At 42.9% G+C, this 514,873-nt stretch overlaps 10 protein-coding genes and 1 long non-coding RNA gene across 30 annotated transcripts in view; 8 read left to right on the top strand and 3 right to left on the bottom strand.

Annotated features, from left to right (window-relative positions):
• Nucleotides 1-5,001: 5,001 nt before the first annotated feature.
• PTPN5 (protein tyrosine phosphatase non-receptor type 5) lies at nucleotides 5,002-68,295 on the bottom strand. Of its 11 annotated transcripts, none has more exons than XM_083426004.1 (15): nucleotides 67,714-67,918; nucleotides 50,544-50,615; nucleotides 47,977-48,101; nucleotides 35,541-35,713; nucleotides 35,037-35,156; nucleotides 32,512-32,595; nucleotides 28,098-28,336; nucleotides 26,779-26,968; nucleotides 25,588-25,672; nucleotides 22,934-23,013; nucleotides 21,884-22,021; nucleotides 16,345-16,455; nucleotides 11,902-12,062; nucleotides 7,902-8,015; nucleotides 5,002-5,643 (listed from the first exon to the last, which is right to left on the bottom strand). In XM_083426004.1, exons 4-15 carry the CDS (start codon nucleotides 35,691-35,693, stop codon nucleotides 5,547-5,549), a joined length of 1,572 nt encoding a protein of 523 aa, XP_083282130.1. In that variant the 5' UTR covers nucleotides 35,694-35,713; nucleotides 47,977-48,101; nucleotides 50,544-50,615; nucleotides 67,714-67,918; the 3' UTR covers nucleotides 5,002-5,546. The 11 variants fall into 11 exon arrangements, 10 of the variants coding, with proteins under 10 accessions (XP_083282130.1, XP_083282129.1, XP_083282133.1 ...); XM_083426003.1 differs by having other exon boundaries at nucleotides 67,776-67,918; XM_083426007.1 differs by lacking the exon at nucleotides 67,714-67,918 and adding an exon at nucleotides 67,491-67,507.
• LOC310670585 lies at nucleotides 68,151-75,554 on the top strand. Of its 2 annotated transcripts, XR_014507589.1 has the most exons (3): nucleotides 68,151-68,204; nucleotides 68,703-68,835; nucleotides 74,066-75,554. It is a non-coding gene; the product is annotated as an uncharacterized lncRNA (long non-coding RNA). The 2 variants fall into 2 exon arrangements; XR_014507590.1 differs by lacking the exon at nucleotides 68,151-68,204 and having other exon boundaries at nucleotides 68,574-68,835.
• A 37,963-nt stretch (nucleotides 75,555-113,517) lies between these two features.
• Nucleotides 113,518-191,026, top strand: PTPRJ (protein tyrosine phosphatase receptor type J). The gene is made up of 24 exons (XM_083426141.1): nucleotides 113,518-114,721; nucleotides 159,235-159,253; nucleotides 159,907-160,128; nucleotides 162,792-163,058; nucleotides 164,089-164,349; nucleotides 165,379-165,645; nucleotides 166,983-167,249; nucleotides 167,895-168,161; nucleotides 169,164-169,430; nucleotides 169,627-169,890; nucleotides 171,294-171,557; nucleotides 173,019-173,147; nucleotides 173,747-173,948; nucleotides 174,092-174,207; nucleotides 175,964-176,054; nucleotides 177,241-177,282; nucleotides 179,380-179,467; nucleotides 179,933-180,023; nucleotides 180,311-180,384; nucleotides 180,480-180,614; nucleotides 181,603-181,722; nucleotides 183,678-183,838; nucleotides 185,108-185,243; nucleotides 185,710-191,026. Exons 1-24 carry the CDS (start codon nucleotides 114,602-114,604, stop codon nucleotides 185,866-185,868), a joined length of 4,029 nt encoding a protein of 1,342 aa, XP_083282267.1. The 5' UTR covers nucleotides 113,518-114,601; the 3' UTR covers nucleotides 185,869-191,026.
• A 36,786-nt stretch (nucleotides 191,027-227,812) lies between these two features.
• On the top strand, nucleotides 227,813-352,532 carry OSBPL5 (oxysterol binding protein like 5). 2 transcript variants are annotated; one of them, XM_083425977.1, is made up of 22 exons: nucleotides 227,813-228,445; nucleotides 299,086-299,242; nucleotides 304,554-304,627; nucleotides 311,628-311,708; nucleotides 313,249-313,350; nucleotides 315,316-315,519; nucleotides 321,925-322,009; nucleotides 327,883-328,054; nucleotides 332,449-332,665; nucleotides 335,160-335,344; nucleotides 336,694-336,775; nucleotides 339,025-339,123; nucleotides 339,266-339,362; nucleotides 339,905-340,003; nucleotides 341,805-341,902; nucleotides 342,822-342,911; nucleotides 345,107-345,243; nucleotides 345,531-345,716; nucleotides 346,677-346,815; nucleotides 348,153-348,270; nucleotides 349,557-349,659; nucleotides 350,903-352,532. In XM_083425977.1, the coding sequence occupies exons 2-22, from the start codon at nucleotides 299,107-299,109 to the stop codon at nucleotides 351,036-351,038; spliced, it is 2,640 nt and encodes an 879-aa protein (XP_083282103.1). In that variant the 5' UTR covers nucleotides 227,813-228,445; nucleotides 299,086-299,106; the 3' UTR covers nucleotides 351,039-352,532. The 2 variants fall into 2 exon arrangements, with proteins under 2 accessions (XP_083282103.1, XP_083282102.1); XM_083425976.1 differs by having other exon boundaries at nucleotides 228,155-228,332.
• A 5,896-nt stretch (nucleotides 352,533-358,428) lies between these two features.
• PSMG1 (proteasome assembly chaperone 1) lies at nucleotides 358,429-368,971 on the top strand. Its single transcript, XM_083425951.1, has 7 exons — nucleotides 358,429-358,759; nucleotides 360,264-360,361; nucleotides 361,287-361,438; nucleotides 362,308-362,370; nucleotides 364,044-364,242; nucleotides 365,641-365,777; nucleotides 367,785-368,971. The coding sequence occupies exons 1-7, from the start codon at nucleotides 358,614-358,616 to the stop codon at nucleotides 367,854-367,856; spliced, it is 867 nt and encodes a 288-aa protein (XP_083282077.1). The 5' UTR covers nucleotides 358,429-358,613; the 3' UTR covers nucleotides 367,857-368,971.
• A 2,235-nt stretch (nucleotides 368,972-371,206) lies between these two features.
• LOC310679761 (tumor necrosis factor receptor superfamily member 10B-like) lies at nucleotides 371,207-389,134 on the top strand. Of its 3 annotated transcripts, XM_083445430.1 has the most exons (11): nucleotides 371,207-371,305; nucleotides 376,617-376,701; nucleotides 378,357-378,488; nucleotides 379,434-379,542; nucleotides 380,259-380,329; nucleotides 383,361-383,489; nucleotides 384,175-384,197; nucleotides 385,347-385,397; nucleotides 385,703-385,852; nucleotides 387,400-387,469; nucleotides 388,058-389,134. In XM_083445430.1, exons 1-11 carry the CDS (start codon nucleotides 371,252-371,254, stop codon nucleotides 388,354-388,356), a joined length of 1,173 nt encoding a protein of 390 aa, XP_083301556.1. In that variant the 5' UTR covers nucleotides 371,207-371,251; the 3' UTR covers nucleotides 388,357-389,134. The 3 variants fall into 3 exon arrangements, with proteins under 3 accessions (XP_083301556.1, XP_083301558.1, XP_083301557.1); XM_083445432.1 differs by lacking the exon at nucleotides 385,347-385,397; XM_083445431.1 differs by lacking the exons at nucleotides 384,175-384,197; nucleotides 385,347-385,397 and having other exon boundaries at nucleotides 385,680-385,852.
• A 587-nt stretch (nucleotides 389,135-389,721) lies between these two features.
• Nucleotides 389,722-422,091, top strand: CARS1 (cysteinyl-tRNA synthetase 1; the record flags this gene model as incomplete). Of its 2 annotated transcripts, XM_083425891.1 has the most annotated exons (23): nucleotides 389,774-389,923; nucleotides 395,639-395,884; nucleotides 399,862-399,953; nucleotides 400,104-400,192; nucleotides 401,026-401,122; nucleotides 401,588-401,686; nucleotides 403,290-403,439; nucleotides 404,187-404,327; nucleotides 405,311-405,399; nucleotides 406,047-406,168; nucleotides 406,270-406,382; nucleotides 407,791-407,919; nucleotides 409,951-410,080; nucleotides 410,293-410,396; nucleotides 411,118-411,215; nucleotides 413,016-413,205; nucleotides 413,752-413,820; nucleotides 414,496-414,577; nucleotides 417,508-417,588; nucleotides 418,055-418,122; nucleotides 419,111-419,170; nucleotides 420,708-420,791; nucleotides 421,652-422,091. In XM_083425891.1, the coding sequence occupies 23 exons, from the start codon at nucleotides 389,905-389,907 to the stop codon at nucleotides 421,784-421,786; spliced, it is 2,487 nt and encodes an 828-aa protein (XP_083282017.1). In that variant the 3' UTR covers nucleotides 421,787-422,091. The 2 variants fall into 2 exon arrangements, with proteins under 2 accessions (XP_083282018.1, XP_083282017.1); XM_083425892.1 differs by lacking the exon at nucleotides 395,639-395,884 and having other exon boundaries at nucleotides 389,722-389,923.
• Nucleotides 422,092-427,491: 5,400 nt separating this feature from the next.
• NAP1L4 (nucleosome assembly protein 1 like 4) lies at nucleotides 427,492-460,735 on the top strand. 4 transcript variants are annotated; one of them, XM_083425913.1, is made up of 16 exons: nucleotides 427,632-427,845; nucleotides 433,418-433,451; nucleotides 435,098-435,159; nucleotides 436,011-436,110; nucleotides 436,363-436,504; nucleotides 437,371-437,457; nucleotides 438,835-438,966; nucleotides 440,125-440,196; nucleotides 442,915-443,054; nucleotides 444,892-445,037; nucleotides 447,856-447,878; nucleotides 449,198-449,317; nucleotides 450,416-450,445; nucleotides 451,252-451,308; nucleotides 452,693-452,730; nucleotides 459,180-460,735. In XM_083425913.1, the coding sequence occupies exons 2-15, from the start codon at nucleotides 433,438-433,440 to the stop codon at nucleotides 452,696-452,698; spliced, it is 1,131 nt and encodes a 376-aa protein (XP_083282039.1). In that variant the 5' UTR covers nucleotides 427,632-427,845; nucleotides 433,418-433,437; the 3' UTR covers nucleotides 452,699-452,730; nucleotides 459,180-460,735. The 4 variants fall into 4 exon arrangements, with proteins under 4 accessions (XP_083282037.1, XP_083282039.1, XP_083282038.1 ...); XM_083425912.1 differs by lacking the exons at nucleotides 427,632-427,845; nucleotides 452,693-452,730 and adding exons at nucleotides 428,432-428,801; nucleotides 430,907-430,956; XM_083425914.1 differs by lacking the exon at nucleotides 427,632-427,845 and adding an exon at nucleotides 430,912-430,956.
• Nucleotides 460,736-473,902: 13,167 nt separating this feature from the next.
• On the bottom strand, nucleotides 473,903-477,598 carry LOC310673835 (pleckstrin homology-like domain family A member 2). The gene is made up of 2 exons (XM_083432537.1): nucleotides 476,862-477,598; nucleotides 473,903-474,347 (listed from the first exon to the last, which is right to left on the bottom strand). The coding sequence occupies exon 1, from the start codon at nucleotides 477,581-477,583 to the stop codon at nucleotides 476,897-476,899; it is 687 nt and encodes a 228-aa protein (XP_083288663.1). The 5' UTR covers nucleotides 477,584-477,598; the 3' UTR covers nucleotides 473,903-474,347; nucleotides 476,862-476,896.
• Nucleotides 477,599-508,748: 31,150 nt separating this feature from the next.
• On the top strand, nucleotides 508,749-512,093 carry LOC310672474 (pleckstrin homology-like domain family A member 2). 2 transcript variants are annotated; one of them, XM_083429687.1, is made up of 2 exons: nucleotides 508,749-509,505; nucleotides 511,665-512,093. In XM_083429687.1, exon 1 carries the CDS (start codon nucleotides 509,032-509,034, stop codon nucleotides 509,464-509,466), a length of 435 nt encoding a protein of 144 aa, XP_083285813.1. In that variant the 5' UTR covers nucleotides 508,749-509,031; the 3' UTR covers nucleotides 509,467-509,505; nucleotides 511,665-512,093. The 2 variants fall into 2 exon arrangements, with proteins under 2 accessions (XP_083285813.1, XP_083285812.1); XM_083429686.1 differs by having other exon boundaries at nucleotides 508,870-509,505; nucleotides 511,662-512,093.
• A 2,693-nt stretch (nucleotides 512,094-514,786) lies between these two features.
• The window catches only part of SLC67A1 (solute carrier family 67 member 1), a 69,938-nt gene continuing 69,851 nt past the window's right edge, over nucleotides 514,787-514,873 (bottom strand). The window contains exon 11 of the mRNA XM_083425203.1: nucleotides 514,787-514,873. This exon is cut by the window's right edge and continues 200 nt beyond it. The gene's annotated coding sequence lies outside the window, so the exon portion shown is untranslated.

Here is a 514,873-nt window from a genome sequence, read left to right as displayed (position 1 = left end):
TGTGCTTCATCTGTTTTGAAAAGCGTCACGTGAAATGCTAGCGATCTGTATCAGAGGCTCTTTTGTGCATAGTTCCAGGTAAAAGGTACCCCTGCCCATACGGGCCAGTCTTGACAGACTCTAGGGTTGTGCGCTCATCTCACTCTAGAGGCCGGGAGCCAGCGCTGTCCGCAGACACTTCCGGGTCACGTGGCCAGCGTGACGAAGCTACTCCGGCGAACCGGCACCAGAGCAGCACACAGAAACGCCGTTTACCTTCCCGCTAGTAAGCGGTCCCTATTTATCTACTTTGTGGGACGCGGGTGGCGCTGTGGGTTAAAGCCTCAGTGCCTAGGGCTTGCCGATCGAAAGGTAGGCGGTTCGAATCCCCGCGGCGGGGTGTGCTCCCGTTGTTCGGTCCCAGCACCTGCCAACCTAGCAGTTCGAAAGCACCCCCGGGTGCAAGTATATAAATAGGGACCGCTTACTAGCGGGAAGGTAAACTGCATTTCTGTGTGCGGCTCTGGCTCGCCAGAGTAGCGATGTCACGCTGGCCACATGACCCGGAAGTGTCTTCGGACAGCGCTGGCCCTTGGCCTCTTTGAGTGAGATGGGCGCACAACCCTAGAGTCTGTCAAGACTGGCCCGTACAGGCAGGGGTACCTTTACCTTTACCTTTTTATTTATCTACTTGCACCCGGGAGTGCTTTCGAACTGCAAGGTTGGCAGGCGCTGGGACCAAGCAACGGGAGCGCACCCCGCCGCGGGGATTCGAACCACCGACCATGCGATCAGCAAGTCCTAGGCACTGAGGTTTTACCCACAGCGCCACCTGCGTCCCTTATGGTTCCAAGGGTGGTAGCCTATTAAGTTCTACTCATGGCAAGTTAACAGACCTCACTTAGCCATGTTCATTCATTTCAGCAGGTCTACTCTGAGGAACTCTTCATTGAATACCATCCCAAGTCGCTCAGTACAGTCATACTATTCACATGAAGGCTAGAAGGAGAGACTCTATGATGCTTTCCTTGTCCTTAGGGATGGAGTTTGTATTCTGAACCCAATTCATGTTATCCAAAAACTGAATGCAAACCAAAGTTCACCAACCAAATTTCTTGCACAAAAATAGTATATTAGGGGAAATATTCATAAAAGTGCATGTTTTAGTGGAAGTAACATAAGAAATGAATTTTATTAAGGGAAACTACTTGCAAAACTGTGTTTATTCAGCAAAATGGCATATAAAAATGTATCAGTTATGAAAAATGCACACTAAATAATAGAATAATAGAATTGGAAGGGACCATAAGGGTCATCTAGTCCAACCCTCTGCAATGCAGAAATCTAAGCTGAAGCATTTGTGGCTGAATCTAAGCTGAAGCATTCGTCCAACCTCTGCTTAAAAACCTTCAAGGAAGAAAAGTCCACCACCTTCTCCACTGTCAAACAGCTCTTACTGCCAGAAAGTTCTTTCTGATGTTTTGTCAGAATCTCCTTTCTTGTAACTTGAAAATGCTGGTGAATTTTCATGGGGACTTAGATTTCCTTCCAACCTACAAATTGATGCTGAAATATGGAAAACTGAAGTATGGAAAAACAAGAAAACAAGAGTGACAGAGTGATTCATGCCTATTGCTCTCTGCTGCCATGTTGAGTGGCTCAGCTATTAAATGTGAGGTTTTGTATAAAATGGGACACTAGTAAATTACTGTATGTCCAGGCGTCATTTAGCACCATGCATTTAGTACCAGGAAATACCACGTGACCCAAACCTTTTTGTATAATGTTTCCCAGTTAGTTCCCTACTTTGGGATTTTATCATGTGAAAGTTGCTGCATTGGATGTTAAAGATGTTCTATATTCTTCTGGTCGTCACAATGTGAGTGTAATGCCCAAAGGGAAAAATGCTCTGGAAGAATAAGCAGGCTGGATATGTAGCAGGATCTTTCATGCTCAAGTTCCCAGGACAATACCCAGACATGCAAGGCACTTGTAACCTCATTTGGAGTTGCTTCAATACACCTCACTTAAACATATTTCTCAGCTTCCTGAGGGGTTTTATATTCTCACAAATGTCTCAACATGTCATTTATCATGGCCATTGTTTTAGCTAGCCCTTTTCATTACGGAAGCAACTGAAAGCATTGCAAACTGTGAAGAGCTCTAGCATGGATCCATGCTAAGGCAGATAAATTAATTTTCCTACTGAAAAATGTCACGCTTAACCACAAAATGTCTGCCATTTCCAAACTGCAGTAGGTGGCTGACGAGAAGGTCAGCTAATAAAAGGATATAATGTGAGTAGTTTGCCTACTTCTAAGCAGTTATGTAGGGCCTCTAGGAGCAGAACAATAAGTTTTTCTTGTGATGTAGAGCTCCACCCATAACTTTAAAACTTATCATTGTATTTCCATATTGTATAGCTCCATATCATCATGACATTATACAGTTCCCTAGCCTCACTGTACTTCATTGGCTGCCAGGGTTGGGGGAGGCACAGAAATGCACAGGATGACATCACAACATGGGGTAAGTTGCTTCACATTGTGGAGGGAGCGATACCGTACTTGGCACAGAGACACCATTTCTGGTGGTGGCTCAGTGCCATTCATACTCGGTAATTCTGACCCAAGTTCTAGAGATGCTACATTTAAAAAAAATAAAGAATTGCCCCCCCCCCCCACACCATCAAGACTTCCCTAATATAACCAAATAAGAAACTATCTGACCACCCTTTCCTTTTCACTGGAAACATTCATCATGTCTTGCTTTTATATTGGAGCCTTTTTTTAGCTCCTGCAGCACATTTCCCTCATGCTTGTTTTCGCGGGAAGAGCAGATGACTATGCAAAGCAGGAAGAGCTGCTGTTCCAAGGGCTCTCCGTCAGGTCCCTGGGGGAGAGATTGCCGCAGAAAGACGTTACCTTATAAGAGTAGAGAAGAAGTCTTGGAGCTGCCACTGGGACTTCAACTGGGGTCAGACATAATAATAAAACCTTGACTCAAGCAAGTGCTGAAACTTCTCATATGTATAAGGCATGCATGTAGCTACAGAAATTGCCTCTCCCTCAGGTTCTTAGCTGTGTTCATTTTAAAAGGAAGGACCTGGAAGCAAATTGTATTCAACACACACACACTCAAAATTTGTAGGATGCCCTTGAATGGAACTCTGGAATTGGAAGGATCTATAGAAACAGCAGGAAAAAAACATGTCATGTGAAAAGCAAAATCCTTCTCTCTGCCACACTAGGTTTTTATTGCATATGGAGGGTTTTGGCTTTTTTCAAAAAAGGGGAGCAGTTTAACACACACATAAACAGCCCAATTTGCAACTCTAAGTATTTTAGTCTAAATGCCATCTGCTAATTTTTTTCTGACTGTATAAGCTGGCACCAAAGGAACAATTCCCAAGGCCTGCAGATGAACAACAAAAGTCTACATCTGAAAGTGAGGCTCAGAGTAGTTCTTGCACAGGCCCCATGGAAAGGAATGGAAATTATCCAGTGTTTAGTGGAATGTTCCCTTGCTATATTTCTTGTGGTTTCAGCTGCAGCCCATCAGCCTGCTTAAGCCATTTTAATGCATTCACTCCCTACAGAATGCAAAGCAGTCTAAGTTAATGCACATTTTATGGAAGCAAATTCCAGTTCTTCCTTTTGTCTATTTGAATCTCTTGCTATTCATCTTATCCCCCTACTTGCCTTTTCCCTAAACATTGCAACTTTCCTCCAGTCCTCCACTATCCACCACAACCTGAGCATTCATTTCCTAGCCCTTCACTTCCAGCTGAGACCCTATCAGAGTATAGATTAAGGTTCCAACCCCTACCTCAAATGTGCGTTACTTACACTTACTTATCTAAAATGGCAAATGCAGTTGAATTGCTCATTCGCCCAGTTTGGAGAGAACAGTTTGAAGCTTTTCACAATCTTTTTGATTTTTTTGAATACCGTAATTTGCTGAAGACACCAAACTTGGAGACTTCACTGTCAACCCCTAATACCAGATCATTGATAAGAAAGCTATAGTGATAATCCCACGTCAGATCCTTGGAGGATCCTAGTTCTTACTTACCTCCATTGTGAGAACTTCCATTATTCCTGTTTCCTGTTCTTGAAGTACGTACATAAAGAGACATCCTGTCACAGCTAAGTTTACTCAGGAATCTTTGCTAAGAGACTTTGTCAAAAGTTTTTTGAACGCCCAAGTACAAATATATGGATCAGTTAAGAGGACTGATCCACAAATCTAACTCCTTTTGATATGGTTTGTGGATCCAGGCTGAGGTCATTCAAAGTGGCCATGTGCATCTTCATTCACAACTCCCCCGCACTTTAGGACCTAACTACACACAATGCTGACAACACGATTAACAGTAATGTTGTGATTTTTAAAAAAATCCCTAATAATAATAATTTATTATTTATACCCCACCACCCTAGGCATCTTCTAACAAAATATTAAAATACAGTAATGCATCAAACATTGAAAGCTTCCCTGAACAGAGCTGTCTTCAGATGTCTTCTAAAAGTCTGGTAGTTGTTGTTCTCTTTGACATCTGGTGGGAGGGCATTCCACAGGGCGGGTGCCACTACCAAGAAGGCCCTGCCTGGTTCCCTGTAACTTGGCTTCTTGCAGTGAGGGAACCACCAGAAGTCCCTCGGTGCTGGACCTGGGTAGAATGATGGGGGTGGAGACGCTCCTTCAGATATACTGGACCTCACATTCAGCAATTAGGATAGGAGAAAAAGCTTCAGTTGGCGCCAATGGAAGCTTTTATCCTAATGTTGGTTTTGTCTCACAGAGCAAAACCATGAGGGTGGTACTGGAACCATAAAGCAAATTCTACCCATTGAGTCTCCCCAAGAGAAACTTTCAAATCTCTCACCCCCACCATTACTAAGGAATGCTATACAGACTGAAAAACCAATTGACTCTAAATAGCTTCTTTCTGCATCATTTTGATACCACAGCTATCTTGAAGGGACTGTTCAAAACATACCAGGCATGAACCATAAATAATTTCAGTATGAATCCATTTGAATCCTTTAATGCACAGACTCAGAAGGTCTTATGATATACACAGTATCCGGTAGTTTAAAATGTAAAAACAATCCATCAGAAAAAAGGCAAAAAAGTTACTTTTCAAGCTTAGTAAACATACACTACAGACTTAAGCAATACATTTATCAAAGACTTTTGCACTGTATTTGGATCTAGTAGCAATTTTGTAATTCGTTTTTTAAAATAGCAAATCTGACAATGATGTTTTAAAATTTTGTAATAAATGAAGCTACTGATCTTATTTACAGTATAAATAGGCCTTTTGGGGTGTGTGAAGATGATGTCCTGTCACAAGTTGAAGAAAAGCGGTATCTTAGCTCTTAAATGCAAAATAAAGCATTTTGAAAGTAAAACTATATATATATTATATATATTTATATATATATTTATAAATAAATATCTTCTATTCTGAAATTCCCACGTGTGTCTTCTCAGCTCTAGAATACATACAATTTGTGGCCAGAGTTCTGTTGGTTTGTTTCATAACAATTTTTCACGTATCTTCATTCCTCTGCTGCTGCTCTAGAAAACTGCTTTTCATATAAGCTCATGACATGGTGGACAAACTGATACTGTTCGCAGGTCTGGATCATTCCTCCCCTGGGAAGAGAAGCGGGGGAGGGGGGAGATTTGGAAGCAGATATCCATTGTGTATCTCAAAACTATTAACAAAAATAATACAGCACAAATTGGGGTGGGGGGAGCTAAACACATAAAACTGATCCTAAGTCTACTGGTTTTAAATAGTCTTCCTACTGGTAATGGTATTGAGTTCATAGGGTTGCATATAAGATCACTGGGGAAACATACCAGAGTTTTAAGGTCTAGGATCTGTGCTAAATGCTTCTCAAAAACATTATCAAAATATAACATTAATCTCACTGTATCTGCTTGGCATAAGCACACTGGTAATGGATCACAGAGATGCCAAAGATCACAGGAAATTGCTTTTAGGTCATAGACTTTGTTTGGAAAAAGTGAGTTTAATTCTGCAGTTGTTGATGCAAAGCACAACAAAAAGGTTTTGAATCAGGTTCCCCAAATCTATTTACACCTGGCCAATACAGTCAGAATAATGACAGCCATGGTATAGCCACAGTAAGATGGAAGGTTCCAGCAGCCTGCCTGATTGCATTTTTGGGAAGCTAACTGAAACCTAATCAACGAAAACCAGTGCTCCTCTCTGACTACTTGCCCTCACGATGCACAAGAGCTGTTGCTGTCAGTGCTATATGCATTCTCTGTGATATGTTTAAATTCAGAATATGGTATCCGGCCCACAATTTTACATTCTTTGGAAGTCAGATGAGCCAGGTGAGGTTCACCCTGGCTTTTGGGTGTAGCAGCAAGATATGCTTTTTAATGTTCATGGAAAGTAAGAGATAAATATGGTGTAGATTCCAAGCCTGCTTATTTATTTAGACGAGTATTTATTTATACGCCACCTACTGGTGTTGGATCAACTGTGTTCCCAGTCCTTTCAGTACTTCTCAGCTGTTACTGAAGTTGAAGGCATGTATCAACTTTCCTTTCATCCAATCTCTATAGCAGGCATAGGCAAACTCGGCCCCCCAGCTGTTGTTGAACTACAGTTCCCATCATCCCTGACCACTAGTCCTGTTAGCTAGGGATGATGAGAGCTGTAGTCCCAAAACATCTGGAGGGCCGAGTTTGCTTATGCCTGCTCTATAGCCTTCCTGGTACAGGTGAAATGGTTACATATGACCACAAGATGGCAATCTAGCTACAGGAGTGATGTCTGAAGTATTGTTGTGCACTCGTCCCCCCCCCCCCAACTTTTCATGTTACAACTGGAAGATAGGAATGCCCTTATGGGATCTGTATTCATATCTATACATCTGTATAAAATATATATCCCCCCCAAAGCTATAAGTTTCTCCCTGCATATTCAGTTAAGCTTATTCTAAGTTTGAGTTGACATTCCACTTTGCTAACATCACCCTGGTCACGTTGCATGGTAACAGTGAATCCATCTAATTTCATCTATTTAACAGTTCAACTTTACTCTGAGGTTACGTTTCAGTGATTTCAGTGAAATTTATCACATATTTAACTCATCAAATCAGTATTTCTGACATTCTGAATACACCTGTCACTTGTAAATAATACAAATGTAATTAATTCTCATTTAAACCGTTCATTACATTCTTAATAGTCTGTAATTTCGTTTTTATCTTGTGTGGCTGCTTCCAATATTTTTTCTCAGAAATATCCAAATTTGTCATTGTAATGTACCCTCTTTTTTTAACTAACTACAATGGAATAAAAACAAGAAAGAGATTTTTTTTAAAAAAAGATAAAATCAAATGGTAAAAATGTTTCAACGTTTCAAAAGGCAAGACTTAAAAGTGAATGTAAAAAAAAGGGGGGAGACCTGGTTCACATGAAATACTAAACCATGGTTTATAAACTATGATTTAATTTGATTGTCCAAACCCAGCCATGTGGCTCAGTCATGCTTTATCAAAGCCACATTAGTAAGCCATGGCTTATTGTTGATTCATAAACCTTGGTTTACATTAGCCATGAACCCAGCCCTTGTATCTATTCCCTAATACTTTCTTTAAACAACAATGATGGGCAACCTGTAGCCCTACAGATATTGCAGTACTCCAGTTCCTATCAGCCCCAGTCCACATGGGACAGTGGTCAGGGATGATGGGGTTTATAATCCAACGGCACCTAGAAGACCACAGGTCTCCACCCCTGTTATAAATGAGCAATACTTCCCAAAGAGACAAACTCTGTTCATATGCTAAAAAAGAAGAAAGCATTGAGTCTCCAGAGTTTGTTTTTGAAGGAAAAGTGAAAAAGACAATAATACAAGATTCTCTCACCTGTCTAGCCGTAGCTGGCAGGTTGTTCTGAGTATGTCAACTGCGCCCTCGTTCTTCCACTGTTTGCAGCAAATGCTGGTGGCGATAAAGCAGCCAGTCCTACCAATCCCTGCACTGGCCAGAGAGAGAGAGGAACAGAAAATGAAGGTGGGAATCTTCAGAAAGAGCATCAATTATTCTCTTAGTATTTCAGATGTACCCTTGCCAAATGTACAAAGCCCTGGAGAGAAACAAGCTGCATGCTTGTTTGCATGCATGATCACGTGTCATGGCAAGTCAGACTCTAGGAATGTTCACTGGTAACATTCAATCGGCGAGTATAGTGTGTGTACCTTTGTACAAAACAGCTGAGCTGTAGAAATCAACCATTGTACACTTTAGCACCTGCACTTATACGTGTGTTGAGGGCGCTTGAACCTGTCTGTGTTCAGATGAACATGTGGACAAGCCTTCTATCTTGTTTCATCCCCCACATGGCACAGTCAGCAGCAAGGGAAGAAAAAAGCGTTCATAAAGGTAAAGGGGCCCCTGACCGTTAGGTCCAGTTGTGACCGACTCTGGGGTTGCGGCGCTCATCTCGCTTTATTGGCCGAGGGAGCCAGCGTACAGCTTCCAGGTCATGTGGCCAGCATGACCAAGCCACTTCTGACGAACCAGAGCAGCGCACGTAAACGCCGTTTACCTTCCTGCCGGAGTGGTACCTATTAATCTACTTGCACTTTGACATGCTTTTGAACTGCTAGGTTGGCAGGAGCAGGGACTGAACAATGGGAGCTCATCCCGTTGCGGGGATTCGAACCGCCGACCTTCTGATCGGCAAGCCCTAGGCTCTGTGGTTTAACCCACAGTGCCACCTGTATCCCTAAAGCGTTCATAGTTTATTGTAAATTGTGGTTTAACACTGCAAGCCAGCCAGCCAGCCAGCCCAGAATGTGGGCAGAAACTATACCTAGGTCTGCGATAGGTTTTCAAATTTTAAGTAGCTGATTTTTTTTACTTTGGTAAGTGTGGTTTGAAGAAAGCAGTAACAGATAAGAAGACTCAGTTAATCAGAGTGTACTTGCATCTTACATGTATTTAATTTGGCCCTAAACCATTAAGCAAGGGGTGTGTCTGTGTGTGTTTGTTTGTGCCCCCACCATTACAGAATATGTGGAAACTCAGTTGGCATAACCTCTGTGTACCCCATAAGGAGAGTTTGTGAGAATCTGGTATGCAGAGAGACAGTTTAATAAGATGTTTTCCTTGTCCAGAATAAGCAGTTCTCATTTATTTGAGGAAATGAAAAAGACAGAAAATAATGTTCTAACCATCAGCCATATATATATTCAGTGAAAGATTACCACATAGATTGGAGGAAAATGTTAAAGGGTGCAATGCCAGACAGATGTTAGGTGAGCCATCTGGCTTCTGTCAGGCCTGATATGTCAACATGTCACTTTAAATAATGGAAGCAGCAAATAACAATTACTCCTCAGTCCAAGAGCTTTTCCCAATTTGCAGGTCTCAAATGGATTTTCATTCATTGTCACTTAAATAATTTTGGCCACCAGCTGTGCCCTCGGGGGAAATAAAGAAATGCTACTTGTGGGCAGTCTTTTCATCCAACTCTATAGAGATTTATACAGGACACAAGATTTGTTTTGATTTCCACCAACCACCAGCAAAATAAAATAAAAGATCCCCTGGTCTATAACACTGCAACAATATTGTTCTTCAGGTTAATCTTTGGTTATTGACCAGAGTTGTTCTTGTATTGCATTTATGGGTGGCAGCAAGTGATAAATTCTATTTATTATTTTAAAATTATTTTAATGAAAAATGAGAAGCAAAAGTGACAAAGCATGTTGTATAATGGAGTATTATTTTAAGGACAGTTGCTACATGCATTTTGCAGCAGTACTTTCCTCATTTAAACAAGTTACAAAATGTATCTGAATGGCTGGGATAAGGGCACTGGACAACAGGACCATCAAAACTGGACAGCGAGGAGTCTGGATAAAATAGCATTCTATTAAGATACATTGACACAGCACTTGTGAACACGGGATAAACTGAGAATTCTGGCAAAAAGCTGTTTTAGAAAACAGATTTTGCTGTATTATGCAGATATACTTTTAAGATTACTTTAAGAGGTTTGGCATACTGATATTTGTGCACTGATACAGCACAGTACATTTAAGGCCACCAGGATCTCATTGGTTCCCCCCCTAGGCCAGTTTGTACAAGGAATGCTCATATTTGGTTTTAAAATTTCTCCATCTTGCGTCATGACATTAAATGATCGTTCATTATATATGGTCAATTATGGACTCTTTCTGTAACCGTATCAAAAAGGGTATCTGCTTTAAAATAGGAATGTTCCCTGCTGCCTGCCGAAGTCCAGCGGTATATAAAAAAAGGAACTTATGTTATCAGAACCTGAATTTATTTTGTATGAGAACACTAACTAGTCTTTCATTTCGATGTATAGTTTAGGATAGCTGATCTCTGCTCATTTTCCGCGCATGCTTGGCTGCTCTTATGATGTTCATAAAAAAATCAAAATCTATTTTAGTATTTATTTTTATTTAAAAAGCAAGTCTGCCATTTTCTATTGTGAACAAGCCCAGGAAAGCCCAAGAACAAAGCTATGAATTTTTACTAGGATAAAGATGATCTTGATCTCTCTCTCCTTCCCTCTCCCTCACGCACATAGATCATTCAATATTAAAAGCGACTTTCCCAGAGACTATGAGTCACTTCATATGAATCCAGTTCATATGCTAACTGGGCAATTCTCACAGTGGAGGAGAACTCCTGTCCACTATGAATTTAATGTACCATGTGACCCCAGGACTCCACCTAGAGAATGATATATGAGAAGGTCAAATTTGCATAATTTTCCCTATCTCTCTCTGTGTGTGTGTGCACACACACACATGTGTATAATGTTGATTCACCTGCAAACTCCTTCAGTGTGCCCTGGATGTCATTACAAAAAATGAGTGGCAGAATTGTGGTGGGGGAAATGGCTGCAGCTTCACCTCAGAAACCGGGTCACTGCCAGCCTAGGAAAAAGAATTAAATGAGCCTATCTCTCTCCCCCCCCCTTTTAAACTGACTGTTTCCCCACATTGCATGGTTAATTAAGCAACCCACGCTGTTTTCCATTCCATCTGCACAGCAGATGGGGACAATAAAAGAGTCAGGTCACTTCCAGCACAAACTCAAGTGAAAATGTCGGTATAAGGTTTTCACATCACAAAGGCTTCTGGGGCCATAAAGGTAAAGGTACCCCTGCCCGTACGGGCCAGTCTTGCCAGACTCTAGGGTTGTGCGCTCATCTCACTCTATAGGCCGGGAGCCAGCGCTGTCCGCAGACACTTCCGGGCCATGTGGCCAGCGTTTACCTTCCCGCTGGTAAGTGGTCCCTATTTATCTACTTGCACCCGGAGATGCTTTCGAACTGCTAGGTTGGCAGGCGCTGGGACCGAACGACGGGAGCGCACCCCGCCGCGGGGATTCGAACCGCCGATCATGCGATCGGCAAGTCCTAGGCACTGAGGTTTTACCCACAGCGCCACCCGCGTCTGGGGCCATACTTCTGGGGGTTTTTTGGGGGGGGGGAATTCTCTTTGAAGTTCCAGTGCCAAATTAGAAGCAAGAGATGCTTCCTCACTACCTTACCTGACATAGGCTAACAGAACAGTAGTTAAAAGCAGAACTTCACAGGAGGTGGATCATGCAGAAACTGTACTCTCTAGTTACAGGTAGGTAGCCGTGTTGGTCTGCCGTAGTCGAAACAAAATAAAAAAATTCCTTCCAGTAGCACCTTAGAGACCAACTAAATTTGTTATTGGTATGAGTTTTCGTGTGCATGCACACTTCTTCGGATACCTGAACTCTCTATATCAGCATTGCGAGAGAAGGTTACTTTAACACAACGACAACTTCCTTAAAACTTCCCATGTTCTTTCCTCTCTCTTCATGGTGGTTTAACAATGCATAATTAAGCTACCTGCAGTGAACTATGATTGGAGCATTCTGTTCTTCTGCACACTGTATGGCCTCTTCCACTTCCTGAACCAGCTGCAACAGGGCTGGTGCTTGATCAGGAGTCTTCTGATCTGGCCAAGAAGTATACCAGTAGTGTTTCAGATTTCTTATTTCTTCACCCTTCTGCAAGAGAGTTATAAAGAGATTTATACAGGCAACCAGAAAAGGTATTTTCCAAAAGGTGAGACTCCCTAATGAGTTTTAAAAAACATTTTCTTGGGGTATGCAGTTTACTAACTCTTCTCAAAGGGGATTTGTGTAATAAGGGCTGATAACAAGATAGGTTAAATATTTCATCTTTATATTTAATTTTCTATCTTAAAGCTACATTATTCTCCCCAAGGATGCATAAGGATCTGTTGTGCTATGTAGTCTTCTTATTCCAAAATTATTATTATTATTGAAAATTATATATTTTCCTGTCTTTTTGCCCAGATTTAATGATGTGTTGCTTTATTTAAAACTGCAAACTGCAACAATAACTTTGCAGCTATCTTTCATGAATGGTATATAAATAACTTTAAATATATAATTAATGCCAATTGCTGGCAAAGCCACACTGACTCTGCTGCTATCCTGGGATGGCCTCCTGGACTAACTCATGACATCAGAGTAAAATTAAGGTTTGCAATACTATGTTGGCAATGTAGGCAATTTACACTTTTCAGAGGTCATACTTTCTTGCTGCCATTCAGCAAACTGAAGAGCTGTTTTCAAAATATAATTACCGTATTTTTCGCCCTATAGGACGCACTTTTTCCCCTCCAAAAATGAAAGGGAAATGTGTGTGCGTCCTATGGGGCGAATGCAGGCTTTGCGGACCTCTCCGCAAGCAGCGGGAGCGCTCCCGCTGCTTGCGGAGAGTTGCCTGCATGCTGAAGCCTGCGCACGCTGAGCTCAGCGCGTCCAGGCTTCTCGGACCTCTCCGCAAGCAGCGGGAGCGCTCCCGCTGCTTGCGGAGAGCTGCCTGCATGCTGAAGCCTGCGCACGCTGAGCTCAGCGCGTCCAGGCTTCGCGGACCTCTTCGCAAGCAGCGGGAGCGCTCCCGCTGCTTGCGGAGAGCTGCCTGCATGCTGAAGCCTGCGCGCGCTGAGCTCAGCGCGTCCAGGCTTCGCGAACCTCTCTGCAAGCAGCGGGAGCCAGCGCTGGGCTCCCACGGCTTGCAGAGAGCTGCCTGTTTGGGGGCTGGGGTCGAGGGAGGCTCGAGCTTCCCCAACCCCGTGCCTGGGGGGGAAAATATTTTTTCCCCTTTATTTCCCCCCCCAAAAAACTAGCTGCGCCTTATGGGACGGTGCGTCCTATAGGGCGAAAAATACGGTATGTTCTTAATAATATTGGGAACATAAATGGAAAGAAATCATATTTATAACCTAATAGACAGAAAGCTATTTCTAACTGCATATACCACATGTCACTCTCTGTGAAAGCGTAAGACAGAAAGCTTTCTTTTTCAAAAAAAATAATAATACCCCTGTTGAATCAACAGATATGCTGCTCAATTTTCAGGCATGCTAATTAATTCAGCCTGCTTCACTTTATGGCTGCTTAATCTTGTGCCTGATTGGAACAAGAGGTCAATGGAATGTTTGCTCCAACCTTTTAGGCATTGATGGGGAAATTTTACACTGTGCTGAACAGTTACTTTCAAATATATGCATCTATGGAAGGGCCCAAGAAAAGCAACATTTAGTACTAAAACTTAAATCAACAAGACCAGCTTAAATGATTTAATTTAATTCCAGTTTCTGGAAACTGCAGGAAGAAGAAGAAGAGTTTGGATTTGATATCCCGCTTTATCACTACCCGAAGGAGTCTCAAAGCGGCTAACATTCTCCTTTCCCTTCCTCCCCCACAACAAACACTCTGTGAGGTGAGTGGGGCTGAGAGACTTCAGAGAAGTGTGACTGGCCCAAGGTCACCCAGCAGCTGCGTGTGGAGGAGCGGGGAATTGAACCCGGTTCACCAGATTAGGAGTCCACCGCTCTTAACCACTACACCACACTGGCTCTTGTGCCAGTGGCGAGAGGGCTCTTGTGCTCAAATCCTGCTTGCTGGTTTCCCACAGGCAAACTTCCAGCCACTGTGAGAACAAGATGCTTGACTAGACGGGCCCTTGGCCTGATCCAGCAGGCTCTTCTTATGATCTTAAACTTTAAATCAGTTGAAATCATTAATAACTATTGGAGGGCAGTTGATTTTTAGGCGTTCTGATGTGTGGGAATGGCCTGAAGGAAATACATAGCACTAAGCATTTTGACCAGTGAAGTTTGGATTTAGTAAATAAACAAAGCCCAGAGAGAAACAGAAACCACCAACACTTAATACTCCAACGCTATAAATGATTTCACTATGACAGAAGATGTTGCTTATGGGAGGTGTGGAAGATTTACTGTTTTATGAATCTCCATATGTCATTAAATTACGCTTATGATGATTGCTGGCAGAAGAGGGAGAAAGGATCTTGATTGCACCTGGTTGCTCTGTATGGCATTGGGCAAGAGTCCTGTGTAGCACCATTTGTGCCAAAGATGGTGCTGGAAGGAGCCTTCGTGGCACAACAGCAGCTAGATACCTGCTCATGGCACTGGCCCAACAACATTACAAACATTTACGAACAGAAGTGGCCTTGAACACTTTGCTTCCAGTGCAACAGGCCACAGGAGATCAGGCTGTGATATCTGTTACTCAGTCAGAGAACACATAAAGATAAATTAAGCATTCTAGTTGGCAGCTGAAAATGTAGTTTGGTCTTTAACACCACTTAAAACCTTCCAACAAAACAACACTGTATGCAACTTCTCTTTTATAAACACTTTAAAAGACCCCCAAATCTTTACCGACAAAAGGCTCAGTAGACTTTAGGTTACAGTGGAAGAAAACCAAGCTTAATGAGCTAATAATAATAATAATAATAATAATAATAATAATAATAATGGCTTTTTGAAATACAGTGGTATCTCGGGTTAAGAACTTAATTCATTCCGGAGGTCCGTTCTTAACCTGAAACAGTTCTTAACCTGAAGCACCACTTTAGCTAATGGGGCCTCCCGCTGCCGCCACGCTGCTGCTGCGCCATTTCTGTTCTCATCCTGAAGCAAAGTTCTTAGCCCAAGGTACTATTTCTGGGTTAGCGGAGTCTGTAACCTGAAGAGTCTGTAACCTGAAGCGTATGTAACCCGAGGTACTACTGTACAACTGAGAACAAAATCCTTACTGAGATCTTTGAGAGGTAAATAAGATAAAATTAAACAGGTGGTTGTTGTTCTAGAGCTCTCTCTTGAAACTCTCAGTCTTCACTTCCATCCTCAAAACATTTTGATAAACCACTCTGGTTTTTGTTGCTAAGAAAAAATCCTCTGCCGGTTTTTTGCAGCTAGCGAAGCACACTGAATAGAAGGGACAAAGGGGAATCTAAAGATGTTGGAATGGGATAGTGCAAGCACCGCTGTTATTCTAAAGCCATACATTTAGGTCAGGAGTTGCAAACCTTATTGGACCAGCAAACACATTTCCAATTTCGAGAAAGTGTTGGTGGTAGCTGTTATATCTACCCCCTCCTGACAACCTCATGCTTGCTGTGGGAAGTCACCTGTGTCCTGATTGTGGAGATCACACAATATTGACACATCTCCATGACACACAATACTGCTGCTGCTGCTGCTGTTGTTGCTGTTTACCAACAGAGAGCATTCCCCAGGACCAGGAAAAATATACAAGGTAGGCATACCACACCCACTCTTGCGCACAGAGCACAGGAATACACTCACCACACCCATACAGACTATGGGACACTCTCTCTCACACACATGCACACACACACATTCTATAACTTCACATTGACATAGCCACACACACCTTGCTGCCTCTCACACACAGACCACACATGCAAACAGACCACACATACATCTCTCCCTCTCTGTCCAAGTAATTTCTGAATTACCTACATAATTCAGAAAATCCCCCCTATGGCTGAAGGAAGGGCCTGCTGTTTCCGAACCCCCCCCCCCAAATTGTAAGGCCCACCAATGTGATGCCTGTGGGTGGCAGGCTGGTGATTCCAGCATTTAGAGGCTAGTCAATGTACATAAGGAACATTTACTGAGCAAGCATGCCGTAATAAATGACCGGTGCTAGAATTGTGTGGAATGACTCACAGAATTCTTCCGCTGGATGAGCACAAGTGGCTGGAAAGTCTTTGAGCTGCACACATTCAATCTAAAATACCTGACTGCTTTCATTACTATATTGCTTACATGGTTGGAAACCAGACAGACACATAATCAGTGCAGTAATGAAAAGTGGTGTTTCAGCTGTGTTTTATAGGCTGGATATAAAATGGCAATTTTATGAGCAACCCTGGAAAGGCCTTTTTCATGCAGCTCCACATATACCTGAGTGATCTTACCTTTAGGGTAATAAGCCTTAACCGGTAATCGTCTGCTTGTATAACTCTTTTAACCGTGATTTCAATTCCTTCATAGGTAACCTGTTCTTCTGGCCAGTATTCTGTACATTTCTGAACAAAATATAAACCATACATATAAAATAAGTTATCGGCTGGTACAGGAGTGAATTTTCTGTACTAAAAAAAAAGTACACTTAAAAAGCAAAATAAGCGACATAACTCCAAAATCTACAATAACAACTTTTTTTAGGACCAATCAATCTGTTACAAAATAGGGGGCAAGGTTTTGGGTTTTGCAGGACTCTTTTTCAGGCCGGATATTGTGTAAAGCAGGGTGGGGTGGGGCGTGTGTGTGCAGAAGCATACAAACCAAAAATGGCCAGAATTTGTAGCCAAAACTTGATCTCATTCAGATTGAATTAGTGTCTGCTAGAGCAGACTGAGAGACATGGGTGGCGCTGTGGGTTAAACCACAGAGACTAGAACTTGCCGATCAGAAGGTCGGCGGTTCGAATCCCCATGATGGGGTGAGCTTCTGTTGCTTGGTCCCAGCTCCTGACAACCTATCAGTTTGAAAGCACGTGAAAGTGCAAGTAGATAAATAGGTACCGCTCCGGCGGGAAGGTAAACAGCATTTCTGTGTACTGCTCTGGTTCGCCAGAAGCAGCTTAGTCATGCTGGCCACATTGCCCGGCACCCTCAGCCAGTAAAGCGAGATGAGTGCCGCAACCCCAGAGTTGGCCACGACTGGACCTAATGGTCAGGGGTCCTTTTACCTTTACCTTGAGCTGCAGGCATCATGTTATACGGAGAACTCTGAGACAAAACAGCTGTGGTTGGCCCCCCATTTTTAAAAACATAAACTTCAGCTGGCACCCAGTCCTGTCTCCAGACATATTTAAGCAAGTTGTGCAAATTGTTTCCAAAGACCAGTTGTGATATTATGTACTGCCATATATGAAGCAGCAACCACCAGTTGCTTCACGTGTCTTGTAAAGCCATAGTTTTTTGGCCAGACTTTTCCTGACCCATAAGATCTGACCCAGCCCAGGTTTTATCTGTATGAATGCCTGTTTTCACATGCTTTTATAATACTGTCTTACTGGATTCATGTATTATTATTATTATTATTATTATTATTGATTTTATATACCGCCCTCTACCCAGGGGTCTCAGGGCGATATTTTTGTTTCAATAATGTTGTTTCTTGGTTTCATGTAGCACACTGCAGAGATTTTAGAAAAAATAAGCTGTTTGCAAACTTTTTGAATGAATTCTACAGCTAACAAATGCAAAGAGCTACTTTAGGTGTGTTGCGCCCACATCTTGCCTATGGCAAGTAGAATTGTTGGCTTTCCCTTTGAACAGCAGCCTCTGGATGTTTAAAATCATCTGGTTGACAGATCCAGAATAGGCTCCTGCATTTAAAAGAACTGCATGAAAGAAAGTCCCACCTTGATTATTAATAAATGTAATAAATAATATATAATAAAAATAGTAATAGTAATAACAACAACACACTTTTCTCATTAGTGATGGAAGAATCTATGCAGAAGGGAATTCCCCACCTTTCCTTCAGTATCTCACTCAGTTGTCAAGAGACATAAAGGTTCCTTTACCTTCACCATCTGCAGTGATCATGGAGCCCAAGAAGGGAAAATCTGTCACTGCCTCCATAGAAGGGGAAGAAATGGAGGCAGTGACAGATTTTACCTTCTTGGGCTCCATGATCACTGCAGATGGAGACAGCAGTCACAAAATTAAAAGATGCCTGCTTCTTGGGAGAAAAGTGATGACAAACCTAGACATTTTAAAAAGCAGAGACATCACCTTGCCGACAAAGGTTTGTATAGTTAAAGCTATGGTTTTTGCAGTAGTGATGTATGGAAGTGAGAGCTGGACCATAAAGAAGGCTGATCGCTGAAGAATTGATGCTTTTGAATTTTGGTGCTGGAGGAGACTCTTGAGAGTCCCATGGACTGCAAGAAGATCAAACCTATCCATTCTTAAGGAAATCAGCCCTGAGTGCTCACTGGAAGGACAGATCCTGAAGCTGAGGCTCCAATACTTTGGCCACCTCATGAGAAGACTCCCTGGAAAAGACCCTGATGTTGGGAAAGATTGAGGGCACAAGAGGAAGGGGACGACAGAGGATGAGATGGTTGAACAATGTTTTCGAAACTACCAACATGAATTTGATAAAACTGTGGGAGGCAGTGGAAAACAGGAGTGCCTGGCGTGCTCTGGTCCATGGGGTCACGAAGAGTTGGACACGCCTAAACAACAACAGCTACCTTCTCTATCTCAGGATTGTATGGTTTGTTCATCTTAATCTTTAAGGTATATTTGTACTCTTATGGCAAATCTTATATGTTTCAGCCACACTGCTCGGTAAAGGTGCCATATGAGCCATGCCCATAACCTTATGAGCATTTCTACCCATGATTCATGAGTCAGTGCCATTTGCAAGGGGGAACTCATAATGTGATGGACCCCCACATGGTTTCTTGCAAAGGAACTGTCTAGGCCTCCAGGTTAAATGTAATGAACGGAGGCCAAATAAAAGTTAAATAAGGGAGATAATACAGAATGTCCACATTTTTCTTTAGCATACGCTGCTGCTGCACCTTTGCATGTATGCCGCACCACCGGTTTACACCAGTGGGAAAATTTGTCACTACCATTTCATGAGTCAAAATTTCACAATTCTGTTCCCCCGCCTCGACGCAGTCCCTCCATGCTACAATAGCGCTCATCCATTGTAAAAACTGACAAATGTGCTAGTAACTATCTATAGCTCAGACTCCAAGCAGCTGAAATGAAGAACACCCACACATTTCCGTGGGCTGTCTGTCAGTTCAGATTAGACCTGACAAAAGTGCTGGAATAGTGAGCCACTAATCCTTGCATTATTGAACGTATATAGCAGGAACACAAAGACTCTTTCTCAAGCATCATGGCATAACAAAGGTTTCAGCTCTGTGTCGACACATTTTTAAGACATAGTGTTCATATAATAATTTGAAGCTGGCAGGGGTGGGGGTGGGGGGAGAGAAACATCAGAGCGGGGATGCTAACAAGAAGGGGACTGTAGCCTATATTTATATCAGAGTCTCATGGCATGATTTTATTCTTGAAATAAGAGGTATCAATGAAACATTGCGCTCAATCATATCTTTTGTTAGTACAGAGACTGATGGCATCTACTAGACTTTTGTGATTAATGAATGATTTCTAACCAAATGTGTCTTTTGGAAAAAGTGAGTGCGCATGTGCCGTTAAGTTGCGCAGCTTTCCTATCTCCTTGGTAACATCCAAGTAGCACTGCAGATACAAGTTGCGATGGATAGATTGGAAGAAAAATGGTAGCTGACCGTGATCTATGAAGCTCTTTTGCCCACAGAATTGATTCACAGATTCAAAGAATTTATCAAACCGATTAAGCCAAACAGTTGCTCAGCTATGTTTTGCATAGCAATCCATACTGCAGTATGCCAATGCCTCAAGTAGAAATAGCAGCGGCTAGAAACAACAGGGTTAAATCCAGACTCCTAAGGGGTGTCAACTGCCCAGTTGCTAACCTGGAAGCAAAACAGATGTTGAGAAAATGACATCGGTGACAGCAGAACTTGGAGGCAGCTCACTTTAAGGGGAGGGAAATGTAAGTTTAGGTACTCACTGTGTGAAAGTATTTTGTCCAGATGGGTAAGTGAGGCACCCACCCATGAATGGAGCAAGTCCTCATTACCCCAGGAGAGGTAAATAAGCATGTGAACAGCTTTGATACCCTACTCTTGCTAGCACAGAATCCCACATAGCAAGAGATTTGATCTCACCCTCCAATGTAGGTTGGGACTCCAACTAGGGGGGAACCTTCCAGAAGCTCCATGCGACAGAGAGATTGAAGGATCCTACAGAGTAGATCATATCCGCTGATAAGTATCAACTCTATCAAGGTGGCTTGGCTAGGATCTGGAACAGTCACATTGTTATCCCATGTGACAGGAACAATGGTGTGTAGTGGAATTACCACTAGGGAGCGGAGTAGGAAAGGAAGGAGAAGAAGAGGAAATGGCAGAGAAGAGAGAGAAATAGCTTTAAAAAAAATTAAGGAAAAGAGAATTGGGTATGGAAAAGAAAAATGTGCTAAAGAAATGTAGGAGGAGATTAACCAAAAAAGAGCAGAGTCAGAGCTCTGTCCTGGATGAGGCAAAGAGCTAAAATGGAGAGACATAAACACAACCAGGATGTTACATAAATGTTGACCACAAGGTTCCCTGCCTCTCCTGGGCAGGAGGAATACCTAACCCAGTCATAGATGAAACTAGGGCACGGGAAGGGACGAGGCGAGAACTGGTGGACAAACGGGCACAACAATGTTCTTGGATTGAAAATGGCCACAACATTGTTGATTACAGATGCAGGTAGGTTTGGCTTAGGCATTGGGTGTTCTTTCTGGTTGATACTCCTGCCTGTTGGCTGGAGATTTTGAGGATCGTGCCTCAGTTAAAGGCTACCTCAAGATGTGAGTCAATTAAGCTGGTCCTCTAAGCTGCCCTCTGGAAGTTCTAAGGCCTATCTGCTCTCCTATAGGCTTCAGGACAGAACTTCCACCTAGATTCCTTTATTGAGATATTGCACCTGCTGGAGGGGAAGGGGGTGATGAACCACTTCATCCCCTTCCAGAAATAAGACTACAGGATTCAACCCAATGCCTTATCTACCAACAGTTGTGGTGATTCCTAGGAGGAAGGCAAAACCCCCAGATGGTCTAAATTTGTTTCCAGGCAAATTCCTTCCTGGCCCTGAATATAGTGACCTAATGTATCCAAAGCAAGTTTATGAACACAGGATCAACAGACCCAATTACTCGGTGGGTGAGCGGGTTGATCTGTCACTGACTACACCGCTTGTAGAAAGTGCAGCTGGCCTTTTAAGCTGCAGTGGTGGGCTAGAGAGACGCTTTGCTCCCTCTGGTCCACTGCTGATGCTCTTCCCACCCTGAAGGCTGTGACTAGCCTATTCAAATTATAGGTTTTGGTGGGCAAGCCCAGCATCGTCCGTGGCCAGGATTGCTGCAAAGGAGGGAGGGATCACCCTCTTCCTTCCATGTCCTGCTGAGCTGGGCTGGACTGCAAGCACTGCCCACCCGAGAAGCGGGGATAAGCGACCATTTCTAATCAGCATTAGAAACTGGAAAGCTATAAGGCTAGAAATCATACTTCCCTAATAACATAATTAAGTGCTGGGAAAACACAGCATCCATTGCCTTTGGGAAAGTCATTTCAATCTCACAACAAACAAGTAACAAATGTATTATTCACCTTCTTCAATGTTGGCATGGGGCTTACATGTGTGCTGGTGTTTTGCTCATCACGCCTTTTTAAAGCACTCCAAACCATGCCTACTGAGGTAATTTACAAAGCAAACTAGCTTCATGAATGGAACCATATTTTATTCAATCATTTCCCATGGCTCAGGCATCCACTGTGGAAACATCAATTACAACATGGGATAAAGAGCAGAGACTCAGCATTACCTCATTCATCTCTTCTATATTGGTAATCATGACAATAATTGGAGAACGCTCCTGCCACACCATTCTCCAGAAATCACTGACAGTATTAACTATGGGTCCCTGAGTAGCAATGTACACCTTTTCTTCTCCTCTATAGCCCTGCCAACAAAGCAACAAGGGTTCATTAGTGTTGAGCTGTGCACAGACCTCAGTTCTCCAGTCTTTTACCCAAGGACACTTAGCAAATCAAAAATAAATGTGCTAGTGCACACTTTCTCCCACCTCCCCCCACCACACACAAGCCAAGGACAGAAGGCACAACTTCAATTTATACAAGCAGCAATGGTTGCTATGGCAATGGAAGCATTTATGCTATGCAAGAAGCATGGTTAAACCAAGCTCGATTATGCTCTTTTTGGTTTTGCTGGAGCCGAAGAGTTGTGTTAGACCCTCAGGGTTCAGCACTGCCCAGGCCTTGAAATCTGAGGTCTCCTTGGAGAAGGTGCAAGGGGAGCAAGGGGAGCAAGATTTCCACACCACCAACAGCCCTTCTGAACTGCTGGAGCCAGAGGTCTCCATAGGCTCCTGGCTGGCTCCCAGAACCACCCTTGACCCACAGGGACAAAGCAGAAGAACACGGCCAGGCAGAAGCTTCAGAGCTGCTGTTGAAGTCGCTAGATAGCTGCATGAGGCTACTTGTGGGAAGAAGGAGGAAGGATATGTAAGCATCTGCCCAGATCAGGGTCTGGCTCAGAGCCAGGAGTAGATGGAGCCTACAGCTCATATATAAGTTCTCTGTCTGAGTTGTGTCAACTGCTGCCAAATAAGCTCCAAGTTCAAGTGCAGGGCCTATATGAACCAGGGAAATGGCCATAGGGACAGAAAAGAGGACTGGTGTCGTTCTCTGATACTGAAGTAACAACAGCTGGTATCCAAAACAATTGCAAATGTTTTTAAAGACCACAAGGTGTGTTTTGGGGTGGGAATGGTGATCTATGGAATTTTGCAGCTGTTCATGAATAACTGTAACCCACTTACGCGGAAAACCCTTCAGGATTGCTTAGCTCTTACCCTGATGTAGTTGGCATTGATGTAAGAGCTCAGGGGATCATCTTGATCGTCTGAGGTAAGGCACACTCTGCTGTGAGGATCTGGAAAACCAAAGCAAGAGTCTAGAGTTAAGTGCTACAAGGAAGCATGATACCCTTCTGTACTCTATGAACTGCACAGCTGTCCGCGACCGCAGAAAAGTAATCGGCAACGAACCCTTTGTGAGAAACACTGTGGCAATGTCAAATCATCCAAAGATTTGATCCTAAAAATGTAGCAGTAGCCCTGGCGGATCAGATCAAAAGCCTTGGTAAGTCTACTCTGCTTCCCCCAGGTGGCCATCCAGATGTTTCTGAGAAGCCCAGGTATGACTTGAATGCACACAGAGGAACTGGTATCCAGTGGCATACTACCTCAGAAGAATGCAGGTGTTCCATTTAGATATCATGGCTAGTAGCTATTGACAGATCTATCCACCATGGATTTATAAAGCCATCTAAGGCAAAAATGCTTCACTATATCTTATGGCAGTAAGCAGACCATATGGACAGCAATGTTGCACCAATGCTGGGGAAGCAGGCTACTTCTGCACCCATTACAATGCCTTTGTGACACTGCCTCTTTCTCCAGTTTTTTAAAAAAATGCTATTTATTTTCTTGCTGCTCTGCACAGAGGCTTTTTTTACTGGTGTCAGCCATGATGGCTTGCTACTACAGTGAGCAGGCTTGGTCCCACTACCAGTGCAAAGGCAGAGGTGTTCCTTTGCACTAGAATTCTGGAACCTTTTAGAGGATAGAGCTTGGATTTGGGCCTCTTTGAAATTGGCCATTTTCATCCATTTAGGCTGGCACTTTTGAGACAAGAACATAAAGCAAGCAACCAGCTTCCTCAAAAGACGCTGATTCTTTCTGGGGGTTTTTCAGAATTCCACAACAAATTTGTAAATCTGCAAAAGATATTTCCTACAAAAGAAATATAAATTAGCTGAATTAAAGACTATTATCATTTCTCTCAGTAACTGCAATTAACTGTAGAATTGCAGGCAACTGATCATTAAGTTAAGTGCCTGTTTACCTTTCATTTTAACTAGAGTGAACATCTGTTTTAGACAACCTTGAATATTTCTCCTTCCTCAAAAGCAACACATTCCACTTTGCAGGCATCTTTACTAATCAAGTGACTGCCGTCCTTGAATATGAAGCTGCAATAAGAAAAGGATGTCGAGTTTAACTGACATAGACCAAGTCCTCAGAGCCACATGCACACATACGGCTTAGAGCTGTCCTTCATGGCCTCTCCCTGTCCTCCTCAAGACATGCAGCTCACACAGATATAGTAACAGATTGATTGGCAGGTGGTTGTGTGGGACTGTGCAGGCTGGCTTTGCAGCAGAAGAAACACTGGGAGCATGGCAAGAGGAAGGCACATGCTTTGGTAACCATTATCCCTTGCTACACATACTTCCCCTTTCTCTTCTGTATCCTATTTCAGACTGCACGTTCCTTGGGGCAAAACCTCTCCCCCCCCTTGCTTTTGTTAAAGTACCATGCAAAGTTACAGATGCTAGCAATGTTGACCTTCCTCTGCAAAATCCCCTTCTCTCCCAAAGAAATCCAAAAGCTTGCCAAGATCTCTCCATTACCAGCAATCTTACCAGTACGCTGGCACAAGGATTTGCTGCAGTGCTGCCCAAGTTCCAATGAAATCATTACAAACCACTCAGACCTAACCTTGCATGTGCCTAACTAAACAAAATGAAAATCAGGCATCCTCCTCACGATCCCTCAATCATCTGTATGTACTGAGGGAGAAACGAGAAAAACAAAACCACAAAATAATAAAAATGAACTGATTATATTGTGTCAGTTACGGGGGGGGGGGGGCGGTCGTGCCAAACATCAGCGAGGCTTTCGGCTTTCAGTTTCTGTATTATTCAAAAGGTCTTTAGAAGTTGCAAATAACTAAGTAGGCTATAGGGCCGACTCTGTTGTATGAAAAAGGGGTAAAAGCAAACAGCATACAGCCCAGTTGTTTGCATGTAGGAGACACACACAGTTCAATTCAACTGTCTCTAGTTAAAGGGTTTCTGGCAGCAGAAACCTTTGTGTAAGACCTTGAAAAGCAGCTACTAGCAAGAGGAGGCAACGCAAGGTTAGACTAAAGCTCAGTGGCAGCGCAAATGCTTTGCACGCAGAATGCCACTGGTTCAATCCCTGGTGTCCCTAGGAAAAGACTCCTGTTTGAAACCCTGTGGAGCCCCTGTCAGTCAGTGTGGAAAATACTGAGCTAGCTGGACCCATAGGCCTGAGGTGGTATAAGGCAGCTTCCCAAGTAAATAGACTAATGGTATAAGAAAGTACTTTGTGGAAGATCCTTGTTACTCAGTGGTTCTGCCTGGCCAATCAGAAACTACATTTACTGGTTGATGTGGCCACTTCAGAGATACAGCTGGCTTTTGCCAGAGGTCTCACTTACCCCCTGCTACACATCAAGAGAATCCATGAATGAAAGCAGCATAAAAAAATATCAAGCACAAGGATAGCAAAGCTTATTCCATCATCTTTCAAGTGTTTTTTAAAAGCTCACAATCATGTGCAATTTCACACACTTCAATATCACACAGTACAAGAAACTTCAGCTTGACAAACAGCTGTAACGTGGCTATGGTGCTTACTTGGGAGAATTGTTTTGTAGCGATTCTTTCGGACCAAACCTGGAATATCATACTCCTTTGGATCAACAAAGTTCATCGGAATTTCCTGTTGAAAGATACACAATATGAGCCATTAACAGATTCTGAAGGGACAGGAAGAAGCAGAATCCTGTTGCTTTCCTTTGAATGTGAAGTAGTGGCAGCAATGAAATTAGCTCAAAGATGTGATGTGACATTTCTAGTTATTTTTTACACTCCAAAATCAGATTCCTAGATTCCTGGGAGAGAGTCTCTTTTTAAAAAAATAAAATATTAAAATGCTTCTGAAAATACTCACTAAGGAACACACAGTTAAGAGCTACTTTTAACACTTAGGAGAATGTTATGGGCTCTGTTGTGACCAAAGGCTTATGCACCAATCTTGCAGAGGGTGAAGGTGCTTAAATACACTGAAGCCAATGGGTTATAAACAGCTCAACTATGTACAGGGTTGAAGCCATAGCATTCCCTTAGATATGGAAGCAGTAGATGAGCTGAAGCACAGAAAAGGCTCTTCCTGGGGAGGTAGCGTGACTTCTCATGTAATTTATTTTATTATAGGTCAGTACTTTGCACTTGCTGGACTGTAATTCTTGTCCATTTGTGCAGAACCCATTACTGGCATTGGCCTGGTTCGCATATAAGGCTAAGTCAATCAACGGCTAAACATGAATGGGCAAGCCACCCCCAAACAAACCACAAATGGTAAGCCAAGAACATAGCTTGAATATAGCTTGTTGCTTGTTTGGAGTGAAACAAACCACAAGCCTGGAGAAAGTGGGCAGAGAAAACCTTTTCTCCCTCTCTCATAAGACTAGACCTTAGGGATATCAATGAAGCTGAACGTTGGTGGGCATTCATGCAGCACATGGTTAAACTATGGAACCTGATCACACAGGAGGTAGTGATGGTCCCCCACTTGGATGGCTTTAAAAGAGGATTAGACAAATTCATGGAGGACAGGGCCATCAGTGGCCAACTAGCCATGATGGCTATGAGCTACCTCCATGGTTGGAGGCAGCAATGCTTCTGAATACCAGTTGCTGGAAGGGAGAGTGTTCTTGTGATTGAATCCTGATTGTGGGCTTCTCCCAGCTGTCTGTGAGAACAGGATGCTGGATGAGATGAGCCATTGGCTTGATTCTTACAAACCCAGATTATCAAGATACTCACAAAAAACTCTGTCTGGAGTACAAAAGAATCTAATGCTTTCTGGTGTAGCTCCTCCTCAGTGAGAACGTTTGATGCCGTCTGGAGGTATTCTCGAGCTGACTCTTCCTTTGGGGACATAATATAGCCAAACCCTTGCTCAGAACAGCCTGGAGTGCACATGTCCAATGTGAGTGAAACATTTGAACCCCTCCTGCGCAAGACATAACACACATTTGTTGATGATTGTGAAATAAGTCAGCACAGACTGCCTACTTTTCTTGTTTACTTTGGGCAACACACACAAATGTGTTGTTCCCCAAGCCCAATCAATCTAAAGGTACCTGAAACCATGAGTGTAAACCATGCGTTATAATATTCTCCAAGATGGAGAATGCTGAAATAATATATAGTTCAGGCAATTGCACCAGCAATTCAAAAAAATATATTTAAAAAATACAGAATAGAAAAAAAATAAGAATACAAACAAACATTATTAGCTTAAAAAGAATAACTTGATTTACTGGTGTCAGCCTTATCATAACAATATTGATGATGTTCCCTTGATTAGCTATATCAGTCATCAATGTAATCACCAACATAATTTACATCAACATTTTGTCCAAGGGCCTAACCAGATCCACACTTAGGATTTCCTCTCGGTTTTTGCTTTCTTATAGAATAGCACTATGACTTCTGCTTTGAAGACAGAGACTTGGCACTTGGAGAAAGGGGTCAAACCCTCACTATCCGTGTCCTTTCTCAGATATAAACCCATCTACTTCCAGGGGTGTTGGTGGTGAGGAGGAGGAGACAGAAACAACATCTGCACTGGTCTTTTCCCACACCCACGGAGCTAATAGTAGCTTGCCAGAAGGCAGAGGGTGGGGATTAATGTTGGTGAGGAAGAGTTAAACATTGCCCAGATCATCTTCATTCTTCAAACATTTGGGACTAATAATCAAAGCAAATCCTAATGACCGATATATCTGGTTAGGTCCTTAGCCACAATGGTGAATAAACTCAATGTATGACTAACTGATCACTGTCATTCAAGAGGTACATTTCCCCCCTAAAATTCAACATTTTCAAAAGATTCTCTCATATAACCTTTTTCCTAACAGGGAGGGCACCGAAAACATCTGGAGGGCAGATGCTGGCTACTCCTGCCCTAGGTGAGCCACAAATGCCTATAAGAGCACATATGACACAACTATGGAGTCCAGTTCTCTTGCTCTGAATGAAAATAAATTCTGCCCACTAATCAGATTCTTATTGGGCTAATCCACTCAGAATGCCTACACTTCCACCTTCCTGGACCCAAGCTCTTTGCATTTCTTTACCTTTCTTGCAGTCCCACAGATTTAACCGTTAGGGTTGCTGGATCTGTCTCTACTTTCATATCCATCACACAGTCAAATACTGGTGTTTCTGGCACGGGGTCCAGATCGAGGAATTCATCTTCAGTTTTGTCCTCTGTCCACTCGGAATAGGTGAATGAAGGCTGGCGGCTTACAGACTGTCGCCTGTCCTCTTGGAGGGGAAATGGGGGATCTGGAGGTGTCTTCAGCAGATACCAAATCTATGGGGAAATATACAGTATCTGGACCTTTCTGCATGTTTGAAAAAGGACTTGCCTTTTTAGTGATCAATGGGTCCATTATACTTCTGCATAATAAAACTGCACTAAAGCAAGCTGGAAAATGCTACACAATCAACTCTTTCTTGCAAGTGTCACAAGAGGACTGTCCATTCTATGTTTGCAGTGAGGCAGAGGGCTTTATGGAACCTGCTAGGCATTGCCACTGACTACAGCAGAGCCATTCCATGCATGGAAAGTCTGTGTCAATGCCAAATGTGAAATCACTTGCTCCTTTGTGTAGTGATCAACTGTGAATGAGTGCACAAAAATCACATGTAAGCCTAGGTCACAGGCTGTGACTACTCTAGAATCATGGAGAAATAGGATAATTCCCACCCACCCCTGTCCCAGAAAGGGGAAGGCTGTTTGAAAGAGCAATCACTGCCTGCTCACAGTCTGCATACTCGGAGCTGGCTTGCCCATGTGGTGGCTGATTCAAGTGGCATCCCCAAGGGGTGGCATCCTGTTTCACCACCCAGCTTTGCTGCTAGTCTCCCCAGCTTCCAGGAGCAGAGCAGGTCTAGTGGCAAAGCTTTGCAGAGCACCTCCCCTCCTGGCAAGCCAGAGACATGGGGTGGCACTCTGCCACCCAACTTTGCTGCTGGGAAGGGGGAGATCTCCCTCTGCCCAGGCGGACATTTGCACTGTTTCACCACAGGTGAGTGAAAGAGAAAAAAGCTGTGCTCACATATCTTGCAAAGCAATGCTACAATCAAATCACTTTCAACTCTCCAATGAAGTATTGCTGTCTTTGGTCAGAGACACCCTACACCAGGAACTCAATTCATTTTAAAAAGACACTAGGTCTCCTGCAAATACGGAGAGAGTTATTTTATAAGTTCCTTGTTCCTTGTTCTTTCAAATAATCTTAAAAAGAGAAGAACCAGTCAATACAGCTCAGGAGCCGGAATAAAGCTCATAGATGAACATCATTATCTCGATGTGAAGCTAAATTTGGAGCAGGGAACCAGGTATACAGAAAAGCCGAGTGTGATACAAGTCCAGAACTAAAAAGAGTATTGAACGACAACAAATGTTTGGAAAATCACCTTTCTTGAAAATTCAGAAAATCTGACATGTAAGGAAGGGTTCTACCCAATTCATAGCATTATACTTTATTTAGTAGATATATTATAACCAGAACTGGCTACCCCATTCTCAAATTAAGTCACTAAGTTTGAAATGGACACACACACACACTGGCAGTTTTCAAATATTTCAGCATCTCTCAGAGAAGAGAAGGAGAACAACTGTCCACAGAGAACAGAACAAGGATCAATGAGGCAGGTTCAGGTTGAAAAGAAATTTCCGAGCTACTAAAGCAAGTCAGCAATGAAATAAGCAGCTTAAGGCTGCAAATCCAATCTACCCCTTTGGGGGCTGTCAAGGAAGGTTAAGAGAAGCCTCCATTTATAGGGGCCTCACCTAGAGATAGGATGTGGTGGAGGGCAGGGCGTTGGCAGTGTCAGTCTGCTTGGTCTCTATGACTGTGCAAACATAGCGTTTCCAGAAAACTGCATTAAATCTAATTCAGATATTAAGCTGTTAAATACACAAACCAACTTAATTTAATAACCTGTGAGGATAAATTCAAGTCTGCTTTTATTCAATGCAGAATATCCACAATTTAACAGCTTGCTCAAAGGGCTCCACTGTTTAAAACAGTGTGCTGCCTATAATCTCTGGCAAAGTGCCAGGACTTCAACCTCTCCCTGTCCTCTAAGGAAGTATCCAAACCATGGGTAGGCCAACCTAAGGCCCGGGGGCCGGATCTGGCCCAACTGCCTTCTAAATCTGGCCCGCAAACGGTGCAGGAATCAGCGTGTTTTTACATGAGTAGAATGTGTCCTTTTATTTAAAATGCATCTCTGGGTTATTTGTGGGGCATAGGAATTCGTTCATTTCCCCCCCTTCAAAACATAGTCTGGCTCCCCACAAGGTCTGAAGGACAGTGGACCAGGCCCCTGCTGAAAAAGTTTGGTGACCCCTGATCCAAACCAACAGGATTTTTTCTTATGTGATCTGCTAAAGAGAATGGCACAAGTGCTTTTCAGTTCATACATCATTCCATGTTCTGCCACCATTGGCATTCTACTCCCTTCTATTTATGTAAAATTAATTTTTCATAACATATATGTATATTTTTTTTCAAATACTTCATCTCAGAGAAGTTTCAACTGTCCCTTTTCCTGGTCACTCTCTCTCATTTTCTGCCTTCATTTTTAGAGCTTTTGTTCTTTTTCATTATTTGTGTGAATTTGTGCCAGTGTACCTCTGCCTCCATTTACCAAGACACCTTGTTAATTTTGACCTGATTTCTTTTAGCAGAGGTTAAAACTGGGCTGTTTCACACAATGTGTCAAAAACTGTAATTGATATTGTTGAGCCGCAACAGAAAAGTGAAGAGAAATAAAATGTGATAGGAGTGTTACTCTGGCAGTACCCAAAGGTGTGATCTATTCTACAAATGTGTATCAGTTTTCTAGCAGTGGCATTCCCAAATAACCATGGGAAGTGTAGTTTGGTGAGGTAAACTTTGTGATCTTTCCATTCTCAGCAATTATAAACCCAAGAGTTCTCTGGGATAAATATATTACTGTTAAACTGGCTTAAGTCTGCAGTGTAAATATATCCTAACTCTGTGAAAAGGGGAAATATGTACTTTGTAGGTTTATGCTAAATGATGTGATAACCAACGCAAAAATAATACTGTTGTATCGTCACATACAACAGTACTCAGGTTTATTGTCAACAAGAAGTCTGAGAAGTACATAAGTCTTGTGGATCTGTATGACAATGGTATTTAACCAGCATTTTGCTATAATAAACATGTAACATTTATTTGTTACTGTCCCTATCCCTCTCCAGGATATAAGTCAAACCTCGGTTGTTGAACGTAATCCGTTCTGGAACCCCATTCAGCTTACGAAATGTTCGACAACTGAGGCGCGGCTTCCAGTTGGCTGCAAGAGCTTCTGGCGCTCAAGCGGAAGCCGCGTTGGATGTTAGGCTTCCGAAAGACGTTTGAAAACTAGAGCATTTACTTCTGGGTTTTCAGCATTCGGGAGCTGAAATGTTCCAAAAAGGAGCCGTTCAGGAACCATGGTTTGACTGTACTATAATTTTTGACACTTAAGAAGGCAAATTCCCTCTCTCTCACACACAGCTGCTCTCAACATCCCATAAATTAAACATAGGTCCTTGTTGCCCTACTCCCCCCCCTTCTTTCTTGATTAAAATGTTGTTTGTTTCCAATTATGAACTATTAAACAGATTCCCCAGTATGTCAAACCTGGATTCTTATTCATCCATTGATGGTGATCTCAGATCTGTCCCACCATGGGATCACTTCAGTAATCCCCACTCTGTGGCTTTTGCCAACTAAGCTAACCAAGGGAATTGATGTAACATAAATTAATTTACAGCAACGTATTAACATTGTTGTACACCTATAATAATCTCTACTACTTTGTTTCTTTGTTGCTGTGCTTAATTGACTCTGACGGCAAGAAACAGTTTGGGGAAACTGCAGAAAATTCAGTAGGACCGATCATAACAAAAACATCACACTGTGCTTATTCTGATTTGGCTTGTTTCAGGCTTGGAGTGCCCCATTGTACAAGTTCTGGTGATTTTATACAGTTCAGTGTCAATTTAGAAGTCTGTCTTTTGCACTTTAATGTGCACTATTACACCACTCTCTGAAAGCTTTTTATTTGATCTCACAATACATCTTGCAAAGAAAAGCCTGAGCAAAAAGCTAATGCAATTGAACAGCAAAGCTAATCTCACTACCCACATCAGTATTCTTATTCACAGAGGTATTAACATTAATTACCATCCTTAGTGAGCCGTTTTTAAATACACTTCCTGCCAAGTTACCAGAGAAAATCCTGCAATTGTCCCATGTCCCAGAATGAGCCTAACAACAATATATATGTAACAATGTTTACGTGCTCAAACCATGTGCATGTGAATTGCTAATGATTATTGGGGCATTAGAAACTGTTTCTCATGAAATGCATCAGCATGACACTCTGAGGGAACTTGGAAGGTATCAATTTGTTTGGCAAATTCTTTAATCGGAATTGAATAAATTCAAGACGTTAGCTTACCAATATTCCTAGGAGTAGCAAGCCAAAGGAAACCAAAAACAGCAGGAAGCAAGGCACTATGATACCCCCATCTCTTTTCGGATCCTACAAAACAACACAAACCCATATAGGTTAATTAGGGGTATTTAAAGGTCCAAATGTTCCTAGTGCTGCTGTTCAATTATCTATCCAGTTAATCCCTTTTAAAAATCCATGGCCAGAAATCAAGAGCCTTCATTATATGCAAACATCTCAAATTCAAATCAAATGTTTTAACTCAAACGCAACCCACCCCTATTCCAAATTTTCCAATTGCTATCATCAAACAGGACAGAAATGCCGACTCTACTATCTCTTAAATAAAATTGATCCCTAGAACTGGAGTGATTGATCCACTGATCCAAATGCCTCTGAATTGTTTCCTTCTGCTTGGTGCTTCTTTTGTGGTGTAGTGTGAGGATCAATCAGACTTGAAACTACTTCCTAGCACATGACATCATAACTCAAGCACAAAACTAGGGAAGACACTGAAGGTCACTGATCAGGCCATCTGCCTTTAAAGAAAAATAAAACTGCTTGGAGGAGCAGACTGGAATGGGACTGTTCTGAAAAGGAAAGGTGGAGTTTCCTCTGAAACCATTTGTCCCATTGACAGTATTAAGGGGGCAATTTACAACAGGAAAGGGATCCGGGAAGAAAGGATTGCCCCCTCTCTTACTGTGAGAGTTCCAACCAAATCTGAGGGTCCCCATTTCTGTTCTTAAATTATTTTAAGGAGACGGGAGATCTGATCCCATATCTGCAAGGTCCCACATTAAGAAAACATGCACTTAAAAGGCACTGCTTTGTCTATGGAAGCAATTCCAAGGTTGGGCTTTGGTGTCAACAATATGTGGGTGATGACACACAGCTTTATTTCTCATTTCCATTTGCAAATCTCAGGGAGGCTGTAGAACTCCTGAACAGGTGTCTGGGGATGACTTTAGAATTAAGCTGAAGTCTAATGCAGACAGTGCTATGGGTGGGATGGCTGGCTGATCTGGGTGGACTGGTATGACCAGTGCTAGATAGGACCAGTGCTGTAGCTCAGGTGTCCTCCTAGACACCATGCTGTTTGTGTCAACACTGGTAGTGGTGGTAGCTAGGAGTGCATTTTACCAGCTCAAGCTGGTATACCAACTACAAGACTGGACTAAGTAAATCAATGCTTTAGTCATATTCAGGTTAGGCTACTGTGATGCACTCTATGAGAGGCTGCCTTTGAAGATGGTCTGGAAACTCCAACTGAGGTAGAATGCTGCTGCTCTGTTGCTGGTGGGGACAAGGTGATAAGAGAATGCAACACCAGTTCTGTGCCTGCTGAGCTGGTTATCACTGCATTTCTCAGCTCAGTTCTAAGTGCTTTGGAACCAAGTTATTTGGAAGTCCACTTTCAGCCATACAAGGCTGCCAGGCATTGATATATGCATCAGAAGCCTTTATGTCTGCTCACATGTGAAGACAAGGCTTTTTGTGGTGGACTCTAGACTGTGAAACACTGTCCCCATAGAGGTGTGCCTGGTCTCTACACTGCAGGTTTATAAATGCATTTAAAAACCCTACCTCCCAAAGGCAGCTTACAGATGAAACTTAAGCCAGGAAGTGCCCAGTTCAAACAGAAGGGCTGTGAAATCTATTCACCAACTCAGCTGCCGTGAGCTAGCTCCGCAGCTGCACATTGAGCTGTTGCCACCTCAGCACCTAGCTGGGAAGCACCTGTCCATACTGGCTGCAGGCTTTCCCCTTTTCCTCTCCATGGAGCTGTTTCCTGGCTTAAGAGGGACTGCAGTGGCTGCCACCCATCCCTCACAATGGCTTTGGGGGTTGAAATGTTATATATAAGAGTTTTTGCTTTTCCCCTGAAGGCATTGGGGGGGTGTTTTTTTGGACTCAGGTGGTGAATACAGCAAGACACGTTAGTTTCCTGAGTTCAACAGTGCCACTGAGCCAAGGAAGTGGGAAAGCTTAATTCTCCTCCCCTTCATTACCCCCCCCCCATCATCCATGGAGGTCTGTTATGCTGAAAGTGGGGGAATGCCCTGAAGGAGGAAGGGAATTGAATTTTGGTGCCCTCTATGGTCAATCCAACTTCCTCAAAGCGGCAGTTCGCCCTCACTTGTGGGAATGAGACTTAGGTCAGAGGAAACATGTCAGAGGGCAACGCTCCTCCCCCAACCTCCCAAGGGAAAGCTAAAGCAAGAGATGGCAGAGAGAAAGATGGGAAAAGGAGGATAATAATGGGCAAGTCTAGAGTGAAATAAATAAATAAATAAATAAATAAATAAATAATGGTTGCCCCAGCCATTATGGGTGGCTTCCAACAGAATACGTACACAAAAACACAACAGAACATCACACATTAAAAGCTTTCTGATACAGGGATGCCTTAAGATGTCTATGGAAGGTCGTATAATCATTTATCTCTTTGACATCTGATGAAAGATCATTCCACAGTTTGGGAGCCACTATGTTCTGCATTAAAAGGATAGAGATATCACTGAACATACCTTTTCAGAATCTGTAAACAATTGTCCAGGTGAAGTAAGGAGATCGGACAATATCTCAAAAACCTCCAGAAACTCTGGGATTGTTTCACAGCCACCATACCAAAACATAAGGGAGATAACCTGTGCAGTCAATCAAATAATTCATCATGAGCTTTCATCAACAGGAAAGTGAAATTTTCATTTTAATCTCAAGCCTGCATAACCAATTGGTTTTCATTTGTTCATTTGTTTAAAGTGCAAACAGAGATAAAATACAAAAAATTGTTTTTGTATCAGCCAGGCATTTTTGCAGGCTGCATACATTAACTGGAATAACAAGACAAACAGATTATTACCTGGTTGTAACATGGCACAGCTTTTGACATAATTTCAGCTATATCAGCATATATGATGTGGGAAATCTGGCCCCTAAAATGTATGAATCTAAAAAAAACAAAAGCAATGTTGTCCTTTTCTCTTTTTTTAAAAAAGTGATCTCCATCTGAGTTAAGTCCGGATCCTTACCAATATCTGTGACAGGGCGAACAGATACGCAATTCCTCCGGTCCACCAAGCCACCCAGCTATGCTCTGGAGTCCTCCTGGAAGAACCTTTCTGAGATTGTTCTGCCTTGCTCTGCAGTTCCTGCTGCTCATCAGCTCCATTTGGTGGTTCCATCACAGCTGGCTTCGAAAGACCTTCATGTGGGCAAATGAAACCAGTCAGGAAATAAAACAGCAATATAAGCCTTTCGCTCTTGCTTGGGCGGCAGGAGTTACATATGCAGATGGACAGAAAAAGCTGTCAGATACCTGCCAGCAACCAGAGTTAGTAACTGCAGCTGGAGACATGAACACCACACTAATCCATGCTACCTTCATAGGAAAAATGTAGTGTGGGGAGATATATAATGACCCATTCCCCCTCCGCTCCCCACCTGCAACAGAATCAGCGTTTTGTTGTTCGTATGTACTTCAGTTTTCAGTTCTTTCCTTTGGGGCTGTGTGATATCATATGCCTTGCTTTACACCTTTACATATACTTGTTACAATAATAAACTCAACTAGCCATTTTGAAGCGCTCACTCAGAGCCAATAAAAAAGCTTCTGGCCCAAATCTGATTGTGCAATACTACACTAATAAATCACACGGTATGTGTCTAAAGGGCACCATGGAATTTTATACTACCTCCTAAATGAAATGTCCACAACAGATGTAGCACATTCGTACCACAGGTTCCCAGGCATCCTATATGGGGTGTAAAGGTAAAGGGACCCCTGACCATTAGGTCCAGTCGTGACCGACTCTGGGGTTGTGGCGCTCATCTCACTTTATTGGCTGAGGGAGCCGGCGTACAGCTTCTGGGTCATGTGGCCAGCATGACTAAGTTCCATTTAATTCAGCTGAATGCAGGGTAAATATACATAGGATTTGGCAGTAAATCCTGCAAGTCCAGACACTGTTCATTATTTTATTTCCCCCTGAATGATCAAAGATCTATAATTCTCAGGGGCAGCTGTTTCAAAACTATATTCATTACCTGCATTATTATTATTATTTTTCATTCACATCCCGCTGTTCATCCAAGGAGCCGAAGGTTGTGTGCAAGGTTCTCCCATCTCTATTTTTATCTTCACAACCACCCTGTGAGGTAGGGGCTGGTCCAAGGTCACCCAGCAAGCTTCACGGCCAAGTGGGGAGATGAACCCTGGTCTCCCTGGCTCTAGAGCAGGACTCGAACCACAACACCACACTGACTCTTACTACTCTGTTCTGCTCAAAACAAGCTGCCATAGCTGAAGCATGTGAGATTTGGTTGTAGAATTGGGCTGTAACTGTTAAAATAGGAATCTGATTTATTATGAAAGTACTCTTCAAACACAGGGCTTGAAACAGAAACACAGCTTTCCTTCTCTCTTCTGTTGGCCTCCGAATAAAACCGCAGATAAACTGCTTAAGAATCCTCCTCTGTGATGGTGAGCAACAACCACTTCCTCCTGACCTCTCTCCTACCTGGTCCCACCCACAAAATGGCCTATTGTAATCTATGGACAAGCTGAAGAGTAGCTGTGTGCCAAAACGTCTGAGGAGATTGCTTGACTTTACAGTCATTGCTGAGTCACCAATCCTCTCCACATTAATTTTCACATTGCTCCCACTCAGTCCACCTGTCATTTCATATGGAACGAGAGATGGAGGGAACGAAGCAATGTTCTCTTTTTCCATGCAGTGTTCCGTTTTCTCCAGCGGGTTCTGTCTCCATCCTTGGGACAAGGCACCTAAAAACTGACTGGTGATCATGCACTTAACAACATGTCTCTTTGTGTGTGTCTTTTCACACACACACACACGTGTGTGCATGCACAACAAAATTGTGGCAGCTGCTTTCCTGAGCAATGTGTAAGTAAAAAGTAAAGCATCTTCAACTCCCATTGCTTCTCTTGAAGATCAAGCCTTGTTATATTCAAGCCTTGTTATATATATGGAGAGGCCGCTGGAAACAGCTTCAACTCCCACACTTTTGCTAGATCTGACACAGCTGTGCCAGAGAAGGTGAGGCATGGCTGCTAGAGTAGCCCAAAGATGCTGACTCAGCTCCTTACTGGAGTTTTGAGGTGAGCACCACCACAACTTCAGAAGCAGCGGAGAATGAGGCAGACTTAAGATAGGACTTGATAAACTATGTTGCTGGGAAACTTGGAATGTTTGGTGGAAAAGCTTGGAATGAGTCCAACCAAACATAGGCCAGAGTTTCTTTGAAGACATCCCTTCTATAAAATTCTTAAAGAATGGCAACCACCAAAATTATTTGGACACATATAATTTCTTTTAAAAAGAAACTCTCTCGAGAGGCAACCTTCTAAGAAGGAACAACTCTTCTGAACATAAAAAAGAATCCATGAAAAAGGAAATTAGAAAATTTCTTCTGACATAAAATCCCCTCTAAGGAAATGAGGAATTATGAAACCCTGAGAGAAGAATTTGTTCTAAAGGTTGAGGTGGGGGAGATTATAAAATCACCTACTGAGGCAAAGTCCCTTTAAAATGAAGGCAGTAAATGTTTCCTGTAAAGGTAATACAAGACAAATGAAGGAAGGGTTTCTATTCCTTCAGCTGCTGAATGGCATGCAGAAATTCAACGAGTTTTCTCTAAAAAAGGAAACAGCAATAGAATAAGCTTCTCCTTCGGGGGGAAAACCTGCATAAGCCCATCAGATCCATAGTTTCATCTCTTTCAAGTGGCTTCAATTTTGGCTCCCTGTTCTGGAGCTCATTCTCAAGGTAAAACAGAAGAAGTAAGAGAAGAGGACACAGAGCTGTCTGTATAGCATACTGAAATGACATTTCCATTCTTCCATTAGCAATATAACAATCGCCACTATTGTGTAACCATATCATCTTTATTAATCTCCTAAAGATAAATTTTGGAACATCCCAGAATCTTTTACAGCAGGCATAGGGAAACGGCCCTCCAAATGTGGCTGACCTAAAACTCCCATCATTCCTGACCATTTGCCATGCTGGCTGCCACCAGTGAGAGTCCTTACCCCCCTCCCAACACACAAAACAGAAAAGCATGATGTGGAACCTGTTGCGAGCCGCTAGAGAGGGAAGAAAAAATTAGCAAGAAGCATGGAAGTCTTTAGGTGTGTGCTCTTTGGATCCCTGAAAATTCTGAGTGGGAGACCTAAGTTTGCAATATAAGAGAAATATAATATTAGAGAAATGGCCCAGCTTTCTAAAGGAGGCTGAATGCGCACAATAATCTTTCCACAAACAAATTGTGCTAAATTGTGCTAGAAGTGATATGCTTATCTGAGTTGTTTGCCATCAACAAAGGTCACTGATGAGGAAGGAAAAGACAAGGACATCACCACAATTTAAACCACTGTATGATTTGTTCCAAGGCTAATGGGAGGAAGGGGTCACAGTTTGAAAGTGAGCTGGCTGACCCTTCCCAGAGCAAGATTCCATCTTTTGCAGCACAGAACCTCTCCACATCCAGCTGAGGCCAACAGGTCACCAAACCAGTATTAACAGTGAGAAAATGTAGCTTATTCCAATGAACCTGTCATCATTTTGTAGTCCTTCTTTTATGGTACATATTATCAGTTCATCCAAGATGTTTCATTGTTTATAACAAAAAAAATGAAGGGCGAAAAGGTAAAATCTAAGAGGTTTTGGATGTTTTGAAGAAAAGAAAAAACAATAATCATATTGGGTGGTGCAAAACTATCAGGAAAAATAAGAAATACCAATGATCTAAAAATGACCTAGTTGGTAGAGTCTTGGGCCTCCATGGAATTGAGGGAAAAAAGAATTGTAGTTCTTTGAGGAGAGAAGTGGACAAGCATGCCCCCCCCCCCAAATGTAACTAAGAAAAAGGAAACTGGATTGTATAGCTTGGATGCCAGGAAAATGACTGTAGCTGGTTCCCTAATGAACAAGCAAAGAGGTTAACTTGGGGATTACAATCTTGTTGCTCCTTCCACAGGAACCACTGTTTTCTCCATTATTGTTGAAAGTGGAACACATGAATATGGAATGTGAATCTCATCCATTCACAATGCACGGACCCAAATTTCTCATTGTGGTTGTGAATTCAGCTGTTAAAAGCTTGAACGAGGTGGTGTTACTTTATTTGTCAATTTGCAACCTGCCATTAATGAATTCATAATGCACCATGTGTGAGCTTACAAATCAGTGTTACGCAACCCGTACAAGGTGTAGCTTATGGTTGGCTGCTTGCACTTACCACTTAAAAGAAGAAATAAATGAAGCCAGGGAGTCCTCCTTATTAAAGTTCTCAACAGGGAATTTTAGTTCAAGCATTAGTCAAAGAAACAAATGTTTGAACTGACTGAACAACCCTGCGAAGTACTCCACACATGTTTAGACTATGGACACAGGTTTGTTTTGTCTTGGTCTTTTTTCTCTTATGGGCATCTTTTGCAACAGATACATCATTTCAAACCCCAACTAGACCTTTTGAAAAAGTGACTTTCCTTTTTTAAAAAAAGTATGGAATATGATGTCAGAAATATGAGCTTCTTGTGAGAACACAGAAGAATATTAGGTTTCATTACAGTAAAAATGGTTAGCATTTGCTATCTTTCAGTTGGGACTTCCTTCAAGGATGCCTTTTTGTCTTTCCTAGCAGCCCCCATTTCTCTTTTGGACAGCTAACAATGGCCAATTATTGCCAAACAATGAAGAATTTTTTTTGTTTTTGTTTTTCTGCAATAGCTAAAACAAATGTGTGTGGTTGTTATGCAGCATGCAGTGTTTTTCAGTACTTAGAGGCAATTTGGTGATGGACTTCTGAGCTTTGTTTTTAAAAACAAAAGAAAAACCCAGCAATGAAAGGTTGTCAGTTCAGCTGCTCTTACCACATCAGTTGCCTAGCCTCTCAACCCTGAAAATGCAAAGCCACACAAAAGCTCTGTAATCCTCCAGCTAAAATAAAAACTACATCTGTAAGCATTCAAGTACCCACTTCATGCAGATTGAGTAAAGCTGAAACAAGGATAATAAAGTAGGAGGTAGATTAAAGATAAAAACCTTAACACAAGAGCCGAATTCTGATGCCAAAACAGAATGGCAAAACTAAAATGCAAGGGCCTTCTAGAAAAAATGTGATTTGTTTAGCCGTTGACAGATTGGGCCTGTGGTTACAGTTTGGGTTATAGAACTTAATTTAGGGTCATCCACTGACAGCAGAATGTAGCTTCAAAAGCTCACTCCTTGCTATAGTTACCAGATGCACTCTAGAGCAGAGTCATAGCAACCAGACCACAAAGAACAATGGAAAGATTGTAATATTTTTCTGGAGCTTGCCAACGTAAGTATGAAGGACTGCACAGGTTGGGATTTGAACTTTTTTAGGAGAAAAAAGTGTCCCGTATGCAACTCTTCTCTGTATATGTGCAACTGTGTGCAAAGAGGCGTGATTATTTATTCATCGTTACTGAAACCATGTGGTTGGTTTGCAGTACTGCAGAGTGCAGTTAAAATCATGAAGCCATTCCTATTCTGAAAACAGAAGTTTATAAAGCAGTTTGTGAACTTCTGAAATACCCATGACAATGAAGCTTTCACTTCAAATTTATGTATCATCAGCACATCAATGCTTTTCAGTAAAGTATATTTATGATCCTAACAGGATTATACATTGATTTGCTACTCTTTCCCCCTGGGAGGCGCGATTATGATTATCATAATCAAAAGGTCCTCATATAGGTTTCTGGTTCTTGGGGTCTTATGGCATTTTAATGGATAATTAATCTATTATCCCACCCCCCACCCTTGCTCATAGCCTTCTTTCACTAATGCTTTCTGGGACAATTTATCCATCACTGCCACTGTTCACCTGGAGGTCTTGTCTGATATCATACAACCCAATCCAGCTTTCAAATTCTGATTCAAAAAAATGCCTTCTCATGAGTCACTGCAACAACTCCTGCTGACTCCATAGTCTATACTTGTATCTTGCTTAAAACATCACAACTTTGGAAGAGCTCCTGATTATATTTTCTCCTTGCTCCATTTTCTTGTGCAATCTAATACTTTACATAATATTATGGCCTTCTTATACGACTAGCAATATACGTGAATTTTTTAGATGGCATCTGTAGAAGTGAAAAACCTTTCATTCTCTGGAAATGTAGCTAAGCCAAGATTGTTCACATGTCTTCATTCTTTCCCTAGTCTATGACAAAGCCACTTCTGAGCTAGGGAGGAGGTGGGGTTGCGGGGGGAAGGAAGCACCATCACCTTCCCCCAAAACAAAGGGTAGTCCAGTAAAAGATTCCGGGGGGCGTGGCCTTGTCCTGAGCCTAGGGAGGTGTGGGCCCTTGGCACGCCCCCAAACCGTAACTCCGGGGGCGGCTCCTAGTTGATGTGCCTCAGCAGGACTCCCCCTATTGGTGGTTAACCCTTACCGGTCTTCAAGCAAGAGGGCTGAAACCGGTTAGTATTAGGACCAATGCCTAAGCCAATACCGCTCAGTTCCTGTAATCAATAAAGTTGGTCCTAATTTGACCCATTAACTCAAATTCTTGTGTCTCATGTCTTTATTTCCAAGGGGGGAGGCGGGAACTCACCACGCAACATCTACTCTCTGAATAGCACATAGGATCAAACCATTAGATTTCATTTAAACCATTTACAGAAGACAGTAGCATGCAATATGCTTGATGGCTATAGGTATATGCCTTTGGTTTTCAAAGGCTTGGTTAATTATTCTTATTTTTAGGTACCTCCAATTATACCATTCCTGCTATGTAGTTCACTTCAAATGCAGTCTCATATATATTTAATGGGTACATGGTTGCTCCGGCTCTCTGCTTCCATATTAAAACCACTAGGATCATGCCATAAATTAGACACTGATTTTTAAACTAACTTTGATATCTAAACATGCAAAAGTACAAGTAGTTTCAACTTTAAATAGTATAGAACTGGAAGGTAGTTAATTTAGAGCAGGTTTCTCCAAGAGAAATGTTTTCAAGGAAGTTGAAAATTTTGTACTTAAAATGTTTTGTCAGCTGAGACTCCCCTCTTGCTCATGGAGTAAGTCCCTTGCTAAGACGTTCTAAATTTATAGCCCTGGGTAACTTTCCCCAGCTGCTGATGCAGCTAATTAAATTAGATTGCCATGCTAGGTTTGTATCTATGCAGCAGCCCATAGCTGCTTCCTCACTGGCGATCACTTGTAGCTGAGTAAGATTGTCTTCTATGAACACAGTCTTAACAGTGAGTCTGTGACTGTGGAGGCCAATTCTGGATCCACACGCCCTTCCACAGTGGGGACATAGGTTTCTGTGCAGGAGTTGATCATGGTGAGGGTTTGTCCTCTAACACGTTTCTCCCTTTTGTCCTGAGTTCGAGCATTTTCAAAGTCCATGACACCTTTGGTAAAGGCTGTTCTCCAATTGGAGCACTCACAGGCCAGTGGTTCCCAGTTGTTGGTTTTTATACTACATTTTTAAATACTTGCCTTGAACCTCTTTTGTTGTCCACCAGCATTACGCTTTCCATTTTTAAGTTTGGAATAGAGTAGTTGCTTTGGAAGACGATAATCAGGCATCCGAACAACATGACCAGTCCAATGAAGCTGATGTTGAAGAATCATTGCTCTGACGCTGGTGATCATTGCTTCTTCCAGTACACCAGCTTTTGTTCGCTTGTCTTCCCAAGTGACATGTGAAATTTTTGGAGACACCGTTGATGGAGTCTTTCGAGGAGTTGGAGATGCTGTTCATAAGTGGTCCGTGTTTTACAAGCATCCAGTAAATTGGTAGTACAATAGCTTTGTGAACAAGCATTTTGGTTTCCCTACTAACGCCCCAGTTCTCAAACACTCTGTGCTTCAATTGGGAGAAAGTTGCATTCACAGAGCTCATGCGATGCTGGATTTCGGCATCAGGGTCGGCCCTTGTGGAAAGATAACTGCCCAGGTAGGACAAGTGATCAACCCTTTCCAACGTTACATAGGCTTTCCATAGCATAGCAATGGTGGGCCCTGGTGTCTTCCAGAAACTGCAGCATCCAATCACCTGAACCGACACTCACATCAAGGCTGATCCAACTCACAACTCTTCTGTGGAATGCCCAGTCAGAGCCAAGCTGCAGCTTTTCTACAGTGGATCATGCCCAAAGCTCTCACCAGAAGCATGAAATAAATAAGAGACAGTGCGCTTCATGCTGGCATGCCTGAATTCTTGTTCTCTGTAGAACCTTGTGGACTGTGCCATAGCAGTCATTTGATTTCAAAATCTGCAGGGTGTATGGCTTCTGTGACTGATGGAAGAAAACAGGTGCAACACTTATGCCAACACGGCTGCCTACTGACTCTTTTAAAAAAAATAATGATTGAATGTTCTCTTAACAGGCTCTCCAGTTCATGTAGGTAGGAGATCGTATTGTTGCAAACAGGACAATAGCATTCAGATAAAGCCATTGATTAATTGTAGGTAGAACACTGGACTAAAGCTTGAAGGTCATGCTGTGTTTATGTTGCTGAAACAAACAACAACAGAGTGTGGATAATGCATTTAACTTAATTAATTGTTTCCCTCCTCTGCAGTACTGCAGCATTTCTTTGTGTTTCAAAATAAAAGAAGAGAGCAATTTAATTTTAAAATGTAAATAGCTTTGGCCTTTGAAAATGTAGTTGATGTTAATAGGCACAAATCTATAGCAGTACTTCTCGTATTCTGTTATTCCTAATCCTAAAAAGCTTTGCTTCTCCGCTGCTGTATAGGTTGTTTGTCAACCTCTTTTCTAAGCATCTTTCCAAGGTGAATGGATCACCACCACAATCCAAGGAAAGGGATTAACATACACAAACAGCATTGTATATAACTTTCTTAATGATGAGCAATATCCAAATGAGGATGCAGTTCATCTGCATCATGTTGTTTTGAATGGGATGTACATTCCAGTGTGAAGTCTAAATTATGTCCCCTTCCATTCCGCCTCCCAAAGCTAGTGTCCATACCTTGCTTTACAAGTGTCTTGAGCCAGGTTGTGGCTTACATTTCTTCAAAGCTGAGCACATTTTACATTGCAGGGTGGGATTTTAAAAGATGCATGTGTATTACTATCAGTGATTTCATTACCTAGGGGTATGTTATTTGATTTTATTCTATATGTTAATGTATTATATTCTTTTTCTTCCCTCCCTTTTTAAAACTTCACTGAAGGCCTCCATAACAAAAATTTCTCAAGAACACATATTTTTCCATTGCCTCGGCAAAATGAACATTTTAATTGTATTTGTACATACTTGGCTATATATTCCGTTTTTTTAAGGACAGTGCAACTGTGATATCACTTGCAAAATTAAAATGCCAAGTGATTTCAATCAGACAAAAGGTGCCCCCACAAATGTAAGTAGAACATTGCTAGATCAGCCCAAAAACTCATCTAGTGCAGCATTCTGTTCTCATAATAGCCAATCAGATGCCCAAGGAAAGCAGGATCTGAGTGCAGCAGCACTCTCCACCACTTGTGATTCTCAGCAATGGGATTTAGAGCCATAATCCCTCTGACAGGGGAGGCAGAACATAGCCACTATGGCTAGGAACCACTGATATTATTCTCCATGCCAATTTTCCTGTAGCGTATTCATTGGGTTCTGTAATTGCCTTCAGCATCCTGCATCACATTCCATAGCAAGTGTTCCCCAGGGGCAGTGTTACAGGATTTAGTTTTCATTAGAATACACTGGAGATTTATGGTGTCTTCATAACATTTTGCTTATTTGTGAATATAAAAATACAGCCTATTGGAAGGAAGGAAAACCACTGAACCTGCATCAGGTCTCCAAAGAGAGAGAAACTACACCCCAAGGATGCTAGATTCAGCAACTCCGACTAAAACTTCTCAGTTCTCTTGCCTGTATCCAAATTCAAATGGGCAACTGCTTTTAGCTTTCTTCCTGTACTTTCACCAAGCTATGATGTGTGTAACACATCTTCCATCTCATGCCAGTTTTTAGCACAGGGTGCAAAATGTTTAGATAAAAGATTATCTCCACCTACACAGTATTTATGCAGTAATAGAGAAGGGCCATCACAACACATAAATCATTCTTATGAAAGCAGGTGAAGTTACTCCATTCACCAACCAATTCCCTCAACAGAAATTTATTTTGCCCTCATGACATTTTCCAATAACAGTATTTCCCTTACTGATTTCTCCCATAAGCTCACCGTACATTCAAATATAGACACACATTTAGGCTACAGGTCTAAAAATGGTTTAGTATCGTACAATAAGCACATTTACAGATTTCTACACTAGGGTCGACCAACTGGTACTGCAGAAGGCTGATTTATGGGAGGAAAATGTTCTTCTGAGACAGGAAGGGAAATAGAGCAGATTCCAAGCTCAACAGAAACCAGTATATTGCAAAGCAAAATAAAAAAATGTTTCCACACAAAGAGATGGGTGTTAAATGTACTACCAGCAACTTGAAAGAAATATAAGTGCTAAGCTAAACGCTAAGAATTTTCCTTTTCCAATAATTTTTATTAAATTTTCTACAATTATAACAAATACTGCAACAAACGTTGCACAACCAAAAAACAAACCGAAACAAAAATAAAAAATACATCTATAAAAAAACAAACAAATATACAACAAAAACAAACTTAATTATTTTAAAGTCCAACCCTATAAACATATTACTTGACTTCCTCTAGTCCCTCCCCTCTGAGTTTCCTTGTGTCTGAATGTAACAGCTTTCCAATATCATCATTAATAACAATGTTCCAGTTATAATCAAATTTATTCACTTTTCTTAGTATTCAAAATCCCATTTATTTAAATAAATTCTAATTTAATCCTAGGCCTATTTGATACTTTCAATTTCTAATTTTTAATATTACAATAATTATTCAAATAGTCCTTAAATTTCCTCCAGTCTTCTTGGTATTCCTCTTCTTTCTGGTCACAGATTCTTCCAGTAAGGTCAGCTAGCTTCATAAAGTCCATCATCTTCATCTGCCATTCTTCCACAGTTGGTAGTTCTTGCGTTTTCCACTTCTTGGCCAGCAAAATTCGAGCGGCAGTTGTGGCATACAAAAATAATTTAACATCCTTCTTGGGCAATTCCAAACCCACATCACACTATCTGTTTTACAATGCAATCATTGTATCCCTGAAGACATTAGTATAAGCAGGAAACCATAATGTGGAGAGCTGCCGCAAAACAGCTGATTAAATGGGTATTGTAAACTAGGGATAGATTTACTCCCAGTTGACTCCTAACCCAAGCAGAAGCTGAGCACTGTCAGCAGATTTTACGAGAATCTATTCTTTTTGCTGAAGAGCTGATCCAGCATTGCATTTAGGTAAAAGCATTAGCTGTTTTCTCAGAATCTGATCTGAAAACAGTAGCTGAGAATGTACCACTGCACTCAAGGGCTGCAATACTTCCATGTATTTATTTGGCACATAGCACCAGAGAAGAAGTACTCCTAACTTCTACTTACAGCTTGGCACTGGTTAGGAGGAAGATTAAATTCTGCCTCCAATGAGTTGACTGTAAGCAAAGACAGCTGTGTGTTGTGCATTATAGTTCTTGCTGATTTGTGGATATCAAAGGCCATAAATACTTTACAGAAAGATCACATCTTCAGAAAAGGTAAGACTGTAGGTCTCCTAGATACTACTGTGATGCATAAGCCAAATCTGCTGTTTGGTGGATCATTGTCCACGAATCACCCAACCAAACCTTCTCCTGGCTACCTCAGCATCCTATCTCTTATTACTCCCACTCCTGTTTCCCTCAGGATGAGCCCAGGCAAGAAACACAAGTTCACATGGGTCTCTTCTCCCACATTTTAGAAAATTAAGTATCGCTCTTGTCTTGGAATCTCCAAGTAGCTGGGCAGATTCTCTCCCAACTACTCTTCTGCTCTTATGCTGTAATATTATAGTCTTTACTCAGGTATGCATAGATCTCTCATACCTGCAGACCACCCAGTCTTCCATAATCATCTGCTTTTAAAAGAAGAGTTTACCCCTATGGATGGAAGTCAAAAATTCCCTAGTTGCCAAAAATATGCTGTCCATGGTGCTGAAATTTTGATCCACCGAGACCAAACTTCTAGGTGTGAATAGAGATACTGAACTCATGATATAGTATACTGTTGTTTTAGAGATGCTTCCAGTAAACTTTCATCAACAATATTTTAACTTCTTTAAGTTGTCAGTATTTTTAAAAATTAATTAATCTCTGCAGCCCAAAGTTTATATCCAAGAGCTTTAAAAAGAGACATGTTACTAGGAGTGGTTATTTGCAGAATGTCCAACTGTAAAGGATGCTTCTAACTTACGCACTGCAATGTTCTGAGAATATTTCTAGAACATTTTTGCTATGGTGAAGTGGAAAAGTTTGCACTCTTTTTTTTTGTTTTTTTAAAGTCAAGATCCACAGTAATGCACTCACCATTTGACAAGCGGCAAAAATTCTTAGTCACATGGTTACTTCTCCCAATGGTTCCTCTGGTACACTTCTGATACTTTCTCGGACAACTGATCTTGAATTTGCAAATGTTTTATGCTTTAAAAACCCTTTAGAAAGAAAGAAATGAAAAGGAAAAAAAGGAGACAACATTTAATACCATCAGTAGCACCATGGGGGTTGGGGGTTGGGAGGGGGAACTTGATTAATGCTGATTGTATTTCAGTTCATGGTGTCAATGTGTGTTCTAATACCAAGTGTTTTTAAGAAGGTTAAGGAAAATTATCATAATAATGTAAAACTGTATAAAGCATAAAGCTACTGCAGTGGATATGAGTGAGACAAATGTTGATAACTCAAACTGGAAAATATTGGCCTTTGGACCACGTTATTGGTGGATTGTATCCTGCAACGACTGCTTGTGTTGCAACCACTATTTTATTTCAAAGGACCTGAAAGGGGAGAGTGGTCAGTGGGTGGCATCTAAAATTTATGCTCTTTTCCAAAGTGTAGTCTTATATTTCCATGTCTCTTCCATAATTTCGATCATATGTTTTCCTCTGTAAGATTTCTTGAAAAGCTTGGTAGAAAACTGTAGCGAGGGTCTGTGGAAGAGAACATTCTTTGCACGAAGCAGATTCCAGTTTTAATAGTCAGAATCTCTAGGCGGGACTAGGAAGCCACAGCTGTTTGTGCAGACATTGCTGAGCAGGAAGCAGGGCCACTTCCTATGCTCAAACCTTGTACATATCCAGTAAGAACCCCAAAATCTCTGGAATAAATACAAGACAACTCATTCAGGTTTCTCTTACAATCTATTTCCTGACAATGGGTTGTTAGAGATTTAGTTTTTCCTGCCTTTGATTTTTATCAGGGAAGATTATCTCATGCTACACTTTCATTTAGCTTTCCGCACATGGTAACTTGGAGCCAGAGACAGAGCATCATAATGTTCAATTAAGCAAAGGGAGTCTGCTCTGCTTTTAAACATTTGTGGGGAAAGAGGTTGGGATTTCAAGTTCTAAACTGAATTAATGAGGATAGAAAACAAGCCCTAATTAATTGCAGCAGTAGCAGACAACACAAAAACTATTGGTGATTTCAGCCATTATTCCATGCATTGGAATAATTTTGCCCATATATGAAATCTAGCCAAATTTTGTATTGGAAATCTGTGGATGTGCAAAATTCAGAATTTGATATTTAAATGAAAACACCATCTTTTTCTACTCCCTTCCGACTGTGGTTGGTCCCAGGCTTTTCCTGGCCTTATGGTCACTTCCCATTCCATTAACACACTTTGACCTTCAACACACAGGCACCTCTATCACATGATTTCTGTACACAGGGGAGTTACTTGGAAAATATGTAGTGGTGGATAGGTACTGTGTCCTGCCTCCCACTCATGGGCTCTACTATTTACATAGTATTGAGGTACTTACAGCACAACTTGTGTAGACCACTAAGCATGCATTTGTATAACAAATTATCTCCCTTGCATCGGGGAAAGAAGTTATACTCTGAGATCAAACAAGTAACTTTCTATAGATGCCCCTCTTATGCCTAGCTATTTTTAATGGTTTCATTATTATGCATTTGTTAGAAGCAACTGCTGAAGTCAGTAACATATACACTACATATACTTTATCAGTGAAAGAAAATTGAACACATGCTCAGAAGCCCAACTATTTATCTTTAGAAGCAATTGTTCAACTAGTAAGAAGCAACAATGTACAGTTCAGTCTTCAGCCTTGTATGTAGCTATAAGCCAAATTAGCCCTGTGACTTCAGATAGATTCATCTGGGCTAAATCTAAGGCCACCAGTTTAAAAATGATTTATTATCGAAATTGTTTTTCAAGCATGAATAAGCACCATTCTCCTCAAAATTTGATTTTTGAGAAAGGCATTAAGGGGCTAAAAGCATTCGGAAGCACCTATGGTATGCTTTTTTGGCAACATAGCACATTCCCTGCCTACACTGATATTGTAGGAGCCCTGTTAGTCATCCAGTGTGCGTAGTTTATTGGCGTACTGCCCTTGCTGTATTCTTTGCTAAGGAAGACAATCATTTGTTTTATTTTTACTTTTCCTTTACGTAGAAGTCAGACAGCATTCTTTTCATCATCTGTCATTACAGAGGTGGCTGTCATAAGGCAATCCAAACAACATGGCAGCCGGGATGTTAAAAAGCAAAGGCCCAATTCAGGAATATGAGTAATCAGCCTCTATACTGTGCAGGACTTACTAAAGCTTGTTTCACAACTTACAAAATTCTCAGATAAAAGTTACTTCTGGAAGGAATTACACAAATCCTGTGTGAAGATTATGTGTGATATTAGTTTATATACCTGACATCGCTTACACAGGATCAACATCATCATGTTACAATATATATGTGAGATTTCCCCTGAACCAACAAATAGAAACCTGTAGTAAACCTCTTAGATTTTCTGCTAAATCACACAAGATCAAAGCTGACCTTCCTGTTACATATTTGGAGAACAGTTTCACGCTCCTTTTCTATGCAAATGGCAGATACTATAAACTTACCAAGCATTCAGTCACTATGTACTATAATTCCAGGATTTTCCCAGCTGAATCATCAGTTACTACCACCTTCTCCTAAAGCATGAAAGAAAGAAAAAGTGTGCTCTTCACGGAGTATGAATGAGAAATGCATTTGGGGAGTTATACGATCTTATACGATCCCTGCATTGAAACCTAACTCCAAGGGCTGGCCTAAAGCAATGCTTTGTGGTCTGTTTAAAGACACCCTAGGGTTTGAAGTCAAACAGAAAAAATTCTCTTCATTTGCACAAGCTCTACTTTTAACTTCCAAAAATGATATTTTGCTGCTTATAAATGTCAATATCCCTCCTTGCTACATCAAGTAATATCTCTGTTGAGAATTGGTCACAACTAAACTTATACATTGAAAGTTTGTTTGATAGATACCCAAACACCTCATTTAATGCTAGGGTGAGTATTAAATTGGAATACCACCAATGGCATCGCACATTCAATGAAAATAGGAAGACTCTCTAGAGACAAGGTTATAAATAGGGAAGGTACAGTATATGCTTGCTTGAGCTGTGTAATAATTTTAACTTACAAATTGTGAATGGTTCAATAGATGGTGATAGAAACAGGGAATTTACATACCCCCCCCCCCACCAGGGTGTAGTGTCATCAACTATATGCTGGTCCTTTGTGACACTGTAAATCTGATAGTGAACTTTAGAATTGGGACACGCACTGAAAACAATCACCAACTACTGCTGATGTCTATAAATTTAAGCTTTGATTTAGAAATAACTAATCATAACAACACATTTTTTTGTCAACATGAGCAAATGGCCCAACTAAAATCGTCCCAGGAAATGATTCTAGCAGTGGGGCAAAAACTTAGTTGCTTTTAGAAACCTGGGGTCACGGGTCCCTTTACCTTTACCTTTACTCTTTAATCTATAGAACATCAATTCTTGTACTGACATTCTGGAAATATATAGTGAAATCTTCAAAATGTTTGAAGAGCTTAACACTCCACCAGAAGTCAGGGCACTTAAAAGCAGAACTAGTCCCTGGTTCGACAATGAATGTTTTCAACTAAATAAATAAATAAATAAATGTGCCAAATTTCCAAAGATAACCGTACCAAACTAGAACCTTCCTACTTTGACGAAAAAAGAAAATATCACCTAGTTCTGGCCAAAAAGAAACAAAAAGATGCCACCCAAAAATGGTCCCAATTGACTTAATTCAAAACAAAAATAACAAAGTGTTTTGGTTGAGAGTATATGGAGGTCTGAAAGCTGGTGACCAACCAGCTGTCCCATCAACTGCAGAATCTAAATTGTCTCAGTATTTCATTTCCATATTTAATTATCTACATAGTAAATTGAATGGAAAGGAGTCCAACAATAACAAACTAGATAAACTAAAGGAGTGGCCAAGGCGTGAAAGAGGAGAAAATTAGAGATATAATTATTGCAAACTGGGAGAGTTGTTTATAAATGGATGGTCTATATTTTTTATGTCTAATAAGGGTTTGACTAAGTAAGCAAGTAAGTGTTAAAACTGAACCTCACATTTAGCTGAATCAAAACGCTTCTGTACAGTAATGGGGTGGGTGGGGTGGGTATAGAGACAACAGAAGGGACAAAAATGAAAAGAGATGGCCCATTTGCAAAATTGCTGGTGCACTTCTAGAACAATAATCCATGAATGTGAAGTCTGTTCCCCAAAGATATCTTAATTAATCACATAACATATGCAATCAATATTTTTATGTCTGAGTCAATATTTCCACCATGAACTTCTAATTATGCTTTGGTCAAACAATTAGGTTTCCTGAAAACTGTTCTGCAGCGTACAGGGACTTGGTTCTGAAGACAGAAACAAAAATCTAGAGAAGGCTCATCTTACTTGCCCCAGGGATCAACATAGCACACTTCAGAGACCTGTCCCTCACTTTTGCTGACTCCCCTGGCACGGCTGCAAACCATTGCCTAAAACACATGGCCACTCCAACTATACAAAACTATCCATTGCAAACATTTTGCTCCATGAAAAATAGGGCAAGGCATGCTTTTATGTATCCTTTACAGAAAGATCAAATATTTCCGCAGTCCAAGTGTGACTGAATATATGAGGAAACCAGTTGCACTTTTGAAATATCTTGTAGATGTAAGGACTTCAACTGCATTCAGAGTAAGTTTCGCACTAGAGGATGTTTACTAATACTACATATGGACAAAGAAAGGCCATTTTATACATCAGAGCAACTCTACCAGGAATCCTTTCTCCACACTTCTTAACAAAAGAGGCAACAATTTTGTGGGGTGGGGGAACCTTTCACAGAAATGAAGGTGGGTAAATAGTGCCAATTGCATTTAAGAATCCAGTATCATGAAGTGAGAACTGTTAAGACTTTTAAGAAACAATCTTAAGCAGAGATATTTATTACTATGTGCTCTGATTCATCCCAGGAGTCACACATGTGCATAATCTGCATGAATAACAAAACTAATCTACAGAATTAAACCCAATAATGTAGCTACCCTCAAATCATATAAGTGTTGACTTTATCCAAGTGCAAGAACTGGATCTCTATGGGACAGCAGTTCACTATGACCAGAGGCAATATTCAAGACAGCATCTTTCAGAAAAGTGGTCACACCACCACATTGTTTTCTTGTAAAATTTAGCCTCCTGGTGGGCCTTCCAGAAGCATGCAGCTGGCCAATGTTAGGAAGAGACTGCTAAGCTAGATGAACTCTTCACTTGATCCTGCAGGGCTGTTATATTCTTAAGCAGCCTATCATCCTGGCAAAAAAATAAATAAATAAAAAGGAGACTCATCATCAAATGCAATTATGTATCAATTATTCCTTCAAAACACAATTTAAGGATGCACTTGCAATCATTTTCTAATACAAAATGTAGACCAATTTCTAAGAAGCCCATTAATATAGATTCTTTCACAAAGAAGGCTCAGAACCAATCTAACAGCAATTTCCAACTGGCACACATTAAGGTGTGAGACAGGAAAGTGTGGGCTGAATCAGATGTTATAGAATTTTCTTCGCATTACCATCCCTGAGAACGTATTTGCTCATACAACCTAATGTGTGACCCAGCTCCTCCACAGATACAGAAATGGACTTGAGGAGATTTCTGAGACTCCGGCTGCACATTTCTTAAAAACATCACAATAACAGGAAATAGAGAATGCTGCAGCTACATCATTAGCATCATATCATATCATATTCACCATGCAAATGCTACCCAGGGAAAGGTTAGAATGTGGCCATGCAGCAGAGTGCTGAATGCTGTGATCAGGGAAAGAAGTCGGGAGGATGAATCTGGGGGTATTTCAAGCGACAGAGTACATCCCCTGGGGGTTCCCAAATCATTCCCATGACATAATTAGTGTTGAAAAATGCATACTATTGTCTACAATAGGTTTAGTGCAAACCTGATTTCAGCAGGCGGCAGGACATCAGGGAAAGCCTCTTTGGGTGTATGTGCTGGACATCCATGCATTATTAGACCCTGAGAAGAAATGTCCCATTCTGCTCAAGCACCTAGCTGTCTAGCTGAGCTAGCAATGGTACAATTCCACATCACAGAAATATAGTTTCATATCTTCTTCCAAGAGGGAACTGCTAGAAGACTTCTCTGTCATTTAAACGTCTGGCTATATGTTGTAGAAGGACTGATAGTTTCACTCATCTATTATACTACTCAGTCCATAGTTGGCATATACCATGTAGCTGCCTACCAATTACCTGCAAAATTATGAAGACCACAAATAAAAGAACCAGATATTAACTCTCAGTGATTCTTTATGAATATTTCACCTACAAACACAACATGCAAACAATACACTCAACAAACACAAAGAGCTACTGACAGGTCTAATAATTTTGAAATCACATTATTATAATAATATTATAATATTTATTATTATTATTATTATTATTATTATTATTATTATTATTATTATTACAGTTTGTAGCTACCTTGGATCATGGGATCCTGCTAATATGGGATCCTGCTACTCTTCCTGTAAAGGTTTCCTGTGGCAGCAGAAACAAAAAGGAGTCACAAATCTGAACACTTCCATACTTGCCTACGGGTAGAATTGCTTTGACACATTAATGCAGACATAGTCAGATGCGTAAACTTTCTCAAGTACTTATTTATTAAGCTAGCTGATTTTAACACAGAAGTTCCAGCTTCATGATGATGACCATCCCACCCTACATTTGTATTCCACCATTCTTCCATCATGGAACCCAAGGTGACATACAGACCCAAGTCTGCTTAGCTTCAGCCAGGTGGTAGCCCAATGCGCCATCATGGGCACAAACAGGGTGGGGTGGGGGGGAGATGTCTCCATTATAAAGTCTCTCTTCCACATAGTATTTTTTTAAAATAGCTTGAATACAGTTGTACCTTGGTTGTCAAACGCCTTGGGACTTGAACATTTTGGCTCCTGAACGCTGCAAACCCAGAAGTGAGTGTTCCAGTTTGCAAACATTCTTTGGAACCCGAACGTCTGACGCTGCTTCCGATTGGCTGCAGGAAGCTCCTGCAGCCAATCAGAAGCTGCACCTTGGTTTTTGAATGTTTTCGGAAGTCTAACAGACTTCCAGAACGGATTCCGTTTGAGAACCAAGGTACGACTGTATTCAATAGTGCATCATCTTATCATTCAGCTGGGGTTATATATATATATGCTGTATCTCACTGTGCTTTTTGCTGTCCAAAACACCACCACAGTCTAACAGTCTAACAAAACTCAGCATACCAATATCAAACACAATAACAGATAAAATTGGCTACACATACTTCATCAGCTCCTGCACTCACAAACTCTCTTTTATTTCATATCTGATGCTAGCTTGTACCACTGGGAGGCAGTGATGGTTTCATAAAAGGCAACATGAAAATCGGCATTGATAAAAATTGTGGGAAAAGATTTCCATTCATTCTCTCTCTTAACCCAGAGCATAACTCTGAGGACATAAAAGATTCCAAATGTACTTCAGCGCATAACGGGATATGGTGTTGCTCCACAACAGTTGCCTTCAAGAGGCATACAGCATCTAAACCTGGAGGGTGCATGTGTAACCAATGGCCACTAATTACGGTGGCCACATGCATCCCTCAGTGTCAATCATTAGCCAAAGAGTTTGCCTGTCTGGTCAGGGTTTGTTTGTTTTTTCAACTATGAAAAGATACTGAATTCCAACAGAAGGGGCAGGATTCAACTAACCTATTCTGTCAGGACAAGGATTTCTATCGGTGCAACAGGTCTTTCCTCCCTTCTCCTCCTGTGCCCCAAATCTGTCCCTGGGGGGTCGGAGTAACCCCTAGAACATATTTAGGGGGTACACAGGGGGAGAATGTTTCATTGAATGAGCAGAAATTCTTGCACTGAGGAATGCTTACTTAGCACTATGTTGGATTCCAACCAAGAATTCAAGAGGGCTTGTCTTACAAACCTGGCAGATGGTCAAGCAAAATCAGCAACCTCTGTGGTCCACCAAAATCAGGATAACAACACTATTTATTTTTAAGATGTTTGGTGGCTTGTGTTAGTTACTGTATGGAAGAGAGCTTAATAGGCTAAAAAAAATATTGATAGCCATTGTGTACTTAAATTAGGGTGTGGGGCAGGAACCTACATTTATATAACTCAACTATCAATCAACCCATATGACTTCAATCACCTAGAAAACATACTTCAAAAGGATATGATTCACACCAGAAGTCGCTTACTATTTAATAGAGGGTGGTTTTTTTACCTGGCAAGTCGTGACTGTGGTTTCTTTTTTTGGGTGGGGGCTAATGTTTCCCAGTTTAAAGTCAGCTTCTATTTTTAAAAATTCATTAACACACACCATATTACACTAGACTCACAGATACTCAAGACAGTAAATGCAAATATCCGTTGGCATCTTTATGATCTTTTTTGCAATCATTTCTGCCACCATACTATCCCAATCCAGACTGCCCATAGTTTGCATTGTTGATACAGTACACAATTGCAGACTACATGGGCATCTTCACCTATTATTTCAGTGAAAGGAGCTGTACAAAGCAATACACAAGCAAGTGGGCTCTGTTCACTGAAAAGCGAAACCTCTTTGGTGGAGGGAACCTAGTATGTGCATTAGAGCTTCCATAACTTTTAAAAATAACTTGTACTCAGCTGCTTTCAAAAGTAAAACTGACCACTTGGAATATAACAAAAGTAAGGGAACAGTTCTGCACAAAGGGCAAAATTCAGTCATGAGCAAGTACTGATGGAAATTATGGAATAGGATCTAGTCACAACAAAAGAGTCAACTGTTTATTTTCATTTATTTAACAATATTTATATATTGTTTGATTGTAAAAACAAACAAACCTCTAAGTAGTTGAACAATAGCAATTCCCCTAATATAAATTAGACTGCTGAAATAAAGAAAACTCGGGGATAACCAGGAATGGAACTGAGCACACCTCAGCCTTGGTACTCAAAATGAAGACTCCACACAGAGTATCATACAGCAACATGTTCTACTACTATTCAAGGCTGTACACCTGTGTATAGCGGCTGAGAATCATGAAGAGTGAGGGTGATGCTGCTGTACTTTGGCCCTGTTTGCAGTCTTCCCATACTTGAAAATCAACAACATATGCCTCTAACAGGGGTGAAAAATAAATGTCAACATGTTTTCTCAAAATAATTTCCTTACTGGAATTTTGCAATGTCACTGTAATTTAAGGTCCCGTTTAGCTTTCAGTGGATAAACCGCATGGTCTTTCATTCCTGCTCTCATGTAATTAACCTCTCAGTGGTCTGATCCTTCTAAAGATGCTGTAATACATCAGGGTACCTTACAGTGTTTACCAGGGTCACTAGCGGGAGAAGTGTGTACACCATGGGCAGCAATCCCTCTTCCAAACCACCTTAAGCTCTTGTTGGGGAGGGGGCTATGCTCAGTCTTGCAGAATTTTCCCTTAAGGCTGCAGCAGCCCATGCAGCTCTGGGCCTGGCAAATGAATTCAGTCAATGAGCAGATTCAGTACTTTTTGATAGCAGCCATAGAGAAGGCAGAGCAGCAGCCTGAGGACCAGGGCAGGGGGGATTTGAAGTTTCATTCTATTTGCAGCTGCTATTTGCGTTTCCAGGGAGGCCTCTGCTGGCACCAATGGGAGCTTCCCTCGAGATGCAAATAGCAGCTTCTATGAAGGGATTCTTGTTGGGACCATAGCAGGAAGAGAAAGAGTTGAGCTTCCTCTCCCCATTCCGTGTGCAATTAACAGTTCTTTCTAAGTCTGGCCCTCAGTATGATTTAATCCTAAATGTTCCTGTTTTAAAGCTCACTCTGGCTGGCAGTATGCAACAGAGAAAGATGGATTGGTTTTGGCTCCTCCAAATTACAGTTAACATTTTCAGACGCAGCAGGCAAAAAGTAAGGGTACTAATTTCCAGAAACTCTAGATGTTCCCTGGGTGTGCCAGCCTTGTCCTAGAATGTGTCTGGCTGCTATGTAAAATATCAGATGATCTATTGTTTGAAAAGCACCAAGTTCTCTCTCTAGGAAATTAGAATTCTCTCAATGTGTTCTCCTGTGTCCAAATTAGGCCAGACACACAATTCATAGCTGGAGATGAGAATTTTACATTTTTTAGGAATGGTGGTTATTTGCATCCAGAGCATCTGCCTGTACTTGAAGCTTCTTAATAGGCAGAAATTCAACATGTAAATATTTCCTCATCACTACATGTTCACACTAGGGAAATGTAGCATCTGTGCTGAATGCTCACCTGTTGCACAGCTTTTAAAGGCACAGCACCCAAGCCAGAGTCCCACATCATTTTGCACAACATAGTGAATTTTACACTATGTACCAGATCCCTGGTACAAATGGAACCCCAAAAATATATTAAACAGCTTGTTTACATAGCCAAGTGTGCCTATGGTTACTGACTCAGGGTTATTCTTCCGCAACTGCTACCTATGTAGGCAAAAATGTCCAGTGCATTCAGCCCTAACTACTAGCTCACTATTAATTCTAAGTGCTGGTTTTGAGCTATAAAGCCTTAAATGACTCAGGACCGCAATACCTCAAGAACCACCTCTTTCCATATGAACCTACCCGGACCCTGAGATCATCTTCTGAGGCCCTTCTTCGTGTGCCTCCTCCTCGAAAGGTCCGGAACGTAGCAACACGGGAATGGGCCTTCTCTGAAGTGGCTCCCCATCTGTGGAATGCTCTCCCCAGGGAAGTTCACCTGGCGCCTTCATGGTACACCTTTAGGTGCCAGGCAAAAAAGTTCCTTTTTAACCAGAACTTTGGTTGATTTGACTGATATCCTATGCCCTTTCAAAATGTGATGGGTATTTGTTTTGACTGTGTATTCTGTGGTTATGTATTTTGATTTTCTTCTGTGAACTGCCCTGGGACCTCTGGGTATAGGGCGGTATATAAATTCAATAAAGAAGAAGAAGAAGTTGCTTGTGTTTGCAGTAAACTCTGCAGAGTCAACCAATATATGAACAGAAAATATTTTCAAAAATTTACCTAATTCTGCTAGGCCACTGTTTTTGTTCTCTAAGTCACTGAGCATTCTACACGCCTCCAGGCTTACTAAAATGCAACACTCTTGCGAACTGCAGCTTTTTTCAGTGCCAAGGGTCTAGGTGAGATTGCAAGAGAAATCTTTGAAACCTGCATGCTGCATCTGCATCTGCATCTGATCACACAAAGGGTTGGGAATGTTTAATGTATTCCAGGTGACAAACAGTACATAAGCTTGCCTGTGTTTCATGACGCAGTCTCAACAAAATGGTATCTGGTCTTGAAATGTTACCCCAAGCCCAACGATGTAGGAGACTAGTGTCAAGGAAATGCTACCCCACACATAGAGCCAGATTTCCTCCCCTCCTTCAATCAGCTCTGAGGGGTACAAGAGAACCCCCAGAACAGCATTCAGAGGGAGGAAAGAGGGTTTGTTCCACTTCGCAAGTAGAAAAGCTTGCACACATAGCTGGCATATATCTGCCTCGAGAGACAATGGAATTCGCCTCTAGGGGTGAAGTCTAACTGATACGTTAACAGCACTGAAGTGACCTCCTCAGGGCACAAACCTAGGCAGTGTGCATGAACCTTGGGCTGCCCAGATGACAAGACCCCCACTCTCAGCCTCGCTGATATGGGCCAAATGCAAGCAGAGCAATACATTTGGCACCAGCTTGGCTGCAGGAGTTGCCAGAAGGAGGCATACAAGGCACCATCCAACTGTCTTAGGGACTCCACAGCGTTTCTCAAAAACTTTCACATGCTAAAGGGATAGGGGTGGGAACCACCCTAAATTTCAGGTGCACAGCTTTGCAAGCATATACATGCAAATTATATCCATTACTTTTAAACGTTCTGTTGGTTTATTGGTGCCATTTATTTATGTGATGACACACACTCACAAATTGCTTTTTCTCAGGTAGCCCTCTTTGTGGTGTGCATGTGCACACATGTAAAATGCATGAATTCCAGTTCATAATGGAAGCTAGACACTCCAGGCACTGCATTTTAAGGCAATTACAGTGTTTTTTCCCCTCTGGTGCTAAAAGCCATTTTGGTCTGCAGCCTTGCACCTTTTATATATCAGTGGTAGCATATTATAATTGCCTAGCAATGCACTTGCCTGGGGTGCTTTACCAGTAAAAAGCTTTCAAGTGTTAATTTGCTGGAAAAAGTAGATTTCTATTATACAGTGGAAAGAATGGGTCACCTTAAGTTTTACAGAAGTTGTGCAGGCTGTACAAACTAAAAAAAAAAAGTAGGCTTTTATTTTTAACGACTTATCAAAATTCAAATATTAACATAAACTCTGCCTCATCATTTTTATTCTTCAGAACAGAAGCCACCCATTGGGACCTTATGGAGGAATTCAAGTTCAACATCACTGGTCCATCAGGACAATATTTCAGTTTGCCACACAAAGTGATTCCCATTCTCCTTCCTATCTGTGTTGCTTTGGAGGTTCTTCTGGATTTGGGAGAAGTGTACAGAGACCATGGGGTGGGAAGGGGAAAACCCCCAATGGTAGTCCTTGCATAATCTTCCACTAGCACAGCGCAGGGCTAGTTGAATCCTGACCAATAGAGAAGCACTGAATCACTTGTGTTAGTGAAGCCATAACAGCTAGCAAAGGTAACAGAAAAACAAGTCAGTCCTTAGATGCTTCATATTTAGCTCAGTGTAGAAGCAGAGAAACATGTGATATTTTAAAAGTAGTGCCACTTATCAGACATGGATTCAGACTGCAATCCTATACTCCTAGATACGTGTGTGTATGTTTGATTGAACTAAATGGGTTTTATTTCTGAGTAGACTTACATAGCTATGCATTGTAACGTAGAACTCCCCTCCCTCTCCAAAACAGGTCTGGAATGGGAGCAGGGTTAATAAAAAATGGTGAGGGGGAAAATTCCCCAAAGTAATTGTACGTCAAATCATCTGCAACATGTTGAAAATGTTTTAAAACTCTGCATTTCTCATATTTATTCATAAGATTTAGGAATGCATCACACATTAAAGATTAATAGCCATAACTAATCCTACACATGTTCACTTGGAAGGAAATTCTACTATGATCAATGGGACTTATTCACTGGTGTGTTTAGGTTTAGAAACTAGTAGCATGAATGGCTACAGCTGTCTGGCTTCCATACGTACAGTGAAACAGGGATGGTATACAAAGACTCCTGAGTAAGCTTGGCAGTCAGGGAATAAGAGGAGAGTTCCTCTTGTGGGTCAGGAACTGGTTAACAAGAAGAAGAACTGGAATAAATGGACAGTTCTCCCAATGGAGGAATAGAGAAAGTGAAGTCCCTGCTGGATGTCCTTTGTAACTTGTTCATAAATTATCTAGAGTTAGGACTGAGCTGTGAAATGGCCATGTGTGCTGATACTAAATTGTTCAAGGTTCTTAAAACAAAAAGGTTGTGAAGAGCTCCAAAATAACCTCTCCAAACTGAGTGAATGGGTGGTAAAATGGCAAATGCAATTCAATATAAACAAGTGTAAAGTGATGCACGTTGGGGCAAAAAAAAATTAATAAATAATGTTGCATATACACTCATGGGGTCTGAACTGGCAAAGTCTGGCAAGGAATGAGACCTTGGAGTCATAGCTCAGTGAAGATGTTTTGGATTTATTTGACCCTCTTGGCTTTGCCTTTCACCTTTTTAAATACCCCCCAATCCTTTCATTTCTGGGCAGTTTCCTCTTTTGATATCACAAGCTACCATGTTGGATTTACTTGGCGATTGGTGATTAAAATGTACATTTAAATGTACAGTGGTACCTCGGGTTACAAACACCTTGGGTTACAAACACCTTGGGTTACAGACTCCACTAACCCAGAAGTAGTACCTCAGGTTAAGAACTTTGCCCCAGGATGAGAACAGAAATCGTGCAGCGGTAGCGGGAGGCCCCATTAGCTAAAGTGATATCTCAGGTTAAGCACGGTTTCAGGTTAAGAACAGACCTCCGGAACGAATTAAGTTCGTAACCAGAGGTACCACTGTATATTTAATTTAATAGCATTATGGTCACTGCTCCCAATTGTTTCAGCAACACTTGCATATTGCACCAGGGCTTGGGTGCTACTTAAAGATTAGGGCCCAGAGTTGCTATCTCTCTAGTCTGTTACATGACCAACTGCTCTAGGGCACAGTCATTTAGGGTAACAAGAAATTTTACTCCTTTGTTGAGGCTGGAAGACATATGCAGTCAGTCTATGTGACGGCAGTTAGTTCCTTAATTTCATTCTTCATAGTAATGTATAGCATACAGCTCTTGAGATGAGAATTTAATAGCACAACTATGTAACACATTTCCCAATACACTAAGCAGTAGGTAGCTGCTACATAATAAGTCTCTGCTTGTATTGTATCAACTGCGCTGATAGCATGTAATGCATTTTCTCAGTACTGTAGTTCTGAACTGCAAGTGTGTGGAGTAAAATTGCTTAAATATATGAATCAAGACTTCCTATTGCCTGGGATTCCCCTTGTGTTAAAAAGAATAAATGCTCACGCTTGTGCCTTTTATGCAAAAGTCTGTGGAGGTTAGAAAAAGTCAACGGGAATTAGAAAAGCTAATTTGGTTATTTAAGGAACTCGGCTGCAATTCTGGCAAGCAGAATTTTGAGTCTAACACAGATGCAGATTTGGCATCTATTGTTTCTCTGCTCCCTCCTCCCCCCACCCCCACTTTCCACCTGAAAACATCTGGAGGAGAAAGCGCAATACTAGAGTGCTTATTGGTGAGGGTTATGGTGTGCCAATGTACTTTACTCAGTGACAGAGAGAGCCCACTTACTAAATGGTAGGGAAAAAATTGTGCTACATCTTATTGTGGCTACCAAATTATCAACCACTAACATGCAGAAGGTGAAATACTCTTCTGGAATTGCACACAGGCGGGGTTCAGATTTGGGAAGTAATAGTGAAAATACCACAAGGCAGCACATGGAACCACTACTACTTGATCCCAGCTTGGAAAAATGAAGATAACCACCATACCAGTTTCTTAAAAATACACATCCTGCTTCTGCATAATGTGTTTATGTGGTAGTGGCCAGGGGTGGGGTGCATTTGCTAATGCAGTACAATGCTTTGATCTCTGCGTCACTGTTTACAATATCTTTTCATGGGCATTGGAAGGAGTGTAAGCAAAGGAATGGTTATTTTTATGGCTCGCTGCTGAACTGTTTTAATGGCTGGAAGCTGTGTTTTTAATCTTATTTAATTTAACATTTATAGTGTTCTTTAGTTTTTGTCATTTATACTTCATCATGGGACCCCATCATGGAATGAAGAGTGACCATTAATTACAAATAACAGTAAGGCACCAAATTACTTACTAAAATGTTAGTCCAAGTTCTCCAAGTTTCTTTATAGAGTAGACTATGAGTTCTTCACATCAGGTGCTTTTATGGAATTTTATGCAAATCTATTATCGGACCTTTGAGCTTCCTAGTGAAAAATCTAGATTTGGTGTCTCCTCCTTCCTCTGCATGGAATCCTGGAGCTTCTGGTCTCAGCAACCTTATGGACATAAGGATTTTTCTAATGGTTTTAGGTGCATATCTGATTGTTTTTTAGAAGTGGACACCAGAAACATGAATCTGCCATCTAAGCCAGACTCACCAGAGAATCTGTACTTATTTGCAGTATAGAAAACTTGGGCATTCAAGGCCAGCATTGTGTCAGAACTGGGTACAGCCACTGGTAAGGGCAAGATAAAAGAGGAAAATAAATTGCAGTAGAAGGGTTGAAAGGCAAGCAAGCAGGTTGACTAGTCCAAGACAGCAAGTTTCTTCCATTGGCAGTCTAAGCAGTGAGAATGTAAAGAAATGACATGGTGTACTATGCAATGATAATTGTACTTAGCTCAGCCGTTCCAAATCTGGGAGACTATTGCTGTAGTGGAGTCCCTGCAGTTCCATATTCTTCAGGGCTAGATACAGTGTAGTTTCCCCCAAACTGGGGGTGGCCAATACCGTTGCTGGGATACAATTATCATGCTCAGAAAAGTCCTGTTGGATCAGACCAAAGGCCCATGTAATCCCTGGAATCTTCAAAAGGATTTTTAAGTAGCAAGGCTGGGAAATGCTTCTGTGCTTGAGATTTTCGACTATTACTATCAACAAGAGTATCAATACTGATCTAAGCAGAACTCAGAGTAAGGCTATGTCTTTAAGTGGCACTTTACACCTGTTATTACACCAACATGTAGTGCTGCCATCCACATTATTTTTGTAGCCACTGCCAGAACAAGCCACACTGGGTGGCCTTAAAAGAAAATTAGACAAATTTATGGCAAAAAAAATGCTAACAGTAACTACAAGCCATATAGAATCATAGAACTGTAGAACTGGAAGTGACCTCAAGAGTCATCTAGTCCAAACCCCTGCAATGCAGGAAATATTTGCCCAGTGTGGGGCTTGAACCCACAACCCTGAGATTAAGAGTCTCATCCTCTACCAACTGACCTATCCCAGCTGACATGATGGCTATGTTCTACCACTATTGTTGGAGGCAGTATATGCCTCTGAATGACCACTGCTGGGAATCACAAGTGGGGAGAGTGGTGTTCTGCTTAGATCCCTACTTGGGGGCTCCCATTAAGCAGCCACTCAGAGTGGAATGCTGGACAAGAAGTGATGTTGACCTGTTCTTCTTATGTTCCTACTGCCACAGAAGTTACCTGGACTAGGTAGAAAAATCACATGGAATGTGGGAGTGCAACACAGTATGGTGGAGGCGGGAATACATCACCACAAAGGAAGTGCAGTGGTACCTCAGAAGTCAAACGGAATCCATTCGACTTCCAAAATGTTCAGAAACCAAGACATGGAAGCTGCGGAAACCGCATCAGACATTCAGGTTCCAAAGAACATTCGCAAACACGTTAGCGGCGTTTGGAGCCAAAACATTTGACTTGCAAGGTGTTCAAGCTCCAATGTACGACTATACTTCAAGCAACTTCCACAGATTAACATTAATGCTTAGACTGAGCTTGAGAAGTATATTATGGTATGGCAAAACCTAAAGCCAGGAAATAGTCTCACTTCAAGGATTTTTTTAAAAAAAAGAATATTTGCTCATTATACTGTATACAATTGTCTCATAAAAGCCTACATGGCTCTGAAAACATAACCATAACAGATGAATATAGGATTGCCATCAGAGTAAATATGGTTCTGATTAAAGTAGGGGTTTTTTAATGACCAAATTTTTAGTCTGTCACAGGAACATATGTGATTGCTGTATAAAACAAAAGGCTACCAGACTTCCCTGTTCCATCAAGCACTATGTCCATATTGCAGCTCCTATTGCAAAAACATAATGGATGAGGTTTAAACATCTTAATTACCAAAAACAATTCCACATTTTAAAAAAAGACCCATAATCAACCAATAAACCTAGCATTGCACATATTTCAGCAGATGCTTTCCTTTTCCTCTGCCTTCTCCCCACCCCCATCTCTCAAGGATCTCTCAAGATGTGGGGACTGCCTTCAAGGATTGTCTAGAATACTGGAACCACATAACAGACAGGCAGATAACATACAAAAGTAGACAATAATGGAAAAGCATAGTCAAACTAATTAAGGTTAATTAAGGTCTCACTCGCTTTCCATTTCCACCATATTCACAGATGCATATTTCTTGCAACCAATTTGAGGTGGGCCCAGAATTGCAGCCCTTCGCCATATATATAACATACACTGCTCACTTGGATAGAACCCCTGTCTTCAGACATGCAGGCAAGTAACCCTTTCCAAAGCATCTGGATTCAAACAGGCTCTCACTTGCAAGTTATTTGTTTTAGTGGTCTAATAGAAAACCTCTTAGACCAACTGCAAGATCTCTCACAAACAGGTACCAGACAAGAGAGAAGCTCTCCTTTTTTGACAACAGCTTTCATATAACCTGTACAAAGGACATTACAAAAAGGTTGCTTTTTGTCCCCATTGCTTCTACTGGAGTTGCGCTTCTCTAGATCATGAGATGCCAAAGACATGCAACAAGCAGCATTTTTTTTTTAAATGCTGACTTTTAATTAACAAGGTGAAATTCTACTGAAGTTCTGCATGCATCCCTCAGAGACCTATGACTCTAATACACACACACACACACACACACACACACACCTCTTCTTATACAATAAGAAAAAAGCTTTACGGGAATAGCAGAAACATAACAAAACAGATTTAAAAATTAAAAATCCAGAGCAGCAAGTTATCAACCCCTCAGGAAAAAAAAAACAGCTGGGAGGCTTTTAATGTCTAATACCTATTCCAAAAACCCAGGTCTTCTTCAGCCATAAATAAACGTGTGCCTAACTTTGGTACGTTTAAATTAGATAGATCATAAAAGGAAAAGTTGGGGAAATAGGATCACGTTGCTGGTGTTCCTCTAATATGAAACTTAGGCGATTTAATCAGAAACAAAATAATAATTTTGCCTGTTGGCTAACAAAAAAAAGTCCCTTCCTATAAGACTATTCACTTTGCACCAGCCGCAGCAGCCTCCCCCCGCCCCCCCTCCAACCATCCAGCCTTTCCCGCGATGTGGCCGGGCTGCCGCACAAAGGTCGCAAGCAAACAGCACTCCGAAGCAGTGGGCTTTCCACTACCTGCGCGCTACCAACCCAGTAGGGCTTTCTCAGCATCTAGCCTGGTCAGAAAGTGATGGGCTACCACTGCGACTCCGGGTTGTCTCATCAGGTCGGCTTTAGTCAAGTGTTATCTCAGGAGAACATTGAAGGGGAAAGGGGGAGAAGCCCGGTTGGCCGTTGTTAATATTCTACTGCAGTCCGGAATTGGGAGATCAGGTTTTAGCTACTCAGTGCAGTGACTAGAACTGAAACACACAAACAGCACCTAGCTTCCCCAGCTGGAGCGCGCTCCCTACATTGCCCAACCAATACAGGAGGAATCTTTCACACGTACACATATGCATTACTCCTTTTTAGTATTAACCACACGCACGAAGGACAACAGGACGCCACTGTGGGCTTTGCTCGTGTGTGTGAGAGCGCGCGCTAAGGAGCGACGTAAACAGACCCGAAATAATATTTAAAACACACACACACACACACACACACACAACCCGCTAATATTGACCGCTTGGTGCCGGGCTGCCTGCGTCTATTTCGTTTCCAGGCAGTGCCGGCGTGCCTGGAGGGGCGACTGTTCATCCATCGCCCTCCTCAGCCCACGCCGAGCGCGCCACCGCGCACCCACTTCGGCATCCGCGCGGCTTGGCGCCCGCTCGCCACCTCCTCTCCGGGACGCCGACGCTGACCAGCGGGGAGGAGGCGGCGGCGGGGGACCCCTCCGGAAGCGAAAAGCAGAGCTGGAGCAACAGCTGTACGCGACCCGGTCGCCGAAAAACACCCGCGCGGGAAAAAGCCCTCACCTCGCCTCATGAGCCGCAGCCGGCGCGCGCGAAGCAGGCGCCTTGGACTCTCTGGCTTGGCGCCTTCCCCTCCCCCCCCCCCCCGCACCCGCTTCCCTTCCAGGGGCTTCCCGCCCACCGCTCTGGCGGGGCTGCGCCCGCTCTCCCAGCCGCCTTTTCTTCACCCCTCCCACGGCAACAGCAGCACCCACACTCGCGTTTTCCCTCCCCCCCACGCCCCCACCTGCTCAATCCCGCCGCGCCTCAGGTATATGGAAAGGAAGCGAAGAGAGGCGGGAGACTCACGCTGCGGAAGAGACCACCAGAGGCAAGGCCGGGAGAGAGGTGTTTGCGCGCGCGCGCGCGCGTGTGGTGGGTGCGCGCTCTCTCCCTCTCCTTAGACCCACTGCAAAGGCCCCCTCCTCTTCGTCGCTCAGGCAGTCTGGTCTGCAAACCCACCCACCCCAACTCCACGCTGCAGAGCTCCACCCCACGGCACAATTCAAAGCCGTCTCCCGCCCCCCACTAAAACAAAAAACCAAAAAACGGTATCTCACGGCGCCAAGCGGAAGGCCACGCCAATGCAACTCTCTCTCTCCCCGCTCTTCCCCGCCCGTGAGGTAAAAGCCTCCCAGAAACGCTTCGCGCGCCGTCCCGACGCCCCTGCACTCTCTGCAGAGCTTCAAACCTGACTCACCTCAACAGAGGAAGCCGGCCTCCGTCTCCCGGATGGAGGTGTTCGCTGTGTTTTTTCGGCGGTACGGGGGGGGGGGGAGGCTCTCTGCACATGCACAGGAGCGCTCTCTTCTTCGTGCAGACCAGGCTTGAATTGTGACAAGCCTGGTTGAATTGAGATAGGTTTGGGGGCTGGCCTGCTCAAACCCTCAGTTCATTTGTGGAAAGCCCCCTCCCCTTTTATTAAACCCCCACCTATTTCTTGCTACACAGGCTCCCGCCACACACTGCAGAGCGCCAATCCAATAATGATGGAAAGCTCGATTCTCCACATAGTATACAGAAGTTTCCTGCTCCACCTCCCCACAGTATGCTCCCAAATTCTGCTATTGCTGGCAATATAGGGATATTTAGGATATTGGGATATTTAGGAAGCGAAAACCTTACAGCTGTGAAGGGCCCCCATCTGCTTTCCACAATGCTGGGTCCTTCCAGCTGTAAGACAAAATCATTGGCTAATAAAGCTCTCTAAAGCATCCCCCACCCCCTGTTTTTCAGGACGCAACCTGCCTTCCTCAAGGTGTAACAGAAATGCGTGGCTTACAGGGAAACTGAGCCCAGCAGATGTCAAAGGCAGTCTGCAGTCATGGCCCTCTCCTCCTCCTTTGTGTTGCTTCAGGCACTGTGGCAGGTGAAGAGACTTCATGTGTTTGGGGAGGGTCATTTTGAGTGGCAGAAAGCCTCCGTCCCCATGCTTTATGCAGATGCTCCCCCCACAGGGAAGGGCTGCATGGCTGGCTGGCTGCGGTAGCAACAACAGCCGCCCACATCCCCCATTAAAACTGCTCTCCCCCATACCTCTCTTCTCTTTTCAGCTCAGTGGCTTGACTGACAGAAAGCCTTTCAAAGGCCGCCCACGCACACACTCGCACACAGACATACATATTTCTCTGAAAGAGAGAGAGATGGGGAGGGGGGGGAGAGGGAAAACATGAATGAAATGCTCAAGTGGCAGAAATGCCCAGAAGCAAGTGAGGGCCAGGGAGCAGGGGGAAGAGAGATGGACACAGAGGGAAGAGACCGACCAGATCATCAGAGGACAACCACATGTGGACCTCTCCCTCTTTCAGGCAGCGACAGCAGTATATCATATTTTTTCATTAAAGACAAATATAGTGTAGACCCAACCCACATAAGAGGTCAGCTGCAGGTCCTATTCACACAGTTACGTATGCTGGGCTTGACACGTCTGCACATTGCAGCCCACCCGGCAGCCCACTGCCAGCCAGACCTGTAGAAGCATCACCATATGCAGTGTCCCACTTTTGCCATGTCGCCCAAAAGAGGGACACTTCCAGCAGCAGTATGACTCGGTGAGCAAGGCAGCGCATGCACATGAATGGCTAGCTGGGAAATGTGCAGAAGGCATTGCTAGGGAGGTGCGGTGTCTTTACAAGTGCTACGTGTGCAGATATGTGGACAAGTGGCCCTATTTTCATATGCTTGAGGTTGCTGGGTTTGTTTTTGTTTTACAAAAGCATTTGAAATGGTTCTGCGGATTCTGCAAGCACCATCAGAGGTAGAGTATATGCTTTGCATGCAGATGGGCTCATGTACATAAAAGACCAATTAGACCCTGGAGAGACACCACCAGTCAGTGTAGAGTAACCAATACTGACTCAGGGAGGCATTCACACTTGGGAATACGTCCCTTTGAACTGGGGTTGTTTCTGAACAAACATATATAGGATTGCACTGTAGCCTTTCAGTAAGACAAGTTTCTGTGTACAGTGCTGTGGAGAAGAACATAGGTACCATTTAGTCAGCACCAAAACATCCTTTCATCCTGTCATGGCTACTCAGCTGAGATTCCTGCATGGGGCGGGGGGTGGACTAGAAGACTCTTGGGTCCCTTCCAGCTCTAAGATTCTTTGATTCTATGATCTGTAGGAGCACACTGATTTCATCTTTTCCCCAGGACTGGTTGAAACCTGCAAAATCTGTTTGACCAAAGAAGATGGGGGGCGGGGGGAGAAGCCCTTAGAACATGTCAAATCTATGAGATATTTCTTACAAAGGACCCCTAAAGTCCAGCTTCTGCTATGGCAGCCTGTCCCTCAGAAGGGAAGTTCTGTTTTGGCTTGCAGGGGCAAGAAGAGAGCCTCCATTATAGTAATGGACAGGGGACATTCTGATAATTGATTGCTGTCTCCTTCCTTGTAAATCTTTGCTGTCCTCTTTTATCACATGTAAATTTTAAGGTAAACAGAGGAGCATGAGGTTCCTTCCAGATGTGTTAAGCCAAAATATGATTTCATAAGATGTCACACCTTCCCCACCCTGCAGCAATATATAACTAATAAGTTTCAATAACTTTGAGGATCCTGTCACAAAAGCCACAAAATACATGTTTTCCCCTACTTACTAGAACAGAAGAAGAAAGATGCATTTTTGGAGGCCATTTCTCCCTGATTTAGAGAAAACTCCTTCTGACTAGCACTATTTACAAATAACATCGGACTACCACTGAGAACTGTAGCCCATGCAGAGTCCCCCGCTCTGTTCTCCTTAGCTTCCAGTTCAACATGCCAGCTGTCACCCGTGATAGCTGAACAGAAGCTCCATATTCAGATGCAGTGTATCTCCAAATGCCAGATTTAGAAAATGAACAATGGGGGAAGGCTGTTACTTTCATGCTCTACTTGTGGTCTTCTTGGAAGGAATCTGGCTGCCCCTGTTTGAAACAGGATGCTGAGCTAGAGGACCTTGGTACCAATCTTGTAGAGCTGCTTTTATGTATGTCGTTTCCCATGCCTTGGTGGCATTACAATGAGCTTTTTAAATTTGGCATCCAGCTACTCCATTCCTTCCCCTTTCCTCCTCCAGTCAGCGTTCCATGCCCATGGTACATGCTATGTCCTCATTGGGCTGCTTGGGGGGGGGTTGTTTTTTTCATTTTGGGCCCCACCCAATTTCCCCATTACAGCCTTGAAAGTGTCTGCTGATGTCAATAGGCAGTTTTGTCTTCTGATCATGGGAACATTTTAACACAGTTACTTAGTCTGAACATGGTATATAGGTCTTTGTCTTTGTTCCTCTTAGTGATCCCTTTCAAGCCACTCAGTGCCATCCATACCTGGTTAAATATATCAATATTTCATATCATTAAGTTCTGATGGGGCTGTTTTGGGGTTGTCTCCCCCTTGAGGGTTTTCCTGGACGTTGGCTCAGCTCAAGCACTGCGGCTTTGCTGGTTCTCTGTCTGAAGGGTAAATGGGTATGCAGGAGTCTGTCCATGATCAGCCTGGCATGAGAGGGCACCAGGATTGGGGGCTTCTTCAATGTTGGCAGGTAAGGGCTCATATTCTGCACCTAGGTGTCTTTGGATGATTTCACTGGTACTTTGCTGTTCACATCTGAGAATAATCAACTGATATCAGAGCTGTACAATAGCCACTTTTCACATTACACAGCTGGAAAACACTTTCCCCAAAGGGTATCATGACTCCGAGGCTAACGGCAACTGGGTTCCTGCAGTTTGCCAGGAGGCAGTCCCCTAAGCAGTCATGCCACTGGAGGCCTCATTGGAGGAGCCACCCTAGCAGACAGTGAAAAGGTCACTTTGCTTCCTAACTTGGATTCAGGCTCTTCCCCTGAACTATCTGCATCTTATTCAAACATAGCCCCTATAGCTACCATGCAGGCTCCCTCCATGAAAGCAGGGTTTCACACACGTCTCCCTGCAGAACTATCTGAAGCTTCAGTCACCACCACACTACCCCAAGCAGTGCTAATGCAACAAACTCCTTAATACCTGGTAGTGAGTCTCTGTATCTGGTATGGAGCTCTCCATGGTCCTGGCCCTTGGCTATCTAACTTTCACTTTGACTAAATGCCCCCTATAGTTTCTAGGAGAGGAGCATGAGGTAGAGTAATGAAGGGAAACCTGTGCCCTGTAGGAGTATCATTATCCCTGACTATTATCCATGGTAGCTGAGTGATGGAGGTCAACAATATCTGGGGTCCATAGGTTTCCATCCTTGCAGCAAAGGGCCTCAGCCAATTGAAGGGAACTGTATACATTTAGAGCTAGTGCGAGGTAGAGGCTAAGCTGTTGTGATAGGTTTACCACACCCATCAGCCAATCACCCATTCCCACCACTCTTCTGAGTAATACCCCTCCTTACCCTCTCACTATATATAAGGGTCTGGTGACTTCTATTTCAGTGTATCTGAAGAAGTGTGCATGCACATGAAAGCTCATACCAATAACAAACTTAGTTGGTCTCTAAGGTGCTACTGGAATGATTTTTTTGTTTAAGCTGTTGCAGTTAGACTGGGGTTCAAATTTCTGTTCATCTGTGAAACTTATTCAGTGTCCTTAGACCAGCCATTCTCTCTCAGCCTCACTATCACAGGGTTGTTAGTGTGGGTGGAGGAGGCATAAATGCTGCCCTCATCTACGTGGAGAAACTGGGGGATTAAAATATCAAGCACATATTTTTGTGGCATATTTTTCCAAATGCTAACATTACATATTTAGCATGTAGCACATGGATTCACCTCAAAAAAGGATAATGCAATATGCCACACAGCCTTTTCATTCATTTCTATAGTATGCTGGATCACTGTGGTTATAATGAGTCCATACGCATAAACTGACTACAGTTTTTATTGAAGTCAGTTTCTACGCCTTGGTTTTCATCAACTTGATGTTCTGACCAGAGGTTTATAATCACTCTGGGATCTTTTCAAAGCTATATTGTTACCTTTCATCAACAAGTACCTTGTTAAACCCAATGGCAGATTTATTTCTGATTTAGTGAAGAAAGTTTGTTTTATTATTCCTGAGCTATTAAAGGTATTATGAAACCAAAGTAATATATGATTTCAGGTCCTTTAAGGACTTGAGCTGCTACATAAGGGAAAAGCCATTGTTTGTCCCAGTAGCCTTTACTATAACTTGAAATATGTTTTGCATCTGGTGTGATCTAAGTTAATCAACTCCGCATTGCCCTCCTGTGCACCATCTTGAGATTGTTGGAAACTAGGTTTTCAAAGTTTTCTGTTCTGCTCAGATTCCCCCCCCCCCGCTCCATTTTTGTTCGTGTAATTTGCTTAACATTAGAATTGTGGCATTTTTGTGGGTCCTGATAAAGTTGTCCTACTGTTGTAGACTACTAGTAGGACTTGCAACAATACGTTGCAGTGTATCCTTCTTATTCTGTTAGTAAGAGCTATTTGACATTGGAATGGACTCCCTCGGAAGTTGGTGGCTTCTCCTTCCTTGGAGGTTTTTACAAAGAGGTTGGATGGCCATCTATCATGTATGCTTTAGTTGAGATTCAGGCATTGCAGGGGGTTGGACTAGATGACCCCTGAGATCCCTTCCAGCCCTTCTATGATTGTTTAGGGTATGGGGATGGCATTTACAACAAATAGTGCTGCATGGCTACTGCATAAGGCTTGAGGTGATAGTAAAAGTTTAATATATACAGTTTATGTGTGGGTGGCTTTTAGCAAATGAGAGGGGGACATTTGAGAGTCACTTGGCTAGTTCTTCAGCTACCTGCCTTCATGTTTCAAAGTTTTTATGTTCATATTAATGTGTCAGCATGACTCATCTACAGAACATATTACTGCCAGTGCTGTTGTAGCCCTTGTTCTGAGTCAGAAAGTGACTTTGTGACAGAGAATTCTGGTGAGCCCAATCCTAGTGATTTTCCCAGTGGGACACACATTGTTATTAGGTATTGGCACACTCTGAGTCATAGCTCAACATGGCAGATGAAAGCTGACTTGCACATGAAAAAGGAAGTGGGTTTCATTACTCTCAGTTAATTATTTCTGAATTTTCACTCTTCTACCTGAATGGGATGCAGCATTAATTGCACAATGCATTTTTCAATCAGTCAACATAGGTGATTTGTAACAACCTATCTGCCTGATGTTTTCTCAAAGGAACACTCCATAAGCAAAACAGCTCCACAAGCCTATTCACAGGTAACACTACTCAACAAAAAAATGGAAACTAATGCCATATCATCCCAGCGAGATGATCCAGGTGTGAAAAACCAGCAAGAGTCTCAGTTTTGTTATGTCATAGACATGACTTTTGGTGTGAATGAAACTGTGATCTTATACCTATCAGGAGCCTGGAGTTGTGGGACAAGGCCAAAAGTCAAAAGTGGAGAGCAAGTCAATACCAAGAAGCAAACTAGGAGGCAGGACCAAAAAGCAAGCCAGACATTTGGACTGAAGAATGAACTGAAGGATACAGGGAAACACCACAGCCCAGGAAGACTGTTGTCTGAGCAAGGCTCAAGTGGAATAGCTAGCCTGAGCAGGTGGAGTCGGTCGAGGGTCTGAGGGTATTCCACTTGGTTACTAGATGCTGCAATCTGCAGTTCAGTGACTCACTACAAATGGCAGCTTTGCACAGATGCAAAGAATGGGATAAATAGTTTGTTCATGATAGTTTCACATATCCAACCACCACATCCAGCAGGTTTCTATGCAAGTCTAATCACTAGTTTCATGTGAATAACATTTTCTGTGCTAGTTATTTTTCTTACAGTTAATCTCTTTGCTGTGATATCTTTTCCTATCCCAAAACAGTGTCATATATGCACATATATCATTAGGGGTTCTTGTGTTTGTAGCCACTTTCTAAAGTATTAAGAAATTCTTTTTAGTAACTTAAAAAAAACCAAAAACCTAATTGCTCCCCAGCTTGATTCTTGGCTTCCCATGTTTATAATCTACTTCACTGTATTTTAATGTGATTCTTTTGGCATTTCCTCATTTGGACTGCACTTGCAGTTCTGTTCTCATGACATGTATAAACTTCTGAATGCAAGGGCAATTCCTTCCATGTGACAACACTGTCCTGACTCTTCCTCTGTGCTGTTCCTGCAATGGGGCCACAAAACAACTTGACTTTTAAAGGCACAAATGACATTTTTGATGTTATTCATAAAGTGAAAGACGATGCATTTCTACATGTTGGAAATGGTCTATTAAATATTATACGACAGAGCTGGAGAGAGGGGCTCCAATGACACTTTTCCACTTTTGTTGTCATGGTTACTGTGATGTCATTAAAATGCCATGGTTACCAGAATCTTCATTTGTATCAAATATTAGAGAAAATAGAGAGGGTTTTATCCCCAAAGTTTAGGGAAGCATTGTTTTAGAAGTACAAAAAAATATTCTTTAAAAGAAAGAGAATCCCAGTGGTTATAGTTCATTCGTACAAAAGAAATTACTGATGGCTGACTGAATTCAATGTGTGAGTTGCCTTGCATTGCTCTGTGAAATAGGCTTTTAAAAATTCTGTTATTCTTTGAAAGTCATACATTATGGAATGTTGGGTGTAAAAAAATAAATTCCTCTTAAGCTTTTGTATGACTTTAATGCTCTTGATTCTTAATCAGGGTATGCCACACCACTAATAACAGTACACTCATATAGTCACCTACCTGGGAGTAAGCACTCTGGAACGGAATAGGGTGTGCTTCTGAGTTGACATTTGTAGAACTGGACTGCATTAGGATTTGTTTTACTTAAGGAACTGAACAAAACGTGAAAATACCCAAGAAGGGAGGTGTAGTGGCTTCAGTGTGTATAATGATCCATTGACAGAAGAAGGCTGATCAAAGATAAATCAATAGATTACTGAGACTGTCTGCCTGACAATTTATCTCTTGGCTGAAACAGCAAAGCAGTGGAATGGGAGACAGTAAAAACTACCTTGCTAAGGCTAAACAGAGATATCAGTAAGCATATATCTCTTTGCACTACACCTATGTACATCATGTTATGCTTTGTGTATTCATTCAGGGAGGGCATACACAGCAAATGAGAAACAAATATCCATTTGTTGGTGTGCTGGAAATGGATCACACAGAAGTGCTGGTGGCAATACTTGCCACACAGACTATTGTGAAGAAAAGTCTACACACACACACACTTGCCCTTTGAAGATCACCTTTAATCATTGTATCTGCATTTTCAGACCTTTGTTGTGACTTCATTATCAGTCATGAGATCTTTTGTCCTACAGCAGTCAAAAAGGCAAAAGCATTATTGTAATCCACTGTACACAAAACAGAGCGAAAAAGGAGAGTCAAAGGAATTTCAAGGGCTGCAGAGGTGGAAAATGCCAAGTCAAACAATAGCCCGCTTCCTTGTTCCTGTTACTGCATTAGCTTTTCTATAAGTGGCCATACCTTTTCTTTAAAAACAAACAAACAAACAAAAACGAGTAGCAGTAATACTGCATACCAACAGTTATTAATTCCTGTCAGGAGTATAGTACACCTGTCTCAGTGGCAACAGCTGCAACTACATGTGACTATGTGGAAATGAACAAAATACTCACATGTCTGAAGTCATAAGGAAACCATGTCTGAAATAAATACTGTCACAATCAACAAGTCTTAATTGCCCTGTGTTTAATGCGAGGTCAGTAAAAGCCGGGTTTAAGTGAAGTTAAAAATTTCTACAACTGATAAATTTTCTGGATCAGGTCCCTCATACTGACATCTTACCACCACAGTATCTCATAGGGTTTATGGCTTGTATCCTCAAAAGCTTTCTGGATCTTGCTCTCCGTTGAACTGTATACATAGCAAGCCACCATTTGTGGTGGTGGTGGGTGGTGGTTACTTTCTCCATGACAGTGGCAAAACTAACCAGAGCAATCCTATTGTCCAATTTCACAGTAAACTGCTGCTGTCCTCACTTGCTGTTATTGGGTGTATGAGTTAGATCCTACAGATGAGCAGAGCAAGCCTATGAGAGAAGAGAAGGTGGCAGAAGCGAGGCAAGAGAAGTCAGAGGACTGAGAGTAGTAAGACTTCAGATGACTCCAGAAAACGAAGTCTGGCTCAGAGAAATGAAAGAAGGATGGAGGGAATATCTGAGGGGTGAAAGAAAGAGGAAGAATGGGCAGTGAAATGACCAGGAAGTAAAGAGGAAGAAAGGAGTTTACACAGGGCAGTAGGACCAGACCAAGACATTTTGGCACTTGAGGCAAACCACAAATTAGGGTCCTGCTCCCTGCCAGACACAGGAGCCAACTCCTAGGGGTCTTTGCCCCCCCAAAAAACTGCCCCCCCCCGTTCATGGGAATTGCCATTCAAATGGTGTGTGCACCATGTCGCAGAATCATAGAATCATAGAGTTGGAATAGACCACAAGGGCCATCGAGTCCAACCCCCTGCCAAGCAGGAAACACCATCAGAGCACTCCTGACATATGGTTGTCAAGACTCTGCTTAAAGACCTCCAAAGGAGACTCCACCACACTCCTTGGCAGCAAATTCCACTGTCAAACAGCTCTTACTGTCAGGAAGGTCTTCCTAATGTTTAGGTGGAATCTTCTTTCTTGTAGTTTGGATCCATTGCTCCGTGTCCGCTTCTCTGGAGCAGCAGAAAACAACCTTTCTCCCTCCTCTATGTGACATCCTTTTATATATTTGAACATGGCTATCATATCACCCCTTAACCTCCTCTTCTCCAGGCTAAACATGCCCAGCTCCCTTAGCCGTTCCTCATAAGGCATCATTTCCAGGCCTTTGACCATTTTGGTTGCCCTCCTCTGGACACGTTCCAGTTTGTCAGTGTCCTTCTTGAACTGTGGTGCCCAGAACTGGACACAGTATTCCAGGTGAGGTCTGACCAGAGCAGAATTTTGTGATTTCGTGATTTTGCGAAGTGGGGCTTACAGTACCTGCTCCCTTCAACATTTTATACAAGTTGGCACCCCTGTTGCCAGGGAAGAAGGGGTGAGTGAAGACCTATATCAGGAACAAGGGGGGGGGAAATTAATAATAATAATAATAATAATAATAATAATAATAATAATAATAACAATAATAATAATAATAATGTTTATACCCTGTCTGGTAGTTGTTGTTCTCTTTGACATCTGGTGGGAGAGCGTTCCACAGGGAGGGTGGCACTACTGAGAAGGCCCTCTGCCTGTTCCCTGTAACTTGGCTTCTCGCAATGAGGGAACCGCCAGAAGGCCCTCGGTGCTGGACCTCAGTGTCCGGGCAGAATGATGGGGGTGGAGATGCTCCTTCAGATATACTGGACCGAGACCATTTAGGGATTTAAAGGTCAGCACCAACACTTTGAATTGTGAATAAGTACCTACATTGGGGTCTGCTGTCCCTGTGGAGCTTGCCACCAGAGGCGGTCAGCTCATCTTGCTTCAGGGGTGGGCTGGTCCTATAGGGTAGGATTCAACTACTGCATCCTGGCAGTTATTAGAGCACGAGCCCTCCCCCCCCCTTGATTTTCTGCAACTGGTGCTTAGAAGCATTACTGCAGGCATACCCAAACTAGGCCCTCCAGATGTTTTGGGACTACAATTCCCATCATCCCTGACCAATGGTTCTGTTAGTCCCAAATGTTAGTCCCAATGGTCGTAGTCCCAAAACATCTGGAGGGCCGAGTTTGGGGATGGCTGCATTACTGCCTCCAGCAGTGGAGCGACCAGGGTGGGCACGTGGGGGCATGCCTCCAAGGGGGCGGGGTACACAGGGTGCCCTCTGCGCGTCACAGTTCAGGGCTAGGAGAGGGGCGGGGAAGCTGCTGCCCACTCTCCTCCTCCTCCGGTCTGACCTGGCAGTGGAGCTGCTGCAGCCAGGCAGGAGGTGCCTCACAGCCAAGGAGGGTGGGCAGCAGCACTGCCAGCCACTCGCCTGCTCTCCTTCCCTGGGTCAGGCCTGACCTGGGCCCTGCAGAGCTGCACCAGGCACAAGCGCCGCAGCCGAAGCGCAGCTCCCTCTGCCGCGGAGTCAGGCTCCAATGAAGGAGCTGGGGCTGGGACCACGGCACCCACAGCACCCCTCTGCTTGCTGCCCATTCCAAATTGCCCAGCTAAAGCCTTCTTAGAGGGGTAAGGTAAAGGTAAAGGGACCCCCAACCATTAGGTCCAGTCGTGACTGACTCTGGGGTTGCGGCGCTCATCTCGCTTTATTGGCTGAGGGAGCCGGCGTACAGCTTCCGGGTCATGTGGCCAGCATGACTAAGCCGCTTCTGGTGAACCAGAGCAGCGCACGGAAACACCATTTACCTTCCCGCCAGAGTGGTACCTATTTATCTACTTGCACTTTGATGTGCTTTCGAACTGCTAGGTTGGCAGAACAACGGGAGCTCACCACATCGTGGGGATTCGAACTGCCGACCTTCTGATCGGCAATCCTAGGCTCTGTGGTTTAACCCACAGTGCCACCTGTGTCCCTCCATCTTAGAGGGGTAGTTGGTTGCAGACCTGTTTGCTATGCTTTGCTCCTGTTGTTTGCAATCTGTAGCTGGTTTCCCGCCCCCCAACATGCAGCGGCATAGCTCAGGTGCCCGGGGCGTTGCATGCGTCTTCTGCCCAGGGGTGGGGCAAGCCACCCATTGGGCAGGGTGAGCTGGGGCAGGGTGTGCTGCATCGAGCCTCCCCCCCCCCAGCTGTAGGGTGACTGAGGGAGAGGTGGTGGGCAGATGCAAGCCCCACGCTACCGTTTTGGGCAGCGTGGAGCCTGCTGGTGCCCCAACCACTGTGTCACATAGCCCATAGCCATTTTGTTACCCCCTTCAGGGATGACACCCAGGGCGGCCCGCACCCACCGCATCCCACTTCCTACACTGCTGACTGCCTCCATCTGCAGAGGCAGTGGCGTAGCGTGGGTTGTCAGCACCCGGGGCAAGGCAAGTAATTTGCGCCCCCTAACCCGTGGAGCCAGGTAGGGGCAGAGAGCTGCGAGTGCGAGCGCCCCCCCCAGATGTTGCGCCCGGTGCGGCCCGCACCCCCCACGCTATGCCACTGTGCAGAGGTAGAGCATAATCATGGCTAGCAGCCCACATTAGCTCTCTCCTTCATGAATTTGCATAATCCTCTTGCTTGTGGTTCAGCTGTGGCTGCACATTGTTGCCTCTCCTCAGGAGTTCTGAAGCCTCCAGGCCAACTCTGATGACTTGGGCCCTGGTTCTGTGTCTAAGTAGCTAGGAAACACACGGTGCAGAGGAGCAGTCCTGTACAGGCCTTCTCCAACGTGTTCAACTGTTAAAATAATATATTCCTCTTTGGTTCTGAATAGTCACACACATCACCAAGACAATGGACACGCAAGCATAACACAGTGAAATTGCGCTTGATTGCATGATTACTCATTTCCTACTTTTAACTTAGGTTATGTTAGTAAGGCTGTTATACAAACTGTTGACACAGATTTAACAATACAGAATACAGTAGTGCAATGCACTGTGGGAGTGCGGAGCAATCTAGTTGTCCTGTGTGGGCTGAAGAAAGCATTAAAAATATTCTGATTACACAGGCTGCATAACTCTAAGATCAGTCATCTCCATTTGCAACACCCACTATCTTCTTTGGTGTGATTCCTATAATGGGCAGTCATGGCATGTAGCTGTCAGGGAACTGGACTTCCTTAATCACACAGGTGCGCTTGTGTTAAAGATTACTTTTTGGATGCCTTTTTTATTTTTGTAAAGGGCAAGAGGTGGAGATTGGAGCAGGTTTAGAACCTCAGCGGTCTACTCAGAAGTAAGCCCCACTGAATTTCAAAGGGCTACTGTCAAACAGCACTAAGTACACAGAGGATATTGTTTAAAATAAGTGCTGCTACTGTTCTGGAAAGGAAGTGAAAGCAATTCCTTTACAGCAGAGATCACTAACCTTTTTAGGTCCATGGGAACAACTGAAATTTTGAGAGTGCTGTGGGTGCCACCCCTTCTGGTCAGTTCTCTACCTCCATCATTGCAGACAGGCCTGGGAGAAGAAGGGAAAAATTGTGTGGTGGCTAAAGGTATATATGAGCATCCCTGGGGAGAGCGTTCCACAAGAAGAAGAAGAAGAAGAGTTTGGATTTGATATCCCGCTTTATCACTACCCTAAGGAGTCTCAAAGCGGCTAACATTCTCCTTTCCCTTCCTCCCCCACAACAAACACTCTGTGAGGTGAGTGGGGCTGAGAGACTTCAAAGAAGTGTGACTAGCCCAAAGTCACCCAGCAGCTGCATGTGGAGGAGCGGAGACGCGAACCCAGTTCACCAGATTAGGAGTCTACTGCTCTTAACCATTACACCACACAAGCTGGGAGCCACCTCAGAAAAAGTCTGTGCTCATGTTTCCAGCCTCATTGAGGTATTGCAGTACTGAGTCATTTCAAATTATACAAAGGTCAAAAGCAGCATTTTGAATTGGGCCAGGATTGGTGTAATTAATATGCACAAACCATCTAGCCCACCTGTGACTTTCTTTTAGTATTTGCTGGAGCAATGTCTGAGTTGCTTCAGGTTCTCAGCTGGCTTCCGGACCTTCACCAACCTGAGAATGGCTTGTTGAGTCTTGCCAGGCATTTTTGCAGGGATGCAGCAATGACAGTAAGTAGATGGGGCTGTACTTTGTCCAGTTACATTTGGCCCATGAATCTTGAGTGACCTTACAAGATACAGATGCTCTGACCAGCTTAACTTTACATAGCATGACCCTTTGTTAATGAAATTCCAGTTTTTAGACACAATGATATCTGGATATGAGGCCTCATGAACACAAGAGCAATATCCAAACTGCCCTTCATGTTGACACTAACGGGGGGAAAGAGAAGTTTCCCAACTATTTTTATTTCAAGAGAAAGACAGAAGTCCTTCTATTTCCCCGTTTTCTGAGGTTTATTAAGAAGCAAACAAAAAGGCCATTAGATTCTCTCTAATATTCACGGTACATGATTGAACAAGGCATCATTGTTACAATTAGTCACAACCAATTCTGAATTATACCCTGTTTTAATTAAGTGCAGAGAGAGAAACTCCGCATGAATATTAAATGGGTTCATGGGGATACATTTCAGTATAATGAATACTCAATGAAACATGATGAAACATGACAAAGAAATTGCCATATTTCTGGTCACAGTTTCGGTCTTCCCATCCAAGGATCAGAATTATTTTATCAGGAACAGCTAATATGAGGCTGGTGAGCCTGTAGACCTGGATGTCGTCTGACTCCCATCAGCCCCAGCCAGCATGACTAATGGTTAAAGACGTTGGGAAACATGGATGAAGGAAGTTGATAGTTTAACTGCTGACGGTATCCCCACTAGTACAGCCAAGCAGAAAGCCTTGAAATGGGGCATTCAGAGGGTGGGGGTGGGGCTGAGCCAGAACAGGATCCAGTGGATCCTGAGTCATTTCCACAGCCAGTGCCAGCCAGCATCAGGCCTGTTCTGGGCCCAATCCCAGCAGCAGCCTGGCACTGAGATTGGACCAATCTGTCTACACCAGGCTTCCTCAACCTCGGCCCTCCAGATGTTTTTTTGGCCTACAACTCCCATGATCCCTAGCTAGCAGGACCAGTGGTCAGGGATGATGGGAATTGTAGTCTCAAAACATCTGGAGGGCCGAGGCTGAGGAAGCCTGGACTACACCCTACCACTGTGATCCTACCACTGTGATCAAGTGGGCTGTGAATGTGGTGGTGGCTCTCCCAGTTCACAGAACCTTGGCAGCACAAAGCAGGTAATTTGGATTGCCCTGGTAGTCTCAGAAATGCTCCTGAGAAAGGTTCCCACTGAAGCAGGTTGGGCAATTTTCTTATTTATTACAGTTCCTCAAGCTCCTCACATTCTTCAGCATCATTCTGTGGCCTTTATTTTCTTCTCTAGGTAAGATATTTGCCATTTACTTCCTGAAAAACAACAACCAACAACAACTAATTTCCCATATACAAACACTGAACAGAAAAAAAGTGGTGCAGATTATATAGTTTTAGCAGTGAGAGATAACCTCAGTTGGAGAATGACGTAACGCATAAGGGAAAAAACCATGCTGAGCACCATTGCGCCTTATCAGAGAAGACCATCAGCCTTGATTGGGAAATAAAGAGTTGTACAAGTCACGTTTTTGCTCAGCACACGTTTCAGTGCATCTTCAAGGAGTTGTGAATCAGCCCCAAGGCTGATCCCCCCCCCCCCATGCAGAACTAGTCTCCCATGACAACATGCTTCAGGGAAGGGCCTGTGGTCCAGTGGTAGAGGGCATCCATGTGCAGCTTCACTCCGTGGTGCCTCCAGTGTTCAAGAGCCACTGTGAGTTCACGTAGACACTGCTAGGTGGACCCCCAAACCGGACTCTGTGCACATGTGTGTGTCAACTTCAACTGTACCACACAAAAATAAAAGAAAACTTTAGGATTAGCCATGGGAAGCATACATTGTTACACATAAAAATGTGTATTACAGACGAAGGAAAGTAACTTGTTGCTTTTTGATATGGTGCGGTTGATAAATTTACTAGTATTGTTATTGTATTGATGCTGCCATCTAGCGGCTATTAGCAGGACATCCTCCTTCAGATTTCAATTTTCTTTAAAGTGCTTTCAGATTATCAAAAACTCAGATTACTGATAAAGTAATCTTCTACATCCTTTGTTAGTCTTGCCACATTCATTCCTCTCCTCTACATTCCCTCCCTTCCTTTCCCTTTATCAAAACTTGGAGGCTGGAGGTGTGGGGGAATCTCTCTCTTTCTCTTTTGGTTCATCCGATGGAGTCCATAGTGTTTGTCTTTAAGGTGCCCCACAATAGTGGTAAGATGTTTGTTCCAGTGTAAACCCATGTAAATTTCTGCTGCAAACATGGTCAAAGGAGAATCATAGGCTGCGTTCAGAATGCACTTTATTTCGGTTTTCTCACCAGATAATGGTCACCCTTTAGGTGATCTTTCACATGATGTAAAAGCCACTAGTAGTTATTTAGCACATTTCCATAACAATTGCTTCCAGGAAAAAAAATCTGTTTGCAACCCTGTTGACTTGGATAACCATGGGACAAAATTTGGCGCAGTATCAATGCATACAGTACTTTCCTTCCATTTTAATGGGGGAATCATGGGGGAACAGAAAAGCACATGTGCATAAAGGGTGAGGTGGTGGCAACATGTCTGCTGTTGTGTCACTCACTGCCCACTGCTGGGAATGAAATTCAGTACAACATGCTGGTAGATTGATCAAAAAGCCACATCTCCATAATGAAAGAGATGTTGTTGTTGTTTAGTCATTTAGTCATGTCTGACTCTTCGTGACCCCAAGGACCAGAGCACGCCAGGCACTTCTGTCTTCCACTGCCTCCCACAGTTTGGTCAAATTCATGCTGGTAGCTTCGAGAACACTGTCCAACCATCTCATCCTCTGTCGTCCCCTTCTCCTTGTGCCCTCCAACTTTCCCAACATCAGGGTCTTTTCCAGGGAGTCTTCTCTTCTCATGAGGTGGCCAAAGTATTGGAGCCTCAGCTTCAGGATCTGTCCTTCCAGTGAGCACTCAGAGCTGATTTCCTTAAGAATGGATAGGTTTGATCTTCTTGCAGTCCATGGGACTCTCAAGAGTCCATGCAAGAGGTAATGAAGTTCAAATGTTCAAAGGAACATTAGCAACCAGGACAGAAGTGCTGGTATTATAGCCAGGAAAACTAACGCAATAATACCTATGTCTGAATGCACTCGGTGAAATTTCCACAAATGTCTGTGTGTCTGTGTTGAAAAGCCTAGCCAGAATAATAGTCCTCGCATTTCAGACAGAATGAACTGGTTTAAGGTAGAATTAGGTCCTTGTAACATAGGGATTGTGGAAGTGCACTTTGCAGAGAGCTCTCTGTCGCCTGCTTCACACAAGCACAAAGATTCCTTGTAGTACTAGCCCAATCCATGCAGCTGCAACGTGCGTGTGAATACTGGCTGGGCTTGGTAGGGGGAAAACATGCCCTTGGCCCCCGCAACATGGCCACAATATTCCTGCACACATTGCAATTGTGGCAGGTTAGCATCCCAAATACGTGGTTACAAGCAGCTTGGTGTATGTGCGCATTTGAAAGGGCAGTAGCATACTATATACAACTTCATGTTAGGATATTTCCGTTCCACCTTAAAAGGGAGCAGGATACCTTATCAATTTTCATTATGGCACATTGATTTCTTCACTGCATTTGCCCTGATAGATCTAGTCACTTTTGCTACAGTATCATCACCATGGTAAACGTGCAGAGGCCTGCTGTCTCTTTGTTAGCTTTCAAGAGCAACAGGATGCAGGCAGGGAAATCTCAAGGAAAAAGCACCTAACAATGATGTCCTTGAGTCAACAGGTGGCGCCCTTGCCTGTAAATCAGCATGCTGTCTAGAACAGGCTTCCTCAAACTCAGCCCTCCAGATGTTTTGAGACTGCTGTTCTCATCAATCCCGACCACTGGTCCTGCTAGATAGGGATCATGGGAGTTGCAGGCCAAAAACATCTGGAGGGCTGAGTTTGAGGAAGCCTGGTCTAGAACAACAGGTTTGAAAAGGGGCAGGATAGACAGAGGACTCCTGTTCATCTGGAAACCTGTTTCCTTCCCTTGTATGTATGAAGGCTACCTGTGGTGTATCAGTGATTATGAAAACTATAACTCCAGGTAATATGTAACATGGAAGATTTAGGCTTTGTACTGAACTGCGGGCATCTAAACGAAACAGTGAGGCCAAACAGCCATATTGGATTCGGTGAATACAGTTATAATATTTTTCCCCCAGTAAAAAATTATTTTCCAAAATAATAAAACTGTTAAGAACAATAACTGGCTACAAGGCTAGTTATGTAATTCAATCTCCACAAAAACACACACCATGATTTCGTATGTAGTGTCATTTCAAGCATATTCTTAAGACCTTATTGGTTAATACAGCCTGTCCACAAACAAATTTGTGTTGCTGGTGGGACAGATTATTATATAATTCCCTTTTGGTATAGTGAACACAGGCTAAGCTTCACAGAAATCACAAACAAAACATCACAAAAACTCCAATATTTGCATTTTTGGGTATCCCACCCCAAAGAGCTACGTGTCTACATCGTTCTTTTTGTTAATGCTCTTTAACAAGAGCAGTGGTTACAACCAACTTGAGAAGTTTAGAGGAATTATCTGTCAAAGCTTTGTTTTGTAGGCTTTTCAATAATAAACATGCTCCTGCTGAAGGTTGTTAGAAAACTGAAGCATTTTAAGAACTTGTCATATTTTTAGATATGAAAATGACATTACATTCCCCTGGAGGAAAGCAAACACCCTGCGAGATGCCTTGGACCTCAAATAACTTTGTCTTACAAAGCCAGCTGCCCTTTGAAACCTGGTGCCAAGGCCTCGTTTTATTGTGACGTGGCATCTGTGAGGGACCACAAAAGAGTCTTTGTCTGTTGTGACACATAATACAGAACGGGGTGTGTATGAGAAACCTGTGACCTTCCAGATGTTAATTCCTCACCACTGAAGTCCAGCAGCATCTGGAGGACCATAGGTTTCCCATCCCTGATGTAGTAGAACCTCCCGCTTTGAAGAGGTCCCTCTTAGCAAAGTTTTTTGTTGAGAACCAGTGTCCAGTGTGGTGTAGTGGTTAAGAGCGATAGACTCGTAATCTGGGGAACCGGGTTCATGTCTCCACTCCTCCACATGCAGCTGCTGGGTGACCTTGTGCTAGTCACACTTCTCTCAGCCCCACTCACCTCACAGAGTGTTTGTTGTGGGGGAGGAAGGGAAAGGAGAATGTTAGCCGCTTTGAGACTCCTTAAAGGGAGTGAAAGGCAGGATATCGAATCCAAACTCTTCTTCTCTTCTTCTTCTTTTGCAATCCAACTGAGGCCAAACTGTTCTGCCAAGTGCATGGTGAGGAATAAGCTATATCTTAGCTTGTTCTTGTCTGGTTGTATTTGTTGCATGGGATGTTTGGGCTGGGTGTTCATCAGTATGCAGATGACACCCAGCTCTACCTCTCTTTTAAATCAGAACCAGTGAAGGTGATGAAGGTCCTGTGTGAGTGCCTGGAGGCGGTTGGAGGATGGATGGCGGCTAACAGATTGAGGTTGAATCCTGACAAGACAGAAGTACTGTTTTGGGGGGATAGGGGGCGGGCTGGTGTGGGGGACTCCCTGGTCCTGAATGGGGTAACTGTGCCCCTGAAAGACCAGGTGCGCAGCCTGGGAGTAATTTTGGACTCACAGCTGTGCATGGAGGCGCAGGTTAATTCTGTGTCCAGGGTGGCTGTCTACCAGCTCCACCTGGCACGCAGGCTGAGACCATACCTGCCTGCAGACTGTCTTGCCAGAGTGGTGCATGTTCTGGTAATTTCCCACTTGGACTAATGCAATGCACGCTACGTGGTGCTACCTTTGAAGGTGACCCGGAAACTGCAATTAATCCAGAATGTGGCAGCTAGGCTGGTGACTGGGAGTGGCCACCAAGACCATATAACACCGGTCCTGAGAGATCTGCATTGGCTCCCAGTACGTTTCTGAGCACAATTCAAAGTGTTGGTTCTGACTTTTAGAGCCCTAAACGGCCTCGGTCCTGTATACCTGAAGGAGCGTCTCCACCCCCATTGTTCAGCCCGGACACTGAGGTCCAGCGCCGAGGGCCTTCTTGCGGTTCCTTCTTTGCTGAAGTGAGGTTACAGGGAGTCCTTCTCGGTAGTGGTGCCCACCCTGTGGAATGCCCTCCCACCAGATGTCAAGGAAATAAGCAGCTATCCTATTTTTTAAAGACATCTGAAGGCAGCCCTGTTTAGGGAAGCTTTTAATATTTAATGCTGTATTGTTTTTAACACTTGATTGGGAGCCGCCCAGAGTGGCTGGGGAAACTCAGCCAGATGGGCGGGGTATAAATAAATTCTTATTATTATGTTAGCTTTAGAGATAAGCACTCCTCATACATACAGATGCATAGGGAGCATAAAATGTGCCAAAGCAAGCCCTAACTCCACTGTCCCGGGCATGGTGGACATGACTGCTTCACTCCCAACTTGGCCACATGAAGCAGGAAGGCCTAAGTGAGCCCAGTTGAACTTACCACCCAATATAGGAATGTTTGGTTAGAGTGGGCAGGAGAGAAACTTTGTGGGCAGCATTACGTCTGCCTGCTTCTCCTACACACTTCTTGCTCACATGAATTCTTTTTAATGCATCAAGAGGAATAGTGTATAAGAAGCAGCTTAGAGTTGTCAGTACAAGAAGCCCTGCTTCGCCCTGTCTATAAAGGAAGCCTAAATCATGCCTGGGTCATCCTGGTACCAAAGACCAAGAAGATTGCTTACAAAAGCACCATTCCAGTCTTCTCCTAAAACACAGCCCAACTGTGCCAAGCACAACTTGAAGCACAAGCTGAATCGATAGCGCAATGAATGATGTCTTGTTGAGATCTCACAGATAACTTCTAATTGATTTTCTAATTTGATTCAGGAGTTCCTGAAGAAGAGGTTCTTCAGCATGGCTTTATACTATTGAATATGGCAGCTGTTTACCAGTCCTCCGCCCAGTTATATGTATGTACAAAGCTAGCATAATTGGCAGTAAACTCCACCCCCCACCAGAAGCACCTGCGGAACTTCATTGAGCAGAGTTGTGTTCCATGAAGTTCCAGGTGTGACATAAAAAGCAGCTGTTCTTTCGCTCTTTGGAAGATGGTCAGTACATAGCTGGCTCAATGTATGATGGCAGACATGCTGTAGGTTAGCCACTAACTATGAGAAAGCACCGGGGGTGTCAAACCAGGGACTCTTGGGCTACGACCTACACACTTTGCAAGCACCACCATGGCAGGCTGCTAGAGGAGAAGGTTGCTGGTGGGGCTGGCCAAAGCATTTTGCTGCTTGTGGTGTAAATTCCCTCCTGCCTCCAACCAAAAAAAGCATAGTATTTTGGCACCCAAGGCAGAAAGCTCCACAAGTGTCTCTTCCTGGGAGTACATATGCAATAATAAATGAAACAACTAACCGTTTGCTGCCCTTTCATGACACCCAGAATCAGCTGCATGAGGTCACCATCTCTCTGCCTTGTGGTTGACCTTCCCCCCATTGGTGGTCTGCTCTTTTTAGAGTTTCACCAGGTGTTTATATAGTACCACCAAGCTCTTCAAAATGTCCATCTCTGGCCTGACTCATCAGTCAGAACTGTTTGTTGTTCAGGTACAGACTGGACCACTCTCAGTCAGTGTGCACCCCAACTCTCCCCACTTAACAGAGACACTCCCCGTTTTCTGGCACCTGCCCCTCAATTTTGCATTATGAAAATGCCTTGTTAAAATGTTGTAAGTTGCTAGAGGGCTGTCATTCTTAAGGATTCCAGCCTTCCCCCATGTACCATAGAAGTTAAATAAGCACAATCTTATTCATGCCTTTATGGCAGCTTCCTCACACCTGTTAGCTAACAGCTGGTGAAGGGCCCCAAAACTGGATGAGGGCAAAAGTGGGGTCAATGGGTTAAAGCCCTCTCCCTCATGCCATGGGCCTAATCTGGCTCCCACTTCCAACTACTGTATTTTTCCGTGTATAAGACTAGGGTTTTGTTTTTGTTTTTACCAAAAAATTAGGTTTAAAATTTAGACTCATGCACATGGGCACAAAGGAACTTTTTTTGACTAGCTGATAACAGGTTGTAAAACAATTATGAGTTCCTCCCCTAGAAAATATTTCACCTAAGGAATGGTATGGACAAAGAAATGTTTCTCATGATTGTACTTCATTATTGAAACCTTATTACTCTATTGCTTTTCATTGTGTGTTTGTTTAAATTTTACTTGTGTTAATCATGTATTTAAATTCACTTTGTCTTGCTACTTACATTCATTTGTGCGGCCCTTCCCCCATGAACTTTTGTTGTTGTTGTTGTTGCTGCGGTAGCAGCAGAGCTTGAGCCGCCACTTCTGGAAACCACCATTTAATTGCCCCAGAATGCCCCAGACATCACACAGTTCTGGAGCATTCTGGGGTAGACGGGAAATGGTGTCCCTGCACTCAATGCTTACATTGCTGCCCCCACCCTGAAATGCCCTGGAATTAATAGGAATCCACAAAAACATACAATGCCTTTCACTGAATGTACAGTGCATTTTACAGTCTGAACAATGCCACTTTAAGAGGTTATTCCAGGTTTATTAACGTTCCTGCACTTCCTGATGTGAGCTGGGGAAACTGTTGCTATTTTCTGTCAGAGGTTAAACATATAAAGAGAGCATTATGAGGATTGCTATCCTGTTGTTGTTACGTTAGACACCACTTTAGTATGTGTTTGTTTTACTTCTGCTATGAAAGTTATTTTTCTCATCTGCTTCCTGTAAATGCTTGAAAGCATCAGCTAAAAGGCTGCATTTGTTGAACCTTGGTAATAGTTGGAGCTGCTCTGCCCCCACCCTCTTGCTGTCAGTCTCTGGACTTTGCTCAGAGAAAGTCCATTTATTGGCAGGTTAAACTTTGTTCCTGGTGCTGGTTTTTAAGTAGGCCATTGCCTAGAAACTCTTTCCTTACTGGCCATGAGCTGGCTATAGAGAAGGCTGGTGGGAAAGAGGATTTGCTATTGCTGGGCAACCCAAGGATCACCCAGCCTTGGTGCTTCATCCACCTAACCTGACTAAATAGCCAATCAGATGAAGTATCCCACAGCAGATGACAAAAGCACCTATGGGTGGGGTAAGGTGGAGGTGTTGGAGAGACTACAGAGAGTATAGAAACACAGAATGACATAGCTGGTTTCTTCTTTCTGGCTGCGAAGGGCACATCAGGGCAAAATAGACAGCATACTGACTGACTTCCAAAATTTTACTTTCTAAAAGTAAAATTCTTTATGGTTCATTTTTGACTTGGCAGATTTTCAAGTTCCTAAAATCTAGCTGAATACCATATAAAACCACTGTTGCCATCATCACAATCAAGGGTGAGCTATGGGTGGGATTTTATATCTCTCTCTCTCCCCCCGCCCCCCAGATCAATGTTATCAGCCAAAGTGTGGCTTTTAATCTGTACTAGTGACTGCGAGTATGAAACCAGGAAAAGGGAGTTATTCTGAATTTACTTCACACAAAGGACAAGGAAGTGACCTTGCGTGTGTGGTGCTATTAGTTTTCATTATTTTTTCAGTGAGCATAATTTCCTTTTAGGGCAGTTTTTGTGAACCTGGTGCCCTTCTGAGGCCTGGCACCACAATTCACATCAGCCTCAGACAAAGGCTGCTTTAGGGGGAAACTAGAATTGGACTTCTTTGTTATTGTGCCATGCCCAAATTCACATAGTGCCAATACAAGTTCCAGATCTTCCCCAAATTGTTTGTCTGGTGGGTGGTTCACTAAAGTTTGAAGCAAACTTATGTTGCAATCCTATGCATGTCCACTGGGAAGCAAACCCCAAAGGGGACTTACTCCCAGGTAATATGTATATAGCAGGCATGTCCAACTCCCAAGAGACTGCGATCTACTCCCACTATAAAAAAACTGGCAGTGATCTACCCATTGGATTCACCAAAGTTGTTGAGCTTTCTTCTTTTTCTTTTTTCCTGGAAGATCAATCAGGATCACACAACCAGGGATGTCCAGCGATCGACCAGTTGGACATGAGTGGTATATAGCATTGCAGCCTTGTTTAGTTATTTCAATACTGCTACTACTATATAATAACAATAATTTATTATTTATACCCCACTCATCTGGCTGGGTTTCCCCAGCCACTCTGGGCAGCTTCCAACAAAATACAGTGGTGCCTCGCAAGACGAAAAGAATCCGTTCCGGGAGTCTTTTCGTCTTGCGGTTTTTTCGTCTTGCGAAGCAAGCCCATTGACGGAGTAGCGCTATTAGCGCTATTGGCTAAAAAAGGGCTAAAAGGGGCTTTTTAAGGGGGGGGATTAGCGGTTTTGCTGCTAAAATGCTTTTAGCAGCTTAGCAATTCAGAATAAGGGGTTTTGGAGCAAAAAAAAAAAATTCACTTTTTTTCGTCATTCTTCGTCTTGCAAAGCAAGCCCATAGGGAAATTCGTCTTGCGAAGCGACTCTGCAGACGGAAAACCCTTTCGTCTTGTGGGTTTTCCGTCTTGCGAGGCATTCGTCTTCCGGGGCACCACTGTATTAAAATACAATAGCCCACCAAACATTAAAAGCTTCCCTAAACAGGGCTGCCTTCAGATGTCTTCTAAAAGTCTGGTAGTTGTTTTTCTCTTTGACATCTGGTGGAAGGGCATTCCACAGGGCGGGCGCCACTACCGAGAAGGCCCTCTGCCTGGTTCCCTGTAACTTGGCTTCTCGCGGTGAGGGAACCACCAGAAGGCCCTCGGCGCTGGACCTCAGTGTCTGAGCAGACTGATGTTATGTGGTCTTGGCAGCCACTCCCAGTCGCCAGTCTAGCTGCCGCATTCTGGATTAGTTGTAGTTTCTGGGTCACCTTCAAAGGTAGCCCCACATAGAGTGCATTGCAGTAGTCCAAACGAGAGATAACTAGAGCATGCACCACTCTGGCAAGACAGTCTGCGGGCAGGTAGGGTCTCAGCCTGCGTACCAGATGAAGCTGGTAAACAGCTGCCCTGGACACAGAATTAACCTGCGCCTCCATGGACAGCTGTGAGTCCAGAATGACTCCCAGGCTGCGCACCTGGTCCTTCAGGGACACATTAACCCCGTTCAGGACCAGGGAGTCCTCCACACCCGCCCGCCCCCTACCCCCCCAAAACAGTACTTCTGTCTTGTCAGGATTCAACCTGAATCTGTTAGTACTACTACTAATAGTAGCAGTAATAATAATAATAATGATAATGGTAACTTACTTTCATCTGTACAATAATCAAAGCAACTGTCAGTTTAAAGAAAGGTGTAAATAAATAAATAAATAAATAAATAAATAAATAAGTTGGTTTGTTTTTTAAGAAAGCTATACAGACAAACATATGGGAATGTATCAAATGTTGCCATTCTGCTTGTGCAACAGACTTCTGCTTATGCAATGCAATTTCCCCCGTTCTCCTCCGTAGACCCTGCACAGCCTCAAAATTTGCTCCAGGAAATAAATGGAGCAGACTTAGGAACTACACAGGTCAAGGAGAGAAAGTGAAAGGATTATCACTTATGCAGCATTGGGTAAAAGCCATAAAGAGTCAATTTTTAAAAAAAAAAACCCCAGAGAACTTTGGTTTAATGCTCTTTTAAATTAAATCCACCAACGACACTGATAAATTACCTCAATTTACGGTTTCAAATCTAAAAGCTGAATATTATTACAGTGTGCATTCTAGATGTCAATAAATAAATTTCAATTTTATAAGTTTTAATGTTGTCTAACCTTTCTCTTTCCTCACAATAACTTACAGGTGTGTGAGCAACCAAGCAACATTAAATAACAAAGATACAAAATATACATTTTACTAAAATGCAGGGAGATGAATAAAAGCATTGGAAACAGATCTCCAGCATAAAAAACAACAAAATTGCAGAATTGAAACGTAACAATCATAGTCAACAAGGCCTGTTGATATAAATGAGTTTCAGCTGTCATTTGATAGGCTAGCAATGATGCAGCCAGGCAGAGCTGCCCTGGAAGGATGTTCCATAATCTAGGTTGGTTCAGGAAAAGACCCTCCCTATCATATCAACTTGCCACATATCTGTTGGAGATGAGACACTGAACAGAGCCTCTGATGCTACTCTTAAGGCTTGGCCAGGTTCATATGCAAGCAGACCGTTCTCAAGCTAATTTATGGCTTTATGGGTGAATCGAGCCCTGAAACAAAATGGTAGCCAATGCAAGTAACACAGCCTTGGAGTAATGTGATCTGGTCTACAGACCTCAGTGGAAACTCTGCCAGATGCATTTTGAATGAATGGATGTTTCCAAACTGTCCTCAAGGCAAATCACACAGACTGTAATCTACTCTGAATGAAACTGTGGCATGAATGGGCTCAGTCATCCATTCTTCACCCAGCGACTGTCATTCCACATGTTTACCACAGCCGCACAGCACATGATTGACCTTAGGAGGCATCATTCCCCTTCCCCCAGAATGGCCCTTAAACTGAGGCAGTGCTGTGATATATAAAAATACCGGACTGCTGGGCTATTCTTTGTTGCTGCATTGGCTATAGACTGTTACCGTTGGGTGTGAAAATGGGAGGAAGGGGCTCAAAGGGAAGAATTTGTCTTGATAAAAGAGCCTTTGTGAAAAATAGTACTTATTCTATCTTTCATAGTTCTATGCCCCTTTCCCCATGTAATGGAATATACGGTACTTGGGAAGAGTTATAGACAGAACAACATAGTACAGTGGTACCTCGGGTTACATACGCTTCAGGTTACATATGCTTCAGGTTATAGACTCCGCTAACCCAGAAATAGTGCTTCAGGTTAAGAACTTTGCTTCAGAATGAGAACAGAAATTGTGCTCCGGCGGTGCGGCGGCAGCAGGAGGCCCCATTAGTTAAAGTGGTGCTTCATGTTAATAACAGTTTCAGGTTAAGAACGGACCTCCGGAATGAATTAAGTACTTAACCTGAGGTACCACTGTAAGGGTGACAGTACAGCTCCTAGAAAAAGGCAGAAATGCAATTCAAATTGGCAGGATATTCAGTAATGTAGATATACATAAGAAAAAGATGTGTTGATGCACCCAGTGCAAGCGTGGGGAATCTGTGGCCCTGTGTATGTTGCTGAATTACAGCTCCCATTATTCCTGACCCTTGGCCATGCTTGCTGGGGTTGATGGGAGCTGTAGTTCAACAACATCTGGAAGGTCAAAAGTTTCCCACTCCTGACCAAGTGATATGCGTGGACAGTGTCATTTGATAGTCTAGTCACCAATTGGCACAGAACGTAGCTGTATCTTGGTGAAGTCATGAATTTCAAGTTCCTGTTATGTTTTTGGAAGCCAATAAATGCTCTTGTCTATCTTCCTATGAAAAGGATAACACTTGGGCCGCTGCCGCTCCCTGCAACAGAGCAGGGTTAGAGCTCTGTCAGCTGCTGCTAACCTGATGTTTCTCTTGTCCTCGCCACAGACCTGGCCTGCCCCATCCTGGTCCCAGTGCAGTCAGGAGTGCCCCCCCCCAACCTCATGCACCATGACTGGGTACAAGCAGAAGTGTAAAAAAAAAAAAAAAACCACCCACTCCATCACCTTGCCCAAGAATGGAAGATTTGAGAGTGGGCAATAGTTGGCCATATTGGCTGGGTCCAAATATTTTTTTTAAGAAGCGGTTTAACAACTGCCTCTTTCAGTGGGTCTGGGAAGGCTCCCTCACAGAAGGAAGCATTCACCACCCCGCAGAGCCCATCGTCAAACCCTTCCCAGTTTGTTTTTATGAGCCAGGATGGGCAAGATCAAGGAGACAGGTGGTTGGTTTCACTCGTCCAAGCAGCCTGTCCACATCCTCGGAGGTAACAGATTGGAATTGATCCCATGCAACTTGACTAGACAAGGCCTGCTCCCACGGTGGAGTCTACCTCTTTCCGAATCTGAGCGACTATATCGGCAAAAAGCTTTGCAAAAACATGGCAGGAGATCTTGGGTTCACACTAAGCCTGCTACAAACACTTTTACAGATGTGAATCCTGATAGGCAAAAGATATGTGACTCTCCCAGGCCTACAGAAAGCAGAAAGGACTTTTTTCATTTATCACTGCACTGCACAGTGTGGTTAAACACAGAATTACTAGTGCCTCCCCCTGCCTTCTCTGGATGATACACCTTTGCTTACTTTTATATAACTGAGTAGCCCAGCTCTACCCTTTCCTACAACGATGTGTCTTCACTTCATTGGGCTGAAGTGAAGAAAACAATTCTGAAGAGGAGGAAAGCCTTGGGAAAGGAAAGGTACACAGTGAAAATAGAACAAGATGTCTAAGATAATGTCCCGAACAGCCCTCTAATTCATCACTGGCATGTTCACAAGCCCATCCAAAAAAACAGTCACAAAGTCTAAACGGAACAGCCCAAATCTCTGCTGATGAATTGAAGGAAATTTGTACTAAAGAAAATACATGGCTTGCCGTGAAAACCCACAGTACTCAGACAGCCAAGAATAACAGCCTGGAACAGGAATTCCTTTAATTTTAACAATGCCATAATCTAGAGTTCATTGGAGGCCAAACAGTAGCACTATCAACGGTACTATTAACACCTAATGTAATCGCTAGAATTCTGGAATCTCATAAACAAGCCAAAAATGTTTCAATTTTTAAAAGCCGGAAACCACAAAACCCTGAAAGCACTGATCAGAGTAGTTTCATGGTGAAAATCTTTGCGCCCCAAGTTTAAGTTCCGGCAGCTTAGCCCCTCCCTGTTTAGCCTGACTTAGGTAAATGAATGGAGCGCTGCCCAATCGCAAAGTTTTCGACAAGCAAAACAAACCACTCAGTTATCCTATATAAAATCTACAGCTTTTCCACCTGGAAGGTACATTTCCACTGGCGTCAAGCTCAGGTGAACAAGGAGAAGAGCTGGAGCTCAGTGGCAGAGGATCTGTTTTGAACCTGGGACCTTCTGCTTGCAATTCCAGGCATCTTTGGCTTGGACTGGGAGGGATCCTTGCTTGACACCCTGGAGAGCTGTTGCCAGTGTAGACAATATTGAGCTAGATGGTCCAATGATCTGACTTGGTAAAAGCTTCCTATAGGCCTGTACATGGCACCCATAAGTGGACAGGAACACCCACATTCACCATACCCTTGACTGTGTGAAAGTCCTCAAAAGTAAAGTTTACAGCAGGGGTAGGCAACCTAAGGCCCGGGGGCCAGATGCAGCCCAATCACCTTCTCAATCCGGCCCGCGGATGGTCTGGGAATCAGCGTGTTTTTACATGAGTAGAATGTGTGCTTTTATTTAAAATGCATCTCTGGGTTATTTGTGGGGCATAGGAATTCATTCATATATATTTTTCAAAATATAGTCTGGCCCACCACATGGTCTGAGGAACAGTGGACCAGCCCACAGCTGAAAAAGGTTGCTGACCCCTGGTTTACAGCAACAGAAGTACAGTGGTACTTCGAGTTACAAACGCCTCAGGTTACAAACGCCTCAGGGTACAAACTCCGCTAACCTGGAAGAGTGTTGAGAACTTTGCCGCAGGATGAGAACGGTAATCGTGTGCTGGCGGCGCAGCGGCAGCAAGAGGCCCCATTAGCGAAAGCATACCTCTAGTTAAAAACAGTTCCAGGTTAAGAACAGACCTCTGGAACGAATTAAGTTCATAACTAGAGGTACCACTGTAGTAATATTTCAAAATCATGAGACGGCCACACCTGTCATCACAGTATGAAGGAATATAGGGCCCATCAGATATCATGGCTGACTCAGCTGAGTAATCATTCTTATAAGATAAATAGTTTTTTCATGTTGTCATGTTTAACTGCATGGACGCTATCCCTTCCTGGACAAGATCTTAAGAGGAACCAGTGGGATGTTCAACAGCTGCAGCTTCATCAAGACACACTGAACACCAGCGTAGAAGAAAAGAGTTTCACAATAGCATTGCAAAATCTAATATGTATGTTAAAATGTAGATCCCACTGTTCTGGCAGCTAACAATCACATAATCAGAATGATTAGCAAAAATTAAACCAACATAATAATGAAAGCCTAGACCTGACGTGCAAGATAAATATTTAAGATTTGTCTTGCTCCTCTCAACAGAGAACACCATCACAGAAGCTGGAATTCTACCAGTGGAACCTTTTGTGCACTGACTTTAATCATTCAGTATATTATTAGCCATCTTGAGTGTTTCAAAGTAAGTGAACTAAATGAGCACTGCAAAACAAGCCTCTTCAGAATAATTGGGCAAAAAAAGAAGGACCTCAGAGGCAGGAGGAGGCAGCAAGCGAAACCAGCAGGAACTTGCACTGCAGGTCTGGGACTTCCGCTACCTCTTGCTATAAATTAACCAGACTGATCTGGGAGGAGAAGGACGGAAAGGTGGCTGAGCAGACATGTCCAGGGCTTTCTAAGAATGCACCGATGGAGAGCTGCCAACAAGTTGCACCAAAGCCTTGCCAAGATTCAGGGAAGCCTAGATAGTTCTGCTACAGACCGTATGCATTTGAAGGATAAACCCAAAGCTCTGCAAAATCTCTTTCTACCAGCAGACCTCCTTTGACAACTGTACTGAACCCATGAGTAAATTGGGATGCATAAGGCTGCAATCTTCTACACATTTGCATGGGAGTAAGCCCCATTGGACAGAGTGGGGCTTACTTCTGGCTTGTGCTGGATTTCTGTAAACATACAGAGTTAATGGTCCCATGAAGTATCATGTAGGGGATGATCAGATCCCGAGGAAGAATGGGAAGAACTGGGATAATTTGAGCTCAAGCACCCTTCAGGAGAAGCTGGTGCCAAGCCGTGCCACACAACTAGGCGAGAAGGTGTCCCTGCCCAGGGGCAAAGCTGAGTGGCAGAACTCCTCCCCTCTCGACAAATCGGCAGGAAGGGGGGTGTTCCTCAGAACTTTGCCGCTGGTCCCTCATCTGCCCCTAGAGGCTAGGGACACCAGGAGCAAAGCTGAGTGGCAGCTGAGGTAGGGGCAACACCGGAGGCAGCCACCTCACCCTGCCTCATAGGCAGGTAGGCTCTGGTTCACATCCATTTTAAATTGATGGTGATGATAAAGCTGGTGGTCATTTCCATTTCCCATTTATAGAGAAAATACCAATGTAGATCATACCATAAAAATGAAGCAATAACATTTCAGTTCATCAGTAAAATATCTCCCCAGTAACCAAGCCATCTAGGGATGGTAGTAGTGGTCAAGGACAGTATGGCAGAAATGCCCCACAGTTGGCGATCTCAACAGGGAGAGCACTGCACCAATAGGTGCCACAGCAGAGAAGACTAGATGTTCCCTCTTCTGCATTAAGAACACTCCAAGGGGCTTTTATATGAAAACATTCATAGTTAGTGCCAAGAGGCATTAAAAGGGGGTGGGTGGAGTTGTGTTTTCTCTTTTCCTACCTCTTGGTAATATTAGATAGACTTTATAGAATCAAGCACAAGCCACAAAAGCTTTTTAACGTTCTGAAATGTGTTTAAATTAGGGGCACTCAGTGCCCAATCTCCATACCAGATCAGCTACTTTCACTCTAAAAATTGCACCAAGAAGAGTTTGCATATTCAGAAATCTTCCTTCCTTGTCATCAAATGATGTAATAATGTCCTTACTTGCATATACAGCTCAGTTGTTACACACAGAGGGGAACTCCTAATTGAAGAAAGTAATGTTTCAGAACAGAAAACCTGTGACTTGAGTTGATCAACCTCATTCCGGAAACAGATGCATCCTCTTATTTCTAACATAAATTACTGGCTTCCCCTACCCCACCCCCACCCCACGCTCCTGAAGTTTACAAGGAGCCCAGAGGAAAAGAATAATTAGTGCAGTATTGGCGTTATTATTTCCTGACATTAACTGCCTGCTACTTGTTCATTCACCCCCTCACCCCAAGATTGACACGGCAGTGCAACTTGCTCACACAGTGCCTATCCCTCATCCTCATGTGCCCTGCAAAATACCTGGGTGGGATTTCAGCTTGTGTCTATTCAAGCGAGTCATCCAGGGTTGCCTACACACTGTCAGTATTTTGCAAGAATGGTTTGAGCATATAGCAAAAATTCGGATTTGCACAGTTAAGGTGGATTAAAGTAACCTGTTGCCCTGGTGCAACAAATCCCTTTTGTTTGTTTGTTTTTAAAAATAGACGTGTTGCAGATAGGAAAATGACAGGGAAATCTGCTGAAAGTGCAGGAGCGTCTCCACCCCCATTGTTCAGCCCAGACACTGAGATCTAGCACCGAGGGCCTTCTGGCGGTTCCCTCATTGCGAGAAGTGAGGTTACAGGGAACCAGACAGAGGGCCTTCTCAGTAGTGGTGCCCGCCCTGTGGAACACCCTCTCTTCAGGTGTAAAGGAAATAAGCAGCTATCCTATCTTTAAAAGACATCTGAAGGCAGCCCTGTTCAGGGAAATTTTTAATATTTAACGCTGTACTGTTTTTAACACTTGATTGGGAGCCGCCCAGAGTGGCTGGGGAAACTCAGCCAGATGGGTGGGGTATAAATAATAAATTATTATTATTATAATATAACCACTGTGCAAGCAAATCAGGATAAATGGAAGCAGAATGCTCATTGACATGTAACTTCCCTGCAAGCAAATGGGGGGGGGGACCACACGACTCAGTAAAGACCGGACACAACCTCCACATAAGATTTGTCGAGCATATCAGTATAAAAGCCCAGTGCAAAAGTCATGATCCCAAAGCTAATGGGCCATAGTAGCTACAGAAATGCCTTGGCTTCTCAGCCCCTGACCTGTAGCAGGCCAATTATGTTTCCTTTGCAGTGTGCTGCATTCAGGTTTTGGGCCTCCACTAGAAGTACTCCAATAATACAATGACTCTGGTGCTGTGCCACATCCTGCTTGTGGCTGCATCCATCTCAGGATGTGCAGGCTTTTTCAGTGGCTGCTGCCTATCTAAATGGTGGTATGACTAAGCTATCATCTTAATGTTTGACTGGATATATATATTCACCACGTTTTTGGTCCAAGCTCTCAAAACAGCAAGCTTGCATCCTTCTGCTAATCTGGCTGTATGTTTTCCCGAGGTATGTGGGTGATCATGGAAGAAGCCAGGAGAAACAAATGGAATGAAGGGCACTTTCCCCTAAAGTAGAATACTGTACTCTTGTGTTGGCAACCTGCAGATGGTATCAGCCTGGATAGCTCAGTTGGTTAGAGTGTGGTGCTGATAATGCCATGGTTGTAGGTTTGACACCCCCCCCCCCCAATATGGGATAGCTGCATATTCCAGCATTGCAGGGAGTTGCACTGGATTATCCTCAGGGCCCACTCCATCTCTACAATTCTAAGATTAGGAAAAAGAGTTGGAAGGAGGAAGGTACAGTACCACTCACTGAAGAGGTACTGACCTTTCCCCAATCAATCTGAATATATTGCATTGTGATTTTTGGCTTCACTGTAAGCATTTAATAATTTCAAATTGGAAAATTCAGACCACACAATTGTAGCTGATTGGGACGTTTTGCACATCAAACATGCTTCTCCAAAGGACTGAACATTTTGTGATCAGGAAAGTGATGAGAAAATGCAGTGGGAAGTGTGGGATAACACTTGCTTTGACACAACATCATCTAGCCTCTCTGTGAACAAATCAGAGTGAATGCTCTTTAAAGAGCTGCTGTCATCTAAACTCCCTGCAAACTGTCATGGTCTTGTTGCTGAGCAACAATGTGCAGAGCACAGTGGAATTGGAGGCCGGCCAACTGGAAGCGTCTCTGAGGTGTACTTGCCTGGAGGCAGAGTCGGTGTCCAAAGCCAGGTCCAATCCTAGGGTCAGGAAAACAGCAGCCTGTGTGGTCAGACGATCCATGGGTCAAAGGTCAAGATGAGCAGGAAGCAGCAAAGTAGGGCCAGGACTACAAGAGTTACCAGCAGCTGACTGCTGCTGGAAGTTCTGCTTAAGAAGGCTGAAGCCAGCTGGCTCTCATCATCGCCTTCTCCTCTGAGTCCTTGAAGGCTGATCAGCTGCAGGTGGAGTCACTCTGCCTTCTCCCCCTTCAGGCTGCTGTTCAGCAGGCGAAACTGACTCCTGGCCCATGACACAAACATATCAGAATGAGCAGGTCCTCTGCAAGCACCTTCAGTCTTGAGACACAGAGTGGGAAGAAGCAGCAGAATTCAAAGACTAGGTTCCCCTATGTGCTATACAGGTTTCAGGTAATGCCTGGGGATGCTGGGATGGAGAAACACACAGGTTTCTACTAGCTTACCGGTGCCAAAACAAAATCAACAAACATGGGAATGCCAACAAACATGGGCTTATACCAAGTCAGATCATTAGTCCATCTAGTACATCTTCTGCTCCTTCTTTTCCACCCTTGTCCATGACGAACTCTCCAGAAGACTAAGAAGCCATCACTTAGTGCAGTCCAAAGATTTGTCAGTTTAATATGAATCAAGAGAGCACCAGGGACCTAAATCCTGTGACTTTTTCCCCTTTAAGGGTGAGTGGTATACTTGCCATACACACTGGTTGCCTCAAGCACAAATCACCATGAGCTATATACAGTGTGTGGTGCACTTAAGCAGACACAGAAATCTACTGATTTTAAAAAAATATTGTGACACTTACACATTGCTTTCCTGGCAACTCACAGCAGTTTACATTAAAACAACGACGACACATTGGCTAGAATCTAACTAAGCACTAAGGCAAACTTAAAAATCAGCACAATAATTTCTCCTTGCACAACAGAACATTCTCCCCCTCTCCTCCTCTAGGGGGTTCTAGGGGTTCCCCTCGACCCTCTAGAGCGGATCTGGGGACAGCACAAAGCACATGTGGGGAAGGAAAGGGAGGGAAAGTCCCAAAGTTGTTCCAGTCATGTGATCATTTATATATAGACATAATTTTATTTGTGTGTCGCCCTTCCACAGTTCAAACCATGCTCAAGGCGGCTTACAACATAAAAAATATATAACTACAGCATAACAAAAATAGTCATAAACAATAAATAAAACATTTTTTAAAATATGAAACCAAACTGAACCATTTCCATACAGTGGTACCTCTGGTTACGAACTTAATTCATCCCGGAGGCCTGTTCTTAACCTGAAACCATTCTTAACCTGAGGTAACACTTTAGCTAATGGGGCCTCTTGCTGCCGCTGTGCTGCTGGCAAGCGATTTCTGTTCTCATTCTGAGGTAAAGTTCTTAACCCGATGTACCACTTCCAGGTTAGAGGAGTCTGCAACCCAAAGTGTTTGTAACCCAAAGCGTTTGTAACCCGAGGTACCACTGTATCAATCACAAGGTCTAAATACAAGGTATTTGTTGAATACCTCTTATTCATTATTAGTATATCTGTAATAATAATAACCACATGAAATTGTAAAGTGATTAATGCACTGAATTGCCCTGCCCACATTCCATTCATGCAGAAAAGATGTACAGACACGTGGGTTGAAAAAGCCCATGAAATGTTTGGGTTTGTTAGCCCTGATCACAATCCTTTTTAATGTGCTAGACAGAAAATAGTATGAAGTATTTCTCCAGTCCAAACATACCCTCTGATGCTATTCACGTCTTGCTAACTACATGAGCCCGCTGATATGCTGCATTATTTACAAAGGAATGCTCTTCTACTATGAAGGGACTGACTTTCCATTGCTCTCTGCACAAAGTATGCGAAGTGATGAGGGTCTGACCCCCGGGATGGCTGAAATGTAAAGGCCTGTTTTAATGGGATTGAGGAGGCTGCCTAGCTACATTTGCTCTGCTTTTATACAAGTCAGTCCTGCTCATTTCCTTTCAGTGGGCGTAGGGCTTAACATTCATTAAAGCCAAATCTCTCTGTTTCCTGCAGCCTTCCCTGCTCTAATCTCCACAGGTCATTTTGCATTTTGGATCCATCCCTCTGTGTGTTTGATATCCTTTTATGAGTGTTGCAAGCGAGGAATGCTCAGTGAACCAAAAAACAGATACACTGCGACTTACTTTTGGCTTGCATAGACATACGATTAAAAATAGCTTGCGTGAGGCTGGAAGCATTCATTGGTTCATTGAGAGAAGCCATCAGTTAATGGCATAAATGGAGATTATTAAAACAGCTTGATGCTCAGTTGCAGGTATGGATGGGAGATAAATCCCCTTCTGCTCACATTTCAGTGCAAATCTACCTGTTTTGCACTTTCCGAAACAAGGTGAACCAAGATGCAGCCAACCTTCAGAACTCGCACTTCTCTAAATTTTGTAGTGCTATTCTAACAACCCCCAATACTATACAAAAATATATATTGGGGAAAAGTGATTCCAAAAGGAACTTGAAATGTTGTATACATTCTGCAATACCTGTTGACGTTTGATTTTCCCTTTGTTGTGTCTGTGAATTTTTTTTAAAAGCATTAATGCTTTGGGCTTTGTGAGGAAAAAATGGCAAAGGAATGAAGGGTGCTGTGGAACAAAGTAAAAATAACAACAAAATGTTAAACAGCAACCCACATAGTCAAGCTGGCATGGTTTGCTTCCCAGATCACACAATTAGCCCTTTACAGTGACACAACAATGTTATTAAATAATAAGAGACACTGTGCATTTTCTTCAGCGGTTTAACATTAGCCCGGCTACTGCAGTCCTTCTGGTGACTCCTGCCATGACAGCAACACTGGAAGGGGGAAATGGGAAGGGCGATTTAGATTCCCACTTGGACTGGCCAGAATGGACTGAGTACCAAGTGCCTTCCCCACCAGGGCGAATCCAGCAAGAAACCAAGAAATTTGATGTACTCAAGGCTAATTGACAAAAGGGAGGGAGAGGTGCAACTCTACAGCCCAGCAACTGACTGCAGTGTCTTGTTTGCTGTTCTTTGTGAGCAGAGCTTAACCACAGAGGAAGGAGGTGGGAGAGGGAGATAGAGCTCTGGGCAATGATCTCCTACTTCTTCTGCCATTCTGTAATACTCATGCATTGTCCCTGCTCAATACAGATGAGCTCCCTTTTGAAAATAATTTTTCACCTACAGCATCCTCACCTTAAAAAGTGCTTCTGGAGAATCAAGGACAGTAGATGTGGTTCCTCAGACTTCACGGCAATCCGTAACAATGCCAGGAAGCTGAAAGCCAAGGCAAATGCCTTGAAAGACATGCCCCATGATCGATAAGGACGTTATACAGTGCCACAAATTGTACTTACTTGTAATTTCCCCACATTTCCCCTTTGTCTTCCAAAATCCACATGGAGAGGATGGAGCACCGAGGATCATCAAAGATGCCCCATGCTGTCCTGGACCTGCCCTAAGTCTACCCTAAGTCTTACTGTATTACTAGAAAGATCCTCTTGCAAGTTGACGCATGCCAGTTTGTTGCTGGTTGCAGGTTCTGCAGTTTCTAGGCTTTGTGGAGCTTGTGTCAACATGCAATTGCCTTGACTCTGATCTGAAACAGGCAGGTTTTTAAATCACTGGATAAGAAAACAAGACTGAGCATCCAAACCATGGGGAACTCCTACATTGAAGACATTTCAAGTTATTAGCTCAGCATGCACTGTTTTCATATGCTGCGGAACCCTTATAACATTGGGACGTTGTTTTTGCCACTAGTTTTACAAGGCGCAGGCATTCCCAAACTAGGCCCTCCAGCTGTTGTTGGACTACAGTTCCCATCATCCCTGACCACTGGTCCTGTTAGCTAGGAATGATGGGAGTTGTAGTCCCAAAAACAGCTAGAGGGCCGAGTTTGGGGATTCCCGTACAAGAGGGACACTTCCACGCCCCTGTAATCTATTACATATTCACCAGAGCTCTTTCCCTAAATATTCTGTACCGATAAGCCATTAAATGATCAACACAATTCATAGCATTGCATGAATAGCATTATTTTCTATTTTTATCGCAAAATGCATCTGAATTCTGCAGAACTGTGTATAAAGGGAGCCAGGCTTCCTCCCCTCCACTTTCCCCCCACTTATTTTTTTAGACTGGAAAGTTACAGCTGCTTTTGTAGACAAAATATAGAACACTGAGTCTCCCATATTATAATTTAGACACTCAATGGGCCTCTTTGTTTGGGTATGCTGATTTTAAAAGAAAAAACCTCTTGTTTATGTGCTGCTTTGACCTACTAGCCTCCTCTCTTGTTAATAATAAAAAAAGTTCTTTCAGAGTCTTCCGTGCAGTAGAAGTCCTCAACAACTTTCAGGAAGGAGTGAGAGAGACATAAAAGTGTCTAGGGTGGCGGAGGAGAAGAGAAAATAGCTGTGTCTGTTTGGAGAACATTGGAAGTGCTTTCATTCTACATGCACATCAAGTGCATGATGGGAATGGGATGGTAGGATCTGTCAATTTTGTTTCTCTAGGTTTCTCATTTTTCCAGCTGGAATGGAAAAGTATTCAATTAAAGCATTCAATTAATTTCATCTGCCAAAATCGCTTGTATCAATTGCTCTGCTTTTCTTTTACATTTTTTTACTTTTGAAAAATTCAAATGTTATAGGAGAAGAGAATAAAATGAGCAGTGTTATTTGTCATCTCTGCTACTGTTACCAAAATGGTGATGAACGACCTCTTAAATATCCCTAGGCACCCTGGGGGTATTGGTGTCAGAATTTACATGCATTTACAGCTGTACAATTCCAGCACATTTTTGTTAGTTCTAAAATTAGTGACTAGTATTCAACTAAGTTTTACTCAGAGTAGATCTAGTGAAACTAATTAAGTTCATTAATTTCAATGGGTCTATTCTGAATACAACTTAGTTGAACGTTCCCGCACGTATAGGATTGCAGCCTTAAAGGTAAAGGTAAAGGGACCCCTGACCATTAGGTCCAGTCATGACCGACTCTGGGGTTGCGGCGCTCATCTTGCTTTATTGGCCAAGGGAGCCGGCATACAGCTTCCGGGTCATGTGGCCAGCATGACTAAGCCGCTTCTGGCGAACCAGAAAAGCGCACGGAAATGCCGTTTACCTTCCCGCCGGAGCGGTACCTATTATATACTTGCACTTAGACGTGCTTTCGAACTGCTAGGTGGGCAGGAGCAGGGACCGAGCAACAGGAGCTCACCCCGTCGCGGGGATTTGAACCACCGACCTTCTGATCAGCAAGTCCTAGGCTCTGTGGTTTAACCCACAGCGCCCCCCGCGTCCCAATTTACTAGGGTTGCCATATTTTGAAGAGCAAAAAAGAGGACCTATTTGCCGACTTTTACTTTTAACTATGGATCACTACTACGACTCTCATTTTAAATACCCCTACTATTTGTAGGCTATAGAAGCTGCAATATATTGCTAGTAGCAATGTTCTTAACTTTCACCAACAAAATAATAATAATGCATATTGCTCCCTCACTTGCCATATGAAAGTATTTGGGTTCATGCTCACATCTTTGTGAACATAAGTATGCACAGAACAATTTATTACACTGTTTAACATGTGCATATGGACTCTCCTGAAGGGCAGGAGGATGTTAACTCTTGCCCTCCCAGACTCTTCCTCCAAGTTCTTATAGCTGAGCCAAAGGCCTTTGAGTTCAGCCACAAGAGCAGGGATTTAGAGAGTATGGAGCTAGTGTTGTGATTCTCTGCTGCAGACCAGCTTAGCCAGGTGCCTTAGATCTGAATCTAATGCACTAGAGAATTTTTTTTGGGTTACTGTAAACAAAAACAAACAAACAACAACAAAAACCTAGACATTTTGCCAAAATTTTAAAATCTGCAGGTATTTTAATCCTGGAGAGAGGACATGTCCTGGAAAGAAAGGACACATGGCAACCCTAATTTACCTGAAAGTAATCCTCATGGCATGGCCAGGATTGCACTGTCACCAATGGTGTGTTGGCTGAATAACAACTTTGAACACACTGTGTTAACTGACACCTACCACTTTCTGTGGCTTTCGAGTTTCTCAACTTCTAACTATAGACCAGGCTAAACTACATGTAGATTTCAAAATCTCCCACTGTCCTATATATTGCAATCAGTGGTGGTCACAATACAGTTTCTGTTAAGAATGCCTAGCCCATGGAAATCAATAGGACATAGGTTGCCACACGCATGCCTTGTGTTTACCAGAAGAAAAGGAAGTGGTGGTCAATTTAACCTTCCAGAAGAGTTTTGTGGTTATGATAGCAAGCAGCCAATGCAAAATGTTGGTGAACGTGCGGAGCAAACGAAACAAGGTTGTTGTTTGTGGCTTCGGAGGTGGAACTGATGAGTGGCTCCCCTCTCGGAACTACTGTGAGTCAAGTGGACCATGTTGTTAGCTACAAAATGGATCTAATTTCAGAGGAGTAGCTGCCTGGGTTAGCTTGTTGCTGCTGCCTTTGGTACCTTGGAAGGCTAACACATCAGCATCCATGGACTAGAGTCCATTCCATCAAATGCAGCAGGACAATCCTTCATGCAGCTCGTGAACTGGACTCTAGTCCATCAAGGGCTAGCCAACACTAAGCATCTTGGTCTACATGGGGATCCTCTGCTGCTTTTACAAAATGGACTGGTGTTCAGCCATGGATTCACTATGAGGATGGATCAGCAGAGGCTGGAGTGTTGGGGTACATGGGGCACTGCCCCACTGACCTCAGTCCTCCCTCAGCCTCCCTCCACCTGCCTGCTTTCTTCCTGACAACCAGTTCGGGGGCTGGCACTGCTCTCAGCTTCCTCCTCTTTTGGCTGCTTGTTGTCCTTGTACCACTAAAAATGAAGGCGGATGGAGACAAAATAAGAATTCATTGGCTCTGCTTCTCATAACTTCTATAGTAGTGAAACCAGTCATAATTTGAAGACTCTTCTATATATTGCCAATCAATTCCCCCGTCCCCATCCAGCCTGTCATACAAATAGAAATCCATCAACTTCGCCAAAAGCCAAGCTCCACCATGCACTTCCTACCTCTGAACTGTTTCATTGCCAGCTGGGCATTATAAAAACTTATTTAAGAATTGGTGCCTGAGTTTGCATTTTTCCTCTTTCCTCCTTGTCCCTTTTCTCTTGTGTGTCATGTTTGTCCACCCTGGGAGCCTTTGGGGCTGAAGAGCAAGAGTATCAGTGTTAATTAATTAATAGATGATAGATGATAGATAGATAGATAGATAGATAGATAGACAGACAGACAGACAGACAGATAGATAGATAGATAGATAGATAGATAGATAGATATAGATGATAGATAGATGATAGATAGATAGATAGATAGATAGATAGATAGATAGATAGATAGATAGATAGAAGAGAGCATTTCTGGAGGACTAAGAACCTTTTTTACAAATAAGAACTGATGGACTATCATAAAACCAAAATTTATAGGAGCCCTGACTTGTTCTTTTAATTATATTGTTGGAGGATGAATGCATAGGATAACATTCTCCAAGAGAGGAAATATGGTATTTCAAAGGAAATTGTGTTTGATGCACTCTTCTTTACAGTTTTTGGTGCTCTGGATACTGATATAAACATCTGCTTTCCATTTATTTATAACCTTTGAGGCTAGGATACTACTCTTCAAGCAACACACTAACAAAATAATACACAGTGCTCAATAAACTCAATGCTTTGGCTTCAGTCTGGCAAAAGGCAAACCCTTCTTTCATTTACCACCAAGTCTGATAAAGAGTTCTGGGGAACTCAAACAATTGAACATGATTTTGTGACGTTTTGGGTGACCTAACAAAGATATCTAGTATTGATTTGGGTTTTTTGTGGCCAGCACAGCTGCTTTTACTTTCAATGGAAGGGATAAATTTCTCTTCCCTCTTCTGCCACTCTTTGCACTCTTACAAAGCCTTGCTAGAGAGTTGCGGCAGGGGGGGAGTCACTTCCTGAACTTTTTGAGATGGTGCATGGCAGAGGAGGGGCTTCTGGGAGTAGAGGGATTCTCCTCAAACCAGAAGCTGCCTCTGTCCAGAGTTTAGATGAATTGCCCCCTCCCTCAACAGCCCCCCTTGCACCCCATCATGGGTGTTTACAAATAGTGCTGACGCCTCCGATAATGCATTTATTTAACTTCCTGAATTTCTTTCCCCTCATACAAAATATGCAAAGATCAGAACAAAGCAGCAGCGCTTGCGCAGGGTTGGAAAATTTCTATTTCCCCCCAATATTGAGCTTCTCTAAAAAGTCATGTGGTTTAGAACGAGTGGGTTTCACTCAAAGCAAAGGGTGCGTAAACAGTTTGGTGCTTTTCATTTTTGTGTACCTCACCTCAGATTTTGGGGTAACATAATTTCATACTGTGGTGCTCTTTGGACACGCTTGGAATCTAATTCTCATCAACCCTGGCCAGCATGACCAATGGTCGGGGATGATGGGACATTTGGAGTGCCACAAGTTCCTTATTCCTGTCTGGCCACTGGAATATTTTTCAATAATCCTTCACCCACCCACCCCACCCCATTACATGCTACTCCCCAGATCTTACCTTGATATGATGGCCATCTCCCCTTCCCAAGTGTAAAAAAAGAATTTCTGCTAATCTAATGATTCTGCATTTTACATTATTTCATTTAATTCGGACTCATTCCCTAGGTTTGCCAACTGTTCAGATGGGTCTTGTAGCTATGCATTAAACAGGAGCTTGATCTGCACAGAGTAAGGGGTATTAACAGAAAACTTTGTCTACTGATTTTTGCATATTAAATGTCAGTTAAAGGCACAAGAGCAGAAGAGGCTTGTTCTCGTTGGTCGGCGGACAACCCTGAAAAGAACTATAGCTCAGTAAAAGCAACTTTTCAGCCTGCAAACAATAGGTAATTGATGAGGTCTGCCTCGCTGCCTCCATTTGCATTTTGTTTCCTTTGCAGCATTATTGAATCACTAGACGAACAGAGTTCTAAGAGCAGGTGGGTGCTACTTTACCAAATTTTCCTTTTGCTTCTTCTCTTTGCTGTTTTATGAGTTGTGAAACAGTGTATGCTCAGGGGATTTCTTTTGTCAGGCTTAGCAAACTTTCTTTTTGGGGGGAGCTGTAAAATATCAGGGCTGTGTAATGTCACTGTTAAAGCCACTGGGTAGGTGGGTGGGGGATGTTTTCCTGGCTCTCTGCATGTTTTTCTCTATATGGTGCAAAAATATTAAACTGCATTTGTATCTTGCTTTTTGTCCTAGGAGTCCAAGACGTGGGCATCCCTCCCCCATTTCCATCTTTGAAACAACCCTTTGAGGTAGATTGTGCTAAATTAATACCCATAAGCAGTCAATAGATTGCAGGGCCCCAATCCTCATAGGGACAAGCAGCCTCATGGTGGGTCAAGCCACCTGTCTGTTTAGCTCAGTGCAGTGGTACCTCGGGTTTCATACGCTTCAGGTTACAGACTCTGCTAACCCAGAAATAGTACCTCGGGTTAAGAACTTTGCTTCAGGATGAGAACAGAAATCGCGTGGCAGCAACGTGGCAGCAGCAGGAGTCCCCATTAGCTAAAGTGGTGCTTCAGGTTAAGAACAGTTTCAGGTTAAGAACGGACCTCCGGAACGAATTAAGTACTTAACCAGAGGTACCACTGTACTGTCTACAGCAGAGCTTTCCAAATCTTTCATGTTGGTGACACACTTTTTGGACATGCATGATTTTGCGACACAGTAATTCAGTTTTACTAGCAAACTGGAGGTTAAACGAACCCCTTTCCAGCCCCAAGAGGAGTGTGGGGAGTGTTTGTGTGACACACCTACACACTGCAGCCAACACACTAACGTGTTGCGACACAGACTTTGGAAAGGATTTCAGGGTTCACTCCCAGCCATACTTGCAACTGACTGGAACTTTTTTAGCTTCTGCTCTCCACCAGCAGCAGGCAAGCAGCCTAAGACAATTCAGAAACATCTCTGCCACGAAGAAGCCACTTCATTCCTCCTTTGCTCCAAGTGAGGTAATATCTGCCCTCCTAATTTCTCTCTCTTCTCTGCTTCTGTCTTCCCATCTCTATCATTCCCCAAACATATCAGCCACTCTGCCCCAGCACTATTTCCATTCCACCTTCTCTAACATAACTTAGCTCCACATACATCCATTTGATGTGTACCACCCTAATGCCTCATAATTGATTTTAGGATCCCTCTTTTATTGCCTCGTGGTTTTAACCCAAACTTGCAAGTCCTCTCAAATGCTACCTGAACAGTCAAACCTCTTGGTTTTATTGTAGCAACCTGCACCTTAATCACTCCATCTCTATTTTTTAATAATAACTTGCAAATTATTTGATACTAGGCCTTGGTCTTTTGTCTAGTTAAAGTATAGTTTGCTGCAAGTCTCAGCTCAATACTGGAAAAAGACACATGTTGAAAACATGAGTTTGTGTACACAGGAATGCACCTGTTAATTTTCTGCTTGTCATGCAGGTGTTAAGAAGCAAATATACTTTGCCAATCAGCTATGTGTTGAAGAAATTGTAATGTCACTGGCTCATTTATCCACATGTGGTGGTAATAACCCAAAGCTTTTTGGTTTTGGGAAAATGGTTTTTCATGAAGCAGGACTTACTACAAAACAAGCTACCCTCTTTGGCAAAATCTTTCCCACAGGGATATTACTCACCTGATGACTGCTGCATGGCTGACTATTGCAAGATATTGGAAGACTCTAAATGGAGACTTGTTTGAGAGCTGGATCTTACAACTCTGGAACTTAATTTCAATGGACAAACTGACAACCCATGTCCGAAAGAGTCAAACAAACAAGAAAAACACTACCTTTCAATCAACTTGGCATAGTTTTATTACAAATGCAACATCGATAAAACATGGTTAAAGCCTCCTCCTGAAAACCAGGCAGCCACAGGAAACACTTTTATGAATCCATGTAAATTACATCATTTACAGTACACACATTTATGATTATGTGTACTTAGACCTGTGTGGGTAAAGTCCATTTACAATGCAGATAAGGAGGCACTAGAATTGTTACAGAAGCTGTTAGCATGTAAATCTTGTTTTAAATGGCTGGCCACCTGAACCACAAATTAAAAGCACTTGTAGAATCAAATAAGGCAGCTCTTTCATGCTGCTTGAAGTGCCAGGACATATTTGGGGGGATGTGGGAACAGGAATGGGCATATCCTTCTCAAGCGAAGGTCAGCAGCTACATGGGGGGAGGTTCCATCCTCTGAATAAGGGAGGCTATGTCTTAGATACCTCCAGAGGAGCCAGGAGCTCCCTTTTAACCTCCCACACACTTCCTTCTAAGATACAGAGCCCAGCAACCAACCAAAGCAGCCTACTGTCCCCTTATTTGCTGAAAACCTACCTGCTAGGGTGAATGCTATGGCTAGATGGAAGAAAATGTCAACAAAATAAACAACACACACAAGTCACTGAGCATATTTTGCACCCCCATGGAGAGCTGGCATGAAGCTCATCCGGATTGGATATCTAGAAATGCATCTGGGTCTAGGTGCTGAACAATGAGGGCCAGCATCCTGGATAGACAGGATGGGGAGTGTATTCTGCTATACTACTAGAAGTATGTGTGACGACATTCAAGGCTGGTGAACAATGGACATGTAATAAAAAAGGGAATACTTTCCTTGTTATTAAAGTGCTTGAGAATGCATGGGTGATTTGGGCCTGGCAGTGGAAACTGGAAACCAAGCAGAAATAAATTAAAAATAGTCTGCTTGCTTCATCTGTATTCTGTGCTCAGCGTATGGTCTGAATGCAAATAGTCCATTCATCTCAAACAAATTAATTAGGCTGCAAAGCTGCTCACGTTTCACCAAGAACACTTTTATTAAACATGAAAGATGCCAGGGTGGTAAAAAAAAGAAAAGGCCAGTAAAAACCTATGCTGTATTTTAAATTCCTCTTTGCAACAGGGCTAAAGCAAGACATTTAAATGTCCCACCACTGCAGAGTTCCCTTTTAATTTGTCCTGCTTCCCTTTATTTCACGAAAAAGCAGAAGTGAAATTTAAAGCTGTTTGCATGGTTTATGAGCACGTTTAAGGATTTCCTGATACCACCAGTTATCAGCTCAGCTAAAAATAGTTTGCAAGAGCTTTGCGATCTCTGATAGCCTAGTCTCTCTCTCTCTCTCTCTCTCTCTCTCTCCCCCCCCCCCCCTGTTTCGTAGCTCTATTCCACATATAGGTTGTGGGGAGGATGTAGCCCTCCATATATTGTTGGGCTCCAGCTCCCATCAGCCAGCGGTGATGGGATGTGTAGCCCAGCAACACCCGGAATGTCACAGCTTCCCCGTCCCTGATTTGGGTCTCGTTCCCACGTAAGCTAAGCGTGCCATCAAGTGCAGCTATGTGCTACAGTTGGATTGCTGCGCCTGAGGCTGCAACAGCCGGCACACTTATCTTGGGCGTGAGATTCCCTCAGCATCGCTGAGACTTGCTTCTGAGTAGACCAGAGAAGCTTGCCCTCTGGCCCCGCCAACTAAGCGCGAGCCCCATCGAGTTCAATAGGAACCTTCGACGCAGCGCGCCTTTCCTCGGTGCAGCCCCGCACAGGATCCGCTTCCTCGTTCAGGCTCGCAGCCTCCCCCAATGCAACGGCGGTGCAACCAGGAGCGGATCCCCCACCCCGGAAGAGCGTCCCTTCCCTCCCAAATTGGCCGCGCGCTCCAGAAAAGGGGGGTGGGGGTGGGAGAGACGCGCCGCTTGCCCGCCTCACCCAGCCCGGACGGGGGCGGGCGGAGAATGTCAGCTCGAACAACTTCCTACTGGGCTCCCGGCGGCAGGCAGTAAAAAAACAACACCACCAAAAGCGACCTTTTCAACTGCTGCCAACGTCGCCGGCCGATTCCTGCCCCCTGGCAGCGTGGAGGAAGCGATGAATGGCCAGAAAGGGGAGGTGGCTGACGCGCTGCACTCCCCGGGCCGCCGCCGCCGCCGCCTGTCCTGCCTGTGCATCTCGCTCCACCCCGTCGCCGCCGCCGCCGCTACGGCCGCGCACTTTCCCCCCCCGGAGCCCGCGCTGCCGCCGCCGCCGCCACAGAGGAAAGAGGCACCGGGACGCCGCCGCCCGGGGCAAGGCGCGGGGCCGAGACGGCTGCGCGAGGAACCTGGACGGCGCTCCTCCTCCTCCCTCTCTCTCTCTCCGTCCCCCGCCTTTCTCCTTCTCCTTTCTGTTTTGGCGGGCGGGCGGGAGTCTCCCTGCCATGACTGCGCCGAGGGAGCCTGAGCGAACATGAGCCGCCGCGGCGAGGGCGAATTCCTGAACTGCCGCCTTTCTCCCCCCGCCGCCGCCGCCGCGACCATGAGGAGGCTGGCGCTGCTCGCGTTGCCTCTCTTGCTGTGCCTGGGCGAGGTAAGGCGCGGACGGTTGGGAGGACTGCCACCCCCACCCCACCCAACCCAGGCTTTCCCTCGCGTCCACCTACATGCCCGGGGATCTACATGTCTCGGTCGGCGAACCTGCTTCCCCTGAGTAAACCCATCCATCTTTCGTCTTCCTACCTGTCTCCCCCCCCCCCTTACAAGTCCCTCCTTGGCTTAAGCTAGGGCATCCTTATACATCGTGGGTAGGGGAGCCTGTAGCTCTTTAGACGCTTTTGGACTCCAACTCCCAGCATCCCCGATCTTGGGTTTTGCTGCTCGGGGCTGATGGGACTTGGAGTCCAGCAACAGCCGGAGGGGCCACCAGCTTCCCCAGCATCGCTGCAATACGTGCTTGGTTTTGTTTTAGGGGACTGTCCCTCACCCCCGTTGAGGATAACGGGACGTCTGAGGAGAGACATATAGGATTGGGGCGGAAGTCTAGAAGAAACTGCTCTGGTCCTTTTAAAACAAACGGCAACAGGGCATGACCCTCTCTGGTTCCTAGTCACTTCTGGTGTGTGTTTGTTTTGAACCCTGAATTCCTGCAAGCCACTGTGCATCACTAGACTCATTAGAAGTCAGTGGGTTTAGCCAACTCTGCTCTGTTACAAACTGGCTGCGGAGGAAGTGTCCACACATGACTCTGAATGTGCCTGTGTGCGTGTGGATGTATTTGCGAGGGAATCATGAAAGAAAGCTTTTGATGTACATTCTGTCTAGCCAATGCAGTTTTTCTATTTGAATTACAGATATAGGGCACTGTTGACTAGTGATTACATAGCAATCCTATGTATGCTTACTAAGGAGGAAGCAGCATTGAGCTTAGTAGGACTTTGAACACGCATGTTGTGTGTTTTGAAGTGATCTCTGATCATGCCTGTAAAATCACTAATCCAGATAATCTAACCTTTGATACACCTCAGCTGCTTGTATTTAGACTCAGATTTAAAACAGTAGCCAACCTTAATAATGCATGTTGGAGCACCTGCTCAAAGTCACATAACTTGCACTCATTTCCCTTTAAATCATCTTGCTGTGCTCTCAAATTAGCATGGTTAAAGAACGATAAAAGTAAAAAACTTTCCCCACCCCCTACATACCCTTTAAATCTAAGTTTTTGGAAGAAACCATTATGTTAATCTATAATTAGGAAATGAGGGGGTGGTAGCTATTCTGGATGCCAACACAGAGTATAATTGTGCAATATTGGGTGATAGCATGGAATGGTGATCTTAATTCATGCTAGTTGCTATGGCTACAGAAATGGAAAGTTGTGTTTGGTCAGGATAATTGATCTGGAATGAGATTATTGCCTATTGCCCATTAACTAATCTTGCAAATGCACCTATTAATGGTTTCCAAACTACATGTTCTATACTAAATCCATCTAAGCGGTGGAAAACCCAGTTGGGCCAAGGGCCCCTAGATGAGAGTACTGGCAGGTTGCAAGATGTGTATGAGCACCTGTGTTGCTACTGTGCTTGAGTCATTTGCTGACGAAGACGCAGGTATGACCCCAGGGTTTCCTACAGCCATTGTGACATGTAGTTCTGTCCTACTGTGGATATGATGGAATGTAGATAAGGAGTGCTATCATAAAGAAGATCAAAGTGCAGTGTGTAGCGATGATTTTAATAGGCGATTGCATTCTTTGCTGTAACATAGATTGGTTATGTAGTTTAATTGTGTTGGCTAGCCTGGTCTATTGCCACTGCTGTTGTCATCGTCCATTATTCCCAAAGAACTCTGAATATACTGCAAGCCAAAAAACACACAATCACTTTCCTTACAGCAGTGGAAAGAGAAGTCATTTTATTTCTTGTGTGCTCTCTCTCTCTCTCTTGTACACCACTTTCCCCTCATCATTGCTATTGGTAGATGATATATCTTTTGAAGCAAAAGAGATGGTTTGGTCAGATTTTACTGACTGCATTAAAAGTTTGGGTGAAAAGCAATATCATCTTATCTAACTTGGTCTGAATGTTGGTATTTCTGGGAGTCTTATTATGAGAAAAGAATCAACTTTCAGAGAACAGGTGTGTAGTGTATGCATATGCATGGTGGTCCTGGTTAAGATATGGGAGAACAGACACCCCAAAGATGGAAGAACCCAAAATACATTAGGAATTGTTTTGTGGTAGAAAACTACTGCAAAGATTGGACAAGGTCACCCCATGTCTGGAACAAAAAAGCTTCTGATCTGCTGCATAATGGTATTGTTGTGGCAGTCCCTTGATGAAGTTCTCAGATGTTCCCTAGTGTTATGAGATCTGAACAACTTTATTGCCTAATTTGGGATAAGGTAATTAAAGTTGTAGGAGGTATTTGAAGAAAATAACTGCAGTTAGACCATTGAACTGCAGGCTGATGTCAATAGTGTCTTGGGGCCTCCTATAATGTCACTTTCTAAGATTATGGGTGAATGCACTTTAATGCATATAGGTATAATGTTGGAAGGGCTCGCTTCTTGCATGTTAACATTTCCCCAGTAATTTATTTATGTGGTTTTGGGCGTCTTCAGAAACCACTTGACATTTACTCTTGAGTAACCTTCAAAGGACCACATGCCAGTAATGGGTGGGTCCAAAGGCAAAATCTACAGACCAGCACATGTAAATGTTGACTTCATGCAGCTAGTTTCCACACACTTGCGCCCCTCTCTATCCTCCACCTAAACAAGCAAGAGGCATTATCAGAGTTCAAGTATACATTCCAGCCAGGCAAAAACCCTGGCAGGACTGGTAAGGGATGTGGACTGGAGAGACGGGTGGGAAGAATTCTTAGGGCCAGGTAAGAAAGGTCTGGAGGGCCATATTTGCCCCCCCCCAACCAGAAAAACACCCCAGGGCCTCCAGTTCCCCAGCCCAGGTATGTAGCCTATATATAATAATCTTTCAAATATGTCAAGCCACAAAAGTGAAAACTTTAGTAGTCCTCTTTCGATGGTGTGATTCTAAGTAAAGTGAACACATGAGGACGGATAATGGAGATGAGGACAAAATTCTTGGGGAGCCTTCACAAGTACAGGAGGCTGCCTGTTTCAGACGTTCACTGACAGGAGAGGAGAGGAGCGGGGCACCCATCTGAATTGCCCTCCCAGAACCAGAACGCCATAGTGAGCATTTTTGCCACTTGGGGTCCAGGTGGCCTTGATGGCTAGGAGTACCTTGTATCAGCATCAGCTACAGCCGTTCCTGGATAAGGGTAACTTTACTATGGCAGTCTGTACATTTGTAATTTCAGGACTGGTTTACTGCAATGCTAGGCTGTGGAGATGTCCAACATTTCCAGCTAGTGCAGAATGCTGTAGCTAGAGTGGTGATGGGAACAGTATGGCCAACAATAACACTGGTGTTAAAAGACCTGCACTGGTTTCCCATCTGCTGCAGGGCCAGAGTCATAGTTTTTGCACTAGTGTACTAAGACCTGAACAACTAAGGACCAGGATATCTTAAGGACTGCCTTCCCCCAGCTGAATACTGAGATCAAATGGGTGAGCACTATTAATGGTCCCCTATGGACCAGAAGGATGGCTCCAGTCAACAAGCAGTTGTGCCTTCAGTGTAGTGGGCCCTACACTATGACCTCCGTCCCGTTAGAAAACAGGCACACAGCATCACTGCTAAGTTTCAGCTGTCTGGTTAAAACTCTTTTTATTTCAGGAGGCCTTTGCACCATGAATGCTGTTCTGATGTTTTACTTTTTTATGTTGTATATTTTTATTCTCTGTAAATTGCTTTAAGACCCGTATTGGGGGGGGGGGGGATGGGGACGGGACAAAATGTAATTTTTAGGAATAAGATGGCTAAATTTGAGACTCTGAATTAACACATCTTTAAAATAATGGATAAATGTTTCTCGACATGTAACCTGCCAGCCTGCCGAGCCTCAGCGGCTGAGCATCAGGTCCCTGTTCAATCCCTGACATCTCCAGGTAGGTTTGGGAGAGTGGAAACCCTGGACAGCTGCCCCTAGTGAATGGATACAATACTGCGCTAGATGAGCCAATGGTCAGATTGAGTTTCCTCTGTTCTCTCTGCTTCTACAGCCTTTGGGGCTGTCCCTGGTGGTCGCAAGTGGTTTAGTTCCGCTTACCAAGGTTTACTTTTCAGATTAGGGCATTTTTGTTGTCAACAGCAAGACGAATGTGGGAGTGGCCCTGTGGCAGTGACTCAGAGCATGGGATTGATCGCCCTGACTTTTTAGTTGAAGCCCTGTGCCTCCATTGACTACAGCGGCTTTACTTGCAGATTATTCACCCTTGCAGCATGTTTAAAGAGTCGCAGATTTGTTCTGGCATATGCTTTTATGGACTGGTTCCCCCCTCTTCGAACTACTGATATGTCCCAAAGCTCCTTCCCACCACTTATTCTTTCTGACGTCTGCTCAATGATAAAGCACATAAGCTCTTCGTTTCTTGGTGAACTTGCATTCCTTTCCCAGAAGCTGTTTACACTCGTATTGTGAGCAAAGTTTGAGGAAGACGGTCACAGTTCCGCTATAATAAGCTTAAGTTGTGTTGCTGCTAGTTAATTAGTTACAAATGCTCTTATCACAGTCAGCATTTAATCTCTCTTACTTCCCTAATGCTGGGAGAAGCATATCTGGAGTTCTTGTGTCTACTTTACACTGAATAATGGAGAGGGAAGGGGAGTGGCAAGAGCAAAAGAGGGAGGACTCTTAGAGGGCAATTCTCTCTCTTCCTGCAGCATATTCCCAATTGCTTCTCCCTTTATTTGCCCCAAGGCAGTTTCCTAAAAAGCTTCAGTGTGAATTATTTCATTACAAAGCATCTCTGTTCAAAGCAAATATTTTGTTATTGTGAGTCCAGTTTGCTGCTGCTTCTCTCTTTGCCCCCAACCCCCTGACTGAGCATCTGTCTTCAGTTTATGCATTTACATTTTTTACACTTTATACATCTAGTTATTTTCTATATCTCTCTCCCCCTCTGCCCCCAGGCCCCCCCTTTTCCATTTCGCATGAAAAGGGTGCTTTAGAATATGGGCTTGGAAACTTTTGTTTTAAAAGAGGTCAGCAGGGCAGGGAAAATACTCAAGATTCCGAGGCATCAACATCAATTTTTTAGGCATCAGTTCAGTGTAGGGCTGAGAAATACTTCAAATTCCTAAATGCCACCATGAGCTTGTTAGTATCCAAGCAACCAATTTGATCAGCCCTTGTGATTTCTGTTTACCTATGGCATTTATTGGCTTACCTATGTTAAGTCATCATGTGAGTATAATTGCTGCTGTAGCATAGTGGTCAAGGATGCAATATTACACCAGAGTTATGCAGGCCAAGGGGCTGGTGAAACACCAGTGGCACAACTGCTAACATCAGTGCAAGTGAGTAGCCACCATCACTTGTCCTCTTTGGGAGGAAGAACTGGAGTGCAGTAGTGGGGTCTACTGGAGGGTATCTTGATGAGCCCCCCCCCCCACCCCCCGCAAAAGCAAAGCCAGATTGGGATGCAGTAATCTTCATTGGAGCAGTGCTTCCACCTGTAGAGGAATCCACCCAAGACCTGTCGTGTGGATGTAAAATCTCACACATGTCCAAAAAATAGTTCTATCCTTTCAATGCAGCATAGTATCTGTGATCATCCTATAAAGCTCTGGCAGAGGTTTCGTTTGCTTGCAAATGCTTCTGCTCCTCTGGTTGCTGCTACACTGAATCTGTGATGAGCATCCTCTCTTTTGTTCATTGCAGAGTTAATAAATCATAGAGTCGGTTGCAGCCAAATTTATTCTGAAGCCAGACCAATTCAGAACATTTCCCAACATGCGTTAGTATTCAGCCTAGGAAAGTACCCTCTAAATATCTGTTTCCAAATCTCTGGTAGACAAAGGTGCATGAGTCGTAAAAGTGTAGAATTGCAAGTAATGATCAGAGAATGCATACATAAATCAAGCTTGGAAGTATCAGCAAAATATAATGTATAGCCAATGCTCAGCTAAATCGCATGTAGTTTTACAAAGGGGGTGGATTTAAGGGCTAGCAATCTGAGAATAAATCAAGGTGATATCAATGAAGCAGACAAACTCTAAATCAAATACAAAATAAAGTCAATACAGTCTTTATATTTAGTGGACGGCAGATATGTAATCAACAGACACCACTACAATAATTCATTCTCTATCTCCATTTCTCTCTCGTGCACTTCAATTGAATAAATGAAGTTGCTATCCCATATCAGTCATTCCCTTCCTCTCTGCAATTAATGTTATGTGAATAGTGAGATGATTCTATGATGCAAATGGTCCTGCCCCTCCCATATGACCCTGCTGCTGCAACCTCCCTCCCTACCCAATGTATTGGGGGGCTGAACTTTTGCAGCAGAAAGGCGGTTCAACTCAAACAAGTTCCCTGCATGATTTAACAGTCTAATCTTCCTGGGTCTTAAATAAAACAAGGCACTTCCTTCAGCTGGGAAGGTTCCCTGGCTCCCAGCACCACGAGAGACCGAAGGAATGGGGATGGGTTACGCATGGGAGGGGCAGGGTCACTCTCCCTCTCATGCAATGGAAACTTGTGTTTGCGTGTGCAGAGAACAACTGAATAGGGCTATTCTCTTGGCCTGAATGTATTCGTTTGGGACAGCTTCTCCCAGTCCTTCTCAGGCAATGGGGAAAATGACAAATAGCTGCATTACCTGCAGTGAGAGAAGGCATATCAACAATGTCACGCTGAAATTTAATCTCTCGGGATTAGCCACAACTTTTAAAATGAGAGAGAGAGAGAGATGGAGAGATGGAAATTCTGTGTACAGTTAAGAGCTCATCCCTCAGTGGACCTTCATACCTGGAGCTTACTGTTGAGAATTTTCATGCCATGTAAATGATCTTTTGTTAAAGAAACGTGAGATTTGAAAGCATGTGGGTGTGTTGGTACATAATATAATTTTCTGATTACACAATGAGGATGGATATTACTAATTACTGCTAGTAATTACAGGCTCGCTGCTGGAGAATATGAAAGTTGGCTAGCTTCGCGATATAGCAACCAAGCGCTTCCTTTTTCCAAAAATAGAGCCTCTTGCATATGGCAAGCTTAAGACTCATCTCTGCTCTACATTCTTTTTCCGCTACTCAGTTGAGACCTGCTAATTGGCTTCTATTCACTTAAAAGTAAGAGAATACTATTAGCTGCCTGCTCCTGCAAAACTTTGAAACAAAAGACAAAAACCAGAGGTTGCTAAGTGTCAGAAGACTCGTTTAGCTAGCTTTAAAACTAGTCAAGTGGCAATCTGCACCAATAATATAAAATAAGACTACAAAGAGAGATGCAGTACTGTAAAAAGAAAGCAGCAAGAATATGCCTCGGTTCAGGTGACAATATGTATAGTCCTGACAGGCTTTGGCCAGATCCACCAGAGATCTTTTTTCTGTTTTGTTCCATTTCTGCATGTGGCTTCTGCATATGGCAAGTCCTGTTTCTTGCGCCTAGCTCTAGCTAGCAATGTGAATTAGCCTCTTTATAGAAAATTAAACCTCAAGACAATTTTTCATTCTGTCTTGCTTTTTCTCACATTTGCCCAGATCACCACTTTTCGCTTCACAGGGACTTGGTCAGTTGGTCAAGGTTGAAAGATAGCAATTTGCTCAAGCACTCCTGTCCTCCCTTGGCGTAAACAAAGTGGTGGGGATTTCAACCTGGTTCCAAATTGCCATAGCCAATGCTCTTTGCCATACAACTGCTGTGTGTTGTCAATCTTCCAAACAGTCTCTTTGTTTCGCCACAGTGATGGTGAATGTATGCAAACACTTTGTTAAAATAGCAACAGATTTCCTTTACATCTTTTAGGAATTCATTATGGGAATGAATTGATGGAAATTAATTGGAACCTCTATTTTTTACCCTATATGTCAGGGGAATCCGGCCCAATCGCCTTCTCAATCTGGCCCACAGACAGTCCGGAAATCAGCGTGTTTTTACATGAGTAGAATGTGTCCTTTTATTTAAAATGCATCTCTGGGTTATTTGTGGGGCCTGCCTGGTGTTTTTACATGAGTAGAATGTGTGCTTTTATTTAAAATGCATCTCTGGGTTATTTGTGGGGCATAGGAATTCATTCATCCCCTCCCCCCCCCCAAATATAGTCTGGTCCCCCACAAGGTCTGAGGGACAGTGGACCGGCCCCCTGCAGAAAAAGTTTGATGACCCCCGCTATATGTAGCCAGGAAGGGCATATTTTTCACCTGAACAATTCCACACACAAACGCAAACTGTCTCTCCATAAACATGAAAAGCAGCAGTTGCTCAGCTGGCAGCAGTTACTTGGCATATGTTGAAGGATGATGCCAAGAGTGTGTGCCATTGCTTAACTGTTCATGTAGCTGGCTTCAGCTAGGTTGCTTGGTTTTGTCCTTTTATTGGGTTGAGATTTGCATATGCTTATTCCCTGTGTGATAGGCCATATCAGATAGGGGATTGGGGCATGGTACTTAGGGGATGGATAGATCATGCACAAAGATTGCACAGTCATTATGGAACAGGTGGGATGTTTGGATTGAGACCTATGAGCATAAAGTAGGCACAAATTTGAGAATGGATGCTTGCAACCTTTAGATGCATGGAAAGAAAAGACTAGGGAGGGTAAGACTGAAGAGGTGTCTGAAATGTGGTAAAGTCATAGGGATGGAGTTTTGCTGCAGATTGAGGTACCAAAACCATGACTTTGCAAATAATTGTTCCAGAAAGTTTATCTTCGTAAACACAAACTTAATTTATTTACTAACAGCTATTGTTGTAAATTAAATGAAATAATTCATTGTTAAGATTAAATTAAGCCTTCTTTCTAATCTTGCTTTTAGTGTTTCCTAAAAGTTCCAATTAAAAAAAACCACAGATATGCATGTGTACAAGGCAGGGGAGACCCAGAGATATGCATGTACATGTCGTGCCAGGAAGAGAAAATTACCCTTTTCCGCAAACCACGCCCACCTGCCCCACACCTGATGTCATATGTGATGTCATATTCACGATGTGCATACAAAAGTACAGTTCTAATCTTAAACTGTTAAGCTTGCTGTCACTGCTGGCTGGTGCTCACATCAAGCCTCAGGGATCAGCTTGATGTGAAGTTCCTCTAGTGCAGGTGATTCCTGCCTAAAGTTGGGTTTGATGTAGCTGCCATTGGGCTTGATGTAGTCAGCTGATTGATGCTGTACGGAACCCCCACAGGGAGTTCAAGCTGGGCTGCAAAGAAGGAAAGGAAACAATGGTGAACATAGTTAATATGTGCTCCCAATTCTTTCCTTTTGAGGTTGGGTTACGCGGGTGGCAATGTGGGTTAAACCACAGAGCCTAGGACTTGCTGATCAGAAGGTTGGCGGTTCGAATCCCCGCAACAGGGTGAGTTCCCGTTGCTCGGTCCCTGCTCCTGCCAACCTAGCAGTTCGAAAGCATGTCAACGTGCAAGTAGATAAATAGGTACCGCTCCGGTGGGAAGGTAAACGGCGTTTCCGTGCACTGCTCTGGTTCACCAAAAGCGGCTTAGTCATTGCTGGCCACATGACCCGGACGCTGTACACCGGCTCCCTTGGCCAATAAAGCGAGATGAGCGGTGCAACCCCAGAGTCGTCCACAACTGGACCTAATGGTCAGGGGTCCCTTTACCTTTACTACCTGATGATACGGTGATGTCAGGCAATCAGTCTATGTGGAGTAGGAAGCTTGATCCTGTTCCCCATTGCTGACTTAAGATGAGTCCAACTAGATCACCCTTTCTGGTCCAGCTTTCTTTCCCCACAGCGACCAACCAGGTGAAACTCCTGCAAGCAAGACATGAATGCTACAGCTTTCTCCCCACTTGTGCTCCCCAGCCACTGATATTCAGGGGCCTTATGCCTCTGCTCATGAAAATAGCACATAGCTATCAATAACCAGTAGCCACTGATAGCCTTTTCCTCCTCTATTGAAGGTGTCCAAGTTTCTGGTCATCTCCATATCTTGTGGATGCGAATTTCATACCTTAACTATGCACCTTGTGAATAAATATTTATTTGTCCCGAATCTCCCTCCATTCAGCTTCGTTAGAAGTCCCTCTCTTCTAGTATTAAGAGTGAGGGAGAAGTGTCTGCATCACCACAGTTTATTGTATATTTAAGAAACAAGCTACCTTACTCATATGTTCCAGGTCATAAGCTTGTGTGTATTCTACCACATATAAGAATGCCTGGCAGATAAAAATGTACGTATGCTAAGTATGTATGCCATACTTGTTGGAATTCAGTCAACCAAGGAGAAAACCGTACCACCCAGAAAATTCTTTGCTTATATTTACTCTCCTGCAGTCTAGCTTTAAACAAGGAAATTGACACAAGGAAATTGTGAAGTACAAATGAACTGACCTCTGGTTACAGATGCTTCAGGTTACAGACTCTGCTAACCCAGAAACAGTACCTCGGGTTAAGACCTTTGCTTCAGGATGAGAACAGAAATCGCTCAGTGGTGGGGCGGCAGCAGCGGGAGGCCCCATTAGCTAAAGTGGTATCTCAGGTTAAGAACAGTTTCAGGTTAAGAACGGACCTCCAGAACGAATTAAGTTCTTAACCCGAGGTAAGGTCTGAACCCGTAAGGCTGTGATCCAAAATTTCACTTTAGCCATGAACTCAAGCCACTCCTATTCCTTCAATCCTCAGTCAACATTTGCGGTACAGGAGCAATAATACTGAACTACCTTGCAAAGCTGTCATTGCCAGATCTACAAATTTTGCTCTGGGGGGCAAAGGTTCTGCCCTGCAGCCTCCCCCTGCCCCCGTCTCTCTGAGAGCAGCAGTGCTGGATTAAGGGAACAAAGAGGAGCAAGTCTTTATCCCCTCTGTGCCCCATTCAGGCTTCCATAGAAAGTGCCACCTTCTTGCCCGTTCCAGGAAAAGGAATGTGAGGAGGAGTGTCAATGGAGGACAAAGGGGAGAAACTTTTTCACCATTGATTGTTGTCATTGTCCTGCCACTGGGCTGGCCACTGCAGCTTCACACTTTCCTCTCCTTGGGGTGGATAAGGAGGAGGGCTTTTCTCGGCCACTGTGGATGGGCCATGGCCAACCACACTTCAACCATTGTCAGGGCCTGACTTCACCTTTACATTCCTGCTGTTTACGTTCCTAGTGTCCACCCACCTCTTTGAATATGTGGAATCTGGCCAGAACATAAGGACTGCGATGTGGCTGCAGTGTGCCTCTGTCCCATGCAGGATGCTGTTCTGCTGCCCGGGGCACGTATCCCCTCTTGCCCCCAGGCCTAAAAGTTAATCTGCAAATTAACCTACTAATATTAGAAGTGGTGGATAGAATGCATATGAGGTGCTTTGAATGCTCAGAAAGCACTTTATATATTGAATTGCGTACTTAGGCCCTGCTTTCCATCCAGAATTGACTCACAAATACAACAATTGAAAACCATCGCAAAGAGGCGCTCAAAAATGTTAGCCATAAATTGTTCGTATGAGAGGATATTATCATAAGAGCTACAAAAAAACCTGAATATCCATCTGTGCAAAATGACGGTTAATATTATATAGATGACAGTACATAATATGAGTGTAAATATTGACACGATCCACCACTCCAGATATCAGCAGATTAATATACTTTCTGGGAGAACCCTAAGCAGTACTATTTCCCCATCATTTCTAATGCGCTGCAGTATGTGGTTTAACTGGTTGGTGCTTACTTTCAACACTCAAATTAATTCACATTCTTTACACCCATTTGAGGATTGGTTTGCTGGCACAGCGTAAAGAGTGAAGCCTTTGAGTCTTTGCTGATAAACATTAATCATCTTGGATATATCAGCAGTGTGAAGCATGTTCTGGGTTTTTTTTCAGTTCTTTGTGACCCTTGGCTAACTGGTGGCAAGAAAAAATTCCTTAACTAGTAAACATTGTTTTAAATAGTCAAAGTCCCTTTTCTTCCAAGGCAACTATGACACTCTTAAGCTATGCAGTTACTGCTGGGAAAATGTAGCCCCAGTGAAACCAAAGCTACATAGAAATAAGTCCTATTGATCTCAATGAAACTTCCTTCTAGGAAAGTATATTTAGGATTCCAGACCTAAAATCTCACCTCAGTACAGTGTAGCTCAAAGCAAGGCCACAGCTTTTTCCATTGCAAGCAAGTAGTGATCTCTGCCATTGGCATCATGCCAATACGATCCGATTAAAAAATCCAGAAAACAGATACAGTGCACCACTACTGGTTCTGTGCGACTTCAGAATGAAGACATGAGGGTTACAGATTTGAATGCTGTTGTATGTTAAAAATATAAAACACAACCCCCACTCTCTTTCTACATGGAAGGCAAGCACACCTGCCTGTCTCAGAAAGTCACTGTGCTGGTTTGGATGCTCAACCACCTACTGGAACTGCCCTATGTGGTACAAGGTGAACCACTTCAGTACCAGCACCTTGGACTCTCAAATCCCCAGCAGCAAAGTAAAAACTGATGGCTGATAGTAAAAGATGCTGGGAGGTCCTGAAGAACCAGTAGGGCCACAATCTTTCCATCTTTAGATGCCTATCATCCTCTTGGGTCACACTAGCAGTTTCTATCTTGGGTCCTAGCCCACTGGCTCTTTAAGAGGCATTGGATAGAGTTACAGTATTCTCTTTAAATCTTACTGTCTGGAGTGTCAAGGGTTAGACATAAAGGCCTTTCCAGTGCTGGTACTGCATGGCAGATCGGGGGGGGGGGGAAATCCAGGTGTTCCATCACCTACAAAGATCCTTCGATGGAAAGTTCTTTGGAAACACAGTGAGACTTTATGGAGATCATGCAGCAGTATAATAATTATTTCACTTGCTGGTTGAGGAAATAGCATTGAATATAGGCCCCATCTCCATAAATGTTGCTTATGAGCCTTGAAATGGCACTAAAGAATGACGGAAACAAGATATTTCTCCTCAGGTACTTCTCCTTTTGGTGAATTGCATATGCAGGCAATTCTCTTTGAGTGTCGCCAGTAAGATTAGATGATGGATTTATCTTTGCAGAGTGTGTTTCTAACTCCCATTTCTGGGTTTCTCTGTATGTGGTGAAGGCAAGAACCGTACGCCATCTTTGATGGGGCTCCTTGACACCATATGGGGGGGGGCAGGAGAAAGGGGGGAGTAGGAGAAAGAGAAACTCAACCATGGGTTAGCACTATGTGGGCAAACTAAAGTGAGCCCATCAAGTACTGGTTTTCTTCACTTCCCCTCCCCTTTCTTCCTCTCACATGGGTGGGAGATGACTTCAGCCTTCAAATAATGTTGTCATGTTGTGCAATACAAATCAGGAAGCCTGAAATTCTGGTAAATTAAACTGGTCAGCTTCATAACCTGTTGTCTGACGCCGGCTTGCTTTGAAACCACAGTTTGTTGTAACCCAGGTTACTTAATTCTTATGAAACAAGTCAGCATTCTTAAAAAACGAAACTATTTCCAGGCCACATAGGAGGGAAAGGAGCGGGGAGTTCTCAACACAACTGTTTGCTTGAGCTTGTTGCATTCCAGACATGTAGCATTAAGCCGTGGTTTAGTGTTACATGCAAATGCAGCTCTTTGTGTATGAGTGCCTGCCCCCCGCTATCCACAGACCATCTTCTATGTCGATTCTGGAGCAAAAGGCTCATTAAAACAATCCCACAGCAGCATAGGAACTGCCTTGTACGATCCATCTAACTCAGTACTGTCTACACTGACTGGCAGTGGGTTTCAGGCCCACCCATGGATGCCATGGGATTGAACTTGTGACCTTCTGCATGCAAAGTGGATGCTCTGCCAAGGAAGCTATGGAGTTGGCAGGAATCAAACCTAGGATGTTTGGCATGCAAAGCAGGCATTCTACTGCTGAGCTAGAGACCCTGTTTTGTTCCTATATGTTTTATATTTATCATATATAACTTCATGTATAGAATTAGATATATTTTAATATAAAATCAGATAATTTATAGCTATAATAATGTAAGGATCTCAATGTGAGGGATATTAAAAACTAAGACTATCAGATCAATAAAATAGAAACAAAATAGATGAAGGAGCAGGGACCAAACACCAACCCCCCCCCCAAAAAAAACCCTTGAATGAATAAAGCAGCCCACTTAAAGTTCCTGTTGCAATCAAACAGAAAGCTGCTTCTAAAGCTTAGGAGTTGCTGCTTGTTCAGTAGTGGCTACCAGCGTAATGGTTGGACTGCCAAAAGCAGGGGTCAGCAACCTTTTTCAGCCATGGGCTGGTCCACTGTCCCTCAGACCATGTGGAGGGCCAGACTATATTTTGGGGGGGGGGGGTGAACGAATTCCTATGCCTCACAAATAACCCAGAGATGCATTATAATTAAAAGGACACATTCTACTCATGTAAAAACACACTCATTCCCGGACCATCCATGGGCCAGATTGAGGAGGCGATTGGGTCGCATCTGGCCCCCAGGCCTTAGGTTGCCTTAAAAAAGGTAAAGGTAAATGACCCCTGGCAGTTAAGTCCAGTTGCAAACGACTCTGGGGTTGCGGCGCTCATCTCGCTTTCCTGGCCGAGGGAGCCAGTGTTTGTCCGCAGACAGTTTTTCCGGGTCATGTGGCCAGCATGACTAAGCCACTTCTGGTGAAACCAGAGCAGCACACAGAAACGTCATTTACCTTCCCACCGGAGCAGTACCTATTTATCTACTTGCACTTTGACGTGCTTTCGAACTGCTAGGTTGCCAGGAGCAGGGACCGAGCAACAGGAACTCACCCTGTTGCGGGGATTCGAACCACCAACCTTCTGAGCAGTAAGCCCTAGGTTCAGTGGTTTAGACCACAGCGCCACCTGCATCCCTAGGTTGCCTACCCCTGGCCAAAAGGTTCTCAATGACTGAACTTAAAGAGCAGAGAAGTACACCTGGAAGAATGTGTTCTCTCTGCTAGTTTCTTATACAGTGAGGGCCAGTGCTACTAGGATGTGCAGCAGAGATAAGGAAAGAGGGCCTTCTCATAGCTTGCTTCGCTAGGGTTTTCTTTTTGTACACCCCCAAAATTACCTTTTAAAAAGGCAAAAACCCTTGTACAACTATTTGCATGGATCATCTACGACTTGGTTATTCCGTTTTACGGTGATGCCTTACTGCTATCCTATAAGGATTGAACTCCGTAAGTTTCCTTAGGGGTTGTCAGAAACTCACCACCACTGAGAAAGCAGAGGAGGTATCACACTTTTTGGCAACACACACACACACACACAGAGAGAGAGAGAGAGAGAGAGAGAGAGAGAGAGAGAGAGAGAGAGATGTGATGTGATGTGATGTTAGCTTAAAAGCTTTGTGCTATAAATTTGGTTTGCAAAATACTAATACTAGGCCAAAATGACTACTGCAACACTGGCCTCAAATTAAGAATTTGGGGGGGGCCCTGCCAGATAATACTCTTTGCCCAACTCTGTAATGATGAAATCCAGATGGGTACAGAATACCCTTTTGGAGACTTCCTATCCAACTACAGTGCATAATACGTTTGCATTGTTCCATTCACTGATAATCCACAGATGATCAAGTGTGCCTTCCACACCCATTGCTTGCTATGAGGTCATTATGAAAAATGCACATGGGTTTAATCTGGCAGGCTTTGTATCTAAGCAGGTGACTAATAGTGTCACAGCCAATTTTGTATTTTTTTGTTATTAAAACATGCTAAATAGCTTCCTGTGATGAATCGAAAGAGCTCCTGAACTGGATGCCACAGATGACCTGTGAGTTTAGGATTTCGAGTGCAAGTTTGCTTAGAAATTGTGGTGAGTTCTTCAGAAATGTGTTTGTGTAGATGTATGGATGGACAACAGATGCTCAAACTAGAATCCACAAGCATATGCAAATTTCTGCTTTTGTATCTTGGGTGTAAAGAAAGAGAGAAAAAGATGAGAGAATGAGCTGTGAGGTCCTGAGCTCAAATTTCACCTCAGCCATAGGTTATTCAACTCACCTAAGGCAGGCTACCACCACTTAGCCTCAGTCTGCCATTTGTAACAAGGGGATAACAAAACTGGCCTACATTACAGGGTAACTGTGTAGATTGCTGAGATCATGTACATGAATCACTTGAAAGGGTAACCAGGATTAGAAGTTGAATTTTCAGTCCTTGGGGTATAGTGTTGCTAAGTTTGAGTGATTAATGCTTAAGGAACCATGCTGTGACTAGAACTTCCTACAACTGAGAACGAAGTATACTGGAAACTAACAGAGCATGCAAATACTGGAAGGAACAAGATGCCTCCAGGCTTAGTAAACATTGCATCACACGGAAGTTTCTGGAGGGGAGAGCTAAGCCTCATCTGTTGCAAGAGTAACGTTTTATACACGTATGAAGTGAAAAATGCTATTGATTTTGTGTTCCTGAAAAAGAAAAGAGGGTCATTCGGCATAATTAAGTTGTGAGAATACTGGATTTCCTAGGTTGCCGCTGGATTTAGAATCCAGTGTAAATTAGCAGGAATGTAGCCCAGTTCACAATGAGAAGGTGGAGATCACCCCTGCAGAAGATCACAAGTTCAGATATTAGTTGGTGGGTTTAAAAATGGGCATGAGGCAGTTGTGCAACTGTGAGCCTTGGGTAGCCTCCTCTGCCCCTGAATTGTTAGTTGTAAGTGGTGGCATAGTAGTATGGTCGTACCTTGGATCTCGAACGGCTTAGTTGCTGAACGTTTCGGCTCCTGATCAACAACCAGAACGGATTCTGTTCAACTTCCAAGGTACGACTGTATTAGCAGTAGTGTGGACCTGCCCCACCAACCTTCAGAGGGTCGGCCTGGCTCTCTGCTTCCTCAGCTTTAGTGTTCCCCTTTGCAACTCAGCAGGAAAATGGGGACAAAACTAGCATTAGTTGGCTCTGTTAGTCATTGGCTCAGCCTCCACCTACAGTTGGGTTCCTTGCTTTCTCTCCCACCAGGGCCTATTACAATGAGTAATAGCAGTAAATAATATAATTAATGGCATCTGTGGCTTGTGCAGCTAAGGACATTAGTCAAAATCTAATGTCTACCCCAACTCCCTTTTTGGGTTCATTATTTTTTAAGAAAGAAAAGAAATTGGGGGGGGGATGGCAATAACCCATGCTGCTTATACATTTCAGATTACAAGCAGTATCAGAAAATCCAAGATCAGCAAAATTTTACAATTCCAGAACAGTTTCTGTGTTTCCTCCCTCTCAGTTCCCCACTGCAGCTTTACAGAATAAATATTGAACACTGATGCCCCTACTTTCTGTTCATTGATTTCGTTCATTCTGCATATGTAATAGATGGGAAACATTTTTCCAGAAAGTTATCCAAGCAGAAAGGGTTACATGGCCCATTAATTTGAGCTGGTCACATGTTTTACCAAGCCAACTGCAGTGGTACCTCGGGTTACAAACACTTCGGGTTACAAACTCCGCTAACCTGGAAGTAGTACCTCAGGTTGAGAACTTTCCCCCAGGATGAGAATGGAAATTGTGTGCCGGTAGCACGGCAGCAGTGGGAGGCGCCATTAGCTAAAGTGGTACCTCAGGTTAAGAACAGTTTCGGGTTAAGAACGGACCTCTGAAACGAATTAAGTTTGTAACCCGAGGTACCACTGTAGTAATAAGTGGCAGATGCTTGCCTTCCCAACTAGTTGCCCCTTTAGCAAACAATATCAACATGAATATTTTATTTATTTATGGGTGGTATCCAGGGGCTTTGTTCTGTTAACACAAAGAATTACGCTTGCCCAATGGAACCCCTCCCCTCTCCCTGTACCCTTCCCTAAACTTCAGAGAATTGGGGGAAACACCAGAACAGATTTAGGGGGTGCACAGGGGAAGGAGAGGGAAGAAAGCTCTGTTGCGCAAGGGTAAATTCTTGCACTAATGGAATGAGAGACTTGGTGCTTCTTTGAATGCAAGATGATTGCTTGGGGCTTCTCACTGCACGTTATGCCCACATCCTCTTCCAAAGAATATCCCTCTGTGTACAGTATTCCTTTCTTCTTCCTGTGACAGATCTATTTATTATTTAAGTATATATCCTTGTGGAATGCCCAAAGTAGCTAATAACAAAATATACAACAAAATGCAAAATAAATCATTAAAACATATGCCATCATACCGGGTCACATTTTCATACCATTTCTCACATATCTTGAAGCAGGTTGAAATGCACCATTTGAAATGCCCATTTATTAGTATTTATTATTTATTTATACTTTTTATTTATTGCATATTATTAATAAATAGACATAATTAATAATTAATTTTTAGATGTACAATATATAATCTGCTCTAAGAGTGTTAGTATTTGTTATATTGTACATCTAAAAATTAATAATTAAGTGTATTTATTCATAATACGCAATAATTAAAAAGTATAAATAAATAAATCACATGTCGTGAAGTGAGTAAGGCCAACAGTCCTCATTCCTCAAATGGTTTACCAGTAATAAATAATTAAACATTCAATTTATAAATGCAGTAAATTCTTCATTGAAACCTACTCCTTGCCCTAAAATGCTTTGTTCCCTCTTTAACAGGCTCCATTTAATGTCTCGAAATCTTTCCTTTTCCTTTAGCGTGACTATTAATTTTATAATATACAGTTGTTCCCATAGCTTTCTTCCAAGATCTGATTTGTTGAGTTTCCAGTTGCTTTTCCGTGACTTCGCATACAAAATCCTGGCCGTCGTGATTATATATAGTGCTGGTTTTGTTGTTCTGGTGCTACAGTACATGAGTTTTTTACATAGTTCAGCAGACATAAAAGACGATCCAATGGAACTTTGTACAGCAATTACCGTATTCCAAAACCTCTTAGCTTTGCTACATCCTTATCATAACCACAAAGTCTCCCTTATCTGTGTCGCAGGGCCCAGCACTTAACCATTCCCCTTTCTCCTCAACTTTAACTGACTTCCAGGGAGCCCAATGCTATCTTTACAGAGATTCCCTTATATTTACTTGCGACTGAGAAAGTAGCCGACTTGGAGAAGGGCTTGTCAACCTTTTGCAGCCCAACATTTGGAAACCTGAGAAACTGTCATGGGAGACTATGCCCCCTAACCATTGCAACCCCTTCATCTCTTACGACAGTGTGGTCTTCTCATGATAGGCGTGGGTGAACTCACAGGAGAAAATCTTTAACAATGTAGTAAGGCTCAGATGTTTTGTAAGATAAGACAGGACCAGCACAAGGCAGGTATTCTTTTCTGGTACCCATATGGATTTGGGCTTAACTCTGATCTTAAGCCAACAAGTTTTTTGATCATTGGATAACTATGTTAAATTGACCAAACAACTTGAGAGTATGGTTGAAACTAGCTGTCATGGCTAATGACCTATTTTCAGACAATGTCTCCTGTTCCTCTACAGGCCCAGGGTGCCTCTGTTTGTTAAGGCTTGGCACAAGGGGGTTAACTCTGTTTTGACAACAGGCTACTGGCACTGCTCTCCCAAGAACGGAAGCCCCCGAAAAGCAGAACAAGCTTGCGGTGACATTGTGGTGAAGCTTCAAGCTGCTGACAGATTGGTCAGAGGCGGAAAATTTCCTCACTTGACTCACTGCGATATTGCGGAGATGGTGGAAGGATCTAAGGCGTCTTCCCAGAAGAAGGGTAGTCTAAGGCTGCAGCCCCTAAACACACTCACTAGCAAGTAAGAAGTATTGAACACAATGAGTCTTACTTCTAAGTGAACATGATAGGGCGGTGAGGAAGGAACAACTCAAAAGCGTTGTAGCAACCTTTGAAAGCTTGCTTTTTTGAAGTAGAAGGAGGGTTGGGATGTAAACCAGGTGGGGACAACCTTTTGTCAGGGTTTAAACTCCTTTGGGGTAATCTGTTGGGATGCATGTTGACATTGAGTGGGGCCAGAGATAAAAATGTTTGGGAATAAAGAGCCTCCTGCTTCAGTTTTCACTAGCAGTGGTGGCTGGTGCCCATTGGGACTGGTAGGGCAAAAGGCTGGGAGACCAACAGTAGGCAGAGCACGAGCCAACTAAGGTCACATCCACACTATACATTTAAAGCCATCTTAGGCCACTTTAACAGTCATGACTCCTCCCCCAAAGAATCTTGGGAACTGTAGCTTGTGTGCAATATAGCTACAATTCCTAGCAAACTACATTTCTCAGGATACTTTGGGGAGAGCCATGACTGTTAAAGTGGTGTAAGAGGGCTTTAAATGCTGCATGCTGTGGGTGTGATCTGATTTTAGTTTTGCTCCTGTCCTGATCCCTGTTGAATCCTGCAAAGGCAACATGGAGACTCAGGCGGAGGAAACTGACAGGCAGTGCTATCCCTTGGGTTGGACATATAGGAAGAAGGCTGGACAGGCAGGGGCTGGTGAAGGGCAGGCTGAGGTTGGTGGGGCAGTGCCACATTTTCCCACATGGACGAGCCTCCACTCGATGCCAGGCTATAACTGGAATTCTGTCACATGGGATGGCATTATTCTCTGTTATGTACTGAAGTTCTCACCCTGGGCCAGCAGGGGGATACTGTAGATAGTTATGCAAATAAGGGATCGAAAGTGACGTTCAGTGATTGGATAGTTTTAGAAAGTTGTTACAGTAACGTTGTACTGGAGCTCTATATAAGCAGGCTGACTGAACCCTTCAGTTCAGTTCTGTCCTGGCATGTGAATAAACAAGAGCTGTTTGAAGAATCGCTGTGTTGTCTGATATGTTCACCCACAACTTAACATTCTCCTCCTCCCTTTTTTATATTGTGTGTCCTGTGTATAAGTTAATGTGGAGGAAATCATTTATGGGCACACTTGGAAACATAATAAAGCCCTCCCCCTCCCCCTGTAGCTGAGGCCAGAAACACTGGATGGGTTGAAGTGATAAAATGCATCAAACTTGCCTCTTAATCATCCTTGCATCTGTTATACGTGTGGGTGGGTGTGTCTGCAAGAAGTTAAGGACACAGGGTAGTGTTTTGAGTGTCCAATGAGCTACAGGTTCACCCCATTCTACTGTATTTGAATCCCAATTCATGTCTCATGTAACCTACCACTATTTTATAACACCTTAATTAAAGAGCAAAAGTACTCTAAAATCAACGCACATTCATTGTGTGTGTGGCATGTGCTAGCATTTGCATATTTCATCATTTTGATAATCATGAATACTCTGACACATGGAAAGGTGGAACGGGAAATTATTTGAATGTACTAGTCTTGCATGGCAAGGAACAGCTGCCTGAGGTTTTGCTAGAGTAGACAGTGTATATTCTCACCCCTCCAGAGCATGCAGTTGCCCCTGAGGCCTGGATTAAATGCAATAATTGTTCCAATTAAATTGCTGTCAGTATTTTAATAGGCATAACTGCATGTGCCATTGGTGGAAAGCCCAGTTTGCAAAAACAAAATATATTGGTAGCGAAAAAGTTCACAGTTGAATTGGATTGCACCAATAAAATTACTTTTGTAAACAAGTGGTTTTTTCCACTGAGCAGTATATAGGCTGATACGGTTGACATCTCTCCCTATGTACTTGTACACTTATGTCAGGTTGATTCATGATGATAAAAGAAAATGACAGCACAGCACAGGCTGTTTGCTTGTGCCTATGTTACATAGGATGGTTTCTGGGGCAGTGATGGTACGGCAACCTTCTCACTCAAGAAGCACTTGTTAGTGGGCAACTGGCAAACTGATGTAAGTCTCCCAGGCCTCAGAAATGAACTTTCTCTTCTTAAGGGAAGGGTGGGTTCTGTAACAGCAAAAGTGTCCACCTTTACTCTTTACTGCTTCTCTTTTTCTCCGCAGCCTGCAGTTCCAAAAGCCCAACTGAGCTCTCCCATCTTTGAATACTTAAAAGTTACCAGCTTGTGGCTTGTTTTGAGAGGAGCAAGCTGTGCAAGTATTTTGTCTATCCTGAAATACCAAAACTATAAACTTTTCTAAAATGGCGCCCAGTTTATAGGGTAGAACATTTCCATTTTTTCATGATGGATAAGAGTGTGTGTACACATTGTACTTGGTTGTGTCATGCCACACAATGGCAGGCCAAATAGCTGCAGAGCAGGCGTGGGGAACCTTTAGCCCTTCAAATGTTACTGAACAACAGCTCTCATCAACCCCAGGAAGCATGGCCAATGGCCAGGGGTTGTAGATCACTAACATCTGGAGGGCCAAAGGTTTCATACATTAGAGCCTCTACAAACTGTTACTGTTCCTTGCCATATGAAAAAATGCAGGTATGAATACAGGCTGAACCAAATTGAAATGTTGTGTGAATGCAGAATTCGTATTTTTAGAGGAATGGATGTGTCATGTTTTTAGGATGCTGAGTGAAAGCACCCAGTATTTGTTGGAAGACAATTTTTTTGCAAGTCAAGAGTAAGGAAGATGGCAGCTGAGATGCCACTGGAGTTATGGCTCACTCAGTTTGTATTTCAGAGGATTCTGGGATGTACACTGTAACTTGTGCCAGAGTGCCAAAGACTATATTGTGTATATTTTGGTTTCAGTAAGGGACTTTCTTGCCTTAATTAATTAATTAATTAGTTTATTTCTTTGTGACTCTTTTTACATGAGGCATTCTAAATTGATTTACAACAGAATAAAATATTTATTAGGCACTGTACATAGAAGTGAGACTTTTGGAAGTGAAGACGTAAGAGCACAAGGGCTGATAGGTTTGTTCTGAGATAACTTGGACAGTTTTTACATGCTTACGAAGCATCACTTTGACAAAACCTGAGAAACTCTGCATTAGTACATTCTGTTAGGTTTCCTCAAAGGAGGAAATGGAAGAATAACTTTTAATTTACAACTGGTTGGCATACGCGTGTGGAAGCCCTAGAGTCATCTAGGGTTAAAAATTGCAGATGGAATTAAAGTCTCTATATAACTTGATGAAGAACAGATGCCAGAAAACAATGTGGGGGGTGAGTGGGAATGTTTGGGTTATCATTACAATCTCTCTTCTCCCCCACCCCAAGCATGCAAGAATGTATATTAAAACCATAGCTGTTTGAGAACCCAAATTGTTACCTGGAGGACATGCAATTTTTGGTTGACAAAACTGCTGCTGGATTGGAATGCACAAGAGGGGCTGCAACTTGAAGACCTTATTAAAAAAAAAGAATCCTCTCTTCCTCTTAAAAAAAGAAAAAAGTTTTTCCATTTTCCTTTTTTGTTTCCTTTTCTTAAAAAAAACCCCAAACTTCATCAGTTTAATGCACGGTTGTTTGATTCCTGCAAGCTTTGGTGCACAAACAGAATACTACTCTATTTATAAACAAAGGGGAAAAGGGGAGTGCAGATGAGCTTGACGCCACTTTAGCATAAAATTGCAGGAGTAAACAAGGTTAATTATGTGACTGGGGGGGGGGGGAATATCTGGGCAAAAGCTGGAGATTCTCTGCAGCATTTGCAAATGGTGGTTAATGTAATGTTAAATGTTGATTTCATGTTCCCTGGTTGAATATTTGATGAGGAGTTGCCTACTTACCCTCTGTTTCGAAGATGTTGCTTACCTTTGGGCAGAAGTCTTTGGTTTTACCAGGGCGAGATTCTGCTTCTATAAGTGATACCACATCCACTGGGATAGAGACAGAAGAAGTCAACATGTCTGAATAATAGAACTCTAGAAGGTTCAGAATTGACCCCAGCAATGATCAGTATTGGTTGAAGCTACAGTATAAGCCTATTTTCAAAAGGTTAAGGACTAGGAGCATTTTCTAGCTTTTTCTTTTAAACACAATACTTGAACCTTCTAATCTACATCTGCTACATTGTGCCAAAGACAGTATTGCTGTTGTGATAGATGTGGAAATCACATGGTTGGGGAGAGAACGACAGTGTGACGTAGCTAATTAGATGAGTACTACCCAAGACAATCGTATGACAACAGTTGTGACTTTAAATCTTCAAACAAAATGAAGCAAGAACTAATAAAGACCAAGTTCTATTCATTTAGGAACATTTAGCTGATTAAAGATTGGAAGCTTGCTTAGTGTAAACCCCTCCTGAACTTCCACTTTATCTACACAAGTATACACATGATAACACAAATGGGTTTTTATTTTTCACATGCATGAGTCCCATGGAGACCTGGTGGACAGGGTGATCAGATGAGGAGGAGTGGAAGGAGAGTGAGGAAGGTCCTTGCAAGGAGGGCCTGAGTGACTTGGGAAGTACCGTATTTTTCGCTCTATAAGACGCACCAGACCACAAGACGCACCTAGTTTTGGGATGAGGAAAACAAGAAAAAAAATATTCTGAATCTCAGAAGCCAGAACAACAAGAGGGATCGCTGTGTAGTGAAAGCAGCAATCCCTCTTGCTGTTCTGGCTTCTGGGATAGCTGCGCAGCCTGCACTCGCTCCATAAGACGTACACACATTTCCCCTTACTTTTTAGGAGGGAAAAAGTGAGTCTTGTAGAGCAAAAAATACGGTAAATACCTGGATCCGGGGGGACGGACCAAGTGGGTTGTCAGAAGAGTGGCACACTTCAGCGTCATAAGATAATCCAAGTGCAACGTCATCACCATCCAAGGGGGCCCCAGTGCCTCTCCTTAGCAGCGAGGAGGCATCCCTCTCAGAGGAGGCACCAAAGGATAGATGTGAGAGCAAGCTGGCCCCATTATCTCTGTTTCCATCTCCCAAGGATGCAGAGGTGACAGCGCTGGGCAGGAGCATCCTCTGCTCACTCATAGCACTTGCTTGGCCAGCCCTGAGACCTGGGGAAACGATTGCACAAATGATGTGCCTGTCCCACTTTTCAAAAGGGAAGCCTTGGGGGTGAGCCAAGTGATGGGACAACGCCTCAGCTTGCCCCTAGCCATGCGTTGTAGAGCTCTGCTGTGCTTTATGAACCTGTCACCTGACCTATGTTGAGATGCTGTACTGAATTTTCAACTAAAGCTTTTACAGCTCATCCACACTTCTGCTTGTGCCTAGAAAGCACAGGTCTGAGCGGTTTCCCCCTTGCCCCTTTCTGAGGGAAAACCCACTCTTTAGCGATAGATGTCCATCTGGAGAAAACCTGAATTGCCGTTTGCTTCAGTGGAACACTAAAGAGAGGTTTCCCCCTTCGTTGCAGCACCAGAGCCAGGAGTCCCAAGTCAGCAAGTGGGAGCCATGACAATATATATTCTGGCCTTTTTTCAAAGTGGGGAATGTGGATTGGCTTTCAGCAGCAAAGGCCAGGTCTGTCGGTCTGTCTTTCTGTTCATGCAGAATCCATTCTCCCGTGGCTGTAATGTCATAGTAGTGCTGGTCATTTTGCTGTAACCGAAACCCTGACCTGTGTCTTGTCAGGCTCATTGAGAGGAGCAGGGATTCAGTCTGAACGTCTGTGGCAATTAGGTATTTGGATATCACCTCTATCTTGATTTTTATTCCTTTTTTTAAACAATTACTTCCTGATTCACAGGTCACGTACAAGAATAACGGGACACTTACAATATTCTTAGTCATCAAGAAAGTCCCCGTGTAAAAATTTTGCAAGTATTCCAGTTCACAGTCTTCCTTGATGAGGGATGATCATTACTTCAGCTGTTGAGATTTTTTAATTTTATTTTATTTGCCTGTTAGAAACAAGAATGGCGTCTGAATTGAGTCTTTGTGAGGCTTCATCTATTGAGTTGCGGGGTGGGGGGTGGGGAGCGTATAAATGACTATCTGCCCTGATGAAAATCCTCAATAGAGCCCATTGTTTTTTATATGGCTATTATTGGAGATGGCTGGATACTAAATGATTTTAACCACCAGGCTGAAAAACGTCTGTGTTGGACACTCTCTCTCTTTCTCTCTCTCTCTTTGCTGGGATAATGACACTGCTTTGAATTCAGATATGGAATTTAGTTAAGGGGAGTTAAAGATCTGCTTTTCTACCCATTGTGTCTGTCTCGGAGACAGTGGATCACTTTAGGGTTTGTAACAGTGACCCTGTTGTCCAGTTCAGTTAATCTTTTATTGCTGGTTTCAATAAAGTACCACTGTAGGTTAAATTTACTGGGTCACCAGTAAATGCTGCTAACAGCATTTGAACAAAACAGAAGTCAAGATGGCTGATTAAGGCCTGTCCTCTTGTTTTTGACTCTTCTAGTCAGCAGTGACTGCTGAGCTCCACAGATTTCTTTTTCGTTTTAGGCAGTTTGACTTGTAGAGTGAATTGAAGGGAGGGGGCCGGGATTGCATTCATTGCTCTCAATCTATTCTCATTCAGCTTAATCTGTGAACAGACCATAGATGCTTTACATACAAAGCTTTGCATATGATCTGAGACCCTGCCAAGAGAACAGCAGAGATGTGGTCCTCCAAGATGTTGCTGGGCATTCTTAGTGCACTTCTGATTTATGTAAGTTGACAGTATAAGCTTTGAATGGCATCTGACATGCTCGATGCATGTGCCAGAATGGGCTAACATAATTTTGGCTCTGTTTTTCTGTATTGCTCATTCCCAAATTACAAGCCAGGTTTTCTTGGTTAGTTGTTGATCGCTATTCATTTGGCCTCTTAAAAAGAGCAGAGGAAGCATCTTTTTTTTTATTTAGGGTTTATTTAGGGTCTAAATGAACAAGTGGAAACCAGAGAGAGGGAATAAAATAATAATAATTCCCTTTCTCTTTAAGCAAAAATTAATGGGAGCTAAGCAACACACACACACAGAGAGAGAGGGGGGGGGGGCTAGCCTGTTCTGCCATGTATCAGAATGACACCTCTTCCTTGGAAAGGATCACCATTTTTTTTGCATCAGAAAAACCTGTAGTGTTTTTGCCAGTCAGAAAAGGGGATTTCCACACTCAAGGTTGCATGGCAATGTGTGAGTGACGTAGTCCTGTGCAAGCAGGGAGACTGATTTGTGTCCTTGAATTATTCCTTGCCCAGTTCCCCTCTCCTCGCTCTTTTTGAGCTTTGTAGTATCATGTGCAGGCACAACAGTGCAACTATGAATGACAGTTAAAATCCACTAATAAGGATTTATCTTAGTGGCTGCAGGCAAGCAAGTAGATTCCCATTCATGTCAAAGGGCTACTCACAGTAAATTCTGGGAAATGCAACATGAATGAAAATCATGCAACAAGGACAGCTTAGCAGAATGTGCAAAGCTGTCTCTCGAGACACACAATGTTTTTTGAAGGTTATACTGTAGGTATGGTGAGTACTTTAATTTTAATGAGGAAAGATTCCTTGAATATCTGGTGAGTTTCTGACTCCTCCGAAGAGGTTCTTACTGGGAGATGGCTAGTCTGTGCCCTCTCTCTTCTCTGTTTACTAAATATTCACAAAAACGGAAATGTTAATAAATAACTAAGTCCTGATCTTGGTTGCTGTTTTACTTGCTTTCACTTTTGTTGTTTTGAAATCCATTTTTAAAAAGACAAAGATAGTGCACCAACGATGACTGGTTCTAGGTCTTTAAACTTGACCATTGTAATATGCAAACAAAAAACTAGCTGGAAAGATTTCTTTATCCCCTGCTTTAGAGATAGCTGAAGCCTGGTGGTAACAGAAGTAATTATTAACTTTGAATGGAACCCTGTCACATGGGCAGAGAGAAAAAGCTCCTGGCATAAACGGAGGGCAATAAAATGTCCCATAAACCTTATCACTAAGAAGTAATTGCTTTCTCCTGCTAATACATTCAGTATGGGGAATAGTGACTATGAGGTATCAAACCTAGTGGAACAAACCTAGATTAACCTTGGCTACATCTCCGTCCACATATAGCATAAATAGGTGGGGTTTCTCTTTTTTCTAGGCTCCTGGGACTGCTGTCTCTGGTGCAGAAAGGGCTCCTTTCTGGCAGGGTGAAAGAAATGACAATCTGTGAAGCAGCTGCACTCTGTAGATCTGTACCCAAACTTCCCCCTTCCCTTCGGTTTTCTGCTGCTCTTGCAGCTTTTCACATCTGCCATTTGTGGGTGCTCCCACCCATCGGCCATGAATTCCCATCAATGAGGAAATTGCATTTTTAGCATCTTACACTGTCACGACCTCTGTTTTGGCATCACACTTTCCCTAACTCAAATTAGGAGCTGAGCCCTAGTGTAAAAACAAGGCTGAGGGCAGTGGAGTCTCATCTGTGCCTGCAAAATATATTCGCATCTACTGCTTTGGATTAAATATTCTGTGTTACTATAAATAGTCAGGGTTTTTTTCTCCAAAATGTTCACAATGGTTTTCTTCACTTTAAGCCTCCCAGAGAGAGAGAGAGAGCACTGTACAGTTTATTATTTTGTATTGAGAAGGACCTGTGTTTGGGATAGCTAAGCAGAGATTGTGATGGGGCAAAGCGAGTAGCTAAGCCAAGCTGCACTTTGAACCTAAATTATATTCTGGGATATTCATTTATGTTAACAGTTCCCAGTATCAATATCCATAGGGTTGTCTGCAATATTAAATTTGTTACTCGTTTTTTAAATGCTCTTAGAAATCTTGCTTTCTCTTATCTCACTGTTAATGTTCCTATTCAGGGTTTTTTTTTTAATTAAAAAAAAATACTTTGCACAGACCTGCCCCAAAGAGTTGGAAACCCTCTTGGAATGGTTGGGATACAGTGCCAGAGGCTGCAGTGGGAGTGGTTATTGTAAGAAATCAGGTGGGACCCTTTGTGCAAGGGTAAATCTAGATCCAGTGCCATGAAACGGGGCTATTAGTGTAGTATTGTTCAGCAATAGCATCATGCACATATTGCATGCTTTAAAAAAACAATGCTGTCTCAAAAATATGAATTGTTTGTTGTCAATGAAATGTTTGTACTGTTTAACATAAATAAAAACCTCTAATCCGTTTACATAAAAGCAGTTAAAAATATAGTAACATTCAATGACGGTTCCTAAAAACTGGATAAGAAAACAACAAAACTAAAGCTCACAAATTAAACAGACCTGGGTACTGAAAATTTTGAGTCAAACTCCAGGAACTTTTAGGAAATCAGACAACACATTTTAAATATGACTATAGTATGGCAACTTTTTTCAGTTTGAGGGGTGCACATAGAGGATGCTCACTCATAATTTATAAGTGTTTATTGGAAAAGTAAGTGGGGACATAAATGATAAATTATTAGTTAATTGATGGCCTGTATTAAATAAGTCTTCCACATGGAATTCTATGGATTACTTAGCACTGGATGCTGAGAAGCTTTACAATCTTTCAGGCGAGACATCTCAGCAGCCTTGACTTGTGAGCACCTCTGAGCTCCAATCTCTGCCAGTCACTCATGGGAATAATCGAGCCCTTCCAGATGTGCTAACATGGAGATTATGAGGAAATGCTGGAGGATATGGAAACGTTAGAAATCAGCTACAAGGACACTAGAATTCCCGCCTTGCCCCCCCCAAAAACCTAGTGGGGAAATGGCACATTGCAGGCCACCAGAAAAGAGAAGTTTGGTTAAAAAGCACATGCAGCCTCCACATTGTTGGGGGTCTTAAGAGGCCTGCTAAAAATCTCTTGGAGCGCAGCAGCTGGGCCACAGGTTGACCATACCTGATCTGTACTTGGGCACAAGCTGGGGTTGCTCAGCCTGTTTCACAACAGAAATCTGCGAGTGACCAACTATCATGATGGCAGGCTTCTAGATAGTACTAAACTTCTCCAGGTTTCCAACCGGTTTGTGTGCTCTGTTGGGGTGGTTGCTGGCATGAATCTCCTATTTATAATGAAGCAACAGACAGTGTTTGCCGTCCTCAGGATTGGAACTAGCGCTAGGCTGTGATTCTGGATCCCCTCAATAGTTTTTCCATTGATAATCTCTCCAAAGCGTTGCCTTGTGGATGGTGCCTCCTGCTTTGGCTTGTTTCGGCTTTTTGCCAGGGCTTTGATGCCATTCATCCGCCTCATCCTCATGGGCTACTCCTCATGGGGGGGGGGGCTGGAGATGGCTGGAATAGCCATCCAGCCGCAGTGGTTCTGCAGTGAAGTGGGTAGGCAGGCGAAAGGTCTGCTATGTTGAATGTATTATTATTATTATTTTACAATAATATTTATTAGTTTACAATAGGAATAACAAAAAAAAAGAATATACAACAACACAACAACATAGCAACGACAACAGTATAGAAAGAAAAAAGAAAAAAGAAAAACAGACTTGACATACCTAAACTGGGGGGGGGGGGGGAATCAATTAGTTAATTAAAATCCATTTTCATAAACATTTTAGTTGACTCCCTCTAATCTCCTCCATCTGAATTTCCTCTTAAATTGAATGTAGCAGTTTCCAATATCATTATTTCATAAAACAATATTACAGTCATATTCCACTTTCTTTACCTTTTTTATGAGAAAGGTATGTTGAATGTTTTCTGGCACTGACAGCTCAGTATCTGCTCTCTAAGCTCCAGTGATAAGATTAGGGATGAATATTCAGGAGTTACCTTTTAATATTTAAATGCTTACATAATTTCATTTGAGATCTCTTCATGCACCAAATTAACTGGGGGGGGGTGTCAGTTTGTATATGCATTCCCTTCCCCCCTACACATGGGACAGAATTCATTGAGCTTGAACACACACTGCGCTACCAACAAAAAGCACTTTTAAAAAAACACTCGTCTGCTTTAACGGATATTTGGCTGCCGAACAAAATAAGCTGAAGAGGCTTGGATTCCTCAGCATCCTGCAACATGCTTTCCATTCCAAATGGTTTGTGAAATTATGAGCTGGTTATTTAGAGTTCGTGGAAAGGTCAGAACATAGAATTCTGCCGGAAGAGAGATCTCCACCCCACCCCACCCCTGGTTTACATTTGGGATTTTCTTTTTATTTCCCCTAACGCTCTTACAATGCCAAACTTTTCTTAAAGAGAGAGTCAAAGCGTAATGCCTCCATCATATTTATGACATGGGAATCATTGTGGATGCTTTTTAACCATTGCATTTTGGCTGCTTGTGGGGAAACTGATCAAGTTGATTGCTAAGTGGCCCTTTCCAGGTGTTTAGGGACTGCACAGGGAAGTGGAATCAGGATCCCCTCTCTATATGTGTTTGCTGACTTTTCTGAATGCCAGTCATAATGAAAGCGGGCAATTTCAACAGACCCATGTTAACACCCCCCCCCCGAACTATAAAATCCCTTGGTGTGTTGGCCCTTTGGCATGGGCAGCCAAGAACACAGGTTTCTGGAGGTGCAAGTTTGAGTGGAATGGGATCAGAGCTAGTGGGAAAAGGCTGCACAGGTATCGTGTGGGACCTGGTTCTGTTTGATGCAAAACTGTCAAAGGCCCATCAACCACCAATCTTGGCCTTGATTCTAAGAGATGTTCAGTGGGGGTTACTATAAGACTAAATTCTACTAGGAATGTAGTTGTGTGATACAAGAATTGTGTGACTTTAAGAACTTGCTTTTCCCTCCTCTGTCCCATTTCTTTTTCCTTGCGTGTCGTGTCTTTTTTAGATTGTGACCCTGAGGGCAGAGTTGTCTTGCTGTAAGCTGCTCTGGCTAAAGAGTGGGGTATGAATGTCTGAAATAAATAAAAGAAGGTAGAAAAAGGGGAAATATTTTCTGAGATTCTCCCAGCAGCTGACCCAGATAACCACATCTTCTCAGTCCCCAAAGAAGTTGAGGAAACTTTGCCAGAGGTTTTCAGACTTACCTGGATTTTCTCTTTTATACATTCTTAAGTTTGGTGCAAGTGGTTTTGAACAAAATTCCACAGAATGTTTGTCAAAACAAATGTTTGTCAAAACACTTCTACTGTACTTGAGAATACCTGCTTGCCTTCGTCCTTGATCTGAATCTTAGAGAGTCAGTTGGTGGTTTATTGGAGTAAATGGTACCTTAAGTTATTTGTTGTCAAATTCAAAGTACGGTAAGTCCTGACTTGGAAAGCACTTCTTAGCTGACGGAGCCACACTTTTGTGCCGTCTCTGATATAAATCTGCCCTTAAGTAAACTTTCTGCAGAAACACAATGAACTCGCTTACTAACAAAATGTGGAAGGAAAGGAAGGTAGTAATATATGATTTAGAATCTCAAATCTGGGAGTACCAGGCCAGTAAGAAGACTGTGTGAGGTTGGGCCTTCTTAAAAACTGTTAAATGAGAAATGCCATGTGCTGGGTTTGAAAACTCCCAATATAGGATACTTGACTGAAACATTGTTCCTCACTGTACTTTATAGCATTCATTTTCCAGCTTGGTAGTAGAGCATCTACTTTCCATCCAGAAGATACTAGGTTCAGTCTCCAGCATCCACTCCTCTGAGTGAAAAGGGCTAACTACTTTAGTAAGACAGTTAAGATATTTGTTGACAGCTCTTTGATATGGGCAATCCGGTGAGTTAAATATAATGGTAAAAGGATTTCTCACTCACATATACCACTTGGGTGCATGCATGTGAAATACTCTTTATGTGTGTGGTTTTTATGTGCATTAGTACAGGGATGAGGCATTATTCTCAACTAATTAATTCCATGTAAAAATGTGTGAGCTTTTTTTACTTGCTGGGAAAGCAATTTCAGTACTCATTTAATTTGTCCATATGCTCTCTGAAGCACGTGCATCTAGCTTTAGAAAAATCTGTAGCATGAAGATGAATTATTTGCACTTTTTAATGACCCACAACTTCTGAATGCACATATAGGTTCTGAGGAACACTAATTCCTTCTTTAAAAAAAGTTGACTTGAGGAAGTTGTAGTGATAAATTGAAATGATGTACAGTATTGTTGATCACACAGACACTTCATTTTCCTGACCAATATGTGAATTTGAGCTGTGGAGTTACTTAGTCTATGGTTTGTGACACAAGTTTCTCAAAGCTGATCATACCTCCAGAAGTAACCCTCTTCAATTTAGGCCACACCAATGACCTGTATTGAATCATTGAGACCTTTGCCCATTTATTTATTTGCCTTACATTCATATCCTGACTTTCTTCTGTCATGGAAGCAAAGGCAGTGTCTATGCAGGTTGTCTGTATATATGTATTTCCCCTTTGAGAACCTTTAAATGCTATGAGAGGGAAATTGAAGCACATGTTCATCATGAAGGACCATAGCTCAGTGGAGGGACATCTGTTTTGCATGTAAAGAGCCCCAAGTTCAAACTCTGGCATTTCCAGGTAGGGCTGAAAAGATCCCTGATGGAAACCCTGGAGATCCGCTGCCAATCAGTGTAGGCAGTACTGAGCTTGATGGACCAATGGCAGGGTCCTATGTTCCTATGCTCACATTCTTCTCCATTTTGTAGGTGAAAACTTTCCTAAAGGCAAGCCAGTAATTTTTTTAGTGTCTGCATGAGAGAGATTGTGTGCATATGTGTGTCCTTTTGCACATGCATCTCACAGATCCTGAAATAACTTCTGTTTTGTCCTAATGCTTTATGCTTTGTTGCAGGTAACTGAAAGCATAGAGCACCACTCAAGAGATTAATTTTTCTGTTGCAGTTGAATGCCAAAGCCTTGACTCCCTTTCTGGTTGGCTGGCATTGTGTTTCCTTGTTGTTAAATATTCCGCATTCACAAGTGCTGTGAGAAGTTAAACACAGCAATATTTCAATTCAATTGAACCATTCTAAGAATCAAAAGATACTCCTGCCATTCTGACTTGTTTGGGAGTGGCTCCCCAGGCTTGACTGAAGGGAAATAATGAGTATTGCTGTTTACCATTGTGCCAGGAGTGCTTTTGACTGACTAATCAGCTGAACAGAATAGCCTGCCTAGAGAAACTTGGCAGTTACTTTCCATCTTGCCATTCTGCAGGGTGATCAAAACACTTCCGTGGCTGTTGTGCCAGGTAAATCTAGAGGAACACCTACTGATCGGGGAGATGCAGCGTGGGGAGGGTAGAAGGGAGGAGCTTTTACAGTGGTACCTTGGGTTAAGAACTTAATTTGTTCTGGAGGTCCGTTCTTAACCTGAAACTGTTCTTAACTTGAAGCACCACTTTAGCTAATGGGGCCTCCCGCTGGACCGCAGCCAATCAGAAGCTGCGCCAGACATTCAGCTTCTGAAAATAATTTGAAAACTGGAACAATCACTTCTGGTTTTCGATTGTTTGGGCGCCGAAACATTCAAGTTTACAGGTGTTCGGCTTCCGAGGTTCCACTGTGCTATGAATGATCAGCTAAAATTGTATTGCAGGAACATAAGACACTGCCTTCTACTGAGTCAGGCTATTGATTCACCTAGCTTGGCATTGTCTACACTGACTGGTAGTGACTCTTCAGGGTTTCAGAATTTGGTCTTTCCCAGCTGTTCCTGGATATGCTAGAGGCTGAGCCTAAGACCTTTTGCACAGGAAGCATTGAGTTATGGTCTTCTCACTGTGCTCCAACCTCTGTTAAGCAAAACACACACACACACACACACACACACCCTCAACAGGAGTTTAGAAAGGAAACAAGAGTCAAGTTTCTCGAACACTTATTCCAAAGATCCAGCGCATACCACGACTCATATTCTGCCTGTAATAAAACCTTTTTCCCACAATAGTGTCTGCCAGCTGCATCAATTTTCGCCCCCTGAAATAAATTTAAAACATGTGGTCCCACTTATGTTTGTCCCTTTTTCCGCTTAGTAATGTTTCCAGTTCAGGATTGGTGGTCCTCCCTGAAGTGAACCCTCCCACCCCACATTGAAGAGGACAAGGTTGAATATAGAAGCAATAAATCCCCTACTGCTGTTACACTCGGGGTAGCTCTGCTGAGTGTTGGCCACATTGAGTGCCGGTTGTAGACTTAGGTTCATTGAATGTGTTGGCTCAAGGCCTGGCTGGCTGAAAGCAGTGCGGATTTGGCCACAGACCTAGCAAAGTTTCACCCTTGACATGTAACCTCATGTCATGTGAAGCCAAAGAATCCACTGTAACACAAGAGAGTAGCTGCTTTCCTGTAATAGCTAAGTTTCTGCTATTGGAAGGGTTGAAGCAGTGGTTATGAGGCTTAGCTGTGCCCCTCCAGATGTTGCTGGACCACAAGTCCAATCACCTCTGACTCCAGCAACATCTGAGGGGGCCATAGGTTCTACATCCCTTGCCTTAGAACAACGGAGGGTAATAACATTTCATAAAGGCTTTAATAGTATAGTGGAGGTGATGGGGACCAGCAACCAGATATTGTGGATGAACCAGATTTGGGTAGTTTGCCTGAGATGTGCACAGTTCGCTTGAGGGCATTCCATTTGTTGGCCAAGTGGTGGGACAGAGTTGGTAGCGCCATGGGACACCCGACTGCTTTGCCTGGTTGTAGGGAGAGGGACAGAAGAAACAAGGAGCTCCGGTCGATTTTTATTTTAAGACTTAGGTGAGCATTATGAAAGACTAAAAGTCTAGGAATCTGGATCCAGACCATTGCCTGCTTCCCATGGCTATCTTAGAGATCACTTTAGCATCATAAGGCTTATCTCCTAAAACTTAACTCTCCCAGGCATTTGATGGTTTATGATGATTTTGCTGCTGCTGTTATTTTGCTGCTGTTTTACCTTTGTTTTCTATGGATTTTTGTATGATTTTTATGGTTGTAATGGACTGTTCTCCCCCACCCGTCCACCCCGTTTTACGCTTCTCTTCATTCATCCAATTTATTTGCTGCTTGCTGCATGTAGTGATTGTGATTATGACGCTTCTGTGTGGCAGTAACCAGAATAAAGTGACAGGCTCTTGTAGGAAAACAAACCTAAATAGAAATCGCATTTCTGTTAGTCCTACCGCAAAGTAAAATTTCTACATTCCTCTCCAACTTGTTTTGAGGTTTATTTTTCAATTGCCGTAGTCCTGTAACCCAAATTGCTGATGTAATGGCTTGTCATTGTTTGCCAGATGTGACACACTTACAAGTATAGATGAGCTTTTAAACAGTTTGGTGTGTGGGAGGGGAAATCCCAGCCATAAACTAATGTGGTTAACGGTTTGGGACAGCCAGGCAATGATTTATGGTAGAAGCCGACTTAGACAGCATTGCATGATGTCATTTGTTTTGCTGATGTTGTTAGTCTTTCCTTTTTAATTTCTGTAAAATCAAACAGGTTGCAGAGTTTGAAGCACTAATTGAGAGTGGGGGGGGGGAGTAGGAGGTTACTATTTTTCTTACATTTCTCCATGTAAATTGATAGCATATCAGCCTTATGCTGTAGAAGCAGGCGAGACATTTTCGCTTTAAAGTAGGCCTCTAATTGTAAAGTGTGGTTATATGTATTGCTGACTTTTGTTTTCAGGAATGTAGCATAAAATGAGATTAAACAACTCCCTAATACATTCCAGGAATTCTATGTGCAGTGACGGCAGCGTGGTAATGAAGAGATTTACATCACTTTTTAAAAAAAATTAGATGGCTTCACTACTCGCAAGTAATTAGGAGTCCCTCCTCCACAGTTCTACATCGAGTATTACAGCACCTTCATAGGTGGTATTTTTTTAAAAAATGCATTTCCTTCAGTCACATTCAGTACAGGTCATGTTCCAGATGCCAGCTACTCCTATCAGTGAGGAAATTTAGCTCAATTGATGCTTTTGTTGTGCCTGAGGTATATGTGTAGAAAGTGGAAAGGCCACTCATATGAAAATTTCAGGCTGTTGTAGTGTGCATCAAACATATTTTAGAATTGCTTCATCTAGGCAAGAATTATTATAGCTTCAGATTAAAAAATTTTTGCATCAAATGTTGTTGGTGCTTCTTGCACTGTGGCAGGGGCTGTATTCACTCTTGGCCAACCCTCCATGGGCCTTCTTTCAGTGGTGGGTGAGGCCCCACACTCTTGTATGTACGTACGTACACACACACACACACACACACACAGGACCTCCTCATCTGATTGGTGTAGATCAGTTGAACTTGCTGCTCCCTCTCTGCTCATCCAATTGATCTAATGGCCTGAGTTTGGTTTCTGACAAAAATTAAGTTACTGCCTACCATGGGCGTAGCCAGGTTTTTTTTGGGGGGGGGGAGCAGGACTTTTGTCAGAACCGGTGTGATTTGTCAGTTAAGTATTTCTATCGATTTACTTGATGGGGGGGAGCTGCCCCCCCCCCTTGGCTATACCCATGCTGCCTACTATGGCAAAATATTGCACAATCCATTACATAGTCCTTTGCGTTATTGTTGTATTGTTCCACACCATTCATTTCAGTGCAAAGGAAATGCATTGCAAAATCCTGGAGGGATTGTGTATATATGTTGATAATTGTGTATCATTATACTTCATCTGTGGACTGAAAACACCAAGAACTGCTGTTTCAGCCATGGGACAAATAAGTAAATATCAGCAATTTCTGCTCTTGTTTACATTGAAATTCTCCGACATCCCTTCCTGATTTGTGTTCCTATCAGGATTCTCTGCTGTGCCCACTGTGTAGCTTTTTTTTGTTTTTACCACCATGAAAATCAGTCGGGTGTTGGGGGGAGGGAGCAGAAAAACGTACTTCGGAGCCTGCTTCAGGCCCCTGAATTAAGTTAGCTAATGGAAACAAAAGGAAGGGATTGTCCCCTGGAACAGATTTTTTTGGGGGGGTGGGTGTTTGCTGGGGAGTGCAGCGGGGAATCAGCAAAATATTGCCTCCTTTCCTCTTCTGAAAGTGGATTTCTCTACTGAATCAAAGTCCCTTGCGTTCCTAGAAGGGTACCAATTGGATCAGCTACCTCCTTCTGAGTTGTCTAAATGGACAATAAAAGGCTTGTAGGTGAGGAAACCTGCTACTTTGCTGTAAACTAAATACATGGCAACATTTTGCCGTTCTTGTTTTATCTTATGCCTGTGTTTGGTGACGGGCTTCGCTTGCAATAGATAGAAAATGTGGACAGAATGACACATTCTGGAAACAACTAAAATAGCAACAAATGTATATGGTGGCATTCAACTAAACAATTGTGCTGGTGCAAGGATTACCAGTAACTCCATGGGACTTTTCCCCATCTCCTCCCGCTGCACGTGTCCCATCCCATCTCCAAATCTGCTCTGGAGTGTTGGGGGAACCCTAGAACAGATCTACAGGAGGTGGGGAGATATCATTCCTATTTGCCTTTGTCCTATGCTGAATACAGCCCATTAATATGCACAATTGCCACTGATCATAACTGTCGATAAGTATTTCTTAGAACAATACTCTGCCAAAGGAAGAGATTTCGGGCATTGGAATGGGTGGATACTTTTAAGTGCACTGTTTGTTTCTGTTACGTTCCAACACCTTAATTAAAAGTGACAGAGAATCTTGTGGCAGCCTAAAGTCTGCCATTCGTTTTGCCGTAAGCTTTCTTCAACTACAATCCCATTTCATCAAAACTCTGAAGTGTTTCCCTCAGGGGAAAGGGAACGAACGGGTCTGATTCAAAGCCTGTAATCACTTGCTTTGGCAGCATATTATTAAAGGTGCACCTGTAGCAAGAAATACCTGTACTTATTGACAGTTATGAATTGCACCCATTCATTCAGTTTGCTCCAACGGAAGCCCCTTTTAAGGCGTTAAGATGCAAGACGGTGACAAATACAGTCTTTGAAAGTTTCCATCCATTTCTGATAATTCATTTACAGCAGGAATAGGGAACCTTTAGCCTTTCAGATGTTGGGCTGTAACTCTCATCATTCCTGACAATTGGCTGTGCTGGGCTGGGGCTGATGAAGTGTGTGTGTGTTGTTTTTGTTTGTAATAGATTTTATTTAAGTTCGAAAAAAACATACAGTACAATGGTTAGTATCAAATATCCAATCTACTTTTATCAAAGGTAAATCTAAATAAAAGCACAAACCAAAAGAAAGGGAATAAAAAAAAATAGAGGGGGAAGGAAAGAAGAAAAGGAGGGGGAGGAAAAAAGGGGGAAGAAATTCTGGTGCTTTGACTGTCATCTATATATCGAAAAATGTTTGAAACATCCACTTTGAGATAACACCCAACAATCCCACTTTCTAAAAAGAAATATTTTCTTCAATCCTCAAACCCAGATATCATGTCCATTTTCTTTTTCACACAAAAAGTCTATAAGGAGTTTCCAGTCTTTAGTAAATAAGGGTTGATGGAAGTTTTGTTCAGCAGCGTTTGGAAGGCTCCAGTTTCCCAGCCCCATTTTATAGTCTGGTCCAAGGTATGGATGTTTGCTGAGAAGTAAGTGCCACTCTGATGAATGACATTTGTTCCCAAGTAAGGAGACATAGGATTTCAACCTTTATTCCACAGATATTTCAGCTAGATGATTTGCTGTTTGTAGCAAAATATAGGAAAAAAGCCTATGCCTATGCAATTAGTTTCATTTTCCAAAAACAGCCTAGTGAAACTGGCTTGTTAGATTTCACTTCTTTTTTCTGTGTACATACAAAAAGTTATTCTGGAAGGTGGCATTTGGACGCCACAAAACAAGCAGTGGTCAAGGAAGCAGAATTGAAGTGTTTCCTTCTCATTTCATGCGTCTCATCATAAGGGAGACAGGTGAGTTTCTATTCATTATGTAGGCAGCGCTTGGTGTTAAGAACAATCCACAGTGAAACTAAGGAACTGTAAATTTAATGTTGGCTTTTATTTCCCACTACCACAATTCAAGTGCAGTGCTATTTTAATATCACCGTGCATCCTTAGCATAAGATTTTCATTCTGTAGAACTTGTTTGTGACCTGTCTAAATTGGCTCATCATGTTGAGCCCAAATACCTTTCAATAATCTGGTAATTATCTGAAACTTATCAAAGTAAGTGGAAGGGTCGTCCTCAGTTTGTTTCTGATCAAGGTAAAGTTAGGAGAAAGTGTTATGAAATTATCTTTGCAGAGTAAGTTTTCAGTTTCATTGCATGTTTGCATTCAAAGTAGAAATCTGTATAGAGAGGGTTAGGTTTGAAGAAGTGTTACCTTAAAAAACAAGCCAAATCTATATACATAATTGAGGAAGCCAGTTTGTTGGGAATCTCATATGAGATACACACGCAGTGGAAGTCTCTCCCAGTAGTCGTCACCACATCGAAGCAGCTTAAGGCCCAAATAGTTTACTGTTGCAGAAGATAACTAAAACAGTTATTGTATGTACAGCTTGTAGGCTTTTGCAGATACAGATATACAGTGGTACCTCTGGATGCGAACGGGATCCGTCCTGGAGCCCCGTTCGCATCCTGAAGCGAACGCAACCCGTGTCTGTGCGCGGGTCGCGATTTGCCGCTTCCGCACATGCGTGTGACGTCATTTTGAGCGTCTGCGCATGCGCGACTGGCGAAACCGGGAAGTAACGGAGCGCAACCCGAAAACGCTCAACCTGAATCATATTCAACCCGAGGTATGACTGTATACAGAAAATAGAAGTACAAAGTATTTCTGTTGCTCCAAATAATCTCCAGCAATTCAAGATGTAACCCATCAACAGACTGACAACTTACATACTAACTGACAGACTACTGAGCTAATGCATGCCAGCTCAGTAGTCTGTCAGTTAGTATATGAGCAGGTATCATTGATATAGTCGTGGCACTGGGCAGTTACTGTAGAAACTGGCTTGTCTGACCTTGCACCTGTGATTAGCTCATCCATAGGGTGACTCATACCAATGAAGGAAATTGACTGCTTCTTATGTCCGCTTACTCCAGCACAATTATCTGAAGCTTTGTGATGGCAGCCGATCTCATAAAATGAGTCCTTTTATGCAAAGCTCTCTACAGGAAGCAGATTTAATGCACTGCAGGGTTTTGTTTAAACTGCCTCAGTTAACTCATTAAATTTCGGTTCTAAACGTTAAACTGAGTTTCGACAAACTCAGTAAATTTCTCTTCTAAAAGTTAAACTGGTTAGTAACCAACACACCTGTTCTTCTAGTGCAAAGGATGTCTGCTAGTGGAACAGAACCGCCACCCCTTCTCTGCCCGCCTGCAGCCCACTGTGAACCCTCAGAATCGGCTCTGGAGGGTTGGGGAAGAGGAAGGTGAAGTCATGTTGTGCAGTCAGAAGCCTGTTGCACTCAGACCCCTGAGCAGTTCTTGTAACAACTTTCTTTACCCTTCTATCATAGTGCATTTTCTTCTCACTTGTCCCTCTAAACCTCTCATTTTTCATTTGACTACAAGGTATCATATCCACAACAATCAACAATGTGGAAAAAGAGAGAGAGAGCGCGTGCATACATACATATATCTGACATAAAAGTTATTTATTGATTTCTTATTTTTGGCATTTATTTACTGCCCAGCCAATCCCACCCCCTGGGCTGCTCATATTTTAAATATATATAAATTAGGCTGCCAGTTATCCACAGAGGGTCCGTACTGATCAGCACCTGCAGAAGAGAAAAGCCCCTCTAGGGCCTGCCTTTGCCATGGAACATGTGTTTCTCTTAAGTACCAGTGTTTTCTAAAAGCTTGCCAGATTTTCTGTGAACACAGCCATCTTATCAGCACCATGAAGGCCCTGCTTCCTTTCTGGGCCAAGACATTAATTTATCATGTTTTTCTTCACATTTATAAAGATAGGTTCATAAATATTTATAAAGGAGGCTGTTTTCCTCTTTCTTTAAGACCTTGATAACTCCTGGGACTTGGCTGGTGACAGAAGGAAGTCATGTTGAATTCAGTACTTTGGGGACCTTAGCAAGTTTCCAGGAAGCATATATTAAATATTGCCAGTAACGTACTCTTTTAGGAAATCTAGTAGCAAACCAGTACAATGCAGCAGGTTTTATTTGTACTTATGTGCCACCTTTTCTTCATGGAGCCCAAGGCTTGCATACATGTGGCTCCCAGATGGCCACCCAACCAGGCGTTGACCAGATTCATACCTGCTTAACTTCAGCAAGGTGGCCACATTCTGTGCCTTCACAGCCTGGAGCAGTAGGTGTCTCCACTTGGCCACAAAGACCACTGAGTGACCTTGGGCCAGTCACTGTCTCTCAACCTACCCAACATCAAAGGGTTGTTAGGAAGATACCGCAAATGGGACATGAGGAAAGCCATGGTATGCTGTCTGGAGCCTGGAGGAAAGTGGGGATATAAATGAAATAAGTACATAAGAATCAAGGGGGGTATCCAGTGCTCTTACTCTTGTGCAATATAACCCCCTTTTACTCTTCCTGTCTCCACACCCTTGTGCACCCTACACTCTCCCATAATTTCCTCTGAAAGGTTGGGAGAAATTCCCAGAACAGATTTAAGGGGTGCATGCAAGGGGCGAGGAAGTTCTGTTGCAAAAGCATAGATCCTTAGGCTAGAAGAATGAGTGACTTAGAGCTACTTTGGATACAAGCCTAAATAATTGGCATATGACTCTTCAGCTTTTGAGTTCTAGAACACAATAGAAAAATTCCTAACCATTGTAGAAATAAGTTGCTGGAAATCTAAGATAATTGTGCAAGGATGGGATTTCGCTCACATATAATTACTGCTTTTATTTCAGGTCTTTCTGGCTTTGCTTCATTATTCTGCTTTGTCCTAGGGCACCGTGAACCCTTTTCAGGGTGGAGTAGTATTTCAGATAAACACTTTGTCCCATGTTTTCCGTGATAGCATTAAAAAAAATAAAAAATCACGTCTCTCTTTGTTTAAAATACTTACTTTAAATCAAAAGTTGTTCTGATGCACAATTAATTAAAGCAAAACTTCGTGCCGCAAAACATAGTATATTTCCGTACTTTATAAAACAAATGAAAAGCAAAGTTAACAGTTCTCATTAAAGCACATTTACAAAGTAGGGAGTGATGCCAGCTAATTAAGAAGTTTTAAATAGTGATTTGGGGGTTGTTCCAAAGGCTTCCTAGGAAAGGCAAATTCCAATTATTCACAGCAACTGAATCGGGTGAGCCTGGCAGAGGTGGTTTAAGGGAAATAGTGGGCAGACAACAACCAGCTTAGCTCCTCAACCGGTCACTAGTACTTGCCTAAGATGCTGGATCAGTACAGGTGGCTAACATTTTAGACACGTCCACACACGGGTCATTTTGGACCTGGAAGAGGATGGAATGGGGGCGGGCTGAGGCACACTCCAGTGAAATATGGAGGCTGGGAACAGAACCCCACACACTAAATGGTCACTGCCTGTATAGTTTGCAGGAACAAAGAAAAGGGCCTTCTCAGTTGTGATGCCCAGGATGTAGAAATCCCTCCCCTAGAATACCCACCTAGCCACTTTTTCGTTGGTCTTTCTTTCACCATTAGCTGAAAGAGTTTTTGATCTGGCAGGACTTTGGCCTGATTCTTTCTCTCTGTCTGGATGATGTAGGGTTTTGTCCTGCCGGTTTTTATTGCTGCTGTGACGTCTTAAATTGTTTTATTTTGGATTTTTGTTAATCATCTGCTGCCCTGAGCACTTTGGAGTGACAGGTTGAAGTGGAAATTTCATAATAAACATAACTAGTCATATCAAACCCAAGGTTATCTCCTCCAGGAAGTTCATATAGGTGGTGTAGGGGAAAGATCCCTGTGGCACTCACCATAAATCTCAGCGGCAGAAGTAAAATTGTCCCAAATAAAATTGCCCACTGGGAATGCCTGGAAAGGAAGGGGGCAGTTAGTAAACCCTGAGAGCGACCCAACAGAATGTTGGGTCATTTGGCTGACAAAATCTAGTGTAAATGTTTCATATTTAAGCTTATTATGAGCACATAACTTTTGTGGTTTTGTTGTGGCCTCTAGTGGTTTGCCCTCAGTATTACAAGAAGTAATAGTTTAGATAACAGCATTTTACTTTGAAGCGTATTGATTTCATATGTGTGGTTTGTGAAAGGCAAACAGTACAGTACAAAAAAAATTGAATGTATGTATATTATTATATCTTCTATAAACAAAAGTTGCTTGAATGATTACATTAATACTATGGGGAGACTATAGCTCCTGGGGATATTCAGTAAATATCGCTAATCAACTCAATCAAGCCAGTAGAAATTTTCCTTAAGTGTAGAAAAACAGATTTTGTAAATCTTTTTTTAAACAACAAAAAAAAACTCATTCAAAATAAAAATATATCATTTGGCTTTTGTGTATGAAAAGTCAGGTTTTTTTTAAAAAAAAATAATTTAAAAAAGATATAATGTTAGTAGACTATAATTTTTTTTTAGAGGTAGGCAATAGGAATAATGGAAGGGTCCAGGGATCTGGGGCTTCACAGTGGCCTAGATGAGCTTCTGTAGGTGTGAGCAGCAAATAATGACACGATGTCTACCTGTATCCAGTATAAAAAGCTACTGTAGGTGATGCACACAAATGGAGTCGCTACATAGCATAATAAACCCTCAGGGGTCTTGTTAAATATATTGATCTTTTCAGCTTTTCATGTTTTATAAATATTTCTTGCTGCCATATTTAGGGGAAGTGGTAGAATATGTGTCAACTGCTTTCCTTTCTCCCCATTCTTCTGCATGTACATCTTTTTCCTTTTTCCTTTTTGCTTATGCATCTCTATGGGTAAAAGCCAAAGCTGACATTCTTCTTGCAGAATGGATTTTCATCCAGTGGAGGTGTCTGCTAATGCAAAAGAATGGGAGATGTTTGTTCACGAATTCCCCCCATCCCAAAAACCTGTTCCAGAGGATTAGATGGTGATGGAAGGAACCGCCAGGGAAAGGGTGAATCGGAGAAAATCACTTCCTCTTCCCTCGCATTAGCAAACACCACTGCTGCATCGAAAGCACAAATGTATGCCACAGTGGTAATGACGTTTTCAGAATCTTCTAATGCCTTTTCTTTCCTTTTAACAGGTAGCAGTTGCTGCTGAATGTAAGTACCACCCTTATTATCTGTTCAGATTTCAATTCTGTCCCTGATAGAGGGGTCACTGGTGTTGATTTATGGTTACCTAACGCAGCTCTGTAAATGCTGTTTGAAACCTTTCACCTCTGTACCTATTCCCAGGCCAGAAAGCACCCCTGGAGTTGTTAACTTGTTACTTGAATTTTATAGCTTTTCACATTATCCGGTTTATGAATATTAAATGGTATGTTGATAGGCTTGCTTCCCTTCAGATTGATTATTCCACTTCTGTAGATCTGCTTGGTTTGTACCAATGCAACAGCTTCTACACTTCGTAGTTTCTCTCTTGCAGAAAACCTAACTCTTTTCTGTTGCTATGAACAGAAAGTCACTGAGAATGCTGCATATTGGGCTCATCCAAGGCCCTACCCCCTTTTTTGTGCCATTGCCATACAAGTATCCTGGCATTAGATCAGTTCTGCATACGATCTGGTCTCTTGTTGACTCTTCATCTGCAGAAGCACCTCTTCCCACCCCACACTGCTCACCAGTTTCATACTGTCCAGAGCTCATATAACAGACAGAGAGTGTTTCCCCATACTTCATAACAAATATTTCATTTAAAAAACTCTAGTTAAGCAAAAGCATTTAGTTGTTGGCTCTTTTTTCCTTCTGCATAGGTGGTAATGAATGTGGATCTGTAAATGTAACCGTATCAGAAACAGAAATACATATCCAGCCACCTGACAACCATACAATAAATAATGTAACTTTTGCAAATGGAACACGTGCTGGAGTGCAAACATCGAATACGACGGTATCTGGACTTCAACCTGGCACGCAGTACGAAGTGACTTTTGAGATTTCTGCTGAGAAACCATGCTGCAAAATCATTACAACAAGTAAGTAATGGGCTGGAAGAGATGTTTACGGATCTGAGATGGCTTCGGAGGCAGTTCTTACATTTAAAATAGAGAGAAGATTGCGTGGATTTCTCACACGTCTGCGATTCTGCTACTAGTAGCTGATTCCAGTAAGACCAGGCGCTGCTACTGACTAATGGAACTGAACTGTTCATTCTAATGCAAAGCACAACTGAAGTCTATAGCCTCTAGCAGCAGCCAGCCATCTGATCAATAGTGCAAATGACAGCCAGGGTTCTTCTTCCCATGCTTAGCCTTGGAAAGCAAATGGCTCCTCCTACAATTATTAGCACTTCAGGCTCCATTGTGTGCACTTTGCCTCACTCAGGAAGTTTTCCTGCTGAGCTGTACAGGTTTTCCTTTCGAGTCATGTTTGTTCCTGCAAGCAAATAAGTCCAAATGTAAGCCTCCTTCATTTGGTCCACATTTGGAAATTTGGGGGAGGGGGGTTCTGTGTAGTGCTTTGAAACAGTAATATTCTTTAAATAAAAATAGTTGGTTTTAAATTCAAAGAGAGCACTCATTTTGTTTCCCTGTTTCATGTGGCTTTTTTTTTTTTTTTTAAATGTCGCTGAAGGCTTTTTGAGGTAATGGAACTATACAAAGTCCAGAGCTGCCAAGTAAGAGCCTTAAATAATTAACTGATGAATATAGTAATTGAGTTCTACAGAAAAGAGGTTTGGTTTAAAGACACTCAGGAGCAATGTTAAGAATTAAAAATGTATGAATAGCTTTGCTGTCCTTCAAATCTGACATATGGGATTGGGATTTCCTTTGCCACAGAATGTTTGTCAGTACTGTATGAATCCGAACCTTTTCCTCCTGGCACAATTGTCTTAGATGTGTGTTGAGACTACACAGCTTTGCCTGGTCAGCTGCTGTGTACCTGAAGCATTTCTAAAATCACTGCTTAGAAACTGGATTCACCCTTGGGTTGAGTAGCCAACATTTGTCTTTCTGGACCTTGCTGCCACATTTCACAATGTAGTGTTGGTACCCAAATGTATAATGACCACCAGCCCCTTCTCAGCATACACAGCTAGACTGCTTCATGTTATGTGCAGTTTTTCTTCTGGACAGACAAGTTGATTGCCATGTCTTCAATGCAACCATTAAAGCACATGCCACTGTCTTTGAAATCAGTGGTGTCCAAGCCTTTGTAGACAAGAACTTCCAAACATTATAGACTTCCCCTTATGAGGGCTTATACCTCAATACACTTGCTCACCTTTAAGGAATTCCTCTGGTGTCCTTGCTACAATTGTCTAGAATGAAGGCCATCGTGGAATTAGTCTCAACTGTGCCTGTTTCTGAAGAGTGACTCTCCCATTATGAGGACCTATATGAATCCATCTTGAGGTACCTCCAAGATGTGGCATTCACCTGATCGTTGGTCATTTTGTAGCTTGTGTCTTTCCTCGCATGGGTCGATTTTGAACTGTGTGGGCAGAAATGGCTCACCTGATGCTGTACTCCATCAGGCCAGTTACTTTAGTCTTCAGGCTGTGCACTTGTCCCCACAGAGACTGCACTAGACACACAACCACAGCATCTGTCCAGCAGCCGTTGGATATGCTAAGTCAAATTTTGTGCAGCTCAGCTCTTCCTTCACACTCTTGTTGGACTTTTTCTGCACTTCCTGTTTCTTTTTAACTTTAAAGAGTTTTTGATTAAGCCAGGGATTGGGAACTGTTGCCTTCCAGATGTTGTTGGACCCCAACTCCATCATCTCTAGCCATTGGCAGTGCTGGCTAGAGCTTGTTGGAATTGGAATCCAACAGCATCTGGAAGGCCCCAAGTTTCCTATCCCTGATTTAGCCACTATATAGTATATGCCAAGTTTTAAGAACTGCTTCTGATTACCTGTCAGATTACTTAGCTGGGAAAGAGCTTGGATTTGGGAGTTTTAATTTTCAGAATTTGTTGCCTTTCTTGCAAATAAAACAGTAGTTTGACATAATCCCACAGGTTATGGTAAGCTACCTGAGCATTGTTCATCTGACTCTTGTACCTTTGTGCAATAGAATGCAGTTTTCATACAGATCGATAGAACGGAATATTTAACCTTAAACAAAAATGTCCTGTGGCTTCCAGGTATGTTTGCAGGACATATCAACTGATATACCTCCCAGGAGTGAAATCTTGAGTGGCACCAGTGCATGAGCTTGTGGTGTTGCATCTCCATCAGTTTTGTTGCCTTCTGTTCATAGATAAATTGTTAATGAATAGGAAGCGCCTGCTTGTAAATTCCCAATTATTCAGCCGGTGTTGTAACATATATCCTCAAGCAGATGGTAACAAGACTGAAGGAGAGCCAAGTGCTGCAAACATTTATTCAAGTGTGCCTTCAAATGATTGATGCAATTGCACATAGAAAACAAATGTTAAAATTTAAATTGCACGTATGCTCACTCTGTTTCTTCACCAGAACATATTAAAATTAAAAGTATAAGTTTAGTGCAATTCAGGTACCTTTCTATTTTTATGTTATTTATCAAAACATCTATAACTGGAGCAAAAGGAGCACAGTTTTTGCAAGTTTTTGCCTTGTATCTCTTAACAGATTTTGGGTAGCACATTCTCAAATGGAGATATTTTCTTTCAGTGGTGCAGATAAAGGCCTTTTTCTTTTTCTTGAACAGAACCCAGCCCAGTTTTTGACATCAGCCTTGAAAACCGCAGTAATTCAACAGTAACTTTGAAGTGGAACAATAGCGATCCAAATGCATCTAACTACACTTATCGGATACTAATAGAAGGAACTGATCCTCCCAGGAATGAAACTTCTGGCACCACCAGTGCAGAAATTAGGGACTTGGAACCTGGAACATTGTATACATTCACGATATTCCCACAAGTTGATAATGGTGCAGTTGAAGGAGAACCAAATCATACAACTGTTTATACCAGTAAGTAAACATTTGAAATGTCATGCACATTCACATTTTACTTATGCATTTGCAGTCTTATGTGGGTGGGTGGGGAAAAATAAATGGAGAGCAGGTTTGCTACCCACCAATGGTGAAAATAGTTTTTTAAGTCCTCCACCTTTATTACCTGGCTCTGGGAAGGTTGCAGGAGGGCTCTGGGAGCACCTCAGGGCCCTTGTGCGACCTTCGCAGAGCCCACTAAGCAGCCCTCGACCTCACAGGGGTGGGAGCAGTTCTTGGGGTTCCTGGCTTTGCCTGATTTTGGGTTTTTTGCGCTTGGACCCCCAGAAACAAACTGTCACATAAGTGGCTAGTCCACTGCACCTTGCTTCCTTGTGCAGCTAATGTGCATTAAGGCTATTCCTTTCCAAATATGAAAGGTGCTTTAGGAAGTAGGTGGGAAATTGACTGCATTTATTAAAAATGTTTTCTGAATTTATACCAGGGTATGCACTGAAAGGACGCAGGTGGCGCTGTGGTCTAAACCACTAAGCCTAGGGCTTGCCGATCTGAAGGTCAGCGGTTCGAATCCCCGCGACGGGGTGAGCTCCCGTTGCTCAGTCCCTGCTCCTGCCAACCTAGCAGTGCGAAAGCATGTCAAAGTGCAAGTAGATAATTAGGTACCACTCCGGCAGGAAGGTAAACGGCGTTTCCGTGCGCTGCTCTGGTTCGCCAGAAGCGGCTTAGTCATGCTGACCACATCATCCGGAAAAACTGTCTGCGGACAAACGTCAGCTCCCTCGGCCAGTAAAGCGAGATGAGCGCCGTAAACCCAGAGTTGTTTGCAACTGGACTTAAGTGTCAAGGGTCCTTTACCTTTATTTTTATGCACTGAATAAGTTTGATTTTTTTTTTTTAAATGATTCTACAGCAAGTTTGTTCTTGGCAAGTAAAGGTGGAAACAGATATGACAAGTAGCTGATGCCTCCTAAGTGAATGTTTAATCTTGACGAAATATTAGCTGTAGGAATTTATGCAATACTAAATCTGATAACACTTCCTTAAACAGGGCCCAATCCAGTTTTTGCCATCCAGGTTGAAAACCTCAGTGACACAGGAGTAACTTTAAAGTGGAACAACCCAAATGATTCCAACTACACTTATAGGATACTAATAGAAGGAACTGATCCTCCCATGAATAAAACTTCTGACACCAACAGTGCAGTAATTGGGGGCCTGGAACCTGGAACATTGTATACATTCAGAATATACTCACAAGTCGATAATGGTAGAGTTGAAGGAGAACCAGATACTACGACTGTTTATACAAGTAAGAAAGATCTATGATGATTTCTAACTGCCATGGGTTCCATTCCCTGCATCTTCAATATGGAGTCAAACAGAGCTATAGCCAGAAGGCCTGTAATTTGCTGGTGAACTAGTTTTCTGCACACTTAGTTGCAGCTGTTTAATACGATATGCTTGTCATTTTAATGGAATGGATGCCAAATTGCAATTGTTGGACGTTCTTTTATTCTTATTCTGAAATTTATGCTCAGTTGTAGAATTGACAGGGGTTGAGAATGGGGGAATAATTCTGATTCCAATTTATTGGGTGGGGGAGAGAGAGCCCTTTTGCCAAGTTCATAAGCAATATGCAGTAGTGACACAGAATGGAAGTGTCTGTGAGGGGTTTTTGGGGGGAGGTGGGAAGGAGTGAAATAAAATTTGATATTGTGAGAGAGCTAACTGGGAGAAGATAATGCAAGGCCTATAGGTAGCACTGACTCTGCCAAAGAACTTCCCCCAATTTTCATATTTTAGTATGTCGTCTTGCGACTTGATGCAGAAGGTAACATAGAAATGTTTTAAATTAGTACAGTGGTACCTCTGGATGCGAACGGGATCCGTTCCGGAGCCCCGTTCGCATCCTGAAGCGAACGCAACACACGTCTGCATGTGTTGTGATTCGCCACTTCCGTGCATGCGTGTGACATCATTTTGAGTGTCTGCGCATGCGTCAGCGGCGAAACCCGGAGGTAACACGCTCCGTTACTTCCGGGTTGCCGCAGAGCTCAACCCAAAAATGCTTAACCCGAAGCTACTTCAACCCGAGGTATGACTGTACATGAAAGTGGACTTCTTTAATTTTTGCGGGTTTGAAAGCAAAACTTAGGCATCTGCCCTCCCGTTTTTATTTTTTTGTGGTGAAAATATTGAAATACCCACAAAAAGGTCGGCTAGTTAAATTATAGTAAACCTATATCAGGGTCAAAAATTTCTAGCAGTAACATCTAGCTGTGTAATTAAAAAAAATCCCTTCATCAGTGTGGCTAAAACCCTTTTCCTTTTTTAACAGAGCCCAGCCCAGTTTTTGATATCAGTCTTGAAAACCGCAGTAGTTCAACAATAACTTTGAAGTGGAAAAATAGCGACCCAAATGCTTCCAACTACACTTATCGGATACTAATAGAAGGAACTGATCCTCCCACAAATGAAACTTCCAACACCACCAGTGCAGAAATTGGGGACTTGAAACCTGGAACATTGTACACATTCACAATATTTCCACAAGTCAATAATGGTGCAGTTGAAGGAGAACCAAATGCTACAAGTGTTTATACAAGTAAGTCCAAGTTCATACAAGTAAGTAAACGTTTCAGACTGCCTGTTTTGTACCAAAAAGAGGTAAAGGGGAACACCAGCCGAAACACAGCCTTTCCCTATCATTTTGCTAGACTAAACATATTTTTCCTTGGTCAGTCCCCTTCCTGGCCAAAGCCCCATCCAGAGACATGCCCCAGTTTATAATTGAGGATTCATCCTTTCCCACTGGAGGGAAGGGCCCAATGTCTACCCAATCACAAAAGGAACTGCTGCCCAAACGCAGAAGCAAAGACAATGCAAGAACTGAAAGCGGGACGGGACAGGAAGATGTCAAAGGCCATTAGCTCACACCGACAACTGGACTGGCGTATCAACCAGAACTCTCCATAACGAAGTGGACTGATTCATGGAGCATAAGGCTACTAACCAAGATGGCTATGCTCTCTGCCTCCATAGTTGGACGCAGTAATACTTCTGAATACCAGTTTCTGGAAGAGAGTGCTCTTGCGCTGAGGTCCTACTTTTGGGGTTCCCCACGGACATCTGATTGGCCACCATGAGAACAGGATGCTGGACTAGATGGGTCACTGGCCCGATCCAGCAGCCCCTGTGTATGTTGTTGTGATGGTATGGGAAGAGGGACCCCTCTTTCCTGTGCTTCAGTGTCCAATTGCCTGTGCCTGCCCCAAGTCAAAGGAGGCACCCAGTGACAAAACGTGGAGACCCAAGAGTTCACTTTTCCCTGCTGCATCACCTAACTCAAAAGTGTTGCCTGTCTGGCTCAGTCCGAGTGGAAATGCTCAGGAAATGGGCTTTCGTAAGGTTTTGTGGAACCTCTCACAATATTACGAACCATCACAATATTACCAACTGTAGTCAGCGGGTCTAGAGGTCCCCACCTCTAATCACCACCACAGTAGCCTACACCTGACAAGCTGCAATGCAGAAGGAAGGGCCCCTTTTTTGTTATTCAATATGTGCTTGCAGCAGTTGCTAGAAGATTGATTGCAAGTATTAAGAACGTGATTATCATGTTATTTTAATATTTTAAACTGAATTTTAGAATCATAGAGTTGATTGTAGTACAGTTCTCTATTTAGCAAGTAAAGCAGAGGTGGTGATATAGCAAAGGTCTGTATAAATGAGCGTCTACAAATTTTGTACCTTAAGAGTAAAACTGTCCTTCTGTATTTGTTTTTTATAATGTAAATGTTAATATTCCAACAAAACATTAGCTTACTACATTATAGTTAAACTCCATACCTGTTCAAGAGATCTCTGGCACATCTAATAGTGTCATAATATTTCCCTTCACTTGCATAGCTAAAATCCTTTTCCTTTTTTTTTTTTAAACAGAGCCCAGCCCAGTTTTTGATATCAGTCTTGAAAACCGCAGTAGTTCAACGATAACTTTGAAGTGGAAAAATAGCGACCCAAATGCTTCCAACTACACTTATCGGATACTAATAGAAGGAACTGATCCTCCCACGAATGAAACTTCCAACACCACCAGTGCAGAAATTGGGGACTTGAAACCTGGAACATTGTACACATTCACAATATTTCCACAAGTCAATAATGGTGCAGTTGAAGGAGAACCAAATTCTACAAGTGTTTATACAAGTAAGTCCAAGTTCATACAACTTAGCAAACATTTCAAACTGCTACATTTCTTTACCATAAAGATGCATTCTGTACATTCAAAATATTTACTCAAGCAGGAGATGACAAGATTGAGGTAGACAAGTAGATAATGGTAAAACTGAAGGAGACTCAACTAATGTAACTGTAGATACAAGTATGTTTTAAGATTTCTTTTAAGGGTCATTCTATATATTCATGATACGTACTTGAGCAGAGTGGGTATTATATGATTGCCCTTGTAGTTTCCTGGCTATTGATGGTTATGCTAATACATCTGCATAGTTAACGCATGCTAAAGATACTGGTTGTTGTCATTGTGGTTAAAAGAAAAAAGAAATTGCATGCCTTAAGTCTCTTATACTTAGAATTACTATTTTTAAGTTGATTCTGAAGTACGTTCCTCTGACAAGTGATGATCTACTGCAGAATGTGTGACCTCTACATTAGCTGCCTCTGCCTATCCTTCAATTTTTGTCTTATACCGTACTCTAACAAAATGGTCGCCAATCATAATGTAGTAACCTTTTACATTTCTCAAGGGACTTCTGATATCACTGTTTTAATATTGTGGTGCAACTTTATTTTATTGGCACAGCTAGATCCCTTTTCTTGTTTCTTGAACAGAACCCAGCCCGGTTTTTGACATCAGCCTTGAAAACCGCAGTAATTCAACAGTAACTTTGAAGTGGAACAATAGCGATCCAAATGCATCCAACTACACTTATCGGATACTAATAGAAGGAACTGATCCTCCCAGGAATAAAACTTCTGACACCACCAGTGCAGAAATTAGGGACTTGGAACCTGGAACATTGTACACATTCACAATATTCCCACGAGTTGATAATGGTGCAGTTGAAGGAGAACCAAATGCTACAAGTGTTTATACAAGTAAGTAAATTACAACAGGTGGAGATTCCCAGTCTCTGCATTTCTGTACCATAAAGGTATATTCACAAAATGTGCTTGATCAGAAGCTGACAAAATGGTGGTAGACATGCACGTGTCTACACAATTAAATTCAGTTTTCATGTTAAATACCATTTATTTTCCACAGTTACATATTGTTTACAGGTGCGGTATTCTTCTTGTTTTTTTGTGAGAAGCTAGCCTGCTTTCCCATTTCAATGATTTACTCTCTCCCCACCCCAAACAATCCCTGCAGATGCCCAGGTCTTCCTGAGGTTGCTGGACTCCCAACTCCCATGACCGCCAGCTATAGGGGGTGGGGATAATGGGTATTGAAGTGCATCATTCTCTGGAGGGCACCTCTTTGGCTAGCCTTTGCCTTAGAGGCCTATTACAAATAAAAGGGAAGTGGTCCTCCCAGGAATGACGCTTCTGATGTCCCCAGTGCAGCAATTAGTAGCTTGGAACCTGGAACATGGTGCAAATTCAAATATATCCAATAGCAGCTGATTTAAAAAACCAACAACCGAAGAAGACCAAGCTAATATATCTGTTTATATAAGTAAGCAAATTAAAATGGGCCGATTTCCAAAATGATATTCATTGCTATACCATTTAGGTACTTTACGTACATTCGATTTTGTCTTTGAGCAGAACAAGCTTGAGGTTGGCCCAACCTGTACAAAGGTGTTCTTGGACACTTAAGGCATTTCCCACCCCCTCTGGAAAAACGTATATATTCTGGGTGAGGTTGTACAGGAGGCACAATGGATCTTCCCCTTCCCCTTCTCCCTGATGCCTCCGATCTGCTGCAAAGATTCCCCCAAACCTCCAGAAGTGATTGAGAGTGTATAGGAAGCTTTAGGAGGGAGGAGAGGGTGGCCTGTTGCGCAAGCAGGACAGCACAGCTGGATTTCAGGCAGCGTACTTACCCTTATTTGTCCCTCCCAGATCTCACTTTCCTTTTGCTTCCCCCCCATATAGAGCCCAGTCCTGTCTCTGGCTTCGATGTTGTTGATATTAACACAATGAACGTAACCTTAAGATGGGAAGACAACGATGCCGCTTCTTCAGGGTACACTTACATAGTATTGTATCAACAAAACCAAGTGGAAATGAATGCGACATCACGAAAAAAGAACATTACCATTCTAGGACTTTTACCAGGCACCCTCTATCGCTTTAGTGTATTTCCACAAGCAGCAGACAACCTCACCAAAGGGGACCCACAAACCATACACAGGTACACAGGTAAGCAATGAAAAGTGTTCCTTAAAGTGCTAACAATAAGTATTAAAAATACGTTTCCATGAGAGAGTTGAATAATTTAGTGTGTGCGCGCGTGTGCCTTATAATAACAAAGGAAAATATTTTGGAGGTTATGATGCCAATTTGGAACACAGTTCAGCTTATATATGTATTTAAAAGCCTTTTTTCCCCTTAACAGCTCCTAACTCAGTCACCAACATCAGAGTTACAGATGTCAGTATAACAACAGTCAACTTAACATGGGAAAATCTTGATGCAGCTTCTTCAACGTACACCTACAGGATACAGATTGGTGGTGAAGCTATTGAGGACAAGATATTCCCAACTACAAGTGCTGAAATTTCAGAGCTAACTCCTGGGACCAATTATACATTCAGCATTTATTCAGTAGCAGGGTATAATCAAACTGAAGGGAGACCACGCAGCATAAATAACTGTACAGGTAAGTCTGTTAAATGGCAGAAGGGCAGAATCTTCTCCTTTATATGCTTAAGCAGATAAGGTGATGTCTGCAGAAAAGGGACAGGGGCTGAAGCAAACAAAAGCAGAACAGACTTCATGTCTTTTTTGAGGAAAAGTGTTTTATTAGGCTACCATATTTTAAATCTTACTTTTTTTGCTTCTCTGTGCCCTGGGTATGTGTACAAGGCAAATGAACAAAGGAAAAATTATCCTCACCTTCATGTCTATAGCACTTGGTGACATCCAGCCAGACTACGGAGTGAAGAATGCCTGAAGAAAATATGTTCACCTGTATGTGCAAACTAAGAATAACTGTTCTTAGATTCCAACCCTAACCCTGCTTACTTAGCAGCAAGTCCCGTTGAATTCAACAAGAATTGCGTCTGAAAAGACATAGTTAGGACTGCGCTGTTAGATGCAGTGTTTGAAACAATTAATCTTCTTTTCAGTTCCTGGTGATAAATAAAGGATTTGATGTAGAGGTGCAAACAGAAAAACCTCTTTGGTGTGCAAAAAGGCCTTTTCTAATTGAGTGTTTTATCTCTTGCATAAGATACAAGAACTGCAATCCTTGTGCTTCCGTTTGCGCGAGGTGTCTGCAGTCTCTTGCCATGTGGTCTTACACAGAAGCCCCACACAATGCCTTCTGTTAGCTCTTATGCAGCAGTGAATTGCAAGACCAGACCCCTTTTTTTGTCTAACACATTTTCTCCTGGCCAGATGAATGTTATATATTAGGCATGTCCAGCAGGTCAATTGTGATCTACCAGTCGATTGTGGGGTGTCCCTGGTCAATCGCCCCTCCTCCCCAAAACAAAAGCTCAACAACTTTGGTCACTCGTAGATCACTGGCACTATTTTTATAGTGGGAGTAGATTGCAGTCTCTTGGGAGTTGGACATGCCTGTTATACATGATCCAAATTTGATATGCCATTTCTCCTTGTGCCCTCCTTGTTGTGGTGTGTCTTGTCTCCTATTATGAACAAACTGAAATGCATACAGTGGAACCTTGGTTCTCGAACAGCTCAGTTGACAAACAAATCGGCTTCCAAAAGCCGAAAACCCAAAAGTAAGTGTTCCGGTTTTCTAACGTTTTTCGGAAGCTGAACGTCCGATGCAGCTTCCGCTTGGGTGCAGGAAGCTCCTGCAGCCAGTCGCAAGCCATGCCTTGGTTTCGAACGTTTCGGAAGTTGAAAGGACTTCCGGAACGGATTCCGTTTGAGAACAATGGGACCACTGTATTGTAAAGAGACAAAGTAGGGAACAAACCTCGCAGGAGGAATTAAGAGATTTGGTTCTGTTCTGCCCTGCTCCTTTTTCTTTCAAGTGTTATGTGTGTTTATTAAATACCCTGTGTGACTAGCCTGCCTTCTTTGTTGTAGATGCTGCAAGAGTGGAGGTGTTGAACTGCATGCAGGTCGCCAAGCAGCCAAAATTGATTCTAAACTGGTCTAAGCCAAAGGGGAGGTTTGCTGGCTTTGGAGTTGACGTCTTAAATAGTACTTGGGGCAGTAAAAATATATTGGAAAACCATACCACAGTAACAGATTTGAACTACTATACCAACTACACTGTTAGAATTGTCACACATTCGTGTGGGAAAGATAGCCATCCTCAGGAAAAAATATGTTCCACAAGTATTGGCGGTAAGCATAAAGTTGCTTTGTCTGGGGTTGTTGGCAAGGAATGCATAATGGAAATGGGTTTCTGAACTAGATAGCTATTGGCATTACATAAAATAATTATATCACATTGCAAATTTTAGGCCCAGTGAAAAGGTGTGTGTTCGTCAACAGAGATAGACGTGGGTGTGTGGTTGTTTAAAAGTTTAGAAATAGTTTTATGACCACTTATTTGAGAAAAAGTGTCTTTCCATTTTTTTGCTAAAGGAAAACCTCACAGCTGGAGAGTTCATATCTTATTATCCTTAACTCTTTTGTCCCTTGTTTTTATTGCAATTGTGTCTGTTGGGGGGGGGAATACCAAAACTAAAACAAAAATAAAACAGAATACCATTAGTATATACAGCAAAGAAGATGCCAGTCCAAATAGGAACATCTTACAGTGCTTTCAGAAAATATTAAGCTTTTGTAAAGCTCCATGCAAAGGAAGTTGCACAGTTGTGGGGCAGCCACCAATAATAATAATAATAATAATAAATTTTATTTATATCCCGCCCTCCCCAGCCGAAGCCGGGCTCAGGGTGGCTAACAACAATTAAATAATCAGACAATCAAATAATCAAACATTCTAAAAACATTCCATTATAAAAATTAATTAAAGTCAAATTAATGGCAACCGTTGAGCAAAATTCTGTGCAGGTTGCCAGAGGAGGGAGTCAGGCTGGGACCTGACCAAAGGCCTGGTGGAACAACTCTGTCTTGCAGGCTCTGCGGAAAGATGTCAGGTCCCGCAGGGCCCTAGTCTCTTGTGACAGAGCGTTCCACCAGATTGGAGCCGCAGCCGAGAAAGCCCTGGCTCTAGTTGAGGCCAGCCTAACCTCTCTGAGGCCTGGGACCTTCAGGATGTTTTTATTTGACGAGCGTAGGTTTCTTACAGTTTGACTTGGAATAGAGGGTCTTAAAGCTTTCACAACAACAATGTTTGCTGCTTGATCCTTTGTTGTTTGCCATGTATGTAAACCACTGCAAGGAACATCCATGTGGTGGCTTCATGCATGATGCAGTTGAAATGTGTAGTGGCATTTGGAGCTTCTGAATGAAGTGGGTGACTCTCGGTGGTAACTTGCACTTTTAAGAGTTGTAGAGTACAGAAGCCACCATACAAAAATCATTTCAGCAAATCTCAGCGTAGCTAATGTGCTATACAGATAATAAAAAACTAGGCTATTCATTGCAAACAGGCCATTGTGTTCCTTTGTAATGCTGCAGAAAGAGATTTGATATACAAAAATTGTTTCCCCTGCATTCCTTCCATGTTTGTTTTATTTGTTTTTATATGCTTTATACTGGTGGTTTACAGGTTTTACGTTGTATTTTTGATTTTATGTTTTCTGTTTACTGGTTTTATGTTGTACACTGCTTTGAGACTTTCAAAATATTAAACAGTTTATAAATGTTTTCAGTTAATACATATTTGCTTTCCAGACCCTCCATCTCCACTTACAGCCCCTACCATTGTGGGAACCACTCACAACTCCTTGACAGTTCAGTTCAGTAGCTTTAATGCAAGCCATGGACCTTTAGTAGCATATGCAGTAATCGTCACATCAAAAGGTAAAACAAAAACAAAATGCATGCCCAGTACAGCCATTTTATCATTTATTTTAAAAAATCTGTCTCTATGTAAGAAGCTCTGTTCCATACTTTCTCTTTTGTTTTTAAAAAAGTAGTAGAAGTAAAATTCTGAGACTGCATTTAGGGTTGATACCTGCACTGTTGCAATGATCAAATCTGATTGTTTCTGGCAACGGTGAAGGAAATGTCAACATTTTTTGGGTGCAATCAAGATTGTATTGATTCCTCAGCAAAACCAACTTTTGTATCCCACTTTGTTTCATGTTTATATTGCTATAGAGCACCTGTCAGCATGGTATTGATCAAAGCTATTATATCAACCAAGATAGGAACTTGAACACAATGTCTTTTGACTATACACGATTTTGGCTTTAGGCTCAATCCCCAGAATGTAACCCCCATGTAACTTATGGGTTTACTTCTTTGTTTAACTTAATATTTTGATTTTGGACAATATTGAAGTAGCTGTTGAATATTTTACTGCTATTTAAGTCTATGAGTATCTAAAAATCTATCATTTATATTTTCTTGATAATTACGGTACATGATAATGTATTCTCATTTCCCCCCGCATACAGATGTAGTCTCTGCAGAGGCCTTGAAATATACCTATGATGATTTCATGAATCGGGGAGCAGATGCTTACGTTGCCTATGTCAAAGATGAGCAAATGCGTTCCTCTTCCTCCTCCAACAGTGAGCAGCATACTATTAAAATAGGAGACGGATCCGTAACACATGGTTATGTCAGTGGGAAGTTAATCCCACTTAATTCATACAGGTATTTTAATTCTATTTCTAACTCCATTTCCCTGAGTCGTGTTGATGACTAAAACATAATAAATGAGTAACACACACTTTTTCTTTTAAAATCAAACTCTGATTTCAAATCCCGTTTTTTTTCTTTCCTCTGCCTTGCATTAGGGTATATGTTGCTGGTTTTACTCGCATTGACTATTTGAATGACACCATCGACGAAAAGGAGAGTTATGTCTCGTTTTCAAAAATTTCAAAAGCTGTTGTCTTACCTGAAGATCCAGGTACATTTATTTCATCATCATCAAACCTTTTATTGGCATCACATACAAACATCCAAAACAAATCAATACACAATTACCACTTCCCCAGTGGCAAAAAACATTTGCTAAAAGGAAGGAGGCAGAGCAGTCTATCGTCACATCTCTAGGTCTCCAGGGAGATCAGACGTCTGCAGCGTATTTCGATGACAAAAAAACAAACAGAGATATTTAGCCACTAACTTGGTGAGCTCCTGATCATTCCCCAGTAATAGAAAATGTATGATCTCCAACTCTGGTTTCCATTTGGGTACAGAGTTGATCTAGAAATTGCTGACGGATATCAGCATATAGTTTACAATTAAGAACCATGTGTGTAAGGGTTTCCACCAGGTGGTCTTCACATGGGCAAGTTCTTTCTCCTGCCTGAGAACCTTACCCAAAGGAGAACCCAGTTCTGTTCCCCTCCTTGCCAAAGCGTAGCCTTAGACCTTTGTGTTTCAGAGTACCTTTGTGAGCAGGGTATATAAAACCAACCCTGTGAGGTAGTACGTTGCCACCACTCCTTAAGTCCAAACAACCTGGAATTCCCAGACATTACTGGGCACCCCTAAAATTCTAGGGAAGCAAAAGCTAAAGGCCAGACCCTCTGTTTCCAGAGTCTCAGGTTAAGCACTTACTCAGTAGCAAGTGACCAAGAGATCAGGAACTAGAATCAATACCCAAGAAGACAGGCATCAATCTTATATGGTAGGTTTATTAAAATTAGTAGTAGCAGAACTCCAAGGTCTATAAAATAAAATAAAATAAAATTTAGAAATGCAAACCCCACAGTGAGGACCAAGTATGCTTGGCAACTGTAGAATGCAAATGTACTATTGGGATTGCAGTGGAGCGCTGGGAGGAAAAAGGGGGAGAGAATGGAGTGTCGCAGAATACTGAACATCTGATGTCTTGTGTGAACTACACACTGGATTGGGCATAATGTCCTAGTACTAGCTATTGGATTTTCTTTGCTCTTGAGACTTTCATCCGCTTTGTGGCTTGAGTCAGATGTGCCCTGGAGCAGGCTCCAGTTCACCTTATGGGAATTTTCCAGTTGCCAGCTCATGGTCAGTAGGGGCAAAGCCTTAACCATATGTCCTGGTTCAGAGGACACAGTAAGAAGAACCTTAGAATAATAGAATTGTAGAGTTGGAAGAGACTTCTAGTCCAACCCCCTGCAATGCAGGAATCTTTTGCCCAACATGGGGCTTGAACCCACGACCCTAAGGTTAAGAGTCTCATGCTTTTACAGGCTGAGCTATCCTGCCTTGGCTGAGCTCAGTGCAGCACCACAGTTAAAAGGACTGAGGAAGGAGCAAAGCAGCTGCAAGCTCCTCTCTGGAGGCCCACACAGTTGGCTTACTATGTCAAGTGAACCAGGTCTGATACGTGTAACGGGGTGAGACCTAAACTCTGATTTGTTGAGGCACCACTGAATTTCACTGAACGACCCTTTGCTTCCTGAGAGTTCTGCTAGCAATGTCTGCTCATTTTAGCTTGTTTGGATAATGGGAGATTCAAATATCTCACTGAATCGTTACCCTTCCCAATAATTTTACCCAATAAAATCTCAGTGCTGAATAGAAACTGTGAGCTCCTGCCTTGCTAGGGCAACAAAAGCTAGTGATTGCTGAGAGTCTACTTGAAGGGCCCTTGTTAAAACCTTGTGGTTGTTGTTTTTTCGCCTTGCCCTTATGACTTGTAAAGGAGTTTAAATTGTTTGTTTCTTTTCCAGCTGTCATCACAGGAGCTGTTGTTGGATGCATTCTGGCTGCTGCTGTTATTGCTGCAGGGATTGGTTTTTTCATCTTCTGGAAGAAGAGAAGGTATATTAGCTACTGCATAATTCTTTACAAGGATGTAGTTGTGCATAACACTTCATGATGCAGGTCTCCGCTGCTTCTCTTTCACGTATTTGGAATGCTTGGGCTCTGTTTCTACCATGCATTCAAACCATTTTCAGGCTGTCTGTCTTAGGAAGGCCAGGAGGCCTTAATTATTTTTTACCAGGGTGTAATAACTCTGCAGGTAAGAAATAGGTTCTCCTTAATGAACCAGCTTAGTCCAAATACAGAAAGTCCTGCCAAACTGTGACTTGATAGGTCAGCAATGGTTGGTCTTTAAAAATAATTAAAGTCGCTTTACCTCTTTTCTTAGTCTTTATTCTCCGAGTTCCCCATGGCCACAGCTGACCATTCTAGGGATACCCATCTGATACAGTGCTCTTGAAGGGAGTTGACATTTTATCAGAAGTCATGCCCTGCTGATACTATTTATTGTTTCTTTTGGGAAGATGCTGTCGGTGGATTTTGTTCACTCTCAGTGCCTGATTGCCATAAAGTTGGTCTAGAAGAAATTCCTCCCTGATGAGACTGGGCTTGTGACCTGGGTAGTGGTTTCTTTTTGGTCTTCATGTGCAGCTTGGATGGTTTACTTCCTCAAAGGCTCTGGATCTCTTGCTCTGCAGACTGTTCTTCATAGAATGCTGTGTAATCTGCAATCAGCGGCGGAGGAAGCCGCTCGGGTGCCTGGGGTGGTGCACCCAGGGGCGGGGTGGAGCACACCATGGGGCCTCTGGAGTCTGCCTGCCTCCTTCCACTCAGCCGCAATGTGGAGCCTATGGGCGTCCAAGCTACTGCATCTCTCCCAGGAGAGACATATGGCTCGGGCACGCTGCAGGCCCCGCGGTGAGTGCCGCCTGGCATTTTGTCACCCCCCTCAGTGGTGATACCCGGGGCGGCCCACACCCACCACACCCCCTTCCTCCCCCCCTGTCTGCAGTGTGTGAGTTCATCTTTGGGGAAAGCTGTGCCTTGTGGCAAATGGGTTGGGTCACATGGACCCCAGTACTTTCCAATCCTATATTTGTTGCTTAATGGAAGGCATAGTTTGTGGCCTGATGTTGGCATTTTAGCCAAACCAGTAGTTGCGGAAAGCTTTATATTTTTTATTTCAGTTTTTCCAAGAGTGAAAAATGCAACTAACCCTTTTTCAAAATCTACAATTCTACAGGAAAGGTGGAAAAAACAACCAGGTGCCATTTACCCAATTAGAGTGAGTTGACTATTACTATCTTCTCCTTAGAATATACTGAGGATCAATCAGAATTGGCTTTGTTTTAAAGTGGTGGGGGAGATAATACTTAGAGTGCTTTAAAAGTATTTTGGGTCATTGAGGTCCTAATAACCTATGTTATAAAACTCTGTTATGATTAATTGGCGTAATAATGTGTCAGAATTCCTGTGTAAAGATGCTAAACAACATGCAAAGGTCTTTCTTCCTTGGTGGTTAGGTGTGGGGTGCCCTGTTTCACCAGTATTAAATTCAACCTAATTTCTATGGCTCTAAGATAGATTGTGCATTGTGTGTGCGCAGGGGAGTAGGGTTATACCTGTCCAGGTAGGGGCACAGCTGGGCCACCAGCCCAAGCTGATGGAAGGCACTCCAAGGCCATCCGAGCCTCAAGCAACAGCAAAGGACCCAGGAGTACCCCCAAGCTACCGTATTTTTCACACCATTGGGCGCACCGGACCATAGGGCGCACCCAGTTTTAAGGGGGGGGGGAAATCAAGAAAAAAATATTCCCCCCCCCCAGCCTCAAAGAGCAGCGTACAGGCTGCACACAACCTCTCCCCGCTCGCTGTTTTGCCTTCCCCCTTAACCTCCTGGGAGAGGCTCCCTGGGGCTAAAGAAGCCATAGCCCCGTGCATCCTCTCCTTGCCGGAGGTGTTGCGCGCAGCTATGGAAAAAGGCAAGGCAGCGAGTGGGATCCATCCCGCTCGCTGTTTTGCCTTCCCCTTCAGCCCCGTGCAGCCTCTCCTTGACGCTGCGTAGGGCTAAAGAAGCCATAGCCCCGTGCAGCATCTCCTTGCCGGAGGGGTTGCGCGCGGCTATGGCACAAGCCTGCATTCGCTCCATAGGACGCACACACATTTCCCCTCAATTTTTGGAGGGGAAAAACTGCGTCCAATAGAGCGAAAAATACGGTATGTGTAGTAACTACTGGGTTGCTTTTTCTTATCCTTCCGGATGAAGCAATTTATGTGAGGAGTCAGGAGAAATAGATGCAACTAAATAATTGGAAATGGCAGGAGCATAGCTTAGACTATAAAGAAGATCAATTTTTAAAGCTATGCTTTTGCTCCTCCAAAATTTAATTGGGCATTCTTGTATCACAGCAGGGAATTTGTAGTTTATGTAACACTAGATTCCAAGTATTATGTATAAAATTGTTCTGCTCAGCTAATAAAGACTGTAACTAATGTGTGCGATTTTTCTCTCTTCCTTTCCGCCTTCCTCTGCAGACCGAGAAAGTAAGCAAATAATTTACTATACTCTAGATGAATAATAGAAATAGTGCTTGAATTCATGCCTCTCATTTGATTATGGTTTTTTTCTGTTTAGCTTCTCAGAGAATGCTTAGTGCTTTATTTCCTAAGCAAACGTGTTATGTTGTGTACACTCAGCACTTCAGCTGTCAAAATATGGATTTGGAATTTCTCAGTTTCTGTTGTCCCTAATTCTCACCTTGTTGGACTTGCCCTTGGTGTAGGGGCCAGATTGCTGCCTGTGAAAATTCATGGCACAAATAAGTCGAGAGCAGCCAGCAGGGAAAGGAGGCAGCTTGTACCTTGGTCTCCTGGTGGCAGCATCACTGCCACTTACCAGGGAAAAGAGGTTGGAGGCAGCTGCAAGGTTTACAGTTGTGTTGGACTGACTCTGCTGGGGTACCTGCACAATGCTGACCTCCCCACCGCCACACCCGCCCCCCTCCCTCTATTTCTTAGTAAGTGGCAGCAATGCTGATGTCAGGAGGCCAGGTGTACACCCAGCCACCCCTCCACACCAGCTATTCCTGAAATAAAACCTAGTCCCTACTGGGCTATGACCCTTTTCTAGTCAAGAGTCTGTGCTAGGCCCGAAACAATGGATGGCATATCTCAGGTACTGCTCCTATGAAAGTAACAGGGCAACTAAATGTGCCTGGGTGGCTCTGGGGACATTCCAGCACTGCTGCCACCGTCTTCAGGAGACCATGTGTGCACCGCCACCTCTCCCTGGCAGCTGCTCCGGAAACTGAGTTTTTAGCAAAATAAGTGTGTCCTAGATAATGTCGACTACTACAAGGTGGTTGTTTTTTGTTTCTTTCAGATCAAAGTTATTTAAAGTGGAAGACTTTGAGTCTCATTTTAAGAAACAGAAAGCTGACTCAAACTGTGGATTTGCAGAAGAGTATGAGGTATGCATCTGAAATGTTCTTAGCTTTTTCTCTGTCGTCGTAATGTTTACATTCTTCCACATAAGAGCTCAGCTACGTAGCTCTTGTGTTGTAACCCACCCCGGGCCCTTAGGGTGAAGGGCAGGTAATAAATTAAATAATGACGACAACACATGCTTCCTTCTGCACAGCTGAAAGATTAAGACTGTCCCGTCTTCTCTGAACAGTTGAAAAAGGAAGGTGCAATAGGACTTGAGTCCCTGCAAAATCTGAAATTCATGTTTTGTGGTGGATTTCATTATTTAAAGAGCCAAAATTCAACTGTGAAAAAGCCATATGCAATGGGAAACAATAAGCAAACCTAACAATTAGGAATTACCTTCCCCCAAATTTCAGTGCTGTTGGATGTCATATGGCCAAGTGTTGAAGAACCATTTGCATGCCATGAGGTAAAATAATCCTAAATTCCTTCTCTATTTGCTGCAGGAGCTCAGGCCTGTTGGTACAAATCAGCCCAGATTTGCAGCTGAACTACAAGAGAACAAAGCAAAAAATAGATATAACAATGTCTTGCCATGTAAGTTCCTCAACCCTGCTGCTACTAAAAACTGACCTGGCACCATCACTGTGCTAGAATCCCTTCTCCCCCTCCACCCCTATCAGCAAAGATAGGCTAGGCTCAGACTCTAAGGCTACTTTTAATTCTAATTACTACACCACCTATATTCTTTCATCTGGTTCATGGTGTTTTCTTTATTTAGTGGCTTAATTCATTTTATGTGGTGTGTGCTGTGGAAAAAGGAAAATATATTGACACATCCTTTTAATAATAACAATAATAATTAATAAATAATTTTTTTGCAGATGATATTTCTCGTGTCAGACTTCAGATCCATGACCATCCAACCAATGATTACATTAATGCAAACTATATGCCGGTAAGTGTTTCCAGCCTATTTAAAACAACCTATAGTGTTTTAATGACAGATTTATAAATAAGAAAAGTGGTATTCAGACCATACTTTGATTGCAGGGTTACAACTCCAAGAAAGAGTTCATCGCTGCACAAGGCCCTTTGCCCAATACGGTGCAAGACTTCTGGCGCATGATCTGGGAGAAGAAAATTTATACCGTTGTTATGCTGACTAAATGTATTGAACAAGGCAGGGTGAGTTATCGTTAAAGCTCCGAAACATGCTACAAAATGTTGCTGTGCACCACAACCACCACAAATTTTGCAGCTCAACGATTCTAAAAAATTTAATTCAATGATTAAAAAAAACCCCTACCAGTTTAAGACCACAACCTGGGAAATTGGAAGCTAAGATTGATGCCTTAACAGATGTACCCCGTGATCAGTAATAAAGTTGTTGAATCCAGATGCGGAGGATAAAGATGCCCCACATTGCCCTAGTTTTGTATTGCCCTAAGTTTTTTGTGTGGCACTACAGTAAAGTGGAACGATAACAGCTTCTTATTCTGGATTTGGGACTGCAACATCATGAGTGACAGAAGAACGTTCCTCGGCTACTGCCGTGCTTAGGCTTCCACCCAGCAGGCATGCTGCAAGACCTCTGGGGTTGCTTTGAAGCCCGAGATGCTTGCTGGCGGTGGTAGTGGGAAGCAGGCTACCTAGGCAATATGGTGCTGCAGTTGATAATAAGGGATAAGTGGAAGGATTCAGCACCCTCTTCCAGCCCAGCTCTTATTTTGCTCCTGATTTGTTTGGTGTTTGGTGTTTTTAATATTCTATTGGGAGCTGCCCAGAGTGGCCGGGGAAACCCAGCCAGATGAGTGGGGTATTATTATTATTAATAATAATAATAATAATAATAATACCCGCCCCAAACCACTTTGCAACAGAAAAGACTTGTGAGTTAAGAACTGTGTTTGATACTCTTATCCAAGCCCCTACAAGGACCTTTTAGATGGGAAAAGGGCACTGGCCTGCAAATGCATTGATATCTAAATAATTACGTAACTCAACAGGAGAGGAGAACAATGGGGGGGGCATCTTTACTGGTCCCAGGTACTCTATCCCACCCCACCCACCCCCATCTGGTCCTAAAGCCAGTGTCCCCACCCCTTACTTTTCTTATATTCTTTTTTCTTTTGTGGACCTATCATATAATTTGACTTATAATTTATATTTCTAGACAAAATGTGAGGAATATTGGCCAAATAAACAATCCAAGAGCTATGGAGACATAACAGTAGCCATGACTTCAGAAATTCCTCTTCCAGAGTGGACAATAAGAGATTTCTCCATGGAAAAGGTGAGTTGTTTGTGCTCTCTCTCTCTCTCTCTCTCTCTCTCTCTCTCTCTCTGTGTGTGTGTGTGTGTCTGTGTTTTGCTTATACTCTTGATTGATGACGTATCACTTAGGCTGCAATCCTATGGGGTCCCAGCAGCCATAGGGCACATCACATTTCCTTGTCAGAGACACCAGAGAGAGAGGGTTCTGAGAAGGAGTTCTGATGTCTTATCTGATCTCCTTGTCACTACAGAAACCTTTGGGCACTGATATGACTGGGGCATGGGTGTATGTCTGGTTTTAGACATTTCTGTTTGCCTTATTATTCTGATAATTATTCTGATTTTGGAAAAACAACAACTAGATATGGGCAGCAGAGATTTTTCACAGGAGAAACAAGGGCTCTGGATTAGACATGTGACCTACCTTTCAATGTGATTTGTTGCCTGCTGTTAAACTTATTTATTTTAGGTTAATTTATACCTCTTTTCAGATTTGGAACAGGCAACAAAACGAGCTCACAATAAAAGCATTTCTAACTCTGAATTTTGGAGATGGGCAGAATCCACTCCACTCCACAGAATTGTAGAGTAGGAATTTGAATGGGTTAAGCAAGAAGATGTCTGCTGAGACCCTGAAATTAAACACTGGATAATTGGGAAACATTATAATTGGGGAAATTGATAATTTTCAGATTGAAGAGGCTCCTAAATCTCCTCATTCATCACTAGGAGCAAAGTAGAGCCTCAGAGTCTCTATATTTGACACACCTTTCCCATGTGAATAAGTTCTCTGAAACCAGGCTGTTCCCCCATAGTCATCCAGGGAGGTGTGTGTGGCAGGCGCAGTCTACCAAGAGGACCAAATAGGCCTAGAGGTCTTGTTGCTCCCCCTAGCAATATTTCATAGCCCTCAACCTCCAAATTTCCCTTCCCCCCAAAACCCACCCAATCCCAAAATGCATTGCGTGTGAACTACTCCATCACTAGTGAAAACAGTCAAGCTAGATACAGTGGTACCTCGGGTTAAGAACTTAATTCATTCTGGAGGTCCGTTCTTAACCTGAAACTGTTCTTAACCTGAAGCACCACTTTAGCTAATGGGCCTCCTGCTGCTGCCGTGCCGCCACTGCACGATTTCTGTTCTCATCCTGAAGCAAAGTTCTTAACCCGAGGTACTATTTCTGGGTTAGTGGAGTCTGTAACCTGAAGCGTCTGTAACCCGAGGTACCACTGTATAAAAAATTCACTTCCCTGATTTATCCAAGCTATTTGAAACCATCAAAAATACACTCAGCTTGCAGCAATTCCAGAAGGTGTACTGAACCCAGGTCTTAGGTCAAGCACTCAGAGGATAGAAATATGAGTTAGCTCAATGAAATGTATTTGGCACTTGGTCTGAGTCTCATACACTTTTAAACATTTGTTTCTTCCTCCCCTGACACTGTTCGCCCTGAGCAACTTGTCACTGTCTCTTCTTCCACAGCTGTCCTTGGGGCCCAACCCTTCCACTTAGCTTTAACCTGCCTGCTCCCCCCCCCCCCCGCATTCCACCAAGCCATTCTCATAGAGAGCCATCTTGGTGTAGTGGTTAAGAGCGGTAGACTCCTAATCTGGGGAACCGGGTTCGCGTCTCTGCTCCTCCACATGCAGCTGCTGGGTGACCTTGGGCCAGTCACACTTCTGTGAAGTCTCTCAGCCCCACTCACCCCACAGAGTGTTTGTTGTGGGGGAGGAAGGGAAAGGAGAATGTTAGCCGCTTTGAGACTCCTTAAAAGGGAGTGAAAGGCGGGATATCAAATCCAAACTCTTCTTCTTCTTCTTCTTCTTCATGGCTCACGTTTTCCTGTGCCAGGCGCTACAGAATTGCCAGGAAGCGGCTTACAGGCTTAATTTTTTTATTATTATAAAATACTTCGTGACACCATTCTTCCGAACCCTAACGACTACTCCTGTTCCTCTATTTTCATTTCTAAGAGTGATTCATCTGAAAGTCACCCCGTGCGACAGTTCCACTTCACAGCCTGGCCAGATCACGGTGTCCCGGAAACAACCAACCTCCTCATTAACTTCAGGCACTTAGTACAGGAATACATGAAGCAGAACCCTCCAAGTTCTCCTACCTTAGTGCACTGCAGGTACAAATATTACTTTCTGGAAGGGGAGGGGAGACTCCCAAGTCTAAGTGGTATCCTATATACAGTTATGTTTGTGTGGAAGTGCGGGGGCTGGGGTGGGAATATTTCAGTGCCACTGCTTATGTAACTATAAAGGGATGTGAACTCACAGGGCCTTAACACATGCAAAGTTGGGTATTCTTGTTTCTATTGCCATCCTAGTTTTCCATACAGTCACTGATTTTCAGGTGAACAATGATAAAGGTAAAGGACCCCTGGACGGTTACGTCCAGTCAAAAGCGACTATGGGGTTGCGGCGCTCATCTCGCTTTCAGGCCGAGGGAGCCAGTGTTTGTCCACAGACAGCTTTCCGGGTCATGTGGCCAGCATGACTAAACTGCTTCTGGTACAACAGAACACCGTGACAGAAACTAGACCGCACAGAAACACTGTTTACTTTTCTACCACAGTGGTACCTATTTATCTACTTGCACTGGCGTGCTTTCAAATTGCTAGGTTGACAGGAGCTGGGACAGAGCAATGGGGCGTCGCAGGGATTAGAACCACTGACCTTCTGATCGACAAGCCCAAGAGGCTCAGTGGTTTAGACCACACGCCCGTGTCCCATAGGTGAACAATGATACAGCACCTGATTCTTCCAGGCCATTTCCTGAGCACAATCTTAGCACTAGCAAGATGAATTTACCTCACTCTTTGCATATTTAGAGTTACTTCATGTAGAGGTGTCCAACTAAATGGAGTGAGGGCAGGGACCAGACCATTATTTTGCTTTCTGTCCAGTTGTAAGAAAAGAAAGAGGCAAGGCCTCCTTTTTTAATAGATGCACACTGTAGACCTGTGGTCCTCCAGATGTTGCAGAACTACAGCTCTCCTTTCCCCTGGCTGTTGTCCTTGCTGGCTGGGTCTCTTGGGAGTAGGAGCCCAACAACATCTGGAAAGACATAGGTTTCCCCATCCCTGCCTTAGACAAACAGACAGCTTTTGCAATGGGCTCCATCTCCTGGGACCGTGGTGCCAATAGGCCCTAGGGTCACTTGACAGGTTATTTCTCTCTACCTGTGCATCACTTCTGTGGAGGAAAAGGCATCCACCGAGAGTATTAAGAGCAGCAGAATAGATTGTGTGTGTCTTTTTTTCTTTCTTTCACAGAAGACAGATAATTATGCTGTGTTAAGTGATCCTTAAACCGAGATATAAGCAAGGATTTAGGGCTTAACTGAAGGCAAGCACGAAGCCATTAAATACATATGCAATTGTTTTTTCTTACAGTGCTGGTGTCGGAAGGACGGGTACATTCATTGCAATTGACCATTTGATCCATCAAATGGAGATGGAGAACACTGTTGATGTGTACGGTGCTGTATATGAGCTTCGAATGCATCGGTCTTTAATGGTGCAAACAGAGGTATGGGCAGGATGCGATTCTAAGCACGTAAATCAATGACCTACACATGGCATAGCAAGTAATATTGTCACCAGCTTTCAGCATTGTTCCAGTTGATTTAATATTTCTTTGGAGATGCAACTGCAGACACCAGACCTAAATTTCTGCCCCTTTATTTCAGTTTCTGTTCCTATTGCTCACCTTGAGGGCCACTGTTGTTGATTCCTTTTGAATGCCGGAAAAAAAGAAATGCCTTTCTTGCAGTCACTTTCTATATGGGCAGGAAGAGGCAGATGTTTTAAAACTGCGAGATTTTTCCCCTTTTCTTTCATAAAATGAAATGGCAGTGGAGAAGCCCAAGATGTATGGCTGCATTGCAGTTGTTGACTGCAGAAATGGGCATAATCTCTCTTAAAAATGATTCATCATATGAAACCTATGCTACATATTCATTATTAATGTTATTGTTATTATTTCTCTCCTTTAGGATCAGTATGTCTTCCTAAACCAGTGTGTTTTGGACATTATCAAATCTCAGAAAGATAAGAAAACAGACCTTATCTATCAAAACACAAATGCCATGGCAATCTATGAGAACTTCGCACCGTTGCCACATATTGGGAAAGCAAATGGCTACCATGCGTAACTGCAAGGGAATGACAAGCCTCCTACTTCTGCCTTTTACATAAGTGAGGAAATATGCACTCTTTTTGTATGTCTTTCTATACAGAGACTTTTTCCACTTTTTAAAAAAGAATAACTGAAGATGTACACATTTTTAAAAATGGCAGTGGGAACTGTAGTTTCTACAATAGTGTTAAAGGGAAAATACACTGTATTTTACAGAAGAATTTGAAGAAGGTGAAGAAGCATCACATGATTGGTGTATTATCACTGAATAAATGACGGGATCCCTTTTTGAACTTTAGAAATAATAAATGACACAGATACTTAAAATCAGGTTTGAGGGTCACTGTTCCAGAGATGTTTGTATGTACATTGGCTTTTCGCCAACAGAAACCTACGTTATCAGTGACTGCTCAAGTTCTTTTTGTTTTATTTAAAACGGGAACACAAAAAATTAGCAAATAGGATATTTTATTATGTACTTGTGCCTTTTTCTAGCTGTTTTGCTATAGACAAAATGATCAGAGTCCTATATTTTTGTATTGAAATTCTCGGTTGAAATATAACACTTAAATAATATCAATATCAATTCTCATTTGGAATAGCTTTGTTGATTCTTCCTTTATGGAGGTGGCAACCCTTTCTTTGTATTTTACTGCGATCTGCAGAGACTTTTCGCTAGAGGTAATTCACTTGATCGTGTGAGGACTGGAGCAATCGTGTGACACCTTGGCTGTATAAAACTGTATTGAACTGTGGAATGGAGCCTTCTTGTATGGTTTAGCTGAAACTTGTTTAGCTTTGTATTCATGCGTCAAGATTAGTACTTCCCACTTCTAAAATCTGTTAATATCAGTTGTAAGTATATTCACGCACTTTCAGTGCTCTTCAGAACCCATTTGTGCCTTTGTCTGTGCCTGAAACTTCCTTTTCCTTCACCTCACTGTCCATAGCCCCATTTTCACTCACTGCCAATGAATCTGGTGAGCTGAAGATGTCATTGTCTGATGTCACGATTCTACTTCTGACATGCCTGTAAACATGTGACTCCCTAAACCAATCTAAACATGAGTGAGAAGAAAGGTGGCTGAGGTCAGTGAGGGCAAAGTGAATGAAAATGGTGAAGGAATGAAGTGGCAACTGCCAGTGGAACAAAAGGACATCAAGCACGTAAAAAAATAAATAGCAAATCTTCAATATGAGTATTCCCCCCAATTAGTTTTGTGGAATATGCTAATTTCAAAGCAAATATTGAACATAGGAGATGTTTTGCCTAGCTTTCAATCATGTAAATACAAGCCCATCAATGTACTGTGGAAGCAGGATTGTTAAAGTACACACTGGCTACATAAACACTTGACAGGGCGGACTGAGCTGCGTGGAGAGGCAGTTGTGTGTCAGGTCCACTAAATCCAGCATTACCACACAGGCCCTCAGGCTTCACAGCAGTTTCAGGAGAGTAGTGGTGCTGCCTTCAATGTGTGTAGATAGGAGGGAGGCAGCTGCTTCTCCGTGTAGTTACAACCCATCTCACTGGGAACTCATTGAGTGCCCGCTGTCTAGTTAGCAGTTAATCCAAATGTTGCAGTTATCACTTGATAGCTTATCTCCTCAGTTAATCTTGAGGGATGGCCTTTAGTGGTGTCATTCACGGAAGAGGAGGGCTATGTCTCAATCTGAGCTTTAACTTGTTTTCTTTGTGTGTATGTGTCTTTGTCGGTGGGAAGGGAGGGGGGAATGAAGGACCCACCCTATCCAGGTTGAAATTTTTATGTTCTCGTATGTAATAAGGATTTATTTAAAAGTGCAATATTTGATTTACTGAATGAACGCTTGCCTCTATTTCCATAGAGTTTTACTCAGGTTCAGTATCTCTTCTTAGTTGTTCTGTGGTTTCATGTTCTTAAATGTGTCGTTTGTGGAAGACCGAAGAACTCCTATGGCAGAGTGATCCCAGGAAGGTCCATTGACTTTGCTCTGTTTCTATAAAAAGCAAATGTTCTAAAGATCTACTGATTCTTTCAGCTGCAGAATATGTTTTAGCCAGTTAAAACTGAGGTATATATTTTTAATGTTGTTGTATCAAAGATATATAATTGCTCTACCTTTTGGTTTATTTGTTTGTTTGTATTATGCTGCTGTAGTTGTAACGGATACGATTAATGAAAATTGAAGGGTTCTCCATTAAATTAATTGTGTTGGTACACTGATGGTGAAATTATGAAGGTATTCTTAATGAAGGACTTGTGGCGTGGGAAGTGGGAGGGGTTGTGGTTCATTATTCTTTTAGTCAATGCGCTGGCAGCATTAGGAACTGGTATTATCTCTTGAGTGTGTTATAGAGCTATCTGTAAAGTATTGGAGCGTTCTGGGCTCCACTCCTCGACTTTCTTTGGTGCAAAAACCCTTTGAATTGCATTGAGCTTGTGCAGAGCAGGCAATATGCTTGAGGGAATTAGGGTGCTGAAGGGTATACAGTAAGCCGCACTCCATGGCTCTGGAGTATTTAAAATTCTGCCGGTGGGGCAAAATCTTTTGGAAACCAATAGCTCAAAAATGGGGAAATGGTTGCTAATACAGTTCTTCTCCTACCAAAGTCTATGATTGGTGGCTTTTTATATCTATGCCTTAGGTAGAATGACATTTGGATGTTGGTGGTTGGACTAAATATATACATATTTTTAAAAGGTTGAAAAAGGGGCCCCACTAAAATATAGATTAATCTGTTTCATACATGCCGCATTCCAATGCAGGGGTCTTCTACATAGTAGAAATGAAATCCTGCTTGATTTTGGGGGAGAGCCAATAAACCCTTGTTGTTGTCTCTGTAGATCTTTATCCAGGAAGAGGTTTTGCACAAGATTTGTCTAATGTAATAAGCAACGATCCTAATCATGCCATAATTGATGCTAGCAGTCTTTGTGCATCTTGACATAAATACAGTTAGCATGCAAATAATTGCACTTGTGAACTCTCCTTACAAAATGGGGTCTCAGACCAAAACTGGCCTATTGGGGTTTTTTCTTTTTACAAAGTGCCTGTCTACCATAGATGACTGCTGTGTCTGAAAAGTTACCAGAATGTATGTCTTGTTTCCTGTTAAAATAAATGGCATCCTTTCAAGGCAATGCAAATATTCTTAAGAATGATGAGAGGAATCTGGACTTGCCCTTTCCGGTGGACAGAATGGACTGAGATCCAGTGCAGACTCCCACTGAAGGAAGTGAGGAGTGTTTTTCTACAAATATATTTGCCTGTACTTTTCAGTGACACCTTCCACACCGACCTGAAATGTCTCCCAATCCTGCAGTGTAGTTGGGGATGGGGACACAGAGGAGCTATAGTAGGATGAGAACAATCAAAAGCCATCTTTCTCTTTCTTCAGCAGAATATCTTACAGGTAGAGTTCTGCTAATCGGGATCCAGCCCTACATGGCTAAAATTTGTGCTGGTTGAAAACATTAGATCAATTAAAAGTTGCAGGATCACAGGCCCAGGGTTCAGAGGTAATTAAATTTCGCATAGGCTCCACTCATTATGGAGGTGTAGGACTTGGGCAAAGAAAATAGGGGGAAGCATAGGAGCTGCATGCTCTTTGCCTTGATCAAAGGTGGTGTTACCCTCCAGATATGGCTGAATTACAGCTCTCATCAGCCCCTGCCAGGAATCATAAACTGCAGTTCAGCAATGTCTGGAAGGCAACAGGTTTCCTCACCCCTGACTTAGATTCTTTCCCTTACTTCCTTTCAGTTAATCCCTTGCAGCTCAATCACCCTACCTCATGAAGATGTTGATGGATGCTACTAAAATAATGAAGCTCCTGATAGGTATCTTCATCAGGGGACAACTGTGCCCAGTGATAAGTTTATAGCAGGCATAGGCAAACTCGGCCCTCCAGATGTTTTGGGACTACAACTCCCATCATCCCTGACCACTGGTCCTGTTAGCTAGAGATGATGGAAGTTGTAGTCCCAAAACATCTGGAGGGGCGATGCCTGCTTCATAGGGCTTGGCCAGAGGCAGTCTGGCCTTCATTACTAGCTGCAATCCATGGGGCTGTCAGGGCAGGACTTTAGAGCTCAGGACTCAGCAGAGCGAGCAGGGAGGCCCCCAAAAGTAGGAGTGTTGGATTGCCGCATTTTCAACATATTACTATCTAAAGAGGACTATTAAGTCCAGAGCCTAAAATTGCCTAACTATAACTGAGTGCACATCATTTTCATAAGCCATCTGTGTGTGAGAGAGAGAGAGAGGGAGGGGGTGCTGTTTTAGTTCATGCTGTAAAAACTTAGCCCTAAACATTTGCACTTGATTACCTGCCTGTAACGGGAACATAACACAATGGTCTGTGGATGTATTATGCTAGCCCATCCTAAGCATTTGTTTTGCTGACAGGCCTGATCTTCCTCTTAGTCAGAGTATAGAAGCTCATCCGGGGCAGCAGCAAAGGGCAGCTAACTTGTCAATTATTTGGCTTATTGTTTTTACCACTGTTGGTTTGTTATTTTTTTGCAGGTGTGGGTTCAAACACCAAAATGCCTTGGTCTGTCTCCTTTGCCGACTGCAGAGACAGTCCAGCAGGGTACATATCAAAACTGGCTTGAATCGGAATAGTTTCTCACTGGTCTGCTTGTTATATAATTTCCTTTTGATCTACGCTTTGAAGTTATAAAAACACCTCAGAGTGCAAAATTATGTTGCTTGGAGTGTTCAAATCATCCTTTTTTTAGCCTTAAAACTTGGGAGTAATAACCTATGGGTCAGGATTCAAAGGAAGGAGAGAACAGTTCATGCAGGCAAGAAGCTTGCTTGTTTGCTGTTTTCACCACTGCCAAAGAGAAAAGTTGTCATTAAGTTTAAAAAGCAACTAGTCTCTTGGACAGTGGAACCTGCTGTAGTGCCCACATCAAGCAAAATCCCCCATGCATCCCCCTTCTTTGGATGCGTGCCAGTCTCCTTGTTTTTTATTCTATTTTTAATTTCCAGGCAAGGCATGATTTTGAAAAAAGAGTATTCTTTGTGCATCGGCTGTTGCTGTTATAATTGTGTGTTCAAATGATGTACAATGTTCAGTGTTTCATTCATTGTACAGATGTTTGCTGCATACTGTCCTTAATTTTAATTGTCTGATTGTCTTTTCAATGACATAAAAATAACTAAATAAAACATTGACACAATATGTTTCAGTGTATGTTCTTCCTCTGTGGTCCGTGGTAATTTAATCAACTCCCCTTCCATTTATCTCATTCCAGGGCAGCTTCAAGTACTTAAATCTCAATCCTTAAACAATCTTTAAAAAAATATGTGCCCTCAGTTGGGGGGGGGGGGGAGAGAGAGAGAGAGAGAGAGAGAGAGAGAGAGAGAGCATACAAACACCCACATGTTATTCTATGGAGTGATGCATGTTCTTGCAAACTGCTTTATGAAGAAGATGGAAGGCCCATCTGTTTTTACAAATCAAGCAGCTATGTGGTTTATCTGTATGTATTTTGGTTGCTGAATAGATGTCTTTAGTTGTTTCATTTGCTGCTGCTTATTTGTACCCTGTCACAGGGCATAGGAAGTGGTGGATCTTCAGATGGTTTTAGACTACAACTCTCATCATTCCTGACCATTGGCCATCTTGGCTGGTTGCTGATGGGAGTTGGAGGCCAGCATCATCTGGAGGGCCACAGGTTCCCCCACCTTTGCTTTAGCCCCACTAGAACTGCATGGTCCATTTGAAACCAAGTTCAAATGTCCAATATGCATAGCTAAATCAAAGGAGTCAGAATGCCACCAGGCATGATATTAATGAAAAGTACCAGCTGTAGATATTCAAAGAGAAGTAGTTATAGCACTAGTTTTCCCTGATGGTGCAGTGATCAGGTCACCTGCTCAGTGCTAACAAGTGGAGACTTGGCAGCTACTGAGGGAGCTTCCTTTTCCATCTTGGGGCTGCCCCCTCCTTTTCTCTGGAAGTTCAAAGATAGTCTGTCCATGCTGTCTGGTATCTTCTGTGGAGCCCCTGTGGAGGCAAGGAGAAGAAACTGATAAAGGTGTATTCCTGTCCTGGGTGGAACTGATTAGAGTTTCCTCTCCCTTTATCCACCTCACCAGATGCAGACAAGGTGAAAGGAATTCTTATCTTTAGGAAGCCGACTAATACTTCCTGTGTTTATCACCTTGCTGCCTCACCTGTACATGCAAGCACACACGCATATACAGAAGAGAGGATAAGCAGTGCATGGATCCATTCCTGAATCTGCATATGGAAGAAATGAGTACAAGGCTAGATATGCACCTCAGGTGGCATGCATCTGTTCACAGGTGACACGAAAACCGCAGGAAAGTTGAAGTGCCATTCTAAAAAACATGCTTCTGCAATATCATTGACACATTTAAAAAATTGTACACAGGCACATTTAAAATTTCCTTTCTGCCTTTCACATCATCAGCAGGAGAGAAGCTCAGAAGCATTCAAGTGGCATGTGTAACATCCATCCTAAGTAGCCATTTCAGTGTGCAAATGATAAAACCTAGATTCCAGCAGTCAAGCGATGAGCTAACAGCTCTGAATCTCATTGCCCAGTAGGAGTGCAGGGCTTGTAATTGAGAATAAAGACGAGAAAGGTGTCACAGCTTCATTCAAAATGGGGAGGAGATGCCACAGATTGCAACAGCATTTCCGTTTTGTAATCAACACCTCTGTGACTTGAGCCTGTCTTGGAGAATCACATTGTTTGCCTTGGAAGGCTTTACCCTTAGTTCCAAATGGATGAGCCTGGTTGCTGGTAGTTAACTAGAGCCATGGGGAATATAAGGAAGCATATGAATGCCTGTCTAGCAGCAGTGTGAGATTACGTTTTGCATGTAGCTGCCACTGGGAGGAATTCAACATACCACTAGACAGATTGCACAACCATCTTTGCTTGCCTGGTGGAATGATCGCCCCTCTCCTTCCCCCAGTGCACTCTTCTAGGAGTTCTGACCCCCAGAGCCAACTTAGGGGGTATGGGAGGCACAGGAAGAAAAGAGGGAGGAAAGCCCTATTGCACTACTGGAAGTTCTTCTGTGGGCTTCTGCTGGCAGGACTAATGAGTTGAATCCAGTCCAATATAGCTATTTCGTCATGCAATCTGATAATGTGCCCCCATAACCCTTTGCTAGGGCCAGCCCACCCATAAGACAAAGTGAGGTGACTGCCTTAGGTGGCAGGATCTATGGGGCAGCAGATCCAGCCGCCAATGAATGCATCAACCACTGCAGCTGCCGCAGTGTCAGCAACAGCTGTGGCACACTCAGAGGCTGGACCTGCCTCCTCTCAGCAAACAGGAGGCACGGCTCATCTCCTGCCACTTCTAGGAAGGAAATGGCAGGGACTGTGCCTTCTGGAGTCTTCTGGGGATCTGCACCCTCCCAGCATGATTCAGAGTGGACTGCTTCCCTGCCCCACCACCACAGCCTTTGATTCCCACTTCAAGGAGTAGAGTTGAACTTAATTGGATTCCTCACCTGTTTCTGATGAAGATCTTCACTCAACTCAACAAGGGCTCAAACTCATGACCCTGAGATCAAAAGTCTCATGCGCAACTGCAGGCACAGGCAAACCCCGGCCCTCCAGATGTTTTAGGACTACAATTCCCATCATCCCTGAGCACTAGTCCTGTTGGCTAGGGGTGATGGGAATTGTAGTCCCAAACATCTGGAGTGCTGGAGTTTGCCTATGCCTGCTTTACTGACTGAGCTATGGTGGGAGGCGGATGCTATTTTGTGGGTCACCCCAGGTGCCAAAATGACTTGGGCCAACCTTGCCCTTTGCCCTTGCTCATTGGGGTTTCTGGGGTGCATTTTGTTTGCCTGAACAGGGAAGACTGTCATGATTATTTATTGTAGTTCTTTATTTCATCAGATTTGTATACCACTTGAATGTAAGAAAGACCCTCAAAGCAGTTTCCACACATCTGTGGCCCCTTTTAGCAACACACGTCAATTTGGGAGGTCCTCCATTTTCAACTCTAAGGCCAGCATTCCCTGGAGTGAAATCTTTGTTCCTGATCTTCACACTGTTTCATGATGAACCTATAGAAGAAGAAGAAGAAGAAGAAGAAGAGTTTGGATTTGATATCCCGCCTTTCACTCCCTTTTAAGGAGTCTCAAAGCGGCTAACATTCTCCTTTCCCTTCCTCCCCCACAACAAACACTCTGTGAGGTGAGTACTATACTTCCTGTTTTCACTTTCCACATCCCCAGAAGCTAAGACCTTGCCCTATGCTGGAAAGTCACATAGAGCTCACATTTCTCCACCCAGGTCTGCTGTGTGCAAGACCACAGGTGGATGGAGCGGAGGTGCAAATTCTCACCTTTGCAGGGTACCCAGGCAGCATGCAATGCTCCCCCTTGCACTTTCTGGTGCTGATTTTCCTTATTGGCTAATGCCTGCGTCCGCAGCCAGAGCAGGAGAGAGGCACGGTCTCCTGTGGAATGGCAGCTTTGGACAATTTTATTGGCTGATGAATCAGTTCTTCTCTGGCAGCTTTCCAGTAATGCTGGATTGCCTGAGATGGGAAGGAAAAGCAGGTTACTCTGCCTAAGGCTGTGAAAGGATTGCTTGGAGACCAACGCGGCACTCATGCCTTGCTGCACAGTGAGTATATTAAGAGAATATCTCTCTGCATGCCACGCTATCTGAGGATGATTTGCCGAAACCCTCAATTAAACATGCAGCTTCAGCAATTGCTGCTTAACTGCAAAGATGTTCCTGGTTGTCACTGAGATTGGATTGCTATTGCAATTGGATGAGTTTGAACGTGGCATTTGGCTCTTCCTCTGGCAAATTCCTTTGCTGCAAGATCCTTCCTGATCTGAAGGCTTATCTGCAAGATGCCAGTTTTGAAAAATTTTGTAGCCTTTTCCTCCGTCCCTCCCCTGGAACTCCTACATTACAGGGAGGCAGGGAGGGAACCCTGATGCTTAATTTGAATTCATTTGGGGGATAACTTCTTTTGAAGTTGGAGGGGGCTTTTGGCTGGGGGTGCTTTTGCTATCAGTTGTATAGCAAGGATTAGATTTCCAGAGGAGTAGAAATAGGGCAGTATAAGAAAGGGAGGAGGAGAGACAGAGCTTTTACTTTTACCAGCCTGGGGAGTGTGCTGTGCTTAAAGGGACAGGATACTGCATTGCACCTAAATTACTTGCAAACTGTTCTCCTCGTGAAGTCTTCTGGAAGTGACATCAAAAAGTATTGCTACCTAGGGGATTAATGGGTCACCCCCGTATATATGCCCCCCCCAAAAGGGAACTCTGGAGAAGCTTCAAGGAATGCAGCTTTTTCAGACTGCAGTAGCTGTCTAACAAAACCTGCAGTTGAACCTGAAGACCTGCCTGCTTCTCAGAAGTGCTGTTGAATATTTTAAGTTTGGAGCAAGCGCTCCTTCCACTGCTAAAACTAACCATGTGAGAAGCTGTGACTTTGGAGTAGTTTTTTTGAAACATTAATATTTTATCTCCTGATGTGGTGGAGGGGGAGACTTTTCCAAGTGACTATAGTCTTTGGAAATGGGGGAGTATGTATCTGAGAGACAAGCATCCTTCGTTTAGCAATGGACACCTATGTGGCGAATCACTGTGGACTGTTCTAGGTGTTTTTTGCTCACCAGGGCACTCCCGGGCTTCTGAGGTGCACATTACTATTTTGTGTATTCCAGACGCCTGGGAGTTTCTTTGTGTATTATACTTGTGAAGACACTGGTTGGCTCATTTTGGTTGTCTGTTGCCCAATAGAATAAGTTGGTTTTCTCCCATTCTGTGATTCTTATTGTCTGGAGCTGAGTAGGCTCCAGGTCTCTCTGTCTAGATGTCCCTAAGGAGAGACTCATGGCCTTTGGGCTCTAATCTCAATTCCAGAAAGGGTGGCTAGATCCAAAAGAAGAGAGGTCTTCTGCACCTTTAATAGCACACAACCACAAACACTGCAGAAGCCCTGTCCTCTTCGGCAGACAACCACCCTACCCACAGCCTTCTGCTTCTGGCCTTTCCATTGCTCTTAGCCTGCCTCTGTTTTAATCATTATATGCATTTGGGAATTCTGGGCCATAGTTTATGTCTTTGATTATCTACACCACTGTTGCCTGAGGAATGCCTCTTTCAAAGATACAGTGGTACCTTGGGTTACAGATGCTTCAGGTTACAGACTCTTCAGGTTACAGACTCCGCTAACCCAGAAATAGTACCTCGGGTTAAGAACTTTGCTTCAGGATGAGAATAGAAATTGTGCAGTGGTGGCACAGTAGCAGCGGGAGGCCCCATTAGCTAAAGTGGTGCTTCATGTTAAGAACAGTTTCAGGTTAAGAATGGACCTCCAGAACGAATTAAGTTCTTAACCCGAGGTACCACTGTACTGCAAAAATGAGCACTGTACATTTTTGAATAGCAGTGGCAAAAACAGCCATAATACAGGAGCCATCAAGAGTCATCAAATTGTTGATATCCCCATTCCAGTGAAGCTTGGGTATTTTATTTTTTTAAAATAAAAGCCTCCATCTCAGTTGCCACGTTCTTTGATACTGCCATTTCATTTATATCATTTATATCATGCTCTCCCTATCCCAAAATACCTCAAAGTGGCTCTACAAACAGTACATTCATCTTGGCTGCTCCATGGAGCACACAGTCTACATATTTCCCCTCACACCTTCATGTGGTGCCACTTCAGTCCTTTCTGAGCCATGTGTAGGTCTGTCCCAACTGAGTTGGGGATGACACCTCTGTGGAAAGTGTCCTGCTCCTAGGCTTCCCAGACAATCTCCTGGGAGGTAGATGCTGTAGGCCCAGCAAGCAGGAGTTTCCAGGCCGCCATAACCAGTGATGGACCTTGGCGTGTTCAAATTTCAGTGGTGCCCTGTGCAATGCCAAAATCCTCCAGGCACCCCCCGCCTCTCGTGTTCCATTGGGAGCTGCAGTGCCTTGAAGGCTCAGCGCCCAGGATGACCAAACTGGCCGTGATACCCTAAATCCATCTTTTCCATAACCCACTGTATGTGTCACCTTTATCACTAGAAGCTCAATGAGTGTCAGGAGCTGTCCAATGGGTCAGGAGGCATGGTTTCCGCCAGAGAGACAAGCTGTAGTATCAAATTAGTGATGAATGACACACAATCCATGATTACCACTTCCTGCTTGCATCAATCAATGTGTTAAATTTTTGCTTTAGTTCCCCCTGCCCCCAATTCTTGTAGTGGCTATTTTTTCCCAAATTGAAATGCATTGCAAAGCAGGAGCATGCACTGCTAGCCAAATGTTGTTTAATATGGCAACCAATAGTGCAGTGATCTTGCTCCAGGATTAGAACCATTGATTGCACAAGATTGGAGCAAGATTGTGTGCCCATCCCCACCCCCCCACCCCCCGATAAGAGCCTGATATTTTTGGCTCCAGTTTTGTGCAATCAATGGTTCTAAGAAGCTGGGCTTTTTTCACCCTGAACTTGCCTGAACTCTCTCAGGTAGGTGCCATTGCTATTCCAAAAGAACAAGGGAGGCATCATCGTGAGTTCCGGCACCTCTTTTTCTAGAAAAATAGCACTGCAAAGAAGAGATGCCCACTCACAGCAAAATGCATTTGTTTATAAAAAATATTTCCATCCCACCTTTCATGACCAACATCCTCACATGACCGCCATATAAAATGCAACAAATTAACTATTTGAAAAATTTAGTTCCACCTTATTAAAACAAGCAGTAAAGATGTCAATAAGATGCAGCGGTTGCTAAAAAAACAAAATGCAGGTGGATTTGGAAAAGACCCTGGTGTTGGGAAAGATTGAGGGCACCAGGAGAAGGCGACGACAGAGGACGAGATGGTTGGACAGTGTTTTCGAAGCTACAAACATGAGTCTGACCAAATTGCGGGAGGCAGTTGAAGACAGGAGTGCCTGGCGAGCTCTGGTCCATGGGGTCACGAAGAGTCGGACACGACTAAATGACTAAACAACAACAAAATTGAGAGTCAGCTGATCACAGAATGATAGAATTGGTAGGGTTCCTGAGGGTCCTCTAGTCCAACCCTGTGCAGGGCAGGAATCTCAAATCAATATCACAAATATGGGTCCGCCACTGGATCCACTGTGTCCCTGGTGCCTGCTCACCTAACCTTTCTTATCTAGTCTCTATATTAAAAGATACATCTGGCCCATGCAATAGGCAAGGAGCAAAGGTGTGGGGGTAGGACACTAGCAAGGTTGGCGCTGTGCAGATGCACTGATAAAGCCAATCTGGCACTCCGTCTGCTTCACCTTCACAGCCCTAAAAGTTGCCACTTCCCTGCCCCGTCCAGATGAGCCGCACTGGCGTTTCTGTTGGGAGGTCCCATCTCCAGGATGGTGGCTGCTTCTCCAATGGGGTCTGATAAGTCTTGCAGAAGTGGGACAGGAATCCACATTTTCACCTGCATCATCTGTGTGTATTGCTCATTTATGTCACTGGACTTCCCTTTTTAGGGAAGACGGGGTTTGGTATCCTTCCCTGTTTCTGGCTTTCAAAACTCAGCGGACTCTTGTGATTATGGAGAGCGGCTGGAGTGGCCGATGTATATCACAGCTTTGTCTCTTTAGCCAAATTAGTTTTTTGTAGCACGGCTGTTCAGAATACTGAGCGTTACATTATTTCATCGTTCAAAAAGAAGCGAGAGACATAAAACAGGAAGGAAGACATGTAACCGCATAACTGACAATTAGGAGTTAACCTTGTTTTATAGCAATTTGGACTCTGCAATTAGTTTCATTGATCAGATCTGAAGAAAAAATATCAGCCCATGCATATGCATGCAAGGATAACACTGTGAGGCAGTGTGCTGTGAATATGTATGAGCACATTGTGGGACTGTAATGCAGGGCATGGACTGTCAAGACTCTGTTCCAGAGGTGTGATGGGAATACATTAGGCGATGTTAAGATCAAGGGAAGGAAGTTTGTGTATACTCTGAGTGACAGACAGACACACAAGAGGCTACTCCATCAATTTGGAATAACAATAAAACCACTGCTTTCTTGTCTTTGGACAGGATTGGTCCATCTAGCTCATTATCATTTACACTGTCTGTGACTGGAACCCTCCAGGGCTGGAGAGCCAGTGTGGTGTAGTGGTTGAGAGTGGTAGTCTCGTAATCTGGTGAACCAGGTTCGCGTCTCCGCTCCTCCACATGCAGCTGCTGGGTGACCTTGGGCCAGTCACACTTCTCTGAAGTCTCTCAGCCCCACTCACCTCACAGAGTGTTTGTTGTGGGGGAGGAAGGGAAAGGAGAATGTTAGCCGCTTTGAGACTCCTTAAAGGGAGTGAAAGGCGGGATATCAAATCCAAACTCTTCTTCTTCTTCTTCTTCTTCTTCTTCTTCTTCTTCTTCAGACTAGTGTCTGTTCCTGTCCTACCCGGAAATGCCAGGAACTAAGCTATGAAAGAAGAAGAAGAATAACTTTATTATTTATACCCCACCCATATCAGCTATTCTGAGTAGATTCCAACACATATAAAAACATAAGGGAAAGAGAAAATTGTGTTGTTGTTTGTTTTAGATTAGATTAGATTAGATTAGATGAATAACCTACCCTTCCGCAGAAGGTCCCAGGGCTGGCTACAGCAACTTGAAACTAGGCACTAAAACCAGTTTAAAATGAATCACAATTGCAGCTAGAGTGGGTCCTGAGAATGTATCCCTCAAATATGCAAGCTTAGCCAGTTTTCACTTCCCAAACCAATCTGTGAATAGAAAGATGCAGTTCCTTCGAAATTTGCAGTTCCTTTAATGTTGCGGTACAGTTCTCCAACCACTAAAAATGAACCCCAAAAGCACATGCTAGGAGGAAAGTGTGCAGAAACATTATGTATATATTACTGGGGAGGGGAATTAAAAATGCATTAAAATTAGGATAAATTGCTTGCAAAAACGTGTATATTGGTAAAAAGTATATATTAGGAGAAATGCACACACAAATGAGTACAAATTTTTGAGTGGATAAGTACAAACCAATGTACAAATGGGGAAGACTGGATTTAAGTTTAGTAAATTGAGAATCCAACATGGACAGTTTTGTTGATGCCTAGATTGAGCTAGGGGTCTTCTACATTGCAGATCCAATGCTGTGCCACTGTGGCCCTTTCCCGCCTCAGAATGTCACCGAGGTGAGAGCCTGAGCTGGACCTGTCATTCAAGGTGCCCACAGCTCTGCTAATATAAGAAAAACAGATGGCATACCTTGGGTATTGGCCCTATGAGAGTGATGGGGCAACAGACTGCAAGGCTTTGGTGTGGTTCTCACAATGCCACTGCTGGCATGCTAGCCTCTATTGCATCGTAAATACAAACACAGAAAGGGTGGCACTTCCTGTGTTACTGTCAACGCTAACACAAATTAGTCACAACGATGCACAATAATGCTCCACCTCTTTATATTTCCAGTGTGGTTTTTGTTCTCACTGGGTGCCAAAATTAGTAGGGCTGCTGCCGCTTCATTGTGAACTGGGTGACTGAAGGTTTCTGGAAGTAGGAGAGAGCTTAGATATAACTTACTGCTGCATATGTCTGTTAATGATGGCTGCAGAAAGTCTAATTCTGTGTTACGTGTAACACTGCTCATGATCAAATTGGGTAAGAGGAGGGAAAATAATAAGCAGCAAATGTGCTATTGAGTCCAACTGAAATCTAGGCTAAATATACTGCCTGGATGACTCAGGGTGAAAAAGTTGCTCTGCCGAAAATATAAATGATGAATCCTGGGAATTAAGGAAAGACACTAAGTGGTGCTTTTGTGGGGATTTTGAATCATAACGTGCATTAAAATTCTACTAATGATAATTTACCTAGGTAGCAATATATTATTAAGCAGTGCTTTCATAAATGGTTAATCAAATGCTCTGGATGATTACTGAGAAAAAGCTTAAGCTTCTGACAAATTTTATCCAGTAGATAAAATGAGTTAACAATCGCAAAATGTGCGCTATTGTCAGCTATTGGTTATCAGGGATGGAAACTCCCACCTAAAAGGGGATCTTCTTTATCTAATTAAAAGCATTTTAAAGTTGTTACAAAATAGTACTGGCATGAAGGGAGGAGGGTGGCACTCACCACAACATTAAGCTATCCTGTGTGAGAGTCAGTGTCCTGCAGAGGCTAGTCTGTTGGTCTTGGAACTGGGAGAGTGGGATTCAATCCGTACTCAACCCAATGAAGCTCACTGGGTGAACTGGGCCAGCCACTCTCTCTTAGCCTTCGGAGCACATAGAATCAGAATAAGAGGAACTACTACTTTCCTTTTTATTTCATATCCTTTTTGCTTGGAGCAGAATTGTGACTGTGTAAAATAGCCACCCACCCCACTACTTTTCCATGTTATTTTACTCTTTTAAAAATTGCAATATTGTTCTCTGTTAAACACACTGCATTTTACATACATTTCTGTATATGATTATGTTTGGGTGATTTCTCATCGTTTATAATACAAAGCAAAGCTATTTCTTTACCAAGGTTCCAACCCGTAAATTTGCAAAACAGGCAGCAGTGACTCCACTTCAACAATGACAGTCTGCCATTCCCATGTAATTTAACTCTCGCTTAGATGGTTTAAATAAAATGTTTTCTAAGGCTGTGGAAACAGCCTGGCTTTGAAGTACAGTGGTACCTCGGGTTAAGTACTTAATTCATTTTGGAGGTCCGTTCTTAACCTGAAACTGTTCTTAACCTGAAGCACAACTTTAGCTAATGCGGCCTCCTGCTGCCGCCGTGCTACCAGAGCACGATTTCTGTTCTCATCCTGAAGCAAAGTTCTTAACCCGAGGTAATTTTTCAGGGTTAGCGGAGTCTGTAACCTGAAGCGCATGTAACCCGAGGTACCACTGTACTTGGTTGGAAGAAAACAATAAGTAAGCTCTGTCTTTGTTTGTTAAGGGTGTGTGTATTAAGTGTGCATCTGTATGTGTGGATGAATGTGTGGTTTGTGCCTGTGTGAGAGGGTGATTATGTGGGAAAGGTGATTATATTAATAACTGGCTCCACCCACCCCCAGCATGCACCCCCATCCCACCCCCAAAGGCTTTTCACTGAAGTGATATGGCCTCAGACTGCCACCACCAATCTTTATTATTATGGCATGAAGTGAGAGCAGTTTCCATTAAGTCAATTCCACAAAAGTCAGATAACATGAATGGTGCTATATAGCAATCATTTTGGGGAAACGTAGACCTGAGGGAAACTTTATGCCTTCCTCCCCAGCTACAATACTGGTGAAGGAGCGTCTCCACCCCCATTGTTCAGCCCGGACACTGAGGTCCAGCGCCAAGGGCCTTCTGGTGGTTCCCTCCCTGCAAGAAGTGAGGCTAAAGGGAAGCAGGCAGAGAGCCTTCTTGGTAGTGGCGCCCGCCCTGTGGAACGCCCTCCCAGCAGATGTCAAGGAAATAAACAACTACCTGACTTGTAGAAGACATCTGAAGGCAGCCCTGTTTAGGGAAGTTTTTAATGTTAGATGTTTTATCGTGTTTTTAATATTCTTTTGGGTGCCACCCAGAGTGGCTGGAGAAACCCAGCCAGATGGGCGGGGTATAAATAAATTATTATTATTATTATGAAAATCACCAACTCGCTTGACAATTTACATTAGGAGCAGAGCTCCCATTGGCACAAATTAAAACTTTTCCCTAACATCACCTGTTACCAGGAAAGGTAGGGCATTATAAGTGAGAAGTGATGGTTTAAACCTTCCCTCGCCACATGCTAAGGACACCCACCCCACCCCTGATATTTAATTTATCTAAAGCCATGATGTTGCTAATCACATAACTTTCATCATCTGTTCATCAATGTATTCAGAGCTGACAGATTAAAGGCCTTGAGAATCTCCCTATTTACAAGCAGCTTGACCGCATTGACAGAGTTCCTCAGGTGGTACACATCACCATTGATATTAGCAAACCTGTAGCTGTTAAAGGCCTGCCCATTGAGATCTCGGGCCTGGTGGGAGTTTGCCACCTGTGTGTAGCTGTCTTAATGCTGCTGCACCTGTTCATTCTGCTGCAGCCTGGTGCACCATTGCAGCACAACTATAACTGAAGAGTTTGTTTCTGTGCCACTATATCAGGCTAAAATAAATCATGAGACCTTTATTTCAATAAGCTTTGAGACTGCTCCTGCAGTGACCCCTCCTTCCATGGCCACTGTTGATTTTCCTACAGAATTTTTCTACATGTTCAGATTGGGCAGCTGCTATTTTCAATATCTGTGTGGGAAGGAAGGAAGGCCAGAGACAAAAAGTGAGCAGAGCAATGGACGTAAATTTTATTTTTGTACAGTAGGCTAGTTTCTACACACATACCTCACACACGTGTGGCTTTGTTCTCCAGCCAGGCAAGCAAGAGGCATTATCACAGAGCAAGGACACATTCCATCCATACTAAAACTCTAAAGGTTAGTGCAGAACAGCTATGGAGTGGCTTGGGAAGACAATGCTGTTGTAATATATAGTCACTGACTCCTACTTGTGTGCATGAAAGGTTTAACCTAAGTCTTGAGCTCATGTTGCTCCTTAGCAGCCTTTTATCCCCACCACTTTTTTTGTGTGTGCTTCCTGGAACAAATAAGGAGCCATGCAGATAATGGCTCCTAGCTGCAAATAAAACCAAATGAACTGAATATCTGCAAAAGCAGATTTTATAGTCTGCATCATTGCTAACCCAAAGATTGCATGATGCTTTTTGTAAGGAAACAAAGTTCTTTCCTTTTTTAAGTCATTTGGAACGTTTTTCCCAGTGACTTAAACTTCTTCACCTTACTGTCAATGGTTGGAGACTTGCTTGCTGCAACTTCTGGAAACTGTGAGTAAAATATTCATTTATTTGCATAGCTAAGTGTCTGTGATTAATTCTACCCTAAGTATTTTTGTGGTGAACGTTTGTTTAAAGGTGGAAGAAGGCAGGTGGAAATCTAACCTCATTTTAATGTGCTTGAAGCAATCCCCGTTGTGCTTAAGTCTGCTACGAGAGAGTAAGGATCTCTCTCCCAAACCTTTCTCTCTAACAGATGTGTAGCTAGGGTGGGGCGTGGCCTTGGAAAAATCCTGAGGATTCAACAGAGAGACCTTGAAGTTCGCCCCCTCTGTCATAGAGGAATAAAATTAGGCTGGATGAAAACAGCAGCCTAAAAGCAACCAGTGTGTGATATTCCAGGAACTGAACTTGTGTGTGCTGGGATGCCCGTGGCTCTTTGCTGCTAGTGTCTTCTGGTTTGTGCTGCAGTGGCTCACGCAGTAGATGTTGCTGTGGCCTCATTATATATGGCAAGTTGTGTGGTGTATTTGGGATGGGAGGGTGTAATGGTGGTATTGTCACAGAGGCTAGGGTGTGTGTGTCATTGTCCCTTGCTATTTTGAACTGTGTGTTCTTCCTCTCCATTTCTAATCTGGGCAAGTCTAGAACATGACAGATTTTGCGCTGGGGTAGTGATGGTTCATCTCTCTTCCTGGCATATTGGAACTGAACCTTGCCCTTTTGGTCCCTAGACAAAGTCTGGGTATGCTTATCCTGAGGGCATATGCAATAGTAAACACTCAGTTTCATTAAAATTGTGGGGTGGAGGATGTGTGGGATCTAAATCTGCTCCTGGATGCATAATGTATGTGCAGAAGCCACACTTCAGGTTTGCATCAGGGAGGTGGGTATTCATGCAAGCATTTCATCTTTCCTTCCAGGTAAACAGTCTGGGGTAGAAGTGGCTAGGGATGCCTTTCAGAAGCCAGCATTGTGATAGTGCTGTGAATTTAATTATGTTGTTCAGGGACCCAAGCCGTCAATGTCAGGGAATGTATCTGAATGTCAACATGCTTGACTCTTCATCCTCCAAGATTTAGATAGTATCTTTTCCACCGGCAGGAACACAAGTCTTGAAACAACTCACGATCTAATCTTCTGGGATTTTCTTCTTTTTCTAAAAGGATGAGGAAATGATACATAGCAGTACTTCTGAGGGTTGCACTCTGGATTCCCTCTATATCGGAATATTCTGTGACCAAAAATACTTAGCTCAGAGTTTAGCTACAAACTATAGGTAGGTTCTGAATGCTTACTTTATCTTACTAGAAACTCTCCCCCTCGTTCATTTTGGTAAAGCCTGTGCCCTGTACAGAAAAATTCAAAGATTTCTCAGTACCACTTATAGATTTTTGAATACTGCATAGAGACTTTAATATATATTAAGCATTATATAAATACTTTTAAACAAATAAATTCCTCCCACGCTCTGAAAAAGCAGAGAAAGGGCTTTTTCTGCAGTGCCTCCCTGTTTGTGGAATGCTCTCAGCAAAGAGGCTCACCTCTTGGTGCCTTCATTACGTATTTTTAGGCAATAAATTTGATGCAGTTGAAAATAATGGCTCTTTTTCTTTTGTGTTTGTTTGTTTTTTTGCTCTGTTACTGTGGGGGCAAGAGGTTTGTTCTGTGGATGCTTCTGTGCAGTAATTCATACCACTCAGGGTGAGAGGCTGGATGGTGAGTAGTTGCACTGGAGCTGCAGAGGGAGGGTCCATTGGCAGAGGTGGGGGCCCTCTTTGTATGAAAGACAGAGGCGGGTGGGATATATTGCTAATACCATGGGTTGTGCAGTTTGTTGAATGTCCCGTGTATTTGGTAGTATTGGAAATTTTAGATTCTTGTCCTCATTGTAGTTTTGCCTTGTTTGCCTTATGACAGAATTGTTGCTTGTTTAACCTATTTTTACCCCCCCCCATTCTTTTCTGTTTTTATGATTTTTGTATATTGTTGCATTCTCCCCCACTCCCCCCCTCTATTGAATCTTTATTGCCATGTTCTATTGTTCCCCATTCTGGAGCTGAAAATATTCATTGAAAAGCAGGTTATAAATACTGTCAATAGATAAAGCAGTCAAAATTGCATTGGTGATTTTCCATAGAGAGTGTTGCCTTGCAGTGGTACGTATGGAGCATAAAATATAAATTTCAGTATCCATGTACAACTGCTGTAAAGTAAAGGTAAAGGTACCCCTGCCCGTACGGGCCAGTCTTGACAGACTCTAGGGTTGTGCGCCCATCCCACTCAAAGAGGCCGGGGGCCAGCGCTGTCCGGAGACACCTCCGGGTCACGTGGCCATCGTGACATCACTGCTCTGGCGAGCCAGAGCCGCACACGGAAATGCCGTTTACCTTCCCGCTAGTAGGCAGTCCCTATTTATCTACTTGCACCCGGGAGTGCTTTCGAACTGCTAGGTTGGCAGGCGCTGGGACCGAACAACGGGAGCGCACCCCGCCGCGGGGATTCAAACCTCCAACGTTTCGATCGGCAAGCCCTAGGCGCTGAGGCTTTTACCCACAGCGCCACCCGCGTCCCCAGAACTGCTGTAGCAACAGACTAATCCATAGAAATGGGAGCTATTGAGGCCTGGAGCGATTTTAACTACTTCTGGCATGCAGACATTTGGCTTTGAACTCTTTTCAATCAGAGATTGTTTAAAGAGATTTCTTCGAATTAATTGATAGCTAGATTGAAGCTATCAAGAGTAATATATTCACTTGGTGTCCACACTATCGATTTTGTTCCATTAGCAAGCTAAGCATTATATATTAATGGACAGAAAATCTCCATCTTTGGTTGCCTGATTAAAAGAATTGCAACTTAAATGGAGTGTTGAAGCCCAGTTCAGCTGATCTATTGTTATGCTAATCTTTGGCTGGGGAAGTCTGCAGGTCATAGTGGTTTCAGTGAATTGTATGGTTTCCCCAAACTGATCTACAGGAATTAGTATCACAAACATGATGCACATATGCCAATGGCTCCTGTGGCTTCCTAAATGACCAAGAGGTCTGCCTTGCGTTTATCATTAGTACAACAATCTTTAATGCCCCAGTCTAGTACCGGCACTGCCATTTCCTGTATCTAAGTAACATACGGACTACGGTGCCTCTTAAGTTGTGGATGAACACATCAGACGACACAGCGATTCTTCAAACAACTCTTGTTTATTCACAGGCCCAGAACAGAACTGGGCTGAAGGGTTCAGCCAACCTGCTTCAGTCAACCTGAGCTCCACTACAACGCAACAGTAACAATTTTCTGTAACTCTCCAATCACTGAAAGTCACTTTCAATTCCTTATTTGCATATGTGGACCTGAGTGAAAACTATCTACAGTATCCCCCCTGCTGGACCAGGGTGAGAACTTCAGTACATAACAGTGCCTTTGCTAATTTTGCTCTGTGGCAAGACAGGATTGGCTGCTTTTCTGCTGTAAAAAGTGCTTCTTTGTTCATTTGTTTTTAGAGTTACACAGTTCATGAAGTTAGGAATGCTCTTGTGTAAATGTCAGATTACTTTTTCAGCTACACCTTCTCGGGGGCCCACTGTTATCATTGGGAGGAATGATTGTCATTTGTTTCCTAGAGCTGCTAGGGTCAAGGTGCCACATCAATGGGCGGAAAGGCAGCTACATCAGCTACCACCTTGCTCACTCAGAGAGAAGCACTTTCCATCTCTCCTTTGTTCAGAACAGATGGCAGGATGGTTGTCCAATCCTGGTATCCAGTGGAATACTAGCATGTTTAAATGGACATGTTTAGTGTAGATGAGTCTGAGCAAGTGCAAACAGGAAACTCAAACAACCTCTTGTGCCCTGTGGATTGTTGGGGTGACATTTACTGATAACTTTTGCATGTGCCATTGGAGGTCCTAGCCAGCATGCTGGCACCTGGGGGTGCCTTGCTAGCAGCTCCTGTCTACAGGCTATGTGCAGTAACTGCTGGCTCATCAGAAGAGGAGCAACAGAGCTCAGGAGAAGGCATGAAGCAGACATACACATGTTGTCATCATGACTATAACACAGGCCGCAGGTGTGCTGAAGTCAGGTCTCTCATGCTGTCCATGAATACATACTGCAAGGAGCAGGAGTCTGTAAAGCTTCTTTGAATCAATACTGGAGTCTTCCCAAAATCTAATGATGGGACAGTACTACCAAGTATTGTGTTTTTTTGTTTTTGTTTTGTTTTGTAATTTGCAGACTTATAAATGAATGATCGACGGCTATTTGGACAATGATTGACGAGTCAACTGATTAAGAAGCTACACACACACACACACACACACACACACGGATTAAGTGTCATTCTTAGTGCAGGTGGTGGAGAGTGGTCTTATGTGGATTGCTAGGCTTTCTTGTTAATCATTTTATACGGCTGTTTGAGTTTCACCACCAGAGTGGTACATAAGAGGTCACTTGGCCTTTAAAACTGCCAACAAGGCATCTAAATATTTTATAACCAGAATATTTCTCCAAAGTGTGCAAAGATGTGAAGAGAGTGTTGCTGGTTGCAACAGTGACAGATTAGTGTGCTGGCCTTTTGCTGTGAAAACAGCAAATCCTAAGCTCTTGAATCATTTAAGAAATGTCCTTAATTTGTTTCACTTGCGTATTTCTCTGCAACAGATAGGTAGCATCGTCCTTAAACAGTGATACTTCCTTAAAGAGGTGGGTCTTCAGATGTTCTTATCGTTTAGAGACTATTAAAAGTCCTTAATTCTGTATGTGTCATGTCAGTCAACTCTATAAGACCAATCAGCATTATGCTATAGATATGTGTGTATATGCTGGGCTAAGTCCAAGAGAGAAATTTACTTGCCTTATTCAGTTATTTATTTATTAAATTTAGATCTCACCCTTCCACCCAAGTCAGCCTAGGCCAGAAAGAACAAGTATTTTTTTTAAAAAAAAAATTGTTCCAGTGCAGTGCAATGGGAAGATCTCAACTTAAAAGGTTTTCAGTAGGCGTCAAAAAGTCAACAGAGACTGTGTCAAATATTCAAGGGGAGGCAGTCCAAAGGGCAGGTGCCACAACCTGAAAGACTCAATTGCTGCATTGTGCAGAACAGAACTCCTGATAAGCTGGTATCTGCATGAGGCCCTCACCGGCAGAGTGCAGTGATTGATGGTATATATAAAGAGTGAGGCTGTGTTTCGAGTATCCTGCTGCCAAACTGTGTATGGTTCCCAGAACATGAATATGTGAAGTGAAACACAGCTATCCTGCAAAATTCACAGTCTTTAACATTTTACAATGCAATTCACCATCCAGACAATTGTGTACCAAAAAGTGTATATTAGGGGAAAGCGTGCCTAAAAAAATCGCATATTAGTGAAAATTAACCTACAAATATGTGTTCTATTAGGACAATTTGCTTGCTCAAATTGCACACTAAAATGGCATTTATTTTTTAAAATGCAGATTAATACAGAAATATGAATTTAAAATGGGAAAGTATGAGGAACTGAGAGAAACCAAAGTTGATAACTATGTCCATCTCGATTTATGTATGGGTGGCCTCTGAACTGTGAAAATGGCTTTGTGCACTGTGCCAAATAGGAAGCATCCTCTTTGGAGTGTATAATCTGAGTGATCTTGCCAGGAGTTTCTTTTGCTTCTGACACTGCACTGCACTTAGCAACACAAAGTCTAATTTTAGAAGTTGCAAGTCAGGTTTGTGAAAGGGACCGCCCCCCTCAAAGAAAGCAGAGATAAATGAAAGGCATCTCTCCCAACCCAAGCCAGTTTAAGAGGTGATGTACACATCACTAAATAAGGCAACAATTCATGACTTATTGCTCATTGAAAAGTACTGTTAATATTGGGGGGCACAGAAGCTCTATTTCTGGTGGTTGATTCACACGTTCTAGTCACCACTCAATGCCACAGTCATCAAGTGCTGAAAAAAACACCCACAAAAAGTTAAAGGAAGCACAGTTCTTGGAACGTCTTCTTAATCTTGAGCAATACATGAAGACCTCTCTTTGTTTGTTGTCGGTGCCAGGCTATTTTGCACCCTAGGCAAGACTAACTACTTGCACCCCTTTTAGAAAAAAAATGAAATGCTTAAAATTTGAAACTGCTAGATTTATTTTAAATGGTAAGAATAAGCAATACAACAATCTTGCTTTTTGTATAAGTGACACTTAACATATTAGCACCTCCTGGGCAAGTCATGATGGCTGCTGGCTGCTTTGGGATTTGCCCTGAGTCTGTAAAGACTGCAGGGCTCTGCAGGTGTGTTTTAAGTTCATGCGTTTCTTTAATAAAGCACCAGAACTGGCCATTCTGGCATTTTTGTCATCCTCCTTTGGTATCCCTCCATCAAACCACTCGCACAGGCCTTCCTTTGGGCCTGAGGATCAGGGCGCCTGCATGTTGCATTTATTCTTGTGCTTTTAGTGAGACTGTTTCTTGCATTACCACAATGGCTGGCTGCTACTTGTCAGCACAGCCACCTAGTTCATGCATATTTTCATGCATTCAGAAGCAGGCTTCCTGTTGAACTCTCCAAACTCCAGGACACCATTTGTAGGGGCAGAGCTGAGTGTTTGCATCATTGTCTTCCAGCAGATGTCACTGTAGGTCAAAACCTTTTGTTGGCACAGAGTATTCTTGTGAACTCTCCCAAGAGGATTTAGGCATGCTCCTAAATGTATTTTCACTATTGCACAAGCATCTTTCAAGATGCAGATTAGGAAGAGAGGGATACAGGAAGCTGCTTATAGCAAGACAGATCATTATCATTGGTTCACCTAGCTAGATGGAATAGTGGCCGCTTTTCCAGGGTTTCAGACAAAGGACATTCCCAGCCCCTGTGGGCTTGTTTGATAAATAGTTATGGTGTTACAAAGGAGAGAGAGGGGTTTGTATGTTGGGAGAACTGTGGGGAATGGGTGTAAGGGAAGTGGGTAGATTTGGAGGTCATCTGCCACTTTAAGGAACAATAGGACAATAGCACATACAACCATATGTATTGTGCTCTCTTAGTTAATTGGTATTACATACAGCTTTATGAAAACTTATGAAATATTGAAAACAACGTACAAGATGCATTATATTAGGAGAAATTGCTTATTTTTACTGAACTGCTGAGGATTTTCATTGGGATTTTTTTTAAAAAAAATAAAAACCACAGATTTCTGCAGAAATATGGGAAAATATGAATTTTAGACTGGAGAGAAACCGAGAAAACCAAAACTGAGAAATCTTCCAGGATTTCCCTACTCACAACATGTAAAGAGACAATCTATAACAACACTGCAAACCATAACATAATCTGCACTGAGTAATGTCAAAAAAGACTGTTGTAGCAGCTGTTAAAAACAATATAAGCAGACTAAAATAGAACAAATATAAAAGCAGACAGCAAAAATAACAGTTTTGAAAGAAATGCAACAGCAGAAAAAGCAGTTTGGAATTGTGTTTTCGTTTTCCGAAACCTTCAAAGCCTGTTCTAAAAAATTGTCAATGCAGGGGCCACATGTACCTGCCAATCTAAACCTTCTTAGTGGTATCCCCATAAGGAGGGCCTCAGAGGCTGATTTTGGGGCCTGTCAGGCTCATAGGCAAGTGGTCTTTCAAACAGCATAACCTTAAACTCTTTAGGGCTTTAAAGCACTTCAAATTGTGGATAACTGTGGTTTGCAATATTTCATTGACGCCTACAGAGAATAATGGCAGAGGGGTGCAGGAGAGAGATAACCATTCCATTGGGATGCCTGAAATAGCATTTTTTTTGGGGGGGGGTCTCTTGTTTGAAACATGTTGTGAGGTGTATAAAGTAATCTGCCACAGCAGCTTTTGCAGTAAGAGAGGTCCCGTCCCCCCGCCAAGGTTTGAAGGCTGGAAAGCTGCCATTTACACCCCCCCATTGTGATCTATGGAAATAAACCCCCCTTAGAGCTTGTCCACTCACTTTGTATTTATCCACATTTTGACTTCAGCCACTAATCTGCTGCAGACTTCAGCCTTTGGCTGGGGGTTAGCAAGATGGCATTGTAGCTGGCTAACATCTGTTTCAGCTTTCATTCTCCAAGAATGCAAGCATTAATCATTACAAATGGAGTGTGAAATGGAGAAGGGGGGGGTAGAAGGGTTTGAATGCACATTTTATTCTGAGCATTGTGAGATCAACATCTTTCAGGGCTCTGGCCAAATGGAAGCTGGAAGTATAGCACAGTGGATTTTGTCAACAATCCCTTGGCTTAAAGGCTGTGATGTTTTCCATCCAAGAGAGATACTTCCCTGCACTTTATGATGTCGATATGCAGTGTTGCTCACCACATTTGAGCAGACCTTTTCAGGGCAAATGAACAAACGCATACAAGTTTCTTGGAATGACCTCAAGCTTGGGTACCAAATGTCCCCCCCCCCCGGCTCTTTATGCAGTTCCTGGGACTCCCTTTAGGCCACTTGAACTGTAATTGTGCCTCTGGCTTGCTTAGATGGAGAGAGATGTGTATATAAACCTCTGGTTTACATTGTACAAAGGTAATAAGCATATCTATTCCTCACAAGGGGACGTGGCCCCTGGAAGGTTCTCTGCAACACAATGTGGCCCTCAGGCTGAAAAAAGTCACTTCAAAATAATACTTTCATCATTCTGTGTTTTTCATGCCCATTAGCACATAATGTGCTCCTGTTCTCAACAGCTTCTCTAGATTAGTTAAAATAAAATACTCAAATTGCAGCCCATTGGCATGCTGTAAAGGCTTCATGCAAATAATGACATGCATGACCTCATCTAACTTCTCCCTGACCTGCCGCTGCTCCTCTTCCCATCTTGCTCCCATTTTCAAATGCTAATCTATATCAGCTTCTGCAGTCAGCAAAGGCTTGGGAGGGGAGGCACCAGCCAGCTGGCAGCCTTACAAAATGAGGGGGAGACTTGGATTTGAGAATGAACTACAGAAGAATGGCGGGGGGGGGGGATGATCAAAATAATGGAACAGGGTGGAGATGCTTAAAGAGGCTGGAAAGTGGGTGGTCCAACAATTACTGTCCATCACCCAGTGCTGGAACTCTGGATCCTTGTTGCTTTGATACTTTATGAATCCACTGCCAAGCATGTTCCAGGGCTTTATGGTTTAACTATGCAAAGGACTAAATTACTAACTGCTGGGAAACCTGCCCTGACCATCTTCAGTCATAAGCCAGGGCAAAAATAAGGAATGCTGCACCAAAACCTGTCCTTGACTCCCTTTCCCATCAAGAGAGGCTTTAATTTTTCTGCCTCATTCTCAGGGTGCTTTACAATTTCTTTATACTTTCTTCTCCAAAGTAGAGTGTGGGTTGACACTCCTTTAATGTTAAGAGGCGACTGTGGGTAATTTTCTTGTGCTTTCTTTCCAGTAATTCCCCCAGCACTCTGCAGTGTCCCTGGCTGTCCACACTTCTTAATCTGAAAAAGCCCCTTGGGAGGAGTTGTCCACAATGCCTTCCCCTGAGCTTTAATTGATGCGTGGGAAGCCAGGGAAGCTGAAAGGTACTTAATAATAATACTAATTAATAACAACAATAAATTTATTACTTTTCACAGAAAGTGACCCAAAGCAACAGTTCTGTATTTAAGCAAAGTTCTTATTTTTAAAGCAACTTTCCCACACTTTAAAAGACTTCACTTAAAAACAAATAATAAAGTAGGCAGTTTCCCTACCTTCCTATGCTTCCAAGAAAAGCCCAGCAGAGATGTCATGGGGTTTTCAGGAAAGGTAAGCACCTAGGAAGGCTGCAAAGTGCAGACCATCAGAAAAATGGTTTCCAGACTGAAAATAAAGGCACTCAGATATTCTTTGGCTTACTTTGAAAGTAAAGGAAGCACAACAAAACCCCGCCCTTGAGAATTTTGAACCAAATTTTTACCCCCTTGATAATTTTCAAATGCATTTTTTCCCTCATTAATCAATGAAGAATGGTAGAGAGAGAAAGAAAGAAAGAAAAAATGGGGACATTTTCTACACAGCTCTAATAATAGGGTTATGAGTAATGAGCTGACCATAATTCTATAGGGTTAGGAAATCAGATGGGACCTTTTATATTTGTTTTGTTGACTCTATTTATATGTTGCCAGAATTCTTTAATAGTAACTGCTTTTACATCACTAGGCAACAGTTAATTTCCCTGCAATTCTAGTGTTAGATACATTGGAATCAACAGCCTATGCTCATTCCTTTTCTTAAGGAGCTTATACAATCAGCTTTTGAGCTGGTAAAATCAGCTTTAGAGATCAACAGAAAAGTATCAATAGGCTATGGACACATCATCCTCTCACTTCCCCTTGATTTTGTTCTTTTGAGATATTCTCTTTGCTATGACAACTGTGAAACTATTATTATTATTAGTAGTAGTAGTAGTAGTAGTAGTATACTGCCCTTCATCCAAAGATCACAGGGCAATTCACAACATAAAAATACAAAATAAGAACACATAATAAAATGGGCAGAGCATTTCACAAATGGGGAGCCACTGCAGAAAAGGCCTGTACTCGTGTTGCTACCCTCCAGAACTTTCACGGAGGTGGCACACCAAGAAGGGCCTTTTTTTTTTAATCCAGGCTTTGGGCTGATGAAGTTTTTACTTCTAACGTCCCTCTGTGATATATTCAAATGTTGTTTTGTGTAATATTATTGTGGTGAGTCACCTTGGATGCCCTTCCTTGGGAGGAAGAGCAGGTTATAAACTTGACATAACCAATAAATAGAACATGTTAAGGGTCTGAGGTATGTTTTGCTCTTCTTGTTTTTTTCCTTAGCCCATTCCATTTGCATTTGTGAGGTGAATATGTCTTGCTGCATTCTTGATGCTGCTTCCTTTGTGCCTGTTTATAGGAAGCAGACTCTCCAGCCAAGCAAAATTCCTTTATAAATATTCATTGGAGATGGTGGCTGCTTGTGGTAGCAGCAGCTGTAGAAGAGAAGAAAATGGCCAAAGAGCAAAAAAAAACACACACAAAAAAAACACAAAAAAAACCCCACTGAATTACATGGTCCAGCATTCACATACAGTTCTTCTTGGACACTTTCCGTCTGAGAGCTGAAGAATGCCACTTGAAATATACTCGGAGTCGAGAGTGGATTTCATGCTCTTTATTCGGCTCATAGTGGTGAGGAGGAATGGAAGTTCCCCCAGAATGTCTGCTTTATATACATTATTTACACAATGGGCCCCATGTGATTGGCTAATTCCGGGATTCTCCTGTAGGCCAATCAGGTTGCGGATTCACTTCCACCTGGAGCTGGATTGGGTGGCTCCTGTGGACCAATCAGACTGCTGCATTCTGGATCCTATTGTTCTAGGACCAATCAGACTGCTGCATTCTGAATCCTATTCAACTCAGTACATAACACCACTGCATAGAATTTGTTAGGCTGTTTTGCACGTCACAGAATTTGGTCCCACAAGAGGTGGTGATGTCCACCAACTTGGATGGCTTAAAAAAAAAAGAGAGACAAATTCATGGAGAGCAGGCTACTAGCCACGATGGCTATGTTCTGCCTTCCCTGGTGGAGCCAGTATGCCTTTGAATACCAGTTTGAGGGGACCGTGAGTGGGAAGGGACATAGTTCAGTGGTAAAGCATCTGCTTTGCATCCAAAAGGTCCCAGGTTCAATCCTCAGCATTTTCAGATAGGGCTAGGAAAGACTACCTGCCTCAACCCCTCAAGAACTACTGCCAGCCCGTGTGGATGATGCTGATTTCTGTATATAGTAGCTTCCTATGAATGGAAAGAGTGCTGTTGCACCCCTGTTTCACTTCAGGATTCCCATAGACCTTTGGCCAGATCCAGCGGCGCTCTTCTTTCCTATGGGATTTATTTGACAAAGGACAGATCAGTGCTATTTTTCTAGAAAAAGAGGTTCCAGAACTCGCCATGAACGCCTTGGCAATGGCGCCTGCCTGAGAGGTGCCGGAACTGAGTTTTGGTGAGTTCCTGCTGGGGGAAAAAAAACCACAAATAATTTGAAACAGATGGAGATCTTCATGGTAATCTTTTCAGACATCACATTAGCCTTGTGCAGCATTTCATCCTTCATAAAACTTGAAGGTCAGATGGCTGGAGATTCAGGATCATGCCCTACGGTGCTGGCCGCTTGCCGTGCTTAACCCCCAAGTGCTGGAGGATGACATCTTCACTGGAGAGCTGCATCTGCACACACCTGCTGATGCACAAAAGACGCTCATTCCCAATAGGCAATCCCTACCATTCAGTTTTTTTCAAGGTGGTGGACTGTGTGTACAAAGCCTACATCAGCTGGTCCCTGCACAGACGACATCACCAATGTGTGGAGGTCAGGTGAGGGAGATTTGTGGTAGCAGCTATGTTCCTGACACTCACCACCATCACCCAACTTTCAGCAGTTTGCAGAATTCCCACAGGCCTTGTGAGTTAGTCCTGTGCTACGACAAGCACAGCAAGAGAAAGTTGCCATCCCATGTGCTCCAAACCATGAGTGGCACACTGTCCCCTCCAAATGGTGACAAGAAATAATATGCTTCATCAGAGTGGCTCTGCTTGTTAATCAAAAGCAGGGGTACAGAGAGTTGCACTTCCAAATTTTAATCTTTAAAGTTAAAGCTCCTGCCCTGAAAAAGGATGGTGTACATTCTTGCAGCAAAGAGTCCTCTTCTTATGTAAGGCAGACAAATGAAAGAGATTTCACCTGAAGTTTGGTTAGTTTCATTCAGAGAGTTTCACTGCAGAAAAATATAATGTAAACTCTTCCGTATTTCTGACACACAAGCTTATATCAGGCATAGGGAACCTCACTGTGGGATTGTTAACGGAGGAATCCGAGGGCTCCCTTGGACAAAAAACAAAGATACCAACCAGGACAATTTGGAGCAAAACAGCAGCCTGTAGACTTGGCCTTATATTGGAAACTGTCGCGACAGGACTCCCACCCACAACAAGATGAAGCAAGATGGAAGTCCAGAACAAAAGAAGACCCCAACTTTTATTAGTTACTAATCCCCCAAACTACACCCCTAAGACTACATCACAACTTCATCATTGATACATCACAAAGAGGAGGGGTTGAGGGAGGAGTTGTGGTGGTAATCTGAGGGTCCTGTCACCTGGCTGGTTCCCCCTTTCCCCCTCCCCATGAGTACTTTCCAGGTGATAGAGGGGAGTTTGCAGTTTCCTGCCCCCAGAGGGAAGAGCTGATCATTGTCCTTTGTTCCAGTCCGTGCTGAATCCACTCCTATATGCAAGTTCTTTGTGACCATCTAGGTCTAGGACCATCAGGGTGGGCATAGCAACTGGGCAGGGCTCCTGTGTATGTGCTGGTATGCTCAAGGGATTATGGCTGCCCTGTATTAAACCTTCCCCATTTTGTAGTCCTTCCTTCATGGATTAAAATAAAAGTGGAACGGTGCAGATCCGATGTATGGTTGATTTTCTATGAATTTATAACAGAAGTGTAGCGTATCTCATGTGTGAGAGTGTGTTTGTGTGTGTGTGTAAAGTTTGTACAAACTGAATGATTGGGGGTGTGTGGTTCCTGCGACAAGATGGAAGCAAAAGCAGCGCCTCGCCCCCAGGCATCACTTCCTGGTCCTCAGGCTTCCCTCCAGGCCAAAGACTCTCACTATCCACATTCATTGCCTCCTTTTTCTGCATCCTCCTTGAGTGTTTTTAGCCTAGCTGGAATGTGCCCTTAAACTAATGTTCCAAAGAACCTTAAGAAACCTCCTGGTGGGAAAGAAATAACCACTTCAAATCCGGATTACATAAGCACCCCTTTACTGAGTTTCTACCTTTAAAAACAAAAAAAAAAAACCCCACAAAAAACAGTTCTGTAGGTCTCTCTCTCCTTCTTTTTTGTAGAGGAAAAAAAAGTTTCTTCAGAATGCCCTTCAAGTACATTGTGCCAGCTGCTAAAGCTATAGGAAGGCTTTTGTTCTGCTCACTTACATAACTGTGTCCAGAGGGGGAGTCGTGCTCGTCTGCTGCTGCAGAAATGACAAAGAGTCTTGTGGCACCTTAAAGACTAACAAATTTAGCATGGTGTAGCTTTTGTGCATATAAAGAGATCTGAAGGGAATTCTATGAAAAGCAATTCAGAGAAATGGAAGAACAGTATATGGTCTCAACTCTTGGCATTCTGCAGTGTGAGGCGCAATATTGTCCCCAAATTAGCATTGACTGAGTCGCATTTTCCCCTCCCCAGTAACTATGGGACCATGTTTATGTTCCTGGGTGCTGCTAGTTGATCCTTCCTTAGAACCATCTTTGGCTATTCTGTCATGATGAGGGCAGCAAGAACTGTTTCTCAGGGCACAGGGCTAGGACCCATCAGAAAGGGAAATATATATATCTTCTAAAGGTAAGGAGATAATTTTTATATTAAGTTTTCAAACTGTCTTACACTTCCCAGAAAGAACACATGTAATTTAAACAGTTTATTCACTCTTGTTTCTCTCTCCTTTCCCCTTTCTCTATTTTTGGTTTGAAAGACAAGGAAGTCATGCTGTGTGAAGTAAACATTTGCCTGCCCTAAAAATGTCTCCTGTACAATTTATCTCAGGTGAATATAAACTTTGTGGCTGTTTAATTCAGAACATACCCTAGAAAACTGCTTTGTCTGCAGCTTCATTGTAAGCTCCACAGAGCAGAAGCTGTTACTGTTGACAAGGAAACACAAACTTCCTTGGACCACCTTTGCACTTCCTGTATGTACAAAGTTGTCACTTTCTGACAGATGCCCCTTGGTCCTATTTTTACAATGTGCTCACCTTAAAAGCTGTGCAACTGTTTTCAAATGGAGTTGGTTAAGGCTGCAACCCGATACCTGCTTCCCTGGGAAAAGATTCTCTCAAAGCCCATGGGACTTACTTTTGAGCAGACATGTATAGGACTGTGAATTCCAAACAGGTCTGCCATTCCTCCCAGAAGAAGCAAAAAAATGGACACCATATATTTATTCATTTTTTTTCTTTAAATGTACAATTCAAAGTGTTGTAAGTTCAAAGTTACACATCAACCTGCACTGAGGTGGATTTAACCACAACCTTTATATCATTTGTCTGCTTATTTAAAACATTTATGTTAAACTGAATCAGGAGTGGCTAATCCCCCCCCGGGGGGGGGGCTTGATTGAGCACCTCAAGCAAAAATTTCTGCCGCCTCCTAATCAAGGGAAGGATTTTCAAATGCATATCAAGTAACCACACCCTCCTTTGTGGGTGGCAGAGTACTGTCTATGGCACATGCATTCATTGATTCAGACCAGGATTCAAGAATGCACTGGCCTAAGCGTAGATTAGTCCATCCCAAGATTTAGAGACAATTATGGAAAGAAGAACACCACATGTAACTTTGAGCAAAGAAAGCACTCTAAAATAAACTGTTTCATCTAACAAAGGGGGCAGCAAACTTTTTCAGCAGGGGGCCAGTCCACTGTCCCTCAGACCTTGTGGGGGGCCAGACTATATTTTTTGGGGGGGGGAAATGAATGAATTCCTATGCCCCACAAATAACCCAGAGAAGCATTTTAAATAAAAGCACACATTCTACTCATGAAAAACACCAGGCAGGCCCCACAAATAACCCAGAGATGAATTTTAAATAAAAGGACACATTCTACTCATGTAAAAACACACTGATTCCTGGACCACCCATGAGCTGGATTTAGAAGGTGATTGGGCTGGATCTGGCCCATGGGCCTTAGTTTGCCTATCCATGATCTAACAAGTAGAGCCTTGTTTCTTGTTTCTAATACAACATGTTTCTAATACAACTTCTGAATACAACGGGAAGTATCTAGAATGAATCCAGACTTAAAACAGTATGTTGAGGATCAGCATGCAAAGTTCTGTATTGAGAAAAAAACCTACTCCTTTTGTTACAAATGGGTAAGTATAGTACAGCCTAAGGCTTTACAGTGGTACCTCAGGTTAAGTACTTAATTCGTTCGGAGGTCCGTTCTTAACCTGAAACTGTTCTTAATCTGAAGCACCACTTTAGGTAATGGTGCCACCTGCTGCCGCCGCACCACCGGAGCACGGTTTCTGTTCTCATCCTGAAGCAAAGTTCTTAACCCAAGGTAATATTTCTGGGTTAGCAGAGTCTGTAACCTGAAGCGTATGTAACCTGAAGCGTATGTAACCCGAGGTACCACTGTACTATATTGGGCTGGAGTTGAAGATTCCATCCTGGGACCCTTGCGGTTGCTTCCACTCTACTATTCAACTGTTTGATTATTCTTCAAAACACACACACACACACACAACTCCTATGTTTCAAAGCCTATAAAACATCTCTTCTCAGTTCCAAGCCAAGAAGCTTAAAACTTATTTCAGTTCTTTACCTTTTAACCAGGCTTAGACTGGACTGCCGATCAAACAGAGGGTGCCTTCAAAGGAAGGTCTGCCTCCTGACAGCTGTTCAAACAGAGGAACGTCCTTTGTAAAGTAGGATCTGTGGCCATCTTAAAATTCAGTGAAGGTCAGCAGGGGTCCAGCAGCTGGGACTTTATTAATGCCTGTTTACTAAGGAATGGACAAAAGTGTTTACACTGGCCACCCTAGTCCCCAAGAGAAGAGCAGCACTTATTATTCTGCTCCTATGTATTCATGCATGCCAAAAATAACCAAAGCTAACCATCCTCAGAGAACTGCTGTATGCTCTGTGATGATTCTTAGACCAAACTGGTTCTAACAACAGCAGCAACAACAAATAATGCACTCTGAATAATGTAAGGAAATACAGGTTTGGGTATAGAGTTCTGGATCCAAATCAGAAGTCTCTGAGTCAGAGAACTTTGATTGCTTGAGTATCTCTTTTGTCTCATTTAGAGTTTAAATTGTCTCATATTAAAGACACTGAATCAAGTGCCTGGAGATAGCAAGGGTGGGATAGTATTTAGTGCTGCACTAAGGCTGGAGTAAACCATGTGGTGATGATGGTTTTCCATTGTGTAACACTGTAGTTCAAAAGACACCAGCCACTATTCTTAGGTTCATCCTTTTTTTCTATTTTTTGCTCCAGCAGTTCTTGTGGCTGAACCTTCAAAACCTTTTTTAAAAGTTTTTTGAAATCACTCACAAATAAGATGGCCATTTGGTGCAAAACCCTACTAACACAAATAATCATAAAAGAAAATAGCTGCTCTCCGGCCCTATTCTTCAAGCATTATTGATACATCTTATCTGCGGTCAAGTTCTACTAAAGGAAGCTGAGCTGAAATAGAATAAAGCAGCCTGCACTTCATAAATAAAGCGGCTTGCACTTCAAAGAAGCAATTTTCCAAAGTATGCACAAATTTTGCCTTGTGGGGTGAAAAATATAGCTCCCGATGAAAATCCCAGTTTGCAAATGTAATTTTGTTATGTCTTGTTTTAAGTTGTTCTAAAAGCTCAGCAACTTTGCCCAAAGAAGCTCGACAACTTTTCTTCCAGAATTTTCACTTTTTGAAATATGGCAACCCTAAGAAAAGATGTGTTGCTAAGTCAATCCTGCTTAAAGAAACCCTGTTGCCCCTGTATTTATTATGTATTTACTTTGCTTCATACAAAGTATTTTTTTTTTGTTCCCAGGTACTCGCAGCCCACAAGCCAACTTGTTTCTTAAAAAAAGCATGTTTCCAAAACAAATGCACTAATAAGAAATATAATGCGATTCTACTGAAGTTAATGCTGTGCATTTGAGTATCAAGGGGGAGGTTCATGGCATATGCCACACAAAATGCTGGATTTGATTATAACACATTGGAGTGTGTGCTTGGCACTTCACGTGCGTTGCCTCAATAATCCTTGCAACATCATTTTTGTATTAATCCTTGGCCTAATACTTCAGTCAGTAGTATTATTCCCATATTATGAAAGAGCACCTCAGATGAAACTGAGTTCATGGCAGATGTGAGATTTGGGGTGAGGATTTCTCTGTTCGCAGCCACTTCACCACACCAGGTCTTAGAAAATGGGAGAATAGGATCTTCCTCCAAAATAAGTAAAGAAGTGGATTGGAATATATTAATTCTTGCTATGCTGGTGACAATGCACATGAAGGGGTTTTATATATATATATATATATATATATATATATATATGTTTATTCATATAAATTGTGGCAGAGGCTTTGCTCAGTCATTTGCACAGCTGTTTGTCGGGGGGGGGGGGAGTCAAAATGAATAATAACACAGAAATCCCCCTTCTCCTGCACAGATGGGCCACCATTGCCCTTCAGCCTAGGCAGGAATGACTAATATTTAAAGTTTTGTCTTCTTGAGTGCTTCCAATTCCCATTGGCAACTGTTCTGCTCATGAGCCAGGACAGCAGTATTCTGGCAGGCTGAAGATTAATTATAATAGTCAAGCAGATACTTAACTTGATCCCAAAAGAAGGCAGAAGATTTATGGGCTGAGCATAAAAGATGCGAAAGGTGTCATACTCTACTATGGATGATTTGGCTTTGTGCCTAAATAATAATAAAGTAAGTTGTAATATATATATGAACAAATATATCTAATAATGATTTGGAAGCACTTCCACCCTGTATTGTATGATTCATCGTTATTATAGTGCTATTGGCATGCCATCTACTATCTCATTCTTTCACCAGGAGTGTGTGTGTGTGTGTGTGTGTGTGTGTGTGTGTCACACATCTCCTGGGTGACAGTTCCAAGTTCATAAATCAAAAAGTTATGATGTGCATGGAAAAACAGAATGAATATGCCTACCTGCATACAGGGTGTTACTATTCAGAAGATTTAGGAAAAGAAGGGACACAAGGCATAATTTGATTTGTAATTCAGTATAAAGGTACTGTACTGCCAAATGTAATTAGACCCTAGTTTCATTGCAATAAGATACCAAATACTACGGGTAAGTGTACCATGTTGAACCTTTATCATCTACTTTGGTTCCTGTTAGGGAAAGACACCCTTGAGTAGGGATGGATGGCTCAGTCTGTTTCTGGCCTGCTTCAGAGGTGGTTCTTCCTGTGTCTGTTCCATCACACCAGAGTGATGGGTTCTTGTGTTGTATTAAAGATGGGTGTGAACTTACAGCAAAGCAACCTGCCAGGTCTCCTAGCCTTTGCAGACATGGGATGGACACCACAGCAAGGAGCTAGCTTGTCCACACCCAAGCAGTCAGTCATACATTCTTTATACACAAAGCAGCATGTCAGTTTGGCCAGGACTTTCCATCTCTCCACTTGACGAGATGAGGGCATCATTGGTGGCAAATACCCAAATCTTAGATAGTTAGCTCCCTTTTCTGGGCTCAGAGCCCAACCCCCCAATCCACAGATAAGGGTAGCATCAAAGCAGGCCAATTAGCTTTTATCAAAGCAAGTGGATGTAAATGTATCAATTACCAATTAAATTAATTCTGAGGTTATCTTGACTATCAAGATGGCATTAGCAAAGCTTCCGCAACAGTCTGCCTTTGGTTCAACACAGGAAGGCAAAGTTCTGCAGCAAAGGAGTCTTTTGTATCCATGGCGGCTCCCTGTGTGTTCTAGAAGGTTCTAAAAGCTGTGGTGAACCATCATGGATATAAAAGGTTCTCCACTAAAGACCTTCTTCTTCTATAAGTTGGAAGATCGCAGGAATGGTGATGGTGGCAGAGCCGGCACACTTGTCATCACTGACTCCCACATGTTGAATAAAAACTTGGGTAGAAAAGCATTGTGTTTATTTTCAAGATTGGAGATGGGCAGCTGTGCTGTTCTTTGATGTTGTATCCCCTGTAAGGCTTTGTGCAGACCATACACTTGCCCAAAAGAATCCCGTGAACCATTGTCAAGTGTGCTAGAAACCATAACACTGTGAGGGGCAAACTACAGTCCTCCGGAATCTGTGGGGGAAGCCCTGTGCTTTAAATGTGTGTGTGTGTGTGTGTGTGGGTGGGTGGGTGGGTGAAGCCTTGGCTTCTACTTGTTTGTTCAATTCTGTGTGGCTTGTATGACCTATTTTAAGCCATACTTTTTAACTGCTGCCTTTGTCTTAAGCAGACAAAAACTGCTACATCTCCTTAGGGAGCTGGCTTATGTCAACTGCTCTCTCTGGGGACACTGGAAGGTTGTTTGTGGCTTTTTTCCTCCTTCCCTTGACACCTGAGAGCTGCAGCAAGTTCGCAATTAAGAGACCGAGATACCACTATATGTTTTCTGAAGGCTAAAATAAACCAACAAGGAAGGTCAGATTTCACTTGGCTTATGAGCTCAGAAGAGGCACATATCCATACCTTTTACAAAACATCCACTTTGCTTGAATGATGCCTTTAAGCGTTTTAGCCAATAAGTTCATCCGAAAACATTTAAAGGTAGAAATACAAGGTTTTGTTCCATTAAGAACTGTATTGCATGGGGGGGGGCTGGGAGGCTGCTGAATTTGTAATCCACTTGATTTATTGAACTATTATACTTGTCACTGCATGAACAGCCGCGAAACCTATTGCAAAGTATTTTAATTAACTGACTACCAATAGATTGTTTAATCAATAGAGTTGTGGTTGCAGAGATCTCTTCATGTCAGTTATACTGATACAAGTGTGGTATTGAAGTCCTTTGATCCCTTTATCACATGATTCATCGTTTGATTACTTTTACACAGTCTCATTATTTTATGCAGTCATACCTGGCTTTTCTCTTCATCCTTTAATATGACATATATGATTGCTGCTTATTCCAGGAGAGGGGAAAGTCAAAACTAATTTACAACAGTGATTTCCTTCAAATGTCTCCAAGTTTGCCCAATGCTTAGACTGAAATTGCAGAGCTAAAATTTAAAATTTGCAGAAGGCAAAACAACTTAGTCAAGTTAGACTACCTTATGGGGCTGCCTTATGTTGCAATCTTACACCCAGTAACCTAGTTGGGAGTAAGCCCCATTGAGCTCAATTGAGACTTAGGGTGATTGACAGATGACATGTTTATTACTGAGCATTCTTTCCAGTTTGTTTGTGGGGAGGTTAAGAGACACTGCATCACACCAAGTGTTATACCACACTTTTCTTGTTACTTTCCTAATCATAAAAAAATCTCATATTTTGAAGAAGCAGGTTTGTGATTAAATTCCAACTAAAAATAGCAACAGTCTGGAAGCAGATCAACACATCTGTCAATTTTAGTGTCTCTCAATTTCTATTTTTCCCCCAGTCTTAAATTGACTTCTGCACATTTCTTCATCAGTTTGCAATTTGTTTTTAAAATCCTCATGAAAGTTCATTAGCACTTAAGTGTGCATTTCTCCTAATATACACATTTTGCATGCAATTACAAGCCGATCCTCCCCCCCCGCACTAATACATGCATTATGTGCATGCTTTCCCGCAGTTTATGTATTTTTGCGCTCATTGTTTGGTTGGAAAACTTCCACACAAAATTCAGATGAGTGCAAATTTAGAAGGATAGCTGTGCTTCGGATTATGGATTGTTCACAATCTGAACCTACCAAGTTTCTCCTCCTTCGTAGTCCTGAGTAAGCATGTATAAGATTGGCCTGTTAGTGTCAGGTTATAACTTATGGGAATCCTGTTAGTATTATTTGATAGTGTTAATAGTGTTAATATGTAGGATACAGTTTGAAAACAAACTGCATTTTTAAAGTATGCATTTACTTCTGACCATTTGGGAATAGTGTGACCAATATGATCCACATATATAATGAGATTTAAAAAGTCATAGAAAGAAGATATTTATTTCTGAGTGGCGATGGGTTAAGAATGTTTTCTCTTCTGTCCAGAAATGATCCAAAAGTAAAATAATGGTTTGATGCAGTTTACTTTTGTAACTGCCTCCCATAAAATTATATTTACTCTAGCATGGGATAGGGCCCAAGCATGTGTGGATGTAAAGGAACAATTTATCCAGGTCTGGAAGTCTGGGGGACCCCTGCCTGGTCTGCAAGCCCATTATCATGTAGCAGGTGGAGGAATCAAGGCTTAGGACCAGGGAACCTCCTGTTTGACATCTTTGCACATGAACCTGCCTGGACCATCTTTTGAGGCCCATCTCTAGGTAAGTGGTGACCCTAGTTTGGGATTGTTTTGGTAGCAGTGGCCCTATGTTTGAATTCCTTCCCCAGAGAGGTGCATCAGCCACCCACTCTGTTATCTTTTTGGTACCAGATGTATAATGTTCTGTTGGTGAATTGTTTTAAGGAGGTGAATGTGGTTTTACATAGATGGCTTTAATTGTTAGCTGCTGTGGGAAATCTTTTATAGTTGAAGGATGGGAAAAATACATATGTAAATAAATAGATTGAGTCTGAGAATTTCTGCACAACCTCATTTCCAGATCTTGCAGGGCTGAATGGAAGCAATGAGAAGGGGTGCAACAACAGAAAAAAAACAGACTAGGGGGAAGAGGGGGAGGCAGGGTGTGCAGCCAACAGAGTGTATTATCTGACAGGGAGTAGGAGAGAGGGACAAGCACCACGAGAACAAAATCCCAGAGAGAGAGAGAGAGAGAGAGAGAGAGAGAGAGAGAGAGAGAGAGTGCTATGGGTCTGTAGCAGCCACAAGACTCACCTTATATTTTTATCTCTGGCGTTTGGAAGCAGCCTAATCTGTTTCAGATCTGTTCTTTGTCATTTCATTGTAACTTTTTATTGAGGTCCAAATCTGATCTGTTAAATCTGAAGCTCTGTTTTATCCCCATTCCCTATAGTGGGGGATCTAAAAACAGCTATAACTTCTTTCTCCTTTTAGCACAAGTGTATGAAATTTGTAGGCAAATGAGTCCCTCCACAGCAGATGAAGTCTGCCAAATTTCAGGCAGATCCATCCAGCGGGTTTTGTGCAGAGAACATTACTATTTGGTCTTGCTTGACTATTGCTGCTGGTGATGGGTCCTGGGGCAGGGGGAAAATCCATTCCATCTATCTGCCCACCCTGCTCCTGGTTGCTTCACTAGACAGGATGTTGCTAAATCGGAGCCAATTCCAGAGACATAGTAGAACCGACTGTGACCAATTGATTTGCATCTTAGCCTACAGATTAGTGGACTGCCACAAAGCCAATGCACACACCCCTTCCACGTGGTGGATGCCAGCACTGCTGTTAGGATTTAAAGGTGGCAGAAAATACGTGAGTACAGGTGTGATGCCTTTGGTCTCCAGAGTGCATTAAAGTTCTGACATCAGATCCCAAGAACAGGAAGCAGGCATTTGTCACTTTTTAAATAACTAAAATACATTTGTCATGTATATATAGCCATGTCTAGCTATAATGCAGCTTAAACAAAGGGGTGTAAAGAAAATTAATCTGGACACCAACTCATCCTCCAGGGTCTCAAAGCAGATGGACCTTTTCATTGGGGGAAGCTCATTACAAATGTCCTTTTCCCAGAGAAATTATACCTGGGCATAATGATTATATCAATACTGTGAAGCTCTGTTGGTTAGTTTGTTCCATTTAAACTGCTGTTAAAGGCATCCAGAGAACCGTGAGGTGACACACACAAAAAGTGACAACTACACAAATCTAGCAAAGGGATTTGCACACGTATGCAATATGTTGCATTTCTATCCCACTCTTCTTGCACGTTGCTCAGAGTGGATTAAATATGGTCTTCAATTAACTTTCCATCCAAGCACTGTCCAGCACTAGATCTGAGAACAGCTTCATCTTGTGCCACCTTTGAAAACACTTAAAAAGAAGAAGACAGTGATATATCACCATCAACAGGATTATTCTCTCCCCTGCTGCTTCCCCTTGTGCCTAGAGCTTTCTGCTTATGCCGCCTTCATTCCCCCTCCATGGTTTCATCATTTTAATTGAAGGCCAGTATTTGGACGCTGGCCGTCCAGCAGGGGGTAGCAGGCTCTTTGGCTGCCCAAGTCTGCTCTCCTATTTTCTGCTCTGTTGAAAGCATCTGAAAGAGAAACAGAAAGAGAGCCACAAATTCTGGGGGAGGGGCAATCCCTGGTAGTAGTAGTAGTAGTAGTAGTAATAATAATAATAACAATAATCATAATCACAATCCTTCTGTATATGGAGACGTTCTGTGCTACTCCCGGCTGAACGTTGCTTCACTCCTGTGCTCTCCCCTGTTGCCTCTTGTATTAGCCAGCAAAACCAGGAAGACGTCGAACACGCGCGGGCGCGCGCACACACAAACTACAAACCAAATCCGATCCCGAACTGAATTAATCCTTCCCGGATTTTATACGCCACCCCACCCCTCTTTTTCTCTCTGTGTCTCTCTCTGTCTCTCTCGCTCTCTCTTCCTGATGTGGTTGGATATAAGTCTTGTGGCATTTCCTGCTGCAGAGACTCGGTGAAACAGCTGTCCTGCTTTGGAGTGGCAAAGCTTTTCTTTCTCCCCCCGCCCTCCCCGGATCTGTTGCTTTGTTGCCTGCCTCTGCCTGCCGCCGCCGCCGGCCCTGGAAACCGGGACCCAGGAGGGACGCTTGCCGAGGCTGGCTGCCTCGCTCCGGGCCCTCGAGGGCTCTTGGCTGCCAGGGCGCCAGAAAGCAGCGGAGCAAGAGAGAGGCGGGCGCGGCGGGTGCGCGCCAGGGGCACCACCTCCTCCCCGGGCAGTGCGGCGCATGGCAGCGGTTTGGGGAAAGTGACACTTGGCGGCGCGGGAGGAGGAGGAGGAGGCGGCCTCGAGCCCACGGCAGCTTCGGGGACGCGGTCGCGTTGTGGAAGAAGGCGACCATGAGCGACGCGCCGGGGCGATGCTTCCCGGGGAACTTTTGACTATGGTGAGGAGGAGCCGCTTCTTGGCCACGCGGGGCGCGCGCTGCTGTTCGGCTCGCCGGCAGGAATTGGGGCGAGGGGGCTCTCGGGCTGCTGCTGTCTGCGCGCTGAGGAGGAGGTAAGGCGAAGAAGCAGGACGACGACATGTTTTCGGTTTGGCCAGCAACGTGCGCGCCCGAGTGTGTGGATGTGTGCGGGGGGGAAGGTGGCGCGTCTTCAGCCTCTCCAGGCGGAGGAATCGAGCCCTCTCCTGGCGCACAATGGCTGGGCTGGGTGGTGGGGAGACGGGCGCAACACGGCGTTTTGCATCGCTCGTGGGACGACAGATGAGGGATGGATTTATTTTCCTCCTAAAAACAACAACATCGCCCTTAATAGAGCGAAGGTTTCAGCCCGTATTTAGGCGTTACATACGGGGATTCCCCGTTGTAAAGAGGTGAGACCCGACCCCCCCCCCCCTTATTAGTGCGATTTACTAAAAGGTCCTCTCAAATTAGAAAACGGACGCGGATGTTCAGATCATTTTAGGAGATTTGATTAAAAAATAAAGTGGGGGAGACAAAGTGCACCAAAAATGTTTCCGTTCACAAAAATCCCTAAGAAGACAACGGTGGCCATGTAAGCAAGAATCCGGAGACACTCACTCTGTAGCAGCCACCATGTGTTCTGCCCTCAGTGAATGGAGCAAGAAGAGTCCCATTCTTAAAGTGCAGGGAATCTCACGGTTTTCAGATGCTTAAAATGCTGCATCCCCGACGCCCATTCCTGCATCAAGTAGCCTTGTCAGCTGCCTATGTAGCTAAAGGTAATGGCAATAACAGGTTTGTTTGTTTGTTTGTGTTTGAAAGATTCTTCAGCAGCATGTTTGCAAATCTGTGATGTACTTATTGTATCTGAGGTCTTGCAGAATTACAGTTTGTAAAATGCTGAAGGCAATTCAACTACATAAGGCCTATTAGTTTATTCAGTGGGTTAAAAATAAACTAAATGCTAGCATTTTTTTTTTTAAAAAAACATAATTACACAGCAACAAGGGATTTAGTTTTAATTTTCTTTGCTATGCTTTGCATCCTTCTTTTGTTTTCTGTGCCGTCACAGCAAATTTGATTTTCTTGAAGTTATTGTCCAGTGGTGGCTTATATTGAGAAAGCAGCTGGAGAGGCCTGTTTGTTGTTCTAATACCTTTGTATTTAAAGTGAATTTGTTACATGTATTGTTGGGCTCTGTCTTTGGAAAGTGGTGACCCTTTTGGTTATTTTTAAAATACAAATTTCTCCCCCTTCCTCCCCTCCAGTTATTTCATGTCATGGTGCAGTAAAAATAAACCTCCTCAGTGCCTTGAAATACAGAGTGAATATAAATTGGGAGATCTTGGAATGCAACCCGAGGAAAATAATGAAAACATCTTTCAGATCTGAGGCCAAATGTTACTAATGCTTTATACGTGGGCTGTTCGGGGCCAACATAGGCAGAGCATGTTGCTATTTTTAAGCGCATTTTGTTACAGTTTGGGATTTACCGGGGGAGTGATGGAATGTCAGAAGAAGTCAGGTCTTTGCCTAACAACTGAGCAATTAAGATTCATAACCGAGCCAGTGGTAGACTTAGCCAGACCTAATGGTTGTTGGCAGTTGTGCTTTTTTAGGACATGATTTAAGCAGTCTGGCAGGTGAACCAAGTTTCAGTGTGGCATTTACCGGGGGAGGGGATCCAACTGTATGCTTCACAGACTGCTCATCCTTGGTACTTGGATACCTCCCAATAAAAAGGTTATGAAATTAGAGAGAGAGAGAAAGAGAGAGAGAGAGAGAGAGAGAGAGAAGGGGTGGGTCCCTGCCCAGTTCTGACTTGGCTTGGCCCCTTGCCAGCATGTGACCACTGACAGACTCCTCAAGGGAATACTATCTGTGATAGAAAAAAGGGTTCTTCGCCTCTCTTGTATAGCAAAGGTGGCAATGCAGTTACACTTTCTCTTGGCTGATCTTATCTTAAAGCACCTTGCCGAAATCAGTAATTGCCTGTGAAAGAGAGGAGTGCTCAAGCAAGGCCTTCTGCTCTCCATGTTCTGCCATCTTCTGTACAGAAGGGGTTCGGAATTGGGTACCCCAAAAATGAGGCTCTGGAAACAACTGCTCTAGTGGCATGTCTGTCAACTATAGCAATGCAGTAGAGGAGCAACGGTGTTCTGAGGGTGGTGCATGGAAATAAAAGTTTTGGACCAGATCTGTGATGAGAGCCTGACATCCACATGGATTACGGGTGTCTAGGTCAGGGCTCATATATATATTACCAGTGTGCATAACCTTGGGCAAAGATTGTTTGTGGCCCACCATGCATCACTCCCTGAATTCAGCAGAATTCATTTGAAAGGTAAGATGCCTTGTTGAGTCTTTGTCTGGACTGCTGGTTGACAGCAGTAAAGAACGAGGAAGATGAAGCCCTGCATTTGGAATCCGCTTTCATCATCTGCCTTGGGCACCCTGATACTTTTGAGCTGGTTGTCTGCCATCCATAACATCCATAACTGAAGGAGCGTCTCCACCCCCATCATTCTACCTGGACACTGAGGTCCAGCGCTGAGGGCCTTTTGGCGGTTCCCTCACTGCGAGAAGCCAAGTTACAGGGAACCAGGCAGAGGGCCTTCTCGGTAGTGGCATCTGCCCTGTGGAACGCCCTCCCTCCGGATGTCAAAGAGAACAACAACTACCAGACTTTTAGAAGACATCTGAAGGCAGCCCTGTTTAGGGAAGCTTTTAATGTTTGATGGATTACTGTAGTTTAATATTTTGTTGGAAGCTGGGGAAGTCCAGCCAGATGGGTGGGGTATAAATAATAAATTATTATTAAAACATGACACGCACACACCCTTCTCAGAGAGAACAAGCCACCTCAGACTTGGATTTATGTACAGGATTAAAGTGAGTCAAGGAAAGGCTCCTGGATAGCTGGCCGTTTGTTGTGCTTTCTCTTTCACCTTGGGTATGAACCAGACTGTGATTGGCACCTCAGGAAGATAAGCGGCATTTGTAATTAACAGTCAGCTTTGCTGTGATCTGAAATTAACCAAGAAAATGAGCAAGCAAAGGGGTGACAACCCTACAGGCAGCATATCTAAGGTGTCGTTCTTGGTACATGAACTGCCTCATTACTTGCCGTGTAACAGGCCCTAACAATACAGTTTCAAATACTTTTACCACCTGTGATTTTTTTTTTTTTAAGGCTTAGAGATGGAAGAGGAGGGTGATAGATCCACAATACTACAAACACAGAGAAGTTATTTAGGTATAGAAACATTCCTGTCTTGCCTTTTTTGGCTTCTAAAGAGCCTCCATAGCAGTTTGCAACAATATACATGAGGCCTCCAAAAAAATTGCATTTTTTTTTTAAAGTTAAGAAAGATGGGGAGATAAAGCAACGGAATCTTTCTCTCTCTCTCTCTCTCTTGCTTGTCCAGTGTATTCAGTTGATGGGAATGCACAACTTCTTGGAAGTTGACCCAATAAAATATAAGTTGCTAACTACACATCTCTGATTTTATTGGAGGGTAACAGCCTCCAAGACTCCTATAATCATGGGACTCAAAATAAGATTGCAGATGTTTGGCAGCACTGAATCCCACATTTTTCCTTTGCAGTGACGCTGCCTGCTTCCTTTCTTCCAGGACCCAGGCATACAAAATTGGCACAATAATATTTTCAGTTCCAGAGCATCATTGATGGGGGCAGGAGCAAATAATCTCTCTGAGCCTTTGCCTTAAACCATTTCTGTCTTTCATTGTAGCAGATTAAATTCTTCATGCTCTGTGCATATTTGTAAAAAGCTGACCAACCTGTTTGATATTGCACTGATACTCGACTGTTCAAGTGAAAGGCTGAAATAAGAGGATTTTCCCACCCGTGAATTACTAAGTCACTTATTTAATTAACAGCTTGGAGGAAAGTGAGTGCTGAAACTGCTGGTTGTCAGAAAGAGAGTTTTCCTGTGGAGTACTCTGAGATCTCAGATTGCTTGTGTTGCATTAGACTAGCTAGACATGAGCTTGTGTCAACATTTCACACTTCTTTGGTTTGCTCTTGACTGAAAGCAGCTGACCTGTTCAATGGACAAGGTTTTCCTTTCTTATCAGAATTGCTAAAGGAAGTGAAGGGTTCAGTGGGAGGTGCAACATCTTCAAAGTTCTGGGTGTTCAGAGGCACTTTGTCTTATCTAAGATTACCAAATCTCTTACAACAGGGACCTGCATGGAAGCCAAGATCAATAATGTTATCTAGGTGGCTTTTCCTTGCTTATTAACTGCTTTGTGTTCATATAATAATAAGCCAAGTTCTGACTTGCCTTCACCTGGATGAAGGTTCTGCAGGTTTCTTAGGTGTGTATATGACCTGGTGTCATGGCTGCAATATGTGCCCTTGAAAGTGATTATTTTCCATTCATATCCCTGAAGACCGCATATTTGCTTTTTAGACTGGTGAGGGGGGATTGCTGGAGTAGACCTACCCAGCTATTTCCTGCAGTATAACCTTACTCTTCTAGCCCGCTTTTGTTGGATACATTCATGCATCCATGTGTCAGACTGCAGTCATTTTTAAAAAGATGACCATGTGTCGAACCATTCAAAGAACCAAGATTAATGTACTTATCCAACATGAACTAACAAAAGGCATGTTGGCACAGGTGAAATATGGGTTTGTTTGTTTTTTGCACTAGGAATCAAATGAGCTGTTTCCTGCCTTGCTGTGAGAGAGGAAACCCAAATTGTCAGCAGGAGAGATTGTTAGGTGGGGCTCTGTGCTTGGTCCTCAGCAGTGCTGGGGTGTGATTCCCCACCCCCAAAAAGCCTATTCCTTTAAGAATGGCAAAGCCTCTCTGGTTTTACATGGCTATGCTGCTAGGAAAAAATGATAGCATTAATCTCAATGGGTTTATTATGCCCTTCTGCTTTTATGTCCCCCCATTTGTAATTTATTGCAACATGAATATGTGTGTGAATATTTATGTATCATTGACTTATTTGTTTTGTTGGCTTTATTATAGCAGTCAGTGCAGAGGGGTGAAAAAGCTTGGGATGGATTAAAAAATCCATTTTCTGCATTTGTATATTAACTCTGAGAGACCATATGAGCAGCAGGCATCTTAATCTCAACACTGTTTGGCTCTCACTCCTTGTGGACAGATGACAAGGCTGGTCCAAGGTATTTTGCTACCTGAGGCAAAGGACAAGGTGGTACCCTCCCCTCTTCCACAAACAGAAGCCAACTAGATTGAGAGTTTAATTTGCTACAACACTGGTGATGGCATAGCGTCCTCCATCCAACCCGAGGGCAGCAGACTAGCTTATGACAGGAGAGGGGAACCTTTGTCCCCACCCTGTTGTTGAACTACAATGCCCATCATGCCTCTACAATGCCCCTGCAAGCATGGACAGCGGCCAGGGATGATGGGACTTGTTGTTTGGCAACATCTGGAGGGCCAAAGGTTCCCCACACACCTGACTTAAGTAATGTATGGCAGACCACATAGCTCACCCAGCTCTGTTCTCCAATACCTCACCGCCATGGTCTGTTCCCCACCCACCCACGAAGCATCTGTCTTATCGCCTCACTCTGCCTCCTGATAGATGGCCTCGGTGGTGCATGAAAGTTGCCATTTGCTTATCTGCCCTCAGCACCGATGCCATCCCAATGCTAATAACAAATGCCTATCTTCATATTGCATTCATTTACGCCAGGGCTCCTTTCTCTCTTTTTGCTTTGAGGTCACGAGGAAAGGGGTGGTTGATTCATGGATTTAATATCATGTCAGTGCAGTTCATTTGCCGTTATCTCTGAATATGATGCTGCAGACTCCTGGACTCTGCGGAGGTGTGGTAAACAGTTGCACATTTCCTTCACTAGAGATTAGAAGCCGCATGGAGCTGGAGGCTATTCATCACCCCGGACAACGTGGCAGGAGAAAACCAGCCCTTTCTCTGCATCTTGAAAACTGCCTCCTCAGCTACCCCTGAGCTCCATATCCTGTCTGGTTACTTTGTGGTGTTGTTGTTGATTTAATCACAAGGGAGGAAGTGGGATGTGACCCTTATCAGATGTATGACTCACTGAGGGTGCTGGGTGATGTCGCACCACTTCCCTGGAAGTGCCATTGGAAAGGGCTGCTGGGATTAATAGTGGGCCAGCGGGTTGATTTTGATAAGCGGCTGGCACAGCTGTGCAGAGAATAGATTTTCCTTTCATGAGAGGAATGTCCGTGCTCTCTGCTAAGCTGCTCTTAAAGGGAACCCACACGGTGTGAGTCCTGCTCCACATTTACACTGTGACACAAAATGATGGCTAACTTCATGGGAGCTGTCAGATAGTATTATTTTTAATTTTTGGAGGTAGGTGTTAATCTTCTGAGGAAGGGAATATGGAACAGTGAGGCTTGGGGGAGACTAGGTGTTGCCATTGCATCTTTTCAGGCGTTTCATCTTTTGTGCATTGCTTTTTGCAGCTTTTCAGCCTTGAGGCTCCCAATGAAGAAAAGGAAAAGAAACCTCCACCAGCCACCTCCATGCTTGCTGAGAGAGAGAAACTCTTTGCACCTCTCTTGGGTTCAGAACAGAAGGGTGGAAGGGTATTTAGTTCTGGCATTCAGTGACATGTGGGAATTGTTTGGAAGGGGGTATTCATTGCAGGTGAGGTTAATCCAATTCAAACAGGTACTGAGCTGGAAGACCAAGCAGTCTCTGAGGCACTGTGGAGTTTTGAGAGGATATTTCTTGAGACCTTTCACAGGCACCATAGGAGGTGCTGGTGGGCACCATCTTGGTGACCTCTGATTTACCGCCTCCATGTATAAGTATTTCCATGTGTCGCACAACTCTTACTTATGTAAAAACACTGAAATGTTGGCAGACAGTAGAATCTAAATCCAAAACATAAAACAATGTTTTCCTTGGTAGGCCACACAAGCTTTAGTGATGCAGACATCATTATCATTATCATTATCATTAATTTATCACTGGAGATCATATAGTGCTACAGTTACATCTCCAGCAGTATTGACCCAGCTACAAGTGGTCAGAAATGGAAATTGCTGAGCCATTTCTGTCTGGGAATCAGGAAAGGACATTTGTCTGAGCAGACAGCTGCAAGTTCAACCCAGGCTCTCGTGATAAGAGTATGAATGAGCAGCGTCGCATTGTGTCAGCTGAAAAGTACCAAATTCATGGCTCAAACACTCCTTGTACAATAGGTTTGTCAACCAAGGATTGGGAAATCCTCCGCCCCTTCAAAATCCCATCATTTGATTCCATGTTAATATGGATTTACCGGTATATGTCTATTTGCACCAGCACCATCCCTGGGTCATTTCTTAAAATGTTCATCTAGGTTAAAGTGTTTGGTGAGGTGATGCATTTTTAAGAGTATTCTTGTGCAGACCTGTGGAACTCTTGTCTTTTGTTAATAGAGTCTGCAGCTTCTTAGAATCGGCAGCTTCTCTGGCCAAATATGAGAGGAGGCTGAGGCAGCTCAAGGGTCAAGACACTGAGTTGCCTGATTCTAACCCTTTCTTCCTTTGTTTCTCATCTTCCATCTTAGAATGGCTAGTAGACCACAAAGCAGAGCATATGCAAATAGAATAATTACAAGCATATACTTAAGAGAGACTTGCTCTGATTTCTCATTGAACTCAGATGCCTAACCAAATAATAAAAATAAATTGCAGTATTGGTTTTTTTAAAAAGCTCACACTGTGGAGGATCTTCACTGAAGAGCCCAGCTCCTATTCTCACAGGGGACAGCTGGATACCCATGAAAAGCCCATAAACAGGACCTGGATATAAAAGCACTTCCACCACTGAAAGGGGAATGGTGGTTACCAGGGTGAATTTCTGTTTTTAGGGCTCTGTACACAACTCTGTGTGGGGACCCTGTTCATTTACCTAAATAAATAAACATGACTATGCCCAACGTTATGACAGAGCTAACTACTTAAGAATGAGTTTGTTGATAACAAGGGCTATCTTTCCTTACTATTAAACAGTACTACTTTTTCCCAGTTAATAATATTCTTATATAGAGAGTTAAAAAGAAAGCACTTTGCATCATCTGAAAAATGACCTTTATTTAAAGGAACAAAATGAATAAACATTCAAATATTATTTATTTAAAAAATCAACATTTCTTTCACACAAAGACATCAACAATTCTGATTGCTAAAGTTGCTGAACTTGTTAAATATGCTTGATATCTAGTAGAACACATGTCATTTTTGACTCTTTTAATGATTTTTCACCAGCTGCGTTTGATGTGAGTAATGCTAACAACATTTTAAGAATTGTTTCTACATTTGGAGACGTGGTACCTGACAAAATACAGGAAGTGTTGCAGTTCACCTTCAAAGACAATAGAAGCAATGTCTTCTGAGTACATATCCAGTGATTTTTGGATGCTGTTGTCTTTCTCCACCTCATCAGTATCCTTCTAAGAATGCAGTTTCGTTGTCTTCAGCTTCATCATAAAACCTTTTCCTTAAACTTTTCTCATTTGAGTTTTCAGTAGGATTGGCAATATGAATGAAAACGTCTCCCATTTCACTGTGAACCTTTCAAAGCCACAATGGCATCACCTCTTGTAGAGCTCTTTGTATCCACTGCTAGTCTTGCTTAGAGTAGAATCACTGAAATTAATGAACATGAGTAACTAAGGCCCATTAATTTCAGTGGGCCTACTCTGAGTAGAACTGACATTGGCTACAACCCTTCAGTGCCATTTGGCTACATGATGCATTCAAGGCAAGCAGGAACACCTCGTTAGTCCAGTGTGTGATTGAAGGGCCAGTGGAATGTCTTCTGTTCTGGATACTCTTTGGGGGTAATTGAATTTCCACCAAGATTGATATTGCGTATAATATTGGAATGGGTGTGTGTGGGGGGAATATCCCACAAGACGCTGTTGTGTAGATGTGTAACTCCACAGGGGAATGAAACATTCCCCACAACACTTTAGAGATTGCTATTAAGGCGCCTTTAAGGGGGAAATGCAACAAGGAGAAGCTCTGTGTTAGCCAGCTGAGGATTCCATATTGGTGTTAATTGGTTCTGAAATCTAGCCAAATATACTGACAGCAGATTGCTTGATGAAATGTATCAGTATGTTGTTCCACTTATGCTTCTTTCTTTCGTTTCTTAAATCATTCCTTGACAGTTCTGTCTAGTTTTTCCATACTGTTTTATTTTAAATTACCCCATTCCCGGTTCCCCCCTTTTTGCATCTGGAGGGTTGGGATTCTGCACCTGCCACTTCTAGCATTCATTTATGAGTTACCGGTACTAAATTCTGAAATATACTGTTGCCGAGGCAGTTTGCCAACCGCAGCAGGTTTGCAAAAGCAACCCCAAACCTCTCGCCACCCCAAGGGGATTGGAAGTCAAATTCTCGGCTGCTTTTCCCAGCCTCTCCTGGTGACATAAATAAAAAGCTTTCAAATCCGTCTTGTCCCTGCTGCATTATGATCTGTGTATATCTGGAACTCATCATTCCTAAACAGAAGAGTTGAAAGCTATTAGACTCTTAGATATGTGGGAAACGTTCATGCATTTACAAGCACTATGCTAAAAGTGTTTGTTTTTAGAATATAGGGCACTTTTGCTGATTCGGAAGTTGATGTAAATGTTTTGCTTTTGGAGAGCGTATCCGAGTTCTTTTGATTTATCTTGAGATCCATTCCCTTTCCTATCCTGGTGGCCTGGGGAGGATAAAAACTAATAAAACTGAAGATCTGAATTTAATGACTGTTCTTGTAACCTCTGTGATCTCCAGGTATAAGATAACAGTGCTAGCTAGGCAGTTTCAGTTCTAATTGTGAAGTAGATAAATCAAAGTTGAAATATAAAGGGATGGAGGGATGTGACAGTGGCACAGACAAGTCATTTCCCCTATTTCCAGTGTTCAGAGGTGAGTGTCATTGGTTACACAGCCACAGTGGCTCCATCCATCCAAAGGAGGGAGGCATCAGCAGGCTCAGAGGAACTCCCAGGTTTATGAAGCTTGTATAAAGAGTGAGAGAACAGGAGTCCACACTTTTTGTTGCAGGTCCCATTTGCACCACTGGAACAACAGTGGGAGACAGCTACTGCCCTCATGCCCCACTTGTTGACTTTCCAAAGGCATTTGATTCGATACTGTTGTAACAGCATGCTGGATGGATGTTCAGTCCGATGCAAGGCTTCCCACTTTAATTTCTCAAGCAGTATTCGAAAAACAACATTCCTTGTTAATACCATGCGAGATTGTATTACACACTGATTAAAATTTCAGGGCTACTTGGGTGGCCGTTTCCAGAAGGTGGTTCTGGGAGAAGACTGTTTGGCTCCAAGGCAGTTATGGTTTGGGGGTCACATGCGTAGGATCATCTTAAGATGCCTTGCTTCATATGGTACCACCAAGTGACGGGAGGCAGTTGGCTACAAAGGACAGGGCCTTCTCAGTGGTAGTACCCCAAATATGGAACCGCCTCCCAAAAAGAGACTTGACTGGTGCCTTCTTTATGCCCTTTTCAGCACAGGTGAAGATCTTTTTACCCACCTAAGCCTTTTAACTTCTGTTTTAAAATAAACCCTAGGTACATCTTCATTGTTTTAATCATCAAGCCACTAATTTACAGTGAAGAAAATTGAAGTCCAGCGTAATTTCAGCCTCATTTGAACTGCTGTCTAGTTTTCATTGCCCTTACTGGAAATCTTCCCGATGACTTCAGTTGTGGTTAAAATGTTCTCTGGAATGGGATGCTACTAATTCATTTTAACTGTCTAGCAAACTATGGACTTCAGTGAAATAACACAGCTGTTAGCTAATTATACATACATTTTCAAAGCACTGTACAGACTACTTATTGAAACAATTAGTCTTTAAAATGGCCAAATGAGGCGTAAGGACCAGTATTATTATCTCCAGTTCCAGGCTGTTCATCTTTTTGAGTGCAGCCTGGAACTCGCTCAGCTGGTAAAACTTGTCTTCTATACTTCCTTGGTGGGAAAAGTCTTGAAAGTCTAACAAATGCATCTGTATTCTACAGCATGCAGCAGGTCTGCCTGAAGCTAACAGCAGCAGAAGTGATAGTTTGAGACCAGGCTCTTTTGCCAAAGATGCTGGGTACGATTGAGTATTCCCACGAAACAAGCTTAAAGCCTGTTAAAATAAGTGGAATACTATACATATGCTGAGTTTCTGTTGTGGCTTGAATGGGAGAATACTTCACATGGTTGCTACCTGGCTGGTTCTAAAATTAGCCTTGTTCTGCTATCCTCTTGTTTGGCTTAGCCCTGGTGCTATTTTTAAATCGGGGTAAAAATAATAAATCAACCTGGAGTTGCTCAGCCCAGACCTCATTGTTTCACATGCATTGCTGAAGAATAACTGTTCCAAAGGGTAGAGAAGCCTAAGCTGCTTGTTATCTGCCATTTGCAACCATGGCTCTTCTACTTTGATTTCCAGAGGCGGACAAAAGTTTTACCAGAATCTTCTGTATTGTGCAATTCATTTGTGCTTAAAATTGTGGAGCTTGATTAATTATTCCAGTCCTAAACACACTTATACAGGTTGTTCCAGTTTGTCTTGGTGTTTTGGGATGGGGGAATCTGATGCAGATGTAGAGTTAAAATTAACATGGCATCATAAATGTACTAAGAGCAACTTTAAAGGGTTCTTCAAAGAGCATAAAATCTACCAACAGAGTACAGGTGAAGCAGCTTCATTAAAATGCTAAGTGTGTACAGGAGCTGTTGGCTTACAATGGGGCTTTTGAATAACTCTCTAATACATACTTAGCTAATTTGCAAACAAAGAGCACCTCTTCTTCAAGCCCTCAGCCAAGTTTTAATAACAGGGGACACTGATCATCTGGTGCATAATATAACACGAAGGCTTCAGTGGTATGTTGCTACCAATAATTATAACTACACTTTACCAGTAACTGTCACAGCTACATTTTAAGAGACTTTATTCCTTTTTTGTCCCAACTCTGTTCTGCACTCTTTATCCAATGTTTTGTACAAAATGACTATCATAACATATGCAACTGCCACCTATTTCATGTGCATAAATAATAGTCAGACTGGACAAATGGAAGTTAATGAATTCTCTTTGGACCACCAAATAAGAACAATAAAAGTTGTCTTGCCTTTAGCTCTAGAACCAGTTTTGGGTTACATAAATAAGAGTTTGCCTCTATTCACGTGAAGAGAGTTTCCCCCTTATTACTGTGCAACCACAGCACACAACACACACCTGGCATTCAGAGGGAAGGGATTTGGGGCCAGAAATTGCCTGTGGATTTCAACTCTGGTGCTTTTGTGATTTAGTTCACACAGTCATTACAATACCAGCATTTCCCATCTGCCTTGTGTGGATGACTCCAGCTGTACCCGTAGGCCAGGCATGTCCAACTTTCAAGAAACTGAGATCTACTCCCACTATAGACAAACTAGCAGTGATCTAGCAAAGTTGTTGAACTTTTTTTAGCTTGGGGGGCCCCACGATCTACCACAGACACCCCACAATCTACTGGTAGATCACGATCTACCTGTTGGACATCCTTGCCCTAGGCCACTATTCATGATTCAGGGCTCTCTCTTTTGGCTCTGGAAAGTGAACACACTTGCACTGTCAGTTAGCTGAGCCTGCCAGTTAGCAGGAAGCCTTGTGACACTAAATATTCCTGAGTGGGTCAAGTAATATGCTCCGACCACTTGCAAATGCTTCTGGGTTGGACTGGCACACACCTTTAGTCTGAAAAAAATGGAGAGTCTTGTTGCATAGACACCATTTAAACCACATTCCCCTCCCAACCAAAAAATCCTGGGAACTTTCGTTTGCCCTGATGGAGCTACATTTCCCAGCACCCTTGACAAACTACAGTTCCCATGAGTCTTTGGTGTGGGGAGGGAGTGGAGAATTGTACTTTAAATGCATGGAGCCTCTGCTGGCGTCTACCCCTGCTCTGTTTGCTTTGCCTTACCCTGCTGTTAAGAGAAGCCAGGTGTTCTAAGGTCTTGCTATTTTCCACTACAAAGTAACTCTTGGAAGACGGTTGGTAATTGATCTTGTATCTCAGCGTGGTCTTAAAAGGCTCTTATGAGCCAGTGTTGTTAGTTTTGGCACAATAAGCTTCTGAGGAGGAGGAAATGGTTCCATGCCATCACTGTTGATGACGTCCGTGTTAGAGAATGGTGTGCAGCAAACGGCTGCCATAAGACAGTGGTACAGTGTGCCACTGATAAAAAGGTGAACTGTATTGGTACATCTTGCAGCTTGCTTACTTGCGAGTAAGTCCCACTCAACTGAATGAGACTAACTGTCTAGTAGATATATGCCTTGTTAGAGCACTTGGGCTTGAGCGTTCATAATGAGATTATGAGTGTTCATAATCTCAGCCAGGAAAAGCGATTGCCAAATTCTGGATTTCTATGCACGGGGAAGAATCCTAGATCAGGATGGAATAAGTAACTTTGAAAGGAGCTATAGCTTCACATGCCTGGTTTTGGTGTGTGCCTGGCATGAGTTTACTGTGGTGCTGAAAGGCACCTGCAGTTGAAGCCCTTTTCTCCTATACTGGACTGCAACCATTTTTCCTTGGGAGGGAAGGAAACATTACTAGCAGTTTTCTACAGTAGAGGAATACCACCTGCGACTACATACTAATAACACCAAACGGGTTCATTTCGTAGAATGAAAAAAACTAGCAAGGGGAAGAGGAAAGCCGAAGCTCACGAAAGCTACTACAAAATGTTCTTTGTGTCAAATCAATTAAATTAGGATTCACTTGAAGTACTTGCTGTTGGAATTATTTTCCGCACGGGGGAAATCGGTTTTAAAAGGCGGCTCATATGGTTCATTCCTGCCCTTATTACAGATAGCATTGACTCAGCACCTGTGATAGCGGAAAGTGCAGCTGCCTCCCCAATAATTCTTTTTTCCAGCTAGACAGTAATTTGGGAGAATCTGATTTAGCCATGCGAATTACTCTGTTGTGCGTAGAACAAGGTCGTCTTGCTTTGTGTCCCCAGCCTTCTCTATATCTACCCAGACATCATTTCCCCCCTGGCATTTCATTCAATTCCTGAAATCATTCTCAGTTCACTTCATATTTAGGTTATTCGTTTCTGGTGTTGTTGGGCTGTTGGGCATATTGAAAATCAATTTCCTGGTTTTATACTCCTAAAATTGCCAGGGTTGGGTTGTGGCCAGTTGAGGCATCGTTATTGATTTCAGATTCTGCAGGGGAAAATGCTTTTTGCACATGCATGATCATTCTTCTATATATCATTGACCATGCAAGGGTGACCATTTCGCCCCCTTATGAATTAAACCCTTCAAAAAATAAAACAAAACTGGTTATTTTTTTCTGCTGGTCAGTCTTCCTTCTTGGAAACATTCTTGTTTGTTTTAAGAGACTTTATACTGCTTTTTAGGACAGTCACAAATCAGGGAACAATCAATAAAATACGTCAGAACAGTTAATACAGCGATAAAATCTCATTACATTTAAACAGTAAAGAAAAAAAAAAGAGACTAAAATCAGTCCTGGAGAAGTGGCCTCTGTTATCCAGCACCACAGCTGTATTTTAGCCACTTAAATCCCATTGAATTCAATGGTGATTGTAGGAGATGGTGCTGGATCACTTCCATATTGTTAAGTATGCTGATGTTTTGCCAGGGTCTCCCTTTTTTTTGGGGGGGGGGGATATCTTTCAATAATTAGAGCCATACATAGGATGACTCACATGTCATCTTAAGGAGGACAGTAGCTCATGTGAATCCTCCGTCTTTAGCAGTCTTAACCTAGCCGCAGAAGTTTATGTACAGTTTTGGGTGTGTCACTTAATATGCAGTTTCTTCTTCTGTAAATTAGAGACAGCACCATGCTCCATCTATTGGGTTTGATTCCTTAAAACCCACATATACTTTTCTTTGTCACTGTAAAGCTAAGAATTATTTCTAGGCACAGGGTTTCTTTCTTTCTTTTTTAAAAAAGATTCTTTTGGCTCCATTTAATTAAAAGCAGACATTTTGCGACGGGGTGGGGTGGCGTGGAATATCCAAATGGCTTTTTGTCTGTGGGGCCTGTACTGTGAATAAAAGATTTTTTTAAAAAAAAGGTTTTGTCAAAGGAAACTTTAAAATTTTATTTAAAGAATAATGGTTATTTTCACCTTTTGATTTAGCAACTGTATGTGAACCAGGGAAGGAAGGATCCTGTCTGTGGCACATGGTTTTTGACCCTAATATCTGTTTCTTTCAACAAAAGACCCTCTCTCAAAGCCAGGGCTTTTTTTCGGGGGAGACTCAGTTCCGGCACCTCTCAGGTGGCGCCATTGCGATTCTAAGAGAAGGAGGGACTTGTTCATGGTGAGTTTGGCCCCTCTTTTTCTAGCAAAACAGCACTGCTCAAAGCCATGTTAAAAACTGCTTTTTAAAGTTACATCTGTTGTTGTTGTTTTTTAAAAAGCCTTCTTTGTGGTGGCCCCTTCCTTTGCCGAAATGTCTCCCATTACAGGTATGTCATGCGCTGCCATTGTTGCCATTTCAGTGGACATGTATCTGTTTACTCAGGCTTTTAACGTTTTTAATGAATGACCGTTTTAATCTTCTCTATTTAGTTGCTTTTAGTTGTCTTTTTTGGCTGGTTTTTGTTTTTTTAAATGATAGTTAAAATGATAGTAATGATCCATTTTATTCTGTTGGAAAGCACTTAGGTATATATGATTACAGTTGATTCATAATCATTTTAAAGAAATATGAGCTCTATCCATTGGAAGGTGAGGTATCTCACGGTAAAATAAATTAAATGTTTCTATCTTGCTGTTTTATTTCCTAAATTAATACCTTCAGCTTCCATGTACAGTGGGTGAGAGTTGCTAGAGTTACATTGAAGTCACCTTGGACACTATGGGACTTCTGGAATAAGGGGGTTGAGGAAGCCAGTCTTGCTGTTTCACTTATGTGATGGTAAACGTAGGAAGAGGGCAACCCACAGAGGTGTACCTGAAGCAGAAGCATTCCAAGACATGACTTTGCAATAGTATGAAATCTTTTTGAGTTGTATGAGTCCAGGAATATATACGGTACTGTCAGAGGAAACCAATTGATTAGCATTTTGGAAAGGGCAAAGCAAATTGAGTGAGCCTGTCTTCAGACAAGTTGGCTTTTATGTTTTCGCAGGCAAAAGCATTGTGGAAATGTCAAATTCTTTATAAATACCAGGCCGTGGCTTTTTCACTTTCATCACGGGTGTGGCTCAAGGAAGAGAATAGACTTTCAAAATTCCTAAACAAATGTTTCTACAATATTGGTTAACTTCCTGTTTTTAGAAACAATCACTTGTGGCCCTCAAAATCATGAAGGAGATAGCCTCCTCGCCACTAAGAAATACCTTTTTCTTTTCTTTCTTTTCTTCTTCTTCTTCCTCCTCCTCCTCCTCCAAATACCATCTCCTGGTTGAGAATGTGTTTGCTGAGCTCTACAGAAATTCTGGAACATTCCATAGCTGTCAGGCACTGAAATAAAATACTGCACTTAGAGAATTTGGATGAATAACCACATATTTTTGTATGTTGTGGGCTGAAAATTGCCCGTACAAAGGACCACAGATCTATCACTTTGAAATGTCAAGCCTGCAATGCTTAGAATAGGCTTTTTGTCTTCTTTCCCATACATACTGCAGACATTTTTATTATTATTTAGGACATTCATAGTGCTGCAGAAAATGGACAAGATGGACAAGGAAATAGTTCTTTCATCTAGCCCTTCTTACTGAAGGGCTAGCTGAAGGCCAAGATCACCTTTCCACTGATGTGGACAAAGAAGGCTTTAAATGCAGAAGAAAAAGTATAGTGCAATCAGGCCGCAGAGGCACTTCCTTAAAGGATCTTGATGCACCAGTAAATTCCAAAATACTAATGTTCCCAGGTACACAGCTTGAGCTAAATAGATAAAGTTTCTTTTGATCCCATAGGAAACCAGCAGAGGAGGGTGCCTGCTTTGCCACCAAATGATTCCCTGCTCTAGTTTTTCCTCCTTCCAGTCAGTATTCACTGGGGATGTGTTATGTACATCAGATGTGCTTGAGTCACTCAGTCACTGCCAATGCAGAGAACAGAATTTCTTCTTCTCAAATGAGCTGCCCGTTGCATCTCTGTGTGAGTCACTGCTCTGGGCTTGTCTCTTTTCAATCAGGAGACTTGGCTAGCTCAGTGACCTGCAGAAACACAGCAGAGTGGGCTTTTCTGTTATTCTCACACACTCTCAAAGTAAGCCTGAAGTCTGAGAGCTGATGACAGATTCTCAAGGACCTGTTAATATGCTTGAGAGTTTGGCCCAAACTATCATGCATTGTCTTCCTAATTTTTAATCCTGCACCATAGATAAGGCTGCACTGCTAATAAGGCTTAAAGGTAACAACAACATCTGAAAATGGTTGATTCTCATAATTTGGAGAGGTTATATTCCATCCTTCCTCTCTTTGATTATTGGTGGCTTCCTCTATTTAGTCAAATGCCTGCAGTGTAACACTTAACTTGTGTCCACTCTGCACAGATCACTGTGTTCAATATAATCCACTACCGAAAAGACTTAATTTTGCGGAGCGGGGGATTACATAAAGATTGATGGCATGGTGAAACACTTGGACAGCCATGCCATGTGGCAAGGGGACGATTGTTTGTGTGATCTGCCCTTGTCAGTTATTCAGTAATAGGAATAAAAGAGAAGTTCTTGCTGCTGAGACACCTCTTGTATGGCTTGTTGCTCTCCGGATTCCAGCCTTTGTTCTGGAAATGGGGCCATGTTGCTTTAATACAGACACAACCTTTGTCCTGATCTTTGAAGCCGTTCTGAACCATGACTTTGGCGCAAGCAACACTCGAGTTAATTAGCAGCTGGCACAATGTTTGTCTCAGGGAGTGCAGCTTCTGCGTGGAGATCTATTTCTACATGGCTGCATGGTCATAAAATCATCTGTACGACGGGACACATGTGGGGAAATGATGAATATGAACCTAGAGTGTCTAAAATGATGGGGCGTGTGAAGCCAGAGGAAGATGTGACATTAAATGCCTGCTGTCAACGAGGCCCTTTTGATAAGCTTTAAAGGACCAAGTTGCTGCCATTGCTTCTGCCATATTCTGTAAACAAAGGCACTTCTCATTAAAATGCGGTTGTGAAAAAAATCAAGGACACTCTAGGAAAGCTGACAAGTCACTGGGCGCTCAGCAATTTGTTTCATGCTCTCCCCTGCTTCTTCGTTTAAGGGGTTTTTCGCATTTTAAAACAAACCTTCTGGTTCTGAAAATATTTTCTCGCTGTTAATAATGACCTCAAAAAATAATCTGCCTGTTTTTGCCCTTTTAGAGTTAAAGAAATGGTGTTTGGAGTGCATTCCTTGAAAATGAATGATTAATAAGAGCTGGACTCAAAAGTGGGGTCAGGAGTACAGGTGGTCCATTCTGGCAAGGATATTCTCCTTGTCCATCTATTACATAAGGATAGAGACTTATCCGGGGCAGCTGGTGTATCCAATAAGTGGAAAGTTAAAAGTCCCGCCCACCCTGCTAAGCCACTCCCACTGCACCTTCCTTTCCACATAAAAGGAGCCTTGAAAGAATTCTGATGTTTTGGAAGTCGTCTCCTGTTCCAACACATACCAGATTGTTTTCTGTATAGTGTACACTGTCTTCAGGAAAATATCAAAAGTATAAGATAGACACAAAACCACATGCTCTCACATCTGAGTGTTGGAGACAGCTGCATAACTAGTATAGATCAGCTCAGGAGAAATCAGCATTTTAAATTGAAATCTAGAGGTGAGCCATTTAACCATCTTGGAAAAGATTAAATCAAAGGCAGAAAGTGGGACAAAAATAAGTTCATTTCCCAACAAACCCATCTCAAGGTTGGAATGACCTTCCTTTTAAAACTCAAGGCTAGTTAAATAGCAGCACTGCAAATCTTTTAAAAATATTGTCCAGATATAAACATGTAAACAATGAACAGATTATTTCAGTTGCATAGATTGTGTTTATGAGTATACAATTCAAGTTATTGCTTGGCTCTAATCCAAGCTTGGCATTTGAAAGAAAATAAATAAATAAAAATTGTATCTCAAATACCACCAACGTGATAATTGACTCCTTCACTCCTCCTACATAGGCTGTCCATAGACATTTAGTAGGGCCCCAGAATTAAACATTTTGACAGTAAAGCTCAGTATATGAAAACAAATGTTGCATTTGTCTGCCTTCTCAGAGCAGTGACTGAGACTCTGTTTATCTTGTGATTGGGTACCACTTGTCTAGAAACATTAATTCAAATGTTTAATCTGTACTGAGAAAGGAGAATACATATAGTAATGCAATATATTATTCTATAAATTTATAAAGCGCTTTATAGTCAGAGGCCATCAAAGCAGTGTACAACAATCTAAAAATAAGATAAAATACAAAATGTACAAATTCTACAATCAAAACCATTTCTACAAGCTCTAAAAACAATAAAAGCATTTTAGCAGACAAGTAATTCATACACAACTGGGTCACACCTCAGGGAAAGCAAAACAAAAATACTTCTATAGTTACCTAAACATCATGATTGAGTACCAGTCTGACTTTGGCTCGTAATTGATTCTAGGGTATTTGGGCTGTAACACTAAAAGCCCAGTTTTTAGTACAAACTAAGCACACCTCTGGACAGGAATATCTGGGGTGAGGTGCTTTCTTAGGTAATCTAGTCTCAAGTTCTTTCTTTAGAATGCATACTTTAGAGAGGGAAGCGGAGCCTAGCCCCAAAGCTTCCAACTTAGATCAGTGTTCTTTCTCATTCCTTGAAAGGAAGCAGTGGTCAGTGGTAATTTCTGTGGTGTCAATGTTGTCAGTGTTTTCCTGTGACCTGGGTGCAAAAGAGGACTATACAGGACACAGGAATGGAATGAGACAGCAATTGTAAAACTCATTACAAAGAAGGTGACATAAACAATAATGTTACAAGCTTAGTATTGCCTTTCATGCCATTATTTTGGAGGAATAATAATAATAATAATAATAATAATAATAATAATAATAAATACTCTGCCCATCAGGCAGGGTTTCCCCAGCCACTCTGGGCGGCTCCTAACAGAATAATAATAATAATAATAATGTGACAAAATATCAAACATTAAAAACTTCCCTAAACCGGGCTGCCTTCAGATGTCTTCTAAGAGTCAGATAGTTGTTTATTTCCTTGACACCTGATGGGAGGGCGTTCCACAGGGCAGGCACCACTACCGAGAAGGTCCTCTGCCTGGTTCCCTGTAACTTCACTTCTCGCAGTGAGGGAACCACCAGAAGGCCCTCTATGCTGGACCTCACTTGTTGGGAAGAGAACACATTTTCTCTAATAAAACAAAAGGAGGTCCCTTGCAAAACCCAAACCAAGGAAGAGTGTTTTGGGGAGTGGAGGAAAAAGTGAGAAAAGATAAAGTGCTTAAGTGCAAGAAATTATGCGAGCTTTGAGTAATTCCCTTAAGCTCTTCTGAAACGCTCAGCTCTGGCACAGACATTCAACTGTGATCCGATGGGAGGTGTGTAAAGACTACACAGCTTTGCTGTAACATCGTGTCCTCCCAGTTGCCCTAAGAGCGAATTCTAGGCCAGCGTGGGACTCCCTGTCTGGTATTTACTAATTCATCTGGCACCCATGAGTAGTTCTTATTGTTCCTGACGTTGTTGAGCATTTATTTCGAGAATGCACAAGGCTTAGGAGTAGACAAAGAGAAATATCAGCCTCTGCTGTTGAAGCGGAGTGCCCAAGTTATTGGAAACTGTAGCCTTTTGGAGACCCACTGTGTAACATTTTCTAAATGCCAAGCCTTATTGACTAGCAAATGCATTGCACTTGGTTCCGCGGAAAAGAGCGCTTTTATTTTTAGTGTCATCAATATAGCCTCAGCCCTCAAGCCTTAGGCACTGCTCTAAAAATGTTGTTGTTGTTTTTAAAGTAGAAAAATCATGCCCACCTAGAAATGGAGACAGTGGCAGTAACGCCAAAATCCAAAGCGGTCACACTTTGCTCTTTTAGGCCCTGGGTAAGCTTGCCACTTCCTTGGATTTTCAATAACAACACTTAGCATTTTTTCTTGACTGTTCAAAGCCCGTCAAATACGTTGTCTCAATAATCATCTCAAGTTCCCTGTAAGTCAGGCCAGTATTAATACGCTCTGCTTTGTGTGCAGAAGAGCTTAGGCTCAATATCAGGAGTTTCCAGGTAGGACTAGAAAGGTCCTCTCTCTGAAACCAGAGAGAGCAGCTGCCAGTCCGTGTAGACAGCACTGAGCTAGATGGACCAATGTTCTGAGTTGGTCAGGCAGATTTTTCCAGAGAGGCCTTAGGACTGATTCTGAGACACTCGTCTTATTTGGCTCTCTTTTTAAAAACTGTGTGCTGTCATCTTTTGTCATATTGAAAGTGCAATGTGACAAATATGCTCCCTATGATTTTGATAGTTCGTTGCCTGCTGAAGATGTTTTCAAGCTTGAAGAATGGAGTAGGGAGCAGAGGGTCTGATTGGGTTTGCTCCCTTCTGTTTGACACTTGAACAAGAAATCCAGCCGTATCGCAAATGACTTGCCTATGCCTAGAGACCTATGCACACGTAGGGGATAAGGGAGAAATTTGGTTTGCTTTTGAATGAGAAACTACCTAATTTGCACTCTCAGAACCATTATATGAACCAAAACACAGTTATCCTTTGAAAGTCAGTTTTCTCTTAGATTTCTATGTTTTTTTTAAAAATGTATATAGATATTGTTGTAAACTTCATTGATATTTTTAATGTTATTGCAGTATATAAATAATTCATTATTAATATTATTATTATTATTAACCCAGTCAGATGGGTAGGGTACAGATAATAAATTATTATTTTTAAATAAATAAATAAAAGAAGTTGCCTGTAGAAAACTGGCAACGAAACTCCTTTTTTTGAGAGTGTTGTAGTTTTTTCCCCTCCCCATTCTCTGCATTTAAAAAAAAAATGTACCCGATAAATATTTTCCCACCAGAAATGTTTCTGGACGTAGCCAACAGCCATAGGTAGCAGATGACCAGCTCTGCCAGATATTACAATGGCAGTTATGTACATTGAGTAGGTAAACACATAACCTTCTGCTTTTCTAGGAGCACCTAAGTACTGCTTTTATCTTCTCTTTCTTCTCAGTTGGCTTATTTGAAATGTTTCCTGGTTCTTGGCTGAAAGCAATTCCTCCCTTTTGTCGAAGGAGTCCAATTCTGAGCACCTGCATTAGTTACATAAACTCTTGTTGCAGGTGCCCAGGGATCTATAACTGGGCAGACAAGCTGAGAAAATTGATCTACGCCCAGCTTTCTCCCTATCCTCTCTTGAAACCTGATCTGTTTAAATCACTCGTCTTCAACTGGTAGGTTGGGACGTGGAGGTTTCGTTCTGCTGTTCCAGATGATAGGAGGAGGGCTTTGCTTGGGTGGAATGGGCATATAGATGGAGCTTTGTGCAGGTGGAGTTGTGGGTGTGGCTTAGCAGAGCCCCTCCTCCTCATCCTGCTGTTGAAAGCACCAGCTGCCTCTTATCAGGTGTCAAGAACTAGACAGCGGTATCAGTTGCTTGAGCAGTTTGCAGAACTTCATAGCCACAAGAAAAAGGGAAACAAAAGAACCAATTGCTTCCACCTTGTGTTAGGATTATTAGAAGACAATAGAATCATAGAGACTCAAAGTGTCATGTAGTCTCGCCCACAAGAGTGCTGCTGGAATTCATTAAGGCTGCCTTTTGTGCTTGTTTAAATGTTTCTGTTTCTCTGCTCCTTCTCTTGGGTATCTGTCTTGAGCATCTTTAGGGAAGAATCATATTTAAAGGAAAGGAATCAAAGGTGCCCAATGGGTCCCATTAGATGTCAAGGAGGTAAAAAACTATACAACTTTTAGAAGACATCTGAAGACAGTCCTGTATGGAGAAGTTTTAATGTTTGATGTTTTACTATGTTTTCATATTGGTTGAAAGCTACCCAGAGTGCCTTGTAATATTAATGATTATTAGGATTAATATTACAAGGCATTTCTTATAGCCAGTGAAGTGTAAAAACAGGTTGATACTTTGCACTTAAAAGAGGCAGGAGGCATATCAACCTTTTTCTGCTAGGAAACCCGAGAGAGAGAAAGCAATTCATTGCATCAGTTTTGCACCACTCCCCCTGCTCTCAATAGATTTATGAACAACCACAGGTCCACTCAGCACTTTTTTCCTAGAAAAGAAGGTCCTGGTACTCATCATGAAGTTGTTACACTAATGTGCCACACTTTTTAACAACAACAAAGAGGTATCGGTACTGCGTACCCTTGAGTACCCCCTGGGGAAGCCCTGGTCTACTAGTATTTACACAGTTCCTTGGCTCCCATTGTTCCTACCGGGCACAGTGTGTCATGGAAACATAAAGTTGGGTATACAAACTAAACTGGCATTAAAAAAGAAAACAAAAAACTTCCAGGATCGGGACTTTCCAGCATAGGGGCTGGAGGCTGCCAAACATCTTTGAATTCTAAATCAGAGGTTAGAGACGTTGCTCAGTTTAGTAGGGAACACAGAGTACTCTCCTTTGTAAACACACTTAGCATTTTCCTGACTCTTTTTTATTTGTGTTCCAAATTATTTTCCCCTCTCCCTTCGATCTTGGTTGCAAATGCAAGTAGCTTTAGAAACGGTGTTGTGTTTGAGCTGCTGTGCCTGTTGTGCCCCCTAAAATCTGTCACTCCAGTTCTGTGATGGGGAAGCGGGGATCCTTAACACCCTCGAGCCTCTCAATGTGATAAACTGTTTTATGTGGCTGCAGTGCAGCGAGGAAGAGGACAAGACCAGAAGTGCTCTGGGAAACACAAATGGAAGCAATTTGAGCGAAAGCTGCCGCTGATACTTTGCAAATCTCGCAAGCAAACTGATCATCGCGATCTGTGATTTGTAGTCATTTTTTCTTGCAGGCTCTGACTATTCACAAATGCAGCAATTAAACTCAGCCACCATCTGGCTGGATCTAATGCACACCTTTCTTTTTGCCTAGCCAAGTTTACTCTTTTGTGAGGAAGGGTGTGATGTACATTTAATTAATGCATACATACTGTTGGGAATCCGAGGTGAGATACCCACGTAGCAGAAGTTGTCTCCAGTTCCAGTCACCACACAGAGAGACAGCTTCAGGTCCAAAATGGTTTACTGCCACACAAGATCAGGCTTCGGTAATACAGTTCTGGATGCTGACACAGGCATACAGCTTGCTGGCTTTGCAGATACAGATATATACAGGTAGAAAGTATTTCTGTTGCTCCAGCGATTCAAGATGTAACCCGGCCTCTGATTCACAGACAGACTCATTGACTAAGGGGTCATTGCCACAGCAACTGGCTTGGCTGAATTTGCATCTGTTGGCTTATCTCATACATGAGGTGATTTGAGCCCAAGGAGAAATGAACCCCTTGCTCCATGTCCAGTTCCTCCAACACATACATGCCACATGCAGTATGCTTGCTGGAATCTGTGCAGCACAGGTGGGCAAGCGAAATGTAGATCTGCAACAAAGAGGGTGTTCAGATGTAATGCTAAGCCATGGTTTAGCGTTACATGAATAAGGTGCAGGCTCATGTGCTCCCCTCCCCTCTCATCTCCAGTATAGTTGCCCCGAAGAGAATCTGCTTTGCCTACAAAAGGCCCTAGCTTCAGTCTCCAGCATCTCCAGGCAGAGCTTGGAGCACCCCCACACACACCTCCTGAAAGCCCAGGGGAGCCATTGCCAATCACTGTAGACAGTACTGTGAGAGTTGGACCAATGGTCGTGACTCTTTTTAAGGAAGCTTTCTATGTTCTTAAGCAGAGATCAGAAGCTTGTTCTGATAATATCTCACTACTGTCAGCGTTTCGTTTATTCCTTTGTTTCTGAATTTTCCCTTCTTCCTCCAGAAGCAAAGCATACACTTTTTCTAGTAATCCTCTGGGTGGATTTAAATATCATCAAAGCATTTTCAAAGGCACCCAAGTTTCTATTAATCCTGGAATGCTTTTATATTAGCAGAAGGGAACAGATTGGACAACCGAACTAGCAGAACAATGATAGCCTCAGCAGAAAGTCCAGGCGCTGTATTACCAACATGTAACTAAGAAAAAACAAGTTTTGAAGGGCTGGGTGTAAATGCTTTAAGTAAATAAATAGATCAAAATTGCCATTGCATCCCTAGGATTAGGGATAGACAGATCTGTCAATTTCGGTTTCTGATTCCCCCCGCCCCCCAGTTCTTTGTATTAGATGGATCAACAATCTGATGGTGTGGACTGGCACTTCTCAAGCGGTCTGATGATGTGGGGAACCAACAATTCTCTGCCCCCTCAATGTGCCAGGGACCAGTACCGTATTTGGACCCTGAAGCATCCCACCCAACCTAGGCTGTGGTGGATTCGCTAGGGAGTGGCAGCTGATGGCTAGCAGACTGGTAGAAGTCTTTGGACCACCACTTAGAGTAGCCCTGATGTGGACAATACTGAGCTTAGATGTACCAGCGGTCAGTAGAATGCAGCTTCCTATGTATAAAGTAACAATAGAGGCTTGTACAACCCTAGACCCAGGCACCATCAAAAAATGTGGCTGCAGTTCTTACTGGGTGACGGGGGTTAATGGGGATAAGAAAGTAGCAAACGTTCTGCCTGATCATGGATGCTGCATCTGCCAGCATGGCTAGTCATGGAACTGTGGACAGCAGAAGTTCTGCAGCTTTGGCCGGGTGGAAACCACAAGATCATCCTTGCTTCTCGGCCCCACCCTCATCATCAAAGCAGCTCAATTGTCTGCCAGAGTTGTGGGTTGGTGCAGTCTCTGTTGCTGATGCTTCTCCTGTACTCCTTAATATTTCCACTGAGACTGGCGGGTATTATATTGCCTACTAGGTTACAATATTAACACAGCAAGCAATATAATATCCATAACACTGAGAAATGATTAAAGATTTTCCTCAGCGGATTTCGTTATTGCATTTAATCTCTGTAGCGATCACTCTGAGTAGGCTGGAATGAAGTCTGAGTGTGTGTTACTGCCTGTGGTCATATTTGTCTGTTATTACACTGGCCCTTCTCTCTCTCTTTATTAGCTCCTCCACCTCAAAATTTAGGTTGCAAGCTCCTTTCGGGAGCTATCTTTCTTTCCTTCCTTTATGTTACCTCAGTAAATCACCATGAGTGCTTAGCGGTATGATCTTACTATTGCTAACAATAATAAACAGCTTAGCGTATGTGATAACCATGGCCAATGGTCAAGTATGATGGAAGTTGCGGTACGAAACAGAGATCTCCAGGTTGGAGAGGAGTAGCAGGGACTAGCAGGGTCAGTTGGGCAGAGTGAGATGGAAACCCTCAGGTGGCAGATTTGGGGGCAACAGCAAGTGTTGGTAAGTTGCTGGAAGGCGGTTTGTCTGTGGCCCCCTAAGCTACCCTTTTGCTCTCAGGTGGAGCAGGCCCCATTACTAGTGCCAAAATAAGACTCAGCTGCCAAACCAGTCAGCTTTTGTGTGGGAAATGGATGCGCCATCTTGCCCTTTGCCTCAGAAAGCCTGGAATATGATAATTTGCATTTTGACAGCAAATGCAACTGCTCATTCTGTTGCTGAGTTACGGCTTATGCAGATTCTCACTAATTTCCCACTTCCATTGTATTTTCTTTGGTATGTTTCATTGGCTACATTCAAGCATACACCTCAAAATCATTGCCGAAACTTGCATGAGTTCATGCTGTTCTATGCTCCTTCTCTGCTTATATTCAGCAAGAGAAATGCAATCTGTATCACGGAGACCTCCAGGAGATCAGCACAGTTAAGGGCAACACAGTGGTGTCCTCATTCGCCAGGTGTTTGACCTGCAAATTTGTGCTTCCTGACATTCTCTGGTGCAGTTCCAACCACTAAATGGGGAAATGGCAATTGTTGTTTGACCAGTGGGTCAAATAACAAGCAAACATTGCAGCTTATTCCCATTATGTGTGCTATCTGAGCCTGTGGGTGAAGGGTTTAGAAAACATTCAGCACCAAAATTTTAACATTGTGGAGGGCACAACATCTGGAGGGCACCACACTGGCTACCCCTGAGTTAAACTAATTCCTGTTCAGATTTCTGCTGCTTTAAAAGACATAAATCCAAGAAGCACGGGGATATGAGGGGCTGGCTGATCTCAAGGTTGCTATGAATGCCTTGTGACATGGGCTTAAGGGGAAGAAATTCAGTTCTAGGAGGTATGAATTAGGGATAGATGGTTGAGTCTATTTCCAGTTCCTGTTTTGTATATGTCCATTTTGTCCCACTTCCGCCTCAATCTGCAAATTGAATTTTTTTAATCCACAGGTAAAATCCTATTAAGCTATGTCTTTAAATACCATTGTATCTCACTGCACCCATTTATCCTAAAATGCATATTTTAACACATTTTGGTTTCTTCTTAATATTTACAGTTTCTTTCTTGATATTTATAATATTTATAGTTGAAAACTGTTGCAAAATTCAGTAGCATGCAAAATCCAAAGGATAATGGAATTCACGTGTTAATCTGGGAGGTTTGGATTGGGTCTCTTTGCACAGACATGGAGTTTCTCAAACATCCCTTGAGTGTAGAATTTATTGTACAAGCAGAGATTTAAATAGCTGCACCTGCTTAGCTTAAAGAACAAGAGACAGGGAGGGGATATGCTCACGTTCTGTTGACAGAGTGGGAAATACAGAAAAAGGACCTTACTATTTAGATTAAAGAAGGCAATGGGTAAAATGCCAATGGCTGCAAGCAGGTTATTAGCAAAGCTAGGTTCAGGAGAAAACCTTTGAATTCTTGTGGATGCAAATAAGCTTTCTGGGTTCGATGCACATTTTGTGCCTGTAAGCACCTGCCTTCTGCCTGTAGTTTGGATTGAACAGATTGATCTACATGCATGGATAGGCTGAGGTGTATTGGGTTGTTTTCTTTTTGTCCCGTTATCTGTTAGTTACCAGTAACGCAAGCATTGTCGTTCTATAGCAGATCCTCCTCTCTAATCCTGCTACAAAGGAAGTTTGTGGCACCCTTTGCTTGTAACCTCAATGGCTCAAAAGGAACTTTTGGAAGGCACATGGTACCATAATGCATCTTTCTTCCAATATAAGGAAAGGGGGCTGGTAGCAATGGGTCTTGGTGCACATTTACACAATTTGTAGACCCTGATCTCTGATAAGCACTGGCGGATTCCTGAGCTACAGTTTCTGCTGCGAAGACTTGCTGCAGTGGCTAAGGGTATGTGCCACCTGCTTTTATTTTTTATTTACTTATTGCCTTTATATCCCACCTTTTTCTCCAAAAAGCTCCTGCCCACCCCCCACTCCCAGCTGGCAATTAATCCCCACAACAGCCCTATGAGGTAGGATAGCCCGAGAGGCAGTGATTGGCCTAAGGTCAGCCTGTGAGCTTCATGGCCAAGTGGGGATTTGAACCCTGGTCTCCTAGACCCTAGTCCACACCTCTAACCACTACACCAGACTGGCTCTGCTGGGAGCATTTGGTTTCCCTCTCAGGAAGCCTCGTTGTGTCAGCAGCTGTGCACCGATGGGAGCAGGCAACTGACAAGATGAAAACGGAAAGAGCATCTGGTTTGCTCTCAACAATTAAATGGTAATTCACCGAATTCCGAAAAATGCAACCAAGACAGGCTTTCAGAAATATTACCTTAAGACATGCAATTTAAAGAAATCACTCTCCGCAAATGCCTTCTCTGAGACTGCTGAATATTGCTCAGGTAGGCCCATTGATTTCAGAGTGGGCTTGGGAAGTGACCCTGATGCAATTTCCCTTCAATTGCTTAAGTAAGTAGCGTATTAACAAATTACATATACATTTCCAAAAACCTGATGGCTTTTAAAAGTAATTTATGTGTAATGCTAATTCATTTCACTCTGGGGGTCAGAAATGTGGTTTGAGCTGCTGAGTTATGTCTATTACTTCTTGGATGAAAGCAGCCTCCTGAGGTGAGCTTATATTTGTCAAAGTGTGCACAGAATGTTTATGGAGTGTAATTATAAGCTGCAGTGGAAAACTGAAATCCAGGATGCGAGCACTCAGCAAGCCACCAGCCGTCGTCGTATATTGAATTCTTGACAGTGTAGATCAACAAAATGTCCATGTCCTCCATTAACATCATAGGGGACTGACATCTTTCAGCAGCTGAGATTTTGGAAAGCATGAATGGGAGCCGAGGAAGGATTGAGAATATAAAGGCATTGGTGTGGGTGGAGTTACTTTATGGAAGGATACTAGGTGGCAAAACATTATCAAGAGTTTAGCCATTAAATGTGGTTAGGAAAAAGGTTTCTCTAGAAACTATCTTGGAAAACATCGTTTGTTTCTTTGTTTGTTTCCATCCCACTTACCAGCCACTCACTGTGAAATAAAATAGCAATAACACTGAGAAATGAAGTAACAATAAAAACACTAGTAAAACAATTTCATATATAAGAACAATTTCAACTCCAATACAGATCAGGATAAAAGTATCCACTTTAAAAGAGAACTACAATTTTCAGAGTGGTTTAACAGTCAATCCCTCTTCCAGGAAGACTATTTCAGACATCATGCTTCCTGATCTCCCCAGTCATAGTTTTGAAGATTAGAAATGTGGTTCAGGTTTTTGTGTTCTCATCACCCCATCCCTCTTCTCATCTCACCCATTTCCCACCCCTGTTCCATGTGATCCTAGTTTTCCTGAATCTGATATATGGGTGGCACCAGCTAGGATTGTCTCTGAACCATGGTTTGAAGTTGGCTTGCGAAACGTGTTGTTGTTTTCTAAATTGACTGGTTCTAACTCTGATTATTGTGAACTCTGGTTATTATAGCCAATCATAAAATGAAAGGGGAGATCCATGTGTAAGGAGAGAGCCTAGGAGCCAGCAACAAATTCTCTATCTTCAAACCATGATTTTTATATTAGGAAATAGTGACATTTAAATTAAACCTTTTATAGCCCTGAATAGGTCCAGAATATCTTCAGCTAATTTTAACCATGTCTGTAGTGTCTATTTTTATTGCAGTAAACAGTAGAAAAACCACACTTGGTTTTCTTGCTGCTCAGCTGCGTGTTTAAAAACTTAAGCTAGTATGAATGCCACTGGGGCAAAAATATTTCGCAATGTAGCTGGGGGGAATGAAAAGAAGGGATAGGGAACTGCTATTAGAGCTAAATGCCAGAAAATATGTGTGGGGTTTGGTGCATGCTGTTTTTGATCATATGTTCTATGTATAGCAATTCCGTGGGTTATGTTGTTCCGGGAGCATAAAGCATACTTCATATTTCAAAACTGACAAAGATGACTGGTTCTAGGGAAGCCCATTAGTCATGCCTATGAGTGAAGTCCTAAAGGCACTTACTGGAGAGTAACTTCTACTGAACTCAGCAGGGCTTACTTCTGAGTAAGTACATTTGGAATCACGCTGTGTATATAAGCGTGTCTATTTTTCACCTTACCATGATAGGGAGAATTCTCTGAGCATTAATCTCCATTTCCTTTTCCCGGGCAGGGTGATGATAGCTTATTGTAAATATATTAGTATATGTTTGTCACATTTTTGTAAGGTAAAGCATGGCTTTCTGAGTCAACGTAACTGCTTGGTTCTATCAGTTGTTTCATTCAGAATCAGTTTCGTCTTCCTCTGCATTGTTGGTGCGGCTCACTTGCTCGCATGTGGCATTCTGAACTTCCTGCTTGCCTTACAGGCTGAATTCCACCCAAATCTAAACGAAGGAAAGGAAAATAATTTGACAGTTTAATTTAGAATTAGGGGAAATTATCAGAGCTGTTAATGCCCAAGCAGGATCTGAACAAAGATTTGAAGCTAAGTATCTTATTTAATACACACACAGAGTGAAAAATACACAAAAATGTACTACCCCACATGACTGTGCATCAAAGAAAACCTTCAGCAATTCCCTTGACACAGAGTGGTTCATTACAAGTTGAGTAAACTGAAAACCTCTTTACCAGGAGTATTTGGTGTACTCTGGGGTGGACCACGAGGACTGGAGTAAATGAACTTCAGATTATTTTCTTTCAGGGCCTTTGGCCATGATAGGAGGAGGAAGGAAGCTGGGGGTGGAAGGAAAGCCCCAACCAGTCAGTCATTCCGGGATGCCTGTGGACCACATGTGTGGTTTTGTGGCTGACATTCTCTGCAGAGTCTTTTGGTTCAATGCATATGCCAGTTAGGCGATGGCAAGCCTGAGGTCCACTTCACATAGTCATTGTGCTTGCTGTGGATTCCCCTGTGCTTCATTCAGTAAGGTTACCAGACGTCCCCATTTCCCGGCGACAGTCCCCAGATTTACAAATCAGTCCCCTGACAAGATCCCATCATTCTGACTCATTTCAATGAAGTGTCCCCGGATTCACTGGAAAAAACCTGGTAACCTTATCATACAGCAATGATGTGAACGATGGATGCACAGCCTTAAAACACCTATCTGTGCATGGCGGGCAGCCTTGATTGGAGCATGGCCTCCACCCTGTGCACGTCAGTTTGAAAGAACTTGTGCTCATTGCTCACATTTTTAAGTGTTTGCTTTGTAAAATATGAAGCACCCCTGTTTCTGCCCTTTCTCTGTCAACTGTACTGGATGTTTTCATGCATGAAGCTTAAAGGCGACTCATGTTTCAGTCAGTTAGGAATGCAAATGTGAACCCAGCCCTAGCCAGGATAGCCACTTTTCTCTGCAGATACCTATCCTCTAGTTCAGTGTTTCCCAACCTTGGGCCTCCAGCTGTTTTCAAACTACAATTCCCATCATCCCTGACCACTGGTCTTGCTAGCTGAGGATCATGGGAGTTGTAGTCCAAAATCAGCTGGAGGCCCAAGGTTGGGAAATGCTGCTCTAGTTTATGCTCTGTGCTGGCAATAATCAAACATGTGCATAAAGATCAAGAGTTGTTCAAAGTCAGCTGAAGCCTCTCTTATGATACCCAGATTCATACCAGTGGAATGAAAGGCTTTACACAGATTACAAGGAGTTGCTGTAGCACATTCAAGGCCAAATATCCTGGGCTTCTTGCCCCTGGGAAATGCTTGGTAGTGTTTGTATCAGCTATATTTCTTCTGCTGTTTGTGCCCCACTTGAAGAGTGAGCGCATACTGTATCCAAAACAGAACACTGAGCATGCCTTATTTCACCGAATATTTACAGTGTCCCTACTTCCTCGCAGCCCTTCCTTCCTTATGCTGTGTGCAACCTGTGGGATAGGTTTTAACAGGCAGGAGAGGATATATTCATGGCAATTTATCCCTCCAGGTGCCCACATGTGTGGGTTGAACTGAGTTTCAAAAACATAGCAATCAGGCTGTAAAACCTTGTTTTGAGCAAGTTCAGCTGTGAAGTAAGCTGGCTCCCTTTTCTTACCCCTCTTAATCAAGCAACAAACTGGAAAGTAAGCATAAAATATGATTTAAGTGCATATAATCATGTATTGGTTCACAGCAATGTTAGCCATAAAAACTATGCAGACAAAATACTTTATATACACTGGTTGCGAACGGGATCCATTCTGGAGGCCCGTTCACAACATGAAGGCAACCCACAGTGGCACGTCTGCGTACACGCGGGTTGTGATTCGCCACTTCTGCGCATGTGCGTAACGTCATTTTGCGCATCTGCTCATGCGCGAGCGGCAAAACCTGGAAGTAACCCTTTCCGGTACTTCCGGGTCGCCACGGGACGTAACCTGAAAGAACGTAACATGAAGCTGTCGTAACATGAGGTATGACTGTACTGTAAATATAACCAGCTTCAGGCATGTACCCAAAACTGGAGCAAGTGGAGGAAATGTCACCTCCATGATTGCTCAAAGGAAAAGAGAGAGAGAGAGAGAGAGAGAGAGAGGAACAGGAAGTATTGTATGCTCCTCCCTTTCCAGGAAAGGAGGGGAAATGACATCACACAGAGCCCTCTCTACAAATTGTATTTCTATGGTCTGAGTATTTGCCCATCAGCAGTACAGCTCTGTGGAATTTGCCCCTTCTCTTGCTATCTACCAAGAATAGTCATTTGATAAGTTTGGCTGCTTATCACCCACACAGCCTTCCTCGGGTCCTGCTCATTTTGCCTGCAGGGTGCAACATGGATCGTTGCAAGTTTCACTTTCAACTTATGTCACCACCCAAGTCAACCTGTTTTGCTCTCCCCCCCCCCTCGGTAGCTGTTGGCCCCCTCACACACGAATCCCTCTTCCACTTGCATTCTAAAGAGGTTTCCTTTGCTGGGAACGAACTGTTTTTCAAGGCTTCTTTCTCATCTTCTTGGAATAAAGGGCTCTGAATGGGGGCACCGTGGGGGAACCTCTTGTGGTGAGAGTGAGTCACGATTCAAACAAAACATGCTGCCTTTTCCACGGGTGTGAGCAGTGTTTCCAAATCAGAACTAAACCATCTTCAAGTGTGACAAAGCATGTTGGAGGCGTGGGGCCCCGTGTGCTGTCCCCAAGCTTGCACCATTGATGTTAACACTCGCAGGGCTACATCTGTCTGCATTTTGATAAGTGTAATTCATGTCCCCTTCAGCTCCCCCCCCCCATCTCACATGCTTTATTCCAAAACAGGGAAGACACTCACACACATGCCTTGGGTCCGGAAAGACCATGCCTTATTGGAAAGGGGCTGGGGGGAGTGGAGGGGGGACCCAAAGTTTAGGAGGCGGGGAGGGGCAGTGGCTGCTGGTCTTCCAAACAGCAGGCTCCTCCGAATCTCCGGCTACCTGCATCCACGTGCCCCACATGCATGTGGGGCGCCTGCCACCCCAACACAAAAAAAAAAATGAGAAAGAGGGAGAGGGAGGGAAGAAGGCAGAGGCGCTGCTGCTGCTGCCACCACCTCCTCTGGGATCTGTCACAATCCTGTCACAGGATTGGGGGCGGCAGGAAGTGCCACATTGCTGGTGTGAACAGATTGGGGGGTGCTGGGGGGGTGGTAGGAGAAGTAGGAGAGTTTGGAGGGGCACAGAAAAAAGCCCAGAGAAAAGATGGAGAATGGAGATAATTCAGTGCCCCTGAATGCAATTCTGGGCTGCATCAATAGGAGTATAGCATCTAGATCAAGGGAAGTAATAGTGCCACTGTATTCTGCTCTGGTCAGACCTCACCTGGAGTACTGTGTCCAGTTCTGGGCACCACAGTTCAAGAAGGACACTGACAAATTGGAACGTGTCCAGAGGAGGGCAACCAAAATGGTCAAAGGCCTGGAAACGATGCCTTATGAGGAACGGCTAAGGGAGCTGGGCATGTTTAGCCTGGAGAAGAGGAGGTTAAGGGGTGATATGATAGCCATGTTCAAATATATAAAAGGATGTCACATAGAGGAGGGAGAAAGGTTGTTTTCTGCTGCTCCAGAGAAGCGGACACGGAGCAATGGATCCAAACTACAAGAAAGAAGATTCCACCTAAACATTAGGAAGGACTTCCTGACAGTAAGAGCTGTTCGACAGTGGAATTTGCTGCCAAGGAGTGTGGTGGAGTCTCCTTCTTTGGAGGTCTTTAAGCAGAGGCTTGACAACCATATGTCAGGAGTGCTCTGATTATGTTTCCTGCTTGGCAGGGGGTTGGACTCGATGGCCCTTGTGGTCTCTTCCAACTCTATGATTCTATGAATGCCACGCTGCTCTCTCTCTCTCTGCCCCCCAACAGGCTGGGGCAAAATGCCTCCTTGCTGCCCCCCCAAACACTCTGACGCAGTGCACCCCACCCCACCCCAAGCTGGTGTTCAGTATTTACATTGTGCAGTTTGCAGATTCCTTGGGCAGGAGGCCAGCTGCAGAGCTTGCGTGGCCACCACAGGCTCTCATCCCCACTGCGTGGGGGGCAAAGGGGCATGAGGGGCAGTTGTGGGGGCAAGGGGGGGAGTGGGCCTCCCGCCTGCTACGTGGCTGCCGTTTACCTGGATGATACAGGAGTGGGGCGACAGTGTGGAATCACAGGTGGGAAAGCCTCACCACCTTTCCCCTCCTGCTGAGCAATAGCTATGCTGCTGTCGGGAGGCTGACACAGGTGCAGAACCCCCCACACTTAGATGCCCACACTTACATACGTAATTGCCATTCTTACATTATCTGTGGCATGTTAATATGTTGAGAATAAGAGACCCTTGGGGGAAGTTTTATGGGAAAGTCCGAATTTGGCTGCAAAATTTGTACGCAGTTCAGGTTTTCACAGGGTGCAGGTGGTCTCTGAAAGCAAAAATGATCTGGGTAGGGAGTGCTACAACCACCTATAATTTGATTTTACATCTTTGGGTTGCGGCGAGAACAGAAAGTTCAGAATGTGCCTGCTGATATAATCACATCATGGCCAGGAGCTTGCTGTTATGGAAATTTTAATAAGGAAGAATGCAGAGAAATAAATTTGTAACAAGATGGCATTCTTATTTGGGGGAGAAGAAATGAAAATGAACGTGGCTGTGAAAGTACTGCTCTTGATGTGGAAAGGATTTGATTGATCACATGGATTTAAAATGGGATGAAGATGCCATCCAAGTGTGTTGCAGCTGTGAAAAAAAATGACTTCCATGCTAGGAAAGGGATTGAGAATTTAAAAATGTTATAATGTCATTATGCAAATGTATGATGCAGCCCCACTTGGAGTGCTGTGTTCCGCGAGGGTCACCTTGCCTCAAACAAGATGTTGTAGAGCTGGAAAAGATTCAGAAAATGGCAACTCAAATGGTCAAGGGCTTATACCTTTCCAGTTTTTTGGGGGGTGGGGAATGAGTAAGAGAGGACATGATAGAGGTGTACAAGATTATGTATGATGCGCAGAGAGGAGGTGGAGGGAACTTTCTGTTAGAATTCCAGCTCCATGATTGCAGTCATGGGATCTTTTGTCTATTACATGACGGTATATATTTTGACTACACAGAGTGGGAAGTGACAGAGACAGGTTGTTTATGTTACTGTGTTCCATGAAGTGGGACTATTGTCCTTTGTTCTTTCTCTTTGCTGTCTGATGCTAGAGAGAGAGGGAGCCATGTTGCAGTGCTCCGTGTGGGTTTATATGTAAATAAAGTAGATTAGCCAAAATGCTGAGTTGCTGAGGTCTGTCACGTGAACTGCGCATCCCTAAGTGTGCCGATGTCTGTTGGCATCGGTCGCTGTGATGTTTGGGCTGAAGAAAGCTTTTGAAGCTCCCAAACGATTGACCAGGAGGGAGAGAACATGCCAGTCGGGCATGTGTCTCTGCCAGGGTCCTACTCAAGCTGAGCTCCTGACACTTTCCCCCTTTGAACATAATACCCAGGGCCACCCGAAGAACCTGAATGTTGGAAGATTGAGAATAGAAAAAGGAAAGTGCTTCTTCACCCAGCCCATATGGAATTTGCTTCCACAAGAGGTAGCAATGACCACCAACTTGGAGGATGAAGCTGTCAGTTGCTATTAGCCATGATGGCTATGCTGTACCTCCACAGTCAGAGTCAACATGCCTCTGGGTACCAGCTGATGGGGAGCACTAGTGGGGAGAGGGCTCTTGTGCTCAGATCCTACTTGTGGAATTCCCACAGGCATCTGATTGGCCTCTGTGAAAACTGGATGATGCTGGACAAGGTGGGCATTCTGCATTCTGATGAAGCAGAGTTCTTTGTATGTTCTTTGCCTATTTTTCTGGAGTTTTAAAAAAATAAAACAAAAGAAAAGTGCTAATAAATTATAATGTCATTAGTATCTCGCCAACCCCCTTTCTCTTTTTGTTCTCTCCATAGTAATAATTATCTTTGAGAGTAGCCAAATAGTAGATTATCATGGAGAGAACAAGAAACAAAAAACGTGGCAGTTTGATGAGATACCACATTATAATTTGGATTGAAATCCTAACCCCCCACTCAATGCTATAATTCCTTTCCCCTACTCCCCAGCTCTCTCTCCCTGTCTGCAACATAATCGCAAAATTCAACCATTCAATGGAATGTTATTGTTTTAAAATATGAGATCAACATAAAAACATCATCTCTACGCACTTTGGTCATAAAGAATGAATGTTTACAAAAATCTAAGCAGTGAGCTCATAGGGAGGTTTCACAATCCAGATAGCTGTAAATGTAACTGGCTCATTCAAGCAAGGAGAATGTAAATGCTAGAAAAGACTCTCTGGGCAAAGAAACCCCATTCTAGTGATATACGTTTCATTTTCAGAATATTTAATTTCAGCCTGCAATATGATTTACACAGCGACTTTGGTTTGTTGGTTTGGTTTTTCCACTTATTTCAGCAGGGCCATGTTTAGTGCAGACATTACAGATACCACTACAGGGCTTGAGATGAAGAGACACATCCAGCTTTTTCTTTAATAAATCACAGGTTGATGATGATGATGATAATAATAATAATAATAATAATAATAATAATAATAATAATAATTTGTTATTTATACCCTGCCCTTCTGGCTGAGTTTCCCCAGCCACTCTGGGCGGCTCCCAATTGAGTGTTCAAAACAATACAGCATTAAATATTAAAAACTTCCCTAAACAGGGCTGCCTTCAGATGTCTTTTAAAAATAGGATGGCTGCTTATTTCCTTGACATCTGATGGGAGGGCATTCCACAGGGCGGGTGCCACTACCAAGAAGGCCCTCTGTCTGGTTCCCTGTAACCTCACTTCTCGCAGTGAGGGAACCGCCAGAAGGCCCTCGGCGCTGGATCTCAGTGAATGATGGTTTAACAACACATGGGGGCCAATCTGAAATATTTTTTGGATCTCAAAGTATATATTATTGTTTGGCAGCATGCTGCCCAGCTGTCACTGTATCATAAATAATAACAGTATTTATTTCAGGAACTTTCAAATGTTTGATGTTTTATTACATTTTTATATGTGTTGGAACCCACCCATGGTGGTTGGGGCAACCTTAGCCAGATGGGTAGGGCATTATTATTATTAATATTATTAAGCCCCTCCCCCTGCCGTTAACCTCATTGAAAAACTTTGAACTGCTGACACACAGAAAGTCAACAGTCAGATTTTCAAAAGCGTTCAGGATGTTGCATAAATAGTAAAAATAATGAGATACCATGATGTTACTGTTAGTGCACAGGGTGATTTCCTGTCTTACAGCCCTATGGAAGTTGAGCACTGTTCTTTCCATTTTACAGATGGGTGACTGAGGCTTGGATACGAGCACAATAATAGGATACACAACAAATGAGTTGGAATGGGCTGGGATTTGGACTCCAGTCACCCAGGGTCATGTGTACTTCAGCCGTTTCAGTTATACTTTTCCAAGATTGCACAAGTTTTGTTTTTTAAATCTAAAGTGAGGAACAACTAGGCAATTTATTTCCATAATAAATTAACAATAAGCTGTTGTGTCAGCACCAGTTGGGAAGGTGATCTGCGGACAGTGATCCACAGACTCAAGGGCACGGAGTAGGTCAGCACTAATATAATAGAGATAATAAATGCATAGCTCCTCCCTCTAACCTCTCATTGTCCTTTTCATCTGTCAGGGCCAGGTCCAAATCTATAAAAACAGCAGCTTAACCTCTTTCAATAGGGAGCCCATTACGATTCCAGGATATCCCTTATGTGCAAAGCGGCTATAACATTCTCAGTGATTTTCCACTTTGGAGCAGCATTCAGAAACCGTTTGTTTATATTGGAGATTCGGTACAAGCAAGGCAGTGGGAACATCCACTGGGTTTCTGGACTGGAGGGCTTATTCATCTAAAATCTGTCATTCTATTTTTCATTTTTTAAAGGTCAAAACAATAGAGAGAGAGATTTTCCTTTTTAAAATCAGCCTCTAAATAAGCCTACAAAAAGTGCTCATACATCTTAACTATTCAGCCTGCCAACACAAACCAGTATAAGTCATCAATAACCTGAGAGGTAGAGGAAGGAGGCAATGGGAGGAAGATCCAACCTTCTCCCAGTTTACAAAAGACAACAACAACATACACAATTTCCTGCTCATTCACTTGGAAGCAATCCATACTCACCACAGATGAGTGACTATCTTTGCAAGCCAGCCACAGGGCCAAGCTAAAGGTGGCTGGTGCCCAAGACAATAATAGCTTCAGGGCATCAGACTAGGCCAAGAATTAGGGACCTGAAGCCTGCTGGCAGTTACTGGACTACAACACCCATCATCTCTGCTGGTTGGTGCTGATAGAGTCCTTGATTAGCTGTTGCACTCTTCTTTATTTCCCACCTTTCTTCCATCATGGAACTCATAGAAGCATATAATTGTAGGTTGGAAGGGACATCAAGAGTCATCTAGCCCAGCCTCCTGCTTCTTTCTTCTTTGGTGATCACTCGTAGCCAGGTAAGATGGTCTTCCATGGTCTTAATGATGAGTCCATATGTGACTGTAGAGGCCAATTCTGGATCCATACATCCTTCCACAATGGGGACATAGGTTTCTGGGTGGGAGTTGTTCATGGTGAGGGTTTGTCAAGTGTGCCTTCCCCTTAGCTCATTTCTCCTTTTCGCCCTGAGTTTGTGCTCTTCAAAGTCCATGACACCTTTGGTAAAGGCTGTTCTCCCATTGGAGTGCTCCCAGGTCAATGTTTCCCAATTGTCAGTGTTTATACTACATTTTTAAAGATTTGCCTTGAGAGAGTCTTTGAACCTCTTTTGTTGACCACCAGCATTACACTTGCCATTTTTAAGTTTGGAATAGCATTGTTGTTTTGGAAGACGATAATCAGGCACCCAAACAACATCACCAACGAAGCTGTTGTTGAAGAATCATTGCTTCAACACTGGTGATTTTTGCTTCTTCCAGTACACTGGCATTAGTTCGCCTGTCTTCCTAAGTGATATGTAAAATTTTTCGGAGGCATCGTTGATGGAATCTTTCAGAGAGCTGGAGATGGCTTTTAAAAGTGGTCCATGTTTCACAAACGTACAGTAAGGTTGGTAGTGCAATAGCTTTGTAAACGAGCACTTTGGTTTCCCCACGAATGTCCCAGTCCTCGAACACTCTGCACTTCAAGAAAGCTGTATTTGCATAGCTCAGGTGATGCTGCATTTTGGCATCGATGTCGGCCCATGTGGAAAGATAACTGCCCAGGTAGGAGAAGTGATCAACACTTTCCAACATTACACCATTAAGTTGGATTTGTGGCGCTGCAGAGAGGTTGTTTTGTGCTTGTTGGTGCAGCACTTTTCTTTTTTCTTTTCTTTTTGTTATCTTCCACCTGTTCTGCCGTTGAGGACTTCTTGGATCATTCTTTGTCTAGCTTCTCCCCCTTGACCTTGCCACCTTGGGTGACCCTACTGGGAGTACGAGACTCCCAACGGCTTTGCTCACAAGGATCATAGGAAAATGCAAGCCCACTCATCACGGCAAGGTGATGATCCAGCAAGTGAGCCAACCTCCCACTACCACAGACTCAAAAGGTGTTGGTAATATCCCCTCAGGTGTTACAGAAAGGGGTTGAGCTAGTTCAGTGATGGCCAAACTTGGCCCTCCAGCTGTTTTGGGACTACAACTCCCATCATCCCTAGCTGACAGGACCAGTGGTCAGGGTGATGAGAATTGTAGTCCTAAAACAGCTGGAGGGCCAAGTTTGATGATCACTGAGCTAGTTCATCCTTCCCCAACCTTGGGACCTTCCAAATGTTTTGGCCTACAACTCCCAGCCAGCATGATTAGGAATGATGGGAGTTGTAGTCCAAAGCCTCTAGAGGGCATCAGGTTGAGGAAGCCTGCTGTAACCTGTTAGCAGTGTTCCAGTACGGGTGGAGTTTCCCGCCATATCCCTTTAGATGTAAGAGAGGCATGGCAACTGTTATTAAGGCCTGCAGGCCCATGATAGATCAAGCAACAGAGTGAGAGGCGAAGACTTCCAACATATGCATTTGAGTTCCATGGGTTGTGCTGGAGAGAGTCATCTTGTCCTTTCTGACCTTGAGTGTGCGTGCATTCATTCATTCATTCATGAAGATAAAAGGCATTTATCTTTCCTTACGGTACACGCCGAAGTAGTACTATTGCAGGAAAGGCACCAAGCAGATTATGTATGCCTTTCTTTGTGCAGCCCATTGTGGTTGGCAGCAGTCTGTGCTGCTTAAATTCTAATTTGTTTTGTGCTACAGCTGAAAGGAGCTGATTATTTTTAGAGGAAAATGTGCCATTCTTTCAGATACCATAGGCTGGCAGAGCCAGTTAAGTATAGTAGCGGGCGTGATGGTGTAGGGAGGGGGAGAGGCATTAATTATTGCGAGGAGGAGGAGAACGGGTACAATTATAGGGAAGAACAAAATAGACTTGGTTATATGTGAAGCTCACTACTCGGCATCTGTTTGTCTGATAGCGGCAGCTGCGTAACGGAGCCCTGATTGCACGGTTTCAAGGGACTTCTTGAGTGCACAAACATATTGCTCGGTGGTGGAGACAGGCTTGCCATGCTCCTATCAGCTGGGACTTGGTGCCGTGAGCATTAAGCCTGCAGAATAATTGGCTGCTAGTTGTGCTTCGTTTGAGAAAAACACCGTGGCATGCAGTCAAAAAAAGGAAAGGCCGTCTGCAGTACTCCGCTCATCTTCACTGGTTTTCTCCTCTCCCACTCCCTTCCTCTCCAATGCTGCGCACTATACCTTTAAAGCACATTCGAAGCACATTTCTCTCCCCTCCTCAAAGAATTATGGTCACTGTAGTTTGTTAAGGGATTCTGGGAGTTGCAGCTCTGTGAGGCGTCAACTACGGTACCCAGAATTCTTTTGGGGGGGGGGAGTGCTTTGAAAGTGCTTTAAAGGTATAGTGCACACACAGCCCAAGCTTCCTCAGATATATGGACCTCTGTAAGGGAGAGGAAGTCTCTGTGTGTTTATTTAAAGACATCCCACTGTTTTCATTGGGGATCTTCTGTAACCAACAAAGCTTCATACAGTGCTCATCAGCCTCTGGCAAGTCTTTCCTTTCTTTTCCTCTGTTGACTCCCCAGTCTCAAATTTTAGTTTGTAAGCTCCCCTGCCATGGACGTGCCCTTTTGTTTTTGAAAAGCTCCAGACAGATTGATGCTGCTCTATGCATCATAATGAACAAGAGCAACAACGTCTTTTTCATGGTTACTGAAAAATTTCCCGTATCATCTCATATCCCCAGCTTGTGAGCTCATTGTAAGCCAGGGCATCTGCTTTCTTGTATCTTTAACACCCAATGTTTGGTGAAACTTCTTGATATTTTCCACCTGATTTACAGTGCACCCCTGTGCATCCCTACTTGGAAGCCAACCCCACTGAATTCAATGATACTTACACCCAGGAAACTGTGTGTAGGATTTCAGCCTGGTGGAAGAGAACCTGAAGCCTAAGAGCTGCACATGTCACCATGCACTCTTGCCACCTATCTATTCCGCTATAGCTCTTTGACAAGTACAGTGGTACCTCAGGTTACAGACGCTTCAGGTTACAGACTCTGCTAACCCAGAAATAGTACCTTGGGTTAAGAACTTTGCTTCAGGTTGAGAACAGAAATCGTGCTCCAGTGGCACGGTGGCAGCGGGAGGCCCCATTAGCTAAAGTGGTGCTTCAGGTTAAGAACAGTTTCAGGTTAAGAATGGACCTCCAGAACGAATTAAGTTCTTAACCCGAGGTACCACTGTATAGTACTGTCCATTTTGCCTCAGAATTGGATTTCGCAGTTGAAGTTTTCAGGTTCTGAAAACGTTACTCTTTTGAGAGTGAGAGGGTGTCAAAACATTCTGCAATGTTGAAATCAATATATAAGCATTACTATTTATTACTTGAATCTGGAGAATCGTTTGCAAAGACAGGATCCAGGTCTGCTGCTGACGTTGAACAGATCTGGCTCTGTAAGCCGCCAGGCTTTCTGGAACCTCTTTGATAAACTGCTTGACATCCTTAGAGGAAGAACAGGGCACATGTAATAAATAAATATGAAATATATCACAACATGGAAATGGAATGAATGGATTTACATTAGCCTGGCTTAAAACCTAGCATTCCAGTATATTATATAAACAAAATCCATATTTTTATACATAAAATCATCCTGGGCTCAGAAAGCTTAACAATGTCCTTTGGAGAGACATGACAGCACCTTTCATGGAAATGCCTCGTTCATTACTCCATTATTTGCTCCTCTTTGTCTTCATGATGGAAACTGACAAAATAATATGCAAGCCATTTATAGATTTCTTGATAATCACAAGGTAATAACATTTGATGATAAACATTGTTTGAAACCGTCTATGTACTTCCCTATCATTACGTTTCACCAAAATCAGTGGGGTTTTCTTCTAGGTAGGAATGTGTGAGGATTTTGTTTGGTGTGCATTTTTTGGACTTCCTGAACTAATAAAGGTAAAAAAGGTGAAGGACCCCTGGCTGGTTAAGTACAGTCAAATTTGACTATGGGGTTGCGGTGCTCATCTGCATTTTCAGGCTGAGGGAGCTGGCCTTTGTCCACAGACAGTTTTTCCAAGTCATGTGGCCAGCATAACTGAACCGCTTGTGGTGCTATGGGACACTGTGACGGAAGCCAGAATGCACAGAAAAGCCATTTACCTTCCTGCAGCAGTGGTACCTATTTATTTACTTGCTCTGGTATGCTTTCGAACTGCTAGGTTGGCAGGAGCTGGGACAGAGCAACGGGCGCTTACCCCGTTGCAGGGACACGAACCACTGATCATCTGATTGGCAAGTCCAAGAGGCTCAGTGATTTAGACCACAGTGCCACCCGCTGTGTGCTTCTCTTCTAAAAAATACCAAAATGCATTTAAAATGTGAATTCTAGGAGAAAATGCATTCGAAAGTTTAATAAATTACAGGGGGGTGGACTAGATGATCCTCAGGGTCCCTTCCAACTTTACAGTTCTATGGTTTTATGAAATGCAGACTGGTGTGGTAAGAGGACAGAACGCACTTATGAATGAACACATGCAAAATGGACAAAGACTGGAAATAGACTGATCTGTCCACCCACACTTCTGAGTAAACATTCACATGACCAGGCTGAAAGTTTTGTAGGGTGGTTTTAGCTGAGCTCCCAAGGAAGCATGTCATCATGACCTTTGGCTTGTTTGAATTTCAGAATGACTGTTGCAGAAAGCTTGCTTTTAATAAAAGATCCTAGTTAGGCAGCTGCCACCAGTCTCAACCAAGCTGCGTATTTCGATCTTGAATGTCCACGTAAACATGGACCCCATTGCTGTGAAATCTTACTCCACCATGCACTGTCTCAGCCAAATGCCACGGAGGCAAAATGGCTTTGAAGGCAGAAAACAGATCTGTGCAGATGTCATATAAGGGCAGAGATAAGGAAAGGAGAGGAGGAGGAAACCCCTTTTCTTGCCAGAAAAGCTTCCTTGCAGTAAATGTCTTTGGACAAGGAAACACAGCAAGCAAAATAAAAGAGTGTTACAGCTCAAGAGCCAGGCTTCAGAACTCCAGACTTCTGATGTTGGGAGAAACTAAAACCGTGACTCTGAAATGCTACTATTGAGAAAATGTACACCCAAAGTACACTCACCAATTTTGACAGAGCTTACTGGAGTTATTCTTATAATTAGTGATGCCTTTCTCATGAACCCCAAAGGTCATAGTCCAAAGAATTTGGCACAGAAGCTTTTAAAATGGGAAATATTCCATTTACCTCAGGGGTCAGCAACCTAAGGCCCATGGGCCGGAAGCAGCCCGCGGAGGTCATTTGACCAGCCCATGAGCCTCCCCCGAATCGAGCTGCCCACTCGCATGCTGCGCTAAACCTTGCTGACCCCTGATTTACCTGAACACACCTCCTTGGCTGCCCCATTTTAATGTTTGCACCCCAACCTCTTTTAAAAAGAAACTCAGGGAGGTTTAAGAAATTGGATGGACTGTGGCTATTTTTCATTATGCTTTACTGGCTCTTGATTTTGAGATGGGATGAGCTGTTTGAAGCACTGTTTGCATTTTGTTGCTGTTGTAATTATCACTGTAAGCCACTTTGCATGGGCAATTGTCAGGTGCCTGTAGTGATGTGGTTTCTAGTAGTCTGTGAAAGCTTATGCCACAGTCAATTTGTTAGTGTCACAAGTCACAAGGTGTCACAAGTCTCAGTTGTTGTTGCCAAAAAAGAGGGGGGGGGGGGCTTCCTTTAAAGAAGAATATCTACTGTGGCTGTTCTCTGCTGTGCTTTCTCTTCTCCTGTTCTCAGACAGATCCATAATATAATAACAGGAAAGAAACAGTAAGCAAAATACTTCCCTAACGGGAAACTCAACAGAACAATAGCAACACTCTCTCTTACTACTGAATTCCTGCAGGAAATAATTCAGTAACTAGGACTAGCACAAATCAGTGTTTAATCCCCTTTGAGTCAGACACTGTAGCTTCCTTTAGTCACCTTTCATATTTGGAGTCATGCTTGTCACAATTTGAAATGGGCACAGTCCTTTAAGCAAACAAGAAAACCTCTATCTTTTCACCAAGCTATTATCTTACTAATGCTGGGTGGTGCTTGGGAGCTTGCAGTTCGGGATATTTTGAAAGGTTGTGGAATGAAACATGCTCTGTATAAACTGCAAATACTGTATGCTGTATAACTTTTCTGAGCCAAGCTGAAAACATGATTTAATAAGCACTTCGTGGAAAGTCCGCCTCCTTTGTCTGCCTGTCCTCTCACATTCAGAAGTTCATCATTGACGGGAAGCAGCCAGCTCCATCTAATCAGCGCCCCACCCTTGGATTCCAAAGAAGCAATTTCTAATTCCTTTTTGGATATTATATGTCAAAAAGAGCTCAGCCTCTGAAACAAAGCTGAAGCGTAAGAGAAGGGAAGGTTTCCTTTCTGTTTGCTCCTGAACTGTACTGTTTTCCTTAGCATGGATAGCCCCTGCAGAGCCAGGGTATCTCAGCTTACAGGCGTCTCTTGGTCCTTGTTTGGCCCTTCGCTAAGCTAGACACTAGTGGGGAGATCTAGTTTGGGGAAACTAGTGTGGGAAATCTTGGAACATTACTGCGTCTTGGAGTATTGGTTCCTATGTTGACCCTGCCATGTCTTAAGCTCCGCATATCCTATCTCAAGATCAGAGGCCGGTTATTCTGAATTCAAAGGGCCAGGTCTATTGCAAAGAAGATGGGCCATAGCTCAGTGATAGGGCACATGATTTGTGTGTAGAAAGTCCTATCTTCAATCCTGGGCATCTCCAAAAAGGGCTGCAGAAGATTCCCATCTGAGAGCCGCATCCTCTCACTGTGGACTATACTAAACTGGACAAATTGATGCTCTGATTTTGTATAAGGCACAACCCCACTTTCCCAAATGCCAAGAATAAGGCAGGAGAAGGGAATTGATGTCTAGCTCAGTTAGTATTTGAGGCCTACAAGCTGAGAAGTTTAGAATATAATAACTATCCTGCACACTACTTATGACACTGTAGCCGTCAGGTTCTAAAGCAGTGGCTTTCAAATATCCATTCATTGAGAGCTCTTTCCACACCCTTCTGTATCTGATGGGAATTCGGCATGTTACATAAGCCTTGAGTTGGCATTCTAGGTCAGTCAGATCACAAAGGATAACACCTAGGACAGTTGGGGCTTGTCATTGCCCGTTGCAAAATAAGTCTGCACCTTAGAACTTTCCCAACCCTCCCTCTTACACCTCTGCATTTCAGGAGAAGAGTTATAATGGTGGACTAGTTGTCTTTCGGGGAAGCTTATTTGCCCTTAGTCATCTTATGTTGATTACTAACTTTCTGACACATTCTTTATAAGATCAGTCAGTAGAGGGGTAGGTCAATTTATTCATCATTCATCACCACCAAGGTTTCAAGACTCCTTCTTCTTTTTGCAAAACCTCAGACATCCATCCCTTGAACCCACCTCTTTTCCAGCTCTGGAATGTATTCCATATACTTACTCAACCAGTATACTCACTGTGGAAGTCATGATTGGAGTCACTTCAGTGATTGGGAGATCCAGAAATGGAGTAAATACATCAATAAAATTAATCTATATGGCAGTCTTTCTAGCAGCATGTGCAAAGTCTGATCTATAAATCTATTTAGTGTGAAAACTCTGGTTTGTGTATTTGTGTATCTTGTATGTAAGAAGGAAAATTGTATGCAGTTAGGAAAATAATTGCAGTCAGATTCACTGTTAAAGAATTTTCAATTGATTTTAAATGTTTTTTCTATAATCTACCTTGTTTCATTTCAATTGCTTTTTTCCCTATGAAAAAGGACACTTGACAGCCTAACCCTTTCCATGTTTACGCAGAAATAGAACCCACCGGTTTCTATGGAACTTACTTTCAAATAAATATATGTCTAGCATTGCAGGTTTCTTTTATGATCCTCAACATGTTTACTAGAAAGTAAATCAGGCTGTAAAACTCAAATCCTTTTCATACATGCTATTTTACTACTGCAATCCTATGCCCATTAACTTCAACGGGTCATACTTCTGAGCAGGGATGCATAGGATGGCACTGTTAGATGGTAAAAATATGGCTTTGAATGTCATTATAAAGTACAGCACGTGATGGAAGATTCCTTGTAGAGAAACTGATGTGAAAAAAGTATGGGAATGCCTTATTTAATTCCAGAAACTGTTGGCATTGGATGGGCTCTCATAACATTTTACCCTGCAGTCAAGTAGGCATCCTCATTGGCTCATACTGTGTGTGTTCCTCCAACATAGGACCAAGGGTTGAAATTTGGAATCCGTCCCTTAGGAGAGAAACAACCACTTCCTTTCCCCTGCACAGTCTGCCAATATGATGAGCCAGAGGAGAACTTAGCTAACTGCCAGCATAAAATCTGCCCACTCTCGCCCAGAGTGGATCTATTTCCCAGGGAAATGTTCTGTTTTCTTTCTGGTCAGTTTGACGCTGTTAGAACTGCAGGTCCTCATTTCTTACCAACGTCACTGAAAACATAAAAGTGATGTTCTTTTAGAAGTCTTCTATTCTCTTACATAATCCCTACCTTAAAATGCCTGATATATTGCCTTTGCGTGCTAATAATAGATGCAGTAATTAAAGAACGCAACTGCAGTCCTTGTACTTTCCAGATAATTCCACTGTCCTTTTCTTCTTTTTGAAGCTGTCAAATTTTGGGTGGGTGGGAATACCAGCTTTTCTTCACAGGCTCAGAGGGAAGTTTGCTTGGTTGACAAGATCCGAGCATATTTGCTCCAAGCCAGAGTCCATATTGGGAAAGGTCCCTTTCTAAAACTCCTGCATTCCCTACTGTAAGGGTAGCCAATGTGCTGCATTCTAGGCATTGCTGGACTCCAGCTCCAGTCAGTAGGCATACTGTTTGGGCTGATGAGAATTGGGAACCCCAACAACATCGGAAGTATCCCATGTTGGCTATCAGTGCTCTAGTGTGACGAAAAACTAGAACCAAGAATGGTGCCATTCATATGTGAAGGTGAAGGAGGCGGATGTGCAGTCCTCTGCCAAACTGGTAAACAAACAGAGGCAGCATATTAAGCCAGAAACCCAAACAAATTTTTATTATTAGCTTGGAGTCAGACTCGGTATTAGTGCTACATGAGAGTAAATCTGTCGTTAAGCATAGAGTTATGTTTCCCCCTTTAAAGAGCAAGTTGAAATAGTTTCCACATTGGCAACCATGAGGAAAATTGAGAGTGGCAGAAAAAAGACATTTGCAATGAATGTTAAAAATGATGAGATTACTAACAATCACACCCAACATGTTACTCTTTAGTATAAGAATGGAAACCCTTTTGTTGACAGCTGAAGTGTTGTTCTTTCTGTCTCACGTCCCTCTTTAAGAATACAGATGTTTAATAATAATAATAATAATAATAATAATAAATAATATGGTAGCCAGACGTTCTGCAAAGTGGTGTTCTCCTTGTTCTTCCCACACCCATCTGATTTGTAATAGTATGTTTTAGGAGGAGGAGGACAATTGTGTATGACTTGTGACCTTGGGCAGAGGGGTTTTGAAACAACATTGCAATAGGAAGGGAAAGGGTGATAGTAGTCTTGTCACCAGCCACACCTTAGGCTTTACACATGTGCATGGTTGCAGCAGGCAGAAGAACCAAGGCAGAAACAGGCAGGAAATTTGCTTTAATGTATTTTGAGGATTTGGTGTGTGGGTGGGTGAGTGTGGGTGGGTGTGTATATCGAGAGAGACTGTGATCCTGACAAAAAGCATGCCTGAATGGCTTTGTCAGTGACTTTGATAATAAATGTCTTAGGGACTGGGACCTCTTTTTTCTTCATGTTTTGGCTTTAGTTCTGTAGCTGTGTGTGTGTTTCATTACGGAAATACGTGGGTGCATGTTACTGACTTAGAGTAAACAGAGGAGTGGCCGACTTAATTTACTCACTGTGGCTTGAAACTGGAGGGGCTTTTTTATATTAGAGAGTTGGCATTTGGTCTTTGTGCTAGTGGCTACCTTCTTAGAAAGAGCCACAAGCAAAGAGCTTTGGAACATGGGAAGCTGCCTCACACCATTGGTCCATCGAGCACAGTACTGATTCTCACCAGCTCTTCAGCAATCCACTGTATGAGCAGCAATAGAAGCTTGGGCAGAATTCCTTCCTTTCTGTCCTCCCTACTTCTCACTACCTTTGCCTTTGCCTTCCCTTGTGGAGAGGAGTGTCCAGCTGAGCTACATAACGTGGAAACTCTTAGGAGTTAATGGACGAGGACAAAACTGAATAGGGCATCCTTTCCCCTCTCTGCACTCCCAGGTGTTCTGGACTGCAGGTCCCATCATCCCTGATCCTTGTCTGCACTGGCTAGGCTGGATGAGAACTGTAGACCAAATTACCTGGAGGGCATCTGGTTGGGGAAGATGGGGTTGGGGAAAGGTAGAAAGGAGCCATAGCACAGCAAAGGAAACAGAAGCAGAACTGCCAAACCTCCTTGGACTCCTGGCCAGCCAAAAATCCAGTAGTTAAATTTTGCCATGACAAGCCCTTTGTATATGTGGGGTGTGTGAAGCCTTGGATCCTGTTCTCCTGATGAGCTCCTTGCCGAGGCTTTTCTCCTAGATCAGAGACCCTGAGCATGACTGAAATTTCCCCTGGATGAATTGTTCTGCTCTGTTTGGGAAAACAGAATATGAAGCTACACTGGCTATGCTTTCTGTGTTTTTAAAGACTGTGGCAGGCTCCGGACAACAGCACAAGATATAAGCACCCACATCACTTATCTTGCCTGTTGCTAGAGTGTTACAGTGGGGAAGAATGGTATAAAACCCACTCCTTCCTATGCAGCCTTTGGCCCAATCCCCCAGCCTCTACTGATACTCTGCTTAATCCCAAGTACGCAAACCTTAACAGTGTGCATATTCATCCCTTGTTAAACATTGACTGCCTTTTCTTACCCCCCCCCCTTCTTCTATTGCCTGTCCTGTCTCAAAGTGTACAGTAGGTTGCAATCTCCTTGGGGCAGGGATCCATCTTCTTGTTCTAACTCAGTAAAATATCATGAACATTAGGGCAATACCAATAGCACTGCCTAGCTTGTGATTTCTAGAGACGCCCCCCCCCCCAACCAGCACTCATCCATCTCTTATCACAAATATCTGGTGCTAGTCTTCTAAATTATTTTTTGTTTTTAAATTGTCAGCATTTAATATATTGTTCTTAGTTCACTATTGCCCAATCAGACATAATGCAAACCATGGTTTCCTGTTACATGAATGAGCTGTGCAAACTTTGGGGCCATTCCCTTCTCCTTCTCCATCTCCTTCTCCTCCTTCTTGCACCAGAGGAAGAGATGAAAAGTTTACATTCCCATTTTTTAAACAAACCATAGTGGTTTGTGGAGTGTCAACATGGGGAACTGTTGTTTGTTTAAACTACCATTTGAGAACACACCAGCATCTGAAACCATGGTCTGTTCCTGGCTTGTTTACTAACCGTAATTTAAAGAAACCACAGTTCCCCAAATTCCTCTTGCAGAACACTGGTTAGTTGTGCTTGATTTCAATGAATTCTAGTGCAAATTGACCCAATTTGCACGTCTTAGCCTGAGCTGTGAACGGACAGTTAGCAGTTTCCCCAAATATAATGTGTTTTTGTATGTTGTTTCCACTTACATATACATTTTTGCACACTTTCTCCTAATATATGATTAGTTGAGCACATTGTTTGGAGAACTGCATCACAAAAATCAGAGAAGTGTGAGTTTTAAGCTGGGTAGGTCTGCATTAAAATGGAAACTGAACCAAGTTTCTTCCTTCATACTGATACCTACATTTTCATGGCTTTAGGCTTCCTGTTTCCACATTCCAGGAAACTGTGTCTCTTGTTGGATGTAATCCCTTAATAATGCCCTATGTGCCCTTTCATTGCACAACTTGTCAAATCGTTTTATGGAACCCCGTCCATTTTTACCAGCCACCTTGCTTTTCTTGCTTGTTGCAGCAGTCTTCCCTCCCCTCCGTGTTAAATACAGTAGATTGTAGCACACAAGGCTGAAAAGAGAGGACACATCTGATGTGCAAGTGCTGTAATGAAATGGAAATGAGCGCTGTGCATTAATAGATCGTGGGGGGAAATGACAGTGTTATATAATAGACAATAACACATTAGCAGCTAACTTGAAGTGTTGTGTGTCAGTTAGAGAGAGCCGTGCTGAACTTGCAATTGTGCTTAAACAGGCTTTCTCGGAGACCTGCGGCACAGCTCTTGCTGTTAAGTGGGAAAGTGACATGATAATTGCAAATGAAAGTGCTATTTTAAAATTGTTTCTCTCTGAAACCACATCTGGCTAAATCCTGGAGGAAAGTTTGTGGCTGCAGGACACAAAAGTGTGCGATCCAGCTAAGAAGCTGCCTACTCCTCATACACTAATTTGGTCAAGACACCTTTCTCAGAGTTACCTGTTTTGCTACTGATATTAGTTAGGTAGCACCAGAAGACCCATTCCACTTGGGATGATGTTTCCAAGAGGCCTTCTCTTATGTGGTGTACCATTCTGATTTTTACCTGAGTGATGCAGAAGTGATCCACAGTGTAGCAGTACCCCACTCTATGAAAGGAACATAGGAAGAGGTCCACAGCCAGTTCTGCCTGTGTACGTTGACTACAGCTCCCACAAGTCCCAGCCAGCATGGCCAGGGATGATGGGCGGCGTAGATCAGCAACATCTGCAGGGGCACCAGTTAGGCATCCCTGGAGGATAAAAGGAGTCCTCAATGCCAGTGGAACTCCAGCACTCACATTCTGAGTCTGTGCATCTTTCCACACCATTGGCATAACTTTTTGATTCAGGTGGACTTGTGAAAACAAAACAGCACCATGAGACTTTTTTTGGTGATCATATGCAAAAACTGGGATTGATAAAGTAGAGGATAAGGGGCAGGGAAGGGTTTATTGGGTGGGTAATGTCCGACGTAGATATGACAGAAGATGTTATGTTGGTGTGAATTAAAGCTGAGCAAAACAGCAGCAGAGTAGTCTCTTACTGTGAGCCCCATGCAGTATAATAGTTAAACGAAGGAACTCATTCCCACAGGAGGCAGTAATGGCTGCCAAGTTGGATGGCATCATCATCATCATCATCATTTATTTATTTATACATACCCAACCCATCTGGCTGGGTTTCCCCAGCCACTCTGGGCGGCTTCCAACAAAATATTAAAATACAATAGTCTGTTAAACATTAAAAGCTTCCCTAAACAGGGCTGCCTTCAGATATCTTCTAAAAGTCTGGTAAGTTGTTTTTCTCTTTGACATCTGGAGGGAGTGCGTTCCACAGATGCCACCACCAAGAAGGCCCACTGCCTGGTTCCCTGTAACTTGGCTTCTCGCAGCGAGGGAACCGCCAGAAGGCCCTTGGCCCAGGACCTCAGTGTCAGGGCAGAACGATGGGGGTGGAGACGCTCCTTCAGGTATACTGGACCGAGGTTGTTTAGGGCTTTAAAGGTCAGCACCAACACTTTGAATTGTGCTCGCAAATGTACTGGAAGCCAATTCACAGAGGGCAATGCTATCAGCAGCTGCTAGCCACAGCCTCCACTATAAGGCCTCTGAATGCCAGTTGCTTGGAATTACAGGTAGGGAGACGGCTGTTGTGCCCATGCCCAGTTTGCAGGCTCCACACTGGCATCTGGGTGACACTGTGAAAAGAGGATGCTGGACTAGATGAGCCATTGGCCTGAGCCAGCAGTCTCATCTTAGGTTCTTAAAGAGGGTCTAATTTCTCTTGTCCCTTTGTTTATCAAAACTGAACTGTGTTTTTTTCTTCCCCAGTACAGGTTGACTTTTGACAGCCAGAGTTTGACTTGCTGAGTTTTTTTCTTTCTTTCTAAACCCATCATTTTACACTTATAAGTGTTTTTATAGACCTATAATATACAATACTTTGACTTTTGGGTAGGCAACACTCTTAAATAAATGGTTGCTCTTAAAAACACAATTAAATTGTTTTATAGAGGGAATTACGCAAGTCTGAATTCAGAGGAAATATAGTTTCCTTTCTTATTTATTAAAGATAAAGGCAGTGCCTCACATAAGCCTCTCCCACTAAAATGAAAGGATTGAAATAGTATTGTGTATACATGAAGACCTGGAAATAGATTTTGAAATTCCTAGGCTGCCAAATGCCTAGAATTTTTTTTAGATGAGCGCTTTGCTTTCTTTTGCTTTCTTTTTTTACTTTTGAGAAAGAATTATGTAAGAATACAGGAATTCTTGGTAAGTCTTGTGCCTTTCACAGAGGTATTTCCCATGTAAAGTCTTGTTTAGACATGGGAATTATTTGTGGAAACACTCCCAGGGCGTAAGTAAAAAACATAAGATGATAGAAGATTGTAATAGAATGTTAGCTCTCCATAAAGGTAAAGGCAAAGGTACCCCTGCCGTACGGGCCAGTCGTGTCCGACTCTAGGGTTGTGCGCTCATCTCACTCTAGAGGCCGGGAGCCGGCACTGTCCGAGGACACTTCCGGGTCACATGGCCAGCGTGACAAAGCTGCTCTGGCGAGCCTGCACCAGCGCAGCACACGGAAATGCCGTTTACCTTCCCGCTATAAAGCGGTACCTATTTATCTACTTGCACTTAAGGGTGTTTTCAAACTGCTAGGTGGGCAGGAGCTGGGACCGAACGACAGGAGCTCACCCCGCCGTGGGGATTCGAACCGCCGACCATACAATTGGCAAGTCCTAGGCACTGCGGTTTTACCCACAGCGCCACCCGCATCCCATTAGCTCTCCATAGGTTCTTATAAATACTTCATAGAATGACAACTGTCTCTGATTAGAAATAGAACATCAGAGTGTGAACTTTGAACATAATGCTACTTTTTAGCATTAGGGACAAAGTTGGTGGCATATCTTTTTGGTGCAATTATCTCCTGAATGTGTACTATTCACATCTACACTTTTGCGGGGGTGGGGTAGGGAGAAGTTGTTTGTTAACTATGTATTTGGACATCAAATTTTGGCATGGCAGGTCCTGAGATCAAGGAGCAGGTTTTCAACTATGTTTGGATACATTTTGAATGAAGATGGTGGACTGAACTTTTCAAAATTGCTCTGATTTCAAAACTACACTGACCTTGGGTTTCTTGGAATCCCCAAGCAATGACAGGTATGAGGCTGCTAGTAATGGGTAGCAAGAGTTAATGGGCCCAATATTTCAATATCTAAACATCAAAAGGCAACCAAAAAGCAGATTAGGTTGCCTTTATATTATTTATACTTTGAAATGGTAAGCATGGGGAATCCATTGCTCTGCATTAGAATCTGTTTGTGCTCTGGGTTTTCAAATAAGAAATAAACAAGTTGAGTCTGTTGCAAATGTTTTCATGTATCCACCCTCCCAAAAGGACTGCTCCCCTTCATGTTTCTAGTCAGCCATTCGCTCTAAGTAGGGTAGTCCACTACCCCCTACCCCAATGTGTTCTGTTTTTCTTTTCCAACCTGACATATTATATTCCATGGCAGCTAAGCATCCTCTCACCTCATTGGTTGGCATTTTCCCCCCTTGAGCAATTTTTTAAAATCTGCTTTTGCAAACCTCAGAGTTCTTCAAAGCATGTTGATGCTTTCCTCTTGTTTCTTAGCAGGCCCATTTTGGTTTCAACCTCAGTAGCAGCACTCATTATCTGAGTTTGTTATTAGAAGGAGTGGGGGGGGGGGTCCTGTCCTGAAAGTCCCATCAAGCTTGACAATGTAGAAAAGTGGAAATCCAACTAGTGGCCATCTTTTACAAGAGCAACAAAATATTATCCCAGTTTGAATGGACTGAGTTTGATTGATGGCTTTTAGTTTTGAGACTAGAGATGCCACTGAAATTTTACCAAGACAACACCCCCCCCCCCCGCAAAAAAAATTACAGTGGTACCTTGGGTTCAGTAATTAATTCGTTCTGGAGGTCCGTACTTAACATGAAACTGTTCTTAACCTGAAGCACCAGTTTAGCTAATGGGGCTTCCTGCTGCTGCCGCGCCACCAGAGCACGATTTCTGTTCTCATCCTGAAGCAAAGTTCTTAACTTGAAGCACTATTTCTGGGTTAGCTGAGTCTGTAACCTGAAGCGTCTGTAACCCGAGGTACCACTGTATTCTTTCACACAATGTAAGTAATTGCACACATTCTATATTTTTATAGTTTTGCCTTTGACTGAAAGAACAACAAATCTTTCCCAAGCTGTACAAACAATAGACTGGCTTTCACAAATGTCAAGCACGAAAAGCCTTCATTTTGTTAAGCGGAGTCTATGAGGCTTTGAAAACAGGTAGATCAGTTCTCACACTGTAAAGGCAATATGTCTGCAGGGGAAAGACAAGGCTGTGGGAAGAAATATTACAGTAATTAGTTCTTTTCTACTATACCAGAAAATCTTGCCTTCCGTGCCAACAGAGTTCTGGCTTTCTCTCATGTTGTGGCAGCACTGTAGTTGTTGCCTTCGAGATGTTTTTACAACAGAATTATTATGAATTGCCTCTAAATCTGCACTGAGAGAGATTCTGAACACCTGAATTTTAATAGAGATAGAGAGCTTTAGAGCAGAACGTTTACACTCACCTCCTGTGTGCCCTCCAAGAAAAATGTGAATAAGTCAGGAAAATAAACCATATTTGCTGTTCTTGTTTTTAAAAAATATGTCTGCATTAAGGCTAGTGCTGTTTCTTTGGCTGCATTCACTACTGCAGATCTTCCCCGCCTCACACGCCTACAGTTCTGGCCTTTTCTCTCTTGTTGTAGCCAACCTTATTTCTCCCCTGCTTGTTTAGAATATATCAAGCTGAAGCCATGGATCTGAAGCTACTCATTAATTCCTGTGGTTCCAGTCCAATCCTACTTGCTGTCTTTGCTGAGCGACAGGGGTTTGTGCCACAGTGAGGGAACAAAAGTAGTACGAGAGATCGCAACAAATTTGGCAACCAGCCCATTCAAAGTTATCTCGATAACTGGGAGACTTATGGTCAAGACATAGCCCTTGCAGCAGAGGTGGGCAGAGGGATCTGTCGGGCAAGGGCGTAGCCCAGTGGCAGAGGGCTCCAGGTTCAATCCCTGGCATCTCCAGGTAGGGCTGGGAAAGATTTGCTGCCTGAAACTCTAGAAAGCTGCTGCCAATCAGTATAGGGCAGGCTGAAGGTCAGATTCGATATAAAGCAGCTTCCTGTGTTCCTATGTCTGAGTGATCTGCAGCAGGGCTGCGGGGATTTCTGATTCCTAGTTGTTTATCAATAGCAATGACAAAGGGACGCCTCACTGCTCAAAATTATACAGCTGAAATGAAGAAAACTTGGGATAACCAAGAGCGGATTTTTGTGTGTGGAACGACTGTAAGCTCCATTCCTACCTGCTTTGCAGCTCCCCTCCACACACATTTTTCACACGCACACATTTTTCACACACAATGTAATTCTAGGCATGTCGTTTTTGCACTTGACTCTGGTAGATCTCTGGGTTCTTTCCTTAAAAAAAAAAGTAGATCCTGCAGACTTGAACTGCGCCCACCCTTGCAATATACCAACTTGTCTAAGATTGTTTGGATTTCTCGGTGTGCCCTCATGTCCCCAGAATCCTGTCTTCTCCAACAGTGAGCCCCACCCTTGCATTAGACAGCCAGTTGGTTCAGATGAAATCACATTAGCAGCTTTCAAAGGACAAAGGAGCTATTTGCTAGTTGGATTATTTTATTAAGCTTCTAAACCTTCCTTCATCTAGTGGTTCCCATAGAAGTTAACAACAAATATATTCCTATATGCATATTGATTGGGAATATAGGGTAGGGTTTTTTAGTTTTGTTTAATGAGTTGAGGAGATGTTGTTTTGACTTCCTTGAGAGAAAGATAGTAGAATCCCACCCATGAATTTGGTGAAGGTCTCCATCATGAGGTCACTTGAAGAAGTAATCCCCCTTTGTGTTACATGAAGAAGTAGGACATCTCATTGAGCACTGCTCCCAATTCAACATCACCAGAGCTAGTGGCAGGTGGGTTGGAAGCAAGCAAGCAGGGTGCAGTCAGATGCAGTTGGTTATGTCACGGTCACCTCTCATAGAAAGGTCATGAGTTTTAAAGAGCTACCTGTTTTGGCAGCTGCTTTCCCCCCTAGGTCTTCTGGCTTTTCTAGATCCCAGCAAAATAAACAAAAGTCACTATAAGCATGTGTGGAAAATTATCCTTGGTTATTATTTTCTCAAGGAAAATAGAGGTCTGCCAGTGGCTTATTATGCATTGATCAAGGAAGAGAAACTTGGAACTGATAGAAAGACAAGTTGATACCTGATTCCTCATAGGTATCACCCTGATTGGCAATGGTGTTTGCCATGAGTTCAGTAGGGCTTGCAGCCAAATAAGTGGGGTTTGGATTGCAACTTTCGCTGCCAACAGAGCAGCCTTACAGGAACGTGCCTACGGTGTAGCAAAAGAGTTACATATAACAGCATACTTAATGCTCCAGCTCAATAACCTAAATACCTTTGGTTCATGCAGGCACCTCCTTAGGGTTTCTCCCTCTTGTATGGCCTACAGAATAGCCTCCGATATTCTGTGTGGCTAGAGAGAGTCACTTGCCATGTGCTTAAATCCTCCCACATGAATTTCAAGAGTGTCCTTCAGGCAAGAGTCTCTATGACTGTTGAAATCATTGGCTCTCATGAAAACAGTTCATGTCCCAACAGATGTTTAGGGTTTCATCAGACTGATGTTGTCAAGTGAATGTGGTGATGTCTGCCTGAACTCATTTTTCTGTTCCTAACTGACTGTGTCTTGAAGACAAAAAGTTGCATTTATTCATCTTGAGTTTGCAGCCTGACTCTTTCTGAACTGAAAGCAGTAAAAGTGAGTGTCATAGACTAGAGCACCCAGATAAGTCAGCAGGAGAGTGCATCCTTAATATGCGGCTTTGATCCCAAGGACAGCCTTCCCCAAGCTGGTGCCCCTGAAAGGCGTTGGACTGTTATGGCATTGCTGGGGCTGTTGGGAATTATAGTTCAAAACATCTAGAGGACACCAGATTGCAAGTCTACCCTGGAATCTCCTGTGAAAAAGATCTCCAGCAACAGAACTGGAAAAGGCCTCTTACGTCTTTCAGGATTATCAGAGTTAGAGATATGAAGGCCCAGGAAAAAAAGCAGAAAAATAGAGAGAAGGGTATTGTGAGGGTTGTGTTTTCTCCCATTTTTTCAGGGGGCTTTTCCAGGCCTTACCATCCCTAATCAGAACAGGCAACAATCCTGATAGGCAATGACTATTACACAAAGAAACTTCATGTGTCCAACAAGCAAATGTAAAATCTCACTACACTGTCAGGTTAAGGTCCAATACAGCAGATGAAAGCAATACAGATATTACCCACCTGGCTTAGCTTTGGCTCTCCAAAAACAAAACAAAATAAATCCAGCTGAGATAGAAAGATCTTATAGCACTTTCAAATGCTGCTTGAGTCACTGAGCGAGAGAGTTGCACAGCTAGTGTCACTGTCAGGCCACCCACCCAAGAGAGCCAGTGTGGTGTAGTGGTTAAGAGCGGTAGATTCGTAATCTGGGGAACCGGGTTCGTGTCTCCGCTCCTCCACATGCAGCTGCTGGGTGACCTTGGGCTAGTCACACTTCTTTGAAGTCTCTCAGCCCCACTCACCTCACAGAGTGTTTATTGTGGGGGAGGAAGGGAAAGGAGATTGTGAGCCGCTTTGAGACTCCTTTGGGTAGTGATAAAGTGGGATATCAAATCCAAATTCTTCGCTCTGTGTTTTTAGAACCCGAACTAGTGGTGTATGGATGGTGTTACTCAGGGCTCACTCTTAGCCAGATTTGGAGACCTTAGTAAGACATATGGAAAGAGGAAATCTTTAGTCATTTTGACAACACCATTTAGGCATTCACTGGTCAAAACCAGGATCTTGAAATGAAATACTGAAAGACAATGTGTAGTCTATTCCAGGACACCCCATCTCTTAGCAAATCTTAGCACAGGCAGTCATAAAGCATTCCTGACACAGGCTAGAGAGGAGTTTCAATATTTATGTCTGATTACATAATAGTCTTTCAATGGAAGTCTGATGTGATGGAAAAATAAACAAACTCTGTGCAAAACAAGTGGAGGAACAAGCTGGGCTGCTTGATATATTGGTTGCTACAAACAGATCCTGAAACCTTTTGGCTAATTGCACTAATTGAAAGGCAGAGCAACAGTTTCTAAGTTTTCAAAGATGATTCTAACCCTCTTCTGTTTGGTCAGTTCACTGGTGCAATCTGTGCCACCTCTGCCAATACTTCTGTTTTGGACTTGTTTGATTTTGTTTGGTTTGGTGCATGTGGCTTTTGAAACAGTACCTTCCTGCTTTTCAACATGTTGATGGCAATGAGGAGAGATGTAAACATGCTCAAAAGAAAACCCAAGCCCTCTGGCTGTTAATAAAAGCTTGGGTCCCATCTAAGGGTGCCAAAGGAGATTGGGGATCATGTAGTTCACTTCTCCTCCAAAGAGTGCAGTCGTATTCTACCTTAGCAATACGGATCATGGAGGCAAAAACACTGCAAGTGGTGCTTTATTGCTTCCATTAGCTACCCAGTTGGCATTAGGAGGCCAGCTTTTAACACATGTGCTTTCAAAGGCTTGCAAAAACAATGTTTACAGAGCCTAATGGGTTCCACCCATGAGTGACACCTCTATTTAATTTAATTAGTGCATTTATTTAACATGGGTATCTGTGTTTCTGGACTTGCCTGACTGCATTTTTCTAAGAGGCCAAGATCAAGTACACTGTGTGCGTTGCAAGGTCATGGCTAAGTGGTGCATTTTCAATTTGCAGCCCTTTCATTGCACTTCCTCCAGTTAGAAAAAGACGCCTTTCCATGACCTTAGCCAGCATTTTTTCCTTTCAATTACCCACATTTTAAGAACCATTCTTTATCCCCTCTTTTTTTTTTTTTTTGCTTACTTCCACTGCTTTTACACTTTCCCATTTGCATTTTCAATTCCAGCTGTGTGCAGACAGCACAGTTCTATTTTTACTGTTGATTTCAGCTGATACTAATTAGAAATCCCATATAGTGATTACAGTCTTGCGAGCAGCGTGCAGTCAGATACTTGCAGCGGAAGCGAACATTTCTGCTGTCTATTTTGGAGAGGGAAATAATTTTAAACTGTCTTAACTGTAACCCCAAATTCCAGTGTGGGGCTGGATTCAAAGAAGCATTTAGTTCCCTTTCCCCCACAGAAGGGAAGAAATGAATATCTGGGCATTTTTTAGGATTGATGCTTAAAGTGTGACATTTAGCTGGGGATGCGTTGCTTAAGAACATGAAAGCAGAATAAAATTACAATGGAGCCATTTTAAATATATATATTCTAATAGAGATCTTTATATTGTAATTGCAACTGATGGAAATGTGAACACATAACTAAGCATCATTTGTATTATTATTATTTTTTAAAAAAACCCCAGCAACAACCACATCTGACTGTTAGTTGTTTACAGCAGAGATGAGAAATTTGTTGCTGGACTTCAACTCCAGATGTTGACAGACTACAACTTCCATCATTTCTGACCATTGACCATGATGCCTGGGGCTGAAAGGAGTTGGAGTCCATCAACATCTGGAGGGCCACAGGTTATCCCACCTGGACTTTGGGCCACCTTTGTTCTTACAGATGCTAAAGACAGAACTTCTGTATGACAAGCCAGAGTTGTCATATACCTGTGCATTGTGTAGCAGTTCATTACTGAGAAAGGTGGAAACTTTGTGGCAGAAGGAAGAGTGAGCTTCCCCAACAAAGCCATTGCACTCTCCTGCCTCACTGTATGAACCAGTGAACATATTTCTTGCTAGTTCACCCTATAATTGAACATACTGCTTGGCAGTTTACTCAAATGTTGTGGGACTACAACTCCCACCATGCCTGACCACTGGCCATGCTGGATGATAGGAGTTGTAGTCCATCGACATCTGGAAGGCCACAGGTTAGCCACTCCTTCCCTAGAGTCTAGTCCTAAGTTCCGTATGAATGGAAAGGCCGGACTTTATAAGTTTTGTTTTGTGCTAGTCATAAGGAATTTCCTCACTGCCACGAAACAGCCAGCAATGCATGGCAGGTCCCCCCAGGAGCAGGATCAAGGATGCTTCAGTTGGCTGTTCTCATGTGGAAGATGGGAAAATGTGTGTTTAGTCTTTCCTAACCCCCCATTCTGTTTGAATTCAGTGAATTGGACAACCTACACATATTGTAGGCCAAATACTGGCACAGAGACCTTATTTTGAAAACCCCAAGAGTTAATTACCAACATTAATGTGGCATATGTTTCTAGAACATTTATCCAACAACAAAAATTGCTTCTATAGACAGACTCCAGACTCCTTAAATTGAAAAAGGCAAACCTTTAAAGAGGTATTCCCTTCTCCCCCACACAAAAAAAGCTTTGAAAAAAAAGGCTCATTAGATCATTGTTTTCAAATATATAATTAAACTCCTCTTACTGTAAGGACTCTCTTCCATGCTTTAATTATTTGTTTTAAAATCGGATTATCCCAAGAATTAGCTATTGTTCTGGCCGAAATCTACCTCTGGTTTTATGTAATTAAATTTGGATGAGACTGAACAGCAGGTCCAGGCCTCCATGCCATAATTGACCTCTGAGTTACATGCTTACATTGCCTCCTAGCATTAAACCAAGTGTTATCTGCAAAATACCATTCAGCTATATCCCAAATAAGGGCAGAAGGATTAAGATGATGTTGGTTTTAATACAATGCTGTTTTATCTCCTTTAGGTAGATGGTAAAAATTTGGTGGGCTAGGCTTGATGTGGCAGTAACATGGTGCCTGCATTCAGATATAACACTAAACTAGGAAGGTGTGACCAAACTTCAGGATTTGCTCAAGGTTTTTGTTTTGTTTTTAACTACAAGGTGCACCAACTAGAGCCAGATGCCCAAGACTTCCTACAAAAGCAATGAAGTCTTGTAGAGGCCAGAAAAAATGGATGTGGGGGGCTGCATCAGGACTCCTGGCCAGGAACAAACCATTCCTGCCTAAGAAATACCGTACTTTAACTTCACAGCACCCCAGTGAGGTGCCAAGTTCACCCAGTGAGCTTCATTGCTCAGTTGAGCACAGGACTTTCCACTACACCACATTGGTTTTCCTGCCGTGTGTTCTCTGGAATGTGGACCCATTTGTAAGATTTCAGGTCCAGGATTGTTGCTAAGAGCAATTGAAGCTTGGTTTCTACAATGACTTTCACCCTTATGAGACTGGTGAGCTTCCTGTCTCTTCTCAACCATTCTAAAGCTTAGCAGACAGCATTTAATTTGAAGTTAGGCATGGTCCTAGAACTTGTTTTCAGGGACTGAGGCCCACTGTGTGGATTTATGAGTTATGAAGACTTGAAGCCAAAAGCCCACCAGTCAATGACAGTGGCTGCATTCACATGGCAGATTATTCTTTCCTTATTTTTCTCCTAACTGTTAAGTCCCACGCTATTTTTGAGCTTTCATACCACGTAAAAGCCACTACTGGAACTATGGTAGAATATAGGGCACATTTAGTGCTCATTTCTGTGCTATTTGCTTCGGGGGGGACGGGGGACTCGCTTGCAAATAATATGGAAATGAGTGCTAAACTTGTGCTATATTCCACTATAGTTCCAGAAGTGGCTTTTACGTGGTATGAAAGCTCAGATATTATGTGGAAATTAACAGTTAATGAAACTTCATGAAAATGGAATATGCAGTCACTATTGAACACTACGTGCAGCTGAATAGATATCAGAGCAGTATGAAGATTGAGGGTTTTTCAAACATTGGGCAAGGACTGTCTCTCAGGGCTCCTCTGTACTTTGCCCCATGATTTCTAGGCACAGGTCTGATAGGTTTTTCTGCTGCTGTCCCCTGGAAAACACACTGTTTACTGCTGAATTGGAACAAATGCCAATTATCTTTTCTGCAGATTTATGTTTGTTCCAGTTCAGCAGTAAACAGTGGGTTCTCCTGGGGTAAGTAGTGGGACAAAAAAAACCCCGCTCTTAGAAATCAGGGGATAAAGGGAAGAAATCACAGGAGAAATTGAAGTGTGGATGAGCCCTTTGTGTGTGGGTCTGTTTGCACTGTCCCTTGCCTGAGACACATTTTTCTTCTCGGTTAAATGCTCTAGGAATGATTGCCTTTAGAAGGACAGATACTGTTTATTCCTGCTTCTCCTCGTTAAGGAGATTGTTTGCTGTCTGTCAGGGGACTCTCTTCAAGAGGCCACTTATAATCACTCTGCATATTAGTTGCCAGGAAATTGTTTGGTGGGTCAACAAGCCAGGAGTTTATGTAGCTTGCTAGCAACCCCAGAACTAATTAATATTGTTAATCAGCATTGGAAAGGCACTAAATTATTCCATCTCAAGAGAAGGCCAAGAGATTGCTGATAAATATTGGGTGTCATAGCTGCTCTAGACACTTTAAACTAATAGTAATTGCCAAGTGCAATGATCATACCCGTTCATGACATGGCCAAGGTCAAAATGCGATTAACTTTTTTAAAAAGTTGCCCAGAGTTATAATGGAACATTATAATTGTTTATGAAATCTTGTGTACTTGCAGGTCTATTTCCTCAGTACCTCTGTATCATTTATGTCACCTTGTAGCCAACAATGTCCTTGACTGCTATCAATGCATAACTGACACAAGCATCTTATGGCCTGTAGCTATTGATTTTAATGGAAGCACTAACCCAATACAGTGGTTACAGACTCCGCTAACCCGGAAGTAGTACCTCAGGTTAAGAACTTTACCTCAGGATGAGAACAGAAATCGTGCGGCAGTGGTGCGGCGGCAGCGGGAGGCTCCATTAGCTAAAGTGGTACCTCAGGTTAAGAACAGTTTCAGGTTAAGAACGGACCTTTCGGAACGAATTAAGTTTGTAACCAGGGGTACCACTGTACTGCTAGATTGTGACAGTCTTTCCTTAAAAAATATTGTTGTTTACAGGGGAGTCAGGTGCAGGCCAGGCTTTGCATGGGAGTGCTTTGTGACAGGGCATTATCAGGAACTGTCATTGCAAGGTGGTGGGTGTGTACATTGTGGGGCGGTGCACAATGAGATTTTGGAATCTCAGGTTTCCAAAACTCAGGGGAAGTACTAATTGTGGGAAGGCGACAACAATGCACAATGTATCAAGCACTGCCCACTATGTGGACAGAATGCAGTGAGACAGAGTTCCATTGAAAGTGGTCATGCGTGGACAAATGTGCTCAGAAGCACACCTGAGGAGGAAAACAACTCTGTGTGCCTCATGTGCACATTAACATGCTTGAGTTAATGTCCACAGCCTTGCAGCACGTGGAGGATGCCGCATTGGTGATCTAATCAAAGAAGAAATTGAAGCACTGATCTGAAGAAACTGAAGAAGAAACTGATCTAATCAAAGAAGAAACTAAAGCACAATATCATTCCGTATCAAGAGAAAGGCTAATAAATTACCTTTATCAAGACAAGAGTTCCCCTGTGCAACGGCAAATTGACTGTTCTTTGTCATCCTAATTGCCTTCTGCGCAGCAATCAGTTTAAATGCTAAAAGGTCAGAGGAAATGAAAGAAATAAATGTAAAGCCAAGTTAATTTCTATGAATATCCGCCCAATATTTTCTCTCAAGGTAGACGTGATCTAATCTTCTAATGTGAAACTGCAGAAATTTCAAAGCAAAGCACTGGTAAAAGAAATGTATTGGCTCAAAAGGAAACAATACTCTTGAAAAATACTGGAAAGAGACAAACCCAGGTCCCGCCATTTGAGGAGGATCAATTCTTTTGATAGTGTTGGTAGTAAATGCTCTATAACAGGGATGGGGAACCTGTGGCCCTGTTCTGTCATCCCTAAGTATTGGCCATACCAGCTAGGGATGATGGGGGCTGGAGTCCAAAAACATCTGGAGGACTACAAGTTCCCCACTCCTGATACATATTTCTTTCCAGTATTATTGATCCTTACAGTTCTCTTCTAGAGCACTGCCGCACATGAATAATTTTCAATGAAAGCCACTTCATTGTGTTCAGTTGACTATTATTCTTTTACCGTATAGAGTTGAGCTCTGTACTCTGCTCATTGACTATGTCTTCGGTGATGTCATCAAGGAACCTAATGCAATTCCCAGAACAGTTTTGCATTATAGATAGATGATAGATGATAGATAGATAGATAGATAGATAGATAGATAGATAGATAGAGATAGCATGAACAGTTGTGGCAGCACTTTTTAATTCTGGTTCTGATTACATGCATCTCATATCTGTTTTGCACTTTATTTTATTTTTATATTTGGTTCCATGTAAACCACCCTAGTAAATTCTATAATCATTATTTTTAAAAAAATTAAAAAGTAGCAGCTTGCCAGACTAGCAGTGATTCTGGCTGTGAACTCAATAAGAAGTTGTGGAATCAGATTAACGGGCAGAGGTCCATTCATGGATTGAAGTGCTCTCAGGTCCCAGGTCCCCTTTCCCTTTGCAATGCCCTGAGCCCTCTGAAAATTTGCTTCAGTGTGGAAGCTGGAGATCACCTTCCCCAGACTTCCACTCACTGGAGAATAAGCTGGATCCAAGCATTTTCCTTTCATGGCCACCTCTGGATCCAGCCCAAATGAAATTAGTACAAAACATTTTTGCACAGTTTTCAAAAACAATTAAAGAAGGGAAGTGGGTGTCTGAAAGATTATTGTGGGTTAAGATAGGAGTCTTCAGTTTTGGGGATCAAAATCTGCTCTTTGTGTCTGTGGGCGTCTTTAAGCCCTCTGCCACCACACATTACATTCTTCTGGCTCAGTAGGGTCATTCCTTGTCTCCATCTCCCCCTTGCCATTCTGATATTCCCCAAGTTCAACAGTGGGGGTGAGGGGGCTCCACAAGTACAGAAGGCTCTTGGCTTCACAAGGTCTCCCTTTGGAATGGTGGTGGTGGGGTGGAATTGGGGTGCTCATCCCCACATGCCCCTCCCTCCCATCTCTCACTTATACTGTTAAAACCTGAAGATGGCATAGATAGGCCCTGTGAGGCATGCCAAAGTAGAGTTACATCATGGTAGGGCACTCTTTTCCTTTTAAAATGCAATGACTGTTTAGCTCAGCAGCATCAGTTTGCAAATCCAGTGATCGCTCCAGCAGATCTGCCACGTCTAGAGCATTTTGAATTTAATGCCAGCTTTTTGGAATAGTTCAGCAAGTCTGGTTTGATTTATCTGCCATTTCTTGTCTTGGATGCTATAAGGGTCTGTATTTGCAAGCAGATGAAACAAAGGAGTTGTGTGTTGCTTGATTGTTCTGTCTTTTGTGATTCTGTTTCTATAACATTGTGAAAGCTTATTTTGCCAGATCACCACCGTGAAAGATTTATTAAAGGTTTTCCCCCCTCTAGATGCCGAAACTTTACTAAACACCCTCTATTTCATTGTTCTTTGGTTGTGATTTAAAGGTGCGTTTCTCGTATTTTTTGTCTGGAAGATGGAATCTGTATTTTAGGAAACAAATCCTCAAGTGTAGCTTAGCAATGCATCTTCCCTTGTCAAAAACATTGCACTTGTTTAAAGAACTTTGCTGTCTTCCCCATCATTTTCTTACATCTGAGCCCATCCCATTCTCTCTGTTTTGTTGTAAGCTGCCTGGGGAATGCAAACATAGGAAGCTACCTTGTACTGAGTCAGACCATTGGTCCATCTAACTCATTATGGCCTACACAGACTGGTAGTGGTTCTCCAGTTGGGAGATGTCAGGGATTGGGACCTTCTGCACACAAACAGATGCTTTGTCATGGAGCGACAGCCCTTCCCCAGATAAATCAACAAATTTTATTGTGTCAGCTATCTGCCTTACTGCTCTTATTCGGTACCATTAACTGCCTGGAGAAAATACATTTTGATATTTCTTTGTCTCATTGCATTAGCACACCTGGACCAAAACAAACACAGAAGCCTGTTTCTGTTGAGTGTTATTTGTTCATTTATACCATTTGTACCCTGTTGGTTTTTTTATGACAAGCCCTAGACAGTTAACAACAAATGTTTAAAAGGCAGTAGCTTTCACCCTTTTAAACGCAATATAACACCAGCAGTAAATACAATAAAGCACTTAAAGCAGAGGAAAAGATAAATACTTCAACCATCAGAAATAATGTAACCCACTTACGTACAGTACATATAGCAATTCCTTGTGTTGCCAACTCAGAGCAAGTCGTTCTAGCAAATTGTCCTTACCCCCTCCCAACCCTATGTTTATAATTTAAGATGTGTCCTGCCTTTCCGCATGTGGAAACTTTGTTGTTGTTTTTTTTCAAGTTCACGAGGATCGCAGTTTGTAAGAATGATAAACTACCAGCAACTTCTGAACATTTAAAAACATTATTTTTTTAAAAAGCAGAAGCTTTCCCAGTGGTTTACATGGGGAAGATCAGATGGGCCTTTTGGGGAAGGAATTGCATAATGATAGGGTCACCTCAGAAAAAAAACTCCTGGTTTAAGTTTGCCATGCAAATGGATGGATTCTGATGCAAGCCTTCTTAAGTGATCTTAATAAGCTTGAGATGGGACACATACATTTTTCAGAGTTGTGGTCTTCCTTGCCGGTCTCCAGCAGTAGGGGAGGAGACTGTTGTCGGGTTAGAGTTGGAGAAAGAACACCCACAGAGTCTTTGTCTTTGTTGTTGGACTACAACTCCCATCATCCACAGCCAGCAGGTCAGTGGTCAGCGAAGATGGGAGTTGTAGTCCAACAACAGCTAGGGACCCAAGATTTGAGAAAGGCAGGTCTGTACTGATGGTCTTAAAGAGCAGACAGTCACTTTGTACCTCAGTGTGTGATCTCCACAAACGTGGAACATAGGAGAGAGGTGGCTGTTGGACATCTGAAGTTGTCCATCTGAATGAAGACAGATTACTTAGAAGGCAGAGCTGTGTATCAGTAGTCTCTCCCCTCAAATGGGTAATTTTCTGCAAACAGTGCCCCTCATTTGTCACATACTAACCTTGTCCTTTGAGATCAGAGTGGTTGATTCTTCTTGTTCTCTCTAATACAACCCAGCCAGGCAACTCAGCTCTGTAACTTGCTCCTGAATTTACTCTTGGAGCACACATTATCCATGCTGAAATATCATCCCTTCCCTCTTCTTTGGGAAACTAACCTCATGTTCAGCATCGTCCCGTTTTGTTACTTTTTAATCTATAAGAGTGGAACATGCCATCAATGCAGCTTGAAATGGTGCCGAATAGACTGGGAAACAAGAGCACAGGCAGACCTTGTCCTCCGACTTCTTTGCAGCCTGGAATAATTAGTCATTATTGCCTATTGTTTTTAAAGGGTTTCTCTGAGGTGTAGCTTTTCTTTTCCCAGTGCTGGTTCCAGGGTTTGGAAGTGGCAAGTGGGAGGCAGCCAACACCTGAATGGCAAGGAGCAGCAGTGCTCTCACCATGCAAGACCTGTGTGTTGTCCCAAATAGTTATTTGCTGTGACTTTGACTGCATGCCCTATAAAAGCAGTGAGATGGGCAGTTCACCCATCGCTAGGAAGCCCCATGGCCTTTCCACTGGAAGTTGCATCCATTCCACCACTCTGCAGATTTTTCAAGCCATTCCTCGAAATTGTAAGGACCGGCAGCTTGCTATTTTCAAAGAATAGCGCCCTGATTGAGATTAAAGCTGCAGAGCTGATGCCATGCTTGTTTGCTTATCTCATGCATATGTGAAGTGCACTTATCCTGGCCGGCTATGAGATGCTAAACACTGTGGTAATAGCTCTGTTTCAATAGGTATTGCTTTTGGCAGTACAGAAGAGGAAAGAATAGCTCTGCCAGGCCTCTCTCTGCTAATTCAGGCTAGTTGGACCAATAAGCTGTTTGTGAACAACGGCTGCCAAAAGGGGCTTTTAAGAATTGGAGCCTGGTTGCAAACATTGTGGCTAAAGCGATGCCACTTTCCCCAGCTGGCACTTGGCATGATATGAGTGGGAGAGTCAAGTGTTACAAGTCAGCCTGCAGAGGTTATAATTCTTGGCCTGCTTTGGATTGGTTTTGTTTTGCTTGCATCAAATTTCTTTCAGTTGCTTTATGTAATGTTTGTTTGTAATAACACGCCCCCCCCCAATAAAATGCACCTTAAAAAAAAAAAGACTGCCTTCTGATGAAAAACACATTTTTCCTTTCATAAGGTGTGCTATGTCCTTACCATATTACGCTTGGGCTTATGTTGTGGTTTCTCTAGTTAGCTACACTAACTGAGGTCTTACATGTGACCAAAACATCCCTGGTACTACTTTTTTGTAAGCATAAACATGCTAGCTATGTCATTATCTGCTGTGTTCTATGGATAATAACTATGGTTAGGCAATAAGTTACTTGTGTGGGTGGAATTTCTCTGGGGCAACTAGCTCTCTCTTGATTGTGGCATCGGTGTGAAGACTGAATATGGCAGGTGATGGGGGTCCTGGAATGATGGCAAATCCCCAACTGTTTTAGAGGCGTGATCAGAATTGCCAGCTTTATAGCTTCCTATGTTCTGAAACTCCTATGTGAACTGAGGATATGTCACTGGGCCTGCTTGATGCTGGGCCACCCTCTGGTGCTGTCTGCATGTTCATTTTGGGGGCCCTGGGCTGCAGAGCCCTGACCGTCAGTCCTGAGGCTGAGCTGCAAACAAAAACATTTAAATTTCAGCAAGATTTTTATTTTTTTAACTGAAAGGTGGGGAGAGGGGTGGACACCAGGTATCCTTTGCTACCCCCTGATGTGGATATCAGATATTCTTCAAATAATATATTTTCATTTAGCAAAGCCTGACCAAAAGTAATTTCAGAATGCATTACAGTGGAATCTTGGAAGCCAAACACCTTTAAACTTGAATGTTTTGGTTCCCAAACTATCGAAACCCGGAAGTGATTGTTCCAGTTTTCGAATGATTTTTGGAAGCTGAACATCCGGCACAGCTTCCGATTGGTTTTTGAACTGTTCCGGAAGTCGAACCGACTCCCAGAATGGATTAAATTTGAAAACCAAGGTACGACTGTATTGAAGAATAAATATTACACCAGCACAATTTAGAAAAATAACATTTTAAGTTTTTTCCCCACTTGCCAGAGCTAGCAAGCTCCCAGCAATAACATGTAAAATCAGGGGGGGGCGGGGGGGCGGGACGGACGGATGGGGGGGACAGATAACCAATACAGTTTAAGAATAGGCAGATTCAAAATAGCAAAAAAGGGCCTTTTAATTATTTAATCTGAATGTATTGTTTAAATATTCTGTGACTTGACGCTGTTGTTATTTTGGTCTGTTCCTTTCAGAAAACCCCTACTGCTCATGCCATGAAGGAAGAGAATTTTCTTCGGCGCAGGTTCTCGCTCTGCCCTGCCTCATCCACTCCTCAGAAAATAGATCCTCACAAGCTGACCCGGAACCTGTTTTTTGGGACCGATAATGAGATCTACCCAATCAGCCCAGGTCAGTGTTTGCTCAGTGGGTTTTATAACATGCTGTATGCAGTGCTTTTTCCCCCAGACAAAATGGTGCCAGAATACACACCCCTCAGAAGACCCACCCCAGAGATCCTCTTTGGGTTGATGATGGAGAGTGGAACTTAACTTTGGGAGAAAACTCCTTTCAGATCAATTTCATTAAAGCCCTTTCACAAACCATATCTTACTCCATGGCAGCTTCTTATAACAGCCTTAGATCTTCTCCAATGTGTTGGAGGGGGTGTTGGGTTCTTCAAAAGTTATCTTCCTATTTGGTGGGGTACCACAGAGTTCAGGAGTTTTGGAATTGGGTTTTTAACATAATGAGCCTAGCCAGATGGGTAGGGTATAAATAAGAATAATATTTTGAAAATATACTGTGCAACCCTCTCTGCACTTTGCTTTTTTGAATTTACAGTATTTCTAGGGCAGGAGATCTGAAAGTAGGGCTCTGATAAGCTCTTGGTGAATCAGCAGCCAGAGTGTTAGTGGCTTCCTAAGGAGTAGCTATTGACTCCTGGTACCCAAAGATGTGGGAGATAACATTAGTTGAGAAACTGGCAAGCAATTTCTCAAGGTGATGTGGAGCTAGGGTAGAAATAATTCACTTCTGGCAGCGTGGCACAATTTTGTTCCTTTTCAAGGTATTTGAGTTCTATGAGAAGGGAAAGAAAAGCACCAAAGGTTAGTACCATGTCCCTACTAATGATGTTATTGACAGTCCACAATAGGCTCACTGTAACTGATTTCATATATTTTCTGGGTTTAGTTCAGAATATTGTATCATATTAGCTCAGAATAGTGTGTGTGTGTGTTTAGCTATTTTATATTTGGGCTGCATGTTATCATTGTAAAATTCAGTTTTTAAAAAGCATGCCGGATACACAGAGTTTCGCAGCATCTACACACACACACAGACACCCCTCCTGTTGCCCAGGACTTTCAGCCAGTCTGGAACAGAAACCTTACAATGCTGTTTAGCTTGGGGAAGGGGTAGTGGAGAAGACAATTGACACTTTTTATCTTCTCCTATTCCCAACCAAAGTCTTCCCCCACTGTGCTACATCACTCAGTTTTCATCCTGGCCTCTACTCCTGCTGAGCATTTTATAGCTAGGTAGCGTTAGAATGCAAGCAGTATGTTCAGGAACGTTCTGTAGAATATGGGTGCATCTTTCTTCCCTTCCTAAAACATTATTTAATAGTGAAAGGTGTTTTTTTATAAAAAAAAATCACCACACATATCCTCCTCCCCACCTCTCATTCCAGGATATTAACTATACTTTATATTGTTAAGAGACATGAGCAGAACAATTTCTTTCTCCTCTCTACAACTTCCTAAACATTGCCTAAACATTCAACACATTTTAGAAACTCACAAGCCCTTCATTGGCAGCCCATTAAAAAAAATACTTTTATTTTAATTTACAAACTTACATACTGCTATGTACTTAGGGAGCCTTCAGGGTCTTTTGAAGCTGCTGTCTTATTTTCTCAGTGATCCTGTTTCATTTCCAAACCGATAAGGGCTCAACCCAGCTGCATTTGCTATTAAAGCGATGATTGATCTACTGCTTTTCTGAGAGAAGACCGTGCAAAGTGTTGCACTGTATGAACTTAAAAGCATAAAAAATAAACAATAAAGTGACAGCAGTCTCAAATATATAGCAAGCAGCAGCAGGATAGTGTCAAAGCAAAACGTATAAATCCTTAAAAGGCAACACATTTCATTGAAGGAGCAATATCACGTATCTCACTCAGGGCCTTTCCAGACTTTCGTTATTTTGGGGTGGAATTCAGTCACATGCCCGCAAATTTAAGTTGCACTATAAAAGTTGATTGGAAAGTTTTGCCCAACAAACTCATTCCCCCACCCCCACCCCCAAAATGGACTTTTTGCAGTAAGGAAAGCAACAAAGAAATATACTGGAAAGTGTGGGCAATACTTTCTTTGATGCAAGCTCATCTACACCATAGCGAGCAAGTATAGTAGCCCTCCTTTTTTCCTCTGCCATAAGTTCTGTTTGCTTCTTAGTTATATGATACACATAAAGTCAACAGGAACTGGTTTGCCTGGCACTGAGATGTGGTGCTGAAAGTTATGCTCTTTTATTCCATTCCATCTTCATTTCTTGCAGCAGTTTTATTGGCCGTTCTTGCACTTAACCTACTGGGTCAGCCTTCCTTCCAGAATAAGTCTGTAGCCATAAGTCTATATTGAGGGAGTAAAAGGTAGTGAGGCTCCAATCCTCACTCCACTTACCTGGTAGTAAGCCAAATTGGCTTCAGTGGGACTTACTTCTGAGTAGACATGATTAGGCTTGCACTTTAAAACTGAATAGTAGATTCACTGATAATTGTGGGCTCGGTATCCTCTTTCTGATTCCCCTCCCTTAGTTGTTCTAGGTATTATAGCTAATAGAATATTGGGAGCGGGGAGACGACCAATTCATTTTGTGAAAATAAAGCAAATGTAAACCAACAATCTAAGGAAAAAAATGCTTCACCAGTGATCAGCCAAGATTATTGCTTAGCAGCGAAGAATTAAATTGACCAAATAAATAAATAAATAAATAAATAAATAAATAAATAAATTAAAATAAAATAAAATAAAATAAAATACAGTTGTATTTTGGATCTCAAACACCTTGGCTTCTGAATAAATTGACTCCCAAACAAATTGGCTCCTGAACGATTGAAACCCAGAAGTGAGTGTTCCAGTTTTCGAACGTTATTTTGGAACCTGAACATCCGACACGGGTTCTGCAGCTTCCGATTGGCTGCATGAGCTTCCTGCAGCCAATCAGATGCTGCGCTTTGGTTTCCAAACGTTTTGGAAGTCAAACAGACTTTTGGAACGGATTCCATTCGACTTTCAAGGTATGATTGTATTTAATAATAATGCTTTTTTTTATTTATACCCCACCCATCTGGCTGGGTTTTCCCAGCTACTCTGGGCTGCTAACAGCTTGTCTAAAGACATAATAAAAAGATCAAGCATTAAGCAAGAAGCAAAAGGAAGGAGAAAATTCAGTGACCGACAGCAAGTAAAAGACATAGCTGCTATTGAGGTAGCACTGGTAATGTATTATCACACAGGAGAACACTGGAAGACATCTGTGATTTTTATGAAGTCCCAAAATGTCCCCTCTATATGAAAACCAAGTGGTTTGAGAGCTGCAGTTCTCTGGAAAAGCTGTCTAGCATATTCACACACACCCTTTGTATCTGCCCCTTTAAATTCCAGTCGGGATGAACTGAGGCTCTGAAGGCAACTATTGAGAGCTTCTGTTTTGCCTTGTTCAAGGTAGCTTGGGTTTTCCCTTTTCTGTGTTGCATATCAGCACATGTGGTACAGGTGTGATTTTGTGGTGGATTCTTGGGCTTAATTTGCCGTTGGTTTTTCTAAGCCACAGCAGCGTTAAGGAAAATGGAAACCATTTTCTTTTGCGTTTGTTTAAGCAGGCATTCCTTTTCTTCTGAGATAACAAAGGGTGAGTTTTGAGGGCGCTACAGAAGCATTTAAACTGGAAGCATAACCAAAGCCAGTGCAATCAATACAGAGCACATGGCAATTGTATAACCTTTAAGTTAAATGCAGATCCACAAAGGTATTAAGACATGTGCTGCTAAGTGATGTTTAGGCTGCAGTCCAGCGCATACACCCTTGACTGTAAATCCTATATGAAAAATTTTGGACTTACTTCCCAGGTAAATGTGTTTTGGATTAGAGTGTCTGTAGGGAAAATGAAAAGGCACAGGGAAAATATTGTTGAAATGCCAAGTGTTGTGGGAGAACTGATTCACAAAGCTGGGGGAAGAATTTGTGTGTATGTGTGAGATGTCAGTACTTTCTCTTCTTAAGGTGTGAATCAATAATCAGGGCACGGTGTGACTTATTTTAAACTGTCAAAGGAGTAAATCTGCATATCTGTGAGCCATGAATCAGTCTTGTGATTCCCATTAAAATTAATTGGCAGCCTGGGCCATATGTTCTCTCTCAGCAAGATGAATATGCAAGGCAAGGATGAGAAATTCATTCAATAATAGTTCACCCATGTAAACACCATTGTACAAATACCTAGAATCAAGACATGTATGAGTGTGGCAGTGCGAGGGTAGCCCTAATCCTAATATTTGCTTGCCAGTAGCTCCATTGACCTCAGTGGAACTTAACCGTGTTTGCCCAGGATCTCAGCCTAAGGCAGAGAATGTAAAGTCTTTCTCATAACAGGACTCTCAAATCATGAAACAAGGCAGATTAGACTTTCCTCTTTAATAAAGGTAGCCTGAAAGTCAGAGCTGATTTTTATTCTAGGCATGAAGCTGGGCAGATCAGTGAGAGAGGCAGAGAGCATTATGTCCTTCGAAGAATGCCAAGGAAGGGTAAATAAAATAAAATGTGACTCCTGCTGCAGGATTGGAGCAGTTTTACACACACATGCCTGTTCATCCCCTAATTGACTGCAAATTAAGTGATAAAATGCATGTGTGAATGGACATTAATTCCACAGGTAGAACTTCCCTGTCTGTTCCAGTTGTCTCAAGCATCACACTTTTCAGTGGTGCATGCTCTCATAGTCGGCTAGTGCAGAGAATGAACACAAAGTGTGATCTAGGCCTTGGCCAAAAATCAGTGAATGGCAAAAAATATTCCATGTTCCAAATCATGTACAGTCATACCTTGGGTTGAATGTGCTTCAGGTTGAGTGCTTTCGGGTTGCGCTCTGCGGCAACCCGGAAGTAACAGAACACATTACTTCCGGGTTTCGCCGCTTGTGCATGTGCAGACGCTCCAAATGACATCATGCGCAGAAGCGGCAAAACACGACCCGCGCAGACGTGCCATCGCGTCTTATGTTCCATTCAGGATGCGAATGGGGCTCCAGAACAGATCCCGTTCGCATCCCAAGGTACCACTGTATAGAAATTGCATTTGACCTTTGTTGCTATTTTGAACAGATATTGGCAGCTTACAGCACAGTCTCCTAACTATGCCTACTCAGAAGTAAGCCCTACTGAATTCAGCAGGGCTTACTCCAAGGTAGGTTGAGTTCAGATTGCGTTCTTCACTGTGTGGTGGCTTTTCTATATCCTGCTATGGGGCTGGATCTTGGTCATATTAAAATACTATACATATTCCTGCAATTAATCCTACAGCAGCTCCTTTTTTGGGCAGGGCGTGTGTGGCCATTTCTGTTTCCTTTAGGAATGAAGTCCTTTCTCAGGATCGTTGTTTCAGCAGTTGTGGTTTGCCACAGAGCCTCTCAGTGTTTTACTTTTGTCATTTTGTTTCAGGGAAGGATATGGAAGGAAACAGTTTGCCCATGATGAAGGATGAGATTCCTCCGACGCCAAACTCTATTAATAAGGTAATGAGGCTTATAGAAATGCTTATTTTTCCTGGAGTCCAGATGAAGAGCAGGGAGACAAAATGCCCGCCTCCTGTAATCTGATATTTGTATTTTCAGTGCATATGTAGTACATTTTTGTTGTGAAGGTAAAATTTTTTAAAATGTAAACATTTTTGTTGTGAAGAAAGCCTCTCAGATAACCAGTGATTAGTTTTCTGTTTCTATAAATCTGTGAGTAAACTTCTCTTGAACTTTTATTAGAGGTCCGTAAATGTTGGCTGGCCTTTTTAATGCCATTTCTTGGTTCTGATGTCACACTGAACTTTGGAGGGGCTTGGAATGCCTCCCAAGTACAGATCAACTGTGGAGATAATCCCCTACCCCAGCTTCACTCAGGTGGAGGGCTTGTGTTTGTGAACACTTGCTAGAGGGATGCTTGACAAGTAGAAGAGCATTTATACATCTCTACTTTGGGAAGCCGCTCAGCTCGCAGTTCATTTCTGTTCAATTGTAGCGTATTCTGTTTCTTAGCAAGGCCTTGGAGTGAGTCAAATGTAAAACAGAACACACAAAACAAAACTGCTTAGGTTATCCCAAAGAGTTTATTCTAATTTCAGGGGTCCCTAATCCAAGCGTTTGGGGGTACAGTTGAAATTTTAAGACTCCTTCATCGGCACCCCATAATACCTGTTTCACAGAAGAAATATGGTTGATGCTCAAAAAAGAAAACCAGCTCCCAAACAGGCCATCCTCTAAACCACAAACACAACACAATCCTCTCCCCCTCCCCCCCCCTCTCGTGTGTGTGTGTATGTGTGCGTGTTTTAAAAAGGAGAGGCAAAAGACAGGAGGGGATCTGAGGACTCCACATTGTTCTATTCCATTAGACCTTTTACTCCCCCCCTCACCTTCTTTTAACACACTGCATTGAAAATTATTTTTGGAATGCCCCTTAGTTTTAACAATAATTTCCCATGCAGCATCAAAGCAGGTGCCAGGTGGCTTTGCTGTCCAAGAAAAACAAAATCTAAGTCTTCTTGGGGCTTGCGGGACTTACTCCACGGTGCTTTGGACCCAAGCCAACGAAAACAAAAATACCCAAGGAAATGAAAATGAGCCCTCACCTCTTTAAACTGACTGTTGACTAGCCCAAACAGAAAAAAATCTTGTTCCGCTCTTCTGAACGTCTACAGTTCTTAAGTGGAGGGGAGTTCCACAGTTGCAAGAACGCCTCTCTACATGCCCATGTACGTCATCTTCTTTAAGTCATGTCTTCTTCTAGTTTGAAGGTCGGCCACGGTTAACAGTAGCTATAGCACGAGTACAAACAACAAGCCTGTCATGTAGAAAAGTTTGTCCCTTTCTTTAAATTTAAGTGCTACAATGCAGGTGACTTTGGGCTCATCCGGACTTCATTTTATGCCGCGACTCTAGGCACAGGTCCATGCTTTAAACTAAAATTCTGTGTCTTAAGTGTTTCTTTATCTTTTTTGTCCCGATACTTTCTTTACGAAAGCCTGCTCTTTATCACTGAATCAGAGCAAATGCCAATCCACAGGAAACACAAATTGCCGTTGATTCTGTTGAAGAGTGGGTTTTCCTGAGGAAAGCCAGAGGCCAAAAAAGAAAAAAAAAGAGTGCTCCAATCTTTAAAGCACAAACCTGTGCCCAGTGGCGGAGGAAGAGGAGTGCGGGGGGAGCGCACTGCCCCCAGCAGCGCAATCCCGGTGTGGTGCCATTGCGGCTGCCCCCCCGCCCGCACTGGGTGCCATGCCCCCGCAGGCTGCGTGCCACGCCCCCAGGACGCACACTAGCCCCGCCCTGCCTGCTCCCCCCCCCCGGTGCCAGAGCATGAAGCTCCGCCTCCCTGTGCCTAGAAACAGCAGGGCAAAAAGTAAGTTTGGATGAACCCTGTGACTGGTTTTGTATTATTCAGTGCTTGTTGTTGCTCCAACTGTATATACACAGATTGTTAGTGTTGCTACTAAGTGGATATTTTAGTTCTTTCTATTCCTTTGTGCATTGCTTTGTGCATTTTGCCACTATTTCCTGGTTCTTTGTTTAGGGAACCAGATGATTGATTCTGATCTTGCTGTGCTTAAAAGAATTCTTTCATTGCACAGTGTCACCAAACAGAGATTATTGACATACAAGCCATCAATTCGCATGGGAAAATATGGGGGAGCCTTAGTACCACTCGTCAAAATCCTCATGCAGGGTTTTGGAACATGTGGCAGAAAACATTTAAGGACATGTTTGGTAAAACAGGTGACCAAACAGCCACAAGGTAGAGGAAGCCTGCCATTGTGCAGCAAAGGTGCTTATCTGTTTCCAGCCGATTCAGTTTGACCATTTCACATGTCACAGCAAACCATATTCCTATCTAAGTGGCCGCTCTGTGTGAAAGCAAGCAAGTGCAATTATATGCAGTTATTGTATCACCTTCGTAAACAAGTATTTTCAAGGTGACTTGCAATGCTTCAATAAGTCTCAGTCTGGGGGGAAAAATAACATAAACTACGTTCTTTAAAAACAAGCAGCAGTTAGAGTAATGAAACATTAACTGCAGGAGCACGAGATTTCTTAATCATTTTAGATGGGGCAAAGTCTCTGTTTGGAGCCTAACAGAGCAAACCAGCACATGGGAAGCAAATTCCATTGAGATCAATGAGGCTTGTTTACAGGCAAGAGTGTTTAGCATTTCACAGCCTAAACTTCTTAAACTAGGCACTAGGTAGGCAGCCTTGGAAAATTATTACAGTGGTACCTCGGGTTAAGTACTTAATTCGTTCCGGAGGTCCGTTCTTAACCTGAAACTGTTCTTAACCTGAAGCACCACTTTAGCTAATGGGGCCTCCTGCTGCTGCCATGTCGCCAGAGCACAATTTCTGTGCTCATCCTGAAGCACTATTTCTGGGTTAGCGGAGTCTGTAACCTGAAGCGTATGTAACCCGAGGTACCACTGTATAATAGTAATAACCTCAGCCCCTACCTAACCTGCCACAGTGGGGTACCTAATAACTTCAACAAATGAGAAGTTTCATGTGGAATGTGATTGACCACAGGGATACCCAGCTGGTCCTCCAGATGCTGTGGACTACAACTCCAGTCATCTTTCACCATTGGCTGTGCTGGCAGGGGCTGATGGGAGTTGTAGTCCACAATATCTGGAGAGCAACAGGTTGGCTACCCTTGATTTATTAGAACACAGCAAGCTGCCTTAGGCCAAATCAAGCTCTTTTCCCACCTAACTTGGTAGTCACCACCTGTCCAGAATATTTCCCATCACTTGCTGGCTGGTCCTTGAAACTGGAGCGGCCAAGGATTGAATTGTGGACCTTCTGCATGTAAAGCAGGGTGCCCTGGATATGGCCTCTCCCTTGCCGCAAGCTCAGTGCTTGTGTTTCATTTCAGCAAGGGATTGCAACCTTTGGGTTAACCCATTTGCTTTAGGGTAAAGGTGAGTGTTGAGGTGAGTTCTATGAGAAGAGAGGGCAAGGGTTTAAGTCAGTCCTCCAGATGCTGGTGGGCCCTCATCCAGCATCACCAAGGATGATGAGAGTTCTAGGAACATCTGGAGGGGTGGTGGTCCCCCATATAAGTGTTCTGTGGGTGAGTTCCCCGGCACTATAGGCAGCAAGAGGAGTACATGGAATTGCTTAAGACATCAGGAGGCTTTGGGGTGACTGAGGGAGGGAAGAATTCAGGCTGCCGTGGCCAGGCGCGTGATAAATAAGTAGAGGGAAAATGTGTAGCAAGGTGTGCCGCAAAGATAAGGACAAAAAGTGTGCAGTCTTGTTTTTCCTCACCACAGCAGCCACCGTGAATGAGAAATGAAGAACTGCGCTGCCGAGTAGCAGACTGTCACAGTTACAACACAGTAACAGATGTGAGGGGTACTATCCTCTTTCTAGGAGTGGGTTGCGGTTTTGTTTGTTTCTCCCTTTTGCAAAACCAGCTGGTTAATGTCAAGTATCAGTTGAGCACCTGTCCATTTTGGAATAAGCCACAAATTCACCAATGCCTTATGCAACCATTAGTGCTTTGGTGTTGCAAGCAAGTTCATCCCTTTGGCCTCGTGCTAATGCATTTAATTAGCTTCTGTCCCTTTTGCAGCACCCAGAGTCCGAGCAGTTGATCAATGACATTGGTCACCTGTTGCTGGTCTTTCATATCCTTTTCAGTACATTTATAATGTTTTAAGGTCAGTTTGCTTAAGAGGAAGAGAAGCAGCCTCTGGGGCACTATAAAATCTGTAGTAAGTCAGTTTTGCTGTGTCCCCTCCTAGAAATAAGGGCTCATCAACACTATCCATTTAAAGTGCTCTTATACCACATTCATGCCCCTCCCCGATTAATCCTGCGAACTGCAGATCCTTAAGAGTCTCCTAAACAAAGTACAGGAAGTGACCTAAATTGCTCAGCAATAAGGCTCACTCTATAGGTGAGCTTTCTTGGAAGAAAGTGGACATAGGATTGCTGCTTCATTTTTTTGTAAAAGGAAAACTGAGAAGCTATTGAATACTAGGGCTCATCCAGACTTCGTCTAGTCCTACCACTTTCCCCTGGAGACACCCACTCTCTCCTGCTGAATCGGAGCAAATGTCAATTAGGTTTTCCATGTATCATATTGATAGATTGCTCTGATTCAGTGGTAAAGAGCAGGTTTTCCCAGGGAAAGCAGCAGGGCAAATGGAAAACCTCTTGTGCATTCTAGGCACAGGATGAGCAAAGTGTGGATGAGCCCCTAGAGAGAGTGGGAACTGCAGACTGCTGTACCCTATGCTACCTAAGCACGTGTATTTTAGTTTTTGCCATCTGAGAAGCAGGGAAATTTTAAAGCTGAAAATAGAAACCACCGATGTTATAGTAAATTAGTACATCATTTGCTCAGAGGCTCTAGAGGTGCTTTTTACTGATGCTTTGTGCTCATGATGCTATTAGGGTGGTCATATGCGCTCCTGCTTTCAAGTTTTGGGGTGATCATAGTGCTTCATTTCCAATTAATACATTCCCTGTAACTTCTTGTCGAAATCCCATAACTTTTCATACCACAAACGTTCAGGGTTTTTTGTGGGGGGAGGGTGTCTCCATGTTTGTTGCACTGTAGCCTTTCCAGACACCAATAATGTGTTATGATTGGGGAAGCATCACAGAACAACTAGTAAAGCGGAATGATGTGTGGGTGATCCAGTATAAATCCACCATTAGTGCGTTAATTTTGTGTCAAGAACATGTTGCAGAATACACACACACGCACCAAAACCCAAGTCTTGAGGAGCTCAGAAACCAATTCCTACAGGCACAATAGGAAAGAGTAGGAGCATAGATGGATACCCTTCCAATTTCCCATTTTGCCAGCATTCTAGGAACAAGATGCAAATGACGATAAACACTACAATGTAGTCTCACTGTTTGCCTTTTAACCTTCAGAAGATGACGATGGCTATCTTCACCAGTGGAATGTGTCGGTCCTGATACATGTAACTGCTTGCTATATATCCAGCAGCCAAAGAAACCAGGACCAGTCACAGTTGACAGGAAACTCGGAAACAGAGAGAGTCCAGGCGGGGTGTAGTTTCAGGAACAAAATGTTCCTTGTATTCCCTGAGTTGAATACTGTGCTAAGAGTCCAAGCATTCTAGGGACATTTACTATTGCCAAAGCATCACTTCCCAAAGCATAAATGTGTGTATGCAGAGCTATTTGGGTTGGGTTTTTGCTGCTTTTATCCAAGAGTAAATGGATTTGGCTCTCTTGCCTTCATCTCCTTTTGCACATAGAGCCTGGTTTGTACATAATGGGAGCCCATGCTTTCCCCCTCTGTGAACAGAACCTGTGTGAGCTTTGGGTTTGCAGACCCGCCCCCCCATCCTCTTCCTCTTTCTCTCTTGCTGCTGTGAGGAGGAGATTCCTTCCTGCTCTTTGTTTTCAGTCTTAAACAAACCACAGCTTCCTGTTAAATTGGAACTGTGGTTTGATAGAATGAACCAGGATCTAAAATCACAGTTGGTTTAAACAAACTCCAGCATTTGCATCCAGCAAGGAGCTGTGATTTGTTGAAAAGTGAAAGGGTCTGCTTCTAGCCTCCTTGCAGCTGTGCAAGGGCAGGGGCGAAAAGGAGAATGTGCAAGCCCAAACTCACCATGGTTCTTTCACCTAGTGAGAAACTGTGGCATCCCATTGCATCTGAAGCCACTTCAAGTCAATGGTGGGTGATGGTGACCTAACTAGAGGACAGGTGTCTTTATAAAGCTCTGTACGAACATAATACCACTGATCCCTTAACCTTAGGGAATAGCTTGCGTCGACCTGTGAATGTGTGCGCTCTCTCCTCCCTCTGTGGACCAACTTCCCATCATTAGCTGTGGTTATATGTTCCATCTGCACTGAGACAAGCCATGATTGGAGCAAATCTGATTCCCCCGAAATTGCCTAACTTACGAACATGCTTATAAACCATGGTCTAATTTCTTAGGAGCATAGGAAACTGCATCATACTGATTCAGAGCACTGGTCAACCTATTGTCTTCTCTGACTGGCCATGGGTCTCTGGGGTTTCGCACTTGGATCTGTTCCAGTCTTACCTGGAGATCCTTGGGATTGAACTTGGGACCTTCTGCATGCAAATGAAAGACCCTGCCACTGAGCCACACACATTCCAATCCTTGGTTTACAAATGAGGTCATGATCTGCATTCTTCAGGATTTGTGTCAGTGCCCATGTTCTATGAAATCCTGACTGATCCTGAAGGCAGATAGAAGGGGAAAGAGCAAAGGCTTTGGGATCTGGCTCTGTCCCTAGTGGTCTTGGCATGGGGGTTTCAGACTGAGGTGCCCAGGATTATTTTGGCCCCTGGACTCAGGGCAGGGACCCAGTTCTGGCAGCATGTTGGTAACTACTCAGTACTGCCTTTTCTTTACTTCGTGGTTAGATGAATATTGATAACCATTGCTGACTGGTTCCTTTTAGTATTTTACTTTAAGGAGCCTAAAATCTTGCAATTCCTTCCATTCTAGATTGAATACAAATTTTGCAATGGGTCTGATAAAGAGTGTGTATCTCCCAATGGAAAAAGCAACAAGAAGGAGACTTTGAAGGTACGTATAGTTTAGATGTATGGAAAATAATATTTATTCTATTTGTGTGGGAAGCTGTTGCTTGAGAGACTGGAACCTCTTTCTCTTTGGGCCATAGGCCACGTCTCTGGAGTATCACAGCAAGGCTAGAATTCTTTTAATATTTTTTGTACACTGCTCTTTCTTCCCTGTGGATTAGTTTGCTTTTAATTTTTTTTACTTTTTTTATTTATTGAATTTATATACCGTCCTATACCTGGGGTTTTCAGGGTGGTTCACAGAATAAAATCAAGATATAAAACCACAAAATACATAATAAAAACAACCCAATAAGCTCCCCCCAAAAAACACATTTTAAAAGGGGATAGAATGTAATTAATTCAAATTACAACTTTGCCGTGCATAGGGTAGCTCTTTTCTTCAGCTATATTTTCCAGAAGAATCTTCTCACTAATATGATAATTTTAAACCTTTCTTTGAGCTGTCAGTGGTCTCCAGTCAGTGTCACACATGGGCTTTATTAACATTACAACTGGTGACAACTGTGGAGGTATAAGTTCCCAGTGAAACAACAATCCAAAACCAGTTTACTTATAACCCCCATCCCTTCCTTATATGCTCAACCTGCCCCTGTATGCCCAGTAGGTCACTGTGTTCTGCAGGAGCATTTATAAAGTCCTGAAAACATTAGAAGCCCTGCTCTACAGGCACTTGGAGCAGGGCTTTCATTGTGGCTGCCCTTGTTCCCTGGAACAGCATTCCTGTTGAGATACAACAAGCACCCACAGAAACAATGGAAATCATGATTGCTTTGACAAGCTTTTCCAGCTGAATGAAAAATCCTCTGCCTTTCAGTATTCATTTTGTATTGATTTTAAACTTGTTTTCAGTTGTTCTTCTGCTGCTTTCGAAACTATTTGATCAGGTTTTTATGATGTGTGTGCAAATCATACACACATATATGAGACACGTATAAGCAAAAGTGATCCATAAATTAATACTTACAGACAAATAAGCAAAACCTGGAGAATTCTGAAGCTGGGTGTGAAAGTGAATTGCTTTCCTATGGTACTCAGTAAGGCTTGATATGCCCAATACCTGGACTCCTTAATTAAAATCAATAGAAGTGGCTGTGAAGGATTAATATTCTGCCCTGTTGCCAGAATATAACTGGCTCACGGTTACTTATTCAGCTCCATGGCCAAGTAGGGTTTTGAGTCTTTGTCTCCCAGGTCCTCATCTGATCCTCTGTAAGCACTATGTTGCACTGCCTCCTTGAGTAAAAAGGATTTGTTCCAAGCAGCTGTGGAACCGCATTAAGTAAGAGGCCAAAATCAATAGCAATTTTACCAGATAATAAAGCACTTGCTGTCCCAGCCACTGTTTCACTCCCTACAATGCGAGTTGTTTCTCTAAATGAATGCCATGGTCTCATCTTCTCTCCTCAGTTTTTCACAACCCTCCCCCCTTTTTTTTCTTTTTTTTTTTTGCTAGCATAGGAGAAAGAAGAAAACTGTGTTCATGAGTATTTTCACCCCTCTTTCCCCTATCTCTGTAACAGGTACAGAAGAAGAATTACAGGCAGGAAAAGAAAAGAGCGACCAAGCAACTCTTCAGTGCTTTGAAAGATCCCAGTGTGGTCATTATGGCAGATTGGCTGAAGGTAATTTAGTATAAAGCATCATTTTAGAAGATCCAGCTACTCTTAGGGCTGTTCGCTCATAATCCATCAGCTGCCTTCTCTCTGAAGGTTGCTTGCTGCTTACAAATAGTCCTGTTTGGAGAATAAAACCTGATGACTCAAATACTATATTTTTTGATCCAAAACTTATATGTGTCAAAATGAGCAATGAAATTTAGACTAGGGAGGCAAGGGAAATGGTTAGGAAGACAGATAGCCTGACTGTTGGCTCACCAAGGACTTCCTTTCATTCAGAATGCCTTCCATATTAGTTAAGTGCCCTTTTCTGGTGGTGGTGTGGGGAGAGGAGACCAATTTTCTGAAAAGCATTACAATGTTAATTCTGACATTTATGGAAATGCGTTCTTTAGGCAGAAAATTTAGGAATGATGGATATTTTTAAGTGGAAAATGAAAGAGCTATCTTCATGCTCTCAGATCAACAGTCCATCCAGCCCAACAAGTCTAAACACTACAGGCAGAAGTATCTCTTCAGCCTTGCTAACCAACCTCCCTTTATCTGGAGATGCCAAAGGCTGAACTGGTGGCCTTGTGTTTTTATATAAAGCTGGGATTGCCAATGGAGCAGGTGTATATGTTCCCACAGAGGTCTTCCCTGCTGCTCAATGAGTCTGAAATTAGCCTCAAAAGAAGCATAGGGCAGGTTGTCATGCGTGTGTGAGATGCTCACCACAGTTTCTCCTGTTTGCAGATATGCCCATAGGCTCGGAAAGGTTGGTGACCTTTGATATAAGCCACACGTTCTTGTTGAAACTTCTAATCATTTCCTTTAAATTACAGCTTCCCACTAATTACGCCATCACTCTGCATTCTTGCAGGACCAAACCCTTACATAACAACGCAGTCATGAAGTCACCTTCTGATCTCTGGTGATCAGATCTATTACTGGCAGCCGTTTTCTGAAGTTTTTACTGACACTGGCTTCCATTAGCCATAGTTAATGGTTCACTTTAAATGTTCCTTTCTGATCGGTTTGTCCCCCCCCTGCTAGCACGTGGAGGAAATATACTTTGATCTCAGAACCAAACAACGTATCCATAAGATACGTGAAAGAGAAATGGGCTCCTTTGGTTGTTTGAGGTTTTCTGCAACCTTTCTAGGGAGCCACTAAAACACTAGCTAGGCTGCAGTGGTGGTGGTGGGAAGTAGGAGGAGAAGATCCCCCCCCCCTTGAAACCCTGGAAATGTAAAAAATTAAGTGACTTCAGCATGTATTGCTCTTTTGGATGTAAGAGGCTATAGTCTCTCCAGGGAAATGCGGCATAAATGTCTTGGGGTCTTGGGGTGAAAGCAAAATTGCACCCTCTTAATGAGCTGCTTATGGGACACGGGTCGAGCTGTGGTCTAAACCACAGAGCCTAGGGCTTGCCGATCAGAAGGTCAGAGGTTTGAATCCCCGCTCAGTCCCTGCTTCTGCCAACCTAGCAGTTCAAAAGCACGTCAAAGTGCAAGTAGATAAATAGGTACTGCTCCGGCGGGAAGGTAAATGCCGTTTCCGTGCACTGCTCTGGTTCACCAGAAGCGGCTTAGTCATGCTGGCCACATGACCCGGAAGCTGTACGCCGGCTCCCTCGGCCAATAAAGTGAGATGAGCGGTGCAACCCCAGAGTCGTCCACAACTGGACCTAACGGTCAGGGGTCCCTTTACCTTTAATGAGCTGCTTAGTGAAAACCAGCCCTTTTCTTTGCAGGCAGCTTGCCCTGGGAGTTTTGCTTCAACCCCCAGTTATTTCATGAGAAATCATACAGCATGAGAAGCCACTGGGGAGAATAGAGCTCTGTTTCGGTATGGCTGCATTGTTCTCTGACCCTATTAAACAAGAATATTTCACTGGATAGGGACTATGTAAAACTGCTTCACTGGATAGGGACTTGGCTTGAGTAGAGAGGTGAATAATTCCTCCTAATTCCTCCCCACCCCCCTCAGATTCGTGGGACTCTGAAAAGCTGGACCAAGTTGTGGTGTGTGCTGAAACCCGGAGTCCTGCTGATCTACAAAACACCAAAGGTCGGGCAGTGGGTGGGCACCATCTTGCTTCATTCCTGTGAGCTGATTGAGAGACCCTCCAAAAAGGACGGCTTCTGTTTCAAACTTTTTCACCCGCTGGATCAGTCCATTTGGGCTGTGAAGGTAAGTGCAAGGCCCGAACCTGGCAACAAATGTTGAGCTTCCTTGAGGAGAAAACAGCAGGCCCCAAGCAGGCTCAGGAGTAGCTCTGGCAGCTATTGGGGGTCTGAATCTTGAAGAATTTGTTGCTGGGATTTATTGTGGGGAAGGGAAACCTCAGTAAAATCAAGAGAGATTTCAGAAGCATTCCTCATGATAGATCAGGGAGTGGGAAACCTCAGGGCCGGAGGACAAATATAACCCTCCAGGCTTCTGTTTAAGCCCCTTGGGATCCTTTCTAGGCTATGCCCTATATGCCACTGCTCTGCACTTTCTTTGAGTGCTTTTGGTAGGCTGAAATATGTCCTTAACCTGTGCTTGTTGCCTTCAAGGAGGTGGGAGGAGGTAGGTAGGTAGGTAGGTAGGTAGGGGGTCAATTCTTCACATGTAAAGTGATATTTCCTTCCATGCTGCATCTGTCCTGGTTTAACTAGGTTGGAACCTCTATGGGGACACAATATTGGGCATTGTGTTTATATGCCTCTAGTACAATAGAGCCTTGAACTTTTTGTGGGCCTCTGGGCCCAGTGAAGATATTATTGCCTGAAGATCTTACAACTTCTATTTATAAGTAATCCAAGCAACGTTGTCAAGAAATGACGTTCTTTCCCTGAGACATAAATAAATAGCATTTGCCGCCAGCTGTGATGAACGAGACTGGCTCCTCACCACCTTCTGACACGTTCAGAGATTATTAACATCTGCTCTGAGGGAACAGTACTTAACCACACTTGAATCTGGTCCATCCCTAAAAGTAGCAAGTCTGCAGACTGACAGCAAAGATACTGTGAGGAACATTTTCAGTCTAAATTAATGCAGTGCTGATTGTTCCATCGCAAGAGACTATAAATGGGGCCATATTTATGCTTGGAGAGCTGATATCATTTTTCACGCTGGCATTAGAAATATATGTCAAAAATGGAACCATAGACATCCAGGTAAATGTCTCATAGCTGGCCACTCAGAACAGACCCATTCTTGTTTGAAAATGAAACACTCTGTTCTTTCTTTCTTTCTTTCTTTCCATTACATTCTAACATGCCAAAGTGCTCTGAAGTAAAAAGATTGTGTTTTGGAAGGCAAAACAAAAATTCCATGCAAGGTAATAGCTTTTCATAGGATCAGCCAAAAATCATGAAGAATTGTATTCAAGTTAGAAACATAAGAATCTGCCTTTTAGCAAGTTGGACAATTTTTCTGTCTAACTCAGTGTAGTCAACTCTGACTGGCAGCAGCTCTCTGGGATTTCAGAGGGGGAGAATTTCCCATCCCTACCTAAAGATGCCAGAGATTTAACCTGGGGCCTCCTGTGCGCAAAGCAGGTGCTGCAACACCGAGCTTTGCCCCTCTTCTTGATCCTGCTTGTTATACAAAAAAATAACACATAAAAAGGAGGGAGGTGCAGAGAAAGATGCCTTTCACAATGGAAGCCCCCAACATGCAGTTTGTAAGGTTATCTGTGATTTCCGCCTACAATGCAAAAAATATTGGTCAAATTAGCTGATAGTCGCTTCAATTCAATTGGGGCCTTTAAAATATTGAAACACAACGTGTGTTGTAATTAACCCTAATAATGAACTTGAAATACCAAGTTGTTCACTTGCAAATATTTATCTCATGGGAAAATGTTGGCAGTCGTTAGAAACCTCTCTCTTTTTTTGTCACAAAGGGTTTTGCTCTGATGTTTGCATTATTGCCTTTTAAATTGGGCCCATGAACAAATTGGTCTGCTTTTGACCTCCTTAATAAAGCATTAGACCTGGGTACCTTAAGCTTGCCTCCTTCCAGGTGAACCATCAGTGATGTCATAACACAGGGGTAGGCAACCTAGGGCCCAGGGGCTAGATGCGGCCCAATCGCCTTCTCAATTCGACCCACAGACGGTCCGGGAATCAGCGTGTTTTTACATGAGTAGAATGTGTGCTTTTATTTAAAATGCATCTCTGGGTTATTTGTGAGGCATAGGAATTCGTTCATTCCCCCCCCCCCAAAAAAAAATATAGTCCAGCCCACCAGGACTGAGGGACGGTGGACCGGCCCACGGCTGAAAAAGGTTGCTGACCCCTGTCATAACATAACCAAATCTGACGTGCCACTATTCCACCCCTAGTTTTCACATGGCAAGCTGAAAGTGTTCCCGCTCTCAAAACTGCATACTTCCTGAAAATATGTCACCTCAGAGAGAAGGCCTGAGAACTTTCCTTTTTTGTGACATGTCTGTCTGTCTCGAGAGACAATGGAGTGCGCCTTCAGGGGTGAAGCCAAACTGCTGCATTAGCAGCACCAAAGTAACCTCTCCAGGGCGCAAGCCTGGGCATTGTGTTTGTAGGTCCAGGGCTGCCCGGATGACAAGACCCACCTCTCGGCCTTACTGATGTGGTCCAAAGGAAAGCAGAGCAATACGTTTGGCACTAGCTTGACCACAGGAGGTAATGCAGTGTGTATGATTAGCAAGCTGTGGCACTTCCAGTCTAATGACTCCTTATGTGAAACCTTTGATGGGGCTGCATCGCGAAAGAACTTCACCAGCTTTGAGGTTCAGTACTGAGACTCAATTTGTGTCATCAGGGATGGTCTTTTGAGCTACATGTCATAGCTTGGCTCTGACATGAACACTTTAAAGTGAGAGCAGTTTGGGACATCCTTTTAAAATGCTGTTTTAAAGGGTGTTGATCATTTAATCCTAAACTTGTTTACTCAGGAAGAAAATGAGTTGACTGAGTTAAGTGTGCAAGAATTGCTTGACCAGTCAAAATCGCTGAGTTTCTTCTTACAGAAGCCAAGCTGCCTAACAGAATACTTCAAATTTCAGATAGGTTGAATACTGAGAAGCTTTTAAAGGTTCATATGGAATCTGTATCAACAGTTAGCATCACAGGTGGCCAAACATGGACTGTAGGGTTTATTTATTCATTGCAGTTTTGCATAAGAAAAAAATATTTATTGCAGTTTTTTAAATTTTACTCCTGATAACCAGAAAAGTGGGAAATGAAATAAGAGGCTTCCACCGATCATGTTGATCTAGAAATGATCTGACAATTCGAACTGCTGAAGCAATACATTTTCTGACCTAGTTTTTAATACCTAAAAATCTGTCGGGGAATGAGTACATTTATTTACTTGCCCTCCCTGGAAGAGGCCAGACTAAGATATCTTTTCTCTTTTGCAAGATGGGCTTGTGAATGAAACTGAAGCTATTGCAATGGAGACATAATAGACAAATGAGCAGAGCTGGGAATCTCATCATTCAGCTTAGCAGATCACAATGATGCAGCTGACAGTAATATGAACTGGCAGTACTTCTAGTGGCCTTTTCCCTTTTGCTAGTTTTAATCTGAAAGCTGGGTTTTGGGAAACACTTGATGCATTCTGGATATGAATGGTTTTGGGCTTTTTTATATAAGAGATATGTGGGGGAGGAATCATGCTAATATTTTTAGTTGGAGTAAGGGTTAGAGTCACTTCCTTATAACACCAAAGTGTTTTAAATTATCTGTCAACTAAAAGAACAATTGAGTAGCATCTAGGGTAGTGTATAAGGCAGCAATTCTAACCCAACTTGCTTGGGAGTAAGCCCCACTGAATTCAATAGGGCTTAGCTGTGGTTAGCATAGTGCTGTGAACAATGATGACCCCAGGTCAGTTTTCATTTCTGCCATGAACTTGCTTAGGTAGACAAGCCCTCTCTCCTTGCAGTATGGGGGTGATAACTACATTGCAGGGTTGTTTTTAAGCATTACTGATATTATGTACATGAAACACTTTGAACACTGTAAATTGCAGTAGAAATGCTAAGAAACAGCGGGTGGCAGGCTCCATTCCACGCTGGGCGGCTTTCTCCTGGTGCGGAGCTGCCCAGCGTATTAGGCGACTGGACTTATAAGACGAACCCCCAAATTGTAGCTGCCAATTTGGGGGGGGGGGGTTGTCTAATACACCCAGTCGCCTAATACATCGGAATCTATGGTACTTTGGACAACATGCAGCATGTTATTTATAATCTACCTTTGTGTAAATGACTTACCACTGAAGCTACTCCTCAACAGAAGCTTATAAATCTAATTTAAATGGGTATGTTGAAAACAGGTCAAAGGAAGATGGGGTTCAAAATATGTGTACATTTTTTTAAATGGGAGAGCATCCCCCTTCGCCCAAGCTGTGTATTTTTCATCACAGTGAACCCAAGCCAGCCATACAATCCCACACTATCTGTCCTCTTACTCTCTGCCCCTTCAGATATCCTTTCATGATCATTTGTTTTCATGGTGCTATCCAGGGAGCCATATGCAATCTTGCTTTCAATACTGTTTGTGCCTGCAAAAGTTTTGGGGTGGTCATACTGCTTCATTCCCAAGTCCTGTAACTTCCTGCTGAAATCCTATAACCTTTTAAGCCCCTACTGTTCTGGGTTTCAGGGCTAGGTGTGTCCTGTTTTTGTTGCACTATACTGCCAGAGTGCTCTTCCAGACAGTGACATGGGGGTTATTGGCTTGCTCCTGTTCTTGTTCTTATTGTGATTAAAAAATAAAAATAAAAATCTTATATTTTTATGTTGCAAATCGCCCTGAGGTCTACGGATGGAGGGTGGTATACAAATTTAATTAAAATTAATGCAATAACAGTGGGGAAGTATCACAGAACAGCTAGTTAAGCTGAGTGATGTGTGGACTGTCCAGCATCGATCCATCACTAATGCACTACTATTGTGGCAATGACATGTTGCAGAATGCACCCAGGAAGAAACCACCAGTCTGGAGATGCCTCCAGTTCTCCAGTCCATCTGCTAGTGAGATGGCAGAAGGATGAGGAGGTGCTGGGTCTCAAAGGGACACCACAACAGCTTCCCAGTGACTGGTGCTCTTTCGTCTAGGAACTGCTAGTGCATTAGCTTTGATGGGTCACGGTTAAGTTTAAATGAATGCTATTGGGATCCTGATGATGAGTGCTCTTGAGGTATTTTGCGGAAGTGAATTCCTCAAGTGAAGGCACCTGAGTGTTACACAGGAAATACAGTACAATACTCATTGTATAGTCATGGTTAGTCACTCATTGGCCACCTTTAATAGTGCCACGGATCCTTCACCAGCCTCCTGCTCTTCAAAGTTCTGGGCAGGGCTCTCCTCATTACCCTCTGTTATTTGACTATTGTTTGCAACTGAGTGAATTAATAAATGAAAGCTTATTTTTAAAAAAACATCTCTTGAGATTGCTCATCTCTGATGAGCCAGGAGCTTATGTAAGAGACGTCCCAGTCATGGCGAAGCTATGAAATAGTCGCTTTCATTCAGACAACTCCGTTTGCATGCTGACCTGTCTTTCGATATTGTCAGGGTGGAAGATTGAGATTCCCCCCATGACAGAAGGGCAGTTTCCAAAGCTACCAAAAGACCTGGCTTCCACCTTTTCCCTCTCCCTCTTTATCTCTGTCTCACACACTTACATTCACTTGCGCCCTGTATTTCTTCTAAAGATCTCGGAGCAGTGTACATTAGGTTATTCCCCTTTTGTCACTTGGAAGGACTAGGGGGGAGAGTGACCTAAAAACGGAAAATAAAAAATAAGCAAATATATAGAAATAAACAAGCAATCTTAGGAGGTGAGTTACCCTGAGTCACACCAAGGGTGTGTCCTAGTTGACAGAGGGCATTCCTCTGCTTGGAGAGTCTCTGTTGTGAAGACCAAAACTCCTAGCAAGGGAGAGCAGGGGGACCTTTAAGGTGCCCATCAACAGGATAGCTGTTTGAGTAGGCACACAAGCCACCGGGTCACCACTATGCTGAGATGTATTGTGTTTTTATTTAAGTTATAGTGATTGCTTCTAAATTTGCATCTGTATGTATAAATTACTTTATGCAAATCTGTGACTTTGGGCAATGTGTCAGAGGCCACCTTCATAGACACCCAAATCTTCCCAGTTACCTTTATCACAGACCATATGTAGAGCCTTCCATGAATTGAAGGGCATTTTTCAGAAGTGGAGAGCCTTTCTATATTCATGGAGTTTCCCACTGGGATTCAGAACTCTATTCTTCGAGGCGTCTATTTTAGACATAGCTAAATGCACTGCTCTGATTCGCCAGAAGCGGCTTAGTCATGCTGGCCACATGACCCGGAAGCTGTCTGCGGACAAACGCCGGCTCCCTCGGCCAGTAAAGCGAAATGAGCTCCGCAACCCCAGAGTTGTTTGCAACTGGACTTAACGGTCAGGGGTCCCTTTACCTTTAAGTGCATTTTGGAGTTTGCTCTATCCCAGAAAGGGTGGTTGCATACTTTTCATTTGTTTCATTAAATTAAAAGCAGAGAATATAAACTGAAATGATATGGGAAAATGATAAAATATGTTTCTCTTCTTTTCATACATCGCTCTAGGGTCCAAAGGGAGAGAATGTAGGCTCAATCACACAGCCTCTTCCAAGCAGCTACTTGATCTTCAGGGCAGCTTCCGAATCAGATGGTAAGCTTTTGACCTTTTCTCTATGTTTACATGCTATTCATTCTCTTCCAATTAACCAATACAGATCTTTCTGGGCAAGCAGATGTGCTTTACCCCTTATGATTCATGCATTGGGCTCTCTGGGGAAACCACCTTTAATCCAGTGGAAATGAGTGCAAAATTTTCAAGGGTAAAAAAGACTTTAAGGTGTTTTTCTTTGTCATTACCATGCTAAATCTTTGCAATGAGGGGAATTGCAGAACACTTAGTATTGATGTTCCACATCCCACTTTGTTCCCCTCCCCCAGACAGCTACAATATATAATTAGGTTTTTTTTTGGGGGGGAGCCCATATTTCAGTTTCTGGTCAGATGCAGGCAGCTCACGGAAGAGAGATGAAACCCAACCGGTCCCTCAGGCTTTTGTGGCAGTTTAATAGTTCCAATGACTGTCTATCAATCCATGCCATAAAAGCGATTATCTCCTTAAAGATCAATTTAACTTGACATTTCATTAACGTAGTTACAGAATGTGCAGGGTAAAGTAATACGGTCATTCTGTTGCTGGGGAGGGATAGCATAGAGTTCTTGTCTAAGAACTGTCATCCCAGCTGGGGAAAAAGAGGTGTGCATAAGAACATTTTCCTTTTGGCTTCTGTGGACTGGATTGACCTATCTTGTTTACAATAGCCTTTGGGCTTCTCTAACCTTTACTTGCAATGAGTTTCATGCAATCAGCCTTATGTACTCAAACAGCAACCTGCTCCTTTGGGTCCTCATTTAGACCTGTCTATCCTTGAAAACTGCATCTTGATGATGATTGAAATTACTGGTAAAATACTAAGTGTGCTGAGTATTGTTGGTTTATCCTATATAGTCTCAATTTTAAAATTATATAACATTTTTTGTGGGGGTGGGTGGGTTATGGGATGCTCTGATTTATCCGTTTACCACGTTTGTACCTTGTCCTTCCTCCAAAGTGCTCAGGAAAGCTAGGGCCAAGCCAGGCTTGAAGTCAAATGTGTATTTACATTTAGTGTACATGTTTTCACATGTAATTAGCAGCTGAAGGGGGGATGATAACCACTGGAATCCCAGCATCTGGGTAAATTAACCCTTTCCTTCCCCTGCTGCAGTCCTGACCCAAATTTCTCCTCTGATGCCCTTATTTACATAGGGAAGATATCCCCCATTGGGGCCAGTCGAAGGATTTCCTCTCAATGCAAATAGCAGCTTCAGAGGAGAAGGGTGGGTAGGTGGGTGACTTCTTGCCCATTATAACAGTGCAATATTGTGCATGCTTTATCAGAAGTGAGTCCCATTTGTTCTATGGGTTGTACTCCCAGATGAGTGTGCATACGAGGGCAACTCCAGTTTGCTTTCAAGAGTTTGAACTCAGGTTGCCTTATTCTAGAGCCATACCACATAAAGAAAATGCTAACCCAGGTTCACTGAGGAGGGAACCATGAGAGGCCAAACTTTGTTAATCTAAAACCATATTGGTCTTCAGCCAATATTTTGCATATAACATTCACTGATTACTAACACTTACTATTTGTTGTTCCTTTGGCATTTTGGTGGGAATTGAGTTGCCCTGGGTGAATATGGTGTGGCCTACAGCTGTGTTTTTCAATGACTGTTTTATCGAAATGCCTCAAACAAATGGGCTGAACTAACCATTATTTATGTTATAGTGTAGGCACTAGCCAAATAAGAGCCCATAGTAATTAGTCAGCTCCCTGGGCAGACGTAAATTTTCTTCCAGCAGGTGCCATTTATTCTAATTCTTGTGCTGGATCTGCTGGTGGTATGACCTAAATTCTCTGGTGGAGTGCTTAAGCAGCAGTCTTAAGGAACTGGTCTAGCAGGGAGAGGAGGACAAAGGGAAGAAATACTTCCTCCCCTTCATTTCCCCTCTCTACACCAGTGGCAGCAGCACCAACCCCAGGGAGTGTGGGAAGATGTGCCTGGGCCACCCCCATGGCTGCTTCACTGGTCTGTTTGCTTGTGCCACCTGCCTGGACCAGCTGCCTGCCTTCTTTCCTCCACCCCTGTCTGCCCACCTTTCCACTTGCTCACTCTGTTTCACAGGAGTGCTTGTTTGTCAGCATGAAGACGGACAAGGGAAAATACAGTATATAGAGAAAAATATATATGCCCTCTTCAGGAGAGCCATTTGAGATGAAAGCAGGACAAAACCTTGGGAAAGTTTCCTCTTTTGAAATCAAACGTAGCCATGTTTGATTTTATTGGCAGCTGGCCGTTTACCTGCCCCCAATTGGCTTAACAAAACATCTCGCACCCTGATCCTGGGTGCCCCGCAAGATTAAGTCCAGGGTCGCCACCTCTCTGGTTGGTTCCAGTATCAACTGTTCTAGGGCACACAATTTTGCCTCTTTCTCATGACTGGAAGGCATATGTAGCCAGTCTGTGTGAAGGTAGTGGAAATCACCCATTACTACAATGTCTCTTTTTTCGGATTGTTCCTTGATTTCATTCTTCATCTCAAGATCTCCCTGAAGATTTTGATCAGGGGGGTGGTATAACATGTCTCCCTAAATTAATGCTGGGGCCTGTTATCGCAACCAATGATGCTTCTGTGGAGGAGTCTGTCACTTTTGGGATTTCTCACTTGCTGGACTCAATGCTCTTTATTGTACAGAGTGACACCACCTCCAGTATGTCCTTTTCTGCCCTTCCTAAAGAGTTTCTGTCCAGAAATAACCATGGCGGTTATGTATGGAGTACTGTTTTATCCCCAATGTTTTTTAAATACCTGTATGAAGCTGTTGGGAGCCATCATTAGGAGATATGGGTCTAGGTGCCATCAGTACGTCACTCACCTGGATCTCTTGACAGATATCTTGACAGAGCAGTAGTGAGGGGAAGAGGACACGTAATAAAGTCTTGTGCTGCCTGCTCCTGTGCAGCTCTCTTTCATTACGTTAGTGTTATGTGATTATCCAACTTGAAAGGTATCAAAATCTCTCTTCTGTGACTTCTTTCATCGGGTTCCAGCATCATTGCTTCGGTTTATTTTGCTGGCAAATCTGAAGGATATGGCTCAGTGTGGGTTCCAATGGAGGAGGTGTTGTTGTTGTTGGCGACCTCCAGTTTTTAGTTTTAATCCTTCAGTTCAGCAGATGTAGTTGATTCTAAAAGCACAGCACCACCTGTAGGACACAAGGGAGTATCGCCCTACATTGATTTACCCTTTAGCTGTTGAAGTCAGTTTTTTAGAGCAAGTGTTTCACAATACGATGGTTGGAGGAACACTTCCAATCAGAAAGCCAATGCAAGAAGGTGCATAAGACAATGCAGTCCATGGTCTAAATGCAGGGCCTTAAGTCCAGTAGCTGAACCACTTGTCTTGATACTGCATACCTGTAAAACCTGGCAACTTTAAAAATAGGATATGGACAAATAATAATTCACATACTTCTGCAGTCTTTAAATATTGTCTCTATCCATCCATTCTCCCTTTTACTCACTCCTAAATGCACTTGCCCATACTGACTCATATATGAATGCCTACATTGACTAGCTTTGATATAAACCCACAATTTATGTGGGGGTTATGTTCCAGGGATTGCACTTGAGACCAAAATTGCATATAGTCAAAGCACATTGGGTTCAGTGGTGGGTGGGGTTGCCAAAGTCATTTTCCCCAGAACCCTGCCCCTTTCTGCTCCTTACTTACTTACCGTGTGCATAAAGCTGAATGTGCACAAATTAAATGTGTGTAAGTTGTGGGCATACTGTATTGGAAACATCCCTTGCTCTCTTCATTGCCTCCTTCCAAATGTAGCAATTAACAGAAGCCCCTCCTTAGGCTGAAAACCCCAGGTTTATTCTTTCTTCTTTGGAAGGTTGAGGACCCAAAAGCTGGACCTCTTTACCTGCTTAAGGGTCCTTGCAGATGGTCTGTTGGTTGAGTATTTATCCTGATTTGTTTGCACAAAATTTACAGGGAGATTATATGGCATCACTATATTCATTCCATTTTATCTGCACCGAGATTATATGCCCAGCGTTGTCATTATCCCTACTTTCCAGTACATACCCCATCACTTTTCTTACCACAAAAATGACAAGGTTTATACGCAAGCTGTTCTATTGCACGGGAGTGACAATCCACTGAACCACACAGACAATATTTGCCTATATATGGTTGAATCATGCCTCACAAACAGCAAGTTTGGAAGCCATTTTGATGGATGACAGCTTATAAAAGTGGGGAAAGCCTCATCAAAGTTACAACCCACTCCATGCCACCTACTGGGGGAGAGGTGGAGAGATGGGGTGAGTCTGTCTGTGCTGTCTGGTTTAGATCCAGAAAGTGGCTCCACATTGGCAGGTGTCCCAGATGTTATCCTCCAAATATAGCCTCATGGACAGGAACTGGTTGCTGCAAGTCTGAGAGTACAGTACAAGTTTCTGGGAGAGAAAATTATGCTTGCTATTGAGGGAAGGCACTCATTTGGAAGTGAGAGAGGCCCTCTTCCATTCTGGAGTTGCATTTCGAAGGGAGGGCATAGGGGAGTTTTGCAGTACAATATGAAAATCAGTATTTCATCACCGTCTGTCTTACGCTTTTTGAGCTGTTTGGTCCTCTATGCAGAACCATTTGTTTCCTGTTAATAATGATGCCCTTTGGTGTTATTTTCTTTACTTGGTGACATTTTATTTTTTAACCCTAGCATTTGCTTGATTGAGCAGGCTGAAGGTTTTATAGATTTCTTTTATTTAAAAAAAAACAAACCTGAAATAATGCCTGGGAGACTATTTCTACAACTGAAGCATTATGTATGCCACCAGGTTTAAGGAGCTTTTCAGAATGAACGTCACTTTATCACCAGTGAAACTGGAAACCAATTGCACGTACTTGCCTTGTAGCTCATGCACCAGTGAGGAAGTAGGATAGGCTCAAGCGCTAATCTTTGTTTGCCTGCGTAGGAAGATTCCCCCAAAGCAAATGCCAGGGTATCAGTCACTATTAGCAATGCTTTTTCATAAAGGTTTTTTCGACACTAGCTTAGGGGGGGGGGATGCTACATGGTACACCTTAAATGTACCACTCTTGAGAGTACATGAGGAATAGAATGGGTGAGAAGCCACGCAATTTGTCTTATGTTTCAGGGTTCCTGGGCAGCTTAAATCCATTTGATTTAGCAAAATGTATATGAGGACTTTGCTCAGAAATTGCCACACATTCTCACAGAGGGTACTCTGAAGTGAGGAGCAGGCTTTCCGAAGTGGGGAAGATGGGGGTAGAAAACTAAGTGGAAATGGAAGAAAACCATAAATGGGGAAACACACGTGTTATTGTCCTTGTAAAAGCAGTGCCATAATAAATGTTGTCAGCATTTTGAGGTACTGGACGGTGATTTGCTGAATGAAACTGATGTGGCAACCCCTCTGGCAGCTACTTGGATCATGTTACTTTGCACAGCTTGAGTATTTTAATATTTAGTATCCATTACAGTGTAAAACTGTGAGAATCTCAGTAATTTGAGTGGCATGTAAACCACAAATACCAAGACCGGAAACGATGTATAGATTTAAAATGCACTCTATATGTGATCTGCCTATTCTTGTTTTAGATGAGGGTAAACTTTTAGGGACAAATTGTATCCTGAAATATTTCAGATTTGGGCCATCACCTGGAGGATGTAAAAAGCTATGAATATTGAAGAGAGGAACTGAGTATCAAATGGTAACACTTACTCTGCAGCCATCAAGTCTCATTGCTTTCAGGACATTTGAAATCTTTGCTGTGTACTGTATCCGTTGTCTCTCTCGATATGGATTAAATGTCTGGATACATGAAATGGGAAGCAGTCAAGGGAGCATTCTGCATTTTCCTATTTGACCTCTGTGTTTGTGTTTTTATAGGCCGGTGTTGGTTGGATGCTCTGGAACTGGCCTTGCGTTGCTCAAGCCTCTTCAGGCTCAGTGCATCCAAGCAAGGAAAAGATGGAGAGTTGAATTGCTCAGCTGATTCTTCGCATGCTGGCCTGTACAACCTACTGCACACGGCTACCATCTCGGATCAGGAACTTTTTCAGTAAGGATGTACACACTTACTGCATATATTCTGAAGTTCTGTAGTGGTTCCTGCAGTTGAGAGTACGTTTCATACATCTGCTTTAATCCCTTCTAAGTGGTAGCAGTGAGTAAAAGACCCATTTTGTAATGAGAGCATCCTTTCACTTGAACTAGGACGAAGTCAGGATGGCAAAGGTGTCTGCCTCTGAACATGCCTCGCCAAGAAGCAACAGTGAGAGAGGGCTCTTGCCTTAATGCCCTGCTTGGGCATATCCTGAAAGCATTTTTTCTGGGAAAACAGGATGCTGGGCAAGATAGGCTGCTACTCTGATCCAACAGGGCTCTTTTTTATGTTCTCAGGCATCACACACACACACACACACAATTCTCTGTTCAGCTGTGTGTTCCTAACATTCAACATAAACATTCATAACAACATCCATTGCTTTCTAAATAGTGAACCTGTGAGTAAAAATCTGTCACCTAGACATCAGGACGGGATACAGATTTAACTGCAGAAACTAAGTGTAGCTCGCTTCCAAGGAGTAGCATTTCTCCCCAAATATCCAGGTAGTGCTAGCAGAAGATTTATCACTGGCACAGTGTTCCATGATGGGATCACAAATCCTTCAGTTAAACATCTTCCCCTTGGGGAATTAAGCCAATTAAGCTGACATGTTATTATTAGTAAGTCATTTAATTACATGTAATGCTTTCTTCAGCTTATTTAAATTATGCTTGGAAATTAAAGAAGCAGACATTGTGTCTTCAATAAGTTGGTCATCCTCCATGGAAGAATTTGCTCCCCAGCTAGTGCTGCCTTCCTGTGCTGGGTGACTACACAAGAGAAAGTAATCGTGATTACTTTCAATTATTGGAATGCCCATACAGGGATTGCTCCAAACTTACACCTCTGTTCCAAGTAGCACTAGCATTAAGTCTTTTCTGTCAGTTACAAAGACTTGCTGCTGCTGCTGATTGCTAATGGGAATTTTTCCTCTGAATTTTCATGTCTGCTTTAGGTTGGGTTTATACATTGCTGCACTCATTTTATAATTCTAAATTGTATATGAAATAGAACCAGACTATTCTACTCCCATAAGCTCGTTCTCTCTCTCTCCCTCTCTCTCTCTCTCTCTCTCTCTCTCTCTCTCTCTCACACACACACACACACAGGATTTAGCATCTGCCTCTACTGTGTCTGTTTACCTCTGATGTCTGTCTGGTCATTAAGCAGGGTTGTCAGATCAAAATTTCAAAAGCTGGGGTGCCTGTTCAGCAGATGCCATGGAGATTGAGGGTTCTGAAATGAGGGGTGTGCCTGCTTCCTGGTCTGTGCTGCTCTCACAGTCTAAGGGATGCTCCATTTAAAATCTGGTAACCCATCATGCAGTATTAATATTTCCAGGGATTACAGATAAAGGTTTTATCTGCTTTCAGTCAATCTGTTCCAAATACAGCAGTGTCTCTTTATTCAGAGAGGCAGGAAAAAATTCTCTGCATCTAGAGAATCAAGTGAAACTAGTACTTGCCCCATCTGTTGCAAACAAGTGCCCCTGCAGACATCTATTACTGAGCATTTGTCCTGTTTTGCTTGCACAACACTTACATGGTGGTTCGACTGCATCCAGTCTTTGCTAAGCATTCATAGAATCCTAGAATTGTAGAGTTGGAAGGGTTGCCATATGTCCTCTTTTTCCAGGACATGTCCTCTTTTTCATGCGTCAGAGCAGTCCATGGTTAAAATTAGAAGTCAGCAAATGTGTCCTCTTTTTTGCTCTTCAAAATATGGCAACCCTAGGATGGTCATCTAGTCCAATCCTCTGCAGTGCAGGAATCTCAGCTAAAGCATCCATTACAGATGGTCATCCAACCTCTGCTTAAAATCCCCCAGTGAAGGAGAGTCCACAGCCTCCAGAGGGAGTCCGTTCCACTGTCATTCTGAGCAGTTTGTGGATTAATTATCCGACAACAAGGACACATTCTGCATTCACCCTAATTGCTTGCAAGGTGTTTACATGTGTTCCCGTTAGTCATTTGTTCATCCAACACTTTTCCCATCATTTGTTCATCCAATACATTTTCCCATCACTTTCCAAATGGCAAAACGTCTGCGTTTTAAAAAGAAAGCGGGTTAGTTGCACACAGGTGACACAGCACTTTAATTCACCTTACATATGCAACCCTAAAGTTCCCATATGCCAGTGGTGGGGATCCTTTTTGTCTCCAAAATCCAGATAAAGGACCAGCTTAGGTTGCCCTTTGGAGCACAGTATCTGTTGTTCAGGAAGCCCCAGTTGGTGCAAACAACTAGACTCCAGGGCTTGATCCAAACTTTGTTTAAATTGTTTCATGTGGCTGTCCATATGTATGTGTTGTTTTCCATTTAGACTTATAACACACGTCACACAGATTTACTACTGTAAACTTTCAAAACTTAGTGGCATGTGCTTTGCAAATGATTCCCATGTGGACCAGCTCCCCCTGCAGTTTGAATTCCAACATGGTCAGTCCCCAGTTGTTTGCCAGTATGAACTGGGCCAAAGAGCATGAGCGATTTGGGAAACCAGATCTATCCTATCCTGCCTTGTGGAATAAATATTCCTTCTCTATCATGCCCTTCAGATTGGGGATAGGGGGCATTTTTCATAATAGAAAGAGACCATAATAATTATCTATGAAAAAGTTGGACTGTAGGCATTTTTAAAAAAACCTTAGTTGCATGAGCTCAAAGCAGTAAATCAAATATATGATCCTTGAGCAAAACACATAAATGAACTACCATGCTCCAAAGTATGAGATATTGACATAGAGGTCTCTTCACTTGACTTTTAAAGTGGAGTTGCAAGATGTTGCTGTATGCCTTTATTTCAGATTTGGTTGATTCTAAGCCTTATTCATGACAGTTCTCTTCTGACATAAAACTGAACGGAAGGCTAATTTTGCTAATGCAAGTGGGCATCTTATTGAAAGATGGTAGAGATGTGGCTTGGCGCAAAGCCTGAAATCACTCTGTTTGATTAACATGCAACTGTAAAGCCTCTCAGTAAAGCTTCTCATGGTTTTTGGAGAGTCTTTCATGCCAGCCACACATTTTCAATCATAATTAATCTCTGGTTGTTTTTCATTTGTAGGACTGGCTTTAACAATGAATACAGTGGAACAATGCCTTGAAAATAATTGTGAGAACTGGCAACAGTCTTTCTGCGTGCAAAGTGGTGAGGGGTCTTCAGCCCCCGCCCCCCAGTTTTTCAAGGAGGGGGCTGTGCTCCCTCCAAGTCCTGTGGCCCTGCCCCACCACCTCCTCCCCACCGATGTCACACAAGGAGGAGGAGGCCGAGCATGGAGCCCAGCTCCATTCTCCCCATTTTCCACCCAGTGCACGAGCACTGGCATCACAGCGGCAGGATGCCCGTGTGTCCTAGCCCAGTGTGCGAGTGCTTGTGCGCTAGGTGGAGGCGGGACGTGTCATGTGATGTGTAACGTGACACGTCATGTGATGTGCACCTGCAGTGTGGGGGGCAAGTCGGCGCCCTTTGGTTGACTAATTCACACTTGTAGGATAAATTGACTAAATTTTCTTTTATCAGGTAACAGTCCTAATAATAACCAAAATCTAAAGTACCCTCAGCCAATTCTTCTTTCCTTGGGGTGTTTAAGCAGAGGCTGGGTGGAGATCTGTGAGGGATGCCCTACCAGCTTCCTGCATTCCTTTCCTGCTCTGAACTGTTGTTGGGCTCTGGGGCTTCCAATTATGTGAAACCTGTCTTGAGAGACTCCAAATGGCACTGCAGAGCCACACTACATTGCTTATGATCCTTGTATCCGGTGAGCAACCATATCTTACAAGGCTTCCAGCACCTTGAAACTCAGGCTACGTACACACAACATCTTACTCTAGAATCAGTGGAGACAGAGGACTTGGTTTTTTGATGTAGTTCCAATACAATCTAGATCCATTGCGTAGTGTTTGCCTCTGGAAAGTGCTTTTAGAGAAACTGATTTCATTCCCAAAATGCAAGCTGCTGGCAGATTGGCTTTGTGTTACCCTGCAAGTTTTCCATTTGAAAACAGATGAAGGGGGTCCTGGCAATGGGGAGTGTAGCCACACCTGCCTAACTGCATTCTGGTGGGTGTATACCAAAATTGTAATCACCACTTCCTTCTTCGTTCACCTGGGGCATGCGCATGGAGGAAAAGGTGTGGATGACTTAAGTCAAGGATTTGCAGATGCATGTTAAGTAAGCATACCTACCCTTGTGGACAGCAGGATCTAGAATCAATCAAGATTGAGAGCTGCTTGTTAAGGAGGAGCAAGAACGTTTCTGGGTTGAGAAAAAGCTACCATTTTCATGCTACAGACAGATTAGCGTGTATGCAGCCTAAGACATTGTAACCATCTGTGTCTTTCAGCTTTAATGAGTCAGCTCTGGAGAACCACCACCTAGAGAACGATGCTTTCTCAGACAAATCTGAAAGGGACAATATAGAAGAGTCGGAGAACGAGATGCATGAGAACAGCCGGAAGACAAATGAAAGTGAGAGCGATCAGTCCGAACTCCACGGGGAGTCATCCCAGGAAAAGAAAGGGACCACCTACTTGGAGCAGAACTATGAAGAATTTGGAGAGGTAACCATTTTAACGGCTATCTATCCACCCACACAGTTTGTTATCCACCTGTCCACTGCATTTTTCGCCTTATGATAGAAGATTCTTTCCTTCGTCCCATTTCTTTTATTCTGTTGTGAAGAGCTGAGTCGCACTGACAAAGTCGTTTGCCAGAGATAGCAGGAGGGCAATTGCCCTTCCAATAATCTGTTTTCCAGGACAATTTAACTTGCCTTATTCCAATGAGAAGTGTAAAATGTGTTGGTTTTTCCTTCATATCATGAACAAAATGAGCTGCTTGTAAGCTGTAATAGGCCAATGGACTTACATTAAATGGCTTACTAGTAGAACCACAACATTATTTCTCACCCAATTTAATAACCTCAGGTCACATGTTCATGCCCAATTAGAGGAAACTTTGTTAACCTTATACAATTTGTTACTTTTTGTTGTTGTGGGAAATCTAGTCAGCCGTGGAACTTAAATGGAACATGAAAAAAGAGAGCTTGGATTGTATCATTATAGTGTTTGCCATTGTGCCATTGTATTCAGTGATGCTTACTCCCTTGTAAGACCTTTGTTCATCCCACTCTTTTCAATGCCTTTCCCTGCCACTTTCCAAGCCACAAAAAAAATCTGATTTTTTTAAAAGTATATTTATTGCACTAGGGCAGCAGAGCTCTTGAAACCACATCAAAGGCACAAACCTAAAGTTCTGGTATGCAATTGAATTCCCTCTGCAAAATTCTAAAAGTCTGGAGGCACACTAACATAGGGTATCCCTCTGTAAACAGTTAAAAATGTAATTTTGTTCTTGATTCCTGTTGTTGGGAGGACTTGCTTTTCAATCCTTTGTGATATATGTGTGTGAGGCCAAGATATATGCCCCTGCAAAGTTGGCAAATACATCTGATGAAAGCACTGACAGATCAATACACATCATAGCTTATAGCACCACTGCAATAGCTTTTCGTCTAACAGTTTCCATTATCTAAGGTGGATCAAGCTTAGGGATGTTGTTTGTCTGGGGCGCAAGACAGATTGTAACTAATAGAAATCGATAGAGAGGAAAAAGGTTCGTTGCTCCGCTCACATGCTTTCTTTTTCTCAAACTCTGCTCTGCGGCAAGTGGCATGGTGCTAAGTTCCCATTGTGGGTTTGCTCTAGGGAGCTGTGCTCTGCAGGCCAATATTGGAGCATAAAAGATGCCCAAGCTAGGGAAATGCAGCAGCCACAAGTTTTGCCTTGTATCTGTAGTCTCAGTCACCTTGGGTTTTGTTTCTCAGAAAATAAAGCAGGGTGGAGAGGTTGTGCAGCTAAGTTTTTGGAATATCCAAGGCCATGTAATGACTTCGGAGCTTAGGGATTCCCTGATTCACCTCAAGTCACCTTGTTAATGGCACAAGCCAACTCTTTGTGAAGTGATCTGATTCCCCAGCAGCTAGATTGGTGGGTTCTTCCTTTGCACAGCCTGCTTCTCTCGCAGACCCAAACTATTCCATTTTTTTTTTACAGGGAGAATTATGGGGAATGTTGAGGCGGAGCTTGGCTAGCAAGTGCCTTTCCCACAACCACCTTACAGTATTAGTTAAAAGCAGCTTAAAAGCAACATCCAAGTGCTAGATTAGCTTCTTACAGTTTTCTTTGCCATTAAAAGTTTAGATGTTGGGCCTCAACGTCAATAAAACATTATTTCTGCCACGTTGTTGAGAGGAAGATGCTGAGGTTGCTCCAGGAGGTGCATAAATCAGCCTGTTAAAGGGGTTTGAATTGACATTAATTCTCTCTGGATGTGCTTAGCCTTGTTGAATTGCACACAACGATGACCTGGTTCACACATGGCACTATGTCAAACCATGGCTTAGCATGAGCATGCAAGCTCCCAGAGATGAGGTCATGGCTTCTTGGCTTCTCCTCCAGTTGTTCTTCCGCAGCTGGGCTGAGTCAAGCTTAACCTGTACTCCAGACCTAGGCTTGTGGCTTAGCTCTCCTCAAACAAACCATGAGCTGTAACCAAAGTTCATCCTATACTTCACAGCTCCTAGTTTGGCTAGGAGAGATAAACCACAAGCCCTGGTTGGGACGACAGGCTAAGCCAAACCTGCTTAGCTCAGCGTAGCAACAGAATGAGCAGAGGAGGAGGAGCATGTCCTCTTTGGCAGCCAGCATGATTACTCATTCATCCTGAGCTATGGTCTGGCTTACTGTTTAATGTGTGAACAGGATCAGAGAGTGCAACTAAACAGGAAGTAGATACATGGTGCAAATAGGAACTTCCTGACTTGAGCTACAGTTTAGACATGCCTTCACAATATGAATTTCTCTTTCTAACCAACCAGTATCTACTGATGTTTTTAATTGTTTTATGGACATTTATAGATCATTTTTAAATTATATTTTATATGCTGTAAGCTGCCTTGATACATACTTTATGAAAGTGGAGATTACAAATATTGAAACAACCAAATGGAGCATCAGCAAGCCAAAGGGTTTTTCCCCACCCTCTTCTCTTTAGACAGGCGAATGCTCTCAAACAGAAACTGTGTCCGATGAGAACAAGAGCTTGATGTGGATCATCCTGAAGCAGCTGAGGCCTGGCATGGACTTGTCCCGCGTCGTTCTGCCCACCTTCATCTTGGAGCCGCGCTCCTTCCTCAACAAGCTTTCCGATTATTACTACCACGCCGACCTACTTTCCCAGTAAGCAGCGCCTGCCGGCTTTTTGATGATGCAGTGCGCAGATGTGCACCCATGTGCCAGGAGTATTAGTCTGGCTGCAGCTGGGATGTTTGTGTGCTTGAAAGGGCTCCCTGATAATACGTGAGGCTCTCGGAGTTAATCGGCTGGTGCCGTAAATCAGGACAGGAATCCATTTCGGTGACCTTTAGACATCAACAGTTTATGGGAGCTGTGAGGAAAGCAAAGAAGAAAAATGAGAGGTGTACTGATATGAGTTCTGCTGCACTCAGCCTTGCCATTGTGTAATTGGCAATAACTGCATACCCAACCTATTGATAGGTTAAGGTTTGTGGAACAAGGGAGAGCAAGCATATAGGGAAGATGAATCCTGGAGCATTTTTTAAGCAGCAATAACATGTACAGTAAAAAACAACAACAACCTGGATGCTTTTGGAGGTATAATTAGGGGGATTATTATGCAGACTAGGACTGCTCTCCTCTGTGCACTTTTCTGGGAATACTTTCCACTAAATACAGTGGATCTTACTTTTCAGTAAACATACATAGGATCTTGTGCAGTAGGAAACCTTTCCCCCCTCCTATAAAGTGAGGCAGGATCTAAAGTTAGGATATTTTAATGTGCAGTCTTCATGAGCTGGTTTGCAAGGGGTGGGATAAACTTAAATGCTCTTTTCAGATTTCCAGCTAGCTTTTGGTGTTGATTTTAAGAGTCAGATGGGTAAAACATGTCAGAACACTTGCTATGGAATCTACAATTAAATGTCACTGACCCTTGTGTAAGTCTCGCTGTCTCCACATTTTTTATTCAGATGAATGGAGGAGATCTGACACTTAATTTTCTCCATAAGTAGCTACAGTGTTAGGACTGTGGTGCTATAGGCTGTCTGGTTCTCTCAAGTGGCTTATATGACTGTAGATTTCTCCATAGCCCTACATTTTTAATGGAGTAGCTCATGTAAAGCACCACTCTTACATTTTATGTCATTGATTTGTTCTAGTATTTCAAAAATTTAAACCTCTTTGGGTGCCTTGGGGAAAAGGTTGGCATATAAATGCAATAACTAAATACCCATAATCATGTAAAATTATACAGTAGCCATGAGCTAAGCTACCCAGCCAGGGTAAGACTTAAGATCAGGTGAAGACTCTTAGATGAAATATTTGGACAGTTCCATTCAATTTAAGCTTCTTAGTATAAGTACAAGTTAAGTTAACAAGGGAGGCTTGAAAGGGATAGTGAAGGGTTTCCACATTGTGCTGCTGTTGGTTCTTTTTGTACCTGATGTGATTTCGTGTGTCTGTAAAACCACCTAGGGCAAACAGATCAGCTAATTACTCTTCTTCTATAGAGCTGCTCTTGAAGAAGACCCATATTGTCGAATCAAGCAAGTCTTGAGATGGTACCTATCGGGCTTTTATAAGAAGCCAAAGGTAAGATTATGCTTAACTCATACTCCAAGTATGCTATAGAACCCCTATTTATATTGGGTTCAGGATAAACTAGATACATAATTCTCCCAGCTAAAAGCTAGCATTGCAAGCCCGCAATTTCTCCAGAATATTTTGTGGTCAAGGATAAACAGAATGACTAATGTTGGTTAAATAGTTATTGGGTGATATCCAACATTAGTAATAGTCAGGGTACAAATATTGAAATCAATGAACTTAAGTTACCCTGAGTATAACTATTGTTGGATATCACTCTTTAAATATAGGGGACTTCTCTTACAATCCTTCTCGAGATAGAGCAGATTTTTAAAAAAAAATATGAAAAAGTAAGCTTCTCCCACCAAAAACCTTCCCAGCTTACTTAAGAGAACTCACAGGCTCAGGCTTTGAGCATCGGGACATTTTATTACCGGTAATTAGTTAATTAAATTTGTATACCACCCTGCGTCCACAGATCTTGGCGGTTCACAACATAAAAATTCAACTGAAAGCACAAAATACATGATAAAAACAAGAACGAAAAACACACACACAAACCAACACCCCACTCCTTCCCACAAACACATTTAAAAGGGGTATAAGATGTTAATCAGCCCAAGGCCTGGTTGAAGAAGAACATTTTCGCCTGGTGCCTAAAGGTGTACAAAGGAGGCGCCAGACAAACCTCCCTGGGGAGCACTCCACAAATGGGGAGCCACTGTAGAAAAGGCCTGTTCTTGGGTTGCCACTCTCCAGACCTCTTGTGGAGGAGGCACACAGGGAGAGCTTCAGAAGATGATCTCAGGGTCCGGTAGGTTCATATGGAGAGAGGTGTTTCTTGAGGTACTGTATTGCATAATGGTGCTTTGTGAGGTTGGGGGGGGGGGGGAGGCAGGAAGCACGAGGTATTTCTGCTTCCTGTTCCATCTGCAGATTTTGTCTCAACTTAAAACTACTTTTTCTGTGTTGCTCAAATAGGAATTCCAGTTCTCAATTCTTTATTTCTTAGTAATTTCTCCTGGAAGTAAATAGCAATTGTCCATGAAGTTTGAGGACCAATTTCAAATCCAGCAGCTATTGCTCCTCAGTTCTCATTCTAAGACACTTCATTTTGTTTCTAGTGTTTTTCTTTTGGGAAATATCCCTGCTTTTCTTGTCGCCAGCTGAATGTTTCCATCTCTAAGCAGTTTGGTAGCCCAGCTGATAGTTCCATGGTTGTGGTTGGTTTTGTAATTAGATGAGCTTTAGAAATTATGACTTTCTCTTTTTCTTTTTTTTTTTCTTTTCTTTTTTAAAAAATCCAAAACAAAAGACAAAATAGGAATTAAGAAAATTTCAAAACTGATTAAGAGCTGAGCTTAATTTGACTTCACTGAAGTCTCAAAAATTGTCACATAGTTCTCAGACTTGGTCATTGTCCAGCGATGGTATCATCACTGGTATAATTTACCAGTAATGAAATATATTTGAGCCGCCCTCAGTGTAATTGCAGGGGAAACAAAAGAAGATAGAGGACTTGCCTGCCAAGTGTCATGTTATCTTAATTGAGCAAAGCAAGGTACTTTAGCAGCATGAGGTGTTTCCCCAAGGGAAGGAAATTTCCCTGGAAATGCAGGGAGTTGATAGCACAAGACTTAATTATTGCAAACATTTCCCAGTATCAACACAGGGAGTGGGTACTCAACTATTTCATAGAATCATAGAATTGTGAAGTTGGAAGGGACTCAAAAGAGTCATCTAGTCTAACTCCATACAATGCAGGAATTACTCTATTGATTATTTGGGCAGAAATGGCAATGGTTTGGCATGCAGCCTCGAAAGCTTTCTATCCTCCTGCCTATAATTCTTCCTCTTTCGCACAGTGCAGTGAAAAAGCCCAAATGTGCACTAGCCCTAGGTGGAGATTTGCAAGAAAAACCAGCCAGTTCAAGTGGAGCTTGAGTAGATTTTGTGATGTGGATTCATATCTCCATCTGCATCAACTGTTCACTCAGAAACCTATTACACAGGATTGGATCCAGACGAAGTTAGTTGAACTTGGGTCTCACTGATATCAGCATGAAAAGTTTGTCATGATGAAGTCATATCCCACTGATCTTGGAGGGAGTTCATTTCAACTAATCTAAAAACTATTGTTGTTGTATTGTTTATGTTTGAAAACAAATATGTATATGTATATGAACATTAAATTCTAACCCACAGATTGGGAAATGTTCTCTAATAATGTATTCTGTTTAATGCCTCTCTTCCAGGGAATAAAAAAGCCATACAATCCCATTTTGGGAGAGACCTTTCGTTGCTGTTGGTTTCATCCACAGACAAACAGTCACACATTTTACATAGCCGAACAGGTAAATCTGAGCAATTACATGCAGCAGATTAAAACTGAACATTTTGGTCTATGTAGCACCATCTAAACTGAAGCCAATATGTACATATTGTGTGTATTGTAATTACAATGCAGATGTAATTTTGTCTTCCCTTCCATTACAGGTTTCTCATCATCCTCCTGTATCAGCCTTTCATGTCAGTAACAGGAAGGATGGTTTCTGTATAAATGGCAGCATTCTAGCCAAATCTAAGTTTTATGGTAAGACATCAGAGTCAAGCAGCTATTTATAGTAGGAAAGAGTTTACCCCACAGTCACTTTTCTCATACCAACTTTGAGCTCCTCTAGACAACCAGTTTATTCAGCATTTCTCCTGCTTTGCTTGCACAAAGTTTACACAAAGGTTGAAGTATGTCTTGTCTATATTGAGCATTAATTGTAATTTCTTTACAGGATGGTTCTAAACAATGAGCATTCATCCTGATTTGCTTGTGGGCTATTTACACGTCTTTCCATTAAGCATTTGTTCACCCCACACTTTTCAAAATATTTCCCCATCACTTTCCTAACTGCAGATAGTCTGGGTCTGGGGTTTTTAGTTATGTGAACTAGAAGGTGGTATTCAATATTGCGCTAAGGAGAAGGTTTTGCCAGCGCAAGCATTTCTGTTTTCTGTAAATACTTACGATCAAGGAAGTTCTTAAGAGATGGTCCACTGAATCATATTGGCTTCTCTTTGTCTTGCTGTGTATTTGTAAGAGGAGCAGTCATGACATATACATCTGCACTCTTTTACCTGCAGGTAATTCACTTTCGGCATTGCTGGATGGACAAGCAAAACTTACCTTTCTAAGCAGCGGGGAGGAGTACATCATTACTATGCCATACGCACACTGCAAAGGTGGGATATTGCTGGGGCTCCGGAGTAGGGGGAATTGTGGGCCTCCTTCCCTTTCCAGCCGGGGTTATTTTTCTCCCCTTTTAAAAAAGAGACATATATCACCAAACATAGGGATTTATAACCATAACACCTTAACATCAGGTCAGGCACTACAAGATCATGGATCAACTTTTTTAAAGAAAGATGAACAGGATGTATCCAAGGCTGCCATACCACTTGCACAACAGACTTCTTTTTGCACTGTGGAACTTCCCTCTCCTTCCTCCTGCAGCCCTCTGTGCACCATCAGAATCTGCTCCAGAGGGTTTGAAGGGAGGACACTCTGGAGCACGTTGGAGTGGTGGGGACTCAGGGAGAGAGGAAGAAGAAGTCCTCAGCAACTCAGAGGAGCCCACCAACTGGAAACAGAGACTGAGCTAGCTGTAATCACCTGCTGCATCTCATAGGTGATGAAAGTGAAGACAGATGAGGGATTTTAATGGCAGGTCATAAATCTGCTACGCAAAGATCTGGTTACAGTGATCAGATGAAGATAAGCACCGTTTATCTTAAGCTGCACAGCCCATTCTAATGCATTTTTACACCGAAGGAAAACCAGCAGAGCTATTTTTCTCTGGCATTGTGTGAACTTCAGACTTGCTCTGCCTACAAATGCTAATCTTCAATTCATTTCAGATGAAGCCAACGCTTGCAAAGTTTAACTTAAGCTGCAGAGCCCAATCCAATGCTTGTTTATGCAGATGTGTTTTTTAGGGGGGATTTACTTGCGCCCTCCTTGCTCCTGCTGAGTCAGGTGTTGTTGCTGCTGCCGCCCAGTTGTATAGCCACAAGCATCAGCACTCTCCCCTCCTGCTGCTTCCAGAAACTGGTATTCACAAGCAGACTGCCTCTAGCAGTGGAGGTAGAACACAGCTCTCATGGCTAGTAGCTTTTGATAGCGTCCTCCATGAATTTGCCTAGTTATGCTTTTAAATCCATCCAAGTTGCTGAACATCAGCACTATTCCCCCTCCTGCTCCCCGGTTGGTGCCAGAGTCAGCCTGAGAGTAGCAGGAGACCAAATGTAGAGTCCAGGCAGGGGAGAGTGCTGTGGTGCTCGGATCCTGCTTGTGGGTTTCCCACAGGCATCTAGTTGGCCCCTGTGAGAACGGGCTTCTGAACCAGAACCGCTTTCAGCCCGATCCAGGAGTGCTCTTCTTATTAGTGTTGGTGGATTCCACCTTAAAGTCCTTGACTTCCACTCAAGAATCGTATTAAATGAATATGTCGCAGGGGCTCAGGATCCAAGCTCTTACATCCACTTGCTTGAGATGCAAAAGAAATCTGAAAAAAATAATTATCATGGAGATTCCTTGCCTCTTCGTCCAACTCGAGTAAGAGCCATGCTGTGCTGCTCCTCCCATCAATTTTGTCTAATGGTATGGAGGCAACAGGGACTAAAATGAGACCCTGGTTTGGGTGCAAGGAGAGCCCTGGTCAGAGCCAGGGTTGGGCAGGGCAGTTTCAGCTGACCTGTATCCACCCACCTATCCAGTAGTCAGCTGTGATTGTCATGGGTGGTATTCCATGTTGTTCTCTGCATCTCAGATTTTACCCTTTTCCTGTTTTTTGTGGAGTGTGCTGATTAACACAACAGGGTGGGGCTGTTTCAGGTTAATGTTATATAACCATTTTTTGGTAAGGAAAAAAAGAGGATTGTTTTATACAGACCTCAGTCAATGTGAACGACAGGTTTCAGCAATTTATATGGTCTCTGTGCCCCTGATATCCTGTTAACAGTTTTGTTTCTTCTCTGTTTCTAGGGATTCTATATGGTACCATGACAATGGAGCTTGGGGGGAAAGTTACCATTGACTGTGAGAAAAGCAATCATCGGGCAGAACTGGAATTCAAATTAAAGGTGACCATCTTTGTCTTGCATTTTGAACTTGACTCCATCCCGCCAGTTCCACATTTCCCTCCCCGTTTTGCAGGTTTCCTTCCTCATTCTGCAATTTCAAGTGACAGGGCTAGGCTTGCAAGTCATCCCAGATTCTGTACAATGATCATGCCCTTATTAATAATTAAGTTAATGTTAAAGTGAGGATGGAGTAATAACCACACTTGCTGTTATTGGACATAAATATATATTAAGGTTCACTTGATTTTTTTGCTGTGTGCAGGGATCTAAAGGGGCAGCCAATGGATTATAGTATTGGTAAATACTGGGGAATGTTAACTAATCAAGAACATAAGCAGCAACAGAGGTTCATCTTGGACATATCTTATAAGGAGAGTGGGAAGCCGATTTTCAAAAATTGTTTTAAAAACAATTGGCTAAAGAAATAAAAGATCATGCAGAACGTATGTAAAGGGGAGATGGGGAAGCTGTGAATGAAATCTGAGACAGTCCTAAGGGGCAACAGCATCCTAATAGTGCTCCAAGTTTCTTTAAGGCTCAATAGTTCAATAGTTGCTGACATTGTCATCAAGTGCCCATCTCTAAGTAGCAGTTGCCCCACATTGGTGCACGTAAGCATAGTGTGTAAAATGAACTTTTCTGACTGTGCACTAAATAATGTTATCTGATGGCTTGGCCATGAGGCCAGTTGAGCACTTCCACCATGCAGCCAGGTGACATACGTGCCCATTTGACCCACATCTGGGCACATAACAATAATTTTATGAACTGCTCTTTCACGGGCAGTTCCAGAAATCCAGACAAGTGCAGCTTGAGCCTTGCATCCTGGCAGATCTCTGTGTTCTTGGCTGGCCTCCAGCTCCCCACCCCCCCACCCCCGTGGGCTGAATTGTATTTTTCTTCCTCTCTCTTCCCAAAGCCATTCTTTGGTGGCAGCACAAGCATTAATCAAATCTCGGGGAAGATTAAATCAGGAGAAGAAGTGCTGGCGAGTCTCGATGGACACTGGGTAAGAAATCGTAATCTTCTTTGCTGACAGTTTTTAAAAATGTCTGTGTGGAGTGCAGGAGAGGACGAGGGCCAGCTGGGAATAGGGCTGCATTTCCAAACTACTTTGAAACAGAGCTTGATTTTGAAGCAAGCAGCTCTCGGGTGAAACAGATGCAACAGACAGTTTTATTTGCTCAGACATAAATCTTGCTGTACAGGTTGCCTCGAAAGGCTCCAATTCTGATAGCTTACCTTGATTTCAATCTAGCAAACAGAGCATGAGTCAAAGCCGGTGAGGCTAGTAAATAAAGCTTTCTACCAAACTGGAAGGCATCAGGAGCAACGCTGGACACTTGGCTGGTAGGGTGGATTCAGAAGACAGCTACCCACATTTCCTCTTAATTAGGGGGAGGCAATGTGTTGCTTTCTAGATGCCAGCAAGGACAGAGGTTAGAGATTATGGGAGCTGTAGTCAGTGGCGTAGCGTGGGTTGTCAGCACCCGGGGCAAGGCAAGTAATTTGACCCCCTAACCCGTGGATTTGCGCCCCCTAACCCTAACCCCCAGATGTTGCGCCCGGTGCGGCCGGCCCCCCTGCACCCCCCATGCTACGCCACTGGCTGTAGTCCAAGCAGCCTCCAGAGGGCACTCTGTTAGCTACCCAGATTGCTGCGGCCTACACATGAAGCCTTGCTGGCAGTTCTGTGACCTACAGAAGTCTGTGTATGTGTAGGAGAGCCGTCTCTTTTGTGATGCCAGTAATAATACTGATTAATGTTCTCCCCATTGGGATCAGATGGGCACCAACCATGACTTCCACTGACAACTGAAGACACACCAGTTTACTCAGACACCCTTACCATGAGTACTCATTCCTTTATCTTTTTAATTGCTGTGGTGATATTTAACTACAGATGATGATGGTGTTGGAGAATAACATTTGAAGCAAATCTCCATGACTTGGGGTATAACTATGAAAACATTCACATCCAGGACCTGGCTTTGATAGCAGACTAGCATCAGGAATCATTAGCTTCGGAACATGTCATATTGTATATCTTGCTACACATGTCATAAATAAATTCCCTGTACCAAGCCGTGTAAATTATCCTTCTGGTTTATCCTCTGGGGGCAGTTGCAGAAACCAAAGCCCATCACCTATTCAGACTCAAAGCAGTGGAGTTGAATTAGTGGTTAATTTTCAGAATAAACTAACAAGAGGACAGAGATGAAATGCTGGTGGCGTTTGGATCATTAACAGACAGGGGAGCAGGAATGTCTTGCTAACAACTGCAGCCTGCCCTTTCTGCACTGGTGTGTTTCCTGCTTCTCTGGGTGGTTTGCGGCTGGTTCTGCTGAGGTTTTCTCCCATGACAAGGACAGGGGGGAGGTCAGGTATTGAAGAGGTGAGGGCTCAGTTTTAAACAACTCAAGGCACAAGCAGAGGAAGAAAAAGAAGCAGCAGCTCACAGGCCACAGAGAATCTAGACAAGTCCCAGGGTGAGAAGAAATGTGGGTGTCCCCAGTCCTAGCCTTATAGGGAAGCCTGCTATGATTTTATTAATTGTAACGTTTGCTATATAAATAATAGAAATGCCATTAGTAGAGGTAACTCACATCTCACGCTTATTCCACTTACGTGATCACAGCTGTGCATGCAGAGGATTGAATAAATAAATAAATGGAGAGCAGAAGAAACCCACTTTCCATTTATTTATTTCCCCACCTGTGCAAAGCTGCAATTTCGGGCTCTGGCAAATGCTTACTAGGCTTTGGGACGGAGGAGTGAGGACTCTAGGGCCCTGCTGGAGCCCTCCCACCTCCTTCCCAAAGCCAGACAAGCAGCCCTCTGCCTTGCAGGGGACCTGGTTCCAAAGGTCCTGGCTTTAAGTGTTTTTGTGTAAACCCCAGACACTATGCCTTATGTAAGATGTGAATTACCTGTAACAAAACAAACTGATTGCATGATTCCTGAGGTGTATGAGTCTTTGCAGAACAAGCACAAAAGCTAGATTATTGCCCCAAAGAGGTTACAATCTAGCATTCCTGCGTGGAGAAGATAGCAAAGTGAGGGGAAGGAAAGGATGAGGGAAAGAATGGTGTATCAGAAGAGTATTGATGGCTTCCTTTCCTTTCACTTAGATCTTGCTAAGCCTGTGTTGAACACCTCTGCTGACTACTTTATGCCAGCACTAAATTCTTCTTCTTTTTTCAGGATGGAGAGGTTTATATAAATGACCTGAAAAATGGCAGCACAGATATTTTCTGGAATCCAACCAGTGAGGTCCGAAAGCAGAGACTGAAGCGTCACATTGTGCTATTTGAAGAGCAAACAGAGTTTGAATCTGAGAGGTAATGCAGGCAGATTGTTCTGAGAGAGAAATATAGGCAACATGCGCGGTCTCTCTCTCTCTCTCTCTCTCTCTTTCTCTCTCTCTCTCTCTCTCTCTCACACACACACACACACACAGTGTATCCCCTCCCCCCACAGCACAGCTGGGATCTTATTTAAATTTAACAATGGACTGCTATGAGCACCCACCTCTGCAGTATTAAAAACATGCCTGGAGCCCCTGAACTCCATGACTGCCCTGGCCTTACTACAGACATTTATACTTGATTCCTTGTTTGTTTCTCAGGCTCTGGCAGCACGTAACCAGTGCAATCAGCAAAGGAGACCAGAACAAGGCAACACAAGAAAAGTTTGTGTTGGAAGAGGAGCAGCGGAATGCAGCGCGGGAGCGGAAGGACAATGGAACAGAGTGGAAGCCTCTGCTCTTCTGGCACGATCCTGCCACGAACGAATGGCACTACAAATATGAAGAGTGAGTGCTCTTGAGTGGAGTGTGGTTGCTAAAAGGTGTCTGTGTCCAGGTACACACAGGTGGACTTGCACATCTATACCACACTCTTAAGCTGGTGGAGCAAGCTTATTTTCTGCTGCTCTAGAGGGTAGGACCCAAACCAGTGGATTCAATTTACAAGGAAGGCTATTCTGGCTAAATGTTAGGAAGAATTTACTGATGGTAAGAGCTGTTTGACAGTGGAACGGACTCCCTTGGAAGCTGGTGAACTCTCCTTCATTGGAGGTTAAGCAGAGGTTGGGTGGCCATTGCCAGGGATGCTTTAGCTGCAATTCCTACATTGCAAGGGATTGGACTATAGGACTCTTCAAACTCTAGAATTCTATGATTCTGTGGTATGATAAATCTTATATCTGTACCCAGGGCTATGCAGAGGGGGGCAGGCAGTTGGGTTCATTTGTCCCAGGCCTTGGAGGGCTTAGCTGGCTGAGGGCATCCGCTAAGGCCTGGCTGTTTTTTCTGTTTAAGTTTATAACTTTATTCTAACATGACTCATGCCCCTGGCCTCAGAGAGGCTCCAGCATGTTCCAGCGACTCTGAGAAACTGAGCAACAATTTCTATTTTTTTCCATGCAGTCACTAAAGCAATTGTCTTTTAGCCTCAGTTCCCCGTATGGAAAATATGGTCATGTGGCCTGTCTTCCAGGGTTGTTGGGAAGGTAAAAATAAAGACTGTACAATGTTGGAGGGTCACAGGCTCCCCCGCCCCACCAGGTTTACAATGACTACTTTTGTTGTTGTTTTTGGCCACACAGTCCTTCTGTGTTACAGCTGAAGCATTTTGGTGGGGCAAAATAGGAAGAAATTGAATGTGCATATCTGCTCTACGCAATGTTGAAAGTGTTCTTGTACATTTGGTGTATATTGCTACTAGTAAACAGTGGCTTTTCTTTCTTATAAATTTCTTCTTCATTTTCAAAGTTTGCGGCCCTGGGACCCTTTGAATGACATTGCCCAGTACGAGAAGGATGGCATACTTCAAACCATGCAGAGGCACTTATCCAATCGAATGTCAACTCACAAAAACATGTGCAACAGCAACCAAGTTGCACGGCACAAGGTAACTGGCCATCTCCCCAAGAAAGTCCACATTTTCAGTGATGCTTGGGCAGATGTACTCTCCTTCTGCACTGTATCTGCAGAATCCTGGTGAACTGAATAACATCTTGCTATCCCACTATCACTTTACCCTGAGCACACCCTGAGCCAGATTTGGCACAATTTGATCCCACTTAGGAATACATGGGTCCAGTGATTTGCTTAAAAAACTACAGCCACTATCTGATTTGCTGGATTTTGATCAGCAGACATTTTGTGTGGCTTGTCCTGGTGGAATTTTTGGCACAAATTAAAAAAGAAACGTTTTGCAATTTCACTAGTGTGTTTAGAATTATCATGAGAGTTGGTGGGCATTAAACTAAATGCATAAATGGGATGTGAGATGCCTTAGCCATCCAGCAGGTCACTGAATAGGGGGCTGGGCTTTAGAGACCTGGATTCAAATTCCAAATAAACTACTTGACTGGCCTTAGGCAAATTATAGCCGTCAGTTCTTTATCTGTGTGATGGGGTGAAACTGGAAATGATAGACACAGACCTCTACTTTGTGAGGCAGAAAAAGATGAGGACTGTGCTTTCTGCTCTGACCCATATGAATATCCTAGGTTGTACATTGAAGCTTATGATTATAAGTTGCAAGGACTTGTGGAGAGGGGGAAGAAACAATGAGGGAAGCAATGCCCTTTCACTTTTATCCCCAGTTCCTTTTAATAGCAAATGCAAGTGGTGAGTGCCAACAAAAAGAAACAACAAATGTAGAAACAAGACGGCACTATCGACACCCAATACACCAAGAAACACGCACACACAAATTTAAGTGGCTAAAAATAATTAAGAACTCATTGTGGAGTGAACATGCTCAGCAGCCATGAAATGTTTATTGTCTGTTGGAAAAGAGGGGAAGGTTGGAATGGAGTATTATGGGGAAGGCACAACTGGCTGCCTGGCGCTTTGAAGAGGAGAACCCTTATTAGAAGATGAGGTTATATTGCAACATTTTGTTGCAGCTACCATTTGCAATGCACTAGTTTGGGTTTTAAAACCCTCACCCCCAGAACTGTAGTGTTATGGGGAGGGGAGCTTTAGGAGCCTTGAACCTGAGAAAATTTATTTCAGATCATCCTCCTTTTATTCCACAGAAACCAGTATGATTACTTAGGGATAAGAGGGCTGAGGATTTCAGCCTAAGATTAAACCCTTGAGATGATGGATTCTATAAATTGCATCCTTTCACTTCAGAAGTCTATTTTTGCTAGGCAGATAAATTGGTATATCTCATAAATAATGGTAGTCAGAACAGGAATAAGAATAATGGGATTTTTTGTCTGTACTCTTCAGAGGTCTGCAAATGATTGTAGACGGCGTAAAGCCAGCGATCAACCGTCCAGCAACAGTCAGAACACTGAAAGTAGCTGTTCAACACCAGAGTCTGTACAGGAACTTTCAGATGATGACAGTAAGTATCTTGCAGGGTTCTGATACTGTGCGCTCACTCACTCCATCCATATCCAGTGTTAAGTCCTATTGTCATCCCTTGATAACGTAATCCTTTTGCACAGTGATGGAAAACGCTCAGATATAGAGACTAATCTTAGGGACAAGTTACATATTTTTATTAGAAGATCAGCAATTTAACATTTGAATTATTTGAGAACTCTCAGGTGGGTGCCATCTGGGCCCGACAATTTACCAGTTTTTAGTTTGTCTACCAGGCCTAGAACTTCATGTCTCATCACCACTATCTTCCTCAAACTCCCTTCTTGCAAAAGTTAGTTCAGGCACTGTGATCTACCATATGTCTTCCACAGTGAAGACAGATAGAAAGAATTGATTCACATTCTCCACAATCTCCTTATCCTCCTTTATCATGTCTTCGACTCCCTTCTCATCCAAGGATCCACCGATTCCCTAGATGGTTTCCTGCTACTAGTATATTTAAAGAGCTTCTTGTTGTTGGTCTTCATGCTTTTAGCAATGTGGTCCTAAAAATCTTTTTTAGCATCCCTTACTTTCTGCTTGCACTTTGTGTTGCCAAAGTTTGGGTTCATTTTAGTTCTCTTCATTCGCACAGGACTTCCATTTTATTTTATTCCATTTATGAATTTCCTTCCATTAAATATGTTAAAGTGATTTTACACCAAATAAATAATTAAAACTGTTCCATGTGTAAAAACAATTCCATATCGATAAGCAATTAAAAACAATTGCACATGTAAAAACCAATTTCTACCCAGCAATATTCAAAATGTGCCTTCTTCCTGAATCTCTTTTTTAGAGCTGATTCACGTAATAGTTTTGCTAGGTTTTTGCAGATACATGCATTGCCTTCATGGGAAAGGCACATGGCTGGGTCCAACAAAGCCATTTCATGAGTGGAATGACTTTCATTTGTGCAACAGAACTTCTCTTTCACTTGCTAACCCTCTAAAGCAGATTTAAGGGGTGCAGTGTGGGGGTAGAGTGAAGGAAAATCCTGTTGCCTGAGTCACTGGATTCTACCCTGAAAGTGTAAGAGGAATTTTTTTTCACAGATCTGTAAAATCTGCAGTATTTGCATATTAGCTTAATGAATCCAGAAGCAAGTCAAACTGATGAACTACAGCTTCCAAATTACCTTTCCCCCATGTATGTTAGGGGTGATTCTCCCTGGGAGGAGGAAAGAAAACTTCAGAACATGGGGGGGGGGAGATGCCCCCATTTTCCAAACACATGTGAAATCCAGCTGTCATCTTTTCACCACAGGCTTCGAAAGTCCGGGTGCTCAGTGTGGGAAAGAAACCGACCCTTTGAAAGAAATTCACACTGCTGTCTTATCCCTCCAGAAAGCCCAACAGGAGATACACAGGTATGGAATTTCTTTTCTTTTTTAAAAAAATCAATTGATCTTCAAATAACCACCACAGTGTTAAGGTCTCGTTATTAACAGAATTTGGGATAGAGAGGAGGAAGGTTACCTTGGGCCAGGTGCCTGGGTCAAATATGAATACTACACAAACATGACAATAATGACCTTTGACCCATGTGGAAGGTAAAGCCAATAAACTGGACAAGGATTGGCTTCCTTTAAATCCTGCTGTTTTCTATCACAAACCTGAAGACATTGCATATATCCACATTTTTAAAAGTGTCTTATTTCTATCTTTTGGTGAGGCAGATGCTCAGGACTGATCTTTCTCTTCTGAGGTTGGGGCGGGAAGGGTAAGCTGAAAACTAATCTTAAGTCTCTTCTGCTTTTAAAAAGATAAAAGGGAACAGTGCCAACGATGTTGCATAAAAGAACTTTGCAAATTCAAATCTTGGCTTAAATTGCAGCTGCCCACTGACAAGAAGGCATTTCTTCTTCTCTTAACTTCCAAAGGGTTTCCGCTCCTGCGTGAAGCTCAAGCATGATTTAGCAGTTCAGTTCTTGCAAAGCTCTCCCTGCTCCAGCGTAGTCACAAAAAGGAAATGAGTAAATAAACCTTGTTGTATTTCATTGTGATCAGTTTTCTGGTGCAAGCGTTGGCAGACCTGCAGGTGCAGCATTTCCTAGCAGTTGGCTGCCAGTAGGAAAGAACAGCTGCAGTATTTTCTTTACATATAATTTTGTCAAGGGAGTTTTGTCAGAACCACTCCCCAGTTTGTACCTAGGTTAGGAGAGTTAAAGACACAACCATTGAATATGTCTGAGTACACGTCAAGCTGACAAGGTTAAGTCAACAACCTTTGGTCAGTACAGTAAACAGATGCCGGTGCGCTTTAATACCTCAAATAGACAATTAATATTTGACATCTAAATCAACAATAAAACTTTGCCTGATTTCTCTTTCTAAATTAGGCAAGATGTTTATGCTAGCCCTAAATTTCAGGCCTGCAGTACTTTCTTGCTTTTTGAAGCCTAAGGTTTTGGGCTGCAGGAGGCAAATCCTCCGTTTCCCTTCACAGTTTTATCAAGAAGAAATATGTGGGGCCAGAATATTTACCAGGCAGGTCGGGCACTGAATTTTAACTTGATCCTGTGTTTTGGCACTGTGTGATCTGTGAGCGCAAATGCAGTGTCTGGTTTTGAGTAACGATGGATTGGCGGTGGCTGTTGTTCTTTCTTTCAGAAACCTCACTGCTCTGAACAAAAAGTCGCTCTACAGGAGGGCCTCATCGGAAAACCTCTTCCTGGACTCTCGCTGTTGGTTTCTTCTGTGCATCTTTCTAACATGTCAGCTCTTCATTAATTATGTGTTCAAATAAAAAGCACTGCATTTGGCAGCAATAACAAGTGACCAGCTGCAGGAATGGGGAGACTTAATTGCAAGGAGCCCACTGAGGCACCAAGCACTTTAATACCTACGCAGTCGGGGGCAAGAGGAAGCGAGAACAAGGTTAACCAGGGAGCCTGCAGAGTTTTGTTCTTCAGATTAATGTCATTGCCTTTTTACATGTACATCTACAAGGACCTCTTTACCTGTATGGGCCTTAATGCTAAAGCCAAATGTAGCTTTAATTGTGCAATTTTGTTTTCTATGTTTTGTCATTTTCTGAGACAACTAAGATTTACCAACCAGTATTTGGTGCCCCCTTTAACACTTCTACACATCTACTTGGTTTTATAAAACGATTCCTAGTGTCTTGTTTTATAGCTCTTCTGTGGGTGGGGGAAGGGCGTTTTGCAATCCATCAAGATGCCTTTTGATAAATTTCCCATATGGAAGGGAACGTTAGGCACCCATGTGAAAATTGAACCAACTTGGGTTATCGATAGCACAGCTTCTCCTTGGGTCTTCTAATCAGTGCTCTCACATGCCAAATCCCTACAAACAGCACATCCCACTCCATCCCACCAAGATTGTAAATATACACGATTTCTTAAATCCTGCCCTTCTAAGAAATATGAGGCCACAACCAATGAGGCCCCAGAGAGTCAGACATGCCTGTTTATGATTTGATTTAATATATATATATGTATGTTTTTACATTGATTAAAGCATACACACACAAGCATTGTATAAAGGAATGCCTCCGAAATGTACCATTATTCCATGATGGGTGGAAGAAGATGGGTGTAGAAGCACTTCTGTATATAGGTAATTTCATATGTCACAAATTCACTACAGTTCTGGGGTTCACTGGGCTTATTTTGTGACGCGGGAGACATTTTGTCCATTGATGAATACAGGGTAGTTATGTGAGCAGGTGCAAGCAATTGCTCCTGCACTTTTCTGAAGTGATCACTTGCAACAGTTGGCTCATCTTCCTTGTGCTTTACATCAAGGGACAACTGTTTCTGAGTATCACAGAGAGACCTCCTTTCCTGTATAGGACTGATCCTGTGATTGTGAGAAGGCACCCTGCGTATATTGTTTGCTCTTAGGTACATTTAAAGGTTAAAGGTCAGGAATAGTAAGGGTTTGCCACTGCATCCTCCAAATCTGTTGATAGTCTTCCTATTTTTACACCATTTTTAAAAGATTTGCAATATTTTATGTAGACTTGCAGCCAGTACTAAGCCTTTTTTTCCGGCCTGAAATAGTTCCAAGTGGTAAGTACTGCTATATATATATATAAAGATATTATATATATAAATATATATATACAGCCTTAAAATATTTAGTGGTGGTGCCAGTCTGGGCTAACTTTCAATGTAAATGTTTCCAGATTTTTAACTACATTCCTTGTGATGTTCCCCGTTAGGGGAAAACTTGTTTGTGCTTGATACATTGAAATAAATTACACAACTTTCACTTATCTCCTCTTCGTGGCTGGATCATTATTGTTCTGGGGACTTTTGTACATGTTCTGCTGCTCACATCACTTGTGTATTAAGGTGGGAGTTTTCAGAACAAGTAGGTCAGGCCTGTCAGGCCTGCTGGAGGCTGTGGCCGGCTGGGCCTTGGAGTTCCCTAACCTATTGGTATTGGGGGACTTCAACATCCATGCTGATGCCGCTCCCTCCTCACAGGCTCTGGACCTGGTGTCTTCCATGGCGACACTAGGGCTCTCCCAGTTTGTTTCGGGCCCCACACATCAAGCAGGCCACACGCTAGATTTGATCTTTGGTGTTGGTATAGATGTGATCATGTTTCCCTCAATGAAGGTGCCATGGTCTGATCACTGCGCTCTGAAAGCCAGGATTGACGTTCCACCCCCACCCTGCTTAGGTGGCGAGCCGATTTGGGCTCGCCCGCAGAGGCTGATGGACCCTGATAGATTCCGTCAGGCCTTGCGGGACCTTGCTCCCCCTGGCGACTCATTGACTGAGCTTGTTGAGGGCTGGAATACCCAGCTCCTAGCAGCCATCGATGAGATCGCACCTAAGCGCCCTCTGCGACCCCGCAGAAACCGGGCTCCCTGGTTTACCGAGGAGCTTCGGAAAATGAAGCGGGACCTCAGACGGCTAGAGCGAGTATGGCGGGGCGCCCGTGACGGAGCCTCAAGAACATCTTATAGGGTTTCTATGAAAACCTATGAGATGGCAGTGAAGGCCGCTAAGAAGTCCTACTTCTCGGCCTCCATTGCATCCGCTAGCTCTCGCCCGGCGCAATTATTTAGTATAATTAGGTCCTTAACGTCCCTTGAAGGACAGCCAAATTTAAATAACAATTCGACACACAGCTGTGAGGCATTTGCGAGCTTTTTTGCGGAGAAGGTCCTGTTGCTCCGCCATGACCTCCCTGCCAATTTGGACACAATAAGGGAACTGGAGGCCCCTCGACTGTCCTCGGGTCCAGTATTGGACCACTTTGACCAGATATCCCCAGCCGATGTGGACAGACTCCTCCGAGCTGGAAAGCCCACCACCTGTCCTCTTGACCCGTGCCCGTCTTGGCTGATTAGAGCGTGTCCAGACGAGGTGCGGGCCCCCCTGGGTGATATCATCAATTTGTCCCTTGGCGCTGGGATATTCCCAGGGGAACTGAAGGAGGCAGTGGTGCGTCCGCTCTTAAAGAAAACATCATTAGATCCTTTAGATCTATCCAATTACCGCCCGGTTTCGAATCTTCCATTCCTGGGTAAGGTGATTGAGAGAGCGGTTGCTGAACAGCTTGGTAGGTTTCTGGATGAAACATCGGCTCTCGATCCATTCCAGTCCGGCTTCCGCGCTGGTCATGGGACCGAGACGGCTCTGGTCGCCCTAACAGATGATCTCCGCAGGCAGCTGGATCGAGGCGGGTCGGGGCTGCTGATTCTTCTAGACCTGTCAGCAGCCTTCGACATGGTTGATCACGAACTCCTGGACCACCGCCTTGCCGACGTGGGGATCCAGGGCACAGTCCTTCAATGGCTGCGCTCGTTTCTCTCTGGTCGGGGACAGAGGGTGGCGCTTGGGGGGGAATTGTCATCGCGCCACTCCCTGGTGTGTGGAGTGCCTCAGGGTGCGATTCTCTCTCCGATGCTTTTTAACATCTTTATGCGCCCCCTCGCCCAGCTTGTCCGGAGTTTTGGGCTGGGTTGCCATCAGTATGCTGATGACACCCAACTCTATCTGTTGATGGATGGCCATCCTGACTCGGCCCCAGACACACTGACCAGATGCCTGGAAGCTGTGGCTGGATGGTTTCGTGGGAGCCGGTTGAAGTTAAATCCTTCGAAGACAGAGGTCCTCTGGCTGGGACGGGGCGATATGGGATTGAGGGGGCAACTCCCATCTCTTGCGGGGGTGCAACTAGTGCCAGCATCGTCCGTTAAGAGTTTGGGTGTAATCTTCGATACCTCCCTCTCTATGGAGGCGCAGATTACAGCTATAACAAAGGCGGCTTTTTTTCATCTCCGCCAAGCTAAGCAGTTGGCTCCTTATCTCTCTCGCTCCGACCTAGCCACTGTGATCCACGCGACGGTCACCTCCAGACTGGATTATTGTAACTCGCTCTACGTGGGGCTGCCCTTGAGACTGACCCAGAAACTCCAACGGGTGCAGAATGCCGCAGCGAGACTCCTTATGGGGTCGTCACTGCGAGATCACATTCATCCAGTACTATATCAGCTGCACTGGCTCCCGGTGGAGTACAGGATCAGGTTTAAGGTGCTGGTTTTAACCTTTAAAGCCCTATACGGCCTAGGACCCTCGTACCTGCGGGACCGCCTCTCCTGGTATGCCCCACAGAGAAACCTACGGTCTGCAAATAAAAACATCCTGAAGGTCCCAGGCCTCAGAGAGGTTAGGCTGGCCTCAACTAGAGCCAGAGCTTTCTCGGCTGTGGCACCAATCTGGTGGAACGCTCTGTCACAAGAGACTAGGGCCCTGCGGGACTTGACATCTTTCCGCAGGGCCTGTAAGACAGAGCTGTTCCACCAGGCCTTTGGTCAGGGCGCAGCCTGACCCCCTCCTCTGGCAATCTGCACAGGGTCTTGCTTGCTGGTTGCCATCAATTTGTTTCTGATTGATTTTATGGTGAAAAGTTTTTAGAATGTTGGATTGTTTTTATTGTTGTTAGCCGCCCTGAGCCCGGCTTTGGCTGGGGAGGGCGGGGTATAAATAAAATTTATTTTTATTATTATTATTATTATTATTAGGTGTATACTGTAGGATATAATGCATATGATCTCCGTTAAGAGATGGTGGCGTCACATTATGCACTAAAATTTAATTACAGTTTATTTTTATTTGGGAAATTTACCAGCAATTTTTGTAAGTGGCTGTTTCTCTGTTCCATATACATTTGAAAAGCAATTGGCTTTGAGTGACAATCTGGTTGTTTCATGTTAATGTTTCTGGCAGAGAGATGGTTTAACTAACGAGGTGTCAGATAATGCATTCTTTTCTTTTCTTTTCTAGCTTAGTGAGGCATGTATCAGGAAGTTTGGTCATTATCTGGCCTTCCAATGAATTACTGCTATTCTTACACACTATTGGCATACTGAGGCACAATCCTAACCATGTCTGTTTAAAAGTCCAATTAAATTCAGTTGGCCTTACTCCCCAATACGTCTTCATAGTGTTGGGGAATCAGTGGGAATAGCTGGATGTCTATGTGAGTCAGGTCCCTTGTGAATATATTTTCTGAAAACCTATTGCAAGTGTATAGAATCTGATGATGCTGTTAGACACAAAACTCCCATGAATCTCAGCCAGCATGGCCAATGGTCAGGGATGATGGGAGTTGTAGTTCAGCAACATCTGGAGAGCCACAGGTTCCCCAGTGTTTTACTGTGTCGTAGCTCTCATTATAGCTCAGTTAGTAGAGCATGAGACTCTTAAAATGAGGGTCTTGGGTTTGAGCCCCACGTTGGGCTACAGATGATTACATTGCAGGGAGTTGGACTAGATGGCACTCAGGGTCCCTTACGATTATGGAGAACATGTTGCCTTAATCTCCAGTTAAGTGAGGAGCTAAGCAATTATTATTGATCCATAGCAATTCAGAAATCTGGGGAAGCAGCGTGTTCACAAACAACTTTTAGGATAGCTGAAAGTTGCTGAAAGACTGAAATGTAACAGAACTATAGATCAGAACATTTACTAGATCTTAACTTAGAACTACAGGGCATCATTGAACAATTGGCTTTAAGAACAGCAGATGCCTTGAACCTATGGGAGGATAGGGCAGTAATACATGACACTTGGGATGAAACATTTCCTTGACCTACTTCTTCATGATGACCTCAACCTGTTTTCTTAAAAATAAAAATAAGCCTTTGTAAAGTTTTTAAAGTATATCAACTCAAAATAAAAATGCAAGGGTCAAATAATATAAAGCAAATGTGAGCTCCTAGAAATTGTCTAAAATGACTGCACTCCAGTTGTTGTGGCAAGTATCAGAACACAGTAATTCTTCCCGTTGTTCCACTGGAGTACTTTGAATCACTGCTAGGACATCTAGTGGTAGTTTACAGATTTGTATTATATAAGTCAGGGTTGGGAAACTTCAACTGAGGGGGCAAAATGTGGCCCTCACTGATTCAGAATGGTCTACCTGACAGCAGACATGACAATATTCAGAATACACCCAATTTAAACCCTTCCTGGTATCTAATGTGCCATTTTAAGTTTCATTTCCTTACATTATATCCCAACTTTTCCCAGTATGGAAGCCAAGATTGTATACATATTGATCATCAAGGTCTCCTAGCCAGTGACTGGATCCAGACTTACAAGGTGATGCCTTCATGTGCCATCAGGCCATACTCTTATTATTTGGGAGTAGTTCTACAAATCTTACACATGCATGACAAACTGGCATCCTGATTCCCAAAACACAGTGCTTTGTGTCACGGTGATGCTTATGTGTTGCAGGAATGCTCTCTTGGGTCCTCTGTGCATGTGTAGCTGTTGCACAAGCATGGCTGTGCAGATTCAAGACGAGCTCCCACACAAAGTTTTCCATGGGGTAGGAAAGGGGGGTTGAGTAAGAGGATGATACTGAGCTAGTTTTTTAATCCAAAGAGTCAGGGCCTAAAGCGATTGCTTATGGGCTGTACTTCAACTTGGATTCCACATTGCCAACTGCTGTGTTGTCTTACTGGGGTGCCACTTTTAAATGATAAATATATGTATTTGCTGCCTTGAGCACTATTCTGTTGGAAAGGTTGGGTTTATTTATTAAGGAGATAAATATACCATATTTTCCCGTGTATAAGACTAGGTTTTCCCCCTAAAAAATAATGTCAAAAATTAGGGGGCATCTTATACTCTGGGCCATCTCCCCCCATTTTCTTAAATCTGAGTCCCCCAAAATAGGGGGCGTCTTATAGACGCAAAAATACAGTAGCTATAATCTAAAACCAGGTACTGTACTATGATTGGAATGACAGTGGAATTCAAAACAAAGGTGTTTCTTCCTTACACTACAATTCTATTATTCTATGGCTTAGGATCCCTATAGCCAAGGACAGTCTTTTCCAACAAACCTCAGAGCAGTAGCACCCCTCCCCCCTTGGATGCTGTCCCTGAAAGGCTAACCTGGTGCCAACTTTGTCATCATTTCAGCACCGGACAAGGACAATTTTGTTTTCCTGGGCGTAGCCAGGATTTTTGTTTGGGGGGCAGGACCTCAGTTTGCTATATATTTTTATTGGTTCAGGGGGGCCGCTCACCCCGTCGCAGGGATTCGAACCACCGACCTTCTGATCGGCAAGTCGGCTCTGTGGTTTAACCCACAGCGCCACCCGCATCCAGCTAGGATTTTATTAGCCGAAAATGGAAAGATGACAAGATACCAACGAAAGAAGACTGGCAAGCTAAAACTATGGGATATGCAAGGGAAGACTAAGAGATAAAGACAATAGAGACTTCAAAAAAGGTTGGGAACCGTTTATGTTGTAGCTACAGAAATGTTGTAAAGAAATGGACTCACTGGCAGGGTTTGAGTAAACACAACTAAGAAGTGTAAAAGTTAAGGAGCAATAATTCGGAAAATAACCAAGTGTAGGATGTAATTTGAAAAAATATGGTATAAAGATGATAAGAATATAAGAGTTAAAAGATTTTAAAAGTAAGGTAAAACAAAGTAAGCAGAAGTAGCAAATATTTAAAGAACCAGAAGAGGAGGTTGAGGGAAGTCACAGGGTGGGGGGTGGAGATTTGTAATAATTTATTTTTCTTTATTGTTTATGTTGAATATAAAACTGTAAAACCTAATTAAAAAAAAAAACCCTACACTGCTGCTGCTGCCGGGTAAGGCGGGGCTTCGCGGGGGAGGGGCAAGGGCCTCCGCCCCAAAGAAGCGCGCTCTTACACGGAGGCGACCCGAGCGAGCGCACGGCCCGGGCCGCCCGCCCTTCCTTCCTTGCCGGTCGCTGTGACCCGGAAGGGCTCCCGGCGCGTGTCTCGGCAGGCAGGCAGGCGGGCTGAGCGAGGCGGCCGCTCTTACTTGAGCTGCCCGGGGGGAGATGATGGCCACGTTCTTCGGCGAGGTGGTGGCGCCTCCGTCCCGCGCTGGCGACGACTACGACGACGACGAGGAGGAGGCGGCGGCCCTGGAGCGCGAGGAGACGCCGGAAGATCGCGAGATTCGCCAGCAGCTGGAGAAGAAAAGGTGGCGTCCGGGGCGGGCGGGAGGCAGAGGAGGCGCTTGGAAACCAGGCACGAGGAGGGATGGGAAACGCTCCGGCAGAGTCGAGGCTCTCAGCTCCTGCGGGCAGGCGGGGGGGACAAAAAACAAAAAAACCCTAAAAACATTCTGGTCCCTTGCAACCCGTGACGTAACAACGGGGGCACTTCTGGGCATGTGAAGAGTGCCTTCCCGCCGCAGCGAAATCATTGCAGCTTTCCCTTAGGCAGGTGGGCGCGACCCTTCAGCCGGAGGCGGGAACCAAACCTCAGCTGAAGCGGTCGTGTGGTTACCTAGCCTAGAATGGTTGTCAGTGACGTTACAGTTAATTGAACTTGATATGTACATTTGTTTATATCCCTTCTTTCGTTCTAGTCTAGTGGCGTTCCGGGGATGGACTGCCATCTAGGCACTGGCCAGGCCCAGATGTGTGTCGTTTCTACAAGGGGAGGGTGGGCTATGCCATGTCTCTTCAGAATGTGTTGTGTGGTTCCCAGTGCAATAGGTGTGAACACCTGTTGCCATCGCCCTTCCCCTTTTGGAGGAGTAACACGAATCTACTTGCGCCAACCTGTTGTTTTGGAAGCCGTTGCGACAGATGTGGGTAACCTTTGGCCCTCCAGATGTGGCTGAACTGTAGCTCTCATCAGACACAGCCAGGGAGTTGTAGTTGAGCAACATCTGGATTGACAAAAAGGTTCCCCCACACCTGCCCTCTGAAGTAAGGTTGCCAGATTTTTTTCAATGAATCCAGGGACACGCTTCAACTTTCTGCTAAATAGATGGATTTTGTCAGGGGACTGATTTGTAAATCTGGGGACTGTCCCCAGGAAATGGGGATGTCTAGTAACCTTACTCTTAAGACAGTGATGACCAACAGAAGTGTAGGAGAAATGACAGGCTTGGGTTTTTGGGGGAGATTTGTGCTTGGTTACTCCTTACAAAGAGGCTCCCATACAGATGCTCCTTCATTTTAATTTTCACCCTGCAGGAGTAAAGAGAGTCTGGGGAATGGGTTAGTTTCAGTAGAATAGGACAGTATGTGGAGAAAGGTTTATAGAGGCCCTTCTTCCTCTCTATCCTCTTTGGCTGCATTGTGTAGCAACCACCCTCACCCCCAAAAACCCACAGAACTTCCTGTAATGTTTTTAATCTTCTCTCCTTTTGATTTCCTTGCACAAATGGGTTGAGAATCCTTTTATAGGCTATTGGCCTACTAATTGCTCTCTAGGGATAAGTGGAGAACTAAGCTTGTAATCCTAACCCCTGTTACCTGAGACTTGAAACCCACTGAATTCTGTGGGACTTCTGAATAGGCATGGTTAGGATGGCAGCCCATGCCCCTTGATCAGTGATAGTACTGTGAACACCCAGCGGATACATCTATATTTATCTCAATTGTACAAATAACACTTCGCTGGGATGGTGCCATCTTCTTGCTCAGAGTATGTTTAACCTTGTTCTGTTTTCATTTTGTTTCTGTATTCAGGGAAGTTCACATCCTCTGGAATTCAACATCTACTGCATCTAATAACGAGCAGTTTCCTTGCTCAAAGTTCGTATTGGCTGTAGGGCACAATGCAGTAGGTAGGCAATCTGTATGTGTTCTTCATTTCAGTGTTTAACAACCTGTAAGCAGGGCATGAGGGACGCAGGTGGTGCTGTGGTCTAAACCACAGAGCCTAGGGCTTGCCGATCGGAAGGTTGGCAGTTCAAATCCCCGCGACGGGGTGAGCTCCCATGGTTCGGTCCCTGCTCCTGCCAACCTAGCGGTTCGAAAGCAAGTCAAGTGAAAGTAGATAAATAGGTACCGCTCCGGCGAGAAGGTAAATGGCGTTTCTGTGCGCTGCTCTGGTTCGCTAGAAGCGGCTTAGTCATGCTGGCCACATGACCCAGAATCTGTCTGCAGACAAACGGCAGCTCCCTCGGCCAGTAAAGCGAGATGAGTGCTGCAACCCCAGAGTCGGCCACAACTGGACCTAATGGTCAGGGGTACCTTTATCTTTAAGCAGGGAATGATAGAGATGTATAAGATTATGCATCTGCTATTATATTTTGTAATAGTAGAACTTCCATGCAGTTGAATGTAGGAAGATTAAGGATAGACAAAATTAAGTACTTCCCTCAGCACATATTTACACTATGGAATTTGCTCCCACAGGATGTAGTGATAACTACTAGCTCCGATGGGTTTAAAGGGGGATTAGACAAATTATCAGTTTTTGATGTGTAGAAAATAGTGTGCAACCTTATAATTTGTTAGGTATTTTGTAACTGAGTTTAGTAGCCATGTTTACCTTAACCCCCTCCCTCCAGCTGAATTCTATGGAAACCCAAAATACTGTTTATCTTATTTTCTTTCTATTTCTGTGTATATTCACTAAATAATCTACAGGGAAGCTGCCTACATAAACTGAGTTGCATCACTGCACTTCCACATAGCAATGATAGTTAAGAACAATGTGCAGAACATAACAGTGCTATAGGAAATAAATCTCATTTCTGCTTGCAGCATTCTTGTCTTCCTTTGTTTTGAGTTCTGGAGGCTGGGAAGTCGTTGGATCTGTCAAATTGTGGAATGAGTGGTGCAGAACATCAAATACGACCAAAGTCCTTCCAACAGATTCCTTCTGTTTGTTCTATCGGTTGATTTCAGATCCCACAGTAAGTAAGATAGAGAGTTGTCCCCAACGTAGCATTAAGCACCCTGTCAGTTCAGGGATTTTGTCTTCGGCAGCTGTACTTTCCACCTTCTCTGCTCCCACATGCCCTCTAAATCTGTTCCAGCGGTTCTCCCAACCCTCCAGAGCAGATTTAGGGACTCCCGTGGCACAAGTGGAAATCATTGCACTGACATCATGCATTCATTGGATACCTCCCAGAGCTTATGGAATCAGACTTGAGTTTGTTACCTGATGATATCTTGGTATTTAACTGATGTGGTTTGGTGCTGGAGACGGCAAAGCTAGACTGTCCAGCCCTGCACTAGTGTTTGCATTGAATCTTCTTGCCTATCCTTGTGTTTAAGAATTAGAACACCAGCAGTCTGCTTTCATGCAAGTGCTTTTGAACAGTCACGTGCTTTCATATTAGCTACATAGTATGCATAACTTTAGATGTGGCCTTTAGTACTGTGTAAGTAATGAGAGATTGTAATATGGTATTCCTTGTTACAAACACATGCAGCTCCTTCAAACTGACTCAGCCTCAATTTGTATGCAAACCATGTGCTCCACCACCATTCAGTTACAGCCTCTTCCTTTTGTCTTATTGGTCAGTGAAGAAAGAGCCTTACAGTAACAATTGTTGTCTGTGGGTGTGTCCATTGTAGGATTAGCCAAGATCAAGTGTGATGTGCAGCACAATCCTATGCACGTTTATTCCCCAAGTTCCACTGTCTTTAGTGGAGCCTCCTGGAAAGGGCCTGTGAGATTACAGCTTTCGGTTATCATAATTACTTTTCATGCTATATATATATTAACATAGTTCTGTTTAAAATTCATGAAGCATTTATGACTGTTCTGTCATTTCAGGTTTTATTGTGCCAGTGCAGTTGTTACGTGGCAGAGGACCAGCAGTTTCAGTGGCTTGAAAAGGTAAGAAGTGGAAGAAATCGGGATACAAAGCAGTGTTAGAAACTGATATATGAAAGCTAGGAGCTAAGTGGCACTGTAATCCTAGGTTATGGGCACAACAGGGGAATGTCTAGGCGTGCATTTTTATAACAAGAATACAAAGCTGAAAATGAATGAACTGCAGTTAAAATATTATGCTCATTTCTCAAATGGTCTAGTCCTTCCCCTGTCCGTCCCCCTAATATTCTTAGGAGGTCTCTTCTGCAGTCTTCAGAGAGTAGCTGGAAATGGGGAGGCAGAAAAAGGTCTTCCTTTCCAGTTTTAATCTGAAATCTTAGGCGCAGTACTGTGCCCAGAGCTCAGAAATCACGTGCGCTAATGAAATTCCCTGTCGCAAAATGCACCTAGAACAATGGGAGTTTCAAACCCTGATACAAAGTGCAAGGGTGAAAGAGTCCCCTTGTTTTGTGAGTACATACTGTGGATAAGAGAAGTAATGGATCTGAGATTCTGGGCTCCAGTCTTATACATACTTATCTAGGAATAAGTCTCACTGAATTCCATAGGACATACTTCAGAGTAAACTTGTATAGGATTGCACTGTAAATAAATGTACTGCTGATTTGTTCACTGGTCATTGTATGTCTATTTTACTGGGTAAAACATTGACATAATGTATCAAGGGCCAAACAGTAAGAATAATTGTTTACCGGGCAGCATCCTAAAAGGAAAATTGGTTGGAATTGTTATTCAGCTTTGCCAGTCGTTGTTGTTGTTAGTGATATTGCACCCTTTCTTCAAGGCTCTCAAAGTGACATATATAGTTCTTTCCTTCCTCATTTTAACCCCTCAACAACCTTGTGAGGGGTTGGGCTAAGAGATAGTGACAGGCCCAACAGTGAACTTGTTGGTTGAGTGGGAATTTGAATCCTGGTCTCCAAAGTCCTAGTCTGACACTTGCCGCTACACCACACTGGCTTGATTTGGTACCTGCAACTGTGTTGAATCCAGCCTGTTGCAAACAGAAATCCTCCGCGTCATCTTCTGAACAGAGGAGGATATTGGCTACAAAAGCTGATAACCTCCTTTTCAGCACATTTGCTCAGAGGCCTTTTGGCACTTTGACTTTGGTGCATTGGCATCTGTTCCTTGAAAAAGAATATATGATGTTGCATAGGACATCTTCAAGCTGGCATTGCCCCTTAGACTGTACAACATAGTGTAGATCATGGTGCTGTGGCATTTCTCCAATCTGGGATTCAGTTATGGGCTGAAGGAATATGAATGTGTGAATTACAGGGACTGAATATACCGACGAAGTCAATTAAATTGCAGAGAAAGTTTCTGCAGATTCATTGAGTCTCTCAGGTGCCACAGGACTCATGCTGCTACAGACACTAGTAGAACAATCCTTTACAAATCTACTCAGAAATAAGCCCCCTTGATTTCAATGAGGCTTACCCGGGAGGAGGGAGTTTAAGACTGTGGCCCAAAGGTTGATTGACCAGCAGTGGTATGAGTGCCATGTTGCAGTTGCTGCTCCCCACATTTGCCTTAAAGGTTGATATCATGGGGAAGAAGCACAATAGTGCTGGAAGCTCCTGTAATACTGCTGGTATGTGTGACTTGGCTCCAGCACCGCTATTCATCTGGAATTTGTCGCACTTAAATCGGGATTTACATTTTCATCCTAGGTTTTTGGATGCATGCAGAAGACAGATTTGCAAGTGCTTGTTCTTTCAACGTGCTCTGTTACAGAATATAAAACAACAGAATCAACTCTAACACTTCCTTCTCCTTTTCTGAAAGCATTAAAGACAAGCACGTTCAAAGATAAAGTCTGTTGTTCACTACTAGAACAGCCAAATATTGCACGGGACCTCCCTGCTGCAGGTATTTAACAATGCAAAACCTTGAATAAATGTCTATAGTGGTACCTCAGCTATGAAGTGTCCTCCTCAAGGACAGATTCACCTGGCACCAACTTTGCTGTCTTTTGGGCACCAAGCAAAAACCCCTTTTGATACTTCCAGGCATTTAAAAAACATTTTTACCATTTTCTCATACATATATATATATATACATACACACACACACCTTCATACTATTAATGGTGCACTTTATAAGCTGGTTGTTTTTATCAAACCATTGATTAAAGGTGGTTTGTATATAGTCCTGGAATAAATAAGTATAATGTTGAGGCTGATTTTATCTGGTCTTGAATGACTGGTGGATGTTCTCTCAGTGGGAGCTAATAGTTAGGAAAGAGCTGGATAATTTTCCTTCAGTCTTTTGCATGGGAAAGCCAGAAATGGAAGGTGACCCGTGCATGTGCAAGCACAAGCCCTAGCAGAGGAGAGGGGTGTGCTGTGAATCAACAAAAGCAATTTATTTGGGGCAAGGGAGAGCGACAGGTCAGAGTGAATTGCACTTTTGCTGGAAGGTTGAATGCACTAATGTGGAGCAATTAATCTGCTACCTGGCAGGAATGTGTGCTGTTTGCCTCCACTTTTTATGGTTCTTTTTTAAAGAAAATGAACAAATATTACAAAAATGCCAGAAATATTTGGAATTTTCTCCTCCAAAGGGAGCTTACTACAGCTAGTGTTGCCCTCGTAATTTTTCACTGTTGGGGGAAGTGCGGAGCATATAACAAGAAGTTGGCTGGAATTCCATTCAGACTGATGATGGGCACCAGTAGAATTGTTCTCCTCAATATCGTAAAATATTCTGCTGCTACAGCAAGTGGCAGTAGCAGCACCAGCCTGGCTTCATAAAATGCATTTTATTGGCAAAGCAACAGCTTTACACCATCTACCCAGGCAGGTATGCCAGAACAAATGATTTGCTTAATAGACTACAGGGATGCTGCATTTGTACTGTGCATTGCAAATTCTGCACGGAGCAGAAAGCTGGGCTTGATGACCTCTGTGGTCCCTTACAACACTGGTTCTGTGACAGTGCCTTGAACATTGCGTTAAGGCTATGGAACTCTGACCTAGAGTGTTGGCCGGCCTTTTTTTTCTCATGACATGCTTCCAGGGGGAAAAAAGTTGTTAACATGTGTGATTCGTTGTGGATTTCTTACAATATGCTTGCAGAAAACAATAAGGTGTTGTTGTTTTTTAATGTATGATTCATTTTGATCAACTGAGCATGTTGCTGATTTATTACCACTGCAAAAACAGGTTACTAGTCTCTCTCTCTCTCTCTCTCTCCCTCCCTCTCCCTCTCCCTCTCTCCCTCTCTCCCTCTCCCTCTCTCCCCTCATGCCTCCTGAATTGTGCCTAGTTCTCAGTTACTGTCAAGTGTGGCAGATCCCTGCAGTGCTTTATCAGTGTTACACTGATATCATCAAACTCGATTTGGTAACAATTGAAGCTTTCGAGCCCTTGCTATCTTCCAGAATCCTGAAGGGTTTGGTGAAGGTAAGATTCAATTATTAAGCCTGTATGTGGCCTTATTTCAGTTTGCCTGTCTGCAGACTGGTCACTACAACAGCTGCTGTGAAGGGACCTAAGAGGAGGCCAGCTGGATCAGACCAAAAGCCCATCTAATCCAGCTGTTCTCACAGTAGCCAATCAGGTGCCTCCAGGAAGCCATTAAGCAGGACCAAACTTCATCAGCACTCTCCAGAAACTAGTATTCAGAGGCATAAGGACACTTGGAATTCAATTCCCAGAAGGGCCACTTTGTTGTATTTGTGGGTACGAGCCCTGAAGCCTTCCAGCAACACTGTATTGCTTTTGAGTCACTTCCATGGTCCTGAAATTTTCTGCCTCTGGGCATTAGGAAAGGAGCTGTGAATGCAGATTAGGGATTACTGTGTGTCAGGGGTTTCCCTTGTTGAGTGCTTAAAACATTTGCTTAGCTGCTTGTTTGACTTTGTTTGATCTTTGGCTTTGATTCACACCTGGTTGGGATATAAATTGGTTTACATTGAGATTTATTTTTTTTACTTTAATTGGGCTTTCTTTCATGTTTGAACCTAGGCAACAACAAAGGGTTTATGTTGGAAATCCATATTTAGGTCATGTTTGAAAACTACCTACATCCATGCACTTCGTAATTCAAAGGATAAAAGCTTGTCACTGGACTTTCTTCCATAGGCCACATAACAGAATAATTTAGAGTTAACCACAGCTGCCAACAAACGTCTATTTTTACACCAGTTTTAACTGCTGTTGCTTCTGAAGAATCCTGGGAACTGTAGTTAGGTAAGCAGACTACAAATTCTCTGTTTGAGTTTTCTAGCCCACTTGCAGAACTACAGTTTTCAGGCTTCCCCAGGACAGAGGGAATGACTGTTAACCAGTTAGTGTCTCTGGTGTAGAAATGCCCTTGGAACAAAGATCTAACAACTATTTCAAAATGAGTGGCACTCAGCTTGGCTTGCACAAAATGTCTTGCAACATAAAACAATCCGTACAATCACCATTCAGTGCGAGCAAGAAATGAAATTAATGTCACAAGTTAGGCTGTGCTGTTATGTGTTGTTTTTTCTCATCCTTTCTACCCACAGGATGACTTCTAGAGTTGTCATCAAGCTGTAGAGAAAATCTGTGATAATCCAGTCTTAAATGTAAACTTTAACTCAAAACATTGCTGGGGTTTTTTGAATCCTGAAGCTCTTGCAGAAACTGCAACTTTTAAAAAACAACAACACAAAAAGTTAATTGTTTCTGCCCTGTGCTTCCTTTGCTTAGTTGAGTTTGCTTTGGTTTAATGTAAATGACTGCCAAAGTATCTGAGTGCATTTCCACTATGATATTGAGTTATTGGTTCCTCAAACTAGGCTCATTAAGTGGATGAGGCTAGCAACTGTCAATCTGAAATGAAAGACGTCCATATGGTACCAAGCGGTCCACACCCTGATGAACACACAGCAGAACAAGCTTCCTCCCACAACGCTAAAGTGGAAGGAAAATTAACTGGAGGAATACTGCTACAATCCAGTGCACAGTTATGCACACTTAAATTCCTGCTGGTTACAGGAGATATAAGAAGGGAGAGTGCTATTGAGCTTATGTCGTGCTTGTAAGATTTCTACAGGCATCTGGTTGGCCACTGTGAGCACAGAATATTGGATTAGGTAGGTCTTTGGTCTAATCCTGCAGAACTGTTTCTTATATTCTTTAATGATCCACTGTGTGCTCGGTTGAATATTTGTGTTCATTCTTACCTGGCTTTGATCAATTAATTAGTTACAAAAGTGTGAAGCAGGACCAGCTGGTTCGCAAGTTGCAGTCCATAGCAAGAACTGGATATGGCTGTCCTGGAACAGAATATGGATGCTACATTTCATATGTAGTATACAAAGGGTTGTGTGTGTTCGTTTTGAAAAGTTGATTGGCCAAGAATAAGGAAATATGATAGGCAGTTATTAATGCGTTCTTATCTTTACTGGATATTTTTTTCTATTTTCTTTTACCCAGGACATTTCTAGAAGCACAGAAATATTGAGAAAAGTGGTGACAACAAATGAAATTGATAACATCTACACTTAAAATGGAGAATTATCTTGGATACTTTCAAACTCCAGTCAACTGCAGATACTTTGCCTGGAAGCATTTGGGACTTGTAGTTGTTCCTTTAGAAGTGGAATGTGTTATCTTTTGTACCATATGCTGACTGTTGTGGGGTGTTACCAGCTGAAATGAATTAAAAGATGACGTTTTTATTTTTCACAAACTCAAGCCACTTTTTATTTTTGCTATGAGCAAAGGCAACTCCTTACATTCTTCCACCAGTAATCAAATCTATATTTTAATGCAGCAAAATAATTGTAGTGGATGTGGCAAAGCCTCTGTCTGTAATTGACTGAGTTGGCCCCCTACCACAGAAGCAGGGCAGGCAGCAAAGCCTGTGGATGCTGTTAGTCGAAGTGCTTAGGTACTAGAGATAGGCAAGGCAGGCAAAATAGTCTAATAAGATGCAAGGACATAGGAAGCAAGCATCTGATGACTGAGAAGGCAGGAGGCTAAGGAAGGCTTAGGAGAAGAGGGTGGGACTTTTAAGAGAAAGTGGCCCAGAGGAATTTCTTTGTGGGTGAGGAAAAGAAGTAAAATGGTGAGAATGGACAGGTAGGTAGAGTGGCCACTTACATTTTCTCTTTTTTGGCAGTGTTTATCACCAAATAAGGAGACACAGATTTGCATAAGCTAATTTACATGTATAGATTCAGAAACAGTTGCTACCATTTCAATTTTAAAAAAGGATCCGTCCCACAATAGCAAGGAAGATTGACCTGTGCATTTGTTCAGTCTGTTTTCTAGATGTAAAATATAGATGGGCAACTTCAATGCCCCTATTCTTCCTTTTTTGTGTTATATATCTTTATAAACTGGACTTCGATCAGACGGCCATTCAAAATAGAGAACTCCTTCCAATTGAAGCTTTTCCTCTGTAAAGAAGTACCTATGTCAACACTATAGATAGGACACCAGCTCAGGGACAGGAATTGCAAAGTGTGGAATAGCTAATGTTGCTTGAAATAGCCCGTTAAACCTCTGTCTGCAGGCTTCTATAACTGTACAGAACAACTTTACCTTGTTACTTAATAGCCAGTTAAGTTTTTCAGTTACATTGCTTTCAAATAATAAAACCTTCTTATACTAAGAAATTGTCCCATGAAGCTTGTTTTGCCCTTTTGAAATTCTGCACTTTCCTGCCTTAGGTGGTGGCTGCAAAGAGAAGATAGGTGTCCATAAGCAGCACAAAGTGGGGGATCTGGAGCTGAGTTAGGGAGCTGTTGGCTCAACAAGGCTGCAGAGAAGACTGAGAAAGCAGTGTTCTCACTGCCAGTCTCTCTTTACTCCTGTTCTTGGTCACTTACGGTTGCATCATCTCCTTCCTTTCAAGGAAGCTGCTAAGGATAAAACATTCTGGACAATCAAACAGGTTGATCTTGCTCACTCAGGGATTCCCCCGGGGTTTACTGCCCCTCTCCTCCCTGAGGCTCAGGAAGCAAAGGTGGATAATCTGGGTGTGGCTTGGGGGTGGTCAGATGCCCTATGAAGGGATCCAGGTGAGACAACCATGTTGAGGCACTTTAGGACCACCTTGAGACTGCCAGGACTGCTGGGGTTCTCCCTAGGGTCCCACCCTGCCTCTTCAGAGGCTTCTCCAAGGTCTGCAGTGGGCAGGATCCCAAAAAGATCCTTTCAAATAATATAATATTTATAAATAATAAATAATAATAATATTTGCCTTTCAAATAAAGACTGTGAGCCTGCCATGAACCTGTTAGACTGGGAACATTTTTCTGCACCTTGTCTTGAACCTTATGGAGGGGGGCCAGTGAATGTTCTACGTTAGTAATTATGGCTGGAATTCAATATTGTTCTAAGGCAATTGTTCCGTTGATGCTCATCTGATGGAACCACCTCCCTGCACACTGTTCTGGGGGTTCTCTCAACACACACACACACACACCCCAGTTGGGGTGGGGGCATGTGCAGGGGGAGGAGAGATGGGAAAGCCCTGTCATGCTGCTATTCTTAATCTTACTCATTAAGTTAATATACTGCTCATCACAAGACCATGAGGCAATTTACAACCTAGAATACAAAGGTCAATAAATATAGGTATGGTGTAAGAATCAAAACAGTCAGGTTTTTTTAGATTGTAAGCCTGTGGGTAGGGACTGGCTTGTTTTGATTGTACGTAAGCTACTCCGGGGGCTCTAAGCAAGCAAACAAAACTCATATTTTCCTTTCGGAGATCTTAACAATTGGGACATAACTCACCCACCTAGAAATATACTCTGCCTCTTCTGTCCTCCACTCTCCCCCATGCCCGATTCCCCCCCCCCCCGTGCCACCACTGCTATTTACAACCAAGTGAGCTGAACCAGAATAGATAAAATCTGGACCGCTTGCCCCACCTCTCTTGAAATAGTCTGGGAGTTAGGTGGGGGACCATCTAACTCTGATATTCGTTGATATTTGTGCATGGAGTGAAGGGCAGGAACTGGAGAGCAGTTTGCACAAATGGCCCTCTGAGTACTGCCAGAGCGCTTTAATGTTGTTCTCGCATTTCGTCTGGCCATCTCCCTCCATTGGTACGGAAAAGAGGGTGTCTTACTTCCAACGTGCCCTGGGCTATAGAACTCCTTTGGAGGCTGTCAATCCTGTTGCCTGATTCAATCAGGACCACACCCTGACAGTATCACGAGCCCTGCTTCCTCCCTCTCTCCACCTGCCCAACCTGGGTGCTGTTAGGTTTGAGGGAGCCCTGGGTAAAATACTCCCCTGGAAGAGGGGGGGCACCATCACTTCGCAGGCTGCTCCCACCTCCCCGCCCCTGCAGCTACCCTACACATTACAGGCATCAATACTGGCAAAGGAATGGACAGGCCCCTTGTTCATGCTCCCCCTCCCCGCCCCATAGCTAGCCTGCCAGGTTTGCCTCTTGCTCTCCACGTTCTGGGTGGGATGTGTGTAAAGAAGAGCCTGCTGCGCCCATCTCCTGTTTCAACTGTTTATTAATCCAGAATTGCAATGCTTTATTCTGTTATTTCCGTCAGCTGCTCATAGAGCTTCTCACAACCAAGGACAGCATAAAGAAAAAGAGCGCGGGACATGGAGAACTCAGGTATTAGAGCTGCGGCCAGAAATGGCGACGCCATCTCTCACGGATAAATGATCCCCGATTCCTTTTATTTATTTCTTTTTTACCAGATAGGGCTAAGGCTACACACTCCCTCTCCTGGGGGGGGGGGCATTCGCTTTCTTGCAACTTCCCGATAACTTTCTTCCGCGCGGGCGGGGGAGGGGGTTGGAGAGAGAAGGAACCGCCCAATATCGGCTCTCAAGGGGCAGGACCGAAGTTGTCCCTCCCCAAATGCAGAGGGGGCGCTTCCGCAGTTCAGAGGCAGTGCTGCTCCGTCCCATTTGGAGCTATGGCGGTGGCGTTGAGGGCTGCGGTGCTGTTGACGGCCTTGGTGCTTGAGGGGGTGAGTGAGGACGGGCAGCGAGAGCGGGAACCCCGGGGCAGCAGCGGAGAGCAGAAGGCAGCGCCGCTCTCCTCGCGAGTTGGGCGCAGGGCAGCGGCAGCAGGAGGGCTCCCCAAGGGCCGAGCGGCGTGCGCCCGCCTTCCCCGCGAGCCATTGTTTTTACTGCGCCGCCTTTCACTCCCCGCGGGAAAGTTGCCCCGCGTGGCGAAGCGGCCCCGGGTTGGGAAGCGCCAGGATCTCTGGAGCGAGTCCTCCTTCGGGGGTTGTGGGGGCTCCCAGCAGCAGCAGCAGCTCCCCCCGGCCCCGCTGGCTGGGACTGGTGGGGAGCGGGGTCCCCCTTCGCGCGGCACCCGGGTCTGGGTTTTCACGGGGAAGCGCCTTCCTCGCGACCTGCTGCCGCCGCGGACCGCGCGCCGCGGCTGATAAGGAAGCCGGCCGGCTCCCAAGTTTTGGCTCGCTTCGGCTTTTTCCCCGCTGCTCAAAATGGCTCCTGCCCGCGCAGGCAATCGGGCAAGCGATGTTGAGGGTCGCCTTCTTCCGAAGAGCGGAAAGTTCACAAGGGCGGCGGTTGGCTTCTTTTTTTTAGGGGAGGGGGTTCTTGGAAGTTGGAGGCGCTTCCAGAGGGAGATCGGCTCCGCCGTTTCTCAGACGAGGTTTTGCACTTCCCAGAAACGATGGGAAGCCCGCGGAAACGAAAGTGGGATGGGCGTAGGCGTTCCCCAGGGGGTCCTCTTGCGACCCGCCTTCAAATCCGCAAGCCAAAGCTATTCCCTTCTCCGTCTGAAGTCAATTCTTGCTGCTGTAATAACCATTAATGGTGACGTCATTCATTAAGAGGGTAACGGCGTGTTAATACCCTGTGACGTCAGGTAGAGGGCTTCCGGGATTCGAGAGGACTTTGCTCTTAGCGTTCTTAGACACATTCAGACACACTTGGCGGCTTTTTTCCTCCCCCCCCCCCTTTCCTCTCCTATGTCTGATTTTCATTACGTCTATTCCTATGTTCCTATTACGTCGATTACTACGTTCTACTGCAAATAGTTTCATAAAGATGATCGGCCCGAAATATTTTTACTAGTCCAGCTCCTGATACGCCAACACCTTTTCCACCTTTGTGGCCTGAAAGGTGGGGGGAATCAGTTTAAATAGTTTATATCTATGACAGGATGATTGCTTGAGACAGAAATGCTTTTAGGAAGATTGAAATGGGAAAACAACGGGGCAGAGACCTATGTTTGGAGAAGTTAGATTGGTAAAGAAATACAATCCATCTTAGAGTTTACCTTCTTTAAAAGATAGGGGTATAGGTCTTTAAAATAAATTTTAAAATACCTGCTTATGGTACTGCCTACTCCACAGAATACACTGGAAGCAAGAAATATAACTTTTAGTTTTCTACTTTATAATCTCAATTATTTAATTTAAAAATTATGTATCAGGGTACCAAGCATTCAGCCCATAACAAATGTGACTGTTGTATGCACATGATATTTTATGTTACTTTTATGTTTTTTTGTTTTGCTCTCTCTATGTAAACACATATGTTTATGAATGGTTGTGGGTTTTATTAGTTTTTGTACCTTGTTTACAGCATATATAGCATCAGATCTTTCCAATCCTGAGGTAGCATTGTATAACCATTTGCTATTCCCTCTAACATCCCTGTCACATAGGAAGATTTCAGCCCAGAATCAGCAATCGCCCTCCTTAATTCTCTCATTACAGAATAGGGCAGATTTTCGTACATCACCTGTTGTTGTGCTGTACCGGGGTTCAAGTAGGTAATCGGAAATGCCGATGGCATTTCCCCTGGCCAGTCTGCCTGGTCCTCTAAAGAGAGGTGTCCCTGCTGCCTTGCTTGAGACAGCGCGGTGCGTACAGCTCCTATAGGGGTGGACGCCGGGACTGTCGCAGGCGAAAAAGGGATAGAAGGGGGAGGCTTCCCCTTTGTTGCTGGCTGATTTGCTGCTATTGCTTTGCAATTTGCAGCTACTGTATAGCTTGTTTTGATGGACAGGTTTAAACAAAAGCATAAAGAAAAGTGCCCAGGCCACTGGACATTCATGTGCTAATTTCAAACTGCAGGTGGACAGGGGTGGTTGTAATTTTGATTGTTTTCCCTTAGGAAAACTAGCACAGACTTCTCCCTGATGTAATATTTAATTATTTATTTTGCAGTGAATTTTTATGCACCCCCTCTCTAGCAGTCAGGACCAGTACACTGTAAAATTAAGTTATTAAGTTCAACAAGGGCTGCTTAGCAGATCTGGCCTTGTAAGGTTCCTAAATGAAAGCACACATAGGTACCATAGGCAAGGTGCTATATTCCAAAGGCTGCAATCCCATACATACACAGTTCCCCCATTTGAACATGATGGGGTTTGCTTCTAAGTAGGCATGATTAATATTGCACTGTAAATTCACTGAAGAATTAAATTTTTCTTGTAAATTTTCCTTGGACTGTGGCAGTATAAGTGCAGCTGATACTACCACTGCAGCTTGGAAATGTATCTTACAGATTTAAGGTAAAGGTAAAGGTACCCCTGCCCGTACGGGCCAGTCTTGACAGACTCTAGGGTTGTGCGCCCATCTCACTCAAGGGGCCGGGGGCCAGCGCTGTCCGGATACACTTCCGGGTCACGTGGCCAGCGTGATAAGCTGCATCTGGCGAGCCAGAGCCGCACACGAAAACACCGTTTACCTTCCCACTAGTAAGCGGTCCCTATTTATCTAATTGCACCCGGGAGTGCTTTCGAACTGCTAGGTTGGCAGGCGCTGGGACTGACACCCCGCCGCGGGGATTCGAACCGCCAACCTTTTGATTGGCAAGCCCTAGGCGCTGAGGCTTTTACCCACAGCGCCACCCGCGTCCCTTCTTACAGATTTAGATTGAGGTAATTTCCAACTATGTCTCTGTGATTCTAAACACAGACAATTTTCAAGTAAATGGGATTTTTTTCAGTTGGAATGCAAGGTGGAATGTTCTTGATTGTTAAATGTCTCAGTAACATTAGCAATTTGATAAAATGTTAGCATTAAAAATAAATACTGAATGTCTGAAATGTAATTTCTCCATCAGCCTCTGCCAACCTAAGGGGAAAATAACAGAATTTGCATCTAGGTAACAAGCTACATAACAGTATTTTCACAAAGTGCATTATTTTAGTAGTCAGTAGATGCCACAGAGAAAAACTAATGTGCACATCCTAATTAGTTTTTGCTTTCTTTCACTACTAAATCACCTTGAGATCATTGTGCTTTAATTCACCCTGGTTCTCAAACTGAGTGTAAGGAAGAAAAGAGTCTCTTCTGCTGCAAGAGCCTAGATGGGGCATCTAACTCATAATGAAGGGTTTTTGAAACATGGGCATCACATTTAGTATATCTAGGAGCAACTTTCTAGTCTTTTGTTATTGAAATCTCTCCAGCTATCTCCCTGCTTTTGGTTTACAGCCTAGTGTTCAAGGCACAACTTGGAAATTCATTCTGTTTAAATCAGCAGGATAGGAATATAGCAAGCTGCCACGTGCAATTTCAGACCATTAGTCCACTTAGCCCAGGGTGATTTACACTTAACTGGCGGTGACTCTCTGGGCTCTCTTGCAGAACCCTGCATCTGATCCCTTTCAACAGGACACCGCTCTCAGCTGGCCCCTGCCTTCCTTGCCTTTTTACTTACAGCAGGTCTAGGACATGACACTAGCTGTTAACTTCCTCCTTCTCAGCCTCCTCACCCTTGTACAGCTCAGATGGGGGAGGAACAAAACTAGAATCTGTGGGTTCTGCCTGTCATTGGCTGCGGTAGCGCCTTTCATTGGTTCTGACTCCACCTACTGTTGGGTTCCTTGCCTGGTGTCCTAGTCCCAAGGGATACCAGCCACCATTGGGAATTGGTTGTGAGGCCTTTTTTGTACAAGGCAAGTGATCTACCACTAAGCTATGTACAGTAGTCCATCCCAAAGCTGAGTTTGGCCTTATCTCTACCACCCTTAGTGGTAGGGCCTATTCCTACTGCACAACAGGTTCACTGTTTCCCATTGCAGAAGTTTATGCTGTGCACTAATAAGGGTGGTTCTGATCTCTTTTAGGCTCAGAATTAATTGTTGAACGTGTAGGCTTGTTTACATTTTTATCTTGTCTCTGATCTTGTCACCTTTTTACCACTAATCATCTTGCAATGTCAGAGCCAACCACTATATTTATATGTACAGCTTAAAAGTGGAGTTACAAGTTGTGAAGTTGCACTCTGAATTCTCCCTGTTTCCAATAGCCTGAAGCCAGGAGGGCTTAGGGTTGGAGAAGTTCATGGATCACTCAGAAAACTCCTGTTGACTAATAGATTGAACAATCACATTGTGAAAATCCCACTGGCATTGGTAAAGCTGCTTAGAAATTGAAAATTTTGTGCTTGCAATACAGCCAGGGTTTTTGGTGAAAGTGCTGCTCCAGAACTGTCCCATTTTTAACATCCCAGATTTTATTTTATAATATAACATTCCAGTCCTCAGAGGTGTGCTTGAATGTAAGACAAGTGTCCAGTTCTTCATGTCAAAACAACTTAGTGTGTTTCTTGGCTTGCTTGCATTTTCCATTCAACAGAACTTCCTGACTTGCCTACTTCCGCTCCAGTTGTAGCACACTGATCCGGATTGTATAAATTGCAATAAGGAGCTGGAGTTAGGCCGTCTTCCTTCTCATGGAAATGAGCGAGTTGGCATTAACTTTTCAGCACATCGTGAACTTTCCCTCTGTCCATGCTCCTGTCCAATTCCTTCTTCAGTTCTAAAAGCAGGAAGCCCACAGTTTGCATGCAGGACAAGGGTAAACACTTTAAAATAATGTATGTCTCATATCTGGGATGGGGAACGAAGCTGTTGCTCCTGGACTACAACTCCCATCATCCCATTGGCCATGCTGACCAGAAGGCCACTGCCTCCCCATCCTTGCCTTAAAGCTTTACTGCTTGCCTTTCCTCATGTCAGAGGGTATTTCTTACTGCAGGAAACTCTTATACCCAAAATGTCAAAAGGAGTTTTGCTAGGTGCATTTATTATGTGGGAAAGATTGTTTCACACCTCTTTTTCTGGTTGCTATGAGGAGAATAAAAGTTTGATTTGAGTGTTTAAAAAGCAAAAATTTTAATTCAGCTCTACTTGAAAGCTTGGCAAAGGAATGTTTAGGTGTTTTCCTTATGAATATGCTGAATTACTGGAAAGTGAGTTTTTAAATAGCCAATAAATCTCATATTAAGATGGGATGATGCACCTGGGAAGTCCATTCCTATGAAGCCTGTCTCTCTGAATCTCTTTAGGTTGAATCTCCACGGTTGATACCTCAATGTGATCATGGAAAATATCTTGATTCTGGGAGACATTGTTGCAAACTATGCCCTGCAGGTAAGTGGTCATGCAGTAGCTTATATATTTAGCAAAATAACTGAGTCTCTCTTTGTTGGAGAGGCATAGGCAAACTCGGCCCTCCAGATGTTTTGGGACTACAGCTCCCATCATCCCTAGCTAACAGGTCCAGTGATCAAGGATGATGGGAATTGTAGTCTCAAAACATCTGGAGGGCTGAGTTTGCCTATGCCTGCTCCAAAGCTTATTGAAAAGGATTTGTTCATCATGTTTAGCATTTATATGGTACTCTTTCCTATATATTTCATCAAAGACTTATCTCAGCTATTCTGTCAAATAGGCAAATATTAGGGCCAAAGCACACATTTATGTGTTTATTGAAACGTGTATGCTGGTTTGCCAGCAGTAGTGCAGATTCACTTTAAAGGTGAAATAGATTGTGGGGGAGGTGGAAGCAGTTATTTATGGTATATCTTCCTCCTCTTCTTTTCTCCTCTGCTCCTACCTTTGGGAATTTGCATCCTTTATGCAAAAAAAAATTGCACTTTCTCTGTAAAATGCCTCTGACTTGGGAGCTTGTCAAGAAATTGATTTCCTGTTGCAAAAGTGAATAAATTTTAGAAAGGTTAGGAACCATTTTAATCAGTGTAAGCTTTCTGGTACGATAGCTCAGTCAGTAGAGCACAAGACTCTTAATCTCAGGGTTGTGAGCTTGAGCCCCATGCTGGACAAAAGATTCATGCATGGCAAGGAGTTGGACTAGATGATCCTCTGGATCTCTTCCAACCCAGTGCTAAGGAGATCGTACTGTTGGGCTTGTAGAAATACTTGGGCTTGTAGAACAGTCTCTCCTCGCATCCTGTTCTGAGGGATCTCCCAACCCTCCAAAGTAGATTTGGGGAGGAGGGGGATAGCCCCGTTGTGCGAGCAGGAGTCTGTACATTGGCTTCTGCTAGCGTGATGGGGTAGTTGAATTCAGCCTTTAATCAATTTCATTTGTCCAAAGCCTTCCTCCAAAACAGAGACTCTCCTCCTCTCTCCCTTTTTGTGCTCACACATATCACTTGAGGTAGGGTTAGGCTGAGAGATGATGGCTGCCTCAAGGTTGCTAGGGGCCTTCCCAGTCTCGGTTATCTAATCTACCCACTATGGTACACTTGTCCAAAAATATGCTTGTGTTAGATTTGAAAGAATGATAAGGAGCTACATTCAATTATTAAAGCCTAAATGTAACACCCTTTTGAAATGTTCTGCATTTCAAACAAATTTCTGGTTTAAATATTGGGAAAAGGCACCTGTGCCCACCAGTGGAGCACCCCATTTAGGGACCTGCTGCTACAGGTGCTCAATCTATTCCTGTGTTTTTTGAGGGGGCATAGTAGGGACCTCTGGCAGGTATGGCTCCACCATCAGAGCTCTTCTGCAGCAGACTGACACTTCTCTCACTCCAGACAACAGCTCTGGGGATTAGTCCCCTGCAGTTCTGTGGAATTTACTTTCCAGTAAATGTGCAGCTGACCTGTGTAAACATACATAAGATTGGGCTGCATACATTCTTTATAGATTGACACCTTTGTAACCTTAATTTAAGCAAAAAGGTTCACATTGCAGATAAAGTCAGAGGTATGCATTCTGCAAATACCTTAATTAACATGCTTTTAACCTTGACTTTTTTTGATGTCCCCATATAATAGGTACCTATGTTGCTGAAAGCTGCATTACACCACATACTTCTGGAATTTGTGCACCCTGCCAGGAAGGAATAGACTACACTGCTCATGCAAATGGACTTCAGAAATGCTTGCCTTGTGATGATTGCAAATCTGGTACAGTATGGTTTTGTGAACTGGTTGCTTTCTGACGCTAGGGTTTTAAAAGGTCACCTGTCTTCTCCCAATCAGTTGTATTTTGTTTTGCTTTAATAGTTTGCTGAAGGGATCCATCACAATCTATTTAAACTATGGCCCTCCAGAATGGTGCTGAACTACATCTCTCATCATCTCTGGCTATTGGCCATGCTGGCTGGGGCTGATGGAGTTAAGTAACATCTGGAGGGCAAGGGGTTCCCTGTCCCTGATTCCCCACCCACTTCATGACCTAGAAGTGGGACCACCTTGAATGCTAGTTCTTTCCAAGGCAGTGTTCACTTAGGGATCTTTGAGTTGCTTTGTATCCTTTGTTGTTGTTGTTTAGTTGTTTAGTCATGTCCGACTCTTCGTGACCCCATGGACCAGAGCACACCAGGCACTCCTGTCTTCCACTGCCTCCCGCAGTTTGGTCAGACTCATGTTTGTAGCTTCGAGAACACTGTCCAACCATCTCGTCCTCTGTCGTCCCCTTCTCCTTGTGCCCTCCATCTTTCCCAACACCTGGGTATTTTCCAGGGAGTCTTCTCTTCTCATGAGGTGGCCAAAGTATTGGAATCTCAGCTTCAGGATCTGTCCTTCAGGGCTGATTTCCTTAAGAATGGATAGGTTTGATCTTCTTGCAGTCCATGGGACTCTCAAGAGTCTCCTCCAGCACCATAATTCTAAAGCATCAATTCTTCGGCGATCAGCCTTCTTTATGGTCCAGCTCTCACTTCCATACATCACTACTGGGAAAACCAGAACTTTAACTAGACGGACCTTTGTTGGCAAGGTTAATCTATTGGTTCTCTAAATGTTTTGAACATGCGGCCCTGCCTACACTTTAATGCTTCTCTGAAAAGAGTGGATGACCATTGACAATTTTAGGAAGCATTGCAAATTTATTTCTGTCCTTTTTTTTAGGTTTTGAAATGGTGAAGAGCTGCACTGTGAAGAGTAACACTGAATGTCGGTGTAAAGCTGGGTATTACTGCCCCCCAGGTTGTGAGGAATGTGCCCCGTGCAAGACAGAGTACGTACATTAATGGGTTAGTGTGGCTGTCTTTAAAGAGAGGCTAGGGTACTGTTGGCACAGATTGACTTTAAATAAAAGTGATCTCTCATAATAAAAAACAACCAAGAAAAAATGCAAATAATTTGTTTTTAAATCAGGTCTCTTTTTGGTACTTGTATTTCCTAAGAAATGAGGCATACTGGCTGGTTAATATAATGATTGGCAGAAAAGTCCAAAGCCCCTTTGTGCTGGGCAAGTTGAGGGCTGCATTGGGTGGAGGAAAAAGCAAACTTAGATGCAGGTTCTTAAGAGTTACAGTTTTCATAATGACCAGGTGAGTTGGAAACAATACAGGTAGTCTGATGGAATAGTTTCTACTAGGTGAAAGTTGGGGGGGGGGGGTGATCCAGCAGAGTTGATGGAATATCTGATGGAATTTGAAAGATAATAGCTGAATTCTTTAAGTGCTTATGGTCCGTTTAAATTTTAACAATTTTATATTTAAAATAAGAATGCTAATTTTAAAATTTATAAAAATTAACTTTTAAAAATAAAGTATTTGTTACTGGTTATCCATAATGTGAGAGCTTCTCATAGCTTTTAATAGCAAATTCATTTTCTGTGAAGTTTGCCCATCTGTCTGAAGAGACAGGTTTAAGCTGTACGTCTTTAGAAGGCACAGATACCTAGCTGATTAGAAAGTCTGTCATCTTCTTTTTAAACCTAACATCTAGGTGTCCTAAAGGGGAGATTCCTGTGGAAAACTGCAGTGCCACTACAGATATGAAGTGTGGCTCTCTTACAGGTACAGTATGAACACTTTGTTTTCCAGAATGGCCGCCTCTCTTGCTTTTTGTAGTGGGCGGCCTCAAGCCCTAGTGCAGGCATAGGCAAACTCTGCCCTCCAGATGTTTTGGGACTACAGTTCCCATCATCCCTGACCACTGGTCTTGTTAGCTAGGGATCATGGAAGTTGTAGTCCCAAAATATCTGGAGAGCTGAGTTTGCCTATGCCTGCCCTAGTGGAATTGAGTACTCTTGAAGTACTCCTAGCTAGTTGACTGGAATAGTGAGCAGGAATAGTCAACGCTACAACATTTTGTTGCAGATTCCACTTTTTATTTAAAAAGCACCTAAAAATATTTAGGTATGGTAAAAAGATAAGAGAGACCGTATTTTTTGCTCCATAGGGCGCACCTAGTTTTGGGAGGAGGAAAACAAGAAAAAATTATTCTGAATCCCAGAAGCCAGAACAGCAAGAGGAATCTGGCTTCTGGGATACCGTGTAGCTGTTCTGGCTTCTGGGATAACCGCACCAAGACTCTTCAGGGCAGCAGGATGAAGGCTCCCCCTGCCCGAAGAGGCTGCGCACGGCTAAGGCACAAGCCAGGACAGGCACGTCGCTGAAGGGGCGCTGCACAGTTCTCCCTCTCTGAGAGGGAGAACTCCGCAGCGCCCTTCAGTGAAGCTGGAGAAGGAACAGAAGGAGACCCTTCTGTTCCTCCTCCTGCTTCGCATGACAGGCGCGTCGCTGAAGGGGCGCTGCACAGTTCTCTCTCTCTGCGCAGCGCCTCTCCTTCACAGAGAGGGAGAAGATGCAGCACCCTTCAGCGAAGCTGGAGAAGGAACAGAAGGAGACCCTTCTGTTCCTCCTCGGGCTTCGCTGGACAGGCGCGTTGCTGCGAAACGGGAGGAGGAACAGAAGGAGTCCCTTCTGTTCCTCCTCCGGCTTCACAGGATAGGCGCTGAGCAGAGAGGGAGAACTGTGCAGTGCCCCTTCAGCGAAGCTGGAGAAGCAACAGAAGGAGACCCTTCTGTTCCTCCTCCGGCTTCCGGGATGCTGCGAAGCCAGAGGAGGAACAGGAGTCCCTTCTGTTCCTCCTCCGGCTTCGCATGACAGGCGCATCGCTGATAGCTACCTGAAGCCTTTGGAGCAGCGGGAACTCACACTGCGCTCCGAAGGCTTCGGGTTCCTTTCGCTGAAGCCAGGAGAGTCTTGCTCTCTCTGCTTCAGCAAAAGGAACCCAAAGCCTTTGGAGCGCAGCGCAAGTTCCCGCTGTACTCCAGAGGAGAGGGATCGGTGCGCACTGACCCCTCTCGCTCTCCAGGCTTCAGCGAAAGCAACGTGAAGCCTCCGGAGCACGGAGGGAGCGCTCCCTTTGTGCTTTGGATGCTTCGCGTTGCTATCGCTGAAGCCAAGGAGCCCGCATTCGCTCCATAGGACGCACACACATTTCCCCTTCATTTTTGGAGGGGGAATAGGTGCGTCCTATAGAGCAAAAAATACGGTAGCTGGCCCTGCCCATAGTGTTACCATTTTAAAGCCTGTTTAGAGTGGAAATGGAAAACTCTGTTACACTTTTGGCAGCTTTGCCTGCTATCTCCTATGGTAGATGGTTCAGGAATCAAATCCTCTATTCTCTCAAGACTTCAGGGATCCACCTCTTCTTTTTCCAATGAAATACTCACATTAGCAGAAACAGTGTAATATACCAGGGTGCAAATAACTACATGACAGCCTGAATCTGCAACTGATTACCTTTCTGTACAATTAACTCAACTTGAAATTGGTGACATCTGTGTGTACTTAACAGCAGGATTGAGACTACAAGGCATAGACAGCAGGATTTGGACATAATGTGAAATCATAATTTCTTGTTACATTGGTTTGGGGGTTGCCTATGGCATGGGGCTAGAGGATCTGTGGCTTTCCAGATTTTTCTGCAATACAGCTCCCATCACCTCAGTCATGCTAGCTGGAGCTGTTTGGAGTTGTTGGGCTACTCAAGGAGTTTAGACTGGCCTTGACCAGGGCCAGAGCCTTTTCAGCACTGGCCCCGACTTGGTGGAATGCTCTGCCGCAAGAGACTAGGGCCCTGCGGGACTTGACATCTTTCCGCAGGGCCTGCAAAATGGAGTTGTTCTGCCAGGCCTTTGGTATGGGCCCAGTCTGACTCCCTTTTTTCTATGGGACCCTGTATGTAAGTGGCCTCCTTGGCTCTTTCTATCGGCCCATATGGGACCAGCACAGGTGGCTGGGCATGGTGAACATTTCATATTCCTCACCCCTACGGCTGTGATTCGTGGGTTCCCACTTAATTTTATCCTGATTTTAAATGTGATTTTGAACTGTATTTTGACCAATCGTTTGATTTTGTGTTTTTAATGTATTATATATTTGGTGTTAGCCGCCCTGAGCTCGGTCTTGGTCAGGGAGGGTGGGGCATAAATAATAATAATAATAATAATAATAATAATAATAATAATAATAATAAATTACCACTGGTTTTACAGTAAGAGGTTTTTGCGATAACCTGCTTTGCCTCTGAGCAGACCTGTGGATGCACTCCTGTTCTATCTTGCTCTGGCCTGAAGCAAAAACTCAGGATAGGAAACAAATTTGCAGTAGTGTAGGTTTTCCAGAAAAGCAATAATTAGGAAATCAGCACATTTTCAGGTGCCCTAACAAGTATTTGATTTTGCACATATGATTTGTTTTTGGAGAGCAATGCTAAATACTTTGGAACTGCCAAGCTTCTGCTTGCCTAGTATTTTTTTTTAAGTGGCACCCAATCATTGTTATTAATGAGCTTATGAAACTGAACATTTTTCACCCCACATTGCTGCGTTCTTGGGAGATAGTGGCCTGTGTCTTCCTTCGTGGCCCCCTTCCTATGTTTACTATCAGAGGCACCTGGTAAGTTTTTGTAAAGCATGAGTTAATTATGTTACCCAAAGCAAGCTGGGTGTATCTTTCACCAATATTTCAGCCCAAGTGAAAAGTTCTGGTGATGGGGACCTGTTTCTAATGTGCTTATTTTTTCCTTTCCTTTCAGAAACCAAGAATGACACTTCATTTTATATAGCCATTGCATTTATTGTTGTTGTTGCTATCATTGTCTTTGGTGCTATTGCATTATTTTGCTGGAAGTCCAAAAGAAATGGTTTCTGTCAAAGCGATGAAGGTAATTTCCTAGAAAACAGCTGGGATTTGGGAACGAGCCAGTGGGAAGGACCAGCACTCAGTGGCCGAGGACACGTGTAGCTTGCAGAAGATCCCAAAACCAATCCCTGATCTCTCCAGGGTCAGACAGTAGGTCATGTACAAGACCTCTGCTTTTGTTAAATAGTTAATACTGGACTAGATGGACAAATAGCCTTATCATAGGTGACACAGAACTGGGGTGGGGTAGCCACCTTAGGACAAATAGGTGGGCAGGAGCTGGGACCGAACAACGGGAGCTCAGCCCATTGCGGGGATATGAACCACCGCAAGTCCAAGCGGCACGGTGGTTTAAACCACAGTGCCACCTGCATCCCTATTTGAAAGTTAAACACCATCAAAATCAGCGCCTGACGTCAGAGAGTGCAATGTAGTGTTAAGGAGGGCATCCCATTGGTGCAAGTGCTTCTGCTTGCCCAATGGAACAGTGTCCCCGCCCTCACCCGTATGCTGCTCTGGGGGTTCTCCTGTTCATTCCACTGTCTTAATCATAAAACTAAGAATGAAGAGAACATGACAGTCATGTCATGTCCATTTTAATTCCAACCGTCCTATGTCTTGAAATACTTTCAAAGTTGCTGTATTATGACCCAATACACTGATATATAAACATTTATTTCTCTCTCTTTCTCACCATTCCTGTCAAGGAACTTCTACCCAACCTTGGTGGGTAAGTGTCCATAAATGTCACTCCTTATTATAGAAACATGTCTGGTATACTTAGCTTCCTGCCTTCCCCATATTTTGGTTGGACAGGGCTGGAAGTTGCCATTGTGGGATGTGTCAAGCAGGACATTGTGGTCAGTTCCTTTCCGTTAGTCTCTTGCATCTCATAATCTCATTGATGAGTTATAACCCTGTTAAATTTGCAGCTTGATGACATATTTTTAAACACCTGGCAGGGGGGATATGAAGTCTCATTCAAGAAAGAGTGTCAGCTAATAATGGAAATAAAGGAACTACTTTTTGAAATCCTTTGCTATACTGGGTTCCATGTGCTCAGTGCTGTGTCCTGTTGCAGTCATGAAAACTTGTCATGATATAGTGCAGATATCTAGTACACAAGTGATAGTGGCTCAGTTTATTAACTGTGGGCCAATGGTATAATGCAATTTAGCAAGCAGCATTATTGGAAAAACTGACAGAAAAATTTAAATTAGCAAGAGGTCAAAAGAAACATGTCAGTTTTTATGCAGTTTGGTGTGACTTTATTGGCTACACAAAAAAATGAGGCATATGGTAGAACAGTGCCATAGTTTACAGCACAGTCTGGCATGCGTGAAGTACACATTTTATTTCCCCAACCACACCTTTATATAAATTCTAATTGTTATGGAAACAACTTATACTTATACTCATCGATCTAAGCAATACTTGTTAATATACATAATAATTTTGACACAACTTTGTTAGTATATTCAGAAATGTTTATTGTTTTACATTTATGTATTTGTTGCATGTCATGTGGTAGAACGTAAACAGAGATATATCTCGGTATAACCATGTTAAAAAATTTAAACATGAAAATGAATAAAACCTATGTTACCAAATAATAATAATAATAATAAAAATAATAATAATAATGAGAGAAAACTATTGGTTGCATATAAAGTGGAACATTGATGCCTATGTGTACTTTAGCAGTCTATGGATCTGTGACTCAGCAATATGCCATGCTGGCATGCCAATATTGCCCACGCATGCATCAGCGATCCAGTTTGTTACACTGAGTGCATGCAACCCTTTATAGGGAAGGGTTTTTTAAAAACAAAAACAAAGCACACCGGATCTTGCATTTAAACTGGGTCTCTGCTTCCAGGAACGCTGTAAGAAAAAGAATCCTGGACCAAATGGAGCTTCATCTGAATCGGTAAAACATTCTGATGTTCTTATGCTTAGGCTGTGATCCTGTACCCCAGGGGTGGCTAACCTGTGCCTTCCTGGTGTTGCTCTACTACAACTCCCATCACCCCTTACCATTAGCCATCGTGGCTGGGGCTGATGACAGTTGGAGGTCCCTACCCCTGCTGTAAACAGGTGCATGGAAATAAATTTCCCCAGCTGAGTGTGTACTGCTGAGTAAACATTTCCAGGATTGTGCTTTTGACACAAACAAGCATTCCTAAAGCTGACAGCCATCTAGTACCAAAAGGATTTTTTTACTTTTATTTGCAGCTGCTTATAAATCAGATGGAAAAGGCAGGTCCTCTGTCAGAAAACAAGTTGCCTGGGAATATTGACAGAAGCAACCTGGCAGCAGGCAGCACAAATGAAGAACCTCTCCTGGGAAGCACTGAATCCACCACTGCAAGCCTGCAGCCCAATGTAAGAAAGTGTAGAAGCTGTTCCACTGGAATTTTCTCTATACCTGATGACTATGGGGTGGGAGCATCTCTGACCACTGGCCTTGCTAGTTAAATCTTATCAGAGTTGGGAGCTCAACAACATGTGAAGGGCCAAAGGTTTCCCCACCTCTGCTTTATGGTGGTGTGCAAGAAACTGATTAGGTTAGCTGGCTCTTTCTTGGGTACCAGCAATCCAAAAACAGCAGTTGGGAGCTCAAGCAAAGAACATACTTAAGGTAGATGGAAAGAAAAAAAGCAAATATTGATAGAAGTATCTGAAATGTATCTCTAGACCATAGCTGGCAAGTGTCCCTTATTTGGCAGGACAGTCCCTTATCCCAGTGCCATGTCCCGCTGCTGTCCCTTATTGATGATGTCCCTTAAATTTCCCGGGTTTCAAAGGAAGCAGCTCCTCTCCCTCCCTCCTTGCCAGCCAGGGAGGAGGGAGGCTCCAACCGTGTTGCTTGGCTGCGTTGCACACCCAATAAGAAGTCTAAGAATGACTGGGGGGTAGAGCTTGCATGTCTTGTCCTGATCAAATCGGCTGCATTGCCTGGGGACTCGCCTTTGCTCAGCATTTCCCAGCGGAGAGATGACGGTGGTTTTCCTTGAGGCTTGAGGTTTTGTTTGGCTGCTGGCTGGGCTTTCTGCCTTTGGCTCGGAGGGGCTCAGAAGTTGAACATACCTGTGCTAGGAAAATCCCTTATTTTGGCTGCTGATCCCTTATTTTCGAGGCTGCTAGTCCCTTATTTTCAAATCTGTAAGTTGACAGCTATGCTCTAGACTCACCTTACTTTCCATGTGGGTACTACAGTACTCCATCTTGGGATGGGCCAAGATGGGGTACTTTGAGTTAATTAGTGTTGTTCAATGAGAATCATTCTCTGTACAAATTTAATATTTATATCCTGGTTGGATATTTGTGATGATTCATTGGCTCACAAATACCGTTGAATAGAGAGTTAAAGAATGTTAGGAAAAGTTTAAGCACTAAAAGATAAGAAATGGCAAGACAGAGTTGCCTTTTTGAGTACAATTTATGTGGGTGTTATGTTCACATGTATAAGTGAAACTAAGTATATTTGAAACACCATTGAAAAAGCCTGCAAGCATCCCATTATTCCCCTTTTGGTGACATTTTTGGGTCACTTCTGGGTTCAGCAGAATGTCCATGTGCACAATCGCACACATATTGGGCATATCTAAAATGGCAGCTGCCTGTATTGTTGTAAAATAAACCCCTTGAACATTGTATTTTAAAATATGGCCCTTTGCTTAATTATAATACTTTGAAGAAATGCTTCAATAAATTCTGTGACAGTCATCACTTTTGTAGCATGCAATAGGAAAGGTTGCTTAAAGTGATGTGTGGTTTTCTTCAAAAAGCTATTCCAATTGCTGCTGTTAAGGAATTTTTGTAGAACTGTTTATAAATGTAACATGCCAACTACCCTAAAGCAAATCATATGAATTCTTTAACTCTCTGAATTACTACTGAGATTTATGGCGGTTATTTTTTCCCCACAGTTGCAGGGGTCAAGGCAACAGCCTGTAGTAGTTGTGGTGGCAGCGGCTGAAAATTCTGATTCTGTTAAAGGTAAGTCTTTCCAAGTGTTGTTTTCCCCACCCCACGATCTATAAACCAGAAGAAGTACTGAGAAAGTATTTTTCCTGATTTTAACCTGATGTAAAATGATGGTAATCCAGTATTCATGTCTGTCCCAATTTTTTATTGGCTATGTTCTTAGACTTTAGGAAATACTTAAAATTTTATGTATGTGAATAAGTTGATTCTTTTCAACTTCGATTGTTCTGCTTAAAATGTTTTACTACACCAAATGTGCTGAATTCAAGAAGTTCCAATATGAGAAAGCTATGGAACGCAAGCATGCAGAACAAGAGGCCAGTGTTCATTGACCCATGTTTTGCAGAGACAAATTCTGTTGTACAAGTCTTACATGAACAGAAATGCAGCATTGAAAACAACCATACATATTTAACTGAAATAGCAGTATGTTGAGCACTATACAGTTGGTATTTAGGTCTTTTAAACCAGATGCTGCAGAAGAAAAGAGGTAGTATCACCTTGAAAACAAATCTATAAAGTTTTTTTGAACTGCAGTTCAGTAGCATGCAAGTGTACTAAAAGTACACCTTCTAAACTAAACATTATCTTGTATTGTAGTGCTGAATGAAATCTATTTAAATTCAACGAAGAAGGTACCACTGCGCTCCTGGAAGCATCTTATGAGAAAGAGTGGCTTAGAAGACAATGACATTGAGGAAATAGAGCATGATTACCCTTCGTTAACCGATGAACAACATTATCAGATGCTAAAAACTTTACAAAACAGATATGGCACTAACGATGCTTTGCTTAAATTATTAAATGGCCTATGGGCTATGAAGCTTATAGATATTTATGAAAATCTAACAAATGAATTAAAAAGCAAAGGTATAATAACACTGGAGACGGAAGACTAATATTTTGGTTTTTTAAATAAAACTGAACAAGAGCAGAATCTGCAAACTACAAACTGTATGGGTCTGTTGACCTTATTTTAGTGCATGTAACTTTGCTGACGATGTATAAGCAGAACACGCTGCTAATATGGTAAGTATGGAGACTAGTACCATTTGTCTGGAGGACAACAGTGCATGATGCAAAGCTACATCTATGTATTTTGTAACATCAAAATGTGAGATTGTAACTTGAGCTCCTGTGAATTGCTGTACTTGAACATTTTTGCAATGAAATCTGAGCCGCTGCAAACAAACAGTTTGTCATTCAGGTTCAAAGAAGGTAGAAAATGAATGTACACAGTTCAAAATGATGCAATTTTACACCATTTCCAAATATCCAATGAAATTGTTACTGTAAGATACTCAGCAGAAAGGACTGGAGTATATTGTATCTTTAACACTTGCATTATCAGGGAAAAAAATGTTCTTTATAAAATGTGCTTCCTATTGTGACCAAACTTCAGTGTAATACCAAAGGTTTTACATAAATTGCAAAGCGTTTTTATTAACGTTCAGCAGGCTGAAACGAGACATAATTTGCTTGAAGCCAGAACTGCAAGGTTATAAAATCATGTAGAGGTCTAACTCCAGTGAAGAGTGGGGGCAGGGGGGGGGGGACTTTATATTTACAGTGAAATCTTAGAAATGTGAGATTTTATTTTTTGTATTTAAAAAATATACCTTTTGCAAATCTTTTATATTTAAACACTTGTCAATAAAACACTTTCTACTATTAAAATTCATTGCTTATGTCATATGTGGGGAAATTTACAAGGAAAAAAGTGAGATGAAAAGGAATGAAACAAAATGGCTCCAATTTACATAGCACTTAAAATGTCCAAAGAGCCTTAACAGTGCTTCATCTTTATTTCTGAAGATGGGATGCTAGAAAATTGGCTTGCGGGGGTGGGGGGTTGAACAGATTTAGAATGTTTAACCTCACCATGAAGTGGATCCAGTTAAATTTATATTATGGGAATACCGGCACCTAAAAAACATCGAGCAGCATAGAAGGCTGAGTGAGAAATGAAATGAAAGACATTGGATGAAGTATATTTAAAAAAACACTCCTATAATTGTCCCCCCCCCCAATAGTTCCCCCCTTAAACGACTCAGCTGCTGTCAATTTTTTAGAAGGAGCACCACTTTCCCACGGGGGGGGGCTTTAAAAGAGGATTGAGGACATGATGGAGGAGAGGGCTATTGGTGGCTACTGGCCACGATGCCTACGCTCTGCCTCCGGCCTGATCCGGGTGAGGTCTGTCCAGCGGTAAACAAGGAACAACCAGAGCGCATGCGCGTCAATCAATCAAGGACGGCGGTCACATGATCCGCATCTGGGCCGGAGAGGCGTCCCTGCGTTGCCTGGTCACGCAACGCCCGCGTTCACCGGAAGCGGCGCCTGGAGGCGGAGCTGCGCTTCCGGACGCGCCGTGGGTTGCATCAGCCTGTGCTAGCAGAGCGGCGTCGGCGTCAGGCGAGCGGCTGAGGAGGAGCGGAAGAAGCGGGATGGCGGCGTCGGCAGCCGGTGAGCTTTGCGTTTCTTGGGTGCTGAGCGAGGGCTGGGAACAAGGAGGCGCGCCGGGGCGAGGGCCGCGTCCCCTGGAGCAGTGGGGCGGGAGTGTGGAGCCACAGTGGGGTGGCTTTAGCTGTGCGGTATCTGCTGAGGCGCCATATGGGGCACCTGCGGGGCTTTCCCTCATGGGGTCCAATGGACCACCTGCCCAGGGCTGTCGTGGCGCTGCCCCGCTGGGTCTCCTGCGACCGACAATGGGCGGCCCACGACGCTTTTGGTTGTCGTGGAATCCTCTCCGATGTGACTCACCGACGAGCCAGTTTCGATTCCCGGGAGCCACCGGCTTCCCTAAGCAGGCGACTTTCAGCCAGGTGAGGTTTCCCTTTCGTGAAATGGAGTTGGTCGTATTCGCAACCTACGTCCCGGGGGCATTTGTAGGAGCCCCTCTGGTTCTAACGGCAGACCCAGCGTCCTAGTCCCTCAAGGGGCCCGCCAGAGAGCCACTGGGGAGTGCTGGGTGCGCGGTGGAGGGGATTCGGATGAGTACTGCGCCTGCACCAGGAGGATCCATGTAGCTGCTGTACCTGACATTAAAAGGTCTGAGGGACAGGTCTGCCCAAGCCAGCGAGCATCACTGAATGCCGAGGCAGTGAATTGCAAGCACAGAGTGACAGGTGTCATGAGAAACATTATTATTTATTAAATTTGTGTACTGCTCTTCATCCAAGGATTGCAGGGTGGTTTACAGTATTTCTTTTTGTCAGTTCTGAATCTACTGCCAGTCGTTTTCATTGGCTGTTACCCTGAGTTCTACTCTATTCATTTGCCTCATATCTTTCTGAACTCTGTCATGCCTTCCTTGTTCATCTCCCTGCCACCCCAGCAACTTAGTTCACTCACGCCAGATTTAAATTTTCATTAAAGGGAGTGATGTTCCTGCACTCTGATATTTTAATTTAGATTTCTTGGAGGTACCTTTTCCAGTGCTGTGCTCCTTTTTTAGAGATGGGATGACCGAAACTGTACATGGTACTCCAAACATGGCTTTGTATGTTGATTAATGTAGTGATTGTAAAACACTGTGTCCATTAGTTAGAAAATGCTGTGAGAACATGAGAACATTTACCATACCATTTTCTTTGCATGAGAAAGTGTAAGGTAAATAATATTTAAGGCTAGTGTAGATGAGGCATTTGACATGTTGTGAATTTGTCTTGGATCTTGCCCATTTGATTGTGCAGCTGCTGTAGTGCATGCTATTCAGATGCAATGCTGCTGAAAGCAGACTGAGGGATACCATTGCAATGTGGATTGAGCTGACTCCATCACATGACTGCTTCATGCATGCCAGCTGTTGCATGGATAGTCTCCATCCAGATTAAAGCTTTACCAAAAGGGTATTGTGAATTAGCCCTAAGTGATCGTGTTTTGGCAGCTGTTAGTATTTGACTGCATTGAGGACCATGGCTTGAACAGAGCACACACTATTGATTATTCCAAAGCATTCCTGGTGTTATCATATGGTCATCTGGTCTTGCTTAGGTCACCAGATACCCTGTAATTAACCTGGGCTCTTACTGAATACAAATGTTTACTTCCACATAGGGTGCCAGGAAAGGTCTTCAGTACTATTTCTATTTTGGTAATACTAGCACTTTGTTTAGTTCATGTGAAGGTAAGCCAAATACCTTGAAAACATCAAGCAGCTCCACTAATAGTATTATATAAAAGCTTATTAGCCCTCAGGCCTTTGGATACATATCAGTTTCCAAAAATAAGGTCATTATAACTTTCTAATTGACAGCGCAATCCCTTTTAAGGCTACTCAGACATATGTCCTAATGGGACTTATTTCTAGGTATTTGTATAGGAATTCAGTCTGTCTCGACCTTCTTTATCTAATGAAGACTGCTTTGCATACCTTGATGGAATCACCCCTGTTTGCTTCCATTTAAGCTAGGGTTGGTTAGACGTTGGTTTAAAGAAAACAATTGATCATATTTTAAAAATAGGAATTGCTTTCAGACTAGTCTCTGACATTGCTTCTGTCTAGGCCCTGAAATCTAGATACCATGCCACATCTCTGCCCTGCCAGACTCCACATGCTATGATAAAATATACAGTACTTATTTCCTCTTATATTTTTCTTGGATAATCAAAGTCCACATATAGATAATATTCAATGATACACAGAGTAGACCCATTGAAATAATGGCAATGTTACTCAAGGAGATTGGTTTCAGTGAGTATACTCTTATGACTCAATTGAGTAGCATGCAGTGTTCTTAGCATTTCCATTTAAATGCATAATTAAGTCTTTGAGGTAAATGTGCAGAACCATTAATTTAAAAAGAAAAGGGTGATAAGTTTGCATTCCAGAGCATGTATGTAAAAACCTGCAAGCTTTGTATCCTAGATCACTTATATTTCAGGCAGTTGTCATGAGGGAGTTACTGTTTTTAACTACATATTTATTATGATCATATTTATACCTTCCCACTTCCTCCAAGGATCTCAAGATGGTTTACAACATCTTTCTCCACCCATATGTTTTGGACTACAACTCCCATCAGCCTCAACCAGTATTAGAAACTCAAATATATAAGCCAGGTGCCAAATGGCACCATAAATCTAGGTTACAGTCACCACAACAAAATGTCTACTCACCAGGGGGCTGGACTAGATTATGCTTGGGGTCCTTTGCAATCCTACAGTTCTGTGATTCTATGTTACATTGCTTGACTATAGTTTGCTCTTACAACAATTCACTTGTCCCAGTGCAAGGATCACGTTGAATGGAAAGAAAGTCTGTTTCTGTTTATCATCATTGCTTTGTTTCCAAATTTATGTTTGAGGAAGAATGCAAGCAATGACAGTAACTAAATAGCTAGCAAGTGATACTTAGCCAGAATAAATTAATAGCTCATATGGCTGACCTCAAATATGTATCTGTGTGTATAATGTTTACAAGCCTTAAGCATACAAATTAAAGTTATTTAAACTGTTTGCTGAGTGTATGATTAAACAGGAATGGTTTGGGGGTGATTTAAGAAGCTAACATTAACTGACCTATGGCCTGTGGGTCACCTACATCCCTTCTTGTGGCCTGCCTCTCTGTCTAATAGCAACCCAAGCTTCAGAGTGAAGATCTCAAACAATGACTCTATGCCACAGAGAGATTATAATGGGTGTAATGTTAATTAGATGCCGGTGTCTGCCCCACCCCAACCTCCTCCATTTGATATGGTCTGTGTTATTTCAGTGGGACATCAGCTGCTTCCTTTTCTGTGAAGCTGAAATTCTAATTCTGGCGGTTTTGCATCTGATCCTGGAACCCTAATGTGCAGTTGGATGTGTTTTGGACTGCAGCTCCCATCAACTCAAGCTATCAGGGCAAATGATTGGTCTAGGACAATGGGAGTTGTAGCCCAAAACATCTTACGGGCACCAAATCAGGGGAAGCTAACTTAGAGGACAAGCAAACATATAGCAAGCAAAGGTTGTATCAATCTTATGTCCTCTTGTTCATGATTTTGTGGGGCTCGGACTTCATCATTATCCTGAATTTTTGTTACTTCCAGGGCCTGTTGCTGGAATTGCTGCTTAGGCTTACTGTTCATTTGGAGTGACTGAAACACACTGTTGAGATATGATACATTTTAATTGTACACACGGTGTATTTATTTGACCGAGGATGTTTTCATTACTGGGTCTGTAACGTTAGTCAAATATGTGTGTTAAAGTTGCAATAAAACCTGCATTATTTTCTGCATGGTCTTTCTTGCTACCACAGACATTAACTGTGGAACTTAACCCTTTAAGTTCTCTCTTCAGTTTCTTATCCCCTCACCACCAGTCCAGTTGGTTGGCACACATTAACATGAGAAATAATTTGTGATTGTCTAATATTGCCTACATTGTTTTACCAGGATATATATCCTGGTTGCTTTCACTAGCCACATAAAGTATAAACAGCTGAGCCAGTGTATTAAAAGCACTGGGTTTCATTCTGTGCCTAGAAGTTTGCCTTGGGGCCCAGGCTGACAATAGAAATTGTAGCAAGAAACACTGCTCTTTTCTTTCCACCTAGCCAGAAATAATGCTGAAATTGAATTCCTAAGGGTTTGCGTAGCTGCTTCCTTCATCTCTATTGTTTATTAGGTGGCAGGAGTGGAATGTAATCTGATATACAATCAGATTTTAACATGGGAACACCTACTTGTAAGTCAGCCTTGTAAGTCAACTCCTGGGGTTTTAGTTAACTAGACAGCCAAAAAAAATACCTGCCTGCTTTTTACTCATCAGAGGAGCCCACCTATGAGTGAAAAAACTGGCTAATAAAGAAGTTTGCAGCCCAGAAGCATTTAACTCCCCGCTTTCTCCTCCTCCCCTGCCCCCCTGGTTGCTCTGTTTTTCTTCCCTCCTTAATAGGAAGAGGATTCTGGTTCGCCTTTCCCCATTTTAATATGTATTGGTGTGCTTTGTTGCAGGGATACACCTCCTGATCTGGGCTTTAGCCGCAACCCCTATCTTTATCTCTCCAGGGGGCAGTGTGGGCAAATGAAAATGGCAGGCACTGCTGGAGTCAACGCAGGTGGTGTTTGACCACACTGTCAGAGAAGGGAAGGGCTAGAATACTCTGCTTTGTTAGCCCAGTTTGCTCTTAGGCTGGTGAAACAAAGTGCTCTGTCCCTGCTTTGCCAATCCAATTGGGTTCCATAAAAGCAAGAAAAAATAAGTGGCTTCACTTCTTACATGGCCAGTACCAAAGCTGATTGGGAAGGCAAAGCTTTCTGGTTTCCGCACCCAATCAGTTTTCATATTGTGAAAGTGGCTTCTACTGCAACAAGTATGGAAGCCATTTGGGCTGTCAATGCACAACCTTCTGTCCCTGCTTGCACAGGCCAGTCACTTGCCTGGAAGGAATTCCATGCTTTTGTTTTATGTGGAATGCCTGGTTACCAGTGGTGACAAAGCAAGTGGTTAAAGACATTAATGGCATAAGTGCATTACAATTCCCAACAAGTGCATGTCCTTTCAATTGTATATTTCACCAAAAGGTGGAGCAGTTCTCCCTTAAGTTGCTTAATAATATGAAAATTATTTCCTGGGCGGGATCTTCAGCCAGATGGTGATGCAGCCTCTTCTGAGCCTCAGCCTGGACTTTTCTTTGCCTACAATGCTCAGTTCTCCTGTTCCAACTCAGGAGTAGTGATAACTGTATATTTGAGAGGTAAATTAGGATTTCCTGTAATCTGACAATTGAGAAAACATGGCTTTATAGTGTATATTGAAACAAGCCTTTCTGAACCACCCTATTATTATTATTTTTACAATAGATAATCCAGCCTTGCTGTATACAAAGTTTTGAGCCCACCAGCCCATGCATACCTATGATCCTTATATATTTCCCTGCTTGGTTGCCTGGTGGCAATGTAGAACCCACAGGGTACTCTGTTAGCAACTGTTTAAAAGACTAAAATCCTCCTGCGTTTATCATGTTTACTGCTTTTTTTCTCTCTGCATAGAATGCTTTTTTTTACTTGTCTTATTTCCCCTATTTGGGCTACTTGAGTATTTGGTGCAATATGGCCTTGCTGCTACTGCACCATTAACCCCTTAATGTGCCTAGCTACCCTCCCCATCTGGGCTGTGAGGGATGCTTTATTACTGGGTGCTTTTAAAGCATGGGATCTGACTGCTTGTCATCTGCCTCTGTCTTTACAGCTTCTGACTACAATTGTATTCTGAGCATTAGTGAAGAGGAAGCCAGGTTGAAGGCTCTGAATGAGTACCTCAGCACTCGTAGCTATATCCAGGGGTTCACATTTTCACATGCAGATGTGGAAGCTTTCAGGCAGCTCTCGGGCCCGCCTGTGGACCAGCATTTCCATGTGGTTCGTTGGTACAGGCACATAGAAGCAATTTATGATGGCAGCAGAGGAAAGCATGACTCCTGTAAACTCCAAACAAGTGAGTAATGGCAGGCGCTAGTGGGCAGCGAGCTAATGGCTGTCTTAATATATATATATATGGAAAAAAACTTCCCATCCAAGATTATTCTGTGATTTTATTTATTTTTTAAAAAGCTCCTACATTTGATAGCCATAGACTTCTGGGTCATTACAACAAATAATCAGGCTCTGTTTCTTTCTTATTTAAAATATTATTTATTACATTTATATCCTTTTTTTTCTGCCAATGAGTTCAGGGTAGTGTACAAGGTTTTCTCCTCCCCTCTGTTTAATCCTTACAACAGCCTTGTGACGTTGGTTAGACTAAGAAGGTGTGACCAGTCCAAAGTTACTTTGTGAATTTCATGGATCACACTGCACCCTCCCAGTCTCAGTCTTGCTGGAACAAATATGCTTTTGGTAGATGCTGAAAAGAGTACAGCCCAAGGTACCTACCTGCCTGATGTCAATAGGCAGGAAGTTCCAAAGTCTAGGTCATGGGTAGGCAACTTAAGGCCCAGGGGCCGGATGCGGCCCAATCACCTTCTCAGTCCGGCCCGCAGATGGTCCAGGAATCTGTGTGTTTTCTACATGAGTAGAATGTGTACTTTTATTTAAAATGCATCTCTGGGTTATTTGTGCGGCCTGTCTGGTGTTTTTACATGAGTAGAATGTGCACTTTTATTTAAAATGCATCTCTGGGTTATTTGTGATGCATAGGAATTCATTTATTTATTTTTTCACAATATAGTCCGGCCCACCACATGATCTGAGGGATTGTGGACTGGCCCATGGCTGAAAAAGGTTGCTGACCCCTGGTCTAGGTGCTGCCATACTAAAAGATGGATTTTGTTAATCAGCTTTGACTGAAGAGGCAGCTTTTACCAAAGTGTACATCAAATGCAACTGGTAAAACTGCTTATTTGACACAAATAGGGGCAGTCACTTAAGTTCATCTATGGACATGAATTGTCAGAGGCTAAAGTTAAAATTTTCTCCTTATTGCAAACCCATGTTCAAAATGGTATTTGCAGTCTTGTTTTTAGTGCTGGTGTGTGCCTCAATTGGCTACAGATTGCCTTCCAAGGACCCTAGATAAGAAACCTGCAACCTTATTATTGAACATCAACTCCCGTTATCCCTCACCATTGGCCATGGTGGCCAGGGTTGATGAAGAAGAAGAAGAAGAGTTTGGATTTGATATCCCGCCTTTCACTCCCTTTAAGGAGTCTCAAAGCGGCTAACATTCTCCTTTCCCTTCCTCCCCCACAACAAACACTCTGTGAGGTGAGTGGGGCTGAGAGACTTCAAAGAAGTGTGACTGGCCCAAGGTCACCCAGCAGCTGCATGTGGAAGAGCGGGGAAGCGAACCCGGTTCACCAGATTACGAGACTACCGCTCTTAACCACTACACCACACTGGCTCTCGGAGTTATAGTCCAACAACATCCTGGCAGGCCACAGTTTTCACCATTCTTATCATTGAATTTTAGAGTTGGAAGGGACCCCAAGAGTTATCTAGTCCAACACCCTGCTATGCAGGAACCTCAACTAAAGCATCCATGATAGATGACCATCCAACCTTTGCTTAAAAATCTTAAATGAAGGAGAGAGCCCATTCCACCGTTGGAACAGCTCTTAGCTGCCAGAAAGCTCATCCTGGTGTTTAGTCAGAATCTTGTTTCTTGTAACTTGAAGCCATTGGTTGAATCCTTGCAGTGCTCTAATAGTGTCAGAGGACAGGAAAGGAAAAGAGACTTTGTTACATTATATGTGAGTTTTCTCTGCAATGACAAACACGAATCTACGCAAGTACCTATAATGAGTATTGTTAGTGGATGCTTTCATACTTCCCAGAAAACCCTGTCAATTATATCTTCCTTATATTCCCTCAGGTGTTCAGTTGAGCTCTGTGGTATGGAAGACTCATCCAGGTGTATTTCAAACACATTGTTTCCCTCAAAATATACTCAGATGGTCATTGTCAAGACTGTGCCTTTTCAATTTGTTTAGTGGAATGTTGGCATTTTTCTCCGGGGACACCAGAGGGTGAACTGGGAGAATTATGGAAACCTCACTGAGCAAGCGTCTTCATACCTTTGTTGAGGTGGTAGTGCATTTTATTAGCATTTGAAGCTCTGTAGGTAGAGTCTGAAAACAGAAGAGATTGGTGTGGTGTTTAGAAGTGCAGATAAGGATTGTACTTGAAACTAAAAATAAAAATGCAACAAACCAAGATAAAATAAATGCTTTAAACCTTTAAGCAGAAGATAGGAACGACTATTGGTTTTATTTGGTTTCATTTTCAAGGTGTGTCACATAATGGTGAACACAGCGGAAGTGATTAGAATGATAGCTGTTGTTTCTGGCAGGAATATTTGAATATTTGATTTGCCTGAATGAATAGTTTGGGTGGATTGTTGTATGTTTTTCTTTTGTGGTTAAGGTTATCATATTGTGGTTTATGCATTCTTCTTTCAGCCTTCTTATCTGGAGTCTTCTGGAGCAAGTTTTGATTCTGTGTGCTGGTTTAATCTTTTAGAAATTAACCTCCTTGGTGGCCATAATTAATTCTCTGTGTGTGTGTGTTTAAAAAGCAAGCAAAAGGACAGAATTAAATTGCTTTGTGTATGTTCTTTAAACTCAACATTAAATCAATTATTTCCACTGCTTATGTCATAGTGAAGACTTATTTAAGTGAGAAAGACATGTTTTTCTGGTTGCCAAATGGAAATAACTGGGAATCACCAATTATTGTCAGCCTATTGCAAATTGCCCAGTGTTCTACCAGTAAATCACTATCTACCATCTGCCCATTACTGACATAAGCTATAGGAGGGAGAGGGTTCAGCTTTTTTCACTTGCACACTCCTTTTCTTCTTTAAATGGGACTCCCCTATTACCCACTTCATACATGATTGAGGCAGGGCAGAGGGAATTGCAGATAAAATGAAACCAAGTGGGGAAATTATTTACTACTTGTATGCCATACATACATGTGCCATTCCTCCCCCACTCCCCGATGCTGATTAGGGTATTATTCTGTGTGCTTACATCAAACCTATTCATGCATTCTGAATCATATGTCTTCTTCATGAAACTGCCTTGTTGAAGTTTTCTGTTTTAAGTATAGCACGGAAACTTTTTGCAGATGCAATGCAAAGAGACATTCACATAGTCAAAGTGTTGATTTTGGAACACTCTAGGAAAGAACTTAATTAAGGCTACAATTCTGTGGATTCTAACTGGGACATATTCCTGAGAAAACATGCATAGGATCACAAATATAAAATCATGTAGAAGAGGTGGTGTGGGATATATATGCATTGTTCATGCTATTCAGGGAGGAATTCAAGGTCTTGCAAGCATTTCAGATTGCCAAATGGAATTATTCCCACCCCACTTTGCTGCGTGCTACAGCTGACCCAGTTTCATGGGGTGTGGGAGCAGGGTGCGGTGTGGAATGAGACCCATTTAAGTGGACGTCCTTGCACAGGCTTCCACTGAGGGGACTCATTAGCTAAATCCTGCCCACTTTTTCTAGGTATCTGGGAGTTTTATGTCAACCTCATAGCTTGGTGACTATATTCAATAAGTTTTTTGCTCTGTCCTAAAACAATTCAATTTCTTCTCAGTGTAGGAGCTTATCACTCTTTTTTAAACTCCCTAAAAGTTTCAAGAACAGCATGTGCATGTGATTTTTGGGAGGTGAGGAGGATGTTTTCACTTTTTGCTGAAACAGGAGTTCATGTGGGAGTAAGTGCACTGAATCAGAGCCCTGAGAGTCGCTGTCACTTTCTGAAAGTAAGAATAGTGGCATCAACAATGTCATGATGTACTCTGCATCAAAAACATGGTGTTGTTTTTCAAATTGGCTATTATTCCAGTGTTCCTTCTGAGCTAATGACACAGACTTTTATAGCAAAGAAGCTCAGAATACCCTTTCTAGATTTGTTTTTCTTGGAAAATTAATACTAAATTTTTAAATCCTTTCTAGGTAAAAACAAGCGTACTCAGCCTCCCTGGTCTCCACCCCAAGGAACAGCATTACCCAAACTCTGCCTATACAACAGTCTCACTCGTAATAAGGTACATTTTTGAATTTGGCTTTTCCATGTGCTGCCTTTTGCATAGTGGAGTTAGTAGCATTGCTCATGATTGCTGAACTGCTTTTCCTTTAAGACTCTACCTGTACAAATTTGGGTGCTTCTAACTACTATGTCTCCTCTTCCTCCTAAGGATGTGTTTCAGCCCCAAGATGGCAACAGGGTGAAATGGTATTGCTGTGGTCCAACAGTGTATGATGCCTCCCACATGGGGCATGCAAGGTATGGCCATGTCTGAGTAACAAGTGCCTTGGGCAGTTGAAGAGCAAAGCTGTAAATGAATTTGTTACATCAAACTAATATTGCCATCTTTATAAAATCTCTAAAAAAATCCAAAGTTTAGGAATAACCCCCCCCCCCTTTTTTTTTACATATTGGCACCAATTAATGCTGTTGGAGATCCATAACCAGGATGTCTCTTGTTTGTTTAAAGTGAATATGGTTGTGATCAGGACCATGGTTCTGGAGGAGGAAGTGTCTAAACCTTTCATCCTGTGCTTTTACCCCCAACTGAAATTGCCCTGAAGCTACTGTTTGACTTATGGCAGACAGCAAAGACATGCACATATGTTTTAACCTCCTCATCCACCACCTCAGTGCAGCATTCCTGATCAAATGCATCCCCACTCCAGGCCCCACAATTTAATTATCAGAGATCCTGATCATTATTTTCTTCATCGCATCTAGTTTGGTCCTTTCTAATTAACATTTAGTTTCTCATAAGTACTTCATCTACTTATACCACTTTATGATACAGATGCAGATAATGGCATTGCTTTGAAATAACATAAAAATGAATGCCATATGATTTGGGGTTTTAAAGGAAAGTGCTAAATGATTTATTCAAATATCTAAATGAATTGTGGGTAGCAGGACACTGCAAGCTGGAAGCCAGGACTGTTGTGTGCCGCCTTTCTTCACCACATATTAATTTTGTATGCAGTGAATAATTTATTTTAGGAAAAGAGTTCATTACTTTTCAAAAGCAAAAATATAATGTGATGCTTCATGAATACAGTGGGTGCAAAATCAATTTGTCTTTTGAATTATTGTAGATCATACATCTCATTTGATATCCTGAGAAGAGTTTTGAAAGACTATTTCAAATACGATGTCTTCTACTGTATGAATATCACAGATATAGATGACAAGGTAATTCTAAAGTGCTGTCATTTGATTAGCTGCAGGAATGAGACTAACAGATGAGATTATTTAACTTAGTTTTTATTCTAATTTAAATGTCTATCCCACCAATAAGTCAAAGACTTTCTCTTTGAGGTTATTACTTCTTAATTCATACAGCGCCATCAATGTACAAAATGCCTTTACATAGTTACATAGCAAAAAGACAGATCCCCACCTCAAGAAGCTTACCATCTAATTTTCAGAAGAAGATGGTTGGAGAGACAGAGAGGAGAGGAGAGGAGAGAAATACAGAGGCAAAAAAATTGGGCAAATATGGACAAATGGGCTAAGGCTTTGTGTCAGTTCTTGTCCTCCCCTTTTTTTTTGGAACTTTGGGAATGTTTTGTAAGATGCACACCAGTTCTAATTTTAATCTTCAAATTGTATACACTGTATGTGCTTCCTAAACATCTTTTAACTTTTGTGTTACAGATTATAAAAAGAGCAAGGCAAAACTATCTCTTTGAAAAATACACAGAGAAGCAGCCATCAGCAGCACAGCTACTTGAAGATGTCCAGATTGCCTCTGAGGTCAGCTCCTTGACTGTTCTCTTCCATACTTCATGTAGGCAGGAGACTTCTTAGTTGTCTTCCAACACCTTAGATCAGAGGAGGAATCAGCCAGCTGCTTGTTTCTTCTTCTTTTTTCTTTTTGTCCCTCTCTTCAGACTCTGTTCCATCATTGGCCACATGCAAGCTCTTTATATGAAGCCACCACTCTCTGTTTCTAGCAAGGCTAAAATCCCCAAGAGTCCTGCAAGACTCCAAAGACTTGTCCACACTTGGAAGCAGTGTTGCTTCTGCTAGGGACAACCAGAGCTTTACATACCTTGGCTGCTCCTGTTTCCAGCACATTGCCTTCATCTGGCAATGTGCTGGCAATGTGCTTCATCATTGGGACTAACTTCAGTTCATTGGCATTGCCCACGTCCAATCATAATCTCCCCCCATGTAAGCGGACACCTTAGTAGTGTCTGCCAAAACCAGTTTGGAGAGAGACACCAAGCTTTAGTGTCCTAGCCTTATCACCTTTCCTGAGAATACTTTTTGCTGCTACTTTTCTTCCTACAGGCAATCAAATACATTTACTTTATTTGATCTGCAAACCATAAGCATCAAATACAGTAGAGGGTCATCAATACAACCATAACAAAAAAGAGAGAATTGGAAGGGGGGAGCACAAGATGCATGCACACAAATGGTGTCTTTAAAAATAGTGTAACAAAATAATAATCAAAGAGAGACCATTTTGACTCAGAAGTCCTCCTCCCTTTCATCATAGAGGGCATAGTTTTGATGGCTGCAGCAAGGAACTGGTCCATATTTTTCTGGAATCTGCTATTAAAATGAAGATTATAAAATTCATCTGTGTTCCCCAAGTGTAGAGAATGTAGTGAGGAGATAAAATGGAAACTTACCAGGTATAAGATCCAGTTATTATTTTCCCATCAGTAGTGTCCCATTTTTATCTCCCCAGTATGTAATTTTTACATTGCTATAAAAAATGCAACATAGGAGAATGTGGGCTAATGTTTCAGCTGAGCTGCTGTCACAAGGACAAACACTCAGGTGACAAGGCAACCCAGTAAACATGTCTTCCATAACTGCTGGTGGCAAAGTGTTTAACCTGGCCATTGAGAGTGCTATCCTATATGAAATTTGAGCAAATCTTTCCATTCTTTCATATCCTCCTGTGACTTTTTATAATTGCCTATACGATTCCAAATTCTTCTGAAAAAATGGATTATGAAAGCAGAATGTTATGTTTAAATAAAGATGTGCTAGTTTTTAAAATTTGTGTAATTTTGGGGACCAGAACACTAGGTTTTTCCTGCTGTGGGATTTGTTGTCTTTAAGTCTGGAAGGGGAATGTCCTCATCTTTAATATGGTTGCTACCCATGAAAATGCCTGGTGATGACCCTCCTCACTATAGCATGTCTACATTCCATTTTAATTTTGAAAGTCTTACCATGCAGACATTTGTTACTGCTTTACTCTGGAGATTTTGCTGAAAATTAAACACAAGAAAACTTCTAAGGAATATTTTATAAGATGGCTATGATTTTATTAAGATGCTTATTTGTTGCCTTCATTGTGGTTTTATGTATATATCATTCATGTTTATTAAATCAGCCTTTTGCAGCTAAGCTACAAGAGACCACTGACCCTGATAAGAAACAGATGCTGGAAAGGATTCAGAGTGCAGTAAAGGCTGCTGTGGAACCTCTAGAAAATGCACTGAAAAATAAACACTCTGAAGGTCAAGTCAGCAAACATGCTGAGGTCTGTACTGAACGGGCTGTTGTGCCCTTAAGCAAATTAAACAGTATCTTTGAGCTCCATTTACTATTTTAGGGTGGGACTTTGCTTCATTGAAACCATTTACATCTGTGAGGTTACATAATTATTTAGTTACATTGGAGTGACTTAACTTTTTTTGCCCAAGTATTGACAGTTAGGCCCATCTCTGAGGGTCACATGGCAGCAGAGGCCATGTGCACTCGTACACACACACACACACACACACTAGACTTGTGCATGTGTACAAACACACACTCTGTCTCAGGATTTCCAGTGCTTCCCAGTCTTGTGCTGGGGTAGGAGTGACGTTAAAGAGCCACATTCCTGCTTTTGAGTGGATCATTCAAGAACAGACAGGGGAAATTTATTTGCTAAACACTGCTAAACACCACAGCACTAAGATTGGAGAGAGAACACTCTGCCTATTATTTTAAGAGTAAAAGGTAGCACTTCCACCCCAGCGCTAAAGAGAGAGAGTGTGTGTAAGTGCTGCTTGTTTCCCTACAAAGTATCTTCTAAGTTCTGGAATCTTTGGGAGTGACTTTCCAAGAAGTATGATAGGTTGTCTCCAGGTGGAAATACTGGCAACATGAACTCAAGCTTTGGATCCTGGCCCAAATAAATTAACATTATTTAATCACAATAAAGAACACTCTAGGCTTTATCTTGAAAAAGTGTGCATTGCTGATAATTATGTGTTTTATATATAGATCTATAATTTATTTCTAGGTGTTATTGCATGAAGCAAAAGATATACTCTCTGAGTGGCTGGACACTAGGTTGGGGAGTCAGGTGACTGACAATTCTATATTTTCAAAGCTCCCCAAATTCTGGGAAGAGGAATATCATAAAGATATGGCAGCTCTCAATGTAAGTATGCACATTGATTCAGCAAAATATAAAAGCACATGGAAATCTAGTGTTGGTGGTACTTATTTATTATAGTTCCCCTCTCTTGGAAGGCCTAGAAAGCAAACTTATAAAGCTTGTTTATAATTAATGGCTTCACAGTACTGCTCCATGGACACATTTTGATATATATTGATTTATCAAGATGACACACTAACACTTTTTGCTGGCCATCTGGTTAGGGCTCTCCCTAGCACTGTGTTTCAAGGTACATAAAATTGTTCTTCATACCTAGGAAGCTGGAATCATGCCAAGACACAAATCAAGACTGATTTTCCTTTCATCAGCAGTTAGAGCAATGATCATGCCTTTCTAACCTTATAGATTATGTTTCATCTTGAGCTCTTGGAAACTGCAGATATGCTTTCAGTATGGTTAATTAGAGCAGATGCCTAGAAATGCTGGGCTGTGTTCAGTTTCTGCCTATCAATGTGTGTGCCTGTTTATTTAATTTGCTTATAATAGTAATAGGGCTTATTAGTTGCTTGTTACCTAGAAAGGTTTCCGAGTGAGTTATATTTCAAAATATAAGCATAAGTACACTGTACCATAAAGGGGACGCACAAGGGCAGGAGAATGAGGGAAAGCCCCATTGTGTAAGCAGACATTATTGCTCATGGCTTCCACTGGTAGGACTCAGTTGAAATCTGCCCATGAGTTTAAGCAGGCTCCTGAACACCTATACTGTAATGTTCATTGGAAGTGCAACCCAAAGGGGAGGTGCCACTACACTTAAAGCCCTGGGCATAATCTTACTGGGCATAAGATAAATCTCAGGAGCATACAGCAATACTCTCTTCAACAAGTCCATGTTAATTTTGCCACTTGCTTAGTTTTCTATATTCAAATATAGAACTAATTGCAAAGCAAAGTTGTTGAGAGAATCTGGTACAAGAAGGGTTGTGAAACGGAGAATATATATTATTTTGTTTGCTTGCTTCTAGGTATTACCTCCAGATGTCTTAACACGTGTTAGTGAATATGTACCAGAAATTGTGGACTTTGTCCAAAGGATTGTAGATAATGGATATGGGTGCGTATAGATTCGTCTCACATTTTACGTGTTATGTAAATCAAGAGAAAATCATCACATGCAGCTCTATGTGTGCTTCACATGTAAGCAGCCCAAATTCTGTTCTAATTAAACCTTTGCCATCAAACCTTAAGGCACAACAAGGCCATATGATGGGCGGCCTAATAGAAAGCTGTTTTATTTATTGGCCATCTCAAAGATACTGTTTCTACATGTTTTGTGTTGCTAGAGCTTCCAAAATCATTAGTAGACTCCCATCCAGCAAACTTGGAGTAAATCCCATTGAACTTGCCCATCATGGAAAGCAGCGGAAGAAATTCACCTTTAAATACAGTAGTTCCTAGCCAACTGGTGATGTGTATCCACTAATGGATAAGATGGGGCACTTTTTTGTATGTGTATGCCAATTTCACCCTCCTCTTTGCAGGCCCCACCTCCTCATGAAAATCTGTTCTAGAGGTTTGGGGAGCACTTCAACGAGGGTTTCATTGAGAGGCTTTAGCAAAAATCGCACCCAGTTCTCCTTGATCACCACATACCTCATGCTGGAGCAACAGTGAAAGGAGGACAAGTTGCATTCCACCCAATAGTAGGAAAGTATCTGAAACTCTAGAACGCTTAGTACATTTGTGCTTTTTGTCTTCTAGTTATGTGTCCAATGGCTCTGTCTATTTTGATACCATGAAATTTGATGCCTCTGAGAAACACTCCTATGCCAAGTTGGTTCCTGAAGCTGTAGGTGATCAAAAAGCACTTCAAGAGGGTGAAGGTAATATTACTGTCAGTCAGGGGCTTTCCAGTGCATACACGAATACAATTTTAAGATTCCTTTCTGAAGGTTACAAATGTTCTTCCTCTTGTTCCCCACAGGTGACCTGAGTATCTCGGTGGATCGTTTAAGTGAGAAGCATTCTCCAAATGACTTTGCTTTGTGGAAATCCTCCAAACCAGGCGAGCCTTCATGGGACTCTCCTTGGGGAAAAGTAAGGACTGTGACTTGGAGCTGCATGGTTGGAAAATGCTTGTGCTCCCATGGAAGGAGGGGGTGGTTGTTTTCCCTCTTTGTCTTTAGTGCCCTATGTCCCCAGTTGTCTGGAACCAGTTTTTATGGGATAAGGTTTGGCTGTAGACCAGGATGGGGGGTATTATGCAGCAGGCTCTTTGCATCCAGTCCACTATAACTGTGCTCTCTATGCACAGTTTTATATGGAGACTAAAAGTAAGTATATTCCATAACATGTAGCCCAGGCTTAAGACATCTCCTGCCCCTACTTTTTAAAATCATGGGGATACAGGTCATATCTTAAGATGCAGGCTGACATCATAAAGGACAGATAACTTAAATGTCCTGCCAAAGCATTATGGCCTGGGGCCTCTCGATTCTTAATAATGTTCTGCATCTAATCAAGTCATTGACACTGATAGGATTCTAAAATTTAAAGAATAGTTGGCAGGGGTATCAATTATTCCCTTGTAGAAATTTCCACTGAAATGTGCTTTTCAACATATTGTATTATTTTTCTCCTGTAATCCAATAATTTTCATAGTGAAAACTCCTCCTACTTTGTTTTTAGCCTGAACCCCTGGTTTATTGCCCTTGCCCCTTTTTCATAGCTGTGCTGTCCTTCTACTGACTTATTTTTTTGTTGAAAGATGGTGCCCAAAACCAAACATATTCCAGTTGATGTTTTACCCAGTGCTAAGTAATATATCATGTGGTGTTGTTCATCTGAAGTTGAATTTACCTAATTTTAAGATCTGCTAAGGAACAGGTGATTGTTTATTATGTCTTCATCTGTAAAACCACAGAATTTAAAGAGGGTGCATTTCCCCCCCATGACTAAATATCTGATGGGATACCACAATTGGGGCTAATACATACACACTTGCAGGCACATACCCTAAAAACTAAATCTCATGGTTTTATCAAAAGTCTCTACTTTCAATTAAATTTAGTCAGTTTAGGTACCTCTCCGGGGGGATAAAAATTGTGAAAGGAAAACATAGGTGTGAATGTGATGTGTTGCCTACAAAGTAATACTGAAAAATTTCTTTTAAAACTATTTAATTTCCCTCAGAGGTGATTTTAAGATGATTGGTCTTGAATTTTGCCATGCACTGATATTCTGTCAGTTGTTTCTAGGATGTAGCTTTTGATTGACTATTTCTTGTGCACTCTGACCTTGTAAAGCCAGATTATTGATTCAGTGCAAAGATTGCCTTAACCGAAGTTCGCCAACAGCAGAGCATGCAGAACTAAGTTCAAGCTGCAAGATAAAAGTTCTGCATTAAAATATCGACTATTAAATCCAGTTAATGAACATTAATGGGTTCAATAACTGGGGAGAACTTTCCTGAACATCATTAATAACCTACTTTATTTCAAAACAGGGCCGTCCGGGATGGCATATTGAATGTTCTGCAATGGCTGGGTCCATTCTAGGAGATTCTATGGACATACATGGAGGAGGCTTTGATCTTCGGTTCCCTCATCATGACAATGAGTTGGCACAATCTGAGGCAGGTGCTCCCATGTTCTAATTCTTACCATGCTGTGATAACTGCCAGAGAGTTCTCAGGTTCACTTTGCTGTGAGTTGGATGTTTCCCAACTAATAACTTCAGAGAGCACAGAAGTAATAATTCAATTAAGTAGGCTCTGTTGACTGTCAAAGGAGAAAATATTATCCAATGTTCACATAAGCAGACTGAAAATAAAAACAATGCTACTGTTGCTACACTTGGCTTTAAGTGATACTATACTTTAAAATTATCTTAAGTTCTACTTGTAAATATCAGACAATAGTGCTTTTTAAATTCATGTGTTCCTACTGTTTTATTTTGCAATTCAGACATCATAGAAAACCATAGTGAAGCTTCCTGCACTATGGCTTGGTGTGATGTCTAAATGGGTTGGGTAAAGCAGCCAAATAAGTTATAATCATGGGGTCTGAGCCTAGGGGTCATGCATTTCCTCCTCCCCTCATGCACAAACTACTTCTTTCCCTAGCTTGCCAGGTCCAGGTCTTTTATACATTCATCTCGCCCAGTGATTCCCTTCCTAGTCAATGGCAAAGAAGTTTGCCATTGCATCAAGACTTACAAACTATGGTTTGTGTTTGCAGTTGAAACCAGACTTGGGAGTAGGTTTCTAATTCTGGGCTAGAAGGCAAGTGCAAATCCTGGTATATTGCAGGAATAGGCAGCATGGTGCCCTCCATATGTTTTGGATGACAACTTCCATCATTCCTTTTTGCTTCAAAAAATAGAATTATAATTGACATTATGGTGTCTTAACTTTGGGAGGCAGTAGCAGTGAGTAGCAACTGCCACAAAGAGAGCCCCATTTGTAAGGCAACTGGAAAAGAGACCCAGGGGCTTTGTCTCTGGGTCACAATGGCGGAAACATAATACAGGATCTGAAGGTGTTGCTCTGTCAAAGGTTTTGGATTCTAGAGGCTCCCTCCCTCAGTAGTGGCAGAACGGCACCTTCCCCAACTGCCTACTTAGTTAAATGAGCTTTCTCTTTATGAGGTTTATCCTATTGTCTAAAGTGCTTATCGCTTCCAAACTGCATCTCCTTTCTTCATCCACATAGATTTGCTACCACCTTCTCTGAAGCGAATGGGAAGGTCCTTTGTTGTGGTATCACGGGCAGGGAAAGGAGTGCTTTGTGTGTACTTAGGAACTTACATACCTTTATGTGATCTTAAGATTGGGACGGTGCTGTTGAAACTAGTTTCCTCCCTCCAATGGTGCAATCTTGTGGCTGGGCTGAAGTTGCAGTTGCTTGGTACAGGCTGCCTTCTTTTAACCCCCCAAGGTTAAGAAAAAGTGTTGTTGCAGTTTGAAGCAGCGATTACTAAAGTCAGAAGCACTTGCCTGCTCTGAGGCGAGCTGGAGCACCATGAGAAATGAAGCCTGTCTGTTTGATGCATCCATCGCTCTGTGTCCACCAGAGCGGGGAGGTTCAGTGATGCATTGGCTCCTTCTCCACGCCCCAGCACAGTTCTGACCCTGGGAAAGGGGGGCAATGAGAGGCCTATTAACTGGGCTATTTTGCAGTCACAGGGAAGGTCCCAGCCTATTTCCCTGAGAGCTGCTTGAGGAAAATAATAATTATAAATATGGAAGCACAACTACTGCAAAACACATACATATAGTGCCTATCAATCTCATAAGGTCAAGGGGGAAATTCACTCTGTAGCCTCTTAAATACTTCCAAGCCTCAGCTGTTTGAGAAAGAATATTTATAGATTTTTGACTGCTTGTGAAATGTGCCTCCACTTTGACTTCAGCTTTTATCCACACCAAAAAAAGGGGGCCAAGGTATCCAGAATTTGGAAAATACTGATGTTAGGAGTCCATAATTCAATCAATAATATGTGTAATGTTAGATAATTCATCCTACAGTGGTATCAAACTGAAGAGAGAAGTGTGGCGGGGGGGGGGGTGTAAATGGGAGATTGAAGCATTGTTTTTTTTCTCTCTCCCCATACAGCTGTAATCTAATAGATATCTGTATTATATGATCCTCCCCATGTGTTTTTAGGCATACTTTGAAAACGATCACTGGGTTCGCTATTTCCTCCACACTGGGCACCTGACAATTGCTGGTTGTAAAATGTCCAAATCTTTGAAAAACTTTATTACAATAAAAGATGCACTTAAAAAGCACACAGGTAAGATAGAAATATATATATATATTTAAGGAAGGAACAGTTTCCATTATTTTATTTTTTTTAATCATTTTTGAAACCAGCTAATGATTAATCTGACTGATTTTTTTTTTCATTTATGAAAATTTCTTTTCTATTGTCTTTGGCACCGTGGTTTCTGCTGTAGTCCCATATCCTCCTACACTTTTCCATTTTCTTTTTAAAACTCTCAACAGCTCGGCAATTACGGCTGGCTTTTCTTATGCATTCCTGGAAGGATACGCTAGACTATTCCAACAACACCATGGAGTCCGCTATTCAGTATGAGAAATTCATGAATGTAAGTTCACTTCCCCTCTTCACATTTTTCTGCTGTACAAATTTTGGGTTGTAGTAATGTGATGTACCAGGTGTTTTCTTCTGCTGACTTTATATGTATAATATATGTGCTCAGGTTTAGCAGGTTGGCCTATCGTTTTATTAATCTCTTACCAGATCTGCACCCCAAATCTAGGCTTTGCAAACCATTTTTAAAAGCTCTTGTATCCATTCACCAATTCTCTCATCCCCAAATCTGCTCAAAACAACTTGGTCAACCTAATCTGTTCTATGTGCTTGATATATCCTATATTTGCATATATATTGTGGTAAGACAATAGTAACCAACAGGAAACTTAGTAGTAGTAGGAAGTTAAATAAAAGATCTCTCTTGGAAAGGTATCCTTCAGACTGTAATGGGCAGTGGCGTGGGGGGGAAGTAGGATGTAGGTCATCATTATCCTGTTTTTGCCTGAGACCTGATGAAGCGTCTTGAATTTCATTAATTGCAAACACCATTAGCTTTTTTGTTAATGTGTCATATCACATTATGCTAAGTCACAGCATAGACAAAAATCAGCTTGACAGCAGGTAATAGAAAAGTTGCTTTTCTTGGCAGATGCAGGGTATATCTTGTTCTTGGCTGAAAGTGAGTCTGATATGAGTATTGAAATAGCTAACTGGACAGTATACTTTGCAACAGGAAGATTTCAGACTGTGGGCTCTTTCCCTCCCCCTTTTAGGAGTTCTTTTTAAATGTGAAGGACATCCTTCGGGCCCCCGCTGATGTGACAGGCCAGTTTGAAAAATGGGAAAACCAGGAAATAGAGCTGAATAAAAGGTGAGTGAGAAACCTGTTTTCCCCCTCCTTTCTTCATGAATAGACATTTGTATATTCATGGTAATGGATCCCATTTTTCAAACTGGCATTTCCTTTTGGTGCAAGCAAGGTCCTGATAATCTTGCATTTCTACAACACTTTCCCCTGGATCTCAGTTACTTGTTAATTCACATAGCAATCAGACTGCTTGTGGTGCAGATCCTAGATCCTTTCACGTGCTTTCTTACTGTTTTTCTTCGTTCTTCACATAGATGTGTTTCCTTACTTATTTTTACTAAACACACACTGCATCCCAAAAGCTAAATTCTGAAACCTGCATAAATTAGGAACATGAAACAACTTTATATCAATGTATTTGTTTTGCATACTTTATTCTGTCATGCATGAGTAAATAGAGCACTGGGGGCTATTATAGGCAGACCCCTGACACTGGGAATTTCCTCTACCCTTTCTTGGCTTCTGTAGTTTATTAAGCACTGACCACACATTTCTTATTTTTCTTTTCATCACCTCAGGGATTAGATATGGTTGTTTTAAATAATACCTGAAAACCAAACTTCTCAGAATGTACTCAGTCTCATTAGACTTGACTTAACTGGCTTGTGGATTGCAGCTAGATACTTACGTTTTCTATTCAAACACCTAACTGTTTTGTTAATCCTGGTGCTTTAAATGGCTGTATTAGGATGTCAAGGTAAACGATGGTTAATTGTGAAAACAACCCACAGGGAACCTCAGACTTTCTTTTGCATCTGGTTTTGATTAACCACACCTTAGCCCTGCATCCAAACCTTAAACTGTGGTTCAACTAATTATGATTGATTGAAACAATCCAGCTTTCTTAACTCATGATGTAAAGTTGGTTTGTTTGACGCAATCCATAGTTGACCACAGTTTGTCTGGTTTTGACAACATGACACACTGCAGTTAATCAGAAACAGAAGCAAAAGCTTCTGAACTTCTGATTGCCACACCAGAGGGAGGAGGTACACAAGCCCCAGGCTTGTACCTGTCATGATTTCTGAATGCCACTAATAAATCTTATAGTACTTATTGTAATTCATCAGAGGAGTCAGAAGAGTGCTACATTTACAGATTTGATTGACAGGATTGTTAAAATAAAATGCTTTCTCTGTAATGTAAATGTTTTCTGTTTTTTAGCGCCATTATATCATATTCTCTTCATGGATTTGCTTTTCTTGTGTTTTTCTTCTCTGATAACTTTCTCTCTCTCTCTTTTGTAATTTTCCATGCTTCAGTCCATAACGTTCTTCATATTTCTTATCCTTCATTTACCTGGCAAGTTGTTTGATTCTTTTCTCTCCTTCCAAAGCTGGTTTCAAGATCTGTGTCTTTTTTTCAGTATGTACTCTGAAATGCAAGAGAGAAATGGTGTATGTGGGAGTCTAGTCAGATACTGACTACTTCTTGTATTTCTTGCTCAATTTCTAACTGCTGCTAAAAGAGTCTTTCATGTAAATATGCAATTTCCTGACTTGTGCCACTTGAACCTGAGTTTAGAAATGGCAGGAGGAGTGTACAAGCCTGGAGGTAGGGTTGGCTTGTTTTCATCATGGTGAACCATTGTTTATCATGACATCTGAATGTTGCCACCAAGTATGTGGTAGGGCTTTTCTCTCCCACTATCTGCCCGTTCAGGTTTTATCCTAGCAAGTAAAGTACTGAAATGCTTTTGGCTTTCTTTTATCTATGGAATACTGGAATCTTTGGCTGAAAACCATTAAGGATGACACAAATGACATGTTGGTCCTTCTCTGTTTCCCTGCCCTCCTTGGCTAGTTTTTATGACAAGAAGCTAGCAGTCCATGAAGCCTTGTGTGACAACATTGATACACGCACAGTTTTGGAAGAAGTGCGATCGCTGGTCAGTCAGTGTAATTCCTACATTGCTGCAAAGAAAACTGCGAGGCAAATGCCAAATAGAATGCTGCTGGAAAATATAAGTCTCTATCTTACACAGATGTTCAAGGTATGGGATTTTCACAAAACCTTTGAAACTGCTGCATGTGTGTTGTAACTGTGGGGGAATGTGTCAGCCTTTTCACTGTTTAGATAAGACTCCAGTCATTCCTGACCATGAGCCAAGCTGGAGATGTTTGTGGGTTGCAGCCCAGCAACTTCTGGAGGGATTCCCCTACCACAAGGAAATAATTGTGACAAAAATGTAGCACTTTTAAAAGAAGGATTAGCTATCAGTATAAAACAGTGGTAGTACTTGAATTATTTGCAAAGTTTTGCTGTTTCCTGGACATAGATAAATGGTCATCAAGCACTGCTATGCAAAGATCGTAGAAATATTGCAGTCCCCTGTACTTCCAGGAGGCCATGCTATGAGCAATGTTTACTCTTGGAAATAATGTCTTAATTGCAGCTCCAACCCAGTGCAGACAGTGTCTAGGAAACTCATTTGCCCAGCAAAGTTTTGTTCACAGCTTTTGGGGCTGGATTTTCTGTCAGTGTTAAAGTATCTGCTGCTGCGTGTTTTTTCAGTTTGTTTTGTGTTTCACTTGCATAGGTGTTCGGTGCTATAGAAAGCGATGAGGCTATCGGATTCCCAGTTGGAGGAAGTGCCCAAAACTTAAATGTAAGTTGTACGGAAATTTTACTGTGACAATCTCAACTCTGCTCATGGCTTTCAGAAAAATTGGATTACATGCTGAAGCAAAGCCACTTTTTCTGCTCATACGAATATAAAATTCTGCAGTAAAACTGAATCACAGAATTACTCCAATTGCATTTAGGTAAGAGAGAAGAATTATATTTGTATGTGAGAGCATAGCAAGGAAGGGCCAGAGTTCAGTTGTCGAGCCAAAGCTTTGCTTGCGAAGGTCATATCTAGATATAGGACTGGGAGGGACTACTGCCAGAAACCCTAGACAGCCGCTGCCGGTCAGAGTAGTCAGTACTGAGCTGGGATTGGCCAGTGATCTGACGTGGTAGAAGATAGTGTCTTATGGGCACCATTCAACCAACGAGTGCTGCCAGCAGAAGTGTAAGGACTTTGTCTCTTCTCCTCTCTCCCACCCCAGCCAAATTGATTCTTGGGGGTGGTCAGGAGAACCCCCAGAACAGCACACAGGGGGGTGGAGGGCAGATAGCTCCATCAGGCAAGCAGAAATGGTTGTGCTGATGGAGCAATCTGCTTAGCTCTATACTGAATTGCTCCCAATGTTCCTATGCTTCCTAGCAGTATTTTCAGAGGAAACCAGAAAGAAATGGGTTGACTCTCAACTAATGGACAAAATGTTTCATTCTGCAGCTTGAATCTACAGTGATGCCATACCTACAGGTTTTGTCCGAGTTCAGAGAAGGTGTGCGGCAAATTGCCCGAGAAAAGAAAGGTGACGTTAACTCTGTGCTTTTTTTTACAAATGGAAATCTCCACAAATGTGCAATTGTCTTACGAAATGTCATTTTTATTTGTACCATAGTGCTTTGTTTTCTTCCTCACGCTTGTTCATCTGCTTGCTCGATGTGAGTGTGGGCACACAGACGCATGTACTCTTCAAAACTCTTAAAGCAAAAAAAACTAGGGAGGTGTCTGCCTGCATTTGCCTTGCGTTTTACTTGCGTATGAGTCTGGGCCAGCTCTGCCATTAACCAGATTGAGGCAGCTGATTATGCAAGTCATGAAAGGGCAGCAAATCATTTATTATTACCGTATTTTATTGCTGGGATGGAGCAGGCGCTTGTTGGATTTTCTGCCTTAGGTGCCAAAAAAAAGAAAAGGAAAAAAAGAAAGACAGCTTTCCTCTGTTCCTTGACTTTGGGTCAGGGTGGAGAATGTGCCATTTGTTGTTTCACCTCAGATAGCAAAGTTTATTGGACCATCCCTCATGTGAATGTCTATGTATGCAAATGTGTTTACATATATGTGTTTGCCCTGTTCTTACCAGATGAAAGTAAACGATGGCCCTTATTTGTATTGTGAGTTTTCAGAATGCCGCTTAACATTATTCCATAGGATATACCAATTAAAACTTGTGTGTTTTGACAGAAAAATCCCTATAATGTATGTGCTTTGATTTTGAAAAATACATAGAATTTCTCTTAACTGCATAGTAGTAATCTTACTGTGGTATGTCAGGGGTTGTCTTCCCTCAGTTATATTCCTCTGGAGGCATATTTTTGAAGCTGGAAAAGAAAACCTGTGTATTCCATGGTTATATCTGATAGTGCCTTAGGAGCTAGTACTTAAACTTGGGGTGTGTGAGTCCATCACTTCCTGCAGCAATGCATGGATAAGACTGAGGGGCAGGTGAACTTCATCAAAAGGCAAAGGACCCTAAACAGCGTTCATTACAACTTCCTATAAAACTCTGAGCTGAGGCAATGTGCCTTCTTATCCTCTTATTTTCAGACATTGCAGAGCCTCATCATTTATATGTGGAAAGCTTTCTTTCTTGAGAGAGAGAGAATTGGAGTTTCAGCAAAGTACTCACTCAAACATTGATCATGAAGTGGAGGATCTTAATTGTGGGATATAAAAATGCCAAGCAAATAAAATTTCCTTTATCCCTGGTACAAGAAGAGTAGACACCAGAAACCCTGAGAGCAACACTGGTCATTCTTAGCAGGGAGCTGATTTGCTTTTTTGATGTTCTAGTGATAACGCACAGTGAATGAAAGAAAACTACCCCCCTCAAATAATTTGATAGCTGTACATTGAAAAGAATTTTTCCCTCTAATGAAGCCTTGCCAAGGAATGTCAGTCGAGTTTTCTTTTCAGCTCCTTCCTTTGAGAATAAGGAACTTCAAATCATGAGTTCAGTCGCCAAACAATTGTGTTGGCTCACTGGAGCAAAAGTGGTGACCTCCATACTGGTGCACCTATAGAAATCTAATAATCTTCTTCATAGTAGTGTTGGTTATAAGTAATCAAATGCATTTATGTACATGCAGGAACAGTGTGCATGCAGACAGGGTGGTACTTGTTTTAATATATCTCTCTCCTCTGCATTGCACCACCAGCAGCATTTGAGGGTGAAAAAGCCCTTGTGGTTCAGAAGTATGTGGCTGTGCAATTGGAGGAAGGAGACTGCTGTAGTGAAGCAGATTGTAGTTGAGCATGCCTTTCATCAGGATTTGGCACATGCTCTTCTATGGATTATCACTAAAACCTTCTGTCTTTGATGTCCCTCTGAAAACACACTGTTGGCGCACGTTAGTCCTGAAGTAATTCCTGATGCCTGAATATTAATTCTTCAGAAAATATAATACCTTGGATAATATTCTCATCCTCCGCATAATGTGGGTTTTTTATACACACATCTCTCATTCTCCTCTGCCAAGAAGGAATTTTCTCCTCTTTGCCACTAAAGTTTAATTATTCATAGTTTTAGGCTGGTGAATATTTATAACTCAGGGAGACATCAATGCAGAGCAACTGCAGAGAATACCTTCCTTCCAGAGCACTTATAGCTTTTTCTTCACCTGTTCATGACAATACTTTTCAGCGTGTATTTAAAGAGGATTTTTTTTAACTCCCTAGTTTTTGTTGAGCTACTGGTGATGAAGATATTATTTTGATATTTATTAAATTTGTTAGTCACTTTATCTTGTCCAGGGCAACCCAAACGACTTAAAACCAGGCAGACAGAAAAAAACCTCACACAGATACATTAAAACAGAGAGGAAAACATATTCAATTAAAAGCATCCTGCCCACTTCTAAAAGACCTATTATTATTAAGATACGCAGGCTTAGAGGCGGGCAAGCAGACTTTAAATCACTCTAAGAGGCTAATAGTTCTAACAAAATGGATATCTCTACCTGTTATGTAGAGTGGGGAGGAACTGGCTAATGCCCCAGTTCACCTCAACCTTTTTTCATGAGTTGATAGCTTATGCTGTAGTACTTATAATATAATCCTATGTCACTCCAGGAGACTTTTGACTTCTGCTTTCCAAGATGGAGGTTCAGTGAAAAGGAAGGAAGGGGAGGAAAGCAGAGACAAGGACTACAGAGTTGAGCGTGGGGAGAAAATCATATGTATTTCTGCTAGCAATTAAATCCCACTGTGTTCCAAGGACCTACTCCCTAGCACATGTGTTTAGTACTGAAGAAGAATAGCAACTGTGGAGTTCTCCCCCACCCCATAGCATAGTGGAATTGGAAATGTCATTCATCCAAAAGGGGGAGAGCAAACCCATTGCTCCATGACATAATAAAAGGTGGTGTTCCCTTCTTATAAAACATCCACCTGACCAAAAGATAAGAACTTTTGCAGACGTTGATATTAACGGTTTCATTTTATTCTTTGTAATTGTAGTGTTTGAAGTTCTGCAACTATGTGATTCTCTTCGAGATGATGTCCTTCCCGAGCATGGAGTTCGGTTTGAAGATCATGAAGGTAATTAAGTTGGAAATCAAACTGAGCTCCAGTCTTGCTTTCGACAAGTTATTACATCCTGGTGTCTGTTTCCAACTAACAGTAATGAGGTGCAGTAACAAAATGAATGAGGTTTGTCAAGCACCTTAGACTCTTAAAAGATGCAATGCTAGAAACATTTATGTAGAAGTGGCATTTCAGTAGGATTTTCTTCCAAGTAAATATGGTGATGATTTGGATGTGAAATAGACACAATATCAAATAATAGCAAGAAATCATAGTTTCTCAAACTTTCCAAGAGTTGTCCATCAATTAAGTGTGTTCTGCCTTTTATGTTCAACAGTGTGATGTATATTTTAAATAGCTGCAGAGGAGTTCAGCAGCATCTAGAGGGCCACATGTTTCCATCCCTGGTGTATCATTGGGCTAAATACTTAAAAGTAGTAATATATATGATCATTTATTCCTTGTAATGCTTTTATTGTAGGACTCCCAACTGTGGTCAAGCTAGTGGACAGAGACACCTTACTAAAAGAAAGAGAAGAGAAGAAAAAGGTTATACGTTATTTGAACTAGTTCCTGTCTAGATGTGCCTAGTTTTTGTCTAACGTCATTTCGGACGGTCAGAGGAATATAGCCTGCATCAGTCTCCTTCCACAAGCACAGCTTCTGCTGGGGATCTTGGGCTTTATAGACCCCACCAACCATGCAAAGCCCTTCTGTAGCAGTTGATGGGGCGAGGCAGCACCGCCCACTTGGCTTCCCAATAGGGATACAGCTGGTTAGGGGGAGGGGCAAGGTGGTGGGCGGGTGGTGTGGGTGCAGTGATTGTAGAGCTATATTGGCTCCACTGCCCTACTGGCGCTTTGCCAGTCGCCTCGCCCCCCCGACCCTCCTGTAATCTGTGGCAATCCTGGCATTTGTAAACCAGGTAAACTCCTGTAATTAACACACAATCAACTGACCAAAGGATTTTAACATGGCCAGTGTTCCAAGCTCCTTTCTTTCCTTTTAAAAAGCTCTGCAATTTTTCCTGGCATTTGCTTATCAGAGTTTCTGAATAAGAGAACTCTAGGATTCTCTTGGTATGTTCACTCATTGTAGCTGACAAGTGCCATCTTCAGAGAGAAAAATGTCTCTGTCATTTATAAGCAACTAAAATAAAAGTTACTTCCCATTTATAGATGTAGCCCTCAGTGGTGATGCACTCCTATAAAATTAATGACACCATTCTCCCCACCCACCTAACAAGTACCTTCCGACATAAATCTTGAGATTACTACATTAGCACACATACTATTTTTATTGCATTATGGTGAACCTTGGGACGTGAATATGTATGAGGAACATGCAGAGCTGATGATTTTAATTCCCTCAAAAGTCAAAGACTGGTTGTTCTGGATAGAACTTTGTAGAGCTAACAGCTTGATTAGGATCCTATTGTATAAAACATAGCTGTGGATGATTTGCTAATAAAATGCTCAGTGATTTACTTCTGTATTTTTTAAATCCTAATGTTGCTTTTCAAATTCTTCTTCCATAGATTGAAGAAGAGAAAAAAAGGAAGAAAGAAGAGGCAGCTAGAAAGAAACAGGAACAGGAGGTAAAGTAACCAAATACAGTGGTACCTCGGGTTACATACGCTTCAGGTTACAGACTCCACTAACCCAGAAATAGTACCTCGGGTTAAGAACTTTGCTTCAGGATGAGAACAGAAATCACGCAGCGGCGGCGGTGCAGCAGTGGGAGGCCCCATTAGCTAAAGTGGTGTCTCAGGTTAAGAACGAACCTCTGGAATGAATTAAGTACGTAACCAGAGGTACCACTGTACTTTTTAAATATACATTTTAAAGGCTGGTTTTAATAACACTGATGTCAGGCGAGAAAGGGCATGTTTCAGGCTTTATCTTCCGTTCATGTCACCTACTGTTATGTGAGCTGCAAAGCAGAGCTGAATTGGTAGAGAGACCTTAATCCACACAGCCCCTCAACACATACTTACAAACACATATACACCCCTGAACCACCTTTTGGCCCAGCAGCCGTTCCCAAACCATTGAGTACTTTGGTAGACCTACAGCATGAATGACACTCGAGGACTTCCAGCTGAACTCAACTGCTCCAGCATCCAACAGTATATAATTAGCAGAGGCTGCCAAAGACACCCTCTTTCCAGAACCAACAGTCTAACATTTGCAGAGAGTGAGATGTGGAGAGACCTGCCCAGCCAACTCTCTGCCTATAGTCATTTATTCCAAACATTTTGTGTTGGAATCTTTCAGGAGAGAACATTGGGTTTTGCTGCCAAACACAAGGAAATGGCTTCTCAGTTGTGTGGGGTGGCTTTATCTACAGGCAAAACTGAATCCGCTTCAGTCATAGCCTGGTAGCCCAAACATGCTGTATATTCTCTGATGCCACCATCCCAATCTCTCCACCCCTACCATGTGTACAAAGCCTATTTTTGCTCCTGGCGTATGCTTTGATCATCTGCAAATTGTTCATGTTTTGCTAGGCCTCTGTCTTCTATAAACATATTGCTGGGTTGCATTTAGAATGGCTCTTCTGTGACCTTCTATAGTGTTATGGAGGCTCCCTCCATCTCAGCTTTTCAAGGGGCATAGGGAGCTGCAGGCAGGAGGAGGGATCACTAGAATTGCTCCTCCCTACCCCATTCCACCAATGGGAGTGTCTTGTAAGCACGCCTCCTGCTTGGATCTGGATCCAATTCAATATATTTAAAAGCTCTATCTTCAACACCACAAGTGCACAGAGCAGCATCTCTTTAAAAAGGGAATGTCTTACCAATATAAAGCTAAAATAACAAGTGTCTCTTAAAACTTTATTGGGCATTTGTTTTGCAGGTTGTTCTCACATCTTGCGATACATGGTATGAGAAAATAGGGTTTCAGCAGATTTTGAAGATACTTTTGTATTCAGGACCCAAACCAGTTTTAAATCCCAAAGACTTATATGCTTTTCTGACATGCTTTTGCGGGGGTGGGTTGTGTCTTAGGAAGGATGAGCATCAGAGTATCAGCTTAAATTTGTTTTCAGGAATTGTTTTGATGTAGGCAGGTTAATACTGGCTGTGATATTCATGTATTCCAGAGTTGTAACACTTTTTAAATATATTGCAGGCAGTAAAATTGGCAAAAATGAAAATCCCACCAGGAGAAATGTTTAAATCGGAGCATGACAAGTATTCCAAATTTGATGAAAATGTAAGCATTACTGGGATTTTTCTTGCTTGAATATTGTATTTAGGGATCCTGGGGAAAGCTGCTAGTTCAGTCCTGGACAATATAGACAGACAGACAGACAGACAAGCATTATTTTATTAACATTTGTGTAGCACTTTAAGTGATCCAAGTGCTTTACGTTCATTATCTAACTGCAATCCTTAGAACACTCTGTAAGGCAAGGCAGTATTATTATCCCCTATATTGCATATTGGGGAGGAGGGGAAGGGAGACAGTGGCTGAGAGTTCATAACTAGAGCTCAACCACCACACTACACCAGCTGTACAACCTATGCACGTTTATGCAGAAGTAAACTCTACTGAATTCAATGGGACTTGCTCCCAAATAACTCTGCATCGTATTAAAGCATGTGAGTCTTTTGTTACAGCCACAAATTCTAGATCCTTTTCATATTTGTATCTTTGACACATTTTTCACCCCTCTTCAATGAGGACGCATGTCTATGGTTTTCTGTGCATGCAAAGGGAAATAGTGATAAGGCAGGTGAGTCCTAACAACCCTACCTCCTGCACCTAGGGGAGACAGACATGTTGACATCCAGAAGGACTACTACCTGATACTTAATAAGGAGGTTCAGCCTTAAACTCTTCCAAATCATTTCCTAACTTGATGTGTTACTGCTTTTTTCCAGAAACTTTTGGAGTTACATATGCGGTTTATTGGGCTTGAATAAATAAGCAAAGAACCCAGGTTTTTATTTTTCTTGTTGATAATGCCTAATTACTGGTGAAAAGGGATAATGCTATTGCATTACCACAGCAGAAAGAAACAAAAACGTTGAGATAACATGGTCCTAAGATAATGAATTAATGTTTTCCAGGGGTTTCCAACTCATGACACAGAAGGCAAAGAACTCAGCAAAGGTCAAACGAAGAAACTAAAGAAACTCTATGAAGCACAAGAAAAACTGTACAAAGAATATCTTCAAATGGTTCAGAATGGAGTTGCAAACTAAGAACAAAACTTGGACAATCTGCATCTTCAATAAAATATACAGCTGGATAACCTTTGTGAGGGGAAATGCGTTTTCACTGGGCTTTAACTTTCCACATTGTGCTGAACAAAAAGTAATGCTGCAATCCTATACACACATGGGATTAAGTCCCATTGAACACAATGAGACTTACTTCTGAGTAAACATGCATAGGATTGCACGGTTAATATCACCTTGTTTAAAACGTCAATAAAAGATTTGTTAGTTAAATAAGGTTCTGTAATATTTTTATGTGATACAAGTCAATAAACAATTTGCTAACTGTCCCTAAGAATATTTTTTGGGGGAAATAGAGGTGCGTAGGGGGAGGGGGGATCAGAGACAGTGTCCTTTCCATCTCTACCATCTGTAGCAGCATCAGGTTGGACTTTGGCTCCATGGAACTCTGGATTCAACCCCTTAATTTTAGATGGACTTGTATCTTTTGTGAGAAGCCATTCAAGCCAAACTCACAATGTCTCAATTCATCTGTTAAAACTATGGGGAGAATTCTGTTTGTAATATGGATAGTACATGCACTTAGCTTTGCTCAACAGAAGCAGTTTTTACATGTGCTTAACTTCGGTAACCGAGTGCTGTCTCTGACATTTACTTTCTGAACTGTAAGCCTAAGAACACACCTGCTTCAATTCATTTCCTCTATGGGGACTCCACAAATGCCATGTCTTTCCCCCCCTTAGTTTTGTTGCTCCTTTTGAGGAGCTTAAAAGGATAACCTTGAGGAAGTGGGAAAGGGCACCAGTATTTTTCTCCAGCAGGAGCATTCTGCTGGACTGAGCTTCTTAAGCAATGTGTAAATGGAGTACAGTATCAGTTAGTGTACCTTTACCTTTTACCTTTATCAGTTAGTGTGGACAGCGACTATTGGTCACTGCCTCTACCCTTAAAAACATACGGAGGAGTGGGATCCCCTAAGGCAGTGCTGTAGTGGGAGTTCAACAACATTCAGAGACCACCACTGAGGCTGCCTGTACTCTAAGGAGAAGCCCTGAAATTAAAGTGCCTGGACATTTAAAACAGACTTAATAAATGCTATAGTTTGGCTGTTGGTTTTAAAATAAAATTGGCAAGAAAATCTGCAATGCCCGATAAATGGCATCCTGGAAATACAGGGTACTTCAACTTCCTTATCATCTTTGCACAGCAGTGCTTGGTGATTCTTGGCCAGGAACAAAAAGCACTGCCTTGGCTCCCTGGTTAACATGAAGACACTGGCAGTTATCTTAAGCTGTGAACGAGACCTTTTTTATAATTGCCCACCTACAGGTATTTCCAGCTTTTTTAATAGAGTACAAGGCTGTACAAGAGTTACATACTCATGATCTGTTTATACAATCAGCAGATGGCATCATTTAAGGCAGGCATGTTCAACCGGTTGATCGCGGGGCATCTCTGGTCAATCACATGATCCTGAACGATGCCCCCCCCCCAAAGACTTTGGTCAACTCAATGGGTAGATCACTGCCAGATTTTATATAGTGGGAGTAGATTGCAGTCTCTTGGGAGTTGGACATGCCTCATTTAAGGGTATGATGCTAGAATACTCCTTCCAGCATAAACTGGATCATGTCATGAGAGGTTCTACAAGCTTTCTCTCTCGCGTGCTGTACTATTAAATCCTGGCCATTGTTTAAATTGGCCGAAACCCAAGGAGCTATATAGGTTGCATGAGATCATCAAGCAACTTCAACTAAATGGCTTCTATAGTCTGATATGCATCAAGCTGAGTTCATCGTTCACGTGCAGGTGTGCAGGCTTCAACTTGCTTGGCACTTGTTGGATAAGGAACTGCTACCATAAATTGCTTGTTGCGTCAAGAGATTGGTTGTAACAGTGGCTGCTCTTGATAGCAACTGGCACAGAATGTCACTCTGGGGATTGCAATGCCTAATGTCCTACACTGCACATCTCAGGGCACTGGTTTTCAAACTACTTTCAGAAACCTCATGGATTACTTAATGAGAAAGATCCATTATGGTATGTAGAGAGTTTGCTCCCTGCAATTGGTCTTGGCCTGCAATGTGCAACCAGCAGGATGTGTATTGTAGGGTGTACACTCAGTTCACACACAGCAATGCTGAAACTTGGTCAGTGCCCCATGTCAGTATCTAGAACATGCCCACAAATTCTCAGAGATGTTGTGGCAGGGATGCTGAATTATCCAAAGAGAAAACACTGGAAAGTGTTTCTGATGGAAGAAAGGTAAAAAACCCCGCCACTCATCCTGTCATACACGCACCCATTAAGATATCAACTAGAGAGGCTCCATTCTGTGTACCATCTGCTCATGAAATAAAATCTGTGTAGAAACGGGGCCGCCTCATAGGCAAGCATATTTTGACTTCATTTGTACTGCCTAACAGTGTGATTCCTGTTTAAATACTTCAGTGGAATTCTTTGTGCTTATCAGATACTTGATAGCACACCATTCTGCGATATTGTTTCTCCTCATGACAGCTGCTTGAGACCTCTTTGAAGGAAAGTGCATGACAAAACCTACAAATAAATCCATGGATCTGTTACATTCCAATGCTCCACATATCTGTGAATTTTGTCTGCCTTCTCCTCCTGAATGGCTTTGATAGCATAGGCAAGTGGGTTCCTGTCAAAAAGGAATGCAACAGAAATGTTTGAGGAATGTGAATATTTTTGTGCAGGGCACCCAAAGGAGAGGTGCCTCATCAACTGAGTCAGATAGCACCCCGATATCTACTCCCATCCTGCCTAAGGAAGCTAGAGCTCTCCCTAAGGGACAACTGGGCCCGCAAACGGATGAAGAGGGAGATGTATAGCCCACTTTCTAGAATCCAGCAACCAATGACACCATCTTGTTCACTTCCTTGGAAGCAGGGGTGTTTCTCATTAGTTACATCCCAGCCTTTCTTCAAGGAATTCAGAGTAGCCATTTAGCTTCACAACAGTTGGGTGAAATAAGTTTGGCTGAGAGATAAGTGTTATGTCTGTACACACCCTGCCGAGGTTTAGAGACTAAACTTCAAACCACAAATTACTGAAAAGCTTTACCCTGGCATAGGTCTCATTTGCTTGTTTGCTGTGCTCTTTGTTCTCTTGAAGCTGCCCCCAAAAGAAAACTGTTCAGCAACATAATACAATTAAAATTTTATACCCTTGGAAATGGCATATTTTGGAAGAGGGTGCATTTCAGTGGGTGGCACTTCTGTGGAAAGATGCACAGTATTGGGGTAGCACATATCATTAGGGAATTATGATTCTGGCAGTGCTATAAAACACCAAACAGGATCAGCAATTGTGCATTTAAAAATTAGTACAGTGGTACCTTGGGTTAAGTACTTAATTCGTTCCAGAGGTCCGTTCTTAACCTGAAACTGTTCTTAACCTGAAGCACCACTTTAGCTAATGGGGCCTCCTGCTGCTGCCATGCCACTGGTGCACAATTTCTGTTCTCATCCTGAAGCAAAGTTCTTAACCCGAGGTACTATTTCTGGGTTAGCGGAGTCTGTAACTTGAAGCGTATGTAACCTGAGGTACCACTGTATTGTTAACAATATTACCCTCCATTAAAAATCACAAGAGGGGCTCAGAGCATAAAACAAAACACATCGATAATAAATAATATCAGATACATTAAAACTCTCCCAGGTACCCCCCTCCACATAAATCTCAAAAACAGCAGTGTGATCCTGCTTCCATAATCATCCTGCAGCAGATGTGGGCACAGCACCTATTTTTCTAGAAAAAATAGCACTGTGTATGGGGAGCCTTTTGCAGTTGAGATGTTGCTGAACTACAACCCCCATCAGCCTTGGCTATTGGCCATATGCTTGCTGGGGCTGTTGGGAGTTGTAGTTCAGCAACATATGGAAAGCCAAAGGTTCCCTACACCTGTCCTATAGCAACAGATATACTACAGACTGCTCTACCAAACATTGGGAAGTTCAAAAGGTCTTAATGTGTATGTTACTCTTAGACGATAATGTTTTATTTCTTCGTTTACTTCAAAATGTGATAAGCCAGCCCTGCTGTGTTTGAGGGCCTTAATATTCATTCCGAGTGGGACCCTGAACTTCTTCTGCCTGAAAGTTCTGGTTTGATACCACTGACTGGACCAGACAGGACTTTAATCCGATACTGCAGGGGCTCTAACTTTTTGTGACTGAACAGAAGGAGAAAAGAGCAATCTTACTGAATGAAGAGTATCTGGCACCAAACATGGCTCCTGTTTCAAAGTTTAAAAATTTTTAGAACTATCTTGAGGCGGTATTCTCAAATTTTCCCCTAATTGGTGCTGTGTAAAATGTCAAAGACTATCTGACTATTCAGGTTTAGCAATGAAAGTGCACAGGCTAACTGTGAGTGCTGTCAGTGTGTGTGCTGGAACCTTGCTTCTACAGAAATGACTCTGTTGAAAATGTAGGCAGATTGGCATGCTCTGATTTTTGTCTTTGCAGCAATGATTAATATCTAAAAAAATATACAGCCCCACCCCACACCCCACTTCAGCACTTGAGTTACTTGGTCAAAACAACTTGACAAGGGCACTCCTCTGCATATTTTAGGGATTTGGCTTCTTGCTTTCAAGGACCTGGAATCAGCACTGGAGGGGTGGGGAGCAGGGCAGGGATTGGCACTAGCAGGTATCCACCAAGGTCCACATCCCAGGAAGAGGATAATCCCTGCTGCTGTTCATTCTTTGCTGTTGCTGCTCACTCAGAGTGGGAGAGGAAGTCTGAGAGAACAGTGTCAAGGGCAACAAGGTGGTACAGCAGGAGTGTTATGGAGGGAGACCTTGACAAGGGGAGTGAGTGGCAAACACTGTTCTTCCTCCTCCTTGCTGCTGTCACTCACCCATCTTGGTGAATGAGCAAGGCGGTACAGCAGCTGCCACGGCTTGCTTCTTGATACTTTCATTCTGGCTCCCAGCAAGTAAGTGAGTAAGCAAGCAAGCTCCTCCTTGCCAGCCTGCTAGACATAGTGGCACCCTTTGGAACTCATGGTAAAGTTGGCCTTGGGCCTATTTGCATGTGCATTCGTGATGCTCACCATCATGCGCATAGAAAGAAGCCCAACTTTGAATCTGTGAATTAACTACTTTTTACAAAGTTATTACCGTACACTTCACAGCGGGGATTACTGTGTTCCGTCTTACACGCCTGTGATGGATTTCCTTCAGGGTAGGAAGTTGCGAATGCAATTTCTTGCCAGGATGTGAACACGTGATTCTGCACAAATGTGCAATACGTTTATTCTTTCCTTGAGGCTTTCTTGCATTATCCGTCACCATAGCACACAGTCCCTTTCAGACCGGAGTAGGGAACTGTTGCTGATATTCAGATCCCATAATCCCTGACTATATGGAGCTGATGGGAGCGGAACCCAGCACAAGCTGAAGGGCCACTGGTTCCCACTAAATTACCTGCCAGTAAATTTACTTATGCGTCGAAGCACTGGCACAATACTCTCTCTTTCACTTTAAAACGCCCTCAGCCTCGAGGTAAGAGTCGACTAGCTCTAGCTTGGCGCCAGGCGCTCAGATGTTGTCCATCACAAACGTTGCCATGGCAAAACGCAAGCATTAAGTTAGTGCAGAGCCGACCGCCCCTTCCACCTCCCCACCCATTGTTTCCTTAAACAGCTCCTGCTCCTTTAAATGCCGCGGCGCGTTCCAGCGCCTCCCTCGCTCCACCGGACAAGCCCCGCCCACCCCACTCCTCTCGCCTCGCCCCCTTCCCCGCATCGCAGAACTCTCTCGCGCTTAGAGCGGTCCCGCGCACGCGCGGCGAGCGCGAGCTCTCCCACCTTCCCCGCGCTCTGATTGGTTCATCCTCTTTCTGCCGGAAAGTCAACATGTCCCGCGTGTGGAGCAGCGGCCGCCGCTAACCCTGGGCCAATACGAACGGCTCTTACTGCGCGCGGCGCTGTCGCGTCGGCCAATGGGAGGCGGCCTTCTTTAGGGCGGCGCAGCCCCGAGTGAGTCGGAGTGAGAGGATCAGCCTGGGCGCTGCTATTGCGGGCGTGAGGAGACGCAAGGGCCGGGCTAGGTGAGTTGGGGATAGCGGGGGCTGGGCCGGGGCGAGGCGGGGATAGCGCGGAGCGGGCCTGTTCTGCTGCTGCTGCTGCTGCACACCCGGGCTGAAGGACGGAGAGGAAGGCGCGCAGGCCCCGTTGTGCTGCCGAGGCCCGGCTGACGGGGGGAAACAGGCAGGGGAGCGGGTGGGGCAGTCCGGTCCCAGCACGGGCACCATTTTAAGGAGCGGCCTCGGCTCTGGGCGCGGCGGAGCGGCTATTAAGGCTCCGGGATGCGGCGCTTCAGCGAAGGGGCGGACGAGGCGCTTCCTCGCTCTGTGGCGGCGATTCCTCACACGGGTTGCCGCAGGCGGATGGGAGGAGAGGCGCTTTTTTCCCGCCGCCTCAGGGCGGACCCCGGGCTCATCCATACGCGCGCGTGTCGCTTCCTCTCTCTCCCATACCTCTTCTCGGCCATGTGCTCTGCGATTTCTCTTCCAGTCCTGCTGTCTAAGCCACGCCGCTTTAAAAATGGCTATCTAGGAAGGTGTGCCGTGAGAAACGGGGGCGGGAGTTGCGGTGTGGGGAAGTCAGTTGGCGCCGTGTGTGCGCGCCTTATAGATAGATACAGACACCGTGAAAAGCCCCCCCCCCTTTTTTTTCCTCCCGATGTAGGCCCTGCAGTATGTAACCTGGCAGGCCCTTGTTTTTCCTGCCAGCGCCCTCTAGTCAGTGCTCCTCTCTTCCTCCCAGCCTCCACCCCCTCCGCCGCTGTATAGAGAACACATAGTTTTGTTCCTGCCCGAGGGTTTCTGACTGCAAGTTCTGTAACGGAAGCCATAATTTTCCTTTGTGGTTTGGCATCGCTACTTGTAGCTCTTATTGCAGGGGCCGCACCATCTTCCAGGCTTAGAAAGATAATTGACTCGCACTTTGAAAGAGTCTGATAAATGCAAGACCTTGGGAACGCAAGTTTCATCATGCTGGACTGGTCAGTCAGCTCGGAGAAACTTTTAAATGTAACACTTAGCTGATCAAGATGTATTTCACACCAGTGGAAGTGGTTTCTGAGCACTACTGTGAAACTCAGTCAAGTTCTTAAAATAGGTGGCATTGTGGCAGATAATGTTCAGTAATGAATTGTGTACACAATAACACCATATGGGTTGAAATCTTCCTGTAGTAGAATCTCAGCATAACTACTGTTTGTGTTCCTTAGCATACAGATTCTTTCCCCTGTTAGTTTGCAAACGTTTGCTCCTATTTACCATTGCTTCATCTTGATTCCTCCCATTTGAATACTCAGGGGATTGATAGGAGTTGAAGTCAACTGCAGCTGGATAGCCATGAGCTCCTATACATTATAAGAATTAAATGCCACTTCATGACAGATGCTCTCCAATAAGTGTGCACAAGGCCCATTAAACATTTTGGATTTATATATGAATAAACTTAAACAGCTATCTTAGATCTTAAACCAGTTTGAGGGGTTTTGGGGTACAGTCAAGCAGATGTTATGAAATAAAATATGGAGTCAGACCATTTAGTTTGTTTTGCACATTTATTTCTAACTAATTGGCTGTAGCTCTTCAGGGTTTCAGATGGGATATTCCCAGCTCCACGTGGAAATGCTGATAGTTGAATTTGGGACCTTCTGGGTGCAAAGCAAATGTTCTACAACTGAACTGTAGTCCTCTGGTTCATATGAATAGTAATAATTAGTAGCTGTATGTATTCAGTGTATATCCTGCCGTTCCTCCCAGAGGAGCCCAGTCTACAAGACTACAAGACTTGATGAAACTGCAAATCTTGTAGTTTAATTGTGGTTGCATTAATTATAACAAATAATCCACTTTTGGAAGGCTCCCAAAATATAGATACTTATCAGCAGTTTTGTTTAATTATTTTCAACTGACAGTGTAGATGGTCTCTTAAAATGCTCTTGCTTCTTAGGTATAATTCTTTTCATACTTGACTGACTTTGAGAATTTGGTGTTAATACACATTGTCACTTACATATTTCTTTAAACTACTTTGTGTAGTTTTAATGTTATTCCATGGATATTTTATTTATTGTATTTCTTTTTTATTTTTTATTGCATTTTATGTCCCTCCTTTTTGCCCAAGGAGCTCAAGGGCCCTACATGGTTCTCCCCGCTCCTCAAATAATTCCCGCAACAACCCACTGAGCGGCAGTGACTAGCCCACAGTCACCCAGTGAGCTTCATGACGTAGTGAGGATTTGAACCCTAGTCTCATGGGTCCTAGTCTAACACTCTATAATCACTATAACACACTGGCTGTCAGTGTGGATAATGATAGGGGAAAGTCAAAGTAGAATTTAGCATTCCATCCATGAAACAATCTATTGCTGACTGAATTGGTCAAACTTTGTCTTATTACTTGATAGCAACTTCACGGAAGGTGCCTTTCTTTTTAATTATGTCCCATATATTGACCATTCAGTAAACTTTAATTCAACTACCTTTGCAGGCGACATATCTTTAGAAGTTGCTTATAAGTTGTGATTATGGTTAAATATTCTGATGTTTGTCTTCTGGGCTTCAAAGTGGTACTTCTAATATTTTATATCTTTGAAGTAGGTATTTTGCTCTGTTACAGAGGTCATAACTACGTGTTGCACATGACGCAGGACTGCTGCCAAAAATTGCAGCCCCATATCAAGTTCTCTCCCCGCCACGCTTCATCCATATCCCATTTAATGCAGTCAATACATTGTCTGTGTCTCCTCCCCACCCTCCCAGCTAATGCCAATAACATGCAAGGCAGAAACTCAGAGTATTATATTGTCACAACATGGAATAAATTATCCTAAATGGGAAGAAAGGGAGAACTTGAGAAAGATGACTCTTTCAGCAGCCTCATATTGGGTGTAAAGTATAGTTTTAGTATTGTTGCAGTAACTGTTGCTCCGATCACTCCTGCATGTTTAGCTGTTTTCTTAATCTTTCTGACCATAAGTCAGAAATACTTCATCTTAAATTTATGAAACAGTGAGCTGGCCCAGATTTGCGATGAATAGCCTTTTCCCAAATGAATGGTTCTTTCAGATTTTTGCTCTTACCTGCTTTTAAGTTTGTCATGTGATCTTGTGGGCAGAAGTAGGTAAGAATCTACAAAAGTAGGTAAGAATCTACAAGTAGTAATCTGGGTGATTTGCAGTAGATTTTTAAGGGTTTCTTTGTAAACAATAGCAACAACTTAAATCTGCACCATATCTATCGTTGTAAAACTTTGCTAAAATGTAACCGAAATATATTTTGGAGAGTTTTGATATTGTGTAGCAGAGGTGGAGAAACACTTTTCTCAGGGGCATTGATTCACAGGAAAGAAACAAAAAAAGAGCCAGAGTCCAGGGTGTCTCCTCCCTCCAGGCTCCCTTCCCCTGCAGCACCACCAAGGCTTCAGCAGAATCACTTCTTAGCCAGTACACACTGTGCACATGAACTCTCTTAAAAGGGGTGGGGGGCTGTTATGCCACTGTCCAGCAGCAGCACCCAACCAGTTGCTTTCCTTGCAAGGCTTTAACTTGGGAAGGGCTGTTTTGTATGTCTCTCTCTCTCTCTCTCTCTCTCTCTCTGTAAAAAGATAATATTATTGCCTGACAATGAACAAGCAAGAGACAATAGTTTTCAATTTCTGCTGTAGAAAATTCAGCTGTGAGAAGAGGAAGCCTCCCTCCTTCCCTGTAGACTCCTCACCATAGCTCAACAGAGCAGTGGACCTCTCTCCTGCAGACTGTCTTCCTACACTTGTCTTGAACAAGCTGGCAACAGCTCTGTGAGGCCTTTTTGGCTCCCCCTCTCTTATTTGACCAGCATCATGCCAGCCTGCCTTCTTTCTCTGAGCAAGACCACTGCAGCTCCATGTGGGCTTTTAGTTCCTTTACTTCTACTTCACTTGTCATGATTCCGAGTATTTTTCCTCTGGGGTAACTCCCTCCCCCAGCAAGGTGACAGTTGCACTGTATGTGCTTTCCAACCCTTTCCTCCTTGCTCTGGCCTACATGCATCCTTTGCCAGAGCCATATATTGTGGCTACTGCAAAGATACTTGCCATAAGTTCTGATCCTTAGTGGTCCCCCCCCCTTTTTCAGGAAACACAAAATTTGGATGAAATTGCACACTGGTTTGTCTTAAATTCATAGTGGAGCAAAGGGAAGAGCATAAGTCTGATACTCATGCTTGTAATGCCAAAATATGGTTTGATGCTGACCTGCTACAATATGACATCCAAGTCACTTAACTGTAGTCATATGGACAATTTTCTAAAACCACACATCAGAGTATATATGAGTATACTTTCTGGGTATATATGAATTGACCACCCACTTGTCAGTTCTGATGTCATGACATCTTCAGCTGATGAACAGTTCAATTCTGTCTACATGGAATTCTGCCAATGCATAATAGAATCCCTACCTGTCAGCTGCCATCACCGACCCATGGGTCAATGAACTGGCATCACCCTATTGCAGAGTTTTCCAAACTGTGTGTTATCACACATTAGTGTGTTGGCTGCAGTGTATAGGTGTGTCATGCAAACACTCTTATAAGGGGTTAGTTTAACCTCTGGTTTGCTAATAAAACCGAATTACTGTGTCATGAAATGATGTGTGTCTGAAAAGTGTGTCACCAACATGAAAAGTTTGAAAAACTCTGCAATAGGGTGATGCCAGTAGATTGACAGATGGGTGTGGTTTTGGGGAGATAACCTCTCAGCCCGTGGCCTAGGCCATGACCCTCAAATGCAAAACAATGACGATACTGCTTCCTTGCCTGGATGGAGGCATGTATTTGTATAGAAGCCCCCAACTTCTGTGTAGTTGGAATGTATCCCTATCATATAAAGCAAGAGTTGCACCCATTATTTCACTCACTTTTGCTTCTGATCCTGCCCACAGGAGTAATTTCTTGAGTTTCTCTCTTCAACACTTGCAAATGATTCATATTTATTTATTTATTTACAAGGAAAAAAATCGGAGGGAGGAATGAAAAGCATGCTTAAGCGCAAGTTCTTAAAGTTACATTTCTTAGAATGCAGTTAAGAGCAGCAACTCCTTGCAGATGTCAGTATAGAGATCTTTGATCTATATACATTACAAAAGTAATAGAGAATAGAGGGCAGCTCTACTATGTACAATGTGTTTATTCAAGCTCTCAGTTCATTTAAACTTTTTTCAAAAGTTGTGATTGGCTAAATAAGTTCTACCTCTCGTATTGCAAAAATGAAATATATGAACTATAATGTAGGGATTTTAGTTTATGCTGGTGTTGTTTGGATGTTTGTTAATGAAGGGAAAAAACCATATATCTTACACATTCTAGGATTGACTTTTAGTCTGCTAAGCCCAATTCAATAGGCTTTCAGTGGAAAATAACAGAGAGAAATGTATTTCAACTTCTAAAAGCAAGTCCATTCCATAATACAAGATGGCTGAAACAATTTGTAAATGTGATTCAGAAGTGGTTTATGCTGTAAGTGGCTATTAGTAAAAATAATATGCAAAAATAATACTATTCCATGAAAGTTGCTTTGGAAACATATCAGCATACTTTTAAATTCTTTGTTTGTATTGTCTTACAGGTGGATAAAAGATCTCGCAGATGGCAGATAACAGGTAGGTTCTGAAAAGTCCTGAAAATTATGGGTCTTTAAGAATTATTGGTGAACATTTTGCACTTGTCTGATTGATGTGTGATCACTGACACATGCAATGTTCTTGGCACAACCACCATGCAAATGGGGAGTTGCCTGTACTTTAGAAAATCTTTCACTGGACTTAATAAAACATATTTTCTACACAGATTTTCTTTGTTTAAGACGTAGTCCCTCTAATGAGTCAGGAGATGATGACCATTTATTAAGTTTATATCCTGCCTTTCTTTCCAAAGGAGCACTGCAAACGACAAAACAGGAAAACAACACAATTGAAAAGCATTAAACATTTCTGAAAATATATAATGGAAAATGTTTGTGCTTTTTTTTCTTCCAATCTGTGTGAAATTGGTAGGTCTGTTTAGCCCCATTACTGGGTGATGTTGTGTCAAGGAGTGATGGTCAGTTTATGGTGCATTGTACATTCTTGAGACCCTTAAAACATAGAACTTGTGGATCGTTCCTAAGTTTTTTTTTTGTTCTTAGTTACCCATGAGAAGCTTACTGAGAATTTTTAGAACCTGTGCTTCAAATTGTGTACTAGCGTTATAGCCAAACTACTATTCACAAAGCAAGAGAGGAAGAATAAGTCCTGAAACAGTAGTGGTCCAACTTCTTGGCAGGTGTATAAAAATCCAACTGAAAATATAAGAGTGCAACTCCAGTTCCTCATGTTTTATGATGTGTTTCCTTCTGGTCTTAATTAGAAATGTGAAGGCCGGTGGGAAGGGGTGTGGCTTTGAGCTATGGAATGGAATGCAGTCCTGCACTGGAGTGGCAGGCGGAGCTCATTCTGTCTTAGGTAGGCACACTAGGTTTTGTTGCTCCTGCCCTGGCATACCACAAACTCCTGATTTGTCTGTCTCTTGTGGCATCCATACTGTGTGCCATAGGGGCCAACTCCTAAGGACCAAGATCCCTTCAGCCCCCTCAGTAAAATATTTGAGGGGGCCATCCCCGCCCCCAGTGGAGGGGCATTGCTGTTCAAATGATGTATGTGAGCCACATCCAGTTTTAGAAACTTTGATATATAAGCTAGGTGTCAAATAGCTCCTTAAACCAGGGTTACAGTTTAATTTTCTCCAATTGCCTTTTCAAGTTGGAAATTTAGAAATAGTGATTCCTAACCAGTGAAATTCTCCTGGCAAGCTGTTTGGAAATATGTGTCATAAGAATCTTTCCACACACACCTAGAATGCACTATAATTCACCTAACAGCATCTTTAGCCTTTATCCTGTGTACAATCTTGGCAAAAGTAATGGAAAATTGAAAATCTGATTTATTTTTAAGTGCCTATTGTACAAGTTCATTTGGGTGTCAAAACTGCCAACAAGAAATTGATATCTTTACTAATTTTTAAAATACCAGTTTACATTGGGTTGGATCCGGAACTTGTCCTGTCATGAATAGAAGGGCAGCCCTTTGGAACAATGGACTATAGAAGAAAGGAGGAATCATTCAAAGTTCTGCTTTTTAGTCCTTCTCCCAACCACTCAGTGTGAGTGGCATTCCACTGAGCATTACCCTGGATCTGTCCCATTTACCAAAGCTTACTTGAATTAAGTTATATTATATTATGCAAATATCTCTCAAATATGTTTTTGCAGTAAAACAGAAGATGCTGCCTCAGATTCTGTGGAAGCTGCTAAAGGTACCGGTGATAAAAAAGGTAACTGATTAAAATACTGTGTTTCAAAAGTATGTTAAAATGCAGAATGAGTGTGTGGTTAGGGTTTCCAGAGATCGTTTTTATCCCTTTAAAAGCTCTGAAGGTGTGAGAAATTATGCTGCTGCTGTGCATCCTATCCTGGTTGTGTATAGCTCCTTCCTGTACCTCTTCCTGATTGGGTAAAAGTTATGTTTGCTATAGCAATGTAGAAGGTAGAGGGAAGGGTTAGTGGACAGAGATGGCAGAGCAGCATAAGCTGTGACCACTGTCTTAAAGGGTATGCCAAGAACTTCCGTGTGCCTTCTGTTATGTTGCATATACATCAAAGGTCTAAATCAGAAGTTTCTTGAAGACTGCTCGCCAGGTTTGCACATTTTCTTTGGAGTTCATATCTTTTCAGGAACTGAGATAAAATCTTCATATTTGGGCAACTAGTTGATGCTGGGTATGAATAGGGATGGTTCTTTAATCCTGGCCCCAGAGTAAGAAATCTGTTTTGATTACATGTTCTGTTTTGTGCACTGGGCCTTCAGGGATAGAATTGCTTAAAATTCCAAAGAAATGCAGCTTAAGTTGCTGGGGACAATAAGGGAACTTGAATGAATGGATAGCTTTTGGCCTGTACTTTGTACCTCTGAAGAACTTTTCTTCAATGTCATCTTATTTTCATCATCCACAGCTTTTGTAATTTGAACGTCTTATATTTCCAGATAGATTCATTGTTCCTTTGGGAGCACAATACCCCATCTAAGAATTCCCTGCTTTGAATTTTATGTGGAAATGATGCCAAAATAAATGCCTAATAAAATTATAAAGTTATAGCGAGATTTGTTTAAACTCTTCTTTTACAGAAAAGTTAGCAGACCAGGTAATGCAGAATCCACAAGTCTTGGCAGCTTTACAGGAGCGACTTGATAATGCACCTCACACTCCTTCCAGCTACATTGAAACGTAAGAATGAGAAACACCACTTGCCACAAGTAAAAGATTCACAAGTCCAAAAATGCACTTGCTACTATTAGGTACATATGTTAATTTGATGTAGCAAGCTCAGCCTGAGGTTAATGAAAGCCTCCAGCCTTGGAGAGGGACAGGAAATTTCTCTGAATTCTGGAGATACTTGGAAAGTAGTGAAAATCTTATTAGGTGGAAGAAGCTAGATGCTGCTGCTGCTATGTAAATTCTAAATAATTTTGTTTCTAGCTTACCAAAAGCAGTAAAAAGAAGAATTGATGCCTTGAAACAGCTTCAGGTGAAATGTGCCCATATAGAAGCTAAATTTTATGAAGAAGTTCATGATTTAGAGCGAAAATATGCAGCCCTGTACCAGCCTCTCTTTGATAAGGTAAGGCATGTAAATTTCCTTGCAGTCTTAACTAATATTAGTGGAACTATGCTTCATCTTCCTGTAATTGTAACAACAACTATCATTGTGAGGGGGCTAAAACTGGGTTGTTCTTTGCACTGTGTGGTTGCTATTTTATTTCTGTCAACTATATCATGAGAACTTGCATATAGCTATCCGAAGTGTTCTCAAAGCCTGACTACTTAGGTATGTGTTTAGCATGTGTTGACAAAAGGGAGGTGAGAACAATAGGCAGAGTGGTTCCTCTAAGACAACTGCTAGATATATAAAACTAATGTTCCTGCTGTTAGTAGCCTTTACCTAAAGCAATAACTATATTAGGCCTTTCCTGTTAAGTCTTAATTCTATAATTGATTATTTTGGCATTTAGAATACTGGTATTCATTTATGGTATAGTTATTCAGGATTCCTCTGATCCTGGTCAATTTCATGTTTGAACTGTTCAGCAGCTACACAGCTGTAATCTGCACTTCATTTTCTCTTTTTAGGCATTATAGTGTATTTAGTTTTTGTTCAGCTAAAGTAACTGTTTTCTTTTCTTTTTACTTTAATTTACAACGTTTAAAGGATATTTGTTGCCCTGTACCTTGGTTAGAGTATCTAAAATACCAGAAACCTAAGTCACTCTCAGATATTGTTTGATGATAAAGTCATTTGGGTGTTAGATTTAAAAAATGAAGCATATTCCTAATACTTCTGAGATAGTAGTTTATACAGTTCCTTAACTCATTTGAGCAGATACTGGGAACCACCATTGTTGATCCATTTTCCACAGCACTCTCCAGTGCTCTTGGATAACCTTAGTATGTTCTAACTTGTCTACAATTTTTATACTAATTATGCAGAGAAGGGATTTTATCACTGGTGGTGCTGAACCCACAGAGGCAGAAGCAGAATGGCACAGTGAAAATGAGGAGGAAGAAAAACTTGCCGTAAGTAGAATTTGCTTCTGAACACAATTACTAAAATAATTTAAGCTGTAATGTGTAATATTCCTAGTAAACTCTTCAGAAAACCTAATGAAGTGATCTAATTAAAATAATACCTGTCCTAGCAGAGCACATCATAAGCTTGAGTTACCAAGATATTTAGCTGCATGCCTAATGAAATTGGCCAGGAAACTGCTTTGATCTAGTCATTTGCACTGTTCGTAACCTGTTGACAGCCTCTTCTGCTAATGGGTTCCATTCCAGTGCTACAGTAACACCCAGGATGAGAAAAAGCAGGCATTTTTTGCATGTCTGTTATCTCCGTTTTGGGGACACATCATTATTGATCTATTTTATTTTTGTCTTTCCTACCTGCTTTTCAGCAGAAGGTTCAGGATGGGTTACAGAAACTCAAAAGCAATAGTTTTATTCAACACATTTTAAGGAAACAAAAAGATAGGGTACTTGATGCACCTGTGTTGTAAGGGAGCTTCACATTCTTCGGGTCATCACTGAGAAGGCCCTCTCACAGGCTACTGCTGCCAGAACCTGTGAGATTGGTGGACCCGCGAGAGGGCCTCCTCCAGTGATCTTAATCTCTGAACTGCTCTAAAAGAGAAATATTCCCCTATTTTTTATTACTGTGTCTGCATGCCTCCTGAAACTCTCCCAGTTGAGTTACAAAGTATAAAAGGGTTCAGGTTTGGAAACATTAGTGCTTTATTACTGTATAGTGTGTAGGGGGCATACTGGAGAGTAAGAAAATGAAAATGTGTCCTTGTTAAACTATTTTTAGATGCTGTGTTTTTTTTTTTTTTAAATTAGAGACTAATTTACTTTTGCATACCCTGGAACTCTCCAGAATATGGAGAAACCATTGCCTCATTTTTTTAGGGGAAGTGTGGTGGGGGTGGGGGGTCATTTTGTTTCCATACTGATAGGCGCAAAACCCAAGGTTATATTTTCCCCCATCATAGCATTTAACAAATAATAATAAACAAGATACACAGTTACAGTACATACATTTCAATGGTATATATTGAGAAGTTATACAAATTTACTTAAATCAGCTCAGAATCTATAAATCACCATGTGTCAATGAGATATAATGTATGACCCAAGCTGTTTACTTGTGTAATAAAGCAATACCAATCTGTGTTAAAATTGCTATTTTTGCCTTTTATAGCCCTTAGCCTCACAACCACCCAAGTTTTCTTTTAGATGCAAATACTTTTTATAATGACAATGTTTCTGCATTAAGAACATTAAAAGAACACCTAGGAAATGGGGCATTTGCATTTTACAAACAACTTTGAATATATTTGTTGACTAGCTTCTGGTCAAAACGTTTAAAGAAGTTTCTCTCTTTTCTGTTATTAGGGAGATGTGAAAAATAAAGTAGTAATAGAAGAAAAAGAAGCAGGAGCAGCTGAAGAGACAAATCCCAAAGGAATCCCAGATTTTTGGTTCACAATATTTAGAAATGTAGATATGCTGAGTGAATTAGTACAGGTAATGCCTATAAAAAGGCTGTTTGTTAATTAGTGTTTTTACATGTCATGCTATCTCAATTCAAATACCAAACTGATAACGATAAATGCGTACAGGAAAGGGATCTGTGACAGATTTGCCTGGAAATAAGTATTAATGAACATGTGTTGTTCTGGTTCACTCATCACATTAAAAGAGTATTGCTCATGCTGCTCAGAAGTCCTCACTTCACTTCTCGCTTCAACAGACCATAAGCTTTGACTTGTACTGTTGTCCAAACCTGCTTTCATGGGTTTGGACTACAAAACAAGTCTAGGCTTGTTCCAGCATGTCAAGAGTCAGGAAGCAGCAAAACGGGGCAGCCTGCATCAGCACATGTATGTGTGAGCCAGGCCAGTGTCATGCTGTTTGTTAGATTTTTGCCAGGCTTTTCGAATTACTTTACAACTTGCAGATTTCAGTAAGCTACTTCTGTCCCTGTTTTGGCCTTTTCTTGATTTACCTTCTCCTTACTTGCTGTCTCGTTGTTGTCCAAAAATCTCCTTCTCTTAAATTAGTACACACCTAATCACATATCTGGGGACGCGGGTGGCACTGTGGGTAAAAGCCTCAGCGCCTAGGGCTTGCTGATCGAAAGGTCGGCGGTTCGAATCCCCGCGGCAGGGTGTGCTCCTGTTGTTCGGTCCCAGCGCCTGCCAACCTAGCAGTTCGAAAGCACCTCTGGGTGCAAGTAGATAAATAGGGACCGCTTACTAGCGGGAAGGTAAACGGTGTTTCCGCGTGCAGCTCTGGCTCGCCAGAGCAGCGATGTCACGCTGGCCACGTGACCCGGAAGTGTCTCCGGACAGCGCTGGCCCTCGGCCTCTTAAGTGAGATGGGCGCACAACCCAAGACTGGCCCGTACGGGCAGGGGTACCTTTACCTTTACCTTTAATCACATATCTCTCTTGACCTTCTGAGATACATTTATTATTGAGTCAACTGTTTTGGGAGTGGGGGGGTGTTAGTGTGTTAGCTAATATATAGAGTTGACTGAAGAACTAACTGAGGCAGAAACAGTTTACTTGAAATTGAAGATGGTATCTAAGTAAACTTGAGAACTTGCATTGGAGGCATTTGACTCTATGAGATGCCAGCCATTTCTTTCATCTTAATCATAGCTTTACCATTTTTGTTTAGGAATATGATGAGCCAATTTTGAAGCACCTGCAGGATATCAAAGTAAAATTTTCTGAGCCAGGACAGCCTATGGTTAGTATGATTTAACTTCTAAGAATTTAATATGATTTAACTTGTGAGGGGCATGGTATCCATTAATAGTTTGAGTGTGGAGGATTTCCATTTTTATCTTATTGTATCAAGTTTCACCTTAGAAGATGAACTCAGCTGTATATCCCACTGGGGACTTCTTTATTAGATCAGGCATTAAAAACTACAGTTATAATAGCACCACCTACTGACAATTAATGAAGCAATGTTTTAAAATAATATGAGCTTGTACTTGAATTAGGTCTTTTATTAATCCTTTATTGAAGCATGTTTCTTATATTGATATAAACTAAAACTAAAACTTTACCAGCAAAGAAATAAAATAAACAAAAATGGAGCAGGGAAGGAAAATAGGAAGAGATGTTGGTCAGTGTTCATAGATTTTGCTCATTTTCAATCTATGGGAGTATCATAAGCAAAATAACTGAACTTGGCAAGCGATAGAGTTTAGTATAGGTTTGGTAATCATTTATGTAAACTTAAGATGTGTCACTAATTCATGTATGGTGAGTGAGTATAGGTTTCTTCTGCCATTGGTGGGTTGTTGGGACTGTATTTTAGTTTTCCTTTGTTGCGAAATGTTACATGCAACAACCAACAAAGTGAAACTAATCCATTTCTGCTGTCCTGGGGAAAGGTTCCAAAAAATAGGAGGATCCTTTTGTTCTGCTTCAAGGAACAAGTTGATACAGTGACTCAAGAATTGAAAAACTAGACAGAACCACTTAATATGTGTTAAGAAGTCTTCTGTATCATTGCTTCACCATCAAGGAAGATATTCTTAACATATTTGAGCTAGTTTTAAGCAACCTCCACAGAGCAAGGGAAGATGCAGATCTTTCCTAGTACCTCATTTAGAATGTTAATGGCATTAATTAGTGAATTAGGTTCTCTGAGAGCCGGTTTCTGTTGGGCTGCATGCAGTGAAAGTAGCTAAAAATATATATTGCTTAGTGGGCCACTTCAGAGAAATTATTCAGTAGTCCACTGCTTTTAGTGAAAAGTTTTGCCCAGTAAATAGAGTTTTATACTGTATTGATCTAATAGAAGCACTCGGAGGAAGTTGTGCTCAGTAGCATTACATGGCTTCACCTTCAGAGAGTTGACCCCACATTATTAACAACCTCGGCTTTGATTTGCCTTGGAAAAGTTTTAAGTTGGTTACACTGCTCAGTCTTCTGTTAGTATCTTACATGCTGGGTTTGCATTTTACTTCTATTTATATGATAAAGGATTAGAATTACTTTTTTAAGAGGGTGGGAGAAGCTTTTATCTGCTCTCTAGTGAGAACTAGCTCTAGTAATATAAACAGAAATCAGTGGCTGGAATAACTGTTCATATGGCATCCTGTTGTTCCTGGAAGTACTCCAAGCTCTTGACTTCACTTGGCACATAAGAGCAGTTTGCCATTAGAAAACTAAGCAATATGTGAGAGTTCTGTTAGAACATATTTAAGCTTCTGTTCTTTGAATGCACTGTAGTGAAGCTTTTATCCATATTGCAGTTACTTAAGTAAAGTTTTAATTCTCTCCTGGTTTTCAGACCTGAAATAAGATAATTGATTTTGGATTATTTTTCACCAAAGGTTTTGCAGTTTCATGCTTTTCTTGAACAAGTTAGCAGTTAACTGCTCCTTGTGAATGAGCACCTGCACAGCAAACTGCCTCTGGCTCACGTGGGGGTGTTTGCCCTCCATTTTTCTTGTTGCTTGGAAGTGTTAGCTGATTATTATGACAGTGGCAAGAAGGTGGAATAGGTAGCAACAGTACAAGCGAGTGGGGGAAATGCCTGGTGACTAGTTCTGAATTATTTCTTCAGTTGAGCAATATATAATCAAATAATTCATGTGATGATGTTCTCAAATGCTTTGACACATTCTCTAAACCTTTTTTTGGGGGGGGGGGGGGAATCTGATACTCTGCTATTCTTACCTGCCCTGCCATTGTTGCTGACTAAAGCAATAGATACCACTTGTGCTTTTAGATATGAACGTAGGATGTTTATGTCATTGTCCCCCAACCAACGTTAAGGGTTGTATCCAATTGGTGTTCCTCCACTGACTGAAGCCTGAGTGAGCAATGTGACCTTTGGCAATTCCCCATATCCTATCCCCCCTTCCCCCCAAAACAACTGGAGTCAGGGGAAGTAGCACAGGGGAATTGTTAAAGATGGCATTAATCCCTATTCCACTCACAGAAGGCTCTTTGGTCCAGCAGAGGCTTTTATCAGCTGAGGGACATCAGTTGGATACAGCTTTAAATGTTTGTATTCAACTGTCATGGTTTGAGCTGCCACTATGCTGGTGCTTGTTTGCCCTGTATGTGTGCATATCTGCTTGTGAATTAAGTGTGCACTGTATTAAGATTAGCCTTTAAACTTTGTTTGAAAAGCAAAAAAAAAAAAAAAGCAGACCTTTGTACATAAGGTTGAAGTACTGTGAATAGCTGTAATACGAAGCCTGTCAAGAAAACATAGCACACTAATTGTTCCAAATTATTTATTGTGTGTGTTTATCATATTCATGTTTTATTACATTTTAATAGAACAGTGTAAAATGAGGCTGTTAAAATGTAGGATCTGAACTTTTATTTTTGTAAAGGGTGCATTGCCAATACAAATATTGTTTACTAATAACACTTTATCACCTTCTGTCTGCCAAAAATAGTTGAGAGCTTTACAACAATAATGGATCTCTTTTAGTCTTTCACATTAGAGTTCTACTTCGAGCCCAATGACTATTTTACTAATTCAATTCTGACAAAAACCTACAAGATGAAGTCGGAGCCAGATAAGACGGATCCCTTTTCATTTGAAGGCCCTGAAATTGTTGACTGCGAGGGGTAAGAAAATATTCTTAAACATTTTTGAGCTTCTAGTCTGAAGTTTAAGGTACCATTATAAATATATGCGGTCAAAATATAAAATCACTCTGAAAGCACTTCTGGTGTTATGAATGAATGTAGTACCGTATATTGGATCAGCAATCACAGAACTATTGCCAGTAGTGATGCAGCAGCAAAAACAAGCTGTTTTTCTGCCTTGGTCAGACCACACCTGGAGTCCTGTGTCCAGTTCTGGATCCCACAGTTTAAGATGGATGTTAACAAGCTGGAATAGGTGCAGAGGAGGGTGGTCAGGATGATAAAGGGCCTAGTAACCAAACCTTACGAGGGACGGTTGAGGGAACTGGGTATGTTTAGCCCGGTAAAGAGGATACTGAAAAGAGATGGGATAGCCAGTACAGTGGTACCTCGGGTTAAGTACTTAATTCGTTCCGGAGGTCTGTACTTAACCTGAAACTGTTCTTAACCTGAAGCACCACTTTAGCTAATGGGGCCTCCTGCTGCTGCCGTGCCGCCGGACCACAATTTCTGTTCTCATCCTGAAGCAAAGTTCTTAACCTGAAGCACTATTTCTGGGTTAGCGGAGTCTAACCTGAAGCGTATGTAACCCAAGGTACCACTGTATCTTCAAATATCTAAAGGGCTGTCACATGGAGATGGAGCAAGCTTGTTTTCTCCTGCTCCATAGGCTAGCACCCAAACCAATGGATTTACGTTAAAAAAAAGGCCGGGATGGATTTATAGCTGTGAGTGGTTCACATAGACTGGATGCTGAACCAAGGGGTCACCTTCTCAAAGAGAGGTGCCAGGTTTTGGGAAGTAGGTGCGAGGTTCTGACAAGGTCCTAGAGTCGTTCCTCCTCCTTTCCTCTTCCCAAAGTCCCATAAGCACCTGTCCAGCTTTGAGATGGAGATAGCAGGGCTCTAGGACCATGCCAGAGCCTCATGCCTCCCTGCCAAAGGCCTGTGCCTCTCTTACCTGACTTTGAGAATGCAGTGCGTGGGCTGGGGGGGCAGGGATCATGTTTTCGCCTTGCATAGGGGGCCATAGTACCCAACTCCACCACTGAGAAAAGAGATTCCGACTAAACATTGGAAAGAACATTCTTGACACTAAGAGCTGTTCAACAGTGGAACGGACTCTCTCGGGAGCTGGTGGACTCTTGTTCCTTGGAGAGTTTAAGCAGAGGTTGGATGGCCATTGGTCATATATCTCATAGTTGAGATTTCTGCATCACAGGAGGTTGGACTAGATGACCCATGGAGTACCTTTCAACTCTTTGATTCTATGGCTCTTTGATTAAAGTATTAAATTAAACCTGGATCCATGGTTGTCTTAGTTGAGCAGAAAGGCATTTCTCCCTTCACTCCAGTGTCCATGTTGGTAGGGGGAGGGACCAGGAAAACCCCATTGTGGGGAACAGACTTCCCCTCATCTGTCTCTGGATCCACCCAACTAGCTTTAATTTTGGGAATTCTGACCATTTTTTTAAAAAACCATCAACTACTAGAGTTTACAAGCAGGACACAGTGCAGTGAAAAATCACAATTCCACCTGCCATATCTTCTTGTTCTAGTTGCAGACTTTAGGGAAAGGGAATGAAAGGTGCAGGGAGGTCACTTTCCCACAAGCAGAACTTTAGGAGCTATTGCACTCAAATAGGTTTATTTATTGGAATATTATGTCACACAATGTAGACTAACTCTAGCAGCAGTGCTAAAGAAAACTGCCATTATTCTTACAGGACTTGACCACTGGCTTGAAAAGCTACCAGGTGTTCAATGTGACACTCTCCTTTTTAAATGTCACTGACATATAAATTCTTCATCTCCAGATGTACTATTGATTGGAAGAAAGGAAAAAATGTTACAGTTAAAACAATAAAGAAGAAACAAAAACACAAGGGCCGAGGCACAGTTAGAACAATTACTAAACAAGTACCCAATGACTCATTTTTTAACTTCTTCAGTCCAATAAAAGGTAAGTTTGGTTAAATTTCATCTGTTCCTATTTAGGAATACTCATATTTATTTTAGCTAGCTATTTCCATATAACAAGAATGGAGCAAATAAACAAAGAATAGCAGTCTGTTAAGGCTGTTATTAGTTTTGTAAAAACTTTAGTATCAGGAGCCTGAGTATGTTCTAAGACAGTTTGTGGACCCCTTTAAAAGTGGGGTCCTGCAACAAAATGTGCCCCCTCTGTGTCCCCCAGCTCTAGCCAGCCTCTAGCAGGAGCTCTGTAGGTTTCATAGAGGGTGCCATTTCTCTTTTTTATATGAAAGCTGAATCAAAATGGCTTTTGCCATTAAGATACCACACATGATGCTTTTTGAACACTTATTTGCAAGAGGTTTTTCTGGGAGTGGCGGGGTTATCCATACAGTTGGTGATCAAGACTTTGAAAAGTAATTTGAAGATCCTCCCTTACCTACCTTTCATAGGTTGGCTTTTTTAAACAAGGAATTAGGCTCTTGACTCCTCATAGAGGAGATGAAGATAAAGGGGTTCTCTTCCTGCCTCAGTCTCTTCCTGTTACAGTCGTACCTTGGCTCCCGAACGCCTTGGGAGTCGAACGTTCCAGCTTCCGAATGATCGAAAACTGGAGTGAGTGTTCCAGTTTTCGAACTTTTTCCCACTATTGTTACCGGTGTACCTGCACAGTCGGGAACCAATCGGAAGCCACTCCTTGGTTTCCAAGTGTTTCAGAAGTCAAATGGACTTCTGGAACAGATTCTGTTCAACTTATGAGGTACGGCTGTACTTTGAATCAGGTATGCAGGGAAGGAGTTAACCAGGTATTGCATACTCAGCTTACTTTCTTGATAGGCAGTGATCTTTAAAGGAAAAAAAGGCCTTTAGTTGGTGAAACTTTTTGTAGTTAACTGATGGCCAAGATGTTAGATGTCATTAGTAGGGATCCGAAACCTTCCTGCTGTCACTCATAAATCAGCAACATACATCTAAAATTGTTTAGGCTTCCAGCAGATCTTATCTTGAAACATGTTACACACCACAAATTCAGCTACAATTATGAGCTGCCTTATTTTAGCTGCCTGAAAAAGGTATAAAGTTGTTAAAAACTAAATATTGCATACCTGTTCCAGTTTTTACCACATGAGGGCTGTAGAGTTCTAAATCCAAATAACTGCATGGAAGATTAAAATTGATTTAATAGCCTGTGGTGATTAGGCTGCAGAGCTGACAACAGGGCATTCTGTGACTTGAAAAAAGCAATTATTATGTATCAGGATAGCATTGCTCATAATGGCTTCAAGGAGATCTTACAGGTTTCTTTCTTGCTAGGAGAGCCCATCTTTCTTTAGCAAACAAAAACTGAAATATATTAACTTTTGCACTCCTCTTGTCTTGACAACCCATGTGTCAGTGTTCAGTTTTTAAAAACCACAACATGATGCCAACTTTTTCTTGCATGTGCTGCTCATCAAAAGATTAAAATGATCTCTTTCTTTGCATATCACAAGGTTCTGATTAGAAGGCTTGTCCATCCGTTCTGTGGGTGGGCATAGAGAGAAAGCCAATTGTAAATTTAAAAAGGAGTTTCTGGCTAGTTCAGCTGAAATTCTCTTTTAGAATGTTCTAAATTCTGGAATGCTCATGCATGCTTTGGGCAGGAAATAAGGATGGAGCTTCATGAGGCCCTGTCTTTTTCAGAGCTTGTTTTGCTATTGATGTCCCTTGAGCCTCCAAACTGCTCTTTGAATCACCATGTTCAGAAGCAACATTCAAAGGGCAAAGTGGAAGGTAGCACTCAAGTGGTGGCTTTTTCTCTCTTGAAGCAGGAGATTGGTAACTCTGCAGAGCATGGTGCTCTCCAGATGTTTTGGGCTACAAGTCACGTCCGTCCTGGTCAAACATGGCCAAGAGTCAGGGATGGTGGCAGCTGTAGTTCAACACCATCTAGAGGGCATCATGCTATCTTTCCTAATGCAGCAGCAGCATAAGAGCCAGTAGAATCATACTACCATCTCATGCAGCCTTTCTCAGCTCCCCAGATATTGTTGGACTACAACTCCTATGATTCCTAGCCATTCTGTCTAGCAGTCAGGGACAGTGGGAGTTGTAGTTCAAGAACATCTGAGGGCCCAAGGTTAAGAAAGGCTGGTCTAGTAACTATTCATACAAGCACAGGAGGGTTAAAAAGAAGTGGGGAAGTCTGTGTGAATTGCTGCTAGGAAGCAATGCAGTTGTGTAGGTTCATACATTCATTCTTCCATGTAGTTGCAACAAGAGGTATGAGCTATATGGGGGCAATTATAAGGCGGCTTATCATAGGGACCTAGATTTGAAATTCAGTTTTTATCTTCTGGATCAATGTATTACCATGTGGCTGGATCAGAATGATGATGCTTGCATTTTAACTTTTGTATTATAGAAAGTATTTTGAATTCCCATTATTTGAGGTAAATGTGGGCTTGGGGTGAATAACTTTCCTTTCTGATGTTGTAAACATTCATCCTGTGTGAGTTTCAGTTCCAAAGCTGCATCTTTTGTGTTGAAACGTGGCAGGGTGTGTTTTGCAAACTTCATTTTTACCTGTCCAATTTTTTTCCACATGCTGTTTTGGCCCTAAGCTGTTGACCCAAGAGACAAATAAAAGGACCTAGTTGAAAGGATAAGCTTTGAAAATGGAGTCCTAGTTCTCCATTAGCTAAGACACCCAGAGAAAGCTAAGGATATTTCTTGCTCCATCTACATGTGACAATAGCTTTCACACTAGAACCTGCAGCAGGGTTGGGTTTTTAAAAAGCTTAGACTGACTTCTTGTCTTTTTGTAGTTTCAGGAGATGGAGAATCACTGGTAAGTTAATTTTAATATTTTTATAGTCTGTTCCAGCCTTACCATTAAACATGTTGAGGTAGACTCTTTTCTGGCAACAAACTTCAAAGGATAGCTAATAATCAGTTACTTAATAAGGGTTGGCTCCTGAGATAGAATTGTGGATTTCTCCTCAAAACAGGTCTTCCCAGCCTCCTGTCTCTCCTTCAAAAGCTCCTTCTCAGGGTTGAGGGACCTTCCGGAATGGGGTTTGGTGGGACATTGTGGCGGGAGAAATTGCAACAAGACTGGGAACCTGGGGAAATTCTGTGGGGCTTTCTTGCATATGCAGGAAGTGCCTTTCTGCTCAGGTATAACTTTTATCTGTGGCAGTGTACAATTTTATCGGCATCAGCTGCGGTCTTGAGCCATCTTGTGTTTTGTTGAGTCCTGTACTTAAACTCTAGTCACTGTTTTTGGACTGCAGGTACCACCCCCCGTGTGGAACTGCATACCCAATTCTTTTATTAGTAGTGCAAACAGTTTTCAGTAATAAACAGGAATAAATTTTATTTATTTATTTAATATTTTCTTTTTTACTCTGCTGTTTTTCTCCTAAACAGTATTTTAACTTCCCACCTATCCTCTGGCGTTGATTGCTGATTGTTTCAGTACAGGGAGTTAGTATTTTTCCTGTATGTCAGTTTATTATTATAGAACAGACTAGCATCTAAAAGTCTGTCTGGTTCTTTAAAAATTGTTCTGACGTTGCCTGATGTACTATTGAAAATTGTCACACTGTTATAATTCATTGTTTGACTTCTAGCGATGTTAAATAAGTGGTAGAAGTACAAACTAAAAGGTAAAGGGACCCCTGACCATTAGGTCCAGTTGTGGACGACTCTGGGGTTGTGGCGCTCATCTCGCTTTACTGGCCGAGGGAGCCGGCGTACAGTTTCCGGGTCATGTGGCCAGCATGACTAAGCCACTTCTGGTGAACCAGAGCAGCACACAGAAACGCTGTTTACCTTCCTGCCGGAGCGGTAAACACTCTACTTGCACTTTAACGTGCTTTCGAACTGCTAGGTTGGCAGGAGCTGGGACTGAGCAACGGGAGCTCACCCCCTCACGGGGATTCGAACCGCCGACCTTCTGATTGGCAAGCCTTAGGCTCTGTGGTTTAACCCACAGTGCCACCCATGTACAAACTAATACACCTAATAACCTAATAAATACTTTATTAAAATAATAAATACTTTAATAATAAATACTTTATTAAAACTAATAACCTAATAAATACTTTGACCAAGAAATCAGTTGTGGTTGTATATTTTACCTACATTTTCCTCTTAACTTTCCAGGATGAAGATTCAGAGTGTACTTTAGCTATAGATTTTGAAGTTGGACACTTTTTCCGTGAAAGAATAGTTCCCCGTGCTGTACTCTATTTCACTGGGGAGGCTATAGAGGATGATGATAATGTATGTATACTTTTAAGATTATCTTAATTTGTGAATATTCCATGTGTCGAGGGGGGTGTATGTGTGTGTGCTTTAAGGGAAAGATAACTTTATTCATAAATAGTCAGCTTTTGTCTGGAGAACTGATTGTGTCCTTATCACTCCCTCAAATAGCCAAGTGATGTGGTCAATTCCAACAAAACCTGAGTAATAATGGGGCCTCTGAATATGAAAAGGGAAGTATCTGCATGCTCAGGAAAACCAGAAAGCTACCCTTCACACACGTTTTGGAGGCAAAAAATGACCAAAAAACAACCCAATTAAGATTGAGGATACTCAGTAGACATGGAATGCTGAGTGTCTGCTGAAAAAGAGCTCCTTGCAGCTCTTTAGTATCTGGATGGGGTAATGGCTGCTTGGCTGGAACCCTGGACAAGAGCATTCCTGCTAGCAGGTGAGAATACTGCAAAATTTTGTTGCAGGGCCCCTCTTCCTGCTTCTGGAAAAGCATAATCCTTGCTGCAGAAATACTTGCTAGAGAAATACATTTTAATAACTAATAGCATTATGGCACGGTATAACAGTAATCATTAGAACAGTTCTGTACAGTATGTTGATTTTATCCTTATAGTGCAGGGGGAGGCTGAGGCTGAAAGGATAGCAGCTTGCCTAGCACTAGCCATTGAACCTTGTAGCTGAGGTGAAATTTGACTGGGATGTCTCAGCACAATATCCTAAGCACTGCACTACCCCACCTTTAAGACAGTGACCTGCTGGCCTTTCCCTTACTGATGTAATTGCTCTCTAATTTCTCTTAACTAGTCTTAAAGAATAAACAGATGACTGGAGATGAAGCTGGTTATGTTAGTGAAAATTGATAAGGTTTGTTAATACTGTGACCTCATATAGCCATTCAATTTTGCATTTAGCTTAAAAGACTACATTAAGTCCTTCATTAGGATATAAATGAAAGTGTTAGTGTATGGACTTGAGATGAAAATATTAAGTACTTATATACCCAAGTGCTGGGGATCTGATCTGGAATGCGTATCTTCAAATATTGTGTTTCATCTGCTAATGGATCTAATTAGGATCTAAACAAGTTTCCCCCTTTTTTAGTTTGAAGAAGGAGAGGAAGGAGAAGAGGAGGTGAGTAAAATACTGTTTAATCTACTTGTCACATTTTCCCTATGGGGAAAAAAAGGTAATATTTAGCTTTCTATGAGAGAATCCAAGGAGGCACATGTTTCAGTCATGTATGTTCCATAAGTCAGTGTGAGAGCTAGCCTGTCTTGGTGCTTGGGGAACTGGGAACTACAGCTATGTTAGGAAGCATTTGCCAAGCCATATTCTGTCAAGTAAGTCTGGTGAAAGATAATGGTTTTCTGATAGATTTGTTAGACATGTCGAGACATGTTAGGGGGTAAATGCAGCAGGCAGGGCAGTGAAGCTGACTGTAGCAGCACTGGAATTGGGGGGTTGAACGGAGACAGGGAATAGGTTTTAACAGTTAGACTGGGCATCTTTTCACTATCTGTAGATGGACAACAGGCCTACCCATTGAGAAACAATGGAGGGAAGAGCTGGAATACAGGTTTCCCAAAGACCAAATCTGCCTTGGGTTTGTCACTGCTAAGTCACCAGATTTTACTTTTTCTCTGATGCTAGCATGTGTTTGTTTGTTTGTTTGGAGTGTTTACTCCACCCTATCCCTCCTTGCCTTGGAAAAATTACTGCAGACACCCATGGGAAGGTTGCTTAATGTCAAGAGCCATGAGAATATATGTAGGTTAAGGAAATCCTGTAACTAAATATTTCTACTTGCAAACAATTTCAGTCTTAGGAGTAAAGCATCATTGAGTTTAGTTCTGGACATGTTATTGTTGTCATCAGTAGAAAGTATTGCTCCTTTAAAAAAGCATTCTTATCCTACTTTTAAAAAAAATAAAACATAGGAATTGGAAGGTGAAGAAGAAGGAGAAGAGGACGAAGAAGCAGAAAGTGAACCTAAGGTTAGTTTTATTAAAGCACTGTATGCCATGTAACCGTTAAATTGTAGCATCTTAATTTTATCATAACTCGCTTTTACAGTCATACCTTGGATCCTGAATGCCTTGGTACTCAGACGCTTTGGCTCCCGAATGCCGCAAACACGGAAATGAGTGTTCCAGTTTGCGAATGTTCTTTGGAAGCCAAAAGTCTGACAGCGTTTCCGATTGGCTGCAGGAGCTTTCTGCGGCCAATCAGAAGACACGCCTTGTTTCCGAACATTTTGGAAGTCAAACAGACTTCCAGAATGGATTCTGTTCGACTTCCAAGGTATGACTGTATTTTTGTTGACATGAATTGGGGTTGAAGAATTTCTATGCTGCTGCTTTTTAGTGACCAAGTTAACAGTAGTCCATTTCATTCTCTTTAACAATACCTGTTAATGCTCCTTCATTAAGGCACAGAGGCACAGACGTAACTAACAACCTGGCTGCTGTCACATAAACACTCGTAAACTACAGATAAGCAAATAATAGGCAGTTTTATTGAACTTAAGTGTTACATATGCATATTTAACAAGCTTTGAAATCTTGTTGCAGAATGTTTGATTTTTTTTACTTTGGCTTTGTTTTATGTATATTGGTATTGAGTCTTTTGTTGAAAATGGTAAGGCTGCTTCATGCATAACACTTCCCTTACACGTGCAAAGGGCAAAAATCCTCAAATTGCAAATTGCATTTTAGCTTGCAATGGGTAATTTGTCTGATTCTTGTATAACATTTTTCAATGCCTCCCCAATTAATAATAATGCCATGTAGGAAAAGTGTCATGGGTGAAGTGGACCTGAACAGATATGCAACTTGTCTATTTTTCTTTCTTTCCCCATTGTTTTAAAACCTCTGCATGGGCAAGACTCCCTCATGATCACTTCTCAAACATATTTTGGTTACACTGATACTTAGACATGTCCAGTATGTATTGATTTGGGGTCCTATATTAAAACAAAGAGCAAGTTACACATAAAATATATTAGCATGCAAAAATGGGATTTGTGTCATGATGGAAACATATACACTTGCATGACATCCTAACCAGCACATTCTGCACAATATACATAGCTTCTTAGTGGAAATAGTGTTTCTTTGGCTATCACAGAATAATTTTAGTGATAGGGTAGCAGTTATTGAGTTCCCAAATGAAATGCATCAACGGCTGTATCTAAATTCTTGTGGGTGGGAAGATTGAGTTTTATGCTGATAATTTGAATATAATTATTTTGGAGAGCAGCTGTATGTGACAAACCATTTCTTGAATCTTTTGGAACACTAGTTATTACTGTCTTTTTTTCTTTGGTCCATTTCACTTTTCTTTCATGCTGACAGTTCCTTTCAATTTTTCCCCATTTAGGTGTAATTTAAGTCTCTTTATCATTCATTCATTTATAGGTAAGGTTGAATTCCATTAATACATAACTTCCAGGCTTCCAGTTTTTGTAGCCCATGCAATGTGGTTCATTTTAGTATATGTTTGGTTTCTTTTATTTAGTAAATAGAAAAATTCGGTTTCTAATGGCTACCCTCATGGACCTAGTTGCAATTTAGAAAAATATGTAGAACACCTTAACTGTAAAATCATGAATGATGTCAGTGTTTATAGGAATTTCCATTTCTTCCTGATGCACATTATGTTCTTCTTGCCTTAGTTATGTGCTCTTAAGATGGATGTGTTTTTGTTGTGATTGCACTGGCTGTTTGTGTTTCTTTGTGTAGGCTTTAACGTTTAAAATTAGGGGTTAGATTTCTATGTCTCCAAGGTGTTGTTAGGAGGCAACCTTTTTCCATTCTCTTTCAGCCAGATTGGACAACTTGGTTATCTTGCCAAATCAGTCACCCATATATCCCATTTAATCCTGCTTACTTGAATTTAAATTCTGAATTTCCCTCACTTCCTTCTTTCTTTGTACTGTGTTACAGTATAATTACATAATTTGTGGTCACTGATATGCCAGTACATCTTTTCTGCTTAATGAACACTTGCACTCGTATATTTTGAGATTATTTGTTTCGTGCGATAGGCGAGATTGCTGAAACAAGAAAATTGCATTCTTATTTAGTTATTCTAAACTTGAGTTTGTGACTTGCAACTTTTACAGTTAGGCTCTTGCCAATGTTGTCATGTCTTCTGATAGAATGTTAACGTCTTTCTCTTGCCCTGAGGCAAAAACACTTTCTCTTTCTCTCCTAGGACCCTCGCATGCACTCATTCTCTTGTACTTTCACAGAGTTTAGGACTGTTATCCATAAAATATCAACGCTGTAGTTAGGCTTGTTGACTCTTCTCATTGTCTTTGCTGCCCTCTCAGTTGTGCTTTTTCAAAGCCATAAACTCAGGTTCTTCTCTTAAAATCTAATTTTCTATCCCAGCTTCTTTCTAAGCTGTTCATATTACCTCTACATGGCCGATGGCTGACGCAAATAAATTTTATTAAAATTAAAAAATTAAATTACTTCTACATGGGTTCTCTGCAGTGTTAAAAACTGTGATATGAAAGCTAGGAGCTAAATGGCACCTTAAACCTAGATTATGGGTGCAACAACAGAATGTCCAGGTGTACTTTTTTAATAATAAAACTACAATTCTGAAAATGAATGAACTGCAGCTAAAATATTATATTTATTTTTCACGTAGTCTTAATATTCTTAAGAGGGTCTCTTCTCCAGTCTTCAGAGAGTAGCTGAAAGTGGGGAGGCAGAAAAAGGTCCTCCTTTCCTTCCACTCTGCAGCCAGTGTGGTTTAGTGGTTAAGAGCGGTAGACTCATAATCTGGGGAACCGGGTTCGCATCCCTGCTCCTCCACATGCAGCTGCTGGGTGACCTTGGGCTAGTTACACTTCTCCAAAGTCTCTCAGCCCCACTCACCTCACAGAGTGTTTGTTGGGGGGAGGAAGGGAAAGGAGAATGTTAGCTGCTTTGAGACTCCTTCGGGTAGTGAAAAAGCGGGATATCAAATCCAAACTCTTCTTCTTCTAAATCTGAAAACTTAGGTGCAGTACCGCGCCCAGAGCTCAAAAACTGCTTGTGCTAATGAAATTCTCTGTCGCAAAATGTGCCTAGAACAATGGGAGTTTCGAACACTGGTTCTCTGTTCTTGAAAAGGTACCGCCTCTCCAGGTTAGCAAGTGTTTCAAAAAATCATGGAGAGTTAAGCCAAATGGCTATTGCACATTGGAAAGATCTCATCCAGTATGCAAGACTGTAAGGATCCCTTTTCAATGATCACTAAATCACTGTTCCTTTACCTCCGTATGGGTAACCTGCCTCTCCCCAGATGTTGTTGCACAACAACCCCTATCATCCCCAACCTCTGGTTATGCTAGCTGGGGCTGGTGGGAATTGGGGTCAACATTTGGAGAGCCACAGGGCCCCCTTCCCTGCTTTCCTGTCGGTCAAGGTGTTGCTGTTTTTAACCTGAGGGAGATTGATTGCATTTTGTGCTTAGCGGCACATATATGAAATAAAATCCTAATTCCAATAGGGTATTAGAAATACAATCAAATTGGTTTCTGGGATAATGAGGCAGTTAGATACTGGAGTAATGTATGTTAAGTAAGATTGAGATTACCCACTTCTTCTGGGATTCTTTATGCTTTGAATTGTGGGATTGTGAAGTAGCTAAAAATGGCACACTCATTGGTGTAATGATCTCTATATGTCTCTGTTTTAATAACTGTTGACACAAAATAGGCTCCTTTATGTTCAGCATAAAGCCTGCCTGCCTGCCTCTTTCCAGTATCCCTTTAAATTACTCTGTGAACTAGCTGTTTCACTACTTGACTTGCTCTGTAAATAATAGAATCAACATAAGATTTTTGCAGGTGCTGACTCACACTTCTATATTCTTGTATGTTCCAAGTTTATCTCGTACTGGATTGATGTTGGGAGGAATCATGTTATGAATGTGGAGAATGCACAGTCTGTTTGACTTGAGTGTGTAAATACTTTTATTGAAATGTTGGTGTTGGCATATTGTGCAATTTGGAAGTCCTCGGCCCCTGTGACCTACCCATCATATACTGCAACCGTGACTTTTACTTGGCCTGTGCTGAATTCCAACTTGGTCAGCACATACTCGGCTGTGCAAAATACTGAGTTCATCATGGGCTTGTGGCTTGCATGTGTTTGCCTCAAAAGGCTGGTGTGGCTGGAAGTTATCATGGGCTGACTGTCTCAGCTTGTGGCAGCCATCAATCATGGCAGTGGACTTGTAGCAGACCTTTGCTCTCAGAATATGTGAACTTGAGTCAGTAGTTACTGAATTCTCTCATGTATCCTTTGAGAAGACAACTGATATTTCACCAATTCCCAGAGTGTAAATATTTCATCTTGAAAATTAATGTGATTTTTAATACACATTAATAAAAACCTTCAGGAATTTTGAATCTCTTTGTCTTAGTTATTTAAGACAGTGTGTGGATCTCTGGCATTAGTGCATGGAAACAGAAGATACTTGGGTTTTTAATGTGCTGGTCCAAAAGTTTCTTCTCCATGAAGCCATTTTTTGTACTGACAGCTTCTCTTGCATCTCTCTCTCAATGTGAAGATGTTCTGTTTGTCCAAGCACTTATGAAACATCTTGCAGCGTGAGGGCTGTGCAAGTGTTTCTAGGACAGCTACTCTAGCTCCTGCTTTCTTATCACAGTAGTTTATCTCCAGCACACTGTGAATGAGTAGCAGCACATCTGGATATTTTATTTTTTTTAAAGTTATTACCTCTTCTTAATCACTGACAGTAGTCTGAAATCCTCTGTACACTCATGTAAGTGAAAATCATATTGAGGCATGTCATACGCCACTTTAAATAAAAATGCACAGGAGTCAGCTGCAAGTGTCATCTGTAAAAGTTAGCTATTCTGAACCCATATTTTAATCCACTGCTTGGCAGACTCACAATTCACACTCCTGTACCAAATCCTTGAAAGTACTTCATATTCATTCTGCAATATTTGAAGGGACTTTACAACATCAAATTGAAGGCTGTTGCTTGTTTATAATCCAGACCTTTAGATTTTGGTTCTAAGAGATGTGTAGCAACATGAACTGATTGTACAAGTATTTTCAAAACAGCTTTGAAAAGTATTTCATTCACCTCAAGAGAGAGAACATTTCCCAAGGGTATTTTGCCCTAAATTTCAAAGTTCTTAATGTTGTCTTTTCTGGGGGGTTTTCCTATCCTTTACACTTCTAATTGAGAGGTAATTTCAGAAGCACCAGCCATGTTCAAAAGTATTAAGGCTGGGTGTTAGGTTTTGTAAATACAATGGTTGTATTTCTAAGAACATTACTTGAAAAGAAGCAGTCAAGACTGATTTTGTTTTGGTAGCTTAAGGCTAAGACGATATTTCCTACAAATTGCATTGTCATGTAGCAAATACCATATTGCCATCTATATAATCTTGGTGAATTTGACCACAATTATACACTATTGTTCCGACTTAGGAGCTGTGAATGGTTCCATATTGTGTCCCGCTGGCCATCCTCTTCAGCTCTTGGCAGTGCAGAGAATTTAAGGGGGAAACTATTTTAGATTTTTTTTTTCATATCTGCATTAGGATTTAGGGCCTATATGATTGTCATTGCATTAGCAGGGAACAATTCTATATACATTCTATGATTGCATCTGTTTCCCTAACCTTGACAACTGATGTTAAAGAGGAATTGCGGTCTTGAATGCAGGGTGAAGATGCCTAATCTAGTGTAGACCAGACCATAATACTAGTACGTGAAAAAGCATTGCTGTTGGAGAACCTGTGCGTTGTGTGTTGACTTATACTTGCAAAGCAGATTGGAATACTGTGTTTCTCAGTCTTCTCTTGCCTGTGCTTTTTTCCTTCCCAAAGCATACTTACCGTGGAGCTCTTTGGTAGAAATCTGAGTTGTTAGAGATGTTGGCATAAGAAAGCTGTTTTAGGGGTGTTGGCTGATAGTAATCTCAATCTGTTTAGAGTCATGGTATATTTTGCCTAACTTTTAAAACTAGGGTAGTGTTCTGTGACATATATTGAAGGCCTTTATTGTAGAGAGGAAAATGTGGGTATTGAACACCTGTTTTTAAAGGAAGAATATAATTTCTCAACTGATTTTTTTCTTATTAAAGTGCATATATTTCACTCATAAAACACAGTATATTATCACATATTCACATTACACTTGAAATTAGAAGGCAACATGCTCTTTTCAGTCCTGCACTTTCACTCTTTCACACTGTGTCTGTATGTAATGTTAAACCATGTACACAAGCAGGAATGAATCTGAGTAAAACCTTGGGATTCTACACTCCCCCCTTCCTGCAGAACTACAACAAGGACTTGGTTAGTGTCTGCTTCCATTTTCACAAAATGCCAGTTTAGCACAGGCTCCTTTTCCTAGCTACACACAGAAAGGGAGCCTGAAGGTTTGCTCAGGCTCATTGCCCATTATATTTCATGGTGCCCTTTTCATTTTGCATACAAAATATGCAGAAAACTGCTTAGCTTTAATCTCTGAAGACGACATAATTTTGGGTTGCCTCTCTAGAATTACAATTGAGGGAGGTGTTGGAAAAGCATTTCATTCTTAAGATCTAGAACTTGCTTCATACCTTTGGAAATTATTGCTTCCTGTGCCTCTAGGAAATACATTAACTGCTTGTTCATTTTTATGACATAGGATCAAGCACATGTTTAACAAAGTAAACTAAAAAAAATATTAACAGCTTGTTTTGTGATAGAGTTGCAGACAGGTGGCCTGATAACTGTCACCTACTGCATTGATAAGCCTATGCCACACAATATTGCAGTATGGGACATTAGCTCTAGTGTCCCTTGGAACAAGGAGTTGAATTAGCAAGACCGGCAGTCCTCCTCACCACGTTTCCATTAGCATTGGCAGTGCTACACAGTATAGCCGTGGGATAATGGCAGCATATCTCCTTGCCATGAACAAACATTCAAAAACCAGAGAGTTGTGGAACTGATTTTAGTATAGGGAACTATATGTTGGAGGATCTCAAATCCTCATGAGTAACTTTTCCCCTCATGGGGAAGACTAGCCAAAAGTGCTTCTTGCTAGTACAAAACTACCATCAGATACAATCCTATATTTCTTCTGCACCAGATCCTTCAGCACTGCTGACCCATGCTTGACCTTGTGGGTAGTCACTGCCAAAATACCACCACTTCTAACATAGCCAAAAATAGTTTAAAGCAAAAAAGTATAAAATCTGGAAAGAGGAATAGTTCTCCTGCCACATATGAAATAGCACCAGAAGCCTTTTATTTTAATTTGGGAAATTAGCTTTCATAGTACAGTCAAATCTCAGTTGTTGAACATAATCCATTCCAGAAGCCTATTCGGCTTCCGAAATGTTTGAGGTGCGGCTTCCAGTTGGCTGTAGGAACTTCCTGCATTCAAGCAGAAGCCATGTCGGACATTCGTCTTCTGAAAAACGTTCCAAAACGTTCTAAATTGGAGGCATTTGGGAACTGAGGTTTGACTGTACCAGTTGTGTACAATGAGTAATATTCTGCCAAAAGAGTCCCATCAGCCCAGGAATTTCTACCTGTGCAACAGGACTTTCACTTCCCTCATCCCTCTTATGTGTTCTCTGTGCCCTCCCCAACCCTCTGTGCTCCAGAGGGTTGGGAAAACACCTGAAACAGATTTAGGGGTTGCTTGGAAGGAGGAGTGCAGGGAGAATGTTCTGTTGCTGAAGGAGAAATCCTTCTGTTGATGGAATGTTTGCCTACATTAGCTCCCACACCATAGTTCTCCTGTTGCTTATGAATGTGGAATGAAACTTGGTGTCATGCTTGGGTACCTGTTGTGTAAACTTACTCTCTTTTTTCCTCTTCAAACAGAAAGATGCCAGCCAGCCTGCTGAATGCAAACAACAATAAGGAAATACCACTTCAGAGTGATATTTGAACAACCTGTAACAAATATTTGGATACCTGGCCTGCAGTTCAGGATATTCCATTGCTGCAGCACAATCTTATTAACAACGCTTAAAACTAAATTGTTTTCAAATGCATGATTTTCACTAACTTTTTTCTTATTTTTTTGCTTAACTTGTACAGTGGCAACTTAATGCATTTGAGAAATATGAGGTTTAATTAAAGCACACACTCTACGGCCTTTGGTATACTGTAGCTCAACCTGTTTCAGTAGGCTTTCAAATTAAAATTGGGGGGGAAACTAATTTGCTCTTCTGAAAGACTTGCCCTCACTTCAGTGAATTTTTTTATCTTAATATTGTGGAATAGTTCACATGAAAATATATTGAATTAATAAAATACTTGCAGTGAAAACAAATAAAGCAATATGATTTCTGCTAGCTCTTATTCCCTCTAAAATAACATGATTCCTGCAACCTACCAATCAGAACTAGTGCTATAGAGCAGCTTGAAACATTGTCATCTCCAGTAAAAGCAATCTGAATTTGAAGTAACATTTCCTTTATCTTCTTTGAAGAAGGTGGTGGTTGACAGATACTTAGTTGTTCACCTTATTTATTCATGTTTGTAAGTACTTTGATGAACTAGTGCTTTTAATAGTTTTAAATATACTTGAAGAATATTTTTCCTGTTTATAAAATATGGGTACTTGTACATGGAAAACATAGTCTGCTCACAGAATGATTGCTCATCAAACATTTCAAAACAAACTGGGAAAGGAGATCTTGAGACGGGCCTCATAGTTGATGGACGTGGGTTGCAGCAGTAAAATGTATCACTGGTCTAGCTTAGCCTACATTACCAAGCCTGGTTCAGATGGTCCTCCAAAACAAGGATTGGGAATGAGCTACAGCTTTGTCTGCTTCCTCCCCTCTTGTCGGCAGCTTCACTTTTCAGTTTCTTTTTCAGTGTGAGTCATAAATTATTGTGAAGTCTGAACTGGCAAGCTGTGGTTTGCACTTCAAATCAGAATTGTTGGTTTCAAATTCTAGAGGTAGGCAAAGATCAAAGCTTCCCTATTCAGACATGACAGCAAACTATGACACACACAAAAGAGGAGTCTGAAAATGATGCAAGAATGGGAAGGATGGTATGTTTCTGATGGTTTAGGGGATCATCTGAACTGTGCTTATGAGAGTCATTTAATTGGGAAAATATAAATTAAATTATATGTGAGTGTACTTCTGATATTTAATTTGCAATACTCATATCGCACTGTTCCACACTCCAGTGGTTTTAAAGCTCCAGAATCCTTCAAAAGATCTATTCAGAATTACAGTTCTCATTTCTTCAACATACAATGCCAGCTTTTGGCAACAGTTCATTAGCAACTGTATGAATGCTGTTACCAGGCATGTAGAGAGTGCTCCAGCCTTACCTTATACATTTGTAACTTAATACAGTGTTTTCAATTTGTACAGAATAGTTAGAATATTCTATTAAAGTTGTGAAACATGAAACATATTGTCCTGACAGTTTCTTTGTTAATTCTATACATGATACATGGTCTTTTGAACGACTTGGGGGGTGGGCTGGGAGAATGAAAGCTATTAAGATTTCAGTCTTGTGCCACTCAGATATTCTGAATGTTAGTATAGTAAATAGCTTGTGATTTCAGAGTTCAGTGGTTTGGCAGCTTGAGGATATTTCTGCAAGCAGCAGATTTATAGATAGAATTTCAAGATGCAGCAAAAATCTGAGGGCTGTATCCAACAACATTGTGTGAGTGGAAGTCATTCAGTAGGTGCAGTGGCTTCAATGGATACGGCCTATAGATTACATGCTGGTACATCGAGGGGATGGGAGGGGGATTCATTTATTAGGACCATGCACTACCAGGTAAAAATGATTTAATGACTCAAAAGGGTAGAGTCAGAACACCCATTCCCTGTGCTAGGATCAGGCCAGAAACCATTTTTCACACAAGCAGTTCTTAACCATGTTGGCAATAGCGATGAAGTTGTTACTACAGAAGCCTTTCTGCTGAAGGTTGGCCCTCCTTCTCGCCCTGAGTAGCTGAGAGTAAATAGTACATTCTCTTGTGAAGTGAAGACTATTCAAACAGTATAATAGATTGCAATTTGTCCACTAGTTTGCTGATAATATTTTTATTCTCTGGGGTTTTGCATCAGAATGATAGTTTCCTTATAGCTTTGTTTGGCAACCCAGTTGGAAAATTATTCCATTAAGGAATAATGCAACAAAAGGAAAGTTGTGGAACTGGACTGGGGCTTTGTGAGACCTCCTTAAAGAGTGTAGAAGAATCCTTATGATGGTTAAGGTTATTGATGGCTACTGGTCATTATGGCAATATACTAACTCTGGGATCACTGAGGCACAAGAGTGGGAAAGGGCTGTTGCCTTCATGGTCTGCTTGTGGGCTTCCTGGAGTCTTTTGCTGGCCATTGTGGAAAACAAGATGCTGGACTGGTTTGGCCTTTCAGTCTGATCTCGCATGGTGCTTATGAGCTGTCTGGAAGAAGAGGCAGGGCAGCAGTGTTGCTATAACAATCCCAAGAACTAGGGGAAATAATAAGAATGGTGGCTGTATCAAGAGCCATGTGGGTCAAAAGAAGAAACTCTTTATACTTGTCTAGGTAAGACTGCTCTCTGTTTTGTAGAGACTATGGTTGGATGTGTGCCTAGCTGCTCATGTAACTCTTCTATCTTCCTCCAATTAAATTAGCCTGCAAACAAATTGAATTGCTGATTTCTGTGCCTGTTTTAAGTGGCCAGAGGTATGCTTGCCTGCGTAGGCTCCCCTGAATCCCAAATGCTTTCTGTTTCTGCATCATTGCTTACTATGTTTTAACATACCCCAAATAGAAGCCAATTAAGTCCCAAGGAAATGAAGTTTTAAGAAGAGGTGGAGGAAAGAGAAATTAAAGCAAATGCTGCCAAGTAGAATGTCTGAGTCTAGTTCAGGCACAATGAAAGGCTTGATCTAGGCCACAGATTTCTGCATCAGGAATATTTCACTTGTCAGAATCTTGTCTGGTCTGGGTGATCTAATGAATAAAAGACATTTTCAGTTTGCTTAATCATAATATGGGACACCATATATCCTTTAACCTGATACTCCTAGCATATCTCTGATAGGAATCCCTGAATGTTTTCTGCCTTTTGTCTCTATTTACCAGTATATCATAAAAGCAGGGAGGGAAAGAGCACTAGGAGCTATAGTCCAGCAGCAACAGGAGAACCTCAGCTCTCCCATGCTTTTCCTAGGTAGTTTGCCTAACACTTCAACACCGGTTTTTGAAAAGGTAAAGCCAGTAAAGTAGTGCAAGTAGTATTTCAACAACTTTAGTCAATGACTGAGGCTTTTAAATCAGCAAAGAGCCAGTTCTGCCCCGAAAGATTTCAGATGCTGCCAGAGACTACAAGGCTTACTTGTTTCCAGCATTCCTTATGTCACCACTTAGGGATGCAAATGTCAGCCCCGTAGAAGGGCATAGAAGAAAGGCCCTTCACATGGTTGCTTCATTTTGGAGTATTTTCTCCCAAATTGTTCATCGCTAGCCACAGACTCGCCCATATGTGCATGTCCCAACTGCCAAGCAATAGACTCATTGGAGGAGGTACTGTGAAAAAGAAAAGAATTGCAGATGTATGAGTGACTAACCCTGGGTGTCTTGGGCATAGTAAGGTAAAAGCAAAAGGGAAAGGATGGAGGAAGTGGTTAGGCAAAGACTTTAAAAAGTCGCATGTTGATCTCAACACCTTATCACCAGTTTAGTGATGCTGGGTTATGGATGAACTATGCAGAGCCATCAATACTTTGTGCTCAAGCATAACTGATAGGCTTCTCTTCCTGTAATTACACCCGTGTTTTTCAGGAAATAGCCGCTTTCAGTTCCAAGAGTGACATGGCTTTGCAATTTCATGCTGTTCACAGCTGCCTTGGGAAACCCTGGTCTTGCCAAAAATCTTTCCTTTATTCATCAGCAGGGGCTGTATTGTGCTTGGGCCGGTCTTATGGAAGAGGAAATGTAATTTGATTGCCTCCTAATTGTTTTGCTTTTCCCTCCGGACAAATGAAGCCGGATTCCTTCTACAAGCATCCTAGTAAAGCTGCTGGAGCCCTATCACGTTGTGCAGAGCATCGTCCCTCCAGTGTTGTGGCATAAATAACAGTTGTTGCTAAATGGCTCCTCCAAACGGGATTGTCTGTTGAGGAGGTAATGGTGGCATCATTCACAATTACAAAACTGATATTCCTGCACTGCAGAAGCAGACAAGCCGCACTTCAAAGTTTTGTTTTGTTGGGAAAGGCATCAAGAGTAGATCTGTACAAAGAGAAAAAGGGGAGGTGGGCATGGAGAGAGAGATTGTTAGAGGCATGGGGAAACAAGGCGAAAAGATGGCTGCAGGATTTCCTAGGCCTGCTACACTAGGTTGAGGCACCTGCAATTTATAGGCAAGAACGGCTTATGTATGTACAGTGGTACCTTGGTTTACAAACTTAATCCGTTCTGGAAGTCCGTTCTTAAAGAGTTCTTAAACCAAGATGTGCTTTCCGATAGCAGCGGGGGACTCAATTTACAAATGGAACACACTCAAAAGGAAGCAAAGCATGTTCTACTTCCAAGGCAAACTTCACAAACCAAAACACTTCCGGATTTGCAGCGTTCTTAATCCAAGTTGTTCATAAACTAAGCTGTTCTTAAACCAAGGTACCACTGTATTACCTTAGCTTAACCTACCTCACAGGGCTGTGGGGAGATAGCCTTGAACTCCTGGAAGGAAAAGCAGCATACAAACATGTGCTATAAATAAAAATATAAACATTAGCAAAGCCAGAAAAGCGGCCCCTACCTCACTTTGACTGTAACATTTCATAGTTCTGATATTTACAGCAAACTGCCCAAACGAAAACAAACAAAAAATTGCCAACTGGTAAAAGTTGTACTAGGCATGACTTTTTTGGCTTATCATTAAACCAATTATTTAATGTTATAATTTAAGCCATCTTTTAAAAAGACAACTAGAGAGAGATTAATTCAGAACTCCGAACCACATGCACAGTGAGAAAAATTGGCAAGGCTGGACAATAATACCTTTATGGGAAACGGTTTCATTCATTTTCATCACTGAGCTTAGTGTTCTGACAAAGCATATAATCCACTTCCCTCCTTCCTTTTACACCTACAGCTGTCTTGTTTCCAAAGCCTTAAAATATTTGCACACACAGAATGCTGGAAGCCAATCAAAGTGGTAGCTTGAAGGAATCGGGGGCTGCCATGAATACGAGCTTTATGCAACTTTGTTTTGAAGTAGGAGTGAGTCACAAAAATACAATTTCTACTTTCATTGCACTCAACTTTGACTTTACTGAGAAGGAAAATGGAAATCAGCAAAGCACAAGGCAGTTTTACTGGAGAGACACATCTTAATAACTGAATTTGAATAGGATCACTGGACCCATGTAAGAAGATAAAGTTAGCAGAAAGTACAGAACTGCATACATCATTATTGTTTATAAGTGTTTTTTTGTGGTTTCGTTTTTACATGATAGATGTTTCAAAATCCATTGAGGTTTTAGTATTGCGTGTAATTTACACGTTTCAATTCTCAAGAGCCTTCACAATAAAACACCTATGATACAGCTGTAGCATACAATGTTTTTAATAATTCTATCCTTTGTATAGTCCTTTTTTTGAGCCCCAGGCTTTACACATGAGGATTACACTCAGTAATCCTTGCAAGGACCCTCTAAGTAGGTCAGTACTATGAGCCCCTTGTTTCAGATGGGGCAGGGGGTTAGGCAGAGATAACAGCTCCTTGCCTAAGGCCATCTGCTTGATTTCTCCATGTAACTCTCCAAGAACACCATTACATAACATATATTCACAATGACAGGTAAATCCTCACATAACTGCTCCCAAACAAAATATATATCCCGCCCTGGTGCTATTTGCCAGGGATTCCTGCTATAGCATTGTTATGTGAGAGGAGCAACTCCAACAACCAAATGTGGTTTTTATGAGTTGCAGTTTTAAATGACTTGTCAATGGTATGTCCAAGAGGTCTCCCAAATGTCTTCCTCTCACTGAAAACAGCTTTTCATAGTTGCTGCTGAGAAATGTGAGTCCTATCCTGACAGGAAGCAAAGATAGTCTTGTCAGTCCATAAGAGCAAGCAAAAAACCCACAGTTGGGCAAAAGCATTTATTTACTGGAACCAACCAAGATGTCACAAAAGTGGCTAGCTTTTTGAGTTCTCCAGAACTCTTCATCAGGCAAGATATCCTACAAAGAAGTGGGGAGGGGGACAAGGAAAAACAAAAATGAGGCTGGATTTTGCAGCCATGGCTCCATGCATCCTTACTTTATTGCAAGGTAAGGAGACTGAGAGAACTGCTCCACCCAGCTGCTAAAACTGGAAGAGAACTTGTTTAGTCATGTCCGACTCTTTGTGACCCCATGGACCAGAGCACACCAGGCACTCCCGTTTTCCACTGCCTCCTGCAGCTTTGTCAAACTCATGTTCGTAGCTTCGAGAACACTGTCCAACCATCTCGTCCTCTGTCATACCCTTCTCCCTGTGCCCTCCATCTTTCCCAACATCAGAGTCTTTTCTAGGGAGTCTTCTCTTCTTACAAGGTGGCCAAAGTATTGGAGCCTCAGCTTCAGGATCTGTCCTTCCAGTGAGCACTCAGGGCTGATTTCCTTCAGAATGGATAGGTTTGATCTTCTTGCAGTCCATGGGACTCTCAAGAGTCTCCTCCAGCACCATAATTCAAAAGCATCAATTCTTCGGCAATCAGCCTTCTTTATTGTCCAGCTTTCACTTCAGTCAGGCCAAAAAGCAGGGACTTAACCCAAGAGCATACACACAACTGTTGGTATCCTCCTTTTCTCTCTCTTTCTGATCCCCTCTTCCTCACTGCCCAGCAGGCTGCCAAGAAAAAGATAAAACACCCTGCACAGAAATCAGAACTGACAGCTTTGTTATGTGTTTCTTTAATACAATTGCTACATTTAAAACAAAATCATTTCTTTGGGATGCATCGCCACAAACTAACTAACCTCATTACAAAAAGAGTGAAAACAAAATACATACTAGACTGGGCAAAAGATTTGTGTGCATGGATCAAAATTCAAGTTGAAGCAGATCCAGCTCCGCTAGTTGCCAAAATAGACCAAAATAGGAAAAGATGTGCAGTTGAGAACACCTAATCCCCAGTTTGAAATGCTCCACTGCTGAGTCAGTGCTGCTGAGCTCATAGTTAGGTAAGCAGGTGTGATTCAGGTGAGTTTGCTGGCCCAACCCAGCAATAACTAGCTTTGCTGAGGCCTGAAGGGCTGCAGTAGAAATCTGCAAGGTGCTCATGATTGCTCAGTTTTAAATGCAGTTCAGCTTTCCCAATGAAGGGGGATGACCCGGCTGCTGCTGATGTCACTATGGTCTGAGGTTGCATTAGAATATCACTACCTCATTCTGAATTGTCATTAAGTACCATGCTATGCAAATGACAATGGGTTTGTCGGCAGTTCCCACACTTGGTTATTCCAGTACTGATTTGGGTTGTGTATAAATCAGTTCAGCTCTCAGCTGATCCATTGTGGTTTTCAATCTGCTGGGTGAGGTTTTCTGCTTTGTTTATTAACAGCTGCTTCATTATTGGCCACCTAGCTGGATAAATTAATATTTTAAAAAATGAAGAAATACGTAGATGCTTTTGGTTAAAGAAGTCCTGGTAGGTTGGAGGGAACAGTTGCCATTGAACACCACTGTGGAGTATCAGTGGTAGCACTTTGAAATTTTCTGCTTATTTAATTTATTTGTTTTTTGGAAGTTCTATGCTGCCCTTCATCCTCCTCGAATCACAGGGCAGTTTACAAAATAAAAATGCAAAAATACATAACATAGTAGCAAACAAAAACAGTAACCCCCTCCCTCACATATAGTTTAAAAGGCCAGGGGTTGTTTAATTAGTCAAAGACCTGGGAGAAAAGGAATGTATTTTCCTGGTGCCTAAAGATATGTAAAGAAGGTGCCACATGAGCCTCGCTGAGGAGATCATGCCACAAATGAAATCCCTTGCCTGAGTAGAGTAGTGGCTCTGAATTTGAGCTTTCACTTGAGATGTCTTTGTTTCAAGGATTTCCCATCAGCCCCAGTCAATATGGACAGGGGTGATGGAAGTTATAGCCCAAGAGCATCTGGGGGGCACTGCTGACCTAGAACTTGATCTGAAAATGTTAACTGGGCCTGAATTGGCTGGAATTTTCTCAGGTTGCCCCCATCTATTCCTCTCTATTAAGGATAAACCCGAAATCGAGCTTCCTGCTTGTTAGATCTGATGCTGGTATAATATTTCTCTGGTCAAATCTAATCGTGTCCAGCTTGATTTTAGGCCAGCCCCTAAAAATATGTTTCTCATTCATGAGTGGTCTATGTAACAGCAAATCCCCTTCTTTGGAGAGCAAATGGAGAGAAAGCCACAGAAAACCTTATTTGCCCACCACCCATTTCCTCTTCTGCCATTGTTGAGGGAGGGAGGGAGGGAGGGAGGGAGGGAGGAAGGAAGGAAGGAAGGAAGGAAGGAAGGAAGGAAGGAAGGAAGGAATTTTGGTTTCTTTAAAAGGGCAAGTCTGGGCACAATGCATTGTCATTGCCCACCATAATACTTTAATACAATAACAAACCAACACAGCATTAATGAAGCTGATACGACTTTTCCCCCAACCTTGTAAGGTTCATTGCAAAACAACAGTGGGTGAAGGGGGAGACGAGAGGAGGGTTTGTGACATTCCCACCAGAGTCTAGTCGAGTCTTAGGCCAGCATCCCAGTCCTGCACTGCTTACAGTTGTGTGTGGGGTGCTATTTAAAGTGGGAAAAGCATAGGGTAAGTATGCACATTAGCCGAAGTGCTGGAAGATTTGTAAGTGATAATTAAAGCGCCTTAAGATGCATGTGTGATGTATCTGCACTTTGTTCTAAGGTAATTTATGTGTAATGAGCTGTGCTGAGACTTCAGAACTCAGCATTGTGCATAAATTACCTTAGAACAAAGTTTAACCTACATTAGACTCGAATATCTGCCAAACCAATGAATACTGGCTGGGATCAGCAGAGCCGGAGTTACACAGGGATATTTGGAAGAAAGTAAATGACCCACATCGTTCAAGAAGCAAATTGAACACATACAAAGGGACAAGGCCCTTTAGCATTTCTCAAGATGGATGTCTTTTCCAGCACACACAACCCATATGCTGCATGATGCCTGTACAAAGAGGCTTAAGTACTCTATGAGCCTCATATGAGTGGGCTGTGCATGAGAAATCCCATGCTTAAATGTTTTTGCCTGGGATTGCCAACATGGAAAATGGAAAACCTTCATTTGAAGGATAACTAATTAAGAGATGAAGCTCTTTGGGCTGGTGAAGCAACTTTGGGCTGACATGTTGCCATACATTAATGCCAGCCTAGTTTTCACCATGCCTAGGCCTCCATTGCAATGTGAATGACTCAATTACATGGGTTCAACTGACTGACTGATTTATTGATTTTCACCCTGCCTTCCTCAAAGGACCTTGAAACAATTTACATATGGTCTTCAAGCAGTCTCCTGTCCAGCCAGTTATACAGGCAACTTACTAAAAACAAACAGGCTATAAGCAGCACGTATTTTAAAATGCACAAGTACAAGTGTTGTGCTGACAGAGATACTGTCTGGTCCTCTGGTCAGGATGTTAGGTGCATGCACAATCTGGCAAAAGTCTATTTTTCTGTACAACTTGCAGTAAACCATTTGGTGCCTACATAACTGGGAGGGTAGCATTTCCCTACTTCATAAGCATATTACGGAATACTCTGACACTTGTGATGCAGAATTTATGGGCATCTCTAAGACAGGTGCTACAGTATCTCTCCTTGTGGTTTAGTCGTTTAGTCATGTCCACCTCTTCGTGACCCCATGGACCAGAGCACGCCAGGCATGCCTGTCTTCCACTGCCTCCCACAGTTTGGGCAAACTCATGCTGGTAGCTTTGAGAACACTGTCCAACCACCTCGTCCTCTGTCATCCCCTTCTCCTTGTGCCCTCCATCCTTCCCAACATCAGGGTGTTTTCCAGGGAGTCTTCTCTTCTCATGAGGTGGCCAAAGTATTGGAGCCGCAGCTTCAGGATCTGTCCTTCCAGTGAGCACTCAGGGCTGATTTCCTTCAGAATGGATACGTTTGATCTTCTTGCAGTCCATGGGACTCTCAAGAGTCCCCTCCAGCACGATAATTCAAAAGCAATCAGCCTTCTTGAGGGTCCAGCTCTCACTTCCATACATCACTACTGGGAAAACCATAGCTTTAAGTATACGGACCTTTGTTGGCAAGGTGATGTGTCTGCTTTTTAAGATGTTGTCTAGGTTTGTCATTGCTTTTCTCCCAAGAAGCAGGCGTCTTTTAATTTCGTGACTGCTGTCACCATCTGCAGTGATCATGGAGCCCAAGAAAGTAAAATCTCTCCGGAAGTGTGCAATTGCACTTGTTTTTCTTCTTTATGATAGAGAGTTTTATTCGCTGTTTCCTGAAAATTTTGTTTGACAGATGGAATGGGGAGATCTGGTTTGCTCCCCCCTCTTCTCTCCCTAGACTTTCTGGAACCACATATTCTCATGCAGCATCAACTATATTGGCCAAGTTTGCTGAAGGAAATGACCGGCAAAGATACTCCTCCCATGACTTCTGCAGTTCTAAGCAAAGAAGCAGGTCTGTAGTGCTGCTAACAGAAGCAAAGCTGCTGCTGGCTCTCTGCTTCTCCCAAATTAGGCCTATTAGTTGAAGATTTAACCTTTGGGGAGACAGAGCAAATTTTATTAAGCTGGTGCAGACTTTTCTCCTGATCGTAGGCGCTGGGGTTTTGCTGAGTCAGGCATCTGTCACATGTCACCCTTTTGAAGAAACCATCACTGAGATGCACAAGCTACACGCTGGGGCTCAGCATGATCCTTGAGTTCAAGCTAGGGCCCGGCAAATCATTCAGTTTCAATTCCTCTCCATTTCTCGTATCTCTCACCTTAAGTTTGTTTCAAAAGCATTTTTTAAAAGTCCCCCTGAAAATTCACTAGCATTTTAGTGCAAATTTCTCCCAACAAACACATTTTTCATGCACTCTTGCTTAATATGCACAATTTTGCAAAGTGGCTTCTCCGCATAGAAGCATTTTAATATATTATGTTTGTGAATACATGTTCCTTGGCTGGAGAAGTTCAAAGGATGGCTATGTTTCGGTTCACACATTGTTTCAGATCAGAAAGTGGAAATTAGGTAGGTCACCTGTAAATGTGGACAGAATCAATTCCCCCCTCCCAAGTTCCAACTTTGTGGGCAGAGCACTTAGTGGCAAGATCTCCTGCTTTGCATGCAGAAGATTCCAGTTTCATGGTTTTGCAGAGCTTTTGCCAGTCAAAGACAAGAGCAAAGTGAAAGGGGGAGAACGCAAACACACCCTCTCTTCCTGCATTATAGTTTGCAGGCAACACTTTGAACAAGCACCAGCGCTTATTTGCAGCACCCAGAAAACTCGTTCTACTTCAGATCCCCAGGAGAATTTTCTTGGCGTGTTCTTTTGTTTTCAAAGGGTAATCCCGATGCCTTTCTACTGAAATTTTGTTCAGCAAACATCAACTATCCTAATGAATTATGGTGTGACTGAGCAGTGCCCAATTTAAAGCCAGGACAAGGCAACTAGGCCAACATTCATTTGCAAGTGGCCACACTGGAAGCTGAGCAGGCACCAATTCCCCTTATAAAAGCCCCTTTGAGATGATGCCTTGATGAGTTCCAGATGCCAATCACCAGCCCTCCCCCTCAGTTCCATTGTTTTGGAGCCAGCTGTACTGAGCAGTCCAAGACTGTCCAGTCCTTAACTCATTGGTTGACCAAGCAAAAGAGCATCCAAATGTGTTTTTAAATGCAATTCACAGGCACAGATGCCTCATAAGGATGACTGTGGAGTTTTAGCCTGGAAATATGTGGGCTGGGGAAGGGGAATGATAAAAGTTTCATTTTTTTCTTGATTGTCCTTCTGAGAAACTCATTAAAACAGGAAGTTACAAAATAATGATTATGTGGAATTTTCATCCAAGAAAATCATACAATACAGATAGCAGTGGTTGGTAAACGTTTTGACTTGGTATGGCTGCAATTTTTAACTTTGCTGTTTTCATCACAGTAGGATGATTTGTTTAGGAAAGTGTGCCATTACAGATGTGCAGTGTGCCACTGTCTCCTCTCTAAGAAAAAAAAAAAGATCCCCATCAATTATTTGCTGCACATCTATGGACACAGACAGAGCTTCCATGTAAGAGGGACCAAGTATGATTTTCAGACAAGATTGATGCCATCTTGCTTATTTAGAAATCAAGTCATACCACATTACAGTGGTACCTCTGGTTGCGAATGGGATCCGTTCCCAAGGCCCGTTCGCAATGTGAAAAGCCTGCAACCTGAAGCGCCGTATCTGTGCAGGTGCACGGTGCAATTTGGCGCTTGAGCGCATGCGCGAAGTGCAATTTAGTGCTACTATGCATGCGTGAGCTGCAAAACCTGGAAGTAACCCTTTCCGGTAGTTCCGGGTCGCCGCAGGACGCAACCTGAAAAAACGTAACATGAAGCAAACATAACATGAGGTATGACTGTACACATTTCCAGGGCTAGCCCACCCATGAGGCAAGATGGGGCAATTGCCTCGGGTAGCAGGGTCCACCAGGGAAGCAGATCCTGATGTTGATCTTTCTCCCACCACCCCACCAAGTGGTTCCAGAAGCAGATCTTCCCTTGCCCCTTCTTCCCTAGAAGAGAGGAGGAAGGGGTGGGGTCATTTTGGGCTCCGCCTCAGGGACCAAAATGTATTGGGTAGGCCCTCCACGTTCCTATCACATGGCATGCACCCTCTTGCCACCCTCTAGACTTCCTGCAGTGCAGTTGGGGCAGGAATGGTGTTATATGCTCAAACTCTCTTACCCCAGGGAGCAACCTGGCTTCTGAATTCTGCACCAGCTAAAGTTTCCAAACCATCTTCAGGGGCAGCCTCATGTATAACACAATGCAGTAATCAAACCTAGAGGTTACCAGAACATAGATGACAGAAGTTATCTCTGTCCAGATAGGGGTGCAGCAGGGCTATCAACCAAAGCTGATGGAAGGCACTCTGTGCCACTGAGGCCACCTGAGCTTCAAGTGACAACAGCGAATCCAGAAGTAACCACAAGCTACATACCTGTTCCTTGAGAGGGAGTGTAACCCCATCAAGAACAGGCAATCTCCCATCCATCTGGTCTAGGGACCCACCCACTAACAGTGCCCCAGTTTTATCTGGATTGAGCTTCAGTTTGTTAGGTCTCATCTAGCCTTTAAACAAGGCAAGACAATGCATCCATCACATCCCCTGCTATACCTGCAGGTGTAAAGAATTAGATCTGTGTGTCATTGGGCATGTTGCTGACAATATTCTGCAAAACTCTGGAGAACCCCACTCAGCAGTTTCACGTAGAAGTTAAACAGTATGAGAGATAAAATGGAACCTGGGGGAACCAACATGGAAGCCTCCACAGGGCTGAAGAGCACTCCCTAAGCACCACCCTCTGGAAACAACCATCCAAGTAGTACAGGATGCACAGCAAAGTGGGGCCACCCACCTCTAACTTGGACAGCTGCTCCAGAAGGATACCATGGCTGATGGTACTGAAAGCCACTGAGATCAAGGAAAATTAACAGGGTCCATTTCCCCTGCCTCTCTCCTGAAAGAGGTCATCACACATGCTTTCTAGGCATGAGGCAAGTGCAAGTCTGGATGACCCTTTACTTGAGCTCTCCAGCAAGTGTGACTTGTGGTTCTTCTTAAAGGCATCTTCTTCTCAGTGGCAGTGCCTGCACTTGTCTTCCTGCACACTCTGATCTGAAATCTATGGACTAGAAGAATTCTATTTTGGGGTTCCTGCATAACCAGATATAGGATCAAAATTCATATGTCAGTAGGGTACTCAAAGAATTTTATATCATCAAGCTGAAAGCTGTTGCTGCTGGTGGTGGTAAGAATTTAAACCTCAATTTAAGCTTGGGGCAACTGCTCTAGGAAATAGTGAAAGATGAACCTAGGGCCTAGCTTCTCTGCTCTGTGATATATTAAATTGCAACAACTTCCAGCTACTGAAACATGGGCTTCGTGACCCTATGGATAAAGGTTAGTCATCCTAGCTTGCCGTTCTAAATAGACTTTAACTCCTTTTGTATGGGTGGAAGGGCAGGCATGCTGGTGGAAATACAGCTCTTTTTGCAGATTTGATCAGTGCAATATCTATACAGTCATACATTGGTCTTCAAACGCCTTGGGAGTCAAATGTTTTGGCTCCTAAAGATCGAAAACTGGAGGTGATTGTTCCAGTTTTCAGACATTCTTTGGAATCCGAATGCCCAACGTGACTTCCGCAGCTTCCAGCAGCCAATTGGAAGCCGCGCCTTGGTTCCCAAACGTTTTGGAATTCGAACGGACTTCTGGAACGGATTCCGTTTGATTTCCAAGGTACCACTGTACTAATAATTTTACTGCCAACATCTTTTAGTCTAGATTAACAAATCTAACTGCTAACAGCAATTACAAAGAGAGGCTCATTTCAGATACGTGGTAAAATAAAGTGAACATATCACGTCATTTATTTGGAATGGCTACATTAATGCAAAAAGCAACATTAAGACAGCTATTTGCTTAAAAAGCATCCATCAAAATAAATACAAAATATTGATTCTACAAATAATTTAAACTATGTCTTTCCTCCCCACCAGGTGGTGTAGGATAGTCTTTGCATCTTATAAATATAAAACAAAATAGCAGTTTGCAAAGTGGGCCTCCTCTTCAGTTGGCCAGACTTTGTGTTTGTCAAAAGTTTCTTTGGTTTGCAAAAGCCTTTCAGCAAAGATCTGGCTCTCCTGCTCAGCAGCCTCATCAGATCCGAAGAGATCTAGCAGTCGCTGGCATCCTTCTTTGCTTTCCTTCATTGGTACCTGGCTCCGGTGCACTTGAATCACAGTCAAAGACACTTGGTCCTGTTGCCATCCAGAATAATATTCTATAGATGGGGAGGGAGAGAAAGGCAAGAGGAAGTCAGCAAAATGACAAAGACCAAGTAGAAATCTCAAACTGGTTTTTAAAAGATTTGCCCAAATAAAAAATAATAAGAGCCTTGTGGCATCTAAAAGCAGAGGTGGCCAACTTACAGGCTATGTAAGAGGTCATCTGTGGTCTCCATAAACACACTATATATTTTTTGAAATTATATTGCTGGTTTGTTTGTTTTTTAAATGAGTCTTTCTATAGGTCCTCTGTTGTAATACCATGATGACAAAAAGTCCCTACAACTCCCCCCCCTCATTTTTATAATAAACAAATGTTTTTGACTGACAATTCCCATGGATCCTGATGTGATTTTTGGCTGCAGCCATTTTGACTCATGGGCAACACTTTGGGAGTCAGTGTGGTCCTTGGTCTCAAAGGTTTTTATGGACCAAAATTTGCAAATGCTTTTGCCATGATAAACCTATTAATTTTTAATAAATTTTTAAAGCGTCATAAGGCTATTTTTGCTGCTGCAGACTAAAATGACTACTCCTCTGGTAAATGCCTGAATACAAAATGAAGCAGCAGCTAATGCTGCATTTCTTAAGTTTCAGTGTAGGTTGCAGACGAGTCTTTCTTCCATATAATTAGTGGGATTAGGGTGAGAGGAGAACAATTGCTATTGAATGTTTTAGGCAGAGTCCGCCAATCTGCAGAAACTAGAGTCAATGGAAATAGAAGCAGTACATTGAAAAAAAATTCCCCTCTTTTCAAATGGCAGAGCAGGCAGCATTCAAAGTTGTCCAAAGGCATATTCACAATAAATCCCCAGTTGACATTAGAGCACTAGGCAGTGGCTCTGAAACTTTTACTACCACAGACCACATGAAACCCGCTGAGGGTGTTGGCAGACCACTTAATGATTTTTCTGCCTGTCGTAGGAATTGTAAGGTGCTGTGTGCTAGATGCTGTATGATTTTTAAATGCATTTTTATTGCTTCTTTTATTTCTTATATTGTACTGTATTACATATACAGTGTTGAATATAAGAAATAAAAGAAGCATCAAAAGTACATTTAAAAATCAGTATATTTAAAGTGATCAGTGTGCCAGCTCCTGCCTTCTGCCACACACCCTGTGGACCACCTGAATGAAGCTCATGGACCACAGTTCGGGGACAGAGCATCTCAGCAATGCAATCCTAAACATATCTACTAAGTCACTAACAGTTCAGTTTGTAGGAATTGTGATCAGGACTGCAAAAAACTTGGTTTGTAAGCACTAAGAGCTTACAAGGCCATCAACCTTCAAATCTCATACTTTGAAGTATCCTTGCTGAAGCCCAACATGTTCTGCAGCTACAAGAGCAACCGAACACCCCTCCCAATACACCTCCATTATAGTTTAATTACATTTTTACAGGAAAGACTTCTGGTCAGTCTGAAGAGAAGCACACACTACATAGTCTGTGTGGGCCAGCCCTATGTGGAACCAACAGGGTGCATAGAATTCTGTGCAGGAAAGACCCTTTGAGTACATACATGCCACTTTCCAAGAATTATTGTCTAGTTTCACTGGAGATCATGGACTTCGGCCCGAAACACACATTCAAGACTTCTTGCTTACTTTTTCCTGCCAAAAATCGCTCTCCCTGCAAAGCCAGTCCTCCCCCACCTCCAGCCTCCCCTTTTGGTTTGCAGCATACATGGCTGCAGCTTTGCAAAACAAAACACATATGGATATAGAAGAATCATGGACCACCACATGTTCTGTAATTGTTCTGCCCTTACAAGTCCCAGGGGTGGCATCTTGCAGGTAGCGTCACCCTCAGCTCACTCCAGCTGAGTTAGCGCAAACTTCAGCTTTGCCTGCATGTTGCACAAACACATTTTGTGCATTCTGATAGCAATGGCTCTAAAGGGAAGCTGCCTTATTCAGAATCACCCATCGCAGGGTTGTCAGCAGCCCCCTCGGTTTCCAGAGGGGTTTTTCTCCCACTCCTATCTGGAGATGCCAGGGAGTGAACTGTGCCCAAAGCAGATGCTCTACTCCGGAGTGACTGCACTTCTTCTCCTCCCAAGTGCACTGGGCACTTTGGCTGACGCTGGTCCGCCCACAAGCGTCAAGAGGGGCTTGGGAGGAGGAAGAGAAGGGGCAGCTCAGCAACGGGGCGCCCTAAGGCCTGTTCCCACTTGGCTGCTGCTGGTTCTTTATCTCCGCAGCCCAGGAAGCTAGAAGTTTTCCCCAACCCCGCACCTCCGGTGGAGTTTGCGGAGTCGATTTCCAGCGGGGGTTTCGATCCAGTTCCTTGTCCCTTCAAATCCCTTCCATTGGGACATCTAGCCCACCTCCGCCTTTGCTACTAAGCTTATTCTAACTGCAGCCTACATATGCAAAAGACTCCTCGATCGGGACTAACCTCCAGCCCACTTTAGTGCACAAAACGAAGAAGCCACCGGCTCACGATTGGCGAGGGCCCTTTCCCTCCCCCTCCATCCCGCCGCGCATCTCCTGCTCCCTCCTTCACCTTTGGTCTCTCGCTCGGGGGCGCGCGTGTCGGGCTCAGGGGGCGCGCGCGAGGCGCCTGTCCCGGGTGGCGGCGGCCGCGTGCTCGGCGGCCTCCTGGCGGCTCTTGAAGTCCTCGATGGCGCGCTTGTTCTGGAAGTCGATGAGCGCCATGGTGATGGAGGCGTTCCAGCAGCTCTCGCCCGGGCACCGAAAGTCGATCTCCTTGCGGTCCGTCGTGACGATGGTGAAGTACACGTACTTGCCCGTCCGCTCCACGCAGTCCACCTTCTGGATGGAGCCGAAGCGCAGCTCCTTCCCACCGCCGCCCCGGGCCTTGCCGGCCTCGGGCGAGAAGAGGCTCAGGCTGTCCTTGCTCAGCACCACCGCCTTCTTCTTCCACAGCTGGAAGAGGCTGTCGCTGCGCTTCTCCAGCTCGCCCTCGCGGATCACCTCCGACGGCGACGCGGCGCCCGGGCCCTTCATGCTGCTGCCGCTGCTGCCCGCGCTCGCCAACAGAGCCGCCGCACTGAGATCGCCTCGAGGGACCAGCGCCAAGGCCACGCTCGCCCGCCTGTCTTGCTTGCCTGCCTGTCTTCCGACGGGGACGCTGGCCTCTCCCGCCGGCTCCGCGACGCTGCTGGGATTCGCTGTGCGCTTTGCGGGAGAAGAGAACCATTTATGGCCTTGGTGAGACGTCCCAGGCCCCGCCCTGCGAGCCCCGCCCACGCCTGCTGGCTCCATCGCCCCGCCCACGCCAGACTGCCTCCCCCGCCGCGTTCTCTCTCTCAATTCCCCACGGTCTAACCCTGCGTCGTTCAACTCTCCACTGACAATCTTCTTTTAGCCATCATCACCACTGCAGGTGTTGCTCTGCAACGGTCATTGCAAAAGTGGGGTGCAGGACCTGACAATGACTTTCCCATTCCCCACACCCTTCCCAGCTAGGAGTGCTGGCTTTCACTAGATTCTCGATTATTATTGCACCCTCTGTGGGTTAAACCACAGAGCCTAGGGCTTGCCAATCAAAAGGTCGGTGGTTCGAATCACCGCAATGGGGTGAGCTCCCGTTGCTCGGTCCCTGCTCCTGCCAACCTAACAGTTTGAAAGCACGTCAACGCGCAAGTAGATAAATAGGTACTGCTCTGGCGGGAAGGTAAATGGTGTTTCCATGCGCTGCTCTGGTTCGCCAGAAGCGGCTTAGACATGCTGGCCACATGACCCAGAAGCTGTACGCCGACTCCCTTGGCCAATAAAGCGAGATGAGCGCCGCAACCCCAGAGTCGTCCACAACTGGACCTAATGGTTAGGGGTCCCTTTATCTTTTTTATGGCTGGTAGCCGAACATGTGACCTGATGACACTGAAAAACGTTGCATATACAGTATTTGTGATGGGCCATTCAGAGGCACCAACTCTCACTTCAGCCTTTTCCAGGTGCATCCAGAGCTGTGTGGAAAGTGGATTGCTATGGCAGGCTTTGTTAGGTCCAGTAGATCCTATGCTAGTACCACTGAAGGTGCATAGTCCTGTGGACCAAGAGTCCTGCTTTTGGGAGAGGGGTTGGGGGGATTGACTCTCTCAGCCTTCATGAATTCATGGAGTGCTGGATCTTGTCTGCAAAGGGCTTTGATGTTGTAGAACACATGCAGAACATGCATGTCTGAACCAGCCCCAAAGGGATGCTTCACAGATGACATCTTAAGGAGTAAACCTTAAATGTTTTGTGAGTTATATGCAAAAAAGTGAGAGCAACAAAGCTGTGTTCGCAAACGTGTATTATACACTTGCTAAGTGCACTCAACAAAGCACTGGAATGAAGTGTGGCTCTATAAACTGCAAAAAGAAAAAAGGGGGGGGAAGGAAAATGAGACGGGCCTGTGGCAGACAAAAATAGAAAAGCAAAACAGAGAAATCCAACTGAAAATGTACAAAAAGGAATATGTAATTGAAATAGCCCACAAATAATGGGAAAAATTATTGAGACCATGTTGCTGCAGATTGATACCGTGCACAATAAAACATAACATAAACACATCAACTGATACACAGAATAATTATGAATTTACAAGGTGATTTTACAGGCACAAGTGCTGGACTTGTGGGTATACATGTAAACAGAGCTCTTCCCACTAATTCCAAATGAGCTCAAGAGCTGCATAGCTAAATGTTAAAAACTGCAACTGCATGCCCAAGTGTTTTGATAGGGATTAAGTGTCCCAGTCTCCTGAAGTCTTAATGTACACAGACAAAAAGTTGTCAATTCCATGCCTTGGAAATGACGATAGGGACAAAGAAAATGACGCAGCAAGGGAGAAGATTAACAGCCAGTTCTTTAGTCTGCTGTTTCTTCACCTTGTGTGGATATTTTATTTGGGATTGATTGTTCTCTGTGTTAAGAGAGTGAGCCACGAACCTGCAAGTCCCTGGTTTGACTTAGGTGAGTGGCCTTAGGAAAGCCACCTGCACCTCTCTCTGCCTCACAGCCTCAGTCCCTGCCACATCTGCAACAGGGCAGATAATGGCCAGATTCAAGTGCAGTGGTACCTCGGGTTACATACGCTTCAGGTTACATACGCTTCAGGTTACAGACTCCACTAGCCCAGAAATAGTGCTTCAGGTTAAGAACTTTGCTTCAGGATGAGAACAGAAATCGTGCTCTGGTGGCGTGGCAGCAGCAGGAGGCCCCATTAGCTAAAGTGGTGCTTCAGGTTAAGAACGGACCTCTGGAACAAATTAAGTACTTAACCTGAGGTACCACTGTAATAAGTTCCACTGGCAGAAGCCCACACAAGGGCTTCTGCTAGTGTAATGGGGCTTCCCCCCTCTTCCCCCGTTCCCCTCAAATTGGCTCTCAGTGGGTTGGGAGAAGCGCAGAGCAGTGCACCGGAGAGCAGGGGCGTCATTCCCTCTGGCAAGGCAAAATGCTTGCACTGAAGGAAGGATTGCCATCATGCTATGTTGAATTTCTCCCTCCAGTTTCTGACTTACAGTAGCAGTGGATAACCCACCTCCTGCCAGAAGTTGGACTCTAAACTCCCATAAGCCGCAGCCAGTGGCGCTCCATTGTGGAATGCCTTGCCTAGCTACAGTATGTTCACCCGCTTCCCGAACAGCAAAGTTTTTCTATGTTTCGGGAAGGAGTTTCCAGATGCCACCCCTTTACGCTACAAGCTGATCCTTGTTGAGACTGAGCAGCTGAGTATTCGTCACTGGCACCCCCTCTGCTTGCTTGCTTGCTTGCTTGCTTTCTTTCTTTCTTTCTTTCTTTCTCTCTCTCTCTCTCTCTCTCTTTCTTTCTTTCTACATTTTTTAAAATTTCCATTTTATATAAATATAACACACTCAAATTTTTCACCTTATATTCCACTCTCGCGAGCACTCGACTCCCCTCCCTCCCAGCCCATGATTATCTTAAATTATATCTTTTTAAATTGCATTTCATATTTCCCCTCTTTACTTTCTATTCAATTCTGATAATCACAAAATTATATTAATTATAAATCAGTGCTTTCTATAAACTATGAAGCTATTAATCAGTCCTGTCAGTGTTGTTAAATGTTTACAATTATCTTTCAAATACTCTGTAAACTTACTCCAGTCTTTATGAAACGTTTGATCTGTCTGCTTTCTTTTAGATGTCTGGCAAATACGTTTTTATTCAACTGGGCCCTTCAAACACCTTGGTCATTTTAAATTCTGATTTTTTATTTGCTGCTTTTCTGCAATCCTATCCGTCAGCAATGGGTTGGTTTCATTTTCTTTGTTCCCCTCAGAAATAAAGGCTCTGTGCAACATACATTTAAAGCGTATTACCACCCCACCCCCCATGAAACCTGTGAACTATAGTTTGTTAAGGGTTCTGGGAACTGTAGCTCTATAAGTGGTAAAATACAATTTCCAGGATTATTTGAAGGGTGTGTGTGCACTTTGAATGTATGGTGTGTGATGCAGACAATCTCGCAAGTACACCAAATGGCTCTCTACGCCTTCAGCTCACCTTCCTTTATAATGCGACAGTCTCTCTCCCTTCTGCTCCCCTCCTTCATTTTTCCTGCCAACACATTGCATTGCCCACCTCTTCCCCCTCATAGCCTTTACTTCCAGGCTGACCCAAGGCAATTTGTGGCCTGAGGCAAAAAACAAGATGACATCTTCCACTTTCCCTTTCCATATTCAGAAACTGCCTAGAATGGCATCTGACGCTTCTTACTTCAATACTGGCGAACAGCCACAAGGCTGCTGCCCCCCCCACCCCCAGCATTGACGCCTGAGGCAGCCACCTCACTTTGCCTAATGGCAGGCCAGGCCTTGCTCTCCTTGCCTCTGTTCTCTTCAGACATTTTCTTCCCGCTCCTTCTTTGGCTCCCTTGTACCTCGCAGGATGACTCGCCTCAGGAATGCGGCTGTTGCCTAGCCCACTATCTATGAGTCAGCAGCGGCCTTGGAATTCTCTCTGCAGGTTTCATTCAGCTGTTGGGCTTGGCCACCCGGATAGTGGGAGAAGAAGAGGTAGGCCTTTTGAATGCAAATGCCACGGAAAGCTGTTCTTTTGCTGCAGGAAACGTGGAAGATGACTTCACTTTTAGGTTCGCTAAGCTTATCCGATCAACTTAGTCATGCTTTTCCTGTGAGGATGCTTTTAGAGGAGGGCTTGGTCACCTCAATGTTTGCCCATTTGGGTTCCCTTCCAAAGAAACCCATTTCTTCATGGTCTAGGTTCATAGAGGTACAATGGTACCTTGGGTTAAGAATTTAATTCGTTCTGGAGGTCTGTTCTTAACCTGAAACTGTTCTTAACCTGAAGCACCACTTTAGCTAATGGGGCCTCCCCTTGCCGCCGCGCTGCCGAAGCACGATTTCTGTTCTCATCCTGAAGCAAAGTTCTTAATCCGAGGTACTATTTCTGGGTTAGCAGAGTCTGTAACCTGAAGCGTATGTAACCTGAAGCGTATGTAACCAGAGGTACCACTGTAATACATGTACAAGCTAGTCACTTGTTTCAACAAGCCTCGCCAATCTCAGGAGGAGATTGGTGTGGTAGCATGTAAGCATTCAGAAATAGGTTTTGGGTGCCTATCTCAATGCACAAATGGGTGGTGCCAATGCTTTGATATGGAGAATGTATTTCATACGTTCATTCATTAATTTGAAACATACTGTCAGGGGTTCAGGAGCAGAGGCACAGGAGAGGGAGGAAATGGAGAGCGAGGGGGAGGAGTCCGAAGGAAATGTCAGCGATGACAGCAATCCGAGGTCTCTGAGTCTTTCCAGTGACTCGGAGGATTCACAGAAAGGGGCCCCCATAGTCAGGGCAAGAGGAGTGCCCAGGGGGACACCTCGGGAAGAAGGGGCCAGAGGGGACTCAGAGAGCAGCAGCTGGAAATCAGGACCAGCGTCCCCCCCAGAGTGCAGTAGGGGGGAGGAGTCCCAGGCATCGGGATCAGGTGGCGCGCGGGCAGCGGGAGAACATGAGGCAGGAGTGACCACACCCCCGTCAGGGAGCGAGGAAACTGTCATCAGGAAAGTTAAACGCGCGCGCGCGCCAAGTTCAAATGTACAGGAGGGCGGCACGGTGGGCAGCCCGGGTAGGGAGCCAGGTCCTAAAGCCCGCCGAAGAGAGTGGGAGGAGTCAGAGGGGTCAACGTCTGCGTCGGAAGAGTCCAGGAGGGAGGAGACCCCGGGGGGTAGTAGGACCCAGAGGAAGAGAGAGAGAAGGAAGAGGTGGAGTAAGATTAGAGTCTTAAACTGGTGTACAGGGGGCGGAGACTCAGACGGAGCTTCGCCGGTCTAAACTCCAGACGTAGAGCTGGGACGCTGAGGCTTGGAAATGGAAACTATTCTTCAATAAAGACTTTGATACTTTACTACCGGCTAGCGTTGGTCCTTTGTGAGCTGGGACCAGGAGCCAGCTCTGACACATACACATCCTTCTATTCTTCAGAATGGTGCCAAATATAGGCGAGAAGCTTGTTGTAGTTGTTGTACTTGGGAGACTGGGGTTCAAATCCCCTCTTAGCCATGAATCTCACTGGGTGACCTTGAGCCAGGCGCCATATCTCAGTTGAACGTACCTCACAGGATTATTGTGAGGATAACATGGAGCAGAGAGAAAACCATGTATGCCACCTTGAGCGCCTGAGGGATGGGCGCTAAATGCCACAACATCAGTACCACAAACATGTTAGTGTTTTAGAACAATTTCTGTATTTGGACTATGTCTGTCCGAAGTTGTGTTCCCACCCTCTCCTGCTTTTGAGAGCTAGGAAGGTTACCAACAGCAGCCTTGGCCTCAAACCAGTTAAAAGCTCAGCTACTTTCAGTACTGGAATTAGAAGAGCACAGCAGTATCACTTGCAGCCACTACTTTAGCTGACAGGGCTGTGATGGCAGGAGGCTGAGGAGTCATAAAATGGGAGAAGGTAAGGGTTCCCTTCCTTTGAAAGGAGAACCTGACCGCTCCAGGCATAGGAAAGGAGCAAGAAAGGCAGAGGGAACAATGCCAAGACTGAGAGCATTCAGAAGTGAGACGAAACAAATTGAGAGCTGCAGGAATGCACGTCTACACATGCCCTGCCGTAGCTTGGAGGGTTAAATTATTAGATGTGCTTGTTCTAGGTGAGACACACACTTGCTATTTCGTTTGTGCATTCAAGAGTTTGGTTTTCAAACCTCTCACCTCATTGGTACTGTTTTATAGCTCCTGTCACTCATATGGCCATGTTTCTGGGGCTTTGAAAATAGCATAAACAAAATATCATTTCAGTACTTTGGTTTTGGATTTTTATTCTAATGGTGACAGTATGTGTTTGTTTTGAACACTCATCCACCCAGATAGATATATACACACTGATTAAGATTAATTTATCTACCAACTGCTTAATATTGTTATGAGTCTTTTTGCGGGGGAAGTAGGCTGAATGATGAGACCCTTCTAATTCCTGGATCCAGCATGGATTCAATTGCTGGAATAGCCAGGCGAGCCTGGTAATGGCCTGCTAAGTGCAGGTTGTTAAGAGAAGAAAGGGAGTCGCTCTGTTCCAGAGGGCAAGTGGGTAGGTTTCCTTCCCTGAACTTTCTGTTAGTTAGAAAGACAAAAGACCAGAGTGGAGAGTAGAGTTGTACGAGCCAGAAGCTGAAAGAAAAGCTACAGGCCGGAAAGGCAGAGAAAGAGGCATGCTTGATTTCTGTTTGAATTAAAGGCTGTGGCTATGGGAGAAACAAGACCCTCTTGTAAGTGTTATTGCTGAAAACCCCTCCATCACAGGCTCAGTTGTACATGTGTGTAAATAAACCATATATCATAAAGACACCACCGTCTCCGCTGTGCCTCGTTCGAAAAGGAGTCACAAATCCTGGGTAAATGCCTGGAACCCCTGGGATCTCACACTGCTCAGAGATTGGGGTCTAAGCAGTTTACAAATTAAGAACCATAAATTCACAAAGCTAAAACATCAGCCAGGGTAATGAATGGTGCAAATGTTTCTGACATTCTACAGAGGGTGTTACTACCTATTGCTATCAAAGGCGTTACCTTCACAACCGTGTGTATAATTTTGGGGTACCAACATGCAAACCATGATCCAACGCTGCAATACTATGCTTGTCAACTCAGAGGTCAATCCTATTGTGTTCAAGGAGGCTTATTTCTCAGGTAAGTGTGCATAGAATCGCCAGCCTAAATTCCTAAGTCTTTGTTGAACAGCTTGCCAGCGAAATTCAATTCAGTGAAATATGAAAAGCTACATAAAAATTAATGCGACAGCTAGGATGGATGGAAGTGAAAGGGGACTTTGATTGAAGCAACATGTCATGCCTACTTTGTAGCAATGAAGTAATATTGGAAAGTGTGCTTGCAACAGTAGATACAGTATTGGGAAATAATTTCCATGACATCATTTTGATTCTTACTCTTACATTCAATGACTTGCATCCTACTATAATGCACCCCGTGGGGGGCTGCCTTGGGAGAGTTTTCGGAAACTCCAGCTGGTTCAGAATGCTGCAGCCAGGTTGCTATCTGGGCCAGTTATAGAAAGGATGTGATCCTCATGTTTCAACAACCCCATTGGCTACCAGTCTGTTTCTGAGCACCATTCAAAATGTGGGATATGCCATACAAGACTTGGGACCCAGATTATCTAAAAGACTGCATTCTCCACATAAGGCTTCCTGGGTTTAAAGATCCTTTCTGTCTGTCCCACCAATGACTATAGCTTGGTTTTTAATGCTTTTGTCCTTGTGTTTCACTACATTTTATTGTATTTCTGCTGTTGTTGTGAGCCACCTTGAACATCATTTGGTAGAAAGGCAGGATGCAATGTTTTAAAAAATGCACACATAAATTGGAAGTCATTTCACAGTATGGCACCAACGTTAAATGCTTTATAGGCAGACAAATGGGCTTCATAGTCTATGGGAAATCTATCCTTAATGCATGTTAATGAATGGATGGCAAAACCCTGCCATCATTTCCCAAGACCTTCTCCAGTTCAAATGATTTGTATTCATGTATGTATTCAAAGCAGAATACCACACGGACTACAACTGTGTGTGTTTGTTTGGTGGACCCAGTAAACTGAATACCTCCAGGATGAGTCCTTGGGTATTTTATACATGGGAAGAGTTGCATTTTTGCAAGACTTAAACAAAGGAAATGGTGGCGTTTATTTGCCTGGACTGTGAGAACTTTCCTCTGCCTGAAGCCATCAACATTAAATAACCTAATCAGCCAGTATACTAATATTTATCTGATATGCATACTTTTCCCTAAGCAACCTTTAAGTCTTTCTCAATTACTGTTACATAACACTGCACTGTACAAAACTTTTAGTGAGAGGAAACTCGCCATTTCCCATAAAAAGGGGATCATCTGCATGCTACGTATTCATGAGTTTGTTAATTGTGAAAGTGAACATAGAGGTTCTTTCACACGGCGTCCACTCAGAATCTCCAAAGACGAAAGAAAAGCCCTCATCACGTATTAAGTTTATTACTGGATTATGTCTGTGCGTCAAGGGCAGCTTCAAACATAATGCATTTCCTGCGAGGGAGCCTGAGATCTGTATGCAGAATGCACACACAGTGATTTCACAGCGTGTAGATGCACTGAAATAAATGAGTCTGCAGTGTATTGGATGTTGATGTCAACACAGACACCTGACCAATACCAGCCTCTTTCATACACACAGCATTTCCAGGGATATATATGGTTGTTCATCTTGCATGTATCATGGATATAATGTGTGTATCACTTCTTGAGACGTGACACAGAACCGGCCAACAAATATGTCTGGGGATCTTTGCTTTAAAATGTATGACCAGGACGTGTCGATATTTGTCTTAACTTCCACTGGGGTTTGTTGTATGCTCACATAAACCATTAAGAGTTGTAGAGGTCTTTTATTTAGCAACAGTTTTGAATTTTTGTCACACCTGACAAGTGCATTTTAATAAATTCTGTGCCAAAATTTTCTCCCACATTTTTTTTTATCACCACACTCCATTAATCAGTGGGGGAAAAACTGCATTTGAAAATTATCAAATGAAAAGGTTGATGAAAATCTTATGGGTGGGGTACAGTTTCTTTTTGTTTGTGTGGCACTTGCCTTATTTATGAGCCAAGGGGTGTATCAGAATTCTGGATAAATGTTTACTAGGAAGAAAAACACACAGTACCATTGTTACCTTGTAATAATAAGTTCAAAACCCCTGCACTCATTGAAAATTAAAAAAAATTATCAAGTGGTTTGAGACTGAGGCAGAAAAAGGCTCTTTCTCAGAGAAGGAAATTTCAATCAGAAATGTTGCCACCACACTAATTCGAATACTATAGCAAATATTTTCTCTTTTGTTTACATTTTTATTTTATTATCTATCTTTCTATCTATCCTCATATTCCAATGAAACTGGTTACTGCCATGATGTCTTCCAAACATCCCAGTAAGATTTATGAGTTTAAGAGAATATTTATCACTTACCCCCAACATTTTTCTAACTCCCCAAAATAACTTAAAATAACGACATTTCCAAAATATGCAGAGAATCAGCTGTAAAAGCCCTGCACCACCAATAATTAACAGTATCCAATTTATACGTTCATTTCAACTGATAGGCTGTCAAGTACCATTGGTACTGGATTTGCATTCTCCCTCCAACCCTCAGTCTGCTAAATGAGATAAGTCTTGATATTTCATCCTGCTATTCCAAACCAGAGGTAGGGAACCCCTCAACCATGGACCAAGATGGCCCATTGAGGTGTCCAATTTGGCTTGTGAAGCCATTTACCCCAATCAGTGTCCACCCACCAATCAGCTGACATCACTGACGGGCAGAAGAACAGGGTTTAACCCTGCATCGGCTGTGCACCCTGTTCCCTAGAGAGGGATTCCCAGAGGAATCTGTCCCACTCCTACTCACTCCACTAGAGTTGCTTGTCCACTCACTTGATGTAGAAGCATGTCCTGCTTTACACAGTGCTTTTAAGGCAGGCTCCATGCTCCCATTTCAGCCTTTACAAATCTCCATGCAGTCCCCTTTTTAAACACCCCAGGCTTAAAAGGGGAGTGTGGCGAGGTTTGCAAAGCCCTAAAGGGGGAGTGGGGGTAGGGATGCTCACCCTGTTTGGCTCACATGTCCAATCCCGATAGGGTTACTTACTACTGTTGTAAACACATTGAATGTCTAAAACCAGAGGTGCCCAGGTCTTTGCACCATCTTTTAATGCTAAATAGGGCCATCTGATAGCAGTGGCAGGAGGGCAGGTGCTGGCTCCCTCCCCAGTATAATTCAAGTTCACACACCCTACCTTGCAACTCTCTCCAACCTGTCTCCTTCCAATTAAAGGGTGTGGCTTAATTTTTCCTACTGACCCTGTGCAGTAATTATAGACATCTCTGAACCAGTGCAGCGGGAAAAAATGTTCAGGAGGAAAAGTAAACGCCTAAGTTGTCCTCATAGTAGGGATGTTCAAATGGCACCCCCCCCAAAACAGGTGAATTGGGTGGTGGGATTGAACCTACTGTTTTTGATGTTGTGTTTACACCAGCTGCACCTCCTTGCAGCAGTGCATCCAACATGAACAGGAAGGAGCCCTACGAGCACGTCTATGCATCTGTGTAGGGTTCTTATGTGCAAAGAGGAGCCTTGGTCAACTGGGGTTCCCTTCTGCACACCTTAGGCATATATGGACCCTTCACCCTGATACACAACCTGCAGCTCAGTCAAAGGCAGGGCCAGTGGGATATGCAACAATGTGGAGTGGGTGGGATTTGCAGTCCTGAATGTGTAGTGGTTGGGATTTGCAGACTGAAGGTACACATGAAGGAGGCTCCAGTGACTGGCCATAGTAGCAAACACCACAAGTGTCCAGAAGTCAAAATACCTCAAGTTCATTGTATGTACTGAGGGGAGGAAGGGGTCCCATTGGATTTGACGTGGCACTAAACATGTCTCCACTGAAACTAACATGGTTCTTTGTGTTCCTTGTTACTGATTTACTACCAGAGACGAGGCCTTCTTGGTGGTGGTGCCTCAGTTGTGGAACACCTACCAGAAAGGCTTGCCTGGTGCCTACCTTACTGTCCTGTTGTCAGAAGGCAAAGTCTTTTATTTTTCTGAGCTGTTTAGATTCAACATTAATCCTACTGACTGTTTCATGCTGCTTTTTATGTAGCTTTTAGTATAATATGTTAACTCTTTTTCTTTTCTTTTTGCAAACTACCCTGGGGATATGACTGAAGCTTGATCTAAAATACCTATAACAAAACAGACTGATTCTAAGAAACTAATGTTTTAAAATATTTGACCAATGAATGAAAATTGTTGTTTGTTCATTTCTGTTTGCCATAATCAAAAAGCCCACCCTAATTTACATGTTCATATTTTGCATGCATGTAATGTACTTAGCATATTTAAGATTAAGCATATTTCAGATTGATTTAAATTATTTCAAATGGGTTAACCTTTATTAAGTTATTACCTGACTTCTTTTGTAATAATGGATTATAAATGGAAATGAATAAATATATGGTGATACCTATGGAACTGCCATTCAGTTAATATTTTTCCTTCAATAATGTATTAGATTCCAGCCTCTCTCTTTAATATATTGGAAACCACATTTGTTACCCTGTAGGCAGACCGCCCATAGGAGAAATACTAATTCTCCTCAACTACTCTAGCAACAAAGTTAGTGCACCCCAAATTTTAAGAGGCTATAGCAAAGGTAGTAAAGTGTGGGTGGTTTTAATATAGGGTGGATAATTACATCAGACAGACACTATTAAAATTAATACATAATATTCAGCACTTATGTCGTGCCTTTCATTTGAAGTGTGTGAACTCCAAATGCTGCTTATAATCCTTAAAGCAGCCAGAATGCAGTCTAAGATTTTGGTCAAAAACCCTTGACAAATTATGATCACCACACTCCTGGCTCCAGCCAGACCTCAAAACATACTGCAAAGTGCACCTTTTTCTTTGTATAGACTGTAAGGCTTGCATTGAAAAGGTGCCACCCATTGCAAGCATCACCACTAATGGGACAAATTAGCCTCAAATAAAGTCTCATTGCTTTCAGTTGGATGTGCAGTGGAATCCTATGCATTTTTAGTCAGAAGTCCCATTGTAAGAAAACACTTCCAAACAGGCCAGCCATCTTTTGGTTGGGTGTTGTCATGCAGGAAGGATTTTTGTTTTTTTAAGAAATAATAAGAAAGAAACCAGTGTCTTTTTCTAGATTGGAAGGAGATTGGCCTGCTCCGAGGAGCTTACATGCTCTGGGGAAAAGGAAGGGAAAAGAACACTAAGCAGTGTCGTAAATGTAGTCTGAGACCAAATCCTCAGAAACCTGTCCTCCTCACGTGAGTAATTAAACAAGAAAAGAAACAGATTGCTTTGGCTGATGACTAGAGTGGGACACACAGGTCTGACCTGAAAAACACAAAAGCAGTTGGGAAGCTCAGCCACAATAATTGTGGCCTGACCACTGACTACCTTTCTGGCTTCCCAACATCCATCACTTGACTAGTGTTGCTGCCAGCAGCAAGGGTGTGGGTGTGTGGCAATGTGGTGGCCAGGTTAATGAATGGAGTGACAGCTGAGCCCAGGGTTGCCCAAGTCGGGGAGAGCAGACAGCCTCGCCCATCATTTCCCACAGTTAGTGGAAGAGCTTGCCTTTGCCATTAGGGTGGAGAGAAAGCGAGAAAGAGAGTCACCCGTCTCCTCCTTAACTTCAACCCAGCTCAACCAGTAGGTTGTGTTCTTTGGGAAAGGAGAAGCCTCCAACCCGTTCCAGAGTGCTTTTAAACTGGGTGTCCAATTTCAGAAGCCAGCATTCATTGAGGAGTTGGATTAAGGGCAAAGGTATGCAGACACCTTTAATTGCTAGGAGCTTTTCTCTCATGTGCTGTTGCTGCTGCCCTCTCTTGTCGGACCCGTGCCAATTTCTCTTTGTGAAGATGCAATTGCACAATTTCAGGATTTATTTATTTTTTAATAAAAGATAAAGAAGAATCTATGTGTGCAACTTGGACAAGGGGAAGGGATGGTAGCCAAAAGCACCTGTGCATTCCTTCAAATTCAGGGATGGGGAAGCTGTGGCCATCAAGATGTTCTTGGACTCCAGCTTCCACCAATGGTCAGCGATGTTGTGAGTTATAGCCCAGTAATATCTGCAGGGCCACAGTGCCTGTTCCTGCTCCGGTTTCTACTGTAAGAAGGACCATATTTCAGTGGTAGAGCATCTACTTTGCATGCAGAAGGTCCCAGTTTTAATTCTCAGCATCTCCAGGTAGGGCTGGGAGACATTCCTGCCTGCAACCCTGGAGAGCTGCTACTAGTCAATGTAGACAATACTGAACTAGATGGACCATTTGACTGACTTCGGTATAAGGCAACTTGCCATTTTCTCAATATATTCCCTAAGGTGCTTCCTGTGGATTAGAGTGTTCAGTGCTGCTGCTGTAGAAAGGGTGAAATGCTTGAGCCCCAAGGGAGCTGGCTAATGCGCCAAGACTTATGCTCCCACACTCTCAAGTGGCATACCAGCAAAACTCTTTGGCCTTCTCATCTCAAGCATTACCACTGCCCCCACTCTCCCTGCTCTGAGCTGTGGGCAGAAGGTTCCTCTGCCCCCTCCGGAACTGATTCCATGTGGGCTCCTCCAGATACCCTGTTCATTGAGCATTCATTCTGAGTTGCTCGTAGAAAGTTTATTTGGAGGGGAGGCATACGATGCCTGGTCTTTACTGAACATTTATCCTGCTTTGGTCACAGGGAGGTTATATGCCTATGAACATTTGCCCTGGTGTGCTTGCATGGTGGTTATGCAACTTTTTGTTACTTATTCATTCATCTTGCACTTTTCAGGATCTTTCCCTGTCCCTTTCCAAAAAGTAATTAAACACACAAGCATAAGCACAATTTCCAGCATGTGCTTGAATCCCTCCTGCAAAATAGTGAGAGTCTGGAGAGGGGTCTCCCTGTACTGAGCTGTGCAAACTCATGCTCCTGTCTTCTTAGAAGTGTCACACACACACACACACACACACACACGTTTAGAAGAAGGGACATCTTCAACATTATGTCATATGAATCTAAGTAATCTTATGTAACTGATACACTCTGCAATAATCAAACACGGTCTTCCTTATGTAACTTGTACTGTCAGCAGCACTCATTTCACAATGACAAAGTAATGCTCCCATGCCCTCCTGTGAATACAAAGGCCCTGCCCCTTTCTATCGCTTCCCTTCTTGCATGTGCAACCATGCTCTCCACTCTTGAAGGAGAGGAATGATGAGAATTCCCCTTTTTTAAACCAGTCAGGTGCATCTCTTGATACTTGTATCCCTGCAACGCCATTGGCTGAAGAGAATTCTGGAAACTCTCTTGCGCCTCGTGTGCTGCTTAGTGGCATTTTTCTCCAGCTATGTTGGTAAAGAAAAAACGCTTTATATGCGTTATAACACTGTGACACCAGATGGCACTGTGGAGTCCCACTTTCGCCAACTGGATTTCCCTTTATGAAGTTTACAACACGTTTAACTGAATCGCTTTTTTGATGTGTCTAGATCCAGCCCAGATCTGCTGTTCATAGAATCATAGAATCATAGAGTTGGAAGAGACCACAAGGGCCATTGAGTCCAACCCCCTGCCAAGCAGGAAACACCATCAGAGCACTCCTGACATATGGTTGTCAAGCCTCTGCTTAAAGACCTCCAAAGAAGGAGACTCCACTACACTCCTTGGCAGCAAATTCCACTGTCGAACAGCTCTTACTGTCAGGAAGTTCTTCCTAATGTTTAGGTGGAATCTTCTTTCTTGTAGTTTGGATCCATTGCTCCGTGTCCGCTTCTCTGGAGCAGCAGAAAACAACCTTTCTCCCTCCTCTATGTGACATCCTTTTATATATTTGAACATGGCTATCATATCCCCCCTTAACCTCCTCTTCTCCAGGCTAAACATGCCCAGCTCCCTTAGCCGTTCCTCATAAGGCATCGTTTCCAGGCCTTTGACCATTTTGGTTGCCCTCCTCTGGACACGTTCCAGTTTGTCAGTGTCCTTCTTGAACTGTGGTGCCCAGAACTGGACACAGTACTCCAGGTGAGGTCTGACCAGAGCAGAATACAGTGGCACTATAACTTCCCTTGATCTAGATTTATTGTTGCTGATTTATTATTCCATTTCTACCCTGCCTTTCCCTCCAAGGAGTTCAAGGTGGCATACATGATTCTCCTCCTCCTATGTTTTTATCCTCACAACGACCCTCTGAGGTAGGCTGAGAGGCAGTGACTGGCCCAAGATCACCCAGTGAGCTTCATGGCTGAGTAGGGATTTGAACCCTGGTCTGCTTCATCCAAGGAAAGTGTTGGGCTTCTTACTGCAGATCAAGTCACCATTAAAAGCAAAGCCACAGAGGCCAGTTCAAAAGTTGGCAGTATTGTTTTGACACACATTGTGTATTGTGCCAACTTTTCTTTCCTTCTTCTTTTCTTTTGTCCTCTTTTTATGCCTGGCACCCTGGAATGGAGATGTGCGTTAGCAAAAGTTTAACCAGCTAAATGTGCCAAACCGCTCTTAAGGGCAGCGCAGCAAGCCTTGCTGGAAAGAAAAGAAAACAACACAACACTAGCTGCAAGTAAAGACTGGAAGGCTCATTTCCATGGACTGGCTGGATGCAGAGGAGTGGGGCCAGCTGGGGAACCAACAGCGGAAGAAGGCTCAGAGCCAGGGGATTGGTGGTGGGATGACAATGAGTGTTCAGAGGGAGAAGAGGGAGCAGACTGGGAGGAGGTGTCAGAAGTTGAAGAGCTAACAGGGTTTAGTGAGCAGGAAGAGGCTGTGGCAGAGGGCAGTCCAGAATCAGAGGCAGAAGCGGAGGCTGGAGAGGAGGTGGGCCGAGAGGTAGGAGGCAGGCTGCTGAAGAAGCCAGGGAGTCTCCCCCTCCTGCTAAGACCAGCTCCTCTCTCCCCTAGTCTCCCAGAACATGCAGAGAAATGAAAAGGGTGGAGCAATGAGATGCAAGATGATGGAGCCTTAGGCTGTTGGGGAAGGAACCACGGGAGAAAGAGACATAGAGAGTGGTGGGAAGGTGGGGACCTTCAATCCTCACAACTGTTTCATTGGGGCAAGACCTACTAGAAAAGGTTGCTGTGACCACTAGGACTGAGCTGTTTTGTTTCTCTGACTAAAGAATTATCTTCGCTGACACTGGGTCCTTTGTTGCTTTATTACTGCCCTCCGCCTGACTCCTGGTCCTGACACTCATGCACATTGAAATATAGCTTCTTCAACGTGGAGCTAACACCAGCTGTTCTCAGGCTGACAGACACCTGAACAATGGGATTACCAATTGGCCAGAGGAAAAAAGGAAAGGAAAACACAGCCAAGCCTCCTGTGCCCTTAAAATCAGCCTGATATACAAGAATTAGAAGGTGAAGATTTCACAGCGTGACCATCTGTGCATAGTTGTAATTCAAATGGCTCTTCAAAGGCCCGTCTACGGGGGCCAGTTGAAAAGCTGGCAACTGCATGCAATAAGCCTGCCAGGAAAGGGCCTTGTCTCTTTTGGCAGGCCTTTCCCAAGAAAATTAAGGATTTTGTTCATAGCTGTGATGGTCTGGACTTGAACATTGCCAAGGATTTGGGCACCGAGAAGGAAAGGCACCCTAATGACATGGAAAAAGCTGATGGGGGTGGCATGGAATTGTATGACTAACCAGTCCCAGGGAGAGTATTGCAGCAAACTACTGTACAAATTATATGATTCATTAAGCATACTCTGTTGTGGGTGTGGTATGTCTCCACGGCAACACAATAGTATTCCTTTCTGGGCTTCCCTGTACTCCACCCAAGTCTTCCCCTTCTGTGAGTGGGAAATGCATATGGTTGTATAGAGACTGTGTGAGAAAGAGAATGGGAAGATCAGCATGCATCTTGTCATAGCATGGTCCTGAGGGGGAACTTCACTGGTGCAATGTTGGTCTTCTCTTCCACACTGAGGCGTTACACCTCAGCAGTGTTTTAGCAGCAATGGAACTGCTTTCTGCTGCCGCTGCTGCAGAAGCAGGGCCACAATGCAGAAATCAGCATTGTATCCATAAAGATAGAAGGGATCTAGTCCAGGTGTAGGGCACCGTTGGCCCTCCAGATGTTGCCCCAGGAAGCATGGGTGATAGCCAGGGATGGTAAGAGTTGTAATTCAGAAACATCTTGGGGTGGGAGCAATGTTCCCCCACAGCTGAACTAGTCTAAAAGACAACATATTTGCATCTTCTCCTAAAAGCCCGTCAAGGAACACAGCAATAAAGAACTTTGCCATGTAGGGGTTATTATTATTATTATTATTATTATTATTGAGGGCTTGCAATGTTACCAGTGTGTTGCAGAAAACAACAACAGTGTCTTATAACACTGTAAAGATGCTACAAAACTCTTTGCTCCCTCATTACTTGTGTTTCTCAAGATCCACGGTTCTCTCTGTAACAATAGCTAAAGACTGGAGGAGGATCTCTCCATCACAAGATGCAAAGGCTAGGAATTTGGATGTGAAACCCATATTTAAATCTCCATTTAGCCCTGAAACTCACTCGATGTTCTTTGGCAAGCTGCCAACTTTCAGACAAACCCAATTTAGAGGGTAGTTCTGGTGACCCACTGGGTGGCCAGGGCTCCTTGGAGGGAGGCCACGCTCACATTTTTTCAGGATGGACATCTGACTTATTCTACCAAACAGCACTTGACTCCCACCTACTCATGTCCCTGCTGGAGGGAGAAATGCTTTTGCCTCAGCTGCTCCTGTACCAAGAAGGAACGAGTTGTGAGGGGTTGCATCCACACAGCCTAAGATGTTGTGATTTCTTTTTTCTTCCCTTCAACACTTGGAGATCTCAGGGAGATCCTTCTTAAAGCTCTTTCTAATCTCTGAATAAACTTCCTTCCTTCTCTTCCTTCCCAGCTTCCCTGCACTTGGGTAAATCAGTTGGTGTAAAATCAGACAGGGACTTTTAGCACTTCCAAGTCTTTGTCCATTGAGCGTGAATTGTTGAGGCACCTGCCATGGGCACTAGAATAGGTAGCTGAGATGAAAGTACAATCGAAGCAGAGGAAACAATGACTCATAAGAGATAAGACTAGCATACTGGCTTCTTATCTGATTGAGTGCAGGTAGATAAGGTGGGAAGTCCCTTCGGTATTCCAAGCCAATTTGCTCAGTCTGACATCACCTGCTTCTTTTAAATGCCTACCTTCCCTCTCACCCATTTTAATTCTCAGTCTTGGTGACTGAATGGAGCTCGGCAGCCCCTCCCCCTTCCCTCCCTCAAATATCTAATCATACTGCAAATTGATTCATAAAAGGACTTTGGAGTTAAATAAACTACTCTGCGGCCACATGAAGGCGATTTGGGCGTTGACAGATGATAGCTCTCTTGAAGTAGGGAAACCACATCCAGGAAGGGCAAGAGTGGCCATTCAAAGGAACTTATCTTAACTTTCCAAAGGTCTCAGAGTGTACTCAGGCGGCACACTAAAGCCTGTTGTGTGCACAGGCAGAGCGCCACACCTGTGCAAGGACCATCTGCTGGCAAGTCTTGCCTTTCACCCATTCTGCCCGTTTCATTTCAGTGATTTATTGGTGGTTTTACATCACCAAGTTAGCAGTAACATTTTAAAAACCCCACACCATCTGGTGACTCTATGCACATGCAATCATCTGTAATCTCTGGCACTGAACATATGGCTAATCCCCCTTCTACACCCACCATCTCAAAAATCCAGGAAAATAGCAGCTGGGGACTGTAGCTGGGGACTGTAGACACCCACCTCTTCACACGCTGAGAGCCATTACAAGACTATTGTGCGGTTGGTCTAGTCTTTGGACCCGCCAGTTATGAACTGCACACAGATTTTTAAAAATCCACTCTGAATGTTGAAGAACTGATTGTGCACATGTCACAGTGCAAACCTTTTACAGTTAGTTTCTTAAAAGTGGATTCCTTTCTTCCCAGTCCCATATTTCTGAAACGAATTGACACGTTCAGGGCTGAAGTGAGACATGAAGCCATACCCTCGCTTCTGAGATCTCTGGTTCCAGGTGTCTGGGTGGAGACTCACTGTGGATCATGCTAAGCAACATCCTGCATTGGGTTCACACAGCAGACAACCAGATGCCTCTGGGTAGGCTACAAGCAGGGCATGAGGGAAATAGCTGTCTCCCACTGTTGTTCGACGGCAACAGCATATTCATATGGCTCATATAGCTCATCCTCCATGAATTTGTCTAACATAGAACATTGGAGGAATTAAAGAACCTTTTAATGAGGGTGAAAAAGGAGAGCGCAAACTATGTTCTGAAGCTCAACATCAAAAAAACGAAGATCATGTCCACTGGTCCCATCACCTCCTGGCAAATAGAAGGGAAAGAAATGGAGGCATTTCTTCCCTTGGGCTCCATGATCACTGCAGATGGTGACAGCAGTCACAAAATTAAAAGACGCCTGCTTCTTGGGAGAAAAGCCTAGACGGCATCTTAAAAAGCAGAGACATCACCTTGCAGACAAAGGTCCATATAGTTAAAGCTATAGTTTTCCCAGTAGTGATGTATGGAAGTGAGAGCTGGACCATAAAGAAGGCTGATTGCTGAAGAATTGATGCTTTTGAATTATGGTGCTGGAGGAGACTCTTGAGAGTCCCATGGACTTCAAGAAGATCAAACGTATCCATTCTTAAGGAAATCAGCCCTGAGTGCTCACTGGAAGGACAGATCCTGAAGCTGAGACTCCAATACTTTGGCCACCTCATGAGAAGAAAAGACTCCCTGGAAAAGACCCTGATGTTGGGAAAGATGGAGGGCACAAGGAGAAAGGGACGACAGAGGACGAGATGGTTGGACAGTGTTCTTGAAGCTACCAGCATGAGTTTGACCAAACTGCGGGAGGCAGTGGAAGACAGGAGTGCCTGGCGTGCTCTGGTCCAGGGGGTCACGAAGAGTTGGACATGACTAAATGACTAAACAACAACAGCAAAAGTACATTGAACCTAGCTGGAAGCTTCTGTATGCTCCACCATTGAGCTATGATCTCTCTACAAAGGAGCAGAAAGCAGCAAAGACACATTATGGCACATGATAATTATGAAGCTACAGTTTTATGATAAGTTGCTGTCAAGGTGGGAGCATCCTTATATAAGCAATATTGATCACAGGCTATGTATTGTGTTGGGCACAACTTTAGTCTGGAAAGGTGCCCCTTAAGCCACATTTGACTATATATTTATAGAGACAAATATATATAACACTAATAACTATTCAATAGTTTGCAATCTCTGAAATCACAACGCAATCAAGGCAAAGTCCCAGGATTGCATCATGTGATAGCTCGGTTCCACTAATCTGCCCTTTCATTTTCTTAATAACTCATTACTGATGAGCAATATTTTTCCTATGAAAGCAACTTTTCCGATCAACTAAAATATGAGTCAAGTTTTCAGTAAGTTGAGTTTCAGCGTGCCTCAGGCAACAATTCATTGAAGTTTTGTCTATAAGAAAAATAGTTGATGATAGCCACCATAGAGTGTGCAATCGTCTTCATTTTTTCTTGGGAGTAAGCCCTACTGAACATAGTGGGACTCCCTTCTAAGGCTGTTCACACACCATACCTTTGAAGCAGATTTGAAACACATTCTGCCCCCGCAAATCCTGGGCTCTGTAGTTTACCCCTTGCAGAACGACAATTGCCAGAAACCCTTAACAAACTACCGTGCCCAAAATTATCTGCGGGGAAGAATATGTTTTGAATGTGCTTCAAAGGTATAGTGCATACACAGCCTAAGTAAACATACACAGGATTGGATGGAATGACTGCTCATATGAATCTAAGTACAGTGGTACCTCAGGTTAAGTACTTAATTCATTCCGGAGGTCTGTTCTCAACCTGAAACTGTTCTTAACCTGAAGCACCACTTTAGCTAATGGGGCCTCCTGCTGCCGCCATGCGATTTCTGTTCTCATCCTGAAGCAAAGTTCTTAACCCGAGGTACTATTTCTGGGTTAGCGGAGTCTGTAACCTGAAGTGTCTGTAACCTGAAGCGTATGTAACCGAGGTACCACTGTAGATAACATTAGCTGCCGCAGGAGGCATGCTTCACTTTTGTAGTTTTCACCCACAAGGTTTGAAAAATAAGCTATAGGGTTTGGCCTGTCCTCCTGTCCTCCATTTCCAGAGCATCACATTTACTGAAGTCACATGATGATATCCCAGAATTCCTCTAGTTTCTTTTCAACCAAAGAACACAAGAGGAGCCCATCTTGTGCAGCATTTTCCTCTCACAATGGCCAACCAGATGCCTATGGGAAGTTGATGAGCAGAGCATGAGTGAAATAGCTCTCTCCCACTCCTTATTCTCAGTAACTGGAATTCAGAGGCATGCTGGAGGAAGTAGACAGCCATTGTCAGCCTTCTCGTCCATGAATTTGTCTCCTCAAAATATACTCTTGCTGATTCTATATAAAGCATCTGCTTACAGAAGTCATCACCTGCCACTTTTACATTTGAATTTCGTGTCCTTTTTAACAGACACACCGTCTGCCTTTTTACAGCTCTTTTTTCTTCGTCATTAAAACTTTGCAGCAGCCCACATGCATAGCAGAGTGTTGATGAGGCGCATCCCATGCGCACCATTGGGAAAGCGCATAATCTCCTGCTCAGGTGATTGTTAATGCCTTTCCGTTTCTTAAATTACTGAGGAGGCATTACATCAGGGCATTTCAAAACCCTCAACGGAAGGAAGCAAAGTCTGTGACATGCCCCAGAGAAGCTTGTTAGCAAGGCGTGTTCAGAGGATCTGAATACCTGATGGAGGAGGAAGATGAAAAGTGCAACTTGACGAGATTGCTCCACCCACCAATATTGAATTAGCAAACACCAAGGGGCCAAACCTGCTGTGCCATGCTTATCTCATCAACTTGAAAGGAAAAGCAGAGGTACCAACATGGAGCACTTGGCACCCGTAAATGCCTTGTGCTGTCAAGCTATTCTACTTGTTCTGTTCTGGTTTGTTTGGTGAAAATAATAAATTATCCAAACATATGCTTACTGGGGCATCTTTCAGGCAGCAGTGAATCCATAAATCATTAGGCACACCAAGTGGATCAGCCGATGCCTGCATTAGAACAATTTATCATATGCGAGAGGGTGTGTGCAATTTTCAGTCACAAGCATACATACTAATGTATTTACACTATGCGATTCACACAAGCAGATTTTCCGTCTAGAGAAGGCAAGAGAGAAGGAAGGAAAGGATTCCTTCCATGGAGAAATCCCATAGGAACAATGTCTCCCTTGAGCTACCTCCCACCCCCACTCCTCTTCTTGTATACATACTGCTATAGTGTTGAGGCTGCATCCTTACGCACAATTATTTCTAAGGTGCACCTAAATCTCTGGTCATAGCTCAGCGTCGCCTAACATAGGCCTTGCCTGAATATAGTCCCAGAGTCAAACCTTGCCATCTCCAGCTAAGCCTTAGTATAAAGCAGTTTCCCATGTTCCTCTCCTGAGTGTCTATTGTAAAATAAATAAATGAATGGCATGGCCTGTACACTAGGCATACAAACCAAAGACAGAAATAGATTAGCTTTGGGCTGGTTTTTTTTAAAAAAGGATGACTTGTTGATCTGCGTTGATAGAATAACAAAATAATCACCTCACATGGTCTTAGAATACACAGGCTTCCTTCCTTCCTTCCTTCCTTCCTTCCTTCCTTCCTTCCTTCCTTCCTTCCTTCCTTCCTTCCTTCCTCCCTCCCTCCCTCCCTCCCTCCCTTCCTTCTTTCTACAGTTTAAATGTTGAATGTATTCGGCAGCAGGCCTTTTTCAGCCATTTGCTCGCTGACATCTGAAATGTTGCCCCTGCTCACATGTTGAAGTGCCTTTCAAAAACTGACCATTGAGAGGCTGCCAGCAAGAGATTAACAGCTTCTGACACAGAGTGTGAGTTAAATCAACGATTGCAGTGGAATCTTGGTGGCTTCCCTTGTGGCCACAGCTCAACAGAAATCTCTACCCTTAATGCTCCACAAACAACAGATATCTTCCCTCATTGAAATCTGGAAGGAAAGGAAAGTTCTATTCCATGGACATTTATTATTATTATTATTATTATTATTATTATTATTATTATTATTATTGGTTGCTGCTTGGGTATTTCACAACATGGAATTGTACCTTCAGTTGCACTGACCTCATTTGTCTATTCCAGTGAATACACAAATCTGGGGCTGAGGTCCAGCCCTCTCCCACTGACAATCACCCAGCTCCAAGGTATACTATATCTATACTGCCAAAATAGTGTAACACATCTCTAAGGCCATGATCTTTCACAGCCATGATACTGTAGCAATTTGCAGCTTGAGTGAATGTGATCCTTAACTTGGTAAACTGAAAGTGGTTTTGCTCATTGAATTTTTCCTTCAGTGGGCTTTGCATCAAACACCAGCATTTCTTTCCTTGCAGGCAATTTGCTCCCCATATGTGGTGCAGGAGGGTTTCACCAGGGAAACCAGTGTCATGTTTAAAATAAGGAGAAATTATTCTCTAGCTGCCAGTCATATCACTCTTTGGAAAAGTGAACTGTGTGGAATTGTGCCAAGTGCCAATCATCCAAAGCAGTTTGCAGGAAATGCTGCGAGCTGGTCATGCCATCATAATCAGGAGAGTCCACAGAACAGGAATTGCACGCCAGCTTGCCAGGAATTTGAAGTCAATGCTAAGAATGTATGTATAGTGTGAGAGGGTGTCAAGGATACAGCAGAACTGGAGCTACAAATGTACAGTGCTCTTCATGCCCCTAACTATCCTATAGTCTTGGAATATAAACACAGTAAGGTAGGAACTTTATGGGTTTTTTTGGGGGGGATGGTTGTAGTTAAAGTATTTGACCCCCCCCCCCAACTAGTCTGGCAGCTGCTATTATTATGCAGATCCGAATGTATTTTTTCTTAGACTTGGAACACACTGGTTGCCTGCATTTGTAAGTAATCCGGTTCCCAAAGCACCAACCCAGGCCAGCTACATAGAAAGTAATGGAAGTTTTTAATGGCAGTGTCAGTAATTGTCACAATCCTTGGACTCTGGCTCCTCCATTAATTAGGTGGAAGCAGCTCTGCAAATCCACTCTCCCAATGAGCAAAGTATCATATAAATAGCACAGCCTTCCTGAACCTGGTGTCCTCCAAATGCTGTTGAACTACAATTCCCATCATGCCACCGCAACCAGGAGAGTCGGCAGAACAGGATTTTCCTGCAGCTGACACTGGTTTCTGTGTAGCCTACTGTATGAAGATAAGAATCGCATTTGTTACTCCACCCACATTTGTCTCTAGTCCCATGCACCTCCGACCCAACTCTTCACTACCATGGAACATTTCCTGTCAGCAAAAGTGACCCACAGGTCAAAAAAAGTCCCCTACCCCTGATCTAAAGTGTAAACATTATAGTACAGCCGCCATTATTTTTATTTTTATTAAATTTATTGGCTGCTTTTTTTGCCACAGGCAACTTAAAAGAACTTACACACAGAAATCCACCGAAAGAGCTGTAGATCCCAGCATGCCTAAGTCTAGGAGGCACATAGTCTTCTGCTCTGTTAATGGAGAAATCTGAGGGCTCCCTTGGACAAAAAAACAAGGACACCAGCCAGGAATACCAGGGCAAAACAGCAGCCAGTAGGCTTGGTCTTTCTTGAAGACTGTCGCGACAGGACTCCCACCTGCCACCAGGTGAAACAAAATGGAAGCCCCAAACAAAAGAGAACCCAAACTTTAATTAGCTGCTAATCCCTATATGATAGTGACAGTACCCAAACTACATCACTAATACATCATGGTTACATCATGAAAGGTGAGGTCTGGTGGCAGTAATCTGAGCATCCTGGACCCCATGGTTCCCCTTGCCCTCCACCAACCACCCATCAAGTGTAACAAAAGAGACATTTACATTTCCCTGTTTCCCAGCCATGTTAACCACACCATCTTGTCTTCATATGGGTTTGTTATTTCTGGAATGGCTACCTGCCTGGCACTCAGGTATCAGGATGCCAGGAATTATCACTCAGGTAGAGAGGCTGCTGAGTAGCTGAGCTCACATGTCTATATGAATGTCTGAAGGTTTCCCAGTGAGCCAGTACATAGATACATTTATCAGTGAATTCTTACATTTGGTATTGTGCAGCAGAGGCCCTTTGAAAAGATAGGAAGAAACTGTGTTTTGTGGGGAGAAGTCACGAAAGTCACAAAAGTGATTGTGCTGATTTTGGTAGTGGGCTGCATGTGCATGATATCTGCTGGAGGGGCACCCCACCACCACCCATACATAAATTCCTGCACCAGCTCTCTGTATGAACACGGGTCACAGACACACATGCCGTCCTGTTTGCTTTTCTGTATTGTACCGGCTTGTCTTTCCAAAAGCCACAGTCCAAGTTTCTGCTCCCTCCCCCTCCCCTGTCTCCCCTGATCTGTGTTGCCAGCTATAAAACCAACTCTTTCTCATGTCTGTGTGCATATCTCTCTCAATGCCACATTCCTGGCCTGGTGAACTGGGCAATAAATTCCTCTCTTTCCGCAGTAATGAAAAACCTGCCATTCAGGATTTGCACTTGCACTTTGGACCTTTATTCCTTTGGCTCAGCAGATAATTCTGAATGGTCGGCCCTTTTAGCCTTTCTTTGCTACTGCCATTAAAACGTTTAGATTAAATCTACACTTTGAGAGCGAAAGCGAAACAATCCTCAAGTGCCAATTCACTTCGCACGGTGAAGTCTATGAACACCTACAGGGAGCCACCAAAATGTCACAAAACAGTGGGCAAGATTAAGGCTGGATTCTTTCTCCAAGAAGGCAGGACTGACCCTTGACACTGGATGTAAAGGAAGGTGCTTTGACCAGGGCAGCCATGGGGGGAAACTATTACGAAACTATGAAAGGGACACCTTTCATCTGCTCATCCTACCAACCAGGGAAGAAACCTGCGTAACTTGGACTCTCTCATACTGCACTTCTGAATACTGCTTGGTCTTAGCAAAAAGGCAAGCTGGTTAATGATAGGATATGTTGGTTTCTACTGTCTTAACAAAAACTTAAGTGAATTCATTGACGGGGCTGTGGCAAGACAAGGTGATCCCATGAGCTGGCCCCCTCCCACAGAACTCACAAAGCACCTGCCGTACCCAAGAACTCCCTGCTGCTGTGAAAACAGTGCTTTGCCAGCCATGTACAGGCCTTCGACTCTTTCACTGCTGCAATGCAGAAGCCACATTGGCTCTGTCGAATACAACTGGCCTAGTTACCGCTTTCCAGCTGTCTAGCCAGCAGGCAATCGTAGAGTAAGGTCAACGAGGCGGCCACCCTTTAATAACCAGCCTTTACCTTCCTTCCAGGGGTGGGGTGGGCAGAAGGCAGATTATTCTGCAGTCAACACACCCCTCTGTGATGGGCCTCCTTTAAGCTCCTAACTTGTTCTGCACTTCACTCATTTATTTGACTGCAAAGGGCCAAAATTTATAAAAAGGTGGATTGACGGCCATGTGTGTTATCACCAGAATCTCTTATGGAAACCATCTTTTTAAAAAACCCAGAAACCTAAATAACATCTATCTCTGTAATTGCCAGCTACACTTGCACCAGAGCAGCCAAGTGCAAGCATGATTTGAAAAAAAATAAATCCAAGGTGAAAATTTGCTGTTTTAAATGTAAAATTGAATTTTTTAAAAATAGAAATCTGTGTTTTCAAGGCATTTAAGAAAAGGCAAGATTCCTTAAGAAAAAGCCTTTCACTCTGTCCAGCATGACATTTGCTCATGCAGGACCTCCCAGCCCCCGCCCCCAGACACACCCCAAAAATGAATACAGGTCCAAGATTCATTTGTTTCAAGGTGTTCAAAAATGCTGCCTGAATTCTAATCTTCTCAATTCCCTTTCCTGTTTTTGAAAAACTTACTTTTATCAGAATTGATGGGCTCCTTTGTCAACTGGGCATGGATTGAGGAACCAGCCAACTGTTAAAATGTGGGCCAATCCAGCTTTCAAAGCTCATCCAGGTGTACAGGATGGAAGCGACTTCTGCTTCTCTGCATGATAGAATGCCCTTGTGTGAAATAGGCTTTCAACACAGGAGATTCAACATACTCGTATACCAGCAGAAAGGTTGTTCATAATGGAGCTTTTGATTATGGAGCTGGTTTCAGGTTCAGTCGCCCAAACTTTAGAAACTAGTCAATTTCTGGCACACCAATTATTGCATTTCCCATTCTCAAGACTCCTCCATTTCTCAATAAGCATGTTGTTGCACGCCATCCCAATCTCCAAGCAATGCAAGGCTCGAGGGATTCCAGGTAGCACTTACCCAGGGTTCGTGTCTCCTTTGAAATGAGATATATTGGAAATGGTTGTGTCATTATGATATATGGTTTAATTACACATATATACCACCTGAGCCTATGATAGAGGGGTTCACGGTGTTAACGTGCCAAGGGAGTTTTGCTTCACCCGTAGCCATAGCCTTGGATGTGAGCAGAAATCAGGCATGTCTCCTTCATAGGCTTCAGCCTGCTTCTTCCTCCAGCTTCTAGCTCATACACATGCAACTCAACTCTGGTCTTTGTCTTTTCTAACTACCTACCAGTGAGTTGAGGGAGGGTGGGCATCCATTTGTCGTCTGGCACATAGCCACGTCCTTTGTTACCTTAATGATCCATATTTAGAGGAACTTTATCACACCAGAAAGCTAGCCTGGCTATTCCAGGAATTTGAACCATTGCTTAGATTTTAACACTTGCTGTATCCAAGCATTAGAAGGGTCTTGGCATACAGCCTTCCCCACCACCAAACTCGTAACAATATCCTCAATGTGATGGATAGGGATGGAGGAGACATTTGATTTTGTTTGCATTTAAATGAGAACCTACCCAATTTGCACTTCTCAATCCAATATGTGAACTGAAACACAGGTATTCTTCAAAATCCACACTTCTCTGAATTTTGCAGTGCAGTTCGCCAACAAAAGGGTACGTGCAAAACGCATATTGGGGTAAATGTGCATAAAACGTGTGTATTAGTGAAAATAACATACAGAATGCAAGATATTAGGAGAACTAGCTTGCAATAATTTGTCTATTAGTCAAAACTGCCTACAAATATATGCTTAATACTATAATTTTGCACTAAAAAGCTGACAAACCTTGGTGAGGATTTATGTTTAATTTTAAAATGCTGATTGCTGCAGAAATGTGGAGAACTGAATTTAAGACTCAAAAAAATGAGAAACTTAGGCTGTGTACACACCATACCTTTAAAGCACATCTAAAACATGTTCATCCCCACCACAAGAATCCTGGGAACTGTAGTTTGTTAAGGGTGCTGGGAATTGTAGCCATGTGAGGGGTAAACTAGTTTCAGGATACTTTTTTGTGAGTTTGTGTGCATGCGCATGCTTTAAGTGTATAATGTGTATACAGCCCTAGAGAACCAAAATGACAGATTTGTCCAGTGAGATACTATCCGTTCATCACCCCAGAAATGCTGCTGCCTCTTGCTTCACAGCTGTGGATCCCCAAACAATTCACCAAACCCTTTATGCAGTCTGCTTTGTCCAGGACCACCCAACAACAAAAAAACACTAGCAAGGGTAGGTAGATGTGTAGGCTGACTGGAGGAACAGCACTCACATTATTTGAATGACCAATATGTGCTAGTATGAATTGGGTGCGGCCTTGGAAAGCAGCACAATACCGAAAGTCAAGAATCCCATAGCAAACGTCTGGTTCCCAGGAAAGAAAACCCATTATTTCAAACAGGACATCTGGAGCAGGGCGTGTGCAAACATGTGCCTGCCTGCACACCTGACCTTTGCTCAGCCTTGATCTGGGTTTCATTCATGCCTTCTTTCTGTTGCCTTTCCAAGTGCACAAAGTCAATTCAAAGCCTGTCCAAGGGCTTTGACTGTAATGAAGCCCGTTTGTACTAAAGGTAGCTGGATAAAAATATAAAAAGGGGAGGGAGGGATGTGGAAACGTTGATTTAAAAAATAGTGAGGCATTGAGGGACTCTCCTCCGGATGTGGGCACCATTTAGCAAAAGTTGGTTGCAATTAAATCCTATGGACAACAATGGAAAGGGAATGCACTTAGCTGTGTGGCTAATTTTTGCAAGATTGTGTGCCTTCCTTCCCCTGTTCCTCATTTAGGGAGCCAAGGCTCATGGGCGGCTGCTGATGACTAAAAGCTGTGCAAGAGGGGCACTGTGTTCTGCTCTCAGGTCAGAAGGCGATGGACACAAGAGTGGAGAACTGGGCCTGGCCAGCAAGCCAGATGCTTACCTTGACCACCACCTCCAGGTCAGGTATGACACGTGGGTGCAGCCACCCACTTAGTCAGTCACCTGACATCACTATGACACCAGCTGACTCAACTTTCCCCACATGTGGGCAATGGCATGGTGCTTTGCGCGAAGAGTCGGTTGAACCAGTAGGAGAACTGGGTGGCTGCCTAGGGTGGCAAACTTCCAGGGTAGCCAACCTGATGCCAAGTTTCTGTGTTCAGGTTTTTATTAAAAGTTTTTTCATGACACAATATAGATATAGAAAACTAATGTAAATTAGAAAACAAAAACAGCTACAAAAAGTAAAAATAAGGTATGATGTCCTCTCTTAAAGGTAGTTCTTAACATTCATAGAAGGTAGTAGCCCCTCTCAGCTCTTATCTGGGATCTTTCCTTTCTCCTTCCAGCCTCTCACCCTGGGAGCCTGCCAGAAGTTTCTGGACTACAACTCCCATCATCCCTGACCATTGGTTATGCTGGCAGGGGCTCTTGGGAGTCCACCATTTTCTGGAGGGTTGGTTACCTCTGCTCTCGCCTATTCCTCACCTTCCCTCCCTCCCTCCCTGGCTTGCCTGCACCTCACAGGATGACTGGTCTCAGGAATGCAGCTGTTGCCTAGCCCACTATCTATGTCTGAGTCAGCTGCAGCCTTGGAACGCCTCCCAGATTTCATTCAGCTGCTGGGCTGGGTCTGGCACATGGAGGAGGGCTAGGCCTCTTTATCTTATGTGCCGTTCCTTCAGTTTCCTTTGCTTCAGGAAACCTCAAGCCTGAGATAGGCCGCCTCATATTTTCACATGCATAGAGCACAAATTATTTATTCTTTTCCACTCTCTATGAGGAATGTTAATTCCTCAAAAGTAGGGTTGACATATTTCCTCCTTTTCCAGGAAAGGTCCTTTTTTATGAGTAGAGTTGTCATAGCGATCCATAGTTAAAACTAGAAATCAGCAAATGTGTCCTCACTTTTGCTCTTCAAAATATGGTAACTCTACAAAAGTGGCTCCTGCATTTTACAACTGAGCCCTACCATTAGGCAAGGAAACATAGCTGGCTGCTGATGGGGGAAATAGGGGGTCAGAGCTGGCCCAGCCCTTAGGAAGTGTGAGGTTTCTACCTGGTCTGCTCCCTCTGCCAGTGGCAGAGAAGCAAAGCCACAATTGGCACCAATTTTGGGCAAGATACTCCAGGGATTCCATGTGCTTACCTAAGGTTCTGCTTCCTTGGAAAGAGGGACAGCAGAGACTGTGGAGTCTTTATGATATATGGGTTACTTATACATATATCATATAACCTGATGCTACAACGGAGGGGTTCGTAGCATTAACGTCACACAGAAGGTCCTGCATCTCCCATAGTCATAGACTTGGATTCAAGCAGACATCAAGCATGGTTCTCATTCAGTAGCTTTGCCTGCTTCCAGCCCAGCTCACACAGCTCTGCATTTTTGTCTTCTTCACTACCAGTCAGGTGAGTGTGGGTGGGAGCCCACCAACCATTTCCCCTCTGGCACAGAACAACCTCCTTTGTTATACTATGGACCCATAAGATTTTAACCTTTGCTGGATCCAGGACCCCAGCGATTAGAAGAGACTCAGGTATCCTGCAAGCTAACACAAGCTTTACCCCCAAAAGTCCTTAAACTCAGCAGCCTAATTTAGGGGTGTGTGTAGATCTCCTTGCTGATCTACTGCAAGCCACGCAAGAAACCTATCAGCAGATCCTGACCCACTGCCAACCGATGGAACAGGAAACCCCCTGGAAAGCTTTAATGGGCGGGGGGGGGGGGAGAGTAAGAACAGAAGGCAAGTCCAACACGTCAGCAGATAGGAAACGAGCTGCTCTCTAAGGCTAAGGGAAAGCGACCTGGAGGAGGGGAAGGCAGGGAGGATCTGCTTTGACAGCCGCCGGTGCCAGGCGCCTCCCGGCCCCGAGGGTGGGCTGAGGATCAATCCGCTTCCGCCGGGAGGCCGCGGGAAGGGGGGGGGGGCGGCGGCGGCTGGTTATGCGAAGGGCTGAGCGAGCGAGTGGGCGGCAGGAAGAAGCGCCCAAGTCATCCCGGGTCTCCTCGCGAGGGCGGAGGTGCGCCGGCAGGGCGGGGCCTGGGGCGGCCCCAAAGCCATAAAGGGCTCAGCCGGTTCTTCGCCCGCAAGAACGCGCAGCAGCCCGAGCAGGAGCAGCAGCGTCGCGGAGCCGGCGGGAAGACAGGCAGGCAAGCAAGACAGGCGGGCGAGCGTGGCCTTGGCGCTGGTCCCTCGAGGCGATCTCGGTGCGGCGGCTCTGTTGGCGAGCGCGGGCAGCGGCAGCGGCGGCAGCAGCATGAAGGGCCCGGGCGCCGCGTCGCCGTCGGAGGTGATCCGCGAGGGCGAGCTGGAGAAGCGCAGCGACAGCCTCTTCCAGCTGTGGAAGAAGAAGGCGGTGGTGCTGAGCAAGGACAGCCTGAGCCTCTTCTCGCCCGAGGCCGGCAAGGCCCGGGGCGGCGGAGGCGGCGGGAAGGAGCTGCGCTTCGGCTCCATCCAGAAGGTGGACTGCGTGGAGCGGACGGGCAAGTACGTGTACTTCACCATCGTCACGACGGACCGCAAGGAGATCGACTTTCGGTGCCCGGGCGAGAGCTGCTGGAACGCCTCCATCACCATGGCGCTCATCGACTTCCAGAACAAGCGCGCCATCGAGGACTTCAAGAGCCGCCAGGAGGCCGCCGAGCACGCGGCCGCCGCCACCCGGGACAGGCGCCTCGCGCGCGCCCCCTGAGCCCGACACGCGCGCCCCCGAGGGAGAGAGTGACCTAAGGTGAGCGAGTTCTGCCGTCTTGGTCTCGTTTGCCCCCTGACTTCGCTCCCTCCCCGCCTCCCCATCTTCACTCATTGATCCTCTGAGTCGATTAATCTCAATCAAAACCCTAAGACCTGTTCTGCTTCATACGGCCTGCTGGATCACAACCACTCCGTCGATAACCAGCGCAACTTTGGGAAAGTTGTATGCAATTCAGTGGCCTTCCCCTTCTTACCCCATGCAGAATTTATCGTGGGTTGAGAAAGTGATTCGGTGGAATCTGTTGCGCGTAACCTCTCTGTGGGCAGCAGAGCTTGGTTCTAGATGATGATTTTGCAGATTATTGACTAACAGTAGATTAGCGTCAGTGAACAGTAACACACTTCAGTGGTACCTTGGTTTAAGAACAGCTTAGTTTATGAAAAAACTTGGATTAAGAACGCTGCAAACCCAGAAGTGGGTGTTTTGGTTTGTGAAGTTTGCCTTGGAAGCAGACCATGTTCCGCTTCCTGTTGAGTGTGTTCCATTTGTAAATTGAGTCCCCCGATGCTATGGGAAAGCACACCTTGGTTTAAGAACGCTTTGGTTTAAGAACGGACTTCCGGAACGGATTAAGTTCGTAAACCAAGGTACCGCTGAAGTTAACTGGAGCATTTGTCTTAAACCGCCTAAATTCCATCAGCTTAAACTGGGGATGAACTAATCATTTTAAATGAGAATACTTGGTTTCCTCCCACATTTAGGATTGGCATAATGTGTGCATCTGCCAAGGAAGCAGAACTCTGAAACTGCAGTGGGGCCAGGCAGTCTGCAAAAAATAAAAAATGAAGCTGCATTTTGACTTTTTGTGTAATTCAGCTGGTGCCATTTAAGGAGCAGTAAGAGGCTAGGTGGCTCTGGAAGCCTCCCTGGGCTATGCCCTCCTCAAATAATGGCTCTTTCTGGCTTTGTTAAAGGTAATCCAGAATAAATGGCTAAAGTGAGGGTGACACCCGTGTGCATCTGGGGATCTTCTTAACGAACTCCCAGACAAAGGCTTTTTCTGTGTGACCAATGTACTGCTTCAGCACACACCCATATTCCAGGCAGGAATTGCCATTTATTTTTTAAATGGGGACATTCATCCGCTTCCAAGTAAAAGGAGAAAAAAGTTAGGATCAGGGTGTTCAAACTTTTAGGGATTCCTGGGATGAGGAACACTGTACCCCTCTAGGAGTTGTTAGACTCCAACTCCCATCAAATGCAGCCTGCATGACTAGTGGCCAAGGATGAGATTTTTAGTCCAACATAATGTGGAGGATACCATGTTCCTTGTCCTTGGTTTTGATAGTTTGGTTATTACAAGTCATCTGGATGAGAATAGATATTTGCAGGAGGGTTGGGATGTTGTGAGTTTCGCACTAAGAACTCATTGCAGAGAGTCTCTGCAGTAGAGTTTGGGGGGTGTCTATTTGTGCTATTACTCAAATTATTATTTGACCCAAATAACTTAACAGGAGGCAATAATTTGCATAGGAGTAGCTATGTTAGTCTGTTGCAGGAAAACCAGCAGAGAGTCTTGTGGCAGCTTAGAGACTAACGTGTTTATTATAGCAAAGCTAATATGCCATAATAGAACTTTTGCCAGCCTGGTACTGCCCTGGTGTTGAACTACAACTCCTTTCAGCCCCAGCTAGCCCAGCTTTCTATGCAAAAGATCCCAGATTCAGTTCCCAGCATTTCCCATTGGAATGGGGGGGAAACTCTCTGCCTGAATCCTAGAGAGCTGTTGCCACGCAGAGTGCAGTGGTCTGACTCTTGTCTTAAGGCAGCTTCTTATTTTCTCTGTATATTTGGTAGTAGGATGACTTGACCTCAGTGGGTTCCTGAGGCTGTAATCCTAACTCCATTCCCTTGGGAATAAGCCCCATGGAATTCAGTAGGATTGCCTTCTGAAGAGACCGTGTTTAGGACTGTGCTGTAAGTAAACGTTCAGAACTACTAAAGTCTAGCCTATGGTGGCAAAGCCTCAGAAAAGGATGAGACTATTAGATGCTTCTTTATAGGATCTTTCTGTATCCCTGAGGTTTTAAAAAGGCAGTCTTGCTATTAGTTTAGCATTATTATTATTATTTTTGCTACTAGCTTGCTTGTCCTGCTGCATCACTAATAATTTGCTTTTCTCTTGTTTTCAGCAGACTGTACCTCTGGATGACAAAGAAAATCAGTTGTTTTAGACTGAACCGGGACATTAGGACACCAATGAAGGAAAGCAAAGGAGAATGGAGCGCCCAGCTTCTTCCCAGGTCTGATGAGGTGGCTGAGCAAAGAGGCCAGGCTGTTCTACGAGAGGCATTTGCAGACCAAAGACTTTTTACGTTTTCTTTAAAAAGACTCATAGGGCAAAGCATGGCTGTGTGAGCAGGATGCCTAGCTTTGCAAAAAATGCTATTGTTTTTCTATTTATGAAATGCAAAGAATATTCAGCACCTGCTGATGCAAAACCAGTTTAAATTATTTGTAATATCTATATTTGTATTTATTTTGATAAAGCACATGTTTGTCTTAAAATTGCTTCTGGCATTTGAATATGTCCATTCCAAATTAAATGCTTTTTTATTACTGTATATCTGAGGTGAAGTGTTTTATTTATCAGCAGATGTGGAAATGTGGTTCTCTGCTTGCACCTGACAATGGGGTACTACCTAAGGAAAGCCCTTGTATTAGCAGAATTGCAAATGTGTGTTTAGGAGTCTGCAGCTATAAAGAGTGGGGGCTCAGCCTTGCCGGGGATAGGATAGAAATGCATGTGGAGTAGCCCCATTTGCCTGTCTTAAAAGCGCAGCAGCCCAACTGAGTCAGACCAGCGGTCAGTTCACTGAATGCTTTCTCAGGATCATAAAAAGAAATCAAAAGGTTATCCAGACCAAGGCTTTACTGCAAGAAAAACCTGTCAGCCTACCCTGTAGCATGCAGAGAACCAGTGTGGTGCCTTAAGGTAGCTGCAGTTCAAGATCTTCTGGTGACATAGCTCAGCGAAGCAACATACAGTCGTACCTTAGATTACATACGCTTCAGGTTACAGACTCCGCTAACCCAGAAATAGCGCTTCAGGTTAAGAACTTTGCTTCAGGATGAGAACAGAAATCGTGCTCCGGTGGCGCGGCAGCAGCAGGAGGCCCCATTAGCTAAAGTGGTGCTTCAGGTTAAGAACAGTTTCAGGTTAAGTACGGACCTCCGGAACGAATTAAGTACTTAACCCGAGGTACCACTGTACTGTGGGGGGAGGCGGTACCTCTTCACTGCTATGGAGAACTAGCTTTCTCAGCTCCATCTGAGCAAGTTCCCTTTTGAGCCATCCATCAAGTTCCACACCAAGAGCATAGACAAGGGTAGAGCACAGCAATGGAGGGGCACCTTGAGCTTGGAGGGCAGAGGCTATTTCCCTGTGTGATTTGCTAACTAGGATAGAGCAGAATGCTCACCAAGCCTTTTCAGTGGGGCCCCGATACCTCCCTAAAAGATGACTCCCCTCCCCACCCCCACTGCTGCTCATAGCTGCCCTGGTTGGCTGCTGCAATGTGTTTCAGACCAGTCTCCTGCATGACACCAGCACTGTTGCTGGGAGGAAGAATTTGAAACTTAAGACATCAGAACAGCGACAGATCAGGGTTGTGGGGAGCAGGTGTTGAAGGAGCACTACATGTTTATTTAGCCATGCAAAATGCCACTTTTTGTACCTTGTGGAACGTGGCCCACTGTTTCAGCTCACCACGAAACTACACTGACACTGCCTTAAAGGTAAAGGTAAAGGTACCCCTGCCCGTACGGGCCAGTCTTGACAGACTCTAGGGTTGTGTGCCCATCTCACTCAAAGAGGCCGGGGGCCAGCACTGTCCGAAGACACTTCCGGGTCACGTGGCCAGCGTGACATCGCTGCTCTGGCGAGCCAGAGCCGCACACGGAACGCCGTTTACCTTCCCGCTAGTAAGCGGTCCCTATTTATCTACTTGCACCCGAAAGTGCTTTCGAACTGCTAGGTTGGCAGGCGCTGGGACCGAACAACGGGAGCGCACCCCGCCGCGGGGATTTGAACCGCCGACCTTTCGATCGGCAAGCCCTAGGTGCTGAGGCTTTAACCCACAGCGCCACCCGCGTCCCACGACACTGCCTTAGTGTCATGCTAAAAGGATTACTGAAGTTACAGTGTGCAAAGATCTTTGAACACTTACTTACCAGAAGTTTGAAACCTGCCTTCCCCAACCCGGTGCCCTCCTGATGTTTTGCCCAACGCCTGCACACACAGGCCAAAACATGGCTTTGAAAGCACTTTCGGCTATGCAGAGTAGTTTAACCACTTTACAGCTGTGTAGCTTGCCAGCTTGGTAAGTGCGAAGTTAACTGAGTCAGCTGCATGACACCTCTGCTGACTTGAGGGAAGTCATGCTCTGTTTGAGAGGATATAGCTTTTCAAGTATTGCTGTCTGTTTGTCAGATCTGTAGGCTCAGAAAGGGGTGACTGCCAACTGGAATAGGTCTCTGCCCGGAAGTAGACTTCCATCTCCGACGCTCCTCCTGTCTACTTGTTCCAAATGATACAGCCACGCACTCTGGTAAGGAGTGACAATGCCACAGGGCAGAATCAAGGCAACTAATGGAACCTAGCATTTATATAGATCATGTGAGTGTTCAAAGTGCCATGAATGCACAATTTTTTAATCCTTAAAGACAATCTCATAAAGTAGCTCAGTATTCTCTTCATATTACAATGGGTGGGGATTAGTCCGAGAGTGGCTGGCTTATTTAGCTACAGGGGTGCAACAATAAAACTGCTAGCACAGTTGCGAACCTAAGTAGGGTTTGGTTTAATTTCAAATTGGATGTTGAGATTCCTTCATGACAGGGGGCTGGACCTGATGATTCTTGGGGGTCCCTTCCAACTCTACAATTCTAGGATTTGGCAGTGAGCTTCTGGCTGGGGTGAGATGTGGACAAGGGGCTTCATGGATCCTATTCTTAGAGACAAAATTGACACGACACGTGTAACTTGAAATTGTTGGTTTTCTTTTTTCTGTTTTCCCCACCGTGTATTCCCGACTAGGCCTCTTTTTTACAATAGAAATTCTGTTGAGGCTCTGGCAGAAATACATGTTGCTATCTAAAGAAAGAACATTCCATCTGCGGAGCCTTCAGAGATCCCCAGTGTGATTGCAATCAAAGGTGCGGAATGCTTTGACAGAGCTTTTAGGCTTTGATAACAGTTCCAACATCAACAGTTACCCAACCATATCTACAGTACATTGCAGTGCATTAAGGGAACTGGTTTAAATTAGTTTATTTCCTGTCAGATAGGGCAATTAAAAGTCCTAAAATAGAGTTATAGCACATCTTCTCATCAGCACAACAT

The sequence above is a fragment of the Podarcis tiliguerta genome (assembly GCF_965153285.1).
Source record: "Podarcis tiliguerta genome assembly, chromosome: 1".
NCBI classification, from domain to species: domain Eukaryota; kingdom Metazoa; phylum Chordata; class Lepidosauria; order Squamata; family Lacertidae; genus Podarcis; species Podarcis tiliguerta.
The sequence above is the reverse complement of the archived record's forward strand: the minus strand, read 5'-3'. Positions and strand labels throughout refer to the sequence as shown.

What these genes read in the sequence shown, in the direction of transcription:
- LOC310672474 (XM_083429687.1), top strand. Translation starts at nt 509,032, where the DNA reads ATGAAGGGCCCGGGCGCCGCGTCGCCGTCGGAGGTGATCCGCGAGGGC.
- PSMG1 (XM_083425951.1), top strand. Translation starts at nt 358,614, where the DNA reads ATGATGGCCACGTTCTTCGGCGAGGTGGTGGCGCCTCCGTCCCGCGCT. An exon ending in TGTAGGGCACAATGCAGTAG is followed by an intron (nt 360,362 to 361,286) that starts GTAGGCAATCTG and finishes TTCTGCTTGCAG; the next exon opens with CATTCTTGTCTTCCTTTGTT. An exon ending in ACGGGACCTCCCTGCTGCAG is followed by an intron (nt 364,243 to 365,640) that starts GTATTTAACAAT and finishes AATTGTGCCTAG; the next exon opens with TTCTCAGTTACTGTCAAGTG.
- OSBPL5 (XM_083425976.1), top strand. Translation starts at nt 228,306, where the DNA reads ATGCTTCCCGGGGAACTTTTGACTATG. An exon ending in CCGGGGAACTTTTGACTATG is followed by an intron (nt 228,333 to 299,085) that starts GTGAGGAGGAGC and finishes TGTTCCTTTCAG; the next exon opens with AAAACCCCTACTGCTCATGC. An exon ending in GGAACTTTCAGATGATGACA is followed by an intron (nt 348,271 to 349,556) that starts GTAAGTATCTTG and finishes TTTTCACCACAG; the next exon opens with GCTTCGAAAGTCCGGGTGCT.
- PTPN5 (XM_083426009.1), bottom strand. Translation starts at nt 35,693, where the DNA reads ATGGAACCACCAAATGGAGCTGATGAGCAGCAGGAACTGCAGAGCAAG. An exon ending in TGTTTACAGATTCTGAAAAG is followed by an intron (nt 32,596 to 35,036) that starts GTATGTTCAGTG and finishes GTTGTTTTGTAG; the next exon opens with GATCCGAAAAGAGATGGGGG. An exon ending in TACTCCAGACAGAGTTTTTT is followed by an intron (nt 25,673 to 26,778) that starts GTGAGTATCTTG and finishes ATCTTTCAACAG; the next exon opens with GAAATTCCGATGAACTTTGT.
- LOC310679761 (XM_083445430.1), top strand. Translation starts at nt 371,252, where the DNA reads ATGGCGGTGGCGTTGAGGGCTGCGGTGCTGTTGACGGCCTTGGTGCTT. An exon ending in CTTCTACCCAACCTTGGTGG is followed by an intron (nt 384,198 to 385,346) that starts GTAAGTGTCCAT and finishes CTCTGCTTCCAG; the next exon opens with GAACGCTGTAAGAAAAAGAA. An exon ending in ATGGAGCTTCATCTGAATCG is followed by an intron (nt 385,398 to 385,702) that starts GTAAAACATTCT and finishes TTTTATTTGCAG; the next exon opens with CTGCTTATAAATCAGATGGA.
- PTPRJ (XM_083426141.1), top strand. Translation starts at nt 114,602, where the DNA reads ATGAGCCGCCGCGGCGAGGGCGAATTCCTGAACTGCCGCCTTTCTCCC. An exon ending in GATTTGCAGAAGAGTATGAG is followed by an intron (nt 179,468 to 179,932) that starts GTATGCATCTGA and finishes TATTTGCTGCAG; the next exon opens with GAGCTCAGGCCTGTTGGTAC. An exon ending in CTTTAATGGTGCAAACAGAG is followed by an intron (nt 185,244 to 185,709) that starts GTATGGGCAGGA and finishes TCTCTCCTTTAG; the next exon opens with GATCAGTATGTCTTCCTAAA.
- LOC310673835 (XM_083432537.1), bottom strand. Translation starts at nt 477,583, where the DNA reads ATGGAGCCAGCAGGCGTGGGCGGGGCTCGCAGGGCGGGGCCTGGGACG.
- NAP1L4 (XM_083425911.1), top strand. An exon ending in AGGTACCGGTGATAAAAAAG is followed by an intron (nt 435,160 to 436,010) that starts GTAACTGATTAA and finishes CTTCTTTTACAG; the next exon opens with AAAAGTTAGCAGACCAGGTA. An exon ending in TGCTGAGTGAATTAGTACAG is followed by an intron (nt 438,967 to 440,124) that starts GTAATGCCTATA and finishes ATTTTTGTTTAG; the next exon opens with GAATATGATGAGCCAATTTT.